The sequence below is a fragment of the Bufo bufo genome, chromosome 2 (genome assembly GCF_905171765.1).
Source record: "Bufo bufo chromosome 2, aBufBuf1.1, whole genome shotgun sequence".
In the NCBI taxonomy this organism is placed as follows: Eukaryota; Metazoa; Chordata; class Amphibia; order Anura; family Bufonidae; genus Bufo; species Bufo bufo.
Window position 1 is genome coordinate 481380069 of NC_053390.1, and position 506840 is coordinate 481886908.

General features: G+C 44.7%; 1 protein-coding gene across 1 annotated transcript; it reads left to right on the forward strand.

Moving 5' to 3' along the window:
- The first annotated feature begins 31914 nt into the window (after positions 1-31914).
- On the forward strand, positions 31915-483225 carry NRTN (neurturin). The gene is made up of 3 exons (XM_040417758.1): positions 31915-32131; positions 388883-389102; positions 482419-483225. The coding sequence occupies exons 2-3, from the start codon at positions 388910-388912 to the stop codon at positions 482850-482852; spliced, it is 627 nt and encodes a 208-aa protein (XP_040273692.1). The 5' UTR covers positions 31915-32131; positions 388883-388909; the 3' UTR covers positions 482853-483225.
- Positions 483226-506840: the final 23615 nt, after the last annotated feature.

Here is a 506840-nt window from a genome sequence, read left to right on the forward strand (position 1 = left end):
GTGTAAAATTAATAAAAATCTATTGACGATAAACATATATTAATTGCAGAAAGCATTTGCTTCAATGTATGTTATATATAAAACAACACGTACAATAATTGTCAAATGTAAGAATTACACATAGGACAAGATAAGGGATAACCCACAGTCCCAATATGTATTTTTTTTTATTGTATATTCATGCCAAGGATAAACTGGATGTTCCTGCATAGCTATAAAGTCAAGGTCAGGCAGTATTAGGTTTCAGTGCCTTGTAGCATGACCTTGTGACTGCAGATAATCAGGACAGGCTCAGGCAACGGCCATAAATTAACAGCATTCTTGATATTGTTACAATTAATGCACCTCAGGCATAAGGTTGACATTAGTCATGTTATTTTCCTAAGATTCTCTAGTAAAATTTTACAGCTGCTGCTGTGATCTTGTTCTTATGAGACATGTTTTCTTTAAAGCTGCTGAAAAGAGCAATAACATCTTACATCTTTCCGTTAAGGGTTCGACCCAGCAATTATGTAGCCTAATCAGAGCATTATGCATATACTTATTCTAAGAAATGTTTCATCTACTCATGGAAAGAAAAGTGTCAGGGTGAAAAGCAAGATGTGACATGGAATAAAATGATAAGTTGTGTAAAGAATAAAGAATTCTAATAAATGGTTTAAAGGGATCCTGTCACACTGAACATGCAATGCTGTCTGTAGGTTCATGTTATACAGCAGGAGAAGATGTTTCAGATGAAGATTCAGTGCTCAAACTTGTCATTTATTCATTTAAACTGTAGATAAAGAGATAATTGTCAATCACTAAGTAGCATAGCTCACTGGACTCCAAATGATAAGAGACCCAAACTCTTGGACAAGATCCCTAATTGGCTAAAATAAATGAATTCTTATAAAAAATTTCGAATGATTCGAAATTTGTGTCTGAATCAATTGCACACAAATCAAATATACTCCATTTGGCCTGAAAATGTGTATGACACTCTGAGGTCTTCTATTATCTCTTTTTTAAATTTGTTTACAAATTTTTACTCTTTCTATAACCGCCCGCTTTAAACACTTGAATGCAGTGACAGCAGTAGCAAATAATGTCAGAGTGACAATGACATATCTAACTATGGGTAAACGCATGGTTGACGGTCATAAAACATTGTTATTTTTTTTAAAAACATACTGCATAGTCGTATGTGTTATGCTTTTTCATGTTAAAAAGCTTTCAAAATGTGTCCCCTATCAGAGCAAGATGGTGTTTAAACATCCACAGTATTATGGGAAAAAAACTGTTGTTTGTTGGGACCAAGCGTCCAAAAATTAGGTATTAACAGGAATACCTGTCTGTATTTATACACACAAGTGTTAATTGTCAGAAGAAACAGTGGCTTTTTCTGAACAAGCCAGATTTTTTTTTTTTTATAGGAAGCAGCAGTAGTACAGTTTGGATGTGGAAAGGGTAGGGTAATAGTGGCATGTGGCCACAATACCAGTGGCACCAGTAGCAGCACAGCATGGAATAGACAAGGCAGTAAATATATGTTTAGTGATGGTAGTAGTGGCGGCTTTGCCACAGTAATGGTAGTCGCAGTAGGGGTAGTGAATCTGATAGCAGGTGGATTGGCAGCAGGGAATGGCAGCTTTGGAGGTGGAAGCAGCCATATGGTATGGAATATAATAGGGGTCAGGTAGATGGCATCAGTGGCATGATGGAGACATTAGCAGCCATACAGTATGGAACATAATGATGGGCAGGCAGGCAGAAGCAGCAGTGGCACAATGGAGGCAGAAGCAGCCATACGGTATTGAATATTATGGTAGGCAGGCAGACAGCAGCAGTGGCATGATGGGGCACCATCAGCAAGGGTGGATCTATTTATTGACCTCAGCCGGAGGTTTGGGAAAATCTTGACAAACTCGGTCTGTTTGAGTGTCACCTGCCATGCTGAATACCCTCTCTGAGATGACTCTGGATGGTGGACAAGACAATACAGAGAGAGAAAACCAAACAAGTTCCAGCCACTGCTCTAATCTTTCTCCACAGAAGTCCATGGTGTCAGAGAACGGTATGTTCCAGGGAAAGGCAACAGTCATTTAGAAAATTAGACAATTTGAAACAATTTACAAAAATGGACTGCTGGGTCGAAGTACAAATATTATACCACAGAATTAGATTTTGGTGAAGGCACAGAACTGCACCAATATAATAAAATAAGCTCTAACATACGCTTCATGGATCCAGGGGCGGACTGACCGGTCGGGCACTTCGGACATGGTCCGAGGGCCCGGGCGGGATGGGGGCCCGCCGCAGAATAACTTTATGTGTTAATGTTATGCCCCAGGGCTCCAGTCTTGTCGCCATTTGCGACTAGAGCCGCGCCGCAGCTCTGAATACAGCGGGGGCACAGAAGCTGAACTATCATGTTCACTTCTTATCAGCAGCGTAGTGGAAGAGTCTCTCCCTCCCCCTGTGCTGCTGCCGCGGCCAATAAAAAGAGGGACAGGGGGAGGGTTTGTGGCCACTGCGCCACCAATGAAGATAACTGAGCTGTTAATACAAATACAGGAGGCGGGTGCCGGAATTAAATAGCGGCACCCGACCTCTATGACAGGGAGCGGCACCTGAGGGGTTAACTGCCGCTGATCGCAGCTCCCTGTCATAGAGGTCGGGTGCCGCTATTTGATTCCGGCACCCGCCTCCTGTATTTGTATTAACAGCTCAGTTATCTTCATTGGTGCCGCAGTGCGCCCCCCCGCCTCCCCCCTCCCCCCTATAATAAACATTGAGTGCGCCCCCCTCCCCCCCTATAATAAACATTGAATGCGCCCCCCCCCCCTTAGTATAATAAACATTGAGTGCGGCGCCCCCCCCCAGTATAATAAACATTGGTGGCGCAGTGGGCAGTGCCAATGAGGGTTAAAATAAATAAATAAAAATTAACTCACCTCCTCCAATTGATCGTTCAGCTGCCGGTCTCCTGTTCTTTCTTCAGGACCTGTGGTGACGTCACTGAGCTCCATCACATGGTCCATTACCATGGTGATGGATCATGTGATGTATCATGTGATGAGCACAGTGATGTCACCACAGGTCCTTTGACAGGTCCTGAAGAAAGAACAGGAGAACGGCTGCTACGCGATCAATTGGAGGAGGTGAGTTAATTTTTATTTATTTTTTTAACCCTTATTGGCACTGCCCACCAATGTTTATATATTTATTATACTAGGGAGGGGGGCGCACTGCGCCACCAATGTTTATATGTTTATTATACTAGGGAGGGGGGGCGCACTGCGCCACCAATGTTTATTATGTTGCGGGGGACGCACTGCGCCACCAATGTTTATTATACTGGGGTGTTGGGGGGGCGCACTGCGCCACCAATGTTTATTATATTGACCTTCTACTACGCATTCTGCATTAAAGAATGCTATTATTTTCCCTTATAACCATGTTGTTATAAGGAAAAGTAATACAGTGAATAGACTTTCATCCTAGCAACCATGCGTGAAAATCGCACGGTTCAACCGGAAGGATGGATCCGGCATTCCGGTATTTTGAATGCCGGATACGGCACTAATACATTTCTATGGGGAAAAATGCTGAATCCGGCATTCAGGCAAATCTTCAGTTTTTTTCGCCAGAGATAAAACCGTAGAATGCTGCGGTTTTATCTTTTGCCTGATCAGTCAAAAAGACTGACCTGAAGACATCTTTTCCGATATAGAGCCCCTGTGACGGAACTCTATGCTGGAAATGAAAAACGCTAGTGTGAAAGTACCCTAAAATATTAAGTTTAAAACCCCCCTTTCCCAATTTTACATATAAAATATAAAAACAATAAATAAACATATTACATAGCGCTGCGTCCGAAAAGTCCAAAATAGGATAGGACTGTTCTATTATGGGCCGAACGTTTCATAAAATGCGAAATGCATGCTTTTTTTTTTGTTTTGTTTTTTTTTTGCATGGTATTGAGTATCGCAATACTTTTTTATGGTGACGAAAGCGAATCAAAACTTTGGTATCGAAACAACTCTACGCCAATTTGATCGGCGTAGCATTGTCACGATACCAAAATTTTGATTCAGTTTTGATTTGGCGACTAAAAATGTAATTTGGCTCCTAAATTTTTCAGTTCAGGAGCCAATGGCTACTAGGCATTTTTTTTAGTCTGGAGCACTGTGCCCAGCACCCCGATTCCGAATGTTATGCTGGCCTGGTAATGGCAGCGGGGCCCGGTGCAGTCACTGTATTCTATTACACCGGGCCCCGCTCACTGTAATACTAATATTCATATGTGAACAACTTGAAATCCTCTGCGATCCTCTCCCTCTGAGCTCTCTGTACTCACAAACTCAGTAGCAGGCCGGGCGGCAGCGCAACTCACTGACGTCACACGCCTGCTCATCCCACATTATGAATTAAGTAGGAGGAGAAGGCGTGTGACGTCAGTGAGTTGCGCTGCCGCCCGGCCTGCTACTGAGTTTGTGAGTACAGAGAGCTCAGAGGGAGAGGATCGCAGAGGATTTCAAGTTGTTCACATATGAATATTAGTATTACAGTGAGCGGGGCCCGGTGTAATAGAATACAGTGACTGCACCGGGCCGCACTGCCATTACAACACCAGATGCCGGCCCCCAGACCCTTTATTGGGGGTCATTCACTCACAGGGACACTGTTATGGGGGGATCTGTGGATGACACATATATAGCATAAGGTGCTATATATGTGTCACCCACAGATTCCCCCCACAACAGTGCCATCCACAGAGCCCCCACAACAGTGCCATCCACAGAGCCCCCACAACAGTGCCATCCACAGAGCCCCCACAACAGTGCCATCCACAGAGCCCCCACAGCAGTGCCATCCACAGAGCCCCCACAGCAGTGCCATCCACAGAGCCCCCATAACAGTGCCATCCACAGAGCCCCCATAACAGTGCCATCCACAGAGCCCCCATAACAGTGCCATCCACAGAGCCCCCATAACAGTGCCATCCACAGAGCCCCCATAACAGTGCCATCCACAGAGCCCCCATAACACCTTTTGGTTCAAAATATTTTTTAATTTGGCTATTCCCCACCCCTCTTGTAATTGTTCCGCTACTTGTGGGCTGCGCGGGAATGAGTACAGTCACTTCGGTGCGCAATCCCGTCCTGCAGCGCATGATCCCGCAAGACCCGCCGCTGTAGGTCACGGGTCTCGCGGGATCACGCGCCGCAGGATGGGATTGCCCACCGAAGTGAGTAAACTCATGCCCATGTAGCCCGCAAGTAGCGGATCAGTGGAACAAGTACAAGGTGGGTGGGGGGATGATCTGTGGGGTTGCTCAGACTGCTAGGCCCTTCACAGTAGTTATTAACCCCTTTCAGCAGTCCCCCATTCACTGAAGGGGGGATTGCTAAAAGGGATTAATAACTACTGCGAAGGGCCTCCCCCCCTTTCACAGTAGTTATGCCCAGATATGTGCCCCCTTCACAGTAGTTATGCCCACACTGCTTCTAACAGAGGCTCACTAATGGACGCTGAGATTAGATCACCCCATACGAAAGCATTGAATCAATGCTTTCCTATGGGGAAAAATCTGACCCTGGAGGTCATCATGCAGGGTGTGAGGACGTCCAGCGTCAGATACCAGACCAAAGGTCTGTTTTCTCCAGGAAGCCCTCAGGTGGCTGCCAGCGACTAGAGGCTGACTTGATGCTGGAACGTAACAATGCAGCTTCTCTAGAACATTGCAGCTTGATTTGCAAAAGGGACACTGTACCAGACCATTTCAATGAGCTGAAGGGGTCTGGGTGCCTTTTGTGTGGCTTTAACTTTGAAATCTTATTAAAGATTGTGTAGGATGTGGCTGGAGGCGGGACAAGGGTGGGGCTTGCAGCAGAACATGGGTGGGGCCTGTAAGGGGGCCCTTGATTTATTTTGCCCGGGGGCCCTGAGGGTTCTCAGTCCGCCCCTGCATGGATCAATAAAAAGCTTCTTCTTTTATGGAACGTGCACATCAAATGACATTTAAAAAAGGTAAAAGATACAAAATCAAAGACTAGAGTGAAAGCAAAAGCTAGTCTACAAAAGGTATTTAACATCCAGTTCCTGGACTTGAGGAACTTTTTTTTCTCTGGAGTCCTTAGGTCACATAAGACACATCAATGTTGTTAAAGAATAGCTATAACTATGACCGTTTTAGCAACTACAGTGCATTCAGAAAGTCTTCAGACCCTTTCACTTTTCTCACATTTTGTTATGTTGTAGCCGTGTACTAAAATAAAAAAAATATCAAGCTGCACTCAATATTTCATAATGAGAAAGTGAAGACAAAATTTTAGATATTTTTTAGAGATGGGACGGGGGATTCCACGAATCCCTCGAATCTTGCTGGATTCGTGGGATTCGTGGACTCGAATCCTGATGTAATTTACCGGATACGAATCCGACGAATCTCGGTGGTGCCCAGACTGGTGGTGGTGGCGGCGGCAGGGCACTCTAGAAGATGAGCGCTTCGCTGCTGCGACAGGGGAGTGAGAGGCGTTTCCTTTCCCTGTTCCTCTGATAGGCTGCCGGCACAAGGCCCGCAGCCTATCAGAGGCCAGTGCAGGCGGCGCGATGACGTCATCACGCCGCCTGAGCCGTACAGCGCGGGACATAGGCCAGAAGAGGCCTGCATCGCAGCGGAGGTAAGTAAAAGTGTTTTTTTTTTAAATCTGTTACTGGCATATTGGCGAGGGGGAGAGGTGAGAGGCACTATGATACTACTGGCACATTGGGGGGGGGAGGCACTATGATACTGGCACATTATGGGGGGAGATGGCACTATGATACTACTGGCACATTGGGGGGGGAGGCACTATGATACTGGCACATTATGAGGAGAGATGGCACTATGATACTGGCACATTATGGGGGGAGATGGTACTATGATACTGGCACATTATGGGGGGAGGTGGCACTATAATACTGGCACATTATGGGGGAGATGGCATTATGATACTGGCACATTATGGGGGGAGGTGGCACTATAATACAGGCACATTATGGGGGGAGGTGGCACTATAATACTGGCGCATTATGGGGGGAGGTGGCACTATAATACTGGCACATTGGTGGGGAGATGGCACTATGATACTGGCACATTGGGGGGGAGATGGCACTATGATACTGACACATTATGGGGGGAGGTGGCACTATAATACTGGCACATTGGTGGGGAGATGGCACTATGATACTGGCACATTGGGGGGAGATGGCACTATGATACTGGAACATTATGGGGGCGAGATGGCACTATGATACTGGCACATTATGGGGGGAGGTGGCACTTTAATACTGGCAAATTATGGGGGAGATGGCACTATGATACTGGCACATTATGGGGGGAGGTGGCACTATAATACAAGCACATTATGGGGGGAGATGGCACTATGATACTGGCACATTATAGGGGGAGGTGGCACTATAATACTGGCACATTATGGGGGAGATGGAACTATGATACTGGCACATTGGGGGGAGATGGCACTGATACTGGAACATTATGGGGGGGAGATGGCACTATGATACTGGCACATTATGGGGGGAGGTGGCACTTTAATACTCGCAAATTATGGGGGAGATGGCACTATGATACTGGCACATTATGGGGGGAGGTGGCACTATAATACAAGCACATTATGGGGGGAGATGGCACTATGATACTGGCACATTATAGGGGGAGGTGGCATTATAATACTGGCACATTATGGGGGAGATGGAACTATGATACTGGCACATTGGGGGGAGATGGCACTATGATACTGGCACATTATGGGGGGAGGTGGCACTATAATACTGGCACATTATGGGGGGAAATGGCACTATGATACTGGCACATTGGGGAGATGGCACTATGATACTGGCACATTATGGGGGAGATGGCACTATGATACTGGCACATTATGGGGGAGATGGCACTATAATACTGACACATTGGTGGGGAGATGGCACTATGATACTGGCACATTGGGGGGAGATGGCACTATGATACTGGCACATTATGGGGGGAGGTGGCACTATAATGCAGGCACATTATGGGGGGAGGTGGCACTATAATACTGGCGCATTATGGGGGGAGGTGGCACTATAATACTGGCACATTGGTGGGGAGATGGCACTTTGATACTGGCACATTGGGGGGGAGATGGCACTATGATACTGGCACATTATAGGGGGAGGTGGCATTATAATACTGGCACATTATGGGGGAGATGGAACTATGATGCTGGCACATTGGGGGGAGATGGCACTATGATACTGGCACATTATGGGGGGAGGTGGCACTATAATACAGGCACATTATGGGGGGAGGTGGCACTATAATACTGGCGCATTATGGGGGGAGGTGGCACTATAATACTGGCACATTGGTGGGGAGATGGCACTTTGATACTGGCACATTGGGGGGGAGATGGCACTATGATACTGACACATTATGGGGGGAGGTGGCACTATAATACTGGCACATTATGGGGGGAAATGGCACTGATACTGGCACATTGGGGGAGATGGCACTATGATACTGGCACATTGGGGGGAGATGGCACTATAATACTGTCACATTATGGGGGGAGATAGCACTATGATACTGACACATTATGGGGGGAGATGGCACTATAATACTGGCACATTGGTGGGGAGATGGCACTATGATACTGGCACATTGGGGGGAGATGGCACTATGATACTGGAACATTATGGGGGGGAGATGGCACTATGATACTGGCACATTATGGGGGGAGGTGGCACTTTAATACTGGCAAATTATGGGGGGGGGAGATGGCACTATGATACTGGCACATTATGGGGGGAGGTGGCACTATAATACAAGCACATTATGGGGGGCGATGGCACTATGATACTGGCACATTATGGGGGGAGGTGGCACTATAATACTGGCACATTGGTGGGGAGATGGCACTATGATACTGGCACATTGGGGGGGAGATGGCACTATGATACTGACACATTATGGGGGGAGGTGGCACTATAATACTGGCACATTATGGGGGGAAATGGCACTGATACTGGCACATTGGGGGAGATGGCACTATGATACTGGCACATTGGGGGGAGATGGCACTATAATACTGTCACATTATGGGGGGAGATAGCACTATGATACTGACACATTATGGGGGGAGATGGCACTATAATACTGGCACATTGGTGGGGAGATGGCACTATGATACTGGCACATTGGGGGGAGATGGCACTATGATACTGGAACATTATGGGGGGGAGATGGCACTATGATACTGGCACATTATGGGGGGAGATGGCACTATAATACTGGCACATTGGCGGGGAGATGGCACTATGATACTGGCACATTGGGGGGAGATGGCACTATGATACTGGAACATTATGGGGGGGAGATGGCACTATGATACTGGCACATTATGGGGGGAGGTGGCACTATAATACTGGCACATTGGTAGGGAGATGGCACTATGATACTGGCACATTATGGGGGGAGGTGGCACTATAATACAAGCACATTATGGGGGGAGATGGCACTATGATACTGGCACATAATAGGGGGAGGTGGCACTATAATACTGGCACATTATGGGGGAGATGCAACTATGATACTGGCACATTGGGGGGAGATGGCACTATGATACTGGAACATTATGGGGGGGATATGGCACTATGATACTGGCACAATATGGGGGGAGGTGGCACTTTAATACTGGCAAATTATGGGGGAGATGGCACTATAATACTGGCACATTATGGGGGGAGGTGGCACTATAATACAAGCACATTATGAGGGGAGATGGCACTATGATACTGGCACATTATAGGGGGAGGTGGCACTATAATACTGGCACATTATGGGGGAGATGGAACTATGATACTGGCACATTGGGGGGAGATGGCACTATGATACTGGCACATTATGGGGGGAGATGGCACTATGATACTGGCACATTATGGGGGGAGGTGGCACTATAATACTGGCACATTATGAGGGGAAATGGCACTATGATACTGGCACATTGGGGGAGATGGCACTATGATACTGGCACATTATGGGGGAGATGGCACTATAATATTGACACATTGGTGGGGAGATGGCACTATGATACTGGCACATTGGGGGGGAGATGGCACTATGATACTGGCACATTATGGGGGGGAGATGGCACTATAATACTGGCACATTGGGGGGGAGATGGCACTATAATACTGGCACATTGGTGGGGAGATGGCACTATGATACTGGCACATTGGGGGGGAGATGGCACTATGATACTGGCACATTATGGGGGGGAGATGGCACTGTAATACTGGCACATTGGGGGGGGGGGAGATGGCACTATTATACTGGCCCATTATGGGGGGAGATGGCACTATAATACTGGCACATTGGGGGGGGGGTGGCACTATGATACTGGCACATTGGGGGGGGAGATGGAACTATGATACTGGCACATTGGAGGGGAGATGGCACTATGATACCGGCACATGGGGGGGGGGGGGAGGAGGAGAGAGGCACTCCGCACTTGATACTGGCACATGGGGGGAGGAGAGAGGCATTTGATACTGGAACATGATTAGGGGGGCATCTATGGGGACACTTGCTGGCACATTATTGGGTGGCACTGTGGGGCCACTTCTTATTGGCACATTATTGGGGGGGCACTATGGGGGCATCTACTGAGGCCACAACGAAGGGGTATTTTATATGGGGGGCTCTGTGTGGTTCTAGTATTATCAGGGGTATTATCTGTTTCTGCAGTATAGTATTGGGGAGCACAGCGGAACAGTATTGGGGGTGTTAGGATGATTTGTCCAGAAGATGGGGGGATGATGGAAAAGTAGTAAACTAAGATTTTTTTTTTGTCAAACTGCAGAGATGAAAAATGCTGAAAAATGGTGGTCTGGTCTGAAGGTCTGAAAGGAGAATATGAGGAAAGAGAAAATCTACATCAAAGGAGACATCACTAGATGTAAGAGGTATGTGGCGCTGTATTACCCTGTATGTTCTGTAGTGACAGGAGCAGGGGCGTAACGATCGCGGTCATATAGGGTGCGACCGTGACTGGGAGGTGGAGGTTCAGACAAACTGACGCGGTCTGACTTTGTTTCTTACATCGTTCACACAATTATGTACAGGATTCGTAGGATTCGAGATTCGAAAGATTCAATATATTCGAGAACCTTTTCAGATTCGGATTCGGATTCTGATTTGAAAAAAATTGGATTTGTCCCACCTCTAATATTTTTGCAAATTTATTAAAAAGGAAAAACTAAAATCTTGCATGGACATCAGTTGATTAGACATGATTTGGAAAGACATAGCCCTGTCTATATAAGGCAGGCATCCCCAAACTGCGGCCCTCCAGCTGTTGTAAAACTACAACTCCCACAATGCCCTGCTGCAGGCTGATACCTGTAGGCTGTTGGGAGTTGTAGTTTTGCAACAGCTGGAGGGCCGCAGTTTGAGGATGCCTGATATAAGGTATTTCAGCTCACAATCCATATCAGAGCAAAGAAAACAAGCTACAGTCATGTGAAAAAATTAGGACACCCTTTGAAAGCATGTGGTTTTTTGTAACATTTTTAATAAATGGTTATTTCATCTCCGTTTCAACAATACAGAGAGATTAAAGTAATCCAACTAAACAAAGAAAACTGAAGAAAAGTCTTTTCAAGATCTTCTGTAAATGTCATTCTACAAAAATGCCTATTCTAACTGAGGAAAAAGATAGGACACCCTCACATGTATTCCCTCTTAAATTGGCTCAGATCTCACACAGGTATATCACACCAGGTGCACATAATTAGTAGATCGTTACTCTGCATGTTGAATGAGGCTTGCCCTATTTAAACCTCAGACATTTAGTTTGGTGTGCTCCTGACTGTTGAAGTGAGAGTGAGCACCATGGTGAGAGCAAAAGAGCTGTCAGAGGACTTCAGAAAAAAGATTGTAGCAGCCTATGAGTCTGGGAAGGGATTTAAAAAGATCTCAAAAGATTTTGAAATCAGCCATTCCACTGTCCGGAAGATAGTCTACAAGTGGAGGGCTTTCAAAACAACTGCCAACATGCCCAGGACTGGTCGCCCCAGCAAGTTCACCCCAAGAGCAGACCGCAAGATGCTAAAAGAGGTATCCAAAAACCCTAAAGTGTCATCTCGAGAACTACAGCAGGCTCTGGCTACTGTTGATGTAGAAGTACATGCCTCTACAATCAGAAAGAGACTGTACAAGTTTAACTTGCATGGGAGGTGTGCAAGGAGGAAACCTTTGCTTTCCAAGAGAAACATCGAGGCCAGACTGACATTTGCCAGCGATAAAGTTGACAAAGACCAGGACTTCTGGAATAATGTTCTTTGGACAGATGAGTCCAAAATTGAATTATTTGGACACAACAGCAGAGGACATGTTTGGCGTAAACCAAACACAGCATTCCAAGAAAAGAACCTCATACCAACTGTGAAGCATGGAGGTGGAAGTGTCATGGTTTGGGGCTGCTTTGCTGCAGCAGGACCTGGTCAGCTCACCATCATAGAATCCACGATGAATTCTACTGTGTATCAGAAGGTGCTTGAAGAACATGTGAGACCATCAGTTAGAAAATTAAAGCTGAAGCGGAACTGGACCATGCAACATGACAATGACCCAAAACATACTAGTAAATCAACCAAAGATTGGCTGAAAAAGAAGAAATGGAGAGTCCTGGAATGGCCAAGTCAAAGTCCAGATTTGAATCCCATTGAGATGCTGTGGGGTGACTTGAAAAGGGCTGTACGTGCAAGAAACCCCTCAAACATCTCACAGCTGAAAAAGTTCTGCATTGAGGAGTGGGGTAAAATTTCCTCAGACCGATGTCGAAGACTGGTAGATGGCTACAAGAACCGTCTCACTGCAGTTATTTCAGCCAAAGGAGGTAACACTCGCTATTAGGGGCAAGGGTGTCCTATCTTTTTCCTCAGTTAGAATAGGCATTTTTGTAGAATGACATTTACAGAAGATCTTGAAAAGACTTTTCTTCAGTTTTCTTTGTTTAGTCGGATTACTTTAATCTCTCTGTATTGTTGAAACGGAGATGAAATAACCATTTATTAAAAATGTTACAAAAAACCACATGCTTTCAAAGGGTGTCCTAATTTTTTCACATGACTGTATATGGAGGAAATTACTGCCTGTTGAGCCCAGAGACATAATCCTATGGAGGCACAGATCTGTAGTAGAGAACAAAAAAAAAATTCTTCTGTACTGAAATTTCCAGTTGTAATCGCTGCCGAAGGTCCTTCAACTAAGTACTGAGTAAAGGGTCTGAATACTTATGTCAACGCAATATTTAAGTTTTTCTTTTTCAATCAATTAGCAAAAAAGTTTTCTAAAATTCTATTTTCACTTTGTAATTATAGGGTATTGAGTGTAGAATAATGAAATAAATTTAAATTAGTTTTTTCCATTTTAGCACAAGGCCGCAACATATCCAAATGTGAAAAAGGTGATAGGGTCTGAAGACTTTCCGAATACACTTTACTTGCATCCCTTTGTAATAACAATTCTGAAACGTCTATTCTTAAGACCAGGACCGGGACAAGGTTTTTTTGCGCCCTAGGCAGAGCAGTCAAATTTCGACCCTCCCTTCTCCTGAATCAATTAAAAGTGACATTACTTCCTAATAAATATATTAAACACATTTAAAAGAAGCACTTAAGGTCAGATCCAGTGACTTACAGTTAATGTCTCCACGGATTTGAGTTAATGTCTTCACTTTCCTTTTCTTCTCCATTCAGTCCAGACCATAACAGGCAGGAGTCTTTGGTCAGGGGTATGCAGCCCCCTCTGCCACATAAGAGTAAGGCACATGGGGAACTATTACAGATTTTCCAAATCACCACCTAAATTTATACAGACCATAGATCATATATGTATACAGACCACTGTGTCATCCTCCTGCTCCTCGCAATACTGTGTCCACTGTGCTCCCACAAACACTATATTGTCAGAAATAATAATAATAATAGTGCCCCCAGTAGTGATAATACACCCCAAGAGTGCCCCATTCGTAGCAATGCCCTCCATATTGTGTCCAATAATGATAATGCCCCCACAGTACCCCCAGAAGTAATAATGCCACCAGTGCCCCCAATATTTATAATGCTCATCCTGCACTGCCCCAGTAGCTCTAATGCCCCCTTGCAGTTATAACTCCCCTGTAGTGCCCCCTGTATTATAATGCCTCTGTAGTGCCTACAGTACCCCCCTTGTACAGCCAGTATATAATTCTCCCATCCTGTACAGTCAGTATATAATGCATCCTCCAGTACAGCCAGTATATAATGCTCCCCTGTACAGCCAGTATAAAATGCTCCCACCCTGTACAGCCAGTGTATAATGCTCCACACACACAGCCAGTATATAATGCTCCCCCATAGTGCCACCCCTAGTATCAGTCACTATATACCGTATTTTTCGCCCCATAAGACGCACTTTTTCTCCCCCCAAAATGGGGGAGAAATGCCCCTGCGTCTTATGGGGCGAATGCTTGCAGTTTTACATCGCAAGCTGTGATGTAGGAGCGAGCAGGGACTCGGGGAGGGACTGGGAGGAGGAGCTGGGGGCCGGCAATAGCGGCGGGGCGGTGCAGTCAGTGTACTATAGCCCCGCCGCTCCGGTATACTAATATAAGAGGTCTTATTCAATTAATTGAATTATTAAACATGTCCCCCAACTCCTAATAGTACCTTACATCCTAACAGCTTCAGTAGAATGCCGGCAGGCAGGCCGGGCGGGCGGCAGCATAACTCCCTGATGTCACGTGCCTGCGCCGCCTACTTTATGAATGAAGCAGGCGGCGCAGGCAAGTGACGTCAGTGAGGGACGCGCCGGCCGACCGGCCTGCCTGCCTGGGTTCTACTGAAGCGGTTAGGATGTAAGGTACTATTAGGAGTGAGGGGGCATGTTTAATAACTATTAATTGAATAAGACATGTTATATTTGTATACTGGAGCGGCGGCAGTGGGGGGGGGGGGTCTGTGGATGGCACTGTTATGGGCTGGGGGGGTCTGTGGATGGCACTGTTATGGGCTGGGGGGGTCTGTGGATGGCACTGTTATGGGCTGGGGGGTCTGTGGATGGCACATATATAACAGTGCCACCCACAGATCCCCCCTCTAACAGTGCCATCCACAGATCCCCCCAGCCCATAACAGTGCCATCCACAGATCCCTCCCTGTAACAGTGCCATCCACAGATCCCCCCCCTGTAACAGTGCCAGCCACAGATCCCCCTGTAACAGTGCAAGCCACAGATCCCCCTCCATAACAGTGTCCATCATCCACAGATCCCCCCATAACAGTGTCCGTCATCCACAGATCCCCCCATAACAGTGTCCGTCATCCACAGATCCCCCCCATAACAGTGTCCGTCATCCACAGATCCCCAGTAATAGTGCCATCCACAGACCACCATTAGTTTCAAACCCACCAAACACACAGCACACCTTTTGGTTAAAAATATTTTTTTCTTATTTTCCTCCCTAAAAACCTAGGTGCGTCTTATGGGCCGGTGCGTCTTATAGGGCAAAAAATACGGTAATGTACCTCTCTCCTGTATATTTACCTTCTTTTTTGGTGCCCCCAGTTTTAATTAGTAGGCCAAACACCTCACTCCCATTCCCTAATCATGGTCTGCGCTGCAGGCAGGGCCGTCTTTAACGTGGGGCAAAAAGGGCAGCTTCCACGGACCCAGTTGCTCCTGGGGGGCCCAAGGCAGCTGCATCTTGAGCCCCACTGGCCACTGCCCCATAAGACGCACTTTCCCCCTCCTCAAAGTGGGGGGGGGAATGCCCCTGCATCTTATGGGGTGAATACTAATGAGCGCTTCCATTATGGAAGCGCTCATTAGTTTTGGAGGACCAGGAAGCAGTAAAAGCTCTGTACTCACCGCTTTCTGGTCCTCTGCTGTCGGCTATGAAGGCTTCACACAGAGTGAGGTCACTGTGTGACCTCACGCTGTGCGCGCTGGTTCACAGAGCACAGCTGACAGAAGGGGTAAAAAGATCACGGGCGGTGAGGAGTGGCGGCATCCAGGAACAGGAGAGGCAAGTGCTTTATTTTTTTTACGATTTTAGGCTGGGGGCTGCTGCATTATGGCTGTGGGGCTGATTATATATGGCTAGGGGCTGAATTATGGCTGCGGGCTGATTATATATGGCTGGGGGCTGAATTATGGCTGGGGGCTGCATTATGGCTAGGGGCTGCATTATAGCGGGGGGCTGAATTATGGCTGGGGGCTGCTTATATATGGCTGGGGGCTGAATTATGGCTGGGGGCTGATTACATATGGCTGGGGGCTGATTATATATGGCTGGGGGCTGCATTATGGCTGGGGGCTGAATTATGGCTGGGGGCTGAATTATGGCTGGGGGCTGATTACATATGGCTGGGGGCTGATTACATATGGTTGGGGGCTGATATGAGGCATGGAGGACTGATATGAGGCATGGCGGTCTCATCTGAGGTCTGATTGGGGGTCTTCTTTATATTGGGCTCTGATTTGAGGTCTGATTTGAGGTCTTATTAACATTGGGGATCTGATTGGGGCTGTGAGCTGAAGTCTGATTAATATTGGGAGTCTGATTGGTGGTCTGACCTGAGGTGTAAGGAAAAAACTACATCACGCAGAGGCACTGCAACGCTAGGGTGAGCCGAGCCCCGGTCTCCTTCCTGGACTGCAGAGCCCTGAGCCCAGCTGCCCAGAGCACTGATCCTGAGCCTGCTGGAGTCTTCAGAACTGTATTTAAAGTAATTCACTGTAAGCCATATTATATATATATATATATATATATATATATATATATATATATATATATTGTTTTATGTAAGTAAGGATTCTGGGTGGTTGGAGAAGGGGGGCGGGTGGGGGGATGGAGAAGTGGTAAGGAGCTACAGGTGGTAAATAGGTCAAGCTAAGGACCTTTTTGTGAACCATTTCTTTATGTTTACATTATTAAAGTTTACTTTTCTACGAGGTGTGTGGAATTTTTCTTTTTGTGTGTTATGGTGGAGGGCGTGATTGCATGCTAGGGTGTGGGAAGGTGGGATCCAGGGGGCCCAAGTAAATTCTTGCCCAGGGTCCAATCAATATTTAAGACAGCCCTGGCTGCAGGCCACAAACCTCTTTCGATCTGTGGCATGTGTTGCTGTGTCCCGCAATGACGTAATCATGCAAGACATCTTAGACTGCTCTACAGCCTATGAGATTGAACGGCCACAGATGCGGCCATGATAGCGCACTCTCTTATTAGTAGCAAGGTGGTGCACCCTCACCTACCTGTCGCCCTGGCCCTGCTTATGACTCTTTGATGTGCAATTCTTTTATTATTCCTTCTAGAAGCTATGAATGAATTACTAGCAGTTTGAAATCAAGGTCCATTGTGTTACAAGTTGGGGTTGTGTCTCTGCACAGACTGATACTATCAAATAAGTGCTGTTAGTCTTAAACTGTACAGGGACAAACTCTCAAATAGTATTACCCATCTGGACCTTCATTGCAAATTGCTAGCAATTCATTCATAACTTGTATTAGTAACTATAAATAAATGGTACAACATACAGTCAGAAGAATAGATGCAGCATAATTGATGTTACATGGGGAATGCAAGTAATGTCAGGAGAGGTTACAGGTCCTCTTTAAAGAAGTTGTCTTAGACATAGTCCCGACCACCAGCCGCCCGGGAAACAGCAGAGAGTGCTGGGACGCTCCCTGTTTCAGTAGCTCCCATTGCCGTGCATTAGCGCCACGGGAAGCAGGCTATGCTGTTTCTGAGTTTGCTTGCTGTTAGCTTGCTGTGCTACAGTGTTTCCATAGCTCTTATGCACGGCAATGGGAGCAACTGAAACAGCGAACGCGGAAGAGCTCTGTTTTTGACCAGCCGGCTGGTGGTCAGGACTGTGTCTCATCTCGCCTCAGTAACGGCGAGATAAGAAAACCCCTTTAAGTTTAATTCTGCTCTGGAATGACAGTTAGCAATAAAATTAACAAATCAAATCAATGCACCCTATAAAAGGTTAACAGTAACACAAAATTAACAACACATGTCTTATGCAGCAATGAACTTTCATTTTAGAGGGTTATGTGCTGCCTACAGACTCTAAGAAATAAAAACTTCATATTCCTAGTCTTACTATGCAGCACAGCAAATGGACATATAAAGTAGAATAAGGGGGTAAAAAAGTGAAGCACTCTCTTATAACCTTTTGCCAAAAACTTCTCTCTCTTTGGCAGCAACATTCAGTTGGCAGTGTAAAATGAATGTAGAGGAGGGTGATTAAGTTGCATCTTGGCAAATTTGTTCCCGAGGAATAAGAGAGTATTCTGCCCATGATGTTGATGTAACTCTAGTCGAGTGGGCTTTAATTTAAAAACATGATTCCAGATTCAAGATACTATAGCCCGTAGATATGACTTGGATCCACCTAGCCAGAGATGTTTTACTTGCTTTCTGAAAACCACAGTTCTGACTAATAACCTGTCAGGAGGTTGGATCAACTGAAGTGGTATACTAAAACTAGTGTATCACAGACTAACACCATTTAAAAATAGCCTTTAATGTTACTATTAAAAATATATAACCCAAATGTGACCAAAAAGAGAACAAAAATTAAAAAAATATATTACAAGACTCAAGAGCAGGGATGGCCAACCTTCGGCTCTCCAGCTACTGTAAAACTACAACTCTCACCATGCCCTGCTGTAGGCTGATGGGGGCGATCCCGTGTCAGGGCCTAAAATGGCCCTGATCAAGGGACGGGAATTCCAACTATAGGAAGTTGATATTGGATATCAATTGCCACAACAAGAAGCAACAAAGAAAATCAAAGGTACATAAAATAATAAATCAAAAATATGCCAAAAACCTTTTCTATCAAAAAGGTAGAGTAAAGCCATATGACGATGAAAATGTATTATAAAGATACAGTAACACACAACAAACCCTAATGTAGAATAAAAGATAGATATGAATATACACTCACCTAAAGAATTATTAGGAACACCATACTAATAAGGTGTTGGACCCCCTTTTGCCTTCAGAACTGCCTTAATTCTACGTGCCATTGATTCAACAAGATGCTGATAGCATTCTTTAGAAATGTTGGCCCATATTGATAGGATAGCATCTTGCAGTTGATGGAGATTTGAGGGATGCACATCCAGGGCACAAAGCTCCCGTTCAACCACATCCCAAAGATGCTCTATTGGGTTGAGATCTGGTGACTGTGGGGGCCATTTTAGTACAGTGAACTCATTGTCATGTTCAAGAAACCAATTTGAAATTATTCGAGCTTTGTGACATGGTGCATTATCCTGCTGGAAGTAGCCATCAGAGGATGGACACATGTTCTCATTCTGTTTACACCAAATTCGGACTCTACCATTTGAATGTCTCAACAGAAATCGAGACTCATCAGACCAGGCAACATTTTTCCAGTCTTCAACAGTCCAATTTTGGTCAGCTCGTGCAAATTGTAGCCTCTTTTTCCTATTTGTAGTGGAGATGAGTGGTACCCGGTGGGGTCTTCTGCTGTTGTAGCCCATCGGCCTCAAGGTTGTGCATGTTGTGGCTTCACAAATGCTTTGCTACATACCTCGGTTGTAACGAGTGGTTATTTCAGTCAACGTTGCTCTTCTATCAGCTTGAATCAATCGGCCCATTCTCCTCTGACCTCTAGCATCCACAAGGCATTTTTGCCCACAGGACTGCCGCATACTGGATGTTTTCCCCTTTTCACACCATCCTTTGTAAACCCTAGAAATGGTTGTGCGTGAAAATCCCAGTAACTGAGCAGATTGTGAAATACTCAGACCGGCCCGTCTGGCACCAACAACCATGCCACGCTCAAAATTGCTTAAATCACCTTTCTTTCCCATTCTGACATTCAGTTTGGAGTTCAGGAGATTGTCTTGACCAGGAGCACCCCCCTAAATGCATTGAAGCAACTGCCATGTGATTGGTTGACTAGATAATTGCATTAATGAGAAATAGAATAGGTGTTCGCCCTTTAATTATGAGGGCTCATCAGGGGACTTAGTTAGCTTGGAATATGATCTGTAATGGTAAGAGCTAGTGTTGGGCGAGCATGCTCGGCCGATCACCATTATAACTCGAGCATCGTGATGCTCGGCACATTGCGGTGTTTGGCCGAACACCACGTGTGCTCGAGCGCGATGCTCAAGTGTCCTCCCCGCTTGTTTGTTGGCTGCTACGCAGCCAATAAACGTGCAGGGAAGTACTGGCACTCACTGTAATACCGTAGCCGTGCTGGTTACTGGCATTACAGTGATTGGCAGGCCGGAACGCGTCATCGGAAGCTATATACTGTAGCACCCAATGACACATGGTTCAGCTCAGTCTTAGTCAGGGCGAGCTGCAGCAGAAGGGAGACAGATAGTGTAGGGACAGGAATAGGTGTTTTTTTTTTTAGGCAGGGTTTAGTGTTGAAAGGTGTTAGAGACCCAAAAGTCCTTTTAAGGACTATTGTTTTATCTGGTTGCAATATATATTATTAATGCAACCTGCGCTAAATTGCGTGGAATTGTTTGGCAGCTGCTGACAGTGACACAACCTCTGCTACATCTGTTGTGTTACATTTGCGCATCCTAAATATCTGTGACATTCAGCGCAATTGTTTGGCCGCTGCTGACAGCGACATTACCTGCGCTACATCTCCTGTATAATGTTTGTGCATCCTAAATATCTGCGACATTCAGTCTAATTTATTTGCGCATACACTTAAAAAACCTGCGCTACTGTACATGTGACATACTTGCAAGCATATATACCATTCAAGGCGAGCAGTAAGGGATGGGGAAGTGGGCATGCTGCTGATGGTGCACGCAGAAGCCGTGTCGCTGGCCGCGGTGAAACTGTGCCTGCTGCCAGAGCACAAGAAACACTCATCCACGATACCTAGCTTCATGTCCCAGTTTGCAGGATGGCGCAGGACACCACTCTCAAAGTCACACCAGTGCGGACCAGGTGGTCGGTTGAATTGCAGCAGATGATGCTTCCAGTCAGTTAAGCACCACCCTGTCTTCCACAAAGTCCAGTCTCAGTAGCCAAGAGTCTGGTCAACAAAATCCTCACCCTGATCCTCCTTCCTCCCACCATGGAGAGTCTTGGCAAACAAGTGATCCCACATTTAGATATTCCGAGGAGCTCTTTTGATCGCCATTTCTTGATTTGGGCCTCTCGCCAAACACGCTTGAAGAGGGACATGAGGAGATCTTGTGCACTGATTCCCAAACTCTTGAGCATACACAGTTAGAAGAAGATGACGGTGGGGAACGACAATCAGTGTTTCACAAGGTGGATGATGATGAGACACAGTTGCCAATAAGTCAACGGCAGTTAGTGTCTCAAGAGGTTGATGATGAGGATGAGACACAGTTGTCAATAAGTGAGGTTATTGTTAGGTCAACAAGTCAGGAGGATGAAAAGAGTGAGGAAGTGGAAGAGGAGGTGGTACCTGGGAAGGTGGCAAGCCGAGCGAGGACAGCAGTACAGAGGGGGAGGGATACGCAGCACCGCAACAAGCTGGAAGAGGCAGTGGGGTGGCAAAAGGGAGAAGGCAGGCCACACCAAACAGGCCCACAACTGTTCCCCGATGCACCCTCTTGCGACAATCTCCCTTGCCAAGGGGTAGGTGTTCCGCAGTCTGGTACTTTTTTGAGGAAAGTGCGGACGATAAAAGAATTGTCATTTGCGCCCTGTGCCATACCAAAATGAGCAGGGGTGTGAACACTAGCAACCTTACCATCACCAGCATGATTCATCACATGGCATCAAAGCACCCTAATAGGTGGGTCAAACGCCTGGGTCCAAAATCTGTATCTGCAGTTCACACCACTGCCTCCTCTTCCCCTGTGTTACATGCTGGCCAATCCCCTGTCCAAGAAGCAGGACCGGATCCCTTCCACCCTGCACCTGAACCTTCACAAGAACCATCAGCTAGCACATCCACTTCTGTGTCCCAGTGCAGAGTACAGATGTCCATACCCCAGGCCTTTGAACGAAAGCGCAAATACCCAGCCACCCACCCACAGGCCATAGCACTAAATGTGCACCTTTCCAAATTGCTGGCCCTGGAAGTATTGCCATTTAGGCTTGTGGTCACTGAGGCTTTCCGCAGCCTGATGACAGCGGCTGTCCCTAGTTACTCAGTCCCCAGCCGCCACTATTTTTCCCGGTGTGCTGTCCCCGCCTTACACCAGCATGTGTCCCGTAACATCACCCGTGCCATGACCAACGCAGTTATTGGGAAGGTCCACTTAACGACTGACACGTGGACAAGTGCTTGTGCCCAGGGACGCTACATTTCCCGGATGGCACACTGGGTGAACGTTGTGGACGCCGGGAGCGAGTCGAACCCTGGGATGGCACAGGTGCTACCGATGCCAAGGATTGCGGGCCCTACTTTCATCAGGATTTCCACCACCACCTACATTAGTGGCTGCACTTCCACCTCTGAATTCCCATCTTGCAGCACCAGTCAGCCATCAGTCAGTAGCTGGAAGCAGTGGAGCACTGCTGTGGGGAAGCGGCAACAGGCCGTGCTGAAACTAATTTGCTTAGGTGACAAACAGCACTCTGCCGCAGAGCTGTGGCAGGGTATAAGGGACCAGACTGAGCTGTGGCTTTCGCCACTCAACCTACAACACGGCATGGTTGTGTCTGATAATGGCCGTAACTTGGTGGCGGCTTTGGAGCTCAGCAAGCTCACACACATACCATGCCTAGCGCACGTGTTCAACTTAGTGGTTCAGCAGTTTATCAAAACCTACCCCAATTTGCCTGAGCTACTAGTGAAGGTGCGCCGCTCTTCACAAGCGACGAGTGGGCATGGATATCTGACCTCTGTGAGGTTTTACGCGACTTTGAGGAATCAACACAGATGGTGAGCAGCGATGCCGCTATTATCAGCGTAACCATCCCACTTCTGTGTCTACTGAAATGCTTGCTGCTCACAATGAAGGCGGAAGCTTTGCATGTGGAAGAGGTGGAAATGGTGGAAGACAGTACACAGGGTGATAGCCAGACCACCCTCAGTTCGTCTTCTCAGCTCGAATTGGATGATGAGGAGGAGGAGGAGCAGGAGCAGGAGACAGTTGCCTCCGCTACAGAGGGTAGTACCCATAGCAGGTTTATTCCATCTGTTCAGTGTGGATGGGCTGAAGAGGATGAAGAGGATGAGGAGATTGAGAGTCATCCTCCTGATGAGGACAGCGAAGTCTTGTCTGTTGGGACTGAGTTTATGTTATGCTGACTTTTTTCCGTGACCCTTGCGTTATACGCATTTTTGCCTAAACCCATTATTGGTTGTTCACCCTTCTCATCTCTCATTCCTGTGGTGGAGAGGACTAGCAAAATGGTGCAATACCAGAAGGTCCTTGTGGAAAAATTGCTCCAAAAATTTCCAGCTGACAACGCTGGCGGCAGAGTACATAGTTCCTTGGGCAACCAAGGAGGGGAGACGAGGGGAACACACAGCAATTCCAACAGAGGCAGGGCAAAACTTTCCAAGGCCTGGGACAGTTTCATGACACCCCACCAGCACCCTCACCCTGATGCGTGGCCTAGTGTCACAAGGAGGGAAAAGTTTTGGAAGATGGTGGAGAACGTAGCAGACCATGTCAGCGTCCTCAGTGATCCCTCTGTGCCTTACAAGTATTGGGTGTCCAAGGTGGACACGTGGCATGAACTGACACTCTACGCCTTGGAGGTGCTGGCCTGCTCTGCCACCAGCTGTCACAGTGGACAGGATATCAGATACACAGAAAAATAAACAAACAAGTTTCAAGGCGAGAAGCTGGGGATCAAGGTCGCCTCCTGACAAATCCCTACCAGCTCTCCCTATACTGCTATGCCCACGTTCAGACCCTTAAGGTGGAAATAACGTGTCCTCGTGCCTGGGCTGAAAATACCCTAAAATCCCTAAGATGGTGAAAGGGGAATAGAGGCAGCCTGCTCCCTCAGAACCTGGAGGGGGCAGGCGTCTCTCTAACAGCCTAGACAGCAAACCACCAGAAAACCAAAACCAACTTATCTTTTCTGAGCAGGAACAGCCAATCCTTTCTTCCACAGAGCCAGACAGAAGCTATAACCCGCACGGAACACTGGGAGTGGGTGTAATTTAAACTGAAACCAATGACCCCACCCAGTGCACCTGAAGGGAGGCGGATCTAGCTCGACTCCAAAACAAAAGGCTAGACACGTGCTGATAATCTGGCAATTTTGAGGTTGTTTGGACGGCACACCGTGGTTGAGTTCCGGTGCTCAGCGGTAATAGCAATCAAAATATAGGATATATGACCGCGGCACTCGATTTTGATAAGCAGATGTATTTATTAAATATTCCATCCAGATATAGACATAAGTTAAGGCCAACGTTTCGGTCTCATCCCGAGACCTTGATCACGGCCTGAATATATAATGCCTCTGGTGCGGTGGATGGTCAGTCGCAAAATCGAGTGCCGCGGTCATATATCCTATATTCTGATAATCTGGCAGACCTCTGCACATAGCCTGAGCAGGGCATGACAGTACCCCCCCCCCTTCTACGGGTGACCTCCGAACACCCCGGCCCAACCTTATCCGGGTGGGATCTGTGAAAAGCCCTCACCAGTCGGCTGGCACTAACATCCAGAGCCGGAACCCACATCCTTTCCTCAGGGCCGTATCCCCTCCAGTGTACCAGGTATTGAAGGGAACCCCGAAGAACTCTTGAGTCAAGAACCCTGAGTCAACTCTTGAGTCAAGTCCATAGACAAATGCGTCCAAGGACGAGACGGAATAGACAAAGGAAGAAGTGAACCAGCAGGTCGAGTATGAGCAACCTTTGACCGTGCACAGGTTTCACAAGCTGCCACGTAATCCTCAGCGCTCTTACGTAACCCGGGCCACCAGAACCTCCGGGACACAAGATCAAAGGTGGACTTACCACCAGGATGTCCAGCAAGGACAGTATTGTGATGTTCCTTGAATACCTTGTATCGCAGTCCATCAGGAACAAACAACCTCTCTGGGGGACAAGAACCAGGAGCCCCCTCCTGGGCTCCCAACACCTCCATCTCCAATTCGGGGTACAGAGCGGAGACCACCACCCCATCAGCCAAAATCGGAGCAGGATCCTCTGAATCACATCCCCCAGGAAAACTGCGAGACAACGCATCTGCCTTGACGTTTTTAACCCCCGGGCGAAAAGTAACCACAAAATTGAACCTGGTAAAAAACAGTGACCATCTGGCCTGTCTAGGGTTCAGACGCTTGGCAGATTGCAGGTAAGCCAAATTCTTATGATCTGTATATACTGTAACGGGGTGAGACGCCCCCTCCAACCAGTGACGCCATTCCTCAAAGGCTAATTTGATTGCCAGCAATTCTCTATCTCCTACATCATAATTCCTCTCGGCGAAGTTCATCTGGGGCAATAAACGAGCCCGTATAGCTCGGACTACCATGTGCCGACATAAAACACAAGGGGGTCTCTCAGTTCCCGACTTCATAAAATATTATAAAGCTGCTAGATTAGCCCAGCTCTTTTTGATACATACTAAGCCAGAGACACACCCCTTATAGATCTCGATAGAACAATCCCTCCTTTCACCTTGGTCGTGGAGAGCCCTACTCTGGACCTCACTAACCCTACCGATAAAGGTACGTTCTAACTCACCGCTGTCTTACCAAGCCCTGTTGCTGTGGAGATCGGTTAGGTTTAAGTTGGCCTTACAATCTAAGCTCTCTCCTCTCCTCCACCTAATAGGTAACCCTGCCTTCCCACAAGGGCTGGAAGCCTCAAATTTTAGCTGGTGGATTGACAACAAGTGTATAACTTTACATAGATTCTTGGTCAGGGGTAGATTGATTGCCCTGAATGATTTTAAAGGTAAATTTAACCTCCCTAGGGGTGAATCATTCACGGCTAATCAAATTTTCTGTTTGAGATTGATAACCTGAACTTAGACTTTACCCCCTTTGAGCGTTTTGTCACCTTTTCTTTATGTAGACAAGGATTGTTGTCTAGACTATATGGAATGCTGGATTCCTCAACTGATGGAGTGTGGCTCCCGTATATGGTGGAGTGGGAGAAGGATACACAGGTAGAATATCCTCTTTCAGAATGGTTCCTCCATTCCCAAACCCTAACCAAAAATTCTTGGCAAACCACATTGGCGGAGACCTCCGTGAAAGTCCTTCATAGAACTCATTTAGTGCCTTTTAGGCTACACCATATATATCCATAGGTGTCGCCACTATGCTTTAGGGGATGTGCTGAAAATGGAACAGTTTATCATATCTGGTGGACATGCCCTCAGGTCCAGCTATTCTGATCTAAGGTATGCAGATTGCTTTCCACAATTCTAGGTTGTAGCTACCAACCTACCCCCACCTTATGTCTCTTAGGGGATAAGGCCCCTTGGCTGACATTTGCCAAGTTCAAACTGTCAACATATCCTAATGGCTGCCAGAATCCATATTGCGTTCAAATGGAAGACTAGTACATTAAGCTACCAGGCAGTTTTAGATAGAGTCAATAAGATTCTGCTGTATGAAAAACTCTCAGCCATTCATATGGATACTTTTGAAGCATTCGAAAAGCATTGGGAACCCTGGGTCTCCTATTCCTACTCCGCCAATGTGCAACAAAGTCTATCATTGTAATGACTGCTATATCGTATAAGGCTACTTCAGGAATGTGATTTATATAGGCATTCGTTTATGTGATGTTATGGAATTGCTCTCTACATCCTAGCTGATATACACTATTGGATCTCCCTTTGATGATTGTTAGTGTTATTTTTATTTTATTTCTTACTCATTTTTTATTGTACTTTATGTATGACTAAAATACGTATTCTATTGCTATATCAAGATGTTGCCACAAAGATGGAAAATTTCTCTTTTCAATAAAGCATTTGAAACATAATTCCTCTCGGCGACCGAGAGCTTCTTGGAAAAAAAATCCCAAGGCTTTAAAAAATTCTTCCACCGACCGGAGGGCCAGAGAACCGGGCGGCAGAGAAAAGGCCCAGGATTGCGCGTACCCTTTAAGCAGAGAAATGATTATACCAACCCTCTGACTTTCATCACCAGACGAAGATGGACGCAGCCGAAAATACAACTTGCATGACTCTTTAAAGTGGATAAAGTCATCCACACCCCCTGCAAATCTATCAGGGAGAGCGACTTTAGGCTCCCCATAAATTTGACTTGCACCTGATGCCAGAGCATTCTGACACAGTGTGACCGAATTACACAGATCCGCAACCTCTAGGGATAATCCCTGCATGCTATAAACTAGCGCATCAATTGACTCCATCTCAAAACCGCTGAGCAATGGCAGTCAAAGTATTGGCGGGTTATAATGTCACGGTGGACAGGATATCAGATACACAGAAAAATAAACAAACAAGTTTCTAGGTGAGAAGCTGGGGATCAAGGTCACCTCCTGACAAATCCCTACCAGCTCTCCCTATACTGCTATGCCCACGTTGAGACCCTTAAGGTGGGAATAATGTGTCCTCGTGCCTGGGCTGATACCCTAAATCCCTAAAATGGTGAAAGGGGGATAGAGGCATCCTGCTCCCTCAGAACCTGGAGGGGGCAGGCGTCTCTCTAACAGCCTAGACAGCAAACCACCTGAAAACCAAAACCAACTTATCTTTTCTGAGCAGGAACAGCCAATCCTTCCTTCCTTGCTTTCACAGAGCCAGACAGAAGCTATAACCAGCACGGAACACTGGGAGTGGGTGTAATTTAAACTGAAACCAATGACCCCACCCAGTGCACCGGAAGGGAGGCGGATCTAGCTCGACTCCAAAACAAAAGGCTAGACACGTGCTGCTAATCTGGCAGACCTCCGCACATAGCCTGAGCAGGGCATGACACCAGCGTTTTGTCAAAGCGGGTATTTAGTGCTGCTGGGGGGATAATAACTGATAAGCGCATCCGCCTGTCAACTGAAAATGCTGACAGGTTGACTCTTATCAAAATGAACAAGGCATGGATTGCCCCTCACTTCTCTACTCCACCAGAGAAAAGCGTATGAACATAAAGGCACTTTAAAAGTGGCTTTTATGGTGTATTGAATACACTATTTTCCCATGTACCCCTTCCACCACAAAAAAGGGTATATGGTTTAATCTTCCTTTTCTTGTCCTCCTCCTCCATCATATCAACAGGCTTATTAGGCTGCCCTCACTCCTAATGTTTTAGAGGGTCAGCTCAGCAGCAGACCGTCACCCCTAATGTTTTAGAGCAGTGTTTCCCAACCAGTGTGCCTCCAGCTGTTGCAAAACTACAACTCCCAGCATGCCCGCACAGCCAAAGGCTGTCCGGGCATGCTGGGAGTTGTAGTTTTGCAACAGCTGGAGGCACATTGGTTGGGAAACACTGTTTTAGAGGGTCACCAGCAGGCCCTTGCCCATAATGTGTTAGATGGTCAGATCAGCAGCAGGCCCTCGCTCTTAATGTTTTAGATGGTCAGATCAGCAGCAGTCCCTCGCCCCTAATGTTTTAAAGGGTCAGCTCAGCAGCAGACCCTCACCCCTAATGTTTTAGATGGTCAGATCAGCAGCAAACCCACACCCCTAATGTTTTAGAGGGTCACCAGCAGGCCCTTGCTCCTAATGTTTTTGAGGGTCACCAGCAGGCCATCAATCATAATTTTTCAAGGGTGTGCATGATGCCCTTCTTTATGTGTAATAAAGGGTGTATTGGAGTGCCGGTTCCTTGAAATTTTTGGCAGCACTTTCACTTAGTGCATAGGCGTTATGAGTGTAGGAGTCCCACTACCTGAACAACTGTACCACAATGTGAATGAGGCCCTCCTTTATGCGATATACAGGTTGTAACGGAGTGCCTCTACTATTTTTGGCAGCACTTGCACTTTACATACAAGTAAATATACAGGAAAGAATGTTTCCTAACAATTTTTCCTCTAAAATCGATTTTATCTTCGGTTTTGTGAATATTATTGTCAGTCTGTAAAAGTGGCGTACTACTCGGACAACATCGTTACCAGCAGCGACTTGAGAGTCCAAGATGCATCCAGACATCCTCTATATGCTGTTCCTGAACCATTTCAGTGGTGTTTCCATCAAATTCTGACCTTTTCCTGTGAACCGGACACCCTCCCCTCTTCAGAGCAGGGGTTGCCTGGTTTAATGCTCTGGTTCTCCCATTGTCTTCCATTGTGCTCCCAAAGTGATCTACTCGAGCATCAGAGCACCCAAGCACTTTGGTGCTTGATCAACACTAGTAAGAGGTTAAATAAATAAATGCCAAATATTCCACTGAAACCATTCATACAGATAGATAACGGATGCACTGATAATAGAGTCAAATATTAATGCGCACTGTAATGCCAAAATAATATTCCTAGCAAAATCAGGACGGCCATTCCGTTCTAAGGAAGGTTATTGAGTAATAGGGTCAGAAATTCCACTTATCTGCTGCCCATCCCCAGGCTTATTTTTGATACCCTTGAGTCTTGTAATATCATTTTTTTATTTTTGTTCTCTTTTTGGTCACATTTGGGTTATATATATATATTTAATAGTAACACTAAAGGCTATGTTTTACTTGCTTTCTGGCCATGTTTTTTCTCTGATATTGGAGAAAAAGAGCTTTCGATTTTTAAAGTCCTGGCCTCTGTTAAGGTATAAGGCTGTTTTTATATATAAAATTATAATGTAATCAGAATCTGAAGATGAAGAAATGACTGGCAAGACAATTACTGGATTAATACTATATGAAGAAAAATAACCTGGCATGGTCCTGAGTGTGCTTCTGAAGCAAAGACATAGGAAACCGCAATTGGCAAGAGAGAATAAATAAGCCTCTACAATTGGCTGCTCACTTGACACTGTTGTACTAAATGCACAACATCTCTGTGATTATACAGAAACTGAAAGGCCTTGGCTCTGGCATTCAAGTGGCCCGGACATTATACAGGAAACAACTGCTACAACAGAGGAAGAATTGGTAAGTTCTGTCAGTGCCCCAAGGACAAGAGGATCCACAAAGGGTATTAGAAGATGATTTTATTGGTGTGGAAGACTACGCATTTCAGGATCGCACTGATCCCTTCATCAGGTAAAATACACCATGAATCAATCCTGAAACGCGTAGTCTTCCATACCAATAAAATCCTCTTCAAATACTCTATGTGGATCCTCTTACCCTTGGAGTGCTGCCAGAAGTTCCCAATTCTTCATCTGTTGTAGCAGTTGTTTCATGGTCCTGAGTAGTGTTGGGCACGAATATTTGAATCGGCAGTGTCATTGTTGTGCTGTGTGCTTTACTGTTTAATTACATTGCATAGTTAGTTGGCTTTTATATATAATAAAGATAGTTAGTGGGAGATAGTCAGTGTAGGTTAGATTGTGATATAGTGTAGCTGATAGGTTCCAGTGCAGTGTGTTAGTTAGCGTGACAATACTTAGTGCACCAATCAGTAATATGTAGTCAGACCTGCTAAAATGTGAAGTTGCATGTATTTTGCAAAAACATGCGCATCATTAATTGCCTATTTGCGCAATTGCAAATATATTGGAGCACTCTATCTGCATATAAAGCTATTGTAATGTTCTGCCATGCCAAACATTTTCTCCAGTCTCAGGAAACTTCTAGCAGCTTGAAAAATTTAGCAGCAGTGACCCACACCTGTATTGCACGCCTAAGGCTACTTTCACACTCGCGTTTGGTGCGGATCCGTCATGGATCTGCACAGACGGATCCGTTCAGATAATATAACCATCTGCATCCATTCAGAACTGATCCGTTTGTGTTATCTTTAACATAGCCAAGACGGATCCGTCTTGAACATCCGTTTTCTATTGTGCCAGATTAAAGCATAGAAAACAGATCCGTCCCCATTGACTTACATTGTGTGTCAGAACGGATCCGTTTGGCTCAGTTTCGTCAGACGAACACCAAAACGCTGCAAACAGCGTTCTGGTGTCCGCCTCCAAAGCGGAATGGAGACGGAACAGAGGCAAACTGATGCATTCTGAGCAGATCCTTTTCCATTCAGAATGCATTAGGGCAAAACTGATCCATTTTGGACTGCTTGTGAGAGCCCTGAACGGATCTCACAAACGGAAAGCCAAAACGCCAGTGTGAAAGTAGCCTAATACGCACATATTACATTGCCGATTTTCGCGATCAAAAAAATAATCGTGAACTCTAGAATTTGCGAACATATGACGAATATTCGTGAAATATCGTGAATTCGAATATTGCCCCTGCCTCTCATCACTAGTCCTGAGTATAGCAGCATTTTCTGTCTACAAGACAAGACTGGAATGTTACTACTCCTCCTAGCTGGTGACACAGCTACTGGAAATATGGTTTTCCATGAAAATCATCTAAGATCCACTGATTGAAGAGGCTGAAATGAGAATAAAAATAAGGCTTTCAAAACAAATTCTTAATAGACTTGAAGAATTTTTCGATGAGTGCATGGCCAGAAAACTTGTCTCTGAATGATGAATTTATTGTAGAGAAAATGGACTTTGAGTGTATCATGCATAAGGTCTTTCTGAAAAATGTGTTGTAGGTATAGCAAAATGACAGCAGTGGATGGACGAGAAATTGAAGCGGTCAAGCATCATGAAGAAAAATAAATCTATAGGTTATGTTGCCACTAAGCCTTTCTAATTTCAGCTTCCAATCTAGTAAATTAAGTTTGAACGGATCTGGTTGCAAAATTCCCTCTGAAACAATAGGTCTTGATGCACAGTTAGTTTCCAGTTTCCTCTCAAAAGAATCAAAATAATGGAAACCATTCCCTCCAGAGTCAATACAGTATTATCTCTTTTAAAGTCAACTTCTCTCTCTTGATTTTCCCTAGGACTCTAGGAATGAGTGGAAGCAGAGGGAAGACATAGCCAGTTCTCAATTCCCAGCTGATGGAGAGGCCAAGACATACGGAAGATCCTGGTGACTGAAAGAGCAGAATTTTCCCAGCTGCCTGTAGGTCTATTGTAGTCATGAAGTTGCCTTGATTTATAACAGTGAGGACTGACCGAATATACTCCATCTTCAAGTGTTTTTTTCAGAATGAATCTGTTCACGTAAGTCAGGTCGATGACCAGTCTGAATTTACCTCCTTGTTTTGGTAACAAAAATACCCTGAAATATACCCCAAAGAATGCTTGGTGAACAGGAATTGGCTCTAGTTTCCGATTTTAAATTAATTATTATAGAAGAAAAAGAACTTCCATATCTTTGCTTGAATTTAGAAAGAACAAGTCTAGGGTAGAGATGAGTGAATCAATTCTAAATGAATTGAATTTGTCACTTGTTTCACAAAACATCTTTCAAACTAATCCAAAGCTTTGGAAATTCACTTTGGACGAATTGCACAAAATGGCACCCACCATTGTGATAAGACGTGTGTGCCATATCTTTGACAGACATCGATTAGACACACAAGCCAGCCATTTTAGGGTCTTAGAGGGACAGTGTAGGGATTGTGATTAAGATATATTTAGTTAAGTACATTGAATTACTAATTAGAAAGTAAGATTTTATCATTAGGGACAGTATTCAGACAGTTAGTGTACTATGTGTCTGTAGCCAGGGCTGAAAATGCTCATAATGTCATGTGTTTTATTGCACAAGACATTAGCTTTTAAACCAACAGGACTCTTTTTTTTATATGTAAGAGCCAGCTGTTTTTATCTAAAAATCTGTTGCAAAGCTTCTACAGTTCATAATCCCTGGTGCTACCGCTAGCAGGGACAGACGACGGATCCTCAATATTGTTAGGCAAGCAAAGCAGGAAAGGGAGGTGGATGTTATTGTCCATCTTTGGACAAATGATCTGGCCTGCAATGAGGTTTCAAAGGTGAAAGAAGCTTTTCACACACTTGGAAAGGATATAAGGGAGGTTGCATCAACTGTTTCATTCTCTGCAGTTTTGCCTGTGCATAACCTTCAGAATGACAGGAAGATGTGCATTAAGGAATTCAATGTATGGCTTGGCGAATGGTGTCTGAACCAAGGGTTTGGCTTTGCGTCTCATGTTAGCTCTTGTTGGAATGGAAAAGAACTGTACAAGAAAGATGGTTTGCATCTTTCTCTCAAGGGAACGAATTTCCTCGGTGAACAGTTCCAAGTATTTGCTAAGGAGCATTTAAACTAGGAAAGGGGGGCAAAAGAGTGATAATCCAGCAGTCCAACTGCCCCCCGAAACAATGCCAGAAGATGCCAGTAGCACAAAGGTTAAGAAATGACAAGCTCAGATTCTTGTCCACAAATGCTCGCAGTTTAGGGAATAAGATCAATGAACTTGAGGCTATAATGGACTTTGAGTGTATCATGCATAAGGTCTTTCTGAAAAATGTGTTGTAGGTATAGCAAAATGACAGCAGTGGATGGACGAGAAATTGAAGCGGTCAAGCATCATGAAGAAAAATAAATCTATAGGTTATGTTGCCACTAAGCCTTTCTAATTTCAGCTTCCAATCTAGTAAATTAAGTTTGAACGGATCTGGTTGCAAAATTCCCTCTGAAACAATAGGTCTTGATGCACAGTTAGTTTCCAGTTTCCTCTCAAAAGAATCAAAATAATGGAAACCATTCCCTCCATGGTCAATACAGTATTATCTCTTCTAAAGTCAACTTCTCTCTCTTGATTTTCCCTAGGACTCTGGGGATGGTTTGCATTTTTCTCTCAAGGGAACGAATGTCCTCGGTGAACAGTTCCAAGTATTTGCTAAGGAGCATTCAAACTAGGAAAGGGGGGCAAAAGAGTGATAATCCAGCAGTCCAACTGCCCCCTGGAACAATGCCAGAAGATGCCAGTAGCACAAAGGTTAAGAAATGACAAGCTCAGATTCTTGTCTACAAATGCTCGCAGTTTAGGGAATAAGATCAATGAACTTGAGGCTATAATGGCATCTAAGAATATAGATGTAGTGGCTGCTACTGAGACGTGGTTCAATGGGAGTAATGACTGGGATATAACAGTACTAGGGTTAGCTCTATACAGGAAAGACAGAGAAGGCAAGAAGGGGGGAGGGGTGGCCCTGTATGTGAAAGATAGCATAAAATCTAATTTGACACAAGTTAGCGAGAACAATTTAGAGTCAGTTTGGGTAACCTTGCAGCTTGATAATCATAAGGTAACTTGTGTAGGTGTGATATATAGACCACCTAGCCAAGTCAAAGAATTAGATGATCTACTAGTTGAGGAAATAGCTAAAATGACATTGAAGGGGGAAGTTATCATTATGGGAGACTTCAATCTTCCTGATGTAAACTGGAAAACCAAAATAGCTAGTTCTGCCAGGAGTACAGATATTCTAAATTTCCCTACTGGGATTATCTCTACAGCAAGTAGTTGAGGAGCCAACCCGGAAGGAGGCCATTTTAGATTTAGTATTCACAAATGGAAATTTGGTATCTGATATTACTGTAGGGGAAAGCTTGGGATCTAGTGATCACCAGTCAGTGTGGTTTTCTATAAGTACAGTGACTGCGTCACACCACACAAAAACAAAAGTTTTAGATTTTAGAAAAACTGACTTTTCTAAAATTAGATTAGTGGTATACGAGTCCCTATCAGATTGGAACAGTTTCATTGGAGTCCAGGAGAAATGGGACTACTTAAAAGTGGCACTATTGAAGGCAACAGAAAATTGCATTAGGCTTCTCAGTAAAAGCAAAAAAAGGAAGAGACCACTGTGGAAGAGACCAGAAGTGGCCAAAATCATTAAAAACAAAAAGATAGCATTTAGGAATTACAAAATAAAAAAACGAGGGTGACAGGCAAATTTATAAGATTAGCCAGAGAGAGGCCAAACAAGTTATGAGAGCTTCTAAAGCACAAGCAGAAGAAAAATTAGCTCAGTCAGGGAAAAAAGGCGATAAGACATTCTTCAGATACATAAATGAAAAAAGGAAACTAAAACAAGGAATTACCAAATTAAAAACAAAAGAAAGAAGGTATATGGAAGAAGATAAAGAACTAGCTGACTGCCTCAATGAATACTTCTGTTCAGTTTTTACAAAGGAAAATAAAGGAAAAGGACCTCAGTTAGGAAAGAAGACTAATGAATCTTTTGAAGCATGTGTCTTTACAGAGGAAGAGGTTCTAAGTCAGCTGTCTAAAATTAATACAAATAAGTCACAGGGGCCTGATGGGATACACCCAATTCTAATAAAAGAGCTCAGCGCTGAACTAGCAAAACCATTAACAGATTTATTTAACCAATCACTGGCAACAGGAGTCGTCCCAGAAGATTGGAAATTAGCAAATGTTGTGCCCTTTCACAAGAAAGGTATTAGGGAGGAATCGGACAACTATAGGCCAGTAAGCCTGACATCAATAGTGGGGAAATTAATGGAAACCATACTTACGCCTCATGCACACGGACGTTTTTTTTTGCGGTCCGCAAAAACAGTTTCCGTTGTTCCGCGATCCGTGTCCGTTTTTTCTTCCGTGGGTCTTCCTTGATTTTTGGAGGCTCCACGGACATGAAAAATGAAAAAAAAAATCTAAGTCAAGTTTGCCATTGAAATGATAGGAAAAAATGTACACGGATCACGGACGCGGATGACAATCTTGTGTGCATCCGTGATTTTTCACGGACCCATTGACTTGAATGGGTCCGCAAACCGTTGACCGTGAAAAAAATAGGACAGGTCATATTTTTTTCACGGCCAGGAAACACGGATCACAGATGCGGCTGCCAAATGGTGCATTTTCCGATTTTTCCACGGACCCATTGAAAGTCAATGGATCCGCAGAAAAAAACGGAAAACAGAACCACGGACGCGGATGCACACAACGGTCGTGTGCATGAGGCCTTAAGGAGAGGATTGTGGAACATCTAAAATCCCATGGATTGAAAGATGAAAAACAGCATGGGTTTACTAAAGGGAGATCATGTCAAACTAATCTTATTGATTTTTTTTTTATTGGGGGACTAAAATAATAGATGGCGGAGGTGCAGTAGACATTGCTTATCTAGACTTTAGTAAGGCTTTTGATACTGTCCCACATAGAAGGCTTATCAATAAATTTCAGTCTTTGGGCTTGGTCTCCCATATTGTTGTATGGATTAGGCAGTGGCTGAGGGACAGACAACAGAGGGTTGTAGTCAATGGAGTATATTCAGACCATGGTCTTGTTACCAGTGGGGTACCTCAGGGATCTGTTCTGGGACCCATATTGTTTAATATCTTTATCAGCGAAATTGCAGAAGGCCTCGATGGTAAGGTGTCTTTTTGCTGATGATACAAAGATTTGCAACAGGATTGATGTTCCTGGAGGGATACACCAAATGAAAAAGGATTTAGGAAATCTAGAGGAATGGTCAAAAATCTGGCAACTAAAATGTAATGTTGATAAGTGGAAGATAATGCACCTGGGGCGTAAAAACCCAAGAGCAGAATATAAAATCAGTGATACAGTCCTAACCTCAGTATCTGAGAAAAGGAATTAGGGGTCATTATTTCAGAAGACTTAAAGGTAGACAGACAATGTCATAGAGCAGCAGGATATGCTAGCAGAATGCTTGGGTGTATAGGGAGAGGCATTACCAGTAGAAAGTGGGAGGTGCTCATGCCGCTCTACAGAGCACTAGTGAGACCTCATTTGGAGTATTGTGCTCAGTACTGGAGACCATATCTCCAGAAGGATATTGATACTTTGGAGAGAGTTCATAGAAGAGCTACTAAACTGGTACATGGATTGCAGGATAAAACTTACCAGGAAAGATTAAAGGACCTTAACATGTATAGCTTGGAAGAAAGACGAGACAGAGGGGATATGATAGAAACTTTTAAATACATAAAGGGAATCAACAAGTTAAAAGAGGAGAGAATAGTTAAAAGAAGAAAAACTGCTACAAGAGGACATAGTTTTACATTAGAGGGAAAAAGGTTTAAAAGTAATATCAGGAAGTATTACTTTACTGAGAGAGTAGTGGATGCATGGAATAGCCTTCCTGCAGAAGTGATAGCTGCAAATACAGTGAAGGAGTTTAAGCATGCATGGGATAGGCATAAGGCCATCCTTGATATAAAATAGGGCCAGGGGCTATTCAAAGTATTCAGTATATTGGGCAGACTAGATGGGCCAAATGGTTCTTATCTGCCGACACATTCTATGTTTCTATGTTTCTATAAGTGTGCATCAGGCATACTTTCCAGCATCACATGTAGCATATACAGTCCTGATCAAAAGTTTAAGACCACTTGAAAAATGGCAAAAAATCATATTTAGCATGGCTGGATTTTAACAAGGCTCCAAGTAGAGCTTCAACATGCAACAAGAAGAAATGGAAGTGAGACAAAACATTTTTTGAGCATTCAATTTAATGAAAACAACGAATAAACTGAAACAGGCTGTTTTTAAGCTGATCAAAAGTTTAGGACCACACCTCAAAAAAAAAACTAAACCCCCCCAAAAAAAAAATTCGTTTCGGCATGCTTGATGCAAGCGTTTCCATGAGTTGAGTGGGAACATTTCTCCAAGTGGTGAAGACGGCCGCACGAAGGCCATCTACTGTCTGGAACTGTTGTCCATTTTTGTAAACTTCCCTTGCCATCTATCCCCAAAGGTTCTCAATTGGATTTAGATCAGGGGAACACACAGGATGGGCCAAAAGAGTGATGTTATTCTCCTGGAAGAAGTGCCTTGTCCTGCGGGCATTGTGTACTGTAGTGTTGTCCTGTTGAAAAACCCAGTCGTTACCACACAGACGAGGGCCCTCAGTCATGAGGAATGCTCTCTGCAACATCTGGACATAGCCAGCAGCTGTTTGACGCCCCTGCACTTCCTGAAACTCCATTGTTCCACTGAAGGTAAAAAGCACCCCAGACCATTATGGAGCCCCCTCCACTGTGGCGCGTATAAAACATCTCAGGTGGGATCTGCTTGTCATGCCAGTAACGTTGGAAACCATCAGGACCATCAAGGTTAACATTTTTCTCATCAGAGAATAAAACTTTCTTCCACCTTTGAATGTCCCATGTTTGGTGCTCTCTTGCAAAGTCCAAACAAGCAGTTCTGTGGCGTTCAAGGAGACAAGGTCTTTGAAGACTTTTTTTGTTTTTGAAGCCCTTCAGTCTCAGATGCCGTCTGATGGTTATGGGGCTGCAGTCAGCACCAGTAAGGGCTTTAATTTGGGTCGAGGATCGTCCAGTGTCTTGACGGACAGCCAATCCTCAGGCTCAGTAATGATGAAATTTTTTTGGGTCTTCCACTTCACTTTTTTGTTCCATAACCCTCAGGATCATTTAAGAAATTCCAAATGACTGTCTTACTGCATCCCACCTCAGCAGCGATGGCGCGCTGTGAGAGACCCTGCTTATGCAGTTTAACATCCCGACCACGTTCAAAAAGGGAGAGTTTTTTTGCCTTTGCCATCACAACGTGTGACTACCTGACAGAAAATGACAATGAATCCACATCTTTGCACAGATTTGGCCTTTTAAAGGGCATGTGGTCCTAAAATTTTAATCAGCTGAAAAACAGCCTGTTTTAGTTTAATCGTTTATTTTCAATTAATTGAATGCTCAAAAAATGTTTTGTCTCACTCTAATTTCTTCTTGTTGCATGTTGAAGCTCTACTTGGAACCTTGTTAAGATCCAGCCATGCTAAATATGATTTTTTGCCATTTTTCAAGTGGTCTTAAACTTTTGATCAGGATTGTATTTCACTGTATATGCGCCACAATTGTGCCCTTTTCCATTTTAAAAACCTGTTGCAAAGAAACAGGGATGTCCAATAGTGGTTTTGCATGCAAAAACCTATTGTAATTTTTCTGCTGTTTACAAATGTATAAGTAAGCATATTTTAGTGTGTCTATAACAGTATATATTTTTGTGACACCAAGTGGCAGTCTTATTGTGCCTATGTTTATTTTTCTTAAAAAACCTGTGGCAAAGCTTTTATAGTTTATGTGTACAAATAAGCATACTTTCCAGCATCACTGGCAGCATATATTGAAGCTGCAGACTGTGCGCTATTACGCATTTTTTTCAAAGCAAATGTTAAACATTTGTTTACAAAAACTCTAGTTAGCATAGACTAGTGTATCTAACATGATGTATTGGTCATCACAGTTGCTGTATATTGTAATAGTAGACTCTATTAGTGCACGCTGAAAATCTGTGTCACACCTAGGGCAAGTTTGGGTGGTGGGAGTGGTCATGTGGCCCCAAGTGATAATATGTCTCCAGAATGCTGTCCCTTTTTTTTTTAAAAAAAAGAGCTATGAATATTGTCTTTCAAACAATCCAGAGTTATTAGCCTGACCTGTCATATATCGTATTGGACATTGTCCAATTAAGAATTTCTTTTTGTTTGCAATTTTTTTTAAATTGTCTTGACTTCCAAAAAATACATATGCCTGCATACCAAATCGTTTCCCATCATCACAGTCTGCAAGGCAGAAAATAATACATGTCAGTTTAGGCACTAATGTAAGTACTATGGCTCCCCAACACATAAATCATCATCACAGGCTTAAATGGGAAAATCCAATTATCAGAGTCATATGTTTGCCTAATGTATATTGTATTGTCCAATAGTGATTTTTATTTTCTAAAAATTGTTAAAAAATAAATACCTCATCCATTTGATTGTGGAGAGGCCCTTGTGGCCATCTTGACTGAAGACAATGTGCCAAATCTCGCACCCGCTGACGTGTGATGTGTTGACGAGTTTTCTTCAATCAAGATGGCAGCTATGGCTTCTCCTCGATCAAACGGATGAGGTATGTACTTTTTGTAAATCCCTGATTAACCCCTGAAAGGCCAAAATGTGACTCTCAGATGCCACGATCAGCATTGAATTAAAATGGCTGAGATTAATTTTTAAAAGTAAATAACACCCCTCATCATTGAACCACTCAGATGCTGGGGGGGGGGGTTGCAATAAGCATTAATGTTATTTATTTTGAAAAATTCATCTCAGCCATTTTTAAAACTGCCCACTTGCCCACTGTTCCTGCTAGGACCACATCCTGAGGTAGACTATTCCACAGACTCACAGTTCTTACAGTGATCTCCTAAAATTATGAAAAGGGACACAGCAATAACTGAACTGAGTTCTTTGAGAACTCTTAGGTGTAATCCATCTGGACCTGGAGCCTTTTTCACATTTACCTTATATAACTTAGCTTAAATCATACATACAGTTAACCAATTAACATTAAAGCACACAGCAGCTCTCACCTTCCCCTTCACCAGTCAAGCACGAATGACGCATCTGGATGTGTACGAGTAGATTCAAGAAAAATAGGAAAATCCAGCTCAAAGGTGGTGGAAAAAATTGTAGCTTTTTTGCGGCATAAAATCTTCGACAACAAGAGTAGTTTGGTTACGGTTTCAGACCATAAATAAATAGCGGTCCTTCCTCATGACATATTAAACTTCTAATGTGACTGCATCTTATGAGCTGCTCACACAGGCGGCCATGCAATCAATCGATCACATGATCGTGAGGAACAACACACATGGTGCAATCACATATGTCTAATCAACTTGAATATACAAAAAGTAAAATCACAGATGCTGACAGACAAACCTATACAGGTGTACAGTCAATACAGATATAAAAACAATGGCAAAACTATAGGTGCACTATATAAAGGTATATGAAAAACACCTAAGCACAAGAGAGACTCCCCTAATAGTGGAGAATTAAATCATGCCTTTTGTTCAGACCTTGAGGTTGTCTTGAACCCAGCTGAAAGATCCAGTATGCCTCTCGATTGAGTAATTTCCTCCTATGATCTTCCCCTCTAGTGGGAAGGAAAACTCTCTCGATTCCTTGAGCCACTAGATTGGAAGTATCGCCTCCATGTAAAATCGCAAAGTGTGTACTGACAGCAGACACGTTGCAGTTTTTGTAATATGGAACATCTGAGATGTGCTTATGAATCTGAGTTTTTATTTCATTAGTGGTACAACCTACATATTGCAAATGACAAAGCTCGCACGTTATCAGATAAACCACAAACTTTGTATTGCAATTGAGATAAGACTGTATAGTGAATTCCTTATTGTTAGCAGCAGATCTAAAGTTCTTAGTGGGTCTAGTATGATCGCAACAAATACATTTGGCATGGCCACATTTATAGCTGCCCTTGTTATTGAGCCAGGTTGATCTCTGCACAGTTTTTTCAGAGAACAGACTAGGACTCAAAAAATTGCCCATAGTTGGAGCCCTTTTTGCTACCCATTTTACTCCCTCCACAACAATATCCATCCACTGATTATCGCATGATAATAGAGGAAGATATTTCTTGATGATTTTGCATATGCGATCGTATTCCAAGCTATATTGTGTCACAAAGGAGGTAAAACCGCGTCTGCGTTTGGATGTGGCATCCACCTGGGGCAATCATTTTACTTTCAGAAAAACCAGGGAAACACTATCCATGGCTGAAACTTCAGTGACAAAGGAGGCAACAGATTTATGAGAATAGGCCCTGCCAGTCAACCTGTCTGTAATGTTTTTCGCTTCTCGTGCAAACAAATAAGTGTTCGAACAGTTGCGGCGGGCTCAAATTAATTCACCCTTAGGGATGTTGCGTATTGTGTGAGGTGGGTGACACGAAGAGGCATGCAGGATCGTGTTACCTGCTAGTTCCTTTCTATATGTGGTGGTGATAACTTGGGAAGTGGTGCAGTCCACCTCCAAACAAAAAATCTAAGAAGCATATGCGTATGCTATGATGTTGGAGGCTAAAAGAAATAGACTCCACACATGAATTAATATAGTCAAGGAACAGTGGTATGGCCGCCACATCACCAGACCATACAATCAGCAGGTCATCGATGTAGCGACCATACCACTGCACCAAGGGTGGTTGTCGATGAGGAGAAAACACCCCTCCCACCATGCCATAAAAATATTGGCTATAAACCAATTAAGTATATTACCGGATGTACTGCACTGGCGCCACCAATATCAGCTATCAGCTCCTTTCTCTTCTTTTGTATATATAGAGATAAAAAACCTAATTAGTATCTTTGTATTTTGCTTATTTTCAGCGACCACCCACCTTGGTTTGCAGTTATATGTTTAAAGGGGTTGTTCCACGAAAAATATTCTACAGTTTTCAAACCAGCACCTGCATATAAGCCACTGAGTTATTCAATAAAATGTAACTGTATAGCGCAACCTACATTTTTTTTTTTTCTTATTTTATTGTCCTGCTCACTGAGATGGCCGCAAATGCTTAGTTTCATTCTTCAACTGCCTCCTGAGCTTAGGGACAGCATGGACAGCAGAAAAGACACTCCCCTTGAGCTGCCAGCTTGATATAAATCTAGCAGAGCAGTGAATGGGGAGATCTCTGGATCCATGTGAGGTACAGGACTGGTTCTAGTTTTGTTAGAAAGAGGTTGTCATGTACTATATGATGTCTGATTTTCCTTTTTGTACATTAGTCATGGGATAACCCCTTTAAAGATTTTTATGGAATTTGTTAGCTGTCTTTCACCACCTCCTCTTATATTTTTGCAGATTTTATCTCTTTTACAGATTTCATTAAGCCCTTTGTCAATTTTAAAGGCTACGGCTGAGTTTAATTTTAGCTGTTAATACCTACAGGAATAAATTTTGCAGTATAATTACCCAATGTGGATTTAAAGCTCTCCCATTTATCCTCTGTACTATTATGCGACAAAGGATGATACTAATCGATGCCCTGAAATGCTGCCAACAACCTGGAGAAATTGTCCTTTTTAAACTTCAGGGGGAGATTTATCAAACTGGTGTAAAGTAGACTGGCTTAGTTGCCCATAGCAACCAATCAAATTCCACTTTTTATTTTCTAAAGGAGCTGTGAAAAATGAAAGATGGAATCTACTTTACACCAGTTGTATAACTCTCAACCCATGGCTACATGTTTCGTGTGAAACCAGGACAGATTTGCACATTAAGGAAGATGTGACATAGTTATTTTTCAGACCTTTTAAACAATGGACTCCACAGAGGGATATAGCTTTTTTTAGAGAGACTTGCAACAGCTAAATCCAATTTAGGCTACTTTCACACTAGCGTTAATATTTTACAGTATTGAGATCCGGCAGAGGGTCTCAATACCGGGAAAAAACACTTCAGTTTTGACCCTATTCATTGTCAATGGGGACAAAATGTAACTGAACAGAATGCAACGCTACAAAAAGCATTCTGTTCCGTTCTCATACCGGAGAGCAAACCGCAGCATGCTGCGGTTTGCTTTCCGTCCTGGGATGCGAAGCAAGACGGATCCGTTTTTATCTGACACAATCTGACACAATGGAAATTTGATCCGTCCCCCATTAACTTTCAATGGTGTTCATGACGTATCCGTCTTTGCCATTTTAAAGATAATACAACCGGATCCGTTCATAACAGATGCAGAGGTGATTATTATTATTACTATTATGTATTATCAGTAACGGAAGCGTTTTTGCTGAACCCTGCCGGATCCAGCAAAAATGCTAGTGTGAAAGTAGCCTTAGGAGGATTCCCACTCATCTGTATCTTTAGGATCAAGTCTATAAATTCCTTTAAATCTTGCTTTTAAGTCTACCTTTATAATTAGTTCAACCCAAGCATTCTGCAGACAGTCTTTCGGAAGAGGATGAAAGGACACAAACTTACATTTGAAATGAATTACTTTTCTTCTTTACTCACTGGAGCATCCACTTTGAAATGTAAATAGTTAAAGGGGTTGTCCACTCTCCAAGTATTTGCTACTACAGTGTGGGAGGCAGGGAAAAAGTTAATTTCCTAAGTTAATTTCCTAATATATGTCATTAAGCAGATCTGCCTGTCTTTTCTATTATCTGAAGCCACGTCCCCTGAGCCCGCTTTGCCCTGCAGCCGAATCCGTCCATGGCTGCACGCGACATGGAGGAGCTTCACATCAAGCTCGTCCATGCCAGATGATCTGTGCAGTCTATCTGCGCCTGCGCACTTCTCCTTCACCTGTAAGAGCAGAGCATGAACAGTCTGCTCCCATCACTGGTGCCCTCCGAGTGTGAAAGAAATCAGCAGCTAGTGAAGGAGGATATGCTTCCCTGAAGTTCCCTGCCATAACACCCTCCTGAGCCCCTGCATACAGTAGGCATTTTATAGATTTTTTTCCAGTCGCTGTCCCGTCTGAAAATGGGCGGGACTAACCAAAGTGGGAGGAGCCTAGATTTTACCAAATATATATATATATACACAGTATATAAATATATATCCATGTGTGTTATATATTTACAGTATATACATAATTATATGTATATATATATGTTGGTAAGGCTGATTAGTCAGCCTGCATTTGTGGGAGGGGCGGAGGCTCTTCATATACGAGCCACAGCCTTACTCACAGGCGTGTCTTCTCAGGTGCACAGCTGCCGCTGGATGTCATTAGCAAACTAGCTTCTCTGGTGGTAGGAGTCTTTCTTTGCAGCATGGAGCTCGTTATTTTGCTCTCTGCTACCGTTGCATGCACGCGCCATACTATGTAAGTAGGTTGGGCTGGGCCGTCTCTCCTGGCTGGTTGGAACTGACTTTGCTAGCGAACGGGAGGCTTCGCCTCAGAATCTGCTACCTCAGGTTTGCTCGTTGGGGCTAAATACTTCTATTTCTTTTCAACTTTGTTTGTTGGTAATAGGAGTTAGTTCCTATAAATCTTACACTTACACAGTTTCACTTCGCTTTGTTCGTCTCATATGAAAAGTTACTTCAGTCGGTTTGCTGCATAGGAAGAATTACCCGGGCTGCACGTGACGTCATGTTTGGAGATCGGACGCAGCGTTTATTGTTTAGGCCTCTTGCTGTAGCTGTTCCTTGCCACGTGTCTCCCCCTCACCCCGCTACCACCATCCTTAGACTTCACGTATTTCACTGCTCCATGTACTTAAGAACCCTGCCGCACTTTTATGCTCTGCTGCTATCCTGAGCGGCATTTACACTTTCGGCTTTTATTTCATGTCTTCTGCTGCATCCGCACGTCTTTACTGTCCAGCACTTTCCTACTCTTGATTCGTATTCACTCAGATTGGTCTCGCATTCAAGCTGCGGTCACCTGTTGGCTGTTACATCTCATTCCGTACCCAGCCGACAGCCGGATCCATATTACACGCCTGTTATTACATGTTGTGTACTCAGCTTACAGCTGCTACTGTTACTCCATTTTTATTCTCTGGACGCACCACCCTGGTGTTCACACCTTGCTCCACTCACAACCAGAACTGCGTTCATGCGTCGACTGGTATACCATGTTTGCTCTGCTCACTGTGAGAGCTGTGTTTACACGTCCGCTGTCACAACATGTTCATACTAGGCTTGTTTCAGAGCTGCATTCACTTTCACTGTTACATCATGTTTATGCTCCACTCATATTTAGAGCTTCTGTTCTACCAATTTCATTCTCGGCCACACCCAGAGGTGCATTCACACTACGCTGTCAAATCATTTTTTGCACTCCACCCTCGACCAGAGTTGCATTCATCCGTCTATCGATATATCAGGTTTACTCTACTCGCACCCAGAGCTGCGTTCACACGTCCTATGCTACTACAGGTTCTTTCCATGTCTGCTGTCACATCAAGTTAATATTCCGTTCACATCCAAAGCTGCGTCCGCATGTCTGCTTTTACATCTTGTCCTATACTCCATTCCCATACTCAGAGCTGCGCCCATACCATGTTTTTTAGGTACCACTCACATCCAAAGCCCCATTTGTTGTTACATCATGTGTTGTACTCTGCTTCCACTCAAAGCTGCATTCTCCTGTTCATTGCTACATCATGGTTTTACTCAATAATCTCACCGGGGCAGTCTGCACCCACCGCTCTGGTACCTTTCTCCTGACAAACATAACTGCGTTCTTTTCAGGCTTACGTTCCTTTCCTCGGTGGTCTGTTACATTCCATAGGCCTACTTTTCTGTTCACCTCAGGGAGAATTTATTTTTATTTTTTTTGGTCTACTTTAATCCTGGTTCATATTCACTCAGATTGGTCTCCTTTAAAAAAAAAAAATAATAATTGCTTTCACTACTGCAGTCCGAGTCGTCCGCCGCTTGTACACCACCTGTACGCGTCTCCAGGACCTTCCCTCAGTCCATCCCCTCCACAGGGCTCCTCCGATCAGCGCTCATGTGTTTCCCTGCTTACGGTCGCGGGGTCGGCGTGCGTTCCAGCGTGGAATGCACGTGGAGAATCGCTGCCGGATTTGTGTGTTCACCACCTATACGCGTCTCCAGGACAGGTAAGCTCCTTCCCTCAGTCCATCCCCTCCACAGGGCTCCTCCGATCAGCGCTCATGTGTTTCCCTGCTTCCGGTCGCGGGGTCGGCGTGCGTTCCAGCATGGAACGCATGTTGAGAACCACTGCCGGACTTGTGTGTTTTGGATTACAGGTGGTGTCCTGGTTAGTACTGTGTCATTGCTGCCCAAACTTACCGGTGCTCGCTCCTCCCGCTTCCTCTATGCTTCCTACAGCGGCATTTTGCAGATCAGGTTCACACACACTGACATCGCTCTTGATAGTGGCTTGCAGCTAAACCAGCTCCTCTATTCCTTGTTGTGGTTGCTAGGAGCTGGTCATACAGTGCAAAGTCCTCAAGTTGGAGCGCATGCTGGGCTGTGTTTTACATGAATACGACTCACCTGGGTTGGAAATACACAACTTCAGCCTAGACACTATGCACAGTCACTGCACGCTGACCATTTGCTTGCCGTCATCTGTACTGATATGTAGTGGTAGCAGGGCCGTTCTGTATGTGTATGTTCATTTATTCATATGCTATGTTTTTTCCTGTTTCCCACTTTATCGCCCAGGCTCGTACCTACCTCTGTTTCCTGGATCGCCCAGGCTCATACCTACCTCTGTCTCCTGGATCGCCCAGGCTCATACCTACCTCTGTCTCCTGGATCGCCCAGGCTCATACCTACCTCTGTCTCCTGGATCGCCCAGGCTCATACCTACCTCTGTCTCCTGGATCGCCCAGGCTCATACCTACCTCTGTCTCCTGGATCGCCCAGGCTCATACCTACCTCTGTCTCCTGGATCGCCCAGGCTCATACCTACCTCTGTCTCCTGGATCGCCCAGGCTCATACCTACCTCTGTCTCCTGGATCGCCCAGGCTCATACCTACCTCTGTCTCTTGGTTCGCCCAGGCTCATACCTACCTCTGTCTCCTGGTTTGCCCAGGCTCATACCTACCTCTGTCTCCTGGTTCGCCCAGGCTCATACCTACCTCTGTCTCCTGGTTCGCCCAGGCTGTCATCTCCTCAGTTATTCCTCCTTCTGACTCGACTAGATTTTGTTCTCCTGGGAACAGGTACGTTCGGTTTATTTTTTATGTATCATTACCCTGGGTCCGTCCAGGCCCTGTTCTTCCTTCTCTGCCTGGTACGTTCAGGTTTGGTCTCTCTGCATGTCTACTATTCCGGGTTTTTTCCAGGGTCTCCCGCTGTTGGCGGATCCGTCCAGGCTTAGCCTCCTATCCATTACGATACTTCCCCATGATCCGCACAGGCCCACCTACTCTTTCACACTCGTCTCACTCATGCCTGTCCCTTCCTGGTTTACTTTTTCCTGGCACTGCCAGGGCGGTCCTTCACCGGGCTATGTGGTGCGGTATTTCTGGGTCACCCCCTTTTTCCCATATCATCACCAGGACGGCCACAAGGAGATTAACCCATGACCTCTGTGGGGGCAGGAAACAGAGAAGAGGTTAAATTGCCCCCTCCCACCACCATACCTCAGTGTTCCTGTCCCCACTGTGGCCAGGGTCAGAGAAGAGTCTCCCTGCGGTCGGCAGGGAGATGAAGATGGGAAATCGTCTTCTTTTTTATTTTTTCCTTCTCCAGGAGGGTCCGAGGACGGTCTTCTGGTTACCTGAAGCTCATCGGAGCTCCCCCAGTCCGCCGGCGGCCGCGTGCTTATGCTGGGCTGGGGGGTATCGGGAGGACTCGCTCCGGCTGGTCTGGAGCCTGCTACCGGGCCGCAATCTTCCTCCTACCCTGTGGGTCGGGCTGGTAGCGCCCGGCGTGTGCGCACGCCGACGTCGGTGACGTCACTTCCAGGTTCGGTCATGTGACGCAACCCGGAAGTAAAGCGCAGGAGGACAGAGCAGTTTGAATAAAAGGCGGGACGGCCATAGGAACGCTGATCTGAGGTCTGTGAGTACTGCGATTGCACTTTACTTCAGAATATGTCAGGTCCTGAATTACAAACTGTTATGGAGCCTGATACTCCCTCTCTGCCACCTGTAAGTATCCCTCTGGGGGTCCGCTTTTTTATGGCACTGTATTTTCTACTAGGCCTATTTCTGATGCCTCTATTCCATATTTATTTCAGGCTAAAGAGGCTCATAAAAAGGTTAAAAAACCTCCTTGCTGCATCTCTTGTGCTAAAAGACTGCCTGACGAATATGGAAAGAAGCTTTGTAAGGAGTGTATTTCTGATGTGGTCCAGCAGGAACAATCGTCCCTTATGGAGAATATCAGATCTGTGGTTCAGGAAGAAATCAGGGCCGCTAGAGTTGCTCCGTCTGATTCCCAGGACGAGCCCTCTCGCAAGCGTCCGCGTTCTAGGATCATTACCTCTGGATTCGAGGATGCTGACGATAAAGCTTCTACTTCCGTGCAGTGGGAGGATGATCTCTCTCTCTCTGAAGGATAAATCTACGAAAATAATAAGAAATTTAATTTTTCCTCAGAAGAGATGGGTGACTTACTAAAGGCAGTCAGAGCGACAATGGGGATTGAAGAAACCCCTAGGTCCTTATCCATTCAGGATGAAATGTTCGGGGGACTCAGGGTAAAAAAATCCAAGGTCTTCCCCATAAACGAACATATTAGAGAAATGATTTTGGAGGAACCAGAAAAACGACTGGGGATTTCCAAAGAATTTAAAAATCGACTATTGTTCGACCCCTCTCAGTCTAAGTTGTTCGACGAGACCCCTAAAATAGACGTGCAAGTGGCGAAAGTTAACGAAAAAACTGCCCTGCCGTTTGAGGATGCCGCCCAATTGAAAGATGCTATGAAGCGGAAGGCAGACGCCCTTTTAAGAAAAGCTTGGGAGGCCTCCATGTTTAACATTAAGACCAACATCGCAGCAACGTCTGTCGCTAGGTCTATGTATTTATGGTTAGGAGAGCTTGAGAACCACCTAAGCAGTAAGACCTCCAGGGAAGAAATCCTGCAGTCCATCCCGCTACTTAAATCAGCTATGGGATTCCTGGCAGATGCATCGGCTGAATCTATTAGATTCTGTGCTAAGGAGGCGGGGCTTTCCAATGCGGCTCGTTGGGCTTTGTGGATGAAGTCTTGGTCGGGCGATAGAATTTCTAAACAAAAGTTAGTATCTATCCTCTTTTCAGGAGAGTATGTATTCGGGCCGGTCCTAGACAAGATTCTTGAGAAAGCGGCCGACAAGAAAAAGGGATTCCCTGAGGAAAAGTCCTTTAGAAAGAACCAGTCCTTTCGGTCTTACGGTGGACAAAACAAGGCTGTTAGAGGGAAAGGCAAGTCAGGCCGCTGGTCTTATCCCAAAGGGGGTAGAGGAAGAGGCTTCCTTCTTAAGCCCCAATCTAAATTCGAAGACAAACAGTGACGCCATTGTAGGGGGGAGACTGAAGGATTTCCTGGGTCCATGGGCACTAACATCAAGAAATCCTTGGGCCTTGGATATCATTCGGCAAGGTTACAGGATCGAGTTCACCTCTCTCCCCCCTCCAAGATTCGTCGTCACAAAGATGCCTACCAGATCCTCCAACCTAAATATTTTCCAAGGAGTCCAGGACTTGGTGAAGAAGGGTGCAGTAATCCCAGTTCCACTGGGAGTTACACTAGACTCCGTAACTCAGTCAACCTTCCTACCACAGAGCAAGATCCAGTCCCTGGTAAACAAGGTGAGGCACTTCCAACGCCGGAAGAGATGCTCAGTGAGGGAAGCAATGAGCCTACTCGGCCTCCTAACCTCCTGTATACCTTCTGTCGAGTGGACGCAGGCTCAGTGTCGAGTAATACAGAACTGGCTATTGTCCCACTGGAACAAGAAGAAGGGCTCTCTGGACTCCAAGCTTCCAATCCCAGGATCAGTAAAGAGATCTCTCTCATGGTGGATGAAGGAGAAGAATCTTTCCCAGGGAGTTCCATGGATCAAATCGCCTTCAATTACGATCTTCACAGATGCCAGCCAATCTGGTTGGGGAGCGAAAATCGACAAAGCTTATTTCCAGGGAACGTGGAAACATCTCATATCTGCCCAATCTTCAAATTTCAGGGAGCTGTATGCAGTAAGAGAAGCTCTACTTTCCGCCAGACAGCTGATAAGAGATCAGCACGTGAAAGTCCTATCGGACAACGTGACCGTGGTCTCCTACCTGAAACATCAGGGAGGTACTCGATCAAGGAGACTCCAGAGTATCTCAGAGGAAATTTTCTCCTTTGCAGAGAAAGAACTAAAATCCATCTCAGCAATGCACCTGAAGGGATCCCAGAATCTAGAAGCGGACTTTTTGAGCAGACAAGTGGTAGATCATACAGAGTGGGCACTGAATCCAGAGGTCTTCAATATGCTAGCCCAGAGATGGGGGCTTCCTACAATAGACCTGTTCGCATCAAGGAAAAATACGAAAGTACAAACATCCTGCTCCCTAAATGCTGGAGATCATCCCTGGAGAATAGATGGCTTCTCCCTAAAATGGTGCTGGGATCTAGGGTACACATTCCCTCCATTGCCTCTCATCCCGAGGGTCATTCAGAAGATTCAGGAGGGGAGGACCACAGTAATATCGCTCCGTTCTGGCCGAAGAGAAGTTGGTTCGCTCCTCTCTTGAAACTAACAATAGATGAACCAGTGAGACTCCCACTCAGAGGGGACATCCTATACCAGGGTCCTTTGCTACATCCTCATCCGGAGTTCCTGAAGCTCATGGCTTGGATCCTGAGGTCTCCCTCTTAAAGTCTCAGGGCCTGTCAGACAAGGTTATAGCCACCTTGAGATGTTCTAGGAAAAAAGTAACGTCTGCGATATACCTGAAGATCTGGAAAAGGTTCTGTTCATGGTCAGATGAAGAGAATCCAAATTTTGTAGGGCCTAACATCCAGAAAATTCTGGAATTTCTACAAAAAGGTCTGGACATGGGCCTCTCTCCATCCACCTTAAAAGTTCAAATTTCGGCATTAAGCGCCTTCTTTGATGCTGACCTGGCAGACCATAGATGGGTCAAACGATTCATAAGAGCTGCCCGTAGACTTAGACCCACGCTAAGATCCCGCAGCCCAACCTGGGACTTAAATTTAGTACTCAACAACCTTATGTGTTCCCCATTTGAGCCATTGGAGAGCTGTTCAATTAAATTGCTTTCATTCAAAACTGCTTTTCTTATAGCAATTACCTCTGCCAAGAGACTAGGAGAGATTCAAGCTCTCTCTATTAGGGAACCATACCTTACCATCACTGACGATAAGATTGTGCTTAAACTAGACCCAGGTTTTCTGCCAAAGGTAGCCTCAGACCGCAACAGAGGCCAGGAGATCTTCCTTCCATCCTTTTTCAACAATCCCAAGGATCAGGAGGAAGAGAAATTTAATTTCCTTGATGTTAGGCGTGCAGTCCTTAGATACTTAGAAGCCACTAGGGACTTCAGGAAGTCTGACAGCCTGCTTGTCCAATTTTCTGGAAAAAATAAGGGATCCAGGGTCTCGAAATCCTCCATTGCAAGATGGATTAAAGACACCATTACCCTATGTTATAAGAATCAAAATCTGGATCCTCCTTCCAATATTAGAGCTCACTCTACCAGAGCTGTCTCCACTACTTTTGCTGAAAGAGCAGGGGCCTCCCTGGAGGATATATGCAGGGCCGCCTCCTGGTCTAGTATTCACACATTTGTGAAACATTATCGTTTAGATTTATCTGGAACCTCTGGCCTCTCCTTTGGTCGGAAGGTTCTTCAAGCGGTTGGCCCCACCCATAAAAAATAATTTTATAACCCTCCTTGTGGCCGTCATGGTGATGATATGGGAAAACCGGAATTAGACTTACCGGTAATTCAGTTTCCATAAAATCACCATGACAGCCCATATATTCCCTCCCTTTCCTTTGTTTGAAGTTCTTTCACCGGTATTTTTCTGGTATGATGTAATACTGGGAAATATTAATACACTTCTGGCACTTGATATCTTTGGAACACTGAGGTGTGGTGGTGGGAGGGGGCAATTTAACCTCTTCTCTGTTTCCTGCCCCCACAGAGGTCATGGGTCAATCTCCTTGTGGCCGTCATGGTGATTTCATGGAAACTGAATTACCGGTAAGTCTAATTCCGTTTTTTTCCAGGTGATGCCAGAAGCAGATCCCGCGGGGTCCCCTCTCCCAGCCTTCAATTCCTGGGTGATGGATTAGAGTCCCTCCTTTCTCACGCCAGGAACCTGGTACAACATTCCCTCTCCTCCAACACGGCCAGGAATTATCAAGCCGGCTGTAAAATATATAAAGAATTCTCGGCCTCATGGCTTCGGGGGCCCGATGACGGCTTCGGGGGCCCGATGACGGCTTCGGGGGCTCGATGACTGCATCGGGGGCCCGATGACTGCTTTGGGGGCCCGATGACTGTTTTCAGTCCTGCTGGGCTGATTGCCTGGTTGGTTGTGCATCTGGGCTGATTTGGCCCGTATGTATCACATACATACCTGCTTCCCTAATTTCCTAATAATCCATGTTGATCGCTCGCTTTATGTTTTGACCGCAAACTGGTCCGGTTCGCCCTACAGCATCATTGTCATGTCTTACGCAGATATTTCGTCTTGCTTTAATTGTTCATGCTTTCGTTCAGGTCCTGCCAGAGGAGGAACAAGTAGGGTAATTCCCACTAACATTTCAGTCTCTGATCGTAGTCGATCATATCTTGCCAACCAGGTCCCCGCGCAAAGTCTTTGCCTTTTTACCACGACCAGGAATTAATTTTCGCTGGTAGCTTCATTGCAATTGCATTCCCTCACTCATGGGAGGGCATAGAGAGAATCTTGTATATTATGGCTTCGTAGCTTCTTTCCGCACTAACCTCAGACTCCCTACAACCACGTTGAATCGGGTTTTGGACAAAGTTCAGCATTTCCTCATGGTAGAAGATTCAGATAGTAGGTCGGTCTTCTCGTCTCAAGCGTTAAAACAATTCTCAGGGGCACACACTAGAACAACGCACGGACCACGGCTAGCAGATAGCTGTTGTCTGGGGAACTATTCAAGGATTCTCTTCCTATCTACATAGTTCTTTTTGGCCCTCATTCCTGCATAGTCTAGGCAGTTAGGTTTCGGTCCCACGATCTCCTGAGGCTAGGGCATTGCCAGTACTCCGTAGAACCAAAACTTTACAAGGTTCATTTGGTTTTCATGATCCATTTCACAACGTATTCCCGGTCCTCCATTCTGCTTTGGGGCAGTATCCGCAATATTGAGCATCATGTCTTTGGCCTTGTCATCCACAAGATGGGTTGTAGGTCTCCTTCTGGCCTTGCCTCATACACCCCAAATTTTTCGCTCTAGATCCCTGACGCCTTGCAGTTGGCTTGGGGATTAGTTTGCACATGCCATTCGAGTTCCTTTTCTACCCTACTTGGCTTGGTTTTTGCCCACTTATAGGCCTACCTGCGATCATGGCTTAGGGCACACAACAAGCCATTTAGTCAGGTTAGCTAGGACACGCCTAGCTGGGTTAGGTCGTTCCCGTTGTTTCTCTCCCCAGGGTTCTTCGGATATCTCTTGGCCGTAGCCATGACCACAAGTTGGTAAGGCTGATTAGTCAGCCTGCATTTGTGGGAGGGGCGGAGGCTCTTCATATACGAGCCACAGCCTCACTCACAGGCGTGGGTTCTCAGGTGCCCCACCCTCCCTCCCTTATCTTCTCATTTCCACAGGGTATGCCCACTTATAGGCCTACCCACGATCATGGCTTAGGGCACACAACAAGCCATTTAGTCAGGTTAGCTAGGACACGCCTAGCTGGGTTAGGTCGTTCCCGTTGTTTCTCTCCCCAGGGTTCTTCGGATATCTCTTGGCCGTAGCCATGACCACAAATATATATATATATATATATAGGAAGATACAAAAGTTCAGGGCAGCACACCTGATGAAACAGCCAGTAACAAGGGGTGCCAGCAGTATTGCATATATATGAATATACTATATATAAAAATGAAAAAAGTATGTATATTTTTCTGAATTTTATGTATGTATATATTGTGTGTACATATATATATGTATATATTGTGTGTGTGTGTATATATATATATATATATATATATATGTACAGTACAGACCAAAAGTTTGGACACACCTCATTCAAAGAGTTTTCTTTATTTTCATGACTATGAAAATTGTAGATTCACACTGAAGGCATCAAAACTATGAATTAACACATGTGGAATTATATACATAACAAACAAGTGTGAAACAACTGAAAATATGTCATATTCTAGGTTCTTCAAAGTAGCCACCTTTTGCTTTGATTAATGCTTTGCACACTCTTGGCATTCTCTTGATGAGCTTCAAGAGGTAGTCCCCTGAAATGGTTTTCACTTCACAGGTGTGCCCTGTCAGGTTTAATAAGTGGGATTTCTTGCCTTATAAATGGGGTTGGGACCATCAGTTGCGTTGAGGAGAAGTCAGGTGGATACACAGCTGATAGTCCTACTGAATAGACTGTTAGAATTTGTATTATGGCAAGAAAAAAGCAGCTAAGTAAAGAAAAACGAGTGGCCATCATTACTTTAAGAAATGAAGGTCAGTCAGTCAGCCGAAAAATTGGGAAAACCTTAAAAAGTAAGGGCTATTTGACCATGAAGGAGAGTGATGGGGTTCTGCGCCAGATGACCTGGCCTCCACAGTCACCGGACCTGAACCCAATCGAGAAGGTTTGGGGTGAGCTGGACCGCAGAGTGAAGGCAAAAGGGCCAACAAGTGCTAAGCATCTCTGGGAACTCCTTCAAGACTGTTGGAAGACCATTTCAGTTGACTACCTCTTGAAGCTCATCAAGAGAATGCCAAGAGTGTGCAAAGCAGTAATCAAAGCAAAAGGTGGCTACTTTGAAGAACCTAGAATATGACATATTTTCTGTTGTTTCACACTTGTTTGTTATGTATATAATTCCACATGTGTTAATTCATAGTTTTGATGCCTTCATAGTCATGAAAATAAAGAAAACTCTTTGAATGAGAAGGTGTGTCCAAACTTTTGGTCTGTACTGTATATATATATATATATATATATATATATATATAAATTAATTTCTGTCAGTCTGTTCTTTATTCATGGCCAAACAACTAGGCTGATCTGCACTAAATTTGGCACAATAAATGCAAATATGGTACTATCACTTTACCCATATTAGCCAATAGAAGCTCGAAGGTTGTTCACTTGTATCCTATCTGCCATACACACGATAAAATGACCTTTATTGGCCAATAGAAGCTTGCATGTCCTTCATTCTTGACATACACACATGTTTACACCAGGTTTCCATAATTAAATGTATAGAAACACTGCCATTAATTTTTGTGGAATGTTATTCAGCTACTACAACTATTTTTAATGCCTTGCTGACATTTGCCCAACATTTACGTCTTAATGGTGGGAGTATATAGTAAGTTCATGAACAGAGTACACTGCAAAGACAATAGGAACCAACTCTTTTACGGTCCATACCCCAATGAATTTGGCTCTAGTATTTTTTCCTGTAAGCACAAGTAGTTTTATGATGTTTTTTTCAGGTATTTTTTGAACACTGTCGTCCAGATTTACCAATGTATGTGTCTAGGGTTTCTACACTTTGTCCGACAAGCTTAACAAGTGGGGGAGCTTATTAGAAAGGGTTGGAGCATCTCTGGAAATGGGGTACGGCCTAAGATGCACCATTTTGCACTAAAAGTCTAGCATAAAAACTTGTCTCAAAGTCAACCAATAAAGTAGGAAAAAAGTGTATATCCCTGCATCAAATTTATTATCCAGCCTAAGCACCTGTGATAAATCTGGTGCAAATCTGGGCCAGTATTTCTTACCACAAGCATTTTCTTTATACATTTTTCCCCTATAGAGAAGAGTTTGAAATGCCTTTAAAAAATGCCCAAAAAAAAAAAAGTTGTGTGGCATTTATTTCATATTTTGATTTTCAACTAACATGTGGAGTTGGCATTCTTACCACAAGAAATGTTGCAGAAATAAAAATTCTGAAAAATATCACTACAACCCTATGTGTGAAAGCATCTTAATACAGCCGACACCGGTGATGCAAAAAGTGAGGCTGACACCACCTTAATTTACAGGCGCATCTCAATACATTAGAATTAGGCTTGAGCAAATGGGGCTTGGATTGCTCCATCCAAACCCGATTCATCTAAAAAACTTGGGGAAGATTTATCAAACTGGTGATAAGTAGAACTGACTTAGTTGCCCATAGCGACCAATTGGATTCCTTATTTCATTTTTCAGAGCTCATTTGGAAAAGGAAAGGTGGGATCTGATTGCTTGCTATGGGCAACCAAGCCAGTTCTACTTTACACCAGTTTGATAAGTCTCCCCCTTTGTTTAAATTATCTCTTCCGTTGTGCTCTAAAATGTATGGGCTGCACTGAGGCCTTGAAAATCTTGGTGTAAATAACGTGAGACTCATGTAGAGTTGAGCAAACCCGAACTGTAAAGTTCGGGTTTGTACCGAACTTTAGGTTTTTCAGCACCCGGACCCGAACCCGAACATTTACGTAAAAGTTCAGGTTCGGTGTTCGGCGATTTTTATGGCGCTTTTTGAAAGGCTGCAAAGCAGCCAATCAACAAGCGTCATACTACTTGTCCCAAGAGGCCATCACAGCCATGCCTACTATTGGCATGGCTGTGATTGGCCAACTGCAGCATGTGACCCAGCCTCTATTTAAGCTGGAGTCATGTAGCGCCGCCAGTCACTCTGCTCGGATTAGTGTAGGGATAGGCTGCAGCTGCTGTGAGGGAGAGATCAGGGAGAAATCTTATGTAGAACTGCTTCTTTACTCAGCGATCTACAGCAAATGTGTTTTGTAGGTGCAGTGCACAATTGTTTTAAGCCTGCCCGGAGCCAACTACTACTGAAAAAGAACCTTTTTTTCCTTCAGTTAGTCAATACATAATCGGCAGCCATTTTATGCAACGATAGTGCACCAGCACAGGATATCTGCATGTCTGCAAGTCCAGAAATACTGCTTTGAGACACTGGGGTTTAAAAAACCCTCTGTTTCATATAGTGCTCATCTAGGATTATAGCTGCATAAGTGACTGTTCAATTTAGGCCAGAAATACGGCTTTCTCATACTAGGGCATACTGGGGTGAAAAAAAAACTCTGTTTCTTATAGTGCACATCTGTGATTATAGGTGCATAAGTAAGTGTTACATTTAGGCCAGAAATACAGCTTTCTCATACTGCGGCATACTGGGGTAAAAAAAACCCCCTCTGTTTCATATAGTGCACATCTAGGATTATAGGCGCATAAGTGAGTGTTACATTTAGGCCAGAAACACGGCTCTCTCATACTGGAGCATACTGGGGTGAAAAAAAAAACCTCTGTTTCATATAGTGCACATCTAGGATTATAGGTGCATAAGGGACTGTTCATTTTAGGCCAGAAATACGGCTTTGGCATACTGGGTGAAAAAAAAAAACTCTGTTTCATATAGTGCACATCTTGGATTATAGGTGCATAAGGGACTGTTCATTTTAGGCCAGAAATATGGCTTTCGCATACCGGGGTGGAAAAAACACTGTATTTTATATACTGCACATCTGGGATTAGAGGTGCTTAAGTTACTGTGAAATTTAGGCCATAAATACGGCTTTTGCTCAGTGGGGTTAAAAAAACCCTCTGATATACTGCACATCTGGGATTAGAGGTGCATAAGTAACTGTGAAATTTAGGCCATAAATACGGCTGTCGCATACCGGGGTGGAAAAAACATTGTGTTTTATATACTGCACATCTGTGATTATAGGTGCATAAGTTACTGTGAAATTTAGGCCACAAATACGGCTTTTGCTTACTGGGGTTAAAAAAAAACTCTGATATACTGCACATCTGGGATTAGAGGTGCATTATTTACTCTGAAATTTAGGCCACAAATACGGCTTTTGATTACTGGGGTTAAAAAAAACCTCTGATATACTGCACATCTGGGATTAGAGGTGCATACGTTACTGTGAAATTTAGGCCACAAATACTGCTGTCACATAGAGTTTTAAAAAAAAAAATTGAGTGCAATACCCTACATCAGGGTTTTTATTGGCGGATAATTATTTTTAACAGACTCAACCACTTTTTACTTTGCTTGGTGAACGCTAACTATGAGGCAAACATCTAATAATAGCGGTCATGGTCATGGTGGTGGTGTTGGTGGAGCCTCTGGTGTAGGGAGAGGACGTGGCCGTTCTGCCACAGCTACACGTCCTACTGAACCTACTACCTCAGGTCCCAGTAGCCGCCAGAATCTACAGCGATATTTGGTCGGGCCTAATGTCGTTCTAAGGATGGTAAGGCCTGAGCAAGAACAGGCGCTAGTCGATTGGGTGGCCGACAGTGGATCCAGCAGGTTCACATTATCTCCCACCCAGTCTTCTGCAGAAAGCGCACAGGTGGCACCTGAAACCCATGCCCATCAGTCTGTCACATCACCCCGTGCATATTGGGGAACCTGTCTGGGCCTCAAGTCTCTTATGCTGTTTGAAGACTCTGCTGGCAGGGTTTCCCAAGGGCATCCACCTAGCCCTTCCCCAGGGGTGAAAGACATAGAATGCACTGATGCACAACCACTTATGTTTCCTGATGAGGACATGGGAATACCACCTCAGCACGTCTCTGATGATGACGAAACACAGGTGCCAACTGCTGCATCTTTCTGCAGTGTGCAGACCAAAAAGGAGGTCAGGGAGGAAGACTGGGTGGAAGATGATGCAGGGGATGATGAGGTCCTAGACCCCACATGGAATGAAGGTCGTGCCACTGACTTTCAGAGTTCGGAGGAAGAGGCAGTGGTGAGACCGAGCCAACAGCGTAGCAAAAGAGGGAGCAGGGTGCAAAAGCAGAGCAGCCGTCGCCAAAACAGTTCGCCTGCTACTGGCCACCGCCACCAGGGACCGAGCACACCAAAGGCAGCTTCAAGGAGTTCTCTGGCATGGGACCCGAGTGGTTTGCACGCTGTGCCATCAGAGCCTGAAGCAAGGCATTAACGTTCTGAACCTTAGCACAACCTGCATGACCAGGCATCTACATGCGAGACACGGGCTGCAGTGGAGTAAGCACCTTCAAAACCAAGAAAGGGCTCAGGCCCCTCCTGCTCCCTCTTCTGCTGCTGCCTCGGCCTCTTCCTCCGCCTCTGGTGGAACGTTGGCACCTGCCGCCCAGCAAACAGAGGATGTGCCAGCAACACTACCACCTCCGTCACCAAGCATCTCCACCATGTCACACGGAAGCGTTCAGCTCTCCATCTCACAAACCTTGGAGAGAAAGCGTAAATTCCCACCTAGCCGCCCTCGATCCCTGGCCCTGAATGCCAGCATTTCTAAACTACTGGCCTTTGAAATGCTGTCATTCAGGCTGGTGGAGACGGACAGCTTCAAACAGCTCATGTCGCTTGCTGTCCCACAGTACGTTGTTCCCAGCCGCTACTACTTCTCCAGGAGAGCCGTGCCCTCCCTGCACAACCAAGTATCGGATAAAATCAAGTGTGCACTGCGCAACGCCATCTGTGGCAAGGTCCACCTAACCACAGATATGTGGACCAGTAAGCACGGCCAGGGACGCTATATCTCCCTAACTGCACACTGGGTAAATGTAGTGGCGGCTGGGCCCCAGGCGGAGAGCTGTTTGGCGCACGTACTTCCGCCGCCAAGGATCGCAGGTCATCATTCTTTGCCTCCTGTTGCCACCTCTTCCTACTCGGCTTCCTCCTCCTCTTATACCACCTCCTCATACGGTCAGCGACAGACCTTCACCACCAACTTCAGCACAGCCAGGGGTAAACGTCAGCAGGCCGTCCTGAAACGGATGTGTTTGGGGTCAGGCCCCACACCGCGCAGGAGTTGTGGTGGGGTATAGAACAACAGACCGACGAGTGGTTGATGCCAGTGAGCCTCAAGCCCGGCCTGGTGGTGTGCGATAATGGGCGAAATCATTCACAACTAACCCGACATGTCAGAGCTGCTGCATAAAGTGCGGCCGTCTGTGCGCGCTACCGGCGTTCTCATCCTGCCGCAGCTCGGCTGTCTGCTCTACAGCGTAACTTCGGCCTTCCCGCTCACCGCCTCATATGCGACGTGCCCACCAGGTGGAACTCCACCTTGCACATGCTAGAGAGACTGTGCGAGCAGCAGCAGGCCATAGTGGAGTTTCAGCTGCAGCACGCATGGGTGAGTCGCACTGCGGAACAGCACCACTTTACCACCAATGACTGGGCCTCCATGTGAGACCTGTGTGCCCTGTTGCGCTGTTTCGAGTACTCCACCAACATGGCCAGTGGCGATGACGCAGTTATCAGCATTACAATACCACTTCTATGTCTCCTTGAGAAAACACTTAGGGAGATGATAGAAGAGGATGTGGCCCAGGACGAGGAGGAGGAGGAGGAAGAGGGGTCATTTCTAACACTTTCAGGCCAGTCTTTTAGAAGTGCTCAGAGGGAGTTTTTTTGCAACAGCAGAGGCCAGATTTGGTACAAATTTGGCAAGCCAGGGCCCACTACTGGAGGACGAGGAAGAGGATATTCACAGCGGGGTGGCACCTAACGCAGCTCGGGCCCATCACTGGTGCATGGCTGGGGGGATACGGAGGACGCAGACGATACGCCTCCCGCAGAGGACAGCTTGTCCTTACCTCTGGGCAGCCTGGCACACATGAGCGACTACATGCTGCAGTGCCTGCGCAACGACAGCAGAGTTGCCCACATTTTAACGTGTGATGACTACTGGGTGGCCACCCTGCTGGATGCCCGTTACAAAGACAATGTGACGTCCTTAATTCCCTCACTGGAGCGTGATCGGAAGATGCGCGACTACAGGCGCACGCTGGTAGACGCGCTCCTGAGAGCATTCCCGACTGACACCGGGGGACAAGTGGAAAGACAAGGTGAAGGCAGGGAAGGAGGAAGAGGTCGCCAACGCATCTGTGTCAGCGCCAGCAGCTCAGAAGGCAGCGTTAGCATGGCCGACATGTGGAAAAGCTTTGTCACCTCGCCGCAACAACTGGCCCCAACTGCTGATATGGAGCGTGTTAGCAGGAGGCAGCATTTGAACAACATGGTGGAACAGTACCTGTGCACACGCCTACACATACTGACTGATGGTTCTGCCCCATTCAACTTCTGGGTCTCCAAATTGTCCACATGGCCAGGGCTTGCCCTGTATGCCTTGGAGGTGCTGGCCTGCCCTGAAGCCAGTGTGCTCTCTGAACGTGTATTTAGCACGGCAGGAGGCGTCATTACAGACAGACGCAGCCGCCTGTCCACAGCCAACGTGGACAAGCTCACGTTCATTAAAATGAACCAGGCCTGGATCCCACAAGACTTGTCCGTACCTTGTGCAGAATAGACAGTTCTAACAGCCTCAACCATCCATCCTTGTACTCAAGTGCACTTATTCCTTTTTATTTATATATGTCCCAATATTTTGGGGGATACCCCTATGTAAAAATGCAAAATAACACACATCTGTGTTGGCTACCTATTCCTTCTTTGCCGCCACTTCCACCTAGACCGCCACGTGAGCCTACACTGCCACATCCACCCATTCACCGCCTCCTCAACCTCTTCCTCCTACATCATTCCTAATTTTTTAAGGTCTTTTATGTTTTTTTAATTCATTTCCCTATCCACATTTGTTTGCAGAGCATTTGCCATGCTCTTAAGCACATTTTGCTGCCCTTTGCAGCCCTCTAGCTCCAAGGCTATTTTAGAGCCATTTTAGTGGCCAAAAGTTCGGGTCCCCATTGACTTCAATGGGGTTCGGGTTAAGTTCGGGTCCCGAACCCGAACTTTTTTTTCAAGTCCGGCCGAACCCGAACATCCAGGTGTCCGCTCAACTCTGGTCTCATGTCTATGATGTTACACTTTGGTTATGCACATAAACTACTGTTCCAAAATCCGAAGCTGAACTCAGCTTCATTAATGAGATTTTGAAGCAGTAATTTATATAATTTATAAAATTTTAGGAACTTGTAGTAATAGTTTGTGAATTCAAGAAAGCATAATGCTTTAAGAGAAGAGGGGTGGACCCAATCCATAATAGCTTGGACCTTGGTAAAGTCCATTTGAAATACCTTTGGGATAAGAATACCTCCTCAACCCCAAAAACACATTTTTCCAGTTTTAAATACAAAAGGTTATGAAGTATTTGTAAAACTGTTCTGACAATATGTATGTGAGACATCCAGTCTGGGGAATAAGTCAATATATCTTCAAGATATACAACAACAGATCTTCCAATACATTCCCTGAAAATATCATTTACAGGATTCTGAAAGACGGCAAGAACAGCTTAACCCAAAAGGTATCAGCAGGTGTTCAAAATTACCCTCAGGGATATTAAATAGTAATGGACGAACATCGGCCGGGATGATTCTCAAACGCGAACACGCGTTCACGATCAAATGTTCGCGGCGGGCCCCATTCACTTTAATGGCAGGCAGCATATTGGCAGCCAGCAAACACTAACTAGAAGTACACAAATAGTCCCACAACATGGACAGTGATCCAGAGGGGGATCATTGGCAACAATTCCATCAAAAAAATATGTATTTTAATCAGCAGCCATTTTTATGCGTCTTAAAGGAAAACTCTAAAAAATGTGCCTGCTGGAGCCTAGAAAATTTGTATTTTCTATCGGTTTGATGTATACAAATGTGCAGCACTCCACGTTTTTGTATCCTGCAGAGTCCAGTAAACCAATGCATACGTTAGCGTAATTTTTTTTTCTACCATGGAACTGTATGGTGAACGGACGCCACTGTACAGCATCAGTCTGAGGCATCTGTTAACGCATATATTTTTGGTATGCATTAAATGGATGCCAAAAATAGGATGTGAACCCAGCCCTAGTGTCAGAATAAGCACCAGTACACAGCGGAGCAGCGAGGCGGAGATGGGAGGCCGCCATGTACTGACAGAGTACTGGTCCTGGTGGTCAGGGATGAGGACTGTGCTTCCCAAGGATCATTTTCTACCGGAAAATACAGGGCACAGTATAATACACTAGAATCTATGTAATAAAAAGATATTAGCCTTACATTTATTATATAGAAGTACGTCTATGTTAGGCATATTTCTGACACAGATTGTGGCGCAAAGGTCCTTAGCACCTCAATCTGCATATTTTTCCCGCTCATGCCAGATCTAAAAAAGGATGGCGTGGGCAGGGAAAGGGATACAGTTATGGCCATCTATTAATTGGATAATACCACCGCCATACATTGACCAGATAACACCTCTGTACAGGGATCGGATAACATCGCCATACCGTGACCGGATAAAAGGGTATAAGAGAGCACAGTACAGGAAATAACTAGGGGCACTGAACAGGGTGTGGTAAGAGGGCACAATGCAGGGTATAAGGGGGCACAGTACGAGGTGAGGGGCACAGTATGGGGTGGGGGACACAGTCACATGACCCTGTACACAGCCAGTACAAGCCCCAAAAATTAGGCAATAGGCATTCACCTCACAGAAAAGAACTTTGGATTCTGTGGCTGGAGGTGCATTAGGCGGTCACAAGATAAAAATGTAACTGTTGGCCAGTATAGGCCTCAAAAATTAGGCAATAGGCATTCACTTGACAGCAAAGAACTTTGGATTCTGTGGCTGGAGGTACATTAGGCGGTCACAGGATAAATATGTAACTGAAGGCCAGTACAGGCCCCAAAAATTAGGCAATAGGTATTCACCTGATAGCAAAGAACTTTAGATTCTGTGGCCAGAGGTACATTAGGCGGTCACAGGATAAATATGTAACTGTCGGCCAGTATAGGCCCCAAAAATTAGGCATTCACCTGACGTAAAAGCCATTTTATGTTGCTGTATATAGATAGGGCAAGGACCATTCTTTGTTCTGGTTGGTGGCCGATATGTGTGGGCCAGCATGAGGAAATTCAATTACACGTGGTCATCACAGGTGTTGAATTCCTCCGAGATCCATGCTTCATTAATTTAAAAAATATGATGTAGTCCACACTGTTGTGAGCTAGGCGAGTGCGCTTATCGGTCACGATCCCCCCTGCTGCGCTGAACGTCCTTTCGGACAGGATACTCGACGAGGGGCAAGCCAAGAGTTCCATGGCAAATTGTGCCAGCTCTAGCCACAGGTCAAGCCTGCACATCCAGTAGTCAAGGGGTTTCTCGCTTCTCAAAGCGTCCACATCGGCCGTTAACCCGATGTAGTCTGACACCTGTCGGTCTAGGCGTTCCCTGAGGCTGGATCCGGAGGGCAGCTGGCGATGGGTTGGTGAATGATATCCGAAGTGACCAACAGATCTTCAAACCGCTCTCTTTTTGCAGGCACGGTAGGATTGGTACCTGCACCTGTTTCGCTGTGTGTGGAAATTCCTCTTCCAGTGCCCGCAACAGCAGAATGCAGCATCTCTCGCAGCAAGGCCTGGAAATGCTGCATTCTGACAGCTCTCTATGATGCTGGTAACATGTCCACCATTTTGTGTTTGTACCGGGGGTCTAAGTACGTTACCACTCAGTACAGGTCCTTGACCTTTATGCTTTTAATACAGGGGTCCCTCTTCAAACACTGGAGCATGAAGACCCCCATTTGCACTAAATTAGTAGTGGTGGAGTGCCCTGGCTCCTGCTCATCGCCCAAGAGAATGTCGTCCTCGGTTTCCTCCCCCCAGCCACGGACAACACCAGGGATCCCCGAAAATTTTAAAGCTCTTCTTGTTCCTCCTCCTCCTCTTCCCACCAGCCACCATCCTCCTCTGACTCCTCTTCAGACTCCTGCTGACTTGTCTCAGATGGAATAGCCCCCACTGGGAATTCATTCAGCATTGCGACTTCCTCATCTTCCAGCTCCTGCTATTCGACGGCTTGATCAATGACACGACGCAATGCACGCTCCAGAAATAAGGCGTAGGGTACATTGTCACTGATGGCGCCCTGGCTGCGACTGACCAGTTCGGTGATCTCATCAAATGGCCGCTGAAGTCTGCATGCATCGCGCATGAGCAGCCACTGGCGCGGTGAACAGAAACCAAGCTCCCAGAACCTGTCCTGCCGCAGAGCTCGTACAGGTAGTCGTTAACAGCACTTTTCTGCTGGATCAGCCTATCAAGCATATACAAGGTGGAGTTCCAGCGCGTCGGGCAGTCCCTAATCAGATGTCTGACGGGCAAGTGGTGTCGCCGCTGAACGTCAGCAAGGCGAACCATGGCCATGTAAGGTCTTCTAAAATGGCCAGAGATTTTCCTGGCCTGCTGCAAGATGTCCTGGACGCCGGGGTATTTGGCAACGAATCGCTGCACCACTAAGTTTAGGATGTGTGTCATTTTGCCCTGTTTCAGCTGGCTCAGCAGATTGGCACCATTGTCGCACACCACTTTACCAACTGTCAAATTGAGCAGGGTTAGCCACTGATCAGCCTGTGACCGCAGAGCTGAAAGCAGTGCAGGACTGGTGTGGCTCTTGGCTTCCAGGCACAACAGCCGCAGCACAGCATGGCAACGTCTCACCTGGCATGTCGAATAGGTTCTGGGGAGCTTGGGGGGTGCAGCGGAAGAGGCGGTAGCAGTGGAAAAGGAGGAGTCAGCCGATGAGGAGACGAAGGATGGAGTAGGAGGAGGAGGAGAAGAATAGGCAGGCCTGCATGCAATCTGTGTCGGTAACACCAAATCCACACGGGTGCCACGGGTTGCTTGCTTGACGGCTGTCAGAAGGTTCATCCAGTGGGCAGTAAAAGTTATGTACCTTCCCTGCCTGTGTTTGCTAGACCACGTGTCTGTGGTCAGATATATCTTGGCACCGACACTGTGTGCCAGAGATATATTAACTTGCCGCTGAACATGGCCATATAGTTCAGGGATGCCCTTCTAGGAGAAATATTTCCTTCCGGGGACCTTCCATTGCGGTGTGCAAATGGCCACAAATTTTTTAAAGGCCTCCGAGTCCACCAATTTATATGGCAATAATTGGCGGGCTAGTGGTTCCAACAAGCCAGCGGTCAGCCGCTGGACAAGAGAATTATCCGGCGTCATCATTTTTTTATGCACGAACATTTGGGTCATGAAAGCCTGCCTTGCGCTAGATGAACGCGAAGACAGCGCGGTGGAAGGTGGATTGGAGGACAAATGGGAGGAGAGAGGAGAAGGAGAAGAGGCAGGACGTGGAGCGCCGGGAGTGTGGCTTTGTGGATTCTGATGGTGTTGCTCCCACTGGGCTTGGTGATGGGAGACCAGGTGCCTTCTTCAGGCAATCGTCCCTAGGTGAGTGTTGGGCTTACCTCGACTTATGCGTTGACAGCACAGGTGTCACGGCGCCATCTAGGAGGCGGGCACGTCCAGAGCGCGCGCGCATCATCAGTGCGTCCAGCGTCACCCGCGCTCCTGATAATACTATGTGTGCATCTATCTGCATTCATGCTAATGGTTTTAGGGCTGAGCACCGAGCTGATCACTCGGTGCTCGGCTGTGAAGTCTGTGTGAAGTCATGTGACGCTGGCCACGTCACATGACCCCTCTAGCTCCCTATTTAAACAGGCAATCTGCTGGCCACAGATTGCCTGTTATTTATGTTCCACCTGCGATTTTGTCTTTCCTGGCGTACTGACCCCCTGCTGAACTCCTGACGATCCTCTGCTGACTCCTTTGGTACTTCACGACTCTCCTGGTATTTATGACCCCGGCTTCTCCTGACTATTCTCTGCTTGCTCCATTTGTACTTTGTAGATTTCCTGGTATTGACTCGGTCCGTTCACGTTCTGTTGTTTGTCTGTCTGTCATCCCTGCACTTATTCCAAGCTAGGGATTGCCGTCCAGTTGTCCCCTGTCATTAGGACTCGCGAGGTAAGAAGGCAGGGCCAGGGGTGAGGGTGGAGCGCAGTGGTCACTTCCCTCCCCCCTGTGTGTGTGTGTACGTGACCGTTACAACAGGCTGCAGATGGCAACACTATTATCAGCAGATGACACGTTAAAAAAAGCCCACACTGCGGAGCCATGTGCCAGCGTCCTGGGAGTGCAAGATATCACCGTGCATGATGGATGGCTCGCTCCAGATAGATTTGCAGTCTGCTTTCTGCCTCCTGTGCCCTGCGAGCTCTGCCTGCTTCTCCTCCTTCTCCTACCTATCTGCTGCTCAGTCTCTCCCTCTGAACTCCCCTCCTCTTCCTCTCTTGTGGGCACCCACAAGACATCTATCGACACGTCATCATCGTCACCTTCACCACCACTGACATTAGAGATCTCGGAGTAGGCAGCAACAGCGGGGACTACCCTCCTTGGGCTGATCTGGGTACTGTCATCAGACAGCTGGGTGGCGGCCATTGCTGCCTCCTCTTCCTGATTCAATGCCAAGAATGGCTGCGCATCGGTAAGGTCTGAAAATGTATGGGTAAATAATTCCTCTGACTCAAGTGGAGGGGCTATGGTGGTGGTGGTGTCTTTGTTGGTGCACACAGCAAAGAGTGAGGAGGGTGCAGATATAGAAGATGAGGAGGGTGCAGAAGCGGAAGGCTGAGTGAGCCACTCAGCCAACTCTGGTGCGCCTTTTGAAGTTATCGCACATGCCTTTTCCAACTTTCCACTTAGTCTCCGGCCTGGTGCCCCTGCCCGACCCCTACCATCCCTGCGGAACGGTCTGCCTCTTCCTCTGCCTGTCATTTTCCAAATGACCCTCTGCCTAATTCTGTAGAGAAGAAGGTATATCGCATCCCTCAATTAGTATTTGGTGGAAAAAGGTATATAGCAATAGCACCCCTCAATTAGTATTTTGTGGAATAAGGTATATGGCACCCCTCAATCAGTATTTGGTGGAAACAGGTATATAGCACCCCTCAATCAGTATTTGGCAGAAACAGGTATATGGCACCCCTCAATCAGTATTTTGTGGAAGCATGTGTATCGCAGCCCTCAATCAGTATTTGGTGGAAGAAGGTGTATGGCAATAGCACCCCTCAATCAGTATTTTGTGGAAGAAGGTATATGGCACCCCTCAATCAGTATTTGGCGGAAACAGGTGTATATAGCACCTCTCAAGCAGTATTTGGCGGAAACAAGTATATAGCACCCCTCAATAAGTATTTTGTGGAAGCAGGTGTATCGTAGCCCTCAATCAGTATTTGGTGGAAGAAGGTATATAGCAATAGCACTCTCAATCTGTATTTTGTGGAGGAAGGTATATGGCAGCCCTCAATCAGTAATTGGCGGAAACAGGTATACAGCACCCCTCAATAAGTATTTGGCGGAAACAGGTATATAGCGCCCCTTAATCAGTATTTAGTGGAAATAGGTATATAGCACCCCTCAATCAGTATTTGGCAGAAACAAGTATATGGCACCCCTCAATCCGTAATTGGCGGAAACAGGAATATGACACCCCTCAATCAGTATTTTGTGGAAGCAGGTGTATCATAGCCCTCAATCAGTATTTGGTGGAAGAAGGTATATAGCAATCTGTATTTTGTGGAGGAAGGTATATGGCAACCCTCAATCAGTAATCGGCGGAAACAGGTATACAGCACCCCTCAATCAGTATTTGGTAGAAGAAGGTATATAGCACCCCTCAATCAGTATTTGGCGGAAACGGGTATATAGCACCCCTTAATCAGTATTTGGCGGAAACAGTTATATGGCACCCTTCAATCAGTATTTTTTGAAAGCAGGTGTATCGCAGCCCTCAATCAGTATTTGGTGGAAGAAGGTATATAGCAATAGCACCCCTCAATCAGTATTTTGTGGAAGAAGGTATATGGCACCCCACAATCAGTATTTGGCGGAAACAGGTATATAGCACTCCTCAATCAGTATTTTGTGGAAGCAGGTGTATCGCAGCCCTCAATCAGTATTTAGTGGAAGAAGGTATATAGCAATAGCATTCCTCAATCAGTATTTTGGCGGAAACTGGTATACAGCACCCCTCAATCAGTATTTGGTGGAAACAGGAATATAGCCCCCCTCAATCAGTATTTGGCGGAAACAGGTATATGGCACCCCTCAATTAGTATTTTGTGGAAGAAGGTATATGGCACCCCACAATCAGTATTTGGCAGAAACAGGTATATAGCACTCCTTAATCAGTATTTTGTGGAAGCAGGTGTATCGCAGCCCTCAATCAGTATTTAGTGGAAGAAGGTATATAGCAATAGCATTCCTCAATAAGTATTTTGTGGAATAAGGTATATAGCACCCCTCAATCAGTTTTTGGCGTAATCAGGATTTTGTAGAAGAAGGTATATGGCACCCCTCAATCAGTATTTGGTGGTAACAGGTATATGGCACCCTTTAATCAGTATTTGGTGGAAGCAGGTGTATCGCAGCCCTCAATCAGTAAATGGCAGAAACTGGTATATACAGTAGCACCCCTCAATCAGAAATTGGCGGAAACAGGTATATAACACCCCTCAATCAGTAAATGGCAGAAACTGGTATATAGCACCCCTCTATCAGTATTTGGTGGAAATAGGTACAGTCCTGATCAAAAGTTTAAAACCACTTGAAAAATAGCAAAAAAATCATATTCTGCATGGCTGAATCTTAACAAGGTTCCAAGTAGAGCTTCAACATGCAACAAGAAGAAATGGGAGTGAGACAAAACATTTTTTGAGCATTCAATGTAATGAAAACAATGAATAAACTGAAACAGGCTGTTTTTCAGCTGATCAAAAGTTTAGGACCACACCTCCAAAAAAAAAAAAAACCCACCCAAAACAGAAATCCAACTTCCAAACATGAACTCAGTAATGAGTAGCTCTGCCGTTATTGTTTATCACTTCAAAAATTCGTTTCGGCATGCTTGATGCAAGCGTTTCCATGAGGTGAGTGGGAACATTTCTCCAAGTGGCGAAGACGGCCGCACGAAGGCCATCTACTGTCTGGAACTGTTGTCCATTTTTGTAAACTTCACTTGCCATCCATCCCCAAAGATTCTCAGTTGGATTTAGATCAGGGGAACACGCAGGATGGGCCAAAAGAGTGATGTTATTCTCCTGGAAGAAGTCCCTTGTCCTGCAGGCATTGTGTACTGTAGCGTTGTCCTGTTGAAAAACCACACAGACGAGGGCCCTCAGTCATGAGGAATGCTCTCTGCAACATCTGGACATAGCCAGCGGCCGTTTGACGCCCCTGCACTTCCTGAAGCTCCATTGTTCCACTGAAGGAAAAAGCACCCCAGACCATTATGGCCCCTCCACTGTGGCGCGTAGAAAACATCTCAGGTGGGATCTGCTTGTCATGCCAGTAACGTTGGAAATCATCAGGACCATCAAGGTTACATTTTTTCTCATCAGAGAATAAAACTTTCTTCCACCTTTGAATGTCCCATGTTTGGTGCTCTCTTGCAAAGTCCAAACAAGCAGTTCTGTGGCGTTCAAAGAGACGAGGTCTTTGAAGACGTTTTTTGTTTTTGAAGCCCTTCAGTCTCAGATGCCGTCTGATGGTTATGGGGCTGCAGTCAGCACCAGAAAGGGCCTTAATTTGGGTCGAGGATCGTCCAGTGTCTTGACGGACAGCCAATTGGATCCTCCGGCTCAGTGCTGATGAAATTTTTTTGGGTATTCCACTTGACTTTTTTGTTCCATAACCCTCAGGATCATTTAAGAAATTCCAAATGACTGTCTTACTGTATCCCACCTCAGCAGCGATGGCGCGCTGTGAGAGACCCTGCTTATGCAGTTCAACAACCCGGCCACGTTTAAAAAGGGACAGTTTTTTTGCCATCACAACGTGTGACTACCTGACAGAAAATGACAATGAATCCACATCTTTGCACAGATTTGGCCTTTTAAAGGCATGTGGTCCTAAAATTTGGATCAGCTGAAAAACAGCCTGTTTCAGTTTAATCGTTATTTTCAATTAATTGAATGCCCAAAAAATGTTTTGTCTCACTCTCATTTCTTCTTGTTGTATGTTGAAGCTCTACTTAGAACCTTGTTAAGATCCAACAATGTAAAATATGATTTTTTGGACCGTGGTGCTGGTTCACATTGGCCTGATTTTGCACCCGATCAAGAAAGTGTGCTGCATCTTCATTTTCCACTTTTTTTTTGTCCCTCTATCTAGCTACGGTATTGCAGCAGAACCGTACACAACTGCTGCACAATACAAATACACTATAATATAAGTAGTTTCACGGCGAACTTTAATGGATGACACATCCATCAGGTGGCACAGGACAGCCATTTGAGACGTTTTAGCACATGGACACACCCCCTACCCTATAAATAAACCCAATCTGGCAGCCATTTTACATTCTGTTTTTTGCCAGTGTAGGAAGAGGTTGCTGTGTGGAGCAGGGACAGACTGTTAGGGACACCAAACGCTAGCTAATAGGGCCACAAAAGTCCTTTTAAGGACTGGTACAGATGTGCTATCGATAGGTGTGACATACTGAGGGGTGTGATATACTTAGAATATACTGTATATAATTTAATCTTGTGCTGTTCTGGTATCTCAATCATGAATCCCCACGTCCGTGTTTTGGCCTAGTAATACGCTACCGCGGGTTGGTTTCTGACCCTATATAATCCCATTAGCGAACTGGGCTTACATCAAACAAGAAATTGGTGGCAGTAAACCGGGGCTGAGAACATGCTGTGTAACAGATCTCCTGGCATCCCAACTGGGTACCTCCGTTGATGGATGCTCCTAGTGCTTCCTGAGGGCTCTAAGCACTCCACTTGACACCATAAGCACTGCAGACTCCACGAACCCCGCAGCTTGGTTGGGGTTGCTCTGCCTCCTACCCACCATGGACCTACGACAAGGCTCCAGTGGGTGAACCTCTCTTCCTTCAGCGAGTGAAGCAGGAACAAGCTCTTAAAAGAACTCAGTGATTATAGCCAGCGGAGTATACAGCTGTAACGGACCGTTTCAGCAGACAAGGGGTTAAAATCCGTTTAGGCGATAAGCCCCTTTCTGAGAGACAGGCACAGCTACTGCAGGATACACCAACTCCCGAACTGGATACAAAGTAGCACTCCAAACTGGAACCTCACGAATAGCTGCTAGCAGACGAACAGGGATTAGCTTACACTTCTGGCAATCGGTCTTCTAACAGCATACAGCGAATCCCCCCAATAACGAGACAAGGCTCCGTGTTAAGGGTCAAGCAGTGGTCTGACTGTACTTCACGTACAGCCTCTTTTATTCATAAACCACAAACATAGTACTGCCCACAGGGGTTTGAAATACAACCAATCAGTAATTTACAACACATACAATGTAACTACAGCAACCAATCATTCACGCCCCCAGAGGACCAGAATGAAGACTGTGACATAGGACAAATACAACATATCCCCACAATGCATCATGGTCTCCTCCTCTCTGTCCCGGAGACAACCTGAGGAGCAATCCAATTATCTCTGAGGACAAAGGGAGATCGCCAATACACATGTGAGGACAACAGAACAGACATCACCATTTAAACACACAATGGCACAATAGAAACACACCCAGCATTTTCCTCCCAAGCTGACAAGTTACACTTATTATAAATTGTTACAACTTTGTGAGTTTACATTAGCCATACATATAACTTACATCAATTTAAACAGTATAACTTGGGGACAAACCTATCCAAAATTCACTTGAATCGGTTCAGGGGTTTAAAAGTTAGTATATGGCCCATAATCCTGGGGCAAGAGGCCAGCAGCCAGTCCTCTCCAAAACCCAGTGGCGAGGTCGGTTTTGCCACACATCTCCCCCCCCCCAGGGAAGACTAACCAGATACCTGACCTCAAGCCGGTCGGTACCTGAGTTAGTCTGGCAGCCCACCCACAACCAAATACTGGACCTGTTGACTTTAGTAGCCTGTCTCTGTCCAGTGAGTCCACCAAGGTTATGTTGGAAGCTGGTACTCTCGGTCTCTGTGTTGCTCCCTGGCTTGGAGTGGAGGTTGCTTTCTGGGCAGGTATCAGCGGTACTCTGCCTTGGTGCCAGCGCTACCACGGAAGAAGCCTGGTTGGAGCCTGGTTGTTGGAGGGGGAGACCGACTGTCTCTACCCCCTGTGCTGTAAGTGCAGAGACCACGGTCCCATCTGCACTGTTGTGGGGCTTACTTTCTCCCCCTGGTGCGTTAAGCTGCCGCTGGGGAGAGGGGGTAACAAGCTCCTCTCCCATACATACTTCCAGCCGCTGGGGAGGGCGACCGACCGTCTCCGCTCCCAATACAGTGTCCTGTTGCTGGGGAAAGGAGACTGGGCTCTCTATTCCCTGCTGGACACTTTGCCGCTGGGGGACAGGACCGACTGTCCCTGCCCCCTGTAACTCCGCCTGCCGCTGGGGAAAGGAGACTGGGCTCCCAATCCCCAATAATTCATAGGGCCGCTGGGGAATGGAGACTGGGCTCCCAATTCCCAAAAAATCATGCTGCTGCTAGCGGGCAGGAACAACTACCTCTGCCCCCTGTAACTCAGCCTGCCGCTGAGGAGGGAGGACGCTGCTCTCCTCTCCTTGCATTTCACACTGCCTTCCCGGCATATCACTCTGCTGCTGGGGGGCAGGAACAACTACCTCTGCCCCCTGTAACTCGGCCTGCCGCTGGGGAGGGAGGACGCTGCTCTCCTCTCCCTGCACTTCACACTGCCGCTGGAGAATGGAGACTGGGTTTGTCAACTTACTGTCCTGCTGAGCCTTCTCACTGGCGTGGAACAGCTGCTGGTAGCCCTGTTCCAGCTCCATCTCCCGGGTCACCAGGTGGACCAGGTCCTGCTCAATCTCATGAGTGTCGTCCCAGTCATACCTGCTCTCCCTCCATTCCAAGAGATCATGGAACCGGGCTTGTGTAGGGCTCCCAAACTCCAGCTCTGAAAAAGTCTCCCATAACAAGCCAGGACCATCAAACTCCTCTCCCTCCGGCTTGTCATGCTCAGCTGTCCTGGGTAGGTACTGTGCCCCATACCACCAGAGCGCCTGGTAGGCATCTTCCAGCCACAGCTCCCACCATGCTAGGAGTTCCAATTCCTTTACCCATTCCTCCCGGGGCTGCTCTCCCAGGAAGGGCATCCGCAGGGCTACTCGCTTCTGCAACCGCTGGTCTTCCGTGGGGAGTCTCTCGTCCTGCATATACTCCACAATACACAGTACCTGATACCAGATGCCTTTGCGGACTGCATCTCGGTCATCCATGACACCCTCATCGTACTCCACTGCTGTTTCCATTCTGGTGCTGTCAGGGTCGCTGTACTGGGACATGCGTTGCCCTCAAATTGTAATTCCAGGGAATGATGTTTCTTTGTAGCTGTCCTTCTGGGCTGTGGGAACGATCCCGCTGCTTGCCACCAATGTAACGGACCGTTTCTGCAGACAAGGGGTTAAAATCCATTTAGGCGATAAGCCCCTTTCTGAGAGACAGGCACAGCTACTGCAGGATACACCAACTCCCGAACTGGATACAAAGTAGCACTTCAAACTGGAACCTCACGAATAGCTGCTAGCAGACGAACAGGAATCAGCTTACACTTCTGGCAATCAGCCTCTAACAGCATACAGCGGATCCCCCCAATAACGAGACAAGGCTCCGTGTTGAGGGTCAAGCAGTGGTCTGACTGTACTTCACATACAGCCTCTTTTATTCATAAACCACAAACATAGTACTGCCCACAGGGGTTTGAAATACAACCAATCAGTAATTTACAACACATACAATGTAACTACAGCAACCAATCATTCACGCCCCCAGAGGACCAGAATGAAGACTGTGACATAGGACAAATACAACATATCCCCACAATGCATCATGGTCTCCTCCTCTCTGTCCCGGAGACAACCTGAGGAGCAATCCAATTATCTCTGAGGACAAAGGGAGATCGCCAATACACATGTGAGGACAACAGAACAGACATCACCATTTAAACACACAATGGCACAATAGAAACACACCCAGCATTTTCCTCCCAAGCTGACAAGTTACACTTATTATAAATTGTTACAACTTTGTGAGTTTACATTGGCCATACATATAACTTACATCAATTTAAACAGTATAACTTGGGGACAAACCTATCCAAAATTCACTTGAATCGGTTCAGGGGTTTAAAAGTTAGTATATGGCCCATAATCCTGGGGCAAGAGGCCAGCAGCCAGTCCTCTCCAAAACCCAGTGGCGAGGTCGGTTTCGCCACACAACAGCATATAGCAATCCCCAGTGTAGATGGAGCCTTTTACCCCACACATGAGACGAGGCTCTATGTTGAGGGTAAAACAGGAACTCTTTAATGGGGCTACCTGTCAGCCTTTTATGCAGGTCTTCCAGCAAGGGACACTGACACTCCCCCTGGGGACCTTGTGGAAGACTGAGATTGTTTTTACATTAGCCAATCACTTGCATTTACAGTATTGAAACACTCCGAGCAATTGTACACAACCCCCCTCTGCCTGTGATACAATTAACACAATACAATGGGCATTGTCTGTGACGCAATCAACAAATACAATGGGCATTGCCTGTGACACAATTAACAAAATACAATGGGCTCTGCCTGTGATACAATTACCAAACACAATTAACTTAATCACTCACAGGCAGAAAACACACATTTTTAAATTATAGATCCCTGGATAGCTCTGATCTGGGCAAACAACATATCCAAAAATCACCCAGATCCGAGCAGGGGTTCCCGAATTCCACAGAAGTCACATTTGACCGACCGCAAGCATGGCTTTCCTGCCCAAAACAGTTCCACAGATTTAGGCTGTGCGGTCGGTCTATCTTCTCCTTCCAGAATGTACATGGGCCATAATCCTGAGGCAAGAGGCTGGCAAACAGGCCCCTCCAAAACCCAGTGGCTCGCCACACGCTGTTTCACTGAGGCAGTGAAAAGGCTCTCTCAGCTTGTTGCCCCTCTGTGGCTGTGTGGACAGGAGGAGTCTGTGGACACTGTACCAAGCTAACCTTCCCTGCTCCTCAAGGATGGCGTAACATCACACCTTGGTAACCAGTAACCACACCATATCTCGCTGGCTCTACGCAGTTGACGTCCGGCGGCAGTCAGGGTACGGTATTCGTCACATATTGGTGGAAGCAGTGGCAGCATTGAAAACCACCCGCCAATCCTGTCGTACTATGCCACAGTTGCCATACAGGTCTCGTCCACTAGAGACTTCTGGAGGCGAATCCACTGTGAGTACAGTAGACGTTTAAGATTGGTTGGTGTGCCCACACATGATACAATCGCGATTGTATGTACAATCGGTAAAATAAAATTAACGGTTTTGCGCGGGAAATCAACTTAATTTGCTGCCACCCCTCTTCGTATTGAATCGGGCGAAGAGACCCCAGCTAGCTATTCCTAAAGGGAAGAAACGGTTATTTGCAACCTAACTAAGAAATCAAAAATTAATAAAAATAAGACAATGCGGTAGTATGTCTCTTCTGAGGACAGAGTTCTTAGCATAGACCAAATAATCAGGTAACAAGGGCAAAACTGGAACGATTAAATAGATAGTTTTATTATAAAAACTATACACAGAAATATACATTAAAACTGACAGGTAAATATACCTGCCAGTCGAACAGATTGGTTGGATAGAAATAAGTAAGAGATGAAAGGGAATAGAACGGTATTTGTCACAAAGAGGGTTGAGATACTGGCTTTCACTAAATAAAGATTGTGTCACGGCCTTTGGTTTGCGCTGTGACACTGTTGCCACACTTGCGGTTGCCCGTGGCAACGTGTTGTTGTGAGAGCATGTGGTGGCAGTGTCTCGGCCTTCTGGGTGATAGTGTCACGGCCTTTGGTTTGCGCTGTGACACTGTGGCCACACTTGCGGTTGCCCGCGGCAACGCGTTGCTGTGAGAGCATGCGGTGGCAGTGTCTCGGCCTTCGGAAGAGGGCCCAGCATGTGTCGCCTGCCATTTTCTGGCGCACATGCTTATCCTCCAGAGGGAGGGTGAAAGGTGAGACGCTGTTAACAGTGAGGTTCCCTGTGACTGTTGGTTGCAGTAGGTGTGAACCATCACTTGTGTTTGCGTTTCTCTTTGTCCATTTCTCACTGGTTCAGGTGCTTGTGTTGTGTGATGGCTGCATTCCTGTGGTGTACTGGCTGTGTGCTGGTTGGGGATGCATGCTGGCAACGACCTGGTGTGAACCATGTCTGAGGTGGACGCAGTGTTCAATGCAGTTTCTCAGACATGATTCACACCAGGTCACTGCCAGCATGCATCCCCAACCACCACACAGCCAGTACACCACAGGAATGCAGCCAGCACACAACAAAAGCACCTGAACCACTGAGAAATGGATGAGGAGAAAAGCAAACACAAGTGACGGTTCACACCTACTGCAACCAACAGTCACAGGGAACCACACTGTTAACAGCGTCTCACCTTTCACCCTCCCTCCGGAGAATAAGCATGTGCGCCAGAAAATGGCAGGCGACACATGCTGGGCCCTCACCCAGAAGGCCGAGACACTGCCACCGCATGCTCTCACATCAACACGTTGCGGTGGGCAACCGCAAGTGTGGCAACAGTGTCACAGCCGCAAACCAAAGGCAGTGACAGATTTAGGCCTGTGATACACCGTCTTCCACCAAATATTGATTAAGGGGTTTGACATACTAGCTTCCACCAAATATTGATTGAGGCCTGCGATATACCTGCTTCCATATGGCTCTTCTATAGGGACTTTGTCACAGGGTCATTTTGAAAATGACAGGCAGAGGAAGAGGCAGGCCATTCTGCAGAGGTGGTAGGGGTCAGGCAGATGCACCAGGCCGGCAGATGCACCAGGCCAAGCGATTACGTCAAAGTATGCACCAGACTTGGTTGAGTGGCTCACTCAGCCTTCCGCTTCCTCACCCTTCTCATCCTCTGTATCTGCTCCTCACTCTCTTCTGTGTGCACCCTCAAAGACACCACCACCACCACCATCACAGCCCCTCCACTCAAGTCAGAGGAATTATTTTCCCATCCATTCCCAGACCTTACCGTTGCGCAGCCATTCTTGGCATCGGATCAGGAAGAGGAGGTAACAATGGCCGCCACCCAGCGATGCTGCCTACTCCGAGATCTCTAATGTCAGTGGTGGTGAAGGTGACGATGATGACGTGTCAATGGATGTCACATTGGTGCCCACAAGAGAGGAAGAGGAGGGGAGGTTAGTGGGAGAGACAGAGCAGCAGATAGGGGGTAGAAGGAGGAGAATCAGGCAGAACTCGCAGTGCACAGGAGGCAAAAAGCAGACTGCAAATGTATCTGGAGCAAGCCATCCACAATGCACAGTCACATCTGGCGCTCCCAGGGCACCGGCACATGGCTCCGCAGTGTGGGCTTTTTTTTAACGAGTCAGCTGCTGACAATAGTGTTGCCATCTGCAGCCTATGCTGTCAACGCATAAGTCGCAATAAGCCCAACACTCACCTTAAGAAGGCACCTGGTCTCCCATCACTGAGCCCAGTGGGAGCAATACCGTCATATCCCACAAAGCCACACTCCGGGTGCTCCACGTCCTGCCTCTTCTCCTTCTCCTCCCATTTGTCCTCCACTCCACCTTCCACTGTGCCGTCATCGCGCTCATCTGGCAAAAGGCAGGCTTCTGTGGCCCAAATGTTTGAACGTAAAAAGTTGATGATGCTGTATAACCCTTTTGCCTAACGGCCTTTAGAAAATTTGCTGCCATTGGCACACCGCAATGGAACGTCCCCGGAAGGAAATATTTCTCCCAGAAGGGCATCTCAGCAGCAAGTGAATGTATCTCTGGCACACAGTGTCGGTGGCAAGATACATCTGACCACAGACACGTGGTCTAGCGAACACGGGCAGGGAAGGTACATAACTTTTACTGCCCACTGGGTGAACCTTCTGACGGCTGTCAAGCATGCAACCCGTGGCACCCGTGTGGATTTGGTGTTACCACCACGGATTGCATGCAGGCCTGCCTCTTCTTCTCCTCCTCCTACTCCATCCTCCATCTCCTCCTCGGCTTACTTCTTTTCCACTGCTACCGCCTCTTCCTCTGCACCCCCCAAGCTCCCCAGAACCTATTCGACATACCGGGTGAGACTTTGCCATGCTGTTCTGTGGCTTTTGTGCCTGGAAGAAAAGAGCCACACCGGTCCGGAACTGCTTTCAGCTCTGCGGTCACAGGCCGATCAGTGGCTAACCCCGCTCAATTTGACAGTTGGTAAAGTGGTGTGTGACAACGGTGTCAATCTGCTAAGCGCGCTGAAACACGGAAAAATGACGCACGTCCTGAACTTAGTGGTGCAGCGATTCGTTGCCAAATACCCCGGGGTCCAGGACGTCTTGCGGCAGGCCAGGAAAATCTCTGGCCATTTTAGAAGATCTTACACGCTGACGTTCAGCGGCAACACCACCTGCCTGTCAAAAGTCTGATTTGTGACAGCCCGACGCGCTGGAACTTGACCTTGAAAATGTTTGATAGGCTGCTCCAGCAGAAACGTGCCGTTAACGACTACCTGTACGAAATCGTCAGCAGGACAGGTTCTGGGGAGCTTGGTTTCTTTTCACCGTGCCAGTGGCTGCTCATGCGCGACGCATGCAGGCTTCTGCGGCCATTTGATGAGATCACCAAACTAGTCAGTCGCAGCCAGGTCCCCATCAGTGACATCGTACCTTACACCTTCTTTCTGGAGCGTGCATTGCATCATGTCATTGATCAAGCAGTCGAGGAGCAGGAGCTGGAAGTTAAAGAAGTCGCAATGCTGAATGAATTCCCAGGGGGACTACTCCATCTGAGACAAGTCAGCAGGAGTCTGAAGAGGAGTCAGAGGAGGATGGTGGCTGGGGGGAGGAGGAGCAGGTGGAGCAAGAAGAGCAGGCTTTAAACTTTTCGGGGATCCTTGGTGTCGTCTGTGGCTGGGGGGAGAAGACTGAGGACGACATTCTCCTGGGCGATAAAAAGGAGCCAGGGCACTCCACCACTTCCAATTTAGTACAAATGGGGGCCTTCATGCTCCAGTGTTTGAAGAGCGACCCCCGTATAAAAAGGATAAAGGGCAAGGGGCAAGGACCAGTACTGGGTGACAACATACTTAGACCGGGGGTCTTGTTCAAACACAAAATGACGGACATGTTACCAGCATCACAGAGGACTGTCATAATGCAGCATTTCCATGCCTTGCTGCGAGAGGTGCTGCATTCTGCTGTTGCGGGAGCTGGCAGAGAAATTTCCACCCACAGCGAAACAGGTGTGGGTACCATTTCTACCGCAGATATGAGATCATTCTTGCAGCCAACCCATCGACAGACGCCCTCCGGATCCAGCCTCAGGGAACGCCTAGACTGACAGGTGTCGGACTACATCGGGTTAACGGCCGATGTGGACACTGTGAGAAGCGAGGAACCCCTGGACTACAGGGTGTGCAGGCTTGACCTGTGGCCAGAGCCGGCACAATTTGCTATCGAACTCTTGGCTTGCCCCTCATCGAGTGTCCTGTCCGAAAGGATGTTCAGCGCAGCAGGGGGGATCATGACCGATAAGCGCACTCGCCTAGCTCTTTTTAAAAATGAATAAGGCATGGATCTCGGAGGAATTCAACTACTCTGACGACCATGTTTAATTGAATTTCCTCATGCCAGCCCACACATATCTGCCACCACACAGCACAAAGAATGGTCCCTGTCTTATGTAAATACAGCGGCATAAAAGGCCTTTTCTGTCCGGTGAATGCCTAATGTTTGGGTCCTGTACTTCACTGGCCTGCAGTAAAATTGTTATCCAATGACCGTTCAATATACCTCCAGCCACATAATCACTTGATCTTTTCTGTACAGTGAATGCCTAATTTTTGTGGCTTCGGAGGAATTCAACACCTGTGACGACCACGTGTTATCGAAATTCAGCTGTTATCATTTGGGGTTTATTCAAGAGGGGGGATTTTGTTAGCCATGTTTTTAATCCAATTTTATATTTTTTGTTCTTTTAAACATATGTATTTGACATGTATTTGTACTGGACTACAGTAAAATTGTTATCCAATGACCATCTAATATACCTCCAGCCACATAATCACTTAATCTTTTCTGTCTGGTGAATGCCTATTGTTTGGGGCCTGTACTCCACTGGCCTGCAGTAAAATTGATATCCAATGACCGTTTAATATACCTCCAGCCAAATAATCACTTGATCTTTTCTGTCCGGTAAATGCCTATTTTCTGGGCCTGTACTCCAATGTTGTCATAGTGGCGAACCGCAAGGCCATCTCTAATATGAAATGCTGTCTCTACTCATCTCTTTCCTTAATACTAATAAGATTATAGGCCCCCGAGGTCAAGCTAAGTAAATTACTGTGCCCCCAGAATGTGGTTAAACAAGTCGAAAATCAACGGCAAAGGGTACTGATTTTTCACTGTAATTTTGTTTTGCTCCCTACAATCAATGCAAAGCCTGAGTCCTCATTTTTTTTACTGACAAGGAAAAATCCAGCCTTCATTGGGGACCTAGAGGGCCAGATATAACTTTTTTGGATATAATCCCTCATGGCTTGGTGTTCAGGTCCAGAGAGATTATAAATCCTCTCTTTAGGATTCTTTACATCCTCTCTTTAGGATACGTTCTGTGCTGCAGAAGAGAATCAGAACCATTTTTAGAAAGAAACATCACTAAAATCTCTAATATATTCAGGAACCTTCCCCATCTCCATTTTGAGACTAGCAATGCACATAGACAGACAGTACTGAAATATTTGGGTCCAAAATGTTTCTGATTCAGCAGAGGCCTGCATTATGTTTTTGAAGCATTGGCATAGCCAGAATAACATAAGCTGGCAGCTTCTCCATTATAAAAAGTGAAAAGATCTCAGAGTGCCTTGTTCCAACCAGCATAGTAACACTGTGGGTGCCATATTCAATCAAGCCTTTTGCCAAAGGGGTAGTGTCAATACTGGTGACATATACAGGATCAGAAAGGGTCAATAAAGGGTGACCCAAGGACACAGCAAAATTCAAATCAATTAAATTAGCAGCAGAACTAGAATCTAAAAAAGCAACTCCTGATTTTCGCACGAATTGTAGATAATACATACAAGCAATCGTACCTTTTTAAAGATTATGGGAAATACCTGTTCACATAGGTGATTTTCCCGTAAGCCACCTAAGTGTTGACATGCTTCCGGCAGCAGCCTTTTCTAACAAGTCTGGAGCAGATGATTGGTGTCACTGCAAGGGAAACATAATCTCAATATCCGTTTTCTTACAAAACTCCCTCTGTCCTAAGAAGGTAAACTCAAACCTAACTGCACAGGTTTATCAATGTAAACAGAGAGCTTGTAAAGGTTGGATGGAAAATCTGGACTGGAAGCAGGAATGGATGTGGATGAACATTCTCTATTGCGTTCTTAAGTTTTTTGTCTATCTGTACCGCTAATGTCATAGTGTTGTCAAGAGAGTCAGGTGGAGAGTAACTCACTAGCAGGTCTTTAACAGTGTCGGACAAATCCTGACTAAATTGACATCTCAGGGTGGCCAGGTCATTCCACGTGGAGGTGACACACCATTTATGGAAGTCTGCACAATAGTCCTCGAGACATGCAAAAAATTCCACTAAACACAATAGTACAGAAAAATGCAGGCACATCCCTAATAGGCAACCAGAGTAAATACTAAGCACATGGTATAAATAAATAAATACAAATTAATAACACCAGCAGTACAAAGTTAAAACTACTTAAAGAGAATTCCCAGAATCGTTAAGGGTATCAGGTAAGCATAAGTAAAAACATTGGTCCACTGAATCTGCTGCCTGTACTAGGCAGCAGCTTCAGGGGAACCCAGACGTCCTTCACACAGTCAGTCACCAAATAAGAAATGCATAGCAGACCCTCACATAGTCACTTCCGGTTGTAAGGAGGGATGAACTGCTACAAACTTCCCACCTCCTCCTTCTATCTCTTCTTAACTTCATAGCAGCAGCAAGGACAGGTGAGGCTCACTGCTGTGTAATACTGTCACCTACTAGCCACTGTAGTTATCTCTCCTCTATAATAGGCAGAGGGAATTACAGTCTTCAGAAGCCTGCACATGGTTTCTCTACACCGGGGGGCATGGAGTGGTGAGGGTAAAATGCCATACCTGGCAGTGTGGGGATGTTTTATCAAGACGCTGTAGGACTTTAGCCTGATACGTGGGCAGAAGGTGAAGTGCAATCAGGGTGCTAATTTTAGCACCACGGCCCTGTCAACACATGAAGTGTCACCATAAAGTGGCCTGGGAAAACGTGGTACAGCCTGATGCAGCAACCGCTGCATCTCCCATCAGCCCGCATGCTTTCTCCAGTAGTCAGGGCTCCTGAAACTCAGCAGAAGGAAGCTATTGTTCCTTCCCTTTATCTATTGCTCCTGATGCTTCTCCTCCTCTTACTCCTCATCACGTTTTTAGCCAGTAATCAATCACTGAGGCAATAGTATGTGTGCACTCATGCAATGGCACAGAAGCTGAAGGTGCACCTGGCCAAGTTGCTAGTATTACAGTCCCTCCTGTTCCATATTGTGGACTCTGAACATTTCAGAGAACTGATGGCTTATGCCCACCCAAGGTGGAGGGTCCCAAACCGTCATTATTTCTCTAAAAAAGCTGTACCAGGCCTGCACACGTGTGTTGAGCAGAAGTTGGGCGTCCTTGAGCCTGTTGGTGGCTAGTACCGTTCATGCTCACACTCCACCGCCATGACTGCTGGGGGGGGGGGGGGGGGGGCCAGGAGCAGCAACAGCTCCATCAGCAGCAACCTAAAAGAAATGTGTCACCAAAAATTTTGTCTGCCAGTAAAAACTAGATAGTAACACATCCTTTTTTTCTGTTTTTATTTTCTGATAGTAGATTTTTTTTAAATTATTTCCTGAACATTATTATGGGGGCGTCCATCTTGCCTGAGCTGTTCATAACAGCATTTACACAGCATAAAACTTTATGCTTTATGGCGGCCCTTGGTCCATAGACACAATGGACAGGAGGGGACCCTATTGACTTACATGGTAGAGTTTTATTGGCATGCTCTGTGACAAGTGCATAGGTCATTGTACAAGGGAAGAATAGATACAATCACCTATTGTGAATGGTGGATTCTGTCTTATCTGTACACAGAGGTGATAAAATTACAGGCAGGATTAGAATGAGTTAACTGCAGTAAAGTGATCTGTACAAACCAAGAAGTGGCGCCAATTATTAGACATAGTTGCCAGTGTGAAAACCGCAGGATTTTTTGTTTTAGTTTAAACATAAAAAGTGACATGGAAAATTAAAAATATCATCAAAAATTATTACAAAATATGTTAAACATAAAAATGTGATTTAAACAGCAGGTCAATTTCTCATGACACATTCCATTTGAGTCTTGAGTAGGGATGAGCGAACCCGAACTGTATAGTTCGGGTTCGTACCGAATTTTGGGGTGTCCGTGACACGGACCCGAACCCGAACATTTTTGTAAAAGTCTGGGTTCGGGTTCGGTGTTCGGCGCTTTTTTGGCGCTTTTTGAAAGGCTGCAAAGCAGCCAATCAACAAGCGTCATACTACTTGCCCCAAGAGGCCATCACAGCCTTGCCTACTATTGGCATGGCTGTGATTGGCCAGTGCAGCATGTGACCCAGCCTCTATATAAGCTTGGGTCACGTAGCGCTGCACGTCACTCTGCTGATTCAAGCATAGGGAGAGGTTGCTGCTGCGACGTTAGGGCGAGATTAGGCAGATTAACTCCTCCAAAAGACTTAATTCAGTGATCGATCTCCAGCTGTGGATCATTGAAGTGCTTATATTGAATTGCTCACTTTTTTTAGGCTGGCCAGAGCGTTTTTATATCACTTTTTTCTGGGATGATCGGCGGCCATTTTGTGGCTTGTGGTGCGCCAGCACAAGCTAACACCAAGTGCATTTAACCATCAATAGTGTGGTTATTTTTTGCTATATCCTACATCAGGTGCAGGCTGAGCCTGTGTCACCCAAGTGCATTTAACCATCAACAGTGTGGTTATTTTTTGGCCATATACTACATCAGGTGCAGGCTGAGCCTGTGTCACCCAAGTGCATTTAACCATCAACAGTGTGGTTATTTTTTGGCCATATACTACATCAGGTGCAGGCTGAGCCTGTGTCACCCAAGTGCATTTAACCATCAATAGTGTGGTTATTTTTTGGCCATATACTACATCAGGGGCAAGTTGAGCCTGTCACCCAGCGCCTAAAATATAGCCCTGACATTTATATTCCTCCAAATCAGTACTGTTTTAGCTGGTCAAGTTATTTGTAGTGACCGTAAAAGCACAGTTTTTGTTCTGGGTTGAAAAAGTATTCCCAAATTTGCCATTTTCAAAATTAGTAGTTTCTGCTATATCAGGCCTACTTAAAATCTATCCCAAAAAGGGTATATTAGATTCAAGGTGCTGATAGTGTCATTCTGAAAAAATTAACACACACGCTACAGTGCAGATACAAGTCGAATTCAGTGATTAAAGGTATACCTGTCACCCAGCGCCTAAAAAATAGCCCTGACATTTATATTCCTCCAAATCAGTACTGTTTTAGCTGGTCAAGTTATTTGTAGTGACCGTAAAAGCACAGTTTTTGTTCTGGGTTGAAAAAGTATTCCCAAATTTGCCATTTTCAAAATTAGTAGTTTCTGCTATATCAGGCCTACTTTAAATCTATCCCAAAAAGGGTATATTAGATTCAAGGTGCTGATAGTGTCATTCTGAAAAACTTAACACACACGCTACAGTGCAGATACAAGTCTAATTCTGTGATTAAAGGTATACCTGTCACACAGCGCCTAAAAAATAGCCCTGACATTCATATTCCTCCAAATCAGTACTGTTTTAGCTAGTCAAATTATTTGTAGTGACCGTAAAAGCACAGTTTTTGTTCTGGGTTGAAAAAGTATTCCCAAATTTGCCATTTTCAAAATTAGTCGTTTCTGCTATATCAGGCCTACTTTAAATCTATCCCAAAAAGGGTATATTAGATTCAAGGTGCTGATAGTGTCATTCTGAAAAACTTAACACACACGCTACAGTGCAGATACAAGTCTAATTCTGTGATTAAAGGTATACCTGTCACACAGCGCCTAAAAAATAGCCCTGACATTTATATTCCTCCAAATCAGTACTGTTTTAGCTGGTCAAATTATTTGTAGTGACCGTAAAAGCACAGTTTTTGTTCTGGGTTGAAAAAGGAACAATGAGGAAAACATCTAGTAAGGAACGCGGACGTGGACATGGTCGTGGTGGTGTTAGTGGACCCTCTGGTGCTGGGAGAATACGTGGCCGTTCTGCCACAGCCACACGTCCTAGTGTACCAACTACCTCAGATCCCAGTAGCCGCCAGAATTTACAGGGATATTTGGTGGGGCCCAATGCCGTTCTAAGGATGGTAAGGACTGAGCAGGTACAGGCATTAGTCAATTGGGTGGCCGACAGTGCATCCAGCACGTTCACATTATCTCCCACCCAGTCTTCTGCAGAAAGCGCACAGATGGCGCATGAAAACCAAGCCCATCAGTCTGTCACATCACCCCCATGCATATCAGGGAAACTGTCTGAGCCTCAAGTTATGCAGCAGTCTCTTATGCTGTTTGAAGACTCTGCTGGCAGGGTTTCCCAAGGGCATCCACCTAGCCCTTCCCCAGGGGTGGAAGAGATAGAATGCACTAACGCACAACCACTTATGTTTCTTGATGATGAGGACATGGGAATACCACCTCAGCACGTCTCTGATGATGACGAAACACAGGTGCCAACTGCTGCGTCTTTCTGCAGTGTGCAGACTGAACAGGAGGTCAAGGATCAAGACTGGGTGGAAGACGATGCAGAGGACGATGAGGTCCTAGACCCCACATGGAATGAAGGTCGTGCCACTGACTTTCAGAGTTCGGAGGAAGAGGCAGTGGTGAGACCGAGCCAACAGCGTAGCAAAAGAGGGAGCAGTGGGCAAAATCAGAACACCCGCCGCCAAGAGACTCCGCCTGCTACTGACCGCCGCCATCTGGGACCGAGCACCCCAAAGGCAGCTTCAAGGAGTTCCCTGGCATGGCACTTCTTCAAACAATGTGCTGACGACAAGACCCGAGTGGTTTGCACGCTGTGCCATCAGAGCCTGAAGCGAGGCTTTAAATTTCTGAACCTTAGCACAACCTGCATGACCAGGCACCTGCATGCAAAGCATGAACTGCAGTGGAGTAAACACCTTAAAAACAAGGAACTCACTCAGGCTCCCCCTGCTGCCTCTTCTGCTGCTGCCGCCTCGGCCTCTTCTGCTGCTGCAGCCTCGGCCTCTTCCTCCGCCTCTGGAGGAACGTTGGCACCTGCCACCCAGCAAACATGGGATGTACCACCAACACCACCACCTGCGTCACCAAGCATCTCAACCATGTCACACGGCAGCGTTCAGCTCTCCATCTCACAAACATTTGAGAGAAAGCGTAAATTCCCACCTAGCCACCCTCGATCCCTGGCCCTGAATGCCAGCATTTCTAAACTACTGGCCTATGAAATGCTGTCATTTAGGCTGGTGGACACTGACAGCTTCAAACAGCTCATGTCGCTTGCTGTCCCACAGTATGTTGTTCCCAGGCGCCACTACTTCTCCAAGAGAGCCGTGCCTTCCCTGCACAACCAAGTGTCCGATAAAATCAAGTGTGCACTGCGCAACGCCATCTGTGGCAAGGTCCAACTAACCACAGATACGTGGACCAGTAAGCACGGCCATGGACGCTATATCTCCCTAACTGCACACTGGGTAAATGTAGTGGCGGCTGGGCCCCAGGCGGAGAGCTGTTTGGCGCACGTCTTTCCGCCGCCAAGGATCGCAGGGCAACATTCTTTGCCTCCTGTCTCCTCCTCCTCCTCCTACTCAGCTTCCTCCTCCTCTTCTTCCACCTGCTCATCCAGTCAGCCACACACCTTCACCACCAACTTCAGCACAGCCCGGGGTAAATGTCAGCAGGCCGTTCTGAAACTCATATGTTTGGGGGACAGGCCCCACACCGCACAGGAGTTGTGGAGGGGTATAGAACAACAGACCGACGAGTGGTTGCTGCCGGTGAGCCTCAAGCCCGGCCTGGTGGTGTGCAATAATGGGCGAAATCTCGTTGCAGCTCTGGGACTAGCCGGTTTGACGCACATCCCATGCCTGGCGCATGTGCTGAATTTGGTGGTGCAGAAGTTCATTCGCGACTACCCCGACATGTCAGAGCTGCTGCATAAAGTGCGGGCCGTCTGTTCGCGCTTCCGGCGTTCACACCCTGCCGCTGCTCGCCTGTCTGCGCTACAGCGTAACTTCGGCCTTCCCGCTCACCGCCTCATATGCGACGTGCCCACCAGGTGGAACTCCACCTTGCACATGCTGGACAGACTGTGCGAGCAGCAGCAGGCCATAGTGGAGTTTCAGCTGCAGCACGCACGGGTCAGTCGCACTGCGGAACAGCACCACTTCACCACCAATGACTGGGCCTCCATGCGAGACCTGTGTGCCCTGTTGCGCTGTTTCGAGTACTCCACCAACATGGCCAGTGGCGATGACGCCGTTATCAGCGTTACAATACCACTTGACCACATGTCTCCTTGAGAAAACACTTAGGGCGATGATGGAAGAGGAGGTGGCCCAGGAGGAAGAGGAGGAAGAGGGGTCATTTTTAGCACTTTCAGGCCAGTCTCTTCGAAGTGACTCAGAGGGAGGTTTTTTGCAACAGCAGAGGCCAGGTACAAATGTGGCCAGACAGGGCCCACTACTGGAGGACGAGGATGAAGCATGTTCACAGCGGGGTGGCACCCAAAGCAGCTCGGGCCCATCACTGGTGCGTGGCTGGGGGGAAACACAGGACGATGACGATACGCCTCCCACAGAGGACAGCTTGTCCTTACCTCTGGGCAGCCTGGCACACATGAGTGACTACATGCTGCAGTGCCTGCGCAACGACAGCAGAGTTGCCCACATTTTAACGTGTGCGGACTACTGGGTTGCCACCCTGCTGGATCCCCGGTACAAAGACAATGTGCCCACCTTACTTCCTACACTGGAGCGTGATAGGAAGATGCGCGAGTACAAGCGCACGTTGGTAGACGCGCTACTGAGAGCATTCCCAAATGTCACAGGGGAACCAGTGGAAGCCCAAGGCGAAGGCAGAGGAGGAGCAAGAGGTCGCCAACGCAGCTGTGTCACGGCCAGCTCCTCTGAGGGCAGGGTTAGCATGGCAGAGATGTGGAAAAGTTTTGTCACCACGCCACAGCTAACTGCACCACCACCTGATACGGAACGTGTTAGCAGGAGGCAACATTTCACTAACATGGTGGAACAGTACCTGTGCACACCCCTCCACGTACTGACTGATGGTTCGGCCTATTCAACTTCTGGGTCTCCAAATTGTCCACGTGGCCAGAGCTAGCCTTTTATGCCTTGGAGGTGCTGGCCTGCCCGGCGGCCAGCGTTTTGTCTGAACGTGTATTCAGCACGGCAGGGGGCGCCATTACAGACAAATGCAGCCGCCTGTCTACAGCCAATGTGGACAAGCTGACGTTCATAAAAATGAACCAGGCATGGATCCCACAGGACCTGTCCATCCCTTGTGCAGATTAGACATTAACTACCTCCCCTTAACAATATAATATTGTACTCCAGGGCACTTCCTCATTCAATCCTATTTTTATTTTCATTTTACCATTATATTGCGGGGCAACCCAAAGTTGATTGAACCTCTCCTCTGTCTGGGTGCCGGGGCCTAAATATGTGACAGTGGCCTGTTCCAGTGGTGGGTGACATGAAGCCTGATTCTCTGCTATAACATGAAGACTGATTCTGTGCTGACATGAAGCCAGATTCTCTGTTACGGGACCTCTCTCCTCTGCCTGGGTGCCGGGGCCTAAATATGTGACAGTGGCCTGTTCCAGTGGTGGGTGACGTGAAGCCTGATTCTCTGCTATGACATGAAGACTGATTCTGTGCTGACATGAAGCCAGATTCTCTGTTACGGGACCTCTCTCCTCTGTCTGGGTGCCAGGGCCTAAATGTGTGACAGTGGCCTCTTCCAGTGGTGGGTGACGTGAAGCCTGATTCTCTGCTATGACATGAAGACTGATTCTGTGCTGACATGAAGCCAGATTCTCTGTTACGGGGCCTCTCTCCTCTGTCTGGGTGCCGGGGCCAAATATATGACAGTGGCCTGTTCCAGTGGTGGGTGACGTGAAGCATGATTCTCTGCTATGACATGAAGACTGATTCTGTGCTGACATGAAGCCAGATTCTCTGTTACGGGACCTCTGTCCTCTGTCTGGGTGCCAGGGCCTAAATGTGTGGCAGTGGCCTGTTCCAGTGGTGGGTGACGTGAAGCCTGATTCTCTGCTATGACATGAAGACTGATTCTGTGCTGACATGAAGCCAGATTCTCTGTTACGGGGCCTCTCTCCTCTGTCTGGGTGCCGGAGCCTAAATATGTGACAGTGGCCTGTTCCAGTGGTGGGTGACGTGAAGCCTGATTCTCTGCTATGACACGAAGACTGATTCTGTGCTGACATGAAGCCAGATTCTCTGTTACGGGACCCCCCTCTCTCCTCTGTCTGGGTGCCAGGGCCTAAATGTGTGACAGTGGCCTGTTCCAGTGGTGGGTGACGTGAAGCCTGATTCTCTGCTATGACATGAAGACTGATTCTGTGCTGACATGAAGCCAAATTCTCTGTTACGGGACCTCTCTCCTCTGCCTGGGTGCCAGGGCCTAAATGTGTGACAGTGGCCTGTTCCAGTGGTGGGTGACGTGAAGCCTGATTCTCTGCTATGACATGAAGACTGATTCTGTGCTGACATGAAGCCAGATTCTCTGTTACGGGACCGCTCTCCTCTGTCTGGGTGCCAGGGCCTAAATGTGTGACAGTGGCCTCTTCCAGTGGTGGGTGACGTGAAGCCTGATTATCTGCTATGACATGAAGACTGATTCTGTGCTGACATGAAGCCAGATTCTCTGTTACGGGACCTCTCTCTTCTGTCTGGGTGCCAGGGCCTAAATGTGTGACAGTGGCCTGTTCCAGTGGTGGGTGACGTGAAGCCTGATTCTCTGCTATGACATAAAGACTGATTCTGTGCTGACATAAAGCCAGATTCTCTGTTACGGGACCTCTCTCCTCTGTCTGGGTGCCAGGGCCTAAATGTGTGACAGTGGCCTGTTCCAGTGGTGGGTGACGTGAAGCCTGATTCTCTGCTATGACATGAAGACTGATTCTGTGCTGACATGAAGCCAGATTCTCTGTTACGGGACCTCTCTCCTCTGTCTGGGTGCCAGGGCCTAAATGTGTGACAGTGGCCTGTTCCAGTGGTGGGTGACGTGAAGCCTGATTCTCTGCTATGACATGAAGACTGATTCTGTGCTGACATGAAGCCAGATTCTCTGTTACGGGACCTCTCTCCTCTGTCTGGGTGCCGGGGCCTAAATATGTGACAGTGGCCTGTTCCAGTGGTGGGTGACGTGAAGCCTGATTCTCTGCTATGACATGAAGACTGATTCTGTGCTGACATGAAGCCAGATTCTCTGTTACGGGACCTCTCTCCTCTGTCTGGGTGTCGGGGCCTAAATATGTGACAGTGGCCTGTTCCAGTGGTGGGTGACGTGAAGCATGATTCTCTGCTATGACATGAAGACTGATTCTGTGCTGACATGAAGCCAGATTCTCTGTTACGGGACCTCTCTCCTCTGTCTGGGTGCCAGGGCCTAAATGTGTGACAGTGGCCTGTTCCAGTGGGGGGTGACGTGAAGCCTGATTCTCTGCTATGACATGAAGATTGATTCTGTGCTGACATGAAGCCAGATTCTCTGTTACGGGACCTCTCTCCTCTGTCTGGGTGCCGGGGCCTAAATATGTGACAGTGGCCTGTTCCAGTGGTGGGTGACGTGAAGCCTGATTCTCTGCTATGACATGAAGACTGATTCTGTGCTGACATGAAGCCAGATTCTCTGTTACAGGACCTCTCTCCTCTGTCTGGGTGCCGGGGCCTAAATATGTGACAGTGGCCTGTTCCAGTGGTGGGTGACGTGAAGCCTGATTCTCTGCTATGACATGAAGACTGATTCTGTGCTGACATGAAGCCAGATTCTCTGTTACGGGACCGCTCTCCTCTGTCTGGGTGCCAGGGCATAAATGTGTGACAGTGGCCTCTTCCAGTGGTGGGTGACGTGAACCATGATTCTCTGCTATGACATGAAGACTGATTCTGTGCTGACATGAAGCCAGATTCTCTGTTATGGGACCTCTCTCCTCTGTCTTGGTGCCAGGGCCTTAATGTGTGACAGTGGCCTCTTCCAGTGGTGGGTGACGTGAAGCCTGATTCTCTGCTATGACATGAAGACTGATTCTGTGCTGACATGAAGCCAGATTCTCTGTTGCGGGACCTCTCTCCTCTGTCTGGGTGCCGGGGCCTAAATATGTGACAGTGGCCTGTTCCAGTGGTGGGTGACGTGAAGCCTGATTCTCTGCTATGACATGAAGACTGATTCTCTGCTGACATAAAGCCAGATTCTCTGCTATGGCATGAAGAGACTGATTCTCTGCTGACATGAAGCCAGATTCTCTGCTATGGCATGAAGAGACTGATTCTCTGCTGAAGTGAAGCCAGATTCTCTGCTATGGGACCTCTGTCCAATTGATATTGGTTAATTTTTATTTATTTTATTTTTATTTTAATTCATTTCCCTATCCACATTTGTTTGCAGGGGATTTACATACATGCTGCTGCCTTTTGCAGCCCTCTAGCTCTTTCCTGGGCTGTTTTACAGCCTTTTTAGTGCCGAAAAGTTCGGGTCCCCATTGACTTCAATGGGGTTCGGGACGAAGTTCGGGTCGGGTTCGGATCCCGAACCCGAACATTTCCGGGAAGTTCGGCCGAACTTCTCGAACCCGAACATCCAGGTGTTCGTTCAACTGTAGCCTTGAGTCTCTGATGATTAATTTTCTTCAGCCACCTACTGAAGAAACCACCCAGCAGTAGTGATGTCGCGAACATAAAATTTTCCGTTCGCGAACGCGAATTTCCGCAAATGTTCGCGAACGGGCGAACCGGGCGAACCGCCATAGACTTCAATAGGCAGGAATTTTAAAACCCACAGGGACTCTTTCTGGCCACAATAGTCATGGAAAAGTTGTTTCAAGGGGACTAACGCCTGGACTGTGGCATGCCGGAGGGGGATCCATGGCAAAACTCCCTTGGAAAATTACGTAGTTGACGCAGAGTCGGGTTTTAATCCATAAAGGGCATAAATCACCTAACAATCCAATTTTTTTTTGAACAACGTGGTTTAAAACATCCAGTGTGTGTATACGAACAGGTATGATGTTGTATCGATCAGGTAGTGTAAGGGTTACGCCCGCTTCACAGACATTGACAGACCAAACTGCCCTTTTAATGCACCGCAAACAGTCCATTTGCCCAACCACAAACTCCCCATTTGCACAAGGTTGGATACCAAGCTAGCCATGTCCCGTTGATGTCATTGAAGGTTTCTTCCTCCACCCAGCCACGTACAACACCAAGGGTCCCCGAAAGGTGAATTGAATTGATTTTTCGAACGGGGAGATGGTTAAAAAAACGCTGGCTCCCTCCCCTTTGTTTGAATCCACACCACGGTCACTGTGTCTGCGCCGTGCAATTTACTGTCCCACCCGATATGAGTGGTATTTTCTGTAGTTCTCTCTTCTCATCAGTTTAATCCCTGTTACGTCCCTAATCTGGGGTCCATTTATTAAATAGATTTTTCGAACGGGGAGATGGTTAAAAAAACGCTGGCTCCCTCCCCTTTGTTTGAATCCACGCCACGGTCACTGCGTCAGCGCCGTGCAATTTAGGCCTCATGCACACGACCGTATTTTTTTGCGGTCCGCAAAACGGGGTTCCGTTTTTCCGTGATCCGTGACCGTTTTTTCGTCCGTGGGTCTTCCTTGATTTTTGGAGGATCCACGGACATGAAAAAAAAGTCGTTTTGGTGTCCGCCTGGCCGTGCGGAGCCAAACGGATCCGCCCTGAATTACAATGCAAGTCAATGGGGACGGATCCGTTTGACGTTGACACAATATGGTGCAATTTCAAACGGATCCGTCCCCCATTGACTTTCAATGTAAAGTCAGGAGTTAATATACCATCGGATCGGAGTTTTCTCCAATTCGATGGTATATTTTAACTTGAAGCGTCCCCATCACCATGGGAACGCCTCTATGTTAGAATATACCCTCGGATTTGAGTTACATCGTGAAACTCAAATCCGACAGTATATTCTAACACAGAGGCGTTCCCATGGTGATGGGGACGCTTCAGGTTAGAATATACTAAAAGAACTGTGTACATGACTGCCCCCTGCTGCCTGGCAGGTGCTGCCAGGCAGCAGGGGGCAGCCCCCCTCCTGTAGTTAACTCATTGGTGGCCAGTGCGGCCGGCCCCCCCCCTCCCCTGTATTTAACTCATCGGTGGCCAGTGCGGCCGCCCCCCCCTCCCCTGTAGTTAACTCATTGGTGGCCAGTGCGGCCAGCCCCCTCCTCCCCTGTAGTTAACTCATTGGTGGCCAGTGGGCCCCCCCTCCCCTGTAGTTAACTCGTTGGTGGCCAGTGGGCCTTCTCCCCTCCCTCCCCCTCCTAATTAAAATCTCCCCCCTATTATTGGTGGCAGCGGAGTGTACTGATCGGAGTCCCAGTTTAATAGCTGGGGCTCCGATCGGTAACCATGGCAACCAGGACGCTACTGCAGTCCCGGTTGCCATGGTTACTTAGCAATTTGTAGAACCATTATACTTACCTGCGAGCTGCGATGTCTGCGTCCGGCCAGGAGCTCCTCCTACTGGTAAGTGACATGACCTGTCACTTACCAGTAGGAGGAGCTCCCGGCCGGACGCAGACATCGCAGCTCTTCAGGTAAGTATAATGCTGCTATTTGTTGCAAAGTAACCATGGCAGCCAAGACTGCAATAGCGTCTTGGCTGCCATGGTAACCGATCGGAGCCCCAGCGATTAAACTGGGACTCCGATCGGTACACTCCGCTGCCACCAATGATAGGGGGGAGATTTTAATTAGGAGGGGGAGGGAGGGGAGAAGGCCCACTGGCCACCAACGAGTTAACTACAGGGGAGGGGGGGGCCCACTGGCCACCAATGAGTTAACTACAGGGGAGGGGGGGGGCCGGCCGCACTGGCCACCAATGGGTTAACTACAGGGGAGGGGGGGGCCCACTGGCCACCAATGAGTTAACTACAGGGGAGGGGGGGCCCACTGGCCACCAATGAGTTAACTACAGGGGAGGGGGGGGGCGGCCGCACTGGCCACCAATGAGTTAACTACAGGGGAGGGAGGGGGGGGCGGCCACACTGGCCACCAATGTGTTAACTACAGGGGGGGGGGGCTGCCCCCTGCTGTCTGGCAGCACCTGCCAGGCAGCAGGGGGCAGTCATGTACACAGTTCTTTTAGTATATTCTAACCTGAAGCGTCCCCATCACCATGGGAATGCCTCTGTGTTGGAATATACTGTCGGTAAGTGAAAACTCAGCTATGAAAAAGCTTTTATGCAGACGGATCTTCGGATCCGTCTGTATAAAAACTAACCTACGGCCACGGATCACGGACACGGATGCCAATCTTGTGTGCATCCGTGCTCTTTCACGGACCCATTGACTTGAATGGGTCTGTGAACTGTTGGCCGTAAAAAAATTGGACAGTTCATATTTTTTTCACGGCCAGGAAACACAGATCACGGATGCGGCTGCAAAACGGTGCATTTTTCGATTTTTCCACGGACCCATTGAAAGTCAATGGGTCCGCGAAAAAAAACGGAAAACGGCACAACGGCCACGGGTGCACACAACGGTCGTGTGCAGGAGGCCTTACTTTCACACCCGATATGAGTGCTATTTTCTGTAGTTCTCTCTTCTCATCAGTTTAATCCCTGTTACGTCCCCAATCTGGGGTCCATTTATTAAATGGATTTTTCGAACGGGGAGATGGTTAAAAAAACGCTGGCTCCCTCCCCTTTGTTTGAATCCACGCCACGGTCACTGCGTCTGCGCCGTGCAATTTACTGTCACACCCGATATGAGTGGTATTTTCTGTAGTACTATTCTCATCAGTTTAATCCCTGTTACGTCCCATATCAGGGTGGGATTGCCTTTTAAAAAAAATAATTTAGGCCGGGTACCTTCGACTGCCCTCACAGTGACAGACCAAACTCTGATACACCAAACTGAATTGATTTTAGGAATCGGGAGATGGAAAAAGCAGCTTGGTCGGTCCTCTCACTCCCAAGTTGGGGCACTGCGCATGCACGGAGCAATGTGCTATGACACCCTATATGAGTGGTGTCTTAACTAGTACTATTCCTATCAGTTTAATCCCTGTTACGTCCTCTATCCGGGGACGTGTTTTGAATTGATTAACCATTGTCGAATTAACGAACCATTACGACATCCTGGAATAATTTTGTTCTGAGCTTTGTACTTGCTTTGTATTGGAATTGATGGGGATTTTTTAAATTGTCTGCATTATTTCTAATAAACTATTAAGAGACTTTATTATGTATTTTTTTTATTTTATGTATTAAAAACCCACCCATACAACTTAAAAAAAATAAAAATTACGTTTTTTCTATGAAAAATTATCCAGCCGATCGCTTTTTGTCTGATCATAATGAAGCAACGGCCTTATCATCTGGGGTGTGGCAACATTGCCAACACACTCATAGAGTTGAGGATCGCTTCATTGTGATATGCAAGCCCCTTCACCACAACAAGGTAACGATCACGAAGGGGAATTGACACTTGTATGTGCCTTTTTTTTTTGTTTTGTTTTTGCAGCCACAGTGCAGCACCAGAGGCCAGAAAAATTAGGCATGTACACATGCCTGAAAAATAATGTTATTGTTACAGCCGCTGTTGTAGCAGCGGCCGGAAAAATTGATGTTTTCAAGGCAGAAAGGTGACTAAAACATTGCGGCTTGAACCCTAGTTGGTGGCGGAGAATTCACGAAAGTCATCCGGTATGCAGACATTAAATACAGCAGCGTGGGGACCATTTTGAGGCCAAGGCATGTCATCAGGCCTTTTGTTAGTCAAACGTATCCCCCACAGTCAGTCCCTTCGGGATCCATGCCTCATTCATCTTAATGAAGGTGAGGTAATCAACACTTTTTTGACCGAGGCGACTTCTTTTGTCAGTGACAATGCCTCCTGCTGCACTGAAGGTCCTTTCTGATAGGACACTTGAAGCGGGGCAGGCCAGAAGTTCTATCGCAAACTGGGATAGCTCAGGCCACAGGTCAAGCCTGCACACCCAGTAGGCAAGGGGTTCATCGCTCCTCAGAGTGTCGATATCTGCAGTTAAGGCGAGGTAGTCTGCTACCTGTCGGTCGAGTCGTTCTCTAAGGCTGGATCCCGAAGGGCTGTGGCGATGTGTAGGACTGAAAAAGCTCTGCATGTCCTCCATCAACAACACATCTGTAAAGCGTCCTGTCCTTGCCGCCGTGGTTGTGGTAGGAGGAGGATTACTTTCACCTCTTCCCCTGTTAGATTCCCGTTGTGCTGTGACATCCCCCTTATAAGCTGTGTAAAGCATATTTTTTAGTTTTGTTTTGAACTGCTGCATTCTTTCTGACTTTCGGTAAGTTGGTAACATTTCCGCCACTTTCTGCTTATACCGGGGGTCTAGTAGCGTGGCCACCCAGTACAGGTCGTTCTCCTTCATCCTTTTTATACGAGGGTCCCTCAACAGACATGACAGCATGAAAGACCCCATTTGCACAAGGTTGGATGCCGAGCTACTCATCTCCCGTTCCTCGTCCTCACTGATGTCATTGACGGTCTGTTCTTCACCCCAGCCACGTACAACACCACGGGTCCCAGATAGGTGACAACAATGAGCCCCCTGGGATGCCTGCTGTGGTTGGTCTTCCTCCTCCTCAAAGCCACATTCCTCCTCTGACTCCTCTTCCTCATACTCCTCTTGCAGCATTGCCGCAGGTCCGGCAAGCGATGATGACAAGGCTGTTTCTGGTGGTGATGGTGACCACAACTCTTCCTCTTCACGCTCATCTACAGCCTGATCCAGCACTCTTCGCAGGGCACGCTCCAGGAAGAAAACAAATGGGATGAGGTCGCTGATGGTGCCTTCGGTGCGACTGACTAGGTTTGTCACCTCCTCAAAAGGACGCATGAGCCTACAGGCAATGCGCATGAGCGTCCAGTAACGTGGCAAAAAAAATCCCAGCTCCGCAGAGGCTGTCCTAGCACCCCGGTCATACAAATACTCGTTGACGACTTTTTCTTGTTGGAGCAGGCGGTCGAACATTAGGAGTGTTGAATTCCAACGTGTCGGGCTGTCGCAAATCAAGCGCCTCACTGGCATGTTGTTTCGGCGCTGAATGTCTGAAAAGTGTGCCATGGCCGTGTAGGAACACCTGAAATGGCCACATACCTTCCTGGCCTGCTTGAGGATGTCCTGTAAGCCTGAGTACTTAGACACAAAGCGTTGTACGATGAGATTCAACACATGTGCCATGCATGGCACATGTGACAACTTGCCCAAATTCAATGCCGCCAACAAATTGCTTCCATTGTCACACACCACTTTGCCGATCTCCAGTTGGTGCGGGGTCAGCCACTGATCCACCTGTGCGTTCAGGGCGGACAGGAGTGCTGGTCCGGTGTGGCTCTCTGCTTTCAGGCAAGTCAACCCCAAGACAGCGTGACACTGTCGTATCCGGGATGTGGAATAGCCCCTGGGGAGCTGGGGGGATTCAGTTGATGTGCAGCCAGACACCGCAGCAGAAGAGGACTCAGCCGAGGAGGTTATGGAAGAGGATGGAGTAGGAGGAGTAGAGGAGGTGGCAGTAGGCCTGCCTGCAAGTCGTGGCGGTGTCACCAACTCCGCTGCAGAGCCACGCATTCCATGCTTGTCAGCCGTCAGCAGGTTGACCCAATGCGCAGTGTAGGTGATATACCTGCCCTGACCGTGCTTTGCAGACCAGGTATCAGTGGTCAGATGGACCCTTGCCCCAACACTGTATGCCAGAGATGCCATGACTTCCTTTTCAATTACTGAGTAGAGGTTTGGGATTGCCTTTTTTGAAAAAAAAAATCGTCCGGGTACCTTCCACTGTGGTGTCCCAATAGCGACAAATTTTTTCAAGGCCTCAGACTCCACCAGCTGGTATGGTAAAAGCTGGCGGGCTAAGAGTTCCGTCAAGCGAGCTGTCAGACGCCGGGCAAGGGGGTGACTCTGTGACATTGGCTTCCTACGCTCAAACATTTCCTCTACAGACACCTGACTGTGGGCAGATGAGACGGAACTGCTGAAGGTGAGAGGCGGAGTGGCAGGTGGTTGAGAGGGGGCAAGGAGGACAGCAGTGGTTGACGTGGCTGAAGATGCTGGACCAGGAGGAGGATGGTGGCTTTGAGCTTGTGTGCTGCTCCTACTCGTCATCATGTGTTGATCCCATAGGCGTTTGTGATGTGCGATCATGTGCCTTCGCAAAGCAGTTGTACCTAGGTGGGTGTTGGATTTCCCACGACTCAGTTTCTTTTGGCACAGGTTGCAAATGGCATCGCTGTTGTCAGAGGCAGACACACACAAAAAATGCCACACTGCTGAGCTTTGCAATGACGGCATTCTGGTGGTGGCAACAGCATGTGTTGATTGACGTGCTGTCTGTCTGACCCCGGATGCCGATACATGCTGTCTGACTGTGCCACTAGCTCCTTGCGACGACCTCCCCCTGCTTCCAACTCGTCTCCTCCTTCTCTCTGTGTCCCCTTCTGAACTTTCCCCCTCTTCTTCTTCTCTTCGAGCAGGCACCCACGTGGCATCCACGGACACATCGCCATCATCAACCACTTCACTTGTATCTGACACCTCAGTAAAGGAAGCAGCAGCGGGTACAACATCATCATCATCATCATCACACTGTACGTCCATGTGTGTAATGCTGCCTGACTGAGACATATCCCTGTTATCTCCATCCTCTGGCAATAATGGTTGTGCATCACTAATTTCATCCAACTGATGTTTAAATAACTCCTCTGAGGGATCAAGTGAAGCGGCTGTGGTGGGTGTGGTGGTAGTGGTAGTGGTGGCAGCGGGCGGGAGAGTGGTAACTTGAGAGCAGGTGACCAAAGCTGAGCTGGAGGAGAATGGTGCGTCAAGGTTCTTAGCGGAAGCTGTTGAAGATTGGGTGTCCTGTGTAAGCCAGTCAACTATTTTCTCCGAATTTTTTGGGTTCAGGGTACGTGGCCTCTGAACACTGGGCATTATTCCAGGGACAGTGGAAATCACAGCACCACAAACACGATGGCCCCTGCGGCGTGGCCTGCCTCTGCCTGTCATTTTTTATTAGATAAGTGTTACTATGCGTGTAGTACAGTCTGTGTGGGCCTGACACGCACTGGCTTGCAACTGTGATTATATCACAGAAAAATATTAAATAAAATTTTTATTTATCTGCGAGGTATTTGTGAGTGAGTGACACCCTGTAACGGTATAAGTGGAGGCATAGCCACTAGCCAGTGGCCACAATACAGTCTGTGTGGGCCTGACACACACGGGCTTGCAAATGTGATTATATCACAGAAAAATATTAAATATAATTTTTTTTTATCTGCGAGGTATTTGTGAGTGAGTGACACCCTGTAACGGTATAAGTGGAGGCCTAGCCAGTGGCCACAATACAGTCTGTGTGGGCCTGACACACACGGGCTTGCAAATGTTATTAGATCACAGAAAAATATTAAATAGAATTTTTTTTTATCTGCGAGCTATTTTCTGTCACACCCTGTATGAATGGTGTGCACACAGTACTGTCTGTGACTGAGCCTGCAGCCTCTCACACACGGGCAGGCAACTGCAATATATATATATATATATATATATATATATATATATAAAAAAAATGTAAAAAAAGCAGACTGATGTACCAGCCCTGAAAAGTGCTTTTTGGGGTGCTGTCAGGACGCTGTCCTTACAGCAGATGAGTCTGTGGACACAGAACACTGCCCTAGCTAACGCTTTCCCTATTGAATCAGCAGCAGCAGCACTTTCCCTCCTCTCACTGAGAATGCAGATTCCGAATGAATCTAAAATGGATGCTGTCCAGGAGGTGGGAGGGTCTGGGAGGGAGGGTCTGCTGCTGATTGGCTGGAATGTGTCTGCTGACTGTGAGGTACAGGGTCAAAGTTTACTCAATGATGATGTATAGGGGGCGGACCGAACATCGCATATGTTCGCCCGCCGCGGCGAACGCGAACAAGCTATGTTCGCCGGGAACTATTCGCCGGTGAACTATTCGGGCCATCTCTACCCAGCAGCAGCAAGACATGGAGCAGAACCTGAACAAACAGGTGATGACATACTTGGACTGCACCCTGTCATCCCAGCTCCAAGATCCCCTGGTCTACTGGGCAGTCAATCTTGAATTGTGGCAGCAACTGGCTGAGATTGCCCTGGGGAAGCTTTTCTGCCCGACCAGTAGTGTGGAATCAGAGCAGGTGTTTAGTGTGCCGGGTGGTATTGTTACCCGAAAGAGAACTCACCCTTCAACACAAAATGTTGAGAGACTAACCTTTATATAAATGAACCAGGTCTAGAAGAACCAGGATTTCCAGACACAAGTGCCTGATGCAACAGACTAGATCATTTTGGCAGCAATAATCTGACTGTAGTGTGCTGCCACACTGGAACATTGTAAAAAATGACCCACTAGTGTCCCTGTTTGGCCTTGCTGACATCATTATTTCTCTGTTCATCTGATCTGTCAGTAGAACAGATAAATAACCAAATAAATGATTCCGGTTGCTTGAGAGTCCATAAGGCCTCTGTCACACGGTCAGTATTTTGCATCAGGATTTGATCATGATTTGGACGCCAAAATCAGGAGTGAGTCCAAAACATGCTAATATTTCCATCACATGTTATCTCTATTTTGGACCCACTCCTGATTTTGCCTTACCAATACCGTTGCTCATACTACAGAATCCACTTTTTTTGGCCTGTTCTTCTGATGGCTCAGAAGAACGGAAAAATAAAAGCCGGTCTTAATAAATAACCCCCTTAATTGCTATATATTGAGGATTCCTAGTAAAACTATGCAGTACAAATTAAGAATCAAGTATATTGAAATATCCCTTAAATTAAAAACTAGAGTTGAGCTGACACCTGGATGTTCGGGTTCGACGGGTTTGGCCGAACTTCGGAAAAAAGTTTGAGTTCAGGACCCAAACTTGACCCTGAACCCCAACCCTATTAAAGTCAATGGGGACCCGAACTTTTGAACACTAAAATGGCTGTAAAAATGTCATGGAAAGGGCTAGAGGGCTGCAAATGGCGTCAAAATGTGGTTAAGAGCATGGCAAGTGCTCTGCAAACAAATGTGGATAGGGAAATGACTTTAAATAACATAAAATACGGAAAAATAAAAAATAATTATCTTGATCTAGGAGGACCAGGTCCATATGGAGTAGGAGGTAGAGGAGGCGGTGGATGTGGCAGTGGCAGTGGAAGCGGCGGTGGAGGAGGAGGTAGCCTATAGTGATGAGCGGTAGGGGTCATATTCGAATTCACAATATTTCGCGAATATTTCGTAGAATATTCGTAGAATATTTGCAAATTTGAATATTCGTTATATTCTACGATTTTTTTTGCTCAAAAAATCGGCAAGGTAATGATCGTGTAATATGCGAATTTTCGTATTGAATTTTGGAATTTTTGCATTTTCGCATTTTTATTGCGATTTTTTCAACTTTTAGACAAAGAATATTATAGCACTATATTAGCTAAATTGCTCTATATTCTTTTTTTTTCTCGAATATTCGCTATATTGCTATAACTTAGTTTTTTCGAATATTCGTAATATTCTAAAACAAGAATATATAGCAATATAGCGAATATTCGAAAAAAACAAATATAGAGCAATTTAGCTAATATAGTGCTATAATATTCTTTGTCTAAAAGTTTAAAAATTCGCAATAAAAATGCGAAAATTCGAAAATTCAAATACGAAAATTCGCATATTACACGCATATTCTTTGTCTAATAGTTGGAATTTTTTTCTCATCTGAAGTTCAGATTGGAAAAAAATTACAACTATAAAAAAAAAGATTATAGCACTATATTAGCTAAATTGCTGTATATTCGTTTTTTTTTTCGAATATTCGCTATATTGCTAAAACAAGAATATATAGCAATATAGCTAATATTCGAAAAAAAAGAATATAGAGCAAAATTTGCATACAACACTACTCCTAAAGTCAACTATATTGCAGCCTTCTTATTGGCCCTCAAGCTAGAAGCAGGGAGGGATCATGTGTACTGATTAAAAAAAAAGAAAAAAAAAAAGAATATTCGAAATTACGAATATATTTCACTATATTCGAAATATTCGCGAATTTTTTAAGTACCTATATTCGCGATAAAAATTCGAAATTCGAATATTCGTGATCAACACTAGTAGCCTACACTGTTTTTTGTTTTAAATTTTATTTTTAAAATTAGGGTACACCCCAAAACTTTGGGAAATATAACCTATGAAAACCCCCTCCAGTCATTCTAAACACACGTTCAGACAATACACTGGCTGCAGGGCAGGCCAGCACCTCCAAGGGGTAAAGGGCAAGCTCAGGCCATGTGCCCAATTTGGAGACCCAGAAGTTGCAGGGGCTGACCCCTGTCAGTCAGTTCGTGTAGGCGTGTGCACACTTACTGCCCCACCATGTCGCACGTCCCCGTGATGTTCACGATCCAATTTGATATCTGCTCTATCAACTTTCGATGTTCTTTTATGCGCCTACCATGGTGATTACGGGTGGCGGGGAATCAAGGTTCCAGGCCGGAGAGGGAGCGTGCGAAAAAGAGACCAAATTTAAGGGAGGATCAATTTTTTCTAATTTAAAATTAGAGTTGAAATATAGGAGAAATTATTAAAGCATAAAAGTGTGACAACTTTTCAAAGTTTAAGCATTGAATGTAAGGATGTGGTGCGCATTAATTACTGAATAATTTATCAAATTTTATTCACTGTCACCTATGCATAGCAGGTGTTTATTCACGTCTAAAATTGTATAATGTCAACCCAAGAATGTAACAGAAAAACTATTGAAATTTATTAAGCTGTCAACTAGGTAGAGGAGGGTATATTACACCCAAAAATTGGTGAATTTCACCAAAAAATGTAACTGACAATTTTTTATTTTTTTTCGGTCTACTAGGTATAGGAGTGGTACATCACACCCAAAAATTGGAGAATTTCACCAGAATATATAACTGACAATTTTTTTTTTTTTACCGTTCCACTAGGTATAGCAGTGGTCCTATACACACCAAAATTGGTGAATTTCACCCAAAAAAGTAAATGACATATTTTTTTTGTTTAACCTGTCTACTAGGTATAGCAGTGGTACTATACACCCAAAAATTGGTTAATTTTACCATAAAATGTAACTGACAGTTTATATTTTATTTTTTACCGGTCCACTAGGTATAGCAGTGGTACTATACACACCAAAATTGGTTAATTTAACCCGAAAAAGTAAATGACAATTTTTTTTCTTTATTTAACCTGTCTACTAGGTATAGCAGTGGTACTATACACCCAAAAATTGGTGAATTTCACCCTAAAATGTAAATGATATAAAATAAAACACGTACAAAAAAAAATGGATTTATGAGGTGGAGTCCATATGGAGTAGGAGATTGAGGAGGCGGTGGACGCAGCGGAGTAGGTGGAAGCGGTGGTGGAGGAGGACGAGATAGCCAACACAGGTTTTTGGTTTTAATTTAATTTTGTAAAATTAAGGTACACTCCAAAAGAGTGTGAAATATCCAAAATACAAACATGAGCAATTGCGCTGCAGTATAACAATGGCTGCTTAGTGCCGGTATACATGTCTATTCTGCACAAGGTACGGACAACTCCTGAGGGATCCATGGCTGGTTCATTTTAATGAACGTGAGCTTGTCCACATTGGCTGTGGACAGGCGGCTGTGCTTGTCTGTGATGACGCCCTCTGGCGTGCTAAATACACGTTCAGATAATACACTGGCTGCAGGGCAGGCCAGCACCTCCAAGGCGTAAAGGGCAAGCTCAGGCCAGGTGCCCAATTTGGAGACCCAGAAGTTGAAGGGGGCAGACCCGTCATTCAGTACGTGTAGGCATGTGCACACATACTGCTCCACCATGTTGGTGAAATGCTGCCTCCTGCTAAGACACTCCATATAAGCTGGTGGTGCTGGTTGTTGTGGCGTGCTGACAAAGCTTTTCCACATTTCGGCCATGCTAACCCTGCCTTCTGAGGTGCTGGCGGTGCCCCAGCTGCGTTGGCGACCTCTTCCTCGTCCTCTGCCTTCGCCTTGTGCTTCCACTGTGCCCCCATTGTCAGGTGGGAATGCCACCAGCAGCGCGTCTACCAGCGTGCGCTTGTACTCGCGCATCTTACGATCACGCTCCAGTGACAGAATTAAGGACGGTATGTTGTCCTTGTAACGGGGATCCAGCAGCGTGGCCACCCAGTAATCAGCACAAGTTAGAATGTGGGCAACTCGGCGGTCATTGCAGAGACACTGCACCATGTAATCGCTCATGTGTGCCAGGCTGCCCAGAGGCAACGAAAAGCTGTCCTCTGTGGGAGGTGTATCATCTGTGGCCATGAGCTGATATGGGTGGCACCCTCCATCTCCTCCTCCTCATCCTCCACCTCCTCATCCTCCAGAACTGTGTCCTGGCTGGACAATTGTGTACCTTGGGTTTGTGGGTGCAGGAACCCACCCTCGGAGCCACTTGGGAATGACTGGCTGGAAACCCTACGAATGATCCCTCTTCCTCCTCCTCCTCCTGTGCCACATCCTCTTCCATCATCGCCAGGAGTGTTTTTTCAAGGAGGCATAGATAGTAATGCTGAGAATGGCGTTATTGGCACTGGCCATGTTGGAGGAGTATTAGAAACAGCACAACAAGGAACACAGGTCTCGCATGGAGGCCCAGTGTGAAGTGGTGCTGTTCCGCCGAGCGACTCATTCGTGCGTGCTGCAGCTGAAACTCCACTATCGCCTGCTGCTGCTCGCACAGTCTGGCCAGCATGTGCAAGGTGAAGTTCCACCTTGTGGGCACGTCGCATATGAGACGGTGAGCGGGAAGGCCGAAGTTACGTTGCAGCGCTGACAGGCGAGCAGCAGCAGGGTGAGAACGCCGAAAGCGCGCACAGACAGCCCGCTCTGTATGCAGCAGCTCTGACATGTTGGGGAAATTTTTAAGGAATCTCTGCACCACCAAATTCAGCACATGCGCCAGGCAAGGGATGTGCATCAAACCGGCTAGTCCCAGAGCTTCTACGAGAGTTCACTCATTATCGCACACCACCAGGCCGGGGTTGAGGCTGACTGGCACAAACCACTCATCGGTCTGTTGTTCAATGCCCGTCCACAGCTCCTGCGCGGTGTGGGGTTTGTCCCACAAAGAGATAAGTTTTAAAACTGTCTGCTGTCGTTTACCTCTGGCTGTGCTGAAGTTGGTGGTGAAGGTGTTACGCTGACCGGATGAGGAGCAGTAGGCAAACTGAAGCGCCCTGCAATCCTTGGTGGTGGAAGGACATGCGCCAAACTGCTATCCGCCTCGGGCCCAGCCGCCACTGCATTTACCCAGTGTGCTGTTATGGAGATATAACGGCCCTGACCGTGCTTACTGGTCCACGTATTCGTAGTCAGGTGCACCTTGCCACAGATGGCATTGCGCAGTGCACATCTGATTTTGTCCCCTACTTGGTTGTGAAAGGAAGGGATGGCTCGCCTTGAAAAGCAGTAGCAGCTGGGCACGACGTACTGTGGGACAGCCACCTCCATAAGGCCTTTAAAACTATCTGTCTCCACCAGACGGAATGACAGCATTTCAAAGGCAAGTAATTTAGAAATGCTGGCATTCAGGGCTAGGGATCGCGGGTGGGTCGGGGGGTACTTCCTCTTTCTCTCCAGCGTTTGGGATATGGAGAGCTGAACGCTTCCGTGGGACATTGTGGAGATGCTTGGTGACCCAGGTGTTGGTGTTGCTGGCAGATCCTCTGTTTGTGGGGTGCCAGGTGGCACTGTCACTCCAGAGGTGGATGAAGAGGCCTTGACTGCAGCAGAAGAGGAAGCAGGAGGAGCCAGAGACCTTTCTTGGTTTTTGAGGTGTCTACTCCACTGCAGCTCGTGCTTTGCACTTAAATGCCGGGTCATGCAGGTTGTGCTCAGGTTGAGAACGTTTATGCCTCGCTTCAGGCTCTGATTGCACAAGCGTGCAAACCACTCGTGTCTTGTCATCAGTTCATTGTCTGAAGAACTGCCACGCCAGGGAACGCCTTGGAGCTGGCTTTGGTGTGCTTGGTCCTTTGCTGTGGTGGGCAGTAGGAGGCGTACTGTCTAGAGGACGGCCGCTCCGCTTTTGCACCCTGCTCCCTCTTCTGCTGTGCTGATGGCTCTGTGCGACCACCGCCTCTTCCTCTGAACTACATCGGTCACTTGCATGACCTTGATTCCATGTGGGGTCGAGGACCTCATCGTCCTCCACATCATCTTCCACCCAGTCTTCACCCCTGACTTCCTTGTCGGTCTGCGCACTTTCGAAAGCCCCAGCAGTTGGCACCTGTGTTTCGTCATCATCCGAGACGTGCTGTGATGGTCCTCCCATGTACTCATCTTGAAAAATAAGTGGTTGGGCATCGGTGCACTCAATCTTTTCCACTTCTGGGGCAGGGCTAGGTGGATGGCCCTGGTAAACCCTGCTAACAGAGTCATCAAAAAGTAGAAGAAACTACTTGTATGTAGAGGTAGTATCTCATAAGGCCTGAACCTCTGTAGGCCTGAAGTAAATATATCTTTGCACAAAATGGCTGTATTTCAAATGGCTGTATTTCAAATGCCTAATTCAAACACCTGTATGTAGAGGTGGTATCTCACAGGGCCTGAACCTCTGTAGGCCTGCAGTAAATATATCTTTGCACAGAAGGTCTGTATTTCAAATGGCTGTATTTCAAATGCCTAATTAACACCCCTGTATGTAGAGGTGGTATCTCACAGGGCCTGAACCTCTGTAGGCCTGCAGTTAATATATCTTTGCACAAAATGGCATTATTTCAAATTGTTGTATTTCAAATGTCTAATTCAAACCCCTGCATGTAGAGGGTGTATCTCACAGGCCTGAACCTCTGTAGGCCTGCAGTAAATATATCTTTGCACAAAATGGCTGTATTTCAAATGGCTGTATTTTAAATGCCTAATTCAAACCCCTGTATGTAGAGGTGGTATCTCACAGGGCCTGAACCTCTGTAGGCCTGAAATAAATATATCTTTGCACAAAAAGGCTGTATTTCAAATGGCTGTATTTCAAATGCCTAATTCAAACCCCTGTATGTAGAGGTAGTATCTCACAGGGCCTGAACCTCTGTAGGCTTGAAGAAAATATATCTTTGCACAAAATGGCTGTATTTCGAATGGCTGTATTTCGAATGCCTAATTCAAACCCCTGTATGTAGAGGTAGTATCTCAGAGGGCCTGAGCCTCTGTAGGCTTGAAGTAAATATATCTTTGCACAAAATGGCTGTATTTCAAATGGCTGTATTTCAAATGCCTAATTCAAACCCCTGTATGTACAGGTAGTATCTCACAGGGCCTGAACCAATGTAGGCCTGCAGTAAATATATCTTTGCACAAAATGTCTGTATTTCAAAAGTCTGTATTTCAAATGCCTAATTCAAACCCCTGTATGTAGAGGTAGTATCTCACAGGGCCGGAACCTCTGTAGGCCTGAAGAAAATATATATTTGCACAAAATGGCTGTATTTCAAATGACTGTATTTCAAATGACTAATTCAAACCCCTGTATGTAGAGGTGGTATTTCACAGGGCCTGAACCTCTGTAGGCCCGAAGAAAATATATATTTGCACAAAATGGCTGTATTTCAAATGACTGTATTTCAAATGACTAATTCAAACCCCTGTATGTAGAGGTGGTATCTCACAGGGCCTGAACCTCTGTAGGCCTGAAGTAAATATATCTTTGCACAAAATGCCTGTATTTCAAATGGCTGTATTTCAAATCCCTAATTCAAACCCCTGTATGTAGAGGTAGTATCTCACAGGGCCTGAACAAATGTAGGCCTGCAGTAAATATATCTTTGCACAAAATAGCTGTATTTCAGATGGCTGTATTTCAAATGCCTAATTCAAACCCCTGTATGTAGAGGTACTATCTCAGAGGGCCTAAACCTCTGTAGGCCTGAAGTAAATATATCTTTGCACTAAATGGCTGTATTTTAAATGGCTGTATTTCAAATGCCTAATTCAAACCCCTGTATGTAGAGGTAGTATCTCAGAGGGCCTGAACCTCTGTAGGCCTGAAGTAAATATATCTTTGCACAAAATGGCTGTATTTCAAATGGCTGTATTTCAAATGCCTAATTAAAACCCCTGTATGTACAGATAGTATCTCACAGGGCCTGAACCAATGTAGGCCTGCAGTAAATATATCTTTGCACAAAATGGCTGTATTTCAAATGCCTAATTCAAACCCCTGTATGTACAGGTAGTATCTCACAGGGCCTGAACCAATGTAGGCCTGCAGTAAATATATCTTTGCACAAAATGGCTGTATTTCAAATGTCTGTATTTCAAATGCCTAATTCAAACCCCTGTATGTAGAGGTAGTATCTCACAGGGCCTGAACCTCTGTAGGTCTGAAGAAAATATATATTTGCACAAAATGGCTGTATTTCAAATGACTGTATTTCAAATGACTAATTCAAACCCCTGTATGTAGAGGTGGTATCTCACAGGGCCTGAACCTCTGTAGGCCTGAAGTAAATATATCTTTGCACAAAATGGCTGTATTTCAAATGGCTGTATTTCAAATGCCTAATTCAAACCCCTGTATGTAGAGGTAGTATCTCACAGGGCCTGTACAAATGTAGGCCTGCAGTAAATATATCTTTGCACAAAATAGCTATATTTCAAATGGCTGTATTTCAAATGCCTAATTCAAACCCCTGTATGTAGAGGTACTATCTCAGAGGGCCTAAACCTCTGTAGGCCTGAGATAAATATATCTTTGCACAAAATGGCTGTATTTCAAATAGCTGTATTTGAAATGCCTAATTCAAACCCCTGTATGTAGAGGTAGTATCTCAGAGAGCCTGAACCTCTGTAGGCCTGAAGTTAATATATCTTTGCACAAAATGGCTGTATTTCAAATGGCTGTATTTCAAATGCCTAATTCAAACCCCCGTATGTAGAGGTGGTATCTCACAGGGCCTGTACCTCTGTAGGCCTGAAGTAAATATATCTTTGCACAAAAAGGCTGTATTTTAAATGGCTGTATTTCAAATGCCTAATTCAAACCCCTGTATGTAGAGGTAGTATCTCAGAGGGCCTGAACCTCTGTAGGCCTGAAGTAAATATATCTCTGCACAAAATGGCTGTATTTCAAATGGCTGTATTTCAAATGCCTAATTCAAACCCCTGTATGTACAGGTAGTATCTCACAGGGCCTGAACCAATGTAGGCCTGCAGTAAATATATCTTTGCACAAAATGGCTGTATTTCAAATGTCTGTATTTCAAATGCCTAATTCAAACCCCTGTATGTAGAGGTAGTATCTCACAGGGCCTGAACCTCTGTAGGCCTGAAGAAAATATATATTTGCACAAAATGGCTGTATTTCAAATGACTGTATTTCAAATGCCTAATTCAAACCCCTGTATGTAGAGGTGGTATCTCACAGGGCCTGAACCTCTGTAGGCCTGAAGTAAATATATCTTTGCACAAAATGGCTGTATTTTAAATTGCTGTATTTCAAATGCCTAATTCAAACCCCTGTATGTAGAGGTAGTATCTCACAGGGCCTGAACAAATGTAGGCCTGCAGTAAATATATCTTTGCACAAAATAGCTGTATTTCAAATGGCTGTATTTCAAATGCCTAATTCAAACCCCTGTATGTAGAGGTACTATCTCAGAGGACCTAAACCTCTGTAGGCCTGAAGTAAATATATCTTTGCACAAAATGGCTGTATTTCAAATGGCTGCATTTGAAATGCCTAATTCAAACCCCTGTATGTAGAGGTAGTATCTCAGAGGGCCTGTACCTCTGTAGGCCTGAAGTTAATATATCTTTGCACAAAATGGCTGTATTTCAAATGGCTGTATTTCAAATGCCTATTTCAAACCCCCGTATGTAGAGGTGGTATCTCACAGGGCCTGTACCTCTGTAGGCCTGAAGTAAATATATCTTTGCACAAAATGGCTGTATTTCAAATGGCTGTATTTCAAATGCGGGATTCAAACCCCTGTATGTACAGGTAGTATCTCACAGGGCCTGAACCAATGTAGGCCTGCAGTAAATATATCTTTTACACAAAATGTCTGTATTTCAAATGCCTAATTCAAACCCCTGTATGTAGAGGTAGTATCTCACAGGGCCTGAACCTCTGTAGGCCTGAAGTAAATATATCTTTGCACAAAATAGTTGTATTTCAAATGGCTGTATTTCCAATGCCTAATTCAATCCCCCGTATGAAGAGGTAGTATCTCACAGGACCTGTACCACTGTAGGCCTGAAGCAAATATATCTTTGCACAAAAAGGCTGTATTTTAAATGGCTGTATTTCAGATGCCTAATTCAAACCCCTGTATGTAGAGGTGGTATTTTACAGGGCCTGTACCTCTGTAGGCCTGAAGTAAATATATCTTTGCACAAAAAGGCTGTATTTTAAATGGCTGTATTTCAAATGCCTAATTCAAACCCCTGTATGTAGAGGTAGTATCTCAGAGGGCCTGAACCTCTGTAGGCCTGTATCACGATCGGCGTGCTGATCACATTCGTGACGCAAAAGGGTGGGAAAAGGGAAGGCCCTGTCCAAGGGAGAGGGAAAGGTGGTGACCCCTAACTCACCTTGAGTCTGGCACCTGACTGCCCTGACGTCCCTAGACGGGTTTCTCACCCGTACTCCGATCACATGCCTAAACCCTTGCTTTCCCTAAGATGAGCCCTAAGTAGTGAATAGGGCGGTGGGGATACTAGTCCTCACCACTAACACTAAAGGAAAACACCAAGGAGAGGACAGACAATACAGACAAAACATATAATCCCAGGTGGGCGACAACAGCGGACAACAAAAGCCCAACAGTGATCCGGAGGGTAACGCTCTGAAACGACAACCAGGAATCACAGCTACACAGCTCCAGTAGGTCAGTATAGAAGTCGAGGCAGGAAGCTCTATATCTGGCAACCAGAGAAGTGGGAGGGAGAATAAAAGGAGGTTGGGAGTGACGGACAAGAAACAGCTGAGAAGAAGAAGCTACGGATCCCTGAGTGAGACAAAAAGGATTTCAAGGCAAACACAGAAAGCTATCATTAAGAAGCAGCGCGATCTTTAGACATAGAGCGCGCAGCCACCCGCTGCGACTTCCTGACCCCGGGTATAACGGAGTCAGACGTGGCTCTTGACACCCTCGTGACAGCCTGCAGTAAATATATCTTTGCACAAAATGGCTGTATTTCAAATGGCCTAATTCAAATCCCTGTATGTAGAGGTGGTATCTCACAGTGCCTGAACCTCTGTAGACCTGAAGTAAATATATCTTTGCACAAAATGGCAGTATTTCAAATGCCTAATTCAAACCCCTGTATGTAGTGGTAGTATCTCACAGGGCCTGAACCTCTGTAGGCCTGCAGTAAATCTATCTTTGCACAAAATGGCTGTATTTCAAACGGCTGTATTTCAAATGCCTAATTCAAACCCCTGTATGTAGAGGTAGTATCTCAGAGGGCCTGAACCTCTGTAGGCCTGAAGTAAATATATCTTTGCACAAAATTGCTGTATTTCAAATAGCTGTATTTCGAATGCCTAATTCAACCCCCTGTATGTAGAGGTAGTATCTCAGAGGGCCTGAACCTCTGTAGGCCTGAAGTAAATATATCTGTAATGACCGACGTCAAGCACAGGGAGGAAAAAAGGGAAAGCCCTGCCCAAGGGAGAGGGAAAGGTGGTGACCCCTAACTCACCTTGCGGCTGGCACCTGACTGCCCTGACGTCCCTAGACGGGTTCCTCACCCATGCGGCAATCACGTTCCTAAACCCTGGCTTTCCCTCAAATGAGCCCTAGATAGTGAACGGGCCGGTGGGATCGCTAGTCTGCACCACTGTCACTAAGAGGGAAACACCAGGGAGAGGACAGACAAAACAGACAAACACATACACCCAGGTGGGCGACCACAATAGACCACAAAGGTCCAACAGGGATCCGGAGGGTAGCGTTCTGGACCAACTACCAGAGAACGCAGCAACACAGCTCCAGAAGGTCAGAATAGATGTCCAGGCAGGAAGCTCTATATCTGGCAACCAGAGAAGTGTAAGAGAGGAATATAAGGAGGTTTGGGAGTGCTGGACAAGGAACAGCTGAGGAGAAGGAGCTATGGATCCCTGAGTGAGCCAAAAGGGTTTGCAAAGCAAACCCAGAAAGCTACCATAAGGAAAACAGCCCTATCTTAAATAGAGCGTGCAGCCAACCGCTGCGACTTCCTGACCCCGGGTATAATGGAGTCAGGCGTGGTTCTCGATACTCTCGTGACAGTACCCCCCTCTCTACGAGGGGCCTCTGGACACTCAGGACCAGGTCTCTCAGGATGAGAGGCATGAAAAACCCGAACTAGCCTGTCGGCGTTTACCTCAGACGCAGGAACCCACATTCTTTCCTCGGGACCGTAACATCTCCAATGCACCAGATATTGAAGAGAGCGGCGGACCCGACAAGAATTAACAATTTTGGATATCTGAAATTCTAGATTACCATCCACGACAACAGGAGGGGGTGGCAGCAGTGATGGTTCTAGAGGTGGAACATATTTTTTGAGTAACGACTTATGAAAAACATTATGAATTTTAAAAGTCTGAGGTAACTCCAGGCGAAAAGCCACGGGGTTGATGATGGCTACAATTTTGTGAGGGCCAATAAACCTAGGACCCAGTTTCCAAGAGGGAACCTTCAATTTAATATTCCTAGTAGACAACCACACATAGTCATTCACTCCTAGGTCCGGACCTGGCGACCGTCTCTTATCAGCCATGCATTTGTATTTACCTCCCATATTTTTCAAGTTAGCTTGCACCTTCTGTCATACCGATGAAAGAGATGACGAAAACCGTTCCTCTTCGGGAACCCCAGAAGACCCCCCCTCTTTGAAAATACAGAATTGGGGATGAAAACCATATGCACCAAGAAATGGTGACTTGCCAGTGGATTCCTGACGACGATTATTTATGGCAAACTCAGCTAACGGTAAATATGATGACCACAACTCTTGGTTTTCAGACACAAAACATCTTAGATATTTCTCAAGGTTTTGGTTGGTACGCTCAGTCTGTCCATTCGACTGAGGATGGAAAGCTGAGGAAAAGGACAAGTGTACCCCCAAACGGGAACAAAAAGCTTTCCAAAATTTAGAAATAAACTGGGTACCCCGATCTGAAACAACATCGGAGGGGAACCCGTGAAGCTTCACGATTTCACTGACGAATACCTGAGCAAGAGTCTTAGCATTATGTAGTGCAGGTAACGCAATGAAGTGTACCATTTTACTAAACCTGTCCACTACTACCAAAATAACTGTTTTACCCGCAGACAAAGGTAAGTCAGTGATAAAATACATTGACAGATGTGTCTACGGTCTATTGGGAATGACGAGTGGTAATAGAGACCCTGCAGGACGTGTATGTGAAACTTTTGCGCGCGCACAGGTAGAACAAGAAGACACAAAATCCAATACATCCTGACGCAACCTTGGCCACCAAAAACGACGAGACAATAGCTCCAAGGTTGCTTTACTACCCGGGTGCCCAGCAAGTGCCGAATAATGATGTTCCTTTAATAATTCGAAACGTAGGTTCAACGGTACAAACAATTTCTCTGAGGGGCAAGAGACCGGGGCGTCCCCCTGGGCCTCTAACACCTTCCCCTCCAGAGCAGAGTGTACCGCAGAAACAACCACTCCTCTTTTGAAGAATGGGTACCGGATCACTCACATTACCCCCTCCAGGGAAACAACGAGATAGTGCATCAGCCTTGGTGTTCTTTGCCCCAGGACGATAGGTAATCACAAAGTTAAACCTGGTAAAAAAAATAGCGACCACCTAGCCTGTCTAGGGGTGAGACGCTTAGCTGATTCGAGGTACAGAAGATTTTTGTGGTCCGTAATCACAGTGACGGGGTGGACTGCCCCCTCTAAAAAGTGACGCCACTCCTCAAACGCAAGTTTAATAGCTAATAGTTCCCTATTGCCAATATCGTAGTTCTTTTCTGCTGCAGATCGTTTTTTAGAAAAGAAAGCACAAGGACGCCATTTGCCAGGAGACGGACCCTGAGACAGCACCGCCCCCACTCCCATCTCTGACGCATCGACTTCAACAATAAAAGGCTGAGAGACATCGGGTTGGACTAGTACAGGTGCTGAGGTAAACCTCTCTTTTAGAGAGGAAAAAGCAACTTTAGCGGCGTCAGACCATTTAGAAAAATCAGTCCCCTTCCTAGTCATGTCAGTAAGCGGTTTTACAATAAGTGAATAATTTTTAATGAATTTCCTATAGAAATTCGCGAAGCCCAAGAACCGTTGTAGTGCTTTGAGGTTCTCAGGAAGATCCCAATCTAAAATTGCCTAGACCTTCCTAGGATCCATACGGAAACCTGAAGCAGATAAAAAATAACCTAGGAATTGTATCTCCTGAACGGCGAAGACACATTTTTCAATTTTAGCATATAATTCATTCGTCCGTAGGACCTGCAGTACTTGTCTGACATGCACCTCATGTGTTTTCAGATCAGATGAATAAATTAAAATATCATCTAGGTATATTACCACAAACCTGCCGATTAGATGACTAAAAATGTCATTAACGAAGTGTTGAAAGACGGCAGGAGCATTGGTCAGACCGAAAGGCATAACTAGATTTTCATAATGCCCCTCAGGGGTGTTAAACGCTGTCTTCCACTCATCCCCCTCCTTAATATGAATCAGATTGTAGGCCCCCCTAAGATCAAGTTTGGAGAACCACCTAGCACCCGCAATCTGGTTAAACAGGTCAGGAATGAGAGGAAGAGGGTATGGGTCTTGGATGGTTATCCGATTTAATTCGCGAAAATCTAAGCAAGGACGCAGGCCCCCATCTTTCTTTTTAACGAAGAAAAACCCTGCAGCCACGGGTGAAGAAGAGGGTCTGATGTGTCCCTTAGCCAAGCTCTCGGAGATATAATCTTTCATGGCTTCTCTCTCTGGACCCGAAAGATTATATAACCTGGTCTTGGGTAATTTTGCGCTGGGAATAAGGTTAACCGGGCAATCATAAGGACGATGAGGTGGTAACTTCTGACAACCCTTTTCAGAAAAAACATCCTCAAAATCCGAAATAAATGTAGGTAGGGTAGTTATGGAGGCGACTAAGCAATTTCTATTTAAGCAATTTTCTCTGCACTGCTCACTCCACTCCAATATCTCCCTGGCCTGCCAATCCACTACTGTATTGTGCGCTACCAACCAGGGAAGACCCAGCACTACCGGAGTGGGAAGCCCCTCCAGAACATAACCTGAAAGCATCTCGTTATGGTGGTCCCCTACCCGAAGGTGTAAATTATGAACAATGTGGGTGAGGTTTCTCTGAGACAGGGGAGCAGAATCAATAGCGAATATTGGAATGGGTCTCTGTAACATACAGTTAGACAAACCCAAAGTGCGGGCAAAATGGGCATCTATCAAATTTACCCCTGCTCCACTGTCTAGAAAGAAAGAAATAGTCTCCATCTTATCACCAAAAATAATAACCGCTGGCAACACAAATTGCGATGTACGTATGGAGGAAACGTATACCCCCCGGCTGACATCCTCCACACAGCCTGGGGTTAGTAGTTTTTCCGACGGTCTTTTGTTTCTGAGGAAAGAAGGACAGACTAATGAAATGACCCCTCTCCCCACAAAAAAAAAAAAAAAAAACAACGCCTACGGCGAGCCTCAGGAGGACGGACCTGACGAGTAGTTCCTCCTAGCTGCATAGGCTCGTCTAAGTCCGTACAGACTAACTGCTGCTTGGGAGGAGTTACCAATTGCTCCGGTTTTTTCAACCTGTCCCTAAGGCGTCTCTCTATACGGATAGAAAGGGACATAACCGCATCAAGGGAAAAGGGGGTCTCATATAATGCAAGCGCATCCTTAACCCTTTCGGATAACCCAGAGCAGAACTGACTCCTAAGAGCCGGGTCGTTCCATTGGGTATCCGTAGCCCACCTACGGAATTCAGAGCAATACTCCTCTACCAGCCGCTCTCCTTGTAAGAGTCTCCGTAATCTTGATTCAGCCAGTGCGACTCGGTCAGGGTCGTCATATATGAGACCCAAGGCCCCGAAAAACTCATCCACTGACCGAAGAGCCTGGGAATAAGTAGGTAAAGAGAACGCCCAGGACTGCGGGTCCCCCTGCAGCAGGGAAATAACAACCCCCACCCGCTGTTCTTCATTACCAGAGGAGTAAGGGCGCAGTTTAAAATATAACTTACAGGCCTCACGGAATGTCAAAAACTTGTCCCTTCCCCCAGAAAATCTGTCAGGGAGAGGGACCTTGGGTTCCGCAACAACCTTGTTACCAGTAACAACCGCTGGACTTGCGGTCAGTTGCAATCGCTGCTGTTGCTGGAGGACCGACGCCTTCAATCCTGCCACCTCCAAAGACAGGCCATGAGATTGTTTGGACAGAGCAGCAATTTGATCCATACTGGATTCTAAGTAGGTAAAAAAAAAATATATTTTTTTTACCTACACAAAATAAGGGCCAGATATAATGTAATGACCGACGTCACGCACAGGGAGGAAAAAAGGGAAAGCCCTGCCCAAGGGAGAGGGAAAGGTGGTGACCCCTAACTCACCTTGCGGCTGGCACCTGACTGCCCTGACGTCCCTAGACGGGTTCCTCACCCGTGCGGCGATCACGTGCCTAACCCCTGGCTTTCCCTCAAATGAGCCCTAGATAGTGAACGGGCCGGTGGGATCGCTAGTCCGCACCACTGTCACTAAGAGGGAAACACCAGGGAGAGGACAGACAAAACAGACAAACACATACACCCAGGTGGGCGACCACAATAGACCACAAAGGTCCAACAGGGATCCGGAGGGTAGCGTTCTGGACCAACTACCAGAGAAGGCAGCAACACAGCTCCAGAAGGTCAGAATAGATGTCCAGGCAGGAAGCTCTATATCTGGCAACCAGAGAAGTGTAAGAGAGGAATATAAGGAGGTTTGGGAGTGCTGGACAAGGAACAGCTGAGGAGAAGGAGCTACGGATCCCTGAGTGAGCCAAAAGGGTTTGCAAAGCAAACCCAGAAAGCTACCATAAGGAAAACAGCCCTATCTTAAATAGAGCGTGCAGCCAACCGCTGCGACTTCCTGACCCCAGGTATAACTGAGTCAGGCGTGGTTCTCGATACTCTCGTGACAATATCTTTGCACAAAATAGCTGTATTTCAAATGTCTGTATTTCAAATGCCTAATTCAAACCCCTGTATGTAGAGGTATTATCTCACAGGGCCTGAACCTCTGTTGGCCTGAAGTAAATATATCTTTGCACAAAATGGCTGTATTTCAAATGCCTAATTCAAACCCCTCTATGTAGAGGTAGTATCTCAGAGGGCCTGAACCTCTGTAGGCCTGAAGTAAATATATCTTTGCACAAAATGGCTGTATTTCAAATGGCTGTATTTTGAATGCCTAATTCAAACCCCTGTATGTACAGGTAGTATCTCAGAGGGCCTGAACCTCTGTAGGCCTGAAGTAAATATATCTTTGCACAAAATGGCTGTATTTCAAATGGCTGTATTTCGAATGCCTAATTCAAACCCCTGTATGTAGAGGTAGTATCTCAGAGGGCCTGTACCTCTGTAGGCCTGAAGTAAATATATCTTTGCACAAAAATGCTGTATTTTAAATGGCTGTATTTCAAATACCTAATTCAAACCCCTGTATGTAGAGGTGGTATTTCACAGGGCCTGAACCTCTGTAGGCCTGCAGTAAATATATCTTTGCACAAAATGGCTGTATTTCAAATGGCTGTATTTGAAATGATAATTCAAGCCCCTTTATGTAGAGGTGGTATCTCACAGGGCCTGAACCTCTGTAGGCCTGAAGTAAATATATCTTTGCACAAAAAGGCTGTATTTCAAATGGCTGTATTTCAAATGCCTAATTCAAACCCCTATATGTAGAGGTAGTATCTCACAGGGCCTGAACCTCTGTAGGCCTGCAGTAAATATATCTTTGCACAAAAAGGCTGTATTTCAAATGCCTAATTTAAACCCCTGTATATAGAGGTAGTATCTCAGAGGGCCTGAACCTCTGTAGGCCTGCAGTAAATATATCTTTGCACAAAATGGCTGTATTTCAAATGCCTAATTCAACCCCTGTATGTATCTCACAGGGCCTGAACCAGTGTAGGCCTGAATTCAATATTGGTGCACCAAATGGCGGTATTTAAAATCTCTGAATGTAACCCAAATGTATTAAGGGTGTATCTCACAATGACATCTGCATCAAAGGCTGCCAACTAAATTTTTTGTGCCCAAATGAGTGTTTGTTTAAAAACTGAATTTGACAGAAGTATATAAGCCTGTTATTTCACACGTGCTGATGCTGCAAGGCCTGAAAATAGTGTTTTTTGTCAAAAGAGTGTTTTTCAAACCCCAGAAAATGATGGGTGTATTTCTGCCTTAAATTGCACACTGACTAATACAGATGTTGTAGATTGCAAAAAAAAAAAGTCTTTTTTTGCTAACAGAATATGAAAACTGTATATATTAAACTTGAATTTAACACTTGCAGATCTGGAAAATACAGTTTTTTGGAAAAAATTGTGGGTTTTTAAAACGCCAGAAAATGATGATGTATTTCTACCTTAAATTGCACACTGACTAATCCAGATGTTGTAAATTGCCAAAAAAGTCTTTTTTTGCTAACAGAATATGAAAGCTGTATATATTAAACTTGAATTTAACACTTGCAGATCTGCAAAATACTGTTTTTCGAGAAAAATTGTGTGTTTTTAAAACCCCAGAAAATGATGGGTGTATTTCTACTTTAAATTGCACACTGACTAATCCAGATGTTGTAGATTGCCCAAAAAGTTTTTTTTTGCTAACAGAATATTAAAGCTGTATATACACTGCTCAAAAAAATAAAGGGAACACTTAAACAACACAATGTAACTCCAAGTCAATCACACTTCTGTGAAATCAAACTGTCCACTTAGGAAGCAACACTGAGTGACAATCAATTTCACCTGCTGTTGTGCAAATGGGATAGACAACAGGTGGAAATTATAGGCAATTAGCAAGACACCCCCAATAAAGGACTGGTTCTGCAGGTGGTGACCACAGACCACTTCTCAGTTCCTATGCTTCCTGGCTGATGTTTTGGTCACTTTTGAATGCTGGCAGTGCTTTCACTCTAGTGGTAGCATGAGACGGAGTCTACAACCCACACAAGGGGCTCAGGTAGTGCAGCTTATCCAGGATGGCACATCAATGCGAGCTGTGGCAAGAAGGTTTGCTGTGTCTGTCAGCGTAGTGTCCAGAGCATGGAGGCGCTACCAGGAGACAGGCCAGTACATCAGGAGACGTGGAGGAGGCCGTAGGAGGGCAACAACCCAGCAGCCGGACCGCTACCTCCGCCTTTGTGCAAGGAGGAACAGGAGGAGCACTGCCAGAGCCCTGCAAAAGGACCTCCAGCAGGCCACAAATGTGCATGTGTCTGCTCAAACGGTCAGAAACAGACTCCATGAGGGTGATATGAGGACCCGACATCCACAGGTGGGGGTTGTGCTTACAGCCCAACACCGTGCAGGACGTTTGGCATTTGCCAGAGAACACCAAGATTGGCAAATTCGCCACTGGCGCCCTGTGCTCTTCACAGATGAAAGCAGGTTCACACTGAGCACATGTGACAGACGTGACAGAGTCTGGAGACGCCGTGGAGAACGTTCTGCTGCCTGCAACATCCTCCAGCATGACCGGTTTGGCATTGGGTCAGTAATGGTGTGGGGTGGCATTTCTTTGGAGGGCCGCACAGCCCTCCATGTGCTCGCCAGAGGTAGCCTGACTGCCATTAGGTACCGAGATGAGATCCTCAGACCCCTTGTGAGACCATATGCTGGTGCGGTTGGCCCTGGGTTCCTCCTAATGCAAGACCATGCTAGACCTAATGTAGCTGGAGTGTGTCAGCAGTTCCTGCAAGACAAAGGCATTGATGCTATGGACTGGCCCGCCCGTTCCCCAGACCTGAATCCAATTGAGCACATCTGGGACATCATGTCTCGCTCTATCCACCAACGTCACGTTGCACCACAGACTGTCCAGGAGTTGGCAGATGCTTTAGTCCAGGTCTGGGAGAAGATCCCTCAGGAGACTGTCCGCCACCTCATCAGGAGCATGCACAGGCATTGTAGGGAGGTCAAACAGGCACGTGGAGGCCACATACACTACTGAGCCTCATTTTGACTTGTTTTAAGGACATTACTAGTGTTGAGCGAACAGTTCGAGCATAGTTCGGGTCCGTACCGAATTTTGGGGTGTTCGTGACACGGACCCGAACCCGAACTTTTTCGTAAAAGTTCGGGTTCGGGTTCGTCGTTCGGCATGTATTTTGGCGCATTTTGAAAGGCTGCAAAGCAGCCAATCAACATGCATCATACTACTTGCCCTAAGATGCCATCGCAGCCATGCCTACTATTGGCAAGGCTGTGATTGGCCAAGTGCAGCATGTGACTCAGCCTCTTTATAAGCTTGTGCGCACGTCGGGATGTGAATAGAACAGGGATAGACGCAGCTGATGCTAGGGCGAGAATAGGCAGGGATAATTGAATAACTGGAAGCAAATTTCTCTCCTCCACCTGTGATTCATCTGAACAACTGCAGCTGAGCTGCTTTTTTGATAGGGATTGGCTATTTTTAGAGTGGCCAGAGTGATTTTTCCATCCACATGTACCTGGGCTGACCGCCGGCCGCCATTTTGCGACTTGTAGTGCTGCAGCAGAAGCTGCCACAGTGTGCATTCCAAAGCTCCAAACAAGTCAGACATCTACACCTGGGATTCAGACCAATAGCGATTTAGCAGCACAGTCCAAGGCTATTTTTTTTAAAGGTTGTGCAGACCATTTTGTGGCACATGTTACTGGGCTGATAGGCGGCGGCCATCTTGGGACTAGTGCTGCAGCACAATCTCTCCCAACGTCCATTAATCACTTGTAATAGTGGTCTGTGCCATAGAAATCCTACATCAGGGACTTGGGTGTGCTTGTGTCACCCCTACTAATACCAGTCCACCTGTAATCCATACAGTGAAAAGCCATAAAGTATTCCAGTGAGGGAATTTTTTTTTTATTTAAAAAAGGCCAAGTTAGTTTATCTGGCGTTCAATATACTAGATACAGTTAGGCCTGCGTTTCATACATCTGGAATTAGCAAACTAATGTGCTGGGGTTGGGAAAACATATATGTACCCATACTAGAATCTGTCAAAGAAAGCGGTACTCACATATAACAGTCATTCCATCTGTAATCCATACAGTCAAAAGACTGAAAGTATTCCAGTGAGGGAATTTTTTTTATTTAAAAAAGGCCAAGTTAGTTTATCTGGCGTTCAATATACTAGATACAGTTAGGCCTGCGTTTCATACATCTGGAATTAGCAAACTAATGTGCTGGGGTTGGGAAAACATATATGTACCCATACTAGAATCTGTCAAAGAAAGCGGTACTCACATATAACAGTCATTCCATCTGTAATCCATACAGTCAAAAGACTGAAAGTATTCCAGTGAGGGAATTTTTTTTATTTAAAAAAGGCCAAGTTAGTTTATCTGGCGTTCAATATACTAGATACAGTTAGGCCTGCGTTTCATACATCTGGAATTAGCAAACTAATGTGCTGGGGTTGGGAAAACATATATGTACCCATACTAGAATCTGTCAAAGAAAGCGGTACTCACATATAACAGTCATTCCATCTGTAATCCATACAGTCAAAAGACTGAAAGTATTCCAGTGAGGGAATTTTTTTTATTTAAAAAAGGCCAAGTTAGTTTATCTGGCGTTCAATATACTAGATACAGTTAGGCCTGCGTTTCATACATCTGGAATTAGCAAACTAATGTGCTGGGGTTGGGAAAACATATATGTACCCATACTAGAATCTGTCAAAGAAAGCGGTACTCACATATAACACTCATTCCATCTGTAATCCATACAGTCAAAAGACTGAAAGTATTCCAGTGAGGGGATTTTGCTTATAAAAAATAATATATTTCATTGTGGTGCGAGTTGAATCGCAACAATGAAGAAAAATACTATTAAGGGACGAGGACGCGTCGTGGTGGTGTCCGTGGAGCCTCTGTTGCTGGTAGAGGACGTGGCCGTTCGGCCCCAGGCGCACACAGTAGGGAACGAACTCCCTCAACTAGCCGGCAGAATGTACCGCAATATCTCGTGGGGCCCAATGACGCTCTTAGGATGGTAAGGCCTGAGCAGGTACAGGCATTAATCGATTGGGTGGCCGACAGTGCTTCCAGCACGTTCACCACATGGTCTTCCACCCAGTCTTCTGCGGAAAGCGCACAGGTGGCACCTGAAAACCAAGCCCATCAGTCTGTCACATCACCCCCAAGCATATCAGGGAAACGGTCTGAGCCACAAGTTATGCAGCAGTCTCTTCTTCTGTTTGAAGACTCTGCTTCCAGGGTTTCCCAGGGGCGTCCACCTAGCCCTTCCCCAGTGGAGGAAGACATACCATGCACTGACGCACAACCACTTATGTCTCCAGATGAAGAGGACATGGGAATACCACCACAGCAGAGTCACCGACTCTCTGATGATGACGAAACACAGGTGCCCACTGCCGCGTCTTTTTGCAGTGTGCAGACTGAACAGGAGGAGGTCAGGGAGGGAGACTGGGTGGAAGACGATGCAGAGGACGATGAGGTCTTAGACCCCACATGGACTGAAGGTCGTGGCGATGACTTTCACAGTTCAGAGGAAGAGGTAGTGGTGAGACCGAGACAACAGCGAAGCCAAAGAGGGAGCAGGGGGCCAAAGCAGACAAGCCGCCGCCCCCAGAGTTCGCCTGCTACTGGACATCGCCAACAGGGACCCAGCCCCACAAAGGCAGCTTCAAAGAGTTCCCTGGCATGGCACTTCTTTAAACAATGTCCTACCGACAAGACCCGAGTGACTTGCACGCTCTGCCATCAGAGCCTGAGGCGAGGCATTAACGTTCTGAACCTCAGCACAACCTGCATGACCAGGCATTTACATGCAAAGCATGAACTGCAGTGGGGTACACACCTTAAAAACCAGGCACTCGCTGAGGCTCCCCCTGCTCCCTCTACCGCTGCTGCCTCGGCTTCCGCCTCGAGAGGAATGTGTCACGGCTGTATGTGGGCAACAATAGTAATACACAGTACAGAGCTACTGACTGGACCCAGAACTAGGGAGGATAACGGGTGACCCCTGTCCGACCCTCAACGCTCTCCCTATTCTGCTAAAGCACATGCCCGGATCCAAATGGCGGAAAGAGGCATGCCCACGTGCCTAAGACTAATGACCACTGTAACCCCTACAATAGTGGAAGGGGCACGGCCACCAGTGCCCTACTCAGTATATGGAGGGAACCGTGGCCACCTCAGATCCAGTCAGAAAATAAACAGGAACACAACAATGTCTGCACACTTAGCTGACGGTGTTGCAGCCGCAGAGAAGATGGATCCAAGGACAGGCTGGCAATATCCGGAGTGCTAGCTGCAGCAGAACACAGGTCCAGTGAACTGATAGCTACAAGTGAAGAAACTAAAGCCAGAGCTACAACTGAAGTGAGAACTATAATCCACATCCTATCATAGGAGGAGGGGTGATATAAAGAGAGGAAAATCAAACACATGAAGGACAGCTGTGGTGAAAGAAACCAAAAGTAAACAGAGTAGTGAGAACTCCTCCCAGCTCTAGTAGTGACATCATCACAGGGGTGGAGAAACAGAGCTGTGAGAACGTCCCAAAGCTCTGGTAGTGACAGTACCCCCCCCTCTACGGGTGGACTCCGGACACCCAGGACCCACCTTCTCAGGATGAGCCCTATGAAATGCCCTGATGAGGCGAGTGGCTTTAATGTCCGACACCGGAACCCACATCCTCTCCTCAGGACCATACCCCTTCCAATGAACGAGGTACTGAAGAAAACCGCGGACCATGCGAGAGTCCACAATTCTGGAAACCTCAAACTCCAGATTGCCATCAACCAAAATCGGAGGAGGAGGCAAAGAGGAGGGTACCGTGGGCTGGACATATGGTTTTAAGAGAGATCTGTGAAATACATTATGTATCTTCCAAACCCGTGGAAGATCAAGACGGAAGGCAACAGGATTGATGACTGACAAGATTTTATAAGGCCCAATAAACTTGGGACCCAATTTCCAGGAGGGAACCTTTAACTTAATGTTTCTAGTAGACAACCACACCAGATCACCCACATTCAGGTCCGGACTAGGCACACGTCTCTTATCAGCCACACGCTTTTACCTCTCACTCATCTTTTTAAGATTACCCTGAATCTTTTGCCAAATGGTAGACAAAGACGAGGAAAATCTCTCCTCCTCAGGTAAACCAGAAAGAGCCCCTCCCGAGAATGTCCCAAACTGTGGATGGAACCCATATGCACCAAAGAATGGTGACTTATCAGAAGATTCCTGACGACGGTTGTTCAGAGCAAACTCAGCAAGAGGGAGAAATGAACACCAATCCTCCTGGTTCTCTGAAACAAAACAGCGCAAATATGTCTCCAGATTCTGATTGAGGCGCTCAGTCTGACCATTCGACTGCGGATGAAAAGCAGAAGAGAAGGACAGCCGAACCCCCAGGCGAGAACAGAAAGCCTTCCAGAACCTGGACACAAACTGCGTGCCTCTATCGGAAACAATATCAGAGGGAATGCCGTGCAATTTAACAATATGGTCGACAAAAGCTTGCGCCAACGTTTTAGCATTAGGTAAACCAGGGAAAGGTACGAAATGAGCCATCTTGCTAAAACGGTCCACCACCACCAGGATCACCGACTTCCCCGAGGAACGAGGAAGATCCGTGATAAAGTCCATGGACAGGTGTGTCCAAGGACGGGAAGGAATGGGTAACGGGAGAAGGGAACCTGAAGGCCGTGAACGAGGGACCTTAGCGCGAGCGCACGTCTCACAAGCAGCCACAAAACCCTCCACCGACTTACGAAGAGCCGGCCACCAAAATCTCCGAGCAATGAGATCCACCGTGGCTCTACTCCCGGGGTGACCAGCAAGAACCGTATCATGATGCTCCTTAAAGAGTTTGTGACGTAGCTCAGGAGGCACGAACAACTTCCCAGAAGGACAACGGGCAGGTGTCTCAGTCTGGGCAGCCTGGACCTCGGCCTCCAAATCGGAATATAGAGCAGAAACAACTACCCCCTCCGCCAAAATGGGACCCGGGTCCTCAGAGTTTCCTCCTCCCGGAAAACAGCGAGAGAGAGCATCAGCCTTCACATTTTTTATCCCAGGTCGGAATGTAACAACAAAATTGAATCTGGAGAAGAACAGAGACCATCTGGCCTGTCTCGGATTCATACGCCTGGCCGACTCCAAGTATGCCAGATTCTTATGGTCGGTAAAAACGGTGATAGGGTGCCTGGCCCCCTCCAACCAATGGCGCCATTCCTCGAAAGCCAACTTGATGGCCAACAACTCCCTATCGCCCACATCATAGTTTCTCTCTGCCGGGGAGAGTTTTTTAGAGAAAAAGGCACAGGGTCGCCACTTGGCAGGGGAAGGGCCCTGGGACAAAACCGCACCCACACCCACCTCGGAAGCATCCACCTCAACAATAAAAGGTAAGGAAACATCGGGATGCACCAAGACGGGAGCAGACGCAAAATTCTCTTTAATCTTAGAAAAGGCTGCAAGCGCCTCCTCCGACCAAGAGGAAAAATCCGCCCCCTTTTTTGTCATGTCAGTGAGGGGTTTGACAACAGAGGAATAATTCAAAATGAACTTTCTGTAATAGTTCGCAAAACCCAGAAAGCGCATCAATGCCTTCTGATTCTCAGGAAGCTCCCACTCAAGTACAGCACGGACCTTCTCGGGATCCATGCGAAAACCAGAAGCAGCGAGGAGAAAACCCAGAAATTGAATCTCCGATACCATAAAAAGACATTTCTCCAGCTTGGCGTACAATTTATTTTCCCGCAGAATCTGCAGAACCTGAAAAAGATGATCCTGATGGGTCTGAACATCAGGGGAAAAAATCAAAATATCATCAAGATACACCAATACAAATTTCCCCATTAAATGATAGAAAATACTATTAACAAAATGCTGAAAGACGGCCGGAGCATTCATCAGGCCGAAAGGCATAACGAGATTCTCGAAATGCCCGTCAGGGGTATTAAAGGCCGTTTTCCATTCATCCCCCTCTCTGACCCTGACCAGGTTGTACGCGCCTCTCAAATCCAATTTGGAAAACACCTTGGCCCCAACAATTTGATTGAAGAGGTCCGGGATCAGAGGAAGGGGATAGGGATCGCGAATCGTGATACGGTTCAGCTCCCTAAAATCTAGGCAAGGTCTCAGAGAGCCATCTTTCTTTTTAACAAAAAAAAAACCCGCGGCCACAGGTGACTTTGAGGGACGAATATGCCCCTTTTCGAGACTCTCGGAGATGTAAGTTCGCATAGCGATTCTTTCCGGTTGTGAGAGATTGTAGAGGCGTGCTTTTGGCAGCTTGGCGCCGGGAATGAGGTTAATGGGACAGTCAAACTCCCGGTGAGGAGGTAGCTCCTGAACACCGCTCTCGGAAAACACGTCCGAGAAATCAGAGAGAAATGATGGCACCGTTTTAGTAGACACCTCTGCAAAAGTCGCTGTGAGACAATTCTCTCTACAAAAGTCACTCCACTCATTTATTTGCCTTCCTTGCCAATCAATAGTGGGGTTATGTCTAGTGAGCCAGGGTAACCCCAAAACTAGAGGAGACGGCAATCCGTTAAGGACAAAACAAGATATATCCTCCACATGAGTGTCACCTACAGCTAGCCGGATATTGTGAACAATGCCTTTCAGAGATCTCTGTGAGAGTGGAGCAGAGTCAATAGCAAAAACAGGTATATCTTTATCTAATGTGCAAACCTGAAAACCATGCATGGCTACAAATTGAGTGTCAATAAGATTGACGGCCGCTCCACTATCGACAAAAATCTCACAAGAAATGACTTTGCTCTCTAGCGCCACCCTGGCAGACAGGAGAAAACGGGAACTGCAGGTCAGAGGAAAAGCATCAAATCCTACATCAACTTTGCCCAAAGTAGCAGATGAAGCAGAACTTGATGATTTACCTTTTGAGATTTTTCTCTTATTATCGCTCTTAGTACGGTTCAAGAATCTCCTAGATGGACAAACATTTGCCAAATGACCTATGCCCCCACAACAAAAACAGACCATACTCTGAGGACTAAATCCTCTTTTATCAGGGGCAAGTCGAGCTAGCTGCATGGGCTCCTCCTCAGAGGGGAGCGAGACAGGATGAGGCCCCTGCACACTGAATGAGTCCGCACCACTTCCCCTAGACTGACAATGGCTGGACAGAGAGGTCTCGTTTCTTTCTCTTAGACGCCTGTCAAGGCGTACCGCCAATGACATGGCAGACTCTAAGGACGTTGGTCTCTCATGGAAAGCAAACGCATCTTTTAATCTCTCCGAGAGACCATGACAGAACTGACTCCGGAGTGCAGCATCATTCCAACCCGAATCAGCTGCCCATCTCCGAAATTCAGAACAAAAAAGCTCCGCAGACCGTTTGTTCTGGCATAAAACACGTAGGTTAGATTCGGCCAGAGCAACACGATCCGGGTCATCATAAATCTGCCCCAGGGCCACAAAAAATCCCTCCACGGATCGAAGGGAGGGATCCCCTGATGGCAGCGAAAAAGCCCAAGTCTGAGCATTACCCCTGAGCAGGGAGATGACAATCCTCACCCTCTGCTCTTGATTACCAGAAGAGTGAGGACACAAGCAAAAATGGAGTTTGCATGACTCTCTGAAACGAACAAAATTCTCACTGCCCCCGGAGAACGTCTCCGGAAGTGAGACCTTTGGCTCGCAACAGACTCCATGAGCCGGAGCAGGGCCCAATGCTTGAAGCTGAGTCATAGATTGACGGAGATCCGCTACTTCCAAAGAAAGACCCTGCATGCGGTCAACCAGGCCAGAAAGCGGATCCATGTCAAAAAAGGACGGTTTTGGTGGATTATAATGTCACGGCTGTATGTGGGCAACAATAGTAATACACAGTACAGAGCTACTGACTGGACCCAGAACTAGGGAGGATAACGGGTGACCCCTGTCCGACCCTCAACGCTCTCCCTATTCTGCTAAAGCACATGCCCGGATCCAAATGGCGGAAAGAGGCATGCCCACGTGCCTAAGACTAATGACCACTGTAACCCCTACAATAGTGGAAGGGGCACGGCCACCAGTGCCCTACTCAGTATATGGAGGGAACCGTGGCCACCTCAGATCCAGTCAGAAAATAAACAGGAACACAACAATGTCTGCACACTTAGCTGACGGTGTTGCAGCCGCAGAGAAGATGGATCCAAGGACAGGCTGGCAATATCCGGAGTGCTAGCTGCAGCAGAACACAGGTCCAGTGAACTGATAGCTACAAGTGAAGAAACTAAAGCCAGAGCTACAACTGAAGTGAGAACTATAATCCACATCCTATCATAGGAGGAGGGGTGATATAAAGAGAGGAAAATCAAACACATGAAGGACAGCTGTGGTGAAAGAAACCAAAAGTAAACAGAGTAGTGAGAACTCCTCCCAGCTCTAGTAGTGACATCATCACAGGGGTGGAGAAACAGAGCTGTGAGAACGTCCCAAAGCTCTGGTAGTGACAGAATGTTGCCACCTGCCGAGCAGCAAACAGAGGATGTGCCACCGACACCACCACCACCGCCACCGTCAACTAGCGTCTCCACTATATCACACAGCAGCGTTCAGCTCTCAATATCTCAAACCTTAGAGAGGAAGCGCAAATTCCCCCCGAGTCACCCTCGAGCCCTTGGCCTGAACGCCAGCATTTCTAAACTGCTGGCCTTTGAAATGCTGTCATTCCGGCTGGTGGACACAGACAGCTTCAAACAGCTGATGGCCATGGCTGTCCCGCAGTATGTGGTTCCCAGCCGCCACTACTTCTCCAAGACAGCCGTGCCTTCCCTGCACATGCAAGTGTCCGATAAAATCAAGTGTGCACTGCGCAACGCCATTTGTGGCAAGGTCCACCTAACCACAGATACGTGGACCAGTAAGCACGGCCAGGGACGCTATATCTCACTAACTGCACACTGGATGAATGTAGTGGCGGCTGGGCCCCCGGCGGACAGTTCCTTGGCGCACGTCCTTCCGCCCCCTAGGATCGCAGGGCATCATTCTCTGCCTCCTGTAGCCTCCTCCTCCTACTCGGCTTCCTCCTCCACTGCTTCCACCAGCTCATCCGGTCAGCCACACACCTTCACCACCAACTTCAGCACAGCCCGGGGTAAACGTCAGCAGGCCATTCTGAAACTCATATGTTTGGGGGACAGGCCCCACACCGCACAGGAGTTGTGGCGGGGTATTGAACAACAGACCGACGAGTGGTTTCTGCCGGTGGGCCTCAAGCCAGGCCTGGTGGTATGCGATAATGGGCGAAATCTCGTGGCAGCTCTGGGACTAGCCGGTTTGACGCACATCCCTTGCCTGGCGCATGTGCTGAACTTGGTGGTGCAGAGGTTCATTCACCACTACCCCAACATGTCAGAGCTGCTGCATAAAGTGCGGGCCGTCTGTGCGCGCTTCCGCCGTTCACATCCTGCCGCTGCTCGCCTGTCTGCGCTACAGCGGAACTTCGGCCTTCCCGCTCACCGCCTCATATGCGACGTGCCCACCCGGTGGAACTCCACCTTGCACATGCTGGAGAGACTGTGCGAGCAGCAGCAGGCCATAGTGGAGTTTCAGCTGCAGCACGCTCGCGTCAGTCGTACTGCCGAACAGCACCACTTCACCACCAATGATTGGGCCTCCATGCGAGACCTGTGTGCCCTGCTGCGCTGTTTCGAGTACTCCACCAACATGGCCAGTGGCGATGACACTGTTATCAGCGTTACAATACCACTTCTATGTCTCCTTGAGAAAACACTTAGGGCAATGATGTTAGAGGAGGTGGCCCAGGTGGAGGAGGAGGAGGAGGATGAGGGCTCGTTTCTAACACTTTCGGGCCAGTCTGTTCGAAGTGGCTCAGAGGGAGGTTTGTTTAAGCAGCAGAGGACAGGTTCACAAGTCGCCAGCCAAGGCACTGTACTGGAGGAGGAGGAGGAGGTGGAGGGGGACGAGGATGACGCAAGTTCACAGCGGGGTGGCAGCCCAGGCCCATCACTGGTGCGTGGCTGGGGGGATACGGTGGACGATGACGATACGCCTCCCACAGAGGACAGCTTGTCCTTACCCATGGGTAGTCTGGCCCACATGAGCGAATATATGCTCCAATGCCTGCGCAACGACAGCAGAGTTGCCCACGTTTTAACGTGTGCAGACTACTGGGTGGCCACCCTGCTGGATCCCCGGTATAAAGACAATGTGCCCATTTTAATTCCTGAACTGGAGCGCGACCGTAAGATGCGCGAGTACAAGCGCACGCTGATAGAGGCGCTCTTGAGAGCATTCCCACATGTCACAGGGGAACAGGTGGAAGGTGAAGGCAGAGGAGTGGCAAGAGGTCGCCAACGCAGCTGTGTCACGGCCAGCTCATCTGAGGGCAGGGTTAGCATGGCAGAAATTTGGAAAAGTTTTGTCTCCACGCCACAGCTATCTGCACCGACACCTGATACGGAACGTGTTAGCAGGAGGCAGCATTTCACTAACATGGTTGAACAGTATGTCTGCACACCCCTCCACATCCTGACGGATGGTTCGGCCCCATTCAACTACTGGGTTTGGAAATTGTCCACGTGGCCAGAGTTAGCATGTTATGCCTTGGAGGTGCTTTCCTGCCCGGCGGCCAGCGTTTTATCTGAACGCGTATTCAGCACGGCAGGGGGCGTCATTACTGACAAGCGCAGCCGCCTGTCCACAGCCAACGTGGACAAGCTGACCTTCATAAAGATGAACCAGGCATGGATCCCACAGGACCTGTCCCTCCCTTGTGCAGAGTAGTCCTTATTAACTGCCTAAAACATGTCTTGTTGTGCTACGGGCCACTTCTTTATTTGATACAAATTTTATGAAACCCACAGTTGAATGAAACTCTTCTCTGTCTGGGCGCCGGGGCCTAACCAGATGAAAGTGGCCGGTTAAACTAACGGGTGACATGAAGCCATAACCTCTGCCATGCTACCTCTGTCTTCTGTCTGGGTGCTGAGGCCTAAGTCAAATAAAGCGGTCTTCTGCTGTGCTGGGGGATATGAAGCTAATCTCTGACCTCTCTCCTCTGTCTGGGTCCAAAGGCCTAAATCACTGAAAGAGGCCTTCTCCTGTGGTGTGTGATATGATGCCAGAATATGTGCTGTGGGGCCTCTCTCCTCTTCCTGGGTGCAGGGGTCAAATAAACTAAATTGTGGCCTACTCCTGTGGTGGTTGATATGATGCCTGATTCTCTGATGTGGAACCTCTCTCCTCTGTTTGGGTGAAGGGGTCAAAGTAACTAAATGGTGGCTTCTCCTGTGGTGGCTGATATGATGCCAGAATATGTGCTGTGGTGCCTCTCTCCTCTTCCTGGGTGCGGGGGTCAAAGTAACTCAATGGTGGCTTCTCCTGTGGTGGCTGATATGATGCCAGAATATGTGCTGTGGTGCCTCTCTCCTCTTCCTGGGTGCGGGGGTCAAAGTAACTCAATGGTGGCTTCTCCTGTGGTGGCTGATATGATGCCAGAATATGTGCTGTGGTGCCTCTCTCCTCTTCCTGGGTGCAGGGGTCAAAGTAACTAAATGGTGGCTTCTCCTGTGGTGGTTGATATGATGCCTGATTCTCTGCTGTGAAACCTCTCTCCTCCATCTGGGTGTAGGGGTCAAAGTCTTTCAAAGTCGCCTTCTCCTGTGCTGATTGATATAAAGCTGATGGTTGTGCCATCTGACATGGTTGCCAGGGTCTGATTCAATGGGGGCCTACTCCTGTGGTGGGTGATCTAAATGCCTGATTCTCTGCTGTGAAACCTCTCTCCTCCGTCTGGGTGTAGGGGTCAAAGTCTTTCAAAGTCGCCTTCTCCTGTGCTGATTGATATGAAGCTGATGGTTGTGCCATCTGACATGGTTGCCGGGGTCCCATTAAATTGGGGCCTACTCCTGTGGTGGGTGATCTAAATGCCTGATTCTCTGCTTTGAAACCTCTCTCCTCCGTCCGGGTGTAGGGGTCAAAGTCTGTCAAAGTCGCCTTCTCCTGTGCTGATTGATATAAAGCTTAAGCTTGTGCCATCTGACATGGTTGCCGGGGTCTGATTCAATGGTGGCCTACTCCTGTGGTGGGTGATCTAAATGCCTGATTCTCTGCTGTGTAACCTCTCTCCTCCGTCTGGGTGTAGGGGTCAAAGTAACTAAATGGTGGCCTACTCCTGTGGTGGGTGATATGATGCCTGGTTCTCTGCTGTGGGACCTCTCTCCTTTGTCTGGGTGCTGTGGTCAAAATAATAGTAAGTGACCTTCTCCATAGGTGGGTGACTTGAAGCCTGATTCTGTGCTATGGGACCTCACTCCAATTAATATTGTTTAATTTTTATTTATTTTATGTTAACTCATCATTTCCCTATCTACATTTGTTTGCAGGGGATTTAACTACATTTTGCTGCCTTTTGCAGCCCTCTAGCCCTTTCCGGGTGTGTTTTACAGCCTTTTTAGTGCCCAAAAGTTCGGGTCCCCATTGACTTCTATGGGGTTCGGGTTCGGGATGAAGTTCGGGTCGAGTTCGGATCCCGAACCCGAACATTTTTCGAAAGTTCGGCCGAACTCGTCGAACCCGAACATCCAGGTGTTCGCTCAACTCTAGACATTACATCAAAGTTGGATCAGCCTGTAGTGTGTTTTTCTACTTTAATTTTGAGTGTGACTCCAAATCCAGACCTCCATGGGTTGAAGAATTTGATTTCCATTTTTTTATTTTTGTGTGATTTTGTTGTCAGCACATTCAACTATGTGAAAAACAAAGTATTTCAGAAGAATATTTAATTAACTCAGATCTAGGATGTGTTATTTTTGTGTTCCTTTTATTTTTTTGAGCAGTGTATTAAACTTGAATTTAACACTTGCAGATCTGGAAAATACTTTTTTTTGAAAAAAATGGTGTGTTTTTAAAACCCCAGAAAATGATGGGTGTATTTCTACCTTAAATTGCACACTGACTAATCCAGATGTTGTAGTTTGCCCCAAAAAAATGGTGATTTGCAATGTCCCAAAAGCTCAGATGCAGTGCTGGTGCACTGAGCATGCAAAAAATGGCCACCGCCGCCACCCACCTAACAGAATTCTAAAAGCTTGTATTTTTTGTCAATGAGCTCAGGGCAGGGTAAAACGATAGTGCCCTACACCCACACAACTATTTATCTGTTGATCGCTGAGTTAGAATCTCTCCCTGAAATCACAAGTCCAGCAGCATCCTCTCCCTACACTTGTAACAGCAGAGTGACGTGCATCGCTATGTGACTAAAGCTTATATAGAGCCTGGGTCACATGCTGCTCTGGCCAATCACTGCCATGCCATTAGTAGGCATGGCTGTGATGGCCTCTTGGGGCAAGTAGTATGCCGCTTGTTGATTGGCTTCTGTGCAGCCTTTCAAAAAGCGCCAAGAAACCGCCGAACACCGAACCCGAACTTTTACGGAAATGTTTGGGTTCGGGTCCGGGGTCCAAAAATCCTAAAGTTCGGTACGAACCCGAACTTTACAGTTCGGGTTCGCTCAAACCTATTCAAAACTATCTACAGCAACTTTTTCTGACCTGATATTATAGTCTGTTTACCTTTCTTAATGATTTTCCCAGAAATCTGACCCTTTTCATATATCCTTGTCTGGATTTTACATTCTACCTCCTAAGATCCTTCCTCCATACATCTGGCAAGGCATCTAAAAGTAACCCATGCACTCCCATTTCAAATAGGACTTTGTTTTAAGCTTTATTTTTGTTGTATTAATAGATTCTGCCATTTCCACTGCGTGTATGCAGATTTACTGTATATAGTTGTTTCTTTGTGTCATGCTACTCTGACTAATATAATTCCATATGCAGTAAAAAAAAAACACGTTGAAGGAATCACTTCATATACAGATAGTATACACTGAATAATTGGTTACCTTCACATGGGTCCAATTTGTGAAACAGTATTTCCGTGTATTTTTTCTTGCAGATTTCTGTGCGTTCCCACAACAAATTACACCAAAAACCGAAATGTGTTACTTTCATTTTTTGTTATAGTCTTGATGCAGATTTTCTTCAGATCTCATTCTTGCGTTGCAAAGGGTGAAATAAATGCGGTATGCCAGACCTAACAGGGGAATTACACGTAAGGTCACGGTGTGAGCAATAGGTGGGCCGAGCTAAATACAGTTCTGGTTACTAACGGTTATGTCGTCCCTGGGCAGGCTCGCATAAGTGAAGAGGAGAACGGCACAAGAATTCTCTGGGGCACACTCTGGTGTAAGGGACACTGGCCAGATGGTGGTTTGAGGTGCCCTTGATGGTCTGTATTAATGTGCCTATGGCAAGGTCCCTTGTAGTCGTGACGCCAGTACCTTTTGTGGTGGTACAACCATTTACTGTAGTATTAATTGAGGAACTTGAGACTGAGACAAGAAGGATGAAATCTAGGGTGGAACTTTACTGAAGATAAATCCTGGTAACAGTACATCCAAGTAGTAACAGTCTCTTGGTACAGCCAGATATTAAATACAGTCTCCCATGCATATGGGGGAAAGGAGAATGCCTTAGTGGAAACAGGCTCTTGGTAATGAATATGAAAGGTAAAAACTCTTGCCTTACTCTAACCTTAGTTGAAGGTGCTTTTCTGAATCCTTGTACCTCTATTCCAGTGTTGTTCTGACAGTTGGCCTAAACTGTCCTCAGGGTTTAAACTGGTGGTGAGGATGCCTGAAGTTGTCTCCTACACCTGGTACAAAGGTGCCTAGTAAGCCCTCAAGTTAGGCTACTTTCACACTTGCGGCAGAGAGATCCGGCAAGCAGTTCCGTCGCCGGAACTGCCTGCCGGATCAGGCAAAATGTATGCTAACTGATGGCATTAGTAAGACTGATCAGGATCCTGATCAGTCTTAAAAATGCCTGATCAGTCGAAAAAATGCATTGAAATGCCGGATCCGTCTTTCCGGTGTCATCCGGCAAAAACGGATCCGGCATTTATTTTTTCACCTTTTTTTCAGTCTGCGCATGCGCATACCGGAAGGACGGATCCGGCATTCCGGTATTCTGAATGCCGGATCCGGCACTAATACATTCCTATGGGAAAAAATGCCTGATCCGGCATTCAGGCAAGTCTTCAGTTTTTTTAGCCGGAGATAAAACCGTAGCATGCTACGGTTTTCTCTTTTGCCTGATCAGTCAAAACGACTGAACTGAAGACATACTGATGCAAACTGAACGGATTAGGGCTCTTTCACACTTGCGTTATTGTCTTCCGGCATAGAGTTCCGTCGTCGGGACTCTATGCCGGAAGAATACTGATCAGGATTATCCTAATGCATTCTGAATGGAGAGTAATCCGTTCAGGATGCATCAGGATGTCTTCAGTTCCGGTACGGAACGTTTTTTGGCCGGAGAAAATACCGCAGCATGCTGCGCTTTTTGCTCCGGCCAAAAATCCTGAAGACTTGCCGCAAGGCCGGATCCGGGATCAATGCCCATTGAAAGGCATTGATCCGGATCCGGCCTTAAGCTAAACGTCGTTTCGGCGCATTGCCGGACCCGACGTTTAGCTTTTTCTGAATAGTTACCATGGCTACCGGGACGCTAAAGTCCTGACAGCCATGGTAAGTGTAGCGGGGAGCAGGGGAGCAGCATACTTACCGTCCGTGCGGCTCCCCGGGCGCTCCAGAGTGACGTCAGGGCGCCCCAAGCGCATGGATCACGTGATCACATGGATCACGTCATCCATGCGCATGGGGCGCTCTGACGTCATTCTGGAGCGCCCGGGGAGCCGCACGGACTGTAAGTATACCGCTCCCCCGCTCCCCGCTACTACTATGGCAACCAGGACTTTAATAGCGTCCTGGGTGCCATAGTAACACTGAAAGCATTTGGAAGACGGTTCCGTCTTCAAATGCTTTCAGTACACTTGCGTTGTTACGGATCCGGCAGGCACCTCCGGCAACGGAAGTGCATGCCGGATCCCAACAACGCAAGTGTGAAAGAGGCCTTACTCTCCATTCAGAATGCATGGGGACATACCTGATCAGTTCTTTTCCGGTATAGAGCCCCTGTGACGGAACTCTATGCCGGAAAAGAACAACGCAAGTGTGAAAGTAGCCTAATGGCTGTCTTGCTGATCCTTTGTCTTGAATAAATTGTAGCAATCCCTTGGATACTCGGCTGAATGCAGCTTGGACACTGGTCACCCCGGAGGAGCGATCTATAGGAGTGGATTGCTCACCTCTAGGTAGAATAGTTGCAGGCTTGAAAACCCTGGACTGTGGAGCCGACAGGGACAGAGCAGAAAGGCTGTGAATAAGCCTCTCTCCAGCTATACAGCTACATTTCTGCTGCTTTCTGACTAAGCTTCATGAGAGAACTGGACTGCTCTCAGCTCTACTCTGCACTGAACTTATCTGTTCTAGAATGAACTGCCTAACTAGGCCTGAGATAAGATATAGATAGATAGATATATATATATATATATATATACACTGACACTACTCCATATCTTGTGGAGAAAATAGTGTGGTGCACCCTATATAGACCTGTGTAATGGATCCTGCATGTACAAATCACACAGTGAAATGGGAGAATATGACATGAGATTAAGTATAAAATACTGGCATAATACAAGCCATTAAAACATAATAAAACAAGTTTGCGGTGCCCACGGTCACGTAGTGGGACACTGCATAAACACAAAAAAAGTGCACAAACAATTGACATGCTGAACATTTCTAAATCCGCACAGCAGGTCAATTTCCACACAGAAAAAAAGCAATGTGTATAATGAGATTTGTGTAATCTGAGTCATTTTGCTGGTACTATATTACGCAGCAGTTTCAAAAGTTTCAGCACAAAAATCCATGGTGAAATAATGTACAAAATCCACAGATAACTTTAGGCTATTTTTATCCAGTCAGTGTTTGATCAATGTTTTAAATCAATGATTTTGAGCCAAAACCAGGAGTGCGGTGCAGTGACCCAGTGGATCAGTGCTTAAAGCTGTTTGTTAGAAGTCAAATGTTGTGATTTAATGTTAAAAACACTAATCTCTCTATGCGCTATGTATTCCAAATAATAGTATATGGACATCACACAGCTAACACTGGCAGTCTTGGTTAGGTTGATGTGGAGACCTGCTGGTCCTGCCTCTGGTTAGCGAGTGTCTAGTCAGAGAAGCTAGAGGCTAAACCTATATGTATCAGCTCCTGCCATGTAGGGCCAAAGAGCCTCATCCAGGAAATGCCATTCCTGATACTAAAAAGCTGCAGGGAACAACTTAACTGACCTTCCTGTACCTGATATCCTGCCTTGCACCCTGCCAAACATCCACCATCAAGGGTAACCCTAACTACCACCAGATAGGAGCCCCAGAAAGTCAGCGAGTGTAATAGTCAATATTTCATATAAATTCATGTTTTTTTTAATTTTGAAATATTTGTATTTTTAACGCAAGTACAGTGTTGATTCTGTGAAATTAAGGTTATTACATTAACTGTGCTAATGATGAATATTTTACTTTGCAAAGTATTTCATTTTTCAAGTGGTTTCACACACAGCATTTTTTTTTCTTTCTTTTTAAACTATAAATTTGTATTATTTCACAAGATAAAAAATAAATGAGGCACAGTAAAACATTATGTACTGTATATGAAATGAAAAACCAAACAGTTCTCATTATAGAAGATGAATACAGTATGATCTGGACAAATGATCTGATGAGCTATGAACTATAGGAGAAAAATAATTAGGAGACTAGAAAGAGTAATAAAGGAAACTGACCACAATAAGTATTATGTGAGGTAAGAGAAGTGGTCAAAGTTTGGCTTGTGTATTTATGAAAATGTAGGGTGAGGAGATAACTGTCGCTATGGTTAGAAAAGTAAATAATAAAGGCGAGAAGGAAAGAAGTGTGAAAGGTGTTGCTGGACATGTCGACTTGATAGATGAAGGAAGACCTCTATGGCGACATAGACATGGTGTCACAGTCGTTACCTTTGGTTGTGACCTTCTGTCTTTGCTCTCGCTGCAGCTCCGTTCCTGTGTGTCATTTGTGGTTCTGTATGGGTTAACTCCCCTGTGTTCTTATTAGGAGTTAATTCTCTCTGTCTGCTCCATGGGTGTGGCCTCTCTGCTGCACCCATGGAACCTGTATATAAGGCTGAGGTTTCCTCAGTTCTGTGTCAGCTCTCCTGGTGTGTGTTGTCTTGTCCTGCTCCTGGTTTGTACTCTCTCTCCCATGCTGCTGACCCATGGGATCCGTGTCTGTCTGTCTGTGCTCTGTGGGTTTCCCTACTTGTTCATTCCCGTCCTCTTTGACATCCTCTTTCCTGTCTTTCTGTTATCTGTTCTGCCAGTTATGTTTTAGTTACCTTGTGTGTATTCATATGTCTGTGTTCAGCAAGCCTTTGCAGCAGAGTGCTATGCGCAAGGCCACGCAGTATACCACTGGTGGAGCAAGTCCTTCTCTGCTCAGTCACTCCTGTTTCCTTGCTATGTATTTCTACTTGTGTTATTAGTTCCCCTGTTTTGTATTTGCCTGTCTGTTATGTTTGCCTATGTGCCGTCGGTACCTTCTGGTACCTGTTGTTCATTCGTTCCGGCTGTCACTGTCTAGTTCACGCTCCAGAGTGGACCCTGGCAACTTCCTGCGGCAAAGCCTAACCCTACCTTCTGGGGCCCTAGTGGATACCAGGAGTTGCTTAGTCACGCCCCTCTGGAGTATTACTAGACAGTGGCGCAGTGGGGGTTTTCTCCCACTGTGCTGACGGTACATAGAGCTCATGTTTTGTCTGTGCTGCCTTCCCTGTTTTTATTTGTGCAATAAACTCTTGTGTGTCTGTACCTGATTTCTGTTTGTTTATTGCTTGATGACGCGGTGGTCTCTCTTGGGACCTCCAACTCGTGACACATGGATTTAAAATATCTGAAATTCACAGTTACTAGATGCATTTACTAAAATCGGTAACCTTAGAAAGAATAATGCTTGCAGTAAATACCATAGCATACAAACAAGTTATACGTAGTTATGTCATCATATGAGGATTATTTTGAAGAAAGTTAGGATCCCAATGGGTCCAATATTTCATAGTTTTTCCCAGAGTCAAAGTTTGTGAAGCGAACTTGATTTTCATGTTGCATGTGAGACTGCTGACCAGACTTCTGAGATTGTAGGAGCTTCAGAACTTTTTCAGTTTTTGCTAGTTAGTGCCTCTAGCTGCAAAACTAATATGAGAGCTTACAGTTTTAGCCTGATATTGAACAGTATGAGTTTGAAGGAAGCATAGGGTAAATTATGGTGTAGCTGGAATGCTATATTGATGTGGAGTTTGCTTAAACATTGAAGACATGACCACCATAGATGAAAATATGAGCCTTGAGTGCCACAGTCTTTCCAAAGGAGGTCAGAATAGTTAAGGTTAGAATGTTTTTTGTTGAATTTAGGTGCCATCACAATATTATTTTACGTGAAAGTTCCTAGGGATGCATTCCTTTAGAAATCTGGTTGGTCCAATTGTAGCAAATTTGCCAATCTTCCGATCTGTAAATATATCCAAGTTCAAATTCCCATTTGAGAATATATTTGGTTTTCTGTTTGTGTTTGTTTCTAGAGAGGTCTGTTCAAAACATTATCAATACCTTTGCTGATAAGTTTCTGGGCACAGTAAAATAGGAACAGATCTAGGAAAACATGGTTTATACAATCAGATTTAATTAAAAGTCTGGTGTACTCAAGTATTCTGGGAAGGTGATAATAAGAGAATAGGTGTGTAAATAAGTCTGGTGTCGGTGAGGTGTTTGATATGTTGAATGCCATTATTTTCCCAGTTTGAGAGGCTGATGTCTGGGCATAATGATTTCATATATCTAAGAGGCAATTAACGTAAAGAGAAGATACTTAGATATTTATCTCATGCAGATTCTGAGGTATCTACACTCACCTAAAGAATTATTAGGAACACCATACTAATATGGTGTTGGACCCCTTTTGCCTTCAGAACTGCCTTAATTCTACGTGGCATTGATTCAACAAGGTGCTTATAGCATTCTTTAGAAATTTTGGCCCATATTGATAGGATAGCATCTTGCAGTTGATGGAGATTTGAGGGATGCACATCCAGGGCACGAAGCTCCCATTCCACCACATCCCAAAGATGCTCTATTGGGTTGAGATCTGGTGACTGTGGGGGCCATTTTAGTACAGTGAACTCATTGTCATGTTCAAGAAACCAATTTGAAATGATTCGAGCTTTGTGACATGGTGCATTATCCTGCTGGAAGTAGCCATCAGAGGATGGATACATGTTCTCATTCTGTTTACGCCAAATTCGGACTCTACCATTTGAATGTCTCAACAGAAATCGAGACTCATCAGACCAGGCAACATTTTTCCAGTCTTCAACAGTCCAATTTTGGTGAGCTCGTGCAAATTGTAGCCTCTTTTTCCTATTTGTAGTGGAGATGAGTGGTACCCGGTGGGGTCTTCTGCTGTTGTAGCCCATCCGCCTCAAGGTTGTGCGTGTTGTGGCTTAACAAATGCTTTGCTGCATACCTTGGTTGTAACGAGTGGTTATTTCAGTCAACGTTGCTCTTCTATCAGCTTGAATCAGTCGGCCCATTCTCCTCTGACCTCTAGCATCCACAAGGCATTTTTGGCCACAGGACTGCCGCATACTGGATGTTTTTCCCTTTTCACACCATTCTTTGTAAACCCTAGAAATGGTTGTGCGTGAAAATCCCAGTAACTGAGCAGATTGTGAAATACTCAGACCGGCCCGTCTGGCACCAACAACCATGCCACGCTCAAAATTTCTTAAATCACCTTTCTTTCCCATTCTGACATTCAGTTTGGAGTTCAGGAGATTGTCTTGACCAGGACCACACCCCTAAATGCATTGAAGCAACTGCCATGTGATTGGTTGACTAGATAATTGCATTAATGAGAAATAGAACAGGTGTTCCTAATAATTCTTTAGGTGGGTGTGTATTTAGGGTGGTGTTATTGTATTTTGAATGGTCATAATAAAGTTATTGCATATAAAACCTATCATATGTTCTTTGATTTAGAGCCAATGGGGGTCATTTATCAAACTGGTGTATAGTAGAACTGACTTAATTGCCCATAGCAACCAATCAGATTCCACCTTTTATTTTCCAAAGGAGCTGTGAAAAAATGACAGGTGGAATCTGATTGGTTGCTATGGGCAACTAAGCCAGTGCTACTTTACACCAGTCTGATAAATGACACCCAATGTTTTTGGCTCTGTTTGACCACCAGTGTTAAGCTTTATCTAGTAATGAAGCGGAAAGATAATGTTTAGATTTGGGAGGACCATGTCTTCTAATTTGCAGTGTACAGTTATGACATGAAATTATGTCCTGGGACAGTAAAGAAAGTAATACATAGGTAACTGGATCAAAATAATGTGGAAAAAATGCAGTATGAACATGAGCATAAACATTTTAAATATTGCTATTTTACCTGCCCATGATACTGGGATTTTAGCATAAGAATGCAATTTTTGAGGTACAGAGTATAGTACAGAGCAGAATTAGGGAATATCAAGTATATCATTGGAAAATGAATTTAGTAGAGACTTTCAGTTAGGTTGTAGAATTCCTGTGCTAAGTATTTGAGATTTTTGTATTTGAGATTTACCAAATGTGGATAAAGTTGACTGTAGTGCACGAAGAGAAATTTCAGGGTTAGCTAACATTACTATCACCTTGTCCTTGTGAAGTCATATTTTATGTTCAGTATGTCCCACTTTAAAAACATTAATCTGCGGATTAGTATGTATGGATTCCGCTAGTGGCTTATTAAAGCAAATATTACAAGGGAGAGTGGGCATACCTGTCGTGTACGATTACTAATATTGAGAGGGTCAGAAAGAAAGCCTGAGGATTAGACTGTGACTAAGGGATTCCTGTAAAGGCCATTATAGCAGAAATAATACATCCACAGTGCAAATGTATTTGAAGCAAAAAATAAATAGCCCCAAGGACTCTATCGAATGCCTTCTCTGCGTCTAATGTTAGAAGCAGAGAAGAAATACAAGAACTTTCAGAGTATTGTACAAAATTAATAATTGTTATGATGGTTGTCTGTGCCCAGGGCCGGCTCCAGGATCATGTGGGCCCTTGGGCGATAAAGACTCAGTGGGCCCCCTTACACAGTGGTACTCTGAGTACAGATAATATAGTAGATATCACCTGCAGTCCTATGTAACAGCATAGATAACACAGTCATGGCTATCTGAGTACAGAAAATGTAGTAGTGTTACCTGCAGTCCTATGTAAAACCACAGATAACACTAGTGCTGATAATGTGATAGTGTTACCTGTAGTCCTATGTAAACCACAGATAACACTAGTGTAGATCATGTAGTAGTGTTACCTGCGTCCTTAGTGTGCTTCCCTGTGCCTCTACCACGGACTCCATGCTGGCGGTGCTGCCTCCTCTTCCATCTTCATCTTGCCCCGCACAGAATGTCCTGATGCAGCTGTGTCAAGACAAAGGGAACACTGTGGGCATGGTGATGGTGACACACACACAGGGACAGACACACACACACACACAGGGACAGACAGACAGACACACACACACACACACACACACACAGGGACAGACACACAGGGACATACACACACACAGGGACATACACACACACACAGGGACAGACACACACACACACAGGGACATACACACACACACAGGGACATACACACACACACAGGGACATACACACACACACACAGGGACATACACACACACACACAGGGACATACACACACACACAGGGACATACACACACACACACACACACAGGGACATACACACACACACACACGGACATACACACACACACACACACACACACACACAGGGACAGACACCTGTGTAATCATCAACCAACTTCTATCTAAAAGGGAATTCCACCTTAAGTTATGCTCCAACCTTTTGTTACCTTATAATATGACCCCCACTGATTCCCAGTACTGAGGGGACATGGACTGAGGTTTAAAAGGGAATTATCAACATGTACCACAAGGTGGTCTAAACCGTAACCCATTAGGCAGTGGCTAGACTGTGGGATGGAGTCTAAGCAATGCCTCAGACCTCATGCACACTGCCGTTATACGTCCGTTCCGTGCATTGGGGACCACAATTTGTGGTCCCCAATGCACTGACAACGTCCGTGCGGCGGCCGGGACAGATTGAGACCCATTCAACCCACATGTTCTATTTTTTTGCGGTGCGGAGGCACGGACGGAAACACCACAGAAGCACTCCGTAGTGCTTCCCATTGAGCGATTGCGGACCCATTCAAGTGAATGGGTCCGCATCCGTGATGCAAACGGCCGGTGTGCATGAGGCCATAGACACAGAAAGGGGCACACACACAGGGACAGACAGACTGACACACACAGGGACAGGCAGACACACACATCATGGCCCTCAGAATACACCTGGATCTGTATTATAAGCCCCCTTAATTGCACCAGATTCCACTCCACTTGGACCCCACTGCCCCTGAGTGCTCCACCTGCCCCCTCATATATGAGCTCAATATGCTGCCCCTCATGAAGTTCTGTGAACTCCAGCAGCACATCCTACCTCACTCTGCATCTTGCTGGCACACACAGCCCCTCCTCCTTCCACAAGCTGCTGCTGCCGTCAGGGTTTGTCATGTGACCATGAAGGAGCATGTGACCAGTGATGTCACAGAACTCCTTCTAACAACTACATTCTAGCATAGGATCGATCATCTACCGAAACAACTCCATCTACCCTGTTCTGAGTTTTGGGGCTGCTTACCCCAGCAGTGCACATGGCGAAAATTGTCTGCATTGCTGGGGTAAGCTGCCCTAGAATTCAAAACAGGCAGGACACAGCTGCAGAAGTGAGCGGGCACAGTGGGCCCCCCCAGGAGCAGGGGGCCCCGGCATTTGCCCGGGTTTGCCGGGTGGTGGCGCCGGCCCTGTCTGTGCCTCCCACTGAACTGCTCTCCTAAGCGGGCAGGGGTGCTGCATCTCTTACCTGGCCCCGCGTTTTGTTTAACAACAGTCCAGACCCACATGCTCTCTTTTGTCACCTGCAGTGGGTGTGGCCACCGACACTTCAACAAAACCAAATCAGTTAGTTGGCATAGTGAGTCCACACCCATTAGCCGTCACATTTATTCTACGAGTTCCATATGGAGCTTGCCTGCCTGATATGAAACCAACTTGATTTTGGTTAACTAGGGATGGGAGAATATTAAGAAGTCTGCTCAGTCTAATTTTCTCGCAAATCTTTATGTCAGTATTCAATAGGGAGATGGCATGAAAATTAAATGTTGTAGTTGAATCTATTCCAGGTTTAGGAAATATGACTATTGTATTCCTGAGGCACCAATTCCTCTGTGAACAATTTGTAATATCATTGGTTAGACCATCTGGTCCTGTGGAGTCGAGCTTCTGATAGCTTTCCTAATTTCTGACCAAGAATGAGATATTTAGTGAGCTGACTTGTACAGGAAACAAGGTTCATGGAGTGTAAGAAACTTGTGAAGTTGTGGTTTGTGAAGGTAAGGGTTGTACGGTGTGTTGATCATCTTTTACGTTTTATAAAGAGTAGTATTCTCTGAATTTGAAAATATTTTTGTGGGTTTTTTATTTTCAGATTGCCATGTGACAGTAAGCTATTGATTGTTTAGCTTGTCTAGTTTTAGCTTGTATATTTCCCCGGTCTGTTATTTAAAGTGTAAAAAATTATTTTGCATTTTTGTAAGATTAACTCGTATTGCTTCAAAAATAATTGGTGGAGTTCTGTTTTAAGTTTTTTGATGGCAGTGATGTTGATCTGGGAAGGATTTTTTCTAAGTTAGTTAAGTCTGTGGTGATATGAGGAATTTCTTTTTTTTTGCTTTTTTACTTTCTTTATTCGTGCTGCAGTTTGTATGAAAACACATAGTAACATAGTTTATAAGGCTGAAAAAAGACATCTGTCCATCCAGTTCAGCCTGTTATCCTGCAAGTTGATCCAGAGGAAGGCAAAAAAAAAAAACTGTGAGGTAGAAGACAATTTTCCCCACTTAAGAAGGAAAAAATTCCTTTCCGACTCCAATCAGGCAATCAGAATAACTCCCTGGATCAACGATCCATCTTTAGTAGCTATAGCTTGTAATATTAATGCACTCCAGAAATACATCCAGGCCGCTCTTGAAATCTTTTAGTGAACTCACCATCACCACCTCCTCAGGCAGAGAGTTCTATAGTCTCACTGCTCTTACCGTAAAGAATCATCTCCTATGTTTGTGTACAAACCTTCTTTCCTCCAGACGCAGATGTCCCCTTGTCACAGTCCTGGGGATAAATAGATAATGAGAGAGATCTCTGTACTGATCCCTGATATACATAGTTATTAGATCTCCCCTGAGTCGTCTTTTTTCTAAAGTGAATAACCCTAATTTTGATAATCTTTCAGGGTACTGTAGTCCACCCAGTCCAGTTATTACTTTAGTTGCCCTCCTCTGAATCCTCTCCAGCTCTGCTATGTCTGCCTTGTTCACAGGAGCCCAGAACTGTATACAGTACTCCATGTGTGGTCTGACTAGTGATTTGTAAAGTGACAAGACTATGTGCTCATCATGGGCATCTATGCCCCTTTTGATGCAACCCATTATCTTATTGGCCTTGGCAGCAGCTGCCTGACACTGGTTTCTACAGCTTAGTTTGCTGTTCACCAAAATTCCTAGGTACTTTTCCATGTCAGTGTTAATGTCACCGCCAGTTTTGTGAGAAGGTCTGTTAGACGTTCTTCTCTACCTCTTGCATGACGTTCTTTGTTTTGGTTTCACTTTGTCATCTCCTTTCCTTCTCCCAGCTGTCACCTATTTACAATAATTGTCTCCCTTTATATTCCCTCCCATACTGCCTCACTTTGCGGTTTATACTTTTTCCTGGATGAGTTGTTCACTGCTGGAGGCTGCTACTGCTGATTCCTCAGATAAGTCTTTTTCCTTTATTTGTGTTTCCTTGCTGGCTTGATTCTAGGTGACCCTGACTCCGTCCATATTAAGTGCAGGGAGCCGGTGGTTGTGTCCCCTCACTATTATAGGGTTTTCAGGTGTCACACAGTATTAGGTACGTGGGCATGCAATCGTCTACCATAAAGACCTTTGCATGGGCAAAGCAGTCAGGAAGAGCTCTAGGGGTTTTATAGGGCTCACCCATATGTTCCTTAGTTTGGGATCAAGCCAGTCGGATGTTTATTTATAAGTTCCAGCTTTCTGCAAAACCATCCGTGACATTAAAAAACCGCCATAACCCTCTTAAGCATGGATCCGGTTTCAGCCTTGATTGACCGCATGCAAGGTCTTTCGCTGGAGGTAGCAGATCTCCGTAAAACTGTGTTTCAGTTTCAGGTGACCGGTTCTGCTGGCGTTCATGGAGTTTGTTCCGAGCCTAAGATCTCGCTTCCGGATACGTTCTCCGGGGGTAGTGAGAATTTTGTTCGCTTTAGAAAGGCTTGCAAACTCCATTTTCGCCTACTTCCCCATTCCTCTGGTGATAAGGAGCAGAGGGTGGGGATCATCATCTCGCTGCTCAGGGATAACGCTCAGTCTTGGGCCTTTTCGCTGCCGGTGGGGGCACGGCCCCTCCGATTGGTGGATGAATTTTTTGTAGCCCTGGGGCAGATATATGATGACCCATGATCGTATTGCTCTGGCTGAATCTAAACTGCATCTTTTATGCCAGGGTAAACAGTCCGCAGAGATATATTGTTCTGAATTTCAGAGATGGGCAGCTGATACTGGTTGGAATGATGCTGCACTCCAAAGTCAATTTTGCCATGGTCTTTCGGAAAGATTGAAAGATGCATTTGTTTTTCATGAGAGACCAGCCTCGTTAGAATCTGCGATGTCTTGTCACGGCTGTTTGTGAGCAACAAGAGCATACACAGTAAAAAGAGCTACTGACCGGACCCAAACTAGGGAGGATAAAGGGTGACCCCTGTCAGACCCTCAAAACTCTCCCTATGCTGCTAAAGCACATGCCCGGATCCAAATGGTGGAACGAGGCATGCCCGCGTACCTAAGACTGATGACCACTGTAACCCCTACAATAGTGGAAGGGGTACGGCCACCGGTGCCCTGCTCAGTATATGGAGGGAACCGTGGTCGCCTCAGATCCATTCAGAAAATAAACAGATACACTACAATGTCTGCACACTTAGCTGAAGGAGCAGCAGAGAAGACGGATCCAAAGACAGCTGGCAATATCCGGAGTACTTGCTGCAGCAGAACACAGGTCCAGTGAAATGATAGCTTACAAGTGAAGATACTCAAGCAAGAGCTACAACTCAAATGAGAAATATAATCCACACCCTACAAAAGGAGGAGGGGTGATTTAAAGGCAGGGAAATCAAACGCAGGAGGAACAGCTGGGAGCAAGGAAACAGAAAGTAAAAACCTCATCACAGGGGCGGAGAAACAGAGCAGTGAGAACTCCTCCAAGCTCTAGTAGTGACATCATCACAGGGGTGGAGAAACAGAGCTGTGAGAACGTCTCAAAGCTCTGGTAGTGACATGTCTCTAGCTGTTCGTATTGACAGGCATCTTGGAGAGAGAGAGGAGACTACTCCTTCCTGTCATATTCAGTCCAAGGACTCCTTCCTGTCATATTCATTCAGTGTGCAGGGGTCTCAGTCTCTCTCAATCCCCTCTGAGGAGGAGGCCATGCAGCTGGGTTTGCTTGCCTCTGATAGTAGAGGATTCAGCTCTCAGAGGAGGGTTTGTTTCTGTTGTGGGGGTATAAATCATTTGGCTAATGTTTGCCCCTCTAGGAGATTCATGGAGTTTTCTGAGGGTAATAAAAGAAAAACAAAAAGAAAAAACCTCTAAAAACTCTCCATTTGCTACTATTGGCAAGGTTGATGCGGAAATTGAAGGTTTGCCATTTACTTGTAGTTCCCGTTTTCTCCTACCTGCCAGGGTGGCGCTAGACAGCAAGAACATTGTTTGTGAGATTTTTGTAGATAGTGGAGCAGCTGTCAATCTCATTGATAATCAATTTGCAATAACGCATGGTTTCCAGGTATGCACTTTGGAAAAGGATATACCTGTTTTTGCTATCGATTCCGCTCCACTTTCTCAAAGATCGTTAAAGGGCATAGTTCACAATATCCGTTTGACTGTGGGTGACGCTCATGTTGAGGATATGTCATGTTACGTCTTAAGCGGATTACCTACTCCTCTAGTGTTGGGGCTACCCTGGCTCACTAAACATAACCCCACCATTGATTGGCAAGCAAGGCAAATAAATGGTTGGAGTGAGTTTTGCAGAGAGAATTGCCTCACGGCGTCTCTTTCAGAGGTTTCTACCAAGACTGTGCCATCTTTTCTCTCTGAATTTTCGGATGTGTTTTCCGAGAGTGGTGTCCAGGAGTTGCCCCCGCATCGGGAGTACGACTGCCCTATTAATCTCATCCCAGGTGCCAAACTGCCAAAATCACGTTTATACAATCTCTCCCAACCTGAAAGAGAGATTGAGAGCCTGAGAAAGGGAGACATCTGACCCTCGAAGTCACCTGTTGCCCCTGTTTTTTTTTTTGTTAATAAAAAAGATGGTTCTTTAAGACCTTGTCTGGATTTCAGGGAGCTGAACCGTATCAGGATTCGTGACCCATATCTGCTTCCTCTGATCCCAGACCTGTTTAACCAGATTGTTGGGGCTAAGGTTTTTTCTAAGTTGGATTTAAAAGGGGCATACAACCTAGTCAGGGTCAGGGAAGGGGACGAATGGAAGACGGCCTTCAATACCCCTGAGGGTCATTTCGAGAATTTGATTATGCCCTTTGGTTTGATGAATGCTCCCGGCTGTCTTCCAACATTTTGTGAACAGCATTTTTTATCATTTAATGGGGAAATTTGTACTGGTGTATCTAGATGACATTTTGATTTTTTTCTCCTGATTTCAAGACTCATCGAGACCACCTACGTCAGGTCTCGACGGCCCCTCCGATTGGTGGATGAATTTTTTGTAGCCCTGGGGCAGATATATGATGACCCATGATCGTATTGCTCTGGCTGAATCTAAACTGCATCTTTTATGCCAGGGTAAACAGTCCGCAGAGATATATTGTTCTGAATTTCAGAGATGGGCAGCTGATACTGGTTGGAATGATGCTGCACTCCAAAGTCAATTTTGCCATGGTCTTTCGGAAAGATTGAAAGATGCATTCGTTTTTCATGAGAGACCAGCCTCGTTAGAATCTGCGATGTCTTGTCACGGCTGTTTGTGAGCAACAAGAGCATACACAGTAAAAAGAGCTACTGACCGGACCCAAACTAGGGAGGATAAAGGGTGACCCCTGTCAGACCCTCAAAACTCTCCCTATGCTGCTAAAGCACATGCCCGGATCCAAATGGTGGAACGAGGCATGCCCGCGTACCTAAGACTGATGACCACTGTAACCCCTACAATAGTGGAAGGGGTACGGCCACCGGTGCCCTGCTCAGTATATGGAGGGAACCGTGGTCGCCTCAGATCCATTCAGAAAATAAACAGATACACTACAATGTCTGCACACTTAGCTGAAGGAGCAGCAGAGAAGACGGATCCAAAGACAGCTGGCAATATCCGGAGTACTTGCTGCAGCAGAACACAGGTCCAGTGAAATGATAGCTTACAAGTGAAGATACTCAAGCAAGAGCTACAACTCAAATGAGAAATATAATCCACACCCTACAAAAGGAGGAGGGGTGATTTAAAGGCAGGGAAATCAAACGCAGGAGGAACAGCTGGGAGCAAGGAAACAGAAAGTAAAAACCTCATCACAGGGGCGGAGAAACAGAGCAGTGAGAACTCCTCCAAGCTCTAGTAGTGACATCATCACAGGGGTGGAGAAACAGAGCTGTGAGAACGTCTCAAAGCTCTGGTAGTGACATGTCTCTAGCTGTTCGTATTGACAGGCATCTTGGAGAGAGAGAGGAGACTACTCCTTCCTGTCATATTCAGTCCAAGGACTCCTTCCTGTCATATTCATTCAGTGTGCAGGGGTCTCAGTCTCTCTCAATCCCCTCTGAGGAGGAGGCCATGCAGCTGGGTTTGCTTGCCTCTGATAGTAGAGGATTCAGCTCTCAGAGGAGGGTTTGTTTCTGTTGTGGGGGTATAAATCATTTGGCTAATGTTTGCCCCTCTAGGAGATTCATGGAGTTTTCTGAGGGTAATAAAAGAAAAACAAAAAGAAAAAACCTCTAAAAACTCTCCATTTGCTACTATTGGCAAGGTTGATGCGGAAATTGAAGGTTTGCCATTTACTTGTAGTTCCCGTTTTCTCCTACCTGCCAGGGTGGCGCTAGACAGCAAGAACATTGTTTGTGAGATTTTTGTAGATAGTGGAGCAGCTGTCAATCTCATTGATAATCAATTTGCAATAACGCATGGTTTCCAGGTATGCACTTTGGAAAAGGATATACCTGTTTTTGCTATCGATTCCGCTCCACTTTCTCAAAGATCGTTAAAGGGCATAGTTCACAATATCCGTTTGACTGTGGGTGACGCTCATGTTGAGGATATGTCATGTTACGTCTTAAGCGGATTACCTACTCCTCTAGTGTTGGGGCTACCCTGGCTCACTAAACATAACCCCACCATTGATTGGCAAGCAAGGCAAATAAATGGTTGGAGTGAGTTTTGCAGAGAGAATTGCCTCATGGCGTCTCTTTCAGAGGTTTCTACCAAGACTGTGCCATCTTTTCTCTCTGAATTTTCGGATGTGTTTTCCGAGAGTGGTGTCCAGGAGTTGCCCCCGCACCGGGAGTACGACTGCCCTATTAATCTCATCCCAGGTGCCAAACTGCCAAAATCACGTTTATACAATCTCTCCCAACCTGAAAGAGAGATTGAGAGCCTGAGAAAGGGAGACATCTGACCCTCGAAGTCACCTGTTGCCCCTGTTTTTTTTTTTGTTAATAAAAAAGATGGTTCTTTAAGACCTTGTCTGGATTTCAGGGAGCTGAACCGTATCAGGATTCGTGACCCATATCTGCTTCCTCTGATCCCAGACCTGTTTAACCAGATTGTTGGGGCTAAGGTTTTTTCTAAGTTGGATTTAAAAGGGGCATACAACCTAGTCAGGGTCAGGGAAGGGGACGAATGGAAGACGGCCTTCAATACCCCTGAGGGTCATTTCGAGAATTTGATTATGCCCTTTGGTTTGATGAATGCTCCCGGCTGTCTTCCAACATTTTGTGAACAGCATTTTTTATCATTTAATGGGGAAATTTGTACTGGTGTATCTAGATGACATTTTGATTTTTTTTCTCCTGATTTCAAGACTCATCGAGACCACCTACGTCAGGTCTTGCTGATTCTGCGGGATAATAAATTGTACGCTAAACTGGAAAAATGTGTGTTTGCGTTTCCGGAAATTCAACTTCTTGGTTTTCTTCTCTCCACTTCTGGTTTTCGCATGGACCCTGAGAAGGTCAGCGCTGTGCTTGATTGGGAGCTTCCTGAGAATCAGAAGGCGCTGATGCGGTTTTTGGGTTTTGCCAATTATTACAGAAAGTTCATTTTGAATTATTCCTCTGTTGTTAAGCCACTCACTGATATGACTAAAAAGGGGATAGATTTTTCCTCCTGGTCGGTAGATGCGCTTAAGGCCTTTTCTAGTATCAAAGAGTTTTGCTTCCGCTCCCATTTTGGTACAACCTGATGTCTCTCTACCTTTTATTGTTGAGGTGGACGCTTCTGAGGTGGGTGTGGGTGCGGTCTTATCTCAGGGTCCCTCTCCTGCCAAATGGCGACCGTGTGCCTTTTTCTCAAGGAAACTCTCCTCTGCAGAGAGAAATTACGATGTGGGAAATAGGGAGTTGTTGGCCATCAAATTAGCTTTTGAGGAATGGCGCCATTGGTTAGAGGGAGCCAGACACCCTATTACCGTGTTTACAGACCATAAGAATCTGGCCTACTTGGAATCGGCCAAGCGTCTGAACCAGAGACAGGCCATATGGTCTTTGTTCTTTTCTAGGTTTAATTTTGTTGTTACGTTCCGCCCTGGGGTTAAAAATGTGAAGGCGGATGCCCTGTCACGTTGTTTTCGGGAGGGGGGAACTTTGAAGACCCGGGTCCCATTTTGGCTGAAGGGGTGGTCATCTCTGCTCTTTATCCTGATTTGGAGGCAGAGGTTCAGGCATCCCAGGCAGAAGCTCCTGATCGTTGTCCCCCTGGGAGGTTGCTTGTGCCTCTCGCTTTATGACACAAGGTTTTTAAGGAGCACCACGATACTGTCTTTGCTGGGCACCCGGGGAGTAGAGCCACAGTGGATCTGATTGCTCGGAGATTCTTGTGGCCGGCGCTTCGTAAGACGGTTGAGGGTTTTGTGGCAGCCTGCGTGACCTGCGCTCGTGCCAAGGTCCCTCATTCACGGCCATCGGGTTCTCTCCTCCCGTTACCCCTTTGTCCATGGACTTCATTACGGACCTGCCTCGTTCCTCGGGGGAAGACTGTGATTCTGGTAGTAGTGGACCGTTTTAGCAAAATGGCGCAAGCGTTTGTTGATCACATTGTTAAATTGCATGGCATTCCTTCAGACATCGTTTCTGATAGGGGCACGCAATTTGGTTCCAGATTCTGGAAGGCCTTCTGTTCTCGCTTGGGCGTTCGGTTGTCGTTCTCTTCTGCTTTTCACCCGCAGTCGAATGGTCAGACCGAACGTGTCAATCAGAATCTGGAGACATATCTGCGCTGTTTTGTGGCGGAGAATCAGGAGGATTGGTGTTCTTTTTTGTCCCTTGCTGAGTTTGCTTTAAATAACCGTCGCCAGGAGTCCTCTGATAAGTCACCATTTTTTGGTGCATATGGGTTTCATCCGCAGTTTGGGACATTCTCTGGAGAGGGGTCTTCTGGTTTACCTGATGAGGAGAGATTTTCCTCGTCTTTGTCATTTATTTGGCAAAAGATTCAGGGTAATCTGAAGAGGATGAGTGAGAGATATAAGCGTGTGGCGGATAAGAGACGTGTGCCTGGTCCGGACCTGAATGTGGGTGATCTAGTGTGGTTGTCTACAAAGAATATCAAACTGAAGGTTCCCTTTCTGGAAGTTGGGTCCTAAGTTTATTGGGCCTTACAAGATCTTGTCCGTCATCAATCCCGTTGCCTTCCGTCTTGATCTTCCTCAGACTTGGAAGATCCATAATGTTTTTCACAGGTCCCTATTAAAACCTTATGTCCAACCCACTGTACCCTCCTCTTTGCCTCCTCCTCCGATTGTTGTTGATGGTAATCTTGAATTTCAGGTCTCTAGGATTGTGGATTCTCGCATTATCCGCGGTTCTCTCCAGTACCTCGTTCATTGGGAGGGTTATGGTCCTGAGGAGAGGATGTGGGTCCCAGTGGCAGACATTAAGGTCACTCGTCTCATCAGGGCTTTCCATAGGTCTCTTCCTGAGAAGGTGGGCTCTGAGTGTCCGGAGTCCACCCGTAGAAGGAGGGGTACTGTCACCGCCAGTTCTGTGAGAAGGTCTGTTAGACGTTCTTCTCTACCTTTTGCATGACGTTCTTTGTTTTGATTTCACTTTGTCATCTCCTTTCCTTCTCCCAGCTGTCACCTATTTAAACTAATTGTCTCACTTTATATTCCCTCCCATACTGCCTCACTTTGCGGTTTATACTTCTTCCTGGATGAGTTGTTCACTGCTGGAGGCTGCTACTGCTGATTCCTCAGATAAGTCTTTTTCCTTTATTTGTGTTTCCTTTCTGGCTTGATTCTAGGCAACCCTGACTCCGTCCGTATTAAGTGCAGGGAGCCGGTGGTTGTGTCCCCTCACTATTATAGGGTTTTCAGGTGTCACACAGTATTAGGTACGGGGCATGCAATCGTCTACCATAAAGACCTTTGCATGGGCATAGCAGTCAGGGAGAGCTCTAGGGGTTTTATAGGGCTCACCCATATGATCCTTAGTTTGGGATCAAGCCAGTCGGATGTTTATTTATAAGTTCCAGCTTTCTGCAACACCATCCGTGACAGTTAACCAGTGTTTTATCATTTAGTATGTACTTGTGACTTGCATTATTCCATTCCATGTGCATAACTTTACATTTGTCAGTGTTAAACCTCATCTGCCACTTCTCTGCCCAAGCCTCCAATCTATCCAGATACATCTGTAGCAGTATACTGTCCTCTTCCGTGTTAATTACTTTACACAGTTTAGTGTCACCTGCAAAAATTGATATTTTACTGTGCAATCCTTCAACAAGATAATTTATAAAAATATTGAAGAGAATATGGCCCAATACTGACCCCTATGGTACCCCACTAGTGACAGTGACCCAATCTGAGTGTGTACCATTAATAACCACCCTCTGTTTTCTATCACTGAGCCAGTTACTTACCCACATACAGACATTTTCCCCCAGTCCAAGCATTCTCATTTTATATGCTAAACCTTTATGTGGTACAGTGTCAAATGCCTTGGAGAAGTCCAGATATACGACATCTATTGATTCGCCATGGTCAAGTCTAGAACTTAGCTCCTCGTAGAAACTGATTACATTAGTTTGACATGACTAATCCCTTATGAAGCCATGCTGATATGGCGTTATTTGCTTGTTTTCATTGAGGGACTCCAAGATAGCATCTCTTAGAAAAGATTTAAACAGTTTACCGACGACAGATTTTAAACTTACCGGCTTATAATTTCCGGGCTCTGTTTTTGTACCCTTTTTGAATATTGGCACCACATTTGCTGTGCGCCAATCCTGTGGAACACTCCCTGTCAGTATAGAGCAGGGATCAGCAACCTTCCGATTTATACTTTTGACCATTTATATACAGATGTAGCAGGGTTAACACACAAACTATTAACTCAAATTTCTTAACTCATCGTGCTATCTTGAAACAAAAGCCATTGAAAAGCAATTAAAGGTGTTTGCTTAACGCATTTAGTTTAGATAACACGTCTCATAAGGCATGTGTGTTAACTCTACTACATCCGTATTTGAAGAACATTTTAGGGTTAGATTTACTCTCTTTGGCAATTAATCTCTCAGTCTCTAGTTTGGCTGCTTTTATTTGTCTTTTTTCCTTATAGTTATTCAATGCTTTCTCGCTACCCTCCTGTTTTAGTGATTTAAATGCTTTCTTTTTGTAATTTATTGCTTTCTTTACATTTCTATTCATCCAAACAGAATTACCATATTTTTCGCCCTATAAAACACAGCTAGGTTTTAAAGGAGGAGAATAAGAAAAAATATTTTTTATTACACCTCAGTTCAGACCACCAATCAGACCCCCAATATTATTTAGGCCTCAGCTCATAGCACCAATCAGGCCCCCAATGTTAATAAGACCCCAATAAGACCTCAGATCAGATCCTCAATCAGACCTTAGCTCAGACCCCAATGTAAGTGACCCCGAATCAGACCTCAGATAAGAGCCCCAAAATAAATAAGACCCCTGAATTTAGACCTCAGATCAACCCACATGCCTCTTATAATCAGCCCCATGCCTCTCATCAGCCCCCCATTGCTCTCATCAGCCCCCCATGCCTCTCATCAGCCCCCCATGCCTCTCATCAGCCCCCCATGCCTCTCATCAGCCCCCCATGCCTCTCATCATCCCCCATGCCTCTCATCAGCCCCCATGCCTCTCATCAGCCCCCCATACCTCTCATCAGGCCTCCATACCTCTCATCAGACCCCATGTCTTATATCACATAAAATTAAAAAAACACTTACTTCTCCTGCTCCGAATTCCACTGCTCCTTACCGCCAGTGATCTTCTTCCTCCTACTGTCAGCTGTGCTGTGACCTGAAGCGCACAGCATGAGGTCACAGAGCGCCCTCACGCTGTGGGCAGCCACAGCACAGCCAACAGCCTAGGACCAGGAAGAGGTGAGTACAGAGCCTTCACTGCTTACCGGTCCTCCAGTACTTATGAGTGCTTCCATAATGGAAGCGCTGATTAGTATTCGCCCCATAAGACGCTGGGACACTCTTCCCACACTTTGGGGGGGGGGGGAATATGCATCTTACGGGGGGGAAAATACAGTACTATTTGGCAGAGCATTAAAGGAAAAATATTCTTTAAGGGCATTTTTTAATCTGTCATTATAATCGGGGTAATAAATAACATAATCATTTAGATGCAATAAAGGAACGTTTTTGGTGTATTGTTCCTTAATTTCTATAGATATTGGTGTATGGTCTGACCAAGATGTATAAAATACAATCTTTATAAGTGTTTTGATGCCATCGCCATACATCGAGAAATCCTGTGAATTGAGGATGATCATCTGGAAAGGGAGGAAGACTCTAGATTGGGGAACATAATGTCATTAAAATTCTCCTCCAATTGCATTTGGGCCTACTGCCATTTTCCTCAGTTTGGATAATATTTTAAAGGAATTAAGTTTGCTTTGTGTTTGGGGAGTATAAATTAGCTAGACTATATTTTTGTCACGGCTGAGGATGGGGGAAATCCTCAGCCGTGTGGAGCCCGGTGATGTTATGGCTGCTTGGCCATGAAGACAGGATTAGGGAGCAGGTCACCTCCTAAAGGCATCCCTAACCTGACCCTGACTCCTAGCTACATGAGCCAACCTTGATGGTAGGAGGGCTCATGCTCCGGAACCTAGAAGTCCCTGCTAGCCCTCAAGATGGCCCTAAACTAGGAGCTGAGTAAGACAACCCACTCCTCCTAGACATGGAGGAGCAGGAGTCTCAACGGCCAAGCTGCTGGAAAAGGGGAGACATAAACAGCTCTATGGATATGGCAGGTGAACAAAGAGTTCCACCTAGCTGCCACAGCCTTGCTGACTGGATCCTTGTGTAAGCAGGGTGCAGATCACAAACGCATCCCCACACAGGGACCCAGATCCATAGCTGCACAAAATCACATGTAAAACATCAAACGGACATCACACAAAACTAGAAATAAACTTAATGAGACATTATGGTTATGACCACAGGGGTGGCTCTTACTGGCAGGTAGTAAAGACAGGAGGCTGCTTTCAGCTAAGTATGGCTGAAGCAACCTGCAGACCTGCAAAAGCAGTGAGGCTTTATAGGCCAAGAAGCCACACCCCACAGTCGGACACACCCAGTGCACACACACACTAGGAAGGAGATTAACCCTTCCAACACCAGGGAAGGGAAAACACCACTTAAAGGGGACGTGCACACAATAACATAAAAAGCAAGTGCACACATACACACATCACACAAAACCACATGCACAACATAGCAAGCTGCAATGGCACAGCTCAGACTGCTACGCTGCCACATACATACTGTTGCCAGCGGCAACCACAGAAAACCGCTGACAACCGCATGAGGTTCAGGAGTCACGGTCATAGCCATGGCCGTGACAATTTTACATTGTTATTTTCACATATGAGAAGAATCTAGCAGCCTTGTAGGTTGCTGATCAAATGAATTATTTAAAAAGTTTCAGTATCTTAAAAATGTTTACAAACCGGATTCCAAAAAAGTTGGGACACTATACAAATCGTGAATAAAAACTGAATGCAATGATGTGGAGGTGCCAACTTCTAATATTTTATTCAGAATACAACATAAATCACGGAACAAAAGTTTAAACTGAGAAAATGTACCATTTTAAGGGAAAAATACGTTGAATCAGAATTTCATGGTGTCAACAAATCCCCAAAAAGTTGGGACAAGGCCATTTTCACCACTGTGTGGCATCTCCCCTTCTTCTTACAACACTCAACAGACGTCTGGGGACCGAGGAGACCAGTTTCTCAAGTTTAGAAATAGGAATGCTCTCCCATTCTTGTCTAATACAGGCCTCTAACTGTTCAATCGTCTTGGGCCTTCTTTGTTGCACCTTCCTCTTTATGATGCGCCAAATGTTCTCTATAGGTGAAAGATCTGGACTGCAGACTGGCCATTTCAGTACCCGGATCCTTCTCCTACGCAGCCATGATGTTGTGATTGATGCAGAATGTGGTCTGGCATTATCTTGTTTGAAAAATGCAGGGTCTTCCCTGAAAGAGGTGACGTCTGGATGGGAGCATATGTTGTTCTACAACCTGAATATATTTTTCTGCATTAATGGTGGCTTTCCAGACATGCAAGCTGCCCATGCCACACGCACTCATGCAACCCCATACCATCAGAGATGCAGGCTTCTGAACTGAGCGTTGATAACAACTTGGGTTGTCCTTGTCCTCTTTGGTCCGGATGACATGGCGTCCCAGATTTCCAAAAAGAACTTCGAATCGTGACTCGTCTGACAGAACAGTCTTCCATTTTGCCACACTCCATTTTAAATGATCCCTGGCCCAGTGAAAACGCCTGAGCTTGTGGATCTTGCTTAGAAATGGCTTTTTTGCACTGGAGAGTTTCAGCTGGCAACGGCGGATGGCACGGTGGATTGTGTTCACTGACAATGGTTTCTGGAAGTATTCCTGAGCCCATTCTGTGATTTCCTTTACAGTAGCATTCCTGTTTGTGGTGCAGTGTCGTTTAAGGGCCTGGAGATCACGGGCATCCAGTATGGTTTTACGGCCTTGACCCTTACGCACAGAGATTGTTCCAGATTCTCAGAATCTTCGGATGATGTTATGCACAGTGTATGATGATAGATGCAAAGTCTTTGCAATTTTTCGCTGGGTAACACCTTTCTGATATTGCTCCACTATCTTTCTGCGCAACATTGTGGGAATTGGTGATCCTCTATAGTGATGAGCGGGAGGTGCCATATTCGATTTCGCGATATTTCGCGAATATTCGCATGAATATTCGTGTTATATTCGTCGAAATCGAATATTCGCAATTATTCCAATTATCGCGAAATTATTTTTTCGCATATTGCGAAAATTTATCTTGATAGTATAAGGCAACGTTCCTATGCTAATGACTATGGCTAGGCTAATATGTGTATTTTACGAAATTTCGTAATATTGCTCTAACTTCGACTCTTAGAATATTACGAATATTCTAAAAGACGAAGTTAGAGCAATATTAAGAACATTTGCAAAAGTCGAAATTGCGATGCGAGTAATATAACACGAAATAGTCGCATGAAGATTTATACTTAGCACTGCTATATTCCATATTCTAGCCTAATATGGAATATAGCTGTGCTAAGTTAGCACTGCTATATTCCATATTAGGCTAGAATATGGAATATAGCTGTGCTAAGTTGAAATCTTCATGCGACTATTTCGTGTTATATTACTCGCATCACAATTTCGACTTTTGCAAATGTTCTTAATATTGCTCTAACTTCGTCTTTTAGAATATTCGTAATATTCTAAAAGACGAAGTTAGAGCAATATTACGAAATTTCGTAAAATACACATAGATTGTATTTAAGCTAATATACTGCTATAGTAATAATTTTTAATAGTGTACATATTTTACAAAACTTAAGTTCAGAAGAGGCAAAAAAAAATTACAGGAAAAAAAAGGGATTATAGCACTATATTAGCTAAATTACAATCTATATGTGTATTTTACGAAATTTCGTAATATTGCTCTAACTTCGTCTTTTAGAATATTCGTAATATTCTAAGAGACGAAGTTAGAGCAATATTACGAAATTTCTAAAAGACGAAGTTAGAGCAATATTAAGAACATTTGAAAAAGTCGAAATTGCGATGCGACTTATATAACACGAAATATTCGCATGAAGATTTCAACTTAGCACTGCTATACTCCATATTCTAGCCTAATATGGAATATAGCAGTGCTAACTTAGCACAGCTATATTCCATATTAGGCTAGAATATGGAGTATAGCAGTGCTAAGTTGAAATCTTCATGCGAATATTTCGTGTTATATTACTCGCATCGCAATTGCGACTATTGCGAAATTTCGTAAAATACACATATAGATTAGATTGTAATTTAGCTAATATGGAATATAGCAGTAAGTTGAAAACGCCACTGACTGGAGCAGCCAGGAAGCCAGGAATCCAAAGGACAGGTAAGAACAACTTTAGGGAAGTGGGAAAGAAAAAATATAATAAAAAAAAAAAGAAAAAAAACGAATATTCGATTTCGCGAATATATAGAACGATATTCTAAATATTCGCGAAAATCGCGAATATGCGATATTCGCACGAAATATTCGCATCGCGAATATTCGCGCCCAACACTAATCCTCTACCCATCTTGGCTTCTGAGAGACACTGCCACTCTGAGAAGCTCTTTTTATACCCAATCATGTTGCCAATTGACCTATTTAGTGTTAATTGGTCTTCCAGCTCTTCGTTATGCTCAAATTTACTTTTTCCAGCCTCTTATTGCTACTTGTCCCAACTTTTTGGGGATTTGTTGACACCGTGAAAATTGGAATCAACGTATTTTTCCTTTAAAATGATACATTTACTCGGATTAAACGTTTGATCTGTCATCTACGTTCTATTACAAATAAAATATTGACATTTGCCATCTCCACATCATTGCATTCAGTTTTTATTCACAATTTGTTTAGTGTCCCAACTTTTTTGGAATCCGGTTTGTACGTCCCCTAACATGAAAAACAGGAAAATGTGCAGAAAGTGGGGTGTAGACAAAGGGGTTTTATCCCTTTGAAAGTGGGTTTCTTGTGTGAAAAAGACATCAAATCTTAACTTTAGTTAATTTTTGCACAACTGTTGTTTAACAGGGCAATTAAAGCCCTTGGTGTTGATGGATGAGATTTTAAAAGTCATTGGGGGATATTTATCAAACTGGTGTATAGTAGAACTGGCTTAGTTGCCCATAGCAATTAATCAGAGTCCACCTTTCATTTTTGACAACTCTTCTGGAAAATGAAAGGTGGAATCTGATTGGTTGATACAGTGTTGAACTGGAGCGCCTAGGGCCCACCAGTAAAATTTATTTTGGGGGCCCACCGTACGGATACATTCAAATATTACCTGCTCACACAGCAGCAAGATGCTAGCAGAGGATTGCATATGGAGGTCCCTGCAGCAACTTTGAGAAGGTAGGTCCTGGTTGAGGTGCACTACATTGAATATATGTATGTAGTGCAGTAAGTCTACTGTGTCATGTGCCACTTGTGCAGGGGGTGGGAGACTAGGGGCCAACCTTGCTCAGGGGCCCACCGGGGGATAAACCTGTACCCCTGTGGGCCAGTCCGAGCCTGGGTTGATATATATCCCCCATTTTGTGCTAAATACATGGATAGAGTTTATGTATGCGATAATATTAAAGGGATTCTGTCACCTCGTATAACACATTCAGATTTTAAACCAGTCATGCTCCACAGCTTACCTTGAATCAGCTGTGCTGTTTTTTATTGTAATCCGTCCAGCAGTTTTGCAGAAAAACGACTTTTATAAAACCCTGAAGGTGCCCAGAGGGGCGTTATGTTCCCCTTTGTGTGCCCAGTAACGCCCCTCTTACAGTGGCCAAAACGCCTTTCTCCAGAATCCCTAACCGCCCACAGCGTCTCATCCCTCTCCTCCCCCTCCCTGACGGCCGAGCAAAGTCCTGCGCGAGCATCGGACGTCACTGGGCTCGGCGCATGCCCAGTGACCATGATGAAGCTCCTGCCCTCAGTCTCCAGCAAATCGCACTGGCGCAGCCCTCAGTGAGTACTGCGTCTGCGCGAGACTTCGCTCGGCCGTCAGGGAGGGGGAGGAGACGGATGAGACGCTGTGGGCGGTTAGGGATTATGGAGAAAGGTGTTTTGGGCACTGTAAGAGGGGCGTTACTGGGCACACAAAGGGGAACATAACGCCCCTCTGGGCACCTTCAGGGTTTTATAAAAGTTGTTTTTCTGCAAAAATGCTGGACGGTTTACAATAAAAAACAGCACAGCCGATTCAAGGTAAGCTGTGGAGCATGACTGGTTTAAAATCTGAATTTGTGTTATACGAGGTGACAGAATCCCTTTAAGTGTATATATGTATAAAAAGAAGACACTTATCTTACTAATTATGCAAACATCTGTGTAAAGGGATTGAGATGGTCAGCATGTTATGCATAGGATAGAAGATTCTCTAAGAAAAAAGAAATCTAATAATGAATACCAATAAAGGAAAAAATCACAAATACAATTGCAGGATGTACATGTAGCATCAGGCTTATGTAAAGGGGTATGAAGTTAAGAACCAAACTGAGGTTAGCTTTACCTTTCAAATAGGCTAATAAGGAGTTGAGGAGGGGTTAAAGGGAGTAATCCTATGAGGCTAAGAATGATTTCCTCTTTTTCTGTTCAGAGTTTTACAGTAGGTTCCATTTATAGAGAAGGTTCTTACCTTCTTATATGTTGTTAATAACATCTTTGCTTATGATAAGTTTCGTGGGAAACCTCTATTTCTGTTTCATGTCACCTTCTTGTTTTTGGTATTTGGCATGAGGGTTCTTCTGGTTTGGATATTTTGGTATGGTTCAGTGAGGGTACTCTTTCTGGCTTCCTGAGGAAAACGCTTTTATATGTTAGAAGTGGTCTCTTGCCAATACATCTTTTGATGCATTTATGAGAGCAAATTTAGCCTTAGGAATGCAGTGTGTTTGGTCAACTCTAAAGTCGGAGGTATCTTGCATGGTTAGGAACGATTTGAAAAATAGCTATAATTAGTTGATTAATTCCAGAGGAGAGATTTCCTCAGAAATTCCACTTATTTTGATGTTGTTTTGACATGACATGTCTTCAAGGTCTGTGGCTTTCTCCTTTTGCCATTTGATTTCTTTCTCAGTGGTATCACAGGTATCTGCAAGTTCATTATAGGCTATTGTAAACCCTCTCAGTGTATTTTCCAGATGTGAGGTACTAGTATCTAAGTTATAAATATCAGATTTTAAGTGCTGCATCATTTGGCTCACATATTTGCAGATACTCATTTGAAGAGAAGCTAGCATTTCTTTGAGCAAGCTTTCAGTGATAGGTTAGTCTGTCTGTGAGTGATGTTGCTCTGCACGCTTTATAAGTATGGCCTGTGTAATGGAGATGCATTTAGGACCAGATGCCTTTATGGAAAGGGATGATTGCAGAGAGAAAGTGAGCTCCCCTTTGTTCTTTCCCCTAAGCCCAGCACTGCAGCATGGACCCTGGTCACTGCTCTTCTTCCTTATCATCACAGGGTGGGGAAGGGTGAGAGCAGTAGTTATACCATCACTGTTCCCTATACTGAATCATTGTTTACTGGCAGCAGATCATGACACCACGATCTTCTGCCTGAAAACAATGATTTTTTTAACCTGTCAAGAGTTGGATTTTAATTGGCGACAGTGTTACACTGCCAGATGATCACTAACAAGCGTTACTAAGAAGACTCATTAGCGATCATCTGCTGAAAAATCTGCAGGTGTAATACAGGCTTTAGGTATTTATGCCCAAATCTACTTTACTGCAAAGGCCTGAAGTCAGGAGTGAATAAAATTTTGGGCTTCCAACAGATCAGGAGAGGGTCTTTTCTGGCCGCTAAAGGCGGATTTACACCCGCCAAGCAGCAGCCAATTGTCGGGAAGGAAGGATTCCTTCCCGACATCCGGCTTCTTCCTCAGTGGAGGTGAAGCACTGCATTTACATGCAGCAATCACCTCCACAGTATGAGGATGAGAAATCGCTATTGTGATTGCTCGTCCTCATACATTGTCATTGTTTCTGGGCAGCAGATTGCTGTTTAGACAGCACAATATGCTGCCCAGAAACAATAATCTAGGAAGCTGCACGAACGACAGCATCATCCGATGAACAAGTGTTTTTCGTAGGCAAACCTGTATAAACATGAGCTTCTCTTTAACACTCGTTCATTGGGTGTTTCTAGCAAGAACATTTTTTTGCATAATGTCCAGTAAGCTTCTTTGCCGTGGGATTCTGTGAGCCCTGTCAGTGTTTAATTCCTATTCAGTCAGAGAGGGAAAGAGTTGCTTGGTCAGTTGATGGCTATAGACTTTATAGACTATCTTGTCAGAGGTATACAATTTGGTAAACATATCAGACTTTTTAAGGGTTGTGCAGGGCACTTATTGTGAGTCTTCTGGTTGGTAGGGCTGGTTATAGGAGAAAAAGAGCTGCTCTGTGAGCGAGGATGAAAAGACCTGGATGATCTGAAGCCAGTATTGCTTTGTAGCTGTAACAGTAGGATGTTGCAGTCATTTTTTTTTAACTGCCATGGTGAGGTCGCCATGTTGAACCCCTGGTAAGAAGATGCTGAGGTCCACAGAACATGTATGCCAAAGTGATTAGAAGTTGTTGCTGGAAGGCTTCATGTTGGAGCAAACATGTTTTAGAATTTAGTTTTAGAATCTTTTCAGGGCTGGCTCAGGTAGTAATAGCTGGTGGCTTTTGCTTGTGGAGGAAGCAGGGGAAATTCTGGTGCCATCTTTGGGGTATTACTGGTCCAGGGTGAGAAAGTGCTTAATTAGTCTGCTGGCCAATAAGCCCTGTCTATTTCCTGCATGTATGGAGAATGGATATCACAGGCATGTGGGAAAGGGATTTTAACAGTCACTAGCAGGTACAGTAGCTGTGTTGAGTTGTGCATCTTCTCAGGCAGAACCCACCCCAGAACCGCTACCACCACCAATACAGCTATACATTTTAGCCATCATGTCCTCCTCCTCCACCTGAACCTTCTCATCACGACAGTCCAAATTCTGACTGTTTTTATACAACTCATCAACAGAAACACTATCTACAGGAGAAAAAAAATAACATTTCTACAGGGAATCAAATTAACTGTTATGGAGGAGAAGATGGAGGAGGAATGTGGTAAACAATGGCTCAAATGCATGGTGTCAACCTCATAGGTAACAACATCATCCTGCTGTGACAGAGATGATGAGTATGTCATGCAGTCTTCCTCTAGAATAATAATCCATAGACTACCAGAGGTAACACATTGTAACATAGTTTATAAGGCTGAAAAAAAATATATGTCTCTCCAGTTCAGCCTGTTTCCTGCAAAAAAATCCTCATGGGGTAGAAGCCAATGTTAAAGGGGTTGTCCGGGTTCAGAGCTGAATCCGAACATATCCCCTTCTTCCCCCATTCAGCCCATCTGAGTTGAGCATTACACAGGCCAAGGGCTGCTTTGTTTTTACACTGCTAGACGGAGGCTTCCACCTAGCATTGTTCCCAGTGATGTCATCAGCACTAAAGAAAAAACCCTAAAAAAATGCTCCAATGCTCAACTTTGAGGGGGTGAATGGGGGAAGAAGGGAAAAATTATTTTCCAACTTCAATTAGGCAACCAGCAACCAATCAACAACCCTTCTCCATAATTCTAGTAACTTGTAATATTATTACACTCCAGAAATGCATCGAGGCCCCTCTTGAACTCTTTTAGTGAGTTCATGACTAACTCCTTTGGCAGAGAATTTCATAGTCCCACTTACAGTAAATAATCATCTCCTATATTTGTGTAGAAACCTTCTTTCCTCAAGACATAGAGTGTGTCCCCTTGTCATGGTCACAGTCCTGGGTGTAAGTAGATCATGGGAGATCAGGGGCGTACATAGAAATCACTGGGCACCACAGCAAGAATATAAATTAGGCCCCCATGCCCAATTCATAACCCCTCCCACTACCCGTTCTTGGCCAGTATACACTTACCTAAAGAATTATTAGGAACACCATACTAATACGGTGTTGGACCCCCTTTTGCCTTCAGAACTGCCTTAATTCTACGTGGCATTGATTCAACAAGGTGCTGATAGCATTCTTTAGAAATGTTGGCCCATATTGATAGGATAGCATCTTGCAGTTGATGGAGATTTGAGGGATGCACATCCAGGGCACAAAGCTCCCGTTCCACCACATCCCAAAGATGCTCTATTAGGTTGAGATCTGGTGACTGTGGGGGCCATTTTAGTACAGTGAACTCATTGTCATGTACAAGAAACCAATTTGAAATGATTCGAGCTTTGTGACATGGTGCATTATCCTGCTGGAAGTAGCCATCAGAGGATGGGTACATGGTGGTCATGAAGGGATGGATATGGTTAGAAACAATGCTCAGGTAGCCTGTGGCATTTAAACGATGCCCAATTGGCACTAAGGGGCCTAAAGTGTGCCCAGAAAACATTCCCCACACCATTACACCACCACCACCAGCCTGCACAGTGGTAACAAGGCATGATGGATACATGTTCTCATTCTGTTTACGCCAAATTCGGACTCTACCATTTGAATGTCTCAACAGAAATCGAGACTCATCAGACCAGGCAACATTTTTCCAGTCTTCAACAGTCCAATTTTGGTGAGCTCGTGCAAATTTTAGCCTCTTTTTCCTATTTGTAGTGGAGATGCTGTTGTAGCCCATCCGCCTCAAGTTTGTGCGTGTTGTGGCTTCACAAATGCTTTGCTGCATACCTCGGTTGTAACGAGTGGTTATTTCAGTCAATGTTGCTCTTCTATCAGCTTGAATCAGTCGGCCCATTCTCCTCTTACCTCTAGCATCCACAAGGCATTTTCGCCCACAGGACTGCCGCATACTGGATGTTTTTCCCTTTTTACACCATTCTTTGTAAACCCTAGAAATGGTTGTGCGTGAAAATCCCAGTAACTGAGCAGATTGTGAAATACTCAGACCGGCCCGTCTGGCACCAACAACCATGCCACGCTCAAAATTGCTTAAATCACCTTTCTTTCCCATTCTGACATTCAGTTTGGAGTTCAGGAGATTGTCTTGACCAGGACCACACCCCTAAATGCATTGAAGCAACTGCCATGTGATTGGTGTTCCTAATAATTCTTTAGGTGAGTGTATACAGTGTGTGTATATATTATATAGAGCGGTGTATTGATGTGACAAATACAAGGTATAATAGTGCAGTGTGTACAGCTATACATTATGTGGTCAGTTATATATTATGGTTAGGGATGAGAAAATTTCATATTTTGAATTTCGGGTTCGGGTTGTGGTATAATCTGAATTGCGTTATGGATTCCATTACCACAGACCATAATGCAATGCCATGATGGAATGCATAACGGAATGCCTTTAGAGGCATTACGTTATTCATTCCGCCATAATAGAAGTCTATGACCTGCATAACGGATCTGTCCGGTTTCCGTTATGCTCGAATCCTCACCTGCATAATGGAAACCGGACCGATCCGTTATGCAGGCCATAGACTTCTATTATGATGGAATGATTAAAGGAAGGCCTCTAAAGGCATTCCGTTATGCATTCCATCATGGAATTGCGTTATGGTCCGTGGTAACGCAATTCATAACACAATTCAGATTATACCACAACCCCAACCCGAACTCGAATTTCCAAATATGAAATTCGCTCATCCCTAATTATGGTTATTGTGTGAGGTACAGGAGGTAATAGTGGTTGTAACTGTCTGCAGTACTATACATAAGTGAGATATAAGTAAAATAGGGAATGGGGTGCAAGTGAAGAGAAAGGAGGAGGATCTCCTCTTATAAATCCATTCTAGTCTAAGAGTGGAGAGCTCATGTGCAGTTCTTCTTCATGTCCTGTTGGGGGTTGAAGGACCTGTGATGATGCTCTCTGTATTTTCTTTACTAGATGAATAGGACCTGTGATGATGATCAGTGTTGAGCGAATCGAAGTCAAACTAATTGACTTCGATACAAATTTTAGGAAAAATTAAGTAATTAAGTTCGCCATGGAGCCAAATTTCCTTGCGCTTTGTGGTAACGAATCTATTTTTCTTGAAATGGCGGTAAAAAAAACATAATTACCTCATCCACTTGTGCGCAAAGAAGTAATCGCGGCCATCTTGATTGCAGAAACCACGCAAAATATCACGCGGAGTGACTTATAATTTTCTCATGCTGGCATGCTAGCCAAGCACAGTGACGATGACGTCACCGCACCCCGCCAGCATGATGACATCACGGCACCGCACAAGATCTTGCATGGTGTCTTCAATCAAGATTACTGCGATGACCTCTACGCGATCAAATGGAATAGGTTAGTATTTTTTTTTTACCCTGATTAACCCCTGAAAGGCCTAAATTGTAGCCTCAGATGCTGCGAGCAGTGATGAACGTGGCATCTGAGCGGTTCATTGATGGGGGGCGATGCGATCGGAATTCCCCGTCATTGTGCCCACTACATACAAAGGAATGCTCTTAGTTATGTAGTAATTTGTCATTAATCAAATTTCTTTGTGAAATTTGGCGACGCAGCCAAATCTAATTTTTCATAACTTTGCCCATCACTAATGTTGATGAAGATGATTTCATCACAGGTCCTGGTATATGCTCCTGTCTAACCTGGGAACTACACCATGCTCAGTGCAATTCCTTAACTAGATGTACAGGACCTGTGATGTTGAAGATGATGTCATCACAGGTCCTGACAGATGCTCATATCTATATCAAAGAAGAAAGTTTATCCAGCTCACCATAAGCGTTCGGTGCACGGAGAGGACCGGACCCGTCCCTTGTACAATGAGAGAAATAAAGGAATATTCTCCTGCATCCGTCAGTATTGGTCGTCTTTATTGTAGATCGGTATAACAGTACATGCTTCAATCTTCACCACCCTCCACCACAGGTTAACATGTTTCAAACTCGGAAGTTCTTAGTCATAACCTAGTGGGTTAGGACTAAGAACTTCCGAGTTTGAAACATGGTTACCTGTGGTGGAGGGTGGTGAAGATTGAAGCATGTACTGTTATACCGATCTACAATAAAGACGACCAATACTGACGGATGCTGGAGAATATTCCTTTATTTCTCTCATGCTCATATCTAACCTGGGAACTACACCATTCTTTGTGCAGTTCCTTTGCTAGATGTACAGGACCTTTAGGTCCTTTAGCTTTCTCCACTGATGATAGGGATTCTATACTCGAGCTGGATAGTAATGTGTGTAATTAGATTCACTGAAGGCTCCTTTTCCCCACGGGCCCCATAGCAGCTGCGTGGTCTTCCTCTATTGGAGGCACACCACTGTTGGAGTGATCTCTGTAGTGACCCCTGATATATTTATATATGGTTATTAGATATCCCCTGTCATCTTTTTATAAACTGAATAACCCTAATTTTGATAATCTTTCTGGGTACTGTAGTTCATCTATTCTGTTTATTTTTTTAGTTGCCTCTGAACCCTCTCTAGCTCTGCTATGTCTTTCTTGTGCACAGGTACCTAGAGTTGTACACAATACTTGATGTGCGGTCCAACTAATGATTTGTAAAGTAGCAGAACAATGTTCATATCATATGCTTCTATACCCATTTTAATGCAACCCATGATCTTATTGGCTTTGATAGTGGCTGCCTGAGACTGGTTGCTACAGTTAAGTTTATAGTCAACTAAAATTTCTAAATCCCTTGTCAGTGTTAATCCTCATCTGCCACTTCTCTGCCAAGCCTCCAATCTATTCAGATCTATCTGTAGAATTATACTGTCCTCTTTTGTGTTACTTACTTTGTACAGTTTAGTATTGTCAGCAAAAAAATTTATTTTACTGTGCAGCCCCTCTACAAAATCATAGAATTTTGCTCCTCATAGAAATTGATTAAATTGGTTTGACAGGATCGATTCCTAATGAAGCCACATTGAAATGGCATTATATGCTTTTTTCATTGAAGATACTCCAGGACAGCATCTCTTAGAAATCCTTCAAACAATATACTCATGACAGATGTTAGATTTACCGGCCTATAGTTTCTATGCTCCGTTTTTGATCCCTTTTTGAATTATTGGAACCACATTTGCTAGGCTCCAATCCTATTGAACCAACCTTGTCATTATAGAGTACTTAAATGTCAGAAATAAGGGTCTCTCTATGACTATTATTATCAATAGGCGATTAGCAGGAGGGAGTAGCAGTATCACGTCTGCTATCAGTATCAACCTCCACAATAGAGGATTGAGAAACATCAGGCTGGACTAGTATGGAGTAACGGACCTTTTCAGCAGACAAGGGGTTAAAATCTGTTTAGGCGATAAGCCCCTTTCTGAGAGACAGGCACAGCTACTGCAGAACACCAATGTCCCGAACTGGATACAAAATAGCACTCCAAACTGGAACCTCACGAATAGCTGCTAGCAGACGAACAGGAATCAGCTTACACTCCTAGCAATCAGTCTGTAACAGCATACAGCGGATCCCCCCAATAACGAGACAAGGCTCCGTGTTGAGGGTCAAGCAGTGGTCTGACTGTACTTCAAGTACAGCCTCTTTTATTCATAAACCACAAACATAGTACTGCCCACAGGGGTTTGAAATACAACCAATCAGTAATTTACAACACATACAATGTAACTACAGCAACCAATCGTTCACACCCCCAGAGGACCAGAATGAAGACTGTGACATAGGACAAATACAACATATCCCCACAATGCATCATGGTCTCCTCCTCTCTGTCCCGGAGACAACCTGAGGAGCAATCCAATTATCTCTGAGGACAAAGGGAGATCACCAAAACACATGTGAGGACAACAGAACAGACATCACCATTTAAACACACAATGGGACAATGGCACAATAGAAACACACCCAGCATTTTCCTCCCAAGCTGACAAGTTACACTTATTATAAATTGTTACAACTTTGTGAGTTTACATTGGCCATACATATAACTTACATCAATTTAAACAGTATAACTTGGGGACAAACCTATCCAAAATTCACTTGAATAGGTTCAGGGGTTTAAAAGTTAGTATATGGCCCATAATCCAGGGGCAAGAGGCCAGCAGCCAGTCCTCTCCAAAACCCAGTGGCGAGGTTGGTTTCGCCACATATGGGTGCTGAGGTGAAACTCTCCTTCAGAGAGGAAAAAGCCAGTTAACGTTGCGTCAGACCATTTAGAAAAATTTGTCCCCTTCTTTGTCATGTCCATAAGGGGTTTCACAATCGCAGAATAGCTTTGAATGAATTTTTCTATAGAAATTGGCAAAACACAAAAAACGCTGCAGAGCTTTTAGGTTCTCAGGAAGATCAAAATATACTGAAAAAAGTGATCTGTAGTTACTTAATAATAAAACTTAGCTTTTAATAGTTACCTTCTAATAAAATAATTGGCCCTAAAATAGTTACTGATAATACATACAGTATACTCAAACAAAGTACAATATATGGAGCTACTGTCGAAGTAAGTCCCCACTATATAATCAAATTCTGGAAGACAAAATCACTTCATGGAGTAAGAGTGCACGGCAGCACTTTGGATGAAAAACTATTTGTTCTACCGCTCCGTAGATTGGTTTCTGTGTGCAGCAGTTTCTTCTCGGAGGCTTGATGTAAATAGTCCTCGGGAAAGTGGAATTGCTGCAAAAGGATAGGGGTCCGGACTAGATCTCTTTAATAATGACTTACAGGGGGTGCTATAGTGGCCCTGATAGCCCAACAATGGAGCACCCGCCCTGACAAGAGCAATCCGTCCGGAACCTAACCCTGGAATTGATTGACCCTGGTTAGCACTCTCCTACTGGATCCCAGGAAGATCCCATTCTAGGATTTGTCAGACCTTCTCTGGATCTATACGGAACCCTGAAGCTGATAGCAGATATCCCAGGAATTGTACCTCCTGTGCGGCGAATACACATTTCTCCAATTTAGCATATAACTTATTCGTCCTTAAATCTGCAACACCTGCCTGACATGTACCTTGTGTGCCTCGCCCTATTCCCCCAAGCATTCTGCTAGCCTTTTCTGGTGCTCTATGACACTGTCTGCCTACCTTTAAGTCTTCTGAAATAATGACCCCTAAATCCCTTTCCTCAGATACTGAGGTTAGGACTGTTTCACTGATTTTATATTCTGCTCTTGGGTTTTTACACCCCAGGTGCATTATCTTGCACTTATCAACATTAAATTATAGTTGCCAGATTTTTGACCATTCCTCTAGTTTACCTAAATCCTTTCCCATTTGGTGTATCCCTCCAGGAACATCAACCCTGTTACAAATCTTTATGTCATCAGCAAAAAGACACACCTTACCATCGAGGACCAACCTGATGAGTGGCTCACCCTAGTTGCATAGGTTCGTCTGAGTCAGAACAAACAGACTCCTGCCTCAGAAAAGTCTCTGGAGGACAAGAACTGACCTCAGCCTATCCCTAAGGCATCTATCAATTCTTATAGATAGCGACATAGCGACCTCAAGGGATATAGGAGTCTCATACAGCGCAAGCGCCTCTTTTACTTTCTCTGACAACCCCTGGCAAAACTGGCTCCTGAGAGCAGGTCATTCCACTGAGTATCTGTGGCCCACCTTCGAAACTCGGAACGCTGACCGATCTCCCTGCTGAAGCCGCCATAATCTAGACTCAGCTAGGGAGACTCGGTCAGGATCATCATATAAGAGACACATGGCCTCAAAAACTCATCTTTCGACCGAAGGGCCTGGGTACCAGCTAGTAACGAAAAAGCCCAGGATTGAGGATCCCCTTGTAGAAGGAAGATAACAATCCCCACCCGCTGTTCCTCAATACCAGAGGAATTTGGGCACAGCCTAAAATATAATTTACAGGCTTCTCGGAACACCACAAATTTGTCTCTCAGCAGCAGCAATAGAATCCATAGTGGATTATTATTTTTTATTTTTAAACTAAATAAGAGCCAGATATAATATCACATCTGAGATGGCAGGTAACAGACTTGTGGTGCAAAGGGGAGGGAAGATGAGTACCCTTCCACTAGGGAGGAGTGGTGACCCCTAGCTCACCTGGCACTGGCACCTGGCTGCCCTGACGTCCCTAGATGGGCTGCTAAGCCATACGCCGATCATGTGTCTCATCACTGGTTTACCCTGAAATAAGCCCTAGGTAGTGAATAGGGCAGTGGGAGCACTAGTCCTCACCACTGACACTTAGGGTAACAACAGGGAAAGGACAAACAACACAGACAATCAACAATCCCCGAACAGGAGTGAACCGGAGATCCAAGAGCTCCACAGAGATCCAAGAGCTCCACAGAGATCCAAGAGCTCCACAGCAACAGTTGTCCACCTGAGGTCAGAATTTAAGATCTGGAAGGAAGGTCTATATCTGGCAACAAGGGAAGCAGAAAGGGAGAATATATAGTAGCTGGGAATGGCTGACAGAGAACAGCTGAAAGAAAAAGCTACAGATTCCTAAATGGGACAAAAAGGATCGCAAACCTAAGCATGAACCCGAGCGAGTAGCAGCCGGCTGCGACCTTCTGACCCCAGGCACAACAGGGTCAGCGATAGGTCGTGAAACCCTTGTGACAAGCAGCTGCAGAGGTGGTGGCAGCAACAGCCATATATTATGGAACAGAGTCCAGGTAGGACTAAACCCGGGTGTTGAGGAAGTACAATTTTGTTTGCTGGTTTGCCTCAGCCTGGAGTGGCACATGAAAGAATTGTTCTATCATGATGATACTTTACTGGCTGCTGCGGCTTCTGCTGCTTGTGGGAGTGGAGATGGTGGGAGGTGGTGACTCTGTGGGAGGCAGAGAGGGGCCTTAAAGATGCAAGCAGCAGGCACCTGCTTGCCAAAAGCTTTGGCCAGTGGAATACACAGTGTTTGCTGCAAATAAAGTAATTTGGCCTCCCTTTTGGCAAGAAGAAAACATTCCCCCATTTTGCTTTGATGGCAAGGGTCTTAAAAACATGACTGTCCAGAAATCTTTAGACTGCTTAATGTGAATGATACACCTCTCATTACGTAAGCAAGCAGGCATACTGGTTAGTGTGCCCGAGGATCGATTTCATTTTGGCTCCCTCCCCCCCCCCCCCCCCCGAGATGATGTCATCATGGCTAGTGTCATCATCTTGCCCCTGCTCCTCAACCACCGACACCAGCCACCGACTTTAAATTGATCACGTGTGCCATACAGGCAGCATGTTTTATTTACCCTAAACAAAGGACAGCCACGATATTCCTGCATTTGTCACTGACCACATTGAATTTGGCATGGAAACAGCCAGCAGAATGTTTGCTGCTTGATGCACATTAGTAAGTGATCGGCTGTGTGGGTACTCTCTCCCAGGCTGATCAGCTCTAACATGACATGGCAAATCTTTACACATGTGATAGGAGGGAGGGGGAGTGGGTACTGTTCTGTTTCTATTGGGGACATGAGGATGTCCATGATGGAGGTGGATAAGCACCTAGTGTGGGAACCAGACCAACAGAAAAATGGATGTGTCTATAGGACCTGGCCTTGTTTCTGCATTGCTGCCTCGCTGCTGCAGTGAAAACATTGACCCAGTCAGCTGTGAAAGAAATGTACTGTCCCTATCCATTACAGCTGTTCCAAGTATCCATGGTGGGGTGCACCTTACTGCACAGTAAGAATTACAATTTTGAATGATTGTTTTGAAAAAACTGGGAAGATGTATTAATATATTTCAGCAGAATAACATTTTGGTGAAGGAGCATAACTGTGCCACCATTACCACAACTAAATGGTACGACAGCAACTGCACCACCAGCAAGTAGCCAGGTGGGAGTTAAAAGGGTTATCCAAGACCTACAACATCCCTCCATATGCCCGGGCCCACTCCCCGGCACCCGTGTCACTCCTGATGCCCGCACGGCCACTGCATCTCCCCGTCGCGGAGATGCAAACATCCCGCGTCGGTGGGGCAGCCAATAGCAGGCAGCGACAGGAACGAGCCTCCTAGCGTCACCTGCATTATGTCTTTGATAACCCCTTTAAGTTTCCACACAAGCTAATTGCTGGTCGAGAATAGTTTTCTCATAGACACACAATCCATTGTCTCATGATGGAGCGGAGGTCAACGAGGAAGATGGGACTGAACAGGAGAAGAAACAGCTCATGATGATAACAAGGACATCATAATCTTTGGGGATGTGGTCTAGCTGCCACAAAGGTACCTGGAGAAGGAGGACAGACTTGTTCTGATTCAGAATGCTAACCAGTTCTATTTTCCCACAGGATAGGGTGATGCCCCCACTTGTGCTGCAACTCTCAGATAATGAGGCCTGGGTCTGTAATTTTACAAATTTTTCAAAAGTCACGGGTTTCTTATGAATGAAAAGTCACGAGTTTGGTAAAGACTAAAACATTAAATGGTGCTTGCAAAAGGGCAAGTGTTTTTTATGCAATTTAAGGACAGAGGTGCAAAAGAAATTCACAAATCCATACCCTTCCACCCTAACACACTGCACAATGATATTGACAATTTAAAATGGTAATAATGCAGTGAACTACATGGACTGATGCCTACCAGCCTTTCACTAAGGCCTCATGCACACGACCGTTGTGTGCATCCGTGGCCGCTGTTCCGTTTTCCGTGATTTTATGCGGACCCATTGACTTTTAACCACTTCAGCCCCCAGTGCTTAAACACCCTGAAAGACCAGGCCACTTTTTACACTTCTGACCTACACTACTTTCACCATTTATTGCTCGGTCATGCAACTTACCACCCAAATGAATTTTACCTCCTTTTCTTCTCACTAATAGAGCTTTCATTTGGTGGTATTTCATTGCTGCTGACATTTTTACTTTTTTTGTTATTAATCGAAATTTAACTATTTTTTTGCAAAAAAATGACATTTTTCACTTTCAGTTGTAAAATTTTGCAAAAAAAACTACATCCATATAGAAATTTTGCTCTAAATTTATTGTTCTACATGTCTTTGATAAAAAAAAAAATGTTTGGGTAAAAAAAAAAATGGTTTGGGTAAAAGTTATAGCGTTCACAAACTATGGTACAAAAATGTGAATTTCCGCTTTTTGAAGCAGCTCTGACTTTCTGAGCACCTGTCATGTTTCCTGAGGTTCTACAATGGCCAGACAGTACAAACACCCCACAAATGACCCCATTTCGGAAAGTAAACACCCTAAGGTATTCGCTGATGGGCATAGTGAGTTCATAGAACTTTTTATTTTTTGTCACAAGTTAGCGGAAAATGATGATTTTTTTTTTTTTTCTTACAAAGTCTCATATTCCACTAACTTGTGACAAAAAATAAAAACTTCTATGAACTCACTATGCCCATCACGAAATACCTTGGGGTCTCTTCTTTCCAAAATGAGGTCACTTGTGGGGTAGTTATACTGCCCTGGCATTTTAGGGGCCCAAATGTGTGGTAAGGAGTTTGAAATCAAATTCTGTAAAAAATGACCTGTGAAATCCGAAAGGTGCTCTTTGGAATATGGGCCCCTTTGCCCACCTAGGCTGCAAAAAAGTGTCACACATCTGGTATCTCCGTACTCAGGGGAAGGTGGGGAATGTGTTTTGGGGTGTCTTTTTACATATACCCATGCTGGGTGAGATAAATATCTTGGTCAAATGCGAACTTTGTATAAAAAAATGGGAAAAGTTGTCTTTTGCCAAGATATCTCTCTCACCCAGCATGGGTATATGTAAAATGACCCCCTAAAACACATTCCCCACCTTCTCCTGAGTACGGCAATACCAGATGTGTGACACTTTTTTGCAGCCTAGGTGGGCAAAGGGGCCCATATTCCAAAGAGCACCTTTCGGATTTCACAGGTCATTTTTTACAGAATTTGATTTCAAACTCCCTACCACACATTTGGGCCCCTAGAATGCCAGGGCAGTATAACTACCCCACAAGTGACCCCATTTTGGAAAGAAGACACCCCAAGGTATTCCGTGAGGGGCATGGCAAGTTCCTAGAATTTTTTATTTTTTGTCACAAGTTAGTGGAAAATGATGATTTTTTTTTTATTTTATTTTTTCATACAAAGTCTCATATTCCACTAACTTGTGACAAAAAATAAAAACTTCCATGAACTCACTATGCCCATCAGCGAATACCTTGGGGTCTCTTCTTTCCAAAATGGGGTCACTTGTGGGGTAGTTATACTGCCCTGGCATTCTAGGGGCCCAAATGTGTGGTAAGGAGTTTGAAATCAAATTCTGTAAAAAATGACCTGTGAAATCCGAAAGGTGCTCTTTGGAATATGGGCCCCTTTGCCCACCTAGGCTGCAAAAAAGTGTCACACATCTGGTATTGCCGTACTCAGGAGAAGGTGGGGAATGTGTTTTGGGGTGTCATTTTACATATACCCATGCTGGGTGAGATAAATATCTTGGTCAAATGCCAACTTTGTATAAAAAAATGGGAAAAGTTGTCTTTTGCCAAGATATTTCTCTCACCCAGCATGGGTATATGTAAAATGACACCCCAAAACACATTCCCCACCTTCTCCTGAGTACGGAGATACCAGATGTGTGACACTTTTTTGCAGCCTAGGTGGGCAAAGGGGCCCATATTCCAAAGAGCACCTTTCGGATTTCACAGGTCATTTTTTACAGAATTTGATTTCAAACTCCTTACCACACATTTGGGCCCCTAGAATGCCAGGGCAGTATAACTACCCCACAAGTGACCCCATTTTGGAAAGAAGAGACCCCAAGGTATTCGCTGATGGGCATAGTGAGTTCATGGAAGTTTTTATTTTTTGTCACAAGTTAGTGGAATATGAGACTTTGTATGAAAAAAAATAAAAATAAAAAAAAAATCATCATTTTCCACTAACTTGTGACAAAAAGTAAAAAATTCTAGGAACTCGCCATGCCCCTCACGGAATACCTTGGGGTGTCTTCTTTCCAAAATGGGGTCACTTGTGGGGTAGTTATACTGCCCTGGCATTTTCCAGGGGCCCTAATGTGTGGTAAGTAGGTAAATGACCTGTGAAATCCTAAAGGTGCTCTTTGGAATATGGGCCCCTTTGCCCACCTAGGCTGCAAAAAAGTGTCACACATGTGGTATCGCCGTATTCAGGAGAAGTTGGGGAATGTGTTTTGGGGTGTCATTTTACATATACCCTTGCTGGGTGAGAGAAATATCTTGGCAAAAGACAACTTTTCCCATTTTTTTATACAAAGTTGGCATTTGACCAAGATATTTCTCTCACCCAGCATGGGTATATGTAAAATGACACCCCAAAACACATTCCCCAACTTCTCCTGAGTACGGCGATACCAGATGTGTGACACTTTTTTGCAGCCTAGATGCGCAAAGGTGCCCAAATTCCTTTTAGGAGGGCATTTTTAGACATTTGGATACCAGACTTCTTCTCACGCTTTGGGGCCCCTAGAATGCCAGGGCAGTATAAATACCCCACATGTGACCCCATTTTGGAAAGAAGACACCCCAAGGTATTCAATGAGGGGCATGGCGAGTTCATAGAAATTTTTTTTTTTTGGCACAAGTTAGCGGAAATTGATATTTTTAATTTTTTTCTCACAAAGTCTCCCGTAGCACTAACTTGGGACAAAAATTTAAATCTTTCATGGACTCAATATGGCCCTCACGGAATACCTGGGGGTGTCTTCTTTCCGAAATGGGGTCACATGTGGGGTATTTATACTGCCCTGGCATTCTAGGGGCCCTAAAGCGTGAGAAGAAGTCTGGAATATAAATATCTAAAAAATTTTACGCATTTGGTTTCCGTGAGGGGTATGGTGAGTTCATGTGAGATTTTATTTTTTGACACAAGTTAGTGGAATATGAGACTTTGTAAGAAAAAATAAATAAATTCCGCTAACTTGGGCCAAAAAAATGTCTGAATAGAGCCTTACAGAGGGTGATCAATGACAGGGGGGTGATCAATGACAGGGGGAGTGATCAATGACAGGGGGATGATCAGGGAGTCTATATGGGGTGATCACCACAGTCATTGATCATGCCCCTGTAAGGCTTCATTCAGACATCCGGATGCGTTTTGCGGATCGGATCCATCTATCAGTGCATCCGTAAAAATCATGCGGACATCTGAATGGAGCTTTACAGGGGGTTGATCAATGACAGGGGTGTAATCAATGACAGGGGGGTGATCAGGGAGTCTATATGAGGTGATCACCACAGTCATTGATCATGCCCCTGTAAGGCTTCATTCAGACGTCCGGAGGCGTTTTGCGGATCGGATCCATCTATCAGTGCATCCGTAAAAATCATGCGGACATCTGAATGGAGCTTTACAGGGGGGTGATCAGGGAGTCTATATGGGGTGATCACCACAGTCATTGATCATGCCCCTGTAAGGCTTCATTCAGACGTCCGGATGCGTTTTGCGGATCCGATCCATCTATCAGTGCATCCGTAAAAATCATGCGGACATCTGAATGGAGCTTTACAGGGGGGTAATCAATGACAGGGGGGTGATCACCACAGTCATTGATCATGCCCCTGTAAGGCTTCATTCAGACGTCCGGATGCGTTTTGCGGATCGGATCCATCTATCAGTGCATCCGTAAAAATCATGCGGACATCTGAATGGAGCTTTACAGGGGGGTGATCAGGGAGTCTATATGGGGTGATCACCACAGTCATTGATCATGCCCCTGTAAGGCTTCATTCAGACGTCCGGATGCGTTTTGCGGATCGGATCCATCTATCAGTGCATCCGTAAAAATCATGCGGACATCTGAATGGAGCTTTACAGTGGGGTGATCAGGGAGTCTATATGGGGTGATCACCACAGTCATTGATCATGCCCCTGTAAAGCTTCATTCAGACGTCCGGATGCGTTTTGCGGATCCGATCCATCTATCAGTGCATCCGTAAAAATCATGCGGACATCTGAATGGAGCTTTACAGGGGGGTGATCAGGGAGTCTATATGGGGTGATCACCACAGTCATTGATCATGCCCCTGTAAGGCTTCATTCAGACGTCCGGATGCGTTTTGCGGATCCGATCCATCTATCAGTGCATCCGTAAAAATCATGCGGACATCTGAATGGAGCTTTACAGGGGGGTGATCAGGGAGTCTATATGGGGTGATCACCACAGTCATTGATCATGCCCCTGTAAGGCTTCATTCAGACGTCCGGATGCGTTTTGCGGATCCGATCCATCTATCAGTGCATCCGTAAAAATCATGCGGACATCTGAATGGAGCTTTACAGGGGGGTAATCAATGACAGGGGGGTGATCAGGGAGTCTATATGGGGTGATCACCACAGTCATTGATCATGCCCCTGTAAGGCTTCATTCAGACGTCCGGATGCGTTTTGCGGATCCGATCCATCTATCAGTGCATCCGTAAAAATCATGCGGACATCTGAATGGAGCTTTACAGGGGGTTGATCAATGACAGGGGGGTGATCAGGGAGTCTATATGGGGTGATCACCACAGTCATTGATCACGCCCCTGTAAGGCTTCATTCAGACGTCCGGATGCGTTTTGCGGATCCGATCCATCTATCAGTGGATCCGTAAAAATCATGCGGACATCTGAATGGAGCTTTACAGAGGGTTGATCAATGACAGGGGGGTAATCAATGACAGGGGGGTGATCAGGGAGTCTATATGGGGTGATTAGGGGTGATCAGGGGCTAATAAGGGGTTAATAAGTGACGGGGGGGGGTGTAGTGTAGTGTAGTGGTGCTTGGTGCTACTTTACTGAGCTACCTGTGTCCTCTGGTGGTCGATCCAAACAAAGGGGACCACCAGAGGACCAGGTAGCAGGTATATTAGACGCTGTTATCAAAACAGCGTCTAATATACCTGTTAGGGGTTAAAAAAAACACATCTCCAGCCTGCCAGCGAACGATCGCCGCTGGCAGGCTGGAGATCAACTCTCTTACCTTCCGTTCCTGTGAGCGCGCGCGCCTGTGTGCGCGCGTTCACAGGAAATCTCGGCCATCGCGAGATGACGCATATATGCGTGACTCTGCGCAGGGCTGCCACCTCCGGAACGCGATCCTGCGTTAGGCGGTCCGGAGGTGGTTAATGGGTCCGTTGAAAACTCGGAAAATGCACCGTTGTTCATCCGCGGCCGTGATCCGTGTTTCCTGTCCGTCAAAAAAATATGACCTGTCCTATTTTTTGGACGGACAACGGTTCACGGACCCATTCAAGTCAATGGGTCCGTGAAAAAACACGGATGCACACAAGATTAACATCCGCGTCCGTGGTCTGTGGCCGTAGGCTACTTTCACACATACGGATCCGCAGATCCGTCTGCATAAAAGCTTTTTCAGAGCTGAGTTTTCACTTCTTGAAAACTCAGATCCGACAGTATATTCTAACCCAGAGGCGTTCCCATAGCTTCAAGTTAGAATAAGCTACGAACTGTGTACATGACTGCCCCCTACTGCCTGGCAGCACCCGATTTTTTACAGGGGGCTGTGATCCGCACAATTAACCCCTTAGGGGCCGCACCTGAGGGGTTAATTGTGCGTATGATAGCCCCCTGTAAGAGATCAGGTGCTGCCAGGCAGGAGGGGGCACACCCCCCTTCCTCCCCTGTATTACATTCATTGGTGGCCAGTGCGGCCTCTCCCCCCCCTCCTAATTAAAATCCCCCCCCCCTTCTTGGTTAGTTTAATAGCGGTCTGCAACCAGCGCAGGATAAATGTCTGGATTTATCCTGCGTATAAACGTACAGTACAGACCAAAAGTTTGGACACACCTTCTCATTTAAAGAGTTTTCTTTATTTTCATGACTATGAAGGCATCAAAACTATGAATTAACACATGTGGAATTATATACATAACAAACAAGTGTGAAACAACTGAAAATATGTCATATTCTAGGTTCTTCAAAGTAGCCACCTTTTGCTTTGATTACTGCTTTGCACACTCTTGGCATTCTCTTGATGAGCTTCAAGAGGTAGTCCCCTGAAATGGTCTTCCAACAGTCTTGAAGGAGTTCCCAGAGATGCTTAGCACTTGTTGGCCCTTTTGCCTTCACTCTGCGGTCCAGGTCACCCCAAACCATCTCGATTGGGTTCAGGTCCGGTGACTGTGGAGGCCAGGTCATCTGGCGCAGCACCCCATCACTCTCCTTCATGGTCAAATAGCCCTTACTTTCAAAGTTTTCCCAATTTTTCGGCTGACTGACTGACCTTCATTTCTTAAAGTAATGATGGCCACTCGTTTTTCTTTACTTAGCTGCTTTTTTCTTGCCATAATACAAATTCTAACAGTCTATTCAGTAGGACTATCCGCTGTGTATCCACCTGACTTCTCCTCAACGCCACTGATGGTCCCAACCCCATTTATAAGGCAAGAAATCCCACTTATTAAACCTGACAGGGCACACCTGTGAAGTGAAAACCATTTCAGGGGACTACCTCTTGAAGTTCATCAAGAGAATGCCAAGAGTGTGCAAAGCAGTAATCAAAGCAAAAGGTGGCTACTTTGAAGAACCTAGAATATGACATATTTTCAGTTGTTTCACACTTGTTTGTTATGTATATAATTCCACATGTGTTAATTCATAGTTTTGATGCCTTCAGTGTGAATCTACAATTTTCATAGTCATGAAAATAAAGAAAACTCTTTGAATGAGAAGGTGTGTCCAAACTTTTGGTCTGTACTGTATATATATTGTTTGATACCTCCATTTGCAATATAACACGAAAAAACCTAACATGAGCAAAAGCTGTTCCCTTAGACAAAGTACAGTCAAAAACAAATATTGACTCAACATCATACAGTGGGGGAAATAATTATTTGACCCCTCACTGATTTTGTAAGTTTGTCCAATGACAAAGAAATGAAAAGTCTCAGAACAGTATCATTTCAATGGTAGGTTTATTGTAACAGTGGCAGATAGCACATCAAAAGGAAAATCGAAAAAATAACTTTAAATAAAAGATAGCAACTGATTTGCATTTCATTGAGTGAAATAAGTATTTGAACCCTCTAACAAAAAAAGACTTAATACTTGGTGGAAAAACCCTTGTTTGCAAGCACAGAGGTCAAACGTTTCTTGTAATTGATGACCAAGTTTGCGCACATTTTAGGAGGAATGTTGGTCCACTCCTCTTTGCAGATCATCTCTAAATCCCTAAGGTTTCGAGGCTGTCTCTGTGCAACTCTGAGCTTGAGCTCCCTCCATAGGTTTTCGATTGGATTAAGGTCCGGAGACTGACTAGGCCACTCCATGACCTTAACCCCTTAAGGACCGGGCTCATTTTCACCTTAAGGACCAGGCCATTTTTTGGAAATCTGACCAGTGTCACTTTAAGTGCTAATAACTTTAAAACGCTTTGACTTATCCAGGCCATTCTGAGATTGTTTTTTCGTCACATATTGTACTTCATGACACTGGTAAAATGAAGTCAAAAAAATTATTTTTTTTGCACAAAAAAATACCTAATTTACCAAAAATTTGGAAAAATTTGCAAATTTCAAAGTTTCAGTTTCTCTACTTCTGTAATACATAGTAATAACCCAAAAAATTGTGATGACTTTACATTCCCCATATGTCTACTTCATGCTTGAATTGTTTTGGGAATGATATTTTATTTTTTGGGGATGTTATAAGGCTTAGAAGTTTAGAAGCAAATCTTGAAATTTTTCCGAAATTTACAAAAACTCAATTTTTAGGGACCAGTTCAGGTTTGAAGTCACTTTGCGAGGCTTACATAATAGAAACCACCCAAAAATGACCCCATCTAAGAAACTACACCCCTCAAGGTATTCAAAACTGATTTTGCATACATTGTTAACCCTTTAGGTGTTGCACAAGAGTTATTGGCAAATGGGGAGGAAATTTGAGAATTTGATTTTTTTGTCTAATTTTTCATTTTAACCCATTTTTTCCACTAACAAAGCAAGGGTTAACAGCCAAACAAGACAGTATCTTTATTGCCCTGACTCTGCTGTTTACAGAAACACCCAATATGTGGCCGTAAACTACTGTACGGCCTCACAGCGGGGCGTAGAGTGAAAGGTGCGCTGTTTGGTTTTTGGTAGGCTGATTTTTATGGACTGGTTTATTTACACCATGTCCCATTTGAAGCCCCCTGATGCACCCCTAGAGGAGAAACTCCCTAAAAGTGACCCCATCTAAGAAACTACACCCCTCAAGGTATTCAAAACTGATTTTACATACGTCGTTAACACTTTAGGTGTTGCACAAGAGTTATTGGCAAATGGAGATGAAATTTGAGAATTTCATTTTTTTGCCTAATTTTCAATTTTAACCCATTTTTTTCACTAACAAAGCAAGGGTTAACAGCCAAACATGACTGTATCTTTATTGCCCTGACTCTGCCATTTACAGAAACACCCAATATGTGGCCGTAAACTACTGTACGGTCACACAGCGGGGCGTAGAGTGAAAGGTGCGCCGACTGTTTTTTTGACACCATGTCCCATTTGAAGCCCCCCTGATGCACCCCTAGAGTAGAAACTCCATAAAAGTGACCCCATCTAAGAAACTACACCCCTCAAGGTATTCAAAACTGATTTTACAAACTTTGTTAACCCTTTAGGTGTTGCACAAGATTTAATGGAAAATAGAGACACAATTTCAAAATTTCACATTTTTGGCAGATTTTCCATTTTAATATTTTTTTTCCAGTTACAAAGCAAGGGTTAACAGCCAAACAAAACTCATTATTTATGGCCCTGATTCTGTAGTTTACAGAAACACCCCATATGTGGTCGTAAACCGCTGTACGGGCACACGGCAGGGCGCAGAAGGAAAGGAATGCCATACGGTTTTTGGAAGGCAGGTTTTGCTGGACTGTTTTTTTGACACCATGTCCCATTTGAAGCCCCCCCTGATGCACCCCTAGAGTAGAAACTCCAGAAAAGTGACCCCATTTTAGAAACTACGGGATAGGGTGGCAGTATTGTTGGTACTAGTTTAGGGTACATATGATTTTTGGTTGCTCTATATTACACTTTTTGTGCGGCAAGGTAACAAGAATTAGCTTTTTTGGCACCGTTTTTTTTTTTTGTTATTTACAACATTCATCTGACAGGTTAGATCATGTGGTAATTTCATAGAGCAGGTTGTCACGGACGCGGCGATACCTAATATGTATTACATTTTTTTAATTTATGTAAGTTTTACCCAATGATTTCATTTTTAAAACAAAAAAAAGTTTTAGTGTCTCCATAGTCTAAGAGTCATAGTTTTTCAGTTTTTGGGCGATTATCTTAAGTAGGGTCTCATTTTTTGCGGGAGGAGATGACGGATTGATTGGCACTATTTTGGGGTGCATATGACTTTTTGATCGCTTGCTATTACACTTTTTGTGATGTAAGATGACAAAAAATTGCTTTTTTTACACAGTTTTTTTTTTTTTTTTTTTTACGGTGGTCACCTGAGAGGTTAGGTCATGTGATATTTTTATAGAGTCGGTCGATACGGACGCGGCAATACCTAATATGTATACTTTTTTTTTATTTATGTAAGTTTTACACAATGATTTCATTTTTGAAACAAAAAAAATTATGTTTTAGTGTCTCCATAGTCTAAGAGCCATAGTTTTTTCAGTTTTTGGGTGATTATCTTAAGTAGGGTCTCATTTTTTGCGGGATGAGATGACGGTTTGATTGCTACAATTTTGGCATACATGCGACTTTTTTGATCACTTTTATTACCTTTTTTTGGGAAGTAAGGTGAGCAAAATTTCAATTTCATCATAGTTTTTTATTTTTTATTTTTATGGCGTTCACCGTTCTGGTAAAGTAACATGACCGTTTTATAGATCAGGTCGTTACGGACGCGGCGATACCAAACATGTGTAGGGAATGTTATTTTTTTAATTTTTAATCAGTGATAAATGTGTTTTTGGATTTTTACTTTTTTTTCACTTTTTTTCACTTTTTTTTTTACCCAGATCCACTTGGTTCTTGAAGATCCAGTGGGTCTGATGTCTGTATAATACAGTACAGTACAATATATATTGTTCTGTACTGTATTTTACTTACACTGAACAGATCTATGCTTTCAGCACAGATCTGTTCAGCACCATGGACAGCAGGACGCCTGAGAGGCGTCCTGTTGCCATGGGAACCTTCCCCGTCTGCTCAGAACTTCGCAGACGGGGAAGGGTAAGGATGGGATCTGGCGGAGGGCTGTCTGGGAGCTCTCTCCCTCTCCATCGGGGGGCTGCAAAGGCACAGCAGCCCCCCGATCGGAGAGGGAGGGAGCTCCCTCTTACTGTTAACTTTTTCCATACAGCGGTCCGTACGGACCGCTGTATGGAAAGGGTTAAACGGCTGACATCGCATCACCGATGTCAGCCGTTTATACCAGGGTGCCAGCAATGTGCTGGCACCCTGGTATACCCACTCTACACCAACGATTATTCAATGGGAGGCGGGCGGGGGATCGCGATCCCGCCTGCCGCACCGCCCGCCTCCCGCACCGCCCCCACCGCCCGCAACACCCCCCCTGCACCTCCCACCGGGCTAAAATCATTCAGAGGTGCAGGGGGGGGTGATAAAAATATATTTTCGGCACACTAAAGTTTCTGATCGCCGCGGTCAGGGACCGCAGCGATCAGAAACAGCAGAAAGCGCAACAAACCGCAGGTCTGAATTGACCTGCGGTTTGTTGCGATCGCGGACATGGGGGGGTCACGGGACCCCCCCGCGCATTTAGCCGAGGTGCCTGCTCAATGATTTGAGCAGGCACCTTGTTCCGATCACAGCCGGCCGGGCGGCAGTGATCGGAACAACACATGACGTACCGGTACGTCATGTGTCCTTAAGGACTCGGGAAACATGCCGTACCCATACGTCATGTGTCCTTAAGGGGTTAATGTGCTTCTTCTTGAGCCACTCCTTTGTTGTCTTTGCTGTATGTTTTGGGTCATTGTCGTGCTGGAACACCCATCCACGACCCATTTTCAGTTTCCTGGCAGAGGGAAGGAGGTTGTCGCTCAGGATTTCACGATACATGGCTCCGTCCATTTTCCCGTTTATGCGAATAAGTTGTCCTGTGCCCTTAGCAGAAAAACACCCCCAAAGCAAAATGTTTCCACCCCCATGCTTGACGGTGGGGACGGTGTTTTGGGGGTCATAGGCAGCATTTTTCTTCCTCCAAACACAGCGAGTTGAGTTAATGCCAAAGAGCTCTATTTTGGTCTCATCAGACCACAGCACCTTCTCCCAGTCACTCTCTGAATCATTCAGGTGTTCATTGGCAAACTTCAGACGGGCCTGCACATGTGCCTTCCTGAGCAGGGGGACCTTGCGAGCCCTGCAGGATTTTAATCCATTGCGGTGTAATGTGTTTCCAATGGTTTTCTTGGTGACTGTGGTCCCTGCTAATTTGAGGTCATTAACTAACTCCTCCCGTGTAGTTCTAGGATGCTTTTTCACCTTTCTCAGAACCATTGACACCCCACGAGGTGAGATCTTGCGTGGAGCCCCAGAGCGAGGTCGATTGATGGTCATTTTGTGCTCCTTCCATTTTCGAACAATCGCACCAACAGTTGTCACCTTCTCTCCCAGCTTCTTGCTAATGGTTTTGTAGCCCATTCCAGCCTTGTGCAGGTCTACAATTTTGTCTCTGACATCCTTGGACAGCTCTTTGGTCTTTCCCATGTTGGAGAGTTTGGAGTCTCCTTGATTGATTGATTCTGTGGACAGGTGTCTTTTATACAGGTGACTAGTTAAGACAGGTGTCCTTAATGAGGGTGACTAATTGAGTAGAAGTGTCTAACCACTCTGTGGGAGCCAGAACTCTTAATGGTTGGTAGGGGTTCAAATACTTATTTCACTCAATGAAATGCAAATCAGTTGCTATCTTTTATTTAAAGTTATTTTTTCGATTTTCCTTTTGATGTGCTATCTGCCACTGTTACAATAAACCTACCATTGAAATGATACTGTTCTGAGACTTTTCATTTCTTTGTCATTGGACAAACTTACAAAATCAGTGAGGGGTCAAATAATTATTTCCCCCACTGTATCTTCTTAAATATCTCCGTGTCTCACTATCTACACACCGCGCACGTCTGACCTGGACATTTAAAATCTTCACAAAAAAAAATATATGTATATTTTACCTGTTTATAAGCTTATGCTGTTGCTATTTCTCATTGTATATGTACATAAATCTCAGCAAGCATGCGCTGACTACTGTATGGCCTTTAAATCTCGGCTGGCACCAGGTGTAGATGCGCATCATTGGTGGCAGCGGAGAGTTCCGATCGGAGTCCCAGTTTAATCGCTGGGGCTCCGATCGGTAACCATGGCAACCAGGACGCTACTGCAGTCCTGGTTGCCATGGTTACTTAGCAATTTTTAGAAGCATTATACTTACCTGCGATGTCTGTGACCGGCCGTGCGCTCCTCCTACTGGTAAGTGAAAGGTCTGTGCTATAAGCAATGCGCCGCACAGACCTTTCACTTACCAGTAGGAGGAGCGCCCGGCCGGTCACAGACAGCGAAGGTAAGTATAATGCTTCTAAAATTGCTAAGTAACCATGGCAACCAGGACTGCAGTAGCGTCCTCGTTGCCATGGTTACCGATCGGAGTCCCAGCGATTCAACTGGGACTCCGATCGGAACTATCCGCTGCCACAAATGATGGGGGGGATTTTAATTAGGAGGGGGAGGGAGGGGGGGCACACTGGCCACCAATGAATGTACAGAAATACAGGGGGGGAGGGGGGGCTGCACTGGCCACCAATGAATGTACAGTAATACAGGGGAGGGAGGGGGGGCTGGACTGGCCACCAATGAATGTACAGTAATACAGGGGAGGGAGGGGGGCCGCACTGGCCACCAATGAATGTACAGTAATACAGGGGAGGGAGGGGGGCCGCACTGGCCACCAATGAATGTACAGTAATACAGGGGAGGGAGGGGGGCCGCACTGGCCACCAATGAATGTACAGTAATACAGGGGAGGGAGGGGGGCCGCACTGGCCACCAATGAATGTACAGTAATACAGGGGAGGGAGGGGGGGCCGCACTGGCCACCAATGAATTTAAAACTGGGGAGGGAGGGGGGGGGTGCTGCACCTGAGGGGTTAATTGTGCGGATCACAGCCCTCTGTAAGAGATCGGGTGCTGCCAGGCAGTAGGGGGCAGTCATGTACACAGTTTGTAGTATATTCTAACTTGAAGCGTCCCCATCACTATGGGAACACCTCTGTGTTAGAATATACTGTCGGATATGAGTTTTCACGATCTAACTCAAATCCGATGGTATATTCTAACATAGAGGCGTTCCCATGGTGATGGGGACGCTTCAAGTTAAAATATACCATCGGATTGGAGAAAACTCCGATCCGATGGTATAATAGGGACTCCTGACTTTACATTGAAAGTCAATGGGGGACGGATCCGTTTGCAATTGCACCATATTGTGTCAACGTCAAACGGATCCGTCCCCATTGATTTGCATTGTAAGTCAGGACGGATCCGTTTGGCTCCGCACGGCCAGGCGGACACCAAAACAACTTTTTCTTCATGTCCGTGGATCCTCCAAAAATCAAGGAAGACCCACGGAAGAAAAAACGGACACGGATCACGGACCTACGGACCCCGTTTTTGTGGACCTTAAAAAAAAACGGTTGTGTGCATGAGGCCTTAAACGCATATCAGCTATGTTAATTGTGTTATGATTGTTGTACGATTGTGGTAAAATATTGAACTTTTTTCAAGTAATAACATTCATTCACTAAAACACGGGTGTGACAATACAATTGTTTTGCAGTGGAAACATGTCTGAACTAATTGCTCTGATGCAGTAATGCCTTCAGTAACACATAGCAAATATAATTTGCATTACTGATGTAAAATGTGTTTGCTATATCTACCCTTTATCTTAAAGCAATGTATAAGGCATTCAGTAACACAGCTATGATATTTGCGTTATGATTGCCATGTTATTAAGGTAGAATATTGAATGCTTTTCAAGCAATAGCAAGCATTCACTAAAACATGGTTGTGACTACAATTTGTTTTGCAGTGTAATTCCTTCAGTAACATGGTTATAATTTGCACTACTGATGAAAATGTGTTTTTCGTATCTACCCCTTATCTTGCAGCAAAGTACAATGCATTCAGCAACACGGCTATAATGCACTGAGATGGCCAATAACAAATGGTAAACAGAAACTGGTTTCTAGTTAAAAAGGGGGTAATTTGATAATACACCCAAAAGTGAAAAAAGAAACTTCACTCACTAAAATAAAACTAAAAAAACACGAATCTGTATTGTAGAAATAGCTGCCACAAACTAAGCTGTCTGTAGCCAGTCAGCAAGTACACCTGACACCTGATGTGACTAGACCAGGCTCTCATTTCCTCACTGTCACGGGGAGCCGGCAGCGCACTTTCCCTTGGCAGCATCGGCGGCAATCCGCGCGCATAGCGTAGCGAGAACGCAGGCGGCATCCTCATCTCCATGGGGACCAGTGGGTGGCGAGGATCCAGCCGTGCATGCCTCCTAGGCGTGGCCGGCGTCCTCTGTCCCTTAGACAACAAGCAGCAGGAAAGCTAAGCGTCGATAATGATGATCAGCACTCGACTATGTTGGGCTGTGTTATGCAAGTCACGTGACGCTGGCCACGTCATGTGACTCACCAGTCTGGGCTATTTAAACAGGCAGCCTGCTGGCCACAGGTTGACTGTGATTGGTCTCTTGACCTTCACCAGCGTTCCTATTTACCTTGCTATTGTGTTTGGACCTCAGCTTTGTTTCTCACCTAGACCTTGTTACCGCCTTGGATTTGACGTGACCTCTCGGCTTCTGACTTCGGTTTGTTTTGACCTTGCTATTGTGTTTTTACCTTGTGTACCTGCGTGACCTCCTGGCTTTGACCTTTGCTTCCCTGACTCTGCTACGTATTACTTTAGCACCCTTTAGGCCCCTGCACGTATCTAAGCTAAGGACCTTTTAAACAAAGTCCCTTTTAGAGACCCTCGGGATATTTATATTTGTGCACCAATGGTCTCTTGAGACCTACAATCCCTGTAGGGGTCCCTAACTGATAATAAAATATTTATCTTTATTGATTATTTATTAAAAAGTTTTATATTCACAATAACACACAAAAAAAGAAAAAAGGATTAACTTTAAAATTGTCAGTGTCCAGTGATCTATGGGATAATATCCGTCGGAGTAGTGTACTTTCTTTGACACTCATTCAGTGAGGGCCCCCTTATTGGATATAGGGTAGTATACACACTGGTTATAGGTTGGTTGATTGTTTGTATGTGTTTACATATAGAGTGCTGGTGGAGGTATTGCTCCTGCTAAGGTTCGCTGCTTTTTGGCCCTTATACTTCAAGTAACCATGCAGCTACAATGTTGCTATCCTTTCAATAGTTGCAGCTACCTATACCACGGCTATCCTAGGTCCTCTATTCCTATTCATAGAGGTCTCTGTAGCGCTATGAGTATCTATATCCCTCACTCCTGGCATATATATACCCCACATCCCCTGACGAAGCCACAGTATGTGGCGAAACATGTCGGGAGGGATGGTATAGTGTAAAAATTTTAAACAGCGTCCATGTGCAGGGAAATTATTGTTATACAGCACGATGCAGCAGCAACGCAGTAGATAGGAGAGTGCCAGGAGTGAGGGAAATAGATACTCATAGCGCTACAGAGACCTCTATGAACAGGAATAGAGGACCTAGGATAGCCGTGGTCTAGGGCAAGGGCAACAGCAGCAAAGAGTGAATAGGAATCCAGAGGTAGCCCTGCAGCAAAGGAAAACAGCTGCAACTATTGAAAGGATAGCAACATTGTAGCTGCATGGTTACTTGAAGTATAAGGGCCAAAAAGCAGCGAACCTTAGCAGGAGCAATACCTCCACCAGCACTCTATATGTAAACACATACATACAAACAATCAACCAACCTATAACCAGTGTGTATACTACCCTATATCCAATAAGGGGGCCCTCACTGAATGAGTGTCAAAGAAAGTACACTACTCCGACGGATATTATCCCATAGATCACTGGACACTGACAATTTTAAAGTTAATCCTTTTTTCTTTTTTTGTGTGTTATTGTGAATATAAAACTTTTTAATAAATAATCAATAAAGATAAATATTTTATTGTCAGTTAGGGACCCCTACAGGGATTGTAGGTCTCAAGAGACCATTGGTGCACTAAGCTAAGGACCGCCGCCAAGTTGTACGCTGTCAGTTAGGACGGGCCGTGCATGTAGGTAGGGACAGAGGTGCCTTACCTAAAACCATGGACCCATGCGAGTCCTTACGGATCAGGTACATAGTCTCGCTCAAATGGTGCAGTATTAGGCAGAGAGGCTACAGCAGCAAGAATTGCATCCTACCCCACCTGTAGAAATGGGTTTACTCTCTCCCCACGGATTCCCCTTGTCTAGCTAATATTGAATCGTTTTTTCAGGCCTTAAGTATATTGTATTATGAACCTGATAAATCGGCCGTAGCTGAGAGTCAATTAAGGTCTCTTAGTCAGGGAAACAGACCCGTGGAGGAATATTGCACCAAATTCCGGAAATGGTGCGTTTCCTCTGGTTGGAATGATCCAGCACTCAGATGTCAGTTTCGGTTGGGGCTCTCAGAAGACTTGAAAAATATGTTGGTCAGTTATCTCCTCCCTGACACTTTAGAACAGACTATGACTCTAGCTGTTAGACTGGACCGACAAATTAGGGAAAGACAAAGACAAAAACTGACATCTCCACTGCTGGTGCTTACATCCGATCCCTCGCCCTCAAGAGACCAATTGGAGAATCCTCCAGAGGAGCCCATGCAGCTCGGAATGACCAGGAGGGATCTGGGACGTCAAAAGGGTTTCTGCTTCTACTGCGGAGAATCGCATCACTGGGTATGGCAATGTCCTAAGGTTCCTCCTTCCGGGAGATATCCACATCCTGACGCCCAGAAGGACTTCCCAAGGTGGTTAAAGAGAAATTGTTGTTGCCGGTGGTTGTTTCTTCTGGCTCCAGTAAGGGCTCTGGGAGGGCATTTGTTGATTCTTGGTCTGCCGCTAATTTTATTGACCATAACTTTGCTATTTCCCTTGGGGTGCCCATGTTGTCCCTAGCTAACCCTATTCATATCATTGTTATTGATTCCACGCCGTTGGTGGGCGGGACAGTAGAATATTATACTCCGGAAGTAACCTTGACTGTTGGGGTCTGTCATATGGAGTGTACTTCTATTTTGATTCTAAAAAATGTACCCGTGGAGGTAGTTCTGGGTATAATTTGGCTCCAGGTTCATAATCCAGTCATTAACTGATCCACGGGTGAATTAGAGAAATGGGGGGGTGAAATGTGATGCATGTTGTCTACCTGTTATTAAGGCTGGAGTATCTGCTGAGTCACACTCTCTTCCCACATACATTAGTGACTTTGCTGTTGTTTTTTCTATGTCCGCGGCTGATTTCCTTCCCCCTCATAGACCTTATGACTGCGCCATAGACCTTGTTCCGGGATCTAAGTACCCTAGGGGTCGTATTTATAAAAAAAAAATTTTTTGTAATCTTGATTTCCATCCGCGTTTTAGTTCATTTTCGCCGTCTTCCTCACAAATTCCAGAAGCTGATCTGGTAGCTAAAGAACTGTGCACAGTTTGGGCCCAGGTTTAGTCGAACCTGAAAAAAGACCAAGAGGTTCATAAAACCAATGCGGATAAAAAGCGCTCTCAAAGAGTAGACTTTGGGTTAGGTGATAGGTGAAGTATGGTTATCCACCAAGAATTTGTCCTTGAAGGTACCTTCCAATAAGTTTGCACCATGGTTTATTGGCCTTATGAGATTGTTGACATCATTAATCCTGTGTCTTTTAAGTTACGTTTGCCTGACTCTTTTCGTATTCACAATGTTTTTACAAGTCTTTACTCAAGAAGTATGTGTCCCCTGTATTCCCTACACAGGAATCTCTGCCCCCAGTGGAGGTTGCCGGGCAACCTAAATTTGAGATCTCTAGGATTATTAATGTGAGAAGGGTCCGGAATTCTTTTCAGTATTTGGTCGATTGGAGAGGTTTTGGTCCTGAGTAGAGGTCTTGGGTGCCGGCTAAGAATATGCATGCTGAGAGGTTGGTGAGAAAATTCCATCTGGCTTCCCCAGAGAAACCCACTCCAGAGATCATAGGTCCGGTGGCCCCTCGTGAAAGGGGGGGTACTGTCACGGAGAGCCGGCAGCGCATTCTCCCTTCGCAGCGCCGCCGGCATTCCGTGTGCATAGTGGAGCGAGAACGCGTGCGGCATCCTCATCTCCATAGCGACCAGGGGGCGGCGAGGATCCGGCCGCGCAAGCCTCCAAGGCGTGGCCGGCGTCCTCCATCCCTTAGACAACAAGCAGCAGGAGAGCTGAGCGTCGATAATGATGATCAGCACTCGGCTATGTTGGGCTGTGTTATGCGAGTCACATAACGGTGGCCACATCATGTGACTCACCAGTCTGGGTTATTTAAATAGGCAGCCTGCTGGGCACAGGTTGCCTGTGATTGGGCTTTCTACATTCACCAGCGTTCCTATTTACCTTACTATTGTGTTTGGAACCCGGCTTTCTTTCTCACCTAGACCTTGTTACCTCCTTGGATTTGACGTGACCTCTCGGCTTCTGACTTCGGTTTGTTTTGACCTTGCTATTGTGTTTTTCCCTTGTGTACCTGCGTGACCTCCTGGCTTTGACCTTTGCTTCCCTGACTCTGTTACGTATTACTTTAGCACCCTTTAGGTCCCTGCACGTATCTAAGCTAGGGACCGCCGCCAAGTTGTACGCCGTCTGTTAGAACGGGCCGTGCAAGTAGGTAGGGACAGAGGTGCGGGTGGAGATCAGGGATGCACTCTTCCCTCCCTACGTGACACTCCTTCTCTTTTTCTGATCAAGCTCCTTAAATCAGGAAAGCTTCAGATTGAGAGGACGAATTTTGTGATGTTTGTAATGAAAACAATTCATTTAGAATTGATTCGCTCATCCTTACAGAGCACCCAGTAAAATGACTGTCAACCTCCCTGGAGCAACCGCTCTGTGATTGTGAATTATGTGCTGAAGATTGGATGTTGGGTGATTCACATTAATAATAAATCGGATGCTGTATCATTAAGCAATGGACCTCACACTAAAATGGCTGCCAATGGTTCTCCAAAATGGATCTCAGAGGAGCCTATAACCTGGTTCGCATCAAAGAGGGGGATGAGTGGAAGACGGCTTTTAATACTCCGGAAGGGCATTATGAAAATCTGGTCATGCTATTTGGTCTTACTAATGCGCCTGCGGTATTCCAACATTTTGTCAACGATATTTTTAGTCACCTTATCGGGAGATTTGTTGTGATATATCTTGATGACATCCTGGTCTATTCCCCGGATCTGGATACACATAAGATCCATGTGAGACAAGTGCTGCAGATATTAAGGGCCAACAAATTGTTTGCTAAGTTAGAAAAATGTGTGTTCGCCGTAAAAGAACTGCCATTTCTGGGGTATGTGTTGTCAGATTCAGGTTTCCGCATGGATCCAGAGAAAGTCCGGGCGATTATAGACTGGGATCTGCCTGAGAACCTGAAGGCATTGCAACGCTTCCTGGGGTTTGCCAATTTTTATAGAAAGTTTATAAAGAACTATTCCTTGGTGGTCAAACCACTGACGGAAATGACCCGAAAGGGATCCGATTTTTCCAAATGGTCACATGCAGCCAAAACTGCCTTTGCATCTCTGAAGGAGAGATTCACCTCGGCCCCTATTCTCGTACAGCCAGATGTCTCGCTTCCTTTTATTGTAGAGGTTGACGCATCAGAGGTGGGGGTGGGAGCGGTACTATCTCAGGGCCCGTCCCCTGGTGAATGGCGTCCGTGTGCTTTCTTTTCGAAGAAATTGTCTACTGCAGAAAGGAACTATGATATTGGCAACAGGGAACTTTTGGCTATTAAGTTGGCTTTTGAGGAGTGGCGTCATTTTTTGGAGGGGGCGGTTCATCCCGTCACGGTGATTACTGATCACAAAAACGTATTATATCTGGAGTCTGATAAACGTCTCACCCCTAGACAGGCTCGGTGGTCGTTATTTTTTACTAGGTTTAATTTTGTAATAACCTATCTTCCGGGGGCAAAAAATACTAAGGCGGATGCATTGTCTCGAAGTTTTCCTGGAGGGGGTGATGTTGAGGTACCAGAGCCCATTTTGCAAAAGGGGGTGGTGGTCTCTGCATTACACTCAGGTTTGGAGGGGAGGGTGTTGGAAGCTTAGGGGGACGCCCCGGCCTCCTGCCCCTCGGGTAAACTGTTTGTGCCAGAAAATTTACGACTGGAGATACTAAAAGAACACCATAACTCCACACTGGCAGGACACCCAGGTAGTAGGGCAACCTCTGAGTTAGTGTCTCGTCGGTTCTGGTGGCCTAAATGGCGCCAGGAGGTGTTCAATTTTGCGTCTGCATGTGCTACCTGTGCTCGTTCTAAGGTAGATCATACTCGTCCGGCGGGGCGTCTTTTACCTCTGGCCATCCCCAACAGGCCTTAGACGCACCTGTCAATGGATTTCATTACGGATCTACCAGTATCAGCAGGGAAGACTGTTATTCTTGTAGTTGTTGACAGATTCAGTAAAATGGTGCACTTTATTGCTCTTGCCGCATTGCCTAATGCTAACACACTGGCTCAGGTTTTTATTGACCACATCGTGAAACTTCACGGGGTCTCTTCCGATATTGTTTCGGATCGTGGTACCCAATTCGTTTCTAAATTTTGGAAAGCTTTTTGTTCTCGTTTAGGGGTTCATCTGTCGTTTTCTTCATCTTTCCATCCGCAGTCCAACGGTCAGACTGAACGTACCAATCAAAACCTAGAGACATATTTGAGATGCTTTGTTTCCGAAAATCAGGAGGAATGGTCATCTTATTTACCGTTAGCCGAGTTTGCCATTAATAATCGTCGTCAAGAATCCACCGATAAGTCACCATTTTTTGGTGCGTATGGTTTCCATCCTCAGTTTTGTATGTTTAGTGAGGGGGGGCCGTCTGGGATTCCCGAGGAGGAACGATTTGCATCTTCACTTTCTTCAGTGTGGCAGAGTGTGCAAGAAAGTTTGAAGAGAATTGGTGGTAGATACAAACGTGCGGCTCTGAAGCGCTCTGAAGGTCCGGACATTGGGGTGAATGACTTGGTGTGGTTGTCTACCAGAAATATCAAGTTGAAGGTTCCCTCGTGGAAATTAGGTCCGAGATTTATTGGTCCTTATAGGGTAATTAAGATCATCAACCCGGTGGCTTTTCGTCTGGAGCTACCTCAGACTCTAAGGATCCATAATGTCTTCCACAGATCACTGCTTAAGAGATATGTAGAACCTCCTGAACCATTGCCACTACCGCCTCCACCGGTGGTTGTTGATGGCAGTCTTGAGTTTCAGGTAGAAAAGATTGTTGATTCACGATATGTTCGCCGCTCTCTTCAGTACCTGGTGCACTGGAAAGGTTATGGTTCCGAAGAGAGAATGTGGGTTCCAGCATCAGAGATAAAAGTGGACAGACTCATTCGGGCTTTTCATAGCTCCCATCCGGAGAGGCCTGGTCTTGAGGGTCCAGGGGCCCCTCGTAGAAAGGGGGGTACTGTCACGACTGTGACTGATCCAGACAGGTCTGGGAGGAGAAGGTCGCAGCGACTTGCTACTCGCGATAGCTTGTGAGTTTGCTCCGTGGTTCAGGGTATGTCATCTGGGTTTTGCCTTGTGAACCTTTTTGTCCTGACTGGGAGTTTGTAGGCATCCTTCTCAGGTGAGTCCTGTCTGCCACTCCCAGCTACTATATTAGTTTCAGTTTCACTTGCAGTCATTGCCAGATATAGTCCTTACTTCCAGTGCTACTCTGACCTTGGAAGGAGATCGTTTGATGGTGTTGCTGTGGAGCTCTTGTCCGGCGTGGACGGTCTTGTTTGGGATCGCCTTCTCTGCTCGTGACTGGATAAGTCTATCTCTGCTGTTGTTTGTTTGTTGCTGTCTTCCCCTGTTGTTTTCCTAGACGAGAGTGATGGTGACTAGCGCTCCCATCGGCCTTTCCCCAGTCCAGTCTTGTTAGGGCGACTGAGGGTTTAGGCATCCTGCTCGCCGCACGGGTTCACACCCCGTCTAGGGTATCAGGGCAGACAGGTGCCAGCTTAGGGTTAGTCAGGGGTGGCCATTCTATTTCCCATCCGTAGATAAGGGTCCCCCTTCCCCTCCGCCTGGTGCGACACAACCACTACACCCATCAGGCCACCACACGCACGCCCCTGCGGCCGGACACTGCACAATGCTCCGCATCTCCCTACAGCAAGCATGCACTGGGGGAATGGGCAGTGGTCTGATATACAACCCATCTGTCCTATTACTTTCTTTTGTTTGTTGCCTGATCTTTTGGAGAGTCAGATCTGGTTTGGGGACCTGGCTATTTAAATCCCTTGTATGAATACCAATACCAGTGATAGTCTTGTTTGGCTCACTAGGTAGGTTCCTTGTCCCTTTTTTCCTGCATTTGCGTACCAATTCCTCTGTGCCTCTAACCCCGGCTTGTGTTTTGACCACTCTCTGTCTCATGTGTTCGGTACTGTGCAGCCAATCTGGTTCTGATCTCGGCTTGTCTTCTGACAACTCTCTGTCTCTCGTTTGGTACTGCATAGCCCATCTGGTTCTGGCCCATTTCCATATGACTCTGCTTTTGTGTTTGTTTGTCTGTTGGTGTTTATCCGTCTCTGCAGTTATTTAGAGTAGGGGCCTTTGTCCAGTTGCGGTTCTGTCAAGAATGGCTTATACTGCAATTAGATAGGGAAAGCGGGCTGAGTTCTAGGTTAGGGCTCACTGTCCTTGTCTGTCCTTACCTACAGGCATTACATTTAGTTTATCAGTGCAGTGACCTTATAAAAGATGAAAACAGATGAAGGATGCATGTTCAAACCAAGTTTTCTGGAAGGCAGTCTGTTCACATCACAGAGAAAAAGGAGGATGTGCCTTGTCTATGCAACACACAGACACCATATTCCTTTCAACTGGCACCATGTAATGCTTGATTTGCCCTAGTATAGTGATACAAAGAAAATGAACAATTGACTTTCTGTTACCACCGTATTTTTAGAGGCTTTCCCAAAGTAGACTGCACCTTTAACTATCTTTACAGTAATTATAAAGTATAAATACAGTAAATTATGTTACACTATATACTGTAAGACATCTGATTTGAAATGTGAGGTTCTGCTGAAAAAGGGTAAAAACATTTTAAATAAAAAATGCTTTAACAGAAATGCTTTTAAACTGTCAGAATTCTGGGAAGTAGAAAAAAATTAGCAAAGTATTTTGTCCTTTCCAAGATTCATCCTAAATGATTGTTTGTGTATTTAGTATTCACAGAAATTTGGATCAAAATGTGAATGAAACTAAATTTAACAAAAACAGATGAAAGTAATGCACCATCCATTAAATTATTTACAGGAAAAAAATCATATGTAGAATATCCTTAAGTGAACCATATTCGACTGCTCTTATGTAACTGGAATCCCAGCATTCTCGGTCTAAAAAGGATCTCTCTGATACTTTGAACTAAAGTAATGCAACCCCTGTTTTTCCAATCTATAGCAGCCCTGGTAAGCAGTTCGCTGTCCCTAGATGCTGACCTGCTTACCAGATATCAACAAACCAAGAAAATTATAGGCATCTTACAAAAACTGAAGAAAACATTTAGGAAGTAAAAAGGCATTCCGTTGGAAACTTTGTGGAACATGTGCATTGACACAGTAACCTATTTCTTTACACACTTTGGGGGGAAATTTATCATTTGTGGTGGTTTTGGTGTTAGTTTTAAGTCTGTCTTTGCTTTGTGAGGTTCTTCCAAATGTATGAAATGGTGCACAGTAATAATATATTTGGTGCAAGTGCAATGTGGTGTACACCTACGTCTGTAAAAGTGCACCAGGGGGTTAACCTGGAGGGTTTCGCTGGTAAAAAGATGTGACTTTTTAAAATGAGTCACATCTTAAATGAGACTTAAAAAGGTTTTCCAAGATTTATTTTTACTGATAACCTATCCTGACATGCATAAGATTATGAGTATGAAAATCCTAAGCTTGGGGACATGGACTGGCTAGACATTCTCTGTCCACAGGGCTTCCTTAAAGAGGACCTTTCACCAGAATAAAGTATGTAAACTGACTATACAGACGTGTAGAGCTATGGCTATGAGCTGAGCGCTGCGATTGGCCAGCGCTACAGCATAGGAGAAAAAGACGCCGGCAGGTTCCCCTGGGTGGAGCCTAACTATGACTATACCAGAGGTTATAACCAGAGAACGGAGCGGCGCCCGGGGATAAGAGTAAGTGCAGGGGGATCCCTGGGCGCCGCTCTACACGTCTGTATAGTCAGTTTACATACTTTATTCTGGTAAAGGTCCTCTTTAAGCTTAGGATTCTCATAAAGCCCCTGACCGGTTTACCACCAGTGCTGCCCTGATGGTGGCCCTGCCAGCATCCAGTGATATCTCCACCATCAATTCACCTTAATCTCATTACACATTTGAAAGGATCTGATGTGAATTAAGCTGTGGAATTTGTGTCTGGATCACGCCTCTTCTCTGGTTGTAATTAGATTTGGTATGTTTTGAACTGCTTAGCATCATTATTAGGCTTCTGCAGTGCAGGAGTAAATAGAGATGTTCAGAATGTTCCAGCTTGTCATTTCTCTGTAGGAACAGCCTACCCTCATGACCTAAAATAAATTTCATAAGGCCTTGGAAAAAGGAGACTATACTTTAACTAGAACATTATAAAAATCTACCTAGTACTGCATGAATCTTTAGCAAAAATCTGATAGAATACCTTAGGCTTAGAGTTTAGGGGTGTGGGGTTAATGAAAATGTAGAATAAAACACATTTATAGATACTTAAAGGGGTTATCCCACTAATAAAAAATATGGATTAATGCACACTAATATTGAAACTACAGCTGTAGCCAGTGTTATTTTGACACCAGGATGATCACTTTAACACAATTTGCTATAGTACTGTAATATGTTTTTGTTGTGCGTTAAAGAGGACCTGTCACCACAAAATGCAATCTTATCTGAAAGCACCATGTTATAGAGCAGGATGAGCTGAGCAGAATGGTGTACAGTTTGGTGGGAAAAGGTACCGTAAAACTTGCGACTTTAACATTTATATCTGCAGCCCTGTGACGTGCTATCAGTATAGAAGGGAGGTGTTACCAGTGACTGACAGCAATCTCTGTATACACACAATGCTATCAGTCACTGATAACACCTCCCCCCTATACTGATAGCTGTTCACAGGAGGTGAAAAAAGCAAAGATATAAATGTGTAAATTACAAGTTTTACAGAATCTGCATGGCTTCTCCTGCTTTATAACATGGTGCTGTCAGATTGCATTGCGTTTTTTGGTGACAGGTCCTCTGTTAAGGGCTCTTTCACACCTGCGTTCTTTTCTTCCGGCATAGAGTTCCGTCGTCGGGGCTCTATGCCGGAAGAATCCTGATCAGGATTATCCTAATGCATTCTGAATGGAGAGTAATCCGTTCAGGATGCATCAGGATGTCTTCAGTTCCGGTACGGAACGTTTGTTGGCCGGAGAAAATACCGCAGCATGCTGCGCTTTTTGCTCCGGCCAAAAATCCGGAACACTTGCCGCAAGGCCGGATCCGGAATTAATGCCCATTGGAAGGCATTGATCCGGATCCGGCCTTAAGCTAAACGTCGTTTCGGCGCATTGCCGGAGCCGACATTTAGCTTTTTCTGAGTGGTTACCATGGCTGCCGGGACGCTAAAGTCCTGACAGCCATGGTAAGTGTAGTGGGGAGCGGGGGAGCAGTGTACTTACCGTCCGTGCGGCTCCCCGGGCGCTCCAGAGTGACGTCAGGGCGCCCCAAGCGCATGGATCACGTGATCCATGTGATCACGTCATCCATGCGCATGGGGCGCTCTGACGTCATTCTGGAGCGCCCCGGGAGCCGCACGGACTGTAAGTATACCGCTCCCCCGCTCCCCACTACTACTATGGCAACCAGGACTTTAATAGCGTCCTGGGTGCCATAGTAACACTGAAAGCATTTGGAAGACGGTTCCGTCTTCAAATGCTTTCAGTACACTTGCGTTTTTCCGGATCCGGCAGGCACCTCCGGCAACGGAAGTGCATGCCGGATCCCAACAACGCAAGTGTGAAAGAGGCCTAAGACAGTGAAAATGATGACAGCTACATGTGTATACCAATGCAAATAACACTGCTCTCTGATGTAAACGTCACCCTTTTACCATCATTACTCACTCCTCAGCAGCTCTGTTCACTTCACTTTGTGTGCGGACAGCAGCGGACAGTGCATGTAACCATCAAGCACCTGCATCTCCTAGGAGTTCATTGCTGTCATCCCTCCCTCCCCAGTTGTCAAAGCTCTGTTCTCCTGTGTTCTGGAATGCACTGCCACCCAATTTCCTTCTCCACTCGCTATTCTATAGATTTAGAATTAGGAACGAATGAATGAAAGTTGTATGGGCCACTTCACCTGCCTCTCTATGAGATCTCTACACCAGAACTGAGAGGAGGAAGAGAAAGGAAGCTACTGAGCATGTCAGTCCACCACTGAATGAAACCGAAATTTGGACTAACAGTAGAAACAGCATGGGCTGACTGACAGGAAAAAGAGCACATGGGCTGCTAGAGATAAGAAAATGTAATGTAAATAAAAAAACAAAAATATTTTTTATTGCATGTATATTGAAATGTCCTATTCATTGCATGGTAACCTGTTTACGGTAAGTAATGTAAAGCACAGACTATCACTAGCATTATTTGCCATTTTGCACATAATTAACTCTATAGGATAATTGGCAACACATCGCTAAAATCTGTCAGTTTATCAGTGAGCCATTGAAAATGTTTCCCTATCCACGACTGATATAATATTGTGATATAATGTTGACCATGATTATACACATTAGTGTGCATTATCTGTTCCTAAGAAAATGAATAAGCGATTCTATAAACGATTTCTAGGAAACAGTTAACCCCTTAAAGACCAGGCAATTTTTCACCTTAAGGCTGGGTTCACACTTGAGCGTTTTACAGCGCGTTCAAACGCGCTGTAAAACGCTCAACACATGAAAACCAATGCTTCCCTATGGCCCTGGTTCTCACTTGAGCGTTTTACAGCGCTGAAAAACGCGCTGTAAAACGCCCTACGCTCAAACAAGTACTTGAGCTTCTTTGGGGCGTTTTGACGCGCGTTTGTGGCCATAGGACATTGCAGTCAATCACACAAACGCGCGTCAAACGCGCGTTTACTATTGCAAAAAACGCTCGTCAAAAACGCGCGTTAAACGCGCATATCAAAGACGCTCAGGTCTGAACCCAGCCTAAGGACCAGGCCATTTTTTGCAAATCTGACATGTGTCACTTTATGTGTGAATAACTTTAAAACGCTTTTACTTATCCAGGCCATTCATTTTCTCGTCACATATTGTACTTATGTGTTGACAGTGGTAAAATTGAGTCAAAATTTTATTTTTTATTTTTATAAAAAAATTCTAAATTTAGCAAAAATTTGAAAAAATTTCCAAATTTATATTTCTCTATTTTTATAATAGATAGTAATACCTCCAAAAATAGGTATTACTTTACATTCCCCATATGTCTACTTCATGTTTGGATCATTTTGTGAATGCCATTTTATTTTTTGGGGACGTTACAAGGCTTAGAAGTTTAGAAGCAAATCTTGAAATTTTTCTTAAAATTTCTAAAACCTACTTTTTCAGGACCAGTTCAGGTCTGAAGTCACTTTGTGAAGCTTACATAATAGAAACCACCCAAAAATTACCCCATTTTAGAAACTACACCCCTCAAGGTATTCAAAACTGATTTTACAAACGTCATTAACCCTTTAGGTGTTCTACAAGAATTAATGGAAAATGGAGCTAAAATTTCAAAATTTCACTTTTCTGGCAGATTTAATCCATTTTTTCCAGTTACAAAGCAAGGGTTAACAGCCAAACAAAACTCTATATTTATGGCCCTGATTCTGTAGTTTACAGAAACACCCCATATGTGGTCGTAAACTGCTGTATGGGCACACGGCAGGGCACAGAAGGAAGGAAAGGAATGCCATACGGTTTTTGGAAGGCAGATTTTTTTTTTTTTACACCTTGTCCCATTTGAAGCCCCCCTGATGCACCCCTAGAGTAGAAACTCCAAAAAAACTACCCCATTTTGGAAACTACGGAATAAGGTGACAGTTTTGTTGGTACAATTTTAGGGTACATATGATTTTTGGTTGCTCTGTATTAAACCTTTTGTGAGGCAAGGTATCAAGAAATAGCTGTTTTGGCACCGTTTTGATTTTTTGTTATTTACAACATTCATCTGACAGGTTAGATTATGTGGTATTTTTATAGAGCAGGTTGTTACGGATGCGACAATACCAAATATGACAACTTTTTTTGTTTGTTTGTTTCAGTTTTACATAACAAAGCATTTTGGGAAAAAAAAGCTTTTTTTAGTGTCTCCACATTCTGAAAGCCGTAGTTTTATTTATTTTTTGGGTGACTGTCTTGTGTAGGGGCTAATTTTTTTCAGAATGAGATGATGGTTTGATTGGTACTATTTTGTGGTGCATATGACTTTTTGATCGCTTGCTATTATACTTTTTGTGATGTAAGGTGACAAAAAATGGCTTTTTTTACACCATTTTAATTTTTTTACAGTGTTCACCTGAGGGGTTAGGTCGTTTTATATTTTTATAGAGCAGGTTCTTACAGACGCGGCGATACCTAATACGTCAACTTTCTTTTTATTTATGTAAGTTTTACACAATGATTTTATTTTTGAAACAAAAAAAAAATCATGTTTTAGTGTCTCCAAAGCCTGAGAGCCATAGTTTTTTCAGTTTTTGGGCAATTATCTTAGGTACGGTATGATTTTTTTGTGAGATTAGATGACGGTTTGATTGGCACTATTTTGGGGTGCGTATGACTTTTCGATCGCTTGCTATTACACTTTTTGTGATGTAAGATGCCAAAAAATAGCTTTTTTTACACCTGAGGGGTTAGGTCATGTGATATTTTTATAGAGCAGGTTCTTACGGACGCGGCGATGGCTAGTATGTCTACTTTTTTTTATTTACTTACGTTTTACACAATATCAGCATTGAGATGGTTCAGGTCTCGTATGAGTCGGCATGCAGGTCAGGTCATACGAGACCTAAACCATCTCATTCCCCGAACTCCAGCATCAAGGACTCGGTGACCAACAATCATTCAATCGGCAATCCCTGATTTCAGGAAGACGCACCAGCGCACCAAACACACAGGAGGATAAACATACAAACAGAAGTCCACACTACAGGTACACTGGCAAAAGCCAGATAGAGACTTGTATAATAGTGTATACTCATGTGCTGAATTGTATTAACCTATGATACCCCTGCATTAATTTAAATATACTCAGAGTCCCAGAGCGCAGTATCATTATATTTACTACAGTGCCTTCTTTCATGCGGCAGACTTTGCGGTTCTGCTGCGATACCGCTGCCACCACTTAGCGCACCCACGGAGCGCCCTTGAAGCGTTATTTAAATAAATATAACTTGGACAACCCCTTTAACTAGAGTACTTTTGTTAATATAGCCAAGGCATTTGCTGCCAAACCAAAAGATTAACACTTGTTTTGACAGCTGCAGCCATATTGTTTTACAGTACATCATTCTGAAATGTGACCAAATTGATGTAGAAAATTGAGGTTATCTTTATCATTTTAACCCTTTGTTTATAGAGAAGATGCCCATATATGTCTTTGCAGAAGTAGAATTAAATATGTAATATACTCCAATATATGGGGAGAATTACTGCACGTATTATTTCTGCAGCACATGGAAATGAAATCCAGGAAGACAATACAGGCACAAACCCTGCTGTGCTTACTAATTTGTTTTTTATCCTAGTTGCCTCTATTTAAAGATCAAAGGATTTAAAAAGAAATTGCTCATTTTTCCGGTAGTTAAATTGTCTTTTTTATACTAAAGTAACTGGGTTTGTGAAAAGTTTGATGTGATTTCCAGTAGGACCAGTGCTCTTTTAGGACGACATGGCAAGTTAATAGCCGTGTCACTATTTTCCATACAGAGCACATCTGACCCCTTACAGATGTTGACCACCATATGAGAGAATTATGTGATTCTCGTGTGGAAAGAGATGAAGCGCAGAGGTTAATCACATAGTGATGAGCTTTGTAGAAATATACACAGAGATTTTGGCAGCACTACTGATCCCATAATAGGAAAGGCCATTCAAGATACCTTTAAGGTAGAGGTGGTGCACGCAGATGGGGATCTTGGCTTATGGTCCCAACGTCTAGAAAAATGCAGAAATCCGCAGCACTCGCCAGTGTAGTAAATCCAGTGGTGATTTATTCACAAAACAGCATGGTAATGCGACGTTTCTACCTTCATTGGTCTTTCTCAAGCAAATGTTTTACTACACTGGCGAGTGCTGCGGATTTCTGCATTTTTCATATAACAAACAGGGACAGTATACTACTTTAAATAATTGTATGAAACATCAAAACCTAATTTTCACTTTACAACAGTACAAACAATACATGCATACATTTAATTGTTTTTGCATAATAGCAATAGGTTCACATATTTTTCCTTTATATGTAATTAATCTGTAATTGTCCTTTATCCAGCACAGAGATGCATGGCCACTGAATTCCAAATTTCTAGGTTAGGCCTTTAGACAAAGTTGTTGGGGACAGTTGTTAAGACACCACCAATACAGTAAAACTGAAGTCAGCAGCAAAAACATAGTCAACAATGACCAGAATCATAGCAAATAGGCAGACTGGACATCATTAGATGTAATCAATGCTTTAACCAGAAAATATACAATACTAAAGCCAGATGAGAGACCAAAACCTGCACCGGAAGGAAGGAGAAAGGACAGAACAAACATCAGTAAATAAGGCTAGAGTCAGGCCGAAACAGTGGAACTCAGGCTCTAATCCTTATATGACCTGCGTTTATATAAACCTTTGGGCCCCCTTACAATAATGCATGAGAGCAAGAGAAAGGCAGGAAAGTCGATAGGATGAGGGAAAGTGACAGACCAGTGGTGCTGTGGCCTGCCATTGTAATGTGGGGAGGTAAATAACATTTGTTTATTGACTCCTCCTGCTATAATTTACTCCTTCATAATTCTAGCATCCAAAAGAGTTCTGAGTTCTGAAGTTCTGTGCTATCTGTGTTTCTGAGCCATTACATCAAGATTTAATTTATTAGCAAAATCAGAGCAGTTGATGTAATGAGGTCATATGTGTTCTTAGCAACATAATATTTTTATACATTTGTGTTTGCATATTTACATTTACTTTCATGTTATGTGTTTAGTGCAATAGTCACTAACTAATTACTTTATGTACAGGTGAGACTCGAAAAATTATAATATCGTGCAAAGTTCATCTATTTCAGTAATGCAACTTAAAAGGTGAAACTAATATATGAGATAGACTCATTACATGCAAAGCGAGATATTTCAAGCCTTTATTTGTTATCATTTGGATGATTATGGCTTACAGTTTATGAAACCCCAAAGTCACAATTTTGAGGTACCCTTTACTCAGGGGGTATGGATTAATTAGCTGACTAGAGTGTGACACTTTGAGCCTAGAATATTGAACCTTTTCAGAAAATTCTAATTTTAAGATGCATTAATGCAATTCCTTTTAATTTGCATTACTGAAATAAATGGACTTTAGAACAATATTCTAATTTTTCACCTGTATTATCTTCAAAATTACAAGAGTAGAGTTGGAGCCTCTTCAATGTTTATCTGCAAGCAGTCTACATAGTCATTTTGATGGTGATGGCCTATAGTATGTATATTTGCTTAACTAACAAAGTGCTACAAATTATACTTGTCAAATGGTAACCATGAAGGTTATACTTCAATATGTCCTATTAGTCTAAACATATCTTGATCCACTCATTTTGCTTCTTAATGGAATAACATGTAAAACTGTTATGTACTGTCCAATAGTGTCCTGAAATCCAATAATATGAGACAGTAGTGTTATACATTATTACATCCTAACAAAAATAACATTGTACTCAACATTTGTGTGCATAGCGCACTCTAGTATGGGTTGTAGTGTAGGAGTGAAGAGGATGTTTCTAGATTTCATAGTACCCTCAGGGGCATTTCAGTACCATGAACAGAAGCCAGATCTGTTCATAGTATAGTTGCCAAAGGTCATAAGAGGCCCTCTGGATCAATGGGGTTGTTGTCATATCTCGTGTGACACATGGCCTGTTCAGTTTAAGATATTTCTGTTGTTTAACACCCGCTGGTGAGAATGTATTGTAACTAGAATTGAAAAAGGAGATTAGGCTTTACTGAAAGTAAAATAAGTGATTCCATGTACTATATGTGCTTTTTTAGTCTGTATAAGTGTTGTATGTAATTTTTTTGCGTCTGTCTTTCTTTTCTATGGTCTCCACTATCTCTGACCCCTGAAGTTACATAAGAAATATGTTTTATACAATGCCTAGAAAACTTATTCATACCCCTTGTATTTTATTGGGATTTTATGTGATAGACAACCACAAAGTAGCAAGTATGTGTGAAGTGAAAAGAAAATGATACATGGTTTTCAACATTTTTAATAAATACAAATTTGGAAAGTGTGATGTACATTGGTTATTCACAGCTGTAAGTCTTTTGGGTTATGTCTATACCAGCTTTGCACATCTAGAGTCTTAAATGTTTGCTTATTCTCCTTTGCAAAATAGCTCAAGCTCAGTCAGATTGGATAGAGAGTGTCTGTAAACAGTAATTTTCAAGTCTGTCAGACTTTCAATGGAATTTAGGTCTGGTAAGGGTTTAAAAGGTTTACATCTCAAATTGCTTATCACTCTCTGCCTAAATAAATGTTTAAAATGAAAATAACTAAATTTTTTATTAGTAGTATATATAATAAAATACCCAAAAATTAGGAAAAGCCACCCTGGTGATCCAGGTGCTTATAGGCATAGATTAGCTGGAGCTGGGTGTACATATGAATGAAGCAACCTATGAATACAGTCCTGATCAAGAGTTTAAGACCACTTGAAAAATGGCAAAAAATCATATTTAGCATGGCTGGATCTTAACAAGGTTCCAAGTAGAGCTTCAACATGCAACAAGAAGAAATGGGAGTGAGACAAAACATTTTTTTGAGCATTCAATTTAATGAAAACAACGAATAAACTGAAACAGGCTGTTTTTCAGCTGATCAAAAGTTTAGGACTAGGGATGAGCGAACCCGAACTGTATAGTTTGGGTTCGTACCGAATTTTGGGGTGTTCGTGACACAGGCCCGAACCCGAACATTTACGTAAAAGTTCGGGTTCGGTGTTCGGCGCTTTCCTGGCGCTTTTTGAAAGGCTGCAAAGCAGCCAATCAACAAGCGTCATACTACTTGCCCCAAGAGGCCATCACAGCCATGCCTACTATTGGCATGGCTGTGATTGGCAAGTGCAGCATGTGACCCAGCCTCTATTTAAGCTAGAGTCACATAGCGCCGCAAGTCACTCTGCTCTGATCAGTGTAGGGATAGGATGCAGCTGCTGCTGTTAGGGCCAGATTAGGCAGGGATTTACTCAGCAAAAACACTTAATGAAGTGATCGATCTACAGCTGTGAATCATTCAACTTCTGCTAGTTAATTGCTCACTGTTTTTAGGCTGCCCAGAGCGTTTTTCTGTCACTTTTTTCTGGGGTGATCGGCGACCATTTTGTGTCTTGTGGTGCGCCACCAAGTCTATTTAACCATCAATAGTGTGTTTTTTTTTTTGCTATATCCTACATCAGGGGCTTGGCTGTGCTTGCTATTTTATTGAGGGGTGAAATACAATTTCAGCAATAGCAATACCCTAAAACAGTGGTTTCTGCTGTTGCAGGCCAAGTTTAAATCTGTCCGTAAAAGGGTATATTACATTGAAGGTGCAAATTCAAGTGCTGATAGGGTCATCCTCAATAACTTCACACGCTACCGTGCATCTCCAAGTCTAATTCTGTCCGTAAAAGGATACCTGTCATCCAGGGCCTAAATGCTAGGCCTACAATTTATATTCAGCTAAATCTGTGGTTACTGCTGTGCCTGTATTAGTGTAATACGGTACTTAAATAGATAGCCAGATAGTGTTAGGTGCCTGTAAAAAAAAGGCCTGAATTTGAATTCAATACATTGGGCCAAATAATTTTTTTCTTATTGTGGTGAACGGTAACAATGAGGAAAACATCTAGTAAGGGACGCGGACATGGTCGTGGTGGTGTTAGTGGATCCTCTGGTGCTGGGAGAGGACGTGGCCGTTCTGCCACAGCCACACGTCCTAGTAAACCAACTACCTCAGGTCCTAGTAGCCGCCAAAATTTACTGCGATATTTGGTGGGGCCAAATGCCGTTCTAAGGATGGTAAGGCCTGAGCAGGTACAGGCATTAGTCAATTGGGTGGCCGACAGTGGATCCAGCACGTTCACATTATGTCCCACCCAGTCTTCTGCAGAAAGCGCACAGATGGCGCCTGAAAACCAAGCCCATCAGTCTGTCACATCACCCCCATGCATATCAGGGAAACTGTCTGAGCTTCAAGTTATGCAGCAGTCTCTTATGCTGTTTGAAGACTCTGCTGGCAGCGTTTCCCAAGGGCATCCACCTAGCCCTTCCCCAGCGGTAGAAGACATAGAATGCACTGACGCACAACCACTTATGTTTCCTGATGATGAGGACATGGGAATACCACCTCAGCATGTCTCTGATGATGACGAAACACAGGTGCCAACTGCTGCGTCTTTCTGCAGTGTGCAGACTGAACAGGAGGTCAGGGAGGAAGACTGGGTGGAAGACGATGCAGGGGACGATGAGGTCCTAGACCCCACATGGAATGAAGGTCATGCCACTAACTTTCAGAGTTCTGAGGAAGGGGCAGTGGTGAGACCGAGCCAACAGAGTAGCAAAAGAGGGAGCAGGGGGCAAAAGCAGAACACCCGCCGCCAAGAGAGTTCGCCTGCTACTGGCCACCGCCACCTGGGACCGAGCACCCCAAAGGCAGCTTCAAGGAGTTCCCTGGCGTGGCAGTTCTTCAAACAATGTGCTGACGACAAGACCCGAGTGGTTTGCACGCTGTGCCATCAGAGCCTGAAGCGAGGCATTAACGTTCTGAACCTTAGCACAACCTGCATGACCAGGCATCTGCATGCAAAGCATGAACTGCAGTGGAGTAAACACCTTATAAAACAAGGAACTCATTCAGGCTCCCCCTGCAACCTCTTCTGCTGCTGCCGCCTCGGCCTCTTCCTCCGCCTCGGGAAGAACGTTGGCGCCTGCCGCCCAGCAAACAGAGGATGTACCATCAACACCACCACCTCCGTCACCAAGCATCTCCACCATGTCACACGGCAGCGTTCAGCTCTCCATCTCACAAACATTTGAGAGAAAGCGTAAATTCCCACCTAGCCACCATCGATCCCTGGTCCTGAATGCCAGCATTTCTAAACTACTGTCCTATGAAATGCTGTCATTCAGGCTGGTGGACACAGACAGCTTCAAACAGCTCATGTCGCTTGCTGTCCCACAGTATGTTGTTCCCAGCCGCCACTACTTCTCCAAGTGAGCTGTGCCTCCCCTGCACAACCAAGTATCCGATAAAATCAAGTGTGCACTGCGCAACGCCATCTGTGGCAAGGTCCACCTAACCACAGATACGTGGACCAGTAAGCACGGCCGGGGACGCTATATCTCCCTAACTGCACACTGGGTAAATGTAGTGGCGGCTGGGCCCCAGGTGGAGAGCTCTTTGGCGCACGTCCTTCCGCCGCCAAGGATCGCAGGGCAATATTCTTTGCCTCCTGTAGCCTCCTCCTCCTACTCGGCTTCCTCCTCCTCTTCTTCCACCTGCTCATCCAGTCAGCCACACACCTTCACCACCAACTTCAGCACAGCCCGGGGTAAACGTCAGAAGGCCATTCTGAAACTCATATGTTTGGGAGACAGGCCCCACATCGTGCAGGAGTTGTGGCGGGGTATTAAACAACAGACTGACAAGTGGTTGCTGCCGGTGAGCCTCAAGCCCGGCCTGGTGGTGTGCGATAATGGGCGAAATCTCGTCGCAGCTCTGGGACTAGCCGGTTTGACGCACATCCCTTGCCTGGCACATGTGCTGAATTTGGTGGTGCAGAAGTTCATTCACAACTACCCCGACATGTCAGAGCTGCTGCATAAAGTGCGGGCCATCTGTACTCGCTTCCGGCGTTCACATCCTGCCACTGCTCACCTGTCTGCGCTACAGCGTAACTTCGGCCTTCCCGCTCACCGCCTCATGTGCGACGTGCCCACCAGGTGGAACTCCACCTTGCACATGCTAGACAGACTGTGCGAGCAGCAGCAGGCCATAGTGGAGTTTCAGCTGCAGCACGCACGGGTCAGTCGCACTGCGGAACAGCACCACTTCACCACCAATAACTGGGCCTCTATGCGAGACCTGTGTGCCCTGTCGCGCTGTTTCGAGTACTCCACCAACATGGCCAGTGGCGATGACGCCGTTATCAGCGTTACAATACAACTTCTATGTCTCCTTGAGAAAACACTTAGGGCGATGATGGAAGAGGAGGTGGCCCAGGAGGAAGAGGGGTCATTTTTAGCACTTTCAGGCCAGTCTCTTAGAAGTGACTCAGAGGGAGGTTTTTTGCAACAGCAGAGGCCAGGTACAAATGTGGCCAGCCAGGGCCCACTACTGGAGGATGAGGAGGACGAGGATGAGGAGGAGGAGGATGAGGATGAAGCATGTTCACAGCGGGGTGGCACCCAACGCAGCTCGGGCCCATCACTGGTGCGTGGCTGGGGGGAAACGGAGGACGATGACGATACGCCTCCCACAGAGGACAGCTTATCCTTACCTCTAGGAAGCCTGGCACACATGAGCGACTACATGCTGCAGTGCCTGCGCAATGACAGCAGAGTTGCCCACATTTTAACGTGTGCGGACTACTGGGTTGCCACCCTGCTGGATCCCCGGTACAAAGACAATGTGCCCACCTTACTTCCTGCACTGGAGCGTGATAGGAAGATGCGCGAATACAAGCGCACGTTGGTAGACGCGCTACTGAGAGCATTCCCAAATGTCACAGGGGAACAAGTGGAAGCCCAAGGCGAAGGCAGAGGAGGAGCAAGAGGTCGCCAACGCAGCTGTGTCACAGCCAGCTCCTCTGAGGGCAGGGTAAGCATGGCAGAGATGTGGAAAAGTTTTGTCACCACGCCACAGCTAACTGCACCACCACCTGATACGGAACGTGTTAGCAGGAGGTAACATTTCACTAACATGGTGAAACAGAACGTGTGCACACACCTCCACGTACTGACTAATGGTCAACTTCTGGGTCTCCAAATTGTCCACGTGGCCAGAGCTAGCCTTTTATGCCTTGGAGGTGCTGGCCTGCCCGGCGGCCAGTGCTTTGTCTGAACGTGTATTCAGCACGGCAGGGGGCGTCATTACAGACAAACGCAGCCGCCTGTCGACAGCCAATGTGGACAAGCTGACGTTCATAAAAATAAACCAGGCATGGATCCCACAGGACCTGTCCATCCCTTGTGCAGATTAGACATTTATAACTACCTCCCCTTAACCATATATTCTTGTACTCCAGGGCACTTCCTCAATCCTCTTTTTTTAATTTTACTATTATATTGCGGGGCAACCCAAAGTTGAATGAACCGCTCCTCTGTCTAGGTGCCGGGGCCTAAAAACAGTGGCCTGTTCCAGTGGTGGGTGACGTGAAGCCTGATTCTCTGCTATGGGACCTCTCTCCTCTGTCTGGGTGCCGGGGCCTAAAAATATCTGACAGTGGCCTGTTCCAGTGGTGGGTGACATGAAGCCTGATTCTCTGCTATGACATGAAGCCTGATTCTCTATTATGGGACCTCTCTCCTCCTATCTGGGTGCCGGGGCCTAAAAATATCTGACAGTGGCCTGTTCCAGTGTTGGGCGACATGAAGCCTGATTCTCTGCTATGACATGAAGCCTGAATCTCTACTATGGGACCTCTCTCCTCTGTCTGGGTGCCGGGGCCTAAAAATATCTGACAGTGGCCTGTTCCAGTGGTGGGTGACATGAAGCCTGATTCTCTGCTATGACATGAAGCCTGATTCTCTGCTATGGGACCTCTCTCCTCTGTCTGGGTGACGGGGCCTAAAAATATCTGACAGTGGCCTGTTCCAGTGGTGGGTGACATGAAGCCTGATTCTCTGCTATGACATGAAGCCTGATTCTCTGCTATGGGGCCTCTCTCCTCTGTCTGGGTGACAGGGCCTAAAAATATCTGACAGTGGCCTGTTCCAGTGGTGGGTGACATGAAGCCTGATTCTCTGCTATGACATGAAGCCTGATTCTCTGCTATGGGACCTCTCTCCTCTGTCTGGGTGCCGGGGCCTAAAAATATCTGACAGTGGCCTGTTCCAGTGTTGGGCGACATGAAGCCTGATTCTCTGCTATGACATGAGGCCTGAATCTCTGCTATGGGACCTCTCTCCTCTGTCTGGGTGCCGGGGCCTAAAAATATCTGACAGTGGCCTGTTCCAGTGGTGGGTGACATGAAGCCTGATTCTCTGCTATGACATGAAGCCTGATTCTCTGCTATGGGACCTCTCTCCTCTGTCTGGGTGCCGGGGCCTAAAAATATCTGACAGTGGCCTGTTCCAGTGGTGTGTGACATGAAGCCTGATTCTCTGCTATGGGACCTCTCTCCTCTGTCTGGGTGCCGTGGCCTAAAAATATCTGACAGTGGCCTGTTCCAGTGGTGGGTGACATGAAGCCTGATTCTCTGCTATGACATGAAGCCTGATTCTCTGCTATTGAACCTCTCTCCTCTGTCTGGGTGCTGGGGCCTAAAAATATCTGACAATGGCATGTTCCAGTGGTGGGTGACATGAAGCCTAAATCTCTGCTATGACATAAAGCCTGAATCTCTGCTATGGGACCTCTCTCCTCTATCTGGGTGCCGTGGCCTAAAAATATCTGACAGTGGCCTGTTCCAGTGTTGGGTGACATGAAGCCTGATTCTCTGCTATGGGACCTCTCTCCTCTGTCTGGGTGCTGGGGCCTAAAAATATCTGACAGTGGCCTGTTCCAGTGTTGGGTTACATGAAGCATGATTCTCTGCTATGACATGAAGCCTGAATCTTTGCTATGGGACCTCTCTCCTCTGTTTGGGTGCCGGGGCCTAAAAATATCTGACAGTGGCCTGTTCCAGTGGTGGGTGACATGAAGCCTGATTCTCTGTTTATGACATGAAGCCTGAATCTCTGCTATGGGACCTCTCTCCTCTGTCTGGGTGCTGGGGCTTAAAAATATCTGACAATGGCCTGTTCCAGTGGTGGGTGACATGAAGCCTGATTCTCTGCTATGGGACCTCTCTCCTCTGTCTGGGTGCCGGGGCCTAAATATCTCACAGTGGCCTGTTCCAGTTGTGGGTGACATGAAGCCTGATTCTCTGCTATGACATGAAGCCTGAATCTCTGCTATGGGGCCTCTCTCCTCTGTCTGGGTGCCGGGGCATAAAAATATCTGACAATGGCCTGTTCCAGTGGTGGGTGACATGAAGCCTGATTCTCTGCTATAGGGCCTCTCTCCTCTGTCTGGGTGTCGGGGCCTAAAAATATCTGACAATGGCCTGTTCCAGTGGTGGGTGACATGAAGCCTGATTCTCTGCTATGACATGAAGCCTGAATCTCTGCTATGAGGCCTCTCTCCTCTGTCTAGGTGCCGGGCCTAAAAATATCTGACAGTGGCCTGTTCCAGTGGTGGATGACATGAAGCCTGATTCTCTGCTATGACATGAAGCCTGATTCTCTGCTATGGGACCTCTCTCCTCTGTCTGGGTCCCGGGGCCTAAAAATATCTGACAATGGCCTGTTCAAGTGGTGGGTGACATGAAGCCTGATTCTCTGCTATGGGACCTCTCTCCTCTGTCTGGGTGCCGGGGCCTAAATATCTCACAGTGGCCTGTTCCAGTGGTGGGTGACATGGAGCCTCATTCTCTGCTGTGACATGAAGCCTGAATCTCTGCTATGGGACCTCTCTCCTCTGTCTGGGTGCCGGGGCCTAAAAATATCTGACAATGGCCTATTCCAGTGGTGGGTGACATGAAGCCTGATTCTCTGCTATGACATGAAGCCTGATTCTCTGCTATGGGACCTCTCTCCTCTGTCTGGGTGCTGGGGCCTAAAAATATCTGACAATGGCCTGTTCCAGTAGTGGGTGACATGAAGCCTGATTCTCTGCTATTGGACCTCTCTCCTCTATCTGGGTGCCGGGGCCTAAATATCTCACAGTGGCCTGTTCCAGTGGTGGGTGACATGAAGCCTGAATCTCTGCTATGTAACCTCTCTCCTCTGTCTGGGTGCTGGGGCCCAAAAATATCTGACAATGGCCTGTTCCAGTGTTGGGTGACATGAAGCCTGATTCTCTGCTATGACATGAAGCCTGAATCTCTGCTATGGGGCCTCTCTCCTCTGTCTGAGTGACGGGGCCTAAAAATATCTGAACAGTGGCCTGTTCCAGTGGTGGGTGACATGAAGCCTGATTCTCTGCTATGACATGAAGCCTGATTCTCTGCTATGGGACCTCTCTCCTCTGTCTGGGTGCCGGGGCCTAAAAATACCTGACAGTGGCCTGTTCCAGTGGTGGGTGACATGAAGCCTGATTCTCTGATATGACATGAAGCCTGATTCACTGCTATGGGACCTCTCTCCTCTGTCTGGATGCCGGGGCCTAAATATCTCACAGTGGCCTGTTCCAGTGGTGTGTGACATGAAGCCTGATTCTCTGCTATGGGACCTCTCTCCAATTGATATTGGTTAATTTTTTTAATTTTTTATTCCTTTTCCTATCCACATTTGTTTGCAGGGGATTTACCTACATTTTGCTGCCTTTTGCAGCCCTCTAGCCCTTTCATTGACTTCAATGGGGTTCGGGTTCGGGGCGAAGTTCGGGTCGAGTTCGGATCCCGAACCCGAACATTTTCGGGAAGTTCGGCCGAACTTCTCGAACCCGAACATCCAGGTGTTCGCTCAACTCTATTTAGGACCACACCTCCAAAAAAAAACTAAACCCCCCCCAAAACAGAAATCCAACTTCCAAACATGAACTCAGTAATGAGTAGCTCCGCCGTTATTGTTTATCACTTCAAAAATTAGTTTCGGCATGCTTAATGCAAGTGTTTCCATGAGGTGAGTGGGAACATTTCTCCAAGTGGTGAAGACGGACGCACAAAGGCAATCTACTGTCTGGAACTGTTGTCCATTTTTGTAAACTTCCCTTCCCATCCATCCCCAAAGGTTCTCAATTGGATTTTGATCAGGGGAACACGCAGGATGGGCCAAAAGAGTGATGGTATTCTCCTGGAAGAAGTCCCTTGTCCTGCGGGCATTGTGTACTGTAGCATTGTCCTGTTGAAAAACCCAGTCGTTACCACACAGACGAGGCCCCTCAGTCATGAGGAATGCTCTCTGCAACATCTGGACATAGCCAGCGGGCGTTTGACGCCCCTGCACATCCTGAAGCTCCATTGCTCCACTGGAGGAAAAAGCACCCCAGACCATTATGGCGCCCCATCCACTGTGGCGCGTAGAAAACATCTCAGCTGGGATCTGCTTGTCATGCCAGTAACGTTAGAAACCATCAGGACCATCAAGGTTAAGTTTTTTCTCATCAGAGAATAAAACTTTCTTCCACCTTTGAATGTCCCATGTTTGGTGCTCTCTTGCAAAGTCCAAACGAGCAGTTCTGTGGAGTTCAAGAAGACGAGGTCTTTGTAATCGTTTTTTGTTTTGAAGCCCTTCAGTCTCAGATGCCGTCTAATGGTTATGGGGCTGCAGTCAGCACCAGTAAGGGCCTTAATTTGGGTCGAGGATCGTCCAGTGTCTTGACGGACAGCCAATTGGATCCTCCGGCTCAGTGCTGATGAAATTTTTTTGGGTCTTCTACTTGACTTTTTTGTTCCATAACCCTCAGGATCATTTAAGAATTTAAGAAATTCCAAATGACTGTCTTACTTGCGATGGCGCGCTGTGAGAGACCCTGCTTATGCAGTTCAACATCCCGACCACGTTCAAAAAGGGAGACTTTTTTTGCCTTTGCCATCACAACGTGGGACTACCTGACAACAAATGACAATGAATCCACATCTTTGCACAGATTTGGCCTTTTAAAGGCATGTGGTCCTAAACTTTTGATCAGCTGAAAAACAGCCTGTTTCAGTTTATTCGTTGTTTTCATTAAATTGAATGCTCAAAAAATGTTTTGTCTCACTCCCATTTCTTCTTGTTGCAAGTTGAAGCTCTACTTGGAACCTTGTTAAGATCCAGCCATGCTAAATATGATTTTTTTCCATTTTTCAAGTGGTCTTAAACTTTTGATCAGGACTGTATATCAATGATATGCTATATTTGTTTGTTGGTGGGGTGTTCAATATGAACGCGACCACCATAGATACCCTAGTTCTCCACCAATAGAAATAGTCTAGAGCTACTTTGTGTCAGCACCACTGTTGCCTGTGGGAGCAAAGTCAGCTGATGTATGCGCTATGTCACACAAAGTGGCAATGAATCAGCTGGGGTGTGTTGTTTCTTCGGTGATATACAAAGGGATGCAACCTTATATGTACTTTAATTGACCTGTGAGGTCAAGTATATTGTGGGATGGGAAGATAGGTACAGGGTCCCTGGCTGTCACTGTCGGTGAACATGTATGGTACTGTGTTGCACCTGGTACAGGAGTGCTGCCCTAGGAGAATTTACAGCTGTTTAGCCCACCCTGGACTCTGTAAAACATGCATCCCATCAGACTTCACAACTGTGGTCTTACATAGTTTCTACCCCTATGAGCTGGACCCATGGTCCCATTGTTGTATTCTGACCCTGATACGTCTAATCTCACTCTGCGCACACATACACCTAAGTCTGATAATTTGCTCCAACCCCGATCTGAGTCTGTTGGAACCAAAACCAAATCAATTTACTACTAAGTCCTAAACTGTAGGCATAGCTGGTTAACTAGGATTTTCCTCCAGGATTGCCCTATATTTAGTTCAATCCATCTTCCCATCAACTCCGACCAGCTTTTGTGTCCTTGCTGAAGAAAAGCATCCCCACAGCATAATGCTGCCACCACCATGTTTTACGGTGGGGATGGTCTGTTCAGGGTAATGTGCAGTGTTAGTTTTCCACCACACATAGTGTGTTGCACTTAGGACAAAAAGTTCATTTTGGTCTCACCTGACCAGAGCACCACATGCTTACTGTGTCTCCTACATGGCTTGTGGCAAACTGCAAACGGGACTTCTTATGGCTTGCTTTCAAAAATGGCTTTATTCTTCCACTCTTCCATAAAGCCAAGATATGGGGAGTACACGACTAATAGTGGTCCTGTGGACAGATTCTCCCACCTGAGCTGTGGATCTCTGCAGCTCCTCCAGACTGACAATGGGCCTTTTGGCTGCTATTCTAATTAGTTCCCTCTTTGCCTGGACTCTCAGTTTAGGTGGACATCTTGTAATAAATCACAGCAAGATCTTGTTTTCATCAATCAGAGGTGTTATTTATTTTTACCCCTTTAAGTATGACATGCGGCCATAGTGTGCGTGTAAACGTTTTCGGCAAAAATGACTTCGTCAGACACTATAAGAAATATAGATATTGTCAGATATATATACACGTATATGCATATCGTTTTGTACACTGCTCAAAAAAATAAAGGGAACACTTAAACAACACAATGTAACTCCAAGTCAATCACACTTCTGTGAAATCAAACTGTCCACTTAGGAAGTAACACTGAGTGACAATCAATTTCACATGCTGTTGTGCAAATGGGATAGACAATAGGTGGAAATTATAGGCAATTAGCAAGACACCCCCAATAAAGGAGTGGTTCTGCAGGTGGTAACCACAGACCACTTCTCAGTTCCTATGCTTCCTGGCTGATGTTTTGGTCACTTTTGAATGCTGGCGGTGCTTTCACTCTAGTGGTAGCATGAGACGGAGTCTACAACCCACACAAGTGGCTCAGGTAGTGCAACTTATCCAGGATGGCACATCAATGCGAGCTGTGGCAAGAAGGTTTGCTGTGTCTGTTAGCGTAGTGTCCAGAGCATGGAGGCGCTACCAGGAGACAGGCCAGTACATCAGGAGACGTGGAGGAGGCCGTAGGAGGGCAACAACCCAGCAGCAGGACCGCTACCTCCGCCTTTGTGCAAGGAGGAACAGAAGGAGCACTGCCAGAGCCCTGCAAAATGACCTCCAGCAGGCCACAAATGTGCATGTGTCTGCTCAAACGGTCATAAACAGACTCCATAAGGGTGATATGAGGGCCCGATGTCCACAGGTGGGGGTTGTGCTTACAGCCCAACACCGTGCAGGACGTTTGGCATTTGCCAGAGAACACCAAGATTGTCAAATTCGCCACTGGCACCCTGTGCTCTTCACAGATGAAAGCAGGTTCACACTGAGCACATGTGACAGATGTGACAGAGTCTGGAGACGCCGTGGAGAATGTTCTGCTGCCTGCAACATCCTCCAGCATGACCGGTGTGGCATTGGGTCAGTAATGGTGTGGGGTGGCATTTCTTTGGAGGGCCGCACAGCCCTCCATGTGCTCGCCAGAGGTAGCCTGACTGCCATTAGGTACCGAGATGAGATCCTCAGACCCCTTGTGAGACCATATGCTGGTGCGGTTGACCCTGGGTTCCTCCTAATGCAAGACATTGCTAGACCTCATGTGGCTGGAGTGTGTCAGCAGTTCCTGCAAGATGAAGGCATTGATGCTATGGACTGGCCTGCCCGTTCCCCAGACCTGAATCCAATTGAGCACATCTGGGACATCATGTCTCGCTCTATCCACCAACGTCACGTTGCACCACAGACTGTCCAGGAGTTGGCAGATGCTTTAGTCCAGGTCTGGGAGGAGATCCCTCAGGAGACCGTCCGCCACCTCATCAGGAGCATGCACAGGCGTTGTAGGGAGGTCATACAGGCACGTGGAGGCCACACACACTACTGAGCCTCATTTTGACTTGTTTTAAGGACATTACATCAAAGTTGGATCAGCCTGTAGTGTGTTTTTCTACTTTAATTTTGAGTGTGACTCCAAATCCAGACCTCCATGGGTTTAAAAATTTGATTTCCATTTTTTTATTTTTGTGTGATTTTGTTGTCAGCACATTCAACTATGTAAAGAACAAAGTATTTCAGAAAAATATTTAATTAATTCAGATCTAGGATGTGTTATTTTTGTGTTCCCTTTATTTTTTTGAGCAGTGTATATAAATCCAAAAGGTCGATTTACAAATATCTAAATATAATAGAGGATGGACCTCTGCGTCCAGATCTTTAAAGAGATACGCGGACAGGGCCACAATCTGTAGTCCTGAAGCCTTCTAGAATACAATACTGGAGCCTTCTAGAAAATAATACTGACAGTGATATATTTACATATTCAGCTAGAAAAGGGCATTAATTGAAATATATTGCATTACAGGTATACTTGTCACAATCTGTCATATCCGTTCACTACGGGTCCACTTGTATGTTGGAGATTGGTTAAGGAAAAAGAAGGGAGACATATACGTGAGGTGAATATAACCTTATCTGTTAAGATCCGAAGATTAGGAAAAGCTACAGGTATTCTCAATGGGTATATGCTGCTGCTCCAAACATCAACAAAAATCACAATAGGTATAGGCCACTCTCATTCTCCCATGGTTAGAACTTACCTGTACCGCTATTTGAGAAGAAGTCAGAAGAAAAACACACCAAAAAGTGCTCTGGAGCACAGGGGTATACCGGTGTGCTGTGTTTGTTCCCTGCTGTGATTAAATAGCCTGCCCTCCTTGTAGGAGGCGGCCCATCTCAGGAAAACATGTGGGACGCCGTGCGTTTCACCTACCGGAAGTGGATCGGCAGGTGGAACACATCGGGACCGGAAGTTGCGTTCCACCGGCCGGAAGTGCTCCGTCCGTGGAGCGCAATCAGAGTGGCACGGAGAAATCGTAGTACAGAAAAGCTGACAATAGGACAACACTACACGAAGAGTACAAAAGGAGTTGACAATAGGACAACAACACTACAAGAGGGGTACCAAAAGGAGCTGTATAGTACATTTTAAAATTTACAATTAGTAATTATGTGGTATGAATATAAAGTACCTTAAGGAATATTCTATTGTAAATATATATACACTAAGTAACATTGCTAAAGTTATCCACAAAGAACAAGGTAAAAGAGGGGGAAAGAAAGAGGATATTTAATAGTTATTTATCCAAGGACCATGTGACTTATGATGTGATACTTACGAGACCAGAACTATTATAAATCTGAAATATAACCTATGTAATGATATCAACATACTGTATTGTGTCCTACCGTCTATAAATCATATAGGAGTCATATATACGTGAAAAAGTCTACATTCGATGTGTAAAGGGTTAGGACTGAATAAAGTGGTATCATAATTACAGGAAGAAAAAAAGAGGAAACAGTAAAGAAAGAAAAACACTTATGTAAAAAGGATACATATATTGCGGCACGTTGTTCCCATGGGAAGACTCAGTGGGCCTGTGAAGAGAATAATCAGACAAAAAAAGGTCAGTATAATTAATAGCACACCAACAGGAAACCTATATGGGTGTCAACTTACAGTCTAATTATAGAAGGTGTTGTATTTTGTACTCTCTGTTTAATCCCCTTGGTGTTAGGGTTTGCAAGTTGTGGATCCAGTAGGCTTCCCGATGTTTTAGCATCCTAATGCTATCCCCCCCTCTGCGTAGTGGTGGAACATGTTCTATAACCTGGAACCGTAACTGGGATATGGAATGTCTGTGGTTGTGGAAATATGCCGGAATTGGTAATAAGAGGTTCTTTCGTCTGATGGTGGACTTGTGTTGGCAAATTCTGTCTCGTACCTTTTGTGAGGTTTCCCCCACATATGCCAATCCACATGGACACTTAATGACAAACACCACGTACTCCGACTCGCAGGTAAAAAAAAATCTTTATGTCTATAGACTTGCCAGTATGTGGGTGGGTGATGGATGAACCTTTCTGAATGTGATAACATTGGGCACAATGTAGACATGGAAATGTTCCTTTTCTTTGAGTTTGAAATAGTAGTTGTTGTGGTATACGTAAGGTGGTACCTATATCGGCCCTAACGAGGTTGTCGCGTAGATTCTTGGGTCGCCAGTTGCATGGTAGTATGGGGTGATGGAATTTCTCAACTCTAGGGTACGCCTTCCTGAGTAATGGCCAGTAGTTGCGAACGCTATTTAGAATTTTATTGGCACTGGGATGGAAAGTATGAACAAAGGGGATCCTTTTTCCAGGGTTACATCTGGTTTTCCTAGTTTGGGTTGTGCGTAATGTCGCGGGAGGGGGGGGGGGGTATCCTCTCTCCTTAAACCGGTCTAGCAATTCTTTTTTCCTTTCCATCCGTATTTGAGGATCCTCAACTATGGTATCTATTCTTTTTAATTGAGAAATGGGAAGCGATTTTTTTTGTTGTTGGGGGGTGGAAACTAGTAAAGTATAATAGTTTATTTCTGTCAGTTGATTTTCGGTATAAGTCTGTGGTTAGGCTGCCTGTGGATTTTTTTATAATGGTTGTGTCCAGAAAATCTATCGATGTTGTACTGTAGTGGATTGTAAATTGAAGTTCGGGCCATATTGCATTTAGGTGATTATGAAAAGAAAGTAATGTTTCTTCTGGACCTTTCCAGATACAGAAAATATCATCTATATATCTTTTCCACACTATGCTGTGGGAGTTAAATAGATGATGAGTGTAGAGCTGTGTCTCTTCAAATTCTGCCATAAAGCAATTAGCGTAGGGTGGGGCCATATTGGACCCCATCGCAGTCCCCTGTCTCTGAAAATAGAAGGTGTCTTGGAATAGGAAGAAATGATGGTACAAAACTAATCTGAGAAGATCCAGTGTTAGGGAAATCACGTTCTTGTGTAGGCTGGTTTGTGTAAGTAATCTGGCTACCGCTGCTAGGCCTTTTTCGTGGTGTATGGACGTGTAAAGGCTTGTGACGTCCCATGTCACCAGTAAGGTCTCTGCTGTAAGGGTTGCCACCTGTTTGATGACATTAAGAAAGGCTGTCGTGTCCAGAAGAAAGGATCTTGTTTGTTTAATATGTGGTGTGATTATTTTTTCTACAAAAATCGATAGAGGTGCTAAAATGGATTCTGTTGATGCCACAATAGGACGACCTGGGGGATTTTGTAAGTCCTTTTGAATTTTCTGGAGGATATAAAAGACAGGCGTAATGGGATGAGTTTTTATGAGAAATTCCATAGTCGGGGCATCAATGGTGCCCTGAGAGAGATGATGCCTGAGAATATTATCAATGGCTCTTGAAATGGCAGATGTTGGGTTGTGGTCTAATTTTTCATATACATTGATGTTGCTTAATTGACGTAGTATTTCCTTGATATACTGTGATTTGTTTATTACCACTAGTGCCCCTCCCTTGTCAGCTGGTTTAATGACCAGGTCCTTCGTTTGTTTGAGTAAATGAAGTGCTTGTCTTTTAATGTTATTGAGATTATTAGTGTACTTATACTGTCTGTCTCTTATCTTCCTCATAAACGTCTCCATATCTTTCTGCACTAGACTAACAAATGTCTCTACTGCTGGGTGGTTTTTGGGTGGTGTATATGTACTCTTCTTGCGTAGGCCTAGTTCTGCTGACATGATTATTGCTTTCTCTTGGGTGGTGGTGTTATAGGATGGGTTGATTTCTGAAAAATGTTCCTTTAGACAAATATTTCTAAATTGACGTTGGAGATAAAGCTCCAATTGAAAGGTGTTGAGAGTGTGAGAGGGACAGAAAGACAGACCTTTTTGTAATAATGCTAATTCGGCTGGGCTGAGAAGGATAGAGGAAATATTCACAACAAGGGACCCAGAGGAAGGACAGACAGATTGTACCTGTGATCTCGTAGTCACTGATGATGGCTGTTGGGGTTGAATCGCGCCTGTTCTTTGTCCTCTGCAAGTATTTCTTGACCTATATTGTTCATTTGGGTCGTTGCGTTGGCGTGATCCACCTCTTGAGTTCGAGTGTTGTGAGTCCATTGATGAAGACCTTGTGTTTGGTCGTTTGTTGTATTTTGAAAAATCAGGCCAATGGTAAACTCTATTACTTCGGTGGTCCTCAGTGACCCTAAGAAATTTCTTCTTTTTAGAGGTCTCAATTTCTTTAGATCTGTTTGTAAAGATGGTGGAGATCTTGTCCTGGAGCTGGTTGTAATATTCTTTAGTCAATATGCCTTGGAGTTGAGTTTCTATTGTATAGTAGCTTTGGTGTCTGTTATAGCTGTTTGCAAGTACATCACCGTCAGAGTCTGTGGAGCATTTATTTAATATTTGCTCAAATTTCGCACAATATTCCGAGTTATCCTTGAAAAAGGTCGGTCGTGTTCGGATGCGAAGGCCCCAGGGGATCATCTTTGTTTTAATGTATTCTGCAAGTGTAACGCTATGCAGTTCATAGTTTTGCAGCCGTTTTGCCTCTCTCTCCAAATCTCTCGCCTGAAGTTCCGATGCCAGGGTTTGCAAGAATTCACTGGATAGTGTGATCTGGGACAGCACTGTTGAGATCTCTTCCTCAGCGAAGGAAAGGGTGGCGTCGGCCATTTGGGAAGCAGGTGTTTTCCAAATATGGGAATAAACTTTACAAATAAAGATTTGTTTCCACACTGCTTGATTTTGCTGCGGATAGGGTTCCCACCCCAATAATACTTTGTAATAAATCACAGCAAGATCTTGTTTTCATCAATCAGAGGTGTTATTTATTTTTAACACTTTAAGTATGACATGCGGCTATAGAGTGCGTGTAAACGTTTTCGGAAAACATGCCTTCGTCAGACACTATAAGAAATATAGATAATGTCAGATATACAGTACAGACCAAAAGTTTGGACACACCTTCTCATTCAAAGAGTTTTCTTTATTTTCATGACTATGAAAATTGTAGATTCACACTGAAGGCATCAAAACTATGAATTAACACATGTGGAATTATATACATAACAAACAAGTGTGAAACAACTGAAAATATGTCATATTCTAGGTTCTTCAAAGTAGCCACCTTTTGCTTTGATTACTGCTTTGCACACTCTTGGTATTCTCTTGATGAGCTTCAAGAGGTAGTCCCCTGAAATGGTTTTCACTTCACAGGTGTGCCCTGTCAGGTTTAATAAATGGGATTTCTTGCCTTATAAATGGGGTTGGGACCATCAGTTGCGTTGAGGAGAAGTCAGGTGGATACACAGCTGATAGTCCTACTGAATAGACTGTTAGAATTTGTATTATGGCAAGAAAAAAGCAGCTAAGTAAAGAAAAACGAGTGGCCATCATTACTTTAAGAAATGAAGGTAGGTCAGTCAGCCGAAAAATTGGGAAAACTTTGAAAGTAAGGGCTATTTGACCATGAAGGAGAGTGATGGGGTGCTGCGCCAGATGACCTGGCCTCCACAGTCACCGGACCTGAACCCAATCGAGATGGTTTGGTGTGAGCTGGACCGCAGAGTGAAGGCAAAAGGGCCAACAAGTGCTAAGCATCTCTGGGAACTCCTTCAAGACTGTTGGAAGACCATTTCAGTTGACTACCTCTTGAAGCTCATCAAGAGAATGCCAGGAGTGTGCAAAGCAGTAATCAAAGCAAAAGGTGGCTACTTTGAAGAACGTGTGTCCAAACTTTTGGTCTGTACTGTATATACACGTATATGCATATCGTTTTGTATATAAATCCAAAAGGTTGATTTACAAATATCTAAATATAATAGAGGATGGACCTCTGCATCCAGATCTTTAAAGAGATATACGAGGACAGGTCCATCCTCCATTATATTTAGATATTTGTAAATCGACCTTTTGGATTTATATACAAAACCATATGCATATACGTGTATATACAGTACAGACCAAAAGTATATATCTGACAATATCTATATTTCTTATAGCGTCTGACGAAGGCACTTTTTGCCGAAGACGTTTACACGCACGAAATGGCCGCATGTCATACTTAAAGTGTTAAAAATAAATAACACCTCTGATTGATGAAAACAAGATCTTGCTGTGATTTATTACAAAGTATTATTGGGGTGGGAACCCTATCCGCAGCAAAACCAAGCAGTTTAGGTGGACAGCCATGTCTTGGTAGGTTTGCATTTGCGCCATACTCCTTCCATTTTCAGATGATCAATTGAACAGTGCTCCATGCAATGTTCAGAGCATGAGATTTTTTTTTATAACCTAACCCTGCTTTACACTTCTGCTCAATTTTATCCTTGACCTGTCCTTGGTTTGTATTATGCTGTTTGATCACTAGTGTTCGCAAACAAACCTCTGACCATTCACAGAACCAAACCTCAAACCTTAACAGAACAGCTGTAGTTATACTGAGAATAAATAACAGACAGGTGGACTCTATTTTCTAATTAGATGACTTCTGAAGGCAATTGGTCACACTGGACTTTACTTAGGGGTATCAGAGTACACGGAGCTTAATGCAAATGCACACCATACTTTCCAGGCTTTTATTTATAAAAAAATATTGAAAATCATGTATAATTTTCCTTTCATTTCTCATATACTTGTTACTTTGTGTTGGCCTGTCACATAAAATCTCAATAAAACACATTTAAATTTGTGGATGTAAAGTGAAAAAAAATTGGAAAAGTTCAAGGGATATGAATACTTTTTCAAGGCAGTGTAGATTATGAATCTGCTCCTGGAACTAATTCTACCAATGCTTCACTCAGCTCAAGGTGCTGACATGGCATGTGAATAATGTATTGTTTTACTACAATACGTTTTTTTTTAACCCCTTAAGGACTAAGGCTATTTCGATCTTTAGGACACAGCCCCCTTTTTTCAAATCTGACATGTGTCACTTTATGTTGTAATAAATTTGGAATGCTTTTACTTACCCAAGCAATTCTGTGAATATTTTTCCATGACACATTATACTTTATGTTAGTGGCAAATTTTGGTCAATTATATTTTGTTTTTAATTATAAAATAATAAAAATTTAATAAAAAATTTAACAAACTTTGCAATTTTCCAAATTCTAATTTCTCTACTTTTAAGACATATCTCACAAAATACAGGGTGGGCCATTTATATGGATACACCTTAATAAAATGGGAATGGTTGGTGATAATAACTTCCTGTTTGTGGCACATTAGTATATGTGAGGGGGGAAACTTTTCAAGATGGGTGGTGACCATGGCGGCCATTTTGAAGTTGGACATTTTGAATCCAACTTTTGTTTTTTCAATAGGAAGAGGGTCATTGTAACGGTCACGTCTACAAACACACAGGGGGAGGGATAGTGACCACTGCGCTCCACCCTCACCCCTGGCCCTGCCTACTTGCCTCACGAGTCCTGATGACAGGGGACAACTGGACGACAGTCCCTAACTTAGGATACGTGCAGGGAGTCCTAAGAGAGTAGTCAGGTGGGAGCCGAGGTCACAATACCAGGACGGATGCGCAGTACAGGAGGAGCAGGCAAAGGATCGTCAGGGAACGGAATCAGGTGAGTATTCAGTAGTCCAACAAATAGCCAGGAACCTAGAAATTAACAGGCAACCTGTGGCTAGCAGGCTGCCTGTATTTATAGTGGGGAATGAGGGTCATGTGACGTGGCCAGCGTCACATGACCGACAGACCAACCAGTTGAGCACCGAGTGATCAGCTCGGCGCTCAAGGCAGACTTAGGAGCAGGGAGCCACCCAGCAGCAAAGCCGCCCTGGGAATGAGGTCAAACACAGATCCTCATTCCCAAAGCTAAGCAACAGGTCTGCGGGTAATCGGGGACCGATTGCACCTTCGGAACCCTGTTACAGTACCCCCCCCCCTTTTACAAGGGGCCACCGGACCCAAGACTTCAGGCGATGGCTTTTCAGGGTGTTCTAAATGAAATTTACGAACCAGTCTAGGAGCATGAACCTCCCTGGCAGGTACCCAAGATCTCTCTTCAAGTCCATACCCCTTCCAGTGAATCAGGTACTGCAAGGAATTACGCACCTTCCTGACATCCACTATTTTAGACACCACATACTCGACAGCATCATTAACAAGAACCGACGGAGCCGAGGCTTTCGATGGTACTACCGGTTCAAAATATTTTTTAAGTAGAGATTTATGGAACACATTATGAATGTGAAATGACTCGGGCAGCTCCAACCTAAATGATACCAGGTTAATCACCTCCGTGATCTTATATGGTCCAATAAAACGAGGAGCAAATTTTCTAGAAGCTACCTTGAGAGATAGATTTTTGGAGGACAACCATACTTTATCCCCAACCTGAAAGTTCACCCCCCTTGAACGTCTCCTATCGGCCTTGAGTTTTTGAGAACTTTGAGCCTTTTCTAGGTTCGATTAAACCCGGGCCCAAACTGTGCACAGTTTGGAGGAGAGTTTATTAGCTTCAGGGTTAGAGGAGGAGACGGACGACCCAGAATGAAAACGGGGATGAAAACCATGGTTACAAAAGAAAGGGGAGACCCCAGCAGAAGATTTGACACTGTTATTTAAAGCAAATTCAGCCAACGGAAGGAATTTGACCCATAATTGCTGGTCATCAGCAACATACAACCTCAAGAATTGTTCCACAGACTGATTAAGGCGTTCAGTCTGCCCATTACTCTCAGGATGGTAGGCGGAAAAAAAAGACAACAAAATTTTACATCTTTGACAGAAGGCCCTCCAGAATTTGGACACAAACTGCACACCCCTGTCAGAAACAATATTTTCCGGGATGCCATGTAAACGAACAATCTCTCTCACAAAAATAGACGCCAGGGTTTTAGCATTCGGAAGTTTAGACAGGGGAATGAAATGAACCATCTTGCTAAACCTATCGACCACTACCCAAACCACAGTCTTACCCTCTGCCAGCGGTAGGTCAGTAATAAAGTCCATCGAGATATGGGACCAGGGTCTACTGGGAATGGGGAGGGGTCGTAGGTTACCAGCAGGGCGAGTCCTAGGTGTCTTAGACCTGGCAAACACCTCACAGGCTGACACGTAGGACTTGACATCCCTGGTCAGAGTGGGCCACCAATAACATCTAGAGACCAGATCCTTAGTGCCCTCAACACCCGGATGTCCACAAAAGGCAGAATCGTGACACTCACCCAACAGCTGGAGACAAAATTGTACGGGAACAAACAACATCTGTTGGGGTGGATGCCGGTGCCAGATGTTATTCAGCCTTAATGCGAGCCGAGATATCCTGTGTTAGAGCCGCTAAGAAGATGTTTGCTGGTAAGATGGATTCAGGCGGCGTCTCAGTGGGTTGAAAAGCATGGAAGCTCCGAGATAATGCGTCTGCCTTCACATTTTTACTTCCCGCCCTGAACGTAATGGAGAAATCAAAACGGGTAAAAAACAGAGCCCATCGGGCCTGTCGGGGATTCAACCTCTTAGCAGACTCGAGAAACATTAGGTTTTTATGATCAGTGACAACAGTTACTCGATGCCTTGCCCCCTCCAAAAAATGCCTCCACTCCTCAAATGCCCATTTAATAGCCAGCAGCTCCCTATTCCCTATGTCGTAGTTTCTCTCCGTTGGAGAGAATTTCCTAGAAAAGAAGGCACACGGTCTCAGGTTAGTGAGGCTAGCAGGACCTTGTGAAAGGACTGCTCCTGCGCCGTCCTCGGACGCATCCACCTCCACAATAAAGGCTCTCTCCTGATCAGGCTGGATCAGAATGGGAGCGCTACTAAATGCCTTTTTTAATTTTTCAAATGAAGAAATGGCCTTGGTAGACCAATTCTCCAAATCCGCCCCTTTCTTAGTAAGGTCGGTCAATGGCTTAGCAATTACAGAAAAATTCATGATAAATTTACGGTAGTAATTAGCGAAACCCAAAAACCGTTGTAAAGCCTTTAAGGATGAAGGCCTTACCCATTCCTTAATTGCTAAAACCTTACCAGGATCCATCTTAAAGGCGTGAGGAGTCAAAACATGCCCTAGAAACAGTATCTCCTGTACACCAAAGACACATTTCTCTTGCTTAGCGGATAGCTGGTTCTCCCTCAACACCTCTAATACTTGTTTGACATGAGACACATGAGATTCAAAATCAGGAGAGAATATCAAAATGTCGTCAAGATAGACAATAATAAATTTACCTAAGAACTCCCTAAGAATATCGTTTATTAAGTTTTGGAACACAGCTGGGGCATTGCTGAGTCCAAAAGGCATCACTTGATATTCAAAGTGTCCTATCGGAGTATTGAACGCTGTCTTCCTTTTGTCTCCTTCCTTGATTCGGATTAGATTGTATGCCCCTTTCAGGTCAATCTTAGAAAACCAGGTTGCCCCCAAAACCTGGTTAAATAAATCCGGAATCAATGGGAGAGAGTATCTATTTTGGACAGTGATTTTATTTAATCTCCGGTAATCAATACAAGGCCTAAGACCACCATCCTTTTTAACAAAGAAAAACCCTGCTCCCATAGGAGAGACTGAAGGTCTAATATGCCCTTTAGCAAGGCTCTCCTTAATATAATCTTCCATAGCCTTGCGTTCGGGCCCTGAAAGATTATAAATTCGCCCTTTAGGAAATTCAGCACCCTCTATTAGCTCTATGGCGCAATCATAAGGTCTATGGGGGGGTAGAACCTCTGGAGTAGGGGACGAGAATACATCAGAATATTCTTTAATAACAGAGGGTAATGTATTAGACCTTACTGAAACCCCAGCCTGGACCACGGACAAGCATGAGTCACACTTAGGTCCCCATTTCACCAACTCTCCTTTGGACCAATCAATTGTGGGGTTATGTAAACGGAACCAAGGCAACCCTAGTACCACCTCAACCGGTAGGTTCTCCAGGACTAGAAGAGAACATCTCTCAGAGTGGCACACACCCACGGTCAGAGAAATTTCAGAGGTACATGACCTCACCGTACCACCAATCAGGGGAGTAGCATCAATAGCCTTGACATGGATAGGTGTAGGTAAAGCAAACATTGGAATACCCAATTTACTAGCAAATTCAAAGTCAATAAAGCTGGCCGCTGAACCGGAATCAATAAAGGCCTTACCCGGCCATTTATTAACCCCCAGAGAAATTGTTATGGGTACCAAAAGCTTACATTTAGAAAAATCAGGGTGTACCTGGTCTTTAGGTTGTCTTGCCTTAGGAGACTTGTCAGAGAGGACCCTCTTAGGACACTTGATCCAATGGCCAGGATCTCCACAGTAGAAGCACTCTCCGCGTCTGCGACGAAGATTACCCCGGGTCATGCCAACCTGCATGGGTTCCTCGGTGGAGACCTCAGTGTTGTCCCTGGAAAAGGCCTCTGGCTGGACCACCATCTGAGAACAGAACTGTCGTTCTTGTCGTCTCTCTCTAACTCGTCTGTCAAGTCGGACAACTAGGGTCATCATCTCCTCTAAGGTCTCAGGAATTTGATAATTGACTAATAGATCTTTTAAATTATCAGATAGACCAGACCTAAACTGACTCTTCAGGGCTGGTTCATTCCATCCTGAGGGGACACACCACCGTCTGAATTGGGTGCAATACTCCTCCGCAGGGAGATGGCCCTGAACCAGTGCCCTAAGAGCCGTCTCGGCTACCAGGGCCCTGTCTGGTTCGTCATAGAGGGTACCCAGGGCCTGAAAAAAAACCTCCACCGAAGTTAGACAACTGGCCCCAGGAGGTAACGAGAATGCCCAGTCCTGGGGATCACCCTGTAGTAGAGAAATGATAATCCCCACGCGTTGGCTCTCGGGACCGGAGGACACGGGGCGCAAACGGAAGTAGAGTTTGCAACTCTCCTTAAAGGAGAGAAACCTCTTCCGGTCTCCAGAAAAGGGTTCTGGGAGCTTGATCTGGGGTTTAAAATGTGGACTGGAGGTCTGAGGGATGGAAGAACCTTGTCCTAGCTCAAAAGAACAGAGTTTCTCCCCTAGCTCCTGCACCATCTGCGTCAGGTTAGAGACATGGTCAGTCAGGGTCACTAGAGGATTCATGATACAGTGGTTAGGTTACGGCCTGTTAATCTGTAACGGTCACGTCCACAAACACACAGGGGGAGGGATAGTGACCACTGCGCTCCACCCTCACCCCTGGCCCTGCCTACTTGCCTCACGAGTCCTGATGACAGGGGACAACTGGACGACAGTCCCTAACTTAGGATACGTGCAGGGAAGACAGACAAGACAAAATACGGAACATGAACGGACCGGGTCAGAACCAAGAGAGCTACGCAGTACAAAGGGTTAAGCAAAGAATGGTCAGGAGAAGCCGGGGTCAAATACCAGGAGAGTAGAGAAGTACAAGAGGAGTCCTAAGAGAGTAGTCAGGTGGGAGCCGAGGTCACAATACCAGGACAGATGCGCAGTACAGGAGGAGCAGGCAAAGGATCGTCAGGGAACGGAATCAGGTGAGTATTCAGTAGTCCAACAAATAGCCAGGAACCTAGAAATTAACAGGCAACCTGTGGCTAGCATGCTGCCTCTATTTATAGTGGGGAGTGAGGGTCATGTTACAGACCAACCAGTTGAGCACCGAGTGATCAGCTCGGCGCTCAAGGCAGACTTAGGAGCAGGGAGCCACCCAGCAGTAAAGCCGCCCTGGGAATGAGGTCAAACACAGATCCTCATTCCCAAAGCTAAGCAACAGGTCTGCGGTAATGGGGGACCGAGTGCACCTTCGGAACCCCATTACAGTCATGTGACACATCAAACTTATTGGGAATTTCACACGGAAAAACAATGGTGTGCTTGGTTTTAACGTAACTTTATTCTTTCATGAGTTATTTACAAGTTTCTGACCACTTATAAAATGTGTTCAATGTGCTGCCCATTGTGCTGGATTGTCAATGCAACCCTCTTCTCCCACTCTTCGCACACTGATAGCATCACCGCAGGAGAAATGCTAGCACAGGCTTCCAGTATCCGTAGTTTCAGGTGCTGCACATCTCGTATCTGCACAGCATAGACAATTGCCTTCAGATGACCCCAAAGATAAAAGTCTAAGGGGGTCAGATCGGGAGACCTTGGGGGCCATTCAACTGGCCCACGACGACCAATCCACTTTTTCGATCTTTATTTGTTAAGTAATTTCCCAAAGAAATATCCCAAATGTGGTCATAAAATTTTCGATATTTGGAACATGGAAGTTGCTGAAATAGTTGTAAAAGCAATAACTTTTTAAAAAAAATTTTGATCAAGCTTTATGAGGGGTCATTTTTGCAGGATAGGCTGTAGTTTTATCGGTTTCATTTTGGGGTATATTTGGCTTTTTGATTGCTTTTTCACCATATGGTATATATGATATACCTATAACATTATTCTGTGGGTTGATACGATTGTGGTGATACCAAATATATATGGTTTTTTTCTAATCATATAATACTACTACTGGATCATAAAATAAATTTTTTTGCATCACCTTATCCAAAATCCATAACATTTTTTATTTTTCTGTTAAGTCAGCTGTTATGGGGGCTTGTTATTTGTGGGACAAGCTATCGTTTATAATCGGTACCATTTTGGGTTACATATGACTTTGTGTTCACTTTTTATACCATTTTTTGGGACAAAAACATCAATTCAGCCACAGTTTTTTAAACTTTTTTTTATGGTGTTCAACGTGTAGGATAAGTAACATGATCCGATATTTTAGATTTTATATAATTTACTATAGTGGATAAGGTAATAAGAGTGATTTTATTTACTTAAAATTTTTTTTTTTTTTTTGTTACTTTCTTTTTTATGTCCCACTAGGGGACTTGAAGTTACAATGGTCTGATCGTTAGTACAATAAACCTAGTTATGGTCTGATTGTTAGTATCTGTCAGTTTTACGCTGACACTTTTACACTGCCTCTGGTAGAGCCTAATAGGCTTCCATACATGGCAGACCTGGAAACCAGAGACAGCAAACTGGGCCAGTTCCAGCCATTGTCCTAATATGCCTTCCTAGAAGTCCATGGGGTTAGGAAATAGGGTATGTGCCAGGGAAAGGCCACAGACATTTAAAAAATAAGACAATTTTAAATAATTAAAAAAAAATGGACAGCTGTTCAGAAGTACGAATATCATACAGCAGAATTCAATTTTAGTGAATGCACGGAACTCTACCACATTTCCTTAATTACGAGACAATTTTCATGGATGGCCGTTAAATTCAGAATACTGGCCAGTTCTATTTTCCCACAGTATCCCATGATGCTGTCTCATTTCCTGCAATAGAGCCCTGGTACCTATGTTTGTGTCACGGATGTTGTAGGGGAGAACACCAAAGGACAACAAGAAGGAAGGGAAAAGACACTAGGCCTTACCGCTAGGGAGGGAAAAGGGTCACCACCTATAAAACCCTGCACCTGGCCCTAACTCCTATCCATATGGGCACCTCTCGATGGTAGAGATGCCCATACACAGGAACCTAGAAAACCCTGGTGGCCCTCAGATGCCCTAATAGTAATGACCGGGCAGAGACAACCCGCTCCTTCCCTGGTGAAGCAACCAGCGTCTCGCTGAGGCCTAGTAAACAACAAAGGTGGGGGGAATACAAAACACAACAAGCGGAACACTTAACTTCTGAGGCTGATGGATGATAGACGAACAGGACTTCACCATGAACCACACTCCAGCTCTTCCAAAAACCAAATGAAGCTAGCCAGAGCAAGGAGTGATGGGTAAAGTCAGACTAAATAGGGGGAGGTGAAGGTAACATGATCCACACCTTAACAGGGGGTGTGGACATACCAGCAACACACAGACAAAGTGAAACCAAAAGAGGCTGTCAGATAACTAATGTGCAGATATTCTTTCAGACCTTCTCAAACCTGTCACCGGCGTGACAGTACCCCCCCTTCTATGGGTGACCTCCGGGCACCCAGGACCGACCTTATCAGGATGAGCTCTGTGGAATGCTCTCACCAGACGGCTAGCATTAACATCGGTCGCTGGAACCCACATCCTCTCTTCGGGTCCGTACCCTCTCCAATGAACGAGATACTGGACGGAACTACAGAGACCACAATCCTGCTTATCTGAAATTCTAAATTGCCGTCCACCATGACAGGAGCGGGAGGCAAGGAGGACGGTTCAACAGGTTCAACACATTTCTTTAACAACGATTTATGAAATACAGTACAGACCAAAAGTTTGGACAATCTTCTCATTCAAAGAGTTTTCTTTATTTTCATGACTATGAAAATTGTAGATTCACACTGAAGGCATCAAAACTATGAATTAACACATGTGGAATTATATACATAACTAACAAGTGTGAAACAACTGAAAATATGTCATATTCTAGGTTCTTCAACGTAGCCACCTTTTGCTTTGATTACTGCTTTGCACACTCTTGGCATTCTCTTGATGAGCTTCAAGAGGTAGTCCCCTGAAATGGTTTTCACTTCACAGGTGTGCCCTGTCAGGTTTAATAAGTGGGATTTCTTGCCTTATAAATGGGGTTGGGACCATCAGTGGCGTTGAGGAGAAGTCAGGTGGATACACAGCTGATAGTTCTACTGAATAGACTGTTAGAATTTGTATTATGGCAAGAAAAAAGCAGCTAAGTAAAGAAAAACGAGTGGCCATCATTACTTTAAGAAATGAAGGTCAGTCAGTCAACCGAAAAATTGGGAAAACTTTGAAAGTTTTTTTAATTAATTATCTTTATTAATAAATATATCAAAACAATTACAATACACAAAAAATAAAATAAAATAGACATATTTGGTATTGCCGCGTCCGTAAAAACCAGCTCTATAAAAATATCACATGACCTAACCCCTCGGGTGAACACCGTAAAAAAAAACCAAAAAAAAATGCATCACAAAAGGTGCATGTCACGGCGGCGTGCACTCAGTATGACAGATAACAAACCAACCAGGCTCTGGGCGAGAGATAGGGAAGGGTCACCTCCTAGCTAATCCCTGACCTCTTTCTCTGCACTGCTCAGCCCATCTACAGATCTTGAAGGTAGATCTGAGATGTCCCCGTGCCTGGTCTGACAAAACCCTGAATTCCCTGAGATGGTGAAGTGGGAAATAGGAGCAGCCTGCTCGCACAGAACCTGGATGGGAAAGATGACACAAAACAACCAACTAGAAACAACACTTATCTTCCTGAGCTGGAGCAGACAGCCAACCTTCCTTCCTAACTTCCAAGATCACAATAATGAATATAATCCGCTCAGGGTACTGGGCAGAGGAGCTATTTAAACTAATGACTCCACCCAGTGCACCTGATGAGGGGCGGATCCAGCACGACTCCAAAACAAACACTAAACTCGTGCTGCAATCCTGGCCGACCTCCACACATCTTCAGAGTGGGGCATGACAGTGCAACACCAAGTGATCAAAAACGCGTATGTCCCACAAAATGGTACCAATAAAACAGTCCCCTCATCCCGCAAAAAATGAGCCCCTACATAAGAAAATCTCTCAAAAAAAAAAATATATATATAGCTCTTAGAACATGGAGACACTAAAACATCATTTTTTTGGTTTCAAAAATGCTATTATTGTGTTAAAGTGAAACAAATAAAAAAAGTATACATATTAGGTATTGCCGCGTCCGTAAAAACCAGCTCTATAAAAATATCACATGAGCTAACCCCTCAGATGAACACCGTAAAAAAAAAAAACTGTGTCAAAACAAGCAGTTTTTGTCACCTTGCATCACAAAAGGTGCAACACCAAGTGATCAAAAACGCATATGTCCCACAAAATGGTACCAATAAAACAGTCACCTCATCCCGCAAAAAATGAGCCCCTACATAAGAAAATCTCTCAAAAAAAAAAAAAAACTATAGCTCTTAGAACATGGAGACACTAAAACATCATTTTTTTGGTTTCAAAAATGCTATTATTGTGTTAAAGTGAAACAAATAAAAAAAAGTATACATATTAGGTATTGCCGCGTCCGTAAAAACCAGCTCTATAAAAATATCACATGAGCTAACCCCTCAGATGAACACCGTAAAAAAAAAAAATCTCTCAAAAAATAAAAAAAACTATAGCTCTCAGAACATGGACACATTAAAACATAATTTTTTTGTTTCAAAAATGCTATTATTGTGTAAAACTTTAATAAATGAGAAAAAGTATACATATTAGGTATCGCCACGTCGGTAACAATCTGCTCTATAAAAATGTCACTTGACTGAACCCCTCAGGTGAACGCTGTAAAAATAAATAAATAGAGACTGTGCTAAAACAACCAATTTTTTGGTCACCTTGCCCCATAAAGTGTTATAATGAATGATTAAAAAATCATATGTACCCAAAAATAGTACTAATAAAACTGGCACCTTATCCCCTAGTTTCCAAAATGGGGTCACTTCTTGGGAGTTTCTACTGTAAGGGTGCATCAGGGGGCTTCAAATGGGACATGGCATCTAAAAACCATGTGGAGTTCCTTTTGTTCTGCGCCCTGCCGTGTGCCCATACAGCAGTTTATGACCACATGTGGGGTGTTTCTGTAAACCGCAGAATCTGGGTAATAAATATTGAGTTTTGTTTGGCTGTTAACCATCGATGTGTTAAAGAAAAAATTGGATTAAAATGGAAAATCTGCCAAAAAAGTGAAATTTAAAAAATTGATCTCCATTTTCCTTTAATTGTTGTGGAACGAATAAAGGGTTAACAAAGTTTGTAAAATCGGTTTTGAATACCTTGAGGGGTGTAGTTTCTACAATGGGGTCATTTATGGGGGTATCCACTATGTAGGCCCCACAAAGTGACTTCAGACCTGAACTGGTCCTTATAAAGTGGGTTTTGGCAATTTTCTTAAAAATTTGAAGAATTGCTTCTAAACTTCTAAGCCTTCTAACGTCCTAAAAAAATAAAATGACATTTCCAAAATGATGCCAACATAAAGTAGACATATGGGGAATGTTAAGTAATAAATATTTTATGAGGTATCACTTTCTGTTTTAAAAGCAGAGAAATTGAAATTTAGAAAATTGCGAATTTTTCACATTTTTGGGTAAATTTGGGATTTTTTCATAAATAAAGGTGAAATATTTTGACTCAAATTTATGACTATCATGAAGTACAATGTGTCACGAGAAAACACTCTCTGAATGACTTGGATAAATAAAGGCGTTCCAAAGTTATTACCACATAAAGTGAGATATGTCAGTTTTGCAAAATTAGGCTTGGTCAGGAAGGGGGCAAATGGCCCAGATGGGAAGTGGTTAAAGTATTTATCCTGTATCCAAATAGGTGTATTCCTAAGCACATAAAGAAATTGTGGTAGTATCACCATTTTGACCAGTGAAACTCGGTCAGCTCTAGATAGGGGAAGTCTCAGCCAGATCCCTATTTTAGTTCTAATCTTTGCCATTATGGGGATCAAGTTAAGTTGTACAAAATTTTCAACCCTTGGTGATATAATCAAACCCAAGTATTGAAAAGTGTCAACGATGTCCAACTGTGTCACAAGAACCTCTTTCTGTGGCAGGGGGTCTATTGGCATCAAACTGGTCTTAGACCAGTTTATAAGAAAACCGGACACCTCACCAAATGATTTAACCATTTGAATAATTCTGGGGAGAGTTGTTTCCGTGTGATCTATAAAAAAAAGGACATCGTCCACGTATAAGGAGATACGGTCCTGCACTCCTAGCGTACCAAATCCTTTAACCTGATCGTCCTGCCTAATGGCGATCGCAAGAGGTTCAATATAAATATCAAATAACAATGGGGATAGTGGACAGCCCTGCCGCGTGCCTCTATTTAAATCAAAACTAGTAGTCAGGATCCCATTGAGACTCAATTTTGCCTTGGGAGATCTATACAATAGTTTAAGAATGCCTATAAATCTTTCCCCAAAGCCCATCCTTGCCAGAACCTTCCAGAGGAAGCGCCACTCCACCCTGTCAAAGGCCTTAGAGGCATCCAGTGACAGGATGGAGCGGGCGGTCCCCCCAGGGGCTTGTATATTGGCAAAAAGCCGATGCAGATTATGATGCGTGCCCTTGTTTTGAATAAAGCCATTCTGATCCGGATGGACAATGGAGGAAATAACCCTAGAGAGCCTTGTGGCCAAAATCCTCGCAAGAAGCTTTACATCTGCATTAAGCAGTGAAATTGGTCTATACGATTCTAAATCTGCAGGATCCTTGCCTTTTTTTGGAATTAAGGTTATTACGGCTTCCATCATTGAGTCTGGCAACTTCCCATTCTCCACTGATTCAGAAAAGACCTCCAACAGTCTGGGGAAAATAAAGTCCCCATATTTACTATAGAATTCGTATGGGAGTCCATCTGAACCAGGGGTGGAATTAGCCGAACACAATTTAATAGCCCCCTCCAGTTCCTGAATTGAAACCTCTAATTCAAGTATTTTTTTTTGCGCCTCAGTAATAGTTGGGAAAGCAATACTATCAAGATAGGAATCCATCTTATCGTCTGTGATCTTAGATTCAGCTTTATACAAATCCAGGAAGTAATCCACAAAGGCCTTCTCTACAGGACCCTGTCCACTAACCATCCTACCATTAACCAGTCGAACATAATCTATATATTTTTTAGATTGTTGGCTTGAGATCACTCTAGACAAAAGTTTACCAGGTCGCCCTGACTCCGTAAAATATTTTTGCCCTATAAAAAAAAGGCTCTGTTGGGCCTTGTCTAATAAGAAGTTAGAGTATACTTGTGTGGCCCTTTGCATACTTTCCCTATTCTCCTCCGTCTTATTCATATAGAAGGATTGTGTCGCCAGAGATGCAAGTTCTTCTGGGTTTTTCTGTTTTTTCCCATACTCCTTTCTGAGGTTTGCAATGTTACTGACCATCATTCCCCTCATATACGCCTTAAAGGTGTCCCATACCACTTGAATTTTTGCTGAGCCATAGTTGTTATCCCAAAATCGGCCAATTTCATTCTGGATTATTTCATGTGTCTTTATTACTGATAACCAATAAGGGTTTAATCTAAAAGGGTTTTTTTGTATGTGTCTTTCAGAGTTCAAGGAGTAACGGTGAATGGTCCGATATTGACCTTGTTTCATATTTCATTCGCTTTACCATTTTCACATATTTACTACTTATCAATGCAAGATCTATTCTGGACATAGATTTACCTGCTTTACTAAAGCATGAAAAAGCCCTTTTCCCCTGTCCTAAATATCCCCAAACATCTTCAAAACCAGCCTCAAAACAAAACCGTGCCAGGGGAGACCCCTGAACCGGACTATCTCCCTTGACACTCGTAGAGACCCTATCACGTAAAGGATCAATGACACAGTTGAAGCCACCAATAATCAATGTTGGACACTCTGGCCATTTATCCATAAATAATAACAAAGAATTAAGAACCGAAAAGGAAAATGGCGGTGGAATATAGACAAAAGCCAAAATACATGTCTTCCCCCTTATCCTACAATATAGGAAGATAAATCTCCCCTGGTGGTCAACAGAGGATGCCTCACAAACGAAGTCGATCAATCTATGTATCAAGACAGTAACACCTCTGGAGTAGCTGGAGAAAGTAGAATGATACGTATGCGCAGCCCATCCCCTGCCGACCATCCTAGAGGTCTCTTCAGTAAGATGGGTTTCTAACAAACATACTATTGCTGGTAGGTGGACCTGTGTCAAATCAAAAACCGCTTGTCTTTTTCCTCTGTCCCCCAGACCGCGTATATTCCAAGCAAGAATTCTAATCAACATTATCAACAGCGGTTAGGTGGGGCAAGAGAAAAAAAAAACAACTTAGACGCACCACAGCCCAACTCCCACCCCGGACCCCACCCCCCGGTACAGGTAATCCACCACGTATTGTAGTAGATTTCTCTCCTATAACCATCCCTCCACACTCCCCCCACTCGGCCCCCCCTATTAAGAAGCAAAGAAAAAGAATGGGGGTATAAGTCCCCTATAACAGTTATTGTTCCCACCAAATCCTAAAGAGATTAAGTCACAGATCATTTCGTTCAAGCCAGACCGCGGCTTTATCCGGAGTATCAAAAAAAAAGATTTTGTCATTGAAAATAATCCGCAATTTTGCTGGGAACATAAGGGAGTATTTAATGTCCCTTTCTCTTAGCTTCTGTTTTACCGTTATAAATGTGCGTCTCTTTTCTTGTATGTCTTTTGAAAAATCCGGAAAAAAGGCCAATCTATTTCCATTATATACAACCGGTGAGCATTCCCTCGCCCTTCTCAATAACATATCTTTATCCCCTATGGCCAGTAACTTAACAAGAAATGTCTGAGGTTGTCTCCCTGGGATTGGTTTACCCCCTGGGACCCGATGAGCTCTTTCTATCATAAACAGGGGGGAGAACGAGTCCTTCCCAAAATTCTCAAAGATTAACTTCTGTATAAATTGAGTAGGATTCTTCTCTTCAGCACCCTCTGGGATCCCAATTATTCTCACGTTGTATCTTCGCGATCTATCCTCAAGGTCCACCACCTTTTTCTTCAGAAGGTTACACTCTAATTTCAGTGTGGAGACTTCAGAGTTTGTTTTTTGGGATTCATTCTGTATCAGGGCCATAGAGCTCTCAAGATTGTTAACTCTGTCTCGGATTTTTGACAAATCGTCTCTTATTAGTCCCACATCAACTTGGATAAACCCAAGTTGGGTTGTGACCGCCTGTATTAAATCCCCATTTTGTTTAACCGCTAGCAATATTTCTTCTAGCGGAGAGGAATTACCATTAGGCATAACTTCTCCCATTATACCCTCTTCCTCTTCAGGGTGTCTAGAAGCTTTTTGTGGTTCTATCTCCGTCCCCTCAGAATCGTCATTTTTTTTAGAGGCAAGATCCTTTTGTCCGCCCCTCGTATTAACCCTCGGAGACCTCAGAAATTGGTCTATTTTTGTTGTTTCAAAAATTTTTGTCCCTGGTTTCTGACCGGAGAGGTCAACCGAACGCCTACTAGCTTTTGGAGCCATGCCCTGTTCCTGTATATCCTTTTTCTTTTTCTTCTTTCTTTCCCCCTTTTTTTCTTTTTTTTTTTCTTTCTTTTCTTTCTTTCCTTCTTTTTCTCCTTTTTTTCCTGCTTTCCTCTTTTCATTTCCCCTTTTATTATTTTTTTTATCTCTTTTTTTTATTATTTATTTATTTATTTTTTTCCACTTTTTTTTTTCTTCTCCTTCTTCTCCTTCCTTTCTCTCCTCTTTTTCCTTCCTCCCCCTCCTTCTTCGTCCTTTATTTTTTTTTTCTTTAGTTTATGTTCCTCTCCCCCTTTTTTTTTTTTTTCTCTTCCTTTTTTTTTTTTATCCTCTTCCTTCTTCCTTTTTTTTCTCTTTTTTCACTTTATGCTTTTATAACTTGTTCCTTTTGTATTTGTGTTTATAATTTACTTTTATTTTGTATTTATAGCCACCTCACAGTGAGGGTAAGTAATAATAAGCCTTACACCATACAAGTTAAACACATTCTGAAATGCTGAAGGAGTTTGGTTAGTGATTAGTATCAAAGGGAGAGGACATAGGGGAGACAGAGGGGGTAGAAACGGAACAATCTCACCAGCTTTATCGCGCCCCAACAGTCCACATGAAAAGTACTATCGCCGACCAAGGCTGAAGAACCAGGAGGTGCGCCGGCAATCAAGAAGGAGAGATCATAGTCCCAAACGTAACGGGGACCAGCCGACCATACCTCGCCCGCCACCCAAGAAGCGGATGAAAGCGGAGCCGCTGATCCAGAAGGAGGAGGCCAGACAGAGCCCCCAAACGAAGTCCAACCACCCGTCCAGCAGCCCGTCAGTCGCAGCGAGTCAATCACAACGGCACAGGGGAGGAGAGGAGGAGGATCGGCAAAAGACAAAGACACGAGGAAGAGGTCAGATATGAGGAGGGGGGTCGGGCAGAGCTCTCAGGTGCAGTCCATCCAGGAACCCGTCAGTCAAGGCGATCAGACAGGGTTAATCACAATCACAGCCAGGTTAGTCACAGCGGTACAGCGGAGACACGAGGAGGAGGTCAGGTGTAAGGGGGAGGTCAGGCAAAGCTCCCAAGTAAGCCGGCAATCAAACGGAACACAGCGGCACAGGGGAGGAGCGGATGAGAATCGCCAGAAACCGAAGACCCACTCAGCAATCAGAAAACAGTGGAATCAACGGTCAGGGCAGCAGCACATACCCCGCAACCATAAAAAGTACAGGGGCTAGAACCACCACAGAGACGCCAGGAGGATCGGGATAGCGGGACAGCCGAGCCACGGGGAGAGCGGAGAGCGTGACGTACTGTGTCTACGTCATCACGTCATTACATTACTTATCCTAAAGTAAGGGCTATTTGACCATGAAGGAGAGTGATGGGGTGCTGCGCCAGATGACCTGGCCTCCACAGTCACTGGACCTGAACCCAATCGAGATGGTTTGGGGTGAGCTGGACTGCAGAGTGAAGGCAAAAGGGCCAACAAGTGCTAAGCATCTCTGGGAACTCCTTCAAGACTGTTGGAAGACCATTTCAGGGGACTACCTCTTGAAGCTCATCAAGAGAATGCCAAGAGTGTGCAAAGCAGTAATCAAAGCAAAAGGTGGCTACTTTGAAGAACCTAGAATATGACATATTTTCAGTTGTTTCACACTTGTTTGTTATGTATATAATTCCACATGTGTTAATTCATAGTTTTGATGCCTTCATAGTCATGAAAATAAAGAAAACTCTTTGAATAAGAAGGTGTGTCCAGACTTTTGGTCTGTACTGTACGTTATGGATTTTCAACGCCTGAGGAAGTTCAACACGGAAGGCTACAGGGTTAACAATGGCAGTGATCTTATATGGAGCAATAAATCTTGGTCCCAACTTCCAAGAAGGTACCTTAAGTTTAATGTTTCTTGTAGACAGCCACACAGAATCACCCACTCTCAGGTCCGGACCACTCATATGTCTCCTGTCAGCCGCACGCTTATACCTGTTGCCCATCTTTTCTAGGTTATTTTGGATTTTCCGCCAAATAGAAGACAAAGGAGAGGAAAATCGTTCCTCCTCAGGAATGCCAGAATTATGAGCACCAGAAAATTTACCAAACTGAGGATGGAACCCATATGCCCCAAAAAACTGCGACTTATCAGTGGACTCCTGTCTACGTTTATTTATAGCAAACTCAGCTAACGACAAAAATTAAGACCATTATTCTTGATTCTCTGAAACAAAACATCTCAAGTAAGTCTCTAGATTCTGATTAGTGCGCTTCGTCTCTCCATTCGACTGAGGATGAAAAGCCGAAGAGAAGGACAATTGTACACCCAGACGAGTACAGAACGCTCTCCAGAAAATGGAAACAAACTGAGTCCCTCTATCGGACACCACATCAGAGGGAATGCCATGTAGTTTCACGATGTTGTCGACAAACACCTGCGCAAGAGTTTTAGCATTGGGTAGACTAGGTAATGCAATATGTGCCATTTTACTAAAACGATCGACAACCACCAGAATCACAGTCTTTCCCAAAGAATTCGGTAAATCCGTGATAAAATTCATGGACAAATGGGTCCACGGTCTGGACGGGATGGGCAATGGAAGCAGAGATCCGGAAGGCCGAGTATGTGTCACCTTAGCACGTGCACAGGTACCACAGGCTGACACATAGTCCTGAATACACTTACGCAACCTCGGCCACCAGAATCTGCGAGAGATGAGATCGACAGTCGATCTTCTCCCAGCGTGTCCACCAAGCACCGTACAGTGATGTTCCTCGAACACCTTGTGACGTAATTCGGAGGGAACAAACAATTTCCCCTGAGGACAAGAGTCCGGAGCATCCTCCTGTGCCTCCAACACCCTGGCCTCGAGATCAGGATAAATAGCGGATATAACCACCCCTTCAGATAAAATGGGACTAGGGTCATTAGACTCACCCCCCCCCCCCCCCAGGAAAGCTACATGACAAAGCATCCACCTTGACGTTCTTAACCCCAGGGCGATAAGTGACAATGAAGTTAAATCTGGTGAAAAACAATGACCATCTGGCCTGCCTTGGGTTCAGTCGCTTAGCCGACTCCAAGTAGGCCAGATTCTTGTGATCCGTAATTACCGTAATAGGATGAATTGCTCCTTCCAACCAATGCCGCCACTCCTCGAACGCAAACTTAAGGGCCAGCAATTCCCTATTCCCCACATCATAATTCCTTTCAGCAGTCGAGAGTTTTTTATAAAAAAATGCACATGGGCGCCATTAACTGGGTGAAGGACCCTGCGACAATATTGCTCCTACCCCAACCTCAGACGCGTCAACCTCAACAATAAATGTCTGAGACACGTCCGATTGCACCAGAATAGGAGTCGAAGCGGCAGAAAAGGCCTGTAATGCCGCATCAGACCAGATAGAAATATCAGCACCCTTCCTAGTCATGTCTGTTAAAGGTTTAACCACCGATGAATAGTTCAAGATAAATTTACGGTAGTAGTTGGTAAACCCCAAAAACCGCATAAGTGCTTTCAGATTTTCGGGTCGATCCCAGTCCAACACGGCACGGACCTTCTCGGGATCCATACGAAAACCTGAGGATGAGAGCAGGTAACCCAGAAATTGCACTTCCTGTACAGCAAATACACACTTTTCCATCTTAGCATACAACGTATTCTCTCTTAGATCTGTAACACCTGTCTCACATGATCCTGATGAGTCTCCATATTAGGTTAATAAATCAGTATTTCATCAAGGTATACAACGACAAACCTCCCCACCAGATGATGAAAGATGTCATTGACAAAGTGTTGAAAAACCGCAGGAGCATTGGTTAACCCAAAGGGCATGACCAGGTTTTCAAAATGACCCTCAGGGGTATTAAATGCGGTCTTCCACTCATCCCCCTCCTTGATCCTTACCAGATTATATGCCCCCCTCAGATCCAATTTAGAGAACACCTTGGCACCGACAATCTGACTAAACAAATCCAGAATCAAAGGAAGGGGGTAAGGATCGCGGACGGTAATACGATTGAGCTCACGAAAGTCCAGACATGGTCTCAGGGTACCATCCTTTTTCTTTACAAAGAAAAATCCAGCAGCCACTGGGGACTTGGATGGTCTAATATGTCCCTTTGCCAAACTCTCTGTGATATATTCTCGCATAGCCTTTCATTTGGGTTCCGAAAGATTATACAACCGAGATTTGGGCAATTTAGCTCCGGGAATAAGATTGACAGGACAGTCATACTGCCGGTGTGGAGGCAACTCCTGATTACCACTCTCAGAGAAAACATCAGAAAATTCTGAAATGAACGAGGGTACAGTTTTAGTGGTAACCATAGAGAACGATGCATTAGGACAGTTGTCCATGCAAAAATCACTCCAATCGAGAATCTGTCTCGCTTGCCAATCGATGCTAGGGTTATGTTTGCTTAACCATGGTAAGCCCAACACCAACGGAGCAGGCAGACCGCCCAACACCAGAGGTTCCAGGGGTTCCTCGCTTCTCAGAGCGTCCATATCCGCCGTTAACCCGATGTAGTTAGACACCTGTCCGTGTAGGCGTTCCCAGAGGCTGGATCCGGAGGGCGGCTGTCGATGGGTTGGCTGCAAGAATTATCTCATATCCGAAGTGACCAACACCTCTTCAAACCGCCCTCTTCTTGCAGGCACGGTAGGATTGGTACTCGCACCTGTTTCGCTGTGAGTGGAAATTCCTTTGCCAGCACCCGCAACAGCAGAATGCAGCATCTCTCGCAGCAAGGCCTGGAAATGCTGCATTCTGCCAGCCCTCTGTGATGCTGGTAACATGTCCACCATTTTGTGTTTGTACCGTGGGTCTAAGTACGTTGCCACCCAGTACTGGTCCTTGCCCTTTATGCTTTTTATATGGGGGTCCCTTTTCAAACACTGAAGCATGAAGGCCCCCATTTGCACTAAATTGGAAGTGGTGGAGCGCCCTGGCTCCTGCTCATCGCCCAGGAGAATTTCGTCCTCGGTTTCCTCCCCCCAGCCACGGACAACACCAAGGATCCCCGAAAAGTTTAAAGTCCCCTTCAAAGCCTGCTCTTCTTGCTCCTCCTCCTCCCCCCACCCACCATCCTCCTCTGACTCCTCTTCAGACTTAGATGGAGTATCCCCTTCCTGGGAATTCATTCAGCATCGCAAATTCCTCATCTTCCAGCTCCTGCTCCTAGACGGCTTGATCAATGATATGACGCAATGCATGCTCCAGAAAGAAGGTGTATGGTACGATGTCACAGATGGCACCCTGGCTGCGACTGACCAGTTTGGTGATGTCATCAAATGGCCGCTGAAGTCTGCATGCGTCGCGCATGAGCAGCGACTGGTGCGGTGAAAAGAAACCAAGCTCCCCAGAAGCTGTCCTGCTGCAGAGTTCGTACAGGTATTCATTAACGGCACGCTGATGCTGGAGCAGCCTATCAAGCATATACAAGGTGGAGTTCCAGCGTGTCAGGCAGTCACAAATCATCTGTCTGATGGGCAAGTGGTGTCACCGCTGAACGTCAGCAAGGCGGGCCATAGTCGTGTAAGATCTTCTAAAATGGCCAGAGATTTTCCTGGCCTGCCGCAAGATGTCCTGTACCCCGGGGTATTTGGCAACAAATTTCTGCACCACTAAGTTCAGGATGTGTGCCATGCACGGCACGTGTGTCATTTTGCCCTGTTTAAGCTCTCAGCAGATTGGCACCATTGTCGCACACCACTTTACCAACTGTGAAATTGAGCGGGGTTAGCCACTGATCGGCCTGTGACTGCAGAGCTGAAAGCAGTGCAGAACTGGTGTCTCTCTTGGCTTCCAGGCACAACAGCGCAGCACAGCATGGCAACATCTCACCTGGGACATTGAATAGTTTCTGGGGAGCTTAGGGGGTGCAGCGGAAGAGGCGGTAGCAGTGGAAAAGGAGGAGACGAAGGATGGAGTAGGAGGAGGAGAAGAAGAGGAAGGCCTGCGTGCAATCCTTGGCAGGAACACCAAATCCACCACGGAAGCCACGGGTTACATGCTTGATGGCCGTCAGAAGGTTCACCCAGTGGGCAGTAAAAGTTATGTACCTTCCCTGCCCATGTTTGCTAGACCACGTGTTTGTGGTCAGATGAACACGTGCCAGAGATATATTCACTTGCCGCTGAACATGGCCATATAGCTCTGGGATGCCCTTCTGGGAGAAATGTTCCTTCCGGCAACCTTCCATTGCGGTGTGCCAGTGGCCACAAATTTTCTAAAGGCCTCTGAGTCCACCAATTTATATGGCACTAGTTGACAGGCTAGAAGTTCCGACAAGGGTTATCCGGCGTCATCAACTTTTTTTTTTTTTAATAGTATATTTTTATTTATTAATTTAGCAAAAAGCATAACAAACACATCAAATACAGACAATCATCAATTGAGTCCAGTACAAATCATATACATGGGATCAATCATAACAGTTCCTCATGACCCAAGTTTGGGACAGAAGAAAAATATATCACTTTCAGGATGAACAGTACCCAACATATCAATCCTAAGGAAGATTAAAAGTACTGCACACACACACACACACACATTCACACACGCCTTCATTGGTCAGAACAGTCTTTCAGTCATCTATGGTACTAGAGTCTGGGCTCCAATCCAGGGGTCCCATATCTTCATGATGCGATCAGGGGTCCCTCTTCTCTCATACACAAACTTGTATAATTCAAGATCAGCATTAACTAGATGTACCCATTGTTGCACAGTAGGATTCTTAGGAGGTTTCCAGTTGAGAAGGATAGTTTTCCTAGCATAATATAAGAGTATTCTATACAGCTTCCTGCCAAATTTGGTTGGAACAATCTCGTTGGCTACTCCCAACAGACTAGTGAGTTCAGTACAGACGTGAGGAAAGCCTAGTTTGTCATTAAAATATTTATGGATCTCTTCCCAGAAGCCATGAATAATCGGACACTGCCAAACCATGTGTATAAGACAACCGTTTTCATGTCCACATCTTGTACAATGAGGGTTCGGCAATTTACCCATTTTAAATAGTCTCACAGGAGTATAATAAATCCTATGAAGCCATTTAACTTGAATCAACTGATCCCTAGCACTTACCACTGTAGATCTCCATGTACAGCTAGATTCTTTAACATGAACATCTTCCAAACCTTCAATGTCCCTTTTCCACCTAACAAATGCCCTGTCTAGGGGGGAGTCCTGCAACGCCATCAACGACTCATACAGGGTCAACACTGGTTTAACCAAGGGTCATCAACTTTTTACGCCCAAACATTTGGGGCACAGAAGCCGCTCTTCTCCCAGATGAACGCGACCATGGCACGGTGGAAGGTGGAGTGGAGGACAAATAGGAGGAGAAGGAGAAGAGGCAGGATGTGGAGCATCAGGAGTGTGGCCTTGTAAGTTCTGACGGCGTTGCTCCCACTGGGCTCGGTGATGGGAGGCCAGGTGCCTTCTTAAGGTGGTCGTCCCTAGGGGAGTGTTGGGCTTTCCGCGACTTATGCGTTCACAGCACAGGCTGCAGATGGCAACACTATTGTCAGCAGCAGACACGTTAAAAAAAGTCCACTCTGCGGAGCCATGTGTGGGCGTCCAGGGAGCGCCAGAAGTGACCAGATACATTTGCAGTCTGCTTTTTGCCTCCTGTACCCTCTGAGCTATGTCTGCTTCTCCTCCTTCTCCTCCCTCTCTGCTGCTCCATCTCTCCCTCTTAACTCCCCTCCTCTTCCTCTCTTGTGGGCACGCGTGACGTCTATCGACATGTCATCATGGTCACCTTCACCATCACTGACATTTGAGATCTCAGAGTAGGCAGCAACAGTGGGGACCTCCCTCCTCGGGCTGATCTGGGTACTGTCGTCAGACCGCTGGGTGGCAGCCGTTGCTACCTCTTTTTCCCCATCCGATATCAAGAATGGCTGCGCATCGGTAAGGTCTTATAATGGATGCGAAAATAATTCCTCTGACTCGAGTGGAGGGGCTATGGTGGTGGTGGTGGATTTGGGGGTGCACACAGCAAAGAGTGAGGAGGGTGCAGATACAGCGGATTAACAGGGTGCAGAAGCGGAAGGCTGAGTGAGCCACTCAACCAACTATGGTGCACCCTTTGAAGTAATCGCACGCGCATTCTCCTACTCTCCACTTAGGCTCCGGCCTGGTGCACCTGCCTGACCTCTACCACCCTTGCGTAACGGCCTGCCTCTTCCTCTCCCTGTTATTTTTAAAATGACCCTGTTCCAAAGTCCCTAGAAAAGAGCAGTATTTGTGGAAGCAGGTATCTCACAGGCCTCAATCAATATTTGGTGGAAACAGGTATATCAAACCCCTTAATCAGTATTTTGTGGAAGTAGGTATATCACAGCCCTCAACCAGTATTTTGTGGAAGCAGGTATATCAAACCCCTTAATCAGTATTTTGTGGAAGCAGGTATATCAAACCCCTTAATCAGTATTTTGTGGAACCAGGTATATCGCAGGCCTCAATCAATATTTGGTGGAAACAGGTATATCGAACCCCTTAATCAGTATTTAATGGAAGCAGGTATATCGCAGCCCTCAATCAGTATTTTGTGGAATCAGGTATATCAAACCCCTTAATCAGTATTTTGTGGAAGCAGGTATATTGCAGGCCTCAATCAATATTTGGTGGAAACAGGTATATCGAACCCCTTAGTCAGTATTTTGTGGAAGCAGGTATATCACACCCCTCAATTATTTTTTTTGCCACAACAGTTATATGACACCACCCTGTTTATTTGGGGCAACACGTATATCGCATCCCTCAATTTGTATTTTGAGGAAGAAGGTATATCACACCCCTCAATCAGTTTTTGTTGGGGGGCAACAGGTATATCACACCCATTGCAAATAGTTGTTCCAATAGCGCTTGTCCCTCTATATAGCTGCGGTATCACAGCAGAACCGCACACAACTGCTGCACAATACAAATGCACTATAATATACACTCACCTAAAGAATTATTAGGAACACCATACTAATACGGTGTTGGACCCCCTTTTGCCTTCAGAACTGCCTTAATTCTACGTGGCATTGATTCAACAAGGTGCTGATTGCATTCTTTAGAAATGTTGACCCATATTGATAAGATAGCATCTTGCAGTTGATGGAGATTTGAGGGATGCACATCCAGGGCACGAAGCTCCCGTTCCACCACATCCCAAAGATGCTCTATTGGGTAGAGATCTGGTGACCGTGGGGGCCATTTTAGTAAAGTGAACTCATTCACATGTTCAAAAAACCAATTTGAAATGATTCGAGCTTTGTGACATGGTGCATTATCCTGCTGCAAGTAGCCATCAGAGGATGGATACATGTTCTCATTCTGTTTACGCCAAATTTGGACTCTACCATTTGAATGTCTCAACAGAAATCGAAAATGTAGGTCACGGACGGATCTAATTTCCCCTCGAGAACAGGGAAACAGAAAGAGAGAAAGAGAGCGCACAATAGTGTAATATGTTCAAACGGGTAAAGATATCAAGGTGAGAAATATCCAAACTCACCTTATGGAGTTGTGCTCCGGCAGGCACAACTCTACTGAAAACTTTGATGAGAATAAGACCTTTAGACCAGGACTGCAGCCGCAGGTTTTGTGGTCTCTTGGATGGGATGTCCAGTCCCCCAAGAGAAATTAGTGGTGAAGAAAAGAGGTTCTGCGTCGGCGCGAAATCACTAGTTCAAGCGGTCTTATAGATGTAATCTTCTTTTAATCAGAAACAACGCGTTTCGGGGATCAGAGACTCCCCTTCATCAGGTTTCACAAACATATATGTTTGTGAAACCTGATGAAGGGGAGTCTCTGATCCCCGAAACGCGTTGTTTCTGATTAAAAGAAGATTACATCTATAAGACCGCTTGAACTAGTGATTTCGCGCCGACGCAGAACCTCTTTTCTTCAACAGAAATCGAGACTCATCAGACCAGGCAACATTTTTCCAGTCTTCAACAGTCCAATTTTGGTGAGCTTGTGCAAATTGTAGCCTCTTTTTCCTATTTGTAGTGGAGATGAGTGGTACCCGGTGGGGTCTTCTGCTGTTGTAGCCCATCCGCCTCAAGGTTGTGCGTGTTGTGGCTTAACAAATGCTTTGCATACCTCGGTTGTAACGGGTGGTTATTTCAGTCAACGTTGCTCTTCTATCAGCTTGAATCAGTCGGCCCATTCTCCTCTGACCTCTAGCATCCACAAGGCATTTTTGCCCACAGGACTGCCGCATACTGGATGTTTTTCCCTTTTCACACCATTCTTTGTAAACCCTAGAAATGGTTGTGCGTGAAAATCCCAGTAACTGAGCAGATTGTAAAATACTCAGACCGGCCCGTCTGGCACCAACAACCATGCCACGCTCAAAATTGCTTAAATCACCTTTCTTTCCCATTCTGACATTCAGTTTGGAGTTCAGGAGATTGTCTTGACCAGGAGCACACCCCTAAATGCATTGAAACAACTGCCATTAGATTGGTTGACTAGATAATTGCATTAATGAGAAATAGAACAGGTGTTCCTAATAAATCTTTAGGTGAGTGTACTTTCTATGTTAGAAAGTATATTATAAGTATATCACACCCCTTAGAATGTCACACCTATCGATAGCACACCAATACAAGTCCTTAAAAGTACTTTTGTGACACTATTAGCTAGCGTTTGGTGTCCCTAACAGCCTGTCCCTGCTCCACAAAGCAACCTCTCCCTACACTGGCAAAACACAGAATGTAAAATGACTGCCAGATCAAGTTCTTTTATAGGGTGGGGGTGTGTCCATGTGCTGAAACATCTAAATTGGATGTCCTGTCCCACCTGATGGATGTGTCATGCGTCAAATTTCGGCACAATGCAAATGAATATGGCGCCAGGGGACATCGCCATATGTTCGCATGTTCGGCGAATGCGCAAAGTTCGCCGCGAAACGACCACCGGGTGAACCGCAAGGCCATCTCTAATTTCAGGGACGTTGTAGGGAGATCCTAGGGAGAGTTTTTAGACACTGAAGGGAGAGTATAGGGAGACTGCAGGGACAGTGTAATCGCACAGTGCATTTGTTCAACTGCTGCGTCATTCTTAATCTATTCTTTTAAATATAGACTTACTGTGCATCAGACTCCTTGTCAACAGTAGTGATGAGCGGGAGGTGCCATATTCGATTTCGCGATATTTCGCGAATATTCGCATGAATATTCGTGTTATATTCGTCGAAATCGAATATTCGCAATTATTCCAATTATCGCGAAATTATTTTTTCGCATATTGCGAAAATTTATCTTGATAGTATAAGGCAACGTTCTTATGCTAATGACTATGGCTAGGCTAATATGTGTATTTTACGAAATTTCGTAATATTGCTCTAACTTCGTCTCTTAGAATATTACGAATATTCTAAAAGACGAAGTTAGAGCAATATTAAGAACATTTGCAAAAGTCGAAATTGCGATGCGAGTAATATAACACGAAATAGTCGCATGAAGATTTAAACTTAGCACTGCTATATTCCATATTCTAGCCTAATATGGAATATAGCTGTGCTAAGTTAGCACTGCTATATTCCATATTAGGCTAGAATATGGAATATAGCTGTGCTAAGTTGAAATCTTCATGCGACTATTTCGTGTTATATTGCTCGCATCGCAATTTCGACTTTTGCAAATGTTCTTAATATTTCTCTAACTTCGTCTTTTAGAATATTCGTAATATTCTAAAAGACGAAGTTAGAGCAATATTACGAAATTTCGTAAAATACACATAGATTGTATTTAAGCTAATATACTGCTATAGTAATAATTTTTAATAGTGTACATATTTTACAAAACTTAAGTTCAGAAGAGGCAAAAAAAAATTACAGGAAAAAAAAGGGATTATAGCACTATATTAGCTAAATTACAATCTATATGTGTATTTTACGAAATTTTGTAATATTGCTCTAACTTCGTCTTTTAGAATATTCGTAATATTCTAAGAGACGAAGTTAGAGCAATATTACGAAATTTCTAAAAGACGAAGTTAGAGCAATATTAAGAACATTTGAAAAAGTCGAAATTGCGATGCGACTAATATAACACGAAATATTCGCATGAAAATTTCAACTTAGCACTGCTATACTCCATATTCTAGCCTAATATGGAATATAGCAGTGCTAACTTAGCACAGCTATATTCCATATTAGGCTAGAATATGGAGTATAGCAGTGCTAAGTTGAAATCTTCATGCGAATATTTCGTGTTATATTACTCGCATCGCAATTGCGACTATTGCGAAATTTCGTAAAATACACATATAGATTAGATTGTAATTTAGCTAATATGGAATATAGCAGTAAGTTGAAAACGCCACTGACTGGAGCAGCCAGGAAGCCAGGAATCCAAAGGACAGGTAAGAACAACTTTAGGGAAGTGGGAAAGAAAAAAATATAATAAAAAAAAAAGAAAAAAAACGAATATTCGATTTCGCGAATATATAGAACAATATTCTAAATATTCGCGAAATCTCGAAATTGCGATATTCGAGAAAAAAATTCGCAATTCGAATATTCGCGCTCAACACTAGTCAACAGGTGGTCTAATATATAGCCATGTTTATCTAGTTCATCTGTTGCACTATTCATACTTAATCTGTTCTGCTATACATAGACTTACTGTGCATCAGACTTAGTCTCAACAGGCGTTCTAATATATAGGTGCGTTTATCTAGTTCACTTGCTGCGCCATTAATACTTAATCTATTCTGTTATACATAGACTTACTGTGCGTCAGACTCATTGTCAACAGGCGACCTAATATATAGGCTTGTTTATCTACAGGGTGGGCATTTATATGGATACACTTTAATAAAATGGGAATGGTTGGTGATATTAACTTCCTGTTTGTGGCACATTAGTATATGCGAGGGGGGAAACTTTTCAAGATGGGTGGTGACCATGGTGGCCATTTTGAAGTTGGCCATTTTGAATCCAACTTTTGTTTTTTCAATAGGAAGAGGGTCATTTGACACATCAAACTTATTGGGAATTTCACAAGAAAAACAATGGCGTGCTTGGTTTTAACGTAACTTTATTCTTTCATGAGTTAATTACAAGTTTCTGACCACTTACAAAATGTGTTCCATGTGCTGCCCATTGTGTTGGATTGTCAATGCAACCCTTTTCTCCCACTCTTCACACACTGATAGCAACACTGCAGGAGAAATGCTAGCACAGGCTTCCAGTATCCGTAGTTTCAGGTGCTGCACATCTCGTATCATCTGAAGGCAATCGTCTATGCTGTGAAGATACGAGATGTGCAGCACCTGAAACTACGGATATTGGAAGCCTGTGCTAGCATTTCTCCTGCGGTGTTGCTATCAGTGTGTGAAGAGTGGGAGAAGAGGGTTGCATTGACAATCCAACACAATGGGCAGCACATTGAACACATTTTATAAGTGGTCAGAAACTTGTAAATAACTCATGAAAGAATAAAGTTACGTTAAAACCAAGCACACCATTGTTTTTCTTGTGAAATTCCCAATAAGTTTGATGTGTCACATTGTCATGGTCTTACCTGCTTGCTGCTCTCCTTCGTTTGACATGTGCTGGCGGCCATCTTGGGTCCTGGGTTTCTTGTAGCCTTCCACCCTGCGGCTCCTCCTTCCCCTGGGAGGAGCTGGATGCCTAGCTCATATATATAGGAGGTCTGTGGCTTCAGTTCCTTGCTTGGTCCTCTTGTGTTCACATGCTTCTAAGACTGCTGCTGCTTCTGGTTCCTGATCCTGGCTTCGTCTGACTACCCTGCTGGTTCCTGATCCTGGCTTCGTCTGACTACCCTGCTGGTTCCTGATCCTGGCTTCGTCTGACTACCCTGCTGGTTCCTGATCCTGGCTTCGTCTGACTACCCTTCTGGTTCCTGACCTCTGGCTTCGCAAAGACTCTGCTCGGTTTCACCATCCGTTTGGACTTTTGCTTTACAGCTTTATTTTCAATAAAGCCTTCTTATTTTCACTTATCTCTTGTTGTACGTCTGGTTCATGGTTCCGTGACATTAGGACCAAGCCATGAATTCTGACGGTACAGGGCCATCCTCGCTACCCACGCTGGTTGCCAGACTTGATCAGCAGGATCACCTGTTGGGTCGGTTCGCTGTGGCGTTGCAAACCCTGCTTGAACGCACGGCTCATTTCGCTCCTGTTGCCGATGGGTCGGTTGTCGCTCCTGGGCTCGCTCCTACTGCCGCTCCGGTTGTTGCGCCAGAGTCTACCCCGACACCTGTTGTTGCGCCTGCGGTGTTTCGGGGTATGACCGGTTCTGCCCCTCTTCCACAGCGCTTTGGGGGAGAGCCAACTCAGTGCCGAGGTTTCCTTAACCAGGTGGGCATTTATTTCGAGTTGCTGCCACATGCCTTTCCTACTGAGAGATCAAAGGTGGGCTTCTTGATCTCGCTGCTCTCGGACAAGGCCTTGGCCTGGGCCAGCCCTTTATGGGAGAACAACAATCCGGTGGTTGCCGAGTTTTCCGGTTTTGTTGCTTCTCTTCGGAAGGTATTCGATGTGCCGGCTCGTGCTGCCTCTGCTGCGAAGCTCCTTATGTCCATCAGACAGGGTTCACGATCCGTAGCTGAATACGCCATTGAGTTTCGTACCCTGGCAGCAGAGGTGGGCTGGAATAATGAGGCTCTGGTCGCTGCTTTCTCTCATGGTCTCTCGGATGCCTTGAAGGATGAGGTTGCAGCTAAGGACCTACCAGTTGAGCTCGAGTCTCTTATTTCTTTCCTGATTTTGATTGACACCAGACTCAGGGAGAGACCTTCCTTTAAGGAGAACCTGCGGAGGTCTTCTAACAGATTGGTGCCTACGTTTGCTGTCCCACCCGTGCCTCCCTCTCCTCCCACGCCTCCTGGGGATGACTTGTCTGGGGGTGAACCCATGCAGCTGGGGTTTGCTCGCCTGTCCGAGGGGGAGAGGGCACTCCGGAGACGCGAGGGCCGATGCATGTACTGTGGTCTCAGTGGGCATTTTCGGTTGGCATGTCCGAACCGTCCGGGAAACGCTCGTACCCTGAGATCCTGTCGGGGGCAGATCTTGGGTGGAGTCTCCTCGTCCCCGGTTTCCCGTGTTGACAAACCACTGATCACTGCTGTCCTCTCCTGGGTCGGGGGCTCGGTGACGACCCAGGCGTTGGTGGACTCTGGTGCTGGTGGTTTGTTCATTGATAGTGTGTTCGCTGCCGCCAATTCCATTCCTCTGCAGGCTCGAGGTTCCCCACTGGCTCTTGAGGCGATAGACGGCAGACCCCTTCTGCCACCACACGTGACTCATGAGACCCTTCCAGTGGGGATAGCCATTGGTGCCGTTCACAGAGAGTCGGTCTGCCTCCAGGTTATTTCGTCTCCACACTACTCGGTGGTCTTGGGGTACCCCTGGCTCCAGAAGCATAATCCGACTTTCGATTGGAGATCGGTCGAGATCCTCTCGTGGTCACCGCAGTGTGGGGCTAGTTGCATCCATGGGCCTGTCAAGTTGCTGTGTACTTCCTCGGACTCTCTGTTGCCTCCTGAATACGAGGAGTACCGGGATGTATTCGATAAGGTGCGCGCGGTTGCCCTACCTCCGCACCGCCCATACGATTGTGCCATAGAGTTACAATCTGGTGCCGTTCCTCCTCGTGGCAAAGTCTATCCACTGTCGGTAGCGGAGAATGAGGCCATGGAGGAGTACGTGAGGGAGGCGCTTTCACGCGGACACATTCGCAAATCTTCGTCCCCGGCAGGGGCTGGATTTTTCTTTGTGAAAAAGAAGGGCGGTGAGTTGAGGCCTTGCATCGATTACAGGGGTCTCAATCGCATCACGATCAAGAACGCTTACCCGATACCCTTGATTTCCGAGCTGTTCGATCGCCTTAAAGGGGCCACGGTCTTTACCAAACTCGACCTGAGGGCGGCATATAACCTGGTAAGGATCAAGGCGGGCGATGAGTGGAAGACCGCGTTTAACACCAGGACCGGTCATTACGAATCCTTGGTTATGCCCTTTGGGTTGTGCAATGCGCCCGCAGTCTTTCAGGAATTCATCAACGATGTTTTCCGTGACCTGTTGCAGCAGTGTGTGGTAGTCTATTTGGATGACATCTTGGTATATTCTGAATCCATGGAGGCCCACATTCTGGATGTCAGACGAGTGTTGCAACGGTTACGAGAGAACAAGCTGTTCGGTAAGCTTGAGAAATGCGAATTTCACCGATCCACGGTAACCTTCTTAGGTTACATCATTTCCGCTGAGGGGTTCTCCATGGATCCTGAGAAGGTTTCGGCTGTCTTACAGTGGCCCCAGCCCAGTGGTCTTCGTTCCCTGCAGCGCTTTTTGGGCTTCGCCAATTATTATCGGAAGTTCATCAGGGACTTTTCCATGCTGGCCAAGCCTCTCACGGATCTGACCAGGAAGGGCAGTAATTCCCAGGTCTGGCCGCTCGAGGCCATCCGAGCTTTTGAGGCCCTAAAGTCCGCCTTTGTGTCGGCTCCGATTCTGTCGCATCCCAACCCTGGGTTGCCCTTTGTCCTCGAGGTGGACGCGTCTGAGACGGGAGTAGGCGCCCTTCTGTCTCAGCGTAGAACACCAGAGGGTCCTCTGCTTCCTTGTGGGTTTTACTCCCGGAAACTGTCTTCCGCGGAGTGCAACTATCAGATTGGTGACAGGGAGTTATTGGCCATCGTGCAGGCCCTTAAAGAATGGAGGCACTTGCTCGAGGGTTCGGTGGTTCCGGTTCTCATCCTGACGGACCACAAGAATCTGACCTACCTTTCTGAGGCCAAGAGATTGACACCACGTCAGGCCAGATGGGCTCTGTTCTTGTCACGTTTTAATTACGTGGTCTCCTACCTACCCGGTTCCAAGAACATCAGGGCGGATGCCTTATCACGGCAGTACTCCGAGCTGTCCAGGGAGGAGTCGATTCCGACTTCGGTCATACCTCCGAATCAGATCCTGGCCGCCATTCGCACCAGCCTGACCTCTCCCCTGGGTGAGCAGATTTTGGCGGCTCAATCTGGTGCTCCCTCTGGGAGACCCAACGGCAGATGTTTTGTGCCTGAGGAGTTGCGCACTCGGTTGTTGCGAACCTACCATAACTCCAAGACCGCGGGGCATCCTGGAAAGAATCAGCTGTCCTGGGCTGTTTCACGTCTGTTCTGGTGGCCTTCCCTACGTTCCGACATCGCCGCATATGTAGCGGCATGCTCCGTTTGTGCCCAGAGTAAGTCCCCTCGGCACCTTCCGTTGGGCCTTCTGCAACCCATAGCCACCGGGGAGCGCCCATGGTCACACCTGGGGATGGATTTCATTGTGGACCTCCCTGCATCCCGAGGCCATACGGTCATTCTCATGATTGTGGATCGGTTTTCCAAAATGTGCCACTGTGTTCCTCTCAAGAAGTTACCCTCTGCACAAGAGTTGGCCACGATTTTTGCCAGGGAGGTCTTCCGGTTGCACGGTTTGCCTAAGGAGATTGTGTCGGATCGGGGGAGTCAGTTTGTGTCCAGGTTCTGGCGCGCCTTTTGCTCCCAGTTGGGGATTCATCTCTCCTTCTCCTCGGCCTACCACCCTCAGTCCAATGGGGCCGCAGAACGATCCAATCAGGCCTTGGAGCAATTCCTTCGTTGCTATGTCTCCGATCACCAAGACAATTGGGTTGACCTCCTGCCTTGGGCTGAGTTTGCCAGGAACACGGCGGTGAACTCTTCCTCTGGGACGTCTCCCTTCATGGCCAATTATGGGTTCCAACCTGCCGTGTTACCGGAAGTATTCTCTCCCCAGGATATTCCGGCTGTGGAGGATCACCTTTCCGTCCTACGTGCTTCTTGGGTACAGATCCAGAAGTCCCTTGAGGTCTCTGCGCAGCGCCAGAGATTCCAGGCTGATCGCAGACGAGCGCCTGCTCCTTCCTACCAGGTCGGAGACCGTGTATGGTTGTCCACCCGCAACCTCAACCTTCGAGTGCCCACTCCCAAGCTGGCGCCTCGCTTTGTTGGTCCCTTCCGAGTGCTTCGCAGGGTAAACCCGGTAGCCTATGCCCTTGCGCTTCCTCCTGGCATGCGGATCTCCAACGTGTTTCATGTCTCCCTGTTGAAGCCACTGGTGTGTAATCGTTTCACTTCCTCGGTTCCTCGGCCTCGTCCGGTCCAAGTGGGCAATCGTGAGGAATATGAGGTGAGCAATATCCTGGACTCACGCCTGGTCCGCGGTCGGTTGCAGTTTTTGGTCCATTGGCGTGGTTATGGTCCAGAGGAGCGTTCCTGGGTTCCCTCCGCAGATGTCCATGCTCCTGCCTTGCTCCGAGCCTTCCACGCACGCTTCCCTCAGAAACCGTTTTGTGCTCCGCGGAGGAGGGGCCCTTGAGGGGGAGGTACTGTCATGGTCTTACCTGCTTGCTGCTCTCCTTCGTTTGACATGTGCTGGCGGCCATCTTGGGTCCTGGGTTTCTTGTAGCCTTCCACCCTGCGGCTCCTCCTTCCCCTGGGAGGAGCTGGATGCCTAGCTCATATATATAGGAGGTCTGTGGCTTCAGTTCCTTGCTTGGTCCTCTTGTGTTCACATGCTTCTAAGACTGCTGCTGCTTCTGGTTCCTGATCCTGGCTTCGTCTGACTACCCTGCTGGTTCCTGATCCTGGCTTCGTCTGACTACCCTGCTGGTTCCTGATCCTGGCTTCGTCTGACTACCCTGCTGGTTCCTGATCCTGGCTTCGTCTGACTACCCTTCTGGTTCCTGACCTCTGGCTTCGCAAAGACTCTGCTCGGTTTCACCATCCGTTTGGACTTTTGCTTTACAGCTTTATTTTCAATAAAGCCTTCTTATTTTCACTTATCTCTTGTTGTACGTCTGGTTCATGGTTCCGTGACACACATGACCCTCTTCCTATTGAAAAAACAAAAGTTGGATTCAAAATGGCCGACTTAAAAATGGCCGCCATGGTCACCACCCATCTTGAAAAGTTTCCCCCTTCACATATACTAATGTGCCACAAACAGGAAGTTAATATCACCAACCATTCCCATTTTATTAAGGTGAATCCATATAAATGGCCCACCCTGTAGTTCACCTACTGCTCCATTTATACTTAATCTGCTCTGTTATAAAAAAGACTTACTGTGCATAAGACTTAGTATCAACAGGCAGTCTAATATATACAGTCAGGTTCATAAATATTGGGACATCAACACAATTCTAACATTTTTCGCTCTATTCACACCACAATGGATTTGAAATGAAACGAACAAGACGCGTTTTAACTGCAGACTGTCAGCTTTAATTTGAGGGTTTACATCCAAATCAGGTGAACGATGTAGGAATTACAACAGTTTGCATATGTGCCTCCCCCTTGTTAAGGGACCAAAAGTAATGGGACAATTGGCTTCTCAGCTGTTTCATGGCAAGGTGTGTGTTATTCCCTCATTATCCCAATTACAATGAGCAGATAAAAGGTCCAGAGTTAATTTCAAGTGTGCTATTTGCATTTGGAATCTGTTGCTGTCAACTCTCAAGATGAGATCCAAAGAGCTGTCACTATCAGTGAAGCAAGCCATCATTAGGCTGAAAAAACAAAACAAACCCATCAGAGAGATAGCAAAAACATTAGGCGTGGCCAAAAACAACTGTTTGGAACATTCTTAAAAAGAAGGAACGCACCTGTGAGCTCAGCAACATCAAAAGACCAGGAAGACCACGGAAAACATCTGTGGTGAATGGCCGAAGAATTCTTTCCCTGGTGAAGAAAACACCCTTCACAACAGTTGGCCAGATCAAGAACACTCTCAAGGAGGTAGGTGTATGTGTGTCAAAGTCAACAATCAAGAGAAGACTTCACCATTGTGAATACAGAGGGTTCACCACAAGATGTAAACCATTGGTGAGCCTCAAAAACAGGAAGGCCTGATTAGAGTTTGCCAAACGACATCTGAAAAAGCCTTCACAGTTCTGGAACAACATCCTATGGACAGATGAGACCAAGATCAACTTGTAACCAGTGGCGGATCCAGAGCCTGGTCTCGGGAGGGGCACTTTCAGATTTTTTTCTGTCCGCCGCCACAAAACAATGGTGCTTATAGAACAGACTACACAGTGTAGCGGTATACTGTATATTGTGTGGCACAGTGTATCCTATATGTGTATAACAAACATTTCACATGAAAACTTACAATTACTTGGTTTACAATATAGAAGAAAATCTAAATCGCACATCCTCATTCCTATGCTTTTGATATAACGACTGTTAAACTTTTCTTCCCCCCCCCCCCCCCCCTCTGGATCAGCACTCCTCCCCATTCGGCTCAGGTGCTTTTAATTAGCAGAAGTCTGCATAGGGTTTAAAATTCCTACCAAATCTCAGTTGGTGTTCCTGAGAGGCTGTGAACAGGTGAGCTCTTTGCACCAGTTCACATGCGGTGCTGGACGGTGGCCATTGCTGCTTTTGTGCTGTGCTGGTGGAGTAATGGGACCCAGGGCCTGGGTGGCTTTGCTGCACAGTGGTTGCTGTGTGGCTACTGGATCCCATTGCCTGCTGGAGCGGTGTGGGGGCGCGATGGTCGCCGCACTGCGCCGCGGCAAAGTTAGAGTAGGTCCCCACTTAAAAGAGGCAACCTTGTCGTGGTAAGTGGGCCTATGCTCTTTGATCAAACTGTATACTAATGCCTCCTAATAGTGCATAGCAAATGATTGATAATAGTGCTGTATAGCCATGTTTTATCATGCTGAAATTTAGAACAGTTGTTGTATCAAAAGCATAGTAATGAGGGTGTGCGATTTAGATTCTCTCTCACATATTGTTTACAATTACTTGGCTTGGCCCTTGGGGATCTCGGACACCACTTCAACACTTTGGCTGGGGAGCTCGGCGGAGCTGATGTTGTGTTTTATCCTAATGAGAAAGATTTTATAATAAGGATTTGGAGTAGGGGCAGAGGGATAGCAGAGCAGGGAGAGGCTGGTGCTGCTACTAGAGGGTCATACCATGGGGGAGTAATAAAGCCCACCATAATGTCCCCCCCAGTAGAAATAATTCTCCTTATAATGTGACAGTGAAAAAAATACCCCCTTGTAATGCCCCCAGTTGAGCTAATGTCCCCATAGTGCCCCCATAATGTGCCAGTATAAAATACCCCTATATAGTGCCCCTAGTAAATGCCCCCATAGTGCTCCACCCCCTCCTTCCTCCTAGTGCCCCCCATAATGTACCAGTATAAAATGCTCCAGTAGATGCCCTCAGTGTCCCCCATAATTTGCAAGTATAAAATACCCCTTCTTAGTGCCCCCCGTAGATGACCCCATAGTACTCCTCTCCCCCCTTCCCCATAGTACCCACCATAATGTGTCCCAGTATAAAATTGTACTGTACAGAGGGCCCCATATAAAATACCCCTTCTTTGTGGCCTCAGTAGATGCCCCTATAGTGCCCCCAATCATGTGCCAGTATTAACAGCCCCCCATGTGCCAGTATTAACAGCCCCTTATGTGCCAGTATTAACAGCCCCCCATGTGCCAGTATTACTAACAGCCCCCCATGTGCCAGTAATAATAACAGCCCCCCATGTGCCAGTAATAATAACAGCCCCCCATGTGCCAGTATTAATAACAGCCCCCATGTGCCAGTATTAATAACAGCCCCCCCTGTGCCAGTATTAATAATAGCCCCCCGTGCCAGTATTAATAACAGCCCCCCCTGTGCCAGTATTAATAACAGCCCCCCCCTGTGCCAGTATTAATAACAGCCCCCCCTGTGCCAGTATTAATAACAGCCCCCCCTGTGCCAGTATTAATAACAGCCCCCCCCCTGTGGCAGTATTAATAACAGCCCGCCCTGTGCCAGTATTAATAACAGCCCCCCCCTGTGCCAGTATTAATAACAGCCCCCCCCCCCCTGTGCCAGCAATAACAGCCCCCATGTGCCAGCAATAACAGCCCCCCGTGCCAGTAATAACAGCCCCCACCTGTGCCAGTAATAACAGCCCCCCCCCGTGCCAGCAACAACAGCCCCCCCTGTGCCAGCAATAACAGGCCCCCCTGTGCCAGTAATAACACCCCCCCCCCTGTGCCAGTAATAACAGCCCCCCCCCTGTGCCAGTAATAACAGCCCCCCCCCCTCCTCCCTGTGCCAGTGATAACAGCCCCCCCTCCCCCTGTGCCAGTGATAACAGCCCCCCCTCCCCCCCTGTGCCAGTAATAAAGAAGAAGAAGCATGGTGGTGGTAGTGTCATGGCGTGGGCATGTATGGCTGCCAATGGAACTGGTTCTCTTGTATTTATTGATGATGTGACTGCTGACAAAAGCAGCAGGATGAATTCTGAAGTGTTTCGAGCAATATTATCTGCTCATATTCAGCCAAATGCTTCAGAACTCTTTGGACGGCGCTTCACAGTGCAGATGGAGAATGACCTAAAGCATACTGCAAAAGCAACCAAATAGTTTTTTAAGGGAAAGAAGTAGAATGTTATGCAATGGCCAAGTCAGTCACCTGACCTGAATCCGATTGAGCATGCATTTCACTTGCTGAAGACAAAACTGAAGGGAAAAATCCCCAAGAACAAGCAGGAACTGAAGAGAGTTGCAGTAGAGGCCTGGCAGAGCACCACCAGGGATGAAACACAGCGTCTGGTGATGTCTATGCGTTCCAGACTTCAGGCTGTAATTGACTGCAAAGGATTTGCAACCAAGTATTAAAAAGTGAAAGTTTGATTTATGATTATTATTATGTCCCATTACTTTTGGTCCCTTAACAAGTGGGAGGCACATATGCAAACTGTTGTAATTCCTACACCGTTCACCTGATTAGGATGTAAATACCCTCAAATTAAAGCTGACAGTCTGCAGCTAAAGCACATCTTGTTTGTTTCATTTCAAATCCATTGTGGTGGTGTATAGAGCCAAAAATGTTAGAATTGTGTCGATGTCCCAATATTTATGGACCTGACTATAGGTACGTTTATCTGGTACACTTGCTGTGCAATTAATACTTAATCTGTTCTGTTATACCGAGACTTACTATGCGTCAGACTCATTGTCAACAGGTATTCTAATATACAATGAGGAACATAGGTATTTGAACACCCTGCGAATTTGCAAGTTCTCCCACTTAAAAATCATGGAGAGGTCTGAAACTCACATTGTAGGTGCATCCCCACTCTGAGAGACAGAATAAAATAAAAAAATTCAGGAAATCACATTGCATGATTTTTAAAGAATGTATTTGTCTTGCTCTGCTGAACATAAGCATTTGAACACCTGAGAAAATCAGCGTTAATATTTGGTACAGAAGCCTTTGTTTGCAATTACAGAGGTCAAATGTTTCCTGTAGTTCTTAACCAGGTTTGCACACACTGCAACAGGGATTTTGGCCCACTCCTCCACACAGATCTCCTCTAGATCTGTCAGTTTTTGGGGCTTTCGCTGAGCAACACAGAGTTTCAGCTCCTTCCAAAGATGTTCTATTGGATTTAGGTCTGGAGACTAGCTAGGCCACTCCAGAACCTTGATATGCGTCTTACGGATCCCTCCTTGGTTATCCTGGCTGTGTGCTTTGGGTCGTTGTCATGTTGTAAGACCTAGCCACCACCCATCTTCAATGCTCTGACTGAGGGAAGGAGGTTGTTGCTCAAAATCTCACAATAAATAGCCCATTCATCCTCTCCTAATACAGTGCAGTCGTCCTGTCCCATTCGCAGAAAAGCACCTGCTGAGCATGATGTTACCACCCCCATGCTTCATAGTAGGGATGCAACTCATCCTTCTTTTTCCTCCAAACACGACGAGTGAAATTTAGACCAAAAAGTTCTACTTTGGTCTCATCTGATCACATGACTTTCTCCCATGCCTCCTCTGGATCATCCAGATGGTCATTGGCAAACTTCAGACAGGCTTGGACATGAGATGACTTGAGTAGGGGAACCTTCCGAGCAATGCATGATTTGAAACCATGACGGCATAGTTTTCTACCGACAGTGACCTCTGAAACTGTGGCCCCAGCTCTCTTCATGTCATTGTCCAGCTCCTCCCTTTTAGTTCTGGGCTGATTCCTCACCTTTCTTATCATCAGTGATACCCCACGAGGTGAGATCTTGCATGGAGCCCCAGTCTGAGGGAGACTGACAGTCGTCTTTAGCCTCTTCCATTTTCCAACAATTGCTCCAGCAGTTGATCTATTTTCACCAAGCTGCTTGGCAATTGCCCCGTAGCCCTTTCCAGCATTGTGGAGGTCCACAATTTTGTCTCTGGTGTCTTTTGACATCTCTTTGGTCTTGCCCATGGTGGTAGTTGGCGTCTGACTAATTGTGGGGTGGACAGGTGTCTTTAAAGAGCTCAGACAGGTGCTACTAAGTTAGATTAATGAGTGGAGTAGAGGTGGACTTTTTAAAAGGCACAGTAACAGATCTTTGAGAGCCAGAATTCTTGCTGTCTCTCAAATGTTCAAATACTCATGTTCAGCAGTGCAAGACAAATACATTCTTTAAAAATCATTCAATTTGATTTCCTGAATTATTTTTTTTCTGTCTCAGAGTGGGAATGCACCTACAGTACAATGTGAATTTTAGACCCCTCCATAATTTCTAAGTGGGAGAACTTGCAAAATCGCAGGGTGTTCAAATACTTATGTTCCTCACTGTATAGGCACCTTTATCTAGTACATTTGCTGTGCTATAAATACTTAATCTGTTCTGTTATACATAGACTTACTGTGGGTCAGATTCATTGTCAACAGGCGGTCTAATATATAGATGCATTTATCTAGTACACTTGCTGCGCCATTAATTCTTACTCTTTTCTGTTATACATAGACTTACTGTGCATGAGACTTATTCTCAGCAGGCAGTCTAATATATATTTGCGTTTATCTAGTTCAGCTGCTGCGCAATTCATACTTAGTTACATAGTTACATTACTGATTTAGTGACTGTACACTATGGACAACAGACAGTTGCCTGGGCCTGCAAAAGGAACGGGCAGTGGCAAAAATGTTGCTGTATCCAGTACAAGAGCAGCAGAAGAAGAGTTGGTGGCGTTGATGCTGCCACTGTCATCCAACGGTCGTGTTTTGATCAACAATCCAGCTGTACTGGAATGATTGACTCGCTCTTCCACATTATCTCAAGTTATGTCAGACAAACACAGCCAGGAATGGTGGATTCCTCTAACACTACACTTAGTTGGCATGGCCCAGGAACAACCTCTGTGCCCTCACCTGTCCTGCAACTGCCTCTTTCTTTTGCTGCTCCTTCTGCTTGAGAAGTAATGTATGTTGCCAGCTCTTCTCCACTTTACAGCGAGGATGAGCTTACTGAGGACACTCAACAGCTACAGGCCAGCACAGACTTGGAGGAGAGGTCCACTGTATCCTCTTTTAGGAGTGCAACTAGCAATGATGACAGTTTGATGGTAGCATGTGTTGTGAGCAGTCAGGAACATGGTCATGAGACTTGTGAGGGTGACATAAGTAACAAGCAGACAGTATTGGATGATGGTGTAGCTGATTGCACGTGGGAGCCAGGTGAAAAGGGGGCATTATAATCATCATCTGGGGGTAAGGGTAGAAGCAGATCCATAAGACAGGAGCAGGGTGGAATCAGTGGGAGATTTGGAGCCAAACACTCGCGGGGTAGACCGTCTGCTACTCAGGAGCCTACCTATCAGGAAACAACTAGTTGTGCACAGGGTCATAAAGGCAGCAGGCAGTCAGCATGGAGTAGTTGGGGTAAAATTCCATACTCAGCAGCGTGGGAATTTTTTATCAAGTTGCTGGAGGTCCTTCGAGTGGCGGTATGCAAGACTAGTGGGCAGAAGTAGAAGCGCAGTCAGGGTGCAAATGTTAGCACCACGGCCCTGTTCAACACATTGAGCATCACCATAGAGTGGCCTGGGAAAACCATGGCACTCATGTAGTGGTACAACCTGATGCAGCAACCGTTGCTTCTTCCAATAGCCCGCAACCCTTCTCCAGCAGTCAGGGCTCCTCAACTTCAGCAGAACCTGTCATTCCTCACCTTGTTCTATTACTCCTGATGCCCCTCCTACTCCTCTTCACATATTTCGACAGCAGTGGATCAATTGCAATTGCAAAAAGACAACAGTAAGTGTGCACTCATCCAAGGGTGCAGAAGCTGAACGTACACCTGGCCAATTTGCTAGTACTACAGTCCCTCCCTTTCCATGTTGTTGAATCTGCACCTTTCAGAAAGCTGAAGGTTGAGAGTCCCAAGCCATCATTACTTCTCTAAAAAAAGCTGTATGTTGAATGAGTATGTTGAGCTGAAGATAGGACAGGCCTTGAGCCTGTCAGTGTGTGGTACAGTTCATGCCATCGCTGACGTGTGGAGCTGTATCTATAGCTAAAGACAATATATGTCCTTTACAGCCCACTAAATGCGGTTCCGGCCCAGGCACACCAGTAACTTGACCAGGTGATGGCAATGCAGCCTCCACATTGTATTCGGGGGATTTCTGCGCCAATGTCCTCCTGTGCCTCCTCATTCTCCACCTTGTCCTGAGCCTCCACTGTAGACACAGTTCAGATTGGTCCTCCAGCGCACCACCTATGCAAAGCTCAGCTGTAACAGGGAGCCAGCGAAGCACTCGCTCCCTGCAGCGCCGACGGCATCCTATACCTGAGGCTGGCGTCCTCGTCTCCATAGTAACAAGGAGGCAGGGAGGACCTGGCCGTGCACGCCTCGTCATCGTGGCCGGCGTCCTTCATTCCCTAGATAACGAGCAGGGAGGAACTGAGCGTTGATGGCAATGAGTCGGCGCTCAGGTGTTTAGATCTGATGGACAGAAAGGGATTTACTGGTCATTATTTCAGAAGACTTAAAGGTAGGCAGACAATGTCATAGAGCAGCAGGAAATGCTAGCAGAATGCTTGGGTGTATAGGGAGAGGCATTAACAGTAGAAAGAGGGAGGTGCTCATGCCGCTCTACAGAGCACTAGTGAGACCTCATTTGTAGTATTGTGTGCAGTACTGGAGACCATATTTCCAGAAGGATATTGATACTTTGGAGAGAGTTTAGAGAAGAGCTACTGAACTAGTACATGGATTGCAGGATAAAACTTACCAGGAAATATTAAAGGACCTTAACATGTGTAGCTTGGAAGAAAGACGAAACAGAGGGGATATGATAGAAACTTTAAAAGAGGAGTGAATATTTAAAAGAAGAAAAACTTCTACAAGAGGACATAGTTTTAAATTAGAGGGGCAAAGGTTTAAAAGTAATATCAGGAAGTATTACTTTACTGAGAGAGTAGTGGATGCATGGAATAGCCTTCCTGCAGAAGTGATAGCTGCAAATACAGTGAAGGAGTTTAACCACCTCAGCACCCTTAGCTTAAACACCCTTAATGACCAGGCCACTTTTTACACTTCTGACCTACACTACTTTGACCGTTTATTGCTTGGTCATGCAACTTACCACCCAAATGAATTTTACCTCCTTTTCTTCTCACTAATAGAGCTTTCATTTGGTGGTATTTCATTGCTGCTGACATTTTTACTTTTTTTGTTATTAATCGAAATTTAAAGATTTTTTTGCAAAAAAATTACATTTTTCACTTTCAGTTGTAAAATTTTGCAAAAAAAACGACATCCATATATAAATTTTTCTCTAAATTTATTGTTCTACATGTCTTTGATAAAAAAAAAATGTTTGGGTAAAAAAAAAATGGTTTGGGTAAAAGTTATAGCGTTTACAAACTATGGTACAAAAATGTGAATTTCCGCTTTTTGAAGCAGCTCTGACTTTCTGAGCACCTGTCATGTTTCCTGAGGTTCTACAATGGTCAGACAGTTCAAACACCCTACAAATGATCCCATTTCGGAAAGTAGACACCCTAAGGTATTCGCTGATGGGCATAGTGAGTTCATAGAACTTTTTATTTTTTGTCACAAGTTAGCGGAAAATGATTATTTTTATTTTTATTTTTATTTTTTCTTACAAAGTCTCATATTCCACTAACTTGTGACAAAAAATAAAAACTTCCATGAACTCACTATGCCCATCACGAAATACCTTGGGGTGTCTTCTTTCCAAAATGGGGTCACTTGTGGGGTAGTTATACTGCCCTGGCATTTTAGGGGCCCAAATGCGTGCAAAGTAGTTTGAAATCAAAATCTGTAAAAAAATAGCCGGTGAAATCCGAAAGGTGCTCTTTGGAATGTGGGCCCCTTTGCCCACCTAGGCTGCAAAAAAGTGTCACACATGTGGTATTGCCGCACTCAGGAGAAGTTGGGCAATGTGTTTTGGGGTGTCATTTTACATATACCCATGCTGGGTGAGATAAATATCTTGGCAAAATACAACTTTTCCCATTTTTTTTATACAAAGTTGGCATTTGACCAAGATATTTCTCTCACCAAGCATGGGTATATGTAAAAAGACACCCCAAAACACATTTCCCAACTTCTCCTGAGTACGGTGATACCAGATGTGTGACACTTTTTTTCAGCCTAGGTGGGCAAAGGGGCCCACATTCCAAAGAGCACCTTTCGGATTTCACCGGCCATTTTTTACAGATTTTGATTTCAAACCACTTCTCATGCATTCGGGCCCCTAAAATGCCAGGGCAGTATAACTACCCCACAAGTGACCCCATTTTGGAAAGAAGACACCCCCAGGTATTTCGTGATGGGCATAGTGAGTTCATGGAAGTTTTTATTTTTTGTCACAAGTTAGTGGAATATGAGACTTTGTAAGAAAAAAATAAAAATAAAATAAATCATCATTTTCCGCTAACTTGTGACAAAAAATAAAAAATTCTAGGAACTCGCCATGCCCCTCACGGAATACCTTGGGGTGTCTTCTTTCCAAAATGGGGTCACTTGTGGGGTAGTTATACTGCCCTGGCATTCTAGGGGCCCTAATGTGTGGTAAGTAGGTAAATGACCTGTGAAATCCTAAAGGTGCTCTTTGGAATGTGGGCCCCTTTGCCCACCTAGGTTGCAAAAAAGTGTCACACATGTGGTATCGCCGTATTCAGGAGAAGTTGGGCAATGTGTTTAAGGGTGTTTTTTTACATATACTCATGCTGGGTGAGAGAAATATCTCGGCAAAAGACAACCTTTCCCATTTTTTATACAAAGTTGGCATTTGACCAAGATATTTATCTCACCTAGCATGGGTATATGTAAAATGACACCCCAAAACACATTGCCCAACTTCTCCTGAGTACGGCGATACCAGATGTGTGACACTTTTTTGCAGCCTAGATGCGCAAAGGGGCCCACATTCCTTTTATGAGGGCTTTTTTAGACATTTGGATCCCAGACTTCTTCTCGCGCTTTAGGGCCCCTAAAATGCCAGGGCAGTATAAATACCCCACATGTGACCCCATTTTGGAAAGAAGACACCCCAAGGTATTCAATGAGGGGCATTGCGAGTTCATAGAAATTTTTTATTTTTGGCACAAGTTAGCGGAAATAGATATTTTTTTTTTTTTCTCACAAAGTCTCCCTTTCCGCTAACTTGGGACAAAAATTTCAATCTTTCATGGACTCAATATGCCCCTCACGGAATACCTTGGGGTGTCTTCTTTCCAAAATGGGGTCACATGTGGGTATTTATACTGCCCTGGCATTCTAGGGGCCCTAAAGCGTGAGAAGAAGTCTGGAATATAAACGTCTAAAAAATTTTACGCATTTGGATTCCGTGAGGGGTATGGTGAGTTCATGTGAGATTTAATTTTTTGACACAAGTTAGTAGAATATGAGACTTTGTAAGAAAAAAAATATATATATTTGCGCTAACTTGGGCCAAAAAAATGTCTGAATGGAGCCTTACAGGGGGGTGATCAATGACAGGGGGGTCATCAGGGAGTCTATATGGGGTGATCACCCCCCTGTCATTGATCACCGCCCTATAAGGCTCCATTCAGATGTCCGTATGTGTTTTGCGGATCCGATCCATGTATCCGTGGATCCGTAAAAAAACATACGGACATCTGAATGCAGCCTTACAGGGGGGTGATCAATGACAGGGGGGTGATCAATGACAGGGGGGTGATCAGGGAGTCTATATGGGGTAATCACCCCCCTGTCATTGATCACCCCCCTATAAGGCTCCATTCAGATGTCCGTATGTGTTTTGCGGATCCGATCCATGTATCCGTGGATCCGTAAAAAACATACGGACATCTGAATGCAGCCTTACAGGGGGGTGATCAATGACAGGGGAATGATCAATGACAGGGGGGTGATCAGGGAGTCTATATGGGGTGATCACCCCCCTGTCATTGATCACCCCCCTATAAGGCTCCATTCAGATGTCCATATGTGTTTTGCGGATCCGATCCATGTATCCGTGGATCCGTAAAAAACATACGGACATCTGAATGCAGCCTTACAGGGGGGTGATCAATGACAGGGGGGTGATCAATGACAGGGGGTTGATCAATGACAGGGGGGTTACCAGGGAGTCTATATGGGGTGATCACCCCCCTGTCATTGATCACCCCCCTATAAGGCTCCATTCAGATGTCCGTATGTGTTTTGCGGATCCGATCCATGTATCCGTAAAAAACATACGGACATCTGAATGCAGCCTTACAGGGGGGTGATCAATGACAGGGGGGGGGGTGATCAGGGAGTCTATATGGGGTGATCACCCCCCTGTCATTGATCACCCCCCTATAAGGCTCCATTCAGATGTCAATATGTGTTTTGCGGATCCGATCCATGTATCCGTGGATCCGTAAAAAACATACGGACATCTGAATGGAGCCTTACAGGGGGGTGATCTATGACAAGGGGGTGATCAGGGAGTCTATATGGGGTGATCACCCCCTTGTAAGGCTCCATTCAGACGTCTGTATGTGTTTTGCGGATCCGATCCATGTATCCGTGGATCCGTAAAAAACATACGGATGTCTGAATGGAGCCTTACAGGGGAGTGATCAATGACAGGGGGGTGATCAATGACAGGGGGGGTGATCAGGGAGTCTATATGGGGTGATCACCTCCGTCATTGATCACCCCCCTGTAAGGCTCCATTCAGATGTCCGTACGTGTTTTGCGGATCCGATCCATGTATTAGTGGATCCGTAAAAATCATACGGACCTCTGAATAGAGCCTTACAGGGGGGTGATCAATGACAGGGGGGTGATCAATGACAGGGGGGTGATCAGGGAGTCTATATGGGGTGATCAGGGGTGATCAGTGGTTCATAAGGGGTTAATAAGTGACGGGGGGTGTAGTGTAGTGTAGTGGTGTTTGGTGCTACTTTACTGAGCTGCCTGTGTCCTCTGGTGGTCGATCCAAACAAAAGGGACCACCAGAGGACCAGGTAGCAGGTATATTAGACGCTGTTATCATAACAGCGTCTAATATACCTGTTAGGGGTTAAAAAAAATCACATCTCCAGCCTGCCAGCGAACGATCGCCGCTGGCAGGCTTGAGATCCACTGGCTTACCTTCCGTTCCTGTGAACGTGCACGCCTGTGTGCGCGCGTTCACAGGAAATCTCGCGTCTCGCGAGATGACGCACGGATGCGTCCAGGAGGAATGAATCAACCACCTTCCGGACGCATCCGTGCGTTAGGCGGTCGGGAGGTGGTTAAGCATGCATGGGATAGGCATAAGGCCATCCTTTTATATAAGATAGGGCCAAGGGCTTTTCATAGTATTCAGTATATTGGGCAGACTAAGATGGGCCAAATGGTTCTTATCTGCCGACACATTCTATGTTTCTATGTGTCACATGATGCTGGCCATGTCACGTGACCCATCAATTAGACCTATTTAAACAGATAACCTGCTGGCCACAGGTTGCCTGTAAATGATCTTATTACCTCACTAGCGTCCTCTGCATGTGTGGCTTTGTTTGTTTGACTTCGGCTTGTACTTGACCTTGACATGGTGTTACCCCTTGTACTGACGCAATCTCTTGGCTCCTGACCTCGGCTTGTATTGACGTCAATTTTCCATTAACCCTTTGTGTCTGTGTTAACTCCTGGCTCTTGACCTCGGCTTCCAGTTGTTCCTGTTGTGGTACTTTCCCAGCATGGGAAACTTTGCGCTTCTGTTTATTCTGTCTTTGTCTTTTGTTTTCTTCCCTCGTTATTTCCTTCCTTTAGGCCCCTGCATGTACGTAAGCTAGGGACTGCCACCCAATTGTACCTCGTCGGCTAGGACGGACCGTGCAAGTAGGGGGGGGATAGAGGAATGTGTTGAGTTTAGGGTTGCACTTATCCCTACCTTTTCATTAGAATAGCTCTGTCACATGTTTCTTCACCTGGTCAGCCTGCGCGAACAGAGTCACACCAGGGAGGAACTGCTCCACGTCATCAACCAAGAATCCTGGCTGTGTGCTCGCCAAATGGAGATAGAAATCATGGTCACCGATAACGGGAAGAACATTAAGTCTGCGCTGCATCAGGGAGGGCTGACCCATGCGCCCTGCATGGCGCTCGTCTTCAATCTCATTGTCACCCAGTTCCTCAAGTCATCCACCCAACTGTAAGATGTCTTGAAAATGTCAAGGAAACTGTGCATGCCGTTGAGCCACTCTTACACACCCTCCTTGACCTGCAAAGGCAGAATAGTGTTCCCTTACATCGCCTCTTATGCAACGTTACCACACGTTGGAACTCCACACTTCACATAATGGACTGCCTGTCTGAGCAGAGGAAACTGGTGACCAATTTATTGATGATGCAGATGGACAGGAGCACCTCCAGGTGTAACTTTGACGTTAGAGAGTGGCAGCTCATGCATGACACCTGCCGTTTGCTCATGCCCTTTGAGGAGGCCACTTTTTTTGTCAGTCGCCAGGACTATGGTATGAATGATGTCATTCCACTCCTTCATGTGCTGGAGGGGATGTTGATAAATCTGACTGGCGATGGGACAGAAGACATGGCGCCAATATCTCACATGTCCATGAGCCTTGTAGAGGCTGAATTGGCACAGGAGGAGGATAAGGAAGAGGACATAAATGCCCAGGAATCCTACATAACTAGGTGGTTTATATGGCCAGGCGACAGGAGAGGAGCAGGAGGAGTTAGAGTGCGACAATGAGAACAATGCAGATAACCCCGACAGACCGTAGCAGTATGCAGTGTAGATGGAGGCAGGGAGTCCCTCTGAGTCCCTTGCGCAAATGGTCAAATGCATGGTGAGTTGCTTGCGTAGTGACAGCGGCATTATCACCATTCAGCAGAGGGAAGACTACTGTCACCGCCACGTCTGTGAGAAGGTCTGAAAGACGTCCTTTTCTACCTCTTGCATGATGTTCTTTGTTTTGGTTTCACTTTGTCATCTCATTTCCTTCTCCCAGGTGTCACCTATTTAGACTAATCCTCTTTCCTTTATATTCCCTCCCATACTGCCTCACTTTGCGGTTTATACTACTTCCTGGATTGAAGTGTTCACTGCTGGAGACTTCTGTTCCTGCTTGTTCAGATAAATCCTTTCATGTATTGTGTTTTCTTGCTGGCTTGATTCTAGGTGACCCTGACTCCCTCCGTATTAAGTGCAGGGAGCCGGTGGTCGTGTCCCCTCACTATTATAGGGTTTTCAGGTGTCACACAGTCTAGGTACGAGGGCATGCAATCGTCTACCTCTGAGACCCTTGTATGTGCTTAGCAGTCAGGGTGAGCTCTTAGGGTTTTATAAGGGTCACCTTTATGCTCCTTAGTTTGGGATCAAGTCAGTCGGATGTTTATCCATAACTTCCAGTTATCTGCAACATCATCCGTGACATTATAAACCGCCCTTACCGTCTTAAGCATGGATCCGGTTTCAGCCTTGATTGACCGCATGCAAGGTCTTTCACTGGAGATAGCAGATCTCCGTAAAACTGTGCCTCAGTTTCAGGTGACCGGTTCTGCTTGCGTTCATGGAGTTTGTTCCGAGCCTAAGATCTCGCTTCCGGATACGTTCTCCGGGGGTAGTGAGAATTTTGTTCGCTTTAGAGAGGCTTGCAAACTCCATTTTCTCCTACTTCCCCATTCCTCTGGTGATGAGGAGCGGAGGGTGGGGATCATCATCTCGCTGCTCAGGGATGAGGGCACGGCCCCTCCGATTGGTGGATGAATTTTTTGTAGCCCTGGGGCAGATATATGATGACCCGGATCGTATTGCTCTGGCTGAATCTAAACTGCGTCTTTTATGCCAGGGTAAACAGTCCGCAGAGATATATTGTTCTGAATTTCGGAGATGGGCAGCTGATACTGGTTGGAACGATGCTGCACTCCGAAGTCAATTTTGCCATGGTCTTTCGGAGGGATTGAAAGATGCATTTGCATTGCAGAGACCTGCCTCATTGGAGTCTGCCATGTCTCTAGCTGTTCGTATTGACAGGCGTCTTAGAGAGAGAGGAGAGACCACTGCTTCCTGTCATATTCAGTCCAAGGACAGTGGAGCGGTCTCATTCAGTGCGCAGGGGCCTCAGTCTCTCTCAATCCCCTCTGAGCAGGAGGCCATGCTGCTGGGTTTGCTTGCCTCTGATAGTAGAGAATTCAGCTCTCAGAGGAGGGTTTGTTTCTGTTGTGGGGGTATAAATCATGTGGCTAATGTTTGCCCCTCTAGGAGATTCAGGGAGTTTTCTGAGGGTAATAAAGAAACAAAAATAAAAAAAAACTCTAAAAACTTTCCATTTGCTACTATTGGCAAGGTTGATGCGGAAATTGAAAGTTTGCCGTTTGCTTGTAGTTCCTGTTTTCTCCTACCTGCCAGGGTGGCGCTAGATAGAAAGAACATTGTTTGTGATATTTTTGTAGATAGTGGAGCAGTTGTCAATCTCATTGATAATCAATTTGCTATAACACATGGTTTCCAGGTATGCACTTTGGAAAAGGATATACCTGTTTTTGCTATCGATTCCGCTCCACTTTCTCAAAAATCGTTAAAGGGCATAGTTCACAATATCCGTTTGACTGTGGGTGATGCTCATGTTGAGGATATGTCATGTTTCGTCCTAAGCGGATTACCTACTCCTCTAGTGTTGGGGCTACCCTGGCTCACTAAACATAACCCCACCATTGATTGGAAAGCAAGGCAAATAAATGGTTGGAGTGACTTTTGCAGAGAGAATTGCCTCGAGGCGTCTCTTTTAGAGGTTTCAACCAAGACTGTACCATCTTTTCTCTCAGAATTTTCGGATGTGTTTTCCGAGAGTGGTGTCCAGGAGCTGCCCCTTCACCGGGAGTACGATTCCCCTATTAATCTCATCCCAGGCGCCAAGCTGCCAAAATCACGTTTATACAATCTCTCCCAACCTGAAAGAGTCGCTATGCGTACTTATATCTCTGAGAGCCTGAGAAAGAGACACATCCGACCCTCAAAGTCACCTGTTGCCGCAGTTTTTTTTTTTGTTAAGAAAAAAGATGATTCTTTAAGACCTTGTCTGGATTTCAGGGAGCTGAACTGTATCACAATTCGTTACCCATATCCGCTTCCTCTGATCCCGGACCTGTTTAACCAGATTGTTTGGGCTAAAGTTTTTTCTAAGTTGGATTTAAGAGGGGCATACAACCTAGTCAGGGTCAGGGAAGGGGACGAATAGAAGACGGCCTTCAATACCCCTGAGGGTCATTTCGAGAATTTGGTTATGCCCTTTGGTTTGATGAATGCTCCGGCCGTCTTCCCACATTTTGTGAACAGCATTTTTTATCATTTAATGGGGAAATTTGTACTGGTGTATCTAGATGACATTTAGATTTTTTCTCCTGATTTCAAAACTCATAGGGACCACCTACATCAGGTCTTGCTCATTCTGCGGGAGAAATTGTACGCTAAACTGGAAAAATGTGTGTTTGCGGTTCCGGAGATTCAATTTCTTGGTTTTCTTCTCTCCGCTTCTGGTTTTCGCATGGACCCTGAAAAGGTCCGCTCTGTGCTTGATTGGGAGATTTCTGACAATCAGAAGGCGCTGATGCGGTTTTTGGGTTTTGCCAATTATTACAGAAAGTTCATTTTGAATTATTCCTCTGTTGTTAAGCCACTCACTGATATGACTAAAAAAGGGGTAGATTTTTCCTCCTGGTCGGTAGATGCGCTTAAGGCCTTTTCTACAAACCGGATTCCAAAAAAGTTGGGACACTATACAAATCGTGAATAAAAACTGAATGCAATGATGTGGAGGTGCCAACTTCTAATATTTTATTCAGAATAGAACATAAATCACGGAACAAAAGTTTAAACTGAAAAAATGTACCATTTTAAAGGGCTTCTGTCAGCCCACTAAACCGTTTTTTTTTTTGTTGCTTAATAATAACCCCTACACTGCGATTTATCCATACATAAGTAAAATAATAATTTTGGTTCAGTAGAATTTGCTAAAACCCTATTTTTATAATATGTAAATTACCTTGCTACCAGCAAGTAGGGCGGCTACTTGCTGGTAGCAGCCGCATCCTCCGATGGTAATGACGCCCCCTCTGCTTGTTGATTGACAGGGCCAGCGGACGGGATCTTTCTCCGCTGGCCCTGCCTGTTTTCATTCAATATCTGGCGCCTGCGCCGCGGCCGTACCTATCTTCAATCGGCGCAGGCGCACTGAGAAGCGGCCACTCACTCGGCCGCTTCATCCTCAATGCGCCTGCGCCGGGTGTAGATGTGACGTCATCGGCATTGAAGATAGGTACGGCCGCGGCGCAGGCCCCAGATATTGAATGAAAACAGGCAGGGCCAGCGGAGAAAGATCCCGTCCGCTGGCCCTGTCAATCAACAAGCAGAGGGGGCGTCATTACCATCGGAGGATGCGGCTGCTACCAGCAAGTAGCCGCCCTACTTGCTGGTAGCAAGGTAATTTACATATTATAAAAATAGGGTTTTAGCAAATTCTACTGAACCAAAATTATTATTTTACTTATGTATGGATAAATCGCAGTGTAGGGGTTATTATTAAGCAAAAAAAAATAAAAACGGTTTAGTGGGCTGACAGAAGCCCTTTAAGGGAAAAATATGTTGAATCAGAATTTCATGGTGTCAACAAATCCCCAAAAAGTTGGGACAAGGCCATTTTCACCACTGTGTGGCATCTCCCCTTCTTCTTACAACACTCAACAGACGTATGGGGACCGAGGAGAACAGTTTCTCAAGTTTAGAAATAGGAATGCTCTCCCATTCTTGTCTAATACAGGCCTCTAACTATTCAATTGTCTTGGGCCTTCTTTGTTGCACCTTCCTCTTTATGATGCGCCAAATGTTCTCTATAGGTGAAAGATCTGGACTGCATACTGGCCATTTCAGTACCCGGATCTTTCTCCTACACAGCCATTATGTTGTGATTGATGCAGAATGTGGTCTGGCATTATCTTGTTGAAAAATGCCGGGTCTTCCCTGAAAGAGATGACGTCTGGATGGGAGCATATGTTGTTCTAGAACCTGAATATATTTTTCTGCATTGATGGTGCCTTTCCAGACATGCAAGCTGCCCATGCCACACGCACTCATGCAACCAGGGCTCGAGTCGAGGGGGAACGGGTGGGAACGGCGTTCCTGCACTTTTTTCATGGCAGGAACGCCGTTCCCAAAGTTTGAGGGCAAAAGGACCAGGAAGGAAGCGGTGAATGCTTTGTACTCACCGCTTCCTGGTCCTCGGCTGTCGGCTCTGCAGGCTGCGCAGTGCGCACAGGAGTCGCTCTGTGACGTCACGCTGTGCGCAGCCTTCACAGCACAGCCGACAGCAGGAGAAGAGAAGCGTCTGCGTCCAGGAGCAGGAGAGGTAAGTGTTTTGTTTTGTTTTTTCATATATTATGGGCGGGGGGCTGATGAGACAAGGCACTGGGGGGGGCTGATGTTGAGAGGCAATGGGGGGGCTGATGATGAGAGGCACTGGGGGGGCTGATGATGAGAGGCACTGGGGGGGCTGATGATGAGAGGCACTGGGGGGGCTGATGATGAGAGGCACTGGGGGGGCTGATGAGAGGCACTGGGTGGGCTGATGATAAGAGGCACTGGGGGGGCTGATGATGAGAGGCACTGGGGGGGCTGATGATGAGAGGCACTGGGGGGGCTGATGATGAGAGGCACTGGGGGGGCTGATGATGAGAGGCACTGGGGGGGCTGATGATGAGAGGCACTGGGGGGCTGATGATGAGAGGCACTGGGGGGCTGATGATGAGAGGCACTGGGGGGGCTGATGATGAGAGGCACTGGGGGGGCTGATGATGAGAGGCACTGGGGGGGCTGATGATGAGAGGCACTGGGGGGGCTGATGATGAGAGGCACTGGTGCGTCTAATAGGGCAAAAAATACAGTACTTGCTTGCTCCAGCCGACCTCCCCTGCCCTTTGCGAACGCCGCACGCTGTGACATCACGCGGAGGCACTTGGGTGAGTTCCCACACTTTTTTTTCCCAGGACTTGACCCCTGCATGCAACCCCATACCATCAGAGATGCAGGCTTCTGAACTGAGCGTTGATAACAACTTGGGTTGTCCTTGTCCTCTTTGGTCCGGATGACATGGCGTCCCAGATTTCCAAAAAGAACTTCGAATCGTGACTCGTCTGACCACAGAACAGTCTTCCATTTTGCCACACTCCATTTTAAATGATCCCTGGCCCAGTGAAAACGCCAGAGCTTGTGGATCTTGCTTAGAAATGGCTTCCTCTTTGCACTGTAGAGTTTCAGCTGGCAACGGCGGATGGCACGGTGGATTGTGTTCACTGACAATGGTTTCTGGAAGTATTCCTGAGCCCATTCTGTGATTTCCTTTACAGTAGCATTCCTGTTTGTGGTGCAGTGTCGTTTAAGGGCCCGGAGATCACGGGCATCCAGTATGGTTTTACGGCCTTGACCCTTACGCACAGAGATTGTTCCAGATTCTCTGAATCTTCGGATGATGTTATGCACAGTTGATGATGATAGATGCAAAGTCTTTGCAATTTTTCGCTGGGTAACACCTTTTTAATATTGCTCCACTATCTTTCTGCGCAACATTGTGGAAATTGGTGATCCTCTACCCATCTTGGCTTCTGAGAGACACTGCCACTCTGAGAAGCTCTTTTTATACCCAATCATGTTGCCAATTGACCTAATTAGTGTTAATTGGTCTTCCAGCTCTTCGTTATGCTCAAATTTACTTTTTCCAGCCTCTTATTGCTACTTGTCCCAACTTTTTGGGATTTGTAGACACCGTGAAAATTGGAATCAACATATTTTTCCTTTAAAATGATACATTTACTCGGATTAAACGTTTGATCTGTCATCTGCGTTCTATTACAAATAAAATATTGACATTTGCCATCTCCACATCATTGCATTCAGTTTTTATTCACAATTTGTTTAGTGTCCCAACTTTTTTGGAATCCTTGCATGACCTTATCTAGCCCACCAACACGTTCTCGGGGGTCACCTGGGGCTGCAGAAAACTCAGGATTGTATTCTACAGCGCTTTTACCGCATGACCTTATCTAGCCCACCAACACGTTCTCGGGGTTCACCTGGGGCTGCAGAAAACTCAGGATCGTATTCTACAGCGCTTTTACTGGCCCAGCATATTCAAAGAAGTGGAAGAGTTTTGTAAGTCTTGCCCGACCTGCCAGATAACTAGCCCCCAGCTACATTTCTGTAGTCCCCTAGTACCTCTCCCGATTATCGAAGTACCGTTTGACCGAATAGCTATGGACCTCATAGGCCCAGTGCCGAAGTCCGCCAGAGGGCATCAACACATCTTAGTCATTCTAGACTGCGTTACTCGGTACCCGGAGGCGGTGCCACTGCGACATACCTCGGCCAAACTCATAGCTAAGAAATTAATGGAGATGTTTTTTCGAGTAGGACTACCTAAAGAGGTTCTGAGCGACCAAGAGACCCCTTTTATGTCCAAGATGATAAGGGAACTCTGTAAGTTGCTGCACATAAAACAGCTACGGACGTCCATTTACTATCCGCAAATGGGCGGTCTGGTAGCAAGGTTTAACCAAACATTAAAAAAATCTGTTGAAAAGGGTGGTGGCTAAATATGGGAAGGACAGGGACCTCCTTCTGCCCTTTCTCATGTTCACAATGCGAGAGGTACCCCAGGCCTCTACTGGGTTCTCGCCTTTCGAACTGCTATATGGTAGACACCCTCGCGGTCTCTTGGACATGGCCAAAGAGGCGTGGGAACAACAACCCACTTCACATAAAAGCGAAAAAAATAGATTGTCCAGCTTCAACTCACAGTGCGTATTTTATTAGGAAACGTGCTTAAAAACCAAACATCAGGCTCATATCATCAACATGTTTCGGATCAACATATATTACAGATCCTTCCTCATGATGGATCTGTAATATATGTTGATCCGAAACATGTTGATGATATGAGCCTGATGTTTGGTTTTTAAGCACGTTTCCTAATAAAACACGCACTGTGAGGTGAAGCTGGACAATCTATTTTTTTCGCTACTTCTCATCCTTGGTTCCGGTTCTGTGTCCGTGCTCCTCGGTGGTGTATGGTGAGGTGAGCTCCAACTTGGTGTTTTTACACTTCACATAAAAGTGTCATTGAGTATGTTACCCAGATGCAAGATCGGATAGAGACAGTGTTGCCTCTTGTTAGGGAGCATATGGAGGCAGCTTGAGCGAGCCCAGAGTCGCGTGTATAATCGACAGGCTCGGGTCCGGATCTTTAACCCGGGTGATCGGGTTTTGGTTCTGATGCCGACCGTGGACAGTAAGTTCCTGGCTAGGTGGCAGGGGCCCTACGAGGTACTCGAGAAAATTGGAGATGTAAACTACAAAGTACACCAGCCAGGGCGACGAAAGCCAGAACAGGTTTGCCATGTGAATTTACTCAAACTGTGGAAAGATAGGGAATCCAGTATAGAAGACAGTCCGCGACAGGGATTTCTAGGAGAAGAGTTTCCGGACCCTCTGTCTGATGCAAGAGAGGCGGCTGCCACAGTAAAAATTGCTGACATCCTCTCTAAACAGACTCAGGAGGCCCGGGAGTTTGTTAGTCGGAACACAGATGTGTTCTCAGACCTCACTGGATGCGTTTCCATAATCCAGAATGACATTGTCACTGAGCCTTAGGCAAAAGTCAGATTAAAACCATACCGGGTACCCGAGGCTCGGCGACAAGCCATATCGGAGGAGGTGCAGCTAATGTTGCAGCTAGACGTCATTGAGGAGTCAAAAAGTGAGCGGGCCAGTCCTATAGTATTGATACCCAAGCCAGATGAGACGTTGCGGTTTTATAACGACTTTCGAAAACGTAATGAGGTTTCCAAATTCGATGCGTATCCCATGCCCCGGGTGGATGAGCTCATCGAGAGGTTAGGACAAACCCGGTATTTTTCTGTTTTGGACCTCACAAAAGGGTACTGGTAGGTGCTCTTAACGGAGGCTGCCAAAGAGAAAACTGCCTTCATCACGCCTGAGGGGCTGTATCAATATAGGTCTTACCCTTTGGTCTGCATGGCGCCCCCGCCATTATTCAGCGACTAATGGAGATCGTGCTTCGTCCACATAGTCGGTACACTTTGGCTTACCTGGACGATATTGTCATCCACAGTACTGACTGGGAAAGTTACCTACCCAAAGTGCAGGATGTAGTGGACTCCCTTCAGAAAGCTGGCCTAACTGCTAACCCCAAAAAATGTGCGATAGGGTTAGAAGAGACTAAGTACCTGGGGTATGTCATTGGGCGCGGAGTCATCAAACCCCAAGTGAACAAAATAGAGGCGATACGGAATTGGCCCCGACCTGTCACCACTAGGCAAATTAAGTCATTCCTGGGAATGTTGGGCTATTACATGAGGTTTGTTCCCCACTTTGCTACTCTAGCCGCGCCCTTGACAGGACTCTTGAAGGGACACAAGTCAATGATGGTTAGCTGGGATGATCGGGCGGAAGAGGCTTTCTCCGCTTTGAAGTCGGCACTGTGCGGGTCCCCGGTTTTGGTGATGCCCGACTTCAAAAGGGAGTTTATAGTACAGACCAATGCCTCCGAAGTAGGCCTCGGTGCTGTACTGTCTCAGGAAGTCAACGGGAAGGAGCATCTCATTGTCTTCCTCAGCCGAGACCCGGTATAGTGTAGTGGAGAGAGAGTGCCTGGCTATCAAGTAGGCATTAGAATCTCTCTGCTATTATTTATTGGGGAGAAAATTCTGCCTGTGACTGACCACAACCCCCTCAAGTGGATGAGCCAGACCAAGGATAGAAATGCCCGGCCCGATGGTTTCTCTCCCTACAAAACCTTAAGTTTTCGGTGGAACACAGGGCAGGCCGGTTACAGGGAAACACGGATGCCCTGTCCGGGTACACTGTCTGGCGTGTGTTCACCCCCTCAGGGTTGAACAAAGGGGGGTATGTGACATAGTGAGAGGTTTTGTCTGGGAAAACAGGTATTTTCCTCCCAGCATGTGCTGCTGGGCTGATTTACAACCAGGTGAGGTCAAATACCGGACCGGATTTTAAGTGCCGTTCCGGGTTTTGGCAGCACCTGGCTGTCCTTAAATAGGCAGCTGGGCTCAGAAGCCATGTCTCTGTGTTGAGATCTGGGAGCCTTGTGTCTGGATGAAGGCTTGCTACCTGTTTGGAGTGAAAACAAGTTGGTGCTGCTATGGTCAAGGACTCTTTGAGGCAGAATTGCCACATGGTGTGAATTACCACCAACACCGCAAGGTGACTTTTTGTTTGATTATGACTTGTTTTGCTTGCTTTGTCACTTGCCTAAAGTGTGAATAAAACACTGAACTGTTTGATCCAAAGAACTTGTTGTTGCCTCTATACTGTGTCCGCTAATCCTGTCTACCAGAGCGAAACCCCTACAGTATATATGTAATTCTGCATAACCCCAAGCAACCAGGCAAAGATCTGAACAAACGTGGATTTATTGAAAACACAGCAGTAAAGGCCAAGCCAGAAATCATATAGAAAAAACGTAGTCCAAATAATAACCTCTGTGGGAAAACGTCAGAGAAAAGCCAGACCAGGCTAAAGTTCATACAGAAGAGTCCGTGAAACCAAATACCTACAGATGAGATGGTGAAGTATCCAAGGTCCGATCCGAGGCCACACACGGTGCAACTGTAGAGCAGAGACGAGGTTTCCAGAGGCATTCACTAGATGGAGACACACATAGTTCATAGAACAAAACTAACTGGGCACTCTCAGGATATCTGGACCATTTGAAATGTATTAACATATAATAGCATGAATAACTGTACTTACTGACAATGATAATATAAAACTGTAATAAAATACCTGTCCACTACATCATAATACACAATATGCAGTACTCCAATATGACAAATACTAAAATATAAAATACTAAAATTCGAGGAATAAAATAGAATATTCAGTAAAAAACTCGTATAAATATTCGGCAGATATGCGTATGTCTAATATTTAAAATTTTGGCGATAATCCAATGTCCTTTATGTATGTCTCTTTCGATATATATGACAGGGATATCCGAAAAAAAGCAAAGTCCCAATGAGCAATCAAAGAACAAACTCAAGCGGCGTCCCGCTAATAGCATCCACCAGCAGCGTCCCACTGGAATAATAATGCAGTTTTTAAATCGCTGGAAAATAATGGCTGGATAAAATCGTACGGTCTTACCGTCTCCTTTGATAAGTCGACAAAGATGCAGTTATGGACTTCTGAGTTTGCAGACTATATCTTGTAGTAAACTCGCACACCTGCAATTGTTTGGCACATGTAGTCAGGCCCTCACCATGGAATCAGGCCTTACACTTTCTTTTCCAAGTATACCTTTCTTGTGCCAGATAGTTCTTTCTTTGCGACTTTCCAGTCAAATATCCAGCTTCCCAAGTGGTCCAAATGTTGGGGTCCTGTCTAGGCTAGACGCGTTTCGGGGTTTAGAAGTACCCCTTCCTCAGTAGCTGAGCTACTGAGGATTTGACTGGAAAGTCGCAAAGAAAGAACTATCTGGCACAAGAAAGGTATACTCGGAAAAGAAAGTGTAAGGCCTGATTCCATGGTGAAGGCCTGACTACATGTGCCAAACAATTGCAGGTGTGCGAGTTTACTACAAGATATGGTCTGCAAACTCAGAAGTCCATAACTGCATCTTTGTCGACTTATCAAAGGAGACGGTAAGACCGTACGATTTTATCCAGCAATTATTTTCCAGCGATTTAAAAACTGCATTATTATTCCAGTGGGACGCTGCTGGTGGATGCTATTAGCGGGACGCCGCTTGAGTTTGTTCTTTGATTGCTCATTGGGACTTTGCTTTTTTTCGGATATCCCTGTCATATATCGAAAGAGACATACATAAAAGACATTGGATTATCGCCAAAATTTTAAATATTAGACTTTCCCATACGCATATCTGACGAATATTTATACGAGTTTTTTACTGAATATTCTATTTTATTCCTCGAATTTTAGTATTTTATATTTTAGTATTTGTCATATTGGAGTACTGCATATTGTGTATTATGATGTAGTGGACAGGTATTTTATTACAGTTTTATATTATCATTGTCAGTATGTACAGTTATTCATGCTATTATATGTTAATAAATTTCAAATGGTCCAGATATCCTGAGAGTGCCCAGTTACTTTTGTTCTATTATACTTCTCTTTTTGAGTGGACTGGGTGAGCCCACTTAACTGAGTGCACCTCTTGGGTCAATAGTTAGTCCAGTGCGTCACATCTATTTTCTTTTTACACATAGTTCATGCATGGAACAAACTTAGTGAATCTGAACCAGCATACTCCCAGGTTGTAGAGACAACAGTGAGCACTGATCAGCCAGGGAGATCACCTTTTAAACACCTGCTGGCCAATAACAGAGTGCTGCTTGTCAGAACCTCATAGGTCATGCGATGAGCCTACTCATTAGCACCTGTGCAGCAAATCCGTAATCAACTTTGAATTTGTGCACAGATGCTTTACCTGCCAGTGGCCGACGTAGCGCATAAGATGCACGCACACTCGGCCGCACATTCCTTTGCGAATCGCCCTTCAGGCGTGCACGCGGACGCCCAACAGACTCGGCACGGGCACGGGATTGTGCCAGCATGGATGCCGGAACGGAACCCGCAGGAGACACTGGAGGCAGGACCGGCCGTGACGTATTGCCATCAGCCCGGCAATTCTGCCTCAGAGATCCCCGCGGGCCTCCCCCCCCGGCGCCCATGCGGACGACCCACTGTATCTGCTCGCAAGGGAACCAAAACCGCAGACTCCCTTACAATATACAAGTGGAGCAGGAAGCCTAGGGTGAATACCACCACAGTGACAGATGTGAGCATGTTGCCCATCTGATGTTTTCCGTGTAACAGACAAAAATATGCATTTCTAACAGATGGCAGGACGTACCAATCCACAAAATGCAGAACGCACACAGGCAGTATCCGTGTTTTGCGGATCCTCGATTTGCGGGCCACAAAAATGGATACAGTCATGTGCAGGAGGCTTAGAGATACGGAAGAGCGCGGTAATTCATAGTGATCAAACAGGCTTTATGCCAGATAAATCTATATCAAAAAAGTGTTACATAAATATGCAAATAAAAGGCGCCAATACGTCAACGATTAGTGATCTCACTGGATGCGAGTAAGGCTTTTGATACAGTAGAATGGCCTTTTATGGTAGCCACCTTAAAGAAAATGGGTTTTGGGAATAACTTCATAGCCTGGATTGAGCTTCTGTATACAGACATAAAAGCAAGAATTACAGTAAACGGAGAGATATCAGACCCAATTGACATCAAGAGAGGGGTAAGACAAGGGTGTCCATTATCTCCGTTTCTTTTCGCTATTGTAGTGGAAACTCTTGCTGCCCTGTTTGGTCAGCACGAAGAAAAAATGTATTTGTATGCGGACGACTTAATGTTGTTTGTAGGGTCTCACCAGGGCCGTCTTTAACAAAGGGAAAAGGCCCAGTTGCTCCTGGGGGGCCCAAGGCAGCTGCCTCTTGAACCCTGCTAGCCACTGCCCCGGGTGTCAGGCTGTCAGCTACACAGGGAGTGCTGCCATTCCTTCCGGCACTCCAGGCAGCGTACTGTGAGAGCTGTGATTCTCTAGGACCTTAGATGACATCATCACCATGTGACCAGTAACCTAGCAATATTACTAGTCACATGGCTATGAGGTCATCAAGGTCCTTTCTACCAGGAGTGTTGCTGTAGAAGTTTGCCTTAACTGTGGAGCTTTTTTTGTGAAGATTACATCAGAAAAAGGTGACAGGGGCTGTTATGCTAATATAATGTAAACTACTGTATAGTGGGGTTCTGTATAGTGTGGGGGCCTGTATACTGTGGTGGCCTGTATACTGTGGGGGCCTGTATACTGTGGGGGGCTGTATACTGTGGGGGGCTGTATACTGTATACTGTGGGTGCTGTATATTGTGGAGTGCTATACTGCTGTACTGTATAGTGTGGGGGGCTGTATACTGTATACTGTGGGTGCTGTATATTGTGGAGTGCTATACTGCTGTACTGTATACTGTGGGGGGCTGTATACTGTGGGGGGCTGTACACTGTATACTGTGGGTGCTGTATATTGTGGAGTGCTATACTGCTGTAATGTATACTGTGGGGGGCTGTATACTGTGTGGGGCTGTACACTGTATACTGTGGGTGCTGTATATTGTGGAGTGCTATACTGCTGTACTGTATACTGTGGGGGGCTGTATACTGTGGGGGGCTGTATACTGAATACTGTGGGTGCTGTATATTGTGGAGTGCTATACTGCTGTACTGTTTAGTGTGGGGGGCTGTAAAGTGTGGGGTGCTGGATCGTGTATAGTTTGGGGTGCTGTATACAGTGAGGTGCTATTCTGCTCTACTGTATACTGTGAGGTGTTGTATACTGTGGGGTACTGTATACTGTGGGCTGCTATACTGCTCTACTATATACTGTGGGGTACTGTATAGTGTGGGGTGCTATACTGCATACTGTGTGGTGCTGTATACTATAGGGCGCTATACTGCATACTGTGGGGTGCTGGGGTGAGCCAAGCCCTGGTCTCCTTCCTGCAGAGCGGTGCCCACTTCCAGCCTGAGCCCAGCTGTCCAGAGCACTGATCCTGAGCCGCTGGAGTCTTCAGAACTGGAAGTATTTACAGTCATTCACTGTCCTCTACCAGATGTGTGGATTTTTTGTGTGTGTGTTGTGGTGGAGGGCGTGATTGCCTGCTAAGGTGTGGGAAGGCGGGATCCATGGGTGTAACGGATCTCCTTGCACCCCGACCGGGTACCTCCGTTGATAAATGCTCCCAGTGCCTCCCGAGGACTCCAAGCACTCCACTCGACACCGATACCACCACAGGAACCAGGAACAGGAACAGCTCTTACAAGAGCTAGGAGTAATAGCCAGGGGAGTATACAAGTATAGCAATCCCCACACACATGAGACGAGGCTCTATGTTGAGTGTAAAACAGGAACACTTTATTGAGGGCTACCCGCCCGTACTTATGCAGGTCCCCATCTGGTGTACACGCCCCTAGGGGACCAGAAGGAAGACTGTGACACAGGACAGATACGTAGCACTCAGGATACACAGACACAACACATCCCCACAATGCATCATGGTTTCCTCCTCTCTGCCCTGGAGACACCCGAGGAGCAATTCAATTATCTCTCAGGACAAAGGGAAATCACCAATACACATGTGGGATCAACAGGACAGGAATCACCACCCAAACACACAATGTCACACCCTCACAGCAAACACAGACATTTAACCTATTCCCAGATAGCTCAAGTCTGAGTGCATATCATTAGGTGAATGGCATTTAGACAACATGAATACAATAAAATGAGCTATCTGGGTACCCTCACATAACATACAATACAATTACACAGACAGATGGTTCTGTCACACACCTCAAAACCCCACATGTCCCCATATGGCTTGGATCTGAGCGCTCAGATGCCACAAACACAGTCAAATCGCCATGGGGTTTAAGTTTTGCATGGGCTGAAGAGAGGGCCCATAATCCTGGGGCAAGAGGCTGGCAACCAGGCCCCTCCAAAACCCAGTGGTGAGGTTATTTTTGCCACAATGGGGCCCAAGTAAATTTTTGCCCAGGGTCCAATCAATATTAAAGACGGCCCTGGGTCTCACGACTCCTTTCTCCGAGTAATTGCCACATTTGAGAGTTAATTGCCATTAACTGGAACAAATCAGCCTGCATTCCATTACACCCAATTGGGGAATCCCTGGTTGTCTAAAGATTATAAAAACGGGAGAGAGTCTGCAGTATTTGGGAATACAGATATCATCCCACCCTCAAGACTATATAAAACTAAATTTAGTCCCCACAATAGCGAAAATTAGAAATAAGACACGTATTTGGAAAAAATTACCCCTGTCCATGTCAGGTAACATATCACTGATTCGGATGTGTCTACTTCCAATGATGAACCATATCTTATGTAATTCCTCAATTGAAATTCCAAAAAAATACTATAAGATAATACAGAGTCTCTTGAGTGATTTAATTTGGAGGGGTAGAATGCCAAGAATGCGATTACAATTGTTACAGTTGCCGGTGGGAGAAGGTGGTCTGGCAATTCCTGATTTACAAGCATATGCTTTGGCAGGACAGTTTAAAAACTGTCTGGACTGGAGTAAATCCCAACTTTATAACTCAGTCTTAAAGTGTCTATATAAAAATGTTACTCCTACTGGAATATGCCAGATACTAGAAGCTGGTATACATCTGCACCCCCAGTTTAATAAGTCCCCTACTAAGAAACTCAGGTATAAAACATGGCAAACTATTAGACAACTATGGGAAAAAATAGATTCCCTTACGTACTACCAGCAGCACAGATGGGTTAACCACCCCCCATGGACTGGTAGGATCGGCGGAATTTTTAATGAGCCCAAGTAATAATTAAATACTTAAACCTCCCCTATAAAGGAGGGAATCACCTCCAGCCCATTGTGTTTTTTTCTGTCCTCCGGACAGGTGGACTGGGCGGTGATTCCCTCTCTCTTAGGGGGGATCTTTTTTTCATGTTATCTGCGGGCTTTGCCTCCGCTTTTACTACTATGGCTTGTCCGGCAGCTTACCTGCTGCCGGCGCTGCGCAGCGGTGCTTCGCTGCGGTGCGTTTTTCGGCGCGTTTTTCGGCGTCCTCCATTTTCTTCCTTGCGGCCGCTGAGCGCCGCCATCATCCGGAAGTGATGTTGGAATCTGACGTCACTTCCGGAATTTTTCCTTGCGACGCGATTTTGCGTCATTATCGCAATTATTTTTAATATATAATTCGCAATTTTTTCCTTCGGTTGGAGGTTTTATTGTATTCCTTCCTGGGGTGAAACCTTTTTATTTACTGATATGTGTTTTTCTCCTGGGGGCGGGGACTCGGTTCTGAACCACTCCCTCCCCTATTTAAGGAAACATTGTGAACCAGGTCTTTCTCTGGCTGCACATGCTTTTTAAGCTAGCTCCCAGAGTCCTATAAGCTGGTGTTCCTCCACTTATTAATGGTCCTCATTTTCAGCTTCCGCCGGTCTGCCTTTCTTTTACCTTTCTCCTGAAACATTTATTGGTTGTTTACAAATGTTTTACTTATCCTTTTTTTCCCGCAGTGATGTCGCTCCACGGGATTCGAATGGCATAAAGGCGGGTTCCAAGCGGAAACATTTAGCGTGCTATGATTGTAGCGCGCTTTTGGAGGATAGCTGTCCCTACTCCAGGTGCGACGGCTGCCGTCCGAGGGTCCAACCTTACACCGAACCTACGATGCAGGATATGTATCAGTGGTGGAAGACCTATGTTGATGGATCCATCAAAGGGGTTATAAGCCTGCTGGATGAGAGGCTTCCTACTCAGTCTCCTATGGAGTCTTCGGCTCCAGTAGAGAGACCTTCAGTAGTCTCCTTGAGTTCCTCCTCCTCAGAGGAGGAGGAGCTTACTTCATGCTTCTTTACTCCTGATAAGACGCAAAAGTTACTTAAGTCCATCAGGTCGGGGGACCATGATGTTGACCTGGAGGAGCCCTCTGATCCCGCTAGTCGGGCACTTCGTGTCTTTAAAGCGGATGAGACCCTCCTCTCTGTCATGCGCACAGAGTGGAAGAAACCCGAAAAATGTCAGATTCTAACTAAAGATTCAGAACCATGTTTCCGATTGCTAAACCCTTGGTGGAATCGTGGGGTTCCATTCCCAAGGTGGACATGGCGATTGCCAAACTGTCCAAGCGCACTCTGGTTCCTGCGGACGATGGGTCGAGTCTGCAGGATCCCCTTGACAGAAGAGCAGAGTGCACACTCAGGAGAGGTTATACAGCAGCTGCAGCTTTCGCGTCCATGGCCATCGCTGCTACAGAAGTTATACCTTCCTCCGGTCTCGATTAAACCAGATCCAGATGGATGTGGATCAGAAGGTGTCTCGGGACGACATTCTGGCGGTCAACAGTTATTCTAAGCTGAGTGTACCTGCACTCGTCAGATCACAGAAGATAAGCAGCTTAAGGCTTGGCGAATACCAGCTTGGGAGACTGGTTGGGAATCCCTAGTTCCGTTGACTTAAAAAGGCTTTCAAGACTGTCAACCTGGCAATGGATTTACTGTCTGATACAGCGCAACAACAGCTGAAGTTGGCGGCCAAAATCATGACCCTGGTGTCAGCGGCCTGCAGGCCTTTGTGGCTTAAGCCTTGGGTCGCTGACAATTCCTCTAAATATAATTTATGTAGCCTTCCCTTTGAGCCCAACTGTTTGTTCGACTCAGAGTTGGATAAGATTATGGAAGACCTGTCAGATAAAAAGGGGAAGAGTCTTCCCCATCAGTCCTTTCAGGGGCGGAGCAGACAAAACCGTGGTGGTAGGTCTGACCAGCAGTCAAGAGCCCAGAGGGACTGGGGAGCGCAGCGAAGAGGTTTGAGGCGCTCTCGTGAGGGAGCCAAGGATAAAAAATCCACCTCCTGACTACGGGCCTCCTCAAGGCTCTTGGATGACTCCCGTGACTCCTACCATCCTGCCAGAAGACTTCCCCACTCCCCTGCCTCATCTTCCCATCGGAGGTCAGCTCTCCCATTTCAAGGACATCTGGATCCGAGAGATTTCTGATCCCTGGGTCCTGAATGTCATATCAGAGGGGTACTCAATCAATCTTCTTTCTCTGTCTCCGGACAGGTTCATCAGAACCAAACTTCCACAGGCCGCAAGGCAGTCGGTTCTGGAGGCTTACATTCAGGATTACATCCACAAGGGGGCTCTGGAGAAGGTTCCGGCAGGGGAACGGGGCTTAGGGATTTACTCACCAGTGTTTCTGGTTCCCAAGGCATCAGGGGATCTCCGGAGGATTATCGATTTGAGATTTTTCAATCGATACGTAAGGAAAGTAAGGTTCCGTATGGAAACCATCAGGTCAGTGGTTCACGTTCTCAATCCTGGAGATGTGACGGCAACCCTGGACCTCAAGGAAGCATATTTGCACATCCCGATTCATCCTGCTTCCAGGAAATATCTCAGGATCGCGGTCCAGGTGTCAGGTGTCACCAGACACCTTCAGTTCGTTGCCCTTCCCTTCGGCATTTCTTCTGCCCCTCACACTTTCACCAAGGTGGTAGTTTCTGTGGTGGCGGCCAAGACTCCAAGGACTGACCATCATTCCTTATCTGGACAATTGGCTTTTAAAAGCCTCTTCCTTTGTGTTCCTGACCCACCATCTTCATGTAGCGATTTGCTTTCTGTTCCGCCTAAGGTGGATCATCAACTGGCAGAAGTCGAACGTGAGCCCGTCGACTTCAGTAAGATATTTAGGCTTCATAATCGACTCCGTTGGGAGATCTCTCCGGTTGACTCCAGAAAGAAGATCCCGAATACAGAACATGGCAGAATTCCAATCCGTGCCTTGGCGAGTTCCAATTTTGACTCTCATGAAGATGTTGGGGCTCATGTCAGCGTCTGCGTAAGCAGTCCCTTGGGCTTTATGGCACCTCCGGCCGCTGCAGTCGGAGGTTCTCTCCAAATGGAATGGCAGCCCCGCCGGGCTGAACTCCCTGTGCTCCCTGTCTTGGCAAACTTGGCATTCCCTCAGATGGTGGAGCCATCTTTTAGACAGGAAGTCTATGACCCAGCCAACCTGGGTCATATTGACAACAGATGCATCCCAAGTAGGCTGGGGTGCTCATCTAGACGATTCTCCAGTGCACAGATCCTGGTCTCCTCAGGAGCGGCTCCTCTCATCCAATCTCCACGAGATTCAAGCTATCCGGCTAGCCCTCCTTCACTTCGCCCCTCAGATCCGGGGCAAAGCGGTGAAAGTCCAGTCAGAGAATATGACTGCGGTACTTTACATCAACAAGCAGGGAGGCACAAGATCACTTACCCTCTTATCAGAGATCGGGGTGATTCTGGATTGGGCAGAATTGAACCTTTCACACTTATCTGCGATCCACATTCGAGGCTCCCTCAATATGATAGTGGATCAGTTGAGCCGCGGTCTTCCAACAGTGGAGTGGTCTTTACATCCAGAGATATTCAAGCAGATAGTCCTCAAGTGTGGAATGCCAGAGGTGGATCTTATGGCAACAAGGTTCAACGCCAAGGTGGAGAGGTTTTGCTCCCTTTACAGGGAGGACAACCCCCTGGCGATAGATGTTCTGTCAATATCCTGGAGGTTCAGGCTGGCTTATATCTTCCCTCCCTTTTCCATGATACCGAGGGTATTGATGAAAATTCGTCAGGATCAGGCCTCGGTAATAGCCATCATACCATTTTGGCCCAAGAGATCCTGGTTTACCCAGCTCATTCAGATGAGTCAGGGACATTATTGGAGGCTCCCCCCATGGCAGACCCTGGTGTCATGGGACACTCACCTCTGCCCAGATCTGCACATGTTCAACCTGACAGCCTGGAGGTTGATCAGTCCCTTCCCAGAATAGAAGGGCTTTCAGAGTCGGTCCTGAGAACGCAGTCTCATTCAAGAGCAGACTCTACTAAGAGAGCCTACTCACAGATTATGAGGATATTCTCTTCTTGGTGTTCCTCAAAGGAGGTGGCGTCTGAAGATCCGCCCCTCCCCATCATCCTTCAGTTTCTGCAAGATGGCCGTGACAAAGGCCTTGCTCCATCTATCTGAGGGTTCAAGTTTCAGCCATTTCAGCTTGTATCAACAAGTCTTTTTCGCAGGACCCGCTCATCAAACAGTTCCTTAAAGGAGCTGAAAGATTAAAGCCTACAGTACTGAAACCCATCCCTCAATGGGATTTATCAGTAATTCTCAAGGGGTTAGCATCTCCCCCTTTTGAGCCTTTGGAGGAGGTAGATTTCAAGTTTGTCACATGGAAACTTGTTTTTCTCCTTGCTGTGACTTCGGCCAAGAGGGTCTCTGAGCTTCAAGCTCTATCAGTGCACGAGCCCTATACCATTTTGTTGCAAGACCGGGTCCTTTTAAGATTTCTCCCGTACTTTACGCCTAAGGTTCCTTCTTTCCAGAATATCAACCAGGTGATATCCCTCCCGGTTCTTTCTAGACCTTCTACCTCCTCCGAGGAACCTGCTATACATCCTTTGGATGTCTCGAGATGCCTCTGGATCTATGTGGATAGATCAAGGAGTTCAGGAAAGATGAAAATCTTCTAATCCTGTTTGCCGGTAAGTTTAAAGGCCGTAAGGCGTCTAAACCATCCATCAGTCGATGGATTAAGGAGGCTAATGGGGAATTCTTTGTTTCCCAATTTCTAGACCCTCGGGGTTTGTAAAAACCCATTCTACGAGGGCTGTAGCTACTTCTTTTGCCGAGAGGAGTCTTCTTCCGCTCCACATGATTTGTAAATCTGCCTCCTGGAGCTCTGAATTAACATTCATCTCCTTTTATAGACTAGATGCCAGATTAGCTGAGTACTCGGCCTTTGGGCAGACTATTCTTAGTTCTGCCAGGCATGATGGGTTCTTCTTGCTATCTCCCCATCTGTGCTGCTGGTAGGACGTAAGGGAATCGTTAATTTCTAACGATAATTTGTTTTCCCTTAGTCCTAACAGCAGCACACAAATTTCCCACCCTAGTAAGACTAGTTTTTTCTTGCTATAACACAACGGGCTGGAGGTGATTCCCTCCTTTATAGGGGAGGTTTAAGTGTTTAATTATTACTTGGGCTCATTAAAAATTCCGCCGGTCCTACCAGTCCATGGGGGGTGGTTAACCCATCTGTGCTGCTGTTAGGACTAAGGGAAAACAAATTATCGTTAGAAATTAACGATTACTATGACGACATGTTGCTCTGGGGAAATATACGGAAGAGCAATATGTAAAACTGAGGGCAATTGGTGACGTTAAAGGGAACCTGTCATCAACTTTATGCTGACCTTACTGCGGGCAGCATAAATTGTGACAGAAATGCTGATTTCAGCGGTGTGTCACTCATGAGCTAAAAGTAAGTGGTTGCTGAGAACCATCATCATAGTGATTACAGCCTGGGCCTTGAAATTAGTCAAATCTACCTGAGAAAAGTCATGGTTATTCCTAATCTCCTGCTCTCTCACCCATCTGCTGATGATTGTCAGTTCTCTCCTAGAGAGAAAGGGAGAAAACTAGGTAGAAGGCTGTCAGTCATCAGCAGGGAGAGTAGGAATTTATGAATAACCATTACTCTTCTCAGGGGGCCGTGACTCTTTTCCAGGCACAGTCTGCAATGATTGCGATGTTGGTTCTCAGCAACCACTTACTTTTAACTTTTAAATGACAGACCGTTGAAATCAACTCACCTGTCTCTACTTTATGCTGCTGTTTGTATGGGCAGCATAAAGTTGACAGGTTCCCTTTAAGAGGAGCATGCTCTTTACTGAGCAAGCAGTTAGGCCTCGTTCACATTTCCGTATCAACGTCCATAAAAAAAAGTGTATGTGTTTCATCCGTGAAGATCTCCATGAAGGATCTATGTGTCCGTTTTTACCATCCGTATGTCATCCATAATTTACGCAAGTTGCTCAGCTCAAAATTAATTTCCAAAGAATCTTCTATTAGTCTTCAGTGAAAAACGAACGCATAACTGACACAACACAAAAGCCATTGATTTTCACGGACCCATCGACCTCAATGGGCGTGCTTGGTCTGTGTCACGGATCAAATTAGTGCATGTCTCCGTGATTTTTTTACTGATCAATGGTCAGCAAAAAAATACTGAAATGTGCACAGACACATTTAAATCAATAGGTATGTGTGCTGTGCATGGGAAATGCGGAGAGCACACGTTAGTGAAGAAAGGAAATTTGAATGAGGCCTTAGGGCTCGTTCACACGACCGTATGGCTTTTTCAGTGTTTTGCGGGCCGTTTTTAACGGATCAGTTTTTCAATTTTTTGTTTCAGTAGTGTTTCCGGTTCCGTTTTTCCGTTCCGTTTTTCGGTATGGCATATACAGTATGAAGTAATGACATTGAAAAAATTTTGGCTGGGTATAAAATTTTCAATAGATGGTACCGCAAAAACAGAATGGATACAGAAGACATACGGAGTACATTCCATATGTGTTCAGTTTTTTTGCTGACCCATTGACTTGAATGGAGCCACGGAACGTGCTTTGCGGGCAATAATAGGACATGTTCTATCTTTGAACGGAATGGAAATATGGAAACAGAATGCATACAGAGTACATTCAGGTTTTTTTTGCGGAACCATTGAAATTAATGGTTCCATATACGGAGGTTAGAGATAGGGTTCAGGAGGAGCAGGTAGGTAGCTTGGTTAACATAGTCAGAGGGAGTAGAAAGGTGTCCAAGAAAAGGAAGGCCACTCCTGTTACTGTACTACCAACCAAAACTGCCAAGTTGGGCGATGATGCAAGGATGTCAGTCTCAGAGATAGCAGCCCTAGTGGAGATTGGCAGCCCAGCTAATCGTCATGGGGATGGTAGTGCAGGTAGGCCTAGACAGATTCTATAATCAGAAAGATGGATAGAATAATTTATCATTCAGACTACCTCAACCAAATGATTTGCTGTCTGCCTGGTGCCAGGTTTGGCATGTGGTGGAAAGAGTGGATAAATAAATGGGAGGTGCTAAAGATGTCCCAGCTGTTATGGCCCATGTTGATACTAATGACAGAATACTTGAAAGGTGGAAGAATAGTTAAAAAAAAAATAGGTTGCAAGCTGCAGGGAAGGACCTCCAAGGTGGTATTCTCTGGAAAACTACTTGTGCCCCCTTGGCAGAGATCGTGGAAGGCGTTCCTTGAAGGTCTGTACTAGGCTTTAAGGCTCATTACTTGTATATTACAATTCAGGCAAGCAGATAGCAGCACTAATTTGTAACACAGAGAATTATGTATAGGATAATGGATAATATTCCATTACTCTATACAAATTACAATCTAAAAAAGTAAAAAAAAATACAAAAAAGTATAAAAATTCAAAATCCTCCCTCTTTCCCCCAAAAAAAAATAAACAAGAAATAAAATAAGCATCAAGGGCATTGCTGCTTGCAAAAATGCCCGATCTATTAAAATTTTTTAAAAATACATATCCTATACAGTGAATGGTGTAACAGAAAAAAAAAAATGGCCGATTTGCTGTTTCATTACTTCACCTCCAAAAAAATTTAATAGAAAAATTTATCAAAAAGTCTTACACACCCCAAAATGGTATCAATGAAAGCTATAGGTCATCCCGCAGATAAAGAGCCCTCACACAGTTCCGTAGCCATAAAAAAGTTGTGGGGGTCAGAATATGACAATAAAAAGAAAACTAAATTTCAAACAAATTTTTTTTTCAGTATTAAAAAACAAGAAAAACTATACAAATATGGTATCACCATAATCATAATGACCTGGAGAATGAAAAGGACAAGTCATTTTTATCGCATAGTGAATGCCATGAAAACAAAACCCATAAAACTGTAGCGGAATTGAGTTGTTTTTCTAATTCACCCCATTTGGATTTTTTTCCAGCTTCCCACTACATACTATGCCAGGGGTGGCCAACCCACAGCTCGCGAGCCGCATGCGGCTCCTCGCACCTTCACTTGCGGCTCTCAGAGGTATGCTATGATAGGTAGCTGAGATCCGCGGCAGTTAACCCCTTAGGTGCCGCACCTGAGGGGTTAACTGCCGGGGATCGCAGCACCGTCATAGAGGCCAAGTGTCGGCTATGTGATTCTGCCGGCACCCGAGTCCTGTATCTGTATTAAAGGTTAATTGTCATTGGTAGCGCAGTGCACCAACCCCCCCCTTAATATGTGGAGGCCCGCGCTCTGACCTGACGCTGTGCACATCAGGTCACTGTGGAGAGGGTGCCTCAGTCCTCAGAGCAGCGGCAGCAGAGGTAGGATAAGCCTCCTACACAGTTTTATTTTATAAAAGTACTGATCATTGGGGGTCTTATTTGACATGGGGGTAGTATGAGCTCAGATAAGACCCCCAAATCCTCATCAGACTCCAGTGCTCACATAAGACACCAAAAATCAGACAGCCCATGTTCACATCTCCCCTTTGTCAAATCACCCCCCCACACATGATCTCAGAATGGGGGTGGGGGGGTCATCTGAGCATGGGGCGTCATCTGAGCATGAGGCGTCATATGAGCATGGGGCGTCATCTGAGCATAGGGCTTTCATCTGAGCATGGGGCGGTCATCTGAGCATGGGCGGTCATCTGAGCATAGGGCAGTCATCTGAGCATAGGGCAGTCATCTGAGCATGGGCGGTCATCTGTGCATGGGATGTCATCTGTACATTCTATGTTTCTATGTTTCTATCTGAGCATGGGGCGGTCATCTGAGCATGGGGCGGTCATCTGAGCATGGGTGGTCATCTGAGCATGGGGCGGTGTTCTGAGCATGGGGCAGTCATCTGAGCTTGGGGCAGTCATCTGAGCTTGGGGCAGTCATCTGAGCATGGGGCAGTCATCTGAGTATGAGGGTGTAATCTGTGCATGGGATGTCATCTGAGAAATATTGAAACACATTGTGAAAAACAAAGATTGCCAGAAGTCTCACTAAAGCTGTCTACATTACAGGTAGGAAAGGTGGTTTAAATGCACTTTTAAATTTTGATAACTCAATTGCAGTAATACTGTCGTGTGCACGCATATTTGTGTAAACGGAAAGCTTGTGGCCCCTGGCAGTCATAAGTATTTTTTTTTCTCTGGCTCTTTGTGTCTGTAAGGTTGGCCACCCCTGTACTATGCGATATTAAATAGTGTCATTTGAAAAACTTGTCCCGCAAACAAGTCATGGCTCCGGGAAGGCAGGGAGCGTAAAATGAAAACGGAAAATTGCTCTGTCAGGAAGGGGTTAAATCTGCTTTGGGTCATTATACTGCAAAATTCATTCCTGTAGGTAAGGCCTCATGCAGACAACCGTGTGTCAACTGTGCCCATCACTTGAATGAGGTCCATGATCCGCATCTATTGGCCCGCACCGCAAATAAGTAGTGCATGCACTACTTTTTTGGGATGTGGAGGCTTTTTTGGAGTTTAGTAGTACTCCATAGTGCATCCGTGCGCTTTTGATCCATGCCTCCATTCTGCACTGCACTATATCTTCTGGATTACGCTTCTTGCAGACCCTGTGTTTGTGGCCCGCAATACGGGCACGGACCTGCTACGGCCGTGTGCATGAGGTCTAACAAGTGTAAACTGCTAAATTTAAGCCCTATATGACTTACAGCTACCGTAAAAAGGGCAATAAATAACAAAAAAGGGAATGAAAAAATTAAAATCTGAGGGGTGAGAAATTCACAAAGGGCTTAATAAAATCAGTAAAAAAAAAATAGGGATAAAATCTGCAAAAATACTAAATGAAAAGCAGATGGATAAAGAGGGCAAAACAAATACCAAAAAATTACTTAAACCTTTCAGCCCCAGAGAGTTTTTTGTTTTTCCATTTTCTTTTTTCACTCCCTGCCTTTCTGGGACGATAACTTTTTAAATTTTCTGTTTGCATAGCTGTATGAGGGCTTGTTTTTTGCATGGCAAGTTGCACTTTCTAATTGCATTAGTAGTGGGGAGCTGGAAAAAAAATCCAAATGAGGTGAAATTGGAATAAACACAATTACGCCACAGTTTTATGGGTTTTGTTTTTATGGCTTTTCCTATATGGTAAAACAGACCTGTTACTTTCATTCTCCAGGTCAGTATGATTAGAGCAAATACCACAAATGTATAGTTTTTCTTGCATTGTAATACAGAAAAAAAAAAAATTATCGCCACGGAGCTGTGTGAGGAATCATTTTTTGAGGGCCGATCTGTACTTTTCATTGATTGGGGTGTGTAAGATGCTTTGATCACTTTTTATAAAAATTTGTGGGAGGTGAAGCAACCAAAAACAGCAAATCGACTATTTTTACATTTTTTAATTACGCCATTTGTCGTATTGGAAATTTTATAATTTTTATCATTTAAAATTTAATATTTTAATAGTACGGGCATTTTTGCACTCGGCAACATCCATGATGTGTATTTTTATTGCTTAGATTTTTTTAATAAAAATTTTGGGGAAAGGGAGGTGATTTGAATGTTTATATTTTTTTTATTTAAAAAAACCTTTACACTATAACAAGCAATCATTAGATTGCTTCTCTCATACGCTCAAATGCATTAACATTGTTGTTCCAAATATATATAAGACAGCTCTCACCTTTGTTAATTTCACGGAAGCACAGGCCCAGTCCAAACTTGACTGTGTACAAAAGTAATCCAAAGAAAATGTCATAAGTAAGGACCGAGATTGTGGAGTCCGAAACGCGTAGACATCGTGGATCTTGTACATGATTAATGTTTGGATAACAGTTTTTTATTGCTATTAATAAAACTGCAAGTTTTTATGGGAAGGCGTATGAGAGTTACAATGTATTCCTATGGAGCCCTGCCACAAAATGCCATGAAAACCAAACCCGGGAAACTATAATTGTCTTTTTTTTTTTCAATTACAACCCATTTGCAGCTTCCCACTACATTGCATGCAATATTAAATGGTGTCATAATAAAGTGCAACTTGTCCCACAAAACACAAGCTCCATATGGCTATGTGAACAGAAAAAAAAAATAAGTTATGGCTCCTGGAAGGTCTGGAGTAAAAAGCAGAAACGTAAAATCACTCTGCCCTTAAGGATTTAATACTTTAATGACCAACCATATGACTTTTTACAGCAGTCACTAAGGGGGCCTTAGGCTGGCCCACCACCTTTTTATGGCAGTCCAGTCCAAGAGCTGCCCAGGTCTCCTGTGCAGAGGAGACGGGAGGCTCAGCTCTCCCATGAGAGCCGTTCTCCTGGTCTAACATACTGGACTTCTCTGGCGCAGCCTGCTGGCCAGTGTCACTATAGCACTGACATTAAAATGCATTGCACTTTATAGTAAACACATCCATTGACCTGTTACTGCAGTTGTTCCTCCCTCATTCAGTTCCACTAATTATTGTCAGCATGTCCCTGATTACACAGAGAGATGTGCTGCCCGATAATCATTAATCTTTCATCCTGAAAGATACCAGCCAGCCAATAAGCACTTATCACATGAATGGATAAGTGTTGTTCAAGAGATAACCCCTGTAATTCCCAGTATTATATAAACTATTTATGTTGCAATATCATACATATGCAATTGACAGACTATTTGTAATCTGTTTCCTAATGATTTATCTTTTCTGCACTAGACTCTGTGACTTGTCTTGTGTATTCTTCTACAAAACTCTCTTAGGTTCCCTTTTATTGTTTCCTGTATAACTTTACTGTCTGCTCTGTAATTTTGTCCCACAAAAATCAATATACATTCTAAACTCCTTTGCATTCTTCCGTAATCCTTAGGATGTATGCCAACCACGAGGCACAAATAACACATTCTCATGGCAGGGGGAGGGAGAAGGGATGGACGAAGTCCCAGAAACCTTTTAGTGCTGTTGGAAAGGAATTTCTATGTTGTAAATAGACAGTGAGGGGGCTCTGTAGAATGGCGGTTATCATGAGTCAACATCCCTCTTGGCTGTAGTATTAGGACAATCACTGTTTTGGCATGAATGTCATTCAATAGCAGAGAGACAGGAAGCCATTGAATATAACTCTGCTATTGCTAGAACACTAAATTCTAGCTGAGTTGTATTTTTAATAGCAGATTTTACATACTCAGAGTAGAGATGAGCAAACCGATTCTAAACTAATTTGATTCATTACTAATTTCACACAAACTCGTCTGCCAAACAAAACTGAAGTTTTGGCGATTCACTTCAGACGAATCACTTAAAAATGCCACCCACTGCCATTTTACTGTGCAAGTTTGCGAGGAAAGTAACAGGAATGACAAAGATGGAGGATCACATGACCCTAAGGGGGAGAGCTTGCCCTGATTGGCTCAGAGGCTGACAGACAGCCTGATCAGCCAATCAGGTGTAGAATTCTGACAGGTCCTTCTGCTGAGAACACCATTACACACCATTCTGTTCTCAGCTTGCATTCTGATAGTGTGTGTTGTGGTTGTTCGGCTTTTTATAACACATTCCCGTAGGGGTGGTGGCCCCCCTCCCGATGTGGCCCAGAGGTGGAATTAATACCCACTCTGGTCCGCCTCTGGTGGGCGGCCACCATTTCTTTACTCTCCTCTCCGGTGACGCTACAACCAAGTTATAAATAAGGATTATTAAATATAGTCTCAATACAGTTTTAAGATAGTCTGTATCAATCTTTTTAAACATTGTCAATCTTTTTAAACATTGTCATATTTCATATATAGCTATATCCGTCTTATAATATAATAAAAATGTTTTCGTGACATTATATTTAAAATGTATATTTAAAATGTATGTTTTGAACTGATAGAGTCTGTGCCTCCATATATGCATCGCATATAGGTAACGACATACACATTTTAACACATATTTATATCTTTTATAAAAATGCATATTATAATTGTTTCTATATATTTTTATTTTGACCTTTATTTTTAGTAAAATTGTATTTTATGATGTAAAACCAACGAAAAATAATATAATTTGTACCCATATATATAAAGGACAACAAAACGCATATGCACTGAAAAAACCGCATCTGCGTTTTATAAACCATAAAACCGCATTGTTAACGCATATGAAAATATTGCAGAATAAGTTTGAGAAATGCTAGACAACATAATTCGCCAAAAATTGAGCTGAAAATTGAGATACGCCAGACAATGTGATCGCTAAAGTTGAGACATGCCAGACAATATGATTGTTTTAGAATGATTGCAAGTATAACATCTGAAAACATCTTTCTGTATAAAAAGAACAATTATCTGGATCGCTCTATGCCAGAGTTTCTGTATGACCAGATCCAAAACCATATTTTCGTTCCATCTTACCTTAAGGGATGTTGGGTATAAAAGGAGGATTAAACCCCTCTTACAGACCACCACTGAGGAAGGGGCCAGGAAAGGACCCCGAAACGCGTTTGGTTTCTGTACACCTTGGACATCAGCTGATGAACATTTACGAGACCCCAACATCCCGACAATTGGATCTTAATTTTGCCGGAACAGCGACATCTCACAAATGCGAATGAAGTAAGACGCCTTCGTAATTACCAACCAGGTCCAGGCTTGCAACATCGGTGAACACTATTGAGAGATCTCTCATGCTGAGAGCTACATGACCACCTTGAGCAAGCGACTAGACCCAGGTACTGCCTAATCTGATTCAGTGAGTCTCGTGGGACGCCACGGTTATACTCACATCAGACGGCAAATAACAGGTGCATTCTTATTCCTAGACTGTACGTTCATCTGCTTCCACATAAGCGAATTTATTTCTTCAAATACAGGGACACTTATCCGCTTTTATTATCGGACATTATACCTGGCATATTTCTTCACTGGACTGAACAGTGGTTCATCTAACATATACCGAATATCTATCGAATATATAACCACTTTTACATTTGGTTTTTTATATTATATTAGTTGCCCTTTTTAGCTTTTTAGCATTGTCTATGGTATATTACTGTATTAATGTAGATGTAATTATCACATTATAATTCGTTATCTGGGTACTACATTATTTTATATTGTCATTGTATTTTAGATTTTATTGCAGTATAAGTTTAGGGCTATTTATTAATATTCTACTAATAAATTATTGTTATATTATATACATCTGCTCTTGGTCTTCACTTGGTCTAGCCGGTGAGTGCTCAGTCTTTCCATACATATATACTATAACCCTTTTATGACTGGGTGAGTCATACCAGACTTAGTAGCACCCATTTCCATAACCGCTTACAGAGTGAGCCACCATACCTTGATTATATTTGTGTTGTGGTTGTGTCTGCCTAAAAGCAATGGCAGACACAAGCCAGTAATCTAACTGTACTAGGAACATTATAGGAAGAGAACGGGGAGATATAACTGATTAGTTTTTATGGTTTTATCAGGGAAAGCTTAGCATAAAGAGTGAGGGACTGGTCACTCTGAGTTGCGTGTTGTTTCATAGTATCGAAGATACCTAAAGGGAACCTCTCATCAACTTTATGCTGACCTCACTGAGGGCAGCATAAAATAGTGACAGAAATGCTGATCTCAGTGGTGTGTAACTCATGAGCTTAACGTAAGCGGTTGCTGAGAACCAGAATCATAATCATTACAGCACAAGCCGTGAAAAGAGTCAAATCTACCTAAGAAGAGTCATGGTTATTCATAATCTCCTGCTCTCCCGCCCATCTGCTGATGATTGGCAATTCTCCCCTAGACAGAAAGGGAGAAAACTAGGTAGAAGACTGTCAATCATCAGCAGGTGGGCATGGAGAGCAGGAATTCATAAATAACCATGATTCTTCCCAGGTGGCCGTGACTCTTTTTCAGGCCCAGTCTGCAATGATTGTGATGTTGATTCTCAGCAACCACTTAATTTTTACTTATAAATGACATACCTCTGAAATCAACTCACCTGTCTTTACTTTATGATGCTGTTAGCATGGGCAGCATAAAGTTGATGACAGGATCCCTTTAAGAGTGTCTTCCTGTTGATGACTTGTGTGAAGACAAGCAGCATTTGGTCTTCCATAAGGAGGAAGTTCAGGCAGAGGTGGGGGACCCCATGCATAGCTGTGTTGGTGGTAGTAGTGTGGCAGTAAGGGCAGTTATAGCGACAGTGGTACTTGGGGCAAATCTGATAAAAGTGTCAGGGAGGGTGAGGACTATAATAAAGATTGTGTGTTTGACATGGTCTAGAATCAGGATTGGGGTGCTGAGAAGGAGGTGACATCTGAGAAGGAGAGTGCTGGTCGTGGCAATAAAGAGCAGCGGCAACATTCAGCCCAAACCTCCAAAAATACTGCCAGGACAAGATCTGCTTCTTTTATGGTCAGCTCAGAAACTGTTGATGCTGCTGATATTCTAGGTGCAGACTCAAAAACAAAAAAAAGTCCTAAGCCAAGGTCAGCTGCTGCTAGCTGTCACGGCCGCGGTTTTGGCCGTGACTCCTTGGGAGCCGCATACAGTTGCCCGCGGTTTGGGTTGTTGTTTCAACCGCAGCTTGAGGCTTGATGTAGTTTGCCTCAGGTGCGGTTGCCGCGGACAACAGGTATGTGTGCGGTCCCTTTGGAGTTTGTGTGTGTGTATGTATGCACTGTCGTTTGTCTGTGTGCACTCTGTGTAGTGTGTGGTGTGCACGGACACCTTTCCTGCACTGTGGTTGCCCGTGGAAACGTTTGTCGTTGTGTACATGTGGTGGCAGTGTCCCGGCCTTGGGGCTGACTCCCAGGACATGGTTGCCACCCATGTCGTTGCCTGCGGCAACAACCACAGTGTGTTTGTCGTGTTGGACACTTTCCCTTTAAGTTGGTGTTTTCCCTTTCCTGTGGTGCTGGAAGGGTTAACTCCCTTCCCAGTGTGTGTGATGTCACTGGGTGTGTCTGACCGTTGGGTGTGGCCTCTTAGGCCTATAAAGCCTCTCACTTTGGCATGGCTCAGTAGGTTGCTTCAGTCATGCTTTGCTGTAGCAGCCTCCTCTGATTTCCATCTTCTTGTAAGGTTCACCCTTCCGGTCATAAGTTCTAATACCATGATGTGTTGTGCAGCTATGGATGTCCTGGTCCCTGTGTGTCTTCATGTGTGTGCTGTTTACCTTTGTCTGTGTGGACAGCCTTTCCTAAGCACGGGTTCCAGTCAGCAAGGCTGAGACAGGTTTGTGTGGAACTGTTTGGTTCACCTGTCTTATCCATAGTCATGTTTATGTACCCCCCTTCTTCATGCTGCTTGGCCAGTGAGACTCCTGCTCCTCCGTCCCTAGGAGGAGTGGGTTGTCTTACCCTGCTCCTTAGCCCAGGGACCGGTCGGAGGGTAAGTCAGGGATCCGAGGTTCCTGCGCATGGGTCCTCCTACCATCAAGGTTGGCCCATGCAGGTAGGAGACAGGGTCAGCGTTAGGGACGCAACAGGAGGTGACCTGCTCCCTGATTCTGTGTTCCTGGTGAGTAGCGACTAGACATCTTCTGTCATCGCACGGCTGAGGATTTCCCCCATCCTCAGCCGTTACACTAGCTCTGTTCACGTACATATCTCACATCTGGCGGTTTTTCTCCATAGTGCCTCAAGACGAAGCACCGGTGTCTGCAAGATCTGCAGCTCTATAGGCACCGCAGCTCTACTGCAAAGAAAAAAAAGGGGGTTAGTCAGCACATCCCAGTGTGCAGGTGCAAGTCGCCATGGCTGGAAGCACAAAAGCAAAAAACAAACAATGCAACAGCACTCTGCAAACACAAGCAATAAAGTAAATACAATAGTGCCATACTCACTATAAAAAAATGTTATTACTACGTTATAAATGTGAGATTCTTTGCAAATACATTTTGTACAACATTATTTGTGCCTGTTTGCAACAAGGTGATCTCCTTAGGACGGGAACCTACACTAAATACTACCTCTTCTGGTGCCATACTGGCCTCCATTACATTCAGTTTCCAAATGCATGCTGAGCCCACACTATATTGTACCTCTTTTGGTACCACAATGACCTCCATTAAATTCAGGGAATTCAGGCTCCACATGCATGCAGTATTTAACTCTTCTGGTGCCAAATGGCCTCCATTAAATTCAGGGAGAGCAGGTTACAGCTTTATGTTTGCATATCAGCCTATGGGACATATAGTTAGGAGTGCACGACCAATGGAGTTAGCCACCGCAGTTCTATTGCAGCACATTCAGCACCATCATCCTATCCAGTGGGTAAATAGAAGTGGCCGCCAGCAAGCGCAACAAGAATGTCCTCTTCCCAGTGTCCATTGCAGCAGCCAGGCCACATCCCCATGCAGTACTGTGTCCTTTTCATCATCATCATCATCATAAATCACTGCTTCTCCCACTCAGAATACTCCTCCTTCTACTTAGCTCAGTCATCAGTCATCGATAATGTAATGTGTGGCCAGAAAACAACTGTACGCACCCAGCAACCCATTGGTGCACAAGCTTAGCTCCCTATTAGCCAAGTTGTGGTGATTCAGTCACTGCCATACCACTTTCTGGATTCTGCTGCCTTTAGGGAACTGATGACATGCGGGCAGCCTCGCTGGAAAATACCTAGCCGCCATTATTTCTCCCCAAAAAAAGCCATACCTGCCTTGTACTGTCACGAAGGGCAGACTGTGGGCCACTCCTCGCAATTCTTGCTGAGCAGCAAGGTGTACGCCACTACCTAGAGCAGTTGTTACGGACAGGGACAATACATGCCTTTCACGGCCCACTGGGTCAATGTATTTTTACGGCGTGCAGGTCCTACTGATTCCTCCACGTTTGTGTCGGTCTGGTTCCCACTCCAGGTGCTTATCCATCTCCTCCACATACTCCTCAATGGACATCCTCCTGACCCCAACAGAAACAGGGCAGAGCATTTATTTCCATGTTCTCTGACACCAGCCAGATTAGAAAAGTGGTTGGAATGGGCTGGCCCAGTTTGCGCTTACTGTGCTGTCTTCTGCAGCCTCCAGTGTCATCTCAGAGAGGGTGTCGCTACCAGAGCTTGGAGACGTTCTCACAGCTCTGTTTCTCCACCCCTGTGATGATGTCACTACCAGAGCTTGGAGGAGTTCTCACTGCTCTGTTTCTCCGCCCCTGGAATGAGGTCATTACTTTCTGTTTCCTTTCTCCCAGCTGTTCCTCCTATGTTTGATTTCTCTGCCTTTAAATCACCCCTCCTCCTTTGTAGAGTGTGGATTATATTTCTCATTTGAGTTGTAGCTCTTGCTTGAGTATCTTCACTTGTAAGCTATCATTTCACTGGACCTGTGTTCTGCTGCAGCAAGTACTCCGGATATTGCCACCTGTCTTTGGATCCGTCTTCTCTGCTGCTGCAGCTCCTTCAGCTAAGTGTGCAGACATTGTAGTGTATTTGTTTGTTTTCTGACCGGATCCGAGGCGACCACGGTTCCCTCCATATACTGAGCAGGGCACCGGTGGCCGTGCCCCTTCCACTATTGTAGGGGTTACAGTGGTCATCAGTCTTAGGTAAGCGGGCATGCCTCGTTCCACCATTAGGATCCGGTTATGTGCTTAGCAGCATAGGGAGATCTTTGAGGGTCTGACAGGGGTCACCCTTTATCCTCCCTAGTTTGGGTCCGGTCAGTGGCTCTATTTTCTGTGTATGCTCTAGTTGCTCACATACAGCCGTGACATTATAATCCACCAAAACCGTCTTTTTTGACATGGATCCGCTTTCTGGCCTGGTTGACCGCATGCAGGGTCTTTCTTTGGAGGTAGCGGATCTCCGTCAATCTATGACTCAGCTTCAAGCATTGGGCTCTGCTCCGGCCCATGGAGTCTGTTGCGAGCCAAAGGTCTCACTTCCGGAAACGTTCTCCGGGGGCAGTGAGAATTTTGTTCGCTTCAGAGAGGCATGCAAACTCCATTTTTGCTTGTGTTCCCATTCCTCTGGTAATGAAGAGCAGAGGGTGAGGATTGCCATTTCCCTGCTCAGGGGTAATGCTCAGACTTGAGCTTTTTCGCTGCCATCAGGGGATCCCTCCCTTCGATCCGTGGAAAGATTTTTTGTGGCCCTGGGGCAGATATATGATGACCCGGATCGTGTTGCGCTGGTCGAATCTAACTTACGTTTTTTATGCCAGAACAAACTGTCTGCGGAGCTTTATTGTTCTGAATTTCGGAGATGGGCAGCTGATTCAGGTTGGAATGATGCTGCACTCCGGAGTCAGTTCTGTCATGGTCTCTCAGAGAGATTGAAAGATGCGTTTGCTTTCCATGAGAGACCAACGTCCTTAGAGTCTGCCATGTCATTGGCGGTACGCCTTGACAGGCGTCTAAGAGAAAGAAATGAGACCTCTCTGTCCAGCCATTGTCAGTCTAGGGGCAGTGGTGCGGACTCATTCAGTGTGCAAGGGCCTCGTCCTGTCTCGGTCCCCTCTGAGGAGGAGACCATGCGGCTAGGTCGACTTGCCCCTGATAAAAGAGGATTTAGTCCTCAGAGTATAGTGTGTTTTTGTTGTGGGGGCATAGGTCATTTGGCAAATGTTTGTCCGTCTAGGAGATTCTTGAACTGTACTAAGAGCGATAATAAGAGAAAAACCTCAAAAGGTAGATCATCAAACTCTGCTTCATCTGCTACTTTGGGCAAAGTTGATGTAGGAATTGATGCTTTTCCTCTGACCTGCAGTTCCCGTTTTCTCCTGTCTGCCAGGGTGGCGCTAGAGAGCAAAGTAATTTCTTGTGAGATTTTTGTCGATAGTGGAGCGGCCGTCAATCTTATTGACACTCAATTTGTAGCCATGCATGGTTTTCAGGTTTGCACATTAGAAAAGGATATACCTGTTTTTGCTATTGACTCTGCTCCACTCTCACAGAGATCTCTGAAGGGCATTGTTCACAATATCCGGTTGGCTGTGGGTGACACTCATGTGGAGGATATATCTTGTTTTGTCCTTAACGGATTACCTTCTCCTCTAGTTTTGGGGTTACCCTGGCTCACTAGACATAACCCCACTATTGATTGGCAAGGAAGGCAAATAAATGAGTGGAGTGACTTTTGTAGAGAGAATTGTCTCACAGCGACTTTTGCAGAGGTGTCTACTAAAACTGTGCCATCATTTCTCTCTGATTTCTCGGATGTGTTTTCCGAGAGTGGTGTTCAGGAGCTACCTCCTCACCGGGAGTTTGACTGTCCCATTAACCTCATTCCCGGCGCCAAGCTGCCAAAAGCACACCTCTACAATCTCTCACAACCGGAAAGAATCGCAATGCGAACCTATATCTTCGAGAGTCTCGATAAGGGGCATATTCGTCCCTCAAAATCACCTATTGCAGCTGTTTTTTTTTTTTTGTTAAAAAGAAAGATGGCTCTCTGAGACCTTGCCTAGATTTTAGGGTGTTGAACCGTATTACAATTCGCGATCCCTATCCCCTTCCTCTGATCCCGGACCTCTTCAACCAAATTGTTGGGGCCAAGGTGTTTTCAAATTGGATTTGAGAGGTGCGTACAACCTGGTCAGGGTCAGAGAGGGGGATGATTGGAAAACGGCCTTTAATACCCCTAACGGGCATTTCGAGAATCTCGTTATGCCTTTCGGCCTGATGAATGCTCCGGCCGTCTTTCAGCATTTTGTTAACAGTATTTTCTACCATTTAATGGGGAAATTTGTATTGGTGTATCTTGATGATACTTTGATTTTTTCCCCTGATGTTCAGACCCATCAGGATCATCTTTTTCAGGTTCTGCAGATTCTGCGGGAAAATAAATTGTACGCCAAGCTGGAGAAATGTGTTTTTATGGTATCAGAGATTCAATTTCTGGGTTTTTTCTTCTCTGCTTCTGGTTTTCGCATGGATCCGGAGAAGGTCCGTGCTGTACTTGAGTGGGAGCTTCCTGAGAATCAGAAGGCATTGATGCGCTTTCTGGGTTTTGCAAACTATTACAGAAAGTTCATTTTGAATTATTCCTCTGTTGTCAAACCCCTCACTGATATGACAAAAAAGGGGGCGGATTTTTCCTCTTGGTCGGAGGAGGCGCTTGCAGCTTTTTCTAAGATTAAAGAGAGTTTTGCGTCTGCTCCCGTCTTGGTGCATCCCGATGTTTCCTTACCTTTTATTGTTAAGGTGGATGCTTCCGAGGTGGGTGTGGGTGCGGTTTTGTCCCAGGGCCCTTCTCCTGCCAAATGGCGACCCTGTGCCTTTTTCTCTAAAAAACTCTCCCCGGCAGAGAAAAACTATGATGTGGGAGATAGGGAGTTGTTGGCCATCAAGTTGGCTTTCGAGGAATGGCGCCATTGGTTAGAGGGGGCCAGGCACCCTATCACCGTTTTTACCGACCATAAGAATCTGGCATACTTGGAGTCGGCCAGGCGTATGAATCCGAGACAGGCCAGATGGTCTCTGTTCTTCTCCAGATTCAATTTTGTCATTACATTCCGCCCTGGGATCAAAAATGTGAAGGCTGATGCTCTCTCTCGCTGTTTTCCGGGAGGAGGAAACTCCAAGGACCCGGGTCCCATTTTGGCGGAGGGGGTAGTTGTTTCTGCTCTATATTCTGATTTGGAGGCCGAGGTCCAGGCTGCCCAGACTGAGGCACCTGCCCGTTGTCCTTCTGGGAAGTTGTTTGTGCCTCCTGAGCTACGTCACAAACTCTTCAAGGAGCATCATGATACTGTTCTTGCTGGTCACCCCGGGAGTAGAGCCACGGTAGATCTCATTGCTCGGAGATTTTGGTGGCCGGCTCTTCGTAAGTCGGTGGAGGGTTTTGTGGCTGCTTGTGAGACGTGCGCTCGCGCTAAGGTCCCTCGTTCACGGCCTTCAGGTTCCCTTCTCCCGTTACCCATACCGTCTCGTCCTTGGACACACCTGTCCATGGACTTTATCACGGATCTTCCTCGTTCCTCAGGGAAGTCGGTGATCCTGGTGGTGGTGGACCGTTTTAGCAAGATGGCTCATTTCGTACCTTTCCCTGGTTTACCCAATGCTAAAACGTTGGCGCAAGCTTTTGTCGACCATATTGTTAAATTGCATGGCATTCCCTCTGATATTGTTTCCGATAGAGGCACGCAGTTTGTGTCCAGATTCTGGAAGGCTTTCTGTTTTTGCCTGGGGGTTCGGCTGTCCTTCTCTTCTGCTTTTCACCCGCAGTCGAATGGTCAGACTGAGCGCCTCAATCAGAATCTGGAGACATATTTGCGCTGTTTTGTGGCAGAGAACCAGGAGGATTGGTGTTCATTTCTCCCTCTTGCTGAGTTTGCTCTGAACAACCGTCGTCAGGAATCTTCTGATAAGTCACCATTCTTTGGTGCATATGGGTTCCATCCGCAGTTTGGGACATTCTCGGGAGGGGCTCCTTCTGGTTTACCTGAGGAGGAGAGATTTTCCTCGTCTTTGTCTACCATTTGGCAAAAGATTCAGAGTAATCTTAGAAAGATGAGTGAGAAGTATAAGCGTGTGGCTGATAAGAGACGTGTGCCTGGTCCGGACCTGAATGTGGGTGATCTGGTGTGGTTGTCTACAAGAAATATTAAACTGAAGGTTCCCTCCTGGAAATTGGGTCTTAAGTTTATTGGGCCTTATAAAATCTTGTCAGTCATCAATCCTGTTGCCTTCCGTCTTGATCTTCCACGGGTTTGGAAGATACATAATGTATTTCACAGATCTCTCTTAAAACCATATGTCCAGCCCACGGTACCCTCCTCTTTGCCTCCTCCTCCGATTTTGGTTGATGGCAATCTGGAGTTCGAGGTTTCCAGAATTGTGGACTCTCGCATTGTCCGCGGTTCTCTTCAGTACCTCGTTCATTGGAAGGGTTATGGTCCTGAGGAGAGGATGTGGGTTCCGGTGTCGGACATTAAAGCCACTCGCCTCATCAGGGCATTTCATAGGGCTCATCCTGAGAAGGTGGGTCCTGGGTGTCCGGAGTCCACCCGTAGAGGGGGGGGGTACTGTCACTACCAGAGCTTGGAGACGTTCTCACAGCTCTGTTTCTCCACCCCTGTGATGATGTCACTACCAGAGTTTGGAGGAGTTCTCACTGCTCTGTTTCTCCGCCCCTGGGATGAGGTCATTACTTTCTGTTTCCTTCCTCCCAGCTGTTCCTCCTATGTTTGATTTCTCTGCCTTTAAATCACCCCTCCTCCTTTGTAGTGTGTGGATTATATTTCTCATTTGAGTTGTAGCTCTTGCTTGAGTATCTTCACTTGTAAGCTATCATTTCACTGGACCTGTGTTCTGCTGCAGCAAGTACTCCGGATATTGCCACCTGTCTTTGGATCCGTCTTCTCTGCTGCTGCAGCTCCTTCAGCTACGTGTGCAGACATTGTAGTGTATTTGTTTGTTTTCTGACCGGATCCGAGGCGACCACGGTTCCCTCCATATACTGAGCAGGGCACCGGTGGCCGTGCCCCTTCCACTATTGTAGGGGTTACAGTGGTCATCAGTCTTAGGTAAGCGGGCATGCCTCGTTCCACCATTAGGATCCAGGTATGTGCTTAGCAGCATAGGGAGAGCTTTGAGGGTCTGACAGGGGTCACCCTTTATCCTCCCTCGTTTGGGTCTGGTCAGTGGCTCTATTTTCTGTGTATGCTCTAGTTGCTCACATACAGCCGTGACAGAGGGCTTTCAGTGAAGCAGGTGGTATGGTCACACCCCAAGGGACTAATTTGTGTACAAAAAATATCAAATTTTTAAAAATGAGTGAGGCATGCATCTGCAACGATTTTCACATACGGTGCCTTGCACTTGTATTCACCCCCCTTTTTTTGTATTTTGTTACATTACAGCCTTAAGTTAAAAAAAATGTAATCTGAATTTTATGTGATGGATGAGAACACAATAGTCTAAGTTGGTGAAGTGAAATGAGAAAAATATATAAACAAAACTATTGTTTAGAAACAGAAAAGAGAAAATTGGCATGTGCGTATGTGTTCACCCCCTTTGTTAGGAAGCCCAAAAAAGCTCTGGGCCAACCAATTACCTTCAGAAGTCACATAATTAGTGAAATGATGTACACCTGTGTGCAATCTAAGTGTCACATGATCTGTCATTACATATACACACCTTTTTTGAAAGGCCTTAGAGACTGCAACACCTAAGCAAGAGGCATCACTAACTAAACACTGCGATCAAGACCAAGGAACTCTCCAAACAAGTATGGGACAATGTTGTGAAGAAATACAAGTCAGGGTTAGGTTATAAAAAAATATCCAAATCTTTGATGATTCCCAGGAGCACCATCAAATCTATCATAACCAAATGGAAAGTTCATGGCACAACAGCAAACCTGCGAAGAGACGGCCGCCCACCAAAACTCACAGACTGGGCAAGGAGGGCATTAATCAGAGAGGCAGCACAGAGACCTAAGGTAATCCTGGAGGACCTGCAGAGTTCCACAGCAGAGACTGGAGTATCTGTACATAGGACAACAAAAAGCCGTATGCTCCATAGAGTTGGGCTTTATGGCAGAGTGGCCAGAAGAAAGCCATTACTTTCAGCTAAAAACAAAAAGGCACATTGTGAGTTTGCGAAAAGGCATGTGGGAGACTCCCAAAATGTATGGAGGAAGGTTCTCTGGTCTGATGAAACTAAAATTGAACTTTTCGGCCATCAAAGAAAACGCTATGTCTGGCGCAAACCCAATACATCACATCACCCAAAGAACACCATCCGTTTTTCAGCAGCCGGGACTGGGAAACTGGTCAGAGTTGAAGGAAAGATGAATGGTGCTAAATACAGGGATATTATTAAGCAAAACCTGTACCACTCTGTGAGTGATTTGAGGCTAGGACGGAGGTTCACCTTCCAGCAGGACAATGCCCCCAAACACACTGCTAAAGCAACATTTGAGTGGTTTAAGGGGAAACATGTAAATGTGTTGGAATGGCCTAGTCAAAGCCCAGATCTCAATCCAATAGAACATCTGTGGTCAGACTTAAAGATTGCTGTTCACAAGCGCAAACCATCCAACTCGAAGGAGCTGGAGCAGTTTTGCAAGGAGGAATGGGCAAAAATCCCAGTGGTAAGATGTGAAAAGCTCTTAGAGACTTATCCAAAGTGACTTGGAATTGTGATTGCCGCAAAAGGTGGCTCTACAAAGTGTTGACTTTAGGGGGGTGAATAGTTATGCACATTGGCCTTTTCTGATATTTTGTGCTAATTGTTGTTTGCTTCACAATAAAAAACAAAAAAAAAAAAAAAAAAATCTTCAAAGTTGTGGGCATGTTCTGTAAATTAAATGATGCAAATCCTCAAAAAAAACATGTTAATTCCAGGTTGTGAGGCACCAAAATACGAAAAATGTCAAGGGGGTGAATACTTTTGCAAGGCACTGTACAGTCGTGGCCAAAAGTTTTGAGAATTAGATAAATATTGGAAATTGGAAAAGTTTGCATATACTCCAGAATGTTATGAAGAGTGATCAGATGAATTGCATAGTCCTTCTTTGCCATGAAAATTAACTTAATCCCAAAAAACCCTTTCCACTGCATTTCATTGCTGTCATTAAAGGACCTGCTGAGATCATTTCAGTAATCGTCTTGTTAATTCAGGTGAGAATGTTGACGAGCACAAGGCTGGAGATCATTATGTCAGGCTGATTGGGTTAAAATGGCAGACTTGACATGTTAAAAGGAGGGTGATGCTTGAAATCATTGTTCTTCCATTGTTAACCATGGTGACCTGCAAAGAAACGCGTGCAGCCATCATTGCGTTGCATAAAAATGGCTTCACAGGCAAGGATATTGTGGCTACTAAGATTGCACCTCAATCAACAATTTATAGGATCATCAAGAACTTCAAGGAAAGAGGTTAAATTTTTGTTAAGAAGGCTTCAGGGCGTCCAAGAAAGTCCAGCAAGCGCCAGGATCGTCTCCTAAAGAGGATTCAGCTGTGGGATTGGAGTGCCACCAGTGCAGAGCTTGCTCAGGAATGGCAGCAGGGAGGTGTGAGCGCATCTGCACGCACAGTGAGGCGAAGACTTTTGGAAGATGGCCTGGTGTCAAGAAGGGCAGCAAAGAAGCCACTTCTCTCCAAAAAAAAACAGCAGGGACAGATTAATCTTCTGCAGAAAGTTTGGTGAATGGACTGCTGAGGACTAGGGCAAAGTCATATTCTCCGATGAAGCCTCTTTCCGATTGTTTGGGGCATCTGGAAAAAGGCTTGTCCGGAGAAGAAAAGGTGAGCGCTACCATCAGTCCTGTGTCATGCCAACAGTAAAGCATCCTGAGACCATTCATGTGTGGGGTTGCTTTTCATCCAAGGGAGTGGGCTCACTCACAATTTTGCCAAAAAACACAGCCATGAATAAAGAATGGTACTAAAACACCATCCAACAGCAACTTCTTCCAACAATCCAACAACAGTTTGGTGAAGAACAATGCATTTTCTAGCACGATGGAGCACCGTGCCATAAGGCAAAAGTGATAACTAAGTGGCTCGGGGACCAAAACGTTGACATTTTGGGTCCATGGCCTGGAAACTCCCCAGATCTTAATCCCATTAAGAACTTGTGGTCAATCCTCAAGAGGCGGGTGGACAAACAAAAACCCACTAATTCTGACAAGCACCAAGAAGTGATTATGAAAGAATGGGTTGCTATCAGTCAGGAATTGGCCCAGAAGTTGAATGAGAGCATGCCCAGTCGAATTGCAGAGGTCCTGAAAAAGAAAGGCCAACACTGCAAATACTGACTCTTTGCATAAATGTCATGTAATTGTCAATAAAAGCCTTTGAAACGTATGAAGAGAGTGTAATTATATTTCACTACATCACAGAAACAACTGAAACAAATATCTAAAAGCTGTTTAGCAGCAAACTTTGTGAAAACTAATATTTGTGTCATTCTCAAAACTTTTGGCCACGACTGTACCTCCGGCTGAGGCGAATAAATAAATATGCCATTGCTGACAGTGGATATTGATGATCATGCCACTGCCTCATCATGCCACTGCTGCTGTCTACCTACCTGCCATCAAGTTCTGCACCACCACCACCGCAGCTGCTACTCCCCCTACTGCCACTAATATTATCCTTATGCAGTTGCCACTACTACCACAATTGATACATGCAGGCTGACTCTCTTCCCTTTGCTGAGCCCCAACAGGGAATACTCCTTCTATATTTCTGTCCTATACAGCACTGTCTAATGGGTCTACAGCCCTGAGGGATTAGTGCAGATACATTTTTAGGACTGCAATAGGAGCTTCCCTTTGTTTTTCATACTCCTATACACATAAGGAGTTCTTGTGGTAGGGTGCACTTAGGAACCAGCTAAGGAATTAGGAATTGGTCTGTATAAGTTCCAGTTCACCCTATCAGCCTATAAGTGTGGAGACAATTTTTTTATATAATGAAATAAAGTGTTTTTTAACGTACTTTAGTTAGGCAGTAAACAGAGCCAACGTAATAACCAGTTATTTATCACTTGGGTTTTAAAAAAGGATCATGTATTTAGTGTTTAAATTCATGGTGCACATATTTGGTGAAAGTGTTTTGTATTTCAAGATTTTCGCGAGCCCCCTCCATAATATCATCAATTTACCTTGTCCAGCAGAAATAGTTCATCGTCTGTAAAATTTTGCGGTATTCCCTCAATAACCCTGATATTTGTAAACAAACAGGTTAGCTCATCGTACAATTTCAGCCAACATGCGTAAAACCAAATGACAGGTTTGTGCAACATTAGCGTATCCGCTTGTATTTAAAAACGTTTTACAAAAAAACTCTTTCCGGAATTTGAGGGTCCTGCTAAAAGACAGGAATATGGGTGTAGAAATTGCGTGGCCATGTTTAATAGCCGAAAGGTAACGTTGTAAAGTACATCGTCAGTTGTCTTTGTGTAGCCGCACTTTCACATTTTAGGTAACGGGCTTATCTCTATGGCCCAACGCTTCCTATTTCTAAAAATGACTTTTTGCTCTATACCTATTGTTTTCTGTGTCTTGGGATACGGATTGCGTGAGTAATCCAACACAATGTTTTTTAAGCTGTCAAATTAACAAGTCGAGTGTTAGCGACATTTAGAGTTATACCCTTAACCTTTAGCAGTACGTCTTTGAAACCACAGATACAAACTCAGTAATGTACATGTCAGCGAGTATTTCACTAATTAGTTCGCCGAGAAAATCGCTCAATGGCGGGTTCCAGTCGCCGTTGCTACTTACGAATATGGCGGAGTCTGTGTCGTGATAAAGACAACGTTCTTGCAATCTGTCTAGGAGTGTGTATAATTCGAGTCTAGCATAGGCAGTTGTAAAACAGGCTATAAAAATTTGTGTTTTTGTTGTGTGTGTAGCGCTCTTTTACATACCGTCAATTGACTACGGCTGAAAGATAGATAGCTAGGATAGACCCTTAATATCATTTTATTTTTAAAAATATTAGGACGTGTCCAGCGGCATGTTTTGACAACTGTTTATTATTGTCGCAGCTGCTCGTACATTAGGCTGACTATGTCTCAAAACACATGTATAAACATTGTTGGCTTCTAAATTTGGTAGGTGTTTGTACAAATTGCTGGACAGCTGGCGTATTAGAAGGTAGATACGTGTTATCGGCACCCGAGAAAGTTGGGTGCCTCAATTAGCTATTGTTAATATTTATAAATGATACACATCTGTGTTAGATGCAGTGATCAAATATTTTGCTTAAATGACATATGTCGTCGATTTTAGTTATTTCCCTAATGAAACTAAATTATTTTGACGCTCTTAAATAATGTCTTAGGACATGTCCGAACATGCCTTCATCATGCTCGGACATTCCCTGATGCGCTTCGCAAAATGCGGGGCCGTATTTCACAAAACGAACGCTGAATCGGCACCCGGAAAAGTTGTGTGCCGCGGCAGGCGCTCTTGAATAGTGTCTTAGGACATCTGAATTACTGACGGTACGTCTCAGGACATGCCCGAACATGTCTTCAACGTGTTATCGACACCCGGAAAAGTTGGGTGCCGCAATTAGCTATTGTATTAATATTTATAAATGATACATATCTGCGTTAGATGCGGTGATCAAATATTATTGCTTAAATCACAGACACCTTCGATTTTACTAAACACGATCGTATATAATTAAAGCAAGGTCAACTAACAAAGGGACTGCGTCAGTTCACCTTCCAGCACCTGCGGTGACATCATCAAAGGTCCTTTAGTTTTAGGAAGATAGACGGCTCAATTAGACATTGTCAATATTTATAATGGCTTTTATAATTGCTTAGTAAGAGGTTAATACAAGCTAATATTTTATTTTTAAAGATATTAAAACTTAATTAAATTACTGACGTAATATCAGATCTAACAGAATAAAAGGGGCTTTGAATGGGTGGTATTTAGGTGTGGTTTGCGGCAGTATTTAGGCTTGGTTTGGGAGGGACTGGGAGAGGTTGTGGGCGGAGTGGGTGGGGTTATGAGCAGGGAAAGGGGCGTGTCCACCTGTCACTTTTGATTTGACGAAACATCCCTCCCTATACTACTGAGATGTCTAAGGGGGGACATGATTAACCTATACAAATACAGTTGCAAGAAAAAGTATGTGAACCCTTTGGAATGATATGGATTTCTGCACTAATTGGTCATAAAATTTGATCTTCATCTAAGTCTTCATCTAAGTCACAACAATAGACAATCACAGTCTGCTTAAACTAATAACACACAAAGAATTAAATGTTACCATGTTTTTATTGAACACACCATGTAAACATTCACAGTGCAGGTGGAAAAGGTATGTGAACCCTTGGATCTAATAACTGGTTGAACCTCCTTTGGCAGCAATAACTTCAACCAAACATTTCCTGTAGTTGCAGATCAGATGTGCACAACAGTCAGGAGTAATTCTTGACCATTCCTCTTTACAGAACGGTTTCAGTTCAGCAATATTCTTGGGATTTTGGTGTGAATGGCTTTCTTGAGGTCATGCCACAGCATCTCAATCAGGTTGAGGTCAGGACTCTGACTGGGCCACTCCAGAAGGAGTATTTTCTTTTGTTTAAGCCATTCTGTTGTTGATTTACTTTTATGCTTTGGGTCGTTGTCTTGTTGCAACACCCATCTTCTGTTGAGCTTCAGCTGGTGGACAGATGGCCTTAAGTTCTCCTGCAAAATGTCTTGATAAACTTGGGAATTCATTTTTCCTTTGATGATAGCAATCCGTCCAGGCCCTGATGCAGCAAAGTAGCCCCAAACCATGATGGCCCCACCACCATACTTCACAGTTGGGATGAGGTTTTGATGTTGGTGTGCTGTGCCTCTTTTTCTCCACACATAGTGTTGTGTGTTTCTTCCAAACAACTCAACTTTGGGATTTAATCTGTCCACAGAATATTTTGCCAGTACTGCTGTGGAACATCCAGGTGCTCTTGTGCAAACTGTAAACTTGCAGCAATGTGTTTTTTGGACAGCAGTGGCTTAATCTGTGGTATCCTCCCATGAAATCCATTCTTGTTTAGTGTTTTACGTATCGTAGATTCGCTAACAGGGATGTTAGCATATGCTAGAGACTTTTGTAAGTTTTTAGCTGACACTCAAGGATTCTTCTTCACCTCATTGAGCAGTCTGCGCTGTGCTCTTGCAGTCATCTTTACAGGATGGCCACTCCTAGGGAGAGTACCAGAAGTGCTGAACTTTCTCCATTTATAGACAATTTGTCTTACCGTAGACTGATGAACAGCAAGACTTTTGGAGATACTTTTATAACCCTTTCCAGCTTTTTGCAAGTCAACAATTCTTAATTGTAGGTCTTCTGAGAGCTCTTTTGTCCGAGGCATCATTCACATCAGGCAATGCTTCTTGTGAAAAGCAAACCCAGAACTGGTGTGTGTTTTTTTATAGGGCAGCTGTAATCAACACCTCCAATCTCATCTCATTATATTGGACTCCAGTTGGCTGACACCTCACTCCAATTAGCTCTTGGCGATGTCATTAGTCTAGGGGTTCACATACTTTTTCCACCTGTACTGTGAATATTTACATGGTGTGTTCGATAAAAAAATGGTAACATTTAATTATTTGTGTGTTATTAGTTTAAGCAGACTGTAATTGTCTATTGTTGTGACTTAGATGAAGATCAGATCACATTTTAGGACCAATTTGTGCAAAAATCCATAGCATTCCAAAGGGTTCACATACTTTTTCTTGCAACTGTATATAAATGGCCCATACAAAAAATTCTGTGAAAAACTGTTCCATGTCAAAAGACAAGATGGACCTATGGACTTACAGTATGTCTTTTTTTAACAGTTTTGTAACTATGTAACTATGTATTATATAACATGATTGGCATACACAAATAAATTAAAAAGGTGTCATGAGGGTGTCACGACCTATCACTGACCCTGTTGTGCCTGGGGTCAAAAGGTCGCAGCGGGTGGCTACAGGCTCGGTTTCTCAAGAGATCGCTCCATGACCTAATGATGAGAATAAATTCAGGTCCAGGTTTTCCTGCTTAGGTTTGCGATCTTTTTTTTTTTTTAGGAATCTGTAGCTTTTTCTTTCAGCTGTTCTCTGTCAGCCACTCCCAGCTACTATATATTCTCACTTTCTGCTTCCCTTGTTGCCAGATATAGACCTTCCTTCCATATCTTCTATTCTGACCTCAGGTGGACAACTGTTGCTATGGAGCCATTGGAACTGGAGCTGTTGGATCTCCAGTTCACTACTTTTGTTGTTGTCTCCCTTTGGGGATTGTTTGTGGTGTTTGTGTTGTTGGCCCTTTCCCTGTTGTTACCCTAGGTGTCAGTGGTGAGGACTAGTGCTCCCACCGCCCTACTCACTACCTAGGGTTTATTGCGGGATAAGCCAGGGACGAAGCACGCGATCGGCGTATGGGTTAGCAGCCCATGTAGGGACGTCAGGGCAGCCAGGTGCAAGTGCTAGGTGAGTTAGGGGTCACCACTCCTCCCTCTCCCTAGTGGAAGGGTACTCCTCTTCCCTCCCCTGTGTGCCGCACGCCTGTTACCTACTAGTATTATAAAGTGCAAGTACAGGAACTCATAAAAGATTCAAATAACATATATTAAAAAAGGATAGTCAACGTGGTATAATACAATGTACACAGACAATATATTAATAATACCAACCAAATTGTAAAGTCCCAGCCTCAAATCAGACCACCACCGCACCCCGTCAGCTTTCTCAAGGGGTAGTAGTTGGTGGGAACATAGCAGATATATATAGTGCTAAAAATGATGTGTTCACTGGGTGGACAATCTATTAATTATTTATGCACCAATGCCCTGCATGACTCAATTAAGCTGGACCTCCCAGAATCAAGTACATCCAATCAAAAAGACAGCCCAAGTTACCTGTGTACATTTGGCTATTAAGTTAGGCACTGCCCACTATATGGCGCACCATAGTCCTGGCATGCCACCGGCCACGAGATTCCATTGCGGCACTCGGAAGAGACGAAGCGCACAGGAACTTGCATGGGCTGCTTCATCACAGGGCCGGGGAAGCGTCTTGGGCAGGCACATGCACAGCAGCCATATTTGAAAAGGCAACAAAATAAGGGCATAATTGTGTAACAGTACAATTATAAGTAGCTGGCAAGAGGACCTTCTTAAGAGAAAAATATTACAAAAAGTAGTACAAGAAATATATAAAAAATAATAATAGCCATGAGTGTCTATTATAAATACACATAAATTATATAGACAAAACATATTATATGTATAATTAATGATTAATTCATAATACAAATAAATACTTAATTAATAAGTGCAATATGTGTTATATAAAAATAAGATGAGATTATGTGAATGTGTATGGTGTAAACCATGAAAATGAAATAAAATATAAATAAAAACATGATTAGTGAACGCATACTATGTGAAAAGGTGATGATGATAAAAAATATAAAATACATGAAGGTGAGAAAAAGAAAAAAAGTAAAAGAAAAAATAATAACATGATAGCATGTAAATTGGCTTGAGCATGCCTAATATAAAATTGTAAATTATGAAAAAAAGCGATGAATAGAAAATATGGTGAAGAATGAATTCATTTGATAGTGAAAATTGCGTGTATATGTGATGAAAATATGTAGGACAACAACAACAAATTTAAAATTGATATGTAACAAGTGAAAAAAATATATGAAATGGTGAAAAAAGTGTGATGAACAAAAATTGTTAGTATTGAATTATTAGTATCAGAAGGGAAAGAGCACCTTTTAGCTTTTGCAGTGCGATTTTGATTTATTGGTTTACGGGCCCCATGTTGGTATTGAACAGCTTCCGGGGTACCAGTACAGCTATTTTCTGAGAACCATAAGTTTTTCTCTCTACAGAGCTGTGTGAGGACTTATTTTTGCGAGATGAGTTGTCATCATGATTGGTTCTACACTGCGTGCAGAATTATTAGGCAAATGAGTATTTTGACCACATCATCCTCTTTATGCATGTTGTCTTACTCCAAGCTGTATAGGCTCGAAAGCCTACTACCAATTAAGCATATTAGGTGATGTGCATCTCTGTAATGAGAAGGGGTGTGGTCTAATGACATCAACACCCTATTTTAGGTGTGCATAATTATTAGGCAACTTCCTTTCCTTTGGCAAAATGGGTCAAAAGAAGGACTTGACAGGCTCAGAAAAGTCAAAAATAATGAGATATCTTGCAGAGGGATGCAGCACTCTTAAAATTGCAAAGCTTCTGAAGCGTGATCATCGAACAATCAAGCGTTTCATTCAAAATAGTCAACAGGGTCGCAAGAAGCGTGTGGAAAAACCAAGGCGCAAAATAACTGCCCATGAACTGAGAAAAGTCAAGCGTGCAGCTGCCAAGATGCCACTTGCCACCAGTTTGGCCATATTTCAGAGCTGCAACATCACTGGAGTGCCCAAAAGCACAAGGTGTGCAATACTCAGAGACATGGCCAAGGTAAGAAAGGCTGAAAGACGACCACCACTGAACAAGACACACAAGCTGAAACGTCAAGACTGGGCCAAGAAATATCTCAAGACTGATTTTTCTAAGGTTTTATGGACTGATGAAATGAGAGTGAGTCTTGATGGGCCAGATGGATGGGCCCGTGGCTGGATTGGTAAAGGGCAGAGAGCTCCAGTCCGACTCAGACGCCAGCAAGGTGGAGGTGGAGTACTGGTTTGGGCTGGTATCATCAAAGATGAGCTTGTGGGGCCTTTTCGGGTTGAGGATGGAGTCAAGCTCAACTCCCAGTCCTACTGCCAGTTTCTGGAAGACACCTTCTTCAAGCAGTGGTACAGGAAGAAGTCTGCATCCTTCAAGAAAAACATGATTTTCATGCAGGACAATGCTCCATCACACGCGTCCAAGTACTCCACAGCGTGGCTGGCAAGAAAGGGTATAAAAGAAGAAAATCTAATGACATGGCCTCCTTGTTCACCTGATCTGAACCCCATTGAGAACCTGTGGTCCATCATCAAATGTGAGATTTACAAGGAGGGAAAACAGTACACCTCTCTGAACAGTGTCTGGGAGGCTGTGGTTGCTGCTGCACGCAATGTTGATGGTGAACAGATCAAAACACTGACAGACTCCATGGATGGCAGGCTTTTGAGTGTCCTTGCAAAGAAAGGTGGCTATATTGGTCACTGATTTGTTTTTGTTTTGTTTTTGAATGTCAGAAATGTATATTTGTGAATGTTGAGATGTTATATTGGTTTCACTGGTAAAAATAAATAATTGAAATGGGTATATATTTGTTTTTTGTTAAGTTGCCTAATAATTATGCACAGTAATAGTCACCTGCACACACAGATATCCCCCTAAAATAGCTAAAACTAAAAACTACTTCCAAAAATATTCAGCTTTGATATTAATGAGTTTTTTGGGTTCATTGAGAACATGGTTGTTGTTCAATAATAAAATTAATCCTCAAAAATACAACTTGCCTAATAATTCTGCACTCCCTGTATTTTGGGGTAGATATGACTTTTTGATCCTTTTTTGCTTTTTGGGAAGCAGGATAAAGAAATGCAGCAATACTCAACTAACAGGGTTTAAGATGGGACTAGATTTACATCTGGAATGAAATAATCTTTCAGGTTATAGTTAGATTTCTGGGGAAGGGTGTGTGATCGAGGGAGTTATTCTGATTGCCTGATTATAGTCAGAAAGGAATTTGTCCCCTACAATGAGGAAAATGTACTTTTACCTCATGAGGGTTTTTTGCCTTCCTCCGGATCAACTTTGCAGAAAAATAGACTGGACTGGGTGGACGTATAGCAGAGAAAAGCATAAACAAAAACAAAAAAAACATTTTCCAGCACATTCTCTAAAAATACAATTTATTAGAAATAAAATCAACATGAAGTGGAAGTAAAAATATATAAAAATACAATGTGGTCCAAATAACGTGTTTTGGGGTGCTGCAGCTTCTTCAGATACAGGACTGATGGTTCAACATGAGTACACAGTGTATATATATATATATACCCAAAGCAATTCAAAAACTGGTGCCAAGACCACCCAAATAAAGGGAGAGACTGTAACAAATTGTCAACAGCTAGTCAACTTAAAAACATCAACTTAATACGTTAAAACATAATTTCCATTTAAATCATAGATATGAAAAAAAGTGTAATAGGAATAGCTCACTCCTATGCAAAATAGGGACCAGGTGCTCTAGGCCAGAAAAGCTGTATCACCCATACAGACAAGTATTGAAAATAAATAGATAAATTGGACTGGCACTGTGTGGTAATATGGAAAAAACGCTAAAAATACAATATAAAGTGATCACAATTTAATTCAAAAACTCTAAATGCAATAAAATACACACAATTGAATAAAATATGTAAAAAAACACTAAAAATTTGTAGCAGCACTGACATATATTAGTTCATTTAATATTCCATAATATAATATAAAGTTCATTCCATATAGGGGGCCAGAGATAAAAGAATAAGGTATTGTCCTTTTTCTCACAAAGCTGTATGGAGTATGTCAGCTGATTACGCCAGACGTTTTTGAATTAAATCATAGATATGGCTTGTCAGGGAATGCAAATAGCAAATTAAATGACTAGAAGTTCAACAATGTAGAAGCGCACAGGAAAGATGTTCTCTAGGTGACAGGACACTGCTTTTAAACCCCTGTGCTTCCAGGGCTTGTCAGATGGAAGCATGTTACTGGGAGATGCAGGATGCTAGAGCATAGATGCCTGCACTTCCACTGCTGGTGGAGAGACTGTGAGGAGGTCTCGCTAGCGCTGAATATTGTATGTTAGTCTGCCAATGAGTTACACCAATTAATGTTAACAAATATGGAGAGATATTATATAGTCTTCAAATGCATTCTGAGGGGGTTAAACTTTTGGATAAATAGAAGGTAATTAGAACAAAAGAATAGAACAACAAAAGAAAAATAGAACAAAAGAAATAAAATTAAAAGTTAAAATGAAAATAAAGATAAAAATACCTGTGTATATGATCACTTAGAAGGAGGGAAAGGGAACTTAAAGGGGCCCTGTAAAAAGATAAAAGTGGTCCCATGTTGTAGGCATGTCCAAATTGAGTGAAGGCAGGGCCAACAGAAGTATCTGTAGCAAGCGATATCATATTAAGCTCAAAATAATGCCCCAGCAGCACAAAATACCGCCTCAGAAGCTGCCCCTCTGTAGTGGCTAGTACCAACTGCCATGTTACATCCTTCTCCTCCAGTTGCCTCATAATGGCAATACAATTGAATTCAGGAATCAGGAAGGCATCTGTGGTTGCCGGCCAGGTACATAACTATTTGATGTCCCCAGCGTTAATTAACACTGGGAACAACAGATCATTATTTACCTGTCTGTCTGTCATGAGGAGGGCTCAGGCAGCCTCCTGGGCAACGACCCACTGGGAAATATCCCTGTAGAGTCTATGGCCAATCCACCCCTGTCAGAATTATTGATCTAACTCCAGAGGTGGATGCATGCTCAAAGTCTCGGAATGTTTTGAAATCCATTAAAATGAAAATAAAAATACAGTATACAGTATGTGATTAGAGAAAAGCAAACTTTAAAAAAATTTGATTAGGACAATTCGTAGAATAAAAAAAAAAATATTTGATTACATCCAAATTAATTTGTCACGGCTGCAGAGAGCGTGTATCTCGGTGTACATCAGTGTGCATTGCAGAAACATGAATAGATAGTCGTGAAACAGTTACTCTGCATCAGTATGACAGGCAGGTGACAGGCGTCACTCTTAGGGCTCATGCACACAACAGTATGTATTTTGCGATCCACAAAACACGGATCCACAAACAATACGGATGACGTCCGTGTGACATCCGTATTGCATTGTTTTTTTTTGTAGATACATTCTAAGAATGCCTATCCTTGTCCGGAAAAAGGACAATAATAGGACATGTTGTATCTTTTTTGCGGAACGGCCATGTGGACATACGCAAAAAAAAAAAAACGGAAATGGCTCAGTGTGCATTCCATATCCGTATGTCCTCAAGTCTGTGCCGCAAAAGAATAGAACATGTCCTATTCTTGTCTGTTTTGTGTACAAGGACAGGCATTGTTACAATGGATCCACAAAAAACGGATGTTACACGGACATCACATGGATGTCATCCTTTTTTTTTTGGCAGATCAGTGTTTTGCAGAAAATACATATGGTTGTGTGCATGAGCCCTTAGATTCAATTAACACTTCACTTAGTTGGTCAGTTATGAGTCAAAAACTGACCAAAAAACTGAAATGTGAACTCAGCCTTACAGGTCAATGTATCAATTCAAATTCACCCCAGTTGCAGAAAGAAGTATTAATGGATTTACTTATGTATAAATGAACGTGGACCCCACAAAATCAGTAGTATTAGGCTGCAATTTCACCCCAGTAACAGAATCAAGGATTAACAGATTTAGTTATGTATAAAAGAATGTAAACCCCCAAAAATCAGTACTATCAGACCGCAATTTCACCCCAAATAACGAAGCTAGGATTAATGGATTTAGTTATGCATAAAAGAATGCGAACCCCACAAAATCAGTAGTATCAGACCACTATTTCACCCTAATTACAAATTCAGGAATTAACGGATTTACTGATGTATGAAAGAACGTGAACAACTTAAAATCAGCAGTATTAGAATGATTTTTAACCCCAATTAATGCAGCAAGGTGTAATAGAATGGCTTCTGTATTAGCCAGGCTTTACACTGTGCATTCGGACACTGCATTTTCCCAATAGTCTGGATAAAGTCTTCCTATTATATCCCTACACTATCTCTGTGCTGTCCCTGAACTGCTCATAAGTAATATTTTGTAAAGAAGGTCTTTCATAATCACTGTCCCTAGTGCCTGTTCACTAGGTAAAGGGGGACACTAGGCAGGATGAGGCTTTTTATAGGGCTGTGATATCACTGGGGCTGGCCATCTGCGGATTGGCTGGCTGCATGGCATTATGGGTAATCCCTCTTCCCAGGCTTCTTACTTTCACTTTGTAACATGTCCAGCGGCCATTTTTTTTAAAATTCCATTCGTTACCACAAATCACCAGGAAATTTGGATTTGTGGCGACATTCCTGAAATTCGGATCAAATTCCACTTCAGATGTTTCGATTCACTCAACACTATATGTGATCACCTAGTCAGAATTATTGATTTGAATTGTTATAGAAAACTGCGCAGGTGGATGCATGCTCAAAGTAGTCTCAGGGATGTCTTGGAATCCATACAAATGAGAATAAAAATAAAAATGACTGTGTATATGTGATCACCTAGTTAATTACCTCCCATATATTGGTGAACATTATTATTGAAACTAATTATGATTTGTGGGCATCTCATACCGGCTAACCACACCAACATGAATGTCCCAAAATAAACGTAAAGAGTAACTATACTTTCACACAGTTTCATTTTATAGAAAATAGTGTAACTAGCAAATTTCTAAACCACTTCATTTAAAATATATGCCTGCATTCACCTGAAAAAAGCTGTAACGTCACGGACACTAGGGGTTTCACTTCCACCTAATTTGTAGTCCACTGCCTGATGTCAGGCAAGATCCATTCCCAGTAATAGGGACACAGAAGACGGCTCACAGGAAATGGGGGGGGGGGGGGGGTGTCAGAGCTAGATTAGATCCTGAGCATGATAAAATAACTGCTTTTACACAGATTTTGAAAACTATAGGAGTGTCCTGTGTGTCTGTAAGTGATTTCCCCCCTCCCTTTCTGTTCTGCAAGCTCCAGAGCTGAAAACAAACAGTGGGAAGTAAGGGAAAGGATATCACAGCAGTACAATGCTGGTAAATTTCACAAAAGGGATACACCCCCTTCTTCTGAGTCAGGACTGGCGTCAACACCCAGCCTACCCAGGCAAGTGCTCCCAGAGATAATTAATGCTGGGGACATCAAGTGCTGTAGTTATGTACCTAACCTGTGACCACATGTCCCCTCCTGATTCCTAAATTCAACTGTATTGCCATCCTGAGGTAATTGATGTAGGGGGACAGAATGTGGCAGCTGGCCACCACAAAGGGGCAGCTTCTGAGGAGGTATTTTGTCCTGCTGGGGCATTATTTTGTGCTGCACTGTGTTTTCTGATGCTGCTGGGTCAGTTTATTTTGTTGCACTGAGGTATTTGGCTCTGCTAGGGTGGTATTTTGTGCTGCAATCTGGTATTGCTGGCCTCACTTGATCACTTGAATGGGTCCTCAAACCCGGAGATGCGGTGCGGAAGCACGGATCGGAACCCCACGGAAGCACTTTGGAATGCTTCCGTGGTGTTTCTGGCCGTGCCTCCGCACCACAAAAAGTAGTGCATGCACTACTTTTTTGCTGTGCGGACTGTCGGATGCGCAATTTGTGGTCCGCAGCATGGGCCTGGCCAGCACACGGTCGTGTGCATGAGCCCTAACAATTCAAATCAATAATTCTGACTAGGTGATCACATACACAGTCATTTTTAACTTAATTTTTTATTGTATTTCTTTTTTTCTATGCATCTTCCAGCAATCTATTTTCCCATGTATCTACAACCTCTGTTGCCCCTTTCCCTCCCTATTATTGCCATGATTTACGACCTTGCAACAGTTTAACCCCTTTAGCACATGTTTGAAGACTATATAATATCTCTCCGTATTTGTTACATTATTTGGGTACATGCTGGTTGATTAAGTGTGGTTGTGCAAGTGTGTGACTTAAAGGGAACCTGTCACCGGGATTTTGGGTATAGAGCTGAGGACATGGGTTGCTAGATGGCCGCTAGCACATCCGCAATATCCAGTCCCCATAGCTCTGTGTGCTTTTATTGTGTATAAAAACCGATTTGATACATATGCAAATTAACCTGACATGAGTCAGAGCTTGAAAATATGACTCTTCTCTGGTCACACAAGTAAGATATGACTCTTTTATGTTAATTTGCATATGTATCAAATCGTTTTTTTTACACAATAAAAGCACACAGAGCTATGGGGACTGGGTATTGCGGATGTGCTAGCGGCCATCTAGCAACCCATATCCTCAGCTCTATACCCAAAATCCAGGTGACAGGTTCCCTTTAAGATTAAGTGACTTTAAATTCAGGGACTTCAGTGGGGGACTGCAATTAGCCAGTTTTTCCTTTTTACTACATTATATTATATTTTTCGCTTTTGTGGTGTAATCCCCATTTAGTATATATACATAAACCTCTCAAATGTATGCATACTAATGCCAGAAGCCTGACTAATAAAACTGGGGAGTAGGAATTAGTGATGTGTGAGGAGAACTATGACATAGTGGGAATAACTGAGACATGGCTGGATGATCGCTATGACTGGGCAGTTAATGTACAAGGTTACAGTCAGTTTAGAAAGGATCATCAAAACCGGAGAGGGGGATGGGTTTGCCTTTATGTAAAGTCTTGTCTAAAGCCCACACTCCGGAAATATATAAGTGAGGGACATGAACATGTGGAGTCACTGTGGGTAGAGATACATGGAGCTAAAAACAATAATAAATTACTAATAGGAATTTACTATAAGCCACCTAATATACCACAGAGTCCACAGAAAATCTACCACTAAACGAGATAGACAAGGCGGCAAATCATAATGAGGTGGTTATTATGGGGGACTTCAACTATCCAGATATAGACTGGGAACCTGAAACTTGTATATCTCATAAAGGAAACAGGTTCTTGGCAATAACCAAAGACAATTACCTCTCCCAACTGGTTCAGGACCCGACTTGAGGGACGGCCATACTGGACTTAGTATTAAAAATCAGGCCTGACAGAACAACAGATGTGCAGGTTGGGGGACACCAGGGAAATAGGGACCATAAAGTAATAACCTTCCAATTATCATTCAAAAGAGCTTTTCTAGAGGGAGGAACAAAAATACCAAACTTCAAAAAAGCTAAATTCAGCCAACTAAGAGAGGCCATAGGCCTAATTAATTGGGACAAAGTCCTCAAAAATAAAAATACAGCCACAAAATGGGATATCTTTAAAAACATCCTAAAATCTCATTGTGAGAGGTACATACCATATGGGAATAAAAGGTTAGGGAATAAAAGGTTAAGGAACAAAAAGAAACCAATGTGGATTTATTGAACTGTAAAGAAAGCAATAAATGACAATAATAAAGCATATAAGTGTCACGGTGGACAAGATACAAGATACACAGAATAAAACCAAACAAGTGTCTAGGCAAGAAGCTGGGGATAAAGGTCACCTCCTGACAAATCCCTACCAGCTCTCCCTAGACTTCTATGCCCACGTTCAGACCCTGAAGGTGGGAATAAACTTGTCCCCGTGCCTAGGCTGAAGATTCCCTAAAATCCCTAAGATGGTGAAAGGGGGAAAGAGGCAGCCTGCTCCCTTAGGACCTGGAGGGGGCAGCCTAGACAGACAACCACAAGAAAACAAAACCAACTTATCTTGTTACTGAGCAGGAACAGCAAATCATTCCTTCCTTCGTTCCTCTGAGCAAGACAGAAGCTATAACCCGCACAGGACACTGGGAGTGGGCGTAATTTAAACTCAAACCAACAACCCCACCCAGTGCACCTGAAGGGAGGCGGATACAGCTCAACTCCAAAACAAAAACAAAAGGCTACACATGTGCTGCTAACCTGGCAGACCTCCGCACATAACCTGAGCAGGGCATGACAAAAAATCACTAAAACAGGAGTATAGCATGGAAGCACTGAAAAACTATAAGGAAAAAAATAGAACATGCAAAAAACAAATAAAAGCAGCCAAACTAGAGACCGAGAGATTAATTGCCAAAGAGAGTAAAACTAACCCTAAAATATTCTTAAATTATATAAATGTTAAAAAGGATAAATCTGAAGGTGTCGGCCCTTTAAAGAGTAATGAGGGGGGAGTCGCAGAGAGCGACGAGGAGAAAGCAAAGCTGTTAAATATTTTTTTCTCCAATGTATTCAACTGAGGAAAATAAACTGTCAGATGACATGCAGAATGTAAAAATAAATTCCCCATTAAAAGTGTCCTGTCTGACCCAGGAAGAAGTACAACAGCGGCTTAAAAAGATTAAAATAGATAAATCGCCAGGACCGGATGGCATACACCCCCGTATCCCAAGGGAATTAAGTAATGTCAAAGCCAGACCCTTATTTCTGATATTTGCGGACTCTATACTGACAGGGAATGTCCCACAGGATTGGCGCATGGCAAATGTGGTGCCAATATTCAAAAAGGGTCCAAAAACAGAGCCTGGAAACTATAGGCCGGTAAGTTTAAGATCTGTTGTGGGTAAACTGTTTAAAGGTCTTCTAAGAGATGCTATCTTAGAGCATCTCAATGGAAATAAGCAAATAACACCATATCAGCATGGCTTCATGAGGGATCGGTTATGCCAAACGAATTTAATCAGTTTCTATGAGGAGGTAGACTTGACAGCGGCGAATCAATGGATGTCGTATTTCTGGACTTCTCCAAAGCATTTGACACTGTATCACATAAAAGGTTAGTATATAAAATGAGAATGCTCGGACTGGGAGAAAACTTTGTATGTGGGTAAGTAACTGGCTTAATGATAGAAAATAAAGGGTAGTTATTAACGGTACACACTAAGATTGGGTCACTGTCACTAGTGGGGTACCTCAGGGGTCATTATTGGGCCCTATTCTCTTCAATATATTTATTAATGATCTTGTAGAAGGCTTGCATAGTAAAGTATCAATTTTTGCAGATGACACTAAACTGTGTAAAGTGATTAACACTGAAGAGGACAGTATACTACTACAGAGGGATCTGGATAGATTGAAGGCTTGGGCAGATAATTGGCAGATGAGGTTTAACACTGACAAATGTAAGGTTATGCACATGGGAAGGAATAATGCAAGTCACTCGTACATACTAAATGGTAAAACACTAGGTAACACTGACATGGAAAAGGATCTAGGAATTTTACTAAACAACAATCTAAGCTGCAAAAAACAGTCGCTAGTCAGACCACACATGGAGTACTGTGTACAGTTCTGGGCTCCTGTAAACAAGGCAGACATAGCAGAGCTGGAGACGGTCCAGAGGAGGGCAACTAAAGTAATAATTGGAATGGGGCAACTACAGTACCCTGAAAGATTATCAAAATTAGGGTTATTCACTTTAGAAAAAAGACGACTGAGGGGGAGATCTAAGTACTATGTATAAATATATCAGGGGTCAGTACAGAGATCTATCCCATCATCAATTTATCCCCAGGACTGTGACTGTGGGGACATCTGCGTCTGGAGGAAAGAAGGTTTGAACACAAACATAGAAGAGGATTCTTTACGGTAAGAGCAGTGAGACTATGAAACTCTCTGCCTTAGGAGGTGGTGATGGTGAGTACAATAAAGGAATTCAAGAGGGGCCTGGATGTATTTCTGGAGCGTAATAATATTACAGGCTATAGCTACTAGAGAGGGGTCGTTGATCTAGGGAGTTATTCTGATTGCCTGATTGGAGTCGGGAAGGAATTTTTTATTCCCCTGGGAAGTGGGGAAAATTGGCTTCTACCTCACAGGTTTTTTTTTGCCTTCCTCTGGATCAACTTGCAGGATGACAGGCCGAACTGGATGGACAAATGGCCTTATGTACTATGTTACTATGTTACATCCTTAGGGATAGACCGGCATATTTGTGTTACAATCATTTCTTCCCCCTGGGAGCAACTCATTGGCAGACTAGCATAACACGTTCAGTTCTATAGCAATCCTCATAGTCTCTCCACCAGTACTGGGAGTATCGGTGCTAGTGCTCTAGTGTCCTGCATCTTCCACGTGCTTCACTCTGACAAGCCGGATGAACAGCACTACTACATTGTTGAACTTCTGATAACTTTATTTACTCTTTGGATTCCCTGACAAGGCATACCTATAACTAAAATATGTTCTATTAGGTATTATATAATGCATCTTTGTTTAAGTTGACTAGTTGTGGAGAATTGGTTACAGTCTCCACTCCTTATTCCAGTGGTTTTGGTGACCGTTTTTGAATTGCTTTGGGTATATATATACACTAATACCTGTTGCCCATCTTTTTTATGTTATTTTGAATTTTCCGCCAAATTGAAGACAAAGAGGAAAATCATTCCTCCTCATGAATACCGGAAGTTTGAGAACCAGAAAATGTGCCAAACTGTGGATGGAATCCATATGCCCCAAAAACGGCGACTTATCAGTGGACTCCTGTCTACAGTTATTAATGGCAAACTCAGCTAATGACAAGAATGAAGACCACTCCTCCTGGTTCTCCAAAACAAAACATCTCAAGTAAGTCTCCAGATTCTGATTGGTGCGCTCCGTTTGTCCGTTCGACTGAGGATGAAAAAAAGGACAATTGTACCCCCAGTCGAGTACAGAACGCATTCCAGAATCTGCAGACAAACTGAGTCCCCCGATCAGACACCACATCAGAGGGAATGCCATGTAGTTTCACGATGTTATCGGTAAATCTGTGATAAAGTCCATGGACAAATGCGTCCAAGGTCTGGACGGGATGGGTAACGGAAGAAGAGATCCAGAAGGCCGAGTATGTGTCACCTTAGCGCGAGCACAGATACAACAGGCTGACACATAGTCCTCAACACACTTACGCAGTCCCGGCCACCAAAATCTGTGCAAGATGAAATCGACAGTGGATCTACTCCCAGGGTGTCCAGCCAAGACAGTACAGTGATGTTTCTCAAATACCTTATGATGTAAGCCTGAAGGAACAAACAATTTCCCTGGAGGACAAGAGTCCGGAGCATCCTCTTGGGCCTCCAACACCTTAGCCTCAAGATCAGGATATAGGGCAGATATGACTACCCCTTCAGACAAAATAGAACTAGGATCTTTAGAATCACCCCCCCCCCCCTACCCCCAGGAAAGCTGCGTGACAAAGCATCCGCCTTGATGTTTTTAACCCCAGGGCGGTAGGTGACAATGAAGTTAAATCTGGTGAAAAATAGCGACCATCTGGCCTGCCTTGGATTCAGTCGCTTAGCCGACTCAAGGTAAGCCAGATTTTTGTGATCAGTAATTACCGTAATAAAAATGATTTGCTCCTTCCAACCAATGGTGTCATTCTTCAAAAGCCAACTTAATGGCCAGCAATTCCCTATTACCCACATCATAATTTCTTTCACCAGTTGAAAGTTTTTAGAGAAAAAAGCACATAGGCGCCATTTACTAGGTGAAGGACCTTGCGACAAAACTGCTCCCACCGCTACCTCGGATGCGTCAACCTTTACAATGAATGGCTGAGACACGTCCGGTTGCACCAGAATAGGGGCTGAAGCAAAACATTCCTTCACAGCAGAAAAGGCTTGTAATGCCACCTCAGACTAAACTGAGAAATCGACCCCCTTCCTAGTCATGTCTGTTAAAAGTTTAACCATAGTTGAATAGTTCAAGATGAATTTACGGTAGTAGTTGGTGAATCCCAAAAACCACATAAGCGCTTTCAGATTTTTGGGTCGGTCCCAGTCAAACACCGCACTGACTTTCTCGGGATCCATACGAGAACCTGAGAGTGAGAGCAGGTAACACAGGAATTGCACTTCCTGAACAGCAAAAACACATTTTTCCATCTTCGCATACAATTTATTCTCTCTTAGGATCTGTAACACCTGTCTCACATGATCCTTATGAGTCTCCATTTCTGGAGAATAATTTAGTATGTCATCCAGATATACAACAACAAATCTCCCCACCAGATGATGAAAGATGTCATTGATTAAGTGTTGAAAAACCGCTGGAGCGTTGTTTAATCCAAAGGGCATCACCAGGTTTTCAAAATGACCCTCAGGGGTATTAAATGCGGTCTTCCACCTATCCCCTCCCTGATCCTTACCAGATTATATGCCCCCCTCAGATACAATTTAGAGAACACCTTGGCACCGACAATCTGACTAAAGAAATCCGTAATCAAAGGAAGGGGGTAAGGATCATGGACGGAAATACGGTTGAGCTCACGGAAGTCCAGATATGGTCTAAGGGTACCATCTTTTTTACAAAGAACAACCCACCAGCCCCTGGGGATTTGGATGGTCTGATATGACCCTTCGCCAAGCTCTTAGTGATATATTCTCGCATAGACTTCCTTTCGGGCTCCGAAAGATTATACAACCGAGATTTGGGCAGTTCAGCTCCAGGAATAAGATTGATGGGACAATCATACTCCCGATGCAGGGGTAACTCCTGGTTACCTTCTCTCGGAAAACACATCAGAAAATTCGGAAATGAAATAAGATACAGTTTTAGTGGGGACCACAGAGAAAGACGTATTAAGACCATGCAAAAATCACTCCAATCGAAAATCTCTCTTGCTTGCCAGTCGATGGTAGGGTTATGTTTGCTTAACCATAGTAAGCCCAAAACCATCGGAGCAGGCAGACCCTCCAACACATAACATGAGACAGATTCCTAATGGAAATCACCCACTCTTAAATGGATGTCATTTACTACCTGCGACAGGCATTTTTGGGTAAGAGGGGCAGAATCAATTGCGAAGACAGAAATGCTTCTCTCTAGTGCACTAGTAGTCAACCCATGAATACGAACAAACTGTCCATCAATCAGGTTAACCCCAGCCCCACGATAAATACCTTGATTTATACAGTTTTGGACCCTAGCGCCACCTCGGCAGACAGGAGAAATCGGGGACTACCAGTAAATGACAAAAGTACGTTTTCTTGCTCCTCACCCACACCACCAATAGAGATATGGGGATTAAGCGTTTTTTTGTTTTTGTTTACATCTTGACGCTTAATGTACGGACAAATATTCCCGAAATGTCCCTTCTTTCCACAACAAAAACAGACTCCCTTCATATGACCAGAGCTCTTACCAGCAGTCCCAAGGGTTGCTCCCCCCAATTGCATAGGCTCCTCACAAGGCGTAACCACAGGTGTCTCTTTACCATAAGTGTCAAAGGAAGCTGCCACCTTATTTGACAGTACGTCCTGAGGATCAGAACCCTTAGATCTCCCCCTCAAGCGTCTATCCAGGCGTACAGCAAGGGACATGGTTTTTCATGAAAGGCCAATGCGTCCTGCAGCCTCTCAGATAGACCCTCAGACAGAACTGCCTATGGAGAGCAGGATAATTCCACTCTGTATCCGTATCCCCTCTCCTAAATTCAAAGCAATAGATCTCCGCGGAGCGTTCTCCCTGCCGTAAACCACGTAACTTGGTCTCAACCTGAGAGATCCGATCCAGGTCATCATAAATAAGACCCAAGGCTCTAAAACATTCATCTACCGACTGGAGGGACGGTGATCCGGTCAGCAGAGAAAAAGCCCAAGACTGTGCATTATCCTTAAGCATAGAAATGATCATACCCACACGTTGGCAGCTTAAAGTACAATTTACTCGATTCCCTGAACCGAATGATATTGTCACTACCCCCAGAAAAGCTGTTAGGGAGGGCAACCTTAGGTTCAGGGCAGCCATGGTACCCACCATCGGAACCAGCCGACTGTGGTCTCTGAATCCGTAAGACTGTCGCGCGGAGGTCAGCTACCTCCAAGGACAGTCCCTGCAGCTGTTCGACCAGTACAGACATAGGATCCATAGCTGCACTGACCTGAACAGCATTTTTTTTGGCGGTTGATAATGTCACGATCAGTGTGGGGGGGAAGCTCCACACTGAACACAGGAGGAAAGGGGAACAGTAACTGGGCCAGGAAACTAGGGGATAAACAGGTCACCTCCTAGACAACCCTAATCCGAGCCCTGACTACCTATCAATATGAATAGACCTTGAAGGTAGGAATATTCATAAGCAGCATAGCTAGGCCCTGATTTCCCCATAAGGCCCTGGAATAAGTATAGAACCAGAGACAACCCATTCCTTCCCAGATGGACAAATGGAAGTCTCTGTCTCAGGCCCAGATACAACAACAGGGAATATAACAAATGCAAACAAACGCGACACTTAACTTCTGTAGAGAAGGAAGAACAGGAACACCAGAGAGGATCTCACACCAGCTCAGCCAAACCCAAATTAAGCTATTAATCGCATAATCAGAAGGGTGGGGTGAGACTATAAAAGGTAGAAGTGATGACCACTGAGCAACAGCTGAGAAAAGGGAAGTGGTCATTAACCCTATCAACACTGAATCAAGAGAAATCAAGGAAGCTGTTAGATATCTCCACGCTCAGCCAATCTCCTTGATTTCATTACATCAATCACCTGAGGGACCTTGACACCTCTGATCCGTCAGAACAATAACCCCCAAAAAAATTATCCTGTCTGTGGAGCATTCACTTTCACTCGGTCAACATTTGCTCAATGATCCATCAGTATTGCTAATGCCAAAAAAAAAAACAGGAGTGGATCTAAAACAGAGATGACACGTGAATGGAATATTTGCATGTCTGTGTTTTGTACCCACTCCTGCTTTTGGCTACCAAATTATAAGCCAATCCTGATGGGACCATAAAGGCCTTAGAGCTGCTGCACAGACAGGATCCGTTGTGTGTCTCATTTTTCCTTCCTTCTGACAGATCAGAAGAAAGGTCAAATAAATGATGATGTCAGCCAGGCCGAAAGCCAAAATAGTGGGCCAGTCATGAAGTGGGGAGGGTGGGAACTGAAAGTGTTATTTTCCTTCTCAATGCACCTTGATTCCTTCCTTTTTCCCCAAAGACAGACGTCTGGAGAACTTGTCAATGACAAATGCAGTATGATGTCAGTGACAGTTCTATTTATTGCTTGTCATACTGGGCCTTATATACATCCATGCATACATACAAGAATAGCTGCAGCTCTCATTACAATAATGCTGACTAGAAACTTTTCCTTATACAGACAGAAGGTCAATGTAAATATAGTTACCCTTTAATATGATGTCACCCAACCTCCTGTCCTTCATACAGATTATACAGCTAATTCTTTTTAACCCTTTAATCCCCTCTTAAGTCATGAATATGACTTATCTTTTCTCTCTCATAGAGAGGTAAGTAGCATATGATTGTCCAGGGTCTGTTGGTTTTGGACACATTACACAAAACATCTGTATGAGGGAAGGGATACACTGGATGCATCAACATATGACAATCAAGGAAGCAATTATAATTATAATACTGATTAATAATGTTCTAAACCAACTCAAATCTGGCAGCCAGCTCAATAACCAGTCCCACCAAGAGGATGACTCAACATCTTTCCTTATATTATTAGCAATTTCATGTAACGCTTGAATATGGGACTGGATTGATCTGGAATGATCAGATAAATTAAAGCAACAAATTCCTTTAAAATCTTGACATCCTATATTGTGTTTCAGTAACAGATAATCTACAGTGAATCTAGTTTCTAGCACTGCTCCTCTTATGCCTTGTATATTTAAAAGCATGTCTGATAAGGCGATAGAGGTATGATTCAAAGATTTAGCTAAGTCACATGCAATAGAATTTATAATACAAGTATTATATATAGCCAGTCCAGGCACTCCTAATATAGAGGCGCCCAAACTTGTATATTCTGTACAGCTGAGAAGGGGTAAAGTAGAGTCACAGTCTGCTGATAAAGTCTTGGTAACCGATCTGTAAGCTCTCCTGATAGGGGGTTGACTGGGAAGGGCCAAAGTCAGCCAGGATAACGCACAGGGACCTCCAATAACATTAGCAGGAATGTAATTGTAGGTGCTGTTACCACAAGACAAAAAACATACTTTAGGGAGCATTATATTGTAGATAAAACTGGGAGTCACAATGGTCTTATTACAACTCATGGAATTATTCCGGGAGCTAGCAAGTCTACTATTCTTTTTACAAGTGTCGTCAATGTAATCATATACACTATTCTTAGGTAATCCACTTTATATGTCTCTATTATCACAATATAAAGTCATATCCTGGGAAAAGGTGAAACAAGTTTCTGCTGCAGTCATGTTAATAGTAGTTATTCTAATATTATCCCTGTTATTTCCTTATTTCTGACACTCCCCACAGAAGTCACACAAAGGAATAAAAGATTGTGTATTGTTAGCCTTCGACCAGACTTCAAGGAGGGATTCATCGGGTGTAGGCACAGCAATAACACATGTTTGTATAAGATCCCGTGGGCTCTGTAAGTCTTTAAGGCACAATGAACTAACATTTAGGGCATTTGCCATCCTGTCTATACTATTCTGTTCATAATAGAAGGGGACGGGAGCCAAGGGATCTTGCTCCTGAGCTCTTTTATATACTGACTGATTATTTGGTACACCGCAGAAGAAACTCATCTCCTCTGGGTGATAAATACATGTAGTAATAAGCCAGACTGGCAAGAAAACACAAAGATTAATAATTATCAGCAGACAAACAAATCTCCCAGAATATTGTGGGGTCATCATCTTCAACCTGTGGCAAGGCACTTTTCAGGGAAACTTCTTCTGAGTTCCCCTCTTTATTCAGGGAATTCACACCTGCTTCACCCTCTTTATCTTTGTCCGTCACCGGAGAAGAAGCCTCAGGGACCCTTTTCACTCTGCTAGCGTGAATCCAGATTGGAGCCTCTTCTGTGAAAATCGCTGTTCTGGTGACTGCTACCACTCAGGTGGGTGGTCCAAACCGGAACTCAGTCTGTGTTCGTCCTTTTGCCAGGCGCTGGACTATCACCACGTCTCCTGGTTGGAAAGCATGCGTAGGTTCCTGTGGAGAGAAAGGAGAGGCACGAGCAATATCTTGTTCACATTGATCTAAGATTTATACAAGTTTCCTCACATATTCTGCCTGTACTACTTCTAGATCCCCTTTTTCTATCACAGGGGCCTTTGGACTCCAAGGGGTGGGGAAGGGTATTCCCATTAGGACCTCAAATGGGGAGTAACCAGTATTCTTATTAGGCTGCATCCTAATTTCTGAGACATATAATACACCGTGAAACATAAGATTGTACCTTTGATCTAAGACCTGGTTTAAAAAAATCTCTCTGAATGAGGTCAGTGGTTGCCTGTGCTCCCCTATGGCCAAGACCATGATACTGTGCAATTAAAATCGGTGCGCTTGCAACTGGGATACATGGCTCCCCTTTTTGCAGATAAGACCCATATTAGGGTCTTGTACTGCACCTACCGACTGCCATTCTATATTGTCACTACTAGTAGCCAAATCCTGGAGGTTGAGCAATAGATTGTCAGTAAGGGTAATGTCTGGAACTAGGGAAGGCATTTGAACTGTTGCTGCCGTTCTAATAGCAGCCTCCTTTGCTGCCTGATCAGCCAGGGCATTCCCTTTAGCTATGTGTGTTTGGAGTCCAGTATGTGCCTTACAATGGATAATAGCAACTTTGCTCGGTAATTGGATGGCGGCCAGGAGATCATGTACTAGGGTGGAATGTGAGATTTGTCTCCCATCTGCAGCTATGAAGCCTCTCCTCTGCCAGATTACCCCATTATCATGGACAACCCCAAAGGCATACTTGGAATCGGTGTATACATTTACATCCTTCCCCTCAAAAAGACAACAAGCTCTAGTGAGGGCAATCAGTTCAGCTGCTTGGGCTGACTGAAAAGGTATAGGATTCGATTCCAGTATAACATCAGGGAGTTGAACCACAGTGTATCCTGCATGATAAGTGTTGTCATTAGGGCGGGAACAGGATCCATCCACAAAAACATTAAGGTGCTCCTTCAATGGGTGTGGACTGTAAGTCAGGCCTAGGTGAGGTATGTTCATGTATAAGTCCAGTACATGCATGGGGAGGAGGAAAATCATCCTGCTCTCCCTTGTAGCCAAGTAGGGCATTCAGTATAGCCATTGGACCGAATGTGGGGGCTGAGTATTTGATATGAAGTTGAGGATTAGATAGCAACAAAACTTCATATCCACTCAGTCTTTGTGCTGACATATGTTGTATATGTATGTTCCTCAATAGGGCCTGAACATTGTGTGAGGTTTGTAGAGTAGTGGGATGACCTAGGGTGATAGGCGTGGCCATCTCAGCGACCATAGCACAAGCTGCCAAACTCCTGAGACACGCAGGCATGCCCTGAACCTGTACGGGAACCACTTTTGAGAAAAAAGCAACAGGGCGGAATTTACCTCCATGATCCTGCGCCAGGACTCCTGCCATGGTTTTACAATTGTCCCTGGCAAATAGGTGAAACATCATGCCATAGTCGGGTAGGCCCAAACCAGGACTTGAAACCATTGCACATTTCAAATGACTAAAAGCTTGTAACATGTCATCAGACCATTTAATGGAGTCAGGCATCTCAGTATTAGTGGCTTGTCTCAGAATATTATCATAGTAGGAACAATCAGCAATCCATTGGCGGCAGTAACCAATCATGCCAAGAAAGGACAACATGTCTTTCTTGGTTTGTGGGCGGGGCAGACCCAGAACGGAGGTAATTCTGGCATGGCTGATTTTCCTCTCACCTTTACTGAGAACAAAGCCCAAATACTCAACACTTTCCATACACCATTGTAATTTCTTCCTAGAAACTTTGTGACCGCTTTCACATAACCACAGTAGTAAACTAGCACAGTCTGCCTGGCAGGCCTCCCGAGTAGAACTACATATGAAGAGATCATCCACATATTGTAGAAGGACAGAACCATGAGGGGCAGTCCAAGGGCGCAGTGTAATTTGGAGGACAATGGAGTAGACTACTGGGGAGTCTACATAACCCTGAGGCATTCTACACCAAGTATACTGGCAAAATTTAAATGTGAAGGCAAAAAGTGTCCGTGTCTCCATGTCAACTGGGACAGAAAAAAATGCATTCTTCAAATCAATAACAGAGAAAAAACTCTGCATGGGCAGGAATAGCTGATAGCAGAGATGGTACGTCTGGAACCACAGGGGCTATGGGTATAATAACAATCTTATTAATATCATCTACTTCAATAGGTTCCTTTAACAATGTGACCCCTACAGTCATAAAAGTAAACTGTTCCTCAAGGTCACTGTTCTCATCATGATGAGGTATATGTTCAGGTGTGGGAAAACATTTTATTTGTGATCTACTGCACATGGGAGATATGCCATCTCTAGTGTTAGAAATGTGTGAATTGCATTCTAAATGTTCTCGTATCTCCAGGACAACAACTGGTCAATCCCAAACTACCACAAACTGCATTTTTAGCTCAGGAGCCATCCCCCCCTCCCTTTAATGCCGTCACTCGAAGCCCTGTGTATGCAACGACATGAGGAAAAGGAGGGGGCAGGGTGCTGTGCTGTGGGCAGCGTCTGAACTATCACCCAACAGATGCTTTGAAGAAGAAGTGTGTACTGTGAAAAAGGACTCTAGAGTGTCAGCTCATCTCCTCCTATATTCTTCCCTTTTGAGCCAATGAAATAATACCTGGGCCTCAAAGTACTTTTTAATCTAAGTCATCTTTTGGAAGGGAATGATATATCTGTGGGATATTTCCTAAATAGGGAGGAGGGGGCTTCTGGAGTGAACCCCTTGTCAATTCTTTTTCTAACTCATGTTTCATTTTATATATCCCTCCTGGTTCCCTGCCTTCTGCTTGTAAACCGTTTTATTTGGTCTATCATACCATTATGGTGCATAAGTAAGGCAATTTTCCCCTCTTGACTGCATATACTGCATGTCCCACTGGGGGTCTAGACCATAATATGGGTAAGCTTCAGTGTCACCCAAACATAACCTTTCTCACCATATCCATATGGAAGGTGTCATCAGCCCCTTCCCGAGGGAACAAATTTATACTCTTCATTGCCTCTGTCCAACCTGGCATATTATCCACCCAGGGAGTATCTAAATAATAATCAGTCCCACAGTCCCGGGCTACATAATCCCTACATGTTTCTCCTACATTCGGAGGGGGAGGAGAGACCTTTCCTTGCTTTGCACTCATTACTTAAAACTTAATTGAGATGGAGGCAGAGCAAAACTTCCCCAGAACTGGCTGATCTGAACCGTGAAGGACTTATGTCTATGCACAACTTCCTTCTCAACTGTCAGTTAGCATAATCCCTTAAAATAGTTACTTGCGTTCACCAGATGCTGGGTTAGAAGGTCATCCAGGACACACACAATAAAGCTAGTACATGCGTCACAGTATCAAATGCTGCTTACCTGCAGCATAAAAACTACTTAATGCTTCATAACATTATAACATAACATAAAGCATAAGAAAGCGACAGAAAAGAAGCAATAGACAGTGGGTGACAAGAGAAATCAAGGTGCAGACACTATATGAATTCTTACCAAAAGAATTCCTCTGGTAAATCCTTCCCCAAAAGATATATGTAAATCCTTCCCCAAAAGATATATCTATTAAATACTTCCCCAAAGAATTTATCTGTGTGACCTGGCCAGGAGTCTATTTACAGTCTATCTTCCCTAAAGACAGACACCATTTTTTTTCATTCTATCTTGCCTAAAGACAGACACCATTTTTTTCATTCTATCTTGCCTAAAGATCGCTACCATATCTTTCAGAGTGTCTAAAGCGGATTCAAAATAGAAGCAACAGAAAATTTTACGGAAAGTATTGGAATGTCCCCAGTCGTTAGACAGGAATGTTCCGTTACTTACCGAATTCCTGTGTTTTCTATTCCGCGGACAGAGCTCCCAACTGAAAGTGTAATTTTCCTTCTCAATGCACCTTGATTCCTTCCTTTGTCCCCAAAGACAGACGTCTGGAGAACTTGTCAGTGACAAATGCAGTATGATGTCAGTAACAGTTCTATTTATTGCTTGTCATACTGGGCTTTATATACATCCATGCATACATACAAGAATAGCTGCAGCTCTCATTGCAATAATGCTGACTAGAAACTTTTCCTTATACAGACAGAAGGTCAATGTAATTATAGTCACCCTTTAATATGATGTCACCCAACCTCCTGTCCTTCATACAGATTATACAGCTAATTCTTTTTAACCCTTCAGGAGCAGCATGAAAAGTCCACAGAGTGGACCTATGACATACAGTAGTGGTGAGGTGGAAGCAGCATGAGGAGACCACAGAGTGGCCCAATGACAGGGTCTGGAGGTGGAAGCAATATGAGGAGGCCACTGAGTGGTACAATGACACAGTCTGGAGTTGGCAGCATCAGAAGAAGGCCACCGAGTGGCACAATGATAGAGTCTGGAGTTGGCAGCAGTATGAGGAGGCCATCGAGTGGCACAATAACAGAGTCTAGAGGTGGCAGCAGTATGAGGAGCCATCGAGTGGCACAATGACAGAGTCTGGAGTTGGCAGCAGTATGAGGAGGCAACAGAGTGGCACGACGACAAGAGATTGCGGAGGTGGCAGCAGCATGAGGAGGTCACAGAGCGGCCGCTTCGTCTATTCATTTATAGGGAATATGGGACAGAACAGAAAGTTAAAATTTCTCAACTTTATAAAGTGTTGCTTAAAACACGATTTAATAATACACGTTCTCCGGCACAAAAGGCTTGGAAAATTGATTGTCCAGGATTTTCCCTCGAAGACTGGGATAATATATTGGCAAATTTAAGTTTACTTTCTTATCATTTTAATAAAGTTTTGGTTCAATTTAATATTAAATATTTAATAAATTTAATTAAAAAAATTAAGTGTTGCCTAAGACAGGAGAGAATCCGCCAGTCTTCTGTTTATTCGACAACGTGGTTGAGATGGAGAAAGCATTCCAAAAAACAATTTCTCTCCACCTGGAGACAAATCCTGTCAAGATTGATGCAAGTGCGGTATTGGCTGCTCATGGAGCCAGATACTTCTGGGGGAACCTCCCTGGCATCAACAGGCCTCTAGTAGCTACAGACAATGAGAAGACAAAGCTTCAAGATTGCTTGGAGCCCAGAAGAGTCGCCAAGTTCATCAAGTCTGTGTTATATAAAAAATTTCCCCACTAAGTAATTTGGTCCATACCGCAAAGGGAGGTGTACAATCACCCATAAATGTGACGAAAAAAAGACAGTTTCATATAACAAATTTCACCACTATGTAGTTTGGCCCATACCGTAAAAGGAGATGTACAATCACCCATGCATTTAAAAAAAAAAAAAAAAACAGTGTCACATTAAGAATTTCACTACTAAGTAATTTGGTCCATACCGCAAAAGGAGGCGTACAAGCACCCATAAATTTGATGAAAAAAAGCCAGTTTCATATAACAAATTTCACCACTACGTAATTCGGCCCATACCGCAAAAGGAGGTGTACAATCACCCATAAATTTGATGAAAAAAAGCCTGTTTCATATAACAAATTTCACCACTATGTAATTCGGTCCATACAGCAAAAGGAGGTGCACAGTCACTAATGAATTTGACGAAAAAAAAGCCAGTTTCATATAACAAATTTTACCACTATGTAATTCGGTCCATACAGCAAAAGGAGGCATACAGTCACCGATGAATTTTCCCCAAAAAAGCCTGTTTCATATAACAAATTTCACTACTACGTAATTCGGCCCATACCGCAAAAGGAGGTGTACAATCACCCATAAATGTGAAGAAAAAAAGCCAGTTTCATATAACAAATTTCACCACTACGTAATTTGGTTCATACAGCAAAAGGAGGTGTACAGTCACCCATGAATTTTCCAAAACAAAGCCTGTTTCACAGGGAAAATTTCACCACTACGTAATTCGGCCCATACCGCAAAAGGAGGTGTACAAGCACCCATAAATGTGACGAAAAAAAGCCAGTTTCATAAAACAAATTTCACCACTATGTAATTCAGCCCATACCGCAAAAGGAGGTGTACAATCACCCATAAATTTGCCAAAAAAAAGCCTGTTTCATATAACAAATTTCACCACTACGCAATTCAGCCCATACCGCAAAAGGAGGTGTACAATCACCCATAAATTTGCCGGGAAAAAAAGCCTGTTTCATATAACAAATTTCACCACTACGCAATTCAGCCCATACCGCAAAAGGAGGTGTACAGTCATTAATTTTCGCCAAAAAAGCCAGCTTCACAGAAAAACTTTCACCGCAAAAAGTCCTTTACCACATATAACTGCACCGCTGAACAGCAAACAGGCCTAAATGTTTTCAACCTTTACACTACACAAGGCTTATCAACAGATAAATGCAACGATGAATGGCGAATATAATTTTTTTTCTTCCACTAATATACAGCAAACTGGGCTTCCGAATATATCACTGCACCGCTGAGCGGCAATTATGCCCTAATTTTTTTCCACTTTTACACAAAAGGCTTTTCAACAGAGAAGTACAACGCTCGACGGCGAATATATTTTTATTTCGCCACTAATACACTGAAAATAGGGCTTCAGAATATATCACTGCACCGCAGAACATCAATTAGGCCCAGATTTTGTTCTACTTTTACACAACAGGCTTTTCAACAGAAATATGAAACACTGGACGGCGAAAATATTTTTATTTCGCCCGCAATACACTGAAAACAGGGCTTCAGAATATGTCACTGTACTGCAGAATGGCAATTAGGCCCAAATTTTTTTCTACTTTTACACAACAGGCTTTTCAGCAAAATAGGCCACTAAACGCTTTCAACACATATAACTGCAGAAGTGAACTTAGAATTTATATGTTTTTTGTACTGAAATAGGCCACTAAATGCTTTCACCACATATATTGCTGCAGAAGTGAACTGAGAATATATTTTTCTTTTTGTACTGAAATAGGCCACTAAACGCTTTCAGTACTGAAATACATCATTAAACGCTTTTAACGCAAATAACTGCAACAGTAAACTGCGTAGATATTTTTATTTTTTTACTGAAATAGGCCACTAAATGCTTTCACCACATATAACTGCAGTAGGGAAATGAGAATATATTTTTCTTTTAGTACTGAAATACATCATTTAACGCTTTTTCCGCAAATAACTGCAGCAGTGAACTGCATATATATTTTTCTTTTTGTACTGAAATATGCCACTAAACGCTTTCCCCACATATAATTGCAGAAGTGAACTGCGTATGTATTTTTCTTTTTGTAATGAAATAAGCCCCTAAACGCTTTCACCACATATAGCCGCAGAAGTGAACTGCGTATATATTTTTCTTTTTCCACAGCTATAAGCTACTAAAGGCTTTACAACACAGCACTTGCACTTCAAGAACAAACTGCTGGAATGACAGAGCTATCTAATGGCTATTTGGATCCCCAAATAATCTTTCCCTGCACTTGTAAATCACTTTTTTTTCACTATGAGGTTTTTCCTATCACTGCCCCTAGCGCAGGGATGGCCAACCTGAGGCTCTCTAGCTGTTGCAAAACTACAACTCCCAACATGCCCAGACTGCCTACAGCTATCAGCCTACAGTAGGTCATGGTTGGCCACATCTGCCTAGCGCCTTCTGACGTCTCCCTGCACTAAGATACTGTGAAATGATTCCTCCCTATCCGTTCCCTGCACTTATAAATAGTTTTTTCAGTTTTTTTCACAATGAGGTTTTTCCTATTGCTGTCCCTAGCGCCGTCTCACGTCTGTCCCTGCACTCAGAATGCTGGAAAATGTCTGAATCCAAAATGGCCGCAGTATTTATAGGGCTGTGACATCACAGGGCTGGCTGCTGATTGGCTACATGCATGGCATTTTGGGTCATCCCGTCTTCCCAGAGTACCTTTCCCCATGTCCTCAGGTGTGTAGCCGCTATTTTAGAAAAAATTTAGATTCGTTACCACGAAGCGTGAGGAAATTCACATTCGCATTCATTTTCCTGAAATTCATAACGAATTCCACTTCGTCAGCTTTGTTTTGCTCATCTCTAGTGTTGTACATTGGGCACATGAACCTAGCCCGGTTTCCACCCACAATGTACGGAGGTTGCTCCTGCACAGTCGGGCCCCATGGCTGTCTGGACCCATGGCTCTCTGATTGTGCAGATGCAATTGTGGGTTGAAATCAGGCTAGGATCCCATGCGCAATGTATGGCATGCGATCCCGGAAGTGCCCACAACTGAATTAGATCGGAGAGCACAGTTCTCGCCCAGTAAGGGAATATGCATCATCATAAGTCACTTCTTGTAAGTCTGGGGACTGTGGGCATGTTGAGATAAAAAAAAAAGATAACCTTTTTAATTGCCTTGAATGTTTCTCCACCACTTGTGAATAATGTTTCTCACTGTAGAATGATGGAATTAAGAGTGTATTAGACACCCGGATGCTGCAAGCGATTGTTGGGAGGGAAGCGTTCCCTCCCAGCAGTTGTCAGATAGCTAGCCGAGGACACCGCTTCATTACATGCAGTAATTTCCTCAGCAGTATGGGGAGAAGCGATCTCTATGGCATCACTCATCCCCATGCAGGACAGCGGTGTGCTGCCGCCTAATCCAGATCTTTCATCATGCTGAAAGATCTGAATTGCCTAATGAACAAGCTTGTTCATCGGGAAGTTGGAGGCGGTATAAGGCCTCTTTCAGACGGGCGTTGCGGAAAAATGTGCGGGTGCGTTGCGGGAACACCCGCGATTTTTCCGCACGAGTGCAAAACATTGTAATGCGTTTTGCACTCACGTGAGAAAAATTGCGCGTGTTTGGTACCCAAACCCGAACTTCTTCACAGAAGTTCGGGCTTGGGATCGGTGTTCTGTGGATTGTATTATTTTCCCTTATAACATGGTTATAAGGGAAAATAATAGCATTCTGAATACAGAATGCATAGTAAAACAGCGCTGGAGTGGTTAAAAAAAATAATAATAATAATTTAACTCACTTTAATCCACTTGATCGCGTAGCCCGGCATCTCCTTGTGTCTCTTTTACTGAATAGGACCTGTGGTGAGCATTAATTATAGTTCAAGGACCTGTGATGACGTCACTCCGGTCATCACATGGTACGTCACATGATCTTTTACCATGGTGAATCACCATGGTAAAAGATCATGTGACGTACCATTTGATGACCGGAGTGACGTCAACACAGGTCCTGTAACTGTATTTAATGCTCAACATAGGTCCTTCAACAAAGGAGACACAAGGAGATGCCGGGCTACGCGAGCAAGTGGATTAAGGTGAGTTAAATTATTATTATTTTTTTTTAACCCCTCCAGTGCTATTTTACTTTGCATTCTGTATTCAGAATGCTATTATTTTCCCTTATAACCATGTTATAAGGGAAAATAATAATGATCGGGTCCCCATCCCGATCGTCTCCTAGCAACCGTGCGTGAAAATCGCACTGCATCCGCATTTGCTTGCAGATGCTTGCGATTTTCACGCAACCCCATTCACTTCTATGGGGCTTGCGTTACGTGAAAAACGCAGAATATAGAGCATGCTGCGATTTTCACGCAACGCATAAGTGATGCGTGAAAATCACCGCTCATGTGAACAGCCCCATAGAAATGAATGGGTCGGTATTCAGTGCGGGTGCAATGCGTTCACCTCCCGCATCGCATCCGCGCGGAATACTCGTGTGAAAGGGGCCTAAGGCTACTTTAACACTAGCATTTTGGCTTTCTGTTTGTGAGATCCGTCATGGACTCTCACAAGCGGTCCAAAACGGATACGTTTTGCCCTAATGCATTCTGACTGGAAAAAGATCTGCTCAGAATGCATCAGTTTGCCTCTGATCAGTCTCCATTCCGCTCTGGAGGCGGATACCAAAATGCTGCCTGCAGCGTTTTGCTGTCCGCTTGACGAAACTGAGCCAAACTGATCCGTCCTGACACACAATGTAAGTCAATGGGGACAGATCAGTTTTCTCTGACACAATCTGGCACAATAGAAAACGGATCCGTCTCCCATTGACTTTCAATGGAGTTCATGACGGATCCATCTTGGCTAAATTACAGATAACACAAATGGATCCATCCATGACGGATGCATACGGTTGTATTATTGCAACGGATCCGTTTTTGCAGATCCATGACGGATCCGCCGAAAACGTGAGTGTGAAAGTAGCCTTAGACTGCCAGATGACTGCTAATGAGCGTTCCTATTAAAATCTGCCCATCTAATATACCCTTTAGAAATTGCCTTATAACTGTTTACAGCTTAATGGAAAGATCATAGCTGATGTTTTTCCGCCTGAATGTTCCAGACTAGCAAACTGTCAAAACACCTGCTTTTATAGTGGTCACATTTGCGGATGGATCAATTAATAAAGGGAATTTGATTAGCAGACATGGCTGCTACTTACACTCTGAATTACTATGGAAGCAGTAAGGGTGTACTCAATTTTTCACACACAGCTTCTGCATTTTGGAAAAGCTTTTGCTAAATAAATACAGTAAAATGTGTCATATGTTGTTGTTCATCTGAGGTTTAAATTGCCAAATTATATCAATATTTTTTTATTAGGTTCATTCCTGATATGTAAATGCACATAATTCAATTTGAGAGTAATTTTTTTAAGTCTCGTGTTTTAGACACTTGTCTTAATAAGTCCCTATGCTGGCGCCATATGTTGATTATTTTACAGATTTCAAATGGAATGTGTCATCAGAAAGCTATTGGTTAAATCACATTTTTATGTTAAACATGTTTTTTTTTAGAATTTTTAGCATTTCTGTTTTATTTTTCCATGTCACTATCATATTTTTTTTTTATTACATAATTCTGCGGTTTTAACATTGGCCACTAGGCCTATAATATGTTAAGACTACCTGTCTTTTGAGCTACATGGGCCATAGACACAATGGACAGGAGTTGACCCTATTGACTTATATGGGAGAGTTTTCTAGGCTTGCACTGTGACCAGTGCAGAGGTCAGAAAGGAGCTAATAAACTGTAATGTCTCTTTTTTCTAAAAGGGTGGATCATGTGTAATCTATACATGTGTTACGTGTCATTGTAATTCTGTCTGTGGTGATAATGATAATAGCTACTGAAAAGTTACCTGTACAGAACAGGAAATCATGACCTATTATAACTATTGCCCAATATGAAAATTGCAGGATTATATACATTTTTTTAATATAGTGAAACAGAAAATGTAAAAAAAAATAAAAAAACATTTTACATTAAAATGTGACTTAAACAATAGATCATTCTCTGATGACACATTCCCTTTAATATCATCTGCAAATATGAAAATATTACTATGTAAGCCAGTGCCAGACTAGTATTGAAAAGCAGCTCTGGCACACAAACCCCACCAGTCCACATACAATATCACCAACCCCCACTTCATATCACTAAACATAGTGGTGCACACTGTGGCAAGTCAGACTTTCCTTCATCACACAGTCAGGGACAATTGTTTGTGCTCTACCATTATACAATCACTAATAATAATACTGCACTGTAACTAATAATGTAACGCACTGTACCCCATTTAAAATTAATATCATGCATTGCAACAAACCCATAAATTACACCATTTTTGCATAGTGCTCCCTGATTTAAATAATTTATGCATACCGCCCCTAGAAACACACACATACTGTATATACACACTTACACTGATATATCATGCAAATACATATATATATATATATATATATACACTCAAACATATATACAGAAATATATACACATAGAGTGCAAACACACACACACACACACACATATTTATGTTAGACACACACATACTAGACACATATACACACATACCACCTTTTCTGCTGGCAGATGACGTCTTAAGAAAGGCAGCCCAGACAGAACAGCAAAGTGCCAGTGTCGGCAGCCTACTTTTCTTTTGGTCCTGACTGATGAGCACTGAGCATGTTACAGTTTGCAAGAAGCTTCTGCAAGTGGGTGAGGGAAAGGCAGGATCTTGATGAACTCTGCCTGCAGCTCTGCAGAACAGCCATGGCTGGTGGAAGGGACCTCTGTTCCTATTTCACGCTCTCCACCATGGTTGCAGGAGCAGCAGTGAGCTCAACATTGAACTTCAGTGCCTTGTTCAAGCAGGTCGCTACGGGCTGGAATCTTTCAGAATGTAAGAAGAGTGGACCCGACAGCCCACTCTGTGGCCTATTAACCACTCCAAGGTCATTAATAAGCATACTAAAAAAAAGAGACCCAATAATGACCATTATTATACACCATTAGTTACTGTAACCCGTTTTGAGTATGTTCCATGAGATTTATTTGTCTTTGAGTCAGTTATTTCAAAAAATGAGGTCGTTACCAATTGTCCTCATTTTTGGGTTAGGGAAAATACATCTAAAAGTGGTGATCTGAATAAATCAATGGATCGATTACCCATCCCAGCAGTCTATAATACAGTTAATCCACATTCATCAACCATCACAATATCCTATGGCTGAGAGTTGCACATAAATACTGCATATGCCTATGATGTGTAGCCAACCAGTTCTCGTTCCGTTTATAAATCACATTATTCCAGTGCGTCTTTTACACCAAAGACAAAGATACAACCTTGTATGATCATGTATGGAAACTCTGGATGATTAATTACGCTGGAAAGTTCAAACAGTGTGGAAAAGGAGGCCAAATGCACTTATGATTCACTATTGGTTGTTGTCCTCAGGCAGCTTTATATCTCTGTGTTCCTTGGCAGCATTTGCCCGTAATAAGATCTCAAGGTCCAGTCTTCGACAAAATGCTGAAATGATGAGCATGATATACACTTTAATAACACTTAGGAGAATGAGTGTATAAATGTGGCTCATCATTTACAGTTTTGACAGACACAGGCTAAAGTATGTAGCAACAAATATATTTTTAGCAGACAAAAAAGCATATACTATTTAATATCTTCCAGTTGCAGCCAGTTTTCACCTTTCTGACACAACCTCTTTTTCCAAAACTGACATGTCACTTTGTTATATCAGTAATCAATAATTAAAATCTAAGAGATGTCTGCTTTATGATTATGTCATTTTTTAGGGTGGGCCTATAACCACTCATGACATGGCTGTTTTAGCATCTATTCTTATGATTCTATGTTGTGTCATTCTTTTATTCTTCCTTCTAGAAGTTAGGAGTGAATTGCTAGCAGTTTGTGATGGAGATCCAACTGGGTGTTTCCAGTTGGAGGAAGGGTGGTGTCCCTGTACATACCGCCACTAGCAACACTGATTGGATAGTGTGAAGGGCAACTCCCCTCAAGTGGAAACACCCATCTTGGCAGATTTTACTGGAATAATTTTCAGGCACCATGTCACATTTGAAGACTCCCTAATGCACCACTACAGTAGGAACCCCAAAAAAGTGACCCCATTTTGGAGACTAAACCCCTCATGGAATTTTTCAAAGGGATTAGCGAGCACTTTGGCCACACAGGCATTTCATCAAATTTAGCAACACTTGGCCATGAAATAAAAAATAACAACTTTCACAAGAAAATGTCACTTTAGGTCAATTTCTTTACATTTTCACAAGTATTAACAAGAGAATAAGCACCTCCCATTGTATTACCTATTTTCTTATGAATATAGCAATACCCCACATGTGTTAATAAACTGCTTTTTTGTACACAGCAGGGTTCAGAAGGGAAGGAGCACCATTTCACTGGAATACGTTTCAGGTGCCATACTGCATTTGTAGAGACTCTAAGGATGCCATACAGTGGAAGCCCCCAAAAGTGACCCCATTTCAAAAACTACAATTTTTTAAGGGGTTTAATGACATCTTGGTCCAACAGGCATTTCATAAAATTTAGGCTACTTTCACACTCGCGTTTGTTGCAGATCCGTCATGGATCTGCACAGACGGATCTGTTCAGATAATACAAACGTCTGCATCCGTTCAGAACGGATCCGTTTGTATTATCTTTAACATAGCCAAGACGGATCTGTCTTGAACACTATTGAAAGTCAATAGAGGACAGATCCATTTTCTATTGAGCCAGATTGTGTCATAGAAAAACTGATCCATCCCCATTGACTTATATTGTGTGCCAGGACGGATCCGTTTGGCTCAGTTTAGTCAGACGGACACGGAAACGCTGCAAGCAGCGTTTTGGTGTCCGCCTCCAAAGCGGAATGGAGACGGAACGGAGGCAAACTGATGCATTGTGAGCAGATCCTTTTCCATTCAGAATGCATGCATTAGGGCAAGACTGTTTTGGACCGCTTGTGAGAACCCTGAACAGATCTCACAAATGGAAAGCCAAAACGACAGTGTGAAAGTAGCCTAAGAAAACCTTGGCAGTGAAAATGGAAAATAATTTTTTTTTTTTTTACAAGAAAGTCCCAAGTTTTTCATTTTTACAACTGGTAAAAGAAAAAAAAAATCACCCTACAATTTGTTACCAGTTTTCTTCTGAATACAACACCTGATCTGTGGTCGTAAACTGCTTTATGGGCACACCGCAGGGCTCAGAAGGGCATTTCAGGCCTAGTTTGGTGAGTTATACAGCATTGACCTGCAGAGGCTCTGAGGTTAAATAAAAAAAAAAGAAAGATCCAAGAAATGACCTTATTTTAGAAACCACACTGCTCACAGCATTTACCAATGGGTATAGTGAGCATGTTTGACCCAACAGGTGTTTTTCAAAATTAACTCAGAGCAGATGATGCAAGGTGGAAATTTTTTTATTTTTCCAAAGATATGCCATTTCAGTGCCCAAAAAGTTGTGAAAAGTGAGCCCACCTATTACTATGCCTTGCTTCCTGGTTTTAGAAACATACTGTATGTGGCCCTAATCTTTTGCCTGGACATACCACAGGGCCCAGGAGTAAAAGAGCAAGATGCACTTTTGAAGCCCAATGTGGTGATTTACGCTACAAGTGTCACCATTACTACTAATACTGGCTAGATGGCTGGTGCTACTACTGCTGCTACTATACACATTCTGACTATTGGATAATGAGTAGGGGCGAGCGAATCGACTTCGGATGAAACATTCGAGGTCGATTTGCATAAAACTTTGCTAGAATACTGTACGGAGAGGCAGCCGAAGTTATTACTTGGCGAAGTCTCGTGAGACTTCATGTAATAACTTCAAAAATTAATTTCTACTGTAAAAAAAAAAAACTTTCACCGAACTCGGGTTTGGTTCCAAGTGGTACAAGCGGTAAAAGGTTTTTTACAGTAGAAATTAATTTTTGAAGTTATTACACGAAATCTCGCGAGACTTCGCGAAGTAATAACTTTGGCTCATTGGAGCCAATACATTCTAATACTGTATGGAGCTCCCGCTCCATACAGTATTCTAACAAAGTTTTATGCGAATAGAAAAGAGAATGCAAAGAGAAAATGCGCTGGAGTATAACAATGGCTGGGTGCGGCCGGTATACTTGTCTATTCTGCACAAAGTACGGACAAGTCCTGTGGGATCCATGCCTGGTTCATTATAATGCCGGCTGCGCTTGTCTGTGATCACACCCCCCCCCCCCCCCCCCCGCCGTGCTAACACACGTTCGGATAATACACTGGCCGCAGGGCAGGCCAGCACCTCCAAGGCATAAAGGGCAAGCTCAGGCCATGTGACCAATTTGGAGACCCAGAAGTTGAATGGGACAGACCTGTCAGTCAGTATGTGTAGGCGTGTACACACATACTGTTCCACCATGTTGCTGAAATGCTGCCTCCTGCTAAGACGTTCCATATCAGGTGGTGGTGCTGGTAGTTGTGGCGGGCTGGCAAAGCTTTCTACATTTTGGTCATGCTAACCCTCCCTTTTGAGGTGCTGGCGGTGCCCCAGCTGAGTTGGCGACTTCTTCTTCCTCCTCTGCCTTCCCCTTGTGCTTCCACTGAGCCCCCGGTGTCAGGTCGGAATGCATCAGCAGCGTGTCTACCAGCGTGCGCTTGTACTCGCGCATCTTCTGATCACGCTCCAGTGATGGAATTAAGGACGGTACGTTGTCCTTGTAGCGGGGATCCGGCAGGGTGGCCACCCAGTAATCAGCACTGGTTAGAATGTGGGCAACTTGGCGGTCGTTGCGCAGGCACTGCAGCATGCAGTCGCTCATGTGTGTCAGGCTGCCCAGAGGCAACGACAAGCTTTCCTCTGTGGGAGATGTATCGTCTGTGTCCACTGTATCCCCCCAGCCACGCACCAGTGATGGCCATGAGCTGGTTTGGGTGCCACCCTGCTGTGAACACGGTTCCTCCTCATCATCATCCTCCTCATCCTCCAGAACTATGCCCTGGCTGGACAATTGTGTACCTGGCCTCTGTTGGTGCAGGAACCCACCCTTCGAGCCACTTGTGAATGACTGGCCCGATAACCGTGGAAATGATCCCTCCTCCTCTTGTGCCACATCCTCTTCCATCATTGCCCGAAGCGTTTTTTCAAGGAGACATAAAAGTGGGGATAGTAACGCTGAGGACAGCATCATCGGCACTGGCCATGTTGGTGAAGTACTCGAAACAGCGCAACACGGCACACATGTCCCGCATGGAGGTCCACTTATTGGTGGTGAAGTGGTGCTGTTCCGCAGAGCGACTCACCCGTGCGTGCTGCAGCTGAAACTCCACTATCTCCTGCTGCTGCTCGCACAGTCTCTCAAGCATGTGCAAAGTGGAGTTCCACCTTCTGGACACATTGTATATAAGGCAGTGAGCGGGAAGGCCGAAGTTACGCTGCAGCGCAGACAGGCGAGCAGCAGCAGGGTGAGAACGCCGCCGAAAGCGCGCACAGACGGCCTGCACTTTCTGCAGCAGCTCTGACATATCAGGGAAATTTGTCAGTAACCTCTGCACCACCAAATTCAGCACATGCGCCAGGCAAGGGATGTGCGTCAAACAGGCTAGGCCCAGACCTGCTATGAGATTTCGCCCATTATCGCACACCACCAGGCCGGGACTTGAGGCTCAGTGGCACCAGCCACTCATCGGTCTGTTGTTCCCCCAAAACACATGAGTTTCAAAACAGCCTGCTGTCGTTTCCCCTTGGCTGTGCTGAAGTTGGTGGTAAAGGTGTTACGTTGACCGGATGAGGAGGCGGTAGAGGGGGAAGCGGAGTAGGAGGAAGAGGCAACAGGAGGCAAAGAGAAATGTCCTGCAATCTTCGGTGGTGGAAGGACATGCGCCAAACTGCTATCCGCCTCAGGCCCAGCTGCCACTGCATTTACCCAGTGTGCAGTTAGGGAGATATAATGTCCCTGCCCGTGCTTACTGGTAGTGATGAGCGGCAGGGGCAATATTCGAATTCGCAATATTTTGCGAATATTCGCCATATATTCGAGAATTCGCGAATTCATGATCTCTAAGCATTATTTTCTTGATTGCTAAAATCCGCCTAAAGAATTCGCATAAAAATTTGCATGAACTGGTATTTAAAAAAAATATAATATTCGCGATTACGAATATTTTTTGCGATATTCTAAATATTTGCGAATTCTCGAAGTGCAGATATTCGCGATTAAAATTTGCAATTCGAATATTCGTGATCAACACTACTTACTGGTCCACGTATCGGTGGTTAAGTGGACCTTGCCACAGATGGCGTTGCACAGTGCATACCTAATTTTGTCCGCAGGGCAGGGATGGCTCACCTGGAAAAGTAGTGGTGGCAGGGAACAACCCACCGCCATAAGGTTTTTAAAAGTCTACGTCTACGACGGAATGACAGCATTTCAAAGGCCAGGAATTTTGAGATGCTGGCATTCAGGGCCAGGGATTGCGGGTGGGTAGGGGGGTACTTCCTCTTTCTCTTTCTCTCCAGTGTTTGGGAGATGGACAGCTGAACGCTTCCATGGGACATTGTGGAGATGCTTGGTGATGGTGACGGAAGTGCTGGCGTTGCTGCCACATCTTCTGTTGGTGGGGTGGCAGGGGGCACTGTCACTCCAGAGGGGGAGGTAGAATCCGAGACTGCAGCAGATGAGGGAGCAGGAGGAGCCTGAGATCTTTCGTGGTTTTTGAGGTGTTTACTCCACTGCAGTTCGTGCTTTGCATTTAGATGCCTGGTCATTCCGGTGGTGCTCAGGTTAAGAACATTTATGCCTCGCTTCAGGCTCTGATTGCACAGCATACAAACCACTTGCGTCTTGTTGTCAGCACATTGTCTGAATAACTGCCACGCCAGGGAACTCCTTGAAGCTGGCTTTGGTGTGCTCAGTTCCTGGGTGCGGAGGGCAGTAGCAGGTGTACTGGCTAGGAGACGGCCACTATGGTTTTGCTCACTGCTCCCTCTTTTGCTGTGCGGCTGGCGCTGTGTGACCACCACCTCTTCCTCCGAACTGCACATGTCACTCGCATGACCTTGATTCTATGTGTGGTCTAGGACCTGATCATGCTCCACATCCTCTTTCACCTACTCTTCACCCCTGCCCTCCTTGCCGGTCTGCACACTGCAGAAAACTGCAGCAGTTAGCACCTGTGTTTCATCATCATCAGAGATATGCTGCGGTGGTCCTCTCATGTCCACATCCTGAAACATAAGAGGTTGGGCATCGGTGCACTCAATCTCTTCCACTTCTGGGGCAGGGCTATGTGGACGACCCACGGAAACGCTGCCAGCAGAGTCAGCAAAAAGCATAAGAGACTGCTGCATGACTTGGGGCTCAAACTGCTTGGCTGATTTGCAAGGGAGTGAGGTGAAAGACAGATGCCCATGGGCTGCAGGTGCCAACTCTGCGCTTTCAGCAGGGGACCGGGTGGGAGACAATGTGAAGGAACTGGAGGCACTGTCAGCCACCCAATCTAATACTGCCTCTCCATTCATACACCGGTATTCGGGCCTACAAAATAACGCTGAAAGTTCTGTCGCCTACGTGCACCTGAAGAAGGTGTTTCATTTGGCTGTGTAGCTGGCACAGATTGACCACATCCTCTCGCTGCAACAGGAGCTCCACCAACACCAGCAGCACCACGACCCTTATTTGATGCTCTCCTCATTCTTTGAGGTCACCCACCGGATTAACTACATTATTTTCCCTGTCACGTATGCAGTGCAGGTGTACTTCACACAATAAATGGGTATATGTCGCCCACCTAACAGACGGATTAACTATATTAATTTCCCTGTCACATATGCAGTGCAGGTGTGCGTCAGACAATAAATGGGTATGTCGCCCACCTAACAGACGATTAACTATATTTATTTCCCTGTCATGTATGCAGTGCAGGTGTACTTCACACAAAAAATTGCTATATGTCACCCACTGAACTAACAGACTGATTAACTATATTAATTTCCCTGGCACGTATGCAGTGCAGGTGTACTTCACACAATAAATGAGTATATGTCGCCAACCGAACTAACAGACGGATTAATTATATTGTTTTCCCTGGCATGTATGCAGTGCAGGTGTACTTCACACAAAAAATGGGTATATGTCACCCACCGAACTTAGAGACGAATTAACTATTATATTTGTGTGTTAGGGGTACAAAGATGTTGCATTTTGCACCCACCAAAAAATCACTGTAGGTCACCCACAGAATTAACAGCCAGATTTATTATTATCTTTCTGGGTCAGGGGTGCAAAGATGGTGTATTGCACCCACAAAAAATCGCTATAGGTCACCCACAAAATTAACAGCCAGATGAGATTCCTAACACTCTCCCTCACTTCAGCTGCCTGCTTCCTGTCCCTGCAGTACTCAGAGACAATGGGCGGTGCTACATGTGATTTAGCTTATATAGAGGCTGGGTCACATGATGCATCGGCCAATCACAGCCATGCCATTAGTAGGCATGGCTGTGATGGCTTCTGAGTGCCCACAGCTTAAAAGCTTGTTGATTGGCTGCCATTGGCTGCCATATTAAATGCCCGAACACCAAACTCGAACCCGAACTTTTCCGGCAAAGTTCGGGTTCGGGTCCAGGTACCAAAAATCGTAAAGTTCAGTACGGACCTGAATTTTACATTTCGGGTTCACTCAACACTACTAGCAAAACTACAAGTGTTTTTTCTGCAATTTAAAGACAGAAGTGCAATTAAATGTCCAGATCCCCTTCCACAAACACACTGCAAACTGGTATTGACAATTTACAATAGTAATAATGCAAACTTGATTTGCATATGTGAAACTTTTTTCAACTACATGCTCTGACTCAACTACAGCACTCCGTGTGCTGTCCACATCCGTGGCTCCGTTCTGTGGTCCGCAAAAAAAAATAACATGTCCTATTCTTGTCCACACTTTGCGGACAAGAATAGGCAGTTATATTAAAGGCTGTCCATGCCGTTCTGCAAATTGCGGAACTCACACAGACGCCATCGATGTTTTGCGGATCCGCAATTTGCGGACCGCAAAACACACAACGGTCTTGTGCATATGGCCGAATACAGTAATAAAATGTTTTTGTCCTGGAACAACAGAGAGTGTTATACACTAAATTTCAGGACAATTAGAGCATATTTGATTCAGGTCCAAATTTATTTATTTTTTCTTAAATTCAGTAAATTCAGACCCAAAACAAATTTCAAGAAATTCCGTTTATCTCTGATATATCATAAATGGATATTGTTGATCATTATAACATTTTAGTAATTTATTGTGCTTCAGAATGGCAATGGTAGTGTATATGAAACTGAATTCCCAAGATACCACAATAGTTTGCTACTATAATCTTATGAACATAGTTGATAAGCCATACAAATTTTCAGTCCAGTAGAGCAAGCAAGAACTTTTACCAGCCTTAACTAATATATCTATATGTTAAATCACACAAGCAAATTGTTATTGGGTGCTTAAAAGATGCACATAGTAAGGCTACTTTCACACTGCCCGCCGGATCCGCCGATCTGCCGCTGACTGAAAGCATTTGTGAGACGGATCCGGGTGTGGATCCGTCTCACAAATGCATTGCAAGGACGGATCCTTCTCTCCGCTTGTCTGGCGACCGACCGATCCGTCTTGTACATTTTTTCACATTTTTACCGATCTGCGCATGCGCATGCCGGAGCGACGGATCCTGCATTCCGGTATTCTGAATGCCGTATCCGGCGCTAATTCATTCCTATGGGAAAAAATGCCGTATCCGGCGTTCAGGCAAGTCTTCAGTTTTTTTCACCGGAGAGAAAACCGTAGCATGCTGCGGTTTTCTCTTTTGCCTGATCAGTCAAAACGACTGAACTGAAGACATCCTGATGCAAACTGAACGGATTACTCTCCATTCAGAATGCATGGGGATAAAACTGATCAGTTCTTTTCCGGTATAGAGCCCCTGTGACGGAACTCTATGCCGGAAAAGAACAATGCAAGTGTGAAAGTAGCCTTAGTGCCCATCTGGGCCCAATTTGAAATATTTGAAAACATATTCCCTCCAGTAAGGGAATGTTCATATCAGGAGGTAATAGGAGATAAATAAATTCAGACACAAAAATTGAACATAGTATTTACAACAAAGCAGACACTGCCCATTTGTATGATTTCCATGTTTATAAAAGAATGTAAAGAATATGACAATAAAGAGCGCTGATAATACTTTGAATTTGGTTTGAATTTGGCCAGTCTAAAATGCACCAAATTTATTACAGTTGTTGCGGCTGGATGTTAAATCTGGCGCACCTTTAGACTGTATAGTCTACAGACTGTAAAGTTTATACCACATTTTACCTAGCTTATTTTGTACCAGAAATGCGAGTATTCCATAAAAGCCATTCCTCCTTCTTGAGCTTCACACAAAAACTAAATTATTTACAAATGGTCAATGACCAATGATTGTCTCATGGTTACATGTGCTACTTATTATTTTGTATAAAACGTTACATTTATTTCTTCTAATAAAATGTTTCTACCTATTACTATGATTTAAAATTATCAGCTGTGTCTGTGAGTTTGTTGCGTTTTTTTGTTACAACATGTATTTGCAATGTTAGTATCACACTGCAATGCTAACTAGGAGACTATGCTGCGTTTCCTGCTTTGCAGGCTCCCCTATTACATGTGATCACTGCAGTATATGGCAGACTGCCCAAAACCCCTGAGGACGCCAAGGTATTGGCGAAACATGTTGGGGGGCAGCTTGTGAAGAGTTTTTAGACAGAGTGTGAATGTGAGGAGCGATATACTGCAGTGATCGCATGTAATAGGGGAGCCTGCAAAGCAGGAAATGCAGCATAGTCTCCTAGTTAGCATTGCACTGTGATAATAACAGTGCAAATACATGGGGCGTGGCCTGGCCGGCGATGTAGGAAGACGTGCGCGCTTGAGCTCCCGGGCAGTGCCTGCTTAAATCCGATTTCATCCTGTGGCTGTGGTGATTTAAACAGCCGAGCACCATCACAATACCGAGGGAGATCTCCCCACTATCCCTGGCCAGCATGACTCGTTCGGGCAGGAAGGATAAGGAGGCGGCGGGACTGACCCCAGCGAAGCAACATGGCGCAACCGCTTCGCTTAAGGTGGCGGAGGTAGCGGTGCGCCTGGAACAGTATGCTCATGTCCCCCCCTCTAAAGAGACCCCCATACCGGAGGACAGTTTTCCCGGAGTCCTGGCGGCACAAGCAGCGACTTTGGTCGCTCATGATGCAGAGGGAGACTCCTGCTCCCAAGATGGCGGATCCCACGTGGAGGAGCTGAAGGCAAGTGACGGGGGGCCCCCTACCGAATATAATTATATAAATGCAGCCCTCTGCCCCCATGCTTCCACTACTGTCTGATCCTACCACCAAGGACATTTATGCAGCTGTGCACCAATGTAGTGCAGCTTTGATGACCCTTGATACATCTATAGGGTCCCTCCAAGAGAATGTGTCCCTTATTAGACAGGACATCAGGAAAATTAATGAGAGAATTGCTGAAGCAGAGGGACGCGTATCCCACCTGGAAGACCAGGTCCCCCCTATGAAACGTGATCTGGCTAAAGTAATCCATAATATCACCCTTCTAATAAATAAAATGGAGGACTTGGAAAATAGATCACGCCAAAACAACCTTCACATAGTGGGAGTCCCGGAAAAATCAGAAGGATCCAATGCTGTCCATTTCTTTGAGGACTGGTTCAGGAAGATATTTGGAAAGGACTCTCTTTCTCCCCTCTTTGCTATAGAGAGGGCGCACAGAGTGCCGTCTCGCCCACCACCACCGGGAGGCCCTCCTAGACCAATGCTAATGAGGATTCTACACTTTCAAGATAGAGATGCCATTCTCCGCAAAGCAAGGGAACATCAGAACCTATTTATAGATGGACAAAGAGTCTCCATATTCCCTGACTTCTCAGCGGAGGTACAGAAACGGCGAGCACGGTTCCTGGATGTTAAAAAGCGAAAATATACAATATTCCATGCTATACCCCTCAAAGCTGCGGATAATGTTTAAAGGAAAGACACATTTTTTCGAATCCCTGGAGGAAGCCAGCCACTGGGTTGAACAAATGGAATCCTTGTCTTCTGAAAGATATGAGAACGACTGATAGAGTGGGAAATGCCATGCCTGGGACTATACCGGAGACTTCATGGAAGACTCTGGGGACGGGCGGATAAGTATAATGTTTAATGCTTGTTATGAGCCTGTTGTTGCACGATTACTACCGTGCCCCGGAGTAGCAATTTGGTGCTATCCAAGAACACTGATTTTAGTATTCATACCTGTACTATTGTTAATTGTTTTGTTGACAGGCCAAGAGTTAACTAAGTCACTATGCTACTTGCGGCACTCTTTTATTGCTGCTCGGGTCTCTACTATTGAGATCTGGTCCGTAAATGCAGATGTGAAACCGCTTCCTATGTTACGGGTTACAGGAACCTTTCTTCTGCCTCAGGTCCTGTTTGGGGACCATCAAAAGTTCGTTCCTTTATAGGAATTATTATGTTTACGGTTTATTGGGGGTTATGATCCACAGAGAGATAATATATGTTATTACTCTTATGCCATACGGTGACTGCTTTATATGGGTGCCTGGACCGCCCTTTCTCTTATGCTTTTTACGGAGTGATAGCGGATAAAACTCACGTTTTGGCATGGAATGTTAGAGGCCTGGGAGATCCCTCTAAATGTCAGGCGGTTTTTATGGCTGTCCAGAAGTACCAGACAGCCATAGTGTGCCTCACTGAGACTCACTTGTCTAAACAATCCCACAGGCTGCTTCATAAACCATGGATCTCGCAGGCCTTTCATTGCACTCTCTCTACACACATTAGGGGGGTTAGTGTCCTGGTTCATAGAGCCATTCCCTTTGAGTGCCACTCTAGCAACAATGATACTGAAGGCCGATATGTCTGCACTGTTCTATTTTTGGGGTACAATTTCTTCTAATTGCCATATACAGGTCCTTCTCAAAAAATTAGCATATTGTGATAAAGTTCATTATTTTCTGTAATGTACTGATAAACATTAGACTTTCATATATTTTATTTTCAAATTTAAGTTTTATTGAGATTTTTCCGGTACAACCAAAATAGAGACAAATGCACATTCAAAAAATGTTATCAATTTAAACATAATGTCCACAGAATTGTGTTGGGTATACACCCGTTATCACATAGCTTAGCTCATGGAAGAATATGAGTGAGACGTATCTAAATGGACATGTAAAATTTCAGTAACATATAGACAGACAAGACATTAGACAAGGGATTAGGGGGGAGGAAAGGAGGGGAAAGGGTATAATTTCTGCTAAAGCGGTTAAACTTGCGCATCACGAAATGTGTCTGAGGAACGAAAGACTTCCCAGGGGCCCCAAGTCTGTACATAGCGTGTGGTGTCTGAGGGCGTAATACAAATGAGATCTTCCAACCTCTGATACAAGGCAATTTCGTCAAACCACTCCTCAGGTGAGGGGGGAGAAGAAGATTTCCAATGTCTGGGAATCACTGCCTTTGCTGCCTGAACCATATATTTTAGAAGGGATTTTTTATATGCCGGGACGTTCAGGACACTGTCGAATAACAGAAGGGCTTCTGGAGAGTTTTGGATAGGGACACCCGTGATCTCTTTAATCATTCTATGAACGAAGTTCCAAAAGGGCCTTAAGCCGCTACAGTTCCACCATATATGGATCATCGTGCCTTCCTCATTCAGACATCTCCAACAACGATCCGACACCGTCGGGAACCATTTATGGAGTAGTGCTGGTACTCGGTACCATCTGGATATAATTTTGTAGCTCGTTTCCTGAGCTTTGGCCGAAACCGTTGATTTGTGTGTTAGAAGGAAGCATCTGTTCCACTGGGCTGGAGTATAATGATTCCCCAGATCTCGCTCCCAGGCTTGACAATATGGGGGAAGGCATGAGGATCGCTGGTGTATCAGAAGTTTGTATACTGAGGATATGGGGTGTGAAGTCACTGAGGAGGAGATACACATCCGCTCAAACTCAGTGAGTTTTCTGTTCAGAGTATGAGTTCTACTTAGAGAGGCGTAGAAGTGTTGAAGCTGCATGTGTTCAAAGGAGTTGCGGGTTAGTGGAGCCTCTAAAATTTGGGATAGGGGTTTTAGTGTAGGGCCAGAGAGAACTTGGCAAAACCTGATCGGTCGGAATCTTGAGCTTTGAAGAAAATGTTTAGAAGAGTGTCCTGGGGGGAATCTAGGATGATCCGTGACTGGCACCAGAGGGCCTTTAGGGTCAATCAGTGAGGATGGGCGACCAATGGATGCTAAAGTTGCAAGGGTATGGTGCGCAGTGAAGGACAAATGTGACAATGTTTGGCGTGGAGAGCCCACTAGCCATGGGAGGGTTGATACCGCACACGTAGAAGTATCTTTTGTAATTTGCACCCACGCCTTGGGGGAATCGGTACATGTCAAGTCCAACAGTCGGGCATGTGCTGCAGAGTGATAGTATAGTCTACAATCTGGAAGACCTACTCCTCCCGTTTCCTTGGTGCGGGTCATTATTTCCCATTTTATCCGCGGTCGACCAGGGGCCCATACGAATTGTGTGAAGCACCTACGGAGCTGGGACCAGAAAGTGGACGGTATGTGAAGGGGAATAGTTTGTAAAAGGTACAATAGTTTTGGTAAAAGGGTCATCTTTATAATACTAATCCTTCCAAACCAGGAAAATTCTCGTTTACGCCATCCATCTAAATCTTTTTGAAACTGTACTAGGAGAGGCGCAAAGTTCAATTTATGAAGATGTGAGAGGTCTGCTGTTATTTTAATCCCCAGATACGTTATGCCTTTAGATGGCCAGGCAAAGGGAAAAGAAGCCTTAAGAGCAGGGGTCAGTTCGCTCGGTAAAGTGACGTCTAGGGCCTCTGACTTGGACATATTAATCTTGAAATTGGACCAGGTACCAAATTGAGCTACCTCCCGAAGTAAGGACGGTAAGGAGATACGAGGATTGGTTATGTAGAGCAGGAGATCGTCAGCAAATGCCGCACATTTATATTCTCGTGATCCGATCTTTATTCCTGTTATATCTGGATTGGCACGAATAGAAGCCAGCAGGTGTTCCATAACCAGAACGTATAATAAGGGGGATAATGGGCATCCCTGCCGTGTCCCATTATGGATTGGGAAGGGGGGGGGAAGGGTACCATTTACTTTGACTCTAGCGGTGGGATGTTGGTATAATGTCAGGATTTTTGACAGGAATGTTGGGCCTAGACCTATATGTGAAAGGGTCTCATGGATGGCATTCCAAGATATCCGATCAAAGGCCTTTTCTGCGTCTAGGGAAAGCACCATAAGGGGGGTCTTTTTGGATTTAGCATAATGGATAATGTCTAGGGTTTTAAGAGTGTTGTCCCGGGCCTCCCTCCCCGGCACAAACCCAACCTGATCAGCAGAAACCAGGGAAGGCAAATAAGCATTCAATCTGTTCGCCATTAATTTGGCGAATATCTTGAGATCCACGTTTAACAGGGAGATAGGACGATAACTGGCACATAGGTGCGGGTCCTTTCCTGGTTTCGGAATGACCGTAATATGCGCCTCCATGGTCTGCGCCGGGAAGGGGACCCCAGGAGACACTCCATTGAAAACCTGGAGCATAATAGGGGATAGATTAGAGGAAAAGGCCTTGTAAAACCTAGCCGTGAACCCGTCAGGGCCTGGGCTCTTGCCACCCGGGAGTGACTTAAGTACCATATGGAGTTCGGTGTCTGTGAATGGGGCCTCCATAGTGGCAGAATCAAGCGCAGAAAGTTTGGGGAGCAAGAGAGGTCGGTCGGGGTGTTTGCCCACCATTTGAGGGGACGGCTGGGGCAGGTTGTAGAGCTTCGAGTAAAAAGAGTGGAAAGTAGTCGCAATATCAGCGGATGTGTGGATCATACGATCTTGGGCATTTTTGATAGCGGGAATATGGGAGGCTGCTAGTCTTCCCTTTAGAGCCCTTGCCAGCATACGACCACTTTTATTCCCGTATTCGTAGAATTTACTCCTGCAAACTTGTACCATACGTTTGTAGGATACATCTAGGAGACGTTTAGCTTCCATACGTGCATTTTGGAGATCATGTAGGGTTTGCAGGGTAAGTGCTCGTTTGTGGGCAAGTTCCAGGGAGGTGACTCTTTGCAGAGCAAGTTTAAGTGAATGAGCTTTCTCCTTCTTGAGACGGGCGCCGTGCTTAATGAGTACACCTCGAAGAACACACTTCAAGGCCTCCCATCGGATCGGAATTGAGGTAGAATCTTCCTTATGATCTGATAAGAAATTTGTTATACTGCTAGCAAGGTCAGCAGCGCACCCCGCGTCAAGAAGGAGACTTTTATTTAATCGCCATGTCCATTCCTGCCTAGAGAGAAAGGGCAAATTCAAGGAGCAGTATATGGGAGCGTGGTCCGACCAGAGGATATTTCCTATTTGTGTGGAGTCAAGCCAGGATAGGGCCGACTGCTGGATAAGGATATGATCAATACGACTATATGAGCCATGGGGGGCAGAATAAAAGGTGTAGTCCTTGTCAACTGGGTGCTGGATCCTCCAGGCATCTCGCAATTGTAGTTGGAGCAGTGCCCGTTTTACCTTTTTGATGGTGGGATATGTAAGAGAGGCACGTCCAGTCGAATTGTCAAGTGTCGGGTCAAGTGTCAAGTTAAGGTCACCACATAAGATAGTTGTCCCCCTAAGTATCGGTATGACGTTATCAATGAGGTTTACAATGAAGGAGGCTTGATTTTGATTAGGGGCATATACATTAAGGAAGGTTAATTCCTGGCCTCCAATAAGTAATGTGAGGGCCAAATATCTTGCATCTGGGTCGGCAGTACACCCCAGCACTTGGTGGGGTAAATACTTATGGATCGCTATGGCAACTCCTTTGGTCTTATTCACCGCATTGTTTGCAAAGTGCCAGGTGGTGTAGTGTCGATGTCGTATGTTCGGGGCGCTACCCTCCTTAAAATGCGTTTCTTGGAAACAGACAATATGTACCTTTTGACGATGGAAGTGATGAAGTACCTGGGCCCTTTTTTCGGGAGTGTTGAGGCCTTTCGCGTTGAATGATGCAATCTTCAGAGACCCCATTGCTGTGGGAGGTGGGGGGAAGGAGAAAAACACAAGGGAGGCACGGGGAGACAATCAACAACAAGAAAAAAACAAATATAGAAGAACAACAGTTAGAAGTAGTCAAACAGGTGAGTAACCCTGAGAAAGGGGAGAATAGGGTGGTTTTATGTGACCCGAAGGTCCAAAGAGGCTGTCGCCTGGGGGGGAAGGGACCCCAAGGGAAAGTCTCTGCTTATTTGGGGGGAAAAGTGTCAGCCGGACAGGAGCTGGCCCCCCACAACACCAGTGGATGCAGATGGGAACTTAAAAGCACCAGCAAGTTTAAAGCACAAAAACAGATAAAGAGAATGGGCAAACAGCTAAAAGCCAATAAAAAAACATTCGGCATATTAGAGCTTTAGTAGACCCAGGCAGGTACAACAGGGAGTCCCTCAGGTGGTAAGGCGAGGTGAGGATCTGCGACCAGAGTATTCCGATCCTTTCTGGCGCCGTCCTCTTGAGGCCTGAGCCAAAGAATTGGGAGGTTTTTCAGCATGCAATGGACGTTGTCGCCCTCTCGCCTCAGAGGTAGGCTGGAGGAGGGAAGGCCAGGGTCCCAATTCAACCGGTGGCAAGTCCAGCTGCTGTAGAAAGTGGGGAAGATCTGTAGGGTCCCGCAAAGTGACAATTTGCTCTTTAGGGCCTGCAAGCAGGGCAAAAGGAAAGCCCCAACGGTAGGGGATGCTGCGCTCTTTGAGGAGGTGTAACACTGGGCGTAAGGCAGCACGTTGGGCCAGGGTGTGGCGGGATAAGTCCTGCAGCAAGATGAAGGGGACACCGTCGTAAGAAAGAGACGACATCTGTCGGGCCTTGAGTAGGATCTGATCTTTGATGGCGTAAAAGTGGACTCTGCAGATGACGTCCCTTGGTTTTGAGGGGTCAGGATTGGGAGGCCTCAATGCCCTATGAGCTCGGTCAATCTCGATGCTGGAGCTTGGCGGACGTCCCAGAAGATCATTGAAGATTTTTACAATGGTAGATAAAAGAGCCGCCTGCGTTATTGCCTCAGGCAGGCCTCTAATCCGAATATTATTGCGACGGCTCCTGTTTTCGACATCATCCAGATGGTATTGCAAGGCGTGTATCTGTGCATCGTGGGATTGTAGTTTGTCTTTCAATACCTGCACATCTGCAGACAAGGAATCATGTTCCTGCTGAACAGTGTCCACCTTTGTATCAATCAAGGCCATCTCAGAGCGTACTTGTGTGAATTCCTTTTTACATTCTTGTAAAATATTAGCTGCAAAACTAGAAAGATCTGCCTTGGTGGGAAGTGAGCACATCAGATTGCGCAAGTCCGCCATGGTAGGAGGCCGAGAGTCCTCGTCAGGTGGAGGAGCGCGCGACATAGAACCCTGGGGCAAAGGTAAAGAGCCTTCTAAGACTGATGCTGCAGGGTTAGCCAGGGTCTGTGTGCCTGAGGAGGCGCCACCATCATGGCGTGGGTGGGATCCGTCCCATGATGAGCCCGTGGACCAGTGTGGGGAGTTTGCTGGGGACGGCTCAGGAGAGTGAATAGAAGAAAGCTCCCGCAGCACGTACTGGGAGGAGGCCGCAGCCTGTGGTAAATTTGAGGCCTTCTCATTAACCCCTTCAGGTTGCCCCAAGTGAGAATTATCCCTCTGTGGCTGGGGGTGCCCCATAAAGCTGGCTGGGGCATCTGACCAGGGGGATCTAGCGGGAGATCCCACCCCTGGGCTCAGTGAAGCTGCGGGCGAGGTGGGGGTTCTAGGGCCCCAGACAACAGGGTGAGGGGTCAGCTGAGGAGTCTTCTGTAGCGGGGGGAACTCCTCCTCACTAACCTGTATCGCCGGGTCGCAGGGAGACATCATGGCAGCTGCCAGGTCTCCCCCCTGGGCTGAGGATGTCGGCTCAGCGTGCGCTCCAGGGTACTCTCCTTCCTGGACATGCGGCGTCTGGGCTCGGTCAGGGCTGCTGCTTAGGGTCGGCACCGACGCAGACCGGGCTCTCCGTCGATCCGGTGGGTGCGACCGCTGATTCAAATTTTCAGCTTCCCGCTCGGCTGTCTCTGTGAGCGGAGTTTCCTCAGGGCCGGCGGCGCCATCTTGGAAGCGCTTGGCGCGCTCATTCATACCGGGTCCCGGCGTCGCAGGTTGCCTGGCAAAGAGCCTGGGAATGTCTCCCTGTGAGGATGCCAGAGGGGCTAGAGAGCGGGTCTTGCCTTTCTTAGGGACTTTGCCCATCTTTAAAAGGTTGCTGGCGGTGGATTAACTCCGGTGCTATGGAGGAGCTCGCAGCACACACGTCCTCACTCCTGCATGGCTGACCACGCCCCTCCAGACTTTCATATATTTTAGATTCATTACACACAACTGAAGTAGTTCAAGCCTTTTCTTGTTTTAATATTGATGATTTTGGCATACAGCTCATGAAAACCCAAAATTCCTATCTCAAAAAATTTGCATATCATGAAAAGGTTCTCTAAACGAGCTATTAACCTAATCATCTGAATCAACTAATTAACTCTAAACACCTGCAAAAGATTCCTGAGGATTTTAAAAACTCCCAGCCTGGTTCATTACTCAAAACCGCAATCATGGGTAAAACTGGCGACCTGACTGCTGTCCAGAAGGCCATCATTGACACCCTCAAGCAAGAGGGTAAGACACAGAAAGAAATTTCTGAACGAATAGGCTGTTCCCAGAGTGCTGTATCAAGGCACCTCAGTGGGAAGTCTGTCGGAAGGGAAAAGGTCTGTGGCAGAAAACGCTGCACAACGAGAAGAGGTGACCGGACCCTGAGGAAGATTGTGGAGAAGGACCGATTCCAGACCTTGGGGGACCTGCGGAAGCAGTGGACAGAGTCTGGAGTAGAAACATCCAGAGCCACCGTGTACAGGCGTGTGCAGGAAATGGGCTACAGGTGCCGCATTCCCCAGGTTAAGCCACTTTTGAACCAGAAACAGCGGCAGAAGCGCCTGACCTGGGCTACAGAGAAGCAGCACTGGACTGTTGCTCAGTGGTCCAAAATACTTTTTTCGGATGAAAGCAAATTTTGCATGTCATTCGGAAATCAAGGTGCCAGAGTCTGGAGGAAGACTGGGGAGAGGGAAATGCCAAAATGCCTGAAGTCCAGTGTCAAGTACCCACAGTCAGTGATGGTCTGGGGTGCCATGTCAGCTGCTGGTGTTGGTCCACTGTGTTTTATCAAGGGCAGGGTCAATGCAGCTAGCTATCAGGAGATTTTGGAGCACTTCATGCTTCCATCTGCTGAAAAGCTTTATGGAGATGAAGATTTCATTTTTCAGCATGACCTGGCACCTGCTCACAGTGCCAAAACCACTGGTAAATGGTTTCCTGACCATGGTATTACTGTGCTCAATTGGCCTGCCAACTCTCCTGACCTGAACCCCATAGAGAATCTGTGGGATATTGGGAAGAGAAAGCTGAGAGACGCAAGAACCAACACTCTGGATGAGCTTAAGGCCGCTATCGAAGCATCCTGGGCCTCCATGACACCTCAGCAGTGCCACAGGCTGATTGCCTCCATGCCACGCTGCATTGAAGCAGTCATTTCTGCAAAAGGATTCCCGACCAAGTATTGATTGCATAACTTAATTATTTGAAGGTTGACTTTTTTTGTATTAAAAACACTTTTCTTTTATTGGTCGGATGAAATATGCAAATTTTTTGAGATAGGAATTTTGGGTTTTCATGAGCTTCATGCCAAAATCATCAATATTAAAACAAGAAAAGGCTTGAACTAGTTCAGTTGTGTGTAATGAATCTAAAATATATGAAAGTCTAATGTTTATCAGTACATTACAGAAAATAATGAACTTTATCACAATATGCTAATTTTTTGAGAAGGACCTGTATATACCACCGCCATATTCCACTGGTGTAATAAAAGAGGTAATGACATGGATAGTGCAGGGCCCCCAGGCGCCGGTTCTGATGATGGGTGACTTTAATAAATATCTGGACCCTTCTCTGGATAAGTTCCCGCCACCTAATGATCTAACACATGCTGGGGAAACCACATTGGCAAAGTTACTCAGAGAACTGGACCTGCACGACCTATGGAGAATTAGATTCCCTCAGGAACGGCAGTACTCCTGCTTCTCTGCATCCCATAATTCTTTGTCAAGAATAGATTTACCCATTGGATCCCTGGAGGCATTTCCATATAACTCTCTTATTGAATATTTGCCGCGGTGCCTCTCGGATCGTTCTCCCATACACATAGAATTGAGATTTGAAAACGACAGGGGGCGTTGTGGTTCAGCGCTCTGGAAACTCAACCCTTTTTGGATACATTAGTTAGACGAGGAAGACCCCATGACAGAATATATAAGGGAATTTTTCAATTTTAACATAGGGTCAACACCCATGGGAATAGTTTGGGACACCATGAAAGCATACGTGAGAGGTCTTTATATCCAGAAATTTAATATGTGTTAAAAAAGTTGAAGAGCAGCACACAAATCAAAGCTGGTGCAAATCCTTGAAGCAGAGCACGGACCCGGTCCTGTTAGATATATGCAAAAAAGGCCAAGGCAGCACTCAAATATTCGTGAAAAAAAGGGTATTTTATTCACCATGTGGTAACAGCAACGTTTCAGCTCACTCCATGGAGCCTTTGTCAAGCCATAATACATAGTGCAAAATCAAGTGCTTATATAGCATACATAATTAACAAAGTGATTACATGATTATACATCAATATCTATAAAAACATTGTTAAAACGATATACAGGAAGATGTGCATAATTATATCTCACTAAAAACAGACAATGAGTCATAAAGTGCTATGTGCCATGATGTGTCCATAAATTCATATGATTACAGTGCATAACATTATTACTCAATATCGCAACTCAGGTGTACATGATCGTGTTAATTAAAAACAAATAATTCATTTAATCGAAGGTTCTCACATGTAGCTTGAGACGATAGGACCTGGTCGGCGTCCGAGATTGCGTAATGCGCAGGCGTGAAATGCTTCTCATCCCGAGAGACTATTCTATCACATAGAAGACATAGGCGCCCACAACCAAGATGGCGACCTCGCGCTGAGCATCAACAGAGCATGCTCCTTCCCAAAGTAAGGTGGAAACAGTCACATGACCGCCATTCATACCAGCAGACAATACATACTATACCATTTCTTTAGTGATTACTCAAAAGGTGGGAGTCAAACAATACAAAGTGGGCTAGTGGCATCCCGCCATTGTCACCCTTACAAACATACTCCCATACCATCATGTATCAATAGTTGTATATCTAATGGTCCTCCTGTCATAGGCAGTCACACTTTCTCTCAGGGGGCATGGCGTCCCCGCCAGGGGTCACCTGTTCGGGGGCAGCATGCCCAAATGGGATCCAAGGACGCAGCCATCACCGTGAAGCGACCCTGCATCCCGGTCCCCATCCTGAAATGCCATCCAATCATACGCAGACTGTAGAATACCCTAGGGATCCAATACGCACAGATACATGACCTCCAACCAGTGTCAATCTGCACTGTGCCAAAGGTGCCATATTGTTTGAAGGATTGATGCAAGGTCAAATCTGCATACAACATTGTACCCAAATATATTGTACCACATATCCAGAACCGCCAGTATGGTCCTGCTGTCTTGCAGCTTCCAAGGAGGTAATTCATTGTTGAAAAGGTTTGTATATCCATCTATATAAATCTATATAAAAAATAATAAATAAAACATGAATCAATTGATGGAATAAATCCAATGGTTGCACATGTATAAAACCTGTACGAGAGAGGAAAGCAGAGTTCATCAGAACCATGGAAGGGAAAGGAGGAGAAAGAATGAGGGAGAAGGGAAAAGGAAAAAGCAAAACAGGAAAAACAGGAAAAAACAGCAACGGTGAGGGATTTTCATATGACCCTGAATTCCACATTGAGGCCTCTGGGCTTGAGAGTTTGTAACTCAAAGATCCAGTAGAGCTCTCTTCTTTTTAAATGTATTGTCCTATCTCTATCTTCTGGACAAAGGCACTTGCTCAAGTACTCTAAATTTCAAATCGTGCTCACAGTGTCCTGCATCCTTAAAATGTTTGGGCACAGGTAAATCCAGCCTCTGTTTTCTTATAGTATACCTATGTTGGTTTAGGCGTGTTTTAACGTCCCAAGTTGTTTCGTCAACATACCACAGGTTGCACGGACATGATAATAGATAAATCACATATGTAGAATCACACGTGAGATATTGTTGGATTCTGATTGTTTTGCCAGAGGCTGGATTTATGAAAGAATCACCCCTAATCATATAGGGGCAATTGACACAATTGCAACACGGATAACAGCCCTTGCGTGTAGAGCCAAAATACGTGCTGCAATCGATTCTAGAGGACACAACATCAGACTTAACTAATTTGTCGCCTAAGTTACGACTCCTACGAAAGGAGCACAATGGGGGAACCCTGAACTCCTCTATATTGTCAAACCCACTGGCCAAAACCGACCAGTGTTTCCTGACAATGGATGAAACCTGAGGACTATTGATGCTATAGTCAGTGACGAATGGAATCCTGGGCATCGCAGTCTTGGGCCTCCTTGGATCTCCATTCATCATTCTAGTTTTAGTTTTACAGATACTGTCGGAAATAAGACTCTTGGGGTATCCTCTAGTCTGGAATTTAGTACCCATCTCTGTTAATCTAAGGTCCCTGACAGGGCCCTCATCAACTATCCTAGCTACCCGTAACATTTGGCTAAGAGGAAGAGACTTGATCATCGGTCGTGGGTGATGACTTTCAAACCTTAAAAGGGTATTTTTGTCAGTAAGCTTCACGTATAGATCAGTGACCAACTCGTGTCCCCTAATCGAAACCTCGGTGTCAAGAAACTGTAGCTTATCTTGTGAGTGTACCAAAGTAAATTTGACACTTGGATCAATGTCGTTCAAAAATGAGTGGAAAGCCATGAGGTCCTCTGTGGCGCCCACCCATACCAAAAAAATGTCATCTATATAGCGCCACCACTTAGCTGAAGTGGCGGCACCCATAGACATAAGACTCCTCGAGGTGAGTCATGTATATGTTTGCATAGGTGGGCACCACATTGGACCCCATCGCGGTCCCCCTCAGCTGGACATAATACTCATCTTGGAATAAAAAATAATTCCTAGACAAAATGAATCTCAGCAATGTAAGCAAAAATTCCCTGCATTCCTCTGTGTAATCAGTACACCGTAAACATTGTTGAACAGCCAGGAGGCCCAACTCATGCTCAAATGACGTGTATAAACTACACACGTCAAAAGAAGCCAGAGTGGCGCCCCCAGGTACCCTCAAATCCTTGATTTTAAACAAAAAATCACTAGTGTCACTTATATAGGACCTGGCGGACACAGCAAATTGCCGCAAGATCCTATCCAGGAAGACAGCTGAGTTACAAAATAAAGAACCCCTGCCGGACACAATAGGCCGGCCAGGGGGAGCAAACAGATTTTTATGTATTTTTGGGAGAGTATATAGTATAGGCATTGTTGGTTTTTCACAAAGTAAATAGGTAAACAATTTCTCATCTATGATGCCGCCAGATTTGGCTTGCATCAACAAATCTCTGAGTTCTTTCAACAGTCCAAACTTAGGGTAATTTTGTACTCGCTGATAAACGTTCACATCTGCCAGCTGTGACTTAATTTCCTGCACGTAGTAATCTGTGTCCATGACCACAACCCCACCACCCTTGTCAGCAGACTTGATGGTGAGGCTGTGGTCCGAAGCCAGATCACTAACGGCCCTCATATCCTCAGTAGTCATATTAGCATATTCCATAGGTCTCAGTGTCACATCCTGTCTCAATTTCTCTATATCTCTCCCTACCACTAAAGTGAAAGCTTCAACAGCAGGATGAAATTTAATAGACGTAAAATTAAAACTAGGGAACTCACTAAAGCTATACAGCAGGAAGTGACAGATCATCTGCTACATATAGCGGACAATAAACGGTTCTTCACTAAACAAAAATACTTTGAGGCAGGAGAGAGTACGGGTAGTGTGCTGGCTAGGGTGGTCCGGTCACAGGAGGGTTCATCCAGAGTAGCAGCAATCAGAACCGCAGATGGAGAACTTTCTGTGGAAAGTTCAGTAATCCTGGATACATTTCACAACTTTTATAAGGATTTATACTCCTCCAAATTGCTTATGGGAAGAGATGATATTAAAAATGATCTTAGCCAAATATCTATCCCTAAATTATCCCTTATTGGCCGCATATCTGGATGAGCCCATTACACTGGAGGAACTTGAAATTGCTTTAAGCTCTCTTCCTAATGAAAAGGCTCCGGGGTCGGATGGATTACCAGGGGAATTCTTTAAACAATACAGGGACTGTCTCCTTCCACACCTCCTGGAGACCTTTAATGATGCGCTATGAATCAGAAAGCTTCCTGCTTCTATGAGAGAGGCGATAGTGGTGGTTATCCCAAAGCCCAATAAGGACCCAGTTAAACTTGACTCGTACAGACCTATTTCTCTCCTACCTACTGATGTAAAATTGCTAGCTAATTAAATTACTGGCCAACCGGCTTAATAAGGTAATTACTCCTTTGATACACAAGGATCAGGCTGGATTAATGCCAGATAGAAGCACGGCCAATAATCTCCGTCGACTGTTTTTGAATCTCCAAAGACCGTTAAATACGGGGGGATGCCGCGCAATAATATCCTTAGACGCTGCCAAGGCTTTTGACAGTGTGGAATGGGAATACCTGTGGGAAGTCTTGGAGTCCATGGGATTTGGGCGGGGTTTTATCTCCTGGGTCAAATTACTGTATAACTCCCCATTAGCAAGGATTAGAGCGAACGGGCTACTCTCCAAACATTTTCCTTTACATAGAGGCACACGGCAGGGTTGTCCCTTGTCCCCCCTCCTATTTGTGATAGCAATCGAGCCCCTGGCCTGCCTTCTACGAAATTCTCCACATTGGAAGGGATTTCCAATAGGCCCCCGGGAAGAAAGAGTCTCGTTATACGCAGATGATCTATTATTATATGTGGGAGACCTGCAGAAGTCCATTGATCAAATAATGGAGATTGTTGATTTTGGGACATTTTCTGGGCTTAAAATAAACTGGGACAAGTTCCACCCCAACACAATTAGATCTCGCCCGTATACCCCTGCAACTGACCACCCACTTCAAATATTTAGGCGTAATGATATCACCAGTACCAGCCGAATACATAAAACTGAATTTAGAGCCACTAATCGATAAATTTGTAGTCAAAACTAATGTTTGGTGTAAGCTGCCCCTTACGGTAATTGGCCGCTGTAATCTAATTAAAATGATATTCATGCCACAATTATTATATATATTACATAACTCCCCGGTATGGGTCCCACAGAGAATATTCTACAAAATTCAAGGGATTTTTAGATCACTGATTTGGAAAAAAAAAAAGCAACCGAGAATCCGCATAGAGACACTCCAAAAATGTAAGGAAGAAGTCGGTTTGTCTCCTCCGAACCCGTGGTCCTACTTTATGGCTGCACAATTGCAACATGTTAGGGGTTGGATTAGAACATGTGAATTAGACTCCTCGGCTGAGATGGTTGCTCATAGTATAAAGCAATAAGCACCTATTGCTTCGATTGAAGTGAGCGGGCAGCACCCTCTAGGCAGGAAACTTCCCACAATTTCCCTTATAACCAAAGTTTGGTCAAAATTCAAGGAACTGGCAAATTTAACAAGTCTTAGCGAGAATACGCCATTATGGCAGAATCCCCAATTGCCAGAGATATATTTAGACTAGAAGGCTTTTTCCCATGGGAGGAGAGGGGCATATTATTTTTGGGCCAAATTTAATCTCAAGGACTGTTCAAATCTTTTACTCAGCTTCAGGAAGAATTTGGCCTACCCAAAACGGCATTTTTTCAATTTCTACAATTGAGACATGCTTGTCATACACAATTTCCGAAGGGTATGGTGGTTGTCACCCCCCCCCCCCCCCCCTCATGTGGTGAAACAGCTACTGGAGGGCAGGTCCACAAAAGGTCTGATATCGCGACTATATAAATTTATACTTGACGCCAATGCCTCCTCAACTCCCTTGGTGGTAAAAGGAAAATGGGAAGAGGATATAGGAACAATATCTCAAGAACAATGGACTGACGTTCTGGCTTTAACAACTAGTCTTACATTGAATGAATCCCAGAGACTGTCCCAGCTATATCTAATACACAGATTGTATAGAACCCCAAAATTTCTATTCAAAATAGGCGCTCGACCGAACTCCTCATGCCCTCGCTGTGGAGAAATAGAAGCAACACTGCTTCATATGGTTTGGAACTGCCAAAAATTGAAGAGATTTTGGAAAGATATACGTGAAATCATGACCGTTACGACCCAGATACGATTGTCTAATGACAGGGGCGTACATAGAAATCATTGGGCCCCATAGCAAGAATCTGAATTGGGCCCCCTAACTCCGCCCACTACCCACCCCTGGCCCATCCCACTACCTACCCTGGCTCCTCCCCTGCCACACCCCCATTGTATTCCTACTGTCCCAGAGAATAAAAGCCACAGGTCAGTTTCGCCGCAAAGGGAACGCCGTAGGAACAAAACCCGTAAAATGGTGGAGGAATTGCGTTTTTTTTTCAATTCCACCCCATTTGGAATTCTTTGCCCGCTTCCCACTACATTGTATGCCATATTAAATGGTGGCATTAAAAAGTACAACTTGTCCCGCAAAAAAATAAGCCCTCATATGGATATGTGATCGGAAAAATAAAAAAAGTTATGGCTCAAGGTAGATAGGGAAGAAAAATGAAAAAAATGAAAAAAAAACTCTGGTATCCTAAGGCTGAGTTCACACGGGCGAGAGTTCCGCGCGGGTGCAATGCGGGAGGTGAACGCATTGCACCCGCACTGAATCTGGACCCATTCATTTCTATGGGGCTGTGTACATGAGCTGTGATTTTCACGCATCATTTATGTGTTGCGTGAAAATCGCAGCATGCTCTATATTGTGCGTTTATCACGCAACGCAGGCCCCATGGAAGTGAATGGGGCTGAGTGAAAATCGCAAGCATCCGCAATCAAGTGCGGATGCGGTGCGATTTTCACGCATGGTTGCTAAGATGACAGTCTATTCACTGTATTACTTTCCCTTATAACATGGTTATAAGGGAAAATAATAGCATTCTTTAATACAGAATGCTTAGTAGGTGGTCAATTGAGGGTTAAAAAATAAAAAAAATATTAGCTCACCTTCTCCTCTTGATCGCGTAGCTGCCGGTCTCTTCTTACTTCTTTAGCAGAGATGAAGAAGGTCACGGCACTCCAAAAGCAAATTCAATGTGTTTTAATCCACCAAATATTCAGCAGCAACGTTTCGACAACAGTCTTTATCAAGCTAAAGACTGTTGTCGAAACGTTGCTGCTGAATATTTGGTGGATTAAAACACATTGAATTTGCTTTTGGAGTGCCGTGACCTTCTTCATCTCTGCTGGTATATTGGGGGTCTCTGAGGCCGAGACCTGACGCCACGAGCACCGCCACAAAGTCTCTTGAGTGCATTCAAGTAAGTGGTGCTGTCCTACCATACATTTTTGTTTGATTCTTACTTCTTTAATCATGAGCTGCCGGCTAAAGGACCTGTGGTGACGTCAGATCACATGGTCCAATCACATGATCCATCACCGTGGTTGATATTGCATGTGCAAGTTGATATTGCTGTCATAATGTGCAAGAAATAAAAGCGTGAACATCATACGTTATACACAAAAACTATGATCTATTACACGTTACACACCAATAATGTTGTTAAACCTTGCACACACCAGTAACTCCACCATATGGTGCTTCTCCCATACAATATGCTCAAATAATAACATAATATGCTATACAGATAAATAATCCTGTTAAGGGTCCATTCAAACATCCATAGTGTTTTGCGGTCTGCAAATTGCGGACCGCAAAACACTGACGCCGCACATCACTGGCACTTAATAGATCATTCCTATTCTTGTCCGCAGCTGCGGACAAGAATAGGACATGCTCTATTTTTTTCTGGAGCCGCGGACCGGAAGTTTGGGGCAGTGGACAGGAAATGCGGATGTGGACAGCACACTGTGTACTGTGCGCATCTTTTCCAGCCCCATTGAAAATGAATGGGTCTGCACCCGTTCCACATAATTGCGAAATGGATCCGGACCCATTCAACAGACGTCTGAATGGACCCTTATACAATGTGCACAGAAAAAGCCACCATATCCTGCACACAGTGGGACAGGGCTGCTATTAGCAATGTTTTGTGCCTTAATTGCCACAGAGTCAGTGCCACTAGGCACTGTTAGAGGAGGCAGATGTCAGGGACACTGCAGTGGGTGGGAGATTAGAAGCTGCTAGAGGCTCTATGAGGGGAGTGTGTTCTGTCAGAATACTATACCTTATCAAGTACCACTTAATGCGCATGCGCGAAACCGGCCAGGACACACTGCGCCTGTGCTCGGAGCCACAGCTGGGTAGGAGAGGGTGTGCACGTGCGGCTATATACTCCCGTCAGCCACACACATCAGGATTACAGCACGCGTGCGCACTCAGGGGTAGGTCGATTTGGACCGGAGTATATAGCCGCACGTGCGCACCATCTCTTACCCAGCCGTGTCTCCAGGCACAGGCGCAGTGTGTCCCGGCCCGTTTCATGCATGTGCATTAAGTGGGCGCTTCTCCCTCGGCGCTGCTATAATTTTGACTTACCCGTGGATCTGCGCTTGCGCAGCGCCGCACACCCCCTCCTCCAGCTGATTCTCGTCACTTCCGGTGCGGCCACGTCACCGGAAGTGACAAAGGTATAGCATTCTGATAAGGTATATTATTCTGACAGAACAGAGTGAACATAAAAGACAAAAGTAACAATAGAATAATGAGCGGGCACTCATACACTTGGCAACCAAATTGACATATGCAGAAAATATTTATTAAATCCCCATAAAATACATGTAATAAAATGTATAAGAACAATGTAGCAATAATATACAACATTACAATCACATATATTGTGGTAGATATAATCGATACTATATTCAATAAAAGTATATTCTATAAAAATATTCGATAGATTGAATGGTAGAAATTTCAATGTTGGAATATTCGATAGAATATTCGATACCACTCAATAATATATATCACACTAGAAACTTCAAGTATTGTCCAGATCTTATATATGCTGTTATTTGGGAAAGAGAAGGTATTTTCTTCTAGAGCTCTATCCCAATTTGGGAAACTGAATGTCACTGAAAATGTTGTAGGTGTATTCACTGGGAGTGCAATATGTTCATAAAGTGTCCACAGGAATCCTGATAATGTGAAAAGTCTCTTATAGCATATCCTTTTAAGGTCAATATAAGCTTTGAATCGAAGAATAAATCGATATTTGGCTTACCGTCTGGCGTCTGCTGTCTCCCTATTGCTTCAATGGAGCTTTAAATATTTGCCGGCTTATTCAGTCGCTCCATACAGCAAGCTGGTTTAGATTTCGCGGGAGTTCCAAAGATCGCGGGAGTTGCCACTCTGTTCCGCAATTTCCTTCGGTGTAGCTTTCGACGATAAGAATAATTAATCCTTTACTGTAGAAATTTTCTTCTGTATGGCCATACAGTATTATCAGAGGTTTTTCAATGCAGGTACATCACTTGTTTCACCATATGCATTTCGGGTAGATTCACTCTCCCTTCCTCAGTGGTCGTTAAAAGACAAAAGGTGATGGAGATCTGTTATTAGAGGGGGGTAGCAGCAGATGGCATGGGCTCTTTTATATGAAAGGGGAAAGAAGCAGGTGGCATGGACTCTGATAGATCAGGGGGCAGAAGTTGACAAGGGCTTTGTGCTAAGGGATTGGGCACATCAAGTCCAATAGGTGATAGGGGCTCAATTACTGATGGATGGACAGACACAGATTGGAGAACGACAGAGGGTTCCATGGGCTTTGTGAGTGGGTGGTGGTGACAAGGAATACAAAAAGTGGCAGGGGCTCTGTTATGAGAAGGGGGCACAGAAACTGGTACAGGTTCTTTGGGTCACAGAAGGTGGCAAGGAGTCTCTGGGGACTTCAGGGAACATAGGAGATGATAGTGGCTGGGAAGCCACAGATGGTTGCAGCTATTCTGTGGGGAGGGTAGTAGAGGGGCATACAAAAGAGGTTCTGTGGGGGTCAGGAGGGAGATAATAGGTAGCAACAGCAGGGTAGAGGGAGGTGGCAGACAGCTAGTTCCCTACAGGAGATTCTTTCCTGCTGCAGTATTTTTTCAGCGACTGGCATTGGGGGCGTGGTTTCATGGGACGGGCGTGGCTTCATGGATGTGGGCGTGGCCGGTGAAGTTCTGTCTGCTTGAGTCTGACACTGAGGGTCGGAACATCAGCAGAATGTCCTCTATTGTGTACAGAATGGGGGGGAGAGGTTCGGAGGGGGGCCCTGAGCATAGAGGAAGCAAGCAGGGCCCGGCCAGGACTGAACGGAGGACAAGTGGGCGTGCTTCCTCAATGCCCGATAAACTGTCTGCAGATGTAGGGGGCGTGGCCTTCCATGCACTCCGGGCCCCCCATGCCATGGGCCCCATAGCAACTGCGCGGTCTGCCTATATGGTAGGTATGCCACTGCCTAATGATCCAAGAGTCTATGTATTGGGTATTCTGGACTGTTCAGAAATAGACGATAAACTGTCATTGTGCATTCATAGAATGCTATTCCAGGCGAGGGTTTTACTTGCTAAACACTGGATAAGAAGTAATCCGCCCAACAAACAGGAATATATAAATAGGCTGAATACAGTTTTACGCCTTGAAAGAGGAGTCTATGTCAAGAGAAAATGTCCCAACAAATTCCTGTCGATATGGAGGGGCTGGGTGGAGAACGGGAGTTTGACTTCTGCGGCCCTATCAAGAGATTGCATATGAGGGCAATTTTCCCTATTGGGCCAGATATCTTAGCACATGCTGTTGAATGGGGGACGTTGTTAGACCACTTTAATTTCAGCTCTCATTGAAATGGCCTTCCTGAGACTTAATTAATAGAGGAATAAAGGTACTGCAACTGTCTCTTTGTTGGATCAAGTAAAGGGGGGAGGGGCGGTTTGGTTAAATGTTAAATGTTATACAATAATCTAACATTAATTCTGCAATGTCCTGTATCATTATAATAACATGTATCTGTCTTTCTATTCTGTACTACGATGCTTTCATGTTATTATGGCGACAGCCTCATTATGTTGGAAAGACTCTGATGTATGGACTGACAAGATATTTGTTGATGTATACAAAATCTTTATTTTGTTAATACCTTTATTGAAAATCAATAAAAACGATTTTGATAAAAAAAACTGCAAATACATGTTGTAACAAAAAAAAGCAACAAACTCACAGACACAGCTGATAATTTTAAATCATAGTAATAGGTAGAAACATTTTATTAGAAGAAATAAATGTTACGTTTTATACAAAATAATAAGTAGCACATGTAACCATGAGACAATCATTGGTCAATGACCATTTGTAAATAATTTATATTGCGGAGTCTCAACATGTGAGAACGGGTCAGCCTTCATAATTAAATCACACAAAACTGTCTCAATTTTAGCTGGAATTCAGGCATATTTTCAGAAGTAAATCAGCCTCATTATTTCTACAACACTGTGTATTGCTTTTAAGGGCTCGTGATCGTGATCCTAAATTGTACTTCCAATATTCTATACCTTCTATTTCTATTTGCACACATGACTGTATCCATTTTGTGGCCAACAAAACGCGGATTTGCAAAATACCAATACTGACCACGTGCATGCCACATTTTTCTACTAAAACTGGCTATACTTGTCCATAAAACGGAAAAGAATAGGACATGTTCTATAATTTGTGGAATGATCACGTGAATGTGGACACATTTTCAGCAGACCCATAAAAATGCATGGGTCCGTCTGTGAGCCACAAAAAATTGCAGATCAGATGCGACCAAAACTACAGTCATGTGCATAAGGCATAATTGTCAAAGTTAACAGACTGTGAGTCCAATACATACAGTAGACAGGATGAAAAACAGAGCTATATTCTTAATAACACCCGAGCAAGGGGTGTAACAACAAAGACTACAATTCAATTTACATTTCTCTACTTTTATTTTTAGAATAGGTTCTTGTAAATAGCTGTACTGTCTGCAAACAAGAAACCATTCCTTGATAAAAGTCAGCTGAACAATAAAGATGTATGACACTGCAGATGACAAATCCATGCATGGGTTTGTTAAGCTGACCTCATATTGAATATTTTATTAGATGTGCATATCTGATAGAAACAAGGCATAATTGCACTTCTAGTTAGAGATGAAGAGAAGTTATTCCTAGAATACGATTTAGACATATTCACAGTTATCATAGAAATCTTCACACTTGTTTGTACCTTCTTTATGAAGGAGCTATAAATTATTTGTAAATTATGGTTTGTATCCTAATATGAACCCCAATTATTCTCATGTCTGTCTGTCTTCCCTTTTCTCATTATTTGCGCTTTATGTGTATAATCTTATGTTGTTTTGCAGCTTCTCAATGCCTTGATTGTTCTTAAGATGAAGGTATGGAAGAGGACAAGTCCTGCTTTGATGCTGCTCTGTGCTCTGTTGTCTTTACTCGTTTGCACAGAAGTCTTCTTCCGGAGCTGGAAAGTCAGCTCAACCCCATCTCAGTCAATAATGGGTTCACCAAAGAGATCAAGGAGATTTCCACGAGCCTCCGAACGCAAGTCACCTATGATTTCACAATGTAAGAGCAAATTTATTTAAAAACCTTTAAATGTATGCCTTCCATCTTTATACATGTACAATCCATTCTACAAGTTGACCCGAGCAGAACAGATAAAAGCCAAATGGGCACAATGCTCAGCTAAGCACTTTCTTTTTAGCAACCAGAGGGAATTTTAGCATCCAGATCTCCAGTAACCTAAACTAATCAATGAAATGTCAGAAGTTTTATTAATCTATAGGAACACTTTTGTTTTTATTAACATTAATACTGTACTGTAAAGTGTAACAGTCATTTCAGATAATTTTTTAGATTAAAGAGGTTGTCCATTAGGATAGGTCATCGATATCAGATTGGTTGGAGCCCGATTGATGGCACCCCCGCCAATGAGGCGTTTGAAGAGAATGCATTGCTTGTACGAGCGATGTGCTCTCTTCTCTGTTTACCTGCTCGCTGTAGACATTGTAGTGGCGAGCAGTGTAATTTCAGCTCCATCATCCCATTCCCTTTTTTGTGATATCTCCTTCCTATTCAAGTGAATAGGACGGACCCATTGACGATCTGATAATGATGATCTATCCTGAAGATAGGTTATCAATATAACAAAAGCAGACAACCACTTTAAGCTGTCATGTTTGCACATGAAGAATAATACTATTTATGGCCATTATATGACCTGTATCTGGCATATTTAGCAGTTTTCCCTCTGCGATATGTAATTCTTATTTTTCTATGAGCTACTGGGCAGAAATGATATGGTCTCATGTTTGCCCATAGACTATACATAGGGACAGGTTAACTTTCTCTCCTAGCTCTCTGTAGCACACTCTCAGAAGCAGCAGCAGTAAAGAAAACAATATACTGAGGTAATGAGCAGTTTAGATGCAAATCCAGAAGTGAAGATAGACACTAATTGTGTTATTACACTGCCTGATGAACAGGCAGTGCAAACGCTGATGGATGCTAACACAATCATCAGTGCTTATTTGACCCAGCTGGACTACAGGGGCTGATGCATACAGAATACAGGAGGAACAATTTGTTCTTCTCTCATTATGTTCTATTCATTATCAGTAGCCCATCCTTGATTATCCAGGGAGATGTGATGTTGATAATCAGCATCTTTCATCCTGATGAAAGATTCCCAGCAGCCAATGAACGAGCAAATTCTGATCATACAAGCCAATTATTCTTGATCTTTCAATTAGCAGACAGCCCACATGGATTTGAGCAGTGAATTGAGAGTGAAGAGGAGGTAGGGGACAAGTCTGATAAGAGAAGAAGGAAAAGCACCTTTCTCTCATGAAATATATTACAAAGTTTCTTATATTCACTTGTACTATTTATTAATTGAAAAAACATTAATTGACAGTAAGGGAGAATGTATCTTGATGTACCTCACTGTGCATTGCAGCAACATGCAAAGCTAGTCCTTTCTGGTAGCGAAACAGTTACTGTGCATCAGAATCACAGGCAGGTCACATATATGGATGTGTGCATCATCGTGCATGCCACCAACAGTCCTAGCTAATCCCTAGCTAAACCAAAAGCATACAGCAGCCTTCAGTAAAGCAAAAAATAAATAAATGCACGCCCCTGCAAGAGCTGTGTCTCAATGACTAGTGGAACAAAATAAGGACATAGAGGCAGCGCCAATAAAGTAGTGTTGAAAAAAAAAGTTATTTTAATCCATGTTGTGGCAGTGCAAACACATGCTTTTGATTATCCTCTGTTAGCTTTAGAATGAATGTGCATCACTATTAGGCTTAGTTCTCACTTATTTGGTCAGTTATTTTCACCAGTTATTATCAGCCCAAAGCAAGTGTGGGTCAAAACCACAGAACAGATTCAGATCTATTTATGATACCTAATCCGAGAGTAGGCTTGGCTCCTGAATTTGGCTCACAATAAGTGATGGAAATAACTGACTAAATATCTGAAGTGTGAACTCAGCCTTACAGGTCAATGTTAGCATCAGTACTAATTCATTGACGTGGACTTAACCGTGCAGTGGCCCAAGTTCAAGTAGTGGCCCCATGACAGTGGGAGGGTGTTAGCATTAAGGCTGTGTTCACATCACTGTGTATTTTTCCGTGCTTATGATCTGTCAGAAGAACAGCCCACAGTATCCTTTACATTTTCAATATGACTTACAGTTGGGTGGAAGACTTCAGGAACTGGGTGACAACCAGTTTGAAGATGTGTGCCATGCATGCCTCCTGACACAGTGCAGACAGAATGTTCTTCTCATTATCGGTTACCATGGTCCCTAACTCCAGTTGGCAAGGAGACAGCCAGGATTTGATTTCTTGGTTAATCATGCGGAGCAGTTTCTCCCCGGAGCAGTTCCTCCTCCAATTGCCCAGGCTGACCAGGTGCAGAACCGCGTGACAACGCTGTGCTTTGCATAGGTGGTATGCTGTACCTACAGTGGAGTCTGATGACAAGGTGGAGGATAAGACGGCAGAGGATTGGCACAGAAATCCCATTAATACAACACAGAAAAGGCATTCCCATCACCTTGCCAAGGTCCTGGTGTTCCTTGGCCTGAACCACGTTAATCCAGTGGGCTGTAAAGGATATATATTGTCCATGACCACAGTTATAGCTTCACATGTCAGTGCTGGCATGAACTGTACCAGGCACTAACAGGTTCAAGAACTGGCCCACTTTCTGCTAAACATACGTGTGCAGGACTGTTACAACTTTTTTAGAGAAGTAATGACGGCTTGGGACTCTCCACCTTGGCTGGGCACAAGTCATCAGCTCTATGAAAGGTGCAGAGTCAACGACATGGAAAGGGAGAGACTGTAGTTCCAGCAACTTGACCAGGTGCACATTCAGCTTGTGCACCGTTGGATGAGTGAATGCATACCATTGTCTCTTTGCAATCGCCTCGGAGATCGATTGCTGGCAAAACACGTGACGAGGAGTAGGAGGAAGAGAAGTAACAGGAGAAAATGACAGCTTCCTTTTGTTGTGGTTGAGATGGGAGATTCAGTGGTTGCTGCGTCAGGCTGTACCACTACATTAATGCCAAATTTTTCCCAGGCCACTTTATGGTGCCGTTCCATGTGTTGACGCAGGGCTGTGATGCCAACATTTGCACCCTGACCGCACTACACCTTTTGCCCACATACCCTGCATACCGCCAAGCTAACGTCCTCCAGTGACTTGATGAAAAATTCCCACACTGCCAAGTATGGAATTTTACCCCCACCACTCCATGTTGACTGCATGCTGCTGCCTTTATAATCCTGTGCTGCAGTATAAGTGCTGCAGTATAAGTTTCCAGCCAGGTAGGAGACGGTCTAACCTGGGCGTGTTTGGCTCCAGATCTTCCACTGCAATCACTCTGCTGACTCATCGGCATACTGCTCCTGTCTTACAGGCCTGCTGCCACCCTCACCTTCTGATGATGATGCCCCTCCACACCTGGCTCCCACATGCGATTGGCTACTGCCACGTACGTACCGAGACAAGCAGATGTTCCCGCGACAGGTGGCAGGAGTTCTGTGAGACTGGCAACATGTGGTTTGATCTGACATGTTTTCCTTTGGATCAAATGAAGTCTGTGTTTTTTCTGGTGCTTGCCACACCTCCCCAAGTGTGGCTATTGTGGTCATTTTGCCTTCTCTATTTATTGTTTCTCCCACTATGCTTTACGGTTTATAGCTTTTGTTGGACTTGTGGTTAGCCTGTGTTTGGTTCTCGGCTGAGTTCCTGGTGCTACCAAAGCTTCATTGAAGATAAGTGTTTCCTTTCCCTTTTGTTTATATATATATATATATATGTGTGTGTGTTGCCTTTCCCTGTTGTTTGTCAGTAGGCCTGAGGTAGACTCCTGTTCGTCCTTCCCTTTGGAGGAACAGGTAGACTCAGTCCTGACATTAGTTCCAGGGTCTTATAGGGTGAGATAGGATTCTAGGTATACGGTGTATGAATGTGCCTACCTTTGGGGCCTGTTCATACTGGTAGTCTGTCAGGACTGGAGTTAAGGTTTTCTCTAGGAGGTGTCCATCTTCCTTACCTAGTTTCCAGGCCTTATTCCAGTATCCCCTTTCCCTCCTATGCTCGGTTTGCTGTTTTTCTCTCACACACGAGCGTGACAGCTACATCATCATCCACTACTGTCTGCTCTTCACCTATCTTACACTCACCAGTCTCATGGCCACATCTCTGACTGCTCTCAACATGTGCTCCCACCTGACTATCATCATCGTTAGCTGCATATCTAAAGGAGGATGCAGTGGACCTCTGTGCTGGCCTGTAACTGCTGAGTGTCCTCAGTAAGCTCGTCCTCGCTAAAAGCTGAGCAGAGCCAGCAGCATACAATTCTTCCCAAGCAGAAGGAGCATCAAAAGAAAGAGGCAGTTGCAGGTCAGGTGGCGTAACAGAGCTTGGCCCTGGGCCATGCCAACTGCAAGTGTGCTGTTAGAGGTACTCACCAATTTCCGGCTCTGTGTGTCTGACGTCACTTGAGATGATGTTGAGGGGCCAGTCGCGAGTCAGCCATTCCAGTATAGTTGGATTGTTGGTCAAAACATGACTGCTGGAGGACAGTGGCAGCTCTGGCCTGTAGCTGCAGCTGCTGCTACCACCAACCCTTCTTCTGCTGCTACTTGTGCTGGCTACAGTAAAATTTTTGCCAATGTCCGCTCCTTTTGCGGGCCCAGGCAACTGCTGGCCTTGATGTACAGTCACTAAATCAGTAATGTAACTATGTAACTAAGTATGAATGGTGCAGCATATGAACTAGATAAACGCACATACATATTAGACCGCCTGTTAAGATTAAGTCTGATGCACGGTAAGTCTATGTATAACACAGCAGATTAAGTATTAATGGCACAGCAAGTATACTAGATAAATGCACCTATATACCCTGTACAGAATTATTAGGCAAATGAGTATTTTGACCACATCATCCTCTTTATGCATGTTGTCTTACTCCAAGCTGTATAGGCTCGAAAGCCTACTACCAATTAAGCATATTAGGTGATGTGCATCTCTGTAATGAGAAGGGGTGTGGTCTAATGACATCAACACCCTATATCACTATATCCTTTCCTTTGGCAAAATGGGTCAAAAGAAGGACTTGACAGGCTCAGAAAAGTCAAAACTAGTGAGATATCTTGCAGAGGGATGCAGCACTCTTAAAATTGCAAAGCTTCTGAAGCGTGATCATCGAACAATCAAGCGTTTCATTCAAAATAGTCAACAGGGTCGCAAGAAGCGTGTGGAAAAACCAAGGCGCAAAATAACTGCCCATGAACTGAGAAAAGTCAAGCGTGCAGCTGCCAAGATGCCACTTGCCACCAGTTTGGCCATATTTCAGAGCTGCAACATCACTGGAGTGCCCAAAAGCACAAGGTGTGCAATACTCAGAGACATGGCCAAGGTAAGAAAGGCTGAAAGACGACCACCACTTAACAAGACACACAAGTTGAAACGTCAAGACTGGGCCAAGAAATATCTCAAGACTGATTTTTCTAAGGTTTTATGGACTGATGAAATGAGAGTGAGTCTTGATGGGCCAGATGGATGGGCCCGTGGCTGGATTGGTAAAGGGCAGAGAGCTCCAGTCCGACTCAGACGCCAGCAAGGTGGAGGTGGAGTACTGGTTTGGGCTGGTATCATCAAAGATGAGCTTGTGGGGCCTTTTCGGGTTGAGGATGGAGTCAAGCTCAACTCCCAGTCCTACTGCCAGTTTCTGGAAGACACCTTCTTCAAGCAGTGGTACAGGAAGAAGTCTGCATCCTTCAAGAAAAACATGATTTTCATGCAGGACAATGCTCCATCACACGCGTCCAAGTACTCCACAGCGTGGCTGGCAAGAAAGGGTATAAAAGAAGAAAATCTAATGACATGGCCTCCTTGTTCACCTGATCTGAACCCCATTGAGAACCTGTGGTCCATCATCAAATGTGAGATTTACAAGGAGGGAAAACAGTACACCTCTCTGAACAGTGTCTCGGAGGCTGTGGTTGCTGCTGCACGCAATGTTGATGGTGAACAGATCAAAACACTGACAGAATCCATGGATGGCAGGCTTTTGAGTGTCCTTGCAAAGAAAGGTGGCTATATTGGTCACTGATTTGTTTTTGTTTTGTTTTTGAATGTCAGAAATGTATATTTGTGAATGTTGAGATGTTATATTGGTTTCACTGGTAAAAATAAATAATTGAAATGGGTATATATTTGTTTTTGTTAAGTTGCCTAATAATTATGCACAGTAATAGTCACCTGCACACACAGATATCCCCCTAAAATAGCTAAAACTAAAAACAAACTAAAAACTACTTCCAAAAATATTCAGCTTTGATATTAATGAGTTTTTTGGGTTCATTGAGAACATGGTTGTTGTTCAATAATAAAATTAATCCTCAAAAATACAACTTGCCTAATAATTCTGCACTCCCTGTATATTAGAACGCCTGTTGACAAAGAGTCTGACGTACAGTTAGTCTATGTATAACAGAACAGATTATGTATATATGGCGCAGCAAGTGTACTACATAAACGCGCCTATGTATTAGATCGCCTGTTAACAAGGAATCTGAAAAACAGTAAGTCTATATATAACAGAACAGATTAAGTATTAATGGCACGGCAAGTTTACTAGATAAACGCACCTATATACTAGACTGCCCGTTGAAACTAAGTCTGATGCAGCAGAACAGATTAAGAATGATTGGCACAGCTGTAGAACAAGATGCACAGGGCGATTACAGTGTCCCTGCAAACTCCCTATGCTCTCCCTACAGTGTCTAAAAACTCTCCTTATGATCTCTCTACACTGTTTCCGCGCTCTCCCATTTCAATATTCTACAATTAAAAGATTTCTAAAACACTGTTCCTAGCGCTTGCCACTTCTCTCCCTATGCTCAGTTCACAGTGAAATAGCAGCGAACGCGTGGGCTGATTCTTTTATAGGGCTGTGACATCACAGAGGTTGGCTGTCTGCTGATTGGCTGCCTGCACAGCCTTATGGGTCATATCATGTTCCCGGGCTTCTAATTTTAACTTTGTAACACGTGTATTTGCTATTTTAGGGAAAAAAAAAGATTTGTTACCATGAACTGCGAGGAAATTAGGAAGAACTCATTTTTATTGAAATTTGGATCAAATTCCACTTCTTTAACTTCGATTTGCTCAACACTAGTTATCACTCTACATTTACACAGGCTGATTGTTATTAAATGGAGCCTGTCACCTCTACTATGCTGCCTTCACTGAGTGCAGCATAGTATAGTTACAGGCCTACTGATTTTAGTGAGCTGTTACTCCTAGATTGGAATTTGGTACTTTTACAGTACTAACAGGGCAAACCTTGCAGTGTGCACTAGCACTGAGAGGGAGATGAGTCCAATGAGACTCCCCCAATGACTGGCCGGTTTCTTTCCTATGCATAACATGATAGAAACCTGCCAGGCATGCACAGGAGGTGGGGGGCTGGTCATGAGTTTCTACGGATTCATCTCCATCGCAGCACTAGTGCACTTTGCAAGGTTCACCCTGTTAGTACTCTAAAAGTAGTGCTGTGAGGTTCTCCCTGTTAGTACTTTTGAAAAAGGTATTTTGGTTTTAATTATTACATTTATTTATTTAGTTAGACAATAGGATGGTGAACAATTTTCTAATATACATATATTTAAAATGTTGCTTGCAGACCTTTATTATATCCATACAGTAGCCTCTCCCTAGAGAAACAAAAATTGCATGGCCATTTTTCCGTCCAGAAAAATGCATCCATATTAGAGCTGGATAGGACTACACATGGTTGTAAGTCATGTTAGCGGACATGAGACCCTCACAATTATCATGTGTCCTGGCTTTTAGTTAACTGCCCAGGTATCTAACAGGTGAATAGTAGTGCGTTGAGGAGCATAATATATACAGTATATATAGTACTACTACCTGCAGCAGTATCTCATAATGTCTGTCAGTGTCTGTGTAGAAGCAGATCTGTATATGTTTGACTTTTATAAAACTACAATTTATTACCAACATTACATCACCTAGAGACAGGCAGTCATTTTACTAAACCACTTAGAGGCAGGCGGCCATGTAAATAGACAGTGGTATAGTTCCTCATCCTATTCAATAATGAAAGTGTTCTGTGTGCTGTCCCAGCACATATCCTGTATGTAATGTAGCACTGTTTCTTACTAAATGTCAGAGGTTATGCAGCGACCCCCTGAGGAGCTGGTGAAGAATATAAGATAGGAGGGGTAGTGGCTCAGATTAAATGCTGTGTCACAGTCCTCTCCTGCATAACGGAAACGGGACGAATCTGTTATGCAGGCCATAGACTTCTATTATGACGGAATGAATAACGGAATGCCTCTAAAGGCATTCGTTATGCATTCCGTCATAAAATTGTGTTATGATCCGTGGTAACAGAATCAATAACGCAATTCACTAAATACCACAAAACTAACCGCATACGAATTTCAAAATATGAAATTCGCTCATCTCTATTCGAGGGGTATGAATACTTTTTCAAGGCACTGTATATGATGCAATGAGTGTCACATGACTTATGCCATGTTTTATTAAAGTCATGAATACATTACACAGGACTGATACCATTTTACTGCATATAGGGGTAAACTGCCTGAAATAAGAACGGTATGTATGCAGAATTTAAAATACACGTATATTACAAATTTTGATGATTTCACATTATATAAATAAACTAAAAACTGTAATATTCCTTTAAGTACTGAATTCTATCCCAGAAGTCACTGCCTGCTCTGCCACTGAACTATGAAGCCCTTAGCACTACTACTCGCATAAAACTATTATTGTCCTTACATTTGAATTGGGTGGCTTATATTCCCATACACAAACCATACAGAAATTCAAGTAAGGACTATCCTTTATTTGTGAGTTTAAGATGAAAGGCAGCATTGTTGGTGTGTACTTAGCTAGGAATCTCATGGCATATAATGATTTAGTGATTGTGAAGGATAAGTGATTGCACTTTGTTGTTGCTGGTTCACATTTTCTTGTAAGTGTATGAAGTCAAGGAGACACATGTTGTAGCTTATTACACAGTAGGAAGCTGATAGGTTGAGGCATATAGAATTTTTTTTTTCTTTTCTCTTTCATATTTCTAAAATGTATTTGTTTGCACATGCACACAGACAAAGAGTATTGAATACATTGTAATGCCTTTCTTGCCTGTTTACTTTGCATAACTCTTTTATATATGAAAAGCAGATTTCTTTGAAATACAAATCTTTGCTCACTGAACAAAAGGTAATCTGGTAAAAGAAATGAAGGAAGCTAGTAAAAGCTGCCGGGCGTGAACCTTTAAAGCCTGAGTATACTTTCAGCCCTTTACAGCATGTTGAATGTTTACCTTTAGTTTATATAGAAGGATGAGAAAATCTAAACCTAGAGTGCTGAACTTGAGGACTGAGCCTGTGGGGGTGGGGGCGGGGGCGGATTTTTAAAGCAGAGCTCTCTAATCCTCTAGTTTTTTTGGGTTTTTGATTGGCCTTTTCCAAATGCAGACCAGGAAAAGAAGAGCTAAAATAAAAAGGCATAGAGAAAGAATAAAGGAACCACAAAGGATAATTGAGTTACAGCTTATCTGTGCCCATATTTAAGCTACTACTACGTCTGTGTTTCATCTATTTTTTTTCCGTGTTTATCCATTTTTGCCCTCTGCATGTCAAACACGTGTGTGGAAAGAAATGGAAGATGGACTATGCAATTATAGAGGAAAAAGAAGGTATGAAAACCAATGAGTTCAAAAGCAATATCAAAATAAATGACATTGAAAATAAATCCCATATGACCCAAGGACCAGTACAAAAACAGACTAAAAGCAATTGAAATATCACACACGGCACTGATGTACAAAAATGGAGACCATAATACGTCCCAACCTCCTGAAACCCTCCTCCATTAAGGTAGAGTACCCTAGGATATACAAAGCAAGTGTATTAAATATATGTTAATGTAATATACCAAAAATACTTCAACTAGTAATTAATATTAACCCCTTAAGGACCCATGACGTACATGTACGTCATATCTGGCCATGACTTAAGGACCAGTGACATACAGTTGTGTTCAAAATTACTCAACCCCCAATGCTGTAAAGGGTTTTAAGGGAATTTAGTGTACATTTGTAATTGTGTTCAGAATGAAATCTTACAAGGACTTTTTAAAGAACCAAATGCAACTAAAATGACATCAATTGTGTTTGTAATACAGTATTAAATGTTTTTTTTGTGATTTCTTCATTGACACAATTATTCAACCCCTTAAAGACTACCACTCTTAAGAACAGAGGTTCATTCAAGTGTTTTCGATCAGGTATTGAAAACACCTGTGGATGTCAAGGAGCAGCAATCAAGCATAATAAGCACCAATTAGGCAGATTTAAAAGGACTGTGATACTCAGCTCCTTCTAGACATTTACTGGTGTGTTTACAAACATGGTGAAGTCAAGAGAATGGTCCAGGAAGACAAGAGAAGAGGTGATTTCTCTTCACAGGAAGGGCAATGGCTATAAGAAGATTGCAAAGATGTTAAACATACCAAGAGACACCATAGGAAGCATCTTTTGCAAATTCAAGGCAAAGGGCACTGTTGAAACGCGGCCACCTGGTCGTGGCAGAAAGAAGATGCTGACTTCGACTGCTGTGCGCTACCTGAAGCGCAAAGTGGAGAAAAGTCCCCGTGTGACTGCTGAGGAACTGAAAAAAGATTTTTCAGATGTGGGTAGTGGATGCATGGAATAGCCTTCCTGCAGAAGTGGTAGCTGCAAATACAGTGGAGGAGTTTAAGCATGCATGGGATAGGCATAAGGCCATCCTTCATATAAGATAGGGCCAGGGGCTATCCATAGTATTTAGTATATTGGGCAGACTGGATGGGCCAAATGGTTCTTATCTGCCGACACATTCTATGTTTCTATGTTTTTATGTTTCTATGGGTACTGAAGTTTCAGCTCAGACAATAAGGCACACACTGCGTGATGAAGGCCTCCATGCCAGAACTCCCAGGCGCACCCCCTTGCTGTCTCCAAAGAATAAGAAGAGTCGACTGCAGTATGCCAAAAGTCATGTGGACAAACCACAAAAGTTTTGGGATAGTGTTCTGTGGACTGATGAAACAAAATTAGAACTGTTTGGGCCCATGGATCAACGCTATATTTGGAGGAGGAAGAACAAGGCCTATGAAGAAAAGAACACCTTGCCTACTGTGAAGCATGGCGGGGGGTCAATCATGCTTTGGGGCTGTTTTGCTTCTACAGGTACAGGGAAGCTTCAGCGTGTGCAAGGTACCATGAATTCTCTTCAGTACCAGGAGATATTGGATGAAAATGTGATGCAGTCCGTCACAAACCTGAGGCTTGGGAGACGTTGGACCTTTCAACAGGACAATGATCCCAAGCATACCTCCAAGTCCACTAGAGCATGGTTGCAGATTAAAGGCTGGAACATTTTGAAGTGGCCATCGCAGTCACCAGACTTAAATCCAATTGAGAACCTCTGGTGGGACTTAAAGAAAGCAGTTGCAGCGCGCAAGCCTAAGAATGTGACTGAACTGGAGGCTTTTGCCCATGAAGAATGGGCGAAGATACCCGTAGATCGCTGCAAGACACTTGTGTCAAGCTATGCTTCACGTTTAAAAGCTGTTATAACTGGAAAAGGATGTTGTACTAAGTACTAAGATTGAATGTCACTTAGGGGTTGAATAAAACTGATAATGATGTGAGCACAGAAAAGACATTTGTGGTTATTTCATTATAAATGTTAAGTTATATTTGTCTGACTTACAAGTGCCTCTTTGATTTAATTGTAAACAAGATGACTGAAATTATCAAAATCAATGTCAAACTGGCCAAAACACTCAATTTCAGTGGGGGTTGAATAATTTTGAACACAACTGTACATGTACTACATGGTGATCACTAGGGTGCAGGAGCTGCGCCTGCCCGATCAGCGGCAGGGGTCCGGCAGTCACTGATAGCCGGACCCCTGCTGCATGCACCAGCATCGGTGAAATCACCGATGCCGGCGCATTAACCCCTGCATGGCTGCTGTCAGCACTGACCGCGGCACGTGCGGGCTTGAGACATGTGCGGCATCATGGCTGCCTTCCGGGAGAGCCTGTGAGATTCAACCCCCTGGATCTCACAGGCAAGCAGGCTGTAAGTGTATTACAGTGTGTAATACACTTATAGCCAATGCATGACAATACAGAAGTATTGCATTGTAAAGGGGATCAGACCCCCAAAAGTTGAAGTCCCAGAGTGGGGAAAAAGATAAAGTGAAAAAAAAAAAGTAAAAAATGTAAGTTTGAAAAAAAAAAATTTAAAGTTCCAAAATAAAGGGAATTTTTTAAAAAAAAAATAGGGAAAAAAAGAAAAGTAGAAATAATTGGTATTGCCACGTCCGTATCAACCGGCTCTATAAAAATATAACATGACCTAACCCCTCATATGAACACCGTCCCAAAAAAAAAAATATATATAAAAATATATAAAATATGTACCCCAAAATAGTGCCAATCAAACCGTCAACTCATCCCGCAAAAATTATACCCTACCTACGACAATCGCCCAAAAAATGAAAAAACTATGGCTCTCAGAATATGGAAACACTAAAACATGATTTTTTTTTTGTTTAAAAATGATATCATTGTTTAAAACTTACATAAATAAAAAAATATATACATATAAGGTATTGCCACATCCGTAAGAACCTGCTCTATAAAAATATCACATGATCTAACACCTCAGGTGAACACCGTAAAAAAAAAAAAAAAAAACGGTGTCAAAAAAGCCATTTTTTGTCAACTTACACCACAAAAAGTGTAATAGCAAGCGATCAAAAAGTCATATGCACCCTAAAATAGGACCAATCAAACCGTCATCTCATCTCAAAATAAATTAGCTCCTACACATGACAGTCACCACAAAAATTTTAAAACTACGGCTTTCAGAATGTGTAGACACTAAAAAATAATTTTTTTCAAAAGTGCTTTATTATGTAAAACTGAAACAAACAACCCCAAAAAGTTGTCATATTTGGTATTGTCGCATCCGTAACAACCTGCTCTATAAAAATTCCACATGATCTGACCTGTAAGATAAATGTTGTAAATAACAAAAAATGAAAATGGTGCCAAAATAGCTATTTTTTGTTACCTTGCCTCACAAAAAGTGTAATATAGAGCAACCAAAAATCATATGTACCCTAAAATAGTACCAACAAAACTGCCACTTTATCCCGTAGTTTACAAAATGGGGTCACTTTTTTGGAATTTCTACTCTAGGGGTGCATCAGGGGGGCTTTAAATGGGACATGGTGTCAAAAAACGAATCCAGCAAAATCTGCCTTCCAAAAACCATATGGAGTTCCTTTCCTTCTGCGCAATGCCATGTGCCCGTACAGCAGTTTACGACCACATATGGGGTGTTTCTGTAAATTACAGAACCAGGGCCATAAATATAGAGTTTTGTTTGACTGTTAACCCTTGCTTTGTAACTGGAAAAAATGGATTAAAATGGAAAATCTGCCAAAAAAGTGAAATTCTGAAATTTCATCTCTATTTTCCATTAAATGGATTTTCCCATCTTGCTAATTCATCCTCACCTGCAGCCAGCTATGCTGTTCACTTCCTGGATTCATGCGTCTAAGGCCTCATGCACATGACCGTGTAGTTTTTTGCGGACCGCAAACCGCAAATCCGCAAAAAACGGAAGCTGCCCGTGTGCCTTCCGCAATTTGCGGAACGGAACGGGTGGCCCATTGTAGACAGGCCTATTCTTGTCTGCAAAACTGACAAGAATAGTACATGCTATATTTTTTTGGCGGGGCCTCGGAACGAAGCAACGGATGCGGACAGCACACTGAGTGCTGTCCACATCTTTTGCGGCCCTATTGAAGCAAATGGGTCCGCACCTGAGCCGCAAAAACTGCGGCTCGGATGCGGACCCGAAAAACGGTCGTGTGCATGAGGCCTAAGGCTGGGTGGGCTTAGGCAGTTTGAGTGAAGCCCTGCCATGCCTCTTTCGGACATCACACTCCTTGCGTGCTCATTCATGTGTCTCCTATGGCCACCGCTTCTCTCTTGAATCCCTGGGCCGCTTGCGCAAAAGACATTTTTTTTATCACCCAGCCAGCCGCTCATTGCAGTCCTGAGAGCTCATGCTGCCGCGCATGCGCAAAACTTATTTATTTAGTGCCACGTCTCATACAGAGCCGCGCTGCATACAGGGCATGCGTGGCTCTGTATGAGATGCGGCACTGAAGAATAAAAGCCTTGCGCATGCATGGCAGCTTGTGCATTCAGGACTGCGATGACCGGCCGGCTGGGTGAAAATAAAGTGTCTTCTGCGCAAGCACAGCCAATAAATTCAGGAGGCGAGCGGTGGCCGTATCTATGGAATACCATATGACAACAATGAGGAAAAGAATTTATCAAGAAGGGTGGGAATTTGCTAATACAATATATTTTCAAAAATGATCACTGGCACATCATTAAAAGATTAAACAGTGATCATTGTGATGGGAATACCCCTTTAATTCTTGTGGAACACCTAAAGGGTTAACAAAGTTTTGTAAAATCAGTTTTGTATATCTTGAGGGGTGTAGTTTCTAAAATGGGGTCACTTTTTTGGAGTTTCTATTATGTAAGCCTCACAAAGTGACTTCAGACCTTAGGCTACTTTCACACTGCCATTTTGGCTTTCTGTTTGCGAGATCCGTTCAGGGCTCTCACAAATGGTCCAAAACGGATCCGTAATGCATTCTGAATGGAAAAAGATCCGCTCAGAATGCATCAGTTTGCCTCCGTTCAGTCTCCATTCCGCTTTGGAGGTGGACACCAATATGCTGCTTGCAGCATTTTGGTGTCCGTCTGACAAAACTGAGCCAAACGGCGAGTGTGAAAGTAGCCTTAACTGGTCCTTAAAAATTGGATTTTGGAAATTTTCAGAAAAATTTCAAGATTTGCTTCTAAACCTCTAAGCCTTCTAACGTCCCCAAAATATAAAATGGCATTCACAAAATGATCCAAACATGTAGTAGACATATGGGGAATTTAAAGTAATAACTATTTTTGCAAGTATTACTATCTATTATAAAAGTAGAGAAATAGAAATTTGCAAATTTGCTAATTTTTCTAAACTTTTGGTAAATTTGGTATTTTTTTGTAAATAAAAATAAGAAAAATGTACCCAATTTTCCCACTGTCATGAAGTACAATATGTGACAAGAAAACAGTCTCAGAATGGCCTGGATAAGTAAAACCATGAAATATGGCAGGCTCCTTAAGGGGTTAATCTGTAGAAAAGTGCCAAAGAGCTTGTGCTGTATGCTTGTGCTGTATACACAAAAATCTATATATATATATATATATATATATATATATAAAAATATATATTTTATTGACTTATATAGTACCATGTGCCACAGCGCTTAAACATTATTACCTCTTATTCCCAGTGGAGCTCACAATCTAGATTCCAACCAGGACCCCAGCACTGCAAGGCACTGATGCTAGCCACTGAGCCATCCTGTATATTTATTGCAAAAAAAAGAAAGATGATCAACACTACTCACAATTATCCAGGGTTCTCTGTTGTAAGCACAGAGAAAAAATACCCACCTAAATCCCAATAGAAATACACAAAGTAAGAGCAACACCATCACCTAAATATAGGAGACCCGGGGATAACCGGAGGGGGTGCCTCAGGCATTTTGTCAACTACCCTGGCTTCATCCAGGGTGTTAATAACCAACTTGAGCTAGTCCTTAAATATGGTCAAAATTAGAAACATCTGTACTACACATGCTATGGTGATAATAAGCTGTGTATGGCATGAGGAGGAGTACCGTAAGTCAATAGTAGTCACAGAGCCCCATAATCCTTGTGACACAACACATGTGCTATACATGTAAGGGCAGGAGCAGTAAACATGGCCGTAAAATAACAAATCCATGCACCAAAAATGGGCACATAAGTAATAAAACCTAATGTGTGTTTAGTACTAATCACACAAGCACTGCTTTACCATGCATGCACGATGACAGCAGAAAACCATATTAGTGCACGAAAAATAGCCATGTATAATAAAGCTATCAATGTGCTTAAAAGCTAGGCAAGATCCCACACTAGAATAAACTAGATCAGGACACATGCAGTGATTTTACATAAATGAATAATACACTGAGTGCGAAAACCCAATGCACTAAATCAATGCACATATGCAGTACACATCCAAATAATATAAATTTAGCGTAAAAAATAATTTCGAATTAGATCAAAAGCTACAGTACATAAATTAGAAACAGTTATAAATCTTACATATTGACACATTGCTCTGAGTAAAAAGCAGAAACTAGTGAGTGTGAATATAATAAATATAGTATAGAGTCATTGCAGCAGATATCAACGCTCACTCCCCTAACAGACCACACTTATCCTCCATGGCACAATTGGCAAATTGCACTGGACCTGCCAAAAACGCACAATTAGATCCCCCTCTCTGTTTAGAATTTTCAGAAAAGGGTTTCACAGCAATTCCAACGAGACCAACATTTGGCAGGTCCAACACAGAACCTGTTTGTCGAAATTAGGCAAACAATTTCCTAACTGTGCCATGGTGGATGGGTGGTCTGTTAGGGTGCCAAGCGTTGAAATCCATTGTAATGACTCAGGTACTGTGCTCCCCAGAGATCAGCACAATCTTTGTCCTCTCCTTGCATGTTGATCTCGCAGCCATATCTGTGTCTGTAACCAGTGAAAATTGTTAATAACTAGTGTTGAATATTTGCGATAGCGAATTTTTTATCTCGAATATCGCAACTTAGAGAATTCACGAATATTTCAAATATAGTGCTTTATATTCGTTATAGCGAATTTTCGTCATTTTTTTCCCATCTGAATACATGATTCCTCCCTGCTTCTTGCTTGTGGGCCAATGAGTCATTGGCCCACAACTGGTGACTCTAGGAACAATATATGAGGAAGGGGGGGCACATAAGATACCACAGTCAAAAATGGGGGGGCACTAATAATTTTCACCACTTAATCATACTACTGAAAAAAAAATAATAAGTATATATAAATAAGATAACAAAAATGAGAGTATTGCGGTATGCAGGGAAACCTTTTTATTGTACTAACTTAATACTTAAAAGACAAGCTTTCAAGAGTTTTCCTCTCTTCCTCTGTATGCTTGAGTATTCAGAAACAATCTATTCCTAAGGGTGGGTTCACATCTGCATTATGCCATTCCGTTATAGGTTCAGTTTCAAACGAAATATAATGGAACGGCCAGATGGAATGCAAAACGTAAACCTTTAAGAGGCAATCCGTTTTTCTCTGTCCTAATCGTATGCTGCCACAGTGCCAGCCCAGCCTTCAGGACATCAGAGAGGCCTGGGGTCCACATTATAGCACCACTATATTTACATTTATTTATTATCAAAAAGCATCATGCATAACTAAAAAAAACAACATTTTTTACTGTCCCTTTAACCTCTTACGGACACAGGTACAGGTACGCCCTGATGTCCGAGTCCTTAAGGTCACAGGGCGTACATGTACGCCCTGTGTATTTCTGATTACCGCCGCGCGGCGGGCGGTGATCGGAACAGTGCCTGCTGAAATCATTCAGCAGGCACTCTGTGACAATGCCGAGGGGGGTCCCCACCATATCGGCAATCGCAGCAAACCACAGGTCAATTCAGACCTGCGGTTTGCTGCGTTTCCGGGTCATTCGGGTCTCCGGTGACCCAATAACCTGGAATAGGATGGTGATCGGTGGTGTTATAATACACCACCAATTACCATCCTTAGATCCTGAGATGTGGCCTCTCATCACCTCTCAGGATCGCATCCTATTGGCTGGACGGGCGGGAGGGGGTTAACTTCCCCCAGCTCTGCTTCCGTGGAGCCAGGAGAGAGGAGCCCGTCCGTCCACCTCTGAGCCCAGCACCCCCACATGAGCCACCATAGTGCCATCTGGCACTCAAAAGTTATTAGGGACAGGTTTAGGGAAAGGTTAGATTAGGGATAGTTTAGGGGGGAAAAAGTGTTTTTTTGTGCTTCTGTCTGGGGTCCACAGGGCCCTGTGGCCCACACTTGTATGAGCAGCCCTGGGGCTCATACTAGTTTTCCGGCCCACCAGATAAGTCCACCTGAGCCCCCTACCGGTGAACTTGTCTGGTGTACCCCAGAGGATTTTGAGCCCGTGATTCCTGACTTTGTTGGCCAACCAGGAATCCAGATTCCCACAGTGGGCTTCACTGAAAATGACTTATTAAGTTATTTTTTCAGTGACCACTTTGTGAATCTGATGGTGGCGCAAACGAACTTTTACGCCCAACAGTTCATTGCTCAACACTCGGGCTCCTTTTTGGCTAGGTCCGGTGGCTGGACTCCGGTCAGTGCAGCCGAGATGAGGACATTTTGGGGCCTCGTGCTGCACATGGGCCTACTGGAGTGGGGACGTCCTCTACCAGACCCCACTCTACTGTATGCCATGACACGTTCCCGTTTTGAGGTCATTCAGAAATGCCTGCATTATGCAGATAATGCAGCATGTCCCCCCCCGAGCTGATCCTGCCTATGCCCGCCTGTACAAAATCAGGCCGGTCATCGATCACTTCAGGGCCAAATTTTTGGAGGCCTATGTACCTGGAAAGGGAGGTCGCTGTTGATGAGTCTGTCATTGCTTTCAAGGAGAGACTCATTTTCCGCCAGTATGTTCCCTCTAAGCGTGCAAGGTATGACGTGAAGCTGTACAAACTTTGTGAGAGTACCTCAGGTTACACTTACAAGTTTTGTGTGTACGAGGGGCGATATTCCCGTATTGAACCCCCAGAATGTCCCCCCACTCTGGGTGTTAGCGGGAAACTTGTGTGGGACCTGTACATGGATAACTTTTATACTAGTATCCCCTTTTTCCAGTCCCTCGCCGCCAGATCCACGTCCACTTGTGGGACGGTGCAGAAAAATCAACGCGGCCTCCCTACCCACCCCCTCCAGGTACCTATTACCAGGGGTGAGACCTGTGCCCTTACCAGTGGAATCCTGTTTCTGGTCAGATATAAGGACAAGAGGGATGGCCTTGTATTGTCCACAATTGACGGTAACGGCATCACCCCTGTCCCTGTGTGAGGTACCGCGGCAACGGTCCCCAAGCCCAATTGTATCGTTGACTACACTCTCTGATCAAGTCCTCAAGCCATATAACGCCATGCGCAAAACCCGGGCATGGTAGAAAAAAGTTGCGGTCTACTTGGTACAGGTTGCCTTGTACAACTCTTTTGTGCTGTCCCGGAGCGCTGGCAACACAGGGAAATTCCTGCAGTTTTTTGAGGCAGTCCTCAAGGACCTGATATTTTCTGACCAGGAAAGAGCAGGCCGGAGGACCTCGGGAACTGGAGGCGCCCGGATCGTCCCTCGCTAACACTTTCCAGGTGTGGTCCCCCATACTGGAAAGAAGGGACGGTCCCAAAAAAATGTGCACAGGAGGGGGATACGGAAGGACACCACCACTGAGTGTAACACGTGCCCCGATCATCTGGGCCTCTGCATTGACGGTTGCTTCATGGAGTACCACACTTCCTTGGAGTACTAAATTTAGAATCTCCTTCCCCAATTTTAATTCTATCTGGCCAAAGACAATCGCCCAGAAAAAAATATATATATATGGCTCTCAGACTTTGGAGACACTAAAACAAAAAAATTTCTTTTTTCAAAAATGATATTATTTTGTAAAACTAAAATAAATAAATAAAGTATACATATTAGGTATCGCTGTGTCCGTAAGAATCGGAACTATTAAAATACCATATGACCTAACCCCTCAGATGAACACAGTCAAAAAAATGAAATATAAACGGTGTAAAATATTTTTTGTCACATTACATCACAAAAAGTGTAAAGCAAGCGATCAAAAAGTCATATGCACCCCAAAATAGTGCCAATAAAACTTTCCTCTCATCCCACAAAAAATTAGCCCCTTCCTAAGACAATCGGCTAAAAACTAAAATAAAACTAACTCTCAGACTATGGAGATACTAAAATGTTTATTTTTTTTGTTTAAAAAAGGATATTATACAGTAGTGTAAAACCTAAATACATTTTAAAAAGTTGACATATTAGGTAATGCTACATCCGTAAGAATCTGCTCTATAAAAATAACACATGACCTAACCCTTCAAATGAACACAGTCAATAAAATAAAATAAAAACGGTGCCAAAACAGCTATTTTTTGCCAAATTTTCCATTTTAATAATTTTTTTCTGTCAACAAAGCAAGAGTTAACAGTCAAATAAAACTCTATATTTATTGCCCTTATTCTGTAGTTTACAGAAAGACCCCCTATGTGGTCGTAAAATGCTGTATGGCCAAACGGCAGGGCGCACAAGGAAAGGAGCGCCATATGGTTTTTGGAAGGCAGATTTTGCTGGACTGGTTTTTTGACACCATGTCCCATTTGAAGCCCCCCTGAAGCACCACAAGAGTAGAAACTCCATAAAAGTGACCCCATCTAAGAAACTACACCCCTCAAGGTATTCAAAACTGATTTTACAAACTTTGTTAACCCTTTAGGTGTTCCACAAGAGTTATTGGCAAATGGAGATGAAATTTCAGAATTTAAATTATTTTTTGCAAATTTTCCATTTTAATCCATTTTTTTCAGTAACAAAGCAAGGGTTAACAGCCAAACAAAACTCAATATTTATTTCCCTAATTATGTTGTTTATAAAAACACCCCATATGTGGTCGTAAACTACTGTACGGGCACACGGAAGGGCGCAGATGGTTTCTGGAAGGCAGATTTTGCTGGACTGGTTTATTTACACCATGTCCCATTTGAAGCCCCCCTGATGCACCCCTACAGTAAAAACTCCAAAAAAGTTACCCCATTTTGGAAACTACAGGATAAGGTGGCAGTTTTGTTGAGACTATTTTTAGGTAAATATGATTTTTGGTTGCTTGGTTGAGGCAAGGTTACAAAAAATTTTAATTCGGAAATTTCCTCTCCATTTGCCAATAACTCTTGTGGAACACCTAAAGGGTTAACAAAGTTTGTAAAATCCGTTTTGAATACCTTGAGGGGTGTAGTTTCCAAAATGAGGTCACTTTTTTGGAGTTTTAACTCTAGGGGTGCATCAGGGTGGCTTCAAAAGGGACATGGTGTAAATAAAACAGTCCAGCAAAATCTGCATTCCAGAAACCATATGGTGTTCCTTTCCTTCTGCGCCCTGCCGTGTGCCCATACAGTAGTTTACAACCACATATGGGGTGTTTCTATAAACTACAGAATCAGGGCAATAAATATTGAGTTTTGTTTGGCTGTTAACCCTTAACCTATTATGTAAGCCTCACAAAGTGACTTCAGATCTGAACTGGTCCTTAAAAAGTGGATTTTGGAAAATTTCTGAAAAATTACAAGATTTGCTTCTAAACTTCTAAGCCTTGTAACTTCCCCAAAAAATAACATGGCATTCCCAAAATGATCTAAACATGAAGTAGACACATGAAGTAGAATATAAACTAATAACAATTTTTGGAGGTATTACTATGTATTATAGAAGTAGAGAAATTAAAACTTGGAAATCTCAGAATGGCCTGGATAAGTAAAAGCGTTTTAAAGTTATTCACACATAAAGTGACACTGGTCAGATTTGCAAAAAATGGCCTGGTCCTTAAGGTGAAAATGAGCCCAGTCCTTAAGGGGTTAAGCAAAAGCCAGAATATAATAAACGGCAAAAACAGATATTAAACTACATTTATAATAAAACAATTTACTTACAAAAGAAGATATTCAGTCGTCTGCTGTGCCATCCTCTGCTTGCTTTCGCTTATTCTTTCCCCTCCTTTCTGTCTCTCCTCAGTGCGCAGGCGCACTGTTATGGGGGATCTGTGGATGATACACTGTTATGGGGGATCTGTTAATCACACTGTTATGGGCATCTGTGGATGACACTGTTATGGGGGATCTGTGGATGACACTGTTATGGGGATCTGTGGATGACACTGTTATGGGCATCTGTGGATGGCACTGTTATGGGCATCTGTGGATGGCACTGTTATGGGCATCTGTGGATGAAACTGCTATGGGCATCTGTGGATGGCACTGTTATGAGCATCTGTGGATGACACTGTTATGGGCATCTGTGGATGACACACTGTTATGGGAGATCTGTGGATGACACTGTTATGGGCATCTGTGGATGGCACTGTTATGGGCATCTGTGGATGACACTGTTATGGGCATCTGTGGATGACACACTGTTATGGGAGATCTGTGGATGACACTGTTATGGGCATCTGTGGATGACACTGTTATGGGCATCTGTGGATGACACTGTTATGGGCATCTGTGAATGGCACTATTATGGGTATCTGTGGATGGCACTGTTATGGGCATCTGTGGATGGCACTGTTATGGGCGTCTGTGGATGACACTGTTATGGGGATCTGTGGATGGCACTGTTATGGGCATCAGTGGATGATACTGTTGTGGAGGATCTGTGGATGACACTGTTATGTGCATCTGTGGATGACACTGTTATGTGCATCTGTGGATGACACTGTTCTGGGCATCTGTGGATAACACTGTTATGGGCATCTGTGGATGACACACTGTTATGGGCATCTCTGAATGACACTGTTATCACTTGAATCTCCTGTATATTATATACGCTATTACATCCATATACCTCCTGTATATTATATCCTCTATTACATCCCTATATCTCCTGTATATTATATTCTCTATTACATCCATATACCTCCTGTATATTATATCCTCTATTGCATCCATATACCTCCTGTATATTATATCCTCTATTACATCCATATACCTCCTGTATATTATATTCTCTATTACATCCATATACCTCCTGTATATTATATCCTCTATTGCATCCATATACCTCCTGTATATTATATGCTCTATTACATCCATATACCTCCTGTATATTATATCCTCTATTGCATCCATATACCTCCTGTATATTATATCCTCTATTACATCCATATACCTCCTGTATATTATATTCTCTATTACATCCATATACCTCCTGTATATTATATCCTCTATTGCATCCATATACCTCCTGTATATTATATGCTCTATTACATCCATATACCTCCTGTATATTATATCCTCTATTGCATCCATATACCTCCTGTATATTATATCCTCTATTACATCCATATACCTTCCTGTATATTATACCCTCTATTACATCCATATACCTCCTGTATATTATATCCTCTATTGCATCCATATACCTCCTGTATATTATATCCTCTATTACATCCATATACCTTCCTGTATATTATATCCTCTATTACATCCATATACCTCCTGTATATTATATTCTCTATTACATCCATATACCTTCCTGTATATTATATCCTGTATTACATCCATATACCTTCCTGTATATTATATCCTCTATTACATCCATATACCTCCTGTATATTATATCCTCTATTACATCCATATACCTCCTGTATATTATATCCTCTATTACATCCATATACCTTCCTGTATATTATATCCTCTATTACATCCATATACCTCCCGTATATTATATCCTCTATTACATCCATATAACTCCTGTATATTATATCCTCTATTACATCCATATACCTCCTGTATATTATATCCTCTATTACATCCATATAACTCCTGTATATTATATCCTCTATTACATCCATATACAGTCAGGTCCATAAATATTGGGACTCCGACACAATTCTAACATTTTTGGCCCTATACACCACCACAATGGATTTGAAATGAAACGAACAAGATGTGCTTTACCTGCAGACTGTCAGCTTTAATTTTAGGGTATTTACATCCAAATCAGGTGAACGGTGTAGGAATTACAACAGTTTGCATATGTGCCTCCCACTTGTTAAGGGACCAAAAGTAATGGGACAGAATAATAATCATTAATCAAACTTTCACTTTTTAATACTTGGTTGTAAATCCTTTGCAGTCAATTACAGCCTGAAGTCTGGAACGCATAGACATCACCAGACGCTGGGTTTCATCCCTGGTGATGCTCTGCCAGGCCTCTACTGCAACTGTCTTCAGTTCCTGCTTGTTCTTGGGGCATTTTTCCTTCAGTTTTGTCTTCAGCAAGTGAAATGCATGCTCAATCGGATTCAGGTCCAGTGATTGACTTGGCCATTGCATAACATTCCACTTCTTTCCCTTAAAAAACTCTTTGGTTGCTTTTGCAGTATGCTTTGGGTCATTGTCCATCTGCACTGTGAAGCGCCGTCCAATGAGTTCTGAAGCATTTGGCTGAATATGAGCAGATAATATTGCCCGAAACACTTCAGAATTCATCCTGCTGCTTTTGTCAGCAGTCACATCATCAATAAAGACAAGAGAACCAGTTCCATTGGCAGCCATACATATCCACGCCATGACACTACCACCACCATGCTTCACTGATGAGGTGGTATGCTTAGGATCATGAGCAGTTCCTTTCCTTCTCCATACTCTTCTCTTCCCATCACTCTGGTACAGGTTGATCTTGGTCTCATCTGTCCATAGGATGTTGTTCCAGAACTGTGAAGGCTTTTTTAGATGTCGTTTTGGCAAACTCTAATCTGGTCTTCCTGTTTTTGAGGCTCACCAATGGTTTACATCTTGTGGTGAACCCTCTGTATTCACTCTGGTGAAGTCTTCTCTTGATTGTTGACTTTGACACACATACACCTACCTCCTGGAGAGTGTTCTTGATCTGGCCAACTGTTGTGAAGGGTGTTTTCTCCACCAGGGAAAGAATTCTTCGGTCATCCACCACAGTTGTTTTCCGTGGTCTTCCGGGTCTTTTGGTGTTGCTGAGCTCACCGATGCGTTCCTTCTTTTTAAGAATGTTCCAAACAGTTGTTTTGGCCAGGCCTAATGTTTTTGCTATCTCTCTGATGGGTTTGTTGTGTTTTTTCAGCCTAATGATGGCTTGCTTCACTGATAGTGACAGCTCTTTGGATCTCATCTTGAGAGTTGACAGCAACAGATTCCAAATGCAAATAGCAGACTTGAAATGACCTCTGGACCTTTTATCTGCTCATTGTAATTGGGATAATGAGGGAATAACACACACCTGGCCATGGAACAGCTGAGAAGCCAATTGTCCCATTACTTTTGGTTCCTTAACGAGTGGGAGGCACATACACAAACTGTTGTAATTCCTGCACCGTTCACCTGATTTGGATGTAAATACCCTCAAATTGAAGCTGACAGTCTGCAGTTAAAGCACATCTTGTTCGTTTCATTTCAAATCCATTGTGGTGGTGTATAGAGCCAAAAATGTTAGAATTGTGTTGATGTCCCAATATTTATGGACCTGACTGTACCTTCAATATACAGGAGTCCTGTATATTATATCCTCTATTACAGGCATCCTCAAACTGCGGCCCTCCAGCTGTTGCAAAACTACAACCCCCAGCATGCTCGAACAGCCTACAGGTATAAGCCTACAGCAGGGCATTTTGGGAGTTGTAGTTTTACAACAGCTGGAGGGCCGCAGTTTGAGGATGCCTGCTCTATTATATCCATATACCTCCTGTATATTATATCCTCTATTACATCCATATACCCTCCTGTATTAATTACATCCTCTATTACATCCATATACCTTCCTGCATATTATATCCTCTATTACATAAGGCCCTTTATTACCTCAGCAGCGCAGCTGCCGCGCTGCGCTCCTGTGTACTCTGTTGTTCCTCCTAGGCCTGGCTAAGCTGGCTTCCACTACTCGCCGCCGCGCCTGCAAACCAGAATTGACTGGCGGTGCGTGAATCTGTAGGCAGCATGCGTGTGACATCACATCAGTGCGCTCTGCGCAGTGACTGTCACTGACTCTGAGGATTCGGATCGGCGGCGTCCGGGCCACGGGGCCGAGCCAGAGCGCTACGTTTTAAAGGGAAAGGAAGGGGAATCAGCGGGGGTGCATGCGGGGGCAAGGAATAAGCCCCCCCTTTGCCCTCCTGTAGCGACGCCTATGGATACAAACCCATTAATTTCAATGGGGCCGCAAAAGATGCAGATAGCACACTGTGTGCATTCAGCATCTATATGTCCGTTCTGTGGGCCAGCAAAAAAGTTGAAACATGTCCTATTCTTGTCTGTATTTGCGTACAAATCCCTGTTTTGTGAATCCGTAATTTGGGGACCGCAAAAACAGATAGTCGTGTGAATGGGCCCCAAAAGGTAATTATCTTACTACTGCCTGCTGTTTTGGGAGGTTACACTGCGCTTTATGAGGCTTTGTGGCTGACATAAAAACTACACTATGTGGGGGGTTGTTGTCTCTTACAGTGTATGAGCTTATGACCAAGTCTGACCAATAATCTTACTAAGTGGGGGTCCCAGCAGTAGGACCACCACCGATCTGATAGCTATCCCCTATTCTGTGGATAGGGGATAACTTGTACATACCAGAATACCCCTTTAAGTTCCCACTCACAGTGATGGCCTCTTACGCGGACCCCCAAACAGTGTGATGCGCTCTTAAGTGCTCCCACACAGTATTATATCCCCTTAATTGGACCTCACAGTTTGCTGTCCCCTCAACTGGCTCCCTCACAGTAATGCCCTTTCAAGTGCCCCTTGACAATGTCCCCTTAAGTGCCCCCAATCAATATGATACCTTCTTAAATTCTCCCTGACAGAGATGTTCTCTTTAGTGCCCCCCTAAGTTTCCCCCCCCAAAAGACTGCAGAGTGATGCTCCCTTGCGACCCCCATGGAGTGATGCTCCACATTGCCTTCATTGCTCCCACGGCTCATGACACAATGCAATAATGTCATCAATGCAATGCAATGCAAGCACAATGCAATGATGTCAGCAAACCTTCCACTCTGGGCCACAGAGAGCATGGTGCAGAGCAGACATTCGCTCTGTGCTGTTCTGTCTGCCATGCTGAGCCACAGCCAAGGACGACCAAATAGACGAGGTAGAGGGAGGTGATAGCAGGGATGGGGGAGGCAAAGAGGAGGAGGGGGAGTGGAACATCTTAATATCCCTCGTCTTCCTCCAGACAGCTCTCTGGCTCAGCTCCTTTGAACCAGTCCAAAGACTGGGGACGGGGGAAATTGAGTAAACAGGGCAATTTAGATATTACTAATGTATCATCATACACATTGAGTGATGTAGAAATTAGTCTCTTACAAAAAGGGCTTTCATTTGTCCCTACAACTAGATTCGATGCGTTTACATGGCTGAAGGATTTACATCTTTTTGCCAGGAAATGAAAATGGTATAAATTTATGAAAAATTCTGATAGACGGATGTGTGAACAGCTGGGTGTTCATTAGAGTGATCTACCTGACATTCAGATTCTGGCTGACTTGTGGGATGAGAGCTTGAGGTTACCAGGACAAGGCCCCTTCACCAAACTTAGACCGAAAAGCAAAAGGTTACCACCCCCGATGAATTCAGATCATGTCGACATTTTCTTCGAGATGGTGACCAAAGAACTTGAGAAAATATAGGATCATCCCTTGCCGTATCATAATACATCAAGGGAGGAGATGGAGGCTCTGATTAGATTGGAAAAGGTAGACACCATAGTTATTAAACCGGCGGATACGGGGGGGGAGCCTGGTTGTAATGGACACTGATCAATATCGTCATATGTGTCTTGCCTTGTTATCAGACAATAAATGCTATAGGATCTTGGCATCTGATCCAACTGACTCATTCCTGACGAGTTTAAGAGATATTCTTGACCACGCATTGAAATTGAGGTTGATAGGGGAAACGGAACATCAATTTATGCTTCCAGGTACACCGAGTATAGCCACATTTTATGGGTTGCCAAAAATCCACAAGGGGACTATACCCCTAAGAGGGAGACCCATGTGTCCAGTGTCCGGAGTGGATTCATTAACACGCAATTGTGGAATATACACTGCTCAAAAAAATAAAGGGAACACAAAAATAACACATCCTAGATCTGAGTTAATTAAATATTCTTCTGAAATACTTTGTTCTTTACATAGTTGAATGTGCTGACAACAAAATCACATAAAAATTAAAAAATGGAAATCAAATTTTTCAACCCATGGAGGTCTGGATTTGGAGTCACACTCAAAATTAAAGTGGAAAAACACACTACAGGCTGATCCAACTTTGATGTAATGTCCTTAAAACAAGTCAAAATGAGGCTCAGTAGTGTGTGTGGCCTCCACGTGCCTGTATGACCTCCCTACAATTCCTGTGCATGCTCCTGATGAGGTGGCGGACGGTCTCCTGAGGGATCTCCTCCCAGACCTGGACTAAAGCATCTGCCAACTCCTGGACAGTCTGTGGTGCAACGTGACGTTGGTGGATAGAGCGAGACATGATGTCCGAGATGTGCTCAATTGGATTCAGGTCTGGGGAACGGGCGGGCCAGTCCATAGCATCAATGCCTTCGACTTGCAGGAACTGCTGACACACTCCAGCCACATGAGGTCTAGCATTGTCTTGCATTAGGAGGAACCCAGGGCCAACCGCACCAGCATATGGTCTCACATGGTGTCTGAGGATCTCATCTCGGTACCTAATGGCAGTCAGGCTACCTCTGGCGAGCACATGGAGGGCTGTGCGGCCCTCCAAAGAAATGCCACCCCACACCATTACTGACCCAATGCCAAACCGGTCATGCTGGAGGATGTTGCAGGCAGCAGAACGTTCTCCGCGGCGTCTCAAGACTCTGTCACGTCTGTCACATGTGCTCAGTGAGAACCTGCTTTCATCTGTGAAGAGCACAGGGCGCCAGTGGCAAATTTGCCAATCTTGGTGTTCTCTGGCAAATGCCAAACGTCCTGCACGGTGTTGGGCTGTAAGCACAACCCCCACCTGTGGACGTCGGGCCCTCATATCAACCTCATGGAGTCTGTTTCTGACCGTTTGAGCAGGCACATGCACATTTGTGGCCTGCTGGAGGTCATTTTGCAGGGCTCTGGCAGTGCTCCTCCTGTTCCTCCTTGCACAAAAGCGGAGGCAGCGGTCCTGCTGCTGGGTTGTTGCCCTCCTACGGCCTCCTCCACGTCTCCTGAAGTACTGGCCTGTCTCCTGGTAGCGCCTCCATGCTCTGGACACTACGCTGACAGACACAGCAAACCTTCTTGCCACAGCTCGCATTGATGTGCCATCCTGGATAAGCTGCACTACCTGAGCCACTTGTGTGGGTTGTAGACTCCGTCTCATGCTACCACTAGAGTGAAAGCACCGCCAGCATTCAAAAGTGACCAAAACATCAGCCAGGAAGCATAGGAACTGAGAAGAGGTCTGTGGTCACCACCTGCAGAACCACTCCTTTATTGGGGGTGTCTTGCTAATTGCCTATAATTTCCACCTGTTGTCTATCCCATTTTCACAACAGCATGTGAAATTGATTGTCACTCAGTGTTGCTTCCTAGATGGACAGTTTGATTTCACAGAAGTGTGATTGACTTGGAGTTACATTGTGTTGTTTAAGTGTTCCCTTTATTTTTTTGAGCAGTGTACAAAACGATATGCATATACGTGTATATATATCTGACAATATCTATATTTCTTATAGTGTCTGACGAAGGCATTTTTGCCGAAAACGTTTACACGCACACTATGGCCAGTGTATATTGATAGGATCCTTAGTCAGTTCCTATCAGCATTACCATCATACACCAGAGACACCATGGATTTTCTGAAAAAGGTGGAGACTCTCAGTTTGGACTCAAATTTCATTTTAGTGAGTATAGATGTCGAATCTCTATACAGCTCGATTCCTCATGCCGAGGGCCTGAGGGCAGCCTCCTATTTTTTTAAAACTCTGGGTACGCATTTCCATGACTACAACCAATTTGTGATTGATATATTGGAATACGTGCTAACACACAATTACTTCCTTTTTGATGGCTGCTTCTACCACCAGCTCAGTCTGACCGATATGGGGAGTCCGTGTGCACCCTCGTATGCTAATCTCCTCCTGGGCTGGTGGGAAGATGTCGTTGTATTTCCGGGTAGTTCAACATGGTGGTTGGACAAGATTTTGTTTTGGACTCAAAACATATTTATGGTATGGAAAGGTAGTCTCAACGAACTTAAACTATTCATTGAAAATCTAAATGATAACAACATTGATCTCTCAATTAACCATGAATATAATTATGATAAAATCACCTTCTTGGATGTCGAAGTTATCAAACATGTGGACAAATTGTCCACCATTGTCTATAGGAAACCTACGGCCACAAATAGTTTGTTGCATTGGTCCAGTTATCATCCATATGCCCTAAAAAAAGGAATACCAAAGAGTCAATTCCTAAAAATAAGAAGGAATTGCTCGGACATGGCGGGATACTATCAGGAGTCATCTAAACTCCGTGAGAGGTTTAGAGAAAGAGGATATCCGGATATAGTATTGAGAGAGGCCTTTAAAAATGCCAGGGACCAGGATAGAAATTAACTCCTTAACCCTAAGAACAGGACGGAAGGCCAAGATGATAATATATTTTGTATTATATCCACCTTTGATACAGCTAATAAAGAGATGAGAAACATCTTGAATGAATTTTGGCCCATTCTAAGAATGGACCCGGAGCTCTCTGATGTGGTCCTTCCCTGTCCGAGCATCACTTTCGGAAGGGGGAGAAGCCTATGGGATTGCCTTGTGCATAGCCATTATTCTGGCCTTATGCGAGAAGGTACATGGCTTGATCGAAAACCCCTTGGTATCTTCAAATGTAGCAGGTGTAAGGCCTGTAGGTATATTAATAATTCTAAGATCAACACGTGTTCTGCCACGGGCCTGAAATACACTATTAGAGACTTTATTAACTGTAGAACTAAAGAGGTTGTCTATCTATGCCAATGCCTATGTTAGAGGGACTATATTGGAAAAACATATAGCGAACTACGACGTCGGATATGTGAAGGATACCCCGGTTGCAAATCATGTAGTGGAGGCACATGGTGGTAGACCGGATGCCCTCAGGTTCTCAGTATTAGAAGTGATACATAAGTCCCAAAGAAGGGGGGACTGGGATCGACGGATTCTCCAAAGGGAATCTGAATAGATTTATCGTTTTCGATCCCAGTCCCCCATTGGACTCAATGAGAGTTTGACATTCTTATGTTTTTTATAGATTATTGATTTTTCTTGGTGTCTCTGGTGTAGTGAGGAATGGACAGATTTCCCTACTTGTTTTCTTTTTCATTTTTATTTTGAGGCTCTCTAACATAAGTATTGGGTAGAGACTGAATCTGGCCTTATACATCGACACGTGTAGTTTCAGTAGATAATTATATGATATTTCTTTATTGTGGTAGCACTTAGTAACTAGGGGCCTCCTTGTACAGATATATTAATTATCCACTTCAGGTTGCTTTAACTGGATGCAAAATAATACCATGGTTGTGCACCTGTAACAGAGCATGAGTTTATCTTAAAAAGTTTTTTTATTTTATTTATAGTGGTCCCCCTCTTGCTATAGATAATTTCATTATCGCAGTGCCATCTTAATTAGACCTCCATAAGCCCAATTAGGGTTTCTATGTATCATATGATTGAAGAAGTACAGATTCGCTCTCCTATATCCACTCAGGAAGCGGAGGGACTAGGTGGGACGCATTTACATTCCATAGACAGGAAGTCCGGTGAGATGTTAGCGCACGTGGAGTTTGCGTGCGCTTTATTCACCTGAAGTGCCGGGTGCTCGGTGTGTGCATATGCCCTAAAAATAGGGCGAAGTTAGTGGCATCTGTTGCACATCCTCCGGACATCTGTCTATGCACCAGCCTGATTGCCACCAGCATAACCATGGGACATGTGAGAGGTCTCTTCACCACAATGATGTATTTGGTGTACCTGTTGTAGCGACACCTGTATCGCTGGCATCATGAGGATTAAAGCACACTATCCATGGACCACCTCTGAGTGATTTAACTCAGTGGTATTGTGCATTGCGACTCATCACTGGTGAAACTTATGTAATTAGGAGCATATCCAGGAATATATAACTAAGGGACGTAAACATGTGGAGTCACTGTGGGTAGAGATACATGGAGCTAAAAACAATAATAAATTACTAATAGGAGTTTACTATAAACCACCTAATATACCAGAGTCCACAGAAAATCTACTACTAAATGAGATAGACAAGGCGGCAAATCATAATGAGGTAGTTATTATGGGGGACTTCAACTACCCAGATATAGACTGGGAAATTGAAACAGGTTCTTGGCAATAACCAAAAACAATTACCTCTCCCAACTGGTTCAGGACCCGACTAGAGGGACGGCCATACTGGACTTAGTATTAACCAATAGGCCTGACAGAAAAACAGACGTGCAGGTTGGGGGACACCTGGGAAATAGTGACCATAAAGTAATAACCTTCCAATTATCATTCAAAAGAGCGTTTCTACAGGGAGGAACAAAAATACCAAACTTCAAAAAAGCTAAATTTAGTCAACTAAGAGAGGCCATAGGCCTAACTAACTGGGACAAAGTCCTCAAAAATAAAAATACAGCCACAAAATGGGATATCTTTAAAAGCATCCTAAAATCTCATTGTGAGAGGTACATACCGTATGGGAATAAAAGGTTAAGGAACAAAAAGAAACCAATGTGGATAAACAGAACTGTAAAAAAAGCAATAAATGACAAAAAGAAAGCATATAAATCACTAAAACAGGAGGGTAGCACGGAAGCACTGAAAAACTATATGGAAAAAAATAGAACATGTAAAAAACAAATAAAAGCGACCAAACTAGAGACCGAGAGATTAATTGCCAAAGAGAGTAAAACTAACCCCAAAATGTTCTTCAATTATATAAATGTTAGAAAGTATAAATCTGAAGGTGTCGGCCCTTTAAAGAGTAATGAGGGGGGAGTCACAGAAAGCGACGAGGAGAAAGCAAAGCTGTTAAATATTTTTTTCTCCAATGTATTCACTGAGGAAAATAAACTGTCAGATGAAATGCTGAATGTAAAAATAAATTCGCCATTAAAAGTGTCCTGTCTGACCCAGGAAGAAGTACAACAGCGACTTAAAAAGATTAAAATAGACAAATCGCCAGGACCGGATGGCATACATCCCTGTATCCTAAGGAAATTAAGTAATGTCCTAGCCAGACCCTTATTTCTGATATTTGCAGACTCTATACTGACAGGGAATGTCCCATAGGATTGGCGCATAGCAAATGTGGTGCCAATATTCAAAAAGGTTCCAAAAACAGAGCCTGGAAACTATAGGCCGGTAAGTTTAACATCTGTTGTGGGTAAATTGTTTGAAGTAGAGAAATATAATTAGTGTCTTCCCAGGATATATGACTGCAGGGGCAGTTCGCCTGGGTACCGCTCAGGAAGGTAAAGTATGTGCAATGAAGGGGAACAGTAACAATTTAAAATTTAACTTTTAATGTGTCTATTCTCCCAAGGGAGTAAAAGACCCCTTACAAACAAAAAACACAAAAAGACAGACAAGACCCCTGGAGGGTTGTGCCGCGTGTAGAACGCTGCGCACCAATCCAGGTGCCAACCTCCCTAGGCCTATGGTGATAGATACAAAGGCCTATGGTGGAGGGACCATGTGATTCCTAGTATCTAGAATTTATGAGATAGTAGGGAATCAGGTAATTAAGAAATGGAACGGTCTTACCAGTTCTTAAGAGGGCCTCACTTGGATAACCACATGTGATGGGTTAATGCAGGAGGAGGTCACAAGGAGCAGGTAGGTACTCTACCGGACACGTTGCCCTTTGGTCCCGCTACAAAGATGACATTTTCATTCTGTGGAGCGGGACCGAAGGGCAGTTTGACAGCTTCGTCCAGGAGTTGAACATTAACTCTATTAAACTGAAGTTCACCTCCTCCATCATGAGGGATAATCTCCCCTTTTTAGACATCGCTATCTCTAGGGATGATGTGGGCGGGTTAAAAACAACGATATACCGCAAACCAACGGCAACGAACTCACTATTGAGGTGGGACAGTTGCCACCCTATGCCACTCAAACGTGGAATCCCCTTTGGTCAATACATTCGTCTTAGACGTAATTGTTCTGAATTCAGTGAATTTAAACAACAGGCATCCATCATGAGAGCTAGGTTCTTAGAACGTGGCTACCCAGATAGAATACTGAAACAAGCATATCAAAAGGCCATGGCACGTAGTAGAACTACTCTCCTATATCCCACCACATGCCCCAGCACAGCCTCAACAAAAACAATAAGGATAATCGGCACCTTTGACTTGGCTGCAACCCAAGTGAAAGGTATTCTGGGTCGCAATTGGGAGACCCTTTTGATGGACCCAGACTTAGCCGAAATCCTGAGCCCACACCCCTCGGTAACATTCAGAAGGGGGGCCAACCTAAGGGACAAATTAGTACACAGCCATTTTAGTCCCGCTGTGACCCAAGGGACATGGCTGGACAGAAATACTATGGGTTGCTATAAATGCGGCCACTGCAGTTTTTGTGAATGGCTGGTTAAGGGCAAATCCTTTGCGGCAAACCCTCCGGATAATGCCCACACGATCAAACAGTTTATCAACTGCCGCAGCGTAGGGGTAATATACCTACTTAGCTGCGAGTGTGGCCAACGCTATGTGGGCAAAACCTGGAGGGAACTCCGTAAAAGGATGAGTGAGCACTTAGGAGATATCCGCAACGGAAGGGACACGCCGGTAGCCAGGCATGTCCTTTCGCTACACGGTGGCCGTATTAGGGGTGGCTATAGAGGTAGGAGACGGGGAGGAGGTAGATATAACACGGGCCAATTCTCTAATCAATCAAAATGTCCCCCCTCTACCCAGCCGCCCTCCTCTACACAACCCTCTTCCTCCTCTTTTTTAGAACAAGGGACACATTATCCGCTGCGCAACCGAAACCCCACGTTACACAACGTATAAGATCAGAAGACGACAGGCTAGTGATTAACTTGTCCTCTCGCCCCCTGACTACTAAGGAGAATAGCCTCCTGAGAAAGGGACTCTCCTTTGGTCAAGGATGACGTCTTCCGTTGGTCAAGGATCTCCACCTGTTTGCCCGGAAGCTGAAATGGCATAAGCACTTTAGAATCAAAGATCATAAAGAAAGTCGCGATCTGGGCACCCCGGTGGAGCTCCTTGACGATGTCCATCTTCTATACAATTTGGACACAGTACCTGCTGATTTGGAGGGGAGAGGTCCCTTTACAAATCTTAAGAAGAAGAGCACCAAAATGCCCCCAATAGGTGAAATTTCATGTATAGATGTCTTTATTAAGCAAACCGGAGATGAACTCTGCTCTCTTGAATCCACTACCACTCGGTTTAACTGTAGCAGAGAAGAAAGGGACATCATCAGTTCACTTGAGGGTGATAAAAATTTAGTTATTAAACCCTCTGACAAGGGGGGAAACATTGTCCTCATGGACACTTTAGCATATAAATCGATGTGCTTGGCCATCCTGAATGACAAAGAGGGCTATGAAATCCTGCAGAATAACCCCACGCTGAGATTCCAGGGCGAACTATGTGCGATACTTGCTAGTGCCAAGACTGCCCAACTCATCAATCGAGATGAATTTGAATTCCTATATCCCCCTCATCCGGTGACAGCAACATTTTACTGTCTTCCCAAAGTCCACAAGGACACTACACCGATGAGGGGACGCCCCATCGTGTCAGGAGTGGGCAGTCTTTCACAAAATGCGGGCATCTATGTCGACCGTCTTCTTAGCCCATTTGTGCAAGCACTGCCCTCCTACATAAGGGACACTGGGGATCTTCTAACGAAACTGGAGCATATTTGTATAGAACCCGATTAGCTCTTGGCGTCGATTGACGTCGAGGCACTATACTCCTCCATTCCCCATGATAAGGGCCTGGGGGCTGCCGCACACTTTCTAAGAGCAAGGGGGTGCCAGCATTCGGCACATAGCAATTTCGTCCTGGAGCTCCTGCAATTTGTCCTAACCAGGAACTTTTTCCTATTCGATGGCCGCACGTACCACCAGCTCAGGAGCACGGCAATGGGCAGTTCTTGTGCGCCCTCGTATGCCAACCTGCTCCTGGGCTGGTGGGAGGAGACAGTGGTGTTTGGAGACACACCTTGCAAGTCTACCGGACACGTTGCCCTTTGGTCCCGCTACATAGATGACATTTTCATTCTGTGGAGCGGGACCGAAGGGCAGTTTGACAGCTTCGTCCAGGAGTTGAACATTAACTCTATTGGACTGAAGTTCACCTCCTCCATCATGAGGGATAATCTCCCCTTTTTAGACATCGCTATCTCTAGGGATGATGTGGGCGGGTTAAAAACAATGATATACCGCAAACCAACGGCAACGAACTCACTATTGAGGTGGGACAGTTGCCACCCTATGCCACTCAAACGTGGAATCCCCTTTGGTCAATACATTCGTCTTAGACGTAATTGTTCTGAATTCAGTGAATTTAAACAACAGGCATCCATCATGAGAGCTAGGTTCTTAGAACGTGGCTACCCAGATAGAATACTGAAACAAGCATATCAAAAGGCCATGGCACGTAGTAGAACTACTCTCCTATATCCCACCACACGCCCCAGCACAGCCTCAACAAAAACAATAAGGATAATCGGCACCTTTGACTCGGCTGCAACCCAAGTGAAAGGTATTCTGGGTCGCAATTGGGAGACCCTTTTGATGGACCCAGACTTAGCCGAAATCCTGAGCCCACACCCCTCGGTAACATTCAGAAGGGGGGCCAACCTAAGGGACAAATTAGTACACAGCCATTTTAGTCCCGCTGTGACCCAAGGGACATGGCTGGACAGAAATACTATGGGTTGCTATAAATGCGGCCACTGCAGTTTTTGTGAATGGCTGGTTAAGGGCAAATCCTTTGCGGCAAACCCTCCGGATAATGCCCACACGATCAAACAGTTTATCAACTGCCGCAGCGTAGGGGTAATATACCTACTTAGCTGCGAGTGTGGCCAACACTATGTGGGCAAAACCCGGAGGGAACTCCGTAAAAGGATGAGTGAGCACTTAGGAGATATCCGCAACGGAAGGGAGGCCACTCCCCCCCCCCTGAGTTGCGCCCATCGGTTGCGTCACAACAGATGCCTCCCTCTCGGCCTTACCCGCTATTGCCGTGTCTCTTGACGCGTGCGCCCTGTGGGAACACCGCACCCCGTTTGGTCCGATCATGTGACTTGGTCCGGTCACGTGGGGCGGCGTCATACATGGCGCAGGCGCACTGACCGGTGTCTCCCCTTCCTTTCATTTAAATACAGCGCGCCCCTGCACATATGTCAGGCGTGCAATTTATGACGGACGACGTGGTGAACCTCCATGCCGCCAACTCTGGATATTGGGTGACACCGCTCCAGTAGTTATGTGAGTACTTACTCGCACCCACCACCATGTGGGCAGTATGGGTACTTAGACTTAGATATTTATTTGCATTGTTTTTGTCTATGTTTTTCCATAGGTACACCACTTCACATGCCTCACACTGTCAAAGATCTGTTTTGATGTGGAGTAATTTCTCTGAATAAATACCCCCATATATTTGCCACAGTGGGATACCTAATACAGTGGCAATAACTAGATCAACAGGAGTCTTAACACTAAGCCCCGTGTCCCCTGATGACTTTTGGGGCCTCTGGTTTAAATAAGTGTACTTAGGATATGTTATACTAAAGAAACGCGTCGGGACACGCTTATATATCAGTAGACACGCACTTATTGTGCTTACCTTCTTTACTTATGGTCTTTTGAGACCTAATTAACTGAGTATCTTCACCGGCCTTGTTATATAGCATCCTGCCCCTAGTCACCCTTTGTTAGGGTCACCTAGGGTTTCCATATCAGGGCAAGGTTCCGGACGGGGCCACCCCTTGCGGGGCACGGACCCCGTGTTAGGTCACTAGGGCCAGGTTAGGTCAAGCAGGGAGGTACTAGGGTTAGTTTCTATTCTGAGGCTACTCTCGTACCCGGCCGTCTGGACACCTCGGATGTCTGTTTTCTTCTACCTATGGACATCTGACGGAGTACCTACCTGCTCCTTGTGACCTCCTCCTGCATTAACCCATCACATGTGGTTATCCAAGTGAGGTCCTCTTAAGAACTGGTAAGACCGTTCCATTTCTTAATTACCTGATTCCCTACTATCTCATAAATTCTAGATACTAGGAATCACATGGTCCCTCCACCATAGGCCTTTGTATCTATCACCATAGGCCTAGGGAGGTTGGCACCTGGATTGGTGCGCAGCGTTCTACACGCGGCACAACCCTCCAGGGGTCTTGTCTGTCTTTTTGTGTTTTTTGTTTGTAAGGGGTCTTTTACTCCCTTGGGAGAATAGACACATTAAAAGTTAAATTTTAAATTGTTACTGCTCCCCTTCATTGCACATAAATTGTTTGAAGGTTTTCTGAGAGATGCTATGTTAGAGCATCTCAACGGAAATAAGCAAATTACGCCATATCAACATGGCTTCATGAGGGATTGGTCATGCCAAACTAATTTAATCAGTTTCTATGAGGAGGTAAGTTCTAGACTTGATAGCGGCGAATCAATAGATGTCGTATATCTGGACTTCTCCAAAGCATTTGACACTGTACCACATAAAAGGTTAGTATATAAAATGAGAATGCTCGGACCGGGAGAAAACGTCTGTATGTGGATAAGTAACTGGCTCAGTGATAGAAAACAGAGGGTGTTTATTAATGGTACACACTCAGATTGGGTCACTGTCACTAGTGGGGTACCTCAGGGGTCAGTATTGGTTCCTATTCTCTTCAATATATTTATTAATGATCTTGTAGAAGGCTATTAAAGTAAAATATAAATTTTCGCAGATGAAATTAAACTGTGTAAAGTAATTAACACTAAAGAGGACAGTATACTACTACAGAGGGATCTGGATAGATTGGAGGCTTGGGCAGATAAGTGGCAGATGAGGTTTAACACTGACAAATGTAAAGTTATGCACATGGGAAGGAATAATGCAAGTCAACCGTACATACTAAATGGTAAAACACTCGGTAACACTGACATGGAAAAGGATCTAGGAATCAGTATAGAGATCTATCCCATCATCTATTGATCCCCAGGACTGTAACTGTGATGAGGGGATATCCTCTGTGTCTGGAGGAAAGAAGGTTTTTACACAGTTATAGAAGAGGATTCTTTACGGTAAGAGCAGTGAGAGCAGTGAGACTATGGAACTCTCTGCCTGAGGAGGTGGCGATGGTGAGTACAATAAAGGAATTCAAGAGGGGCCTGGATATATTTCTGGAGAGTAATAATATTACAGACTATAGCTACTAGAGAGGGGTCGTTGATCCAGGGAGTTATTCTGATTGCCTGATTGGAGTCGGGAAGGAATTTTTTATTCCCCTAAAGTGAGGAAAATTGGCTTCTACCTCACAGTTTTTTTTTTTTGCCTTCCTCTGGATCAACTTGCAGGATGACAGGCCGAACTGGATGGACAAATGTCTTTTTTCGGCCTTATGTACTATGTTACTATGTTACTATATGATGCATATCATTCCTATATTATCTAGGAATTGTACTAAATAATCATAGCAATATATGGACATGCCTTGTATATTACATCTATACATATGTAAGGTGAGGGCCATTTCTGAATGATATGGTTACTGAATCAAGGTTTTTGCCTTCAGTTTAGGTATCTGAGGGCTGACCGTGAGTCATACACGTTATGAATTGTACATATATGGTTTACTTTAAGGAATCATGGAACCTTGATCAATCTGGTACTAATCATGTTGGCCTGTAAGTTGCTTGTACATTGAGAAATCACCTTTGCTGATTATCTGGTGCATTAACAATCATGTTGATATAAATCACCTCTGTATGTCATGTGGTGCATAAACAATCGTATTGATATCCTTTTTAAATCTTTGAATTATATATTAATTTTCATTTTATTTTGGATTCATCATAATCCTTGAATTCTTTTTTTTTTTTTGTTACCCAGTATTTCTCCCCTGATGAATCTATACTTGGGTAAACGCATTGGGATGTTTAGGGTAATACAGTCCTGATCAAAAGTTTAAGACCACTTGAAAAATGGCAAAAAATCATATTTAGCATGGCTGGATCTTAATAAGGTTCCAAGTAGAGCTTCAACATGCAACAAGAAGAAATGAGAGTGAGACAAAACATTTTTTGAGCATTTAATTAATTGAAAATAACGATTAAACTGAAACAGGCTGTTTTTCAGCTGATCCAAATTTTAGGACCACATGCCTTTAAAAGGCCAAATCTGTGCAAAGATGTGGATTCATTGTCATTTTCTGTCAGGTAGTCACACGTTGTGATGGCAAAGGCAAAAAAACTCTCCCTTTTTGAACGTGGTCAGGTTGTTGAACTGCATAAGCAGGGTCTCTCACAGCGCGCCATCGCTGCTGAGGTGGGACGCAGTAAGACATTTGGAATTTCTTAAATGATCCTGAGGGTTATAGAACAAAAAAGTCAAGTGAAAGACCCCAAAAAATTTCATCAGCACTGAGTCGGAGGATCCAATTGGTTGTCCGTCAAGACACTGTATGATCCTCGACCCAAATTAAGGCCCTTACTGGTGCTGACTGCAGCACCATAACCATCAGACAGCATCTGAGACTGAAGGGCTTCAAAAACAAAAAACGTCTTTAAAGACATCGTCTCCTTGAACGCCACAGAAATGCTCGTTTGGACTTTGCAAGAGAGCATCAAACATGGGACATTCAGAGGTGGAAGAAAGTTTTATTCTCTGATGAGAAAATTTTTTACGTTGATGGTCCTGATGGTTTCCAACGCTACTGGCATGACAAGCAGATCCCACCTGAGATGTTTTCTACGCGCCAAAGTAGAGGGGGCGCCATATTGGTCTGGGGTGCTTTTTCCTTCAGTGGAACAATGGAGCTTCAGGAAGTGCAGGGTCGTCAAACGGCCGCCGGCTATGTCCAGATGTTGCAGAGAGCATTCCTCATGACTGAGGGCCCTCGTCTGTGTGGTAACAACTGGGTATTTCAACAGGACAACGCTACAGTACACAATGCCCGCAGGACAAGGGACTTCTTCCAGGAGAATAACATCACTCTTTTGGTCCATCCTGCGTGTTCCCCTGATCTAAATCAGAATGAGAACCTTTGGGGATGGATGGCAAGGGAAGTTTACAAAAATGGACAACAGTTCCAGACAGTAGATGGCCTTCGTGCGGCCGTCTTCACCACTTGGAGAAATGTTCCCACTCACCTCATGGAAACGCTTGCAGCAAGCATGCCGAAATGAATTTTTGAAGTGATAAACAATAACGGCGGAGCTACTCATTACTGAGTTCATGTTTGGAAGTTGGATTTCTGTTTTTGGGGGGGGGGGGTTAGTTTTTCTTTTAGAGGTGTGGTCCTAAACTTTTGATCAGCTTAAAAACAGCCTGTTTCAGTTTATTCGTTGTTTTCATTAAATTGAATGCTCAAAATTTTTTTTGTCTCACTCCCATTTCTTCTTGTTGCATGTTGAAGCTCTACTTGGAACCTTGTTAAGATCCAGCCATGCTAAATATGATTTTTTGCCATTTTTCAAGTGGTCTTAACCCCTTAAGGACTCGGCCCTATTTCACCTTAAGGACTTGGCCATTTTTTGCAAATCTGACCAGTGTCACTTAAAATGCTGATGACTTTAAAACGCTTTGACTTATCCAGGCCATTCTGAGATAATTTTACCAGTGTAATGAAGTACAAAAACTATGTCAAAGAAATTCATTTTTATTTATAAAAAAATACCAAATTTACAAGTTTCAATTTCTCTACTTCTATAATACATAGTAATACCTCCAAAAATAGTTATAACTTTACATTCCCCATATGTCTACTTCATGTTTGGATCATTTTGGGAATGATATTTTATTTTTTGGGGATGTTACAAGGCTTAGAAGTTTAGAAGCAATTTTTAGGGACTAGTTCAGGTCTGAAGTCACTTTGCGAGGCTTACATAATAGAAACCACCCAAAAATGATCCCATTCTATAAACTACACCCCTCAAGGTATTCAAAACTGATTTTCCAATATCGTTAACCCTTTAGGTGTTCCACAAGAATTAATGGGAAATTTTACTTTTTTGGCAGATTTTCCATTTTAATAATTTTTTCCAGTTACAAAGCAAGGGTTAACAGCCAAACCAAACTCAATATTTATGGCCCTGATTCTGTAGTTTACAGAAACACCCCATATGTGGTCGTAAACTACTGTACGGGCACACGGCAGGGCGCAGAATGAAAGGAATGCCATACGGTTTTTGGAAGGCAGATTTTGCTGGACTGTTTTTTTTGACACCATGTCCCATTTGAAGCCCTCCTGATGCACCCCTAGAGTAGAAACTCCAAAAAAGTGGCCCCATTTTAGAAACTACGGGATAGGGTGGCAGTATTGTTGGTACTAGTTTAGGGTACATATGATTTTTGGTTGCTCTATACTACACTTTTTGTGAGGCAAGATAACAAGAAATAGCTGTTTTGGCACCGTTTTTATTTTTTGTTATTTACAACATTCATCTGACAGGTTAGATCATGTGATATTTTTATAGACCAGGTTGTCATGGATGTCTAATATGTATACTTTTTTTTATTTATGTAAGTTTTACACAATGATTTCTTTTTTGAAGCAAAAAAAATCATGTTTTAGTGTCTCCATATTCTGAGAGCCATAGTTTTTTCAGTTTTTGGGCTATTATCTTAGGTAGGGTCTTATTTTTTTGTGGGATGAGATAACGGTTTGATTGGCACTATTTTGGGGTGCATATGACTTTTTGATCGCCTGCTATTACACTTTTTGTGATGTAAGGTGACAAAAAATGGTTTATTTAGCACAGTTTTAATTTTTTTTTTTTTACGGTGTTCATCTGAGGGGTTAGGTCATGTGATATTTTTATAGAGCCGCTCAATACGAACGCGGCGATACCAAATATGTATACTTTTTATTTATTTATGTAAGTTTTACACAATAACAGCTTTTTTAAAACAAAAAAAAATGATGTTTTAGTGTCTCCATATTCTGAGCCATAGTTTTTTTTTTTTTTGGGCGATTGTCTCATGTAGGGGCTCATTTTTTGCAGGATGAGGTGACGGTTAGATTGGTACTATTTTGGTGGGCAAATGCCTTTTTGATCGCATGCTGTTGTACTTTTTGTGATGTAAGGTGACAAAAAGATTGTTTATTTAGCACAGTTTTTATTTTTTACGGTGTTCATCTGAGAGGTTAGGTCATGTGATAGGTTTATAGAGCTGGTCGATATGGACGCGGCGATACCTAATATGTATACTTTATTTTTTCCCCCTTTTTTTTACCAATTTTTTTTTACTTTATTTGGGGAAAATTAAGTTTTTGTTTATTTTTACTTGAAACTTTTAATTTTTGGGGGGGGAAACTTTATTTTTTCAACTTTTTACGTCATGGGTCCTTAAAGACTCGGGAACCATGCCGTACCGATACGTCATGGGTCCCTAAGGGGTTAAACTTTTGATCAGGACTGTATAAGGGTGAATCAGGGTAGGCACGAGACCACGGGCCACCCACCATCAGGGTGTTCCTGTGGGTTGAAGTACTTATCAGGGTCCTCGTATGGATAGCTTGTTCCCAGGTGTGCCCCCACTGTCTGTCTCTCCCCCTTGTTTGATTTTTGTACTAACAGTTTGAAAACGAGGATATGACATAATTTTTTTGTTGTCCATTTGCTTTTCATGTGCTTTGTAGTGGCTCGTATTATAATTATTAGCATTAGCATTAGCATACGTTTTAATTCTTGCCTACTGTGATTCATGAGCAACAAACAGCACAGCACAGACCTGTCTATGGCTCAGTGTGGCAGGCTCAATGATATCACCGCCTTGCGCCTGCCAGTGCTGAACCCTGGTGGCAGGAGAACGGCTCCCTGAGTCACCACTGTATTCAACTGTATCGGTGTCCTGAAGACGCAGATGCAGTTGAGAGGAGGGGTCTGAACAACTGGATACCATGGTCCGCATTAGGACAATGGTCCACCAGTTGAGTACCCTTGATGTAGAGGATATTCTTTTGTCATTGTTACAAGACTAGGAATAAAATAAAACGATCTCTTACTATCCATTCATATATTTGCTCCTTTTAAACCTGATTATACAGACAATATGAAGTGTAATACTGATAATCTGAGTGCTTCCCCTTGTAAAACCCTATAGTGTAATACTTATAATCTGAGTGCTTCCCCCTGTAAAACCCCCTTGTATCAGGAAAAGAGTCCCCAGCCACCTACCCGTCCTTTTTAATAGAGCTATTAAAAATAATATTTTTAATAAATAAGACTGTGACGGGTGGTCTTAAAAGTTGTTCAAGGTGTTAGACAAATATGTCTAAGCTGAAAGAAATGGTTTTGATGGAAGTGGACGCCTGACTGAAGTTGTAAACCACATGAAGTTACAATGCGCCTCCCTAGAATCAACCTCTTGATCTACATGTATCTGTTCCCCAGGCCCTACCTAGTGGTTTTAATTTAAAGTACTTGGGAATGTTCTCCTGCATTGCAGGAAACAGTATTCCTTTGATCAAGATCTCATACTCTTTTCATTGACATACCGACCCTTAACTCCTTCTAAGATAGCGAAGCCGATAGAGTTTTACTTCTAAAATGATTCCTCTTATTTATTTCAAAATCTTACAGCACAAAACAGAAAGAGTAGAGTTAACCACTTCACACAGCTTGTGCTCTTTTATTCCCAGATGTAACTTTACAGTGCAATTTCATTTTACACCTGGGAATAATAAAAGAAAGCTAATAATTTTTATGCAGTGGATCTGCATATTTCCTGGATAATAAATTTTGTATTTTATAACACTGGCATAAAGTATTTGTAGGATCTTCATATTGAGGTATAAAGTTAACAATAGGAGATGAAGACTGGTAAAGAGCAATAACAGGAGTTACAAGAACCATTACAGTACACTAGAAGTTACAATAAGAAGTTACATGCTGTAATAATGTGGTTATAGAAACAGCCTGTATGAAACACCTATGGGAAGGAATATACAGTATGAGGGGGCAGGCAGAGCCATACACCACTATTGAGAGTTTGCAGGAAATTATAACAAAAAGAAGAGCTAACAGTTACAGAAGGATAAAACAGAAAGGAAGGATAACTGGAGAACCTGAATATGAAGCGTTGCTACACAGTGAAAAATCTCAGAGCTCAGTGCATGTTTCATCTGTACAGTGTTAAAGGTGCTCACCACATGGCTGAACCAAAACATCAGAGCTATGTACTCCCATATCTCAAGAATATTAAAATACAGCAAAATATGGTATATGAAGTATTAGAGCTACTCTTTGATATTAAATATGTACAATCTGACAATGTGCTGGAAGATTTCCTTAAGTAAAACCGCAATATGTATTTGTAAATCACACTAAAGCATCTTCCTACAAGCTGAAAACCCTTAAATCTTTCCGGTGGCTGCGCTATATCTAATATATAAAGCTGAGTGAATGTGTATATGTATGTATGTCCAGTAAAGAAATCCTCACCGTCGCATTTACAATCAAAAAATTTGGCACATAGGTACATTAGGTGTCTGGGAAGGTTTTAGAGCAGGTCTCAGCTCTCTAGGACGTACCGTTCCTGAGATATTCCCAAAAAAATGCATTAGCCAATAGAAGCTTGGTCACATGACCCTTATCAGCCAATAGAAGCTCGCAGGCCGTTAGCCTCCACATACACAGTTTTACTTCAGGTTTCCATAACAACCCCGCCATTTTTCTTCACTGCTGAAGGAGAACTTTAGAGGAAATCTGTCATAATTGCTATTGAAATCTGATAATTGCTATTGAAGTAAAGCCATGGCCTAATAGCACTTAGTACCTTATTTCAAGATGTGCCTTTGTTCCAGCAATAGATGTTTTTATCCTCTGAAAATCCAGTTTATTTGGTATGCAGATGAGCCAGTAAGGTGCCCAGAGGGGCGTCACTCTAGCAGGAAGGAGCCCAGACACGCCCCCTGCCGTAATGTGTCCACCCTCAAAAGACTTAAAATCCCGCCCCAGGTCCCACTAAGCCATGCCCCTGATCTGGATAGGCCACGCCCCTCCTATTCCTGAGCCGACGGGGATTGAAAAAATGAAGGTAAAAATCAACTTCTGTCAGCTGCAGAGATGGGAAGGAGGGCGACACGCCCCCAACACGCCCCCGATCCAGTAAAGGCCACTGTTAAGGGGACAGGCCCCTGTGGAGGTCACTGTCAAGGGGGGGTATGCTGTGAAAGTCATTGTTAAAGGGGAAGGCTGCTGTAAAGGTAAAAGTTAAGGGGGTGGGCTGCTGTGGAGGTCCAATTTTAAGGGACAGGGCACTGTCGGGGGGTCAGTGTTAAGGGGTGGGGGGCTGTGGAGGTCACTGTAGATGTCACTTTTATAGTGGATAGTGTTGATATCGTTTAACGACGCACACAAACATTAAATGAAATAGATTAAATATACCCGAGCGAAGCCGGGTCCTTCAGCTAGTATTTCTATATATTCCAGTGTAATCTAGTCAAAGGGGTTAGCCAGTACTAGTGATGAGCGGCAGGGGCAATATTGAAATTCGTGATATTTAGCGAATATTTGGGCGAATATTCGTCATATATTCGCAAATTCGAGAATTCGCAATTATTTTCTTGATTGCGAAAATCGGCAATGTAATATGCACGTATTGCACGTGCAATATAGGCATGGGTCACTTTTACTACATTTTTCAAGCTGCTAGAAGTTTCCTGAGACTGGAGAAAATGGTTGGCATTGCAGAACATTACATTAGCTTTATATGCAGATAGAGTGCTCCAATATATTCGCAATTGCGCAAATTAATGATGCGCATATTTTTGTCCAATATGTGCAACTTCTCATTTTAGCAGGTCTGACGACATATTACTGATTGGTGCACTAAATATTGTTGTGAACTTGTGACATGACAGCACTATGTATGTAGCATGTATGTATGGACAGCAGAGAAACAGTAATTCCTATCACACTACCTAACACCCTGGAACCTATAAGCTACACTATATCACTATCTAACCTACACTATCTCCCACTAACTATCTGTATCCTTTATAATAAAATCCCTCTGTGCCTGCGATGTGCCCATGCTTGTGTGCCGAAGTTAAATGCGCATGCTCGATGCACCGAATTAAATGCACATTTTCTGCGTGCCGGCCAATACAATCGCAGCGCACCACACAGCCGCCCGGACCTCCCACAAGCACTCCCATTACAGTCCTGTCAGACACAGATACAGCAGCTGCTGCTGCCAGCAGTATTAGCCACCAGTTGCTGCCAGTGGTCTCAGCACCACCAGTCAGTGCCAGCCATCTAAGCACCAGTCACAGTGCCCGCAGTCTCAGCCACCTGTCAGTGTCAGTTGTCTTAGCCATCAGTCAGTGCCAGCTGTCTCAGCAATTAGCCGCAGTCAACAGTCTCAGGCACAGCCGCAGTCTCGGCACCACCAGTCAGTGCCAGCTGTCTCAGGCACCAGTCACAGTGCCTGTAGTCTCAACCACCAGTCAGTGCCAGCCGTCTCAGCCACCAGTCGGTGCTAGCCGTCATAGCCACCAGTCACAGTGCCCACAGTCTCAGCCACCAGTCAGTGCCAGTCGTCTTAGCCATCAGTTAGTGCCAGCAGTCTCAGCAATTAGCCGCAGTCAACAGTCTCAGCCACAGCTGCAGTCTCAGCACCACCAGTCAGTGCCAGCCATGTCAGACACCAGTCAAAATGATGATGGACAACCAACACTTGAAAGGGATCTTCTTATACACTGCAATCCTAGTATAAAAAAAACACAAAAGAATTAGTGTCCTTGATCCTAATTTGGAACCCATGGATTATCCATTGTTATTCCCATATGGGGATCAAAGCTGGGGAATTGACATACCATTGCAAAACAGAGCTTTATTAACTTTAGCAAACAAGTCACATAATCCTAGAGTTAGAGTCACTCAAATGCAATACTACGGTTACCGTCTTTCCATTAGAGAGGATTTTAACCCTTCCTTAAATTCAGACAGCCTAACACAGCAATATATAGTTGATGCATATGTAAAAACAGAAGCCAACAGACTCAATTATATACGTCAAAATCAGCCTAATTTGCGTGTTGAAAAATACTCTGGATTAATGGATCATTTACTTAATGAAGGCAATGAAGCAGGCCTGAGTCCTTTGCAGAAAGCCACAGAAACATGCAACAAAATTATCAAGATGCTATGGCAATTGACAGAAAATATGGAAAACCAGATCTTTTTATTACAATGACATGCAATCAAAAATGGGAAGAGAATGTACATAACCTACAACATGGACAAACTGTTGATGGACAACCACATTTAGTTGCAAGAGTATTTCACCTAAAACTTAAAGCTCTAATTAATGACATCAGTAAAAAAAACATATTTTTGGAGTCCCAAAAACAATAGTCTATGTGATAGAATTTCAAAAGAGAGGTTTACCACATGCTCACATACTTCTCATTCTTAAAGGGCTTCTGTCACCCCCAAAACACAATTATTTTTTTTGGGCTTGTTAAAATCCTTATTTAACGACTATTCCATATATAGGGCTCTTACCTTTGTCTGTGGCTTTGTTTCCTTAAAAATCGATCTTTTAAAATATGCAAATCACTTCACTACCAGCAAGTAGGGCGTCTACTTGCTGGTAGCCGCCGCAAAAAACCGCCCCCTCCTCCTGTTGATTGACAGGGCCAGGGAGCGCTCTCCTCCTCCGGCTGGCCCTGTCAGCATTTCAAATCCCGCACCTGTCTTCATTCGGCGCATGCGCTCTGAGAGAAGGAGGCTCGCCTCCTCAGCACTCCCTCAGTGCGCCTTCGCTGATGACGTCACCAAAAGAGAAGACGTCATCGGCGCAGGCGCACTGAGGGAGTGCTGAGGAGGCGAGCCTCCTTCTCTCAGAGCGCATGCGCCGAATGAAGACAGGTGCGGGATTTGAAATGCTGACAGGGCCAGCCGGAGGAGGAGAGCGCTCCCTGGCCCTGTCAATCAACAGGAGGAGGGGGCGGTTTTTTGCGGCGGCTACCAGCAAGTAGACGCCCTACTTGCTGGTAGTGAAGTGATTTGCATATTTTAAAAGATCGATTTTTAAGGAAACGAAGCCACAGACAAAGGTAAGAGCCCTATATAGGGAATAGTCGTTAAATAAGGATTTTAATAAGCCAAAAAAAATAATTGGTGTTTTGGGGGTGACAGAAGCCCTTTAAAGAAAGCTGTAAACTAAAAAATGAAGAACTGATAGATAATCCTGCAGGTCGAAGCGGCATGACGTAAGCACATAGGCGTGCCACGGCCCCTCCCACCTTCCTCCCCCTACCCGGCTCCCGGCGATGCGAACGCTGACCTGACAGCGCCGCTCTATTCCTGGTCTCGTTGCCTCGTGTCGATGACCTTCTCCTGCCTGCCACTCCATCCCTGCTCCATCTCCGGCCTCGGCCGGCACCCTCCTCCGGTCTGGTGACCTGCTGTTCCAGCCTCGGTCCTGTGTCGGCGTCTCCCCCCCCACCTCGATCACAACGAACTGGTAAAAGGAAGTTTTTGGGGGTGCGCTACCGCCTTGTGGAGACCTCCTGATAAAGAGGCTGGTGGTCCCAATGTTTGGGAAACGTGTGGATGGATGGTGGAACGGACTGATAGACGTCCGTGCTTGAAGTCAGAGGTGCTATAATTATCTAGATTTTTGCACCCCTCATCACATGTGGCACCCGGCAGGGATGCGGCGATTGTTTTTGGGAGAGGGTGTCCCCCATTTGTATACATCTGCACAGATACAGGCATGTTTAGTGGGGTACAGCCCATTCCAAAGAACTTATGAAGCTCCGATTGCTGTGCTTGACTGAATTGCATGGAACACGCGAATAAGCTTATGCTTTAATCCCACTGAAGGGATAGGATGCGGTAAATGGAAATGACAAATACCAAAGTCCGCTAATATCTGTGGATAACGGCTCCAACTCTCTCCTGGTGAACAAAACTCTCTTTAATCTGCGCTATACACTGGGGACACACAAGTCAGCGGGACTGTTTCTCATGTAGCACCTGATCCATCTGTGGTGCTCAGTGCGGTCGTCTTTTTTGTGTGTAGCAACCCTCACGTTTGGTGGACTGGTCACGTTTCCCTCTGTGTTCTCTGGGGGTTTAGACCAGGCTGTGGCCCTGCGGACAGCACCAGATCTGAGTGTTTTGAGGGATGATCCTTAAGTACTAACATATTGGAACTTTTCTTGGAAAATCGACACCCTTTAACATCTTTGGTCGTCTGTGGAACTTTCACTTATTAATGTTATGCAACTCACCAGGATGATACTATTTCACGCCGTAAAAACGGCAGCTGTAATGGACAGTGTTTCTTGTGGTATTGCCTGTCTATCAGGAACATACAACTGTTGGGAGTGAAAATACATGTGAGATATACTGTGTAATATAGCAACCTGAGACTTTGCTTGGCGTGCGGGGAGAGGAAACTCTTTCAAATTTCCTGTCCGACCTCTGTATTCCAGGCTGATATTTTCAATTTGGGCAAGCTAGGAAAAGGGCGGACATATAAGTTTGATCTCAATTTGGCTGCAGAGCTAAAATATAGATTGCGGATCACTATTGCCATACAGAAAGATCTTGCTGCTTAACTGATAACTGTATATTTATATGAAGTTGTTGGTTTTCCCTCCATTCCCTTTCTTTTTTCTTTTCCTTCCCCCTCTCTACACACCCAGGGTTGCCTCCTGATAATATAATGCCACCAAAGGTACAAAACAGGAAGTCTTTGGGTGCAAAGGGAGGTAGCCCAATTTTAAAAATGGAAAAAAAATTAAATCACCACAATACAAGACTAGGACAAATCAGAAGAGTAATAAAGAATATAAAGCCAAAATATAGAGGAATTAAGTGATAGAGTAGAAGGGAAGAGTAACAAGAACGCCCCAATGGAGGAGAAAATAGAACTGGTGGATAAGAAACTGACAGACATTCTGAATGCTGTACAGCAATCGAGTGTATCATTGGGAGATCTGTCAGCAAAAATGTCTACAGTACAAGCAGACTTGTCTCTGATTAAAGATGAGATGAATAAAGTGCGTGAGAAAATCAAGGACCTCCAGGTGGTTACAAGGGATTTAAAAGAGGAGGTGGATGGGATGAAGAATAGAATGGAGCTTATAGAAACTGAAAATAAAGCATTGCAGGAAAGAGTTACTGAAATGGAGGATAGATCCCGTAGAGCGAATATACGCTTGGTTGGGTTCCCTGAAGGGGCTGAAAAAGAAGACCTGAGTGGGTTTATTCAGCAATGGCTACTGGAAGCGTTCGGCGCGGATTGATTTTCTATATGGTTTTCGGCGGAGAGAGCCCACCGGATACCAAATAAACAGCCACCGGTCGGGAGCCCGCCAAGAGCAATATTGGCTAAAATGATAAATGCCCGGGATAGGGACATTATTATGAAAAATAAAAGAAATATCCCGCCTTTAGAATATAATGGAAGGGAAATAGAAATTTACCCGGACTATTCGAGGGCAACCCAAGCTAAACGTTGAGAATTTAGAGAGGTTAAGAAGAAAATGCTGGTAGCTAAGATCAGATATTCTTTATTTTACCCTACAAAATTGAGGGTGATCTATCAGGAACAAGCACATTTCTTTAATCACCCAGAGAAGGTCTGAGAATGGTTGGATGGTAGGGGGATAGGCTCCTGTTTAATCCAATATGATATAAGTAAGAATATGTACAAAGGGGGTCGGGCGGGGAGGCGGGAGGGGTAAAGTTTAAGAGGTTGGCGAACTGTTGGGTTCGTCTGGCCAGAATGGGGGGGGAGGGTTGAGCGGGAGGGGAGGGTAATTGGGTGGTGGGATGGGTTCGCTGGGAAGACGGGGTCTTGGTGGTCACTGTGGGGTGTTCTCTCTCTCTCCCCTGCCCCCCTCCGCGGTGGGTTTCGGCGGACTTATTGAGTTATACCGTTATGTCCAGAATAGACCTAGCTTTAGCTAACCCCAATTTTTTAGATTGTGTAACAAAAATGAAGTATGAAATACACACGATATCCGACCATTCTCCAATAGTAGTAACAATCAAAATGGGGTACGTGAAGAAGAAAACAAGAAGTTTTAGATTAAACCCCCATTGGATTAAGTTGGTTAAGGATCAGGAAAACATAACAAAGGAAATCTGGGAATTCTGTCTATTGAACTCTCCGTCAGCACCCATGCATATATTATGGGATTCTTTTAAAGCGTTTCTGCGTGGAGTCTACATAGCCAAAATTAACTGGGGGAAAAAAAAATGCAGTAAAAGAATTAGCCCTAAAAAAAATGGTCCAGTCCCTACAGGGAGAAATAGTCAATAATAAAAACTCCACCGTACAACTAAAGTTTGAAGAAGCCAGACTGGAGTATAAAAATTACTTATCAAAAAAAGCACAACACAGGGTCTTCTTTACAGGAGCTAAATACTTCTCTCAAGCAGGGAAACCTGGAAACCTTTTGTCATCTTCGATCCAAAATCAAAAAAATATCAACAGAATAAAAAATATCAGATTGGAAAATGGGGTGGTTACCACGCGCCCAGAGGAGATCGACCGAGAGTTCGTTAAGTATTATAAAACCTTATATACAAACAATAAAAATCAGCAGGATGGAGACGTTGAAAAGTTCCTGGAGAACATCAATCTCCCTAAACTATCAGAGCAGGAATGTAAAATATTAAACCGTCCTATAGATCTAAAGGAATTATTTGAGGCTGTCAGGACTATTCGGGGAAATTCTTCTCCAGGGACTGACGGGCTCCCGTTTGAATCTATCGCCAGCACGGAGATATAATCCTGCCAATGCTATTACAGGTTTTAAATAAAACTTATGAGACTGGTGAAATCCCTTCATCTTTATCTGAAGCTGTGATCACACTCATTCTAAAAAAGGGCAAGGATGATACAGAGATCGGTGCGTATCGCCCGATCTCTCTGTTAAATACAGATGATAAAATCTGCGCTAAAAAATATTCGCTAATAGATTAAAGGGAGTTATCGACAGGTTAATTCATCCAGACCAGACTGGGTTTATACCCAAGAGATTAGTACAATCCAGCATACGTAGAGCTTTCCTGAACATGAAGGTTGAGGGGGGGGGGGAGGTTCCTACTACATCCCGTCTTTAGACGCTGAGAAAGCGTTTGTCATGCCCTGCTCAGGTTATGTGCGGAGGTCTGCCAGGTTAGCAGCACGTTTTTTGTTTGTTTTGGGTTTGGAGTTGAGCTGTATCCGCCTCCCTTCAGGTGCACTGGGTGGGGTCGTTTGTGTGAGTTTAAATTACGCCCCATCCCAGTGTCCTGTGCGGGTTAAAGCTTCTGTCTTGCTCTGTGGAAAGGTGGATTTGCTGTTTCTGCTCTGCTACAAGATAAGTTGGTTTTGGTTTCCTTTTTGTGTTCTGTCTAGGCTGTTAGCGAGACACCTGCCTCCTCCAGGACCTGAGGAAGCAGGCTGCCTCTTTCCCCCTTTCCACGATCTCAGGGACTTTAGGGAATCTTCAGCCTTAGGCACGGGGGCACGTTGATTCCCATCTTTATGGTCTTAACGTGGGCGCAGAAGTCCAGGGAGAGCTGGTAGGGAAAAGTTAGGAGTAGAGTTGAGCGAACACCTGGATGTTCGGGTTCGAGAAGTTCAGCCAAACTTCCCGAAGTCAATGGGGACCCGAACTTTTTGGCACTGAAAAGGCTGTAAAATAGCCCAGGAAAGGGCTAGAGGGCTGCAAAAGGCAGCAAAATGTAGGTAAATCCCCTGCAAACAAATGTGGTTAGGGAAATGAATTAAAATAAAAGAAAATAAATAAAAATTAACCAATATCAATTGGAGAGAGGTCCCATAGCAGAGAATCAGGCTTCATGTCACCCACCACTGGAACAGGCCACTGTCAGATATTTTTAGGCCCCGGCACCCAGACAAAGGAGAGAGGTCCCATAGCAGAGAATCAGGCTTCATGTCATAGCAGAGAATCAGGCTTGTTGGTGATACATCCTCTGTTTGCTGGGCGGCAGGTGCCAACGTTACTCCAGAGGCGGAGGAAGAGGCCGAGGCAGCAGCAGAAGCAGTAGCAGGGGGAGCCTGAGTGAATTCCTTGTTTTTAAGGTGTTTACTCCACTGCAGTTCATGCTTTGCATGCAGATGCCTGGTCATGCAGGTTGTGCTAAGGTGCAGAACGTTAATGCCTCGCTTCAGGCTCTGATGGCACAGCGTGCAAACCACTCGGGTCTTGTCGTCAGCACATTGTTTGAAGAACTGCCACGCCAGGGAACTCCTTGAAGCTGCCTTTGGGGTGCTCGGTCCCAGATGGCGGTGGCCAGTAGCAGGCGAACTCTCTTGGCGGCGGGTGTTCTGCTTTTGCCCCTTGCTCCCTCTTTTGCTACTCTGTTGGCTCGGTCTCACCACTGCCTCTTCCTCTGAACTCTGAAAGTCAGTGTCACGACCTTCATTCCATGTGGGGTCTAGGACCTCATCGTCCCCTGCACCGTCTTCCACCCAGTCTTCCTCCCTGACCTCCTGTTCAGTCTGCACACTGCAGAAAGACGCAGCAGTTGGCACCTGTGTTTCGGCATCATCATAGACGTGCTGAGGTGGTATTCCCATGTCCTCGTCATCAGGAAACATAACTGGTTGTGCATCAGTGCATTCTATGTCTTCGACCGCTGGGGAAGGGCTAGGTGGATGCCCTTGGGAAACCCTGCCAGCAGTGTCTTCAAACAGCATAAGAGACTGCTGCATAACTTGAGGCTCAGACAGTTTCCCTGATATGCATGGGGGTGATGTGACAGACTGATGGGCTTGGTTTTCAGGCGCCATCTGTGCGCTTTCTGCAGAAGACTGGGTGGGAGATAATGTGAATGTGCTGGATCCACTGTCGGCCACCCAATTGACTAATGCCTGTACCTGCTCAGGCCTTACCATCCTTAGAATGGCATTGGGCCCCACCAAATATTGCTGTAAATTCTGGCGGCTACTGGCACCTGAGGTAGTTGGTTCACTAGGACGTGTGGCTGTGGCAGAACGGCCACGTCCTCTCCCAGCACCAGAGGGTCCACTAACACCACCACGACCATGTCCGCGCCCGCGTCCCTTATTAGATGTTTTCCTCATTGTTACCGTTCACCACAATAAGAAAAAAATTATTTGGCCCAATGTATTGAATTCAAATTCAGGCCTTTTTTTACAGGCACCTAACACTATCTGGCTATCTATTTATGTACCGTATTACACTAATACAGGCACAGCAGTAACAGATTTAGGGGAATATCAATTGTAGGCCTAGTATTTAGGCCCTGGATGAAAGGTATCCTTTTACGGACAGAATTACTCTTGGAGATTCACAGTAGCGTGTGAAAAAATATATAGGATTATGCTTTGAGCACTTGTATTTTAACACTTATTGTAATATACCCTTTAACGGAAAGAAATACACTTTGAGATGCACGGTAGCGTGTGAAGTTATTGAGGACGACCCTATCAGCACTTGAATTTACACCTTGAGTGTAATATACTCTTTTACGGACAGAAATACACTATGAGATGCACAATAGTGCGTGCAAATTTAAAGGCTTATGCTATCAGCAATTGTAATTTAAAACTTTGTGTAATATACCCTTTTACGGAAAAAAATACACTTGGAGATGCACGCTGAGTGTAATATTCCCTTTTACGGACAGATTTACACTTGGCCTGCAACAGCAGAAACCACTGATTTAGGGTATTGCTATTTTGGCAATTGAATTTCAACCAAGAACAAAAATTATGCTTTGACGGACACTATAAAACTTGTCCTGCCACAGCTGGAACACCAGATTTAGGGTATTGCTATTTTGGCAATTGAATTTCACCCCAGAAAAAATATATATCCTTTGCCAGACAGCAGACAGTATTACACTTGGCTAGCCACAGCTGGAACACCAGATTTAGGGGATTGCTATTTTTGCAAGTGAATTTCACCCCTCAATAAAATATATAAAATTCTATCCTGAGTTTCTAGGGGTGACAATAAGCACAGCCAAGCCCATGATGTAGGATATAGCAAAAAAAAAAAAAATACTAATGGTTAAGGCTGCAGCGCAGCCTGTAATTGTGGGAGGGGCATGCAGTATTTAGCCCGGTACATACCTCCTCTCCAGCCTGGCGTTCCTGCAGCGTGCCCAGCGTGCAGTCCGGTCCGGTCCTCAGCAGTGTCCGTCTCACTTCCGGGTCCGCCCCCTCAGCTTCCTCCCACGGCGTCTCCAGCGTTCGGCTCTCCTCCGCTCCCGGCGTCTCAAAGGATACCACGGTAGGTTAAGCGCAGGTTCTACCTGTCACCTCATGCTGCCTGGGTGAAGCGGCCTCCAGGATTCCGGATCCCTCGTCTGCCTGGTCAGGGGTCCCATCCACTCCCCTTCAAACTTTTCTCCTGTCTTCTCCTCTGGTCCACTGGGGCATGTTGTCCTCCCTGCTGCATTGTGTGTTTCTTGTCTCACCTGGGCTGGGTCCGAGCCTGGGCGTTTTTTGTGGTGCGCTCCTGAGGGCTGTGAGACGCTCGTCAGGCGGGGGGCCAGTCATTCCCTGGGAACGGTTCTCGCCTGGGCGTTTCAGCACGTGCGTCCGCGCTGTGGGACGCCAGACGCCCTGGGAGATACTCGTGCGTCTTTTTGGGGCGTATTGTCGCGCATTCCCTTAGACTCGGGGGGCGCGCGACAATAGGCGCACGTTTGTCCTGAAGCCGCATATTTCGGATGCCTGCGGCTTCGTCTCTGCAGGGCGCGACATTCTGGACGCCCAGGTCTGAACCAACATTGGGGCAGCCCTCCTACCCGCGGTGAGTTGTGGCTTGGTCTGCTTCCGCATTCTGCGGGTTTCATTTTCGATCCACGGGTAGGTGTATGGTTAATGCGCATGATTCACACATTCTCGTCCCCCAGCTGTAGCTTGTTGTTCCTCCAGCTACTGCGGAGTCTTGTCCAGTACTCTGTGTATGACAGCCTCCGCAGTCGCCAGTACATGTATCACAGGTCTCACCCGAGTGTTCTGGTTCACAACATTCTCGCCACAGTCCCTATCGCTGCTTGATGTTCCCGGATCGCCCGGGCTCTCTCTCTCACTCTGTGTTCATCCTGTCTCAAGCCCTGGATCGCCCAGGGTCGTCTCTTTCTGGTTCGCCCGGTCCACGTTTTTGTCTCCTGGATCGCCCAGGTCTCTTCCCTAGTTCGCCTGGGGTTTTTCTTCTGTCCCCTGGATCGCCCAGGTCTCTTCCCTAGTTCGCCTGGGGTTTTTCTTCTGTCCCCTGGATCGCCCAGGTCTCTTCCCTAGTTCGCCTGGGGTTTTTTCTTCTGTCCCCTGGATCGCCCAGGTCTCTTCCCTAGTTCGCCTGGGGTTCTTCTTTCTCCTGGATCGCCCAGGTCTGTTTTCAGTTTCTCGGCCATCTGGTCGCTCTGCATTTCGGGTGTGGGTTGTCCATGCTTCTTGCTTCCAGTCGGCATGTCCCTTGTGCCCCTGGGTCATGTTTCAGGCTCTTTCGTTCCCTGGGCCAGCCCGGTCGACTGATCCTTTTGCGTCTTACCTGTCACCGCTTCCTTTGGGGGTTCGCCTCCCGTCTCTCTTCCCAGCTGTCGGTCTCCTGGTCCTCATATGCTTTATCTTCAGATCGCAGGTTCGGTCCGTTTTTCGGTTCGCGTCAGTCAAAGGTTAAAATCCTTTCTAAGGTAAGTTCAGGTCATGTTCGATCCTCTGAGGACCTTGTTTTCGTTTGTTTTCTCTTCTCTTCTGAAGGTCTGGGTTTTTCTTTAGTTACCGGTTCGTAATCGGATTCAGGTCTCCGGTGCCTTGTTTTGGGCTTCTCCTGGTAAGTATTTTGAATGGTTTCGTTTCCCTCACCTTTTATCCTTGTTTTAGGCTGTTCCTTCACATCCGCAGTTCCGTTTCCCTCTCATTTACCTTTCCGCAGGTCAAGGATGTCGCACGTCTCAGAGATGGAAGACAACATTTCCCTTCCCGGAACATCGGCTTCTGGTCACTCCGTCAGCGCTTCGTTGCGGAGCTGGACTGTGCCTAGGCTGGTCACCGAGCTCAACCGCAGGGGGATTCGTCATCCCGCTTCAGCCCGCAAGGCGGAATTATACCGCTTGTTGATGACGGCCCCGAGTTCAGTGGAGAGTCAGTCTAGCTCTCCTTCCATCCAGCAAGCCCTGTCCCAGATTCAGTCCTCTATCAGCGGGCTTGCCAGCTCTTTATGTGACATTCAGGCCAGGGTTGTAGCCCTCGAGTCCAGACCCTCGGCAATTCCACCCTCCCCAGTGGTGGCACCCTCCCCACCTCTAGATGTGGCAGGTAGGCCAGCTTCTGGTCCTCTGATTGCCCCGTCTCACTTCATCCCCGAGCATATCAAGAAGGACATCTTGGCTGGGAGGGATGTGAATTTGGCCTCCATCCTCATCGCCTCCCAGGACATCTCGGAGAATCGGATAATTAATTGCGGGGAGGTTTCGGTGGTCTTGAAGGCCAAAGACGCCAGACTTAACCGCAAACTGTCCATTCCCGAGTTTCTCCTGGCATTTAGCCTGTATCGGGACATTGTTTGTTCTGCCAATCCGTCCAGGAGGGAGGAGCTTGATACCTACCTGTATCGGGTGTCGGACCTGGGCCACAAGTACGGTGGCTCAGCGTTTTACGATTATCACAGGTCCTTTTCTGCTAAGGCGGCAGCAGCCCTGTCGCAGTTTCAGTTCGTGACTAATTGGGCTGATCTCGACATGGAGCTGTTCTGCCGTCATTTCGCCGGTCTCAGAGCTCCCTCCTGCACCTCTTGCCAGTCCATATTCCATTCCTCGGACTGGTGTCCCGATCAGGCTCATCCTTCCCAGCCGGGAGCTGCTCCTAGTACTTCCGGGGCCTCCAAGCCCTCGGCAACTCTGGACAAACTAGGCAGACCAATCGTCTATTTAGGCAGCAGCCAAGTCTGCAACAATTTTAATGCGGGGGGTTGTGCTTTTAACGCCTGCCGAGCTCTTCACATCTGCTCGGCATGTTTTCGGGCCCATCCGCGCTCGGCCTGTACCAGGAAATCTGCCAAGAGCTCCTGACTAGCCGACATTGACATAGACCTTCTGGCTGTTCTGCTGCAGGATCACCCAGACCGTCTTTTCGTGGCCTTCCTCTTGGCCGGGTTCAAGGAGGGCTTCCACACAGGGCTCATCACCCTGCCTCACGGGTCATGGGAGGGTCCCAATTTGCGCTCGGCGTTCAGTGACCCAGAGGCCGTGGATGCCCTCCTTCGATCCGAAGTTGAAAAAGGGTTCGTCATTGGTCCCTTTCTCCACATTCCGTTTCAGTCCTGGCGGATCAACCCTATCGGGCTGGTTGTGAAACAGTCGTCAAATAAAACCGCCTCATCTACGACCTGTCAGCGCCTCATATGTCACCCACCCCGAGCCTGAATTCTCTCATCCCCTCTGAGGAGTATTCTATGCAATACTCGTCAGTTGAGGAAGCCATTCAGCTCATTCTCCAGTCGGGGGTTGGGTCTTGGCTTGCCAAAGTAGACATAGCCGATGCCTTTAAGCTTCTCCCGATCCACCCGCATCTTTGGAGATACTATGGTATCAATTGGTCAGACAGGTTTTATTTTGCCAACCGTTTAACCTTTGGGTCCAAGAGCAGCCCCTGGCTGTTCGACCAGTTTGCCAGGGCTCTCCATTGGATCCTGGTGCATCACGGAGGTCTTCCCATGGTAATTCATTACCTAGACGACTTTTTGCTCATTGAGAACCCTCATCCGGTCCCCTCAATTCCCGCTACCCTCTTGGAGTTCTTCTCCCTCCTCCAGGTGCCCGTGGCCTCCACCAAGACCGAGGGCCCTGCCACCAGGGTAACCTTTTTGGGCATCACGTTAGATTCCGTTAAAATGGAGGCTAGTCTGCCACCTGAAAAGTTGACCAGGATCCGCTCTGCCATCTCCCGGGCGGTCAGCGCTCTGTCCCTGACCAAGGCGGAGCTTCAGTCCTTACTGGGTCTTCTGAATCACGCCACGAAGATCATGCCCCAGGGCCGGTCTTTTCTGGCCATCCTGTTGCATCTTTTTTCCACAGTCCCTGACCAGGATTCTGTTGTCCACCTGAACTGCCACGCCATCTCGGACCTTGCCATGTGGAACACCTTCCTCTCGGATTGGAACGGTATTTCCCTCTTCGTTCCCCGCTGGGACTCGGCTTCCCCGATTATTTTCTCGGACGCAGCCGGTTCCATCGGCTTTGCCGCTATCTTCAGGTCCCACTGGCTGGCGGTCGGGTGGCCTCCGGAAATCCAAGCAGACCCAGCTGCCATCGGTTCTTCTCCCCTCCTGGAATTATATCCCATCGTGGCTGCCGCCTTGGTCTGGGGCAGCTCCTGGTCCAACTTGCCGGTTTTGTTCATCACGGACAACCAGTCCCTGGTCGATATCATCAATTCCGGCAGGTCCAGATCTCTCCGGGTCATGGCCCTGCTGCGGAAATTAGTGTGGCTATCCCTCACCCACAACTTCCATGTCCGTTGTGCCCACATTCCAGGGGATGCCAACACTGCCGCTGACGCCCTCTCCCGTTTCTGTTTTTCCACTTTCTTTCAGGAAATGCCCGAAGCGGATCATTCCGGCACTCAGGTTACACCACTCAGCTCATTCATCCTGGATTAGCATCTCTGGTGGTCCAAGCAGATAGACTGGTCGAGGGTTCCCTTTCTCACAACACGGCTAGGAACTATCGGGCCGGGTTTACAGCTTTCCGCAAGTTTGCTCGAGAATTCCCAAGGGGTCAGCTGGAGGAAACCTCATATGTCATGGCGTTCATTGCATTTTGCCACTCCCGCCTCTCCTTGTCGCACAACACCATCAGGCTATATTTAGCAGGGCTCCAGCATCATCGCTTGATCGCCAAGCCAGATGGGGGTTCCATCCTCGCTTCACAAGCCATCAAAGCAACACTCAGGGGTCTGCAGAAGAAGGGGAAGGGTCCACGCACCCGTAGACAGCCGGTGTCAGGGGAATTGTTCAGAGCCCTATCCTCGGCCTTAGACGGCAGTCCTTTTGGGCCCTCTCTCAGCACGGTTCTGAAGGCGGCTATTTACCTCGGGTTCTACGGCTTCCTCAGGCCTGGTGAATTCACGTCGGGCTCCGGGCGTCATAGCTTCCTCCAGAAACGCCACCTAGTCTGGACCGCAGACCATTTTGTCCTCCATCTCCCGTCCTCCAAGACCAACCAGTTTGGTCCTCCCTCCGAGATCAAGTTTTTCCCTTCAGGTAACCGTTGGTGCCCGGTCGAGGTTCTGTGGCAATTATCGTCCTGCTTCGCGGTCTCTCCACCAGACTCCCCTCTTCTGCCTTGTGTAGGTAAGCCACTCACCACATCGAAATTCATGTCCCTCGTCCGGTCCCTGATGCAGGGGTTGGGTCACGACCCCAGTACTATTTCAGGTCATTCCTTCCGCATTGGGGCTGCGTCAGCAGCTTCTAAGCATCAGGTCCCCGCACATGTCATTCGCTGCATGGGGCGTTGGCGTTCATCCTGTTTCGCCCGTTATATACCAGATCCTCAGGCAGAGATCTCTCAGGCCTTCCGTACACTGGCTTTGTGATATTCAATAAAACTATGTTACCTATTTAAGAGTCTTTTGGCCCCTTTTCTTGGCGTACCCGCGATCGTGGCTCCCGGCACACCCCAGCCACTAGGTTCAGGGTTTAGGGTTTACCCTTTCCCCACTTCCTCCATCCCTAGCCCTGACCACAAATGGTTAAGGCTGCAGCGCAGCCTGTAATTGTGGGAGGGGCATGCAGTATTTAGGCCGGCACATACCTCCTCTCCAGCCTGGCGTTCCTGCAGCGTGCCCCTCCCTCCCCTTTCTTCCACTCTCACCTTGGGTGTGCCCCCTTTTCTTGGCGTACCCGCGATCGTGGCTCCCGGCACACCCCAGCCACTAGGTTCAGGGTTTAGGGTTTACCCTTTCCCCACTTCCTCCATCCCTAGCCCTGACCACAATTGATGGTTAAATGGACTTGGTGGCACAAAATGGCTACACTGATCAGAGCAGAGTGACGTGCGGCGCTACGTGACTCCAGCTTAAATAGAGGCTGGGTCACATGCTGCACTGGCCAATCACAGCCATGCCAATAGTAGGCATGATAGAAAAAATAGAAGAAATGCTCCAGCACCACGATGGACATTGTGAAAATCCCGGTCTTTATTGTCACCAAAATTCAGGTAAATGCAGCAATCAGAACACTGGTGCAAGATCTTGGGAACCGGTGGGCACCAGTGTTCTGATTGCTGTATTTACCTGAATTTTGGTGACAATAAAGACCGGGATTTTCACAATGTCCATCGTGGTGCTGGAGCATTTCTTCTATTTTTTTCTATCATCATCAAGGACTAGCTTGAGTCCGCCCCGTGCACCGCTGTGCAGGACACAAAGGTGAGCTGGCTGTAACTCTTTCTATATCGCAATAGTAGGCATGGCTGTGATGGCCTCTTGGGGCAAGTAGTATGAGGCTTGTTGATTGGCTGCTTTGCAGGCTTTCAAAATGTGCCATAGAAATCGCCGAACAACGAACCCGAACCCGAATTTTTATGTAAATGTTTGGGTTCGGGTCCGTGTCACGAACACCCCAAAATTCGGTACGAACTATACAGTTCGGGTTAGCTCATCCCTAGTTAGGAGGTGACCTTTATCCCCAGCTTCTGGCCTAGACGTTTGTTTTGAGGTTTTCTGTGTGTTTATTGTATCTTGTATCTTACCCACCGTGACATTATAACCCGCCAATACCTAGACTGCCATTTCTCAGCTGCTTTGAGATGGAGTCAATTGATACGTTAGTTGATCGCATGCAGGGATTATCCCTAGAGGTTGCTGATCTGCGTAATTCTGTTGCACGGTGTCAGAATACTCTGGCATCAGGTGCTATAGGAGGAAGTCAAATTTATGGGGAGCCTAGAGTCGCTCTCCATGATAGGTTTTCAGGGGGTATGGATGACTTTATCCGCTTTAGAGAATCATGCAAGCTGTATTTTCAGCTGAGGCCGTCTTCATCTGGTGATGAGAGTCAGAGAGTAGGGATAATCATATCCCTGCTTAAAAGGGACGCGCAGTCCTGGGCCTTTTCTCTGCCGACCGGTTCTCTAGCCCTCCGGTCGGTGGATGAACTTTTTTAAAGCCTTGGGATTAATTTATGATGACCCAGATCGGGTCTCGATGGTGGAATCTAAGTTGCGTAATTTATTACAAGGTGAACATACTGCTGAGGCATACTGCGTTGAGTTTAGAAGATGGGCTACAGAGTCTGAGTGGAATGACCCCGCGCTATGTAGTCAGTTTTGTCAGGGGTTGTCTGAGAGATTGAAAGATGCCCTCGCTTTTCATGAGTATCCTGACACGTTGGAGAACACTATGTCTTTAGCAGTACGGTTAGATAGACGCATTAGAGAGCGGTGAAAGGTTCCTTCCACGCGAGGGATCCCTTCTGGGAGTGGTTTCGTCTCACCGGTCCCCCAGGGTAATATGATATGTAATTCTGGGGTAGGGGAGGAACCCATGCAGCTGGGTCAGGTGTTTTTCCGTTCTGGTAATAGGAACTTTAGGAGGTTGCATAAGCTATGTTATTACTGTGGAGAGAGTGGTCATTTTGTTTATGCTTGTCCTTTTGTTAAACCGCAAGATGATGATAAAGAACCACAAAGAGGTTTGCATAAAGGAAAAAAAAAAAATCCCTGACTCTTGGTAGTGTGAATGGGGTGTCGGAGCAAGCAGGTATGCAATCTCCCTGCAATACTTGTTTTCTCCTTCCAGCTATGGTGGCGCTAGACTCAGGAAAACTTTATTTTGAAGTATTCATTGACTGTGGTGCTGGAGTAAACCTTATTAATTTTCTTTTTCTTCAAAATCTGGGCTTAAGTACTTGCACTTTAGAAAGAGAGATTCCGGTGTTCGCAATTGATTCTTCCCCTCTTTCTCAAAGGAGTCTCACTCATACTGCTCATGGTATTCAGTTAAGGGTGGGTGATTGGCATGTTGAGATCATTTCTTGTTTTGTCATGAAAGACTTGCCCGCTCCTATGGTCTTAGTTTTACCGTGGTTGACAAAACATAACCCTACTATAGATTGGCAGGTAAGGCAGATCATTGGTTGGAGTGAATTTTGTTCGGACAATTGTCTTAGTGCATCTATCTCAGAGGTGTCTACTACGGTTCTACCTCAGTATCTCTCAGATTTTGCAGATGTCTTTTCGGAGGGTGGGGCTCAGGAGTTGCCTCCTCATCATGACTATGATTGTCTGGATAATCTCATCCCAGGGGCTAAGTTGCCAAAGTCTCAGCTATACAATCTTTCTCAACCCGAAAGTGAAGGTCATGCAGAAGTATATGGCCGAGAGTTTGGCAAAGGGTCATATTAGGCCATCTAAGTCTCCGGTCGCAGTTGGTTTATTCTTTGTAAAGAAAAAGGATGGTTCGCTTAGACCTTGTTTGGATTTCCAGGAATTGAACCGCATTACGGTCCGTAATCAGTATCCCCTTCCTTTGATTTATGACCTTTTTGATCAAATTGTTGGAGCCAAGGTGTTCTCCAAGTTAGACTTAAGAGGGGCCTACAATCTGATCAGAATCAAGGAGGGGGATGAGTGGAAAATGGCCTTCAACACGCACGAGGGTCATTTCAAGAATCTGGTTATGCCTTTTGGGTTAACTAACGCGCCAGCGGTGTTTCAGCGATTTGTCAATGACATTTTCCATCATTTGGTGGAAAGGTGCATTATAATTTACTTGGATGACATACTAATTTACTCTCCTGATCTGAAGACCCATCAGGATCACGTGAGACAGGTTTTGTCGATCCTTCGGGAGAATAAATTATATTCTAAATTGGAGAAATGTGTGTTTTCTGTTCAGGAGCTTCCGTTTCTGGGATATCTGCTTTCTGACTCTGGTTTTCGTATGGACCCCGAAAAGGTCCGGGCGGTTCTGGAATAGGACCGACCGGAGAATCAGAAAGCTTTGCTGTGGTTTTTGGGGTTTTCCAATTATTATAGAAAATGTATCTTGAGCTACTCTACCATTGTAAAACCGTTGACCGATATGACTAGGAAAGGCGTCGACTTCTCTGTCTGGTCGGATAAGGCATTGCGGGCCTTTTCGGCTATTAAGGAATGTTTTGCGTCTGCTCCCATTCTGATGCAGCCCGATGTGTCTCAGCCATTCGTGGTGGAGGTGGATGCATCAGAGGTGGGGGTTGGAGCAGTGTTGTCGCAGGGTTCATCTCCTGGCAAATGGCGTCCGTGTGCTTTTTTTTCCAAGATGCTCTCGGTCGCCGAGAGGAATTATGATGTAGGACAGGCATCTTCAAACTGCGGCCCTCCAGCTGTTGTAAAACTACAACTCCCACAATGCCCTGATGTAGGATGATACCTGTAGGCTGTTGGGGGATGCTGGGAGTTGTGGTTTTGCAACAGCTGGAGGGCCGCAGTTTGAGGATGCCTGATGTAGGAGATGGGGAATTGCTGGCCATCAAATTGGCCTTTGAGGAATGGCGTCACTGGTTGGAGGGGGTTTCTCATCCCATTACGGTATATACAGGGAGTGCAGAATTATTAGGCAAGTTGTATTTTTGAGGATTAATTTTATTATTGAACAACAACCATGTTCTCAATGAACCCAAAAAACTCATTAATATCAAAGCTGAATATTTTTGGAAGTAGTTTTTAGTTTGTTTTTAGTTTTAGCTATTTTAGGGGGATATCTGTGTGTGCAGGTGACTATTACTGTGCATAATTATTAGGCAACTTAACAAAAAACAAATATATACCCATTTCAATTATTTATTTTTACCAGTGAAACCAATATAACATCTCAACATTCACAAATATACATTTCTGACATTCAAAAACAAAACAAAAACAAATCAGTGACCAATATAGCCACCTATCTTTGCAAGGACACTCAAAAGCCTGCCATCCATGGATTCTGTCAGTGTTTTGATCTGTTCACCATCAACATTGCGTGCAGCAGCAACCACAGCCTGCCAGACACTGTTCAGAGAGGTGTACTGTTTTCCCTCGTTGTAAATCTCACATTTGATGATGGACCACAGGTTCTCAATGGGGTTCAGATCAGGTGAACAAGGAGGCCATGCCATTAGATTTTCTTCTTTTATACCCTTTCTTGCCAGCCACGCTGTGGAGTACTTGGACGCGTGTGATGGAGCATTGTCCTGCATAAAAATCATGTTTTTCTTGAAGGATGCAGACTTCTTCCTGTACCACTGCTTGAAGAAGGTGTCTTCCAGAAACTGGCAGTAGGACTGGGAGTTGAGCTTGACTCCATCCTCAACCCGAAAAGGCCCCACAAGCTCATCTTTGATGATACCAGCCCAAACCAGTACTCCACCTCCACCTTGCTGGCGTCTAAGTCAGACTGGAGCTCTCTGCCCTTTACCAATCCAGCCACGGGCCCATCCATCTGGCCCATCAAGACTCACTCTCATTTCATCAGTCCATAAAACCTTAGAAAAATCAGTCTTGAGATATTTCTTGGCCCAGTCTTGACGTTTCAGCTTGTGTGTCTTGTTCAGTGGTGGTCGTCTTTCAGCCTTTCTTACCTTGGCCATGTCTCTGAGTATTGCACACCTTGTGCTTTTGGGCACTCCAGTGATGTTGCAGCTCTGAAATATGGCCAAACTGGTGGCAAGTGGCATCTTGGCAGCTGCACGCTTGACTTTTCTCAGTTCATGGGCAGTTATTTTGCGCCTTGGTTTTTCCACACGCTTCTTGCGACCCTGTTGACTATTTTGAATGAAACGCTTGATTGTTCGATGATCACGCTTCAGAAGCTTTGCAATTTTAAGAGTGCTGCATCCCTCTGCAAGATATCTCACTATTTTAGACTTTTCTGAGCCTGTCAAGTCCTTCTTTTGACCCATTTTGCCAAAGGAAAGGAAGTTGCCTAATAATTATGCACACCTAATATAGGGTGTTGATGTCATTAGACCACACCCCTTCTCATTACAGAGATGCACATCACCTAATATGCTTAATTGGTAGTAGGCTTTCGAGCCTATACAGCTTGGAGTAAGACAACATGCATAAAGAGGATGATGTGGTCAAAATACTCATTTGCCTAATAATTCTGCACGCAGTGTACTGATCATATGAATTTGGCTTACCTGCAATCCGCCAAGCGTCTGAATCCTAGACAGGCTAGATGGTCACTGTTCTTTACTAGGTTCAATTTTGTAGTTACTTTTCGCCTGGGGGTTAAAAACGTCAAGGCAGATGCATTGTCTCATAGTTTTCCTGGGGGAAGTGATTCGGAGGATACTGCTCCGATTTTGGCTAATGGGGTGGTGGTCTCCGCTCTGTACCCCGAGTTGGAGATGGAGGTGTTGGGAGCCCAGGAGGGGGCTCCTGATTCTTGTCCCCCAGGGAGGTTGTTTGTTCCTGCTGGACTGCGATACAAGGTATTCAAGGAACATCACAATACTGTCCTGGCAAGTCCACCTTTGATCTTATTTCTCGGAGGTTCTGGTGGCCCGGGTTACGTAAGAGTGTTGAGGATTACGTAGCAGCTTGTGAGACCTGTGCATGGTCAAAGGTTGCTCACACTCGACCTTCTGGTTCACTTCTTCCTTTGTCTATTCCATCTCGTCCTTGGACGCACTTGTCTATGGATTTTATTACTGATCTGCCGAGTTCCTCCGAGAAAACTGATTTTGGTGGTTGTTGACCGTTTTAGTAAAATGGCTCACTTTGTATCGTTAGCTAGTCTGCCCAATGCTAATACTCTTGCTCAGGTTTTTGTTGATAACATCGTGAAATTACATGGTATTCCCTCGGATGTGGTTTCTATAGGGGCACGCAGTTTGTTTCCAGGTTTTGGAGGGCGTTCTGCTCTCGTCTTAGTATTCAACTTTCGTTCTCTTTAGTTTTTCATCCGCAGTCGAATGGGCAGAAAGAGCGTACTAACCAAAATCTGGAGACCTACTTGAGGTGTTTTGTGGCTGAGAACCAGGAGGACTGGTCCTCATTCTTATCTCTAGCAGAGTTTGCTTTGAATAACCGTAGGCAGGAGTCCACAGGTAAGTCACCATTTTTTGGCACATACGGTTTTCATCCTCAGTTTGGTACCTTTTCTGGGACTGGTTCCTCTGGGATGCCAGAGGAGGAGAGATTTTCTTCTGCCTTGTCTTCTATCTGGCGGAGGATCCAAGTTAATTTGGAGAAGATGGGTGAGAGGTATAAGTGAAAGGCTGACAGAAGACGTGTGACTGGTCCGGACCTGTGTTTGGGTGATCTGGTGTGGTTATCTACTAAAAATATTAAACTGAGAGTACCATCTTGGAAACTGGGTCCAAGATTTATTGGACCCTACAAAATATCTGCGGTTGTCAATCCAGTGGTGTTTCGACTTGATCTTCCGCAGATCTGGAGGATCCATGATGTGTTCCACAGGTCTTTACTGAACAAATATGTAAAACCGGTGGAACCATCGCCATTGCCTCCTCCCCCTGTTCTGGTTGATGGCAATTTAGAGTTCGAGATCTCTAGGGTTTCCTTCTTCGGGGTTCCTTCAGTACCTGGTATACCGGACGGGATACGGCCTCGAGGAGAGGATGTGGGTTCCGGCTGTGGATGTTAGTGCCAGCCGACTGGTGAGGGCCTTTCACAGGGCCCACCCGGATAAAGTTGGGCCGGGGTGTCCGGAGGTTACCTGTAGAAGGGGGGCACTGTCATGCCCTGCTCAGGTTATGTGCGGAGGTCTGCCAGGTTAGCAGCACGTGTGTAGTTTTTTGTTTGTTTTGGGTTTGGAGTTGAGCTGTATCCGCCTCCCTACAGGTGCACTGGGTGGGGTCATTTGTGTGAGTTTAAATTACGCCCCTTCTCAGTGTCCTGTGTGGGTTATAGCTTCTGTCTTGCACTGTGGAAAGGTGGATTTGCTGTTTCTGCTCTGCTACAAGATAAGTTGGTTTTGGTTTCCTTTTTGTGTTCTTTCTAGGCTGTTAGCGAGACACCTGCCTCCTCCAGGACCTGAGGAAGCAGGCTGCCTCTTTCCCCCTTTCCACCATCTCAGGGACTTTAGGGAATATTCAGCCTTAGGCACGGGATCAAATTGATTCCCACCTTTAGGGTCTTAACGTGGGCACAGAAGTCCAGGGAGAGCTTGTAGGGAATTGTTAGGAGGTGAGCTTTATCCCCAGCTTCTGGCCTAGACGCTTGTTTTGAGGTTTTCTGTGTGTTTATTGTATCTTGTATCCTACCCACCGTGACAGCGTTTGACAGGGTGGAGTGGGAATACCTCTGGAAAGTAATGCATAGGATGAACTTGGGCCAATACTTTATCAAGTGGGTTCAGATTCTATATAATCATCCCAAAGCTAGAATCAATATTAATGGAGTATGGTCTGAGCAAATAGAGTTACATAGAGGAACAAGACAGGGATGTCCCCTTTCTCCTTTATTGTTTGCTTTATTTATAGAACCGCTGGCAGCTAAAATTAGATCCGATGAAAGGATTAGCGGTTTCGGCATGAAGTGGACCTCTGATAAGATAAGTATGTATGCAGATGACATCTTAATCTTTTTGGAGAACCCAACAGTTCAGCTGTCTCATCTTATGAAACTAATAAACAAGTTTAGTGACATTTCGGGATATAAAATCAATTGGGCCAAATCAGTATCGCTACTGCTCGACCAGGTAACTCCACTGAATTTCTTAGGAATTAAGGCATTAAAATCTACGGAATCTTTGGGATATCTGGGGGTAAAGTTGAGTGCAAGTATACTAGACTTTACGAGATTGAATGTCTCTCCCTTGCTGACTAGATGTAAAAGTAAAATCAGTGTCTTTCAGAAGTTATCGATAGGACAGGTGGATAGAATCGCTCTAATAAAAATGGTGTTACTTCCCCAGATTTTGTATGTTTTGGCAGCCTGCCCAGTTTGGATAGAGGATCGCTTCTTCAACCATCTGGAACGGCTGCTGAATGACTTAGGCCTCATGCACACGGGGTTCCGTTGGTCCGTGATCCGTGACCGTTTTTATCGTCCGATCGTTTTGGTGTCCGCCTGGCCGTGCGGAGCCAAACGGATCCGTCCTGACTTACAATGCAAGTCAATGTGGACGGATCCGTTGACACAATATGGTGCAATTGCAAACGGATTGACTTTCAATGTAAAGTCAGGAGTTAATATACCATCGGATCGGAGTTTTCTCCAATCTGATGGTATATTTTAACTTGAAGCGTCCCCATCACCATGGGAACGCCTCTATGTTAGAATATACCATCGGATTTGAGTTACATCGTGAAAACTCATATCCGACAGTATATTCTAACACAGAGGCGTATATTCTAACACAGAGATGATGGGGACGCTTCAAGTTAGAATATACTACGAACTGTGTACATGACTGCCCCCTGCTGCCAGGCAGCACCCAATCTCTTACAGGGGGCTGTGATCAGCACAATTAACCCCTCAGGTGCCGCACCTGAAGGGGTTAATTGTGCGTATCATAGCGCCCTGTAAGAGATCAGGGGCTGCCAGGCAGCAGGGGGCAGACCCCCCTCCCTCCCCAGTTTGAATATCATTGGTGGCCAGTGTGCGGCCCCCCCCTCCCTCTATTGTATTATCATTGGTGGCCAGTGTGCGCCCCCCCCCGGCCCCCCCTCTATTGTATTCATATCATTGGTGGCCAGTGTGCGGCCTCCCCTCTCCCGCCCCCCCGATCATTGGTGGCAGCGGAGAGTTCCGATCGGAGTCCCAGTTTAATCGCTGTGGCTCCAATCGGTAACCATGGCAACCAGGACGCTACTGCAGTTCTGGTTGCCATGGTTACTTAGCAATATTAGAAGCATCATACTTACCTGCTGCGCTGTCTGTGACCGGCCGGGAGCTCCTCCTACTGGTAAGTGACAGGTCTGTGCGGCGCATTGCTTAATGATCTGTCACTTACCAGTAGGAGGAGCTCCCGGCTGGTCACAGACAGCGCAGCAGGTAAGTATGATGCTTCTAATATTGCTAAGTAACCATGGCAACCAGGACTGCAGTAGCGTCCTGGTTGCCATGGTTACCGATCGGAGCCCCAGCGATTAAACTGGGACTCCAATCAGAACTCTCCGCTGCCATCAATGATCGGGGGGCGGGAGAGGGGAGGCCGCACACTGGCCACCAATGATATTAATACAATAGAGGGGGGGCCGGGGGGGCGCACACTGGCCACCAATGATAATACAATAAAGGGAGGGAGGGGGGCCGGTGGGGGCCGCACTGGCCACCAATGATATTAATACAATAGAGGGAGGGGGTGCCGGGGGGGGCCGCACTGGCCACCAATGAAATTAAAACTGGGGAGGGAGGGGGGTCTGCCCCCTGCTGCCTGGCAGCCCCTGATCTCTTACAGGGGGCTATGATACGCACAATTAACCCCTTCAGGTGTGGCACCTGAGGGGTTAATTTTGCGGATCATAGCCCCCTGTAAGAGATCGGGTGCTGCCAGGCAGCAGGGGGCAGTCATGTACACAGTTCTGTGTTAGAATATACTGTCGGATTTGAGTTTAAACTCAGCTCTGAAAAAGCTTTCATGCAGACGGATCTTCAGATCCGTCTGTATGAAAGTAGCCTACGGATCACGGACACGGATGCCAATCTTGTGTGCATCCGTGTTTTTTCACGGACCCATTGACTTGAATGGGTCCGTGAACCGTTGTCCGTCAAAAAAATAGGACAGGTCATATTTTTTTGACGGACAGGATACACGGATCACGGAGGCGGATGACAAACGGTGCATTTTCTGAGTTTTCAACGGACCCATTGAAAGTCAATGGGTCCGCAGAAAATCACGGAAAACGGAACAACGGCCACGGGTGCACACAATGGTCGTGTGCATAAGGCCTTAATCTGGGGAAGAAAAAGGGTAAAACTAAAACAAAAATATCTCTGGTTAGCGAAAGAGGATGGAGGGCTATCGGTCCCTTTTTTCCAGGGATATTACTTAGCTTCCCAAGTCCAGTGGATAAAGTCGGGGGTAAATATAAATATAAAAGAATATCTAGGAAGGGGCTTAAATGGCCCAAAATATAACATATTTAGCATATTAGAGACAGGATTTATTAAAAAATGCCCAATATGTCGAATGGTCGACTTGGCTTGGGGAAAAATAAAAGGAATATTAGGAATCTTGAATACTTTTCACCTTTGTGGTGCAATAGTAATATCAGAGCATTTCAATCAATCACTGAATATAAATATTGGGAAAAGTATGGTATTATTTACATATCACAGTTAGTTAAGAACTGGGAGAAATAAGAGCACTAAAAGAATTATGCCCTGGAATAAAATTAGATTTAATGAGTCGGTATCGGTATCACCAATTAAAACACGCAGTTGAAGCCACACAAAATAGGGAATATTTTATCACAATAAAACCTGAATTTATAGATTTTTGTTATCAACACATGACAACCAGGGTGACTATTTCTCAAGTGTATAGGATAATAAGGAAGGGGTTGAGGAAAATAGTCAAGTTTAATAGTGAGGAAAAATGGGCAAAAGATATAGGACCAAACACAACAGAATGGGGGAATATATATAAAAATATAAAAAAGACAACAATTTCTAGTAACTTTAGGATAATCTATTTTAATATTATCCATAGAATATACATGACTCCAGTATTGCTAAGTAAGATCTACTAAGAAGGAGAATCAAATTGTTGGAAATGTAGGGAAGAGGCTGCCGACTATACATATATGATATGGAGTTGTTCAAGTGTGCAATCCTATTGGAGAGAGGTTTTTCGTGTTTTAAGTGCAAAGTCCCTAATATTCCTCCCATATAAACCGGAAGCGGCCGTCCTAGGCAGTATCCCATTATCAATTAGGGAAAAAAGAAAAAAAGGGTCTGGATAAGAGGTCTCATGGTGTGTTCAAAAAGAGCACCTAACATCACGGAGTGGAAAAATGTACTGGTAAATATCAAGAGGTTCGAGGAATATGTAACAGGTACCGCAACCAGTTGTGTATGAGTGGGGTCGTTGCCGGGGGGGGGGGGGGGGGGGGGGGGGGGGGGAAAAGAGAGAGACGAGAATAACCACTAGTGGTGCCCACCGAGATGACCATCATGGGGGGGAGGTATTTAAGGCGGGTGACAAGCTAATCCGGATGGACAGTGAGAGATCTGAGTTAAATGTAATGTGGAATTGAACAGGGAGTTTGGGAACCTCCCAAAACAGAGCAGACTATGTATTAGTTCTGTACTGCTTGTGTTTATTGTGATATATAACTTACCATATTGACTGCCTCGGCAGATTGTGTACCGATGAACTCAGATTTAGCATTGTCAAACTCTATTTTAATTTTGTATCATGAAAAAAAGAATAAATAAATTATAAAAAAATAAATAAAAATTAATCCATACCCCCTGAGCAAAGGGTACCTTAAGGTTGTGACTTTGGGGTTTCATAGGCTATAAGCAATAATCATCCAAATTCTATCAAATAAAGGCTTGAAATATAAAAAAATAAAAATAAAAGAACTGATAGATAAAATTGTCTCTGCTGAAATCCCTAACATAGAAATCACTCCTCACTTATATGCAATTGTAACAAAGCATATGATTCATGGACCATGTGAAGCACTCAATCCTAATTCTCCATGTATGACAAATGCTGTAAGGATTTTACGAAGGAATTCCAACAAAAAACTATTGCTAACAGCAATTTCTATCCAAAGTAAAAGAGAAGAAATACAGGCCAAACTATACGGTAATTCTTAACGGAAAGAAAATGGATAACTCTTGGGTTGTACCATATAATCCTTACTTAGCATTGAAGTACAATTGCCACATTAATGTGGAAGTTTGCGCATCAGTCAAAAGTGTACTTTTTTTTTTTAAATATGTGTACCAAGGTCATGATTGTGCAAATATTGTCATTCAAGAACAAGGTAATTTGAATTAAATAAAGACCTTTATTAATTCAAGGTATGTCAGTGCTCCAGAAGCAGCATAGATTTTGCATGGGTTTGAAATACATTATCAATCACATACCATCCATAGATTAGCTGTGCATCTGCCTGAACAACAATCAGTTTTTTTCAACCCAAATGACATTACCAAATTTACCACAGCAGTACAGAGAGCTTTAAACCATGATACTCAATTGACAGCTTGGTTCAAATCGAATCAACAAAAAGAGGAAGCAAAGAATATATTATATTCTGACATGTATTTGACTCTAAAAATTGTTGTTGGAAATTACGTCAACGTGGTGCAGAAAAAATTTGTGGATGAATGTATTCTGTCAATTTAACATCAGATACAGAGTGTTACTGTCTGCATCTACTATTGCTGCATGTGTCAGGTGCAGTATCCTTAGAAGATCTGAGGATGGTACATGGAAATGTCTATTCCACTTTCCAAGAGGCTGCAAAAGCAAAAGGACTTATTAATGATGATCACATGTGGGAGAACACTCTGGAAGATGCTGTCCATTTCACAATGCCTAAACAACTTAGGGAATTGTTTGCATATATCTCTGTTTTTGCATCATTACAAAATATAAATTCCCTTTTTCTAAAATATGAGCAATATCTCATTGAACATTTAGTTCATAAACAACACAATGATGATTGCACAATATGTCATAAAATCGCACTTAAAGAAATAGCCAACCTACTGGTACTACATGGCAAAACCTGTGAAAATTTTGGATTGCCTTCTACAATGCCAAATACTGATCTACTTTGGAATATATATGACAAGGAATTACAAAATTTCACAGGTGAAGAAATAGAGAACAAAAAACAGCTTTAGAAAAAATATTGTCTGCAAGCAAAAATGACAACCTTTGCAACCGTTGTTTTTTTTTTGGATGGTCCAGGAGGTAGTGGTAAAACCTATCTTTACAAAACACTTCTCAGCACAGTTCGTGGAGAAGGTCACATTGCACTCCCTGTAGCCTCAACAGATATAGCAGCTAATCTTCTTAAGGGTGGAAGAACATACCACTCTCAGTTCAAATTACCTGTTCCGATAGTTGAAAACTCAATATCAAATATGTGTCTCAATTCTGCTGATGCTGAAAATATTTGGGATGAGTGTACAATGGCTCCATCTATTGCTCGTACAGTGGTCGACAAACTGCTAAAAGAAATAATGGATAACCACAAACCCTTTGGAGGAAAAGTTTTATTACCACTTACAGTGGTTCCTCATGGTGACCGGACAAAAATTGTAGAAGCATGTATAAAGTATAATAAACTGTGGCAAAACTTCCAAATACTTAACCTTACAAACAATATCCGTTCAGGTGACACTAAATTCAGCAATTGGTTGATCTATGTTGGCAATGGTGATAAATCACACATTGATGGTTTGCCCGAAGACATAATTGAAATTGAAATTTTATGTACAGGAAATATTGTCAAAGAATTATTTGGAGAAAGAATTCCAGTTGCTGATATCTCAAAGATAAAAAAAAAATGTATTCTTTGCCCAAAGAACTCTGAGGTTGATAGCATAAATGAGGAGGTGCTAAACATTTTAGAAGGAGATACTGTGACATTCCTTAGCTCAAACTCAATTGATGACACAACTGAGGAAGATATGCAGAACTATCCTATTGAGTTTCTTAATGAGCTAACTCCAACAGGAATGCCGAGGCATAAGCTGAACCTTAAAAAGGGAGCAATAATTATGCTCCTTAGGAATATAAACACTAAAAGAGGATTGTGCAATGGGACCCGCCTCTTTGTTAAAGACTTGAAAATAAACCTCATTATTGCTCAGGTAATAACAGGTTCAGCTGAAGGGGACATGTTCTTTATTCCCCCGTGTTGATTTAGCTCCGTCCTCTACTAATTTACCATTTACCTTAAGAAGGTGACAATTTCCAGTTACATTAGCCTTTGCCATGACAATTAATAAAGCACAGGGGCAAACCTTAGAAAAAGTTGGCATTTACTTGCCAGAACCAGTATTCAGTTACGGACAGTTATATCTTGCATTATCAAGATTTAGAACTTTTTCATATGTGGTTGTAAAGGTTGTAGATGGTCCTGAACAAGGCAAACTGTTACCAAATTCAGACAGAATATTTACAAGAAATGTTGTCTATAAAGAAATTTTATAAATTTCAAGACGTAAAAAATACACCATTTTTCCTGAATATCTGCTTCTGAGATATCTGCTTCTTGCCTAAGTTTTACACTAAGGCAATAATAATTATAGTTACTGTATTGTGATATATAGGTTTCCATTTTATTTTTATTATTATTTTAATTTTGACTTCTTGACAAAAATATTTTTGACAAAATAAAAAATAAAACAAGAACTACAATGTGGTCAAATTCCTTTGATATTTATGTTCCTACTAATGTTTATGCACTACTGTTCTAGCGCTCGTTATTGTAACAGGCTTAACCCCTTAGGGACGCATGATGTACCGGTAAGGCATGTTTCCCAAGTCCTTAAGGACCCATGACGTACCAGTAAGTCATGCGTTGTTCCCATCACTGCCGCCCGGCGGGCGGTGATCGGAACACGGTGCCTGCTCAAATCATTGAGCAGGCCCCGGAAGCTGTATGAGTAATACACACAGTATTACTCATACAGCCAATGCATTCCAATACAAAAGTATTGGAATGCATTGTAAAGGAATATACCCCCAAAAGTTCTAGTCCCAAAGTGGGACAAAAAATAAAGTTAAAAAAAAAGTTAAAAAAATAAAGTTTTCCCAAAAAAATTTAAAGTTTCAAGTAAAAATAAACAAAAACGTCATTTTCCCCAAATAAAGATAAAAAAAATGGTAAAAAATAGGGGGAAAGAAGAAGCATACATATTAGGTATCACCGCGCCCATATCGACCGGCTCTATAAACATATTACATGACCTAACCCCTCAGATTAACACCGTACAAAGTTAAAAATAAAAACTGTGCTAAATAAAGTATTTTTTTGTCACCTTACATCTCAAAAAGTACAACAGCAAGCAATCAAAAAGGTGTTTGCCCACCAAAATAATACCAATCTAACCGTCACCTCATCCCGCAAAAAATTAGCCCCTACCTGAGACAATCGCCCAAAAAAAAAAAAAACTATGGCTCAGAATATTGAGACACTAAAACATAATTTTTTTTGTTTGAAAAAAGCTGTTATTGTGTAAAACTTACATAAATAAAAAAAAAAGTATCGTTAATTTCTAACGATAATTTGTTTTCCCTTAGTCCTAACAGCAGCACAGATGGGGTTAACTGCCCCTGTGGACTGGTAGGACCGGCGGAATTTTAATGAGCCCAAGAACCAATAAACGATCTTCAGCTCCCTGAAAGGGAGGAGATCACCCCCCAGCCCACCGTGTTTTTAACAAGCATAATGTATTTAGGGTGGGATATTTGTGTGCTGCTGTTAGGACTAAGGGAAAACAAATTATCGTTAGAAATTAACGATTCTCTTACGTCCTCAACAGCAGCACAGATGGGGAGATAGCAAGAAGAATCCCCTAGGGAGGGTCCTCATGCCTGGCAGAACTAAGAACAGTCTGCCCAAAAGCCGAAAACTCTGCCATCCTAGCATCTATCCTATAATGGGAGATGAAGGTTGACTCAGAGCTCCAGGAGGCCGCCTTACAGATCAACTCTAAGGGGAGGAGTCTTCTCTCCGCAACCGAGGTGGAGACCGCCCTAGTAGAATGGGCTCTCACAAACTCAGGAGGATCTAAGGATTGGGAGACGAAAGCTTCCATAACGGCCTCCTTGATCCAGCGACTAATGGTGGCTTTAGACGCTTTACGGCCTTTAGACTTACCGGCAAACAGGATAAGAAGATTCTCATCTATTCTGAACTCACTAGATCTATCCACATAGATCTGGAGGCATCTTGAAATATCCAGCGGGTCTCTAGCTGGAGTATCAGAGGAGGAGGCTGTAAACAAAACTGGTAAAGATATTACCTGATTGATGTTCTGGAAAGTAGGCACCTTAGGCCTGAAGTAAGGTAAAAACTTCAGGAGTACTCTATCCTGTAGAAAAATAATGTACGGGTGAATTGCGGAGAAAGCCTGCAATTCAGAAACTCTTTTGGCTGAAGCTATAGCCAGAAGAAAGACCATCTTTAAAGTCAAAAATTTAAAATTTACCTCCTCCAAGGGCTCGAAGGGGGGAGATGCTAGCCCCCTGAGCACTACTGAAAGATCCCACTGGGGGATAGGTTTCAGTATAGTAGGCTTTAGTCTTTCAGCTCCCTTCAGGAAGCGTTTGATGAGTGGGTCCCGAGAATGTGGCCTGTTGAGACAGGCCGAGATGGCATAAACCTGTACCTTCAAGGTAGCTGGAGATAGGCCTCTATCTAATACATCCTGAAGAAATTGAAGTATCGCAGGAAGGGGCGGATCTGAAGACGCCACCTGTCTGGAATCACACCATGCCTCGAAGATTCTCATGATCCTGGAGTAGGCCTTCTTTGTAGACTCTGCTCGGGAATGCGACAAAGTTCTCAGGACCGACTCGGAAAGCCCTTCTATGTTGGGAAGGGACTGATCAACCTCCAGGCTGTCAGGTTGAACCTGTGCAGATCTAGGCAGAGGTGAGTGTCCCACGACACCAGGGTCTGCTCCGGGGGGAGTCTCCAGTATTGTCCCCGACTCATCTGAATGAGCTGGGTAAACCAGGATCTTCTGGGCCAAAACGGTATGATGGCTATTACCGAGGCCTGATCCTGACGGATTTTCATCAATACCCTCGGTATCATGGAAAAAGGGAGGGAAGATGTAAGCCAGCCTGAACCTCCACGGTATTGACAGAGCATCTATCGCCAGGGGGTTGTCTTCCCTGTAGAGGGAACAGAACCTCATTACCTTGGCGTTGAACCTGGTTGCCATGAGATCCACTTCTGGCATACCCCATCTGTGAACTAGCTGCCTGAAGATCTCCGGATGCAGAGACCACTCCATGGTCGGTAATCCTCGACTTAAGCGGTCCGCTATCATATTGAGGGAGCCTCGAATATGAACGGCAGATAGATGGGAAAGGTTCAGCTCTGCCCACCGAAGAATTACCCCGATCTCTGACAGAAGGGGCAATGATCTTGTGCCTCCCTGTTTGTTTATATAGAGAACTGCAGTCATATTGTCTGACTGGACTTTCACTGCTTTGCCCCGGATCTGAGGCGCAAAGTGAAGGAGGGCTAGCCGGATAGCTCGCATCTCGCGAAGATTGGAGGAAAGATGCCGCTCCAGAGCAGACCAAGATCCCTGAATTGGGGATCCGTCCAGGTGAGCGCCCCAGCCTACAAGGGACGCGTCTGTAGTCAATATGACCCAAGCTGGTTGGGTCATAGACTTCCCTGCTGGTAGCTGAAACCACCATCTGAGGGAATTTCGGGTTTGACCGGACAGGGAGCACAGGGAATCTAGCCCCGCAGGGCTGCCGTTCCATAGGTGTAAGACCTCCGACTGAAGAGGACGGAGGTGCCATAGCGCCCAAGGGACCGCATCCGCAGCCGCTGACATGAGCCCCAGCATCTTCATGAGAGTCCGGATAGAGACTCGACGAGGGACATAAAGGACCTTTGCCAGGTCCTGAATCCGCGCTCTCCTTTCTGGAGTCAACCGGAGGGACATCTCCACAGAGTCGACCACGAATCCTAAGTAATGGATTGAAGTCGATGGGCTCACATTCGACTTCTGCCAGTTGATAATCCAGCCTAGGCGGAAGAGAAAAGAGATTGCGACCTGAAGATGGTGGGTAAGGATCGGAACTGAAGAGGCTATGAAAAGCCAATCGTCCAGATAAGGAATAATAGTCAGTCCTTGGAGTCTCAAAGCTGCCACCACCGAAACCACTACCTTGGTGAAGATAAGGGGGGCAGAAGAGATTCCGAAGGGAAGCACGGCGAACTGAAAGTGCCTGCAAACCCCTGAAATCTGGACCGCGATCCTGAGGAGTTTCCGGGAAGCGGAATGGATCGGAATGTGAAGGTACGCATCCTTGAGGTCCAGAGTAGCCATGACGTCCCCAGGATTGAGGATATGGCTGACTGACCTTATGGTTTCCATGCGAAACCTTGTTTTCCTTATAAATCGATTGAGGAATCTCAAATCGATGATCATCCGGAGATCTCCTGTCTTCTTGGGAACCAGGAACACTGGTGAATAAATCCCTAGGCCCCTCTCCCCTGCCGGTACCTCCTCTAGGGCTCCCTTGGAAATATAGTCCTGAATGTAAGGTTCTAGGACCACCTGTTTGGCAGACCCGAAGTTTCGTGTGGCGATGAATCTCTCTGGGGGGAGAGAGATAAGATCTACCCGGTACCCGGCGGAAACTATGTCCTGGACCCAGGGGTCTGCAATCAACCGGCTCCAAGAGTCTTTGAAATGGGTAAGACGGCCCCCCACGGGAATCTGGGGGAGGGGTACGGGAAAATCTAGAGGAGACACGGCAGGGGCAGCAGGGCTTATCCAAGAGCCTCGAGGAGGCCCATAGTCAGGAGGGTTTTGCCTCCCTGGTGGGTTTGCGGGGGCGTCTCGGATATTTACGAGACGGCCCCCCCCCCAATCTCTGCGCCTAGACTGCTGCCCAGGACGACCTCCGCCCTTCTTTTCCTGTCTGGGGCGTCCCCGAAAGGGCTGCTGGGGGAGGCTCTTCCCTTTTTTATCGGAGAGCCCCTCCATTATTTTGTCCAATTCGGACCCGAATAACCTATCTGGTTCGAAGGGGAGCCCACAAAGGTTAAACTTGGATGTGTTATCCGCGATCCACGGTTTCAGCCAGAGTGGTCTGCGGGCAGCTGAAACTAGGGCCATAGTTTTGGCGGCCAGCTTCAGCTGCATCTGGGAGGAATCAACTAAAAAGTCCATAGCCAGGTTGGCTGACTTAAAGGCTGCCAGGATGTCGTCTCTTGATACGCTCTGGTCCACATCCGTCTGGATTTGATTAAGCCTAGAGCGTAGATAGGTGGCTACCTCAGTGGCCGCAATGGAAGTAGATGCGGAGGCAGCGGCCGCCGCGTAACCCCTCCTAAGGGTGCACTCTGCCCTCCGGTCTAGAGGGTCCTGCAGGCTAGACCCATCGTCTGCAGGGACTAGAGTGCGCCGGGACAACTTGGCTATAGCGGAACGGAACCCCACGATTCCACCAATGGTTTGGCCATCGGGTACATGAGTCTGAATTTTCTGGTAAGCACTGGACCCTTCTCAGGCTTTTTCCACTCTGTGCGCATCACAGAGAGGAGGGTCTCATCCGCTCTAAAGACACGCTGTGTCCGACCGGCGGGATCGGAGGACTCCCCCATGTCAACATCCTGGTCCCCCGACCTGATGGACTTGAGTAACTTCTGCGTCTTTTCTGGAGGGAAAAAGCAAGAAGTAGATTCTTCTTCCTCAGAAGAAGAAGACCCCACTGAACAGGGGGTAGGTCTTTCGACCGGTGCGACCACCTCCATGGGAGTCTGAGAGGGACCTGGTAGCCTCTCATTAAGCAGCTGAACTACTACCTTGATGGAATCATCCACGTATGTCTTGGTCCATTGGAACATCTCCTGCATCGTGGGTTCCGTGGATGCCGTGTGACAACTCTCACATCTGGAGTAAGGACAGCTGTCATCTAGGGGTGTTTTACATTCGTAACATGCCAAATGCTTCCTCTTGGCCCCAGCCTTCCGCTGATCCAGCTCCTTAGGGGAAGCCATAGTCTGTAATGGAAGAAACAAAACAGGTCATAACACCTACAATATCAGGAGGTGGAGAAGACCAGACCTTAAGGGGGCCCACCAGCACTAGAAGAAATAGAGCTGAAAGAAGAGGAAGTACAAAACCCAAGCAAAGCAATACTGCAGGAATATCACAAAGCACAGGAGAGCTCTGGAGCTAACTTGTGAAAGCAACGCAACCAAAGCACTGACTGATGGGCTCTGGGCGCTTAAAAGGAGGAAGCCCCGCCCAATGGGCGGGTTCCTGAAACGAGATCAGCACCACTCCCTTTTTTTTTTTTTTTTTTCTCTTGTAGAAAAACCAGAGCCTATACTGGCTCTACCTATACGAAAAATTGTCTCCCCAGACTAATCCTAAGTCCAGGATGTCCTTCCAGGGAGCCAGTTTAAAAGAAAGGTGAGTTTTATACATCACCGCAACGCTTCGGAAAACCGGAAGTGACGTAGCGCACCTAGGGCGCGTCACTTCCGGAAAATGGCGGCGCCCATAGCGCCGCACACATGCGGTAACGGAGGGACGGAGCACCGTCTACAGATGATGAGAGAAGAGGGGAGGGGACGCCCCCCTCCCCGACGGTACCCCAGACCGAAATCGCCATGATCAGGCCTAAAATAAAGGCACTGAGATCCATAGAAAGCGAGCTAAGCTTAAGGAGGGGAAAAGAACCCCTAAGCAATCTTTAGCTCCCAGAGAGGGAGCGACACGCCAGTCCACCTGTCCAGAGGACAGAAAAAAACACGGTGGGCTGGGGGGGGATCTCCTCCCTTTCAGGGAGCTGAAGATCGTTTATTGGTTCTTGGGCTCATTAAAATTCCGCCGGTCCTACCAGTCCACAGGGGCAGTTAACCCCATCTGTGCTGCTGTTGAGGACGTAAGGGAATACTTGTTTGGTATCGCCGCGTTCGTATTGACCGTCTCTATTAAAATATCACATGACCTAACCTCTCAGATGAACACCGTAAAAAATAAAAAATAAAAACTGTGCTAAATAAACAATTTTTTGTCACCTTACATCACAAAAAGTGTAATAGCAAGCGATCAAAAAGTCACACGCACCCCAAAATAGTGCCAATAAAATCGTCATCTCATCCCGCAAAAATCATACCCTACCCAAGGAAATCGCCCAAAAACTGAAAAAATTATGGCTCTCAGACTATTATCACCTACACAGCTCAAAAAGCATCCACACAGAGAGCAATTCTAGTTAATTCATTCCTTTATTGGATATCCAACCAAATGGTATATCAATTAAAACATATACAAAAAACAGCACATAATGGGAACACTACGGTGTTACAAATAATTGTATAAAAACAGAGTGAGCTCCAGGCCAATAAGGGACTAGTATCCCCCCATACATAAATAAAGCAGTGTCATCTTAGTGGGGCGCATGTAGCAATAGTAGCACCCAGGACATGCATAATAAGACACTTCAAACACTTAAGGAAGTGTGGACCTGGGTGCAGCCCTCACCAAGCAGAGACTGCCCCAAGAGGAAGCAATAGCGAAACGATCGTCGGGCGGCTGCTTCAGACCAGGGTCAGTAGGTATATTTATAAATTGTGTTTTTCCCCCCTTTTTCTGCAGTCTCTGCTTGGTGAGGGCTGCACCCAGGTCCACACTTCCTTAAGTGTTTGAAGTGTCTTATTATGCATGTCCTGGGTGCTACTATTGCTACATGCGCCCCACTAAGCTGACACTGCTTTATTTATGTATGGGGGGATACTAGTCCCTTATTGGTCTGGAGCTCACTCTGTTTTTATACAATTATTTGTAACACCGTAGTGTTCCCATTATGTGCTGTTTTTTGTATATGTTTTAATTGATATACCATTTGGTTGGATATCCAATAAAGGAATGAATTAACTAGAATTGCTCTCTGTGTGGATGCTTTTTGAGCTGTGTAGGTGATAATACGAATAACTCCATGCGAGATATTTATGATACGTTTGTTTTGGTGTTTTACGGCTCTCAGACTATGGAAACACTAAAACATGATTTTTTTTGGCTTCAAAAATGAAATCATTGTGTAAAACTTACATAAATAAAAAAAAAGTATACATATTAGGTATCGCCGCATCCGTGACAACCTGGTCTATAAAAATATCACATGATCTAACCTGTTAGATAAATTTTGTAAATAACAAAAAATAAAAACGGTGCCAAAACAGCTATTTCTTGTTATCTTGCCTCACAAAAAGTGTAATATAGAGCAACCAAAAATCATATGTACCCTAAACTAGTACCAACAATACTGCCACCCTATCTCGTAGTTTCTAAAATGGGGCTACTTTTTTGGAGTTTCTACTCTAGGGGTGCATCAGGGGGGTGTAACGGTCACGTCCACACACACACAGCGGGAAGGATAGTGACCACTGCTCTCCACCCTCACCCCTGGCCCTGCCTACTTGCCTCACGAGTCCTGATAACAGGGGACAACTGGACGACAGTCCCTAACTTAGGATATGTGCAGGGAAGACAGACAAGACAAAATACGGAACATGAACGGACCGGGTCAGAACCAAGAGAGCTACGCAGTACAAAGGATTAAGCAAAGAATGGTCAGGAGAAGCCGGGGTCAAATACCAGGAGAGCAGAGAAGTACAAGAGGAGTCCTAAGAGAGTAGTCAGGTGGGAGCCGAGGTCACAATACCAGGACGGATGCGCAGTACAGGAGGAGCAGGCAAAAGGATGGTCAGGGAACAGGATAAGGTAAGTATTCAGCAGTCCAACAAATAGCCAGGAACCTAGAAATTAACAGGCAACCTGTAGCCAGCGTCACATGACCGACAGACCAACCAATCGAGCACCGAGTGATCAGCTCGGCGCTCAAGGCAGACTAGGAGCAGGGAGCCACCCAGCTAGTAAAGCCGCCCTGGGAATGAGGTCAAACACAGATCCTCATTCCCAAAGCTAAGCAACAGGTCTGCGGGCAATGGGGGACCGAGTGCACCTTCGGAACCCCGTGACAGGGGGCTTCAAATGGGACATGGTGTCAAAAAAACAGTCGAGCAAAACCTCCCTTCCAAAAACCGTATGGCATTCCTTTCCTTCTGCGCCCTGCCGTGTGCCCATACAGCGGTTTACGACCACATATGGGGTGTTTCTGTAAACTACAGAATCAGGGCCATAAATATTGAGTTTGGTTTGGCTGTTAACACTTGCTTTGTAACTGGAAAAAAAATAATTAAAATGGAAAATCTGCCAAAAAAGTGATATTTTGAAATTGTATCTCTATTTTCCATAAATTCTTGTGGAACACCTAAAGGGTTAACGACGTTTGTAAAATCAGTTTTGAATACCTTTAGGGGTGTAGTTTCTTAAATGGGGTCACTTTTATGGAGTTTCTACTCTAGGGGTGCATCAGGGGGCTTCAAATGGGACATGGTGTCCAAAAAAACAGTCCAGCAAAACCTGCCTTACAAAAACCGTATGGCATTCCTTTCCTTCTGCGCCCTGCTGTGTGCCCGTACAGCGGTTTACGACCACATATGGGGTGTTTCTGTAAACTACAGAATCAGGGCCATAAATATTGAGTTTGGTTTGGCTGTTAACTCTTTCTTTGTAACTGGAAAAAAATTATTAAAATGGAAAATCTGCCAAAAAAGTGAAATTCTTAAATTGTATCTCTATTTTCCATTAATTCTTGTGGAACACCTAAAGGGTTAACTAAGTTTGTAAAATCAGTTTTGAATACCTTGAGCGGTGTAATTTATAGAATGGGGTCATTTTTGGGTGGTTTCTATTATGTAAGCCTCGCAAAGTGACTTCAGACCTGAACTGGTCCCTAAAAATTGGGTTTTTGAAAAGATTTGCTTCTAAACTTCTAAGCCTTGTAACATCCCCAAAAAATAAAATATCATTCTCAAAATGATCCAAATATGAAGTAGACATATAGGGAATGTAAAGTAATAACTATTTTTGGAGGTATTACTATGTATTATAGAAGTAGAGAAATTGAAACTTGGAAATTTGCAATTTTTTTAAATTTTTTGGTAAATTTGGTATTTTTTTATAAATAAAAAAGAATTTTTTTTTTACTTTATATTACCAGTTTCATGAAGTACAATATGTGACGAATCTCAGAATGGCCTGGATAAGTCAAAGCGTTTTAAAGTTATCAGCACTTAAAGTGACACTGGTCAGATTTGCAAAAAATGGTCAAGTCCTTAAGGTGAAATAGGGCTGAGTCCTTAAGGGGTTAATGTCTAGTTTTATATATATATATATATATATATTTAAGCTATCTAACTAACCATCTAATGTAATGACACAGCAATGCACAGAGCACAGCAATGACACTGTTGTCTCACTGAGAACTGCAAAAACTGCTGAAAATGGCTGCTGTGAAGGTTCTTATATAGTAAGGGGAAGGCAACTTTCCTATTAGTTGCTAGGGATGTTGCTAAGCTCCGACAAAGACATTGCAGCCTTCTCATTGGCCTACAAGCAAGAAGGGAGGTTACAGATGAAAAAATAATCTAGAATATTTGAGAATATGAATATATAGCACTATATTCCAAATCTTCGCGAATTCTCGAAGTGACAATATTCACAATTAAAATTAGCAATTTGAATATTCGCGCCCAACACTATTGGTCACCGTAAGTATAAAAAACCAAAGCTCCCCGAACAACCAATAACTCATCTACATCATGCCAAGTTTATAGGCTATATATAATTTTCCTAATCTGTCCAGTATTACATGCTTCCAATTTGCAGAAGCAAAGTGAAACTAAAAATCCCAGCATGCATTGCAGCAATGTTTTCCCAAAATGACAAGAGCCCCTCAGACATTATCTTCAATAACTCTGTCATCAGTAAAAGACTACACAGACATGCCAACAGAAAGAATCCCCGAGAACCAGCAGTAAATAATAGCACTCATATAAACACATGCACGAGTATATACACATAATATATATATATATATATATATATATACACACACACACACACACGTGTGTGTGTGTGTGTAAATATAGATGTGTGTGTGTGTATATATATATATATATATATATATATATATATACACTGCTCAAAAAAATAAAGGGAACACAAAAATAACACATCCTAGATCTGAATTAATTAAATATTCTTCTGAAATACTTTGTTCTTTACATAGTTGAATGTGCTGACAACAAAATCACACAAAAATTTAAAAATGGAAATCAAATTTTTCAACCCATGGAGGTCTGGATTTGGAGTCACCCTCAAAATTAAAGTGGAAAAACACACTACAGGCTGATCCAACTTTGATGTAATGTCCTTAAAACAAGTCAAAATGAGGCTCAGTAGTGTGTGTGGCCTCCACGTGCCTGTATGACCTCCCTACAACGCCTGTGCATGCTCCTGATGAGGTGGCGGACGGTCTCCTGAGGGATCTCTTCCCAGACCTGGACTAAAGCATCTGCCAACTCCTGGACAGTCTGTGGTGCAACGTGACGTTGGTGGATAGAGCGAGACATGATGTCCCAGATGTGCTCAATTGGATTCAGGTCTGGGAAACGGGCGGGCTAGTCCATAGCATCAATGCCTTCGTTATGCAGGAACTGCTGACACACTCCAGCCACATGAGGTCTAGCATTGTCTTGCATTAGGAGGAACCCAGGGCCAACCGCACCAGCATATGGTCTCACAAGGGGTCTGAGGATCTCATCTCAGTACCTAATGCCAGTCAGGCTACCTCTGGCGAGCACATGGAGGGCTGTGCGGCCCTCCAAAGAAATGCCACCCCACACCATTACTGACCCAATGCCAAACCGGTCATGCTGGAGGATGTTGCAGGTAGCAGAACGTTCTCCACGGCGTCTCAAGACTCTGTCACGTCTGTCACATGCTCAGTGTGAACCTGCTTTCATCTGTGAAGAGCACAGGGCGCCAGTGGCGAATTTTCCAATCTTGGTGTTCTCTGGCAAATGCCAAACATCCTGCACGGTGTTGGGCTGTAAGCACAACCCCCACCTGTGGACGTCGGGCCCTCATATCACCCTCATGGAGTCTGTTTCTGACCGTTTGAGCAGACACAAGCACATTTGTGGCCTGCTGGAGGTCATTTTGCAGGGCTCTGGCAGTGCTCCTCCTGTTCCTCCTTGCACAAAGGCGGAGGTAGCGGTCCTGCTGCTGGGTTGTTGCCCTCCTACGGCCTCCTCCACATCTCCTGATGTACTGGCCTGTCTCCTGGTAGCGCCTCCATGCTCTGGACACTACGCTGACAGACACAGTAAACCTTCTTGCCACAGCTCGCATTGATGTGCCATCCTGGATAAACTGCACTACCTGAGCCACTTGTGTGGGTTGTAGACTCCGTCTCATGCTACCACTAGAGTGAAAGCACCGCCAGCATTCAAAAGTGACCAAAACATCAGCCAGGAAGCATAGGAACTGAGAAGTGATCTGTGGTCACCACCTGCAGAACCACTCCTTTATTGGGGGTGTCTTGCTAATTGCCTATAATTTCCACCTGTTGTCTATCCCATTTGCACAACAGCATGTGAAATTGATTGTCACTCAGTGTTGCTTCCTAAGTGGACAGTTTGATTTCACAGAAGTGTGATTGACTTGGAGTTACATTGTGTTGTTTAAGTGTTCCCTTTATTTTTTTGAGCTGTGTATATATATATATATAGAGAGAGAGAGAGAGACACAGGCACATATATAGACCCAGAAGTGTAACAGCAGCAGAGCCTCTGCACTTGACATCTACAGCACGCCGTCCCAAAACAGTGACCACCACAGCCCCCCAACCCTTAATACTGACCCCCCCCACAGTGCCCCATTGCTTAAAATTGGACCTCCACAGCAGCCCACCCCCTTAACTTTGTCTTTTACAGCAGCCTTTTCCTTTAACAGTGACTTTCACAGCATACCACCCCCTTTACAGTGACCTCCACAGGGGCCCACCCGCTTAACAGTGGCCTTTACTAGATCAGGGACGTGTCCTTTTGAACAGCTCACTCTAAGACAGCAGTTCTGTCCTGTCTGAGTGTGAGCTGCAGGGAGAAAGTCATCCTCCCTCCAACTTCTGCAGCTCACAGAAGTTAATTTTACCTTCATTTTTTCAATCCCTGTCGGCGTAGTGGAGAGGGCGTGGCCTAACCAGATCGGGGCGTGGCTTAGTGGGGCCTAGAAGTTGATTTTTAACTTCATTTTTTCAATCTCAGTTGACTGAGTGGGAGGGGGCATGGCCTAACTGGATCAGGGGCGTGTCCTTTTGAACAGCTCACTCTAAGACAGCAGCACAGTGCTCTCTGAGTGTGAGAAAGTCACCCTCCCTCCTACCCCTGCAGCTGACAGAAGTTGATTTTTACCTTCATTTTTTCCATACCCGTTGGCTCAGGGGGAGGGGCCTAATCAGATCTGGGCGTGGCTTAGCGGGACCTAGAAGTTGATTTTTAACTTTATTTTTTCAATCTCAGTTGGCTGAGGAGTGCCAGGGGGCTTGGCCTAACTGGATCGGGGGCATGTCCTTTTGAACAGCTCACTCTAAGACAGCAGCACCATGCTGTCTGAGTGTAAGCTGCAGGGAGAAAGTTCCACCCCTGCAGCTGACAGAAGTTGATTTTTACCTTCATTTTTTCAATCCCCGTCAGCTCAGGAGTGGGAAGGGCATGGCCTAATCAGTTCATAGGCGTGGCTTAGCGGGACCTGGGGGCGCGGTTTTAAGTCTTTTGAGGGTGGACACATTGTGTCAGGAGGCATGTCTGGGCTCCTTCCTGCTAGAGTGACGCCCCTCTGGGCACCATACTGGCTCATCTGCATACCAAATAAACTGGATTTTCAGAGGATAAAAACATCTATTGCTGGAACAAAGGCACATCTTGAAATAAGGTACTAAGTGCTATTGAGCCTTACTTCAATAGCAATTATCCTGGTGACAGATTTCCTTTAAAGCTCTCCTACAGCCGTAAAGAAAAATGGCTGGGTTGTTATGGAAACCTGGAGTAAAACTTTGCATGTGGAGACTGGAGGACCTGAGAGCTTCTATTGGCTGATAAGGATCATGTGACCAAGCTTAGAGAGCTGAGACCAGATCTAAAACCTTCCCGGGCCCCTGATGTACCTGTGTGCCAAATTTTGGGATTGTAAATGCGACAGTACGGATTCCTTTAGCCAACATACATACATACACACATACTACACTCAGCTTTATATAATATACAGTATATATATATATATATATATATATATATATATATATATACATAGATCAATATTTACAGTCTACGGGGTGGGGGGTCAGACATAGTTATATGTGACCCACTTGTACAGTCGTGGCCAAAAGTTTTGAGAATTAAATAAATATTGGAAATTGGAAAAGTTGCTGCTTAAGTTTTTATAACAGCAATTTGCATATACTCCAGAATGTTATGAAGAGTGATGAGATGAATTGCATAGTCCTTCTTTGCCATGAAAATTAACTTAATCCCAAAAAAACCTTTCCACTGCATTTCATTGCTGTCATTAAAGGACCTGCTGAGATCATTTTAGTAATCATCTTGTTAACTCAGGTGAGAATGTTGACGAGCACAAAGCTGGAGATCATTATGTCAGGCTGATTTGGTTAAAATGGCAGACTTGATATGTTAAAAGGAGGGTGATGCTTGAAATCATTGTTCTTTCATTGTTAACCATGGTGACCTGCAAAGAAACGCGTGCAGCCATCATTGCGTTGCATAAAAATGGCTTCACAGGCAAGGATATTGTGGCTACTAAGATTGCACCTCAATCAACAATTTATAGGATCATCAAGAACTTCAAGGAAAGAGGTTCAATTCTTGTTAAGAAGGCTTCAGGGCGTCCAAGAAAGTCCAGCAAGCGCCAGGATCGTCTCTTAAAGAGGATTCAGCTGCGGGATCGGAGTGCCACCAGTGCAGAGCTTGCTCAGGAATGGCAGCAGGCAGGTGTGAGCGCATCTGCACGCACAGTGAGGCAAAGACTTTTGGAAGATGGCCTGGTGTCAAGAAGGGCAGCAAAGAAGCCACTTCTCTCCAAAAAAAACATCAGGGACAGATTGATCTTCTGCAGAAAAAATGGTGAATGGACTGCTGAGGACTGGGGCAAAGTCATATTCTCCGATGAAGCCTCTTTCCGATTGTTTGGGGCATCTGGAAAAAGGCTTGTCCAGAGAAGAAAAGGTGAGCGCTACCATCAGTCCTGTGTCATGCCAACAGTAAAGCATCCTGAGACCATTCATGTGTGGCGTTGCTTCTCATCCAAGGGAGTGGGCTCACTCACAATTTTGCCCAAAAACACAGCCATGAATAAAGAATGGTACCAAAACACCCTCCAACAGCAACTTCTTCCAACAATCATACAACAGTTTGGTGAAGAACAATGCATTTTCCAGCACGACGGAGCACCGTGCCATAAGGCAAAAGTGATAACTAAGTGGCTCGGGGACCAAAACGTTGACATTTTGGGTCCATGGCCTGGAAACTCCCCAGATCTTAATCCCATTGAGAACTTGTGGTCAATCCTCAAGAGGCGGGTGGACAAACAAAAACCCACTAATTCTGACAAACTCCAAGAAGTGATTATGAAAGAATGGGTTGCTATCAGTCAGAAATTGGCCCAGAAGTTGATTGAGAGCATGCCCAGTCGAATTGCAGGGGTCCTGAAAAAGAAGGGCCAACACTGCAAATACTGACTCTTTGCATAAATGTCATGTAATTGTCGATAAAAGCCTTTGAAACGTATGAAGTGCGTGTAATTATATTTCACTACATCACAGAAACAACTGAAACAAAGATCTAAAAGCAGTTTAGCAGCAAACTTTGTGAAAACTAATATTTTTGTCATTCTCAAAACTTTTGGCCACGACTGTACACTGACTGTATATACTGCATATAAAGATGTGATCCCCCTATGGGAGGGGGGTTCATATATCTCTGTATACAGAGTGCAGGAAATAGAGGGCACACATTAACAGATGATGAGACTATTGACTGCTGCCAATCTCACAGACCTCAGTTATTACAGCCATACTGACAATTCAGAAGGGGTTAAAGTTTCTGACTTTTTGGTATGGCTGGAATAAACATGTCTGTGATAAGAACACTGACCGTCTAAGTTCGCCTGCTCCGTGTTCGGGCGATCATTGTCCTCCCTTGCTGCCTCCGTCATTGTCCACATCCGACTGCATTACAAGGCAGGCAGCTGCGGTGATCTGCTGCCAGTATCTTCCCATTCACCGCCGCAGTCCTGGGCTCTGTCCTTGAAGGCATTGTTCTTCCTGGATTCCGCTCCATGGTTTCCTTCCAGCTCTGCACACAGCATGCCTTCCAGCCTGTTCCCTCTAGCACCTCGTTAAGGGCTGGCGCACTTCATTTCTTGTCATTTAAAAGTTTCGCAAATGTGACCTATGCAACCAATCCCAGCCATCCTGCAACAATATAAGTAGTCCAGCCCCCTTCCCAGGTGTTTGAGTGTCAAAGGTCCTTGTGCACTGCAATGGTTGCTGTCATTTGTGCTTGTGTTCCTACATTCCTGACCCATGCTTGTATTTCTGGACTTCGTTGCTTGTTTGATCCTTATCTGCCCTGTCTCATCTCTCCTGTTACGGACCCGGATTGCCTGACCTGTACCTGAGCCGCTTGCCCTGACCCATTGCTTATTTGACTTTGCATCTGCCTCAACCTTTGGTCCTGCACTGTCGCTCCTGGTTATGACTCTGCCTGTTCACTAGGACTGTACCTTTGGTACTTCGCTCTGGTAGCCCCTAGTCTGCCTGGACCAGCTGCTTCGTCTGCTAATCCACTTCAAGAGGTAGCGACCTGGTGTTTCCCTCTGGAAAATCTATCCCCACCATCTGGGGTACTGTGAATAATGAGGGGTTCACTTAGACAACACCCTTAGAAGAGGTTGGTCATGTGGCACATTAGGTTTACACCCTCTGGTTCGTAACAAACACAGTGCAGAGGGGCCATAAAGAGGACAGTCATTTGGATTCCTCACATAGTGGTAGATGAGCACTTCCCTAGCTCTGCTGTGTGTCGGTCTTTGCTGGGAGACTCACAGTACAGGGAGTGGCAGCAGGGGCGCAGTCTGCAAGTGAAGGCGCTCAGCATCAGCCAATGAGAGGTTCTCCTCACAGTCTCTCTTCCTCCTCTGCAAAGTTTCTTTCTTTCTGCTTGCTTCCTACTAAGAACCTTCCAGCTCTGCACAGCCAGGAAGTGAGCTGTGTAGATGCCAGACACAGAAGAAAAGCACCTCTGATACCAGCACACTCTGCTTGCAGGAGCCAGACAGCAGCACATGCGCAGCTGTTCTTCACACTTCTTCCGACATGGACGAGCTTGTTCAAAAGCTCTTCCATGCCACATGCAGTGATGGATGACAGTGGCATGTTGTTGCAATACTGGAAAAGTTAGAGTATGCTAAAATTTTCAGATCCTCGATGTGAGATTTTCATTGAAAAACATCATGTCTTGTGAAAATAAAAATGGCAAATTTATGTAATTATGTAACTGTAAAATTGCGGGTGATAAAAAAACATTTCAAAATGGATCAGAATTTTGTAATGTTTTCATTTGATTTAATGAAAATGTTTATAATAATATACTTTAACATTTTTCTTTTTAGACACTGCCCTTTTCGAGAGTTATACTCAAGGCGAGATCCGAGAACTTGTATCTACTCTTGTAGAGAGGTACAGCCAATCCTTACACTCTGGAGACGACCCAAAAAATGTAGCCAGAATGAAGAGAGCCCGTGCGCGCAAACAGCCCTGTACCATAAAAGAGCTCGAAGTGAGAGTCAGCGAGCTTGGTCTTGGATACATTTCCGACGAAACAGTTCTGTTTCGCTACTGCAGTGGTACATGCGAAGCTGCTGTACGCAACTACGACCTCTCTCTACAAAGCATCAGGAGCAAAAAGAAGATAAAAAAAGAGAAAGTAAGAGCCAAACCTTGCTGCAGGCCTGTAGCATACGATGATGATATATCTTTTTTGGATGCCAAAAATCATTACCACACCATCAAAGAGGTATCTGCTAAGGATTGTGGCTGTGTTTGACAGGTATCAAGGATAAACTCAGCAACAGGTTTGTGTCCGCTAGAGAAAATACACATTCCAAGCTATAAGGATTCATCCCATGGAGGCAGATCGCCATTTTTAATTTCTACCTCATTGAAATGTATACATTGACATATGACTCAAGGAAAATGGTTGGCTGCAAGTAACTGAGAGAACCGGATTGAATAAAGAGGTTCTACTGTACATCAGCTTCAAGAATGACTATAAATGAAATACAGACCCATAATTATGGTAATGAAATATGGGGACACAAGCTTCTATCACATTTGCATTGCATGTGGACTGAGTTGAGACTCTATGAGTAAAATATTCATAGGTTCTGCTCTGCTCCCAGGTACCAGGCAACATTTATACTAATTTGTGACTACTTTTTGTCCAGATGGAGTAGGGATGTCTTTCCATCTAATGAAGCAGTCATAGAATATCCATGCCAAAATGCAAGCTCTTATATATGCAATTTATGGCAATGGCTTTAGAGGGGTTCTCTGGGAATTAATACCAGTATTCAGTGAACCTGTCAAAAAAAGATGGTTTCATTAATATTTATCCCTCCACTGATGTCACTGCTGAACTCAGGCTCTTCTTATCGGGGTCCCGTCTGGATGTGTTCACTTACTACTACTTTACTACTATGCATCTGAAAAGGAAAAAAAGCGCACATATCTGATAGGGACCTGAGCAGAAGTTCTCGCAGCCTAGCCTGTGCAAGTGCAGTGGGGACTGCGGCATCAGTGGAGGGAGGGACTGATAAGTATCAATAAAACCATTTTTCTAAAATAGGTCAGCTTAATGTTGGTATTTTTCATAATGCCCAGAGAACCTCTTTAAAGTGCATATCATATCTTTTAATAAAGTGTAGCCAGAAGGCACCAGGTTGTCAGCATTATTTAATTATATACATGTACATTTTGCCTGTAAATGTCACAGAATGCTGAAATGTGAGTTGACATAATGTCTGCATTGGTAATATTTATAATTATTAAATATAGTCCAGTATCTGGTTATGAAAGGCAGAATAAAATATTGACCCTTTCATTTATATTTATGTTGAGTTATGAATTAAATAAGAATTTTTACCCAGATAAAAAAAAAAATTGGGCCTTCTAATACTAAGCCACTTGTTATAGTGCATTAAGAGCTTGGTTGTTAAGAATTATGCCTTATTTAATTGTAGGAATATTGGCGGTTTTCTGTTTTTTGTAAAACTGACAAACAGAAGTGAAGCAGTATTCGTTATCACTTTTGAATTAGCTTCTTCTCGGCTGATGGTAGAACTGTCACTTGGATGTTATCTCACAAGTGACAACAGACAACTTGGCTGTTCTTCGTGCCCTTAATTATGCTGAAATGGCTGCTGCACTGAACTTTAAATGCCAATGTCTCAAAAAGGTAAAATAAATATAATTAGCAATCTTTGGCTACTGCTGTAATGTTTGATTTACTAATATATGGGCAATTTTTTTTTTTTTGGATAACAATTCTTTTTGAATGAGTATAATTATATTGCATTCACTAAGAGAGATAAGTCTATCTATGCAAACAGCTGAGTATTTAAAGAGGACCTTTCACCACTCCTGACATGTCTGTTTTAATAGCTTCATGCATTCCCCATGTAATAACAATTCTGGAACATATGGCTCTTATGGCTCTATGTTGTGCCAGTCATTTTTTTATTTCTACTAGAAGTTATGAATAAATTGCTATTAGCCTTCAGTAAGGGTACAGAGGGGAGGTAACCAGTTTGGGGGGGGGGGGGTGTACCTGCACAGACTCACTCTATCCAATCAGTGCTGCCATTTTCAGTCTGTGCAGGGACACACCCCCAACTGGTTACCTCCTCTCTGTACCCTTACTGAAGGCTAAGAGCAATTCATTCATAACTTCTAGTAGAAATAATGAAGGAATGGCACAACATAGAGCCATAAGAATAGATGCTCCAGAATTGTTATTACATGGGGAATGCATGTAGCTATTAAAACATACATGTCAGGAGTGGTGACAGGTCCTCTTTAAGGACAATAGTTTCTTATACACGAATTAAACAAAAGTATTGGTTTGATAGACATAAAGCAATTGCTTTGCATAACCAAAGATTCAGTTTCACCTATAGGAAGATCTGTTAGCAGTCCTGAAATGTCTGGTTAAGTAAATGCTTGTATTTCCTATGCAATATCAGTTCTGGGGCATATTTAATTAGAGCTCTGTATTGCAGCATTCCTCTTTTATTCCTCCTAGATAGGTAAGAATATATTGACAGCTATTCCTTTTCCCCTCATCAATAGGGTGGCATCCTACACGATTGACATGATGATCACTGATTCAATAGCATCAGGACGTTTACAGACATGACCCACTGACAAGGGGAATGACGTTTCCCAGTTTTCAATTTATTTATACATTTGCTATATAAATGGTTCTCTACACATGCAGATATGAAGCAAATTTTTAAAAACTGTATAATTTTTTATTACTTGAATTTATTGGATAAATTCTCAGTATCATAAAATATATGGATTAGTGTACATAACTATATATTGATCTTATAAATTCCAATAATGTCCCAGTTATTATTTAGGCCTATTTCACATGTCAATGTATTGTTCATTGTTTGGTCAGTGATTTTAGCTAAAACCAGGAGTGGAACCATTTCAACATAAGGCATGATGGGAAGATTTACGCTTGTTCTGAAACTGACAGTAAATTTTCACTCCTGGTTTGGGCCACAATCACTGTGGCTATTTTAATTCTTCATTCTTATTATCCGCTTCATGTTTTACACTTTTTTATGCAAAGCCAAGCAATATTGTAATATGCATTTGTTATCACTATATCAGTTCAATATATAGACATATCCACTAATCAGTATCTTTTATGATTAGTGGATTATATACAATATGCATATTTCATTACATACCTGCAAGCCTAAAGAACAAATGTATATTGCATTTGTCCTAATTTTGAAGGTGCAGGATTTATTTGTGCTCTCGGCATGCAGACCAGTATTAATCATTTTACAGCGAGAAGCCTTCAGTCTTGATCTGTGATTATTCATACATTTCTAAGAGGAATAACAGGAATGACAGAGAGGAGAAGACGAAAGCAGGTTATTACTACTTCTGCTTCTCTTTGCAACAGTGAATAGGGGAAGTGTCAAGATTTTCTTGGGGGTGTTTTTCCCTGTAACTGGGACCCCTGTAGATACAAATGAAAGCAAAAAAAAAAAAACCTTGGGGACATTTACACCCCTTTTTATATCTTTAAGAGGACATTTTATGTACCAAAAATAAATGTTAAAAAATGCCCACAATAATAGATGCCCCGTTTACACACAAGACTATACCTCAAAATTAAGGTATTCATTTATTTTGGTGTCAATTTGCAAATAAAAACTATAAAAAGATATTATTTGATAAAAATATATTTTTTGTATAATTTCCCCCCAGAAAATCTCTGAAACGTAAAAACAGGCCCTATACAACTGAATAATCAGTCACATTTAAACAATAAAATGTATGCTTTTTCTATGAATACATTTTTCCTGTATCCATATACATCCCGAATCTGTCATGGGCACTATACACCGCTTTCTGTTTTCACTGTTTTTGGAGCCTTACATAGGTAGGAAAGGAGAGGTCCTCAAGGAGAAGGTGGATATATAGAGAGACAGACAGACTAAATTAGAGTCTGACCATCACACCAAGGTGAGGCAATATCACCACATACAGCAGGTGCGAACAGAATGCCCGCCGGGCCCATTAAGTATAATGGGGTATGGCGGAGATCTGGACGTATTCCAGCAGACAATGAGGAGAACCGGCCAGAACAAACCGCTGCACGCTGCAGTTTGTGTCCACTGGATGGATTCCTGGTATTGTCTGCCGTGACAACCTGCTGGAATTCACACTGCAGGCGCAAAACTAGCCTTACACTTATAATTTACGTTTACCCTGTAACAACATTTTAAAAGGTTTTCAGTAAAAATAAAATAAAATAAAACAGACCTTTATGCCTGACAAAATTCCTGGTGAGAGATCAAAATACATGCCTGTGTTTATATAAAGAAATAAAAAGAGGCTCTTTATATTCATCCTTTACCCTGGCATCACTTTCTATGGTTGGCATCCCAAATTGAGCCACCAGTGCCTGTCACCAGGAGAAAAAAATAATCTCTGCCAATAATTGTTCTACGAAATGGATGCATGTAGTCAATCACTTTAGTATCGCATACATAACAATTGTCATTGACAATCATCAACAGCAACCAGATCTCTAACTATAATCAGTAAATAGTTAACAATCTACAGTAAGTCTTGCATCTTATTGCATCTTTCTAATCCTGGTCTCATTTGTTTCAGACTGCCCTTGAATATAAGCCATAGGGTCTCTATAGTGTATACTTTGATCCCCCTCTAGTGGATTTCAAAATGAACTATTGAAGGCAGATTCAAATTTCAGACTTACAGAGATTCTTTCAAGTTCAACAAGTACATTAAATACCAAAAAGTCTGAAATCATGTATTGCATTGAAGCTTCCCACACACCATTCTGTGCATCTTAGGGTACTTTCACACTAGAGGCAGCGGAGTCTGGCAGGCTGTTCCGGCGGGTGAACAGCCTGTCGGATCCGTCGTGCTGCTAGTTCACGTGTGCCCCCGGACTGCCACTCCGTCCCCATTAACTAGGCAGCACGGCAGCGCACGGCTAGAGGCAGCCGGACTAAAAGTACTGCATGCTTTGCCGCTACTACATGCAGTACTTTTAGTCTGGCTGCCTCTCGCCGTGCGCTGCCGTGATGCCTCCGGAACTCCGCCCCACCCCCCTTATAATCAATGGGGACAGAGTGGCAGTCCGGGGGCACACGTGAACTAGCGGCAGGACGGATCCGACAGACTCCCTTGCCATTAGTGAGAAACTAGCCTTAGCCTGCAATATATAGTAGTACACAAAATGGAACCATACTGTGCAACATATTGCAACTTAGTTGTGTGTTTCCATTTGATAAATGACGTTTCCCCCTAGAGGCTATGAAATTCATATATTGAATCTAGTACATGGCATCTTATGGAGCATGGTGGAATTAATTCTTTATGTGGTTTTTTACATGATTTTACCACTGTGAACAATGGTTTCCATGGCCCTATTAAAATACATCATAACATATTATGGATACATGTGATACGAAACATGAACTCTTATAATATGGAGTCTAGCTCCACCACTATTTCAATAAATCAGATGTCTGCAAACTTACTACTTTATAATAAATTGAAATCAAGCATAGACAGGAGTCGATATGACCTAATTAAAGGCTGTGAAGTACATTGAATCCCAAAACCCACTTAAAAAATGTCACCTTTGTATTTTATTTTCACATCTGACTACTATATATTTATTTGCTTTGGAACATAAATGACAGTTTTTTATTTTAAACATGAATATAATCTTTGAATCCAGAATTATAATCTCTCTGTCAGACAAATAATTTTAGCATATTACACATCTTCAGTAAATGCCACGGTAAAGGAGTAGGCACACATAATGCTGTGTAGAGTACATGGTGTCTGAAACACCACAGCACAAAGGTTATACGGCTCCTTATTATGAAGCTGTTCGGCCTGTGTGCTCTAGAAGCAATGCAGAATTGCACAATAGTGACTTCATGCATCCTTATGGCTTCCCTATTATGGTTCTATACAAGATGGTGCCATAATATGGTCATGTATGGAAGCAAATTTTCATGTTTTTTTATTCCATTTTATTACAAAATAGTCATGTTACGTCCATTAGAAAAGAAGGATATAAAACAGTTGTAAATTATCTATTAAAATAGCTTCTTACCTCACTATCAATAACTGATTTGCAAACACATTAGACATCTGATACTATATGTTAAGAGTTACAAAGGCTCAACAATATTTTAAACAATTAGATGGATTTTTGTAGTTTATGTAAACATCTGTTTAACTGACTATACAAAAGGATAGTAATAAATCTATATACATTGTATGCTATAAAATATACAGCTCTTCGTAGCATCTTCATCATATGGGATCAAATAGCACATTAAGGGTGTATTTTAATTTTGTAGAGTGGTGTCATATGGCTAGTATGCAAATGACTTCAGTTCCATGCACAAATGGGTGTCAGGTACAGTGAAGAGACTGCAGTGATAAATCATTCTCAGGATTGGTGAGCGTTTCAGAGGTTGGAGCCCGACCACCAGGGGCGTAGCTAAAGGCTTATGGGCCCTGGTGCTAAAGTTCAGCTTCGGGCCCCCTTCCCTCAGTGCTTTGTGGCCAGGGAAGCACATAGCCTTCGTGCTGCCTAAGGCAAAAATTTTAATAGCAGCCCCCCTTCCCCATGCCAAATTCTTGACCTAACCCCTTCCCTCCTGCCTGAGGTGTAACTTGACCCGCATGCACTTTCTATAATACTGGTATCTTCTTATGCAGCACAAGGGTCTTTGGACCCTCTCAGGCTCCTGGGCTCGGTAGTGACTGCTACCTCTGCACCCCCTATAGCTACGCCCCTGCCCACCATATCTTAGCGATTGGCCATCACTTTATAAAATGGGAAATCACTTTTAATAAAAGTGCAATCATTTAAAGTATATAATGTTAAAGAAATAGTTCCACATGTTTAAACATGTTTTATACAATAGAAATGTAATTTTATCAAGGCCTTGTAAACATCACAGTTATGTTTATCTATATAACATTGTTTTCAAAAGCTGTTATTTTATTTCATTGCTTATTTTTAAAAAAATGAGAACTTCCTTTCTAAAAGTGTATTTATTCCTTGGTATTCTTCAAAATGTAATTTGTACCTTTTAATTTTGTATAAAAGGTGTAAAAATGCTAAATATTCAGAGTGCAATATCAGATTCATGATATGCATTTATGAAATAGAGTTAGAAAAAAAGCACACTCTAGAAATATGTTTTTTTAAATCAATGAGCTACTATGGGTCTTCAGTTTCTTGTGCCATCATGGTAGACTCACAATGGTCACAGTGTGTGGATTTCTCTCATGTGTCCAATAATACATCCAGTTACATATGAACTTACTTAGTACAGCTTAAATGTAAGTACAGGCTATATAGATTTTACACTATGTGATGCAAAGGTTAAAATCTACAGTGCCTTCATACCCCTTGAAAATGTTTACATTGTTTCATGTTACACCCACAAACTTAAATGTATTTTATTGAGATTTTATGTAATAGACCAACACAAAGTGACAAGTATGTGTAAAGTAAAAAGAAAATGATACATGATTTTCAATTTTTTTTATAGATTAAATCTGAAAAGTGTGGCATGCATTTGTATTCAGTCCCTTGTACACTGATACTCCAAAATAAAATCCAGTGTGACCAGTTGCCTTCAGAACTCACATAATTAGTATCTAATTTATTCTCAGTATAACTACAGCTGTTCTGCGACGGCCTCAGAGGTTTGTTAGTGATCAAACAGTATCATGAAAACCATGGAACATACTACACAGGTCAGGGATAAATTTGTGTCACTCTGAAGGTGTCCCCAGGGGACAATATTTGAGAACGCGGAGGAATTGCTCATCCAACGAGTCATTTCGTATTCAGGCAAGGGATATGCAAAATAGGTTTGTCCAAAGAGGCTACCCGACTGAAATTCTTAAGGATGCGTTCCAGCACTCTCTACAAAGAGATAGGCAATCTTTACTTATTCCATGCATACACCCCTCTGATGGGGAGAATGCAATGAGTATTGAGCAATGAGGTATTGGGGTATCTTGCGATCAGACCCAGATATAAGGGATTGTGTCCCTCCTCGACCACTCATTACATATAGGAGAGGTAGGTTCCTGAGGGACCGACTTGTACACAGTCACTACCAAGCGCCTCCCCTTACCGGTATGTGGCTTGGAAGTAAAAACCTTATGGGACTTATAAATGTGGGAAAGATTGCATTTGTTGCCCCCTGATCGCTAAATGTACCAGTTTTGTGAGTGCCTCCACGAATATAACTTACACGATGAGGGATTTTGCAAATTGCAGAACTGAAGGTGTCGTCCATCTGTGTACCTGTCCATGCCTACTTAACTATGTGGGAAAGACCAAGCGAGAACTAAGATGGAGGGTAGGGGACCATATAGGTGATAACAGGAATCGCAGGGACAAACCGATTGTGAGACATGTTGTGGAATATTATTTTGGCGACTTTAGAACTCTGCGATTCCAGGTGATTGAGGTGGTGCGTAAATCTCCAAGAGGTGGAGATTGGGACAAAAGGATTCTGTGTAAGGAGGCCCAGTGGATTCACCATCTTAAAACCGTGAGTCCGCTTAGTCTCAATGAGCAGATTTCCTTCTCTTGCTTCCTGTAGCTTTATACTTTAGCCCTGTGTTTTCTATATCATGTTTCGATCGGAGGACCCTAGTGAATGTATAGGCTGGGGACCCTGCATACATATCATGGCCAAGATTGGCTTTACTATACATGATTACCAATAGGGACTATATGGGTTTTTATAATCTTATTGAAAACACCCAGAATATTTATCTATAGTTCTGTAAACTTCCCCTTTCAAAATGGGCACTCTGGATAGCTAGATCTGCATATCTTAGCCTTAGGAATATATGTCATTTACTATCTTTTATCTCCTTATCTTGCTCAGCGCACTATGTATTTTAGGACCAGGTTCCTCTGCTTTTGTGAGGGATTTCCGGTCTGTGGAAAGTATGATGCGTTCCATCTGTCGTGTACGCCTCACATATGCGTCTTACAGGACGCCGGATATCCTTCTCTGCTCTGGATCCTCGGACGCCAGTGATTCCTTTGGCAATAAAGGAGGCACCAGTTTGAACGTAAGTGCGCTCTTTCTATCTAGGTGCCCACAATGTAATGTGCTTCTGTTCTGATTCTAATCGATATGTGTGAGCAGCATTGGGTATCATTCTTTACTGCTTCCTGATTCCCCTGATGAACCACGTGGATACCGCCACCTGGGGAAACGCGTTGGGAAGTGAAGTTTGTAGGAGGGATAACCAGGGTATTACAGGTGTCAGCTACCTAAAGGTGGGATTGCCCCTTTGGGTGGCTGTTCCACATTTAGGCAGGGCGAGTGGTACGGTTACCTTTGGGACAGATGATCTTCCCTACCACCTTATCTTGGCTGTTACCCCTGAAGACCTGCTGATCGTAGCATTTGGTATCAAGTAACCGTGAGTTATGGATCTCAGCTAATGCTGTTGCCTTGCTTTGGTATAAGTATATTTTACCCCGATACTGTCACCTGGTTGTTCCGCTTATCTGTTGATATATACGTGTACCATTTGTATTCTAGCATGGGCACGTTTCAATGGTTTTAGATTAATTATTTACAATTGATTTTGGGGGTTTTGTGTTCAAATTTTAAACGTATCTAGTAAAAGTTAAATTTTAGGGGTATTTCTCTTCTGTGATTTTTTTCAGTTTTTTCCCCCTGCTTTATTTATCCTTATTTTCTGTGAGCAGTCACTCTGAAGGAGCTGTAGAGATCCACAGCTCAGGTGGGATAATCTGTCCGCAGGACAATTATTAGTCATGTGCTCCACAAATCTGGCATTTATGGAAGAATGGCAAGAAGAAAGCCATTTTTGAAAGCAAGCCATAGGAAATCCCGTTTGCAGCTTGCCACAAGCCATGTAGGGGACACAGCAAACATGTGAAAGAAGGTGCTCTGGTCAGATGGGACCAAAGTTAAACTGTTTGGCCTAAATGCAAAATTCTAATACACAATCCCCACTGTGAGGGTGGTGGCAGCATCAATCTGTGGGGATGATTTTCTTCAGCAGGGACAGGGAAGCTGGTCAGAGTTGATGGGAAGATGGCTGGAGCTAAATACAGGGCAATCCTGGAGGAAAACCTGGAAAAGACTGGAGACTAGGACAGAGGTTCGACTTTTAGCTGGACAACAACCTTCAACATACAACTAGAGTTACAATGGAATGGTTTAGATCAAAGTATATTAATGTGTTAGAGTGGCCCAGTCAGTCCAGACTTACAGTATCTCACAATATTGTGATTATTTTAGTATATCTTTTCATGGGACAAAACTGAAGATATGACACTTTGATACAATGTAAAGTAGTCAGTGTAGAGCTTTTATAACACTGTAAATTTGGATGTGTCTGCCAGTGTCATGGTGGGTAAGGATCAGTGCACCCCTTAGTCTCCAACCACACAGCAGTCCCTATCTACTTGGACAATCCCCTCTAAACTTGGTGATGGTCCCTGGCCTACCTAAGTACAGTGTACTAAAATAAAATAAAAACCGAGACAGAACCTACAGTAGACAACACAGACAGAGGCAGCATACCAAAATAGAGTTAAGCAAGCCATAGTTAAAACCCAAAGAGTATTGTTAAACCAAGGCATGCTAACAAAGCTTAGTATGACAGCAGAAAAGGGTCAATACCAGGAGGAAACATCAGATACCAAATCAGAAGCTGGACAACAACCTTGAACATACAACTAGAGCTACAATGGAATGGTTTAGATCAAAGTATATTAATGTGTTAGAATGGCCCAGTCAGTCCAGACCTACAGTATCTCACAATATTGTGATTATTTTATTATATCTTTTCATGGGACAAAACTCTCTTGGCACTGGAATCCTCTTCCATGGCGATTTGCTATGGACAGTTGCGCAAAATGCACCAGCCATTTTACTGTGTGCCCTCAAAATAACTCAATACACAGACGATGGCAACAAAAGTGAGTACACCCCTAAAGTGAAAATGACCAAATTGTGCCCAATTAGCCATTTTCCCTACCCAGTGTCATGTGACTCATTAGTGTTACAAGGACTCAGGTGATAGTAGATTGTTAAATTTGGTGTTATCGCTCTCACACTCTGATACTGGTCACTGGAAGTTCATGGCAAAGAACTCTCTGAGGATCTAAAAAAAAGAATTGTTGTTCTAAATAACGATGGCCTAGGAAAGCCCGCAAACTGTTTGCAGTTTGTTGAAGACAAGCAGACTAAGGAAATAGATTACTGGAACCATGTCCTGTGGTCTGATGAGACCAAGGTAAAGGTATTTTGTTCAGATGGTGTCAAGCTTGAGTGGCATCAACCAGGTGAGCAGTACAAAGACAAGTGTGTCTTGCCTACAGTCAAGCATGGTGGTGGGAGTGTCATGCTTTGGGGCTGCATGAGTGCTGGAGGCCAAAGTTCATTGAGGGAACCATGAATACTAACATCTCTGGGGCATCCTCAACGGAAGGTGGAGGAGCGCAAGGTCGCTAAAATCCACCAGCTCCATGATGTCATCATGGAGGAGTGGAAGAGGATTCCAATGCCAAGAGAGTTAAGGCAGTGCTGGAAAATAATGGTGGACACAGAATATAGACACTTTGGGCACAATTTGACCTTTTTTACTTAGGGATGTACTCACTTTAGTTGCCAGCGTTTTTGGACATTAATGTCTGTGTGTGGAGTTATTTTGAGGGCACACCAAATTTACACTGTTATACAAGTTGTATACTGACTACTTTACATTGTATCAAAGTGTTATATCTTTAGTTTTGTCCCTTGAAAAGATAAGATAATATATTTATAAAAATGTGAGGGGTATATTCACTTTTGTGAGATACTGTAAATCCCATTGAGAATCCAAGGCTAACTTTAAAATTGCTGTTCACAGACACTCTGCATCCAGTCTGACTGTGCTTGAGCTACTGTATTTTGCAAAGAAGAATGGGCAGAAATTTCAGTCTCTAGATGTACAAAGCTGGTAGAGATATACCGCAAAAGACTTGCAGCTGTAATTGCAGCACAAGGTGGTCCTACAAAGTATTGACTCAAAGGGGCCGAATACAAATGCAAAATTTTATTTATTAAAAATTTTGAAAACCATGTATTATTTTCTTTTCACTTCAAACATACTTGCTAATTTGTGTTGGTCTATCACATAAAATCCCAATAAAATACATTTAAGTTTGTGGCTGTAACATGAAAACTTTTTTTGTATCATGAATACTTTTTCAAGGGACTCTATTTTCAAACTTCAGGAAAACTCCATAACAAAACCCACTATAGAACATTTGGACTTATACCAAATACAATATCTAGCATATACACACACACCTACAAAATATACATTTAGAGATGAGTGAATCGATTCCAAAAAAAAAATCGGATTTGTTACAAATTTCACAAAAGTTCTTCTGTCAAATGAAATCAGAAGTTTTGGCGATTTGCTATGGACAGTTGCGCAAAATGCACCAGCCATTTTACTGTAAACTTTGGAAGCAATCAGGTTAGGCACATGAAGGATCACATGACACTAGGAGGGATAGGGGATTGCCCTGATTGGCTCATAGCCTGTACGCCTGTGTACCAATCAGGGGGCAGGATTTTTGCAGGTCCTTCAGACTCTGGGCTAGCTCAGAAGCACAGAAACCATTCTGAGATTAGGCTGCCATGTAAGAGCACATGGATGTGTTGGATGTGTCTGCCAGTGTCATGGTGGGTAAGGATCAGTGCACCCCTTAGTCTCCAACCACACAGCAGTCCCTATCTACTTGGACAATCCCCTCTAAACTTGGTGATGGTCCCTGGCCTACCTAAGTGCAGTGTACTTAAAGGAAATAAAATAAAAACCGAGACAGAACCTACAGTAGACAACACAGACAGAGGCAGTATACCAAAATAGAGTTAAGCAAGCCATAGTCAAAACCCAAAGAGTATTGTTAAACCAAGGCATGCTAACAAAGCTTAGTATGACAGCAGAAAAGGGTCAATACCAGGAGGAAACATCAGATACCAAATCAGAAGTCAGAGTCAAAGTCAGGAAGGCAGGTTGTGAGCAATTCAGAAGTACAAAATGAAAGTGAAACTTAGCATGTGAGGTAAAAAGAACAATCACAGGCACCTGTGGCTAGCAGTTGTCTATTTAAATAACCAGCCGACATGAGGCATGTGATGCCTGAACCGAGCCTGATTGGTCCGGTATTTCTGCTCCCTGATAGGCCAACTAGCCCCACTGTCAGCAGGTATGAGCAGGGGTGCACCTCCAATGAGGCCAGGTGAGGCGATCGCCTCAGGCAGCAGCAGGTAGGGGCAAGAGGGGGGCAGCCGAAGGGCCATGGGCTGATGAGAAGGGGTTAGGTTAAGAAATTTGCATTGGGAAGGGGGGGCGTTGTTTCAGTTTTCGCCTCAGGCAGCAGAAAGGCTAGGTGAACCCCTAGGTATGAGTACCATAGTGATGGAGCAATGCTAGTGGTGCAGCAGCAGAGGGGCTGGGTTGGCTTCAGGTGCACAAACTGTTAAGTACGTGACAGTATTCCCGCTTCTACGAGGGGCCACTGGACCCTTAATCAAAGGAGTAGTCCTATTAGGGTGCTTTTCATTAAATCTTTTGACTAACTTATCAGCATAAATAGACCGGGCTGGCACCCAAGACCTCTCCCCTGGCCCATAACCTTTCCAATGAACTTTCCTAAAATCCAATATTTTGAAGACCTCATACTCCAATTTCCCCTGTACCTCCACTGGAGCAGGAGGATTTCGAGGAGGACAAGAGAAGTGACATATTTCTTGAGTAGCGACTTATGAAAAAACATACAGGGTGGAGATTTACCATAGGCCAGCGGCCTATGCTGAGTTACAATAAGTAGGCACACTGCTGGATGCTTTGCCTAATTTATGACAAGACGTAGGTGCGCCTGGGTGACATAGACTTCAGTGTTCTTCTATACTAGGAAACTGGTGTACAAGATGATAAATGTGGCGGAGCCGCCGACACTGCCCCTCCCTGCCCTCATCGCACTCATGCTTTGTGAAAGTGGTGAGGCTGGCGAAGAAATGCCACTTGTGCAAAAAAAAATTGTGTAACTAGCATTGAAAAAGTCATTAACACACAAAAGTAGTGTAGATTTATTATAAATCTGGCCCCACGAAGTATAAAGGAATCTGGTAATTTTATATGATATGACACAGGATTAAAGGGGTTGTCTCATTTAAGACACGCACAAGGAGAGAGATATCCTGCTTTTCTGATGGCCGGTTATCATGGGAGTGAGCATGCAGAGAGGCCTGTGCATGTGCATTCACTCCCGTCCCTGGCCATCTCTCTATGTATCCTAGTCATAGCTCACACCCCTGGCCACTTCATATATATTCTTCTCTTAGCTCCCGCCCCTGCCCGACCATCTCATTCCTCCTATAGAACAGCTCCAGGGCACGTGCTGCAGCCCTGAAACTGTTCTATAAGTTTCCTACAGTGCCTAGCAAAGCGATCGTATCTGTATCCAGGTAAACTTTTATCAGGAGACAGAATGTCACGGCGTCGTGTGGGAGGGGAACTCCACACCAAACACAAAAGGCGAGGGGGAAGGTACCAGGCTTGCAAACTAGGAAAAGGGGGAAGGTCACCACCTAATAAATCACAACCTGAGCCCTGACTGCTAACAGAATGAACAGACCCCGATGGTAGGACTGTTTATCCGCAGGAACCTAAGCCTGACTCACCCTAGAAGGCCCTGATGATAGTGATTGTGCCACAGACAACCTGACAACAAGAGTCTGCCTCAGGTCTGGTACCAAGAGACAGGGAAATAAACACAATACAAAAAGGAAAGACACTTAACTTTGGGTAAATGGAAAGCAGGAACTCAGCCAAGATCCAGACACCAAACGATCCACAACCAGAATGAGCTGTCAACCGCAAGGAGTGATGGGTAAAGCCAGACTAAAAATGGAGTAGTAATGGTCACATGATCTACACCTGAACAGGAGGTGTGGACATCCCAGCAACACATAGTGAAACCAAAAGAAGCTGTCAGATCACTGATGTGCAGCCAGTCTTTCAGATCTTCTACCACCTGTCACGGGTGTGACAGTAGCCCCCGTAGGACCCACTTTATCTGGATGAGCTCTGTGAAAAGCATTCACCAAACCCTTAGCATTAACGTCGGCCGCTGGGTCCCACATCCTCTCCTCCGGTCCGTAACCCTTCCAGTGCACGAGATACTGGAGGGATCTACAGAGAACTCGGGAGTCAAGTATCCTGGCGATTTGAAATTCCAAATTACTGTCCACCATCACAGGAGCAGAAGGCAAGGTGCAACAGGTTCAACATAGCTCTTCAACAACGACTTATGGAACACATTATGAATTTTCAAAGCTTGGGGGAGCTCAAGATGAAACGCTACCGGGTTAAGAATGGCAGTGATCTTATATGGACCAATAAAACTTGGACCCAACTTCCAAGAAGGTATTTTCAACTTAATGTTTCTTGTGGACAGCCACACAGAATCACTCACTCTCAGGTCCGGACCATTCATATGTCTCTTGTCAGCCATACGTTTATACTTCTTGCCTATCTTTTCCAGATTATTTAGAATTTTCCGTCAAATAGCTGACAAAGAAGAAGAAAATATCTTTCCTCTTCAGGTATACCAGAAGTCTCAGTGCCAGAAAATGTGCCAAATTGCGGGTGGAACCCATATGCCCCAAAAAACTGCAACTTATCAGTTGATTCCTGTCTACGGCTGTTTATGGCAAATTCGGACAAAGACAAAAATGAAGACCACTCCTCTTGATTCTCTGAGACAAAACAGCTCAAGTAAGTCTCCAAATTTTGGTTCGTGCATTCAGTCTGTCCGTTTGACTGAGGGTGAAAGGCCGAATAGAAGGACAATTGTAGCCCCTGACGAGTACAGAACGCCTTTGAGAACTTGGAAACAAACTGAGTCCCTCTATCAGACACCACATCAGAGGGAATACCTGTCACGGCCTTTGCTGTGTGCGCCGTGACACTTGTGCCATGCTTGCGGTTGCCGATAGCAACGTGTTGCTGTTATGACATGTGGTGGTAGTGTCTCGGCTTTGGCTGTGTGCGCCATGACATGGTTGCCACGCATGCTGTTGCCGGTGGCAACGTGGTGGCTGGTGTGTGCACTTTCCCTTAAGTTGTAGCCTTCCCATGTCTGGTGCTGTAAGGGTTAACCCCCTGATTGGATGTGGTCACTAGGTGCTTCCTATACCTGTGGCCTTTGGCCAGGAGTCAGCTGTACTCCAGCCTTGGTGTGTGCTGGAGTTATGCTCCTTGTCTGGATGTTCCATCCTCCTGTGTTAGGGCCACCTAGTGGGACATTGATGTCTCCAGCAATGTCATCCCGGTGTCTTCTTCCCTTCCTGTCCCTATTTGTATGGAGTGGGTTATGTTCAGGGTGTTTGTATGTCTAGTTTGGTGTTACATGTCTGGTGGTGTTTGGTGTCATGTTTGCTAGACATTCCCCTCTCTCATGTTTATTGCAGCTATGGGTGTCCTGGGTTCCTTCGTGGTTTGTGGTGTGTGCTGTTTCCTTTAATGTTGGTGTGGACAGCAGCACTTGTGCACGGGTTCCAGTCAGTGTGTCTGTAGCAGGTAAGTGTGTTATTTGCTGTGGTTTCGCTTACCTGCCATCTCCTTAAGCTGCATGTGTTCCCCTCTCCTTGCAGCCTGGCCTCAGATAGAGACTCCTGTTCCTCCATGACTGGGATGAACAGGTCCTCTCTTCCCTGCTCCTTGGTGACCTTAGGGTCTCTAGGAATCCTGAGTATGAGTCGTCCTACCATCGGGGTCCGCTCATACGGTGAGGAGTCAGGGAGAGGATTAGGGACGCTGTAGGAGGTGACCTGCTCCCTTATTACTCCTTTTGGCCAGGCTGATCTCCTTTTACCCTTTGACACCACACGGTGGGGGGTTTCCCCCACTCCCAATCGTGACAATACCATGTAGTTTCACAATGTTATCGACAAACACCTGTGCAAGAGTTTTAGCATTGGGAAGACCTGGTAAAGCTATAAAGTGCACCATCTTACTAAAGCGATCAGCAAACACCAGAATCACAGTTTTCCCTAAAGAATTAGGTAAATCTGTGATAAAATTCATGGATAAATTAGTCCATGGTCTAGAAGGAATGAGCAGCGGAAGTAAAGATCCAGAAGGCCGGGTATGTGTCACCTTAGCACGTGCACAAGTAATACAAGCTGACACATAGTTCTCAACACTTGCGTAAACCTGGCCACCTGTCACGGCCACGGTTTTGGCCGTGACTCCTTGGGAGCCGCATACAGTTGCCCGCGGTTTGGGTTGTTGTTTCAACCGCAGCTTGAGGCTTGATGTTGTTTGCCTCAAGTGCGGTTGCCGCGGACAACAGGTATGTGTGCGGTCCCTTTGGAGTTTGTGTGCGTGTATGTATGCACTGTCGTTTGTCTGTGTGCACTCTGTGTAGTGTGTGGTGTGCACGGACACCTTTCCTGCACTGTGGTTGCTCGTGGCAACGTTTGTCGTTGTGTACATGTGGTGGCAGTGTCCCGGCCTTGGGGCTGACTCCCAGGACACGGTTGCCACCCATGTCGTTGCCTGCGGCAACAACCACAGTGTGTTTGTTGTGTTGGACACTTTCCCTTTAAGTTGGTGTTTTCCCTTTCCTGTGGTGCTGGAAGGGTTAACTCCCTTCCCAGTGTGTGTGATGTCACTGGGTGTGTCTGACCGTTGGGTGTGGCCTCTTAGGCCTATAAAGCCTCTAACTTTGGCATGGCTCAGTAGGTTGCTTCAGTCATGCTTTGCTGTTGCAGCCTCCTGTGATTTCCATCTTCTTGTAAGAGCCACCCTTCCGGTCATAAGTTCTAATACTGTGATGTGTTGTTGATGTCTTGTGTCTTTGGTTTTTGTGCAGCTATGGATGTCCTGGTCCCTGTGTGTCTTCATGTGTGTGCTGTTTACCTTTGTCTGTGTGGACAGCCTTTCCTAAGCACGGGTTCCAGTCAGCAAGGCTGAGACAGGTTTGGTTGGAACTGTTTGGTTCACCTGTCTTATCCATAGTCATGTTTATGCACCCCCCTTCTTCATGCTGCTTGGCCAGTGAGACTCCTGCTCCTCCGTGCCTAGGAGGAGTGGGTTGTCTTACCCTGCTCCTTAGCCCAGGGACCGGTCGGAGGGTAAGTCAGGGATCCGAGGTTCCTGCGCATGGGTCCTCCTACCATCAAGGCCGGCCCATGCAGGTAGGAGACAGAGTCAGCGTTAGGGACGCAACAGGAGGTGACCTGCTCCCTGATCCTGTGTTCCTGGCGAGTAGCGACTGGACATCTTCCGTCACCGCACGGCTGAGGATTTCCCTCATCCGCAGCCGTGACACCACCAGAATCTACGAGATATGAGATTGACAGTGGATCTGCTCCCTGGGTGTCTTGTGAGAACAGTACAGTGATGTTCCTCGAACACCTTGTGACGTAGCTTAGAGGGAACAAACAACTTCCCCGGAGGGCAAAAATCTGGTGCTTCTCCCTGGGCCTCCAACACCTCTGCCTCAAGGTCGGGGTATAGGGCGAATATTACTACCCCTTCGGACAATATCGGGCCAGGATCTTCCGATTAACCTCCCCCAGGAAAGCAACGTGACAAGGCATCAACCTTGATATTCTTAACTCTAGGGCGATAGGTGACAATGAAATTAAATCTGGCAAAAAACAACTACCATCTGGCCTGTCTTGGGTTTAGACGTTTAGCCGACTCCAAGTAAGCAAGATTTTTGTGATCAGTCAGCACCATAATAGGATGAATTGCTTCTTCCAACCAATGACGGCAGTCTTCAAAAGCCAACTTAATGGCCAACAATTCCCTATTACCCAGGTCATAATTTTTTTCAGCGCCTGAGAATTTCTTCGAGAAGAATGCGCATGGGCGCCATTTACTAGGTAAAGGACCCTGTGACAAGACCGCTCCTACCCCAACCTCAGATGTGTCAACTTCCACAATGAACGGCTGTGACACATCCAGTTGCACCAGTATAGGGGCAGAAGCAAAACACTCCTTCACCGCTGAAAAGCCTTGTAATGCCGCATCCGACCAGATTGAGAGACCCGAACCTTTCCTAGTCATGTCCGTTAAAGGTTTAACCACAGTCGAGTATTTCAAAATGAATTTACTGTAGTAGTTGGTGAACCCCATAAGGGCTTTCAAAATTTTGGGGCGATCCCAGTCCAGCACAGCACGGACCTTCTCAGGATCCATCTGAAAACCTGAGGATGAGAGTAGAAAACCCAGGAATTGCACTTCCTGAACTGCAAATTCACACTTCTCCATCTTAACATACAATGTATTCTCTATTAGGATCTCTAACACTTGTCTCACGTGATCCTGATGGGTCTTCATATCAGGAGAATAAATAAGTATATCATCCAGATATACCACAACAAACCATCCACCAAGATGATGAAAGATGTCATTAACGAAGTGTTGAAAAACTGCAGGCACATTGGTTAACCCAAAAGGCATGACCAGATTCTCAAAATGACCTTCAGGGGTATTAAATGCAGTCTACCAGATTATATGCCCCCCTCAAATCCAACTTGGAGAACACCTTGGCACCGACAATCTGATTAAACAAATCTGGGATCAAAGGAAGGGGATAAGGATCACGGACAGTGATACAATTAAGTTCACGGAAGTCCAAACATGGCCTGAGAGTACTGTCCTTTTTCTTAAAGAAAAATCCCGTGGTCACTGGGGATTTAGACAGTCTGATATGTCCCTAAACTCTCTGTAATATATTCTCGCATGGCCATTCTTTCGGGTTCCGAAAAATTATATAATCGAGATTTGGGCAATTTAGCTCTGGGAATAAGATTGATCGGACAATCATAATCCAGATGCAGAGGTAATTCCTGGCCTTCACTTTCAGATAATACATCAGAGAATTCAGATATAAAGGAAGGTACAGCTTTAGTGGTTACAACAGAAATCGATGTATTAAGACAATTTTCTGTGCAATCGTCACTCCAATCGAGAATCTGTCTCACTTGCCAATCGATAGTAGGATTATGTTTACTTAACCACGGTAAGCCCAAAACTAACAGAGCAGGCAGACCCTCCAATTTTTTTCCTGATAAAAATCACCCACCCTCAATTTGATGTTCTGCACAGTCTGTGATAAGTATTTTTGAGTAAGTGGAGCGGAATCAATTGCAAACACAGAAATATATGTTTCTAATGCAATCCATGCATGCAAAGGAACTGAACATTAACTAGGTTAACCCCTGCCCCACTGTCAATAAAGGCCTCAATTTTCAAAATTTTGGACTCTAGTGCCACCTCAGCAGACAGGAGAAATCGGGTACTACAAGTAAATGATAAATTTAAGTTCTCTGGCTCTCCATCCACACCACCAAGAGTGAGAGACCTTAGATCTCTCTCTCTCAGATGTCTATTGATACATACAGCAAGTGACATAGCCACTTCCAATGACTCCGGATTTTCGTGAAAGACCAACGCATCTTTCAGCCTCTCGGATAACCCCTGACAAAGTTGACTACGGAGAGCTGGATCATTCCACTCCGTATCCGTAGCCCATCTCCTAAATTCAGAGCAATAGATCTCCGCAGACCGCTTTCCCTGGCGTAAACCACGCAACTTGGTCTTGTCCAGGGAAATCCGATCCGGTTCGTCGTGCATCAGACCTAGAGCTCTGAAACACTCATCTACCGACCGGAGGGACTGCGATCCAGTCGGCAAAGAAAAAGCCCACGCCTGAGCGTCTCCTTTAACCACTACAGGACCGCCGTACGCAGGATTGCGTCTTTGCGGCGGCCCTTTTATTCTGAGTGGACGCGCCGGCACGTCATCTCGCGAGACGCGAGATTTCCTGTGAACGCGCGCACACAGGCGCGCACGTTCACAGGAACTGCAGGTAATCGAGTGGATCTGCAGCCTGCCAGCGGCGATCATTCGCTGGCAGGCTGTAGATCCGATTTTTTTAACCCCTTAAAGTTATATTAGACGCTGTTTTGATAACAGCGTCTAATATACCTGCTACCTGGTCCTCTGGTGGTCCCTTTTGCTTGGATCGACCACCAGAGGACACAGGCAGCTCTGTAAAGTAGCACCAAACACCACTACACTACACCCCCCCTGTCACTTATTAACACCTTATTAACCCCTGATCACCCCATATAGACTCCCTGATCACCCCCCTGTCACTGATCACCCCCCTGTCATTGATCACGCCCCTGTAAGGCTCCATTCAGACGTCCGTATGTGTTTTGCGGATCCGCGGACCAACGGATCCGCAAAACACATACGGATGTCTGAATGGAGCCTTACAGGGGGGTGATCACCCGATATAGACTCCCTGATCACCCCCCTGTCATTGATCACCCCCCTCTAAGGTTCCATTCAGACCTCCGTATGTGTTTTGCGGATCCGCAAAACATGGACACCGTGGATCCGCAAAATACGGACACCGGCAATGTGCTTTCCGAATTTTGCGGATCCGCACATTGCCAGAACTATATAGAAAATGCCTTTTCTTGTCCGCAATTGCGGACAAGAATAGGACATGTTCTATAGGCTCTACAAAAAACGCAGTGTTCGCCCGATCAGGCCTGATCTTGTGCGCACACTTGCGTTCAGTCCGCCCCACCCCAGTGACAGAATTTTTTTTTTCTGATCACTGCAAAAACACAGTAAAATCGCTGCGGCGCTATAAAAAGATCACTTTTGAGGGGCATGGCGAGTTCATAGAAGATTTTTTATTTTTTTTCACAAGTTAGCGGAAATTGATTTTTTTTGTTTTTGTTTTTTTGTTTTTTCTTACAAAGTCTCATATTCCACTAACTTGTGACAAAAAATAAAATCTCACATGAACTCACCATACCCCTCACGGAATCCAAATGCGTAAAATTTTTTAGACATTTATATTCCAGACTTCTTCTCACGCTTTAGGGCCCCTAAAATGCCAGGGCAGTATAAATGCCCCACAAGTGACCCCATTTCGGAAAGAAGACACCCCAAGGTATTCGCTGAGGGGCATATTGAGTCCATGAAAGATTGAACTTTTTGTCACAAGTTAGCGGAAAGGGAGACTTTGTGAGAAAAAACAAAAAAAAAATCAATTTCCGCTAACTTGTGCCAAAAAAAAAACTTCCATAACTCACTATGCCCATCACGAAATACCTTGGGGTGTCTTCTTTCCAAAATGGGGTGAGATAAATATCTCTGTCAAATGACAACTTTGTATAAAAAAATTGGAAAAGTTGTCTTTTAGAGAGATATTTCTCTCACCCAGCATGGGTATATGTAAAAAGACACCCCAAAACACATTGCCCAACTTCTCCTGAGTACGGCGATACCACATGTGTGACACTTTTTTGCAGCCTAGGTGGGCAAAGGGGCCCACATTCCAAAGAGCACCCTTAGGATTTCACAGGGCATTTTTTACACATTTTGATTTCAAACTACTTCTCACGCATTAGGGCCCCTAAAATGCCAGGGCAGTATAACTACCCCACAAGTGACCCCATTTTGGAAAGAAGACACTCCAAGGTATTTCGTGATGGGCATAGTGAGTTCATGGAAGTTTTTATTTTTTGTCACAAGTTAGTGGAATATGAGACTTTGTAAGGAAACAAATAAAAATAAAAAAAATCATAATTTTCCGCTAACTTGTGACAAAAAATAAAAAGTTCTATGAACTCACTATGCCCATCAGTGAATACCTTAGGGTGTCTACTTTCCGAAATGGGGTCATTTGTGGAGTTTTTCTACTGTTTGGGCATTGTAGAACCTCAGGAAACATGACAGGTGCTCAGAAAGTCAGAGCTGCTTCAAAAAGCGGAAATTCACATTTTTGTACCATAGTTTGTAAACGCTATAACTTTTACCCAAACCATTTTTTTTTTTTACCCAAACATTTTTTTTTATCAAAGACATGTAGAACAATAAATTTAGAGAAAAATTTATATAGAACTTATTTTTTTAAACTTTACAACTGTAAGTGAAAAATTTAATTTTTTTGCAAAAAGTTTGGTAAATTTCGATTAATAACAAAAAAGTAAAAATGTCAGCGGCAGTGAAATACCACCAAATGAAAGCTCTATTAGTGAGAAGAAAAGGAGGTAAAATTCATTTGGGTGGTAAGTTGTATGACCGAGCAATAAACCGTGAAAGTAGTGTAGTGCAGAATTGTAAAAAGTGGTCTGGTCATTAAGGGTGTTTAAGTTAGGGGGGCTGAGGTGGTTAAGCAATTACATGATTATACCCACTCTTTGACTCTCATCACCAGAAGAATGAGGACATAGCTTAAAATATAATTTGCATGATTCCTTAAACAGCAGTGCCTGCTGAAATCTTTCGGCAGGCACTCTGTGACAATGCCGAGGGGGGTCCTGACAACCGCTATTTTTGGAGGCCTATGTACCTGGAGGTCGCGGTTGATGAGTCTCTCATTGCTTTCAAGGGAGACTCATTTTCCGCCAGTATGTTCCCTCTAAGCGGGCGAGGTATGGCGTGAAGCTGTACAAACTTTGTGAGAGTACCTCAGGGTACACTTACAAGTTTTGTGTGTATGAGGGGCGAGATTCCTGTATTCAACCCGCAGAAAGTCCCCCCACTCTGGGTGTTAGCGGGAAACTTGTGTGGGACCTTATGCACCCACTGCTAGATAAGGGTTAACACCTGTACGCGGATAACTTTTATAATAGTATCACCTTGTTCCAGTCCCTCGCCGCCAGATCCATGTCCGCTTGTGGGACCGTGCGGAAAAATCAACGCGGCCTCCCTACCTTCCCCCTCCAGGTACCTATGCCCAGGGGTGAGACCCGACCCCTTACCAGTGGAAACCTGTTGCTGGTCAGATATAAGGACAAGAGGGATGTCCTTGTACTGTCCACAATTCACAGTAACGGCATCACCCCTGTCCCTGTGCGAGGTACCGCGGCAACGGTTGTATCGTCGACTACAATCGGTATATGGGAGGAGTTGATCTCTCTGATCAAGTCCTCAAGCCATATAATGCCATGCGCAAAACCCGGGCATGGTACAAAAAAGTTGTGGTCTACTTGGTACAGATTGCCTTGTACAACTCTTTTGTGCTGTCCCAGAGCGCTGGCAACACAGGGAAATTCCTTCAATTCTATGAGGCAGTCCTTAAGAACCTAATCTTTTCTGACCGGGAAGG

Coding starts and splice junctions, on each gene's coding strand:
- NRTN (XM_040417758.1), top strand. CDS start 388,910: ATGAAGGTATGGAAGAGGACAAGTCCTGCTTTGATGCTGCTCTGTGCT. Junction 389,103..482,418: donor GTCACCTATGATTTCACAAT/GTAAGAGCAAAT, acceptor TTTTCTTTTTAG/ACACTGCCCTTTTCGAGAGT.